Genomic DNA, 480,165 nt, shown 5'->3' with positions numbered 1-480,165 from the left:
AAGAAGAGGAGGAGACAGGTTAAGAAGGATTGTTAAGCTTTGAGACAATTGAGACATGGATTGTCTGTGTGCCATTCAGAAGGTGAATGGGCAAGAGAAAAGATTTAAGTGCCTTTATTTATTTATAGGGGACAAGGCACATCAATATAACAATAATGCAACATCCATGTAAATGTGCCGGGGTTAGCCGAAAGCTAATTTACATTACATCCAATAATATATCATTCTAAACGACAACAACAACACTGTCATCAACTCTCGTCTTACATATGAGGAACCACAGATAACTCATGTGTACAGGTTTGGATAGATTTTAGTCATGTTTTCAATTCAAATTTAAAAGTACAATAATCAGTGCAGCTTCTCAAGTCCATGGGCATTGCATTCCAGTATTTTATAGCTCTAACAGAGAAGACCGATTGGCCGATTTTACTGTGTCGAAAAGGGCCGACGCAATCCCCTCTAGTTACTGCCCTTGTTATCCTGGAGATGCTTTTCTTGAACATGATATGCCGACATAGGGGTGGAGGGGCAAGACCATGCAGGATCTTAAAGACAAGGCTTGCATCTACATTCTCCTTAAAGCTAAATTATGTTTGTAAATGATATGACAATGATGGTAACTGTTTGGTTTGTTATAAAATCTGAAGTGTTTGTTTGTAGAGTGATTTAATTGGTTTCAGAATAGTAGCTCCTGCTTGTGAGCAGCATGTGAGAAAATCATAGCCCTCTGAACGGGGTATGGTAGTGGGTGCCAAGCGCACCGGTTTGTTTCAAGAACTGCACACTGCTGGGTTTATCACGCTCAACAGTTTCCCGTGTGTATCAAGAATGGTCCATCAGCCAACTTGACACAACTGTGGGAAGCATTGGAGTCAGCATGGGCCAGCATCCCTGTGGAACGCTTTTAACACCTTGTAGAGTCCATGCCAAGACAAATTGAGGCTGTTCTGAGGGCAAAAAGGGGGTGTAACTTCATATTAGGAAGGTGTTCATTAGGAAGATGTGCCATTTAGCTGATGCTTTAATCCAAAGCGACTTCGAGTCATACGTGCAGTGACCCCAGCGGGAATTGAACCCACACTCTTGGCATTGCAACATGTCATCAGAGGGATTAAAGCAAACACACTGAATGATTATACAACTGTCAGAGCACTTGTCAGAATGTTAACCACTGTGTTAGGCAACTTTGATTTTTTTGTAATTAGTTTCTTGCAACTCGGAAGGATACAGCGAATGTGGAATTGCAACTGATATTATAGAAGAGACATGGCAAAGGTGGCATGAAGGTAGTTGACAAACCTCTGTCCATGATGACAAGTCAAGGTTGGAGCATTCAACCCAGCATTTCTCATTGGGGACTACTTTGTCTTACTATGGCCTTGATATTGACACAGGGAAACATCCCACTGGGCACAAACTTGTTGAATCAACGTTGTCAACGAATGGTTGAATCAATTTGTCAACATTTTGTGACATGGAAAATACATTGGATTTGAAATAATGTCATCAACCAGTAGTGTTTTCATCTCATTTCAACCAGCGTTGTAAACATTATAATGAGGGTAAAATTCTAATGTAAATACATTGACTTAACCTGACTAACAGTTACATCAGTCTAATTTCAACATAATCATCAGAACTATGTATATATTGGAATTGAAAATTATACGTAGAAATGTAAAAAATATTTATCATCCTATATTCAATATATACACTGAGTATACCAAACATTATGAACACCTTCCTAATATTGAGTTGCGACCCCCCCCCAGAACAGCCTCAATTCGCTGGGATATGGACTCTACAAGGTGTGGAAAGCATTCAACAGGGATGCCCATGTTCACTCCAATGCCTCCCACAGTTGTGTCCAGTTGGCTGGATGTTGTTTGGGTTGTGGACCATTCTTGATATACATGGGAAACTGTTGAGTGTGAAAAACCCAGCAGCGTTGCAGTTCTTGACACTAACCGATGCACCTGGCACCTACTACCATACCCCATTCCAAGGCACTCTTTTCTCTTGCCCATTCACCTTGTCAGTCTATGGCATGTAAAGAGCAGGTGTTCTTAATGTTTTGTATACTCAGGGGTTGAAATTATGTTGAATTTCATGTATGATTAGACATACGGTATGATATTTTAACTTGTTTCAATGTTGACAGTAAAATGGTATGTTTTAAATCAACGTAATTTTTTCAACGTCATGCCATCAACCTAAATAAAGCAGAATATTGAAATAAAATGTCAAAACCACAGTCCCACGTTTCCTTCCTGAACAGGCATTACTAATCAAATAACAATTTCAACCACCCAATATACTGTATATTGAATAAAAAATATTTTACATTTGTGGAATTTTCAACACAGTTCCAACACATACAATGCATTTGGAAAGTATTCAGACCTCTTGACTTTTTCCACATTTTGTTACGTTACAGCCTTAGTATAAAATGTATTAAATGAACTGTTTTCCTCAGCAATCTACACACAATACCGCATAATGACAAATCAAAAACAGGTTTAGACATTTTTGCACATTTATTAAAAATAAACTGAAATACCTTATTTACATAAGTATTCATACCCTGTACTGTAAGACTCTAAACTGAGCTCAGTTGCATCCTTTTTCCATTGATCGTCCTTGAGATGTTTCTACAACTTGATTAAATTGATTGGGACATGATTTGGAAAGCCACACACCTGTCTATATAAGGTCCCACAGTTGACAGTGCATGTCAGAGCAAAAAACAAGCCATGAGGTTGAAGGAATTGTCTAACATTTCCACAGCATTGAAGGTCCCCAAGAACACAGTGGCCACCATCATTCTTAAATTGAATACGTTTTGAACCAGCAAGACTCTTCCTAGAGCTGGCCGCCCGGAGTTTGAGCAGCCGCATGGAGTTTGCCAAAAGGCACCTAAAGGACTCTCAGACCATGACAAACAAGATTCTTGAACTCCTTGGCCTGAATGCCAAGCGTCACGTCTGGAGGAAACCTTGCACCATCCCTACAGTGAAACACGGGGGTGGCAGAATCATGCTGTGTGGATGTTTTTCAGCAGCAGGTACTGGGAGACTAGTCAGGATCAAGGGAAAGATGAATGGAGCAAAGTACAGAGAGATCATTGATGAAACCCTGCTCCAGGGTGCTCAGGACCTCAGACTGGGGTGAATGTTTACCTTCCAACAGGACAACGACTCCAAGCACACAGCCAAGACAACGGAGGACAAGTCTCTGAATGTCCTTGAGTGGCCCAGCCAGAGTCCAGACTTGGACCTGATCGAACATCTCTGTAGAGACCTGAAAATAACTGTGCAGTGATGCTCCCCATCCAACCTAACAAAGCTTGAGAGGATCTGCAGAGAAGAATGGGAGAAACTCCCCAAATACAGGTGTGCCAAGCTTGTAGCGTCATACCCAAAATGACTCAAGGCTGAAATCGCTGCCAAAGGTGTTTCATCAAATCAAATTTTATTGGTCACATACACATGGTTAGCAAATGTTAATGCAAGTGTAGCGAAATGCTTGTGCTTCTAGTTCCGACCACGCAGTAATATCCAACAAGTAATCTAACAATTTCACAACAACTATCTTTTACACACAAGTGTAAAGAAATGAATAAGAATATGTACAAAGTACTGAGTAAAGTGTCTGAATACTTATGTAAATGTGATATCAGATTTTTATTAAATTAGCTAAGATGACTAAAAACCTGTTTTTGCTTTGTCATTATGGGGTTATTGTGTGTAGATCGATGAGGGGGGGGAAACAATTTAATCAATTGTAGAATAAGGCTTTAACATAACAATATTTTGAAAAAGTCAAGGGGTCTGAATACTTTCCGAATGCACAAGTTGATCATTGTTGATTAGTCAGGTTAAGTCAATGTATTTAAGTTTGTTTTACCCTATTTTAAATGTTTACAATGCTGGTTGAAATTAGATGAAAAAATAAACGTTTTCAGATCTAATGTATTTTCCACGTTGATTACACATAACAATAAATTGACAAATTACTTTGAAACGTTGATTGAACCAGTTTGTGCCCAGTGGGATAGCCCCTAGCACAAAGCACCCCAGGAGGGCTTGGGAAGGTTCCTGTCAAACTCTGACTATATACCGTCCTGGATGCTGTAATGGTTCATAGGCCACATACTACAGAGAGTCACCAGAGACAATGATTAGAAAAGGGTAGGAGAGAGCATACTCCAAGGCCATATCGTATTTCATTGATTTACTATAAACTACGGTTCTTCACATGCCTGGCACTGGGAATCGATGTTTCAATTACTGTTTTTTGTCCCAGTTGTCTCAGATAAAACGTGATGCAACACTTTAATAGAGTTAATAAGTGTATGCTAAATACACTTGGTGCTTGTGGAGATATCTCAGTCAATAAAAAGATCAACCACCAATCACTTGAGTTGATTAAAGTAGCATACCGTTATTCAAAGTGTCATCTAAAAGATACAAACTTGGGGTTACCCCAGACCATACCTTTTGACCATTATATATCAGTATCGCCTTTCTCTGGGGATCACCTTTCAAAAATAGAGGCACTTTTAGGCTCCTAAACCCATATTAATGATATATGCTACTGTGATACCGTCAGCCATACCTCTGCTCCAGATGGATTTTTAACAGACAACACTTACTATGTCTCTGAGATTTATCTCAGCTAGCATACTTCCCGTTCCTGTGAAATGAATACTCAGGTTATTAGGTGCAGTAATAAATTGCTTAGGCTGAGAGATCCTCTGTAATGGAAGGCATGGTCCAATATACTTAATGGTTTACAGATGTAAAATGTTGGTCTTTAAAGCCCTAAGATGGACTTGGAGGCAAACAAAAAGAGTTGAGTGCACTTTTGGAGCCAACGTTGTGAAGTTTCACAGCTTGGATTAATGAATCGCTCTCTCCCTCATCAACTTCTCATTCAGTCCCTCTCCAACTTCCAACACTAAAATGGCTGGCTGTCAACTATACATTTCTTGTTAGGTCTTAACCCCCGTAACATAATTAAAATTAACATTTTTACAGCACAAAGTCATGAAATTAATACATTTAATAACACTTTTCAATTTCAACATAAGCTCCATCGCTCCCTCACTTTAATTATTTAAAAAAGTAATATCAAACAAACAATGAGCCACATGCTATTACTTCAATCAGCACATTCTGTAGCTTAATTTCCATGAACTGTGAGTTCAGTTCATATGTAATTTCCAAAGTGAATAAAGACTTTTATAATGTGACTTCAGAATTACTGATACGGAAAGTCAGGAAGTAAAAAATATAAAATAATGGTTCCACTTATCCAGGGGAAAGAAGGAATTTCTACTCCTGAGCCCACTGTGGTGTCTATATATCAGTTCCAATATTCAGCAGTCAATGCTGGAGAAGAAGGAAACAGCATCCACTCAATGGAACGAGACACTAGATCATGGAGAATAACATATCCCCCCCAAAAAATCTCAAAAGCCATATCTGCATTGAGAACAGATTGGATTTGGATGCCCACTTATGTTGAATCCCCAAAGAGAGCCACAGACAGTGAATGGTAACGGATTTCATTCAGAATGTCTAACTTGGGAACATTTATGGGAAATTACAGCAGCTCTATTCAGCCTGCCAGCCATATTCAACGAAACTAACTGCAGGTGGAGCGGATTATAAGACCCCAAGTCATTTAGCAATGCGACAACGTCAACAACAATGGACCCAAACAGAATAAATCTCACTTTTCTCCCAGTTCGCAAATATTGTCAAATTACTGGTTGATCACTAAAGTGTGGTGCAATAATTCACAATTCGCTTAATGTACCAGGGTGCTCTGAGAGGTCGCACTGATTGTCATTCCAGTGCGCCGCACACATTGCTTTCAGTCCAGCATCTGGCCATTGATTTTGAGGAACCTGTATTTGACCTTTTCCCTGGATGCAAACTTGCCCGACTGTTTCCAAGCTCTATAAGTGACAGGCGGAAGGCGAGAGTTGCTGACACAATGAGCCTCTTCAGGATATCAATGGACCTGGCTTACCTCAGATTGACAGAGTACCTGTCTCTTCCTCTCTCTCTCCTGCTTTATTTCCCCTCCTCCCCCTCTCTGTCTCTGTCTCTGTCTCCTGATTTTTTTCTCTCATCCTCCTCCTTGTCTTTTTTTGGCTAAGGCCCCTCTGTGTAATGGAGTGAGCTGCGGCTGCACTCCAATCACCTCCCCTTAATCCCAACTTCACACCACAATCCAGGGGCTCACTGTCACAGCCAACCCTCTCTACAAGCAATGACTCCCTCCCAACCCCCATCCTCCTCTCGCTTCTGACTCCTGCACAGCCTGCTTGCACCTGGTTTATTCCATGTCACCCTTATGATTTGTCACATACTGTATACTGCGACATACTCTTCTGTCTGTATACCCTGCTGTATCTCTCACACCTACTGTAACAACATCACACTAACAGACAACACACATGTGCGCGCACACACACACACACACACACACACACACCATACTGCTATACAATTTCTGACACACTTCTCCTCAGCCTCACACACTATTCCCTATCACACCAGTCACATGATGACACACACTTACACACTTCCCAACCTTCAGCTCTGTGTGTTTCATCACCCCTCCCTCCCGCCGTCCCTCCCTGCCTCACAGAGCTCCAGCGAGTGAGCAGGTTGTTTACTGCGGCTTGCCGAACTTTCACCGGCTGAGTCTGCAGGGACTGTGCAGTAAATATGGTGACAGACAGAATACAGGCCTCATGTCTCATCACATCCCCGGACAGCTCGGAGCTAGGAAGAGGAGAATAGTAGGAAGGGGGCAGGAGTACAAGGCAGAGAGTGAACTAACTGGATGTGAAGCCATTCCCCTCAGGAGGGGTTGTGTGCTGAGCCCGTGGTGCTCTCCTACAGCCGGCACAGCATGTACCGCCACTGATAGTTTTTAAATTGATATGATATCTAATGCATTATGAAAACGCTCAGCAGAACTGCTTGCTTTTCTCGCTGGGACACCACAGTAATATGAATTATGGTAAACACATTAGCCTTGATTGGTGGAACAAAAAAGATGTAAAATCTTTTGGATTTGTGCTGACGTGCTCTGACAGAGAGGACGGGAGAAAAAAGAGAACTCTGTATAAGGAGCTGCCCACTCTCTCCTTAAACTCTGATTGTAAACAAAGGGAGCGTGATGGACTATAAAGTATGTCCATGCAGAGCCCGTTTGTCTAATTTTGTAATGGTATTTTGGCAGTGACCCCAGTGGATAGGCTATATTTGTGATGTTGTTTCCCATAACAGAAAGTAGGTAGTCACATAGTTAACATGATTGATAATGGTGCAGGAACAGCAACAACAAAAAATTCTGTCAACATACTTAGCCAGGGTTAGAATGGAAAAATACTCCTTCAAATTGGTAGCCTGAGAAGGGAGACACACCAGACTATCTGTGGCCGATTCACTGTACAATCAACCAAAATACCACGAGACTGGAAGGCCAAAACCTAGGACATGAGTGTACTTACGTGGCCCTAACTGTAATTATATCGTTAAACCATTGACCATGAAATATGAGTTTTCACTTTAAGTCGTCTCATTGGGGGAAAATGCTCAGAGTGGAATGTCAGTAGGAAACGGCAGTAAATAAACACGTTGTCAACAAAAACATAAACAAGTGCTGGAGGGAAACTAGACTGAAGGCAGGGTCAATGGTCAAAAAGGGAAATCGAAGGGTCAGTGCAGTACAGTTGATAGTGTATATTACAGAAAGCATGGTATAGTCTCTAGTATCCTGCCAAATGTTCTTCTTCAAGTTATAGGTGAAATAACTCAAAATTGGCTTTTGAATTCTCAGACTGCAGCGCATACTCAGAGCACCAAATAAGAAGAGTTTAGCTCCAGACTTGGCTTAACTTAATATGCTCAATTATTCTTCAGCAGCCCAGGCCTAAATATGATGTACAGCAGCATCTCTCTGTATGATGAGGCAAAGAGTATGAGAGGGCTGAGCATTTGGATCTGTCAGTGTTATTTCCATGCCCCTGGGCACTGTGCATATGGCAGGCAGCATTCAGAGCTTTCCGGTAAACCGAATCCTATGTTTGATATGCCAGGCTTACTGCAACTCATCTCCGCAATATCCTCCAAAGCTGAGATCAGTACAGCATAGCCCCCATCTGCTCCACACGCTCCCAGCCTCCCAGCTAGAGTAGGGTACAAGTCCAGTTCAACTTTGTTGCATTGCATTATTTGGGAAGCGTTCCTTCTAAAGTAAAGGGAAAGAAAGCATTGGGTGGGTTAGCGCTAGTGTTTAGTGTTTTAATGCATATTCATAGTGATAGCCTTGCTTATTTTTCGCTTCTTTAGCTCGGAACTTTAAATATGCACATCAGCCAACTCTCATCGACTAGGCCCCTGCCATGCATACCAGAGACTTGGATGTGATCCAAGCCACTCTGTGCCAACAACGTACAAAAGTTATTGTTGTGAATTTCCTCCCTCTCAGACTGAAATAGGTTTGTTTTGATTCGCTTTTCATCATATTTATTGTATTTTTATTTACAAGCACCCTATAAAACTGCGTATGCATATACACAAAAAACACTGTTGGTTTGACAAGTGGCAATGAATCACTCATATTGATTAGGACACAACTAAGAAACCACACATAAACTGGAAATATTGTTTACATCACTGGTTAAAGGACAATCTGCTTCGGGGGGGGGGTCGCCAAAGAGAAACGCAACACTTATTTGTCAATCACTCATATCGATATCACGTTGAAATAAATAGAACAAGAGGGTCAGGTTACACATCCTGTTCAAACAAACTCTACTGAAAAAACACAGAATCGGGGAATAATATGTATATCATTGGTAAGACGATAACTTTTAGAAGAGAGCCAGCTGAATTTTGGATTCTTGCATTTTGTTTCAACTAGGTCACCAACGCACAAAAGTAAATGCAACACAATTTTGATAATCACTCATATCATTGTCACATTGAAATCAATAGAACGGGGGCAAACGTTTGGGTTGTTTAAACTAACAGTATTCAAAGGCCACACTGAATCTGATAAAATGTTTTATATCACTGGCTAGAAGAGACTTTGCTTAAGACAGTAGTCTACATTTTGTCGGATGGAGATTCTGGGAAGAAACAAATCAGTTTCTTTGTTATTTAACTTAAACTAATCACGACCAGACATAGGATATCAACACTGACATGGGTTAGATGTTATTGGAGTAATAGTTTGACTCTCAAATCAATATATTGGTGTGAGGCCAGTGACTTTGATAGAGAGAACGCCCAAAATTCTCTGTACCATTTGTTAGAAAATGATTGCAGAGTTCTGCGACCCCAGTGCATATGATAAAATCAACAGTACAAAACCAAATATATTGATATTTTTTAAGCAATTGATATGGTGTCATCGTGCTGACAAACTTTTATATAAAAATCACCAATCTGATGTGTAATTGCCCCCAATTCGATGTGGTCAAAATGTCAGCTTGTGAAATGCAGTTACACATACTGTCCACAGCAAGGAAAGTAGCGTAATATACATTAAATATAGCAAAATAATTATTGATTTTAATTTAGGATGATAGTAAATGAGGCAAACTCACAGATCTTTACAATAATCACATTTATTTCTCACTAGTTTAACCATTTAGAAAGTAAAAAAATACTCAAGCAGAATTTAACCAGAGATTCTAGGAACAGTGCCCATAGTAGTCCACCCTATCACCAGGTTGCGACGATAATACATTTGGTAAACATCCCGAAACGTTATTCCAATGCAATACACATTTAAGAGAAGGCATTGAATGACCACTGTGGCGCTACCTGGAGAGAACATGCCTCATGAGGATATGATGATGAAATAGCAAAACAAACCCACACATCTCTCTCTTGGCCCCCAGGATTACCTACCTTGTGTGTGTGGAGAAAGTGTTCGTGCACCTCTAAACGAAGCAATAAGGCAGTTTTTCTCAGTATCAGGATGAAATGCAATTCATGCTAGCCTGATCCATCATAACGCTAGTAGTAGAAGTCAGGAAGTTTACTTGATTTGTGTCAGAGAAAACTAAAGTACGAAGCGCCTAATTCAGATTGTGCTACAATACCACCCACACATAGTTAGGAATTTCATCAAGTCCAGTGTTACACATTTCCAATTTCCACACAGATACATACATGTGTTTGTTTAACAGAGGATCTCCAGAGTCACCCTGTTTTGGGGCTACATGAACAAGAATGTAATAACACTTTCATTGACACTATAAGCATTCATGAATGCTGTCTGAACCCTTAAGAAGCTTTATAAAGGATTGAGCACTTAAACGTTAATGTTACACTTGAGAATGTATTCTATAGCTATCACATATGAATGTGTTTCATTGTTCTTCTGTGGGCTCTGAGGCATCACCTGACTCAAAAAGTGAACATTTTGGACTGGACTGGCCTTGTGCCAACGGTGAAAAACTACATGGCAGGAACAAAAGCCATTGGTAGAGAGTGAAACGAAATTCTAGGCTTTGGAGTCATTTTGAAAGCATGGGGGCAGGGGAGGGAATGGCAGGAAGTAAGAGGAGCTAGCCCTAGTGCACAATCAAATCAAAGTGATATTGAATTTGTTCGTGAATAAGTCCATTATCTCTCCCTTTTCAAACCCCTTTTCTCAGTCAGTCCCGCTCTCATATGTCTTTCTTGAGTTGAAAGGCTCCTAAAGAGTATAATTTTCCACTCAGCGGTAGAGTCTTCCATCCTCTACCTGCCTTCCGCTTTGGTTGAAAAGAACCCAGGAGGTGATGCCTGCGGTGTGTGCCAAAACCCTGACACCACTTATACTTGTTTCACACTACTGAGCTTAACTGAGCTTTACTGGTTAAGTTATCCACCCTCAATATGGTATCTTTAGAATATGTCAAAAATAGTGACATAACCATTGTAGTTATACACTCCCCTACATCTTTATTTGGACAGTGAAGCTAACATGTTTAATTTGGCTCTATACTCCAGCATTTTGGATTTGAGATAAAATGTTTTATATGAGGGCACAGTGCAGAATGTCACCTTTTATTTGAGGGTATTTTGATACATATATATTTCACCATTTAGAAATGAAATCCCTTTATGTATCTAGTCCACCCATTTTAAGGTCTTATAAGTATTCACTTATAGTATTGTAGCAGGTTCAAGGGGTGGGGTTTCCATGTCACCAAGTTCAATAACCAAACACGCACGCGAACCACAACTAGAATACAAATAGGTTATTTATTAGGGAGATTTGCAAACTGTGGGAAAGGGAGGAATTCAGCAATCAGTTTACAGTCTACAATCCGTTGTGGTTGTTGTTGTCCATTCCGTAGGGGTAATCCTAAAACTCAGGTCCTCAGACAAACCGGTTTGGGACACAGTAGGGGTAATCAGACAGTCTAGGTCACAACAGGTAATCACACAGCTAATTCTCTCTCTTCTCACACTCTACATAACACACATTTCCCTCTGTCTTCTTCCTGTTTCTGCAGCCCGCTTCCTCTTTTATCCCCAAGCACTCCATGGCTTAATGAACAACAGGCTTGCCTTGTTGGGGCAGGAAGTTCATATAAGGCTCTGGGGTGGAGCCAGCGGGCTGCAAGATATCTCCCTTCAATCACCACTCCCCTTACCTCTCCCTGCCATGTGCCACAGTATATTCAATTTAGTCAAAAGTGTAATATTTTGTCCCATATTCCAAGCTCTTGTTAGATGCATTTGCAGTTTGTTTTGGTTGTGTTTCAGAAAAATGTTGTGTCCAATTGAAATGAATGGTAAATAATGTATTGTGTCATGTTGGAGTCAATTTAATTGTAAATAAGAAAATAATATGAATGTGAAAGTTAGAGGCATAAATATCATACCCCCCCCAAAAATGATAACCTCCCCTGTTATTGGTAATTATGAGGTTAGCATGTTTTGGAGGCATGATCTTTCTGCATCTGTAACATTCTCACTCATCATTATCCACAATTCATTCATGATTATCCAATCATTGTAGCATTCACATTAATGTAGAAATGTTCAAAATCATATGATTTGTTTATTGACAATAAAAGTGACTCCAAAATGACACAATACATGATTTACCAAATCAAATCAAATTTTATTGGTCACATACACATGATTAGCAGATGTTAATGCGAGTGTAGCGAAATGCTTGTGCTTCTAGTTCCGACCATGCAGTAATATCTAACAAGTAATCTAACAATTTCACAACAACTACCTTATAAACACAAGTGAAAAGGAATGAATAAGAATATGTAAATATAAATATATGGATGAGCGGCATAGGCAAGATGCAGTAGATGGTATAGAGTACAGTATATACATATGAGATGAGTAATGTAGCGTAGGTTCCAGAACTCCAATTTGAGCAGCAGCAGCTGAAAAATGAGCTCCTACAAATATTGAAATTTACATGGTTTTTAGAGTGAAGTACATCGGAAAAAAGCAAAAGAAAACTGCAAGACTGAATAGGAGAAAAAACAAGCAACAAACAAAGATAGGCTTTTGAAAAATAACATTTTTCATAAAATTGTAGTAATCTTAGCTAGCTGAATTGTTTACCAGTTGCTAAGCAGTTGCTAGGGACTCTTTTGGAAGAAGCTAGCTAGCTAACGAAGAACAACAAAGAATATCTAGTTAACAGAAGAAAAGAAAGAGAAAATCAGGACATCAAAGTGAAACAGTTCTCTAAAGACACAAGAGACAATAATACAAGAAACAACACTTCTGTAGCTTGTCAACTATGTGTCTGTCTATCCCTGTTCTCTCCCCTCTGCACAGGCCATACAAACGCTTCACACCGCGTGGCCGCTGCCACTCTAACCTGGTGGTCCCAGCGCGCACGACCCACGTGGAGTTCCAGGTCTCCGGCAGCCTCTGGAACTGCCGGTCTGCAGCCAACAAGGCTGAGTTCATCTCAGCCTATGCTACCCTCCAGTCCCTAGACTTCCTGGCGCTGACGGAAACATGGATTACCACAGATAACACTGCTACTCCTACTGCTCTCTCTTCGTCTGCCCACGTGTTCTCGCATACCCCTAGAGCATCGAGCAAGCGGGGTGGTGGCACTGGAATCCTCATCTCTCCCAAGTGGACATTCTCTCTTTCTCCCTGACCCATCTGTCTATCTCCTCATTTGAATTCCATGCTGTCACAGTTACCAGCCCTTTCAAGCTTAACATCCTTATCATTTATCGCCCTCCAGGTTCCCTTGGAGAGTTCATCAATGAGCTTGACGCCTTGATAAGTTCCTTTCCTGAGGATGGCTCACCTCTCACAGTTCTGGGTGACTTTAACCTGTTAGGGCTAGGGGGCAGTATTGACACGGCTGGATAAAAAACATACCCGATTTAATCTGGTTACCACTCCTACCCAGTAACTAGAATATGCATATACTTATTACATATGGATAGAAAACACCCTAAATTTTCTAAAACTGTTTGAATGGTGTCTGTGAGTATAACAGAACTCAAATGGCAGGTCAAAACCTGAGAGATTCCTTTACAGGAAGTGGCCTGTCTGACCATTTCTTGAACTTCTTTTCCATCTCTATCATTTACTAAGGATCTCTGCTCTAACGTGACACTTCCCACGTCGTCCATAGGCGCTCAGAGCCCGGGAAAAAACAGAATGTCGTCATTCCAGCCCCAGGCTGAAACACATTATCGCCTTTCTCAAGTGGCCGATCAAGGGACACTGGGCTTAGGCGCGTGACCCCGACCGCACCCGCCTTTGGGATTCCCTGTCGGAATATTATCGCTTTTCTACGAGAAAAATGTCGTAAAAATTGATTTTAAACAGCGGTTGACATGCTTCGAAGTACGGTAATGGAATATTTAGAATTTTATTGTCACGAATTGCGCCATGCGCGCGACACTTCTTTACTATTTCGGATAGTGTCTGGAACGCACAAACAAAACGCCGCTATTCGGATATAACGATGGATTATTTTGGACCAAACCAACATTTGTTATTGAAGTAGCAGTCCTGGGTGTGCATTCTGACGAAGACAACAAAAGGTAATCAAACTTTTATAATAGTAAATATGATTATCGTGAGTGCTAAACTTGCCGGGTGTCTAAATAGCGAGCCCGTGATGCCTGGGCTATGTACTTAGAATATTGCAAAATGTGCTTTCACCAAAAAGCTATTTTAAAATCGGACATATCGAGTGCATAGAGGAGGTCTGTATCTATAATTCTTAAAATAATTGTTATGCTTTTTGTGAACGTTTATCGTGAGTAATTTAGTAAAATGTTAGCGAATTCCCCGGAAGTTTGCGGGGGGTATGCTAGTTCTGAACGTCACATGCTAATGTAAAAAGCTGGTTTTTGATATAAATATGAACTTGATTGAACAAAACATGCATGTATTGTATAACATAATGTCCTAGGGTTGTCATCTGATGAAGATCATCAAAGGTGAGTGCTGCATTTAGCTGTCTTCTGGGTTTTGGTGACATTATATGCTGGCTTGAAAAATGGGTGTCTGATTATTTCTGGCTTGGTACTCTGCTGACATAATCTAATGTTTTGCTTTCGTTGTAAAGCCTTTTTGAAATCGGACAGTGTGGTTAGATTAACGAGAGTCTTGTCTTTAAATAGCTGTAAAATAGTCATATGTTTGAGAAATTGAAGTAATAGGATTTTTAACGTTTTGAAAATCGCGCCACAGGCTGCCAGTGGCTGTTACGTAGTGGGACGCAGTCCCACCTAGCCCATAGAGGTTAACCTCCCCACGTCTACCTTTGACTCATTCCTCTCTGCCTCCTTCTTTCCACTCCTCTCCTCTTTTGACCTCACCCTCTCACCTTCCCCCCCCTACTCACAAGGCAGGCAATACGCTTGACCTCATCTTTACTAGATGCTGTTCTTCCACTAATCTCATTGCAACTCCCCTCCAAATCTCCGACCACTACCTTGTATCCTTTTCCCTCTTGCTCTCATCCAACACTTCTCACTCTGCCCCTACTCGGATGGTATTGCGCCGTCCCAACCTTCGCTCTCTCTCCCGCTACTCTCTCCTCTTCCATCCTATCATCTCTTCCCTCTGCTCAAACCTTCTCCAACCTATCTCCTGATTCTGCCTCCTCAACCCTCCTCTCCTCCCTTTCTGCATCCTTTGATTTTCTCTGTCCCCTATCCTCCAGGCCGGCTCGGTCCTCCCCTCCTGCTCCGTGGCTCGACGACTCACTGCGAGCTCACAGAACAGGGCTCCGGGCAGCCGAGCGGAAATGGAGGAAAACTCGCCTCCCTGCGGACCTGGCATCCTTTCACTCCCTCCTCTCTACATTCTCCTCTTCTGTCTCTGCTGCTAAAGCCACTTTCTACCACTCTAAATTCCAAGCATCTGCCTCTAACCCTAGGAAGCTCTTTGCTACCTTCTCCTCCCTCCTGAATCCTCCTCCCCCTCCCCCCTCCCTCTCTGCGGATGACTTCGTCAACCATTTTGAAAAGAAGGTTGACGATATCCGATCCTCGTTTGCTAAGTCAAACGACACCGCTGGTCCTGCTCACACTGCCCTACCCTGTGCTTTGACCTCTGTCTCCCCTCTCTCTCCGGATTAAATCTCGCGTCTTGTGACAGCCGGCCGCCCAACAACCTGCCCCCTTGACCTTATCCCCTCCTCTCTTCTCCAGACCATTTCCGGAGACCTTCTCCCCTTCCTCACCTCGCTCATCAACTCATCCTTGACCGCTGGCTACGTCCCTTCCGTCTTCAAGAGAGCGGGAGTTGCACCCCTTCTGAAAAAACCTACACTCGATCCCTCCGATGTCAACAACTACAGACCAGTATCCCTTCTTTCTTTTCTCTCCAAAACTCTTGAACGTGCCGTCCTTGGCCAGCTCTCCTGCTATCTCTCTCAGAATGACCTTCTTGATCCTAATCAGTCAGGTTTCAAGACTGGGCATTCAACTGAGACTGCTCTTCTCTGTGTCACGGAGGCTCTCCGCACTGCTAAAGCTAACTCTCTCTCCTCTGCTCTCATCCTTCTAGACCTATCTGCTGCCTTTGATACTGTGAACCATCAGATCCTCCTCTCCACCCTCTCCGAGTTGGGCATCTACGGCGCGGCCCACGCTTGGATTGCGTCCTACCTGACAGGTCGCTCCTACCAGGTGGCGTGGCGAGAATCTGTCTCCGCACCATGCGCTCTCACCACTGGTGTCCCCCAGGGCTCTGTTCTAGGCCCTCTCCTATTCTCGCTATACACCAAGTCACTTGGCTCTGTCATATCCTCACATGGTCTCTCCTATCATTGCTATGCAGACGACACACAATTAATCTTCTCCTTTCCCCCTTCTGATAACCAGGCGGCGAATCGCATCTCTGCATGTCTGTCAGACATATCAGTGTGGATGACGGATCACCACCTCAAGCTGAACCTCGGCAAGACGGAGCTGCTCTTCCTCCCGGGGAAGGACTGCCCGTTCCATGATCTCGCCATCACGGTTGACAACTCCCTTGTGTCCTCCTCCCAGAGTGCTAAGAACCTTGGCGTGATCCTGGACAACACCCTGTCGTTCTCCACTAACATCAAGGCGGTGACCCGATCCTGTAGGTTCATGCTCTACAACATTCGCAGAGTACGACCCTGCCTCACACAGGAAGCGGCGCAGGTCCTAATCCAGGCACTTGTCATCTCCCGTCTGGATTACTGCAACTCGCTGTTGGCTGGGCTCCCTGCCTGTGCCATTAAACCCCTACAACTCATCCAGAACGCCGCAGCCCGTCTGGTGTTCAACCTTCCCAAATTCTCTCACGTCACCCCGCTCCTCCGCTCTCTCCACTGGCTTCCAGTTGAAGCTCGCATCCGCTACAAGACCATGTTGATTGCCTACAGAGCTGTGAAGGGAACGGCACCTCCATACCTTCAGGCTCTGATCAGGCCCTACACCCAAACAAGGGCACTGCGTTCATCCACCTCTGGACTGCTGGCCCCCCTACATCTGACGAAGCACAGTTCCCGCTCAGCCCAGTCAAAACTGTTCGCTGCTCTGGCACCCCAATGGTGGAACAAGCTCCCTCACGACGCCAGGACAGCGGAGTCAATCACCACCTTCCGGAGACACCTGAAACCCCACCTCTTTAAGGAATACCTAGGATAGGATAAAGTAATCCTTCTAACCCCCCCCCTTAAAAGATTTAGATGCACTATTGTAAAGTGGTTGTTCCACTGGATATCATAAGGTGAATGCACCAATTTGTAAGTCGCTCTGGATAAGAGCGTCTGCTAAATGACTTAAATGTAAATGTAATGTAAATGTATGTAAACATTATATAAAGTGGCATTGTTTAAAGTGACTAGTGATACATTTATTACATCCAATTTTTAATTATGAAAGTGGCTAGAGATTTGAGTCAATATGTTGGCAGCAGCCACTCAATGTTAGTGATGGCTGTTTAACAGTCTGATGGCCTTGAGATAGAAGCTGTTTTTCAGTCTCTCGGTCCCAGCTTTGATGCACCTGTACTGACCTCGCCTTCTGGATGATAGCGGGGTGAACAGGCAGTGGCTCGGGTGGTTGTTGTCCTTGATGATCTTTTTGGCCTTCCTGTGACATCGGGTGCTGTAGATGTCCTGGAGGGCAGGTAGTTTGTCCCCAGTGATGCGTTATGCAGACCTCACTACCCTCTGGAGAGCCTTGCGGTTGTGGGCGGAGCAGTTGCCTTACCAGGCGGGGATACAGGATGCTCTCGATTGTGCATCTGTAAAAGTTTGTGTGTGTTTTTGGTGACAAGCCAAATTTCTTCAGCCTCCTGAGGTTGAAGAGGCGCTGCTGTGCCTTCTTCACCATGCTGTCTGTGTGGGTAGACCATTTCAGTTTGTCCGTGATGTGTACGCCGAGGAACTTAAAACTTTCCACCTTCTCCACTACTGTCCTGTCGATGTGGATAGGTGGGGTGCTCCCTCTGCTGTTTCCTGAAGTCCACGATCATCTCCTTTGTTTTGTTGACGTTGAGTGAGAGGTAGTTTCTGACACCACACTCCGAGGGCCCTCACCTCCTCCCTGTAGGCCGTCTCGTCGTTGTTGGTAATCAAGCCTACCACTGTTGTGTCGTCTGCAAACTTGATGATTGAGTTGGAGGCGTGCATGGCCACGTAGTCATGGGTGAACAGGGAGTACAGGAGAGGGCTGAGAACGCACCCTTGTGGGGCCCCAGTGTTGAGGATCAGCAGGGGGGAGATGTTGTTTCCTACCCTCACTACCTGGGGGGTGGCCCGTCAGAAAGTCCAGGACCCCATGCACATGGCGGGATTGAGACCCAGGGTCTCAAGCTCTATGACAAGTTTGGAGGGTACTATGGTGTTAAATGCTGAGTAATCGATGAACAGCATTCTTACATAGGTATTCCTCTTGTCCAGATGGGTTAGGGCAGTGTGCAGTGTGATTGCGATTGCGTCTGTGGACCTATTGGGCGGTAAGCAAATTGGAGTGGGTCTAGGGTATCAGGTAGGGTGGAGGTGAAATGATCCTTGACTAGTCTCTCAAAGCACTTCATGATGACAGAAGTGAGTGCTACAGGGCGATAGTCGTTTAGCTCAGTTACCTTAACTTTCTTGGGAACAGGAACAATGGTGGCCCTCTTGAAGCATGTGGGAACAGCAGACTGGGATAGGGATTGATTGAATATGTCCGTAAACAGACCAGCCAGCTGGTCTGCGCATGCTCTGAGGACACGGCTAGGGTTGGCGCCTGGGCTGGCAGCCTTGCGAGGGTTAACACGTTTAAATGTTTTACTCACGTTGGCTGTGGTGAAGGAGAGTCCGCAGGTTTTGGTAGCGGGCCGTGTCGGTGGCACTGTATTGTCCTCAAAGTGAGCAAAGAAGTTGTTTAGTTGGTCTGGGAGCAAGATATCGGGGTCTGCGACGGGTCTTGGTTTTCTTTTTGTAGTCCGTGATTGACTGTAGACCCTGCCACATACCTCTCGTGTCTGAGCCGTTGAATTGCGACTCTACTTTGTACACTGTTTGTATTCGGTCATGTTTCCGGTCGCCTAGCCCTGATTAAAAGCAGTGGTTCGCGCGAATGCTGCCATCAATCCACGGTTTCTGGTTGGGGAAGGTTTTAATTGTCACCAATCACCGATGCATTTGCTAATAAACTCGCTCACCGAATCAGAGTATACATCAATGTTGTTGTTCGATGCTATCCGGAACATATCCCAGTCCACGTGATCGAAGCAATCTTGAAGCGCGGAATCAGATTCGTCGGACCAGCATTGAACAGACCTGAGCGCCTGTACATGACTGATTATAATCGAAGAGAATTCTCTAGGTAGATAATGCGGTCGGCATTTGATTGTAAGGAATTCTAGGTCAGGTGAACAAAAGGACTTGAGTTCCTGTATGTTGTTATGATCACACCACGACTCGTTAATCATAAGGCATACATACACCCCCGCCCTTCTTACCAGAGAGATGTTTGTTTCTGTCGGCGCAATGCGTGAAGAAACCAGGTGGCTGTACCGACTCTGATAACGTATCCCGAGTGAGCCATGTTTCCGTGAAACAGAGAATGTTACAAACTCTGATGTTTCTCTGGAAGGCAACCCTTGTTCGGATTTTGTCTACCTTGTTGTCAAGAGACTGGAGATTGACTAGTAGTATACTCGGGAGCGGTGTGCCCGTCTACGGAGCCCGTCTGCCCCTTCTGTGACGCCATTGTTTTGGGTCGCATGCTGGGATCCGATCCATTGTCCTGGGTGGTGGACCAAACAGAGGATCCGCTTCAGGAAAGTTGTATTCCTGGTCGTAATGTTGGTAAGTTGACGTTGCTCTTATATCCAATAGTTCCTCCCGGCTGTATGTTATAAGACTTCCTGGGGTAACAGGTAGAGCAACTAGTGTTGAGCTGCCTTTTAGTAACCCATGGTTCAGTGTTTGGGCTCGTCTCAGTCATTTACTTTGGTAAATAAATACCAGGGCTGAGATGTGTTAGCCAGAAGGGCTGGTGTCAGTTAGCTTTATCGATAGCGATAAGCGGCATGTCATACATTACGCCCCATTCAAACATTGTATGTCCTTAATTAGATCTATGCCCCATTCCAACAACTTCTTGTCAGTAGGAGTGAGTCATGTAGATCACACACACCCTCACTACTCACATAAAACTCACAACTATGTACAAGTAAATATACTTTTGTCATTGCTGTGCAGTTTTTAAGGGGTGGTTGAGTTTGAGATGGACAGGGCTCAAATCAAAGGTGGTTTGTGGATTGCATAACTGTCAAGATTGCTTTGTGATAACTCACTGAGTGTATAAGGATTTGTATGTGCTCATTTCTAAAACCACTCGTTTTGGACTGCACATAAACTGGTTAGAATGTGTTCTTCATAAGGAGAGTGTCTTCTTCCCACAAAAACAGACTTCCTAAAGGAGGTTTGGACATTTTGGCATCAACGATGACTGCCGAGACCACATTTTGGAGCTGTCTGTTTTAAAAGCAAATGCAGTTCGCTGTTTTAGTGCTAATGATAGTCTTTGCCTTGTGTGCAAACTGCCATTACACTCCAAACAGTGCTGTTTGTCCTTGGTTGAGCGTAATTTATTGTGAAATGAGAGACAGATTGTGTTCTCCCCTCATCAACGATGGTCATTCAGAGTTTATCATAATTTGAGTTAATAGTGACAATTTGGCACACAAAAACAAACCCACACACTCTCTGGTGCTGGCCAAAAACAGAACTGTGTTCAAATCCCTTTGCCTTTCCATTCCACTATAGATACACATATTTTATAGCGAGAAATGCCAGGAAATTCTACATTATTTATGTTGCCTTTACCTTATCAGATCATAGCCTTTTATAATTTACATTTCATTTAATATGACAGGAAGAAAGTTGTAGGTCCATTCTTGAGTATTCCAAGGATTAGAAGGCCAAAAACTTACAGAAAGCTCTGTCATTCATATCTGCATAATCAGAGGTTTAGAATGTCTAATTGAATGAGATATATTATTTGTTGCTGATAGTGACTCATGCTTGACCTATGAGTGTTTGCTGAGGGGAAATGTTTTATGAATCAGCCCCCACTGCACTTTAAATCGTCAGTCTGGATAGCTCTAGCAGATTAATGGGACTATGATGGCGTTAGACCAGGTCCATGTGCAGGGAAGAAGAATTTTCCCCAAGTCGTTTCCAGCTCCGCTGTTACGGCACAGTGATCACACCTGGCAAATATTTACTGTGATTGAGGAGTTTTTCCCGCCTTGGATGAGTGAGAAAATCACACCTACAGTCCTAGAAAAAATTGTTTCAAATGGGTTCTTCGGTTGCCCCCATAGAATAACTATTTTTGGTTCCAGGTCGAACCCTTTTGGGTTCCATGTAGAACCCTTTCTAAAGAGGGTTCTACATTGAACCCAAAAGGGTTCTTCAAAGGGTTATCCTATGGGGACAGCAGAAGAACCCTTTAAGATTCTAGATAGCACATTATTTTCTAAGAGTGTAGTAGTGGAAAGTTAAAAACTTCTTTCAGGTGTCTGAAAGTCACACACAATGGATTCCTGAATGTTTGCTCAGGCCCATTAAGTGTAAAACTTCAACTGACCACAGTGTCAACATTCTTAACTTTCTTAGATAAATAGCCCCCAATGGAAATAGTTGGTTCTGGAGCAAAAATATATTCCACTCTCTGGTCTCAAGGTATTATTCAATTTCATAAAGGATATAGCTACATTTATGTCTAAGAGCTTACGTAAGTTGCAGTAAGAACCTAAGTAGTCACCAAGTTATGGGGATAACACTAGAATATGGTCATTACTGCACTATGAGATAGCATGTTTGAATTTCAGGGGTAGTTGTCTAAAAATGCATAATTTCTTAATCTCTTACTAGTCTGCTTTTGATTGAGTGTGGTCCATTGGTCCTCCCGATAACGGCATAGCACAGGGACCTAGTCCCGTATGACGGTGGAAAAGGTTTTTTTGCCCCACAAGAAACAAATCAATAACCAAATTGATGTGCCTCGTGCACTTATTCGAACAAATCTGCCGATGCCATATTAATTGGGACCACATCCAAGCCCCTATAGTTCCCCTCAAGGCTACCTTTCACCACCAATTAGACATAATGACTTAGAGTGCATTAATGAAAATCAAAAGAACAAAGACAGATGGAATACGTCAGAACTGTCATTAAGTTGGGAAGGAACTCCAGAGACTTAAGTCTTTGCTGTCTTTTTCCTTTGTTATAAATGCCTATTGAAATGCTGGCTATGGTGAATGTGTTCATTATTAGCTGTTAAGACAATGCACCGAAATCAGTCAATTTTAATACTCTTACATGGTTATCAGTTTCAGTTATCAAAACCTTTGAGTGGATTTATGAAATCACTTTGAACAGTCAACAAGGCTTTCACTCTTCGATACTCCACAATAATACGCCTGTGGGTGTATGTGGAGTATGCTCAATACATTTCACTACACTTCACTACTGTCTTCAAGACATTATACAAACAAATCATACACTGGGCAGCTTGCTTCACCAACAGAGAGAAAATAGCTTTTCTGATTTCCTATACCCCCCAGTATAACAGTCTCCAGAATTGTACATTGTGAATAAATAGTCATCCATTCTCAAAAATGAAATTCATGACACCTTGGTGGCCGCAACAGACGTGATGTGCACACTGCAATCATTCACAGACAAATGTTCAGTGGCATTCACTTCAAATCTAATGAAGCTACAAATCAGAAATCATGCTTTAGTTCATCACTAATAACAGCTGTTGCCATTCTAACCGAATTGTATCACAGGGGATTAAGGATAATGTTTTTGACTCATCGAATCAGCAGCAAACACGAAAATCACTACCATTACACAAACCAAGGTTAATTTTAAGAAGGGGCATATTATCTATCTTTCTGTTGGTTGTAGGCCATAATTCCTCTCGTTACAGAAATGGACATATATATATTTCTGCAGCCAGATAAACGTATTTAGGGAGCTGTTTCAGACTGTTGCCTCTGATATTTCCATACATCAGATAAAAATGTCCCCTGAAGGATAAGGAGCCTGATGCTATGATATGAAATGCCTGTAAGCCCACTGCATGCTTGGGGATAGCGTCCAACTTATACATATTTCAAATACTGAACATGCCATGCTATACAGGCTTCTGTAAAAATAATATGCTAATGCATGCCACTGCTTGGCTTTGATTTATGGTACGGGGAAAATTGTACCACCACACATTATCATTCAGACGTTACAGTCAACAACTTAATATTCTCTCAACAGTAACCCCTCCATCAGCCAACCTGGCTATACTATTAACAGTGTGCAATACCTTGTGCTTGCTAATGTTCAATGAATAGGGAAAGGCTATGAGTTTGACAGGTCTTTGCCGGGTGTTTCTCCCATTGACAATCAACCAATGGCTAGCTGAATGCAAGGGGGAGATGGAGATACTAACTTGAAGCAGTGCTTTAGAAGTGTTGAAGTGTGCTGCTTCTACTTGCTAGATATAGACGTCAATGTTCCTAATTTGTAGGTTGTTACTACAGTATATGTCTCTTGGACCTTCACAACCCTTAAATATTTCCCAACACTTGTTTGACCTCACCCAATCCCTTGCTTGAACTCACCTTAGTCCTTGTTTAAAACCTCACCCCAGTCCTTGTTTAAAACCTCACCCAATCCCTTGTTTGACCTCACCCCAGTCCTTGTTTAAAACCTCACCCAATCCCTTGTTTGACCCTACCCCAGTTCTTGTTTAAAACCTTACCCCAGTCCTTGTTTAAGACCTCACCCAATCCCTTGTTTAAGACCTCACCCCAGTCCTTGTTTAAAACCTCACCCAATCCCTTGTTTAAGACCTCACCCAATCCCTTGTTTGACCTCACCTTAGTCCTTGTTTAAGACCTCACCCCAGTCCTTGTTTAAGACCTCACCCAATCCCTTGTTTAAGACCTCACCCAATCCCTTGTTTAAGACCTCACCCTTGCCCTCGTTTAAGACCTCACCCTTGCCCTCGTTTAAGACCTCACCCTTGCCCTCGTTTAAGACCTCACCCTTGCCCTCGTTTAAGACCTCACCTTTGCCCTCGTTTAAGACCTCACCCTAGTCCTTGTTTAAGACCTCACCCTTGCCCTTGTTTAAGACCTCACCCTAGTCCTTGTTTAAGACCCCACCCTAGTCCTTGTTTAAGACCTCACCCTAGTCCTTGTTTAAGAGCTTGCCCTTGTTTAAGACCTCACCCTAGCACTTGTTTAAGACCTTGCCCTTGTTTAAGACCTCACCCTAGTCCTTGTTTAAGACCCCACCCTAGTCCTTGTTTAAGACCTCACCCTAGTCCTTGTTTAAGAGCTTGCCCTTGTTTAAGACCTCACCCTAGCACTTGTTTAAGACCTTGCCCTTGTTTAAGACCTCACCCTAGCACTTGTTTTCCAGGAAAAGCAGAGATTCAGATTCAGCCCCCTTTGCTATCCGACACCATAATGAACCTACCGATGATATTAAGAGGTGAAGGAAGGGGATTAATCATTCATGAATTACTCCCCAATGATAATGGCTTCCTGAAGACTGTCATTAAATACTTTAATGGTGACTTTGGCCATTGACGTCCTCGAGATACTGCAGCATGGCAAGTTTTAGCATAGCTTCATTTAAAAGCGATGCCCTTTGCTCCACTAAGAGCAAAAATGAATAGTTCCAGTTGTCAAATTAAAAGCGTTGGTTGAAATTTGAACGTCATATCTTGTGTAGGGTCTGTGATAGTCATTGTACACATTTTGCAACTGAATTAGCTTATTCTTGATTTGATCAAATTAGCTCTTCTACGTTACAATTAATGTATTGGTACAGTTTTATAACACTTATTTATTGCTACTAAATATCTGGTGGCCATCTGATCGTGGACTGAATTTATGTAATGCATTTTTTGGGGGTTCTTTCTTACTGCATAAGCACATCCGTGATCTATCCATTTTAGCGTTATTAGTTGACAATCCTAATTGTATTCATTTGAAATTAGTCATTTCTTTTCAAGGTCATCAATCTGTCTGGTAACCAAATTTAAATTAGAATATTCAAATCTGGCTAAAATGAGAATTAGATTATGAAAGCAGGAAAGGCATACAATCTAGCATTTAAATAAATAATTATCGCTCTCTGTCACTCTTAACTTTGCAATCTGGAAAAACAAAGTTAACAGAAGGGAAAAATCTATAAGTATCCCACGGAGAGACACAAGGAAACCCAATAGTAATTTACTTTGACCCAGCCTCCCCTCACTAACTTTGCCCTAATCAGAGTATTGCGGGGCCTCTCCTGGCGTGTGTCCATTTCGGCCCCACACCAGCACTGATGGAGGGGACCCCAGAGGGACTCGCAACCTGAGACATCTGGAAGGGGAGGAGGAGGATGGTGTTTCGGAAGAGGGGGTAACAGACTCCCACTCGGCCTCCCTGACAGCCCATTGACAAGATGCAGCTGCTGGGTAGACTCTCCTGCTGCTCTGCTGCTCTGGGGGCTACTGTTGCGCACGTGCCTGAAGTCAAGAGTCCTCTGTTCCATACTTCCTGGCCCGCTAAGATTCCCTGCATTCCACTTTGTCTTTCTCTCCATTCATGAAATCAAAATAACATAATAAAAAAATAAAACTCTCACTAACACCATTTTGCTCTAGCCTCACAAGACTCCTCTGAAGGTCCCCGGTGTAGTATCGGTGATCTATAGCTTTCTATATTAGTGACTATGCTGTTACTAAGTAGTAATGTATTACGGCAGTGTTCTGTTACGACACCTAATAAGATGTGCACATGCGCACTATTGGGCCAGGGGCTGTACTAAACAACATTAAACTGTACTCCGTCTCTTGCCTGTTGATATTCTCCACAACACAAATATTACACCCGGTACCAGTTTTAAAAAAAATGAATGGAAGTATATATGGAGATATTTTAGGTACTAAACTATGGGAATAAATACATGTACATTTAAATAAAAAAAATCCCTCAGATATAGGACAGACACTTCAGAACAAACTTCCTTTAGATTTTTTGGGGGACTATCTATTGGCTAACAGCAGTAACGCCAAATTCAATATTTCATCCAATAATTTTTAAAGTATTTTTTTTTATACCGTAAGGCAGAGATCATCAACTAGGTTCAGCCACGGTCCAATTTTTTCTTGACCAAATGGTCTGGGGGCCGAAACATAATTACAAATCATTTGTAAACTACAATTTGACAGCAAGAATCCCAAACAGATCATTTAAAACCTTGCTAACATTTTCATACGATCACGTTTCTCTCTATTATGGATGTGAATACTTGGGAACATATTTCCAAAATTAAAACCACTTAGAGCTGATTTCCTGGTGTTTTTACAGTCTTTTTTGCTCAGAAAAGATGGGGGGCCAAATAAAACCACTCGCGGACCGCCAGTTGGGGAACCCTGCCTTAAGAGGTCTTAAAATTCTAAATCAAATAGCTAAACTATCCTTGGTATGACCATATTAAAACATTTCCAGATGTTGTCTTAGAACCCCGGCTAAGACAGAGCTTAGAATCTAGACGGTTAAACATATTGAAGAGTAATAATAGGGGTTAAACTTTGTGCGTCCCCTCTCTGACCCACACAGCTCAAAAGAACACACAAGAAGTGGTACCTCCACAGTACAGAACTCCAATTTCACTTTATGGAACTTGAAATGAGATCCCACTCAGTGCTATTTTTTCTCCTTAGTTCAAGTAGTCAAGTCATCTGTCAGATGCCTCTCACTTTAATTTCCTGCTTAGTAAGAGCAGTCCACTGGAGAGTTGCTCGAACCAGCAGCCCAGAGTTAATTTATGTATTATGTAAAATGGTCCTTTTCCCTCTCTGTGCCACAGTTCCTGCATGTCACATTTGAGTCTTTGATTCATTCTTTGTCTCCGTCCGAGGCCTGTGCAGTGCCATTCCTCCTGTGTGCTTGGCAGCCTTCGACATCCATCTTATTTGTACATGCATTAATCACCTTGCAGTAAAGTGGGCACCTTTTCAATGGAAGAGGGCCACAGCCACTCACCTCCATGGTAGTTAGTTTATTTTCTGTTTGTTCATTCTGAGTTTCTTTTGGAATGCGTAACAACCTAATGTGTCTATAGTTGCACCATAATATGTTTTTCTCAAGGGTTAAAGGCATTCAAGAGGTTATGGATATACCCCATTGAAGTCTCCAATATTACATTTTAATTTTTCTACTAGTGTTCAATGATATTCTCCTGCTGTATTACTCTGTAAATGCCTGGGTGAAAGTTAGCCGGAATAGTCTGGTACAGAGCGCAACATGCAACAATTTCAAAATACTGAGTTATAGTTCATAAGGAAATCAGTCAATTGAAATAAATTAATTCGGCCCTAATCTATGGATTTCAAATGACTGGGAATACAGATATGCATCTGTTGGTCACAGATATCTTTTTTAAAAAAGGTAGAGGGCCTCCCGAGTGGCACAGCGGTCTAAGGCACTGCATCGCAGACACGAGTTTGTTCCCAGGCTGTGTCACAACCGGCCGTGACCGGGAGTCCCATAGGGCGGCGCACAATTGGCCCAGCATCGTCCGGGTTAGCGGAGGGTTTGGTAAGGGGGTGCTTTACTTGGCTCACCGCGCTCTAGCGACTCCTTGTGGCGGGCCGGGCACCTGCAGGTTGACTTCGGTCGTCAGATGGACATTGTTTCCTCCGACACATTGGTGCGGCTGGCTTCCGGGTTAAGCAGGCGGGTGTTAAGAAGAGCGGTTTGGCGGGTCATGTTTCGGAGGACGCATGACTAAACCTTTGCCTCTCCTGAACCTGTTGGGGAGTTGCAGCGATGAGACAAGATCGCAATTGGATATCATGAAATTGGGGAGATCAAGGGGGGTAAAATACACACACAAAAAAATGGGGGCTCGTGCAGCATCTCCTTTGCATACAGTTGATCAGGTTGTTGATTGTGGCCTGTGGAATGTTGTCCCACTACTCTTCAATGGCTGTGCTAAGTTGCTGGATATTGACAGGAACTGGAACACGCTGTCATACACGTCGACCCAGAGCATCCCAAACATGCTCAGTGGGTGACAGTTCTGGTGAGTATGCAGGCCATGTAATAACTGAGACATGTTCAGCTTCCAGGAATTGTGTACAGAGCCTTGCGACATGGGGCCGTGCATTTTCATGCTGAAACATGAGGCGGCATGACAATTGGCCTCATCACGGTATCTCTGTGCATTCAAATTGCTATCGATAAAATGCAATTGTTTTCTTTGTCCGTTGCTTATGCCTGCCCATACCATAACCCCACTCTGTTTGCAACGTTGACATCAGCAAAACGCTCGCCCACATGACACCAGCGTTTGTGAGGCCGGTTGGACAACGTTGGAGGGGCAGTTTATAGTAGAGAAATGAACAATGAATTATCTGGCAACAGCTCTGGTGGACATTCCTGCAGTCAGCATGTCAATTGCACACTCCCTCAAAACTTGAGAAATCTGTGGCATTGTGTCGTGTGACAAAACCGCACATTTTAGAGTGGCCTTTTATTGTCCCCAGCACAAGCTGCACCTGTGTAATGATCATGCTGTTTAATCAGCTGCTTGATATGCCACAGCTGTCAGGTGTATGGATTATCTTGGCAAAGGAAAAACATTCACTCACAGGGATGTAAACAAATTGGTGCACAAAATTAGATAAATAAGCTTTCTGTGAGTATGAAACATTTATGGGATCTTTTATTTCAGTTTATGAAACATGGGACCAACACTTTACATGTTGAGTTTATATATATTTTTTCAGTGTAGTATTCTAGACAAGCATTAAGTAATAACAGAAGAGAAGCTGCATGAAGAAGCTGCATTTTTTTCCCACACACCCTGTCATTCAACTGTCCCTGAGTAACGTGCTGTAGGTAGCCTACATGAGCCTTTGAAGTAATTGTTTGACAAATCAGATAAAAACATCATGACTCGTTGGTGTTCATGCCACATTAGAAGTTAGACTAATACATTTTAAAAGTTAAACAACAAATCTTTACTATTAGGCCCACAGAGATCCTATTCAATTAATAGGGATTCTAAAGTGCCTTCAGAAAGTATTCACCCCCTTGACTTTTTCCACATTTTGTTGTGTTACAGCCTGAATTTAAAGGGGATTACATTTTGTTTTTTTTGTCACTGGCATACACACAATACCCCATAATGTTTACAAACTAATAACAAATGAAAAGATGAAATGTCTTGAGTAAATAAGTATTCAACCCCTTTGTTATAGCAAGCCTAAACATTTGCTTAACAAGTCACAAGTTGCATGGATCTTTCCTCATCTCTGTACCCCACACATACAAGTATCTGTAAGGTCCCTCAGTCGCGCAATAAATGACAGATTCAACCACAAAGACCAGGGAGGTTTTAAATGCCTCGCACAAAAGGCCACCTATTGGTATAGAGGTTAAAAAAAAGCAGACATTTAATATCCCTTTGAGCATGGTGAAGTTATTAATTACTCATTGGATGGTGTATTAATACACCCAATCACGACAAAGATACAGGCATCCTTCCTAACTCAGTTGCCGGAGAGGAAGGAAACCACTCAGGGTATTCACCATGAGGCCAATGGTGACTTTAAAACTGAATTTTACTCCACAATACTAACCTCATTGACAGTGAAAATAAGGAAACTTGTACAGAACAAAAATATTCCAAAACATGCATCCTAAGGCACTAAAGTAATACTCTAAAAAATGTGACAAAGCAGTTGTACTTTTTTTCCTGAATACAAAATGTTACGTTTGGGGCAAATCCAATACAACACATTACTGAGTACAACTCTCCATATTTTCAAGTATAGTTGTGGCTGAATCATGTTATGGGTATGCTGGTAATCGTTAAGGACTGGGTAGGTTTTCAGGATAAAAAAAATACAGAATGGAGCTAAGCACAGGCAAAATCCTAGAGGAAAACCTGGTTCAGTCTGCTTTCCAACAGACATTGGGAAATGAATTCACCTTTCATCAGGACAATAACCTAAAAATCAAGGCCAAATCTACAGTTGCTTACCAAGACTGTGAAAGTTCCTGAGTGGCCGAGTTACAGTTTTGAGTTAAATCTACTTGAAAATCTATGGCAAGACCTGAAAATGATTGTCTAGCAATGATCAACAACCAATATGACATCGCTTGAAGAATTTTGAAAAGAATAATGGAAAAATGTCTTAGAGACTTACCCAGAAAGACTCAGATCTGTAATCGCTGCCTAAGGTGCTTCTACAAAGTATTGACGTTGGGTGGGGTGTGAATACTTATGTAAATTCAACATTTCTGTATATAATTTTCAATAAATTTGCAAAAAAAAATCTAAAAACATGTTTTTGCTTTGTCATTATGGGGTATTGTGTGCAGATGAGTGAGAAACTATCAATTTAATAAATGTATTATTCTGACTAACACAAGAAAATGTGGGATAATTCAAGGGGTATGAATACTTTCTGAATGCACTGTATATGTAATTCTATGATTAAGCCCATAAAAAAAATATTTATAAAAGCTCATGCACACATAGGAGGTCCCCGTACCTTGAAGAAATTAAATCTACTTTCACCCCTGTGTAAATGTGAAGATCACTTTTACTCAATGCTCATACAAAAGTTATTTACAGTACTGCAATGTTGTCGTCAGAGAGCCAGCAATGCAAACATTACTACCACCATTGACAAATGCAATTTCACAACTACAATCACAGCACTGTAAGGGACAGTAGGCCACAGAAGTGCTTTCATTCATTGTTTCCCTTTCATGGGCAGAGTAGCATTCCTATTAATTCACTGTTTGTCTGACAGAAAGAGTCCTCTGCCTGGAACTTTTTGAAGTCTGTGTATGACCTCACATAATATGGAGAGCATCGTTGAAGAGAGACGGGCCTTAACATTCCAGAAATTACCCCCTTGACAAACTGCACAATTAAATACAGGTTTCAAGCAACATTAAATCCACTCACCACAACTCCTGCTTGGGTTGAGCTCTAGTTTTCCTTATGCTGAAGGTGTATTTTTTATTAATTCACCATGACACCCCATTTTATTTTAACATACGAATGATAGAGACTTTACCAAATTGACTTTCGGGGATGGAACAACAACTAAAATGTAAATGTGTCCCAAACTTAAACTGTTGTAAAACATGGGTTAGGATAGTTCTTGTGCATGTTGGGTTTGTAATAGCTTTAGGGCCTAAACTGTTGCACTGTACATTTTTGGGGGGAGCTCAAGAACATTTCCGATAAGCAATACTATCTACAGTATACAAAGTTTTCATTTAGAAAAAGTCCGGAAAAGGTTTCAAGCAAAATACCAATGGTTTTGTTTAAATGTTATTCTTCAACCTTGTGGGGTTGTCCCTCACAAACAAACAAAAATGCAGATTCCTGAACTATAGAATAGGGTGTACCTATTAGGAAAGCCTCAGAGTTCCTGGAGATAAGTTTAGATCTCACATACTGTCTTGAATAATTTTGTGGATATTACACAGTTGTAGGCCTATGCACTAAAGTAGTGACTGACAACTGTTGCTTTGCCAGAACTTTAACAGGCACACAGAAGCAGTACACTGGTTCGCTAACTCCTGGGAGATCTACATGATCCAACCTACTGTAGCGACCCATCTGGAAGCACTTCCCCATTTCCCCTGCTGGAGTTTCAGATCCCAGTCACGGTGGGTCATCGGAGTATGATTTATGTTCGCACATGTGAACGCTTTCCAGCTTCAGCTGCGGCCATCAGACTTTCAAATCTGACAGCCAGCTCTTTTGGTCCTGAAATGTGGTAAAAACAGATCTAGAAAGATAAGAGAGAGACAAAGAATGAGGGAGGGAGGGAAAAAGAGTGAAGGGGGGCAGTAGTTTGTCATGGGGGGGCACATGTGACAGGATAGACAAGATGTATTGGATGGGAAGGGGAAGGAGGGAGGGAATGCTGTCAGATGGTTCTGATTTCACAGCTCAGTGAGCAGTCTCTCTGCAAACACACAGAGCCAGATCTGTTGTGAGGCAAGGCGGAGAGAAATAACAGTCCCTCCATAATTCATTCTAATTACCTCCGCTGTCAGACCTGGTTACTTATCAGTACAGTGAAAGCTTATTATTCCCCCCCTTTTACTTTTATCCCTAGTTCCCAGCAGTGTGTTGATAGTCACTTTTAACACTCCTTATATCTCTTTTCAAAAGTGCCTTGCTCATTCCCCCTCATTCCTCATGCTGAACACTAGTTCAGTTTGACAGGTAATTAGAATGGTTCATTTGAGCAATGTGTTGTTACATTCCCCCTAAAATGTGTTTTAAATGGAAATGTCGTCAATTTAGCATTGTGGGAAAGGTAATTACTGATTTAAAAGATGTTATGGAACTTAACACAGAGCTTGCAGGTGGATCAAGGATCATTGTTTGACTGAATGATATGCATGATTTACTGTTCGAAATCTGACGTTAATTTAGAGAAATTGTAATGGGGTCTAGGATTAGCCTACAGTGTTTAAATTCAACAAACAATGTTTGACCACATTACCTTACTGCTCGATTTAGTCATTAGCACAGCCAGGAGACCTGCTCCACGGACCCTAAAAAACACAGCTAAGCACACTCAATAGCTTACATTTTACATGTTTATATTTTAGTCATTCAGCAGACACTCTTATCCAAAGCGACTTACAGGAGCAATTAGGGTTAAGTGCCTCGTTCAAGGGAACATCGACTGATTTTTCACCTAGTTGGCTCGGGGATTCTAACCAACGACCTTTCGGATTCCAGCCCAATGGCCTTAACCTCTAGGTTACCAACCTGTTGCCATATACTGCAGCATAAATGAGAGCATAAATTGTAAACTGCAGATAAATACTGAATGAAAATCAATACCTTACATTGAGGACCGTTGAATGTGGATAGCCTTCAATTACAGTAGCTAACTGGACCAGTTTCAAGATGCTGACAAGACCATTATATTTTGAAAAGCAAAAACAATTTCAAGTGTTTTAATGCAATATGAACAAGGGGCATCTGATGGAGTAAGATAAAAGACACTTATGCCATGCACCTGTACTCCCACGGCAGAAACTATTTCATCTGGGTCTGTTTATGAAGGAGCACTTTAAAAGAGAGCGCAGGTGTTGCACAGTCAGTGACGCCAACTCTATCTGAGAGGGCAAACTGCGAAGATACACAATTCTGAGCTGCGTTTCAAACTCATAAAAGAAACACTCTCGTCCACTTACCCTCACCTTCTGCCCTTGGGGGAATCCCCATCACCATCTAGGATGTTGGTCCAAACGATTAGCCAAACAAGTGAAGTTCACAACGTAAGCCCTTCAGCCCTCGTTTTTGATTGAGTTTGCGAGTGTACAATTATGTTCACTTCGGGGCCTGAAACGCCCCATAATTCAATTTGCAATGATTGTACATCTGCAAAGAAAAGTAAGCCGAAACTTAAAATCTTATGTCAATATGGATAAGTCAACATATAAGTATAAGTAAAAACTAATGTGAAAAGGTTCAAAATTGTGCTACTAATGCACATGACGGCACAAGCACGTCTCGTAAAAGTAATGATCTTTTTGTTTGGTTAGCTTTTGGAAATTGTAGAAATAAAACATTTTCCTTCTTCAGAAGTTCCAGCTAGGCAGGCTAATGTTAGTGACCTAATTAATTAGCTAGCTATCATACAGTAGGCGTATATTAATAATGATATAGTTAATATAAGTACACATGCAATCATAGTTGACTGTAGCGCATATAAAGCACCCACAAACTACCGGTGGCTGAAAACGCACTCATCACTGAATGAACGAGTGACGAATTTCCAGGCAAGGGCGGTCCATTTAAAAATCATTCCTTCCTTCTTAGGCCCTTGCCCTGCAAGGGTATACTCTTCAGAGGTCATGATATCAATCAAATCAATCAAATTTATTTTTATATAGCCCTTCGTACATCAGCTGATATTCTCAAAGTGCTGTACAGAAACCCAGCCTAAAACCCCAAACAGCAAGCAAAGCATGTGAAAGAAGCACGGTGGCTAGGAAAAACTCCCTAGGAAAAACTCCCTAGAAAGGCCAAAAACCTAGGAAGAAACCTAGAGAGGAACCAGGCTATGAGGGGTGGCCAGTCCTCTTCTGGCTGTGCAGGGTGGATATTATAACAGAATATGGTCAAGATGTTAAAATGTTAAAATGTTCATAAATGACCAGCATGGTCAAATAATAATAATCATAGTAGTTGTCGAGGGTGCAACAAGCACGTCCGGTGAACAGGTCAGGGTTCCATAGCCGCAGGCAGAACAGTTGAAACTGGAGCAGCAGCACGGCCAGGTGGACTGGGGACAGCAAGGAGTCATCATACCAGGTAGTCCTGAGGCATGGTCCTAGGGCTCAGGTCCTCCGAGAGAAAGACAGAAAGAGAGAAAGAGAGAATTAGAGAGAGCATATTTAAATACACACAGGACACCGGATAAGACAAGAGAAATACTCCAGATGTAACAGACTGACCCTAGCCCCCCGACACATAAACTACTGCAGCATAAATACTGGAGGCTGAGACAGGAGGGATCAGAAGACACTGTGGCCCCATCCGATGATACCCCCGGACAGGGCCAAACAGGCAGGATATAACCCCACCCACTTTGCCAAAGCACAGCCCCCACACCACTAGAGGGATGTCTCCAACCACCAACTTACCGTCCTAAGACAAGGCCGAGTATAGCCCACAACGATCTCCGCCATGGCACAACCCAAAGGGGGGGCGCCAACCCAGACAGGAAGACCACGTCAGTGACTCAACCCACTCAAGTGACGCACCCCTCCCATGGACGGCATGGAGGAACACCAGTAGGCCAGTGACTCAGCCCCTGTAAAAGGGTTAGAGGCAGAGAATCCCAGTGGAAAGAGGGGAACCGGCAAGGCAGAGACAGCAAGGGCGGTTCGTTGCTCCAGCCTTTCCGTTCACCTTCACACTCCTGGGCCAGACTATACTTAATCATAGGACCTACTGAAGAGATAAGTCTTCAGTAAAGACTTAAAGGTTGAGACTGAGTCTGCGTCTCTCACATTGGTAGGCAGACCATTCCATAAAAATGGAGCTCTATAGGAGAAAGCCCTACCTCCAGCCGTTTGCTTAGAAATTCTAGGGACAATTAGGAGGCCTGCGTCTTGTGACCGTAGCGTACGTGTAGGTATGTACGGCAGGACCAAATCGGAAAGATAGGTAGGAGCAAGCCCATGTAATGCTTTGTAGGTTAGCAGTAAAACCTTGAAATCAGCCCTTGCCTTAACAGGAAGCCAGTGTAGGGAGGCTAGCACTGGAGTAATATGATCACATTTTTTGGTTCTAGTCAGGATTCTAGCAGCCGTATTTAGCACTAACTGAAGTTTATTTAGTGCTTTATCCGGGTAGCCGGAAAGTAGAGCATTGCAGTAGTCCAGCCTAGAAGTAACAAAAGCATGGATTAATTTTTCTGCGTCATTTTTGGACAGAAAATTTCTGATTTTTGCAATGTTACGTAGATGGAAAAAATCTGTCCTTGAAACAGTCTTGATATGTTCTTCAAAAGAGAGATCAGGGTCCAGAGTAACGCCGAGGTCCTTCACAGTTTTATTTGAGACGACTGTACAACCATCCAGATTAATTGTCAGATTCAACAGAAGATCTCTTTGTTTCTTGGGACCTAGAACAAGCATCTCTGTTTTGTCCGAGTTTAAAAGTAGAAAGTTTGCAGCCATCCACTTCTTTATGTCTGAAACACAGGCTTCTAGCGAGGGCAATTTTGGGGCTTCACCATGTTTCATTGAAATGTACAGCTGTGTGTCGTCCGCATAGCAGTGAAATTTAACATTATGTTTTCGAATGACATCCCCAAGAGGTAAAATATATAGTGAAAACAATAGTGGTCCTAAAACGGAACCTTGAGGAACACCGAAATTTACAATTGATTTGTCAGAGGACAAACCATTCACAGAGACAAACTGATATCTTTCCGACAGATAAGGTCTAAACCAGGCCAGAACTTGTCCATGTAGACCAATTTGGGTTTCCAATCTCTCCAAAAGAATGTGGTGATCGATGGTATCAAAAGCGGCACTAAGATCTAGGAGCACGAGGACAGATGCAGAGCCTCGGTCTGACGTCATTAAAAGGTCATTTACCACCTTCACAAGTGCAGTCTCAGTGCTATGATGGGGTCTAAAACCAGACTGAAGCGTTTCGTATACATTGTTTGTCTTCAGGAAGGCAGTGAGTTGCTGTGCAACAGCTTTTTCTAAAATTTTTGAGAGGAATGGAAGATTCGATATAGGCCGATAGTTTTTTATAATTTCTGGATCAAGTTTCGGCTTTTTCAAGAGAGGCTTTATTAATGCCACTTTTAGTGAGCTTGGTACACATCCGGTGGATAGAGAGCCGTTTATTATGTTCAACATAGGAGGGCCAAGCACAGGAAGCAGCTCTTTCAGTAGTTTACTTGGAATAGGGTCCAGTATGCAGCTTGAGGGTTTGGAGGCCATGATTATTTTCATCATTGCGTCAAGAGATATAGTACTAAAACACTTTAGTATCTCCCTTGATCCTAGGTCCTGGCAGAGTTGTGTAGACTCAGGACAATGGAGCTTTGGAGGAATACCCAGATTTAAAGAGGAGTCTGTAATTTGCTTTCTAATGATCATGATCTTTTCCTCAAAGAAGTTCATAAATGTATTACTGCTGAAGTGAAAGCCATCCTCCATTTGCGAAGGCTGCTTTTTAGTTAGCTTTGCGACAGTATCAAAAAGAAATTTCGGATTGTTCTTATTTTCCTCAATTAAGTTGGAAAAATAGGATGATCGAGCAGCAGTAAGGGCTCTTCGATACTGCACGGTAGTGTCTTTCCAAGCTAGTCGGAAGACTTCCAGTTTGGTGTGGCGCCATTTCCGTTCCAATTTTCTGGAAGCTTTCTTCAGAGCTCGTGTATTTTCTGTATACCAGGGAGCTAGTTTCTTATGACAGATGTTTTTAGTTTTTAGGGGTGCAACTGCATCTAGGGTATTGCGCAAGGTTAAATTGAGTTTCTCGGTTAGGTGGTTAACTGATTTTTGTCCTCTGACGTCCTTGGGTAGGCAGAGGCAGTCTGGAAGGGCATCAAGGAATCTTTGGGTTGTCTGAGAATTTATAGCACGACTTTTAATGCTCCTTGGTTGGGGTCTGAGCAGATTATTTGTTGCAATTGCAAACGTAATAAAATGGTGGTCCGATAGTCCAGGATTATGAGGAAAAACATTTAGATCCACAACATTTATTCCATGGGACAAAACTAGGTCCAGAGTATGACTGTGGCAGTGAGTAGGTCCAGAGACATGTTGGACAAAACCCACTGAGTCGATAATGGCTCCGAAAGCCTTTTGGAGTGGGTCTGTGGACTTTTCCATGTGAATGTTAAAGTCACCAAAAATTAGAATATTATCTGCTATGACTACAAGATCCGATGGGAACTCAGTGAGGAACACTGCATATGGCCCAGGAGGCCTGTAAACAGTAGCTATAAAAAGTGATTGAGTAGGCTGCATAGATTTCATGACTAGAAGCTCAAAAGACGAAAACGTCATTTTTTTTTTTGTAAATTGAAATTTGCTATCGTAAATGTTAGCAACACCTCCGCCTTTGCCTAACCAGGGGGTGAGGCCTCATTTAACACAGTAAATTCATCAGGCTTAAGCCATGTTTCAGTCAGGCCAATCACATCAAGATTATTATCAGTGATTAGTTCATTGACTATAACTGCCTTGGAAGTGAGGGATCTAACATTAAGTAACCCAATTTTGAGATGTGAGGTATCACAATCTCTTTCAATAATGGCAGGAATGGAGGAGGTCTTTATACTAGTGAGATTGCTAAAGCGAACACCGCCATTTTTAATTTTGCCCAACCTAGATCGAGGCACAGACACGGTCTCAATGGGGAAAGCTGAGCTGACTACGCTGACTGTGCTAGTGGCAGACTCCACTAAGCTGGCAGGCTGGCTAACAGCCTGCTGCCTGGCCTGCACCCTATTTCATTGTGGAGCTAGAGGAGTTAGAGCCCTGTCTATGTTCGTAGATAAGATGAGAGCACCCCTCCAGCTAGGATGGAGTCCGTCACTCCTCAACAGGCCAGGCTTGGTCCTGTTTGTGGGTGAGTCCCAGAAAGAGGGCCAATTATCTACAAATTCTATCTTTTGGGAGGGGCAGAAAACAGTTTTCAACCAGCGATTGAGTTGTGAGACTCTGCTGTAGAGCTCATCACTCCCCCTAACTGGGAGGGGGCCAGAGACAATTAATCGATGCCGACACATCTTTCTAGCTGATTTACACGCTGAAGCTATGTTGCGCTTGGTGACCTCTGACTGTTTCATCCTAACATCGTTGGTGGCGACGTGGATAACAATATCTCTATACTCTCTACACTCGCCAGTTTTAGCTTTAGCCAGCACCGTCTTTAGATTAGCCTTAACGTCGGTAGCCCTGCCCCCTGGTAAACAGTGTATGATCGCTGGATGATTAGTTTTAAGTCTAATACTGCGGGTAATGGAGTCGCCAATGACTAGGGTTTTCAATTTGTCAGAGCTAATGGTGGGAGCCGTCGGCGTCTCAGACCCCACAACGGGAGGAGTAGAGACCAGAGAAGTCTCGGCCTCCGACTCCGACTCGCTTAATGGGGAGAACCGGTTGAAAGTTTCTGTCGGCTGAATAAGCGACACCGGTTGAGCATTCCTACAGCGTTTCTCTCCAGAAGCCATGAGAAAGATGTCCGGCTGCGGGGACCGTGCGAGGGGGTTTATACTAACGTTACTATCTGTACTTACTGGTGGCACAGACGCTGTTTCATCCTTTCCTACACTGAAATTACCCTTGCCTAACGATCGCGTCTGAAGCTGGGCTTGCAGCACAGCTATCCTTGCCGTAAGGCGATCGTTCTCCTGTATATTATAAGTACAACGACTGCAATTAGAAGGCATCATGTTAATGTTACTTAGCTTCGGCTGTTTGAAGTCCTGACGAACCATGTCCAGATAAAACCTCCGGGGTGAAAAAGTTGAATGAAAAAAGTTGAGTGAGGGAAAAAGTAAAAATATACGGTAATGAAAAAGTAAAAAACCGTCAGGTAGCAAAGTAAGATCGTCTACAAAACGCACAGCAGCGTAAACAAGTCTGCAAGTTGTGACCGGAAACAGGAATGGCCGACACTGACACTGAACACAAGGGGTGCTGGACCATGCTGGATATGTCACCAGAAGTGTCCACTTAAGTAGAGGGCTGAGGGGATAGGGTGTCTTATAAGTGTTTGGAATTCAACTGGAGTCTCATGAAGTATTATTACCCACAGCACTCTGGGGGATGGAGTGTACATAGAAATAGAATGAATAGAACGGACTTGGAACATTTAACCCTGGCAATTGGACTGGTAAACTCATAATGGCTGCCTGTTATTATGATGCAATAATTTCCATGGTAATGTAGAATGTTCATCCAAAAGATGTTAACCGTTGTGACTCATGCAATAGACCCAGTCGGTATTAGATAGGACGTCGCGACCCTGCCAGCCTGTGGGGAAAACAACCCGTGGTTACATAGGTTACCCCATTGGCTCACAGCAAAAACTATTTTTGTTGTTTGCTTGTTTTAGTCAATTACAAAACCACATTTATGAAAAGTACAACCTGTCTAAAGATTACTTTTCAACATTGCCGGCTCCCTAGCATTCTCACTACTTAGAAAAAAGGCATTTTCATCACGATGCTAGCAGCCACTTGAGTGAGGAAGTGCTAGCTAGCTATCGACCGGAACATTAAGCTAGCCAAGACTGACAACACAAACAAATGGACTATACATCTACAAGAAGTGAGTGGAATTACAAAGAGACTGTACTAAACAAGTTAATAGTCTTACCTGTTATTAAATGTTTTCCACACACATAGCTACCTGTAGCCTACTTGGACACCACGTCCCCACATGTCCCACTGCCACACTGAATAGCCTGAAGCCACAGGGCTCTTCTCTCACACTCTATTTCCCTACATGGGAGTGTTGCGAACCGTAAATGTGGATGTTTTACCTGGCTACATTTACATTGAACAACACAACATCTTTTTGGCGTTTTGTTATTTCTGTATAACAAAAAATCAACGACATAGTTGCCTCTTTTACAATGGGGGTCAATAGGAAATAATGTTGGTTTTCCCCAATTTGTGGGCGTGGTCTAGGGGAATTATTTATTATTAAATGTATACCGACTGGGACTATAGAATGTATTTTTTTGTAATGTCAGTCGAGTTGAATCAACAAATCACAGCACATATTGAAGAGTATATGTCCTGCCCTGATCCTACGGGTACGCTCGCAATGGCCACCAGTCCACCCATTATCATTGACTTGAATGGGGAATCCCATTCTATATCTATGGGAGGGTATCCATAAAGCTGTAGCTGCAACTGCCTCCTAGGGTCTACCACACACATCTTAACTAGGCTACTGTCAATGAATCTCGATTAGCAGCTTTGGAATGTGTGGGGAGGCTGGAATCAGTTGGGTTTGAAAAATCATTGGAGATTCAAAAAACAATATTTCTCACTGAATGAGAGGAGACTATTCTGTGCAAAATACCTCTGTCGTATGGGCCATATACTTTGAGTTGAGTCCATGTCTGATGAACGTGTGAAGCTGTATGACAGGCCTGCTTCAATCCAAATTAAGGCCCTCATTGTGGGATAACCACTAGGGCCATTTCCAAAGCAGTGCACCAGAATCATTGAGTGTTTAAGACAATTTGTTACATGCAAGCCCCCAACTGTACGCTGAAACATGCAAGTGTGCCAATTCTACTTAAACTCATTGGGTCTGCCAATTCAATTAAGGTATTCACAGTTTAAGAATTTGAAGAATGCCTTGGAATGTTTCAAATATGAGGTCTTCAACATGTTTTAAAATCTCATATTTGTTTTGATGTAGTATCCATAGATGCAGCAGGGGAATTTGTGAAAAGGATGGGCAGGTGCAGACCCTGGACCTTTAACCTCAAGCCAAGCTGGAGCGTAAATAAATTATTCTCATCTCTCTCTTGGAGACTGGACCCCATACCACTTGAGCGAAATGAGTGCCAGATCAAAAATAAGGCTTATGGTTATAGTAAAATACAACAATACAGAATAACTTTGGTTGCAGAAAGATGATGTACTTTCTAGTGTGCCAGGAGACAAGTTTGCCCTGTCTGATGTATCAATGTAAAAAGCCTATTTCACAAAGATTTATTGGTTTTAGAAAATGCATCTCTCCAAGTCTCCACTGAGCATTACTAGGCTTCTGTCCTTCATGATTTTACAAGATAGAGTCGATATAATTTTTTGAAGTTTGAAGACTTCCTTTGTTCTTTGATAAAGGAAGAGAAAATCTGAAAATAATGTAATGATAATGTTCCAGGCTATGCAAAGGTTCAAAGTCCTGCGCCTCAAAGTAAAAAACACTGTGATGTCTTTTTATCTAACATAAGGCTCTTGAAACCCTTTTATGTGGCGACTCCAGAAGCAAGGCCCTTTTCCAGTAATCTATTCCATGTCCTCTAGGTGTGCACTGATTGCAGAATATCTTCTTATCAGACGTGGCATGTAACAGACAATGTTTTCAGCTCCTGGATACTGCTGGATCAGGCCAATTCCAAAAATTGGAGGCAAAATTGTTTGAGCTCGTGTTTTGTATCAAAGGATACACATCTTTTGGACAAAGCCATGCTTACAGACATCCCACTGGTCACACCACATAATTTCAACATGGATAATTGGGTAATATTTGGTTGAGACGTTGATCAATGAGATTAAAACCCACTCAAAAATATATTTACCCACTCAACCAAATTCTAATGGAAAAACTAAATCTGATTTCTGGTTTAGTTCTCACCCAAATGTCTATCACTGCGCTTTCAACCATTTAAAAGCACAGTAAAGTTCCAATGGGAATACAATGTCAGATATTTTGTTTATTTATACAACAGATTGTGTTATCACTGTGCCTCATCTAAAAGGCTTTTAGATTTGGATTTTAAAGAACAGATTTTAGCATTAAAAGACAAAAAAAAACAGCCAATCATGTCAGGTCCAGTAACATCGTTGGGCCGCGGGTGTGAAAGAGTCAGCAGAATGCTGGCATTACAGATCTGGCTAAAAGACTACTATAGCTCTGCTGGCGTCACTTTTATAGACAACTTTGCACCTTCTGGAAACAGAAGATACTATACAGCAGTGGTTCCCAAACTTTTTATAGTCCCGTACCCCTTCAAACATTCAACCTCCCACTGTGTTCCCCCTCTAGCATCAGGGTCAGCGCACTCTCAAATGTTGGTTTTAGCGATCATTGTAAGCCTGCCATCATTGTAAGCCTGCCACGCACACATATGATACATAAGAATGAGTGTTAGTTATTGTCACAACCCGGCTCGTGGGAAGTGATAAAGAGCTCTTATAGGACCAGGGCACAAATAATAATATAATAATAATCAATCATTTTTTCTCTTTGTTTAACCATCTTACATATAAAACCTTATTTGTTCATTGAAAATTGTGAATAACTTACCACATGCTAATGAGAAGGGTGTGCTTGAAAGGATGCACATAACTCTGCAATGTTGGGTTGTATTGGAGAGTCTCAATCTTAAATAATTTTCCATACACAGTCTGAGAATCCACTCTCACATAGGTACGTGGTTGCAAAGGACATCAGTGTCTTAACAGCACGATTTGCCAAGGCAGGATACTCTAAGCGCAGCCCAAACCATAAATCTGGCAGTGGCATCTGATTAAATAGAGGCAAGGCATGAAAGGGATAACGAATCCAGTTGTTAGTCATCCGTTTCGGGAAAGTACCTGCGTAATTGCGCACCCAGCTTCACTATATCACATTTGACATTGTCCGTAAGCTTGAGTTCATTAGCACACAAAAAACCATACAATGATAGAAAGACCTGTGTGTTGTCCTTGCTAATGCAGACAGAGAAGAGCTCCAACTTCTTAATCATAGCCTCAATTTCATCCCGCACATTGAATATACACTGCTCCAAAAAATAAAGGGAACACTAAAATAACACATCCTAGATCTGAATGAATGAAATAATCTTATTAAATACTTTTTTCTTTACATAGTTGAATGTGCTGACAACAAAATCACACAAAAATAATCAATGGAAATCCAATTTATCAACCCATGGAGGTCTGGATTTGGAGTCACACTCAAAATTAAAGTGGAAAACCACACTACAGGCTGATCCAACTTTGATGTAATGTCCTTAAAACAAGTCAAGATGAGGCTCAGTAGTGTGTGTGGCCTCCACGTGCCTGTATGACCTCCCTACAACGCCTGGGCATGCTCCAGATGAGGTGGCGGATGGTCTCCTGAGGGATCTCCTCCCAGACCTGGACTAAAGCATCCGCCAACTCCTGGACAGTCTGTGGTGCAACGTGGCGTTGGTGGATGGAGCGAGACATGATGTCCCAGATGTGCTCAATTGGATTCAGGTCTGGGGAACGGGCGGGCCAGTCCATAGCATCAATGCCTTCCTCTTGCAGGAACTGCTGACACAGTCCAGCCACATGAGGTCTAGCATTGTCTTGCATTAGGAGGAACCCAGGGCCAGCATATGGTCTCACAAGGGGTCTGAGGATCTCATCTCGGTACCTAATGGCAGTCAGGCTACCTCTGGCGAGCACATGGAGGGCTGTGCGGCCCCCCAAAGAAATGCCACCCCACACCATGACTGACCCACCGTCAAACCGGTCATGCTGGAGGATGTTGCAGGCAGCAGAACGTTCTCCACGGTGTCTCCAGACTCTGTCACGTCTGTCACATGTGCGCAGTGTGAACCTGCTTTCATCTGTGAAGAGCACAGGGCGCCAGTGGCGAATTTGCCAATCTTGGTGTTCTCTGGCAAATGCCAAACGTCCTGCACGGTGTTGGGCTGTAAGCACAACCCCAACCTGTGAACGTCGGGCGCTCATACCACTCTCAGGGAGTCTGTTTCTGACCGTTTGAGCAGACACATGCACATTTGTGGCCTGCTGGAGGTCATTTTGCAGGGCTCTGGCAGTGCTCCTCCTGCTCCTCCTTGCACAAAGGCGGAGGTAGCGGTCCTGCTGCTGGGTTGTTGCCCTCCTACGGCCTCCTCCATGTCTCCTGATGTACTGGCCTGTCTCCTGGTAGCGCCTCCATGCTCTGGACACTACGCTGACAGACACAGCGAACCTTCTTGCCACAGCTCACATTGATGTGCCATCCTGGATGAGCTGCACTACCTGAGCCACTTGTGTGGGTTGTAGACACCGTCTCATGCTACCACTAGAGTGAAAGCACCGCCAGCATTCAAAAGTGACCAAAACATCAGCCAGGAAGCATAGGAACTGAGAAGTGGTCTGTGGTCACCACCTGCAGAACCACTCCTTTATTGGCGGTGTCTTGCTAATTGCCTATAATTTCCACCTGTTGTCTATTCCATTTGCACAACAGCATGTGAAATGTATTGTCAATCAGTGTTGCTTCCTAAGTGGACAGTTTGATTTCACAGAAGTGTGATTGACTTGGAGTTACATTGTGTTGTTTAAGTGTTCCCTTTATTTTTTTGAGCAGTGTATATAGGCGAAATTGCATCATTGATAATATATGAATGATAGAGTATGGTCACATTTCATTTGCTCTGTTAAACCTACCCTTTGGAATGACTTCAATAGCAACAGTGAATCGATCGAAACAGTGGCGATCTCTCAACTTTCATTCTCACGATAGCACATAAGCACAATGCTAATAGTCAGTGAGAAATAGCATTGCTAAACAGGGCTGGGCTTGGTATAAACCTTGGAGTGGAGACCAGGAGGCACTGCCCAGCAAATTTGTATTTATTAATTGATACTAGATACAACCTTGAAGATCTGATGTTGTTTTAAAGGTACAAATTCAACATATTTTATACAAGGGTTGTCTATGTTGAAATTTGGGTACCATGATGACATATTCCTGTGGTTGAAATTTCACCCTCAAACAATAGTTTACGTTGTTGACTTTTGTTAAAATCCAGTGTATTTTCCTCGTAGATTCCACATCACCATACGTTGACGAATTACATTTAAACAATGTTGATTCAATCAGTTTGTGCCCAGTGGGATTGTTCTGTGAAATAAAACAATTTTGAGTGACATCAATAATACAAAGAAGAAGATAAAGCGCCGTAACATGACAATTTTTATTCAGTGTGATGTAGAAGTGTTTAAGAACAGAGCCTTTTTTAATAAATTTTTTATTTCACCTTTATTTAATTAACCAGGTAAGCTAGTTGAGAACAAGTTCTCATTTACAACTGTGACCTGGCCAAGATAAAGCAAAGCAGTGCGACACAAACAACAACACAGAGTTGCATACAGTAATAACACAATAGAAAAAAGTTTATATACAGTGTGTGCAAATTGCGTGAGGAGGTAAGGCAATAAATAGGCCATAGTAGCGAAGTAATTACAATTTAGCAAATTAACACTGGAGTGATAGATGAGCAGATGATGATGTGCAAGTAGAAATACTGGTGTGCAAAAGAGCAGAAAAGTAAATAAAAACAATATGGGGATGCGGTAGGTAGATTGGGTGGGCTATTTACTGATGGACTACGTACATCTGCAGCGATCGGTAAGCTGCTCAGATAGCTCATGTTTAAAGATAGTGAGGGAAATATAAGTCTCCAGCTTCAGCGATTTTTGCTATTCGTTCCAGTCACTGGTGGCAGAGAACTAGAAGGAAAGGCGGCCAAAGTAGGTGTTGGCTTTGGGGATGACTAGTGAGATATACCTGCTGGAGTGCGTGCTACGGGTGGGTGTTGTTATCGTGACCAGTGAGCTGAGATAAGGCGGAGCTTTACCTAGTATAGACTTATAGATGACCTGGAGCCAGTGGGTCTGGCGACGAATATGTAGCGAGGGCCAGTCGACTAGAGCATAAAAGTTGCAGTGGTGGGTGGTACAGTGGGGGGGAAAAGTATTTGATCCCCTGCTGATTTTGTACATTTGCCCACTGACAAAGAAAGGATCAGTCTATAATTTTAATGGTAGGTTTATTTGAACAGTGAGAGACAGAATAACAACAAAAATATCCAGAAAAACGCATGTTATAAATTGATTTGCATTTTAATGAGGGAAATAAGTATTTGACCCCCTCTCAATCAAAAAGATTTCTGGCTCCCAGGTGTCTTTTATACAGGTAATGAGCTGAGATTAGGAGCACACTCTTAAAGGGAGTGCTCCTAACCGCAGCTTGTTACCTGTAAAAAAGACACCTGTCCACAGGAGCAATCAATCAATCAGATTCCAAACTCTCCACCATGGCCAAGACCAAAGAGCTCTCCAAGGATGTCAGGGACAAGATTGTAGACCTACACAAGGCTGGAATGGTCTACAAGACCATCGCCAAGCAGCTTGGTGAGAAGGTGACAACATTTGGTGCGATTATTCACAAATGGAAGAAACACAAAAGAACTGTCAATCTCCCTCGGCCTGGGGCTCCATGCAAGATCTCACCTCGTGGAGTTGCAATGATCATGAGAACGGTGAGGAATCAGGCCAGAACTACACGGGAGGATCTTGTCAATTATCTCAAGGCAGCTGGGACCATAGTCACCAAGAAAACAATTGGTAACACACTACGCCGTGAAGAACTGAAATCCTGCAGCGCCGGCAAGGTCCCCCTGCTCAAGAATACATATACATGCCCGTCTGAAGTTTGCCAATGAACATCTGAATGACTCAGAGGACAACTGGTGAAAGTGTTGTGGTCAGATGAGACCAAAATGGAGCTCTTTGACATCAACTCAACTCGCCGTGTTTGGAGGAGGAGGAATACTGCCTATGACCCCAAGAACACCATCTCCACCGTCAAACATGGAGGTGGAAACATTATGCTTTGGGGGTGTTTTTCTGCTAAGGGGACAGGACAACTTCACCACATCAAAGGGACGATGGACGTGTTCATGTACCGTCAAATCTTGGGTGAGAACCTCCTTCCCTCAGCCAGGGCATTGAAAATGGGTCGTGGATGGGTATTCCAGCATGACAATAACCCAAAACACACGGCCAAGGCAACAAAGGAGTGGCTCAAGAAGAAGCACATTAAGGTCCTGGAGTGGCCTAGCCAGTCGCCAGACCTTAATTCCATAGAAAATCTGTGGAGGGAGCTGAAGGTTCGAGTTGCCAAACGTCAGCCTCAAAACCTTAATGACTTGGAGAAGATCTGCAAAGAGGAGTGGGACAAAATCCCTCCTGAGATGTGTGCAAACCTGGTGGCCAACTACAAGAAACGTCTGACCTCTGATTGCCAACAAGGGTTTTGCCACCAAGTACTAAGTCATGTTTTGCAGAGGGGTCAAATACTTATTTCCCTCATTAAAATCATTTTATAGAATTTTTTACATGTGTTTTTTTGGATTTTTTTGGTTGTTATTCTGTCTGTCACTGTTCAAATAAACCTACAATTAAAATTATAGACTGATCATTGCTTTGTAAGTGGGCAAACGTACAAAATCAGCAGGGGATCAAATACTATTTCCCCCCACTGTATAAGGGGCTTTGGTGACAAAACGGATGGCACTGGGATAGACTGCATCCAGTTTGCTGAGTAGAGTATTGGAAGCTATTTTGTAAATGACATCGGCGAAGTCGAGGATCAGTAGGATAGTCAGTTTTACGAGGGTATGTTTGGCGGCGTGAGTGAAGGAGGCTTTGTTGCGAAAATAGGAAGGCCGATTCTAGATTTAATTTTGGATTGGAGATGTTTAATATGAGTCTGGAAGGAGAGATTACAGTCTAGCCAGACACCTAGGTATTTGTAGTTGTCCACATATTCTAAGTCAGAACCATCCAGAGTAGTGACGCAAGTAGGGCGGGCGGCGAACGATTGAAAAGCATGCATTTGGTTTTACTAGCGTTTAAGAGCAGTTGAATGCCACGGAAGGAGTGTTATATGGCATTGAATCTCGTTTGGAGGTTGGTTAACACAGTGTCCAAAGAAGGGCCAGATGTATACAGAATGGTGTCGTCTGCGTAGAGGTGGATCAGGGAATCACCCGCAGCAAGAGCGACATCGTTGATATATACAGAGAAAAGAGTCGGCCCGAGAATTGAACCCTGTGGTACCACCATAGAGACTGCCAGAGGTCCAGACAACAGACCCTCCGATTTGACACACTGAACTCTGTCTGAGAAGTAGTTGGTAAACCAGGCGAGACAGGCACTCAACTGATTATCCCTTAATGTCATGCCCTGGCCATAGAGAGGGTTTTATTCTCTATTTTGGTTAGGCCAGGGTGTGACTAGGTTGGGCATTCTATGTCCTTCTTTCTATGTTTTGTGTATTTCTTTGTTTTGGCCGGGTATGGTTCTCAATCAGGGACAGCTGTATATCGTTGTCTCTGATTGGGAGCCATACTTAGGCAGCCTGTTTTCCTTTGGGTTTTGTGGGTGGTTACTTTCTGTTTAGTTCATGTTCCTGACAGAACTGTTAAGCTGTCGTTCGTTTTCTTGTTTTGTTGAAAGTGTTCTATTAAAAGTTAATGATGAGCACTCACCACGCTGCGCCTTGGTCTACTCCTTTCGACAGCCGTTACAGAACCACCCACCAAAAGAAGACCAAGCAGCGTGGATTGGAGCACCGGGGAGAAGGATGGACATGGAAGTCGGAACGTCGATTCTGGGAGGACAAGTTAAGGGAGCTACAGGAGCCTGAGAGGCAGCCCCCCCAATAATTGGGGGGGCACACGGGGAGTTGGGGTAAGTCAGGTTGGAGACCTGAGCCAACTCCCCGTGCTTATTATGGGAAGCGATAGATCAAGCAGGCACCCTGGTATGCAGAGTTACGCACTGTGTCACCAGTGCGCAGCTATAGCCCGGTGCGGTCGATACGGGCTCCTCGGCATTGCCGTGCTAGAGTTGGCACTCAGCCAGGGAGAAGTGCGCCGGTGCAGCCCATCTGGCCACCAGTGCATCTCCTAGGTCCAGCCTACCCTGCGCCTGCTCTACGCACGGCAGCCATCATTCCCCAGCACAGCCCAGTTCGCCCTGTGCCAGCGCTCCGCCCGTGCCGGGCTATAGTGACCATCCAGCCAGGATGGTGTGTGCCAGCCCTGAGCTCCAGATCTCCGGTACGCCTCCATAGCCCAGTACGTTCTGTTACTGCTCCTCGCACTAGCCCTGAGGTGCGTGTTACTAGTCTTGCGCCTCCAAAGCCAGTACCACGCATCAGGCCTCCAGTGCGCCTGTCCAGCCCAGTACGTCCTGTTCCTGCGTGTTACTAGTCTGGCGCCTCCAAAGCCAGTCCCACACATCAGGCCTCCAGTGCGCCTGCCCAGTCCAGTACGTCCTGTTCCTGCTCCTCGCACTAGCCCTGAGGTGCGTGTTACCAGTCTGGCACCTCCAAAGCCAGTCCCACGCATCAGGCCTCCAGTGCGCATTGCCTGTCCGGCGCTGCCAGAGTCGCCCGCCTGTCCGGAGCTGCCCGCCTGTCCGGAGCTGCCCGCCTGTCCGGAGCTGCCCGCCTGTCCGGAGCTGCCCGCCAGTCTGGAGCTGCCAGAGTCGCCCGCCTGTCCGGAGCTGCCAGAGTCGCCCGCCTGTCCGGAGCTGCCAGAGTCGCCCGCCTGTCCGGAGCTGCCAGAGTCGCCCGCCTGTCCGGAGCTGCCAGAGTCGCCCGCCTGTCCGGAGCTGCCAGAGTCGCCCGCCTGTCCGGAGCTGCCAGAGTCGCCCGCCTGTCCGGAGGTGCCAGAGTCGCCCGCCTGTCCGGAGTCGCCCGCCTGTCCGGAGCTGCCCGCCTGTCCGGAGCTGCCAGAGCTGCCCGCCAGTCCGGAGCTGCCAGAGTCGCCCGCCAGTCCGGAGCTGCCAGAGTCGCCCGCCAGTCCGGAGCTGCCAGAGTCGCCCGCCAGTCCGGAGCTGCCAGAGTCGCCCGCCAGTCCGGAGCTGCCAGAGTCGCCCGCCAGTCCTGAGCTGACAGAGTTGCCCACCTGTCCAGGGCCCGCTGCAATGGTCCCCAGTCCAGGGTCAGCGGCGAGGGTCCCACTCCAGAGGGGCCACCTAAGTGGGCCAAGCCGAAGGTGGAGCGGGGTCCACGTCCCGCACCAGACCCGCCGCCGTAAGGAAAGCCCACCCGGACCCTCCCCTTTAGAGTCAGGTTTTGCGGCCGGAGTCCGTACCTTTGGAGGGGGGGGTACTGTCATGCCCTGTCCATAGAGAGGGTTTTATTCTCTATTTTGGTTAGGCTAGGGTGTGACTAGGGTGGGCATTCTATGTCCTTTTTTCTATGTTTTGTGTATTTCTTTGTTTTGGCCGGGTATGGTTCTCAATCAGGGACAGCTGTATATCGTTGTCTCTGATTGGGAGCCATACTTAGGCAGCCTGTTTTCCTTTGGGTTTTGTGGGTGGTTGCTTTCTGTTTAGTTCATGTTCCTGACAGAACTGTTTAGTTGTCGTTCGTTTTCTTGCTTTGTTGAAAGTGTTCTATTAAAAGTTAATGATGAGCACTCACCACGCTGCGCCTTGTTCTACTCCTTTCGACGGCCGTTACACTTAACTAATTAAAACCTCCAAGATGGGATGTCTGAGACTGCACCTAAATAAAGAGAGAGAACTTCTCGGAGACTGGATATAACACAAATGATGGAGGGAGGAAGAGAGAACTTTGTAAGGATATCCGTCCCTGTCACAGATACACAGCTCTTTTAGGGATTCACAATGCACCGCACCAATGTGTCTGAATGTCAACTAGCCAGATGTCCTGCCTCAGCCCAGATGCCACAACAGACAGATACCCTTGTATCTTTCAAAGTGTCTGATGAGGAGACATTGGGTACAATGTTTATGTGCTTCAAGATGGCAGCTGAAATATTGGGACTTTTTATTGTATTCTTTTGTCATTCTTTTGAGCAGTCCAGTTTATGTGTGGGAATATAGTCCTCAGAACCAGACAGTCACCTTCCATCCCAAAGGCTCAGAACGTCCCCTGGTAATACTTAACAATTGCAGATGACATGCCAGTTGTAGTTTAAAATCAAACATAAGGCCTAGAAGTCTAAAACATTTTCAGTCTTACTATACTAAAACATTTTCAGTCTTACTATACCACAAAAAATGCAGAGGGGCGATTTCAAAAGTAGGGTGTGTTGTGGGGGGATTTGACAAGGAAATCAAATAAAATCACTCAAGCTCTCAAAAAGAGTCTCCCCCCATTTTACATCAGTGCTGTATACATCATGCCCTGTTCTCCCCTCGTATTAAGTGTGCCTAACTTACTGCTCTGCTGATTGTCAGGATGCTCTATTTAAAGAGCTGAGAGTTAGTGTGTGCGACAAAATCAAAGATGTTTTTCTCCAACTGTAATCCAGTTTTTGGAGCTAGCAGTTTATATGATGACTGACCCAGCTGCTTCATCATGTTATTGTCATCATAAAAGATCTGTACCCTGCTGAATAACAGTAAAACACCTCCTCCTCATTCCCAAACCTTTTATCGGGCTCTATGTGTGGCAAAATACTTTAAAATGAGAACCACTCGTGTTTTTTTAATGCAAAATATCCCTGTCCTTTTGTGAAAACCATAACCATGTTTGGAGCCATGCTCAATGAAATATCTGGGGACAGCACATAGAGCCACACTTGAAATCTCTCAATTCTAATTTTGTGTTTGTTTAATTCAACTGTAAAAGTGAATAACTATGCTAGGTACAGTACAAAAGCTCTGTGAGCTTCAGGCGAGTTCAAGCAGGCAGAGAAGGGAGTGAAAATAACCTCTTCAAAGCAAACAGCCTTATTTAGACAATAACTTAACAAGGTCCAGATTGGCCAAAGGTTGTCAATTTGAAGTGTTAAGGCAAATTCATCAATCTCTCTCTGTCTCTCGGTTGCCAGGTCTATAGGTGTCACATTATCAGCACGGTGTTGACAAGCAATGCATTAACATAGTTTTCCTAGCAAAGTAATTGGCTTGACCTGTACCTTGCTGCTCGTTGGCCATGTTTGTTTTTACGGAACATGTCAATTTTGGGGGGGAAGGTCGGGTCATGTCGTTCGCCTTGTACCAGGAAGAAGAAGGGCAAGGGTCGATGTGGGGGAGTTGCCCAAACCTAAAAAGACTTTCATTTAAATGTGTCTATTCTTCTTTTGAACATTCCCTAAGGGGGGGATTGAACAGTGCACTTTATTATTTGTGTTGATCCTCTGGGAATGCTGACAATATTGTGGCCAAGCTAACTCCACATACAGATTATGACAGTAAGGTCTATGGATTGAATAAACCAGTGCCTCTGTATACAAGCATAATGCAGTTCTCAGGATTATTGGTGTTGTATGATTCTATTCTATTCATTCTATCAAAAAGGAAATCATTATTATCTGTCAGGGACCAGATCCCTCATTCAGCTTGGTTTGATTTATATGGCCATGAAGCAGGAGTGTTATGTAAGATGATCACTGGTAAATTGTCACTTCCATTTATCTCATCTTCTGTAAAGGAAAGTTACATTCTCTTGAATTGAACTGATAATTGTGGTTGTGTTATATCTCAACGTTTATTGTGTTGTTTCATTACAGTATGACATCACCAGATGTTGTCAACCAAATACACCATTCCTTAGAATCAGTGGTGTAAAGTACTACTAAAGTTGTTATTTTGGGGTATTTGTACTTTACTATTTATATTTTTGACACTTTTACTTTACTACATTCCTAAAGAAAATATTGTACTTTTTACTCCATACATTTTCTATCACGACTCAGGATATCAAATCAAAGTGTATTTGTCACGTGCGGCGAATACAGCAGGTATTTACAGTGAAATGCTTACTTACAAGCCTTAACCAACAATGCAATTTTTAAGTAAAAAAATAAGTATTGGGTAAACAATAGATAAATAAAGATAATTGTTTTTTTTTAAGTAAAATGACAGTGAAAATAACAGTAGTGGGGCTATATACAGGTTGTACAGGTACAGAGTCACCGGTTAGTCAGGCACCCCCCCTTGTGTCCTCTATACCTACGTCTCTTTCTCTTGCCAATGACAGGGATTTCGGCCTTGTCGGGTTTCTGAAGTATATCCTGTGCATCTTGCTTGTTGAAGAAAAAAATATTTGTCTAATCCGAGGTGATTGATCGCTGTCCTGATATACAGAAGCTCTTTTTTGCTGTAAGATACGGTGGCAGAAACATTATGTACAAAATAAGTTGCAAAAAAACACACATAATAGCACCTTTGGTTAGGCGCCCGTAAAATGGCTGACAATTCTTCAGGCGCCATCTTGTCATATGACCGAGATGCAGACACAGGACGCGGATAGTACAGTTCTCAGATGATGTATTGTAAACACGGGGCAGGCAAAGGGCAGGTCGAGGACAGGCACGGGTTCGTGATCAGGTCAGAGTCAGGCAGGTACAGGACGGCAGGCAGGCTTGGGGTCAGGGCAGGCAGAGGTTCATAATTAGGTCAGAATCAGGCAGGTACAGGACGGCAGGCAGGCTCAGGGTCAGGGCAGGCAGAATAGTCAGAACTGGGAAAACAGAACTTGAGAAAAAGGAAGACGGGAAAGCACGCTGGTAAGACCTGACAAGACCTGGAGGGGGGTGGAGACGAGTACAAAGACAGGTGAAACAGATCATGGTGTGACATTTTCACTGACAACCCAAACCCAAAGTACTCGTTACATTTTGAATGCTTAGTAGAACAGGAACATTTTGAAATGTATGCCCTTATCAAGAGAATACATGGTCATCCCTACTGCCTATGGTCTGGCGGACTCACTCAACACAAATGCATCTTTTGTAAATAATGTCTGAGTGTTGGTGTGCCTGTGGCTATCAGTACATTTTAAAAACAAGAAAATGGTGCTGTTGCTTTGATTAATATAAGGAATTAAGTATATTTTAGCATTTACATTTACTCTTGATACTTATTTAAAACCAAATATTTTTAGACTTTTACTCAAGCAGTATTTTACTGGGTGACTTTCACTTTTACTTGATTAACTTTCTATTATGGTATCTATACTTTTACTCAAGTATGACAATCGGGTCCTTTTCCCAAAGTTCCAGAGATATTCTCTGTAACTTTGGTGACTACTAAGTATCCAAGATGGCGTAGCAGTGCAGACGTGGTTTGTCGTCCTCCCGTTTAGTTTTTGTATTTGTCGTCTTTTTTGTATATTTATTTTCAATCTCTTTTCTATTTTTAAATTAAATATACCTTCTGGTAAACCGCCTCACTCAATGTGACACAGATCCGCAATATTATTTTTTAGACCTTATAGCCAGAACCTCCATCAGCAGCTAGCCATCAGAAGCTAACCAGCTAATTAGCTACTAGCTATTTAGTCATTGTTAGCCACTGCTAGCAGCCTTAACCTTCTGCACAGGCACAAACCGCTTTTTTTAGCCTAGATAAAACCTACCAGCCTCGGAATGTTTTTTTCCACTACAACGCCGGATTCCTGCCGTAAACCCTGGACCATTACCCCTGATCATCACAGCTAGCTAGCTGCCACCGAGTGACCCAGCCCCGAAGCTAGCCCTGAGCCAGGCCCACCTCCCGGACTACTCTGATCACCCGGCTACCCAGCCGATGCCTCCCAGACACGGCTAGAATCCACTACTCCACCGGATACTTTCCGTAAGCTCTGGACCTTTGAAGCGGATCATCGCTGCTAGCTAGCTGCTACCGAGTGGCTAATTCCCCTGCCCCGAAGCTAGCACCAGTTAGCCGCGAGTCAGACGCATCTCCCGGCTAGCAAATTAAATTAATACCTCTCTTGCCATCTGGCCCGGACCCTTTGTCAACACTGCACCCCGCCGTACCACCACGACTGGTCCGCAGACGTAATTCCATCCGCTGTGCCCTCAACCGGCCGATGCCGGACGTCGGAGCAGACGCTTCTACTTACCCCGGCCTGCTAACTTTAAACGCCGCGGCTTCCCTGCTCCATCTATTGCTGTTCACTGGACAATATGATCACTTGGCTACATAGCTGATGCCTGCTGGACTGCTCATTTATCACGGTACTCCATTTTGTTTATTTTTTATTGTTTGTTTATCTGTCGGCCCTAGCCCCAAACTCAGGCCCTGTGTGTAGTTAACCGACCCTCTCTGCCAATTCATTGCCATTTGAGCTGTTATTGTTGTCTTAGCTGATTAGCTGTTGTTGTCTTACCTGTTGTCTTAGCTAGCTCTCCCAATCAACACCTGTGATTGCTTTATGCCTCGCTTTATGTCTCTCTCAAATGTCAATATGCCTTTTCCTCCTTTGTCCCACCCCCCACACATGCGGTGACCTCACCCAGTATAACCAGCACGTCCAGAGATGCAACCTCTCTTATCATCACTCAGTACCTGGGCTTACGTCCACTGTACCCACACCCCACCATACCCCTGTCTGCACATTGTGCCCTGAATCTATTCTACCATGCCCAGAATCTGCTCCTTTTATTCTCTGTCCCCAACACACTACACGGCCAGTTTTGATAGCCTTTAGCCGTACTCTCATCCTACTCCTCTGTTCCTCGGGTGATGTAGAGGTTAACCCAGGCCCTGCATGTCCCCAGGCACTCTCATTTGTTGACTTCTGTTATCGAAAAAGCCTTGGTTTCATGCATGTTAACATCAGAAGCCTCCTCTCTAAGTTTGTTTTAATCACTGCTTTAGCACACTCCGCCAACCCTGATCTCCTTGCCGTGTCTGAATCCTGGATTAGGAAGGCCACCAAAAATTCTGAGATTCCCATACCAACTACAACATTTTCCGTCAAGATAGAACTGCCAAAGGGGGAGGAGTTGCAAAGTTCTGTCATACTTTCCAGGTCTATGCTTCAATTTTTTTAAATGAATCTCTCCAGAAATAAGTCTCTCACTGTTGCCGCCTGTTATAGACCCCCCTCAGCTCCCAGCTGTGCCCTGGACACCATATGTGAATTGATTGCCTCTCATCTATCTTCAGAGTTTGTTCTGTTAGGTGACCTAAACTGGGATATGCTTAACACCCCAGCAGTCCTACAATCTAAGCTAGATGCCCTCAATCTCATACAAATCATCAAGGAACCCACCAGGTACAACCCTAAATCTGTAAATATGGGCACCCTCATAGATATTATCCTGAACAACTTGCCCTCCAGCGATCACTGCCTCATTGCCTGCATGCATAATGGTCATCCCCCTCTTCAAAGGGGGAGATACTGTAGACCCAAACTGTTATAGACCTATATCCTGCCTCTCTAAAGTCTTCGAAAGCCAAGTTAATAAACAGATCACTGACCATTTCGAATCCCACCATACCTTCTCCGCTGTACAATCCAAGCTGGTCACGGGTGCACCTCGTGACGGGTTTCCGGCTGGTCACGGGTTTCCGAGCTGGTCACGGGTGCACCTCAGCCACGCTCAAGGTACTAAACGATATCATAACCGCCATCGATAAAAGACAGTACTGTGCAGCCGTCTTCATCAACCTGGCCAAGGCTTTCGACTCTGTCAATCACCGTATTCTTATCGGCAGACTCAATAGCCTTGGTTTCTCAAATGACTGCCTCGCCTGGTTCACCAACTACGTCGCAGACAGAGTCCAGTGTGTCAAATCGGAGGGCCTGTTGTCCGGACCTCTGGCAGTCTCTATGGGGGTGCCACAGGGTTCAATTCTCGGGCCGACTCTTTTCTCTGTATATATTAATGATGTCGCTCTTGCTGTGGGTGATTCCCTGATCCACCTCTACGCAGACGACACCATTCTGTATACATCTGGCCCTTCTTTGGACACTGTGTTAACTAACCTCCAAATGAGCTTCGATGCCATACAACACTCCTTCCGTGGCCTTCAACTGCTCTTAAACGCTAGTAAAACCAAATGCAGGCTTTTCAACCGTTCACTGCACACACCCGCCCGCCCGACTAGCATCACTACCCTGGATGGTTCTGACTTAGAATATTTGGACAACTACAAATACCTAGGTGTCTGGCTAGACTGTAAACTTTCCTTCTAGACTCACATTAAACATCTCCAATCCAAAATGAAATCTAGAATCGGCTTTCTATTTCGCAGCAAAGCCTCCTTCACTCACGCCGCCAAACTTACCCTAGTTAAACTGACTATCCTACCGATCCTCGACTTCGGCGATGTCATCTTCAAAATTGCTTCCAATACTCTACTCAGCAAACTGGATGCAGTCCATCACAGTGCCATCCGTTTTGTTACGAAAGCCCCTTATACCACCCACCACTGCGACCTGTGTGCTCTAGTCGGCTGGCCCTCGCTACATTTTCGTTGCCAGACCCACTGGCTTCAGGTCATCTATAAGTCTATGCTAGGTAAAGCTCCGCCTTATCTCAGCTCACTGGTCACGATAACAACACCCACCCGTAGCACGCACTCCAGCAGGTATATCTCACTGGTCATCCCCAAAGCCAACACCTCCTTTGGCCGCATTTCCTTCCAGTTCTCTGCTACCTGTGACTGGAACGAATTGCAAAAATCGCTGAAGCAGGAGACATATTTCCCTCACTAACTTTAAACATCAGCTATCTGAGCAGCTAACCGATCGCTGCAGCTGTACGTAGTCCATCTAAATAGCCCACACAATCTACTTACCTCATCCCCATATTGTTTTTATTTACCTTTCTGCTCTTTTGCACACCAGTATCTCTACTTGCACATCATCATCTGCTCATTTATCACTCCAGTGTTAATCTGCTAAATTGTAATGACTTCGCTGCTATGGCCTATTTATTGCCTACCTCCTCACGCCGTTTGCACACACTGTATATAGACTTTCTTTTTTCTATTGTGTTATTGACTGTACGCTTGTTTATTCCTTGTGTAACTCTGTGTTGTTGTTTGTGTCGCACTGCTTTGCTTTATCTTGGCCAGGTCAGAGTTGTAAATGAGAACTTGTTCTCAATTAGCTTACCAGGTTAAATAAAGGTGAAATAAAAAATACAACTTTTTTTTTCAGCCTCCCGCTTTTGGCTGGATGTGTCAATTTGTAGTTCATACTTGCATAATCTATCTACTTTCAGAACTACTGGTTAAAAAGTATACAAAAGGTACCTGAGATTCTCTTTATGTTTAGTGGCTGTATTCCTGCATTCTTGAACAGATTAAGAGGCATTAAATGCCGTTATGAATTATGCCTCCATACTGTAACAGCCTAAAAGGAAGTTTGAGCAGCTGGCTAATGGGCGTCATCATGAGTTACATATTTTCACACATCTCCTTTGACCTGTTGTTGCACTACTCCTTACCTCCATCTGCCCACGAATGAAGGCCCTTGACCCCTCCATCATTAGTAATATTGCACAACCGACAAAGGCCCATTTGTTTTGTGCCGAGCAACACTCGGGACAATTTCACTCTTCGCACAAATGGTATGAAAACACCAGCTACAATTATGTGTGACGGAGTGCACAAGCAATTTATCACTAAGTCCAAAACTAGAGCCAGTCTCTTTTGTATTTTACTAGAGGCTTGTTGCTAATCATGTGTTTTTCAAAGGAATACCACAATATGCATTCCATGCATTTCTCACCTTTACAATATCTGGCATAAACAAATTGGAAAAGCATAAACATGAAAGTGAGAAGGCGAATGGAGTATGTTCAAAGCGAATTTCCATGTACATGCTTGGATGAAAGTGGTGAAGGGGATGGAAATATTCCTATCTATCGACATAGACTGACTCCAGTGTGTAGCAGAAGAAGAGGAAGATTCAGGTACATGTTAACAAAGGGTGCTCTTCAGCTTCAGTATAGAACGTATGATGCTACTGTAGATTATCGCCTTTGGTTTCCGTTCTCCGAGGCCTTGGCTCGGTCAAATGGAGAAGAAGAGCTAGGTAACTAGTGCCTAGTTACGAGGCGGCACAGAGATATGGAAGAAGGCTATCGTTCATTAACAGCTCCTCACCAGTTCACCCCGGCTGGCTTCGGGCCACCAAATTTCCCCTTGCTGAGAAACTGAATCAGGCATATGCAAAACCATTGTTTTCCTGTTGGGATTGAGGGGGGGGGGTTAGGGTTCCTTGAAAGTTTTCCTGGAAGGTTTTATTAACTTTCTGAGAATGGAAATTATAAGTGTGTTTTGTTCATTTTTGAATAACTTATTTCAAACTTTCACTGAATGTTTCAATAAGACTTTATAATAACATCATGAGGAAGCCTGCAGAAAACGTAATGCTGAAGTACTGAAATTCCCATGAATTCCCATTTTAGCCACACCCGTTGCTGACAGGTGTATAAAATCGAGCACAGAGACATGCAATCTCCATAGGATTTACAATGTCAGTAGAATGGCCTTACTGAAGAGCTCAGTGACTTTCAATGTTGCACAGTCATAGGATTCCACCTTTCCAACAAGTCAGTTCGTCAAATTTCTGCCCTGCTAAAGCTACCCCAGTCAACCCGAAGTGCTGTTATTGTGAAGTAGAAACTGGTAGGGCACACAAGCAAACAGAACGGGACCGCCAAGTACTGAAACGCGTAGTGCGTAAAGATTGTCTGTCCTCGGTTGTAACGCTCACTACCAAGTTCCAAACTTCCTCTGGAAGCAACGTCAGCACAATAACTGTTCGTCGGGAGCTTCATTAAATGGGTTTCCATGGCCGAGCAGCCGCACACAAGCCTAAGATCACCAGCGTAATGCCAAGCGTCGCTGGAGTGGTGGATTCTGCAGCAGCGGAAACGTGTTCTGTGGGGAGTGATGAATAACGGTTCACAATCTGGCAGTCGGCTGGATGAATCTGGGTTTGGCGGATGCCAGGAGAACGCAACCTGCCCGAATGCATAGTGCCAACTGTAAAGTTTGGTGCAGGAGGAATAATGTTCTGGGGCTGTTTTTCATGGTTCGGCCTAGGCCCCTTCATTCCAATGAAGGGAAATGTTAATGCTACACCACACAAGTATGTTCTAGACGATTTTGTGCTTTCAACTTTGTTGCAACAGTTTGGGAATGCCCTTTCCCTGTTTCAGCATGACAATGCCCCCTGCACAAAGAGAGGTCCATACAGAAATGGTTTGTAGAGATTGGTGTGTAAGAACTTGACTGGCCTGCAAGAGGAGCCCTGACCTCAACCCCATCGAAAAACATCTGGGATAAATTGGAACGCTGAATGCGAGCCAGGTCTAATCGCTCAACATCAGTGCCCAACCTCACAAATGCTCTTGTGGCTGAATGGAAGCAAGTCCATGCAGCAATGTTCCAACATCTAGTGGAAAGCCTACCCAGAAGAGTGGAGGTTGTCTTCCCTGTGGCTCAGTTGGTAGAGCATGGTGTTTGCAACGCCAGCGTGGTGTGTGCAATGCCAGGGTTTTGGGTTCGATTCCCACGGGGGGCCAGTACAAAAAAATGCATTAAATTAAATGTATGAAATGTATGCATTCACTACTGTAAGTCACTCTGGATAAGAGCGTCTGCTAAATGACTAAAATGTAAATGTATAGAAGAAAGGGGGGACCAACTCCATATTAATGCCCATGATTTTGGAATGAGATGTTCGACAAGCAGGTGTTCACATACTTTGGTCATGCAGTGTATACTGGTGTGTATAGACAGTATGGAGAGCAGGAACATGCCCCCCCACAGCATTCTGCAGTGCTGCGCCATCCCATCTGGTTTGCACTTAGTGGGACTATAATTTGTTTTTCAACAGGACAATGACCAGAAATACACCTCCAGGCTGTGTAAGGGCTATTTGACCAAGAAGGAGAGTGATGTAGTGCTGCATCAGATGACCTGGCCTCCACAATCACCCGACCTCAACCCAATTGAGATGGTTTGGGATGAGTTGGACTGCAGAGTGAAGTAAAAGCAGCCAACAAGTGCTCAGTATATGTGGAAACTCCTTCAAGACTGTTGGAAAAGCATTCCAGGTGACTACGTTATGAAGCTGGTTGAGAGAATGCCAAGAGTGTGCAAAGCTGTCATCAAGGCAAAGGGTGGCTACCTTGAAGAATCTTAAATATATGTGTCCATATGTGTTATTTAATCGTTTTGATGCCTTCACTATTATTCCACAATTTAGAAAATATAAAAAACATTGAAAAACCTTTGAATGAGTAGGTGTCCAAACTTTTGACTGGTACTGTATATGTCCCCCCCCCCACTTCTAAAACCAAAGTTGTGCCCCTTGATGGACAGTATATGAATAGAAAAGGTGTGTACAGCAGTAGTCATATTGGATGAGCTATGACTTGAATACAGTATATACATATAAAGTAGGTAAAAAAGTATGCAAACATTATTAAAGTGGAGGCCGTCTAGGCCGTCGAGTAATGACTGTTTAACTGTCTGATGGCCCCGGAGATACAAGCTGTTTTTCAGTCTCTTGGTCACAGCTTTGATGCACCTGTACTGTCTCAGCCTTCTAGATGGTAGTGGCATGAACAGGCCATGGCTTGGGTGGCTGGGGTCCTTGATGATCTTCTTTGCCTTCCTGTGACACAGGGTGCTGTAGATGTCCATGAGGGCAGGCAGTGTGCCCCCAGTGAGGCGTTGAGTTTGACCGCACAACCCTCTGGAGAACCCTGCGGTTGCGGGCGTTGCAGTTGTCATACCAGGCGGTGATACAGCCCGACAGAATGCTCTCGATGGTGCATCTGTAGAAGTTTGTGAGGGTCTTACTTGCTGACTACACCGGGCACGCATGTTGATTTTGTCCATCCACACGGGACTCGCAGGTTGAAATATCAAAACGAACTCTGAACCAACTATATTATTTTGGGGACAGGTCGAAGCACATGAAACATTCATGGACATTTACTAGCTAGCTTGCTGTTGCAAGCTAATTTGTCCTGCGATATAAACATGGGGTTGTTATTTTACCTGAAATGCACAAGGTAATTTTTTTCATGGATCTTTGTAGAATTTTGACCCATTCTTAGTCACACAAAATCCTGTGTTCTTTACTCCAATAATTAATCCACAGATAAAAGCGGAAACGTAGTTAGTTTCTAGTAATCTCTCCTCCTTCAGACTTCTTCTTCTGTGGACTTTATATGGCGGTTGGCAACCAACTTTAAGGTGCATTACCACCACCAACTGGACTGGAGTGTGGACCTCAGTTCAGTTTTCAATCACCCACCTGAGTATATGCTGCTAAAAATCAATGAGGAGATGGGAGAGGCAGTTTGTATGAAATTATTGAACAACATGTGCGTGTTCATTTATTTTGCACCACTCGTGCACACAACAGGGGCGGGGTGGTCAGCATGTTAGGGCCAAGCCAAATGTCTTCAACCTCCTTAGGTTGGAGAGGCGCTGTTGCGTCTTCTTCACCACGCTGTCGGTGTGGAGGAACCATTTCAGGTCCTCAGTGATGTGCAAGCCGAGGAACTTGAAGCTTTTCACCCTCTCCACTGCGGTCCCGTCAATGTGGATGTGGGCCGGCTATCTCCTGTAGTCCGCGATCAGCTCCTTTGTTTGTTTTTCTTACGTTGAAGGAAAGGTTATTTTGTTGGCACCACTCCCCCAGGGCTCTCACCTCTTCCCTGTAGGCTGTCTCGTCATTGTTGTGTCGTCAGCAAACTTGGTGATTAAGTTGGAGACATGCGTAGCCACGCAGTCATGGGTGATCATAGGAGGGGGCAAGGTGGTGGTGATATGATCCTTAACTAGCCTCTCAAACCCCTTCATGATGACAGAAGTGAGTGCTACGGGGCGATAGTCATTTAGTTCAGTTACCTTCGCTTTCTTGGGTACAGGAACAATGGTGGACATCTTGAAGCAAGTGGGGACAACAGACAGGAATAGGGAGAGATTGAATATGTTCGTAAACACTCCAGCCAGCTGGTCTGCACATACTCTGAGGACACGCTTGGGATGTAATCTGGGCCGGCAGCCTTGCGAGAGGTAACATGATTGAATGTCTTACTCACGAGATCAGGAGCACACAGTCCTTGTGAGCGGCAGGGGCCCAGGTCGGCGGCTCTATTTTGTTTTCCTCGAATGGGGCAAAGAACGTGTTTAGCTGTCCGGAAGTGAGGTGTCAGTGAATGCGATGTAGCGATAATCCGTGATTGTCTGGAGTTCCTGCCACATTTGTCTCGTGTCTGAGCCATTGAATTGCGACTCCACTTTGTCCCTGTACTGTCATTTTGACCTGACACTGGCACTGAGTGAAGCCTGTGTGTCTATGTATGCTGAAGTCTCAACATAATACACATCAGCTACCACAGCAATTGAAATCACTGCAATAATTAAAGAGCTGCAGACAGTTTTAGAATGGGTGGCAAGTAATAAGCTATTTCTAAATATTTCAAACTAAAAGCATTGTATTTGGGACAAATCATTTACTAAACCCTAAACCTGAACTAAATATTGTAATGAATAATGTGGAAATTTAGCAAGTTGAGGAGACTAAACTGCTTGGTGTAACCCTGGATTATAAACTGTCAAGGTCGAAACATATTGATGCAACGGTAGCGAAGATGGGGAGTGGTCTGTCCATAATAAAGCACTGCTCTGCTTTCTTGACATTGCTATCAACAAAACAAGTCCTACATGCCCTAGTTTTGTCACACCTGGACTACTTCGCAGTCAAATTACAGAACAGAGCAGCACAGCTGGCCCTTAAATGTACACAGACAGTTAACATCAATGACATGCATGTCAATCTCTTCTGGATCAAAGTAGAGGACAGATTGACTGCATCACTACTGGTCTTTGTGAGAGGTATTGACATGTTGAAAGCACCAAGCTGTCTGTTCAAACGACTAGCACACAGCTCAGACACCCATGCATACCCCACAAGACATGCCACCAGGGGTTTCTTTACAGTCCCCAAGTCCAGAACAGACTCTGGAAAACGCACAGTACTAGACAGAGCCATAACTACATGGAACTTTTCTACATCAATGTAATGGCGGTTGTCAGGAATGGACCAAGGCACAGCGGGTTGAGTGCTCATAATTAACTTTAATGAAAACACTTACACAAACAAAACAAAACGATGGACGACGAATACAGACTTGACGGCAAAAGACAGCAATTCAAGAGACATCCTCCCACAAATTACAAACACACCCTAATATATAGGACTCTCAATCAAAGGCATCTAGACAACACCTGCCTTCAATTGAGAGTCCACACCCCAATTAACTAAACATAGAAACAGACTAACTAGAAAGAACATAGACTAACAGAGCAGTGACCAAAAAACCCCGGAATACATAAATCAACTACACTCTACATAATACACACACCCCGAACCACATAAAGCAAATACCCTCTGCCACGTCCTGACCAGCCTACACTAACAAAATAACCCTCATACTGGTCAGAACGTGACATTACCCCCCCAAAAGGTGCAGACCCTGGATGCACCTCACACACAAAAAAATAAAATAACCCCCAAAACACTAATAAATCCCCAAAAGTACATGGGAGGGAAGGGAGGGTGGCCACCGTCACCAACGGTGCTCCTGCAACACACCACCCCCTAACCCCAATACTCCCCCCTCAGGAGGTGGCTCAGGAGCCGGACGCAGACCCCACTCCACCACTGGCTCACTCCCCTCATAAACTGTCTCTACAGTGATGTCCCTCTCTGTCGACCCCGGACTGTAGGACGACTCTAGGAGCTCTGGACTGTAGGACGACTCTAGGAGCTCTGGACTGTAGGACGACTCTAGGAGCTCTGGACTGTAGGACGACTCACTTGGTTCTGAACAGTGGGCCGTCTCACTTGGTTCCGAACAGTGGGCCGTCTCTCTCCGGGGCACTGTCGCCGGAAGTTCTGGATGAGGCACTGTCGCCGGAAGTTCTGGACGAGGCACTGTTGCTGGAAGTTCTGGACGAGGCACTGTTGCCGGAAGGCCTGGTGCGTGGGGCTGGCTTAGGACGTGCCAGACTAAGGACACGCACCACATGGCTAGTACGAGGAACATGGACAGGACGTGCTGGACTGGGCTGACGCACTGAAGCCTGGTGCGTGGTGCTGGTAATGGAGGTACCATACTGGAGACACGCACCCTAGGGCTAGTGCGAGGAGCGGGAACAGGACGTAGTGGACTGGGCTGACGCACTGAAAGCCTAGTGCGTGGTGCTGGTACTGGATATGCCAGACTGGAAACACACACCTTAGGGCTAGTGCGTGGAGCGGGAACAGGACGTACTGGACTGGGCTGACGCACTGGAAGCCTGATGCGTGGTGCTGGTACCGGATATGCCAGACTGGAAACACACACCTTAGGGCTAGTGCGTGGAGCGGGAACAGGACGGGTTGGACTGGGCTGACGCACTGGAAGCCTGGTGCGTGGTGCTGGTACTGGATATGCCAGACTGGAAACACACACCTTAGGGCTAGTGCGTGGAGCGGGAACAGGACGGGTTGGACTGGGCTGACGCACTGGAAGCCTGGTGCGTGGTGCTGGTACTGGATATGCCAGCCTGGAAACACACACCTCACGGTTAGTGCGAGGAGCGGGAACAGGATATATTGGACTGTGAAGGCGCACTGGCGGTCTCGAGCGCAGTACTGGCTCCACCCTTCCTGGCTGGATGCCCCCTTTCCCCTGACAAATGCGGGGCGCAGGTACTGCGCACACCGGCCTGTGAATACTAGGCCTCGACGCCGTGCACCTCACTCCAACGCACGGGACCTGACTAATAATAGTCTGCCCCCAATAAGCACGGGGATTTCGCTTGCGGCTCAATCCTGGCCCTGCCAAACTACCCGTGTGCCCCCAAAAAATGTTTTTATTGGGGCTGCCTCTCCGGCTTAAACGCCAGTCGTGTTCCCCTGTAGCGTTCCCGGTCTTCGCTCCATTTTCTCCATGGGCCCTCTCCGGCCATAATCTGTTCCCATGTCCATTTCTCCCGTTGGTCCAACTCAAATTCCCTTTGCTCCTCAAAGTCCACCTGTTGCTCCTTCCTCCGCTGCTTGGTCCGGATTTGGTGGGAGGTTCTGTAACGGCGGTCGTCAGGAATGGACCAAGGCGCAGCGGGTTGAGTGCTCATAATTAACTTTAATGAAACCACTTACACAAACAAATCAAAACGATGGACGATGAATACAGACTTGATGGCAAAAGACAGCAATTCAATAGACATCCTCCCACAAATTACAATCACACCCGAATATATAGGACTCTCAATCAAAGGCAACTAGACAACACCTGCCTTCAATTGAGAGTCCACACCCCAATTAACTAAACATAGAAACAGACTAACTAGAAAGAACATAGACTAACAGAGCAGTGACCAAAAAACCCCGGAATACATAAATCAACTACCCTCTACACAATACACACACCCCGAACCACATAAAGCAAATACCCTCTGCCACGTCCTGACCAGCCTACACTAACAAAATAACCCTCATACTGGTCAGAACGTGACAATCAAGTAACTCTTGCAAGCAGTAAAATCAGATTTTTAAAAATCAATAAACCTACAACCTTAAGTAATAACTCAGACTGTGAAGAGACACACACACACACACACACACACACACACACACATGCTAGCACACCTATGTATGGTGGAATTATAAATGTTGTTTTGTAGATATGTAGTGGTGTAATAATGTTATATGCACTGTTTTATTTTTGTTTTTTCCTTCATTGGAGTGGACCCCTGGAAGAGTAGGCAGCAGCTAATGGTGATCCTTGATAAATAAAAAAACCAAAAACAATGTTATAAGTCAGAAGTAGGTATTGGTCTGAAGTTCACATGAGCACCACAATGCTTAGTCCACCCATGCTCTACCAAGTTTTTCCAGCACACAGCTTTGACCTACTACAGTAGCTATGTTGGTCTATTGTACTTCAAACAATGTGTATGCAGGTTGCTTAGTATTAAAATATTTTCAAACAGCCTAATTCATAAATATTTGCTTGTTTTATAGACTTTAAAAAGCCTTTGGTTCCATATGGCATGAAGGTATGTTCTTAAAACTTCTTCAAAATGGTGTAGGAGGCAAGGTCTATGGTATTATTATTGTGATCTACACTGAGTGTACAAAATATTATGAACCTGCTTTTTCCATGACATAGACTGACTAGGTGAATCCAGGTGAAAGCTATGATCCTTTTTTTGATTTCACCTGTTAAATCCACTTCAATCAGTTTAGATGAAAAGGAGGAGACAGGTTACATACAGATGTTTAAGCCTAGAGACAATTGAAACATGGATTGTGTATGTGTGCCATTCAGAGCATGAATGGGCAAGATCAAATATTTAAGTGCCTTTTGAACGGGGTATGGTAGTAGGTGCCAGGTGCACCTACTACCATGTGTGTATCAAGAATGTGTGTATCAAGAATGGTCCACCACCCAAAGGACATCCAACCAACTTGACACAACTGTGGGAAGCAATGGAGTCAACATGGGCCAGCATTCCTGTGGAACGCTTTTGACACCTTGTAGTCCATGCCCCGGCGAATTAAGGCTTTTCTGAGGGCAAAATGGGATGCAACTCAATATTATGAAGGTCTTGCTAATGTTTTGTACACTCAGTGTATACGGAAAACAAATGTGTAAAAGTTGACAACAAAAGAACACAATTCTTAAGTCAGGACAGAAGAGTAAGACAAGGTTACAATATTAGTCCAACCTTATTCCATATTTATATAAATGGATTGGCTAACATATTAGAAAAATCTACATCTCTGGGACTAACCCTAAATAAAGTTTATTTTATATGCCGATGACTTATTAATGTTGTCACCAACAGTACAGGGGCTACAACAAAGCCTGTCCTTGCTATAACAGTATTGTAAGGACTGGGCACTATCCATTAACATAGAAAAAACTATGTAATCGTCTTTCAGAAAAAGTCCAGATCTCAGGATAGTAGATACCATTTCACCATAGGAGAAACAACTCTGAAACACAATATACTTACCTTGGTCTGACTACAAGTTAATCTGGGCAGTTTGACATGGCCATAAAGTCTCTAAAAGATAAAGCACGCACAGGATATTTTGCAATTGGAAAGAACCTGTATAAATTTAATGTGGCAGTAAAATGTGGGGGCCCTTTACAATTTAAAATATACATCATGGGATAAAAGCCCCACCAAAATTGTAGACCTGGATGTTTTGTTAAATGTTCTAGGTGTGCACAGAAATGCCCCAAACCTACCCTGTAGAGCAGAACTTGGGAGATTCCCCCTCCCACTCCAAATTGAAAAAAGATCCACCAACTTCTGGACTCACCTTACACACTGTGATCCAGAATATTATCATCACAAGGCTTTCTTATGCAAACACCACAACCCAGAGAATGACCCATTACAGCAACTGGCCCAAAAGCACCAGCTAAATTCAAACCTTCAACCACAAATAAGAAAATTCAAACAAATAGAAATCACCAAAATACATACGTTAATTATCAGCCAAACAAAATGTAATTTAATCAATGTTAAATGTTACAAAACTCTAAAGATATATCAAAATGCAACAAAATACAACACATTGTCAAACTCAAATAATTCAGACAAAGGAAGACTTTAGCAAAGTACAGACTCAGAGACCATAGCCTGGCAACAGAGATAGGACGCCATAGAAAAACATGGAAGGTCGGAAAATAAAGACTATGTAAGCTCTGTGGGTCGGGTGAAGTAGAGAATGAGCAGCACATCCTACTGCACTGCCCAAAATACACTGCTCAAAAAAATACAGGGAACACTTAAACAACACATCCTAGATCTGAATGAAAGAAATAATCTTATTAAATACTTTTTTCTTTACATAGTTGAATGTGCTGACAACAAAATCACACAAAAATAATCAATGGAAATCCAATTTATCAACCCATGGAGGTCTGGATTTAGAGTCACGCTCAAAATTAAAGTGGAAAACCACATTACAGGCTGATCCAACATTGATGTAATGTCCTTAAAACAAGTCAAAATGAGGCTCAAGAGTGTGTGTGGCCTCCACGTGCCTGTATGACCTCCCTACAACGCATGGGCATGCTCCTGATGAGGTGGCGGATGGTCTCCTGAGGGATCTCCTCCCAGACCTGGACTAAAGCATCCGCCAACTCCTGGACAGTCTGTGGTGCAACGTGGCGTTGGTGGATGGAGCGAGACATGATGTCCCAGATGTGCTCAATTGGATTCAGGTCTGGGGAACGGGCAGGCCAGTCCATAGCATCAATGCCTTCCTCTTGTAGGAACTGCTGACACACTCCAGCCACATGAGGTCTAGCATTGTCTTGCATTAGGAGGAAGCCAGGGCCAACCGCACCAGCATATGGTCTCACAAGGGGTCTGAGGATCTCATCTCGGTACCTAATGGCAGTCAGGCTACCTTTGGCGAGCACATGGAGGGCTGTGCGGCCCCCCAAAGAAATGCCACCCCACACCATGACTGACCCACCACCAAACCGGTCATGCTGGAGGATGTTGCAGGCAGCAGAACGTTCTCCACGGCGTCTCCAGACTCTGTCACGTCTGTCACATGCTCAGTGTGAACCTGCTTTCATCTGTGAAGAGCACAGGGCGCCAGTGGCGAATTTGCCAATCTTGGTGTTCTCTGGCAAATGCCAAACGTCCTGCACGGTGTTGGGCTGTAAGCACAACCCCCACCTGTGGACGTTGGGCCCTCATGGAGTCTGTTTCTAACCGTTTGAGCAGACACATGCACATTTGTGGCCTGCTGGAGGTCATTTTGAAGGGCTCTGGCAGTGCTTCTCCTGCTCCTCCTTGCACAAAGGCGGAGGTAGCGGTCCTGCTGCTGGGTTGTTGCCCTCCTACGGCCTCCTCCACGTCTCCTGATGTACTGGCCTGTCTCCTGGTAGCGCCTCCATGCTCTGGATTCTAACCTGACAGACACAGCAAACCTATCTTGCCACAGCTCGCATTGATGTGCCATCCTGGATGAGCTGCACTACCTGAGCCACTTGTGTGGGTTGTAGACACCGTCTCATGCTACCACTAGAGTGAAAGCACCGCCAGCCTTCAAAAGTGACCAAAACATCAGCCAGGAAGCATAGGAACTGAGAAGTGGTCTGTGCTCCCCACCTGCAGAACCACTCCTTTATTGGGGGTGTCTTGTTAATTGCCTATAATTTCCACCTGTTGTCTATTCCATTTGCACAACAGCATGTGAAATGTATTGTCAATCAGTGTTGCTTCCTAAGTGGACAGTTTGATTTCACAGAAGTGTGATTGACTTGGAGTTACATTGTGTTGTTTAAGTGTTCCCTTTATTTTTTTGAGCAGTGTATGACTTAATAAGAGGTATTTATCTCCTGAAATTTAAAGAAAGAATTTCAGGATTTCTTATACTGCTGTCACAGTATCCACAGAAAATGGTGCCCCTCCTTGGCCGAGCGGCGCTCGCCGGTCTACTAGCTGACGCCGATCTGTGTTTCTGTGTTCATTGTGTTTTGTCTGTCTAGGTCCGCACCCGTTGTCATTTCTGTCATTAGTGGGGGGGTATTTAGTTTGTTCCTTTGGGGTTGTGTGTTGTGCGGGATTGTTTGTTTGTCACGGGTTTACGCTGTGGCCGTTTCTTCTCTATCGTTTTTATATTGGAGGATTTATTTTCTCGCCGGGCTGTGCCCCGTGCGTGATTTTCCCTTGGTGGATTACCTGTTTCCCTTTTGGGTATTGTGCACTCCCAGTGCCTTTTGATCACCTAGTGTTTGGTTGTTAATAAACTTCGAGCTACTGGATGATATCTCCTGCATTTGACTCTACTCCTTCCTCCTGCCCTAAGTACCCGTGACAGAATCCCGCACCACCAATTATTATGGAGTCAGCAGGACCCGAAGCAACTTCAGTAGCTGAGCAGGTGTCGCAGCACGCCAGCCTCCTCCACCGCCTAGGCTCGGCGATGGACCAAGTACTGACCCGACTGGAGAGCTGGGAGAGAGGTACCTCCTCCACCAGACCAGCTCCAGTGGCTCAGCTGGCGCCCCTACCGACACCCCCTGAAGTGGGCTCGAGTGGGATTCGGAATACGCCACCGAGGGAATTTGATGGGACGGCCGCTGGGTGTAAGGGGTTCTTACTCCAAATCGAACTGTACCTGGCGACCGTCCGCCCCTCTCCCTCCGACGAGGAGAAAGTGAGCGTCCTCGTCTCCTGTCTTACGGGTAGAGCCCCGGAATGGGCCAACGCGGTTTGGGAGGGCCCAGACTCGGCTCGGGACGAATACCCGGAGTTCACCCGTCGCTTCCGGGCGGTATTCGATCATCCCCCGGAGGGCAAGGCGGCGGGTGAGAGACTGTTTCATTTGAGACAGGGGACGAGGAGCGCTCAGGGCTTCGCCTTGGAGTTCCGGACTCTCGCCGCGGGATCGGGGTGGAATGAGCGGGCCCTGATGGATCACTATCGCTGCAGTCTAAATGAGGATGTCCGTCGGGAGCTGGCTTGTAGGGACCACGGCATCACCCTCGACCAGCTGGTGGATTTATCCATCAGGCTGGACCACCTACTGGCTACCCGGGGACGTTCTAGTCGGGGTCTGTTCATTCCACCTCCCAGCCCTCCTGCTCCACTGCCCATGGAGATAGGAGGAGCTGCTCCGAGGAAGACCGGAGGGGGGGGCCTCTCCTGCACCCACTGTGGATGCAGAGGACACACTGCGGACCGGTGCTGGAGGGGTCCCCCCAGGAGTCCAGAGGGCAGGCAGAGCACTACATCAACCCCCCAGGTGAGTCAGCACCAGACACACCCAGAGCCTCCTGTCGACCACATGTACACTTCTGTTTGTTTTCCCGATTTTTTTTCCCCTCACTCCCAGTATAAGGCACTAGTCGATTCAGGTGCAGCTGGGAGTTTTATGGACCGTGGGGTCGCTAATAGGTTAGGGATTCCCCTGGTTCAGCTGGACCACCCCTTCCCTGTGCACGCCCTAGATAGTCGACCGCTAGGGTCCGGCCAAGTGGGGGAGGTTACTGTGCCACTGGTTATGACGATGTGGGGGGGTCATGTGGAACGTATCAGCCTATACCTCATCGACTCCCCGGCGTTTCCGGTGGTACTGGGACTCCCCTGGCTAGCCACTCACAACCCTCAGATTTCGTGGAGACAGAGGGCTCTTAAAGGGTGGTCAAGGGAGTGCTCAGGTAGGTATGTAGGAGTTTCCATCGGTGCAACCACGGTGGAGAGTCCAGACCAAGTCTCTACCGTGCACATTCCTTCTGAATATGCCGATTTGGCTATCGCCTTCAGTAAAACGAAGGCGACTCAATTACCACCCCATCGACAGGGGGATTGTGCGATAAATCTCCAAGCTGACGCGGTCCTTCCTAGGAGTCATGTGTATCCTCTGTCTCAGGAGGAGACGGTGGCTATGGAGACATACGTCACGGAGTCCTTGAGACAGGGATACATACGGCCATCTAAATCACCCATCTCCTCGAGTTTCTTTTTTTGTGAAGAAGAAGGGGGGAGGCCTGCGCCCGTGCATTGACTATAGAGGTCTAAATTCCATCACAGTGGGGTTCAGTTACCCACTACTTCTCATTGCTACGGCAGTGGAGTCATTCCACGGGGCACGCTTCTTCACCAAACTAGATCTCAGGAGTGCGTATAATCTGGTGCGTATACGAGGGGGAGACGAGTGGAAAACCGCATTTAGTACCACATCTGGCCATTATGAGTACCTCGTCATGCCGTATGGGTTAAAAAATGCTCCCGCTGTCTTCCAATCCTTTGTGGACGAGGTTCTCCCGAGACATGCTCGGACAGGGGGTGGTGGTGTACATCGATGACATCTTGATCTACTCCGCCACCCGTGCCGAGCATGTGGCTTTGGTGCGCAGAGTGCTTGGGCGGCTGCTGGAGCATAACCTATACGTCAAGGCTGAGAAATGTGAGTTCTCCAAACGAGCCGTCTCTTTCCTAGGATATCGCATTTCCACCACAGGGGTGGTGATGGAATGTGACCGCGTTACGGCTGTGCATAATTGGCCTACCCCTACCATGGTGAAGGAGGTGCAACGGTTTTTGGGGTTCGCCAATTATTACCGGAGGTTTATCCGGGGTTTTGGTCAGGTGGCAGCTCCCATTACCTCACTGCTGAAGGGGGGTCCGGTGCGGCTGCGGTGGTCGGCGGAGGCGGACAGGGCCTTCCGTCATCTGAAGGTTCTGTTTACTGACGCTCCGGTGCTGGCAGATCCGGATCCCTCTTTGCCATTCGTGGTGGAGGTGGACGCGTCCGAAGCTGGGGTAGGAGCAGTTCTGTCACAGCGTTCGGGCGCTCCTCTGAAGCTCCGCCCCTGCGCTTTCTTTTCTAGGAAGCTAAGCCCGGCGGAGCGCAACTACGATGTGGGGGACAGGGAGTTGTTAGCTGTGGTCAAGGCTTTGACAGTGTGGAGACATTGGCTTGAGGGGGCACGTCACCCTTTTCTCATCTGGACCGACCACCGTAACCTGGAGTACATCCGGGCAGCGAGGAGACTGAATCCTCGTCAAGCCAGGTGGGCTATGTTCGTTACTAGGTTTCAGTTCACCCTTTCATACATTCCGGGTTCTCGGAACCGGAAGGCCGACGCACTGTCGCGTCTCTATGACACCGAGGAGAGGACCATCGATCCCGCTCCCATACTCCCTGCGTCCTGTCTAGTGGCGCCGGTAGTATGGGAGGTGGATGCGGACATCGAGCGGGCGGTTCAGTCAGAACCCATTCCGCCTCAATGTCCCGCGGGTCTGAGGTTCGTTCCGCTTGGTGTTCGCGATCGCCTGATCCGATGGGCCCACACTTTACCCTCCTCGGGTCATCCTGGGGTGGAACGGACAGTGCGAGGCCTGAAAGGGAAGTACTGGTGGCCCACCTTGGCTGAGGATGTAAGACACTGTCTCTTCCTGTTCGGTGTGCGCCCAGTGCAAGGCTCCTAGGTACCTGCCTCGAGGGAAACTACAGCCCCTCCCCGTTCCACAGCGACCTTGGTCTCACCTCTCGGTGGATCTCCCGCCATCTCAGGGGAACACAACGATCCTGGTTGTTGTGGATCGGTTCTTGAAGTCCTGCCGTCTGCTCCCGTTGCCCGGTCTTCCTACGGCCCTACAGACCGCGGAGGCCCTATTCACCCATGTCTTCCGGCACTACGGGGTGCCCGAGGACATCGTATCTGATCTGGGTCCCCAGTTCACCTCCAGAGTGTGGAGGTCGTTTATGGAGAGGCTGGGGTTCTCGGTCAGCCTGACCTCGGGTTTCCACCCCGAGAGTAATGGGCAGGTAGAACGCATCAACCAGGATGTGGGCAGGTTTCTGCGGTCATATTGCCAGGACCGGCCAGGGGAGTGGTCGAGGTTCGTGCCATGGGCCGAGATGGCCCAGAACTCTCAACGCCACTCCTCCACTAACTTGTCACCTTTTCAAGTTGTATTAGGTTATCAGCCGGTCCTGGTGCCTTGGCAGCAGAGCCAGACGGAGGCCCCTGCGGTGGAGGAATGGGTACAGCGCTCTCAGGAGACCTGGAGGGCTGTCCAGGAGTGCCTGAAGCGGGCTATCGGGCGACAGAAGGAGAGCGCTGACCGCCGCCGCAGTGAGGCTCCCGTATACAATCCAGGGGATAGAGTCTGGCTCTCGACCCTCCGCCTGCCCCTCCGCCTGCCCTGCCGGAAGCTGGGTCCGCTATTTGTGGGGCTGTTCAAAGTCCTAAGGAGAATAAACGAGGTGTGTTATAGGTTACAACTCCCTTCATATTACCGCATTAACCCCTCGTTTCATGTGTCTCTCCTCAGGCCGGTGGTAGCTGGTCCACTGCAGGACGCTGAGGTGCGGGAGGTCCCTCCGCCCCCCCTGGACATCGGGCCATCCTGGACTCCCGACGTCGGGTAAGGGGGCCTGCAGTACCTCGTGGACTGGGAGGGGTACGGCCCGGAGGAGAGGTGCGGGGTTCCGGTGGAGGACATTTTGGATCCCACTATGCTCCAGGAGTTCCATCGTCTCCGTCCGGACCGGCCGGCGCCTCAGCCTCCGGGTCGTCCCCGAGGCTGGCGTCGGCGCGCTGCGGGAGCCGCGCGTCAGGGGAGGGGTACTGTCACAGTATCCACAGAAAATGGTGCCCCTCCTCGGCCGGGCGGCGCTCGCCGGTCGTCGTCGCCAGTCTACTAGCTGCCGCCGATCTGTGTTCATTGTGTTTTTTCTGTCTTGGTCCGCACCTGTTGTCATTTCTGTCATTAGTGGGGGGGTATTTAGTTTGTTCCTTTGGGGTTGTGTGTTGTGCGGGATTGTTTGTTTGTCAGCGGGTTTACGCTGTGGCCGTTTCTTCTCTATCGTTTTTATATTGGAGGATTTATTTTCTCACCGGGCTGCGCCCCATGCGTGATTTTCCCTTGGTGGATTACCTGTTTCCCTTTTGGGTATTGTGCACTCCCAGTGCCTTTTGATCACCTAGTGTTTGGGTGTGAATAAACTTCGAGCTACTGGACGATATCTCCTGCATTTGATTCTACTCCTTCCTCCTGCCCTAAGTACCCGTGACAACTGCATGTTGAGGAGAATGTCTGCATTTTGTTAGGAGAAAATGTAGAGACAGTAGATCTTTCTGCAGATTATGTCCTGGCCTGTCATAATATACGTAATAGAGAAAATATCTCCCGACATGTCATACACATGAGCCTTTGTAGATTTAATTCCTCATTTGTTGCTGTTTGTTTACTTTCGTGTATTATTTTTCATGTATATATAAATCATTGTTTTTGTTAATTAATATATATTATTATTGTTGCTCAAACATATTGTTAATTTATGTAACACTTCATATACATTGCTTTGGCAACAGTGGCAACCACCCATTTATGCCAATAAAGCATTTATTGAATAGCCGCAACATTAAGCCATTGATCTATTATTGATCAATATCAACAACAAAAAATCCTGTTGAATCAGCATCAAGGGCAATTGTTTTCTTAGTGATCAAACCTTTCAGCTTTTCCCACTGCAAATCTCTATAATGCAGTAGTGCACTTTCACATCAAATCAAAAGGTGCTTGATGTTTGGGAATTCATATTTTTAATAGAGCTGTGCTAAGCTCAACTCAATGGCTTTCATCGAGGTGTTTGGTTCTGCCGCTGCAGAGCGTCAATGTACTGTAACAACCGAACACATAGGTACACGCACGCAGGTATAGTCGTGGCCAAAGGTTTTGAGAATGACACAAATATTAATTTCCACAAAGTTTGCTGCTTCAGTGTCTTTAATATTTTTATCAGATGTTACTATGGAATACTGAAGTATAATTACAAGCATTTCATAAGTGTCAAAGGCTTTTATTGACAATTACATGCAGTTGATGCAAAGAGTCAATATTTGCAGTGTTGACCCTTCTTTTTCAAGACCTCTGCAATCCCCCCTGGCATGCTGTCAATTAACTTCTGGGCCACATCCTGACTGATGGCAGCCCATTCTTGCATAATCAATGCTTGGAGTTTGTCAGAATTTGTGGGGTTTTGTTTGTCCACCCGCCTCTGGAGGATTGACCACAAGTTCTCAATGGGATTAAGGTCTGGGGAGTTTCCTGGCCATGGACCCAAAATATTGATGTTTTGTTCCCCGAGCCACTTAGTTATCACTTTTGCCTTATGGCAAGGTGCTCCATCATGCTGTAAAAGGCATTGTTCATCACCAAACTGTTCCTGGATGGTTGGGAGAAGTTGCTCTCGGAGGATGTGTTGGTACCATTCTTTATTCATGGCTGTGTTCTTAGGCAAAATTGTGAGTGAGCCCACTCCCTTGGCTGAGAAGCAACCCCACACATGAATGGTCTCAGGATGCTTTACTGTTGGTTGCGCTGACTGATGGTAGCGCTCACCTTGTCTTCTCCAGACAAGATTTTTTCCGGATGCCCCAAACAATTGGAAAGGGGATTCATCAGAGAAAATTACTTTACCCCAGTCCTCAGCAGTCCAATCCCTGTACCTTTTGCAGAAAATCAGTCTGTCCCTGATGTTTTTCCTGGAGAAAAGCGGCTTCTTTGCCGCCCTTCTTGACACCAGGCCATCCTCAAAGTCTTTGCCTCACTGTATGTGCAGATGCACTCACACCTGCCTGCTGCCATTCCTGAGTAAGCTCTGTACTGGTGGTGCCCTGATCCCGCATTTCAATCAACTTTAGAAGACGGTCCTGGCGCTTGCTGGACTTTCTTAGGCGTCCTGAAGCCTTCTTCACAACAATTGAACCGCTCTCCTTGAAGTTCTTGACGATCCAATAAATGGTTGATTTAGGTGCAATCTTACTGGCAGCAATATCCTTGCCTGTGAAGTCCTTTTTGTGCAAAGCAATGATGACGGCACATGTTTCTTTGCAGGTAACCATGGTTGACAGAGGAAGAACAATGATTCCAAGCACCACCCTCCTTTTGAATCTTCCAGTCTGTTATAACTCAATCAGCATGACAGAGTGATCTCCAGCCTTGTCCTCGTCAACACTCACACACGTGTTAACGAGAGAATCACTGACATGATGTCAGCTGGTCCTTTTGTGGCAGGGCTGAAATGCAGTGGAAATGTTTTTGGGGGATTCAGTTCATTTGCATGGCAAAGAGGGACTTCGCAATTGATTGCAATTCCTCTGATTAATATTCTGGGGTGTATGCAAATTGCCATCATACAAACTGAGGCAGCAGACTTTGTGAAAATTAATATTTGTGTCATTCTCAAAACTTTTGGCCACAACTGTACACCCCAAAAAATTTGTATTCCATAAAAAGACCCACACTTTTAGAAAACAAAGGGTTATTTGGGGTTCTATATAGAAGCTTTTGGTTCTTTGGACGAGATTAAAGAACTCTTTACTAAAAAAGGTTCTATATACACTGAGTGTACAAAACATTTTATACTAATATTGAGTTGAACCCCCCCCCTTGCCCTCAGAACAGCCTCAATTCATTGGGGCATGGACTCTACAAGGTGTCGAAAGCGTTCCACAGGGATGCTGGCCCATGTTGACTCCAATGCTTCACACAGATGTGTTAATTTGGCTGGATGTCCTTTGGGTGGTGGACCATTCTTGATGCACACGGAAACTGTTGAGTGTGAAAAACCCAGCAGCGTTGCAGTTCATGACACAAACCGGTGCACCTGGCACATACAACCATAACCCGTTCAAGGCTCTTAAATCTTTTGTCTTGCCAATTCAATCTCTGTATGGCACACATACACAATCCATGTCTCAAGGCTTAAAATCCTTCTTTAACCTGTCTCCTCCCGTACAATGATTAAAGTGGATTAAAGTGACATCAATAAGGAATCATAGCTTTCGTCTGGACTCACCTGGCAAGCCTATGTCATGGAAAGAGTTCATAATGTTTTGTATACTCAGTATATACACTGAACAAAAATATAAACGCAACATGCAACAATTTCAAAAAGGAAATCAGTCAATTGAGATAAATTCCTTAGGCCCTAATCTATGGATTTCACATGACTGGGAATACAGATATGCATCTGTTGGTCACAGATACCTTAAAAAAATAGGTAGGGGCATGGACCAGAAAACCAGGCAGTATCTGGTGTGACCACCATTTGCCTCATGCATCTCCTTCGCATAGAGTTTATCAGGCTGTTGATTGTGGCCTGTGGAATGTTGTCCAACTCCTCTTCAATGACAATACAAAGTTGCTGGATATTGGCGGGAACTGGAACACACTGTTGATCCAGAGTGTCCCAAATAAGTTCAATGGGTGACATGTCTGGTGAGTATGCAGGCCATGGAAAAACTGGGACATTTCCAGCTTCCAGGAATTGTGAACAGATCCTTGCTGTCACCTGATAATGGCGCCGGGGGAGATGACTACCGTTTTACGATCCCCTAACCAATTGTGCTATTGTGTGTGTTTTTCACGTTATTTGCAACTTATTTTGTACATAATGTTTCTGCCACCGTGTCTTATGACTGAAAAGAGCTTCTAGATATCAGGACAGCAATTACTCACTCCGTACTGGAGCAATGCTTTTTCCTTAACGAGTCGGACGGGAAGGATTTACTTCAGATGCCCGACAAGGCCCTCATCCCCGTCATTCGCAGGAGAAAGACACAGAGATATCGGGGACGAAGGTCTGGGTACCTTGTAAGGATCCGACGGCGAGTGTGTAATCTCCCTTTATTATCGGTCCTATTAGTCAACGTACAATCAATGGAAAAAAATAGACAAACTACGATCATGTATATCCTACCAAGGGACATTTAAAAACTGTAATATCTTATGTTTCACCGAGTCGTGGCTGAATGATGACATGATTAAACAGCTGGCGGGTTTTACACGTTTTCTTCCGTATAGAACAGCGGCCTCTGGTAAGACAAGGGGTGGCGGTCTATGTATATTTGTAAACAAGAGCTGGTGCATGAAATCAAAAGAAGTCTTGAGGTTTTGCTCGCCTGAGGTAGAGTATTTCATGATAAGCTGTAGACAACACTATTTACCTAGAGAGTTTATCTATATTCTTCGTAGCTGTCTATTTACCACCACAAACCGATGCTGCAAACAGGAAAATGCTCATCCAAAGGCGGAAAACGCTCATCCAAAGGCGGCGCTCCTAGTAGCTGGGGACTTTAACGCAGGGAAACTTAAATCCGTTTTGGCTAGTATCTACCAGCATGTTAAATGTGCAACCAGAGGGGGAAAAAAACTCTAGACCACCTTTACTCTACAAAAAGAGACGCGTACAAAGCTCTCCCTCGCCCTCCACTTGGCAAATCTGACCATAATTCTATCCTCTTAATTCCTGCTTACAAGCAAAAACTAAAGCGGGAAGCACCAGTGACTCGGTCAATAAAAAGTGGTCAGATGAAGCAGATGCTAAGCTAGAGGACTGTTCTGGGATTCTTCCAGTCACTGGCTTCAGCAATAAATGAAGTCGTGCCCACAGTGACCGTACGTACATACCCCAACCAGAAGCCATGGATTACAGGCAACATCCTCACTGAGATAAAGGGAAGAGCTGCCACTTTCAAGGAGCAGGACTCTAATCCGGACGCTTATAAGAAATCCCACTATGCCCTCCGGCGAACCATCAAACAGGCAAAGCACCAATACAGGACTAAGACTGAATCATACTACACCGGCTCCGACACTCGTCGGATGTGGCAGGGCTTGCAAATTATTACAGACTACAAAGCGAAGCACAGCCGCGAGCTGCCCAGTGACACGAGCCTACCAGACAAGCTAAATGACTTCTATGCTCGCTTCGAGGCAAGTAACACTGAAACCTGCATTAGGCCATCAGCTGTTCCGAACGACTGTGATCACACTCTCTGTAGCCGATGTGAGTAAGACCTTTAAACAGGTCACCATTCACAAGGCCGCAGGGCCAGACGGATTACCAAGACGTGTACTCCGAGCATGCGCTGACCAACTGGCAAGTGTCTTCACTGACATTTTCAACCTGTCCGTGACTGAGTCTGTAATACCAACATGTTTAAAGCAGACCACCATAGTCCCTGTGCCTAAGATCACTAAGGTAACCTGCCTAAATGACTACCGACCCGTAGCACTCATGTCTGTAGTCATGAATCGCTTTGAAAGGCTGGTCATGGCTCACATCAACACCATTATCCCAGAAACCCTAGATCCACTCCAATTTGTATACCACCCAAATAGATCCACAGATGATCCACTCTCTATTACACTCAACACTGCCCTTTCCCAGCTGGACAAAAGGAACACCTATGTGAGAATGCTATTCATTGACTACAGCTTAGCGTTCAACACCATAGTGCCCTCGAAGCTCATCACTAAGCTAAGGACCCTAGGCCTAAACACCTCCCTCTGCACCTGGATCCTGGACTTCCTGACGGGCCGCCCCCAGGTGGTAAGGGTAGGTAACAACACATCCGCCACACTGATCCTCAACACGGTGGCCCCTCAGGGGTGCGATCTCAGTCCCCTTCTGTACTCCTCGTTCACTCATGACTGCATGGCCAGGCACGACTCCAACACCATCATCAAGTTTGCCGATGACACAACAGTGGTAGGCCTGATCACCGACAACGATGAGACAGCCTATAGGGAGGAGGTCGGAGACCTGGCCGTGTGGTGCCAGGACAACAACCTCTCCCTCAACATGATCAAGATAAAGATGATTGAGGACTGAGCACGTCCCCATTCGCATCAATGGGGCTGCAGTGGAGCAGGTTGAGAGCTTCAACTTCCTTGGTGTCCACATCACCAACAAACTATCATGGTCCAAACACACTAAGACAGTAGTGAAGAGGGCATGAAAAAGCCTATTCCCCCTCAGGAGACTGAAAAGACTTGGCATGGGTCCTCAGATCCTCAAAAGGTTCTACAGCTGCACCATCGAGAGCATCCTGACTGGTTGCATCACTGCCTTGCATGGCAACTGCTCGGCCTCCGACCGCAAGGCACTACAGAGGGTCTAGGTCTAAAAGGCTTTTTAACAGCTTCTACCCCTAAGCCGTAAGACTCCTGAACAGCTAATCAAAGGGCTTTCCAGACCCGTCTTTTATGCTGCTGCTGCTCTCTGTTTATTATCTATGCATAGTCACTTTCATTCTACCTACATTTTACCTCAATTACCTCGACTAACCGGTGCCCTAACACATTGACTCTGTAACGGTACCCCCATATATAGCCTCGCTATTGTTATTTTGCTGCGACTGCTTAATTATTTGTAACTTTTTATTTTTATTGTCATCTATTTTTTTACTGAACACGTAACACAAACTGCATTGTTAGTTTTGGGCTTGTAAGTAAGCATTTCACTGTAAGGTCTACACCTGTTGTATTCGGCGCATCTGACAAATACAATTTGATATGGACGGCAGCGGATGAAAGGCACACCAATGAGCCTCAGGATCTCGTCACGGTATCTCTGTGCATTCAAATTGCCATTGATTAAATGCAATTGTGTTCATTGTCCGTAGCTTATGCCTGCCCATACCATAACCTCAGTCACCATAGGGCACTCAGTTCACAACGTTGAGATCAGCAAACCCGCCTGCCCACACTCCGCCATCCACGTTGTCTGCCATTTGCCTGGTACAGTTGAAACCGGGATTTCGTCCATGAAGAGCACATTTCTCCAGCGTGTCAGTGGCCATCAACCATGAGCATTTGCCCACTGAAGTCGGTTACAACGCCGAACTGCATTAAGGTCAAGACCCTGGTGAGGACAACGAGCAAGCAGATTAGCTTCCCTGAGATGGTTTCTGAGAGTTTGTGCAGAAATTCTTTGGTTGTGCAAGCACACAGTTTCATCAGCTGTCTGGGTGGGTGGTTTCAGATGATCCCTCAGGTGAAGAAGCCGGATGTGGAGATCCTGGGCTGGCGTGGTTACACGTGGTCTGCGTTTGTGAGGCCAGTATAGTCAAATTTCTGGGATCTTTTATTTCAGCTCATGAAACATGGGAACAACACTTTACATTTTGTGTTTATATTTTTGTTCATTATAAGTAAAAAAAAATGATGTTCTTTGGCTCACATAATGTATTATTCGGTTTCCCAAAAGGATCTTAAGGCTAAGTTTTGTAGGTGCATCGTTAAATCTCAGAGCTGTTTCCCAAAACCAGTTACTAAAGTTTCACTTGAAAACACTTGTTATTTACCGACTGCCTCACACCACTCGTAAAACAGATAACTGTCTCTTTAGATGCATTTTTGCCCTTCCACTTCACTTTATAAAAATAATAAAATCAAGATGTTTCTTTGTCTGTCGATAATTTCCGAACTAAGTTGACTACAATAAAAAAGTTTCCAATGACTTTCCAAGACCCCTTACCTTTTTCCACATTTTGTTACGTTACAGCCCTATTCTACAATGTATTCATATTTTTTTTTCTCAACAATCTACACCGCATAATGACAAAGTGAAAACAGGTTTTTAAAAATTGTTGCAAATGTATTGAAAATAAAAACAGATACCTTATTTACATAAGTATTCAGACACTTTGCTATGAGACTCAAAATTGAGCTCAGGTGCATCCTGTTTCCATTGATCCTCATTGAGATGTTTCTACAACTTGATTAGAGTCCACCTGTGGTAAATTCAATTGATTGGACATGATTGGAAAGGCAAACCTGTAGAGCTCTGAGACAGGATTGTGTCTAGGCACAGATCTGGGGAAGGGTACCAAAAAATGTCTGCCGCTTTGAAGGTCCCCAAGAACACAGTGGCCTCCATTATTCTTTAATGGAAGAAGTTTGGAACCACCAAGACTCCTCCGAGAGCTGGCCACCCGGACAAACTGCTCAATCGGGGGAGAAGGGCCTTGATCAGGGAGGTGACCAAGAACCCGATGGTCACTCTGACAGAGCTCCAGAGTTCCTCTGTAGAGATGGGAGAACCTTCCAGAAGGGCAACCATCTCTGCCGCACTCCACCAATCAGGCCTTTATGGTAGAGGGGCCAGACTGAAACCACTCCTCAGTAAAAAGGCACAGGACAGCCTGCTTAGAGTTTGCCAAAAGGTACCTAAAGGACTCAGACCATGAGAAAAAAGATTCTCTGGTCTGATGAAACCAAGATTGAACTCTTTGGCCTGAATACCAAGTGTCACGTCTGGTGGAAACCTGGGACCATCCCTACAGTGAAGCATGGTGGTGGCAGCATCATGCTGTGGGGATGTTTTTCAGCAGCAGGGACTGGGAGACTAGTCAGGATTGAGGGAAAGATGAACAGTGATATCCTTGATGACAACGTGCTCCAGAGTGCTCAGGACCTCAATATTAGGAAGGTGTTCTTATATTTTGTACACTCAGTGTATTTAAATCATATTGAAATACATTTCATGTTAAATCAATTGAGTTCTATTTTGCTATTTGTAGGCTACTGTAATTTTTGCCAAAATGTCATGATGTTTAGGCCTAACAACATGTGTGCAGTGATCAGTGGCATGTATTCATGGATGCCAAGGGAAGCCAGGGTTCCCCAAATATTTGATCAATAAAAAAAATATTTATCTTACATCACTCTGAAAACACTCTGTGTTTTCATAATTTTCGGTCAATTTGCAAGTGGCTGAATCACACCGGAGACATCATCTGAGCCCCCCTCTGTCTGGAACAAAAGAATTTGACATGTTGCCGCCGTAGCATTTGATTGATTGATGCCAGCAAGCATTTGGCCTACCTTGATAAAAAAATTATAATAATCAGCTCAACTATGGGTTGTCCTGGGGGCCAGTTTGGATTTGGCTTCACACCAATCAGATCATATCCTGAGCAAAATGTCATCACTGTCAGAAAAACGTGTCTCTTTCTGGTTTGCTTGTGTTGATGTCCTGCAGTAGCTAGCTTGCTAAATCGGCACTTTCTTGAGCCATGGATGGAAATGGTGATTTGGACTTGTGGTTTTGACTTATCTGTACAGGCCAATGATTATGACGGTTATTCTGATCTAACCAGAAATTCATACCGTATATTGTGCCACAGGCCTGAGAAGATTGAAGTTCAATATGTACCCTAGATGTAGCCTAGTAGGCTCACATTAACTAGCTAGCTAACTTAGTTGGTTCATTGTTGCCTGTCAAATAGAGTTGGCCAGAAGGCTAAACTGATAAACCTAATCTCTATCAAATAAAAAGATGGTAGAGCTGCAAAAGTACTTCTGTGCAAGGGTGTTTATTTACATAGTGAATCCAGAAGAAAAACAACAGTACTGCCACCAAAAGTATACATACATTATGGGACTGCTAAAAACAATGCTGCCCCATCAACAGCTCAATCCAAAATGGTCCCTCCTTTGAACTGAAAGAGAGGCTCCTTTTGTAGGTGAGAACATACCAAACACTAATTAATTAAGCAATTACCATCATCAAAGGCTACATTTTCCACTCAGATAAACATAATTAATTATATATATTGCACCTTTGCAATCCGTTTCTCATGATACAATATAACACATTTACAAAATCCCATCCCTACTGACATGGTGTCTTCCAATATGCCCAGTCACATGAATGAGCCATTCGGGACAGGCACTACAAAGCCAGCCCAATTGCTGTAGCTCAGGTCCTTATCCCAGCATACCCGGAAGCTACAGAGACGGAGAGAGAGGAACAAAACATTTTCTTTTCATGCCTTGTGATGGACACAGAACCTGAAGGCCTGGAGCTCCAGATACCACCTGGTCACGCGAGAATTCCGGTCCTTCATGATCCAGGTCAGGGCTCTGTGGTCCGTGTGCAGGTCAAATTCTTGGCCAAGAAGGTAGTACCGGAGGCTATCTAGTGCCCACTTTATAGCCAGGCACTCCTTCTCAATTGTCGAATACCTGGTTTCCGTGGGCAACAGCTTTCGACTCAGGTACAGCACGGGGAGCTCTTCTCCTGGCTCCCCTTTGGCCAGTACAGCTCCAATTCCCACAGCCGAAGCGTCCAGCTGTACACGAAACCTTTTCTGAAAATCAGGGCTCTGGAGAACGGGATGAGCACAGGTGTTTTCAGCATCATGAAAGCTTCCTCACACTCCTCAGTCCACTTCACAGGGTTTCTGGCCACATTTGAAGTGAGGTTGGTCAGAGGGACAGCGATGGTCGAGAACTGCGGTACCACCCTGCCAGACCTAGGAAGGACTTCACCTGTGTTTTGGTTCTAGGTTGAGGGTTGTTCCTGATGGACTCCACTTTGTCCACCTGAGGCCGAACTTCACCCTTCACCAGCTAGTAACCCAGGTACTTTGTCTCCTGTTTCGCCCACTCACACTTCAGGAGGTTGGGCGTGAGGCCCGCATCGTAGATCTTCCCCAGGACTCTGCTAATATGCTGTATGTGCTCCTCCCAGGAGTGGCTGTAGATCACCACGTTGTCCAAGTAGGCAGCAAAGCAATCGTTACAGTCCTGGAAGACCTTGTCCATCAGCCTCTGGAAAGTCGCAGGGGCCCCATGAAGGTTAAACAACATAACCTTGAACTGGAACAGGCCCATCGGCGTCATGCAAGGAAATTAGGCTAGCAAACTAGGTAGTCTATTAAAACTGAAAGTGTACAGAGCCATAGACCACTTTGCCAACATGATAGAGATGAGAACGGCATTCAACTAGTCTATAAGTAGAGTGTGTCCCTAAAAGTTGTTTTACTTGCGCGAGCATGCAAGCACACACACGCACATACAGATAGAAATCAGTACCATAGACAGCCACATAATATTTAGCAACATTGATTGGACTAAATTGTTTTTGGTATCTTTAAGTTTGTTATCATTGTGTTCAACTAAGCATATATAGCTTTGTTGATTTGATGATGTTAAAATGTTTAAGTTGAAAAGGTGCTGGAATAGCAGAGGTAGTGCTCCTGTTGTCTTTGTGTTGACTTGCCTTAACTCTGTGGTTCTAAATCAGTAGTTTAGTAAACTGTTGAAAACATTAACTTGCTAGACCATGCTGCAGGTCATAGAACTGTTTGTTACATGCAATATCTGCTTTGTGGACTTCACTGGACAGATGTTGCTCTCCGGTTTTGTGATGAAACAAACATATGTGTAGTTTATGTTATTCTGCCATTGTGTGACTTGTCTTTTTGTTGTCACGGCCTTATTGTATATATATATATATATATATATCTCCTTGGCGTATGAACGAATGGGTTATAGAGCAAACAACGCAAATATCACAGCATAGGTTGTAATATGGATCTTCTTACTGGCTTTGCTTGGCTTCCCGAATATTACATTTAGTGCATAGCCTAAGCATTAGTATACGCCACCTCAATATTTGCAGCCACAGGTGATAATGCTTTCAAGAAGTTGATCCATCTTCAGTATCTAATGTTAAGGTACAATTTGAATGGAGAATGCTGATCTGAGAGCCACGCTACCTTTCTTTCGATCCTATCAGTATCGACACGTGCTCTAACGGTGCACTTATTAAAGGTTCTCCCTACATGGTATTTTGGGAAACGCATGTGAGTTCTTCGCCCGTTATAGAAACGATGCTTCGTTAAAACAATCGTAAGGTTAAGTTCCATCGCTATCGGGAAACCGGACCCTGGCTATTACTTCATAGACATGGCTATTTGCATTTATGCAAAGCATATGGATTCTCCCTTTAAAGAGGGGAAGAGGACGAATATCAAAGGCTACTTTACATTGAGCTCATACCAGTTCCTGTAAGTGACTCTCAAAGTACTGAATAAGTTGGCTGAGTGAATATTTGGAAAGAAATCGCCCCAAAATCCTGGGTAGTCCCCCCAGACCCCCACCAGTTTTTTTTCTAAATGATGGCTACTTCATACTAAGTGGACCTACGCTGACATCTTTTGGACGTCTGTTTTTTTATCACGCCACTTCAATACAAGTGACTTTTCGTAGCAGGTTAGAAGAGCATTTTGAAAACATAGACGTCTATGTTTGGTTCAGATTTGGTCCAATCCAGACTGGCCTAGATTTTGCCCAAACATAGACATCTATAATTGGTTTAGATTTGGTCCAGACTACAACAAATCTGAACCAATCATAGACATCTGTATTTCACCAGTTTGGACAGCACAGTACAGTATTGTAATGGTTCTCAAACATCTCCGTGGGACCCCAGACCATTCCATGTACAGTAATTGATCTATGCCAGAGCTAGCACACCTGATTTACCTCTTCAACTAATCCTCAAGTTCTTGAATAGCTAGTTCAGAGCTACTGCAAAACTGTGAGATGTCTGAGGGGTTCCCGAGGAAAGGTTTGAGAATCACTGCAGTTGAGCAGTAAAAGAAAGTTGAGAAAGTATTTAACATTTATTCAGAACCGAAAATGAATCTGATTTCAACGTCAGACAAATACGTATTTTCAGTGTTGTAAAGTACAGTACTTAAGTAGTACTTTAAAGTATTTTTATGTAAGTCGTTTTTTGGGGTATCTGTACTTCACTGTACTCTCCTCCACCCGTTACGGGGTCTGAGACGCCAACGCCTCTCACCATTAGCTCTGACAAATTGAACACCCTAGTCATTGGCGACTCAATTACCCGTAGTATTAGACTTGAAAAGAATCATCCAGTGATCATACACTGTTTACCAGGGGGCAGGGCTACCGACGTTAAGGCTAATTTGAAGATGGTGCCGGATAAGGCTAAAACTGGCAATTGTAGAGTATAGGAATATTGTTATCCACGTCGGCACCAACAATGTTAGGATGAAACAGTCAGAGGTCACCAAGTGCAACATAGCTTCAGCGTGTAAATAAGCTAGAAAGATGTTGGCATCGAGTAATTGTCTCGGGCCCGCTCCCAGTTAGGGGGAGTGATGAGCTCTACAGCAGAGTTTCACAACTCAATCACTGGTTGAAAACGGTTTTCTGCCCCTCCCAAAAGATAGAATTTGTAGATAATTGGCCCTCTTTCTGGAACTCACCCACAAACAGGACCAAGCCTGGCCTGCTGAGGAGTGACGGCCTCCATCCTAGCTGGAGGGGGTGCTCTCATCTTATCTATGAACATAGACAGGGCTTTAACTCCTCTAGCTCCACAATGCGATAGGGTGCAGGCCAGGCAGCAGGCTGTTAGCCAACCTGCCAGCTCAGTGGAGTCTGCCACTAGCATAGTCAGTGTAGTCAGCTCAGCTATCCCCATTGAGACCATGTCTGTGCCTCGATCTAGGTTAGGCAAAACTTAACATGGCAGTATTCGCCTTAGCAATCTCACTGGAATAAAGACCTCCTCCATTCCTGTCATTATTGCAAGAGATTGTGATATCTCACATCTCAAAATAGGGCTACTTAATGTCAGATCCCTCACTTCCAAGGCAGTTACAGTCAATGAACTAATCACTGATCATAATCTTGATATGATTGGCCTGACTGAAACAAGGCTGAAGCCTAATGAATTTACTGTGTTAAATGAGGCCTCTCCTCCTGGTTATACTAGCGACCATATCCCCCGCGCATCCCGCAAAGGCGGAGGTGTTGCTAACATTTACGACAGCAAATTTCAATTCACAAAAACAAAATGACTGCATTTTTGTCTTTTGAGCTTCTAGTCATGAAATCTATGCAGCCTACCCAATCACTTTTTATAGCTACTGTTTATAGGCCTCCTGGGCCGTATACAGCGTTCCTCACCGAGTTCCCTGAATTCCTATTGGATCTTGTAGTCATGGCAGATAATATTCAAATTTTTGGTGACTTTAATATTCACATGAAAAAGTCCACAGACCCACTCCAAAAAGCTTTCAGAGCTATCATCGACTCAGTGGGTTTTGTCAAACATGTCTCCGGACCTACTCACTGCCACAGTCATACTCTGGACCTAGTTTTGTCTCGTGGAATAAATATTGTGGATCTTAAAGTTTTTCAGAATAATCCTGGACTATCGGACCACCGTTATATTACGTTTGCAATCACAACAAAAAAACAGCTCAGACCCAAACCAAGGATCATCAAAAGCCGTGCTAAAAACTCTCAGACAACACAAAGATTCCTAGATGCCCTTCCAGACTCCCTCCACCTATCCAAGGATGTCAGAGTACAAAAATTGGTTAACCACCTAACTGGAATTAAATTTAACCTTGCACAATACCCTAGATGCAGTCGCACCCTAAAAACAAAAAACATTTGTCAAAAGAAACTAGCTTCTTGGTATACAGAAAATATCCGAGTCGTGAAGCAAGTTTCCAGAAAATTGGAACAGAAATGGCACTCCACCAAACTGGAAGTCTTCCGACTAGCTTGGAAAGACAGTACCGTGCAGTATCTAAAAGCCCTCACTGCTGTTAGATCATCCTATTTTTCCAACTTAATTGAGGAGAATAAGAACAATCCAAATGTATTTTTGATACTGTCTCAAAGCTAACTAAAAAGCAGCATTCCCCAAGAGAGGATGGCTCTCACTTTAGCAGTGATAAATTCATTAACTTCTTTGACGAAAATATCATGATCATTAGAAAGCAAATTACAGACTCCTCTTTAAATCTGCGTATTTCTCCAAAGTTCAGTTGTCCTGAGTCTGCACAACACTGCCAGAACCTAGGATCAAGGGAGACACTCAAGTTAACATAAATCTCTTGACACATTGACAAAAATAGTATTGGCCTCTACACCTTCAAGCTGTATACGGGACCCTATTCCAACTAAACTACTGAAAGAGCTGCTTCCTGTGCTTGGCCCTCCTGTGTTGAATATAATAAACGGTTCCCTATCCACTGGAAGTGTACCAAACTCACTAAAAGTGGCAGTAATAAAGCCTCTCGAAAAAGCCAAACCTTGACCCAGAAATCATAAAAAACTATCTGCCTATATCGAATCTCCCATTCCTCTCAAACATTTTTGAAAAAGCTGTTGCGCAGCAACTCACTATCTTCCTGAAGACAAACAATGTATACGAAACGCTTCGTCTGGTTTTAGACCCAATCACAGCACTGAGACTGCACTCATGAAGGTGGCAAATTACCTTAATGGCGTCAGACCAAGGCTCTGCATCTGTCCTCGTGCTCCTAGACCTTAGTGCTGCTTTTGATACCATCGATCACCACATTATTTTGGAGAGATTGGAAACCCAAATTGGTCTACACTGACAAGTTCTGGCCTGGTTTAGATCTTATCTGTAGGAAAGATATCAGTTTGTCTCTGTGGATGGTTTGTCTTCTGACAAATCAACTGTACATTTCGGTGTTCCTCAAAGTTCAGTTTTAGGACCACTAGTGTTTTCAACATATATTTTACCTCTTGGTGATGTCATTCGGAAACATGTTAACTTTCACTGCTATGCGGACAATACACAGCTGTACATTTCCATGAAACATGGTGAAGACCCAAAATTTCCCTCCCTGGAAGCCTGTGTTTCAGACATAAGGAAGTGGATAGCGCCCCCCCCCCTCCCCCCGGGTTGTGCCGTGGGGGAGATCTTCGTGGGCTATACTCAGCCTTGTCTCAGGATGGTAAGTTGGTGGTTGAAGATATCCCTCTAGTGGTGTGGGGGCTGTGCTTTGGAAAAGTGGGTGGGGTTATATCCTGCCCGTTTGGCCCTGTCTGGGGGTATCGTCGGATGGGGCCACAGTGTCTCCCGACCCCTCCTGTCTCAGCCTCCAGTATTTATGCTGCAATAGTTTGTGTCGGGGGGCTTTGGTCAGTCTGTTATATCTGGAGTATTTCTCATGTCTTATCCGGTGTCCTGTGTGAATTTAATATGCTCCCTCCAATTCTCTTTTTCTCTCCTTCTTTTTCTCTCTCTCTTCTCTCAGAGGTCCTGAGCCCTAGGACCGTGCCTCAGGACTACCTGGCCTGATGACTCATTGCTGTCCCCAGTCCACCTGGTCATGCTGCTGCTCCAGTTTCAACTGTTCTGCCTGCGGCTATGGAACCTTGACCTGTTCACTGGACGTGCTACCTTGTCCCGGACCTGCTGTTTTGGACTCTCTCTATCGCACCTGCTCTCTCTAACTCTGAATGATCGGCTATGAAAAGACAACTGACAATTACTCATGAGGTTCCGACCTGTTGCACCCTCTTCGACCACTGTGATTATTATTATCTGACCTTGCTGGTCATCAATGAAGATTTGAACATCTTGGCCATGTTCTGTTATAATCTCCACCCGGCACAGCCAGAAGAGGACTGGCCACCCCTCATAGCCTGGTTCCTCTCTAGGTTTATTCCGAAGGTTGTGGCCTTTCTAGGGAGTTATTCAGAGCCACCGTGCTTCTACATCTGCATTGCTTGCTGTTTGGGGGTTAAGGCTGGATTTCTGTTCAGCACTGTGACATCGGCTATTGAAAAAAGGGCTTTATAAATACATTTGACTGATTGTAGCCTGTCATGCCGGTGGAAAATGCAGTATACAGTGCTCTCAATCAAATGAAGGAAAATCTGCTTTCAATGCAGCGCGAGTCTAACAATCTCATTTTGGGGGTTGTCATCTGATTACCTTGACAACTTATTGAGGGCCGCAGACATAAACAGGATAATTTCAACTGCGGACGTGAGCTATCTGTAAAGGGGAGGACGCAATATGATTGTAGAGCATCCAATACACAATATTGCCATGGCAACAACTGGATCCTCCTTCAATAGTTAATATGAATTCCTTTGTGTAGCTCATGCTCTCGTCAAAGGTGGGGTTAAATGCCCACAATGAAATGGGCTCTTTATCTGCTGAAATGGAAGGAGACAATGTCTGGATGAGCTGTATGGGAAATTTCATTCATTCAGATTCTAAGGTCAATGAAGAAACCAAAATGTTCTCTTTTTTTAGGCCCTGGGTGTAACAACACACTCACCCTCACAGATAAAAACAAAAGTTGACAGTTGGAAAATCACATGATTTCCCATGAAATATGAAAACTTGTTTTTGGGATACTTCACGTGATCACATTTTCACATGTGTAGTTTCATGTTATCACATGTTGCCTGCTTAATGCAGGGGCTCACTGGGCCCAGGCCCGTATAGGCCCCAAGAGGCACTTCTGTGAAATCAAACTGTCCACTTAGGAAGCAATACTGATTGACAATAAATTTCACATGCTGTTGTGCAAATGGAATAGACAACAGGTGGAAATTATAGGCAATAAGCAAGACACCCCCAAGTAAGGAGTGGTTCTGCAGGTGGTGACCACAGACCACTTCTCAGTTCCTATGCTTCCTGGCTGATGTTTTGGTCACTTTTGAATGCTGGCGGTGCTTTCACTCTAGTGGTAGCATGAGATGGAGTCTACAACCCACACATGTGGCTCAGGTAATGCAGCTCATCCAGGATGGCACATCAATGCGAGCTGTGGCAAGAAGGTTTGCTGTGTCTGTCAGCGTAGTGTCCAGAGTATGGAGGCGCTACCAGGAGACAGGCCAGTACATCAGGAGACGTGGAGGAGGCCGTAGGAGGGCAACAACCCAGCAGCAGGACCGCTACCTCCGCCTTTGTGCAAGGAGGATCAGGATGAGCACTGCCAGAGCCCTGCAAAATGACCTCCAGCAGGCCACAAATGTGCATGTGTCTGCTCAAACGGTCAGAAACAGACTCCATGAGGGTGGTATGAGGGCCCAACGTCCACAGGTGGGGTTGTGCTTACAGCTCAACACCGTGCAGGACGTTTGGCATTTGCCAGAGAACACCAAGATTGGCAAATTCGCCACTGGCGCCCTGTGCTCTTCACAGATGAAAGCAGGTTCACACTGAGCACATGTGACAGACGTGACAGAGTCTGGAGACGCCGTGGAGAACGTTCTGCTGCCTGCAACATGACCGGTTTGGCGGTGGGTCAGTCATGGTGTGGGGTGGCATTTCTTTGGGGGGCCGCACAGCCCTCCATGTGCTCGCCAGAGGTAGCCTGACTGCCATTAGGTACCGAGATGAGATCCTCAGACCCTTGTGAGACCATATGCTGGTGTGGTTGGCCCTGGGTTCCTCCTAATGCAAGACAATGCTAGACCTCATGTGGCTGGAGTGTGTCAGCAGTTCCTGCAAGAGGAAGGCATTGATGCTATGGACTGGCCCGCCCGTTCCCCAGACCTGAATCCAATTGAGCACATCTGGGACATCATGTCTCGCTCCATCCACCAACGCCACGTTGCACCACAGACTGTCCAGGAGTTGGCGGATGCTTTAGTCCAGGTCTGGGAGGAGATCCCTCAGGAGACCATCCGCCACCTCATCAAGAGCATGCCCAGGCGTTGTAGGGAGGTCATACAGGCACGTGGAGGCCACACACACTACTGAGCCTCATTTTGACTTGTTTTAAGGACATTACATCTAAGTTGGATCAGCCTGTAGTGTAGTTTTCCACTTTCATTTTGAGTGTGACTCCAAATCCAGACCTCCATGGGTTGATAAATTGGATTTCCATTGATTATTTTTGTGTGATTTTGTTGTCAGCACATTCAACTATGTAAAGAAAAAAGTATTTAATAAGATTATTTCATTCATTCAGATCTAGGATGTGTTATTTTAGTGTTCCCTTTATTTTTTTGAGCAGTATATATATATATATATATATGTATATATATATTCACTGTATATTTATCTTTTTTTTTACTGCAACCGCCAACCACAGGAGGATTTAGGAGCCCGCTGTCAATGAGTGTAGACAACCTGCATAATAAATAAATGTTACTGGCCAATTGTGTGTCAGGGGCTGGGCCCAAGCCCATACATGGCCCAAGAGGCAAAGTAATTCATATAAAAAGTAGTCTTTTATCCAAACTCAGGAGACCGCTCTCAATGTTAAAAAAAATCAACAGAGCATAATTTGGTCACAAAGAATCAACAGTTTCTAAAAAAAGAACTGGACTACATTTTATCACAAGCACATACAGGTATCTGCCAAAATAAAGGAAAACCAACATAGTGTCTTAAAAGGGTGTTTGGCTATCAGGAGCTGCCAGAACAGCTTCAATGCGTCTTGGCATAGACTCTACTAGTGGACCTAAATGCACCCCACACCATAACATATTATTTGTATCCCTCATTTACTCAAGTGTTTCCTTTATTTTGGCTGTTACCCACAGTCGGGAAGGCCTCAATTTGGCCAGCATGAGTGCCAAATATACAGCTTGTCGCATCTTGGCCATAGACATAATTCATTGAAGGATTTTGGAGCCTCTTACCCTGTCAATTTGAGTATTCAACTCATCAGTGCTCTAGTAATGGCTGCCAGTCCTGATTTGAATTGGAACTGCCATTTTGCCTTTTTGCAAATGTCAAAATACAACTGTGAGAAAAACGTAGAGTTTAGAAAGAAAATTCCTACTGCTGAAAATAGAAGAGTAATATGTCAATAGAATTAGTAGAAAAAAATTAATCTCAAAAACTCCCAATTTTTTGCGAACGGTAACACTGTTTTTCAAAGTAGCTCACCTTGAGATATACTATTGTCAAGACGAACGCATCGCCCATCACCGTGTGTAGTAGCCTATATATGGCTTCATCTTCATCATTAGGTGAGTCGGTGTGACACTGGAAATTGTATTTAGTAGCCTACTGTAGCATACTTTATATATATATATATATATATATATTGCTCAAAAAAATAAAGGGAACACTTAAACAACACATCCTAGATCTGAATAAAAGAAATAATCTTATTAAGTACTTTTTTCTTTACATAGTTGAATGTGCTGACAACAAAATCACACAAAAATAATCAATGGAAATCCAATTTATCAACCTGGATTTGGAGTCACACTCAAAATTAAAGTGGAAAGCCACACTACAGGCTGATCCAACTTTGATGTAATGTCCTTAAAACAAGTCAAAATTAGGCTCAGTAGTGTGTGTGGCCTTCACGTGCCTGTATGACCTCCCTACAATGCCTGGGCATACTCCTGATGAGGTGGCGGATGGTCTCCTGAGGGATCTCCTCCCAGACCTGGACTAAAGCATCCGCCAACTCCTGGACAGTCTGTGGTGCAACGTGGCGTTGGTGGATGGAGCGAGACATGATGTCCCAGATGTGCTCAATTGGATTCAGGTCTGGGGAACGGTCCATAGCATCAATGCCTTCCTCTTGCAGGAACTGCTGACACACTCCAGCCACATGAGGTCTAGCATTGTCTTGCATTAGGAGGAACCCAGGGCCAACCGCACCAGCATATGGTCTCACAAGGGGTCTGAGGATCTCATCTCGGTACCTAATGGCAGTCAGGCTACCTCTGGCGCGCACATGGAAGGCTGTGCGGCCCCCCAAAGAAATGCCACCCCACACCATGACTGACCCAGTGCCAAACCGGTCATGCTGGAGGATGTTGCAGGCAGCAGAACGTTCTCCACGGCGTCTCCAGACTCTGTCACGTCTGTCACATGCTCAGTGTGAACCTGCTTTCATCTGTGAAGAGCACAGGGCGCCAGTGGCGAATTTGCCAATCTTGGTGTTCTCTAGCAAATGCCAAACGTCCTGCACGGTGTTGGGCTGTAAGCACAACCCCCACCTGTGGATGTCGGGCCCTCATACCACCCTCATGGAGTCTGTTTCTGACCGTTTGAGCAGACACATGCACATTTGTGGCCTGCTGGAAGTCATTTTGCAGGGCTCTGGCAGTGCTTCTCCTGCTCCTCCTTGCACAAAGGCGGAGGTAGCGGTCCTGCTGCTGGTTTGTTGCCCTCCTACGGCCCGCTCCACGTCTCCTGATGTACTGGCCTGTCTCCTGGTAGCGCCTCCATGCTCTGGACACTACGCTGACAGACACAGCAAACCTTCTTGCCACAGCTCGCATTGATGTGCCATCCTGGATGAGCTGCATTACCTGAGCCCCTTGTGTGGGTTGTAGACTCCGTCTCATGCTACCACTAGAGTGAAAGCACCGCCAGCATTCAAAAGTGACCAAAACATCAGCCAGGAAGCATAGGAACTGAGAAGTGGTCTGTGGTCCCCACCTGCAGAACCACTCCTTTATTGGAGGTGTCTTGCTAATTGCCTATAATTTCCACCTGTTGTCTATTCCATTTGCACAACAGCATGTGAAATGTATTGTCAATCAGTGTTGCTTCCTAAGTGGACAGTTTGATTTCACAGAAGTGTGATTGACTTGGAGTTACATAGTGTTGTTTAAGTGTTTCCTTTATTTTTTTGAGCAGTGTATATATATATATATATATATATATATATACACACACACACACACACACACACACACACTGTATATACAGTTGAAGTCAGAAGTTTACATACACCTTAGCTAAATACATTTAAACTCAGTTTCACAATTCCTGACAGTTAATCCTAGTAAAAAATTCCCTGTCTTAGGTTAGTTAGGATCACCACTTTATTTTAAGAATGTGAAATTTCAGAATAATAGTAGAGAGAATGATTTATTTCAGCTTTTATTTCTTTCATCACATTCCCAGTGGGGCAGAAGTTTACATATACTAATTGAGTGTTTGGTAGCATTGCCTTTAAATTGTTTAACTTGGGTCAAACGTTTTGGGTAGCCTTGCACATGCATCCCACAATAAATTGGGTGAATTTTGGCCCATTCCTCCTGACAGAGCTGGTGTTACTGAGTCAGGTTTGTAGGCCTCCCTGCTCGCACACGCCTTTTCAGTTCTGCCCACACATTTTCTATAGGATTGAGGTCAGGGCTTTGTGATGGCCGCTCCAATACCTTGACTTTGTTGTCCTTAAGCCATTTTGCCACAACTTTGGAAGTATGCTTGGGGTCATTGTCCATTTGGAAGACCCATTTGCGACCAAGCTTTAACTTCCTGACTGATGTCTTGAGATGTTGCTTCAATATATCCACATAATTTTGCCTCCTCATGATGCCATCTATTTTGTGAAGTGCACCAGTCCCTCCTGCAACAAAGCACCCCCACAACATTATGCTACACCCCCGTGCTTCACGGTTGGGATGGTGTTCTCGGCTTGCACTTTTTCCTCCTAACATAACTATGGTGATTATGGCCAAACAGTTCTATTTTTGTTTCATCAGACCAGAGGACATTTCTCCAAAAAGTACAATCTTTGTCCCAATGTGCAGTTGCAAACCGTAGTCTGGCTTTTTTTAATAGTGGTTTTTGAGCAGTGGCTTCTTCCTTGCTGAGCGGCCTTTCAGCTTATGTCAATATAGGACTCGTTTTACTGTGGATATAGATACTTTTGTACCTATTTCCTCCAGCATCTTCACAAGGTCCTTTGCTGTTGTTCTAGGATTGATTTGCACTTTCGCACCAAAGTACGTTCATCTCTAGGAGACAGAACGCGTCTCCTTCATGAGCGATATGACGGCTGCGTGGTCCCATGGTGTTAAACTTCTCTGGGATATGTGGGACGCTAGTGTCCCACCTCGACAACAGCCAGTGAAATTGCAGGGCGCCAAATTCAAAACAACATAAATCTCATAATTAAAATTCCTCAAACAAACAAGTATTATACACCATTTTAAAGATAAACGTCTTGTTAATCCAGTCACAGTGTCTGATTTCAAAAAGGCTTTACGGCAAAAGCATACCATACGATTATGTTAGGTCAGCGCCTAGTCACAATAAAACATACAGCCATTTTCCAGCCAAAGAGAGTTGTCACAAAAAGCAGAAATGGAGATAAATTTAATCACTAACCTTTGATGATCTTCAGATGGCACTCATAGCACTTCATGTTACACAATATATGTATGTTTTGTTCGATAAAGTTCATATTTATATACAAAAATCTCCGTTTTCATTGGCGCGTTATGTTCAGTAATGTTTTGCCTCTAAAAAAAACATCCAGTGAGAGAGCCACATATACAGTATCTCATAAAAGTGAGTACACCCCTCACATTTTTGTAAATATTTGAGTATATCTTTTCATGTGACAACACTGAAGAAATGACACTTTGCTACAATAAAGTAGTGAGTGTACAGCTTGTATAACAGTGTAAATTTGCTGTCCCCTCAATAACAACACACAGCCATTAATCTCTAAACCGCTGGCAACAAAAGTGAGTACACACCTAAGTGAAAATATACAAATTGGGACCAAAGTGTCAATATTTTGTGTGGCCACCATCGTTTTCCAGCACTGCCTTAACCCTCTTGGGCATGGAGTTCACCAGAGCTTCACAGGTTGCCACTGGAGTCCTCTTCCACTCCTCCATGACGACATCATGGTGCTGGTGGATGTTAGAGACCTTGCACTCCTCCACCTTCCATTTGAGGATGCCCCACAGATGTTCAGTAGGGTTTAGGTCTGGAGACATGCTTGGCCAGTCCATCACCTTTACCCTCAGCTTCTTTAGCAAGGCAGTGGTTGTCTTGGAGGTGTGTTTGGGGTCGTTATCATGTTGGAATACTGCCCTGCGGCCCAGTCTCCGAAGGGAGGGGTCATGCTCTGCTTCAGTATGTCACAGTACATGTTGGCATTCATGGTTCCCTCAATGAACTGTAGCTCCCCAGTGCTGGCAGCACTCATGCAGCCCCAGACCATGACACTCCCACCACCATGCTTGACTGTAGGCAAGACACACTTGTCTTTGTACTCCTCACCTGGTTGCCGCCACACACGCTTGACACCATCTGAACCAAATAAGTTTCTTGGTCTCATCAGACCACAGGACATGGTTCCAGTAATCCATGTCCTTAGTCTGCTTGTCTTCAGCAAACTGTTTGCGGGCTTTCTTGTGCATCATCTTTAGAAGAGGCTTCCTTCTGGGACGACAGCTATGCAGACCAATTTGATGCAGTGTGCGGTGTATGGTCTGAGCACTGATAGGCTGACCCCCCACCCCTTCAACCTCTCCAGCAATGCTGGCAGCACTCATACGTCTATTTCCCAAAGACAGCCTGTGGATATGACGCTGAGCACATGCACTCAACTTCCTTGGTCGACTATGGCGAGGCCTGTTCTGAGTGGAACCTGTCCTGTTAAACCGCTGTATGGTCTTGGCCACTGTGCTGCAGCTCAGTTTCAGGGTCTTGGCAATCTTCTTATAGCCCAGGCCATCTTTATGTAGAGCAACAAATCTTTTTTTTCAGATCCTCAGAGTTCTTTTCCATGAGGTGCCATGTTGAACGTCCAATGACCAGTCAGTATGAGGGAGTGTGAGATCGATGACACCAAATTTAACACACCTGCTCTCCATTCACACCTGAGACCTTGTAACACTAACGAGTCACATGACACCGGGGAGGGAAAATGGCTAATTGGGCCCAATTTGGACATTTTCACTTAGGGGTGTACTCACTTCTGTTGCCAGCGGTGTAGACATTAATGGCTGTGTGTTGTGTTATTTTGAGGGGACAGCTATTTTACACTGTTATACAAGCTGTACACTCACTACTTTACATTGTAGCAAAGTGTCATTTCTTCAGTGTTGTCACATGAAAAGATATACTCAAATATTTACAAAAATGTGAGGGGTGTACTCACTTTTGTGAGATACTGTATATATACATACACAGTATATATATACTGCTCAAAAAAATAAAGGGAACACTTAAATAACACATCCTAGATCTGAATGAAAGAAATAATCTTATTAAATACTTTTTTCTTTACATAGTTGAATGTGCTGACAACAAAATCACACAAAAATAATCAATGGAAATCCAATTTATCAACCCATGGAGGTCTGGATTTGGAGTCACACTCAAAATTAAAGTGGAAAACCACACTACAGGCTGATCCAACTTTGATGTAATGTCCTTAAAACAAGTCAAAATGAGGCTCAGTAGTGTGTGTGGCCTCCACGTGCCTGTATGACCTCCCTACAACGCCTGGGCATGCTCCTGATGAGGTGGCGGATCGTTTCCTGAGGGATCTCCTCCCAGACCTGGACTAAAGCATCCGCCAACTCCTGGACAGTCTGTGGTGCAACGTGGCGTTGGTGGATGGAGCGAGACATGATGTCCCAGATGTGCTCAATTGGATTCAGGTCTGGGGAACGGGCGGGCCAGTCCATAGCATCAATGCCTTCCTCTTGCAGGAACTGCTGACACACTCCAGCCACATGAGGTCTAGCATTGTCTTGCGTTAGGAGGAACCCAGGGCCAACCGCACCAGCATATGGTCTCACAAGGGGTCTGAGGATCTCATCTCGGTACCTAATGGCAGTCAGGCTACCTCTGGTGAGCACATGGAGGGCTGTGCGGCCCCCCAAAGAAATGCCACCCCACACCATGACTGACCCACCGCCAAACCGGTCATGCTGGAGGATGTTGCAGGCAGCAGAACGTTCTCCATGGCTTCTCCAGACTCTGTCACGTCTGTCACGTGCTCAGTGTGAACCTGCTTTCATCTGTGAAGAGCACAGGGCGCCAGTGGCGAATTTGCCAATCTTGGTGTTCTCTGGCAAATGCCAAAAGTCCTACACGGTGTTGGGCTGTAAGCACAACCCCCACCTGTGGACGTCGGGCCCTCATACCACCCCCATGGAGTCTGTTTCTGACCATTTGAGCAGACACATGCACATTTGTGGCCTGCTGGAGGTCATTTTGCAGGGCTCTGGCAGTGCTTCTCCTGCTCCTCCTTGCACAAAGGCGGAGGTAGCGGCCCTGCTGCTGGATTGGTGTCCTCCTACGGCCTCCTCCACGTCTCCTGATGTACTGGCCTGTCTCTTGGTAGCGCCTCCATGCTCTGGACACTACGCTGACAGACACAGCAAACCTTCTTGCCACAGCTCGCATTGATGTGCCATCCTGGATGAGCTGCACTACCTGAGCCACTTGTGTGGGTTGTAGACTTTGTCTCATGCTACCACTAGAGTGAAAGCACCGCCAGCATTCAAAAGTGACCAAAACATCAGCCAGGAAGCATAGGAACTGAGAAGTGGCCTGTGGTCACCACCTGCAGAACCACTCCTTTATTGGGGGTGTCTTGCTAATTGCCTATAATTTCCACCTGTTGTCTATTCCATTTGCACAACAGCATGTGAAATGTATTGTCAATCAGTGTTGCTTCCTAAGTGGACAGTTTGATTTCACAGAAGTGTGATTGACTTGGAGTTACATTGTGTTGTTTAAGTGTTCCCTTTATTTTTTTGAGCAGTGTATATATACACACACACACACACACACACACACACCTTAAAACAATGAGAATAAGAAACAAAAGTTAAAGAGCAGCAGTAAAATAACAATAGCGAGGCTTGGCGCTCCGGTACCACTTGCCATGCGGTAGCAGAGAGAACAGTCTATGACTAGGGTGGCTGGAGTGTCTGACCATTTTTAGGGCCTTCCTCTAACACCGCCTGGTGTAGAGGTCCTGGATGGCAGGAAGCTTGGCCCCAGTGATGTACTGGGCCATATACGCATAACCATCTGTAGTGCCTTGCGGTCAGAGGCCGAGCAGTTGCCATGCCAGGCAGTGACACAACCGGTCAGGATGCTCTCGATGGTGCAGCTGTAGAACCTTTTGAGGATCTGAGGACCCATGCCAAGTCTTTTCAGTTTCCTGAGGAGGAATAGGTTTTGTCGTGCCCTCTTCACGAATGTCTTGGTGTGCTTGAACCATGTTAGTTTGTTGGTGATATGGACACCAAGGAAGTTGAAGCTCTCAACCTGCTCCACTACAGCCCCGTCGATGAGAATGGGGGTGTGCTCGGTCCTCCTTTTCCTGTAATCCATAATCAACTCCTTTGTCTTGATCACGTTGAGGGAAAAGTTGTCCTGGCACCACACGGCCCGGTCTCTGGTTTCCTCCATATAGGCTGTCTCATTGTTGTCGGTGATCAGGCCTACCACTGTTGTGTCATCGGCAAATTTAATGATGGTGTTGGAGTCGTGCCTGGCCGTGCAGTAATGAGTGAACAGGGAGAACAGGAGGGGACTGAGTACGCACCCCTGAGGGGCCACCGTGTTGAGAATCAGTGTGGCGGATGTGTTGCTACCTACCCTTACCACCTGGGGGCGGCCCGTCAGGAAGTCCAGGATCCAGTTGCAGAGGGAGGTGTTTAGTCCCAGTGTCCTACGCTTAGTGATGAGCTTCGAGGGAACTATGGTGTTGAATGCTGAGCTGTAGTCAATGGATAGCATTCTGACATAGGTGTTCCTTTTGTCCAGGTGGGAAAGGGCAGTGTGGAGTGCAATTGAGATTGCATCATCTGTGGATCTGTTAGGGCGGTATGCAAATTGGGGTGGGTCTAGGGGTTCTGGGATAATGGTGTTGATGTGAGCCATGACCAGCCTTTCAAAGCACTTCATGGCTTCAGACGTGAGTGTTTCGGGTCAGTAGTCATTTAGGCAGGTTACCTTAGTGTTCTTGGGCACAGGGACTATGGTGGTCTGCTTGAAACATATTGACATTACAGACTCAGAAAGGGAGAGGTTGAAAATGTCAGTGAAGACACTTGCCAGTTGGTCAGTGCATGCTCGGAGTACACGTCTTGGTAATCCGTCTGGCTCATCGGCCTTGTGAATGTTGACCTGTTTAAAGGTCTTACTCACATCGGCTGCAGAGAGCGTGATCACACAGTTGTCCGGAACAGCTAACGCTCTCATGCACATTTCAGTGTTACTTGCCTCGAAGTGAGCATTGAAGTAATTTAGCTCGTCTGGTAGGCTCGTGACACTGAGCAGCTCTCAGCTGTGCTTCCCTTTGTTGTCTGTAAAAGTTTTCAAGCCCTGCCACATCCGACAAGCGTCGGAGCCGGTGTAGTACAATTTGATCTTAGTCCTGTATTGATGCTTTGCCTGTTTGATGGTTCTTCGGAGCACAGCGCGATTTCTTATAAGCTTCCGGGTTAGACTTCCGCGCCTTGAAAGTGGCAGCTCTACCCTTTATCTCAGTGCGGATGTTGCCTGTAATCCATGGCTTCTGGTTGGGGTATGTACGTTCGGTCACTGTGGGGACGACGTCATCGATGCATTTATTGATGAAGCCAGTGATTGATGTGGTGTACTCCTCAATGCCATCGGAAAGATCCTGGAACATAGTCCAGTCTATGCTAGCAAAACAGTCCTGTAGCTTTGCATCTGCTTCATCTGACCACTTCTTTATTGACCGAGTCACTGGTGCCTCCTGCTTTAATTTTTGCTTGTAAGCAGGAATCAAGAGGATAGAATTATGGTCAGATTTGCCAAATGGAGGGCAAGGGAGAGCTTTGTACGTGTCTCTGGGTGGAGTGTAAGGGTGGACTAGAGTTGTTTTCCCTCTGGTTGCACATGTGACATGCTGGTGGAAATTTGGTAAAACAGTTTCCCTGCATTAAAGTCTGTATTGCAGTATGTCATTTTGTGTCTACCTGTCCCTTCAAGAGACCTAGCTCATTCGTTGGAGTGAGTACTCTGGTGGGTCTTAAAGATAATTTTTCTTCTCCCCTTACTCGCCCCCCTCTCCATGCCATCCTGCTGTGGTGCAATGAGTCTAGGTCTCTCCAGGTACTCATCGACTCGGGGGCCGATGTGAGTCTTATGGACGTTCCCCTGGCTTCTGAGCTGGGCATCCCCACTCAACCCTTCTCCATTCCCATGGATGTTAGAGCACTGGATGGGTGCTCTATAAGCCAGGTCACCCACCATACCAACCCCCTCAACCTACGAGTGTCAGGGAACCACAGCTAGACAATCCAATTCCTGCTAGTTGAGTCTCTGCAGGTTCCTGTGTTATTGGGATTCTCTTGCCTCCAGCGACACAATCCCTCTATTGACTGGGCTACTGGTGCCATCGTGGGCTGGAACCCATCCTGTCATTGCCTGAAGTCAGCTCTGCCTGCCCCGGGACATCTTCCTGGGGGCTTGGAAATTGCCCCAGACCTCTCCACCAGCCCCGCAGAGTACCAGGACCTCTGGGAGGGGTTCAGCAAGGTCCGGGCCACTTCGCTTCTGCAGAACCGAATGGTATCCAAGAATGTCAAGCCAGATGCGCTGGCACGCCCGCAGCTACACCCCCGGAAGCCAAGGCGTTTTCCCCCGCTCCAAGATCATTAACCCCTCTGCTGTTCGTCCTCTTTTGCTCTGTACCTTCCGTATTCTTCCTACCTTTCCTGTGTCTAGAATTAAAGCTATGTCTTACAGCCCTTTGTCTCCAGTTTCCTGACCCTGAACCTGCCTGCCGTCCTGTAACTTTGCCCCACTACTCTGGATTATCAACCCCTGGCTGCCTTGACCTGTCGTTTGCCTGCCCCGTTGCTGTAATAAACATTGTTACAGTCTGCATTTGGGTCTTACCTGAAACGTGATAGTCAGACTCGTTACAGGAAAAAGCTTCTACCAGTTCGTGGTGAGTAATCGCTGTTCTGATGTCCAGAAGTTATTTTCGGTCATAAGAGATGTAGCAGCAACATTATGTACAAAATAAGTTTTAAAAAAAAGTTACAAACAATGCAAAAAAACGAACTAATAACACAGTTGGTTAGGAGCACGTAAAACGTCAGCCATCCTCTCCGGTGCAATTCTATGTGTGTTGCTTCATTGGCCTGGGCTATTGTTTGTTTGAATTCAAGACCAAATTGATCTCAGTTTGTCAGTTTCAGAGTAGCCGTTCATTTTGGTAATTTGTATGGTATTAAAAAACATTAAGCTAATGTCTTTTGTCATGTAAATGACGTAGAATTGCATGAAATGCATTTTTAAAAGGCAAATAAAAAATCTGACCCTGCTCACAGATTTTCCTCAACTGTAGTCTATGCCACATTTACATTTACGTCATTTAGCAGACGGTCTTATCCAGAGCAACTTACAAATTGGTGCATTCACCTTATGATATTGTCACGTCCTGACCAGCAGAGGGTGTTGTTGTGTAGTTTTTGGTCAGGACGTGGCAGAGTATGTCTGTGTATGTGTGTTCTGGGTGTTGTGTTTCTGTGTGGCTCCCGATCAGGGACAGCTGGTTATCGTTGTTCCTGATTGGGAGTCATATAATTAGGAGTATGTTTGTCACTTGGGTTTGTGGGTGGTTGAGTTAACACTGCTATTCGTTTGTTCGTAAGTAGCCTGTTAGCATGTCGTGAGTGCTTATTGTTTTTCTGTGTATACTTTACTTATATATATTAAAAAGATGAGTATCCACATTCCGCATGCAGTTTGGTCTCTTCAACACGGCTTCAACATTTGTTACAGAACCACCCACCAAAACAAGACCAAGCAGCGGAAGAAGGAGAAGAGGAACGCTGAGTATATGGACTATGCTGAGAGAATGGACTTTGACATGGACAATCGCGAGCAGTGGAGTTGGGAACAGATTCTGGCCGGAGAGGGCCCGTGGAAGAAGGCTGGTGTGGACCAGGAACGCTACCGGGGGACACGTCTGGCGAGGAAGCCGGAGAGGCACCCCCAAGAGAATTTTTTGGGGGGGGCATACGGGTAGTTTGGCTAGGCCTAAGAAGAGCCATAAGCCAGCTACCCGTGAGTATATGGAGGAGCGTATGAGGTGGAGGGCGCCGTGTTTCGCTGAAGTGCGCACTCTCGCCCATACGCACGCATAGTCCAGTGCGCGCCATTCCAGCCCGTCGCAGATGCCGTGCTAGAGTGGGCATCCAGCCTGGTAGGAGGATGCCTGCGCAGCTCGTCTGGTCGCCGGTACGCCTCCTAGGACCAGGCTACCCTACTCCCGCTCTACGCACGGCAACCATCAGGCCCCTCACAGCCCAATTCGCCCTGTACCAGCACCCCGCTCGTACAGGGCTGCTAGATCCATCCAGCCAGGATGGGTTGTGCAGGCGGTGCGGTCAAGGCCACCTGTGCACCTCCATGGCCCAGTCTTTCCGGTTCCCGCCTCTCGTGCTAACCCGGAAGTGAGTTCCTCCAGTCTGGCACGACCAGTACCAGCAACCCGGACCAAGCTTCCCATGAGTCGGCCTAGTCCTATTCAGCCTGTTCCCGCTCCTCGCACTAGCCCTAGGGTGCGTGTCTTCAGCCTGGTACCACCTCTACCAGCCCCACGCACCAGGCTTCCAGTGCGTCGGCCCAGCCTCAAGAGCCCGGCACCAGTGTGCAGTCCAGAGTATCCGGCACCGGTGTGCAGTCCAGAGTATCCGGCACCAGTGTGCAGTCCAGAGTATCCGGCACCAGTGTGCAGTCCAGAGTATCCGGCACCAGTGTGCAGTCCAGAGTATCCGGCACCAGTGTGCAGTCCAGAGTATCCGGCACCAGTGTGCAGTCTGCATGCGACTCGGAACCGAGGGAGTCTGCCTGTGACCCGGAACCGAAGGGGTCTGCCTACGATGCGGAAATAAATATAATTAACTGTGAACTAAAAGAATCTGCCTATGACCCAGAACCCAATGAGTCTGCCTACAGCGTTAACCGGAGGGAGTATGCCTACGACCTGGAATGGAAAGAGTCTGCCCATGAGCCACAACGGAGTGAGTCTATCTACGACCCGGACCCCAATGAGTCTGCTTACAACCTGGAGGGCAGGAGGCCGGAACCAGAGCCACCTCCAGGATAGGTGGGTTGGGGAGGGGGGGTGTTGACAGCAGCCACCCTCCCTTCCCTCCCTTATTGTTTAGGGGGGTATTTGTATTTTGTTTTTGTTGTGGTTTTGGGGGATTTTGTGGTTTCTTTTTTAGGTGCATTCGGGGTATGCACCTTTGGGGGGGGTACTGTCACGTCCTGACCAGCAGAGGGTGTTGTTGTGTAGTTTTTGGTCAGGACGTGGCAGAGTATGTGTGTGTTCTGGGTGTTGTGTTTCTATGCGGGTATGTGTGGCTCCCGATCGGGGACAGCTGGTTATCGTTGTTCCTGATTGGGAGTCGTATAATTAGGAGTATGTTTGTCACTTGGGTTTGTGGGTGGTTGAGTTAACACTGCTATTCGTTTTTTCGTAAGTAGCCTGTTAGCCTGTCGTGAGTGTTTATTGTTTCTGTGTATACTTTACTTATATATATTAAAAAGATGAGTATCCACATTCCGCATGCAGTTTGGTCTCTTCAACACGGCTTCAACATTTGTGACAGATATCCAGTGGAACAACCACTTTACAATAGTACATCTATAACATCTCTAATGTTATTATGGTTTTATTATAATGGGGGGCTATTAAAAAAACAAAGCCCCAGGGCCTTTGATTTCTGAATCCGTCCCTAGCTTTACATGTCACATATCTCTTTAACTTCACATAAAATCACCTGATCACGTGTTTTTTCTAAAAGGGCAGACCAAGCCTAGTTGAACTCCTTTCCCCTCCCTTTGTGAGATTGTGACCACTGGAACTTTTTGAAATTATACTTCTATCAACATTCCTTCTCTTCAAATGGTATAACTTCAAAAACGTAATTTGTTCCATTTTGGTGTGTAAATGCCCTTCAGGAGCAAAGTTCCCTGGGGTGTCGATTGAGTAACTATTGCCTTAATCCTTCACACCCTCATTGAACAACCAATCTTTATCAAAGACAATGTGGAGGGGAGGACGTGGAAAGGCTGAAAGAGGAGTGCTCAGGAAACCCATTTGTGTGACGGTATCTAAACAAAATTATGCATACCTTCAGACAAATGGATTTCCTGATCACTCCTCTTTCAGCCTCTCCAAGTCCTCCACGTCACATTGTCTTTGATAACGAATGGTTGTTTGAGGGTGTGAAGGAGTAGAGCAAGAGGTACTCAATTGACACCCCAGATAACTTTGCTTCTGAATGGCACTAACTGACTGCACGGCCAGGCACGAATCCAACACCATCATTAAATTTGCCAATGACACAACAGTGGTAGGCCTGATCACTGACAACAGTGAGACAGCCTACAGGGAGGAGGTCAGAGACCTGGCCGTGTGGCGCCAGGACAACAACCTCTCCCTCAACGTGATCAAGACAAAAAAATGTAAAATATAGTGAAGAGGGCATGAAAAAGCCTATTCACCCTCAGGAGACTGAAAAGACTTGGCATGGGTACTCAGATCCTCAAAAAGTTCTACAGCTGCACCGTTGAGAGCATCCTGACTGGTTGCATCACCGTCTGGTATGGCAACTGCTTGGCCTCCGACCGCAAGGAACTACAAAGGGTCCAGTACATCACTGGGGCCAAGCGAACTCCTGCCATCCAGGACCTCTATACCAGGCGGTGTGAGAGGAAGGCCCTAAAATTTGTCAATGACTCCAGCCACCCTAGTCCATAGACTGTTCTCTCTGTATTTGGTGCATGTGACAAATACAATTTGATTTGTTTTTGAAACTATACCACATGAAGAAAAAGAATGCTGATAGAAGTACAATTTCAAAAAGTTCCAGTGTTCTAAAAACACATGTTTACATGTGATCACATGTGATGTTAATGTGATATGTAAAACAACATGCGCTAACATAAAACTACACGTGAATATATGTGACCACATGAAGTGTTCCAAAAACAAATTTTCACATGATTTCACATGTGACTTTTCTGTAAGGGTGAGTATGTTACACCCAGGGCCTAAAAAACTTCAAATGTTGATTCTTCATTGTTCTTAGAATGTGAACCAGGAAATTCCCACATACAGCTCATCCAGACACATTGTCTCCTTCCATTTCAGCAGATAAAGCAATGACCTCAGTGCTTACTCTGCTTGATTACATAAGTGCCCATTTCACTGTGGGCATTTAATATCACCTTTGACGAGGGCATGGGCTACCCAAATAAATCTACCCTGAGTATACCAAACATTAGGAACACCTCCCTAATATTGAGTTGCACCCTCCCTTTTGCCCTCAGAACAGCCTCAATTCGTCGGGACATGGACTCTACAAGATGCCAAGAGCATTCAACAGGGATGCTGGCCCATGTTGACTCTAATGCTTCCCACAGTTGTGTCAAGTTGGCTGGATGTCCTATGGGTGGTGGACCATACTTGATACAAACAGAAAACTGTTGAATGTGAAAAACCCAGCAGTGTTGCTGTTCTTGACACAAACCGGTGCGCCTGGCACCTACTACCATACCCCGTTCAAAGGCAGTTAAATCTTTTGTCTTACCCATTCACCCTCTGAATGGCACATATACACAATCCATGTCTTAATTGTCTCAAGGCTACAAAATACTTCTTTAACCCGTCTCCTCTCTTTCATCTACACAGATTGAAATGGATTTAACAAGTGACATCAATAAGGGATCATAGTTTACGTCTGGATTCACTTGGTCAGTCTGTCATGGAAAGAGCAGGTGTTCTCAATGTTTTGTATATTCAATGTATAACTACTGCTGTACACAGATATTTTTTCTTCCACTTTGACTTCAGAGAATATTGTGTAAATCGTTGACAAAAACATCACGTAAATCCATTTTAATCCCACTTTGTAACAACATGTTTAAAAAATCAAGGGGTGTGAATATTTTCTGAAGGAACTGATTATATACCCACTCCGGACTCTGACATTGCTCGTTCTGATTTTTTTTTTTAACTTTTTGATATTTGTTATGTTCCCCAGTAAGAAAAACAAAAATTGTTGCTTAAACTGAAGGGGGAACTAACAGACACACTAACCACAACCAAAATAGGTGGGGTTTTAGGAGGGGTTCTGAACGACACTCATGGGGGTGTCCACTGAATGTTGACTAGTAACAACAACTGGAACCTAAAAGACACCCACCATGAGCGCCCACAAAAGAAAAACCCACACCAAATTTAAAGAAATTTAAAGCAAACCAAAAAGTGGAGCAAAACGAAACAGGGAAAATCAGATAAAGGATAGTTTTTCTAGAAATCAAATAGGGAGTGCCAACTAAACGTGCTAACCCTCCATATTACTCAAGCCCTGGGCCAGCCACTCTTAAATATCACCTGGGCCAGCACAGGTGAAACGCCTTCTTACTAACGAGATGGACAAGCCAGCATAGGTGGAACACATACTGACTAACGAGATGACACCAATCGGTGAGCCCCATGTGCTAACATGCTAACGTCCGACCTCAAAATATACATTGAAAAACCAAAGCCTGTAACAGATTATTATGTGTGTATTGTTATTGTATTGCTAGCTAGATATTACTTCACTGTTGGAACTAGAAACTTAAGCATTTCGCTGCACCTGTGAAAGCATCTGCAAAAATGTTTATAATATTTGTTACATTTTGTCGCTGTTTAACATATTCAAATAAACTGATCAAGAACTTAACGCATCTCTTCTTGCAGAACTTTGTGTTGTTCTGACATTTCGTCTTGTCATTTAAGTCTTCACAACTGAAGAATGTCGTATTTGAAGAGACACATTGGTATTTCGTTACCAGCCATACAAACCTCCCTCAAACATTTGCAAAAACAATTTTTAGCTTCCCAGAATTTTGAGTTACGTGCAACAGAGCATTTCCAGAGGTATCTAGCATGGTAGACACCTCTGGAAATGCTCCGTTGCCTGTCATTCAGAATTCTGCTCAAATATTCTGGGAAGTAAGAAACTGTTATTGCAAATGGTTGAGGGAGGCTGGTATGGCTGGTAACGAAATACCAATTTGTCTCCAACTAGTACATGCTTCACTTGTGTAAGATGAAGTGTGAGAACAACACAAAGTTTATATTCCAGTAAACTGCGGGACCGTGGATGCATCTCTATATAAAACTTCAGGATATTGAATGTAGCCTACAGTAGGCCTAAATGGATATTAAAAGACACATTGCATGTTCTAGATCAGTTTATTTGAATACATTATACAGTGACTAAATTTAACAAATATTATCAACAGAAAATATAAAATTAATCAAACATTTTGATTTGGTAGGACTTGGCTCTCAGAAGGTATTTTTGTTCTTAATGCAGAATGATTAAGAGCTGGTGTGGTCCAGAAATACCCACCTCTCACAGACATATAGCTAGACAAGTCAGCTAAGATTTCTCTTTAAGATTTGCACCCCCCAATTAACAGAGGGTCCCACTTTAAAATAAGTGTCATGAAAATCTGCAAAGAATAACAATGTTTATATGTAACAATGTTTACCGACATTGTAATTACATTGTACAAGATGGCGCTGAAAAACATGGCTGACGTTTTACATTCTCCCAACCAATTGCTCAATTTTTTTAGTTTTTTTTGCGTTTTGTGTAACATAATTTTTAACTTCTTGTGTACATAATGTTGCTGCTACCGTTTCTTATGACTGAAAATAACTTCTGCACATTAGAAAAGCGATTACTCACCGCGGACTGGAAGAAACTTTTTCCTTTAACGAGTCCGACGAGAAGGATATTCTACTTTCACTGGAACAGGCCCAGATCCACGCCTTTTGCGTGAAGAAAAGAAGCTGGAAAAGGGGACGCAGATCGGGGATCCTTCTGAGAAGCCAGAGGCAAGCGAATAAACTCCCAATGCCTTACATTCTCCTTGCTAACGTGCAATCATTAGAAAATAAAATTGATGACCAACTATTAAGATTATCCTAGCAACGGGACATTAAAAACTGTAACATCTTATGTTTCACCGAGACGTGGCTGAATGAAGAAACGGACAATATAGAGCAGGCGGGATCTTCCATGCACTGGCAGAACAGAGACGCTACCTCTGGTAAGACAAGGGGTGGAGGTGTGTGTATTTTTGTCAATAACAGCTGAGGCACGATGTCTAATATTAAAGAAGTCTTGAGGTATTGCTTGCCTGAGGTAGAGTACCTTATGATAAGCTGTCGGCTCACCCAGAAGCGTCCCTCCTAGAGGCCGGGGACTTTAATGCAGGCAAACTTAAATCAGTTTTACAACATTTTTACCAGCATGTCACATGTGCAACCAGGGGGGAATAAATCCTAGACCACCTTTACTCCACATACAGAGATACATACAAAGCTCACCCCACCCTCCATTTGGTAAATCGGACCACAATTCTATCCTCCTGATCCCTGCATACAAGCAAAAACTAAAGCAGGAAGCACCAGTGACTCGCTCAATACGGAAGTGGTCGGATGACGGGGATGCTACACTACAGGACTGTTTTGCTAGCACAGACTGGAATATGTTCCGGGATTCATCCAATGGCATTGAGAAATACACCACCTCAGTCATCGGCTTCATCAATAAGTGCATCAATGATGTCGTCCCCACAGTGACTGTACGTACATATCCCAACCAGAAGCCATGGATTACAGGCAACATCCGCATCGAGCTAAAGGGTAGAGCTGCCGCTTTCAAGGAGCGGGAGACTAATCCGGACGCTTATAAGAAATCCCGCTATGCCCTCAGACGAACCATCAAACAAGCAAAGTGTCAAGACAGGATTAAGATTGAATCCTACAACACCGGCTCTGACGCTCGTCGGATATGGCAGGGCTTGAAAACTATTATGGACTACAAAGGGAAATCCAGACGCGAGCTGCCCAGTGACGCGAGCCTACCAGATGAGCTAAATGCCTTTTATGCTCGCTTCGAGGCAAGCAACACTGAAGCATGCACGAGAGCACCAGCTGTTCTGGATGACTGTGTGATAACATCTCTCGGTAGCCGATGTGAACAAAACCTTTAGAGGTCAACATCCACAAAGCCGCTGGGCCAGACGGATTACCAGGACATGTACTCAGAGCATTCGCGGACCAACTGTCAAGTGTCTTCACTGACATTTTCAACCTCTCCCTGACTGAGTCTGTAATACCTACATGTTTCAAGCAGACCACCATAGTCCCTGTGCCCAAGGAAGCGAAGGTAACCTGCCTAAATGATTACCGCCCCGTGCCACTCACGTCGGTAGCCATGAAGTGCTTTGAAAAGCTGGTCATGGCTCACATCAACAGCATCCTCCCGGACACCCTAGACCCGCCCCAACAGATCCACAGATGACGTAATCTCAATCGCACTCCACACCGCCCTTTCTCACCTGGACAAAAGGAACACCTATGTGAATGCTGTTCATCGACTACAGCTCAGCGTTCAACACCATATTGCCCACGACTCTCTGGAACTAAACACCTTCCTCCGCAACTGGATCCTGGACTTCCTGACGGGCCGCCCCCAGGTGGTAAGAGTAGGCAACAACACGTCTGCCACGCTGATCCTTAACACTGGGGCCCCTCAGGGGTGAAACTTAGTCCCCTCCTGTATTCCCTGTTCACCCACAACTGCGTGGCCAAACATGACTCCAACACCATCATTAAGTTTGCTGACGACACAACAGTGGTTGGTCTGATCACCGACAACGATGAGATGGCCTATAGGGAGGAGGACAGAGAACTAGAAGTGTGGTGCTAGGACAACAACCTCTCCCTCAATGTGAGCAAGACAAAGGAGCTGATCGTGGAATACAAGAAAAGGTGGGCCGAACAGGCCCCCATTAATATCGACGGGACTGTAGTGGAGCGGGTCGAGAGTTTCAAGTTCCTTGGTGTCCACATCACCAACAAAATATCATGGTCCAAACATACTAAGACAGTCGTGAAGAGAGCACGACAAAACCTTTTCCCCATCAGGAGAGATTTGGCATGGGCCCCCAGATCCTCAAAAGGTTCTACAGCTGCACCATTGAGAGCATCCTGACTGGTTGCATCACCGCCTGGTATGGCAACTGCTCGGCATCTGACCGTAAGGCGCTACAGAGGGTAGTGCGAACGGCCCAGTACATCACTGGGGCCAAGCTTCCTGCCATCCAGGACCTATATAATAAGCGGTGTCAGAGGAAAGCCCATAAAATTGTCAGAGACTCCAGTCACCCAAGTTATAGACTGTTTTCTCTGCTACCGCACGGCAAGCGGTACCGGAGCGCCATGTCGAGGACCAAAAGGCTCCTCAACAGCTTCTACCCCCAAGCCATTAGACTGCTGAACAATTCATAAAAATCACCACTGGACAATTTACATTGACTCCCTGTTACTCGCTGTTTGTTTGTTACCTATGCATAGTCACTTCGTCCCCACCTACATATACAGATTACTTCAACTAGCCTGTACCCTTGCACACTGACTCGGTACCGATGCCCCCTGTATAAAGCCTTGTTATTGTTATTCTTATTGTGTTACTTTTTATTATTACTTTTTATTTTAGCCTACTTGGTAAATATTTTCTTCTCCTTGAACTGCACTGTTGGTTAAGGGCTTGTAAGTAAGCATTTCACGGTAAAGTCTACACTTATTGTATTCGGCGCATGTGGCAAATAAAGTTAGATTTGATTAGATTTGAACGACGATATTAATACATTGGTATTATGGACACATTGTAAAGTTGGACCAATTTTGATGCACTTCCACAAGGCGACCAGTGGGGGCATCAGTTCCTATCTTTTTGGGCAACACCCGCAAGAAAAGTTCTGATGCATCAGCCACAGCATGAAGCCACCTGGCCTTCGAACCCACATAGAAATATGAGTATTGTCTAACAGTTCCCAATTTCTTCATACACACCACCTTAGTCTAGTTAAGTTGCGTCACAACAGACGCTGGTTCGATTCCAGGCTGTATCACAACTGGCCGTGATTGGGAGTCCCATAGGGCGGCGCACAATTGGCCCAGCGTCGCCCGGGTTAGGGTTTGGCCGGGTAGGCCGTCATTGTAACTGTAACTGACTTGCCTAGTTAAATAAAGGTTAAATAAATAAAAAAATTAAGTTGATAATCTTTCAATGATTATAAAGCTTAGCTTAGTATGGACCTGGTAATATGGCAGGAGTTTAGCATCAGTTAATGCAGGTTTTTAATCAGCTTTGCTCTTCCCATTTGGGATTTACTTAATAAAGTACTACAAATGTGTGACAGATCTGCATTAACTGGAAAGGTGTTGGGCTCCATGAATAAGCATTTAAGGTCAGCTATTTCAGTATTGTCTCTTGCAAATGGGAATTTAATTACAGCTGATAGATCTTACAGTAAGACAAACTGAGATTCTTTATGATTGTGGATTTTATATGTTTTGGACCATGTACTGTGGTCTACATGTTCATGCATAAGTAGGCCTTTTCACCTTTTTCAATCAGATATTAACCATAGGAGCAAGTTCCATTGATCAAATGGATATCACTTGTGTGAATATGGAATATGAGAATGTCTGCTCATGACAGATAGCTGTTGAAGGCATGAAATGGTGTTAAATATATATGGTGTAAAATGCTAAGTAGCCTATTAATCAAATGGCCATAGAAATGCAACTCTCGGTTTTCTATGGACAACGGTTTTCTATGGACAACCTCATGTTGCACCTGCTAATGAATTGTCTGCTCTAGTCGTCCTGAAACATAACATTAAATGTGGTTTGCACTTGGCATAAAGGGAGGCGTGCAACTTGTGTGATTTTTGTGTAGTCCGTTACTGCTAAAAGGAATTGGAAACTATAAAAATATGCAGTTTAGTTAGAGGGGACTTGACGCAGTGCAGAGGATGCCCTATTTTCCCGGGAAGCATTTTAGGCTATTAATTAGGTCGCCGAGTGTCGTCGTGACCAGATGGTGACTGAGCGTCCTAAATAAAATACGGACTTGTTTAAGATTCATGCATTTATGGACTGAGCAGGTACCACAGTGTGGTTAAATTAGGTGCTAAATACAAAACGTGTGAACCAATAAGGAAAGCTGCACAAGGAATACATCCATGAATTTTCATCATGAGAAAGGTGAACTGGTAATTTGGCGAGTCACATGGTGATAAACAGTAGGTGGAGACAATGCACAATTGCGCAAAACTGCACATCTCAGCAGGTGCGGATGTAGACTTACATTTTTTTCATGGTTGAAAATAACCAGGCAAAATATTTTTGGTTAAAGATCTTCTCAAAATGCACTTCTGTTTTGTAAGGCTCAATACAGTTTTCGTGAGATTCCTAATCCGAATTATTCACAAACTCCATGACAAGATTTTCCTAACACACCATCTGCAGTCTCTGTGCAGCCGCAGTGGAGAACGACTAACTGAGCGCACTAGTTTGTGCCTGCATCCCATTGCCCCCATCGAGCGTGTGAGCGCAAACGCTTTGCCCTGGCGGATTAATTCGTGTTGTGTGTGCTACGGCTGCTGCTTGTCACTCATTCTTCGAGCTACTCGCGTGCGTTCCAGGGTAGCTGCAAGGACCAATTATAATATTGCTATCACAATACAATAGTTGGAAAACAAATATTTATTCAGAACACAGAAATCGTCCAGCCAAGTCTGTCTATCTATTCTTCAAGGAGAATAATTTTGTGATATTGCAATGCTTCAAACAATGGATCAGATCTGGGCATTACTCTTCTTTGGCTATGCAGGTAAGATTATGTTTTTATAAAAAAAATCAAATGTTTTATTGGAGATGGCCACCTTTATTCATTGAAAAATGAAAGTTTTCTATTAATTCTGAAAGTTCTGTGTTTTGTTCACTTTATAGTAGCATCCGTATCTCATCCGTGCTAACCGCGTCTCATATGTGTTTCAATGGACAGTTAGTTATATCATATTGGAGCTGTTGCCTTGGATATAGGAAGGACACAGAGGCAATGGAAACATGATTTTCCCATATATGAGAGAAACGGGATAGTAGGGTATGTTCTCTCAATAATGGCTGTGGTAACATGAAGGGAAATTAACTATATTCTTTGGCTTATTTCATCGCGTTATAGACTAAATCCCGAAAGGCTACTGTCCGTAGGCTACTGTAAACTATCAGCGTAATAAGAGAATATCACTTGTCCTTTAATTGAGCTGTATTCCTCGTGATTTGGGCTCTCTAGACTAGACATGGTTTGTTAGGAGCAGTTTGACAACCTGTTTTTCCTAACCCTGAGCTTTGTTGTTGCTGAGGAGTGGGTTAAGCTCCAAGGGGAAGATGGGTGCATTTGGTCTTGGGGAAGCAAGCATTTCATTGGTGCACCTTTGTGTCAGCAAAATCCCCCAAGAGTTTAATTTTGAATGTGTTAGATTTGATGCCTGTCACATTGAATTTATGAGAAACATATAACCATTTACAGTAGTCTAATAAAATGAGTTGGGTAGCTTTTTAGGCATTAAATATAGATGTTGAGGTCTCGCATATATTGTGCTCAAACGTTGGTTGCTAATGGGGATGCTTTGTTTCGGTCCTCAAACGTATGCACATGCAAAACATTTTTTAGAACGCGCTAGCTACGACATTTCTTAGTGGATTATAGTATTCTAGGTTAAACGTGAAAGCCTAATGTCTTATTTTGTTTTCAATGACAAGTGTTTAAGGGAGTTTTTGTTTTTATAAATTCATACGTACATGTACAAAGCGTACAAAACAAGACAGTGAGGTGATTGAAAATATCCCGAGGCTGATTGTCAGTTGCAGCTTTCAATATGATAGGCTACATTGTATTTGATCAATAGAGCTCCGTGCTGACAGACCGTGCATGCTTGTAACGTGAGCCACATAGTAGCATAGTTAGCTACATCAATACATTTTACATTATACATGCATTTGATGGACCTAGCAAGCCCTTCCAGTCAGGGTTATATGACACTTCTGTATTTGCGTCTGAGAATTTTTGTCTCCCCCGAATTGGCCTATTGATTTTTGGAGAGAAAACAGAAACCCATGGCTTGTACAGTGTTTTTCTTTCTGTCTATGGAGAATATATGCTACTATTATCAGTAGCCGGGTGTGGGTAAAATCACTGGGGAAGGCCCCCCCCCCCCCAAAAAAAGAAATGTACCTATGTGTTGTGATAATTGCGTTGTTTGCTCAATAACCTGTTAAATTCCTATGCTTTGCGACAGTGATATATAGGCCTAAAGTCTGAGACAATAAGAATACAGTGTCAGAATAAATTCAACCACACCTTTGTTTTGTCACAAAACCGGATAGCAACCTCTGTATGGTGAAGTCTACAAAGCATACTGCATGTACAGTAACATGCTGACCAAACCACAAGCGTGCGTGCATCTGCGTGCCCAAGTTGATTTTGTTCACCCACATCAGAAGCGATCAGGACACACAGGTTGAAATGTCAAAACAAACTGTGAACCAATTATATTAATTTGGGGACAGGTCAAAAAGCAATTAAACATTTATGGCAATTTAACTAGCTAGCTTGCTGTTGCTAGATAATTTGTCCTGGTATATATTTGGGTTGTTATTTTACCTGAAATGCACAAGGTCCTCTACTTGGACAACTAATCCACAGATAAACCGAATTTGTTTCTCCTCATCTCTCCTCCTTCCTTCAGGCTTCTTTTTCCTCTTTGGCCTTTATATGGCAGTCGGCAACCAACTTTACAGCATTACTACAACCGACCGGAGTGTGGACCTAAGTTCTTTCAGTCACTCATGTGGGTATATGCTCCTAAAAACCAATGAGGAGATGGGAGAGGCTGGACTTGCAGCACGTTGAGAGTCACAAATAGAACCAATTTCTATTTTAGCGCCTGGCCACGCAGACGCTCGCGAGCAGTGTGGGTGCAATGATTGAATAGCATGTATGTGTACATTTATTTTGCAATGCTTGCGCATGTGACGCGAGCGGTGTGGTCAGCTTTAGAGGTCGACCGATTATGATTTTTCAACGCCGATACCGATTATTGGAGGACCAAAAAAAGCAGACGATTTTTATATATATATTTGTAATAATGACAATTACAACAATACTGAATGAGCACTTTTATTTTAACTTAATATAATAGATAAATACAAATCTATTTAGTCTCAAATAAATAATGAAACATGTTCAATTTGGTTTAAATAATGCAAAAACACAGTGTTGGAGAAGAAAGTAAAAGTGCAATATGTGCCATGTAAAAAAGCTAACGTTTATGATCCTTGCTCAGAACATGAGAACATATGAAAGCTGGTGGTTCACCGTTACCACCGCTCAGTCAGACTGCTCTATCAAATATCAAATCATATACTTTATTAAAATATAATAAACACACAGATATAAATATTGCTGTTACATTGCACAACCTTTAATGTTATGTCATAATTATGTAAAATTCTGGCAAATTAATTATGGTCTTTATTAGGAAGAAATGGTCTTCACACAGTTCGCAACGAGCCTGGCGGCCCAAACTGCTGCATATACCCTGACTCTGCTTGCACAGAACGCAAGAGAAGTGACAATTTCCCTAGTTAATATTGCCTGCTAACATGAATTTATTTCAACTAAATATGAAGGTTTAATAAAATATACTTGTGTATTGATTTTAAGAAAGGCATTGATGTTTATGGTTAGGCACATTGGTGTAACGACAGTGCTTTTTTCGTGAATGTGCTTGTTAAGTCATCACCTCTTTGGCGAAGTAGGCTGTGATTCGATGATAAATGAACAGTTTCTCTGTCAATGACGTTTGGTCTGAGGGTTTTGATTGGAGTGACGCCAAATCCAAGCTGGTTTCCCTTGACAATTTTTTTGGTGCTCCAGGACCGTTCACAGTTGAGCTTGCTCAGTTTAGCTCGACGCTGATTGGCAAATGTTTTATATTGTTTTTGTCAAGGGAGGCCAGATGCTCGCTGGCTTCCTCTGCATTCAATACTACGGGTGGCAGCAATGTCATACTCGTTTGGACCAGACAGTATCAAGAGAGACAGAGGGGCGCTGTTGCGCTCACTCGGGTGCTTTCACCGGTGAGATACATTCAGCCTCTTCAGAATTGAAGGAAAATTATGAAACAGAGAGACGAAAGTTAAAGATGTTTTTACATTTTTTGGGGGTTGGGAAGCCTGGCTTGCTTTGGCAGCCATGAATAAACGCCACTGACTATTTATGTAAAGATCTAAAGAAATGTCTCAGTGGTCATTGTGAATTCCATGGTAAACAATTATATCCAATCAGAGAGTGCTGTCCTCAGGCAGGAGGACACCCCTCCTCGCTCTCTCTGAAAAACATGCACATGCAGATACACATTCCATAAAACTAATTGTTAAGAATAGGCCTACATGTGTGTTTTTGCATAAAGATGAGAATGAGTATGTTTTTTTTATTGACAAACAAAAAACTATTTTGTCTTTGGTTGAGCTAGGGAGGTGACATTGATGTCAGGGAGGTTTAGGAGAAGGGTAGCTCCAGTGAAAATGTGAGGAAGAAAATGGTCATGAGGACTAAGCAACAGTAGGGGGAATATTAAGAGCTCCTCAAAATCAGTAGCCTACTCCAGTGTTCACGAGAAATACCCAGATTCAGTTCATTTTGAGGAGGGAAAGTGCAATGGACTAGAGAGAGAGAATTTAACAATTGTGAATAACTAAGTCCTACTCCATTGAAAGGGAGTTGCGTGGCGCAGCGGTCTAAAGCACTGCATCTCATTGCAAGAGGCTTCACTACAGTCCCTGGTTCAAATCCAGGCTGTATCACATCTGGCTGTGATTGGGAGTCCCATAGGGCGGTGCACAATTGGCCCAGCGTCATCCGGTTTTGGCCGGGGTAGGCCGTCGTTGTAAATAAGGATTTGTTCTTAACTGACTTGCCTGGTTAAATACATTTTTAAAAAGGATCACATTATTTGATTGGCCTGTGAGGTGTTAGTCCTAAGCAAGTAACGACAGTAATATGCTGTTAGAAAGCAGATTTGAAAAATTGTACATGAACAATGTAATTAAAAATATTCAGTTCCAGTTCGCTGATAATTACATTCCGATGCCAGTGACTAACAAGGAACCATGGCCAACATCCAAGAAAATGCCCAAATCACCGCTAGATTCTTTGCTGGATGAAATGATATATATTGTTTGAGAAAGAAACTAATTGAATATGAAAAGTGGCTTATATTTTACGACTGGCTTGACTAAAAGGCAGCAAGACAAAGGCTTTGGCTGGTTGGGGGAGTATTAACAGTAACTAGTTCTGTGGAATGGAGGTGCATCATCACATCTGTTGCCATCAGTCTGAAGCCAGAGAGCACATAGGAGATCCAACTAGACAGACAGGGAGCTGTTGCTGGTTACATTTCATTCTCTGACTCAGTCAAGTGACAAGCACATTTGAGAATCACTGCCATTCTTCCCTCTTTTTCTTACATCACATTTGTCTCTCGGAAGCTGTTTTAAGGAGGTTTTGTAGTTGGCTCCTGTCACGGTTGGAATATTGCATTGGGGCTGTGTGATTTGTGACAGACGGTAGTGGTGCAAAAACTGTGCCTGTGCTGTTGTCTGGTGTTGTTGTCTGGTGTTGACATGTTATGACCCTTACCATTAAGTGCACATGTGACTGCCAGCCAAACGATGGCTCCCGCCACACATTCCCATCACATTGGTGGCATTCTCTCGGAAGCCCCTGGCTCTGGTGCTTTTTGGCAGGTTCAGGTCCCCATCAATGTCAAAAAAGTAAATCCAGGAGAGAACAAACTTCAGGGAGTTCTTTAAAATTAAGCAAATAAAAAATGGGGAGTGCAAAGACTTTGCAAAAAGCATGTTGTTTTTGTGTTCGGAGTAGAGTTTACCTCAAGAAGAGGGTGAAGTTTAAGATTAGTCAACAGTTGGACAGAAAATAAACAATTCCAAGATGGTTAACATCTGGGATTTCAACTTCTGTGGCAAGTTCAAAGCCACTATGGAAATATGATTCCCTTTTTTGAGGGGGAAACTGTAAAAAGCAGCTTAACAAGGGAAAATTATAAGGCTTTTGGTCTGTTGCTTGGAATGAGATATGAATAAAACATCAAGCTTCAAACCCTGCCCCGTTCCTGTTGGATGAGAGGCATAGCGTTTAAAGGGATATACACACAAGGTTTTAGACTAATCTGTAATGTACATAATAATAATAATATACAGCATTGTGTGTACCAAAGTGGAGGTAAATTGTACTTTAAATTTGGCATAACATTGATAGTCTTCAACGTAGCTCTACTCTTGTTTGTAATGATTGGCTAGGTCTGTGTGTATGAAGTACAGGTCATTCATCCTGTATGTAATACAAATCTGCTCTTTTTTGTGGGCCCAATAAGGGGTTAACCACTCACTACCTCTTTTAAAGTTTATCATTCCTTCTGGCAGCTCACCTGCAGTCCTCCTGACTTCAATTGGAAAGGCTATTCGTATTTTGTCTGCATGATACGTTGATAATGAAGGGGATGTGCTTTTTTACTGATTGGTTCTCCTCTGTCTTTCTCACTTCAACACCCACATGGAAAACCACACACAGTCCCTGAGCGCCGCCTCCTTCCAAACAATGTGAGGTCTCAACACCCCAGGATAGATTATTTTTTTAAGATAACCAATCAAAGCTCAGCACATTTCTGCACGATTCTGCATTTACAATGGCCTCCTGTCCAGACCAGTGTGTCACAGCTCTCCCTCGCTGTAAGTCGAGTCAGATTCTCGCAGCAGATTCTGTGGTCAATGCTGATTTTGTTCACCAAGACGTTGGAGAACCCCTGTGTGTCTAGGATTGTTCAAAAGACTGTGTGAATGTGGAGATGGGCGGCAATTCAATTTAGTGAGCCAAAATGTGATTTTCTGTGGTTCATTGATAAGCCTCATTTGGAAGAATTGATTTCATCCCAAGGATGACTGTTCTTCATGGAACATAAACTTAAGAGAGCCCCTTTGAACCAATCCAGTCAAAAGTATATTTAATTCTTGAGTAAGACCTTAGCAAGTGCAATAATAGACTGAAAGTGGAAAGGCTTAAATTATTTGCTCAATGGGCAGGCTTAAAGGTGATATGATTTAACTACAAAACAGAAATCTCATGGGTGAGTCATTTGTTGCTGCGCCACTTCCATTTGCTGAAGCCTGATGAAGACATTGTAGATTTTATCCTGAAGACTCTTCACTATGTGTTCAAGTCTATAGTATTTATGTGGCTGTAGTGCAGTTGTAGGTCTGCATGTTGCATTGGAATAGTGGGATAGATTTTGGGGGCTGAATAACCTGTATTATGTGCCAAAGATTCTCAATGCTGTTGTGACGTGACTTAACATTAATCTTAGGGCTGTTATTTATCTAACCAACTAACTATGTTTAATTGTTACCCGATTTAAATTAAATTGTAACAATTAACTCATTAGGATCTGGGGCACCACAAGAGTGTTTCTTTAAAGAGTTACCATCTCCCGATATTAAACTCTAAAAGGTCTTTACCTATCACATCTATAAACAGTCAATTTATGCCTCCCGAGTGGTGCAGTGGTCTAAGGCACTGCAGTGCTAGCTGTGCCACTAGAGATTCTGGGTTTGAGTCCAGGCTCTGTCGCAGCCGGCCACGACCGGGAGACCCATGGGGTGGCGCACAATTGTCCCAGCGTCGTCCGGGTTAGGGGAGGGTTTGGCCGGCAGGGATGTCCTTGTCCCATTGCGCACTAGTGACTCCTGTGGCGGGCCGGGCGCAGTGCATGCAGACACGGTCGCCAGGTGCATGGTGTTTCCTCTGGCACATTGGTGTGGTTGACTTCCGGGTTAAGTGGGCATTGTGTCAAGAAGCAGTGCGGCTTGGTTGTGTTTGAGGACACATGACTCTCGACCTTCGCCTCTCCCGAGTCCGTACAGGAGTTGCAGCAATGAGACAAGACTGGAACTACCAATTGGATACCATGAAAAAGGGGTAAAAACAACAACAAAAACTGTCAATTTATTAAATCAGAACCTCGTATCATATCATCCTTCTGAACAGTCTTAACCTCCTTACATCTGCAAAAGCCTTACTTATGATTCAGTACTACACAAATTGGTTTAATGATTTATTTACTAGCTAATTAAATGGTAATACAGGATAAATATACACATTTAATACGTTAAAAACAGGTCCCTAGTAGAATGACACAACATGGCTGCTTGTTACAAAAGAGATGGAGAGGGGGGCAGAGAGGGACAGAGACATAATACTTTGGTACATTTAGAAACTTCTCTCACTTACAGTAATCATATACTTTGCACACGAACCGCCGCCCTGTTTGAGTAAGAAATCATAAATGTATTTACGTGACATGTCTTGGTTCACCGGATCTCTCTCGGTGGACTGGGCCACCTTATAATGGGATTCGGGCCTTTTTGCGGCACGCCTGTAAGGCTCTGATTGTCAAAAATGGTTTCGACAAGTTTCATACCGTTTTCCTTTGTAGTTGTCCGGTGACTTGTCGTGTAGTCCTGAGCAGAACTACAGAGTTTATTTTCCATCCATTCGCTCCTGAAGATGTTTCTTTGAAGATAGGCCAGCCAGCCGGGTCGATGGTTCCCAGTGGGATGATGAGAGTAACGTAATGCGATGGTTTGAGCAGAGTAGTAAGAGGGTCCTACTTAAATTATCTTTCGAAGATACTAAACTTAGGACTGCTAATCAGCCTTACCAGTGATTGTCCAGGAGGTGAGTTTATTGTCTCTACCTCGTGTTGAGATTCAGAGTTCAAACCACTTTTTTAGCGTGCAGCTGAAGCATTACGCTTTTCTGGTCTGATATGTTAATTCTTAACCCATAATTTGATACAGTTTGTTTGAAAGGGTGGTTCCGTCATGCTGACATGCTCTCTGACCTCACTCAGGGGCGTGACTTGTCACTGTGCAAAGTGTATGTAAAACAATGATCTCTTATTGCTCCTAAAATCATATCCCTCTCTTAACAAAAACACTTTCATAATTTTTCATATTACATGCATAATGCATCTGATGGAAACTTCATACATGTAGTGGGTATACTTTCCAAGTTACAGTATTTCCTTTAAAAAATGTTTAATGACATCACAAAATAACAAGTTTACATTTACATTTAAGTCATTTAGCAGACGCTCTTATCCAGAGCGACTTACAAATTGGTGCATTCACCTTATGATATCCAGTGGAACAACCACTTTACAATAGTGCATCTAAATCTTTTAAGAGGGGGGGGTTAGAAGGATTACTTTATCCTATCCCAGGTATTCCTTAAAGAGGTGGGGTTTCAGGTGTCTCCGGAAGGTGGTGATTGACTCCGTTGTCCTGGCGTCGTGAGGGAGCTTGTTCCACCATTGGGGTGCCAGAGCAGCGAACAGTTTTGACTGGGCTGAGCGGGAACTGTGCTTCCTCAGAGGTAGGGAGGCGAGCAGGCCAGAGGTGGATGAACGCAGTGCCCTTGTTTGGGTGTAGGGCCTGATCAGAGCCTGAAGGTACGGAGGTGCCGTTCCCCTCACAGCTCCGTAGGCAAGCACCATGGTCTTGTAGCGGATGCGAGCTTCGACTGGAAGCGAGTGGAGAGAGCGGAGGAGCGGGGTGACGTTTTCCCTAACCACAAATAAAATGACATTAGTGTTCTATAGATTGCCTCTGACCATTCCCCACGATCTGTGTTAGAATTATTGTTCCAGGATTCACTTTTGAACGTGTTAGTGTTTCAGCATGAAAAGTCTCTTGAAACAAAGCCACATTAGAGACCTGAATCGTCTCTCCTTGATTTACAACAGGGGGTGAGTTGAGAGGGGGTCTGGTTGAAGTTATTCTTTGCAAACCTGATCTGACCTATTTGGATCCTCACAGGACAGTCATGACAATGCCATGGTTTTACTGTCTCATATTAAGATCAGTGAGTTAACGTGGAATAATTGTCAAAACCAAATGGTTTCATATTTCACTTATTGAATTAACCCATTGCAGTTGAAAGACCAAAGGGATGAAAAATCCAAAATGACTCCACTGGCAGCTTGCACTGTATTTTTTTTATTGCTGACTGTTTGATAAGGATGGGCCGTCTTTGCATATTAATCAATCCATGAATAGGGACCCAGACTGATTTCCATTGTGTAAGCTCTGAAGACATTTTATAGAGTATTGGAGGGAGAAGAGAAAGGGGTTTTGGTTTGCTGAAAAGCAACCTCCCTCTCCCCTCGCCCACCCTGGTCTCTGAATGGATTTTTTTCCTCATTGTAGTGGAAAGGCCTTCGAAAGTCGAGAGGCGACCCTGTATGGCACCCCCTCACGCACGCACGCACGCACACACACACACACACACGCCTACTAAAACCTGCTAACCACATCCCCAAGACATATACACACACACCCATACACACACATGGTCTTGTTTTACTAACCTTGTGAGGACACAATTGATTCCCATTCAAAATCTTATTTTCCCTAACCACTAAACTTAACCCTAACCTTAACCCCTAACCCCAAAATCTAACCCTAACCTTTACACCACAATTCTTATCTTAACACAAATTCTTACCATAAACCTCAACCCCCTAGAAATAGCATTTTTCCTTGTTGGGACCGGCAAAATATCCCCAGTTGGTCTAATTTTTGTTTGTTTACTATTTTTGTGGGGACTTCTGGTCTCCACAAATATAGTTAAACATGTCCACACAGATAGACACACAACACACACATTCATTCTTGGTATGGCTGTTGGAAGGGACAGATATAAAGGACTGGGGCATGTGTTGTATTGTCCCCCAAGCCCAGGGAGTGACTCATCACTCTGTTGTAATGCCTAGCAATTGTTCTTAGCTCATCCTGTGGGTTAGATGCACGCCTGCTGATTGGCTAGGTTGGTTTTGCAGGTGCTATAGATGTTGCTGCAGCATCTTTTGTGTGAAGCAAAGAAAACATGGCCTCCTGTGGGAGAGAAGAATATGGCAAGATATGTGCTAGTCTGAAATTTTTACCTTAGTAAATTGGTGCTGCTGTCTCCACACCCTAGGCACAGGCAATGTAGGTGTCTCAATGTTGATGCAAGACTATTCTTAGGTCAGAAATAACTGTTTGCTATGTGATCCATGATAGACAGGGTTGGGTAGGTTACTTCGCTGTAGCTCAGTTGGTAGAGCATGGTGTTTGCAACACCAGGGTTGTGGGTTCGATTCCCACGGGGGGCCAGCACAGAAAAAAAATGTATGAAATGTATGCATTCACTACTGTAAGTCGCTCTGGATAAGAGCATCTGCTAAATGACTAAAATGTAAATGTAATTCGTTAGTTATTAGTTAACCTGTCCAAAATTGTAATCAGTAACATAACTTTTGGATTACCCAAACTCATTAACATAATCTGATTACTTACTTTTAGATTACTTTCCTCTTCATTAGAAGAAGACAAAAATGAATATTACCAATTAAATGACATCTATTGCAGGATAAATCAATGTTTTAGTTTACATAAGTGGCCATAAATTGATGTTCTTCACATAAAGATATAGCATAATTGTATTCAGATTTCCAGTCATTCCAATTAATTTAATTAATTCTCTGTGATCTTCAAGAATATAAACATGACTTGGAAATATAGAAATATATAGATAGCCAAATAGTTTCTGGTTTATGGTCTGGTAAAAAAAAGGAATTATTAGCCTACTGTTTTTTATGATTTTGTTGTCATGGAGGACTGATTAGGCTCATTACTTTTGAGTTGAAAAATAAATGCTGCTTTAATGGAATGGTAGGCTTTGAGCACTACTGAAAAGTGCTAGTCGCATGTGTAAAATGAATGCCATATGCTGCATTTGCTATAGGTCTATTGTTTTTGTTGGTGACATGTTGATGTCTCGTTAATTTGCAGCTGTTTAAGTCTATCAAAAGTGTGCGGGTTTCAGCATATATAATTTTTTGTTGTTGTTAATCAGCACGAATTAGATTGAGCATGAAAATCCCTACTCATGGTCTTCCTAAATTAAACTTGTTTTTGACACTATGGAGCACAATACCACTGAGAAGTTTGGAAGGGAGGAAGTCCCTCAAGCTTTTATTCCATAGGCTGGGATCTGCACTATCCAGCTGTTGCAAGAGCATATTTTACACTGGCTGTCCACTGGTTGCAATACACATATACACTGAATATACAAAACATTAGAAACACCTACTCTTTCCATGACAGACTGACCAGGTGAATCCAGGTGAAAGCTATGATCCCTTATTGATGTCACTTGTTAAATCCACTTCAATCAATGTAGATGAAGGGAAGGAGACAGGTTAAAGAAGAATTTTTAAGCCTTGAGACAGTTGAGACATGGATTGTGTATGTGTGCCATTCAAAGGGTGAATGGGCAAGACAAAATAAGTGCCTTTGAACAGGGTATGGTAGTAGGTGCACCGGTTTGTGTCAAGAACAACAATACATCCGCCACGCTGTCCCTCAACACTGGGGCACCTCAGGGGTGCGTGCTTAGTCCCCTCCTGTACTCCATGTTCACCCATGACTGCGTGGCTGCGCACGACTCCAACACCATCATTAAGTTTGCTGACTTCACAGCGGTAGTAGGCCTGATCACTGACGACAATGAGACGGCCTATAGCAGCGGATCCCTAACTGGAGATAGCAACTCCACGTGGCCTGATATGAAAATGAGGTCACGGGAGTTTCCAAAATCCTGAAGAAAAATAAAATATATAGATTATTATATCGTCTTTGTATCTCAATCATAGTAATTTGGTTAACCTTAAAAATCTAAATGAAAATGATAAAAATCTAAAAGATAAAATTCAACCAAAGAGCGCTCTTAGATCATGGGAAAAGGCCACACTTGACCGTTGCACTTGAATTATTCCTACGGTGAATGGCTAGGCCAGCTACGCTATGAAACCACTATTGCAGAGACTTTTATATTACCGGCTGCAATTGATATGGTGAAATAATGTTTGGGGAGGAAGAGGCACAAAAACTCACATCAATACCTTTGTCACATAACACTGTTAAACAGATAATTTATGCTATTGCTAGCAATCAAGAGGAAACTGACTGAATGACTCAAACTCCCCTGCAGATGCTCTCCAAATGGACGTTAGCTGTGAGGGCCGAGTTGCCCATGCATTGACTTTTGTTTGCTATACATGTCATGAGGACATATTGTTCTGTCTCACAATTCCCAAGTATGAAACGGCACAGGGGATGTTTAGTATGCTGCGTGACTATATTGACGAAAAACAGATTCCATGGGATAGAATTATGGGCTTTTGCACAGATGGGGCTCCATCTATGGCGGGACAGTGGGCACTCTAGTTATGAATGTGTCTCCCTCTGCCATATGGACACATTGTATGATACACTGAGATCAACTGGCAGCAAAAGAGCTGAGCACAGAACTCGGCGATATACTGCAGCAGGTAACTTCGATTGTAAACTACATCAAACCATATCCACACGCCTGTTTGTAAAACTATGTGGAGATATGGGATCAGAGCATGAAAATGTTCTATTTCATACCGAGGCTTGGTGGTTATCAAGGGGTAGTGTTGGAAAGATTTGTCGCATTGAGAAAGAAGCTGTTGTCATTCACAATGGATGTTAAAAAAAAGAGAGAAAAAAGAAACTGCCTTGGTTGACTTTCTGTGTAACATAAAGAAAATGTGTCCTAGCCTACGTAGCAGACATATTTGGGAAACTGAACAAACTGAATGCAAGCATGCAGGGGAAAAACAAAAACATTCTACAAATGAATGAGTGACCAAATCAGTGGATTCAGAGGAAACAATTCTTATTAGAGAGAGTCTTTCGAAAGTGAACCATGCCTCCTTCCCTCGGCTGTGCATGTTTCTAACAGAAAACAACATCAGTAAGTGTCCCACATGAGTGACGACTGCTCACCTCCATCGCTTGGAAGAGCACTTTGGGACCTACTTCCCAATCCGTTTGACTGTGATCCTGGCTCAGATGACATGCCGGTAAGTGAAATCAAACAGCTGATCGAGCTGTCATGTGACTGATTGCTTTCACGGGTCACTATGGAGGAGTTTTGGTTCCTGACTCAAAGGGAATACCCTGCCGTCTCCCTCTAAGCATTAATGCCATGTTCAAAACACAAAACAACTGGGAACTCGGAAATCTTTGATTTCTGACTAGTGAGTTCAAGACAACTTGGAATAAAAAATAATAATAAAAACAAGCTCAGACTGGGAAAAATAAGGTCATATCTGTGTGAAGCTGGATTCAGTGCTCTCATCTCCATTAAACCAAATGTCGATCCAGGTTGGATGTGACAGCAGAGATGAGGTGTGCACTGTCAACCACGCCCCATGACTTTGAGAAGCTCTGACGCTACATGCATCATGCACACCCATCTCATTAGTGGTGGTGACTCACAACTGCAAGTTGTCTGACATAATGTATGTGATGGTGAGTTAAGAAGAGAATCAGTGGTTTTCAATTGACTGCCATAGCCTCCAATAAAAAAAGTTAACTCTGGCTGTTAATTACATACTTTTGTTCACATGGTTGGGGTTGTGAGAATTTTCAAATATCTAAATGGCGTCATGGGCCCAGAAAGTTTGGGAACCCCTGGCTCATCACATACACTGCTGCTACTGTTTATTATCTATCCTGTTGTCTAGTCACTTTATCCCTACCTATATGTATAAATATACCTCAATTATCTTGTATCCCAGCACATCGACTACGTACTGGTACCCCGTGTAAATATAGCCAAGTTATCGTTACTCATTGTGTATTTATTCCTTGTGTTATTATTTTATATTTTTCTCTGCATGGGAAAGGCCTTTATTCGTCGCATGCTTCGTAAACAACAGGTGAAGACTAGCAATGAAATGCTTATTTACGGCCCCTTTCCAACAATGCAGAGAGAAAATAAAGGAATAATAGAAAAGTAATAACATGTATTAATAACACAGGGTTCTAATACTGAGTCAATGTGCAGGGGTGCGAGGTAATTGAGGGAGATACAGTACCTTCAGAAAGTATTCACACCCGTTGAATTTTTCCACATTTTGTTATGTTACATCCTGAATTTAAAATGGATTGAGATTGTGTGCCACTGATCTACACACAATACCCCACAACGTCAAAGTGTAATTTTGTTTTTAGATATTACAAATGAATACAGAATGTAAAGCTGAAATGGCTTGAGTCAATAAATATTCAACCTCTTTGTTATGGCAAGCCTAAATAAGTTCAGGAGTAAATAATTTCTTAACAAGTCACATATTATTAAGTTGCATGGACTCACTCTGTGTGCAATAATAGTGGTTAACATGTTTTATGATTACCCCATCAATGTACCCTACACATACAAGTATCTCTAATATCCCTCAGTCGGGTAGTGAATTTCAAGCACAGATTCAACCACAAAGACCATGGAGTTTTCCCAATGCCTTGCAAAGAAGGGCACCTATTGGTGGATGGGTAAAATTAAAAAAGGAGACACTGAATATCCCTTTGAGCATGGTGAAATTAATTATGTTTTGGATGGTGTATCAATACACCCAGTCACAACAAAGATACAGGCGTCCTAGTTACAGAGTTTCATGGCAGTGATAGGAAAGCATTGAGGATGGATCAATAACATTGTAGTTGCTCCACAATACTAACCTAAAAGACAGAATACAAATATTCCAAAACATGATCCTGTTTGCAATAATGCACTAAAGTAATACTGCAAAAAAATTTGGCAATGCATCTCAGTGCTAGAGGTGTCACTACAGACCCTGGTTCAATTCCAGGCTGTATCACAACCGGATGTGATTGGGAGTCCCGTAGGGCGGTGCACAATTGGCCCAGCGTCGTCCGGGTTAGGGTTTGGCCGGGGTAGGCCGTCATTCTAAATAAGAATTTGTTCTTAACTGACTTGCCTTGTTAAAAAAAAAAAAAAATAAAAAAATATGGTAGGCTACATTAAACGTCACCCAAGGCTCCTCTGTTTTCAACTGGCATGTTTTTTGGGGAGTCTTGCTAGGTTCTCTTTCAGAGCACAAGATGAGCAGAGGAGTTGAAAAACAGACAAACAGCGAACCCAAAAGTAATCACTGAGGCAACTAGAACAGAGAAATAATAATGGGGTCTTCCATTTTATGACAGAAATATGGTTTGTTAAAGCATAATGAAATGAATATTGAGTTTGTGTCTGCAGGCAACAATTTGGATCGCCTGGATATATCCAAGCCAAAATGTGAAAGCAGCTAAATTAATTTAAGATGGAAGAGATAATGCTTCCAGAGCCACCCTTTTACTTATTTTGCCGTCACGTGGAACATTATCGGAAGGCTTGGCAAGGATACTGAATTTATTCCTAGTCGTCCCCATACTGTTTATGCCCCTTAAATTCAAAAGCATCATCTAAATCAAACCAAATGTATTTATAAAGCCCTTCGTACATCAGCTGATATCTCAAAGTGCTGTACAGAAACCCAGCTTAAAACCCCAAACAGCATGCAATGCAGGTGTAGAAGCACGGTGGCTAGGAAAAACTCCCTAGAAAGGCCAGAACCTAGGAAGAAACCTAGAGAGGAACCAGGCTATGAGTGGTGGCCAGTCCTCTTCTGGCTGTGCCGGGTGGAGATTATAACAGACAATTAGACATTTGCTGTCAGTGTGGCATTGCTGTGATGTTCAATCTATGCATCGCTGTGTCAATGTCCTATGTTTTTTAAGGTAAACATTTTTTGCAGCAAAGAAAAGAGGTGAAAGACAAAACAGCACAGATAAAAAATAAACTGTGCAAGCCAAGATCATGTTAGCCGAGGCCAAACATTAGATTTACAGTGGTGGGGGTGGTATTGGGTGGCAGAGGCGCTCCTGCTGTCCATACGTAAATCCAATTTGGACGCCTTAATCATCTCTGTTTGGCTGAGATGAATGGTGGTGTTGTGTTCGGGGGTAGTAGGTGGTTAGTAGATTGATGTTAGATTTCCTGAGAGAGATTTGTAATGTGCCTCCAGTCCCAAAGAATTGTTCCGGAGCCACACTACATTTCAACCAAAGTCTGGGAGGAGTCATTTTTTATTTCTAAGATCTTGTGACCAATTTCTTTTACAAGGTGTGTCTTTGCAGCCAACTTGCAGAAAAAAATTACAAATTTGGAAAGATAAAAAAACTGTGTTGCTACTCCACCAATTATATTCAATCATATAATATGAGGATTACTTTGAAACAGCGTGAGACATTCCCCCATTTGACCCCAATCTAAAGACCCTGAAGTAGGGCTTCTCATTATGTTGTTCATGGTCAAGCCACTCGGCTTCACAATAATCGGGAAGCCCGTGATTTATTAGGGTTATGCACTAAAAACAATAAAGAAAATCACTTAAAGAAAAACCCTGCTGGGGGAAGAGAGAGACAAACAAAGGTAAAGGGGTGAGGTGGGGGGAAGGGGTGGAGAAAGAGAGAGTGAGGGCACAATGGAGAGTGTCATCAGGGAGGGGCTGCTGGGTCGTTGAGCGAGCGCGCGGCTGAATTGATTGTTGTCAATTGCTGTGTTTGCGCATATCATATGTAATATGCCTCACTCAATGGGTTGTTAAGGCTTTTTTTCTCAGCATAACCACAAATCCATTTATATAATCCTGGACCATGACCAATCTCAGGCCTATTAAGATGCCTACTCTTTCATGTTCCCTATATTAACTTGACCACATTTATGCATTTGAATAAAGTAAATGGTATAATGAACAAAGCTGGTAATTAAAGACAAACATAGGGACTGTAGTGTGGTGTGTGTGTGTGTGTGTGTGTGTGTGTGTGTATATATATATATATATTTTGGGGAAAAAATGTATGTATATATATATATATATATATATATATATATTTGGGGGAAAATATATATATATACATATACACACACACACACATTTCTTTTCCAAATGAAGAAACGAGATCTCACAGCCCTTACTTCAATTATGATTACAGAGGTGTCAAGTAAATGAATAGCAAAAAATTGTTCAGACGGGACGCTCAGGCATCGAATCTAAACCACCAAACTCACTTGGCTGGAATTTAATGATTCATTATCCTCGGATTACACCACAGTAGAGCTGCTCAGATGACTGACAGCTGTCTCGTTTCATCTACAGTGGCTGCTGTGTAAGTGGTGCTTTGCTGTTCAGTTAGCCATTGCAGCAAGGTTCTGCATCTGCACACAGAATAAGTCCACTAAGTGGACTGACAATGTTGTATTTTATGAAATAGTATGTTTAGCTCCAGGAAAACTACACTATTTTCCCCCAATATATTAATGTTCCGAAACATGTACTGTAAGAGAGATATTATGTAGCAACAGTATGTGCATCATATATCTAGGTGCCGGAATAATGAAGGTTGTCACGTTCGTCGTATGAAGGATACCAAGTTGCAGCGTGATGCAGCGTGCAGGCTCCGGACTGGAGACCGTCGCTGCAGGCTCCGTGCCATGGACCATCACTGGAGGCTTCGTGCCATGGATCATCACTACAGGCTCCGGGCCATGGATCATCACTGGAGGCTTCGTGCCATGGATCATCACTGGAGGCTTCGTGCCATGGATCATCACTGGAGGCTTCGTGCCATGGATCATCACTGGAGGCTTCGGACCATGGATCATCACTGGAGGCTTCGTATGTGGAGCCGGAACAGGTCTCACCGGACTGGGGAGACGCACTGGAGGCCGGGTGCGTGGAGCTGGCGCAGGATATCCTGAAACGAGGACGCGTACTGGAGACCAGGAGCGCTGAGCCGGCACAATCCGTCCTGGCTGAATGCTCACTTTAGCACGGCAAATGCGGGGCGCAGGCAACGAGCTCACCGGGCTGTGAATGTGTACTGGAGACACAGTGTGCATCACCGCATAACACGGTGCCTGACTGGTCACATGCTCCCCACGGTATGCACGGGGATTTGGCTCAGGTCTCAAGCCTGACTCCGCCAATCTCCCCGTGTGCCCCCCCCAAAAAAATGTTTTTGGAGCTGCCTCTTGGGCTTCCGTCGTTGCCGTGACTCCCGATCTCAACGCCATTCATCTCTCGCTGCCTCCATCTGCTCCCTTGACCGGCAATATTCCCCAATACGCGTCCAGGGTCCTTTGCCTTCCAGGATCTCCTCCCATGTCCAACTATCCTGGCCACGCTGCTTGGTCTGTTTTTGGTGGGATGTTCTGTCACGTTCGTCTAATGAAGGAGACCAAGGTGCAGTGTGATTGGCGATTTTTTTTCTCCCTTTTATTAAAATGAACACCGTCAAAATAACAACATACAAAAACACGAACGTAAAGTCTTGCAGGCTTCTAAGCAGCTATACAAAAACAACATCCCACAATCACAGGTGGGAAAAGGGCTGCCTAAGTATGATCCCCAATCAGAGACAACGGTAGACAGCTGCCTCTGATTGGGAATCATACCCGGCCAACAAAGAAATACAAAATCTAGAATGTTCCCACCCGAGTCACACCCTGACCTAACCAAACATTGAGAATAATAAGGATCTCTACGGTCAGGGCGTGACAAAGGTATCGTATTGACACCATGCGCTTATATCTTGCGGAGTTTAATCATCTTTCTACACTCAGTCGCACTAGATATTACACCGAACTTGGTTAATATGCTTATGGCACTTTCCCCACTGCACTAAAAACTGCTATGGTGAAACCCCTTCGGAAGAAAAGTAATCTAGAGTCTTCAGCTCTTATACATTTTTGGCCAATCTCCAACCTTCCATTTCTATTTGTATTTATTATGGATCCCCATTAGCTGCTGCCAAAGCAGTGTGTTGCTTCACAGTCCCCGCTGTTCCATAAGGTTTTTTTTTTAATCTGTTTTTTAAAATCTAATTTTACTACTTGCGTCAGTTACTTGATGTGGAATAGAGTTCCATGTAGTCATGGCTCTATGTAGTACTGTGTGCCTCCCATATTCTGTTCTGGACTTAGGGACTGTGAAGAGACCTCTGGTGGCATGTCTTGTGGGGTATGCATGGGTGTCCGAGCTGTGTGCCAGTAGTTTAGACAGACCTCTTGGTGCATTCAACATGTCAATACCTCTCATAAATACAAGTAGTGATGAAGTCAATCTCTCCTCCACTTTCAGCCAGAAGAGATTGACATGCATATTATTAATATTAGCTCTCTGTGTACATGCAAGGGCCACTTAAAAAATAAAGGAGAGCCACACACTCTAGGAGCTCAGAGGCAAAGATTGTTATGTCCAAAGTTTCGACAGACAAGCTGTCTCCATCAGGGTATAATGACAAACACTGTGGGGTGACTCATTTATATAGTGTCAAAAGACACACACAGGTGTCTGTAACCATGGCCGGGTGTGGCCTGATATCATTGGTTAATTCTCATATATTAAAATACCATACAAAATACATAAATGGATAGCGTACGATCATAGATACAATTTGGCTACATAAGCCTACAAACATTTACAATAGCAAAATCACAATAATCACAAGAATGGCTTCAGATCAAAGTCTAAATCGGTGTACGTTTCTTTCACCTCTAGATTACATCCATGGGCCAGCCATGCTACCCTGTTCTGAGCCAATTACAAATTTCGTAGATCCTTTTTTGTGGTACCTGACCACACGACTGAACAGTAGTCAAGGTGTGACAAAACTAGGGCCTGTAGGACCTGCCTTGTTGATAGTGTTGTTAAGAAGGCAGAGCATCGCTTTATTATAGACAGACTTCTCCCCATCTTAGCTACTACTGTATCAATATATTTTGACCATGACCGTTTACAATCTAGTGTTACTCCAAGCAGTTTAGTCATCTCAACTTGCTCAATTTCCACATTATTTATTACAAGATTTAGTTGAGGTTTAGGGTTTAGTGAATATTTTGTATGAAATACAATGCTTTTAGTTTTAGAAATATTTAGGGCCACCCACTCTGAAACTAACTGCAGCTCTTTGTTGAGTGTTGCAGTCATTTCAGTCGCTGTAGTAGCTGACATGTATAGTGTTGAGTCATGCGCATACATAGAAACTCTGGCTTTACTCAAAGTCAGCGGCATTATTTAAAAAAATTAAAAGCAAGGGGCTACCGTGGGGAATTCCTGACTCTAACTGGATTATATTTGATAGGCTTCCATTAAAGAACACCCTCTGTGTTCTGTTAGACAATTAAGTCTTTATCCACATTATAGCAGGGGGTGTAAAGCAATAACACATACGTTTTTCCAGCACCAGACTATGATCAATAATGTCAAAAGCTGCACTGAAGTCTAACAAGACAGCCCCCACAATCCTTTTATCATCAATTTCTCTCATCCAATCATCAGTCATTTGTGTAAGTGCTGTGCTTGCTGAGTGTCCTTCCCTATAAGCATGCTCAAATTCTGTTGTCAATTTGTTTACTGTAAAATAGCATTGTATCTGGTCAAACACCATTTTTTCCAGAAGTTTACTAAGGGTTGGTAACAGGCTGATTGGTCGGCTATTTGAGCCAGTAAAGGGGCTTTACTATTCTTAGGTAGCGGAATGACTTCAGCTTCCCTCCAGGCCTGAGGGCACACACTCTATAGTAGACTTAAATTCAAGATGTGGCAAATATGAGTGTCAATATCGTCTGCTATTTTCCTCAGTAATTTTACATCCAGATTGTCAGACCCTGGTGGCTTGTCATTGTTGATAGACAACAATAATGTTTTTACCTCTTCCACACTGACTTTACGGAATTCAAAAGTACAGTTCTTGTCTTTCATAAGTTCGGTTCGATATACTTGGATGTGTAGTGTCAGCATTTGTTGCTGGCATGTCATCCCTAAGTTTGCTAATCTTGCCAATGAAAAAGTCATTAAAGTAGTTTGCGATATCAGTGGGCTTTGTGATGAATGAGCCATCTGATTCAATAAATGAAGAAGGGTTGGTTTTTTTCCACAAAATTTCAGTTAAGGAAACTGTGGACATATTTAAAAGAGATCTTAAAAACATATTTTTAGCTTTGCTTTTCCTTAGGATGCTTTTTAGTTGTTCAGTTTGTCATTGTTTGTTGTGTTGTAAATATTTCAGCTTTTATTTTCATAGTTTTTTATTCGTTTTTTTCCTGTAAAGCACATTCCCTGGCATTCCATGTCTGAAACGTGCAGTGTAAATAAAGCGTGATTAATGTTATAAATATGCTGTTGAGTAGTGGTAAGAAACATGGGAAACACCAGTGATCTTCCCTTCAGGACATCATAGCATAATAGTCCATAATTTACTGTTGAACACAAGTATCAATATGCACCAAGCATTATTCTTAAGTGACAAATGCACTCCCTAAATTCCTCCCCTTCTCTTAGCCCCTTTAATATCACTTCACTATCAATTTACTCTAACCCGAGTTGTCTGAAGGCCCTCCAAGAACCTGTTTAGCTTTTAATTGAATTTCAGTATCAATTTCTTCCATGCCAAGGAGCCTCACCGGCAGAGAGGCAGACCTGACATTTGCCACTTGCTTGAAATGGGAATAAAGGACTGAGCAGTACAGAGAACAATGTTATTCTTGCTCTTCATAATTCCCCACTACAGGGAATTAGCAACTGGCCCAGTTATCCTTTATCGACACAATCAATCCACCTCTTCAGCAGACCTGCAGAGGCACACCTCTGATTGTACCTGCCACTCTGATTGTTTCCGGTGCCTATACATGTCCAAACCCTTCTTTATCAGAAAGCACTTCACTCTACCTATTCTACATTACATTTGTGTTTGCCCAAAAAACTTTGAATCATTGTGGCCAACCATGTTTTTCAATAGGGTGCTTCGAGCTCTCAGTTCTGGTTGCAAAGTTAGAGTCTCGTAAGCTGCTGCCTACGAACATAGAGCTTGCCAAAATCTGGGCAGATTAAAAGGTGATGACCTCGATGTGCGTTGCCAAATTGTCGTAATATTTGGGGTCATTAATCTAGCCGCTAGCTGCAAACAAGTCGGCCATTTTATCTCCCACCACCTCTTCATCGCTCACCCAATTCTCTTGGCTGGGAAGGCGATAAGATGAGCAGGGAGGCAGGTGCAGATGTGCTGCACCTTCAGAGAGTGGAGGATACCTCCAAGAGCTACCGGCTCCCAAGGAGTTTAACGGATTACAGTGATTAGCAGAAAAAATTGTCAGCACCACCTTGTCTGTGAAAAAGGATGCAGTGCTTTGACAAAATGTAGCTGAGAAATAGGCCTACTTTGGATAATCATTTGGCCAAAATAACCCTTTAAAGGTTCGATGTCACTTGGCACCTACGCACAAGAATAGAGTAGTGGACTTCTTCGGGTTGCTTTTTTTTACTCAAGCAAAGCCCTCATTCCTCTACATAACTTGCGACAGACTGGTTATAGAGAGAATATCAATGGAGATCGTTGCTGGGCCGGAGCCTCTGAGGAAAGACATCTGTTTACATTGGAGGAACAAAGGGGATGTCAGGCAAAATATGATTGATAGTGCCCCGCAATATGGACAGCCAGTTGGCCTGCACTCTGAAGTCAATGGTTGGTGTTAAGGGGTCACCCTTTTACCAAAGCCAAGAAGGCCTCCTTCAGTTTCTCAGTTTATGGGCCCAGGCCCAAAGATTTCAGATGTTCTTGGCATGGCTCATTTGCTTTCTTGCGTCATTGACGTTGTAGTGAATCTGCACATTAACGAGATTGGCTCAATAACATGATCCATATGGATATATTATAGTCCTCGCCCGGCAGTGTGGCTTTCAAATTATTTGTTAGATACTTTATATTCATAATTCTTCTTATTGACATCTTCATGGTGTCAAGGGTTTTCAATCCATGCATACATACCCTCATCTACCCTAAAAATGGCCAACTGGGGCCAGTGACGCACAGTGGATCTCCCATGAAGATAAGTGTTTGTTGAATGATACAGCAGTTGAACATTAATTAGACACCGTTGAACATCATATCCAGTATATCTCTCCTGAGGTAGTGTAAACAGTGGAGAGGGGGTGGGAAGCAACAGAGCAATACTTTGTGAAAGGTACCGTGGTAAGTGTTTCTGTTACGGGACTTGAAACGGTAGCAATTAGCATAAATCGTGTCTCAATTGTTTAGCCCTAATATATTTAAACCCCGTCTGCAATAGCTTCTGTTTGAAAGTCAATAAAATAATTGTAGTTCACACTTCTAAACATACTGTATATCACCTCGGCGGAAATGGTTATCTGGAGTCTGGTATCGCTTTTTAACAGTGGTATGAAGTACTGAAGTAAAAATACTTTAAAGTACTACTTATGTAGTTTTTGGGAGTATCTGTACTTAGTATTCATATTTTTGACAACTTTTACTTTCACTTCACTACATTCCGAAAGAAAATATTGTACTTTTTACAAACATTTTCCCTGAAAAACCGAAGTGCTCATTACATTTTCAATGCTTAGCAGAAAAGGACAATTTTCAAATGTGCGCACTTATCAAGAGAATACATGGTCATCCCTACTGCCTATGGTCTGGCGGACTCACTAAACACAAATGCATATTTTGTAAATAATGTTGGAGTGTGCCCCTGGCTATCCGTACATTTTAAAAACAAGAAAATGGTGCCTTTTGCTTTGCTTAATATATGGAATTTGGAATTATTTATACTTTTACTTTTGATACTTAAGTATATTTTAGCAATTAAATTTACTCTTGATACTTAAGTATATTTAAAACCAAATACTTTTAGACTTTTACTCAAGTAGTATTTTACTGGGTGACTTTCACTTTTACTTGATTCACTTTCTATTAAGGTATCAATACTTTTACTCAAGTATCACAATTGGGTCATTTTTCAACCACTGCCTTTTAATGGGGTTGCAGTGTGTCAGGCTTGGTCCAGTTGGAGAAAATCAATCACGATTGACAGCTGTTTAAAGCTAAACCATTTAATCTGGATTCAGGAAGCCCCTAAAACGGCTGCAGGACACATTGTTTCTCTTTATGGTGCTGGAGGCTCCTCATTTGTCAACCTACAGCAAGGATCAACTAGATTCAGCAGCTGGGTCAATTTTTTTCTTGAGCGGATGGTCGGTGGACTGGAACATAATTACAAATCATTTGTAGACTGCAATTTGACTGCAAGAATCCCAAACAAATATAATATTTTACTAAAATGTAATAATTTCAAACCTCTATTGGAGTTGATTTTCCTGGTGTTTTTAGTCTTATGTGCAACTATGACATTTGTTTTAAAAATTATATTTCTTATTTATATATATATATATTTTTTTTTAAATATTTTTTTTTCTTTTTTCTCCCCAATTGGTAGTTAGTGCCCCTGTCTCATCGCTGCAACTCCCATACGGACTTGGGAGAGGCGAAGGTCGAGAGCCATGCGTCCCCTGAACCACATCCCAACCCAAACCATTCTGCTTCTTGACACAATGCCCACTTAACCTGGAAGCCAGCCGCACCAATGCGTCGGAGGAAACACAGTGCACTTGGCGACCGTGTCAGCGTGCACTGTGCCTCGCCCGCCACAGGAGTCGCTAGAGCGCGATGGGACAAGGACATCCCTGCCGGCCAAACCCTCCCCTAACCCGGACGACGCTGGGCCAATTGTGCACCGTCCCATGGGTCTCCCGGTCACGGCCGGCTGCGACAGCCTGGAGTCAAACCCAGAATCTGTAGTGGCACAACTAGCACTGCGATGCAGTGTCTTAGACCACTGCGCCACTCAAGAGGCCCAACATTGATATTTTTTTAACCTGTTAGGGCTAGGGGGCAGTATTGACACGGCTGGATAAAAAACGTACCCGATTTAATCTGGTTACTACTCCTGCCCAGTAACTAGAATATGCATATAATTATTGGCTTTGGATAGAAAACACCGTAAAGTTTCTAAAACTGTTTGAATGGTGTCTGTGAGTATAACAGAACTCATATGGCAGGCCAAAACCTGAGAAGATTCCATGCAGGAAGTGGCCTGTCTGACAAGTTGTGTTTCATCTGGGCTCTTTTTATTGAAGATTTAGGATCTTTGCAATAACGTGACACTTCCTACGGCTCCCATAGGCTCTCAGAGCCCGGGAAAAAGCTGAAGGATATCGAGGCAGGCTCTGGCTGAAACACATTATCGCGTTTGGCAAGATGCCGCTCAGAGTACTGTGGGCTTAGGCGCGTGCCCGAGTCGACCGAATGCTTTATTTTCTTTCCTCTGTTTACCTAAATGCAGATTCCCGGTCGAAATATTATCGCTTTTTTACGAGAAAAATTGCATAAAAATGGATTTTAAACAGCGGTTGACATGCTTCGAAGTACGGTAATGGAATATTTAGAATTCTTTTGTCACGAATTGCGCCATGCTCGTCACCCTTATTTACCCTTTCGGATAGTGTCTTGAACGCATGAACAAAACGCCGCTGTTTGGATATAACTATGGATTATTTTGAACCAAACCAACATTTGTTATTGAAGTAGAAGTCCTGGGAGTGCATTCTGACGAAGACTGCAAAGGTAATAACATTTTTCTTATAGTAAATGTGACTTTTCTGAGTGCTACATTTGCTGGGTGTCTAAATAGCTAGCCCTGTGATGCCGGGCTATCTACTGAGAATATTGCAAAATGTGCTTTCACCGAAAAGCTATTTTAAAATCGGGCATAGAGGAGTTCTGTATCTATAATTCTTAAAATAATTGTTATCCTTTTTGTGAACGTTTATCGTGAGTAATTTAGTAAATTCACCGGCAGTGTTCGGTGGGAATGCTAGTCACATGCTAGTCACATGCTAATGTAAAAAGCTGGTTTTTGATATAAATATGAACTTGATTGAACAAAACATGCATGTATTGTATAACATAATGTCCTAGGGTTGTCATCTGATGAAGATCATCAAAGGTTAGTGCTGCATTTAGCTGTGGTTTGGGTTTATGTGACATTATATGCTAGCTTGAAAAATGGGTGTCTGATTATTTCTGGCTGGGTACTCTGCTGACATAATCTAATGTTTTGCTTTCGTTGTAAAGCCTTTTTGAAATCGGACAGTGTGGTTAGATTAACGAGAGTCTTGTCTTTAAAATGGTGTAAAATAGTCATGTTTGAAAAATTGAAGTTTTTGCATTTCTAAGGTTTTTGAATAACGCGCCACGGGATTACACTGGCTGTTACGTAGGTGGGACGATTTGGTGCCACCTATCCTAGAGAGGTTAAAATAAAACAGATATTTATTTTTGCTCAGAAAACTTGGGTGGCAAATAAAACAACCCGCGGGCCAAACTCTGTCCCCTCGCAAGATATTCTACAGTATCTTGTGAGAGGACAGATGGTGGGTTGTGGGCAATATGTGGGCAGTGTCATCATAGACAAACCACTGGGATTGTTTTGTGTTAGTCACCCTCCCTTTGGACCAGAATGTCAAACTTTGAGTCCTCTGTCAAACGATCTCATATCTTTTCACCTGGCTTCCAAGTGACAGCATTATCGCATCATGCATCTTCCTAACATTTTCAGACACATTACCGGTTGTATTGCAGAAACGCATGATCTTACACTCTTATCGTCACATTATCACTGCTAATTGATAGGGCTGTCAATAGGCATTGATATCTCACTTATCTTCTGACCCATTGTCAATTTAAAGACCAACTTGAAATGCCACGTCAGGGGAATTTTCCACCATTTAATTCACAGAAACTATTTTCTCCCTTTTATACGACAGCTTTATGAAGCATACCATCTTCCATGAAGGCCAAGCAACACTCTTAAAGCCTAGTATTGAGTCATACTCCACTGTGTCATCAGGTCCAATGCATTTTAATGGCATAGTGCATCAATTGGATACCATACCAGACACTGTGTTCCATAGAAACATCTGGGACTGTTGACCCCCAGGTTCTGGGCAATTCTTAGAAATGGGTACCAGAAAAGGCATTCCTCATTAATCACTGTGTCAGATTTACCCTGGGCAAATTATAACCAGAAATATCCCCAAAGTGTCATGAGGTAAAAAGGATGGTGTACATGAGAAATAGACTACCAGTAAATGAGAGATGAAGAAAGAAAGAAAGAAAGAAAGAAAGAAAGAAAGAAAGAAAGAAAGAAAGAAAGAAAGAAAGAAAGAAAGAAAGAAAGAAAGAAAGAAAGAAAGAAAGAAAGAAAGAAGGAGGGAGGGAGGGAGGGAGGGAGGGAGGGAGGGAGGGAGGGAGGGAGGGAGGGAGGGAGGGAGGGAGGGAGAAAGAGAGAGTTGCTGGGGCTGAAAATGAGGCCGGATTTCTCGCTGGTGAGAATGAACTGGTTGTTAGCTATGCAGGATGCAGGAGACTGGGGCAGATGCAGTAGGCAGACATGGCCAGGTTCCCAAGGACATGGCCTTTTTGGAGGCTCTTCTCATTAGAGGAACAGCGCCTATTGTTTATGGACCTTAATGAGGTTTGCCGCGACCAGGGAGAAAAACAAAGACGTCGCCATCGTTCAGAATATAACATGTCTACTCTTCCAGAGAGGAGAGAGCTCCAAATCTCACCCCTTCCCCCCTCCTTTTGTGTTGACGCAGACAGGCACCTCATGGGTCTGAAGACTGCTCTTTTTCTCTCTATTTCATTCTTTCTCATTACCGTTATTGGGGAAGACAGTCTCAGGGTACCATTTTTCCTAGGACATTGAAGAGCCTTAATTAGTTCATTCCCCAAAATGGTAGTTCTTGCTAGTTCAATGGTTTTTAATGCCTCTGGAGAGCCAATCATTTCAAATTCCCTCCTACAGACAGAACCGTTAACACAAACAATATAATATACATCTCAAGTTAATACGGAGGCACCGTCTCAAGTGGTCACGTTCAGTCTGTGCAATGCATTTATTTATATAATCTGTGCCCTTTTCTTAGACAGATTCAGTTCAATGCACGGTGCACACAGACTTCTGTCTCTTAACACTAGTAGGGACACAGAGAAATAAAAATACAGCAGTTAGCGTGGCAATACATATGGAAGGGAAGTAGGGGAGCCTGCGGTGGGATCTGCATGAATGCCCCAGGGGCTCTTCCTTTGCACAACATTTATCGCTGTCATCTTCATTCTTGATTTGCAGTATTCAAAACTGGTTAAACTAAATGAGGGATTCTTGTGGGAGGGGCAGTCGGATGTAGAGAATGGGGTATACAGAGAGCAAGGTTAAAAGCTAATTAAATAAATTCCTAGATGAAACTACTGTTTATATTCCTTTTTTGTAACTGCAGACAAACTTTGCACACAGGACTATTAGCATGGGTTGTTGTAACTTTAATTTTCATGGGTTAATGCAACTTTCTGGGGTGTAGCTACAATTCAAGGGACACTCAAGTCTCTGCTATCAGTTGGATTTCCTTTGAAAATTAAATCATGTGAAGCATAGAATTATGTTAGTCTAATTGAATGGGAAATCTAGTTTGTAGGCTGGCCGTTGGTGGTGCTTCCTGTAACCCTGCCCTGCTTGTGGATGGGAGGTATTTCTGTAATCATATTCAGTTTCTGGGCAATGCTGTGAATGGCTTTGTAAGGGGGGGGTGAAAGCCCTGTGTCCATGGGAGCCTGGGCCAGGCCTATCGATGCAGCTGTGTTTGAACAGCCAGATTACACTTCGATCACAGGCCCCAGGGACCCTGTGTGTGATACAGGCTGAAGTAAAGAAATAACTTTATACATTTCCCTTCTTGAATATTTCAACAGTGAGGGAGTTGGCATAGCCCCAATTATCTTCAGAGAGTCAGGGGCAACAGGGTAGTCTGAATGAATGATAATTACACCAGTAAACCTTGTCTCTGAGAGATGAGGAAAGTCTGCAGTAAAGAATGCACATTGCAATGACTTTAAGATGTAAGGGCCAACTGAGCAAGGACCCAATCTAGGAAATGCCCGCTAGCTTTTTGTTTATTGATATCTCTCACCACCCTTACTTTGGATGCTCCAGGAGGGATTTTAAACTAACAGCAGCTCACTGCACCATAACATCATTAAATGCTGACCTTTATTTCATTCATGGTTGGGGATGGCTGTGGTGGTGTGAGGGGATGGGGGTGGTGGGACAGGTTTTGGGGAAGGGGTGGTCGTCTGTACCGGCGTGTGTGGGTCATAGAGAGTTTGTGGCCCAGGCTCTAATGCCTGCTCTATATTTGACATGCTATTAGGCACATTTACGCTGTGCCTCCTCATCAGTGTCAAAACGAGGGGCCCATTATCTGCATGGCACTTACGCCACATCAGCTGCCAGTTTGCCTGTGGGCAAAAGGGTGTGCAAAGCAGGGGTCTGTTACTTCTGAGTGACTCGCTATTCTTGTAGCCTAGTAGCTGCTATCCCAGTGCATCATACAGTAAGCAACATACTGTATCTACTGCCTCTATTCACCTTTCGCTGCACCAAGCTATTAGGTATGGTCAGCACGGTAACAGTTTTCTGTCAAACCTTAGACAGCTGTCAAGTCACTTGTCAAGAAAACCAGTTGTCACTGTGTAAATATGTTTTATAATGGCACAGATTATAGGTCAACCACTGTATTTTCCCTCCAACAAAATCCTTGAAGTCTCTACTGTGATAATTCCTTGAGTGTGTTACAGTATTCACATTCAGAGACAAGTCTGTAGAAAAGGTGCTGTGCTTATGTGATTATGATTATTGGAAGGTATGAATGGGTACCACAGCATGGAATGGATCTTGTGATTTTGTTCAAATAAGCGATGGGTAAACAGATGAGTCACACATCCAAATAATCTGTTGTGAATTATCAGAGAAGCCGGTAAACAAAACCCAATTAGATATAAAAAAAACATCACCTGAGGGGACACCCCCAGTTCCCTGTGGGCTGTAGAACGGTGGCACCAGCTATCCCGCTGAGATACCAGGCGGTGGCGACAATGGTGTGCCCATGTCTGGCGAACACTGCGATCCACTTGTATGATGATTAATGAAGAAAACATGAATAATAAATACAGAACCCGGTATCCCCTGTGCTGATTGTGGCATTTAGTCTGGCTGGGGCTATGGATGCCCCCATCAGCCCATTCAGCAGGGACTGCCAGTGCCAGACTGGCGTCATGCTGGGAGGCAGGGTGTGACCACCATGGGGGTGGCTGGTTCCCTCTAGTCAGGTGAGGGTGGCAGATGGCGAGGCACGCTGTAGCCCCCCTGTGGTTAGCAGAGTGGGAGAGACAGCCTGAGCCAAGCTGATGGCCGCCCCTGGGAGCCCATCTTCTGCTTGGCCTCACCCGAGACACTGAGCCAGCCTGGCAGATTCGTGCCGAAAGGGGGCTGGAGGTGACACTAAGCCAAGAGACAAAAACAGTGCGAACAAAGGACCATACACTTAAGCACACACACTCTTGAGCCAGCACTTGTTGACATCTCAGTCGACCAGACAGGTCCTACAGGTCCTAGTTTTGTCGCACCTTGACTACTGCCCAGCTGTGTGGTTATGTGCGGCAAAGAGGGACATAGGTAAATTGAAGTTGGTCCAGAACAAAGCAGCACATATTGCACTTGATGTACACGGAGGCCAAGTGTCAGTAACATGCATGTCAGTCTCTCCTGGCTCAAAGTTAAGGAGAGATTGACTGCATCTCTATTGGTCTTTGTGCGAGGTGTTGATGTGTTGAAGGTACTGAACTGTTCAAGCATTTGGCACACAGTTCAGACACTCATTGGTACAACACAAGACATGCAACATGCAGAGGTCTCTTCACAGTCCCCAGGTCCAGAACAGAGGCTGGGAAACACACAGTATTAAATAGAGCCATGACTACATGGAACTCTCTGCCACCATCTAGCAATAAAACCAGATTCAAAAACCAGATGAAAGAACACCTTACTGCATGCACAAAGGGGACTGTGAGGAGACACAGCCATTTTATATACACTATATATATACAACTATGTCGACACCACTTCAAATTAGTGGATTTGGTTATTTCAGCCACACTCGTTGTTGACAGGTGTATACAATCGAGCACACGGCCGTGCAATCTCCATTGACCAACATTGGCAGTAGAATGGCCTTACTGGAGAGCTCAGTTACTTTCAACGTGGCACCGTCATAGGATGCCACCTTTCCAACAAGTCAGTTCGACAAATATCTGCCCTGCTAGAGCTGTCCTGGTCAACTGTAGGTGCTGTTATTGTGAAGTGGAAATCTCTAGGAGAAACAACGGCTCAGCCACAAAGGGGTATACCACACCAGCTCACAGAACGGGACCGCTGATTGCTGAAGCGCAGGTAAAAATCGTCTATCCTCTGTGACCGTGATTGCTGAAGCACGGAGCAGGTAAAAATTGTATCCTCGGTTGCAACACTCACTACCGAGTTCCAAACTGCGTCTGGGAGTAACGTCAGCACAAGAACTGTTCGTCGAGAGGTTAATGAAATGGGTTTCCATGGCCGAGCAGCTGCACACAAGCCTAAGATCACCATGCGCTATGCCAAGCATCGGCTGGAATGGTATATAGCTTGAAGACATTGGACTCTGGAGCAGTGGAAACTTTTCTGGAGTGATGAATCACACTTCACCATCTGGCATCCGATGGAGAAATCTGGGTTTGGCGGATGCCAGGAGAACGCTACCTGGCAAAATGCATAGTGCCAACTGTAAAGTTTGGTGGAGGAGGAGTAATTGTTTGGGGCTGTTTTTCATGGTTTGGGCTACACCCCTTAGTGCCAGTGAAGGGATATTTTAACGCTGCAGCATATAATGACGTTCTAGACGGTTCTGTGCTTCCAACTTTGTAGCAACATCATTTCCTGTTTCAGCATGACAATGCCCCCTGTGCACAAAGCGAAGTCCGTACAGAAATGGTTTGTCGAGATCAGTGTGGAAGACTTTGACTGGCCTGCACAGAGCCCTGATCTCAACCCCATCGACCATCTTTGGGATGAATTGGAACGCCGACTGCGAGCCAGGCCTAATCACCCAACTTCAATTATGCTCTTGTGGCTGAAAGGAAGCAAGTTCCTGCAGCAATGTTCCAAAATCTAGTGGAAACCTTTCCAAAAGAGTGAATGCTGTGATAGCAGCAAAGGGGGGACCAACTCTACAGTGGAGGAAAAAAGTATTTGATCCCCTGCTGATTTTGTATGTTTGCCCACAGCAGTGGTAGATCTGATCACCGACAACGACAAGACAGCCTATAGGGAGGAGGTCAGAGACCTGGCCATGTGGTGCCAGGACAACAACCTCTCCCTCAACGTGATCAAGACAAAGGAGATGATTGCGGACTTCAGGAAAAGGAGGACCAAGCACATCCCATTCTCATCGATGGGGCTGTAGTGGAGCAGGTTGAGAGCTTCAAGTTCCTTGTTGTCCACATCACCAACAAACTAACATGGTCCAAGCACACCAAGACAGTCGTGAAGAGAGCACGACAATTCCCCCTCAGGAAAATGAAAATATTTGTCATGGGTCCTCAGATCCTCAAAAAGGTTCTACAGCTGGTATGGCAACTGCTCGGCCTCCGACCGCAAGGCACTACAGAGGGGAGTGCGTACGGCCCAGTCCATCACCGGGGCCAAGCTTCCTGCCATCCAGGACCTCTATACCAGGTGGTGTCAGAGGAAGGCCATAAAATTGTAAAAGACTCCAGCCACCCTAGTCATACATAGACTGTTCTCTCTGGTACAGCAAGCGGTACCAGAGCGCCAAGTCTAGGACCATGAGGCTTTTAAACAGCTTCTACCCCCAAGCCATAAGACTCTTGAACATCTAATCAAATGGCTACCCAGACTATATACATTGCCCCCTTCTTTTACACTGCTGCTACTCTCTGTTATTATCTATGCACAGTCACTTTAATAACTCTACCTACATGTACAGTGAGGGAAAAAAGTGTTTGATCCCCTGCTGATTTTGTATGTTTGCCCACTGACAAAGAAATGATCAGTCTATTATTTTAATTGTAGGTTTATTTGAACAGTGAGAGACAGAATAACAACCAAAAAATCCAGAAAAACGCATGTCAAAAATGTTATAAAATGATTTGCATTTTAATGAGGGAAATAAGTATTTGACCCCTCTGCAAAACATGACTTAGTACTTGGTGGCAAAACCCCTGTTGGCAATCACAGAGGTCAGACGTTTCTTGTAGTTGGCCACCAGGTTTGCACACATCTCAGGAGGGATTTTGTCCCACTCATCTTTGCAGATCTTCTCCAAGTCATTAAGGTTTCGAGGCTGACGTTTGGCAACTCGAACCTTCAGCTCCCTCCACAGATTTTCTATGGGATTAAGGTCTGGAGACTGGCTAGGCCACTCCAGGACCTTAATGTGCTTCTTCTTGAGCCACTCCTTTGTTGCCTTGGCCGTGTGTTTTGGGTTATTGTCATGCTGGAATACCCATCCACGACCCATTTTCAATGCCCTGGCTGAGGGAAGGAGGTTCTCACCCAAGATTTGACGATACATGGCCGCGTCCATCGTCCCTTTGATGCGGTGAAGTTGTCCTGTCCCCTTAGCAGAAAAACACCCCCAAAGCATAATGTTTCCACCTCCATTTTTGACGGTGGAGATGGTGTTCTTGGGGTCATAGGCAGCATTCCTCCTCCTCCAAACACGGCGAGTTGAGTTGATGTCAAAGAGCTCTATTTTGGTCTCATCTGACCACAACACTTTCACAAGTTGTCCTCTGAGTCATTCAGATGTTCATTGGCAAACTTCAGACGGGCATGTATATGTATTCTTGAGAAGGGGGACCTTGCGGGCGCTGCAGGATTTCAGTCCTTCACGGCGTAGTGTGTTACCAATTGTTTTCTTGGTGACTATGGTCCCAGCTGCCTTGAGATCATTGACAAGATCCTCCCGTGTAGTTCTGGGCTGATTCCGCACCGTTCTCATGATCATTGCAACTCCACGAGGTGAGATCTTGCATGGAGCCCCAGGCTGAGGGAGATTGACAGTTCTTTTGTGTTTCTTCCATTTGCGAATAATCACACCAACTGTTGTCACCTTCTCACCAAGCTGCTTGGCGATGGTCTTGTAGCCCATTCCAGCCTTGTGTAGGTCTACAATCTTGTCCCTGACATCCTTGGAGAGCTCTTTGGTCTTGGCCATGGTGGAGAGTTTGGAATCTGATTGATTGATTGCTTCTGTGGACAGGTGTCTTTTTTACAGGTAACAAGCTGCGGTTAGGAGCACTCCCTTTAAGTGTGTGCTCCTATTCTCAGCTCGTTACCTGTATAAAAGACACCTGGGAGCCAGCAATCTTTCTGATTGAGAGGGGGTCAAATACTTATTTCCCTCATTAAAATGCAAATCAATTTATAACATTTCAAACATGCGTTTTTCTGGATATTTTTGTTGTTATTCTGTCTCTCACTGTTCAAATAAACCTACCATTAAAATTATAGACTGATCCTTTCTTTTTTTTCTTCATCAATATACACCATACCCCATAATGACAAAGCAAAAACTGGGTTTTAGAAATGTTCGCAAATGTATTACAAATAACAAGACAAAATTCCTTATCTACATAAATATTCAGACACTTTGCTATGAGACTTGAAATTGAGCTCAGGTGCATCCTGTTTCCATTGATCATCCTTAGAATGTTTCTACAACTTGATTGGAGTCCACCTGTGAAAAACTCAATTGATTGAACATGGTTTGGAAAGGCACACACCTGTCTATATAAGGTCCCAGAGTTGACAGTGCATGTCAGAGCAAAAACCAAGCCATGAGGTCAAAGGAATTGTCTGTAGAGCTTCGAGACAGGATTGTGTCGAGGCACAGATCTGGGGAAGGGTACCAAAACATTTCTGCAGCATTGAAGGTCCCCAAGAATGCAGTGGCCTCCGTCATTCTTAAATTGAAACATTTTGTAACCACCAAGACTCTTCCTAGAGCTGGCCGCCCGGACAAACTGATCAATCGGGGGAGAAGGGCTTTGGTCAGGGAGGTGACCAAGAACCCAATGGTCACTTTAACAGAGCTCCAGAGTTTCTCTGTGGAGATGGGAGAACCTTCCAGAAGGACAACCATCTATGCAGCTCTCTGCCATTCAGGCCTTTATGGTAGGGTGGCCAGACAGAAGCCACTCCTCAGTAAAAGTGACACGACAATCCCGCTTGGCGTTTGCCAAAAGGCACATAAAGGACTCTCAGGCCATGAGAAGCAATATTCTCTGGTCTGATAAAACTAAGATTCAACACTTTGGCCTGAATGCCAAGTGTCACTTCTGGAGGACCATCCCTACATTGAAGCATGGTGGAGGCAGCATCATGCCGTGCAGATGTTTTTCAGTGGCAGGGACTGGGAGACTAGTCAGGATCAAGGGGAAAGATGAACAGAGCAAGGTGCAGAGAGATCCTTGATGGAAATCTGCTCCAGAGCGCTCAGGACCTCAGACTGGGGTAATGGTTCAACTTCCAACAGGACAACGACCCTAAGCACACAGCCAAGAGAATGCATGAGTGGCTTTGGGACAAGTCTCAATGTCCTTGAGTGGCCCAGCCAGAGCCCGGACTTGATCCCGATCGAACATCTCTGGAGAGACCTGAAAATAGCTGTGCAGCGACACTCCCCATCCAACCTGACATACCTTGAGAGGATCTACAGAGAAGAATGGGAGAAACTCCCCAAATACAAGTGTGCCAAGCTTGTAGCATCATACTAAAGGCTGTAATCGCTGCCAAAGGTGCTTCAACAAAGTACTGAGTAAAGGGTCTGAATACTTAGGTTAATGTGATATTTTTTATTTTTTTTAATTACTATTAGCAAAAATGTCAAAACCTGCTTTTGCTTTGTCATTTTAGAATAAGGCTGTAACGTAACACCGTGGAAAAAGTCAAGGGGTCTGAATACTTTCCAAAGGCACTGTATCTACCAGCTAAGCCTCCGTACCCCTTGCTGTAGTACTGAGTCAGAGTAAAAATACTTTCCTGTCATCAGTCTAAAGTGGAAGCTTGCTGCTAAGAATCACTAATGCAGGGGTGAGTCTTGAATCAGCCTTGCTGACTGAACTAAGAGGTGTTTCACTGGGACCGTCTGTCTTCGAGGCTGTGCACATTGTGCTTGTTAGCCCTGTCTGCACACACTAACCTGTTAATAATGTGCTGATGTCATGGGCCTCTAGCCCTCTCCGCCCTTCCTCTCTGTCAGATTCTGTCTTCTCTAGTCGACCATTCCTAGTGAGTCGACAATTCCTTGTGAGGGACTATGATCACAAAGGGATGTGATACTAGCCAAAAGCTTCCATTGGGGGAACCTGACCCATACTTCTAGCACCATTGGTGATGACTTTTGCTGAATGTTTCTATTCTGTAAGTTTAAAGTCAGTCAGGGGTAGACCAGTGATCGTGTCTTTAACCCTTGGCTATTATGAAGGTGTGATATCCCAAGCTTACAATCAATACATTGTAGTCCCATTTTATCACCCATCTCTCTAAAGGCAGACAATAAGCTTGATAAGATTAGGCGTGGCTCGCAGTCCACTAGAGGCCTCCATGCATCAGCTCCCCCTCCTCCGGAAGATCCCAAAATAGCCCCAAGGAGAGAACCCAGAAATGTGTCAAGGTTTGCTAGTGGAAACGGCTGATCTTACTGAGATTAATCTACGTGACTACTCTTTGTTCGGGGGAGATGTGATAAATCATGAGAGAGTGAAATATGGCACTCTGGGTATTTGTGTGGGCTTCAGTGCAGTTTGTCTCCCCTTTCCTCTAAATGAAAGTGTGAGTCATCACAGTTTATTCTGTTGGGAAGAGGGCATTTTGACAATTGCAATAGTGCTTATTTATAGTCATATTAATCTTCATGCATGATAGGCTGTGACATTTCTCTATTTTCCCAATGTAGGCCCTTGCCTTCAGTAAGCCAGAATGATAATATGAATAATGATATTAGTAGTAGTAGTAGTAGTACTAATCATATCATTTTAAGATACTTATATCCACTGATCTGACTAAGATATGACTCAAATGCACATGGTAATGATCATTATCTAAGTCCCTAGATGCCTGGCTGCCTTCAACCGTGTGTGTGTGTGTGTGTGTGTGTGGTCTTGTTATCCTATCCTCGTGTGAACCTGAAATCCCCAAAGTCCCGACAAGGATAGTAAAACAAGAAATTGTCCCTCCTGGGGACATTTCCCACGTCCCCACAAGGACAAAAGCAATTTTAAGCTTAAGGGTTAGACGTTTGGGTTAAGGTGAAGGGTTAGGGAAAAATTGGATTTTGAATGGAAATAAATTGTGGGTCCCAACGAGGATAGAAAAACGTGTGTGTGAAAGTGTGCGCAAGTGTGTTCAAGTGTGTGCGTACATGAGATGACTGATTCCCGGACAGCTCACACAATTGTTTTTACTGTTTACTCTCCTGGCTCCAGGGGAACATGTGTCATTTTGGCTGAGATGCTGGACAATGTGTTAAAGTAGCAGCTGTATAGTGGATTTATTTTCACTCCAGTCCCAGATTGGATTTCAGTAAGAGGCTAGTAAGGGAGGCTATGACTGAGATACTTCAGTAGTATGTTCTATCAAGGGACAATTATACTGTAGAGTGAGAAACAGTAATTGGATCTGTTTTTTTACATTTATCTTTTATCTTTTGCTCTTATCTTTTTATGAAACACTTTTGGAACACATTAAATCCAGTTATGGATTGCTTATCCGTAATCAAATGGCATGTTATGACAATAGACCAAAACATTTGATTCTCACTGAACTTGGGTAGCATGCAGAGATTTAAGAGTTGTCCTTTCAAACCCCTTTTGCTCCAAACCTTTGAATACCAGACCAGAGAGTGAGAGAACCCTCTCATCTGGTATTCCCCGTACTAATAGTCTTTTTTACAGCCCTCGTGCTACTTTGCACTTCGGACACTGATCTGTCACTCCAAATTGCTACTGACATTACAGCGAAGCCCTACTGGGTTACCTCTCCCCGGTATACCCCTAATGATATTTTCATGCCTGTTATTCTCTTTATGGCCAGATGTATTTAGAGTTTCCAGTGCATTGGGATTTGGAGTCTTCCAGCAGATGAAGAGAGTACAGTAGACCCCATTATACTCAGCTAAAAGGAATGCTATTATTTAACTTTTCGCGCTCAGCAAGCAGAAATAATGCAGAACATTATTTATTTACTTTTTGGTGGGTGGAATAAACCCATCCCAGCCCTCCATCCCGTCCACCCCAAACAGTTTTAACCATTTAGGATGCCCAGACAGTGGCACTGTGTGTTGCTGTCACACCGGCTTACAGTAATTGCTTTTTCTCCAGCATCACCCTGTACTGCGTAGAGCTGATCCCTGAGTATAAATCGCCTGAACTGGTGACACAGTCACTCTAGTTGGGAAGGATAACAGCTAGTCCTATTCCATTAAACATGCATCGGGAAAAGCCCTCGTCCCTTCAAAGAGAAGATCAAAAGCAACATTTATGCTGCACCTGTCTGCAATAGTTATACATATATTTTTATATTCCAATATCTTCCCTCTACTGTTTTTTTTTCTCCATAAAAATATAGTGAATAGCCAATGATGGCCTAATGGGTGGACTGGCGGCCAATGCGAGTGTAGATGCAAAGCAGGAAATATAAGCTAGGTTCAAAATATACAGGTTAAGACAAGAGGAGTCTAATATCCAGTTAATCTTTGTGCCACTATTCAATAAAGGACCAGCTTCCACATTCGTAATGACTGGGAGTGAATGGTAGCAGCACAGACAGTTCGCCATCAAAGTGAAAAATAAACACAATCGTAGTGAATTTCAGCTAACTACTAATTGAACACATAGCCTAACTGCTTTACTGTCATTTTATTCATTGAGACGTTTTTAAAATAATGTAGACACTTTATTACTGGATACCCTGACTGCTGGTCACGTTTTCAATGCTAATCCTGTAGAATCCAGCAAGGGAGCTGGTCCCATGAATTTGTTTATTTACGAAAGGTTCCTTATGGAATTATTACATTGTTGACTAGTGGCCTCATGGGTGGAATGTTATAAATACTTTTCATAATTAATAAACATCATGTTTTTTTTTTTTTACAAATTCCGGTCTTTCTATGTCAAACAGTTGTTATATTTCAGTCATCTGTGATGTGTATATAAAGTGTACTATTAGGATGCAAACAAAAAATGTAATACATTTCAACTCTATATCTGACATGATACAGGTGTCTTCTTTTTTTAAGCACAGCTATGTGTGTGAGGTGTATAGTTTTGTTTCAAAGTAGATTTAAGACCAAGAAACACTCTATTTGACCCTGATTTAGCCCACTACAGTAAAAGGTTAACCTTCTCATCTTCAACCTAGAATAAAAGCAATAAGTAAAAACAGGAAGTGTACCCATCAATATGTGTTGTGATTTGTTGAATCAACTCAACTGACATTACAAAAAAATATATTCCATTGCATGAGCCATCGGTTAAAGATGCAATATGCAGTAATCACTCTCCATTTCCTAGTTTAATTTTTTTTTGAATAGTTTGCCTAATTTCTGTTTGTGACAAAACAAGCAACGAAAGTGTAGAGAATCATTTTACAATCTAAGACGCTGTGAAATATATTTTCAACAACTACAAATATTATATTTTTAGCTGTTTGAAGCTGGTGTACAAAAGCAAAACTAAAATACGCAAAAACTAAACCAATGAACGGAAGTATAGAAATAGCGAGCAGATCCTCTGCTTATTAGACTTGAGTTCAATGAGTGACAGATCTATAACTCACAATTCTATGTGAATTTGGTCAAGTTGCCCAAAAAGTTACGTATTGTAGTTTTAACATTGTTCATTCAAATTTTCTTCCTGGAAATTATTGCATGAGTGTACCCATGAGTTTACTTACCAGTCAAATTGCCATGGTTAGAAGTTCCAAGCCCGTTCTATTCATTCTATTTCTATGTTTTTACTCCCCTCATCTCGGACTAACTGATTTGAAACAGCCTAGTTTGCTAATCACAATTGTAATGAAGAAATCTAATTTACAGAAATGTAATCTACGTACCTGCCAATTCTTGCTTTAGCATTTAGATGTATTGATTATGATTTATTTCATTCTAATCAATTTGGCTAATGCCATTCTAACACTACATGTGACTTTACTGAGTGAAACATTGTGATGTGGTGAGAAAGGTTGAATTTGCCCATAAGGGGGTGGGGTGGTGGGAGGGTAGATTACATTTCTGTGAATTAGATTTCTTCATTACAATTGTGAATAGCAAACTAGACTGTTTCAAATCAGTAAGTCCGAGATGAGGGGAGTAAAAACACAGAAATAGAATGAATAGAACGGGCTTGGAACCTCTAACCATGGCAATTTGACTGTTGGTGGTCAGAACCATAGAAGTCCCTGAATGAGGGGCATGCGTTAAGATCTAAGAGTGTTAATGTTGAGGAAGGGGGTTTACTCCTACTCCTTCCCATGTGAATTGTCGTTGCAGGAGTTACATTTATCAGTGGAATGCCCCATTGGTATATTTATACTGTACTTCTGGCTAGAAAATGCAGCAAGTCTTCTGTTTCTTTTGTTAAGTGTCTTTCAATGCTTATAGCCTAGACTTTTTGTTGTGTCAGGGCTTTTTAGCATGCAGTGTTTATATAGTAGAATACAGTGTTGAAATCGGTCTACCCATTATCGCCCTTGATATCTCTGTGTGTGTCTTTTAAGAGTTTCTGGCAAAAGGCAGCGCTATGAGATTTCACAAAAACATATAAATGGTCTCATCTTAGATAGTTTTTTGGGTAGAGTCCCAAAACAATTCACAGTGGGCTGCCTGAAATGCCCCATAGCCCCACACTTTGAGCTAGTGATGGTGAAGATCTTGACGACTCGCAAAGAATGCTAATGGAAAAGCAATTACCGCTAAAGGGCAGATTGAACATGATACCTGTCAATATACTGTAGCTGGTCTCATGCTGCTTGTCAAAGCAGACCGGTCTTTGCTCATGTTATTTGCAGTAACTCATAGATGGGTAATAGGCCTCCCTTATCTGTGTTTTTCAGCATTTACAGTAGTGTTGTGGACAAATGGCATAAGGATGCCTTTGAGATGCAGGACAACAAAGGCACTATTGAGAAGTCGTCGTAAGCCCTAGCAAGCCAGAGAAATGGACAGGGTCTGTGTAGCTGTTGTGGAGACCACTGATGGTTGCCAGTTGGACTCTGGACCATCTTGGACATGTTTCTTTCAATGTTCACATTTTTGTTTGTCAACAGCTGTTCATGTCTGGTTTGTGAACGTGGTTGGCTCAACACTGTTAGACACCACCACTGGCAGACAAAGAGAGCACCTATGGTCTCCAAAGAATAGTCGAGCAGACACTGAATGCTAGTTCTTGTTCCTTGTTTATTACTGCGAATTGGAGCAGAGCTAGTTCAAATTTGGATTGATTCCCTAAATTTAGGCCATGCCAACTATAATCATTCATGCATAAAGTGAAATGTCTCCAATTTGACAACCAGGGAAATTGTGTGTTCCATTGACTGGTCTTTCCGGCTACATTCATGAATATTCCCATTTGTAGACTTCAATGTTCCCTGTTCTGATTTCTGTATCTGCTGAATGCTCAGAATAGAAGAAACTTGACTATCACCATAGCTCTACTACGACAGCTGTACTATGATTGAAATTCAAGAGGTGAAATCTGGTTTAGACTAGTTTTGAGGGGTTCTCAAGGCCATAAAATATATCTTGGAGCCTAATGCCTGCTGCCGCTTGCTTCATTCTCACTTCAGCCCACTAAGTGTGATTGAGTGTGTCTTCATGCCTGACCTGTGTGCTGTTGACTCTGCAGCAGGGAAAGGACTGTGGGGAGAAGGGAAGCCGGGGCGAAAAGAAGAAACAGCCCACCGGAACTTTCTTAGTCACTGCAAATCATGTGTTTGCTCCCCAGAAAGCATTCAGAGGGAACTGCTCATCCCTTGGCTTGGTGCCCACGGGGGCTCTGAGAGCCTGCGGGGGGTCTGGGACAGTCTGCGGTCTCCGCTCTCCACAGGAAGTCAAAGAGCCAGAGAAGCACTAGGTAAAGGAGGGAGCATTCTTTGTGTGACATTTTTGGCCCAGAGTGCAAGCCCATACACCCACCAACATTCAGACTCGCCTCCTATGGGCTGGACTCATCTCTGGGGCAGGATAGTCATTGAGAGCCTCAGCGATTATAATAGGCAGTTATAAGTTCAGAGGTCAATCTTACAGATCCACCTGTACCCGAGACCCGATCCAGGACCGAAGTGGGTCCGGATCCAGAATTTGAATTAATGTCACGAGCCTGATATGATTGTCCTGGGTCTCGGGTACAGTACCAGTCAAAAGTTTGGACACCTACTCATTCAAGGGTTTTTCTTCGTTTTTACTATTTTTTTACATTGTAGAATAATAGTGAAGACATCAAGAGTGTGCAAAGCTGTCATCAAGGCAAAGGGTGGCTACTTTTAAGAATGTTTTTGGTTACTTCATGATTCCATATGTGTTATTTCATAGTTTTGATGTTTTAACTATTATTCTACAATGTAGAAAATAGTAAAAACAAAGAAAATCCCTGGAATGAGTATGTGTGTGCAAACTTTTGACTGGTACTGTATGTGTAATGTTAACTGACTTGTACAGAAGGACCCGTACAGATCCGACCTCGACTGCTGCAGTAAAGAGAGATTGTATAATTTGTGCTGCTGCTCTTTGATTTTCATGAGAGTGGCACGTGGAGCTTGTTGTTGTTGTTGACCAACCATAAGTCAGCAAAGTGGCAATAGGCTACAGTCATAGAGCCTCCATGTGGGGAAAGTGTTAGGAGATATCAAATCAATGAATGATGGAATTAGAAGTTAAAGGAGAAGGATAGGCTACAATGACCAAGAGCCAACAGGTAGGCTGCTAAATTATATTCTGAATGGAGTTGTTGTTTCTAACTGTGTAGGACGGGAAAGCGCATACAGCCTCAATAAGCCTTGCTAGCTAGGTAGCTTAACTAGCTTCTGCCGGTTTGATGCAGTCAGGTACTACGTAATCATATTGGATGATAAATAACCAAGTTATGGCAGCTATTATTCTACTATACTGTGAGTCGCCTTGGTTGGTTGCTATCTCTCGTCTCTCCTTCCTGTTGTCCTTGCCCTGCTGCAGGGCCGTGTCACTCGCTCACACTCACAGTAGCCTACACACACAGCATGGCCCCTGCTAGAGCATCACCTCTAACTCCTCTCCCTTATGCTTAATCAGCTTTGGTTAATAACGTAGCTTAAAAATATACTTTTCTGCTACTTCGCTCACTTGGTCTGGATCCGATAAGGTCTATACGGAACTGGTCTATTTGTCTTCGGGTCCATTCAGAACCTCTATGTCAGACCCATCGTAATTACACAGAAACCCTGCCCAACTTCGCTCCAGGAGGCAATCTAAGCTGAGTGACCTCTCAGAGCCGCCCTCCTTTCTGTAAACACTGCGGGAATTTGGGGAAACAATCCTTATCTGACCCCCCTCTGTAAGGGACCAGAGGGACACCTTCATAGCATATCAGCGCTTCCACAAAATTCATTAACTTTACCATGGTATCAAAGGCTGACTTCATGACATTTGATATTGAACTATGCATCTGGACGTATTTCAAGCCTGCACCCCCATATATCCTGGTAGTGAGTGTAATTTGTTCCCAGTCGTTGTTTACATGCATCACGGAGAGGCCCAGTACTAAAGTTTGACAGTCAGGCCAGGTTGTTGGCCTTGTTGTTGGCCAACTTCAGTACTCTCAGCACAAGTAGTTCACTCTTAACGGCAAGTAATAGCAAGCACTTTTCAAGGTCGTGATCTGTACTGAGGAGTAATTCTAGTCTGTATGGATGACAGGAGTCAGCGAGTGTTATTGGACTGCAGCCTTTTGGGGAGTTAATTTCTGACTATTGGAATGCAGTCAGTCTAATCACTAAGGCTGCAATCGTGAACTGTCACAATGATTACTGAACATGTGGAGATTGAGAACACATACATACACTGAGCGATCTTGTTTGTTTGATCTAAAGTAACAACACGTTATATGACGTGAGTTTCCCAGAAATATTGTACGTCAGAGCTGATCCCATTCACTTTACAATGTCCTGTGTAGCTCCCAAGCTTGGTGTACTGCAGATCTCCAATCCTGATTTGTTCGACGTCATGTTAACCAAGTCATCATCAATTTTGCTTGGTCAAGCTCTGATCACATGATCTTTTGCTGGGGGATTATAGGGGAGCTAAACTCTAGATTTTCCATCTTCTGTGGCTCAAATGAATCAGGGTAAAACTCTAGCGTGGAGCTTAACTTTTCCCTTGCTCTCGCCCTGCGTACCCAATGTGCTTTGCCTAATTTAGTCCTAGTTATCATCACACTATGGACACTATCAGATCCCATATGAGACATATGTTGATCAATCAATCAATCAATCAATCAATCAATCAATCAAGGTGTCCAAATACTGTCTTCGATGCAATTAAATGCTATATTTATTAGGTTAACGAAAGAAAACACACAGACACACACACACACACACACACACACACACACACACACACACACACAGGATCATAGCTTGATCACCTTGTTGCATGAGAATTTAAAACTTGTAGTGTATTTGAGGTATAAAAAGGGTTCTGAAGTTTGTAAGTACCACTTTGAAATTTCAGGCTAGATTTTCCACTACGAAAAATATATCAACCCCTACAAAATGTTCCATTATTAATTATAATCCACATAATTAGCATTTCCTGTTGCTGCAGGATTATTTTCCTGCTGTAGCAAACTGGCTTAAATTAAGATCCTACACCTGTACACACACACAGCAAATTCCCTCCCTCCCACACAGACAGACACACCCACACAAACACAAATTGAATAAATACCTAGTGCCTTGTATCTCACGGACCCAGTCCCTTTTCATGTGAGGGAGCTCCCAAAGAACATATAAAAATGTAAGCTCACTTATCTCTTGCATATCCTAATGAGGGAATGCGTTAACTCATGTCAGGTTCATCAGACTCATTTAATAGCCTTGTTTTCAGGAGGGCTTGAAGCTAGTGCTAATGGACTGACAGCTATGTCCCACTTCCTTTATCTTTTAATGAACCACACTGTCACGGTCAGCTCGGGTTAATAATGGAGGCCAGTTGTTGTTATTGGTCAACTGCTAGTCATAGCGGTGCCACCGACTACATGCCTGAAGCAGTGCAGTGTTTATTTGTGAGCGGCTATTGTGAGACCTTATCTTCAGCTTTCCCCCATGACACTACTGTACGCACACACACACACACACACACACACACACACACACACACACACACACACACACACACACACACACAATTTCTGCCTTAACACGTCACGGCTCACTGTGAAGGTTAACGTCTTTAGCCTTGCATTGGGACTCGGTTTATTAGAGTCTTGGTGGCTCTGAATCGATACATTAGTACCCTTTTAAGAGAGCAGTGGGAGGCAAACTCAGGCCAGGGCCAAATCCAGGGGGACACCACGAGACCAACCACCTTATCAGCTTTTTCTCTTCTCTGATTGATCATCCCCTCATCTCATTAGTCCGTACGAGAGACACTGACATGAAAGGTACCAGAGAAGACAACAAAGTATCACTCGTTTATATTGAAATATTTATTTGCGGCCTGAAGTTTAACACCCCTCTGTACTCCTCCTAGTCCAAAACGCAACATCTGAAAGCATTTATATTTATTTTCTTCTAATATTATTATATAATACATAACAATGCGAGTGTGGATGCCGTTGAATGGTACAGTTGATTGCATTCTTGTGCCGTAAGGAGCAAAAGCTCATTGCATGTGTTGAATCTAACGGTATTTTCTTTGGCATCTGTTGACTGCAAAGCTGTAGGGCTATCGCCGAATCAGTAGTATGTTTCAGTTTTACTGGCTCATGTTCAGCAGGGCCGTTTATTTACAATATCCTGAGAGGGGGATCTGAGAAGAGGAACATCTGTGAGTGATTGAGATGAAAAAATGTAAAAAAGATGACAGGAGCCTCTAAAGTGCTGCATGCACAGACATTACGCATCATAGACCCTTCGCGGTGTGAGGAGCATCCGTATAAATAAACTACCGTTCAGCCTGACAGTAATGAGCCTTAAGTAATCGCAATAGGCTACTGTGACGAAGGTTGAAAGTAGAAGCAAAAAAACAAGTTACAGCTAACGTCTCTTAAGGTTAATTTAAACAAGTTTTAAATCCCTGCTCTATCCACCCATACATAACCTCACCTCAGGCAGACAGATTGTTGGATTCAGAAGTCAGCCACACTGCTATCTTTGGCAATATAAATCAGCTCAGAGTTCTGGACCACTTTCAGAGGGCTTTGATTGGCTGCTGGACTTTGTAAACTCGCAGGGCCGTTCACCTTTGGGAGAAAGTTGGACAGGCGGCAGCCAACATTGAAATGATGATAATAGAAGAGAAGAGGGCGAGAGGGATGATTTAGCTAGCCTAACCAAGGTGGAAGGCACAAGATGGTTTAGAAGTGATAAGCCCAGGGAGATAGCACTCTTGTTTACCAGAGGGATAGAGATATGGTGAGAGGCTTAAGGAAGGGTAGGAAGATGAAGGGATTGAGTGGCAATCTTCAGATCAACAAGGTTGTGGAGACTATGAGAATTAACCCACAATGGGTTTGGAGAGAAATAAAGGGTAGTGTGCAGAGGCTTATTATTTGAGCCGACGGCCCCCTCATCCGCCACTTGTTTCAAATTTTCGCCTAAAATTACATACCCAAATCTAACTGCCTGTAGCTCAGGCCATGAAGCAAGGATATGAAAATTATTGGTACCATTTGAAAGGAAACACTATGAGGTTTGAGGAAATGTGAAAGGAATGTAGGAGAATATTACACAATAGATCTGGTAAAACATAATACAAAGAAAAAAACAACCGTTCTTTAAACATTTTTTGTACCATCATCTTTGAAATGCAAGAGAAAGGCCATAATGTATTATTCCAGCCCAAGTGCAATTTAGATTTTGGCCACTATATGACAGCAGTGTATGTGCAAAGTTTTAGATTTAATCCAATGAACCGTTGTATTTCTGTTCAAAATGTTGTATCAAGACTGCCCAAATGTGCCTAATTTGTTTATTAATAACTTTTGATGTTCAAAATGGTGCACTCTTCAAACAATAGCATGGTATTCTTTCACTGTAATAGCTACTGTAAATTGCACAGTGCAGTTAGATTAACAAGAATTTAAGTTTTCTGCCAATATCAGATATGTCTATGTCCTGGGAAATGTTCTTGTTACTTACAACCTCATGCTAATCGCATTAACTTACATTAGCTCAACCGTCCCGTGGATGGGACACCGATCCGAAATAAGTTTTAGTGTCCTACCAGAAGAAGCCTGACTTTGTTTGATAATTTCTTGTTGTCCTCTGCTGATTGTTCTGTTTTCATTTCCAAAGTGGAGAATGTATCGCAGGTGATGAGCTTGATTCAATCTAATTCACTGTTTCCCTACACATGAGCCACACCTCTCCTGGATAGAGAACTGTTGGGGTCGTTAAAGACTTCCTCAATAAAAAGTTGTGGCTCTCAGTACCATCATACAAAAAAATTGCCTCGCCTAATAACAGTAGGTCGGAAATGGGACCTTTAAATCTGAGTTCTCCATCTTGCCGTAGCAGATATTGCTTGTCTGCCTCCACCAGCTACTTTTGTGACAACAGGGCATTTGTCACCGCACAAACCTGTTAAAACAGGGTGCACCAAGCGTGCACTTTTAGAATGACACAGCATTAAATGTGTGACAGGTGTATTGAAGAGGCAATGTTATCGCGACAGGGTTCAGAACCGTATTCTTTGTTACATGACAGGTGACTGATGGGAATCACAACTATCTCTCGTCTGTCTTGGGGGAAATGTATTTTTATTCTGAATACAGCCCACGTCTAGTATTTCTGTCCACGGCAATTGAGATATGAGGGGTTTTTCATTTTGAGTATTGACAAAGCCCATGTGTTCCCTGCCGTAGCCCAGCAGTGGGGTAACATGCATGGGCACCCCTTCGCTTTGTAATTTGGTATTTGGCCGGTGTTGACATTAGCTCTATCACTGTAAGCCAAGCTCCTCACCCAAACAAACTATAAAAGAGCTGAGTAAATGGTCGCTTTCATTTGCCAGAGAAGCAAAGGTGTCGTTTTGCCTTCTAAAGTTTTCGCAAATTTGAAACTGCTGCTGTTTGTTTTCTCAAGTCATTCAATTCCTGCATGTTACAGAGTCCCGAATAAAAGCTCATCAATTATGTGAACAAGTACAATAGGAGGGCAATAGTACAGCAGGCGGGATAGCAGCAGCAATGCTGTCCTCCATAAAGCACATTGGAAAACCAAGTACATTGGAAAGATGCATGTCTGCTGGCTGAATAGATGCTGAACCCAGTCTATCATAATAAAACTGGACTCCATAGAATGGAGTTCGATGAGGAAATAGACTGGCCTCTTAAAGAGCGGCGTGTGTATAGGGCCTGCAGATCAGTGGCCTGGGAGTCAAGAGTACCAGGGCCTGGATGAACCACAGATAAGGAGTTAATGATGATGGTTACAATTAAATTCAGCAGCGAGCGAAACAAAAGATAGCAGGGGTGATAGTGTTTCCCATTAGGGGTCTGACAGGCTGTCAGCAATGATTGTCTGTGCACAGGTTGAAGGGCAAAATGCACTGTCATATTGATAAAAGTAATTGCGTTTTCTGTAATCTCTGAAACGCTCGAGGTTCGGATTAGCATATTTTTCTAAATGGCCTGATACTTCAGACACACATTAATTGGTGTAGGCTTGATAGCTCTCTTTCTCTCTCTCTCTACAAGATGCAGGATCTCAGGTGTGCCAGCTTGCGAGGTAACAAAAATAACCCCAAAAACAAACCTTGTCAATTTGAATAAGAGGACATAAGTCATTTTGAGGGAAGTTGTTAAATCTCGGGAAAAGTTGATTTGTTCCCAGCGGAACGCAAGAGAAGATTGGCACATGCGAAACATTGAAAAAAATCTAGGACTCAGCACAAGGATTAGCATGCCAATTAGATTTTGCAAACATATAAACCACATCTGTCATTACCAGCCAGTGTTTTCCAGGCAAAAACACTCAATTCTGGTACATTTCTTTCTCCACTAACCAGTTTGTTTAAAAAAGTTTTTAAAGTCTTTATATTTCATTGGCCGCCTTACTTTCCCTGGCAGTCTAGAACTTCTTTGTTACCCAGAGCTCATACATTATGGATGTTGTAGGGCGCTCCACTCACTTTGTAGCAGGAGGATTCTGTGTTGTAAAGGGTTATTAAATAAAAATGTCACTGAAGGAAACATGAGATCCCAATGGAATATGCCGAAAATGCCTCACCAGATATAGGCTTAGGCCTACTACCAGGTTTTTGTTAATTTATGGTCAGAACTATTATCAATATTTCACAATTGTCAATGGCAATAATGTCACATTATGGCACTCATGCAGGAAAATCATTGCTTTTTTATGCTATGTTGTTTACTAAGGTTCTGTGAGCTGTTAGCCAGTGTGCTTTTGGCTTGGCTTGAAGCGTTTTAGCTTACCTTACCTCAACCTGTCAGGGGGAGTGCTAGTAATGATGAAGAGGGGCCTCAGTGGGCCAGTGGTGTCTGTCTGATTTTAAGTGTGGGTTAGTCGAAGCAGGGCTCTTATCTGTTTGTAACTGCTTCTTTGGAATGACTATCTCACCTGTCTAGCCCCTTTGAACAGTTCTTTTGGCACAACCACAATTTTGCAGGAACATATTAAGCAGTCAAAGACAGGTTCATCGAGAGGCTGCAGATTGCCATTGTTGACACAAAAAATAGTTAACTCCAGATGCTGAGATTGTCCAGAAATAGAACTCTCTGAAGAACACTGTTTACATTTTTATTCCCTTTAATACAATATCATGATTCCATTCAAGGTTTGTTGTTTCCTCAGCTGTTGTGTTTTTGTTGTGGGTAAATCTGTCTCAGTATTGTTATTATTCCCGTATTCCTACAAAAACTCTACTCTAAATGGTTTAGCTGGGTCTTTAATGTTATTTCTCCACAATAAAATGTCCGCTTACTTGCAGAGTCTGTTAATATTTTTGAGTGCAGTGCTGTAGAGAGACATATTAATGTTGAGCTTTTTTATCCAATTATTAGGAATAGCACTTTTCTTCAAATCAAAAACATTTTGGCTTCTTTCTCAGTGGACAAATATCTCAGATGTAAGAGTGGCTCTTATAGAGATGTCCCGCCTCTGAACAACACCACCACTACCACCAACCTGCCTGGTCAAGCCTTTCCTCTGTTCAGCCTATTCTTACACAGCCTCACACCCACTGGATTCCCCTGAGATATTTTATTGATATGTAAGCCTCCAGCTGAATCGTGATGATTGTTTTCATCCCATCCCCTCTGCCCCCTCTACCCTACTTCATTCTTAGCCCCAACTTGTATTACTGTGTGGTAAACAAAGACCACATGGATCCCCTATCTCCTCCTCCAACCTCCACTACCCACACATCTTGTAGAATAACTGGTACCAGCTGCCAAGTAACATTGGCCCAGGTTTCTGTTGTGGAAGTGCATCCCGAGACGGTACAAAGTTTATGCGTCCTCACTGCTAATCAACCCCAGCCAGACAGTGTGTGTATGTACCTGTTGCAGTCTCCAAGGCCAGTCCTGTCGGGGTTCAGTGGATGGCATAAGCTATTTCGAGGAGTGAGGCAGCTCTTGCGGGCGACACCGAAACAAATCCCTGCTCTTTGGCACTCCACTGCGCCTGCTGCAATATGAGATTGCATTAAGTGAGCAGTATCCCAGAGCATACAGCGCTCTCCATGAATCTAGGTTGATGGGTAGAGAGCGAACCACTGTAAGAGACTGAGACCTGCTACAACCCACCAGGAGGTCAGAAGGATGTACATGAAACATCGATTACATCAGCTTAGCTGAAACAAACTGCTGAATGAGGACAACACAAGTGGGAGAAAGAGAGAGAGGATCAAGTGTCTGCATAGCTGCTGTAAGTAGGGTGGGGGTGGAGGTGCTGCGATAGGGGGATGCAGAAGAAATAAATGCTCCCGTTGAAGACGTCTATATCAGTCCGCTAATACAGCCTAGTAAAGGCCCAGTGCACTACTTTAGTCAATTGTTTTTAACTAAATGTATTTGAGTGTTTATCAGCATTTGTAACTTGAGTCTGATATTATCTGTACAAAACAGTTCATCTGACAATACTTGTGGAATATAAAAATACTTGCTTGATATACAGTTTCTTGAAATACAACTTATTTCTATGTGAAAACTGAAATCGTCTATTCATTCCTTTTCCATTTTAGTAGACACTCTTATACAGAGCAACTTACAGTTGTGAGTGCATACATTTTCACACTGGTCCCCTGTAGAAATGGAACCCACAACCCTGGCATTGCAAGCACCAAGCTCTACCAACTGAGCCACATCATCACATTACATCACCACATTACATCATCACATCATCACATTACATCATCACAAACCACTTGATGTCTCAATGTACTCAGTTGCTGTATTGGTCATTGATTTCCTTCATACTGATGGAAAGTCTACAGGTACAAACCTAGATGACCAGCCTATGTACAACACAGTAATGTGTAAGGATAGTAAATGACTAGTGCACAAACATGTTTTTTTCCCCCATGTTATTTGTTCAAGAAAAATATTAAATTTGATGTGGATGTTTTGTGTCTTTGCCCATAACTTTGCACTTTTTGATGTAAATGTTTGAGGACAGGGTTTTGTTCTATCTGGATTCCATTAGAAAGGGGCAGGGCAACAACTCTTACAATTCCAAAAATTTAATCCTACAAGACACTGTTCTTAATTACACTACCTTTTTTGCCAAAGCATAGATGCTGCAAAAAAAAAGAAGTTGCCCCTGCTACAGATGTCCATATAGGTCCGCTAATACTGGTAAAGGCCCAGTGCACTACTTTTGTGGAAAAATAATATTTCACCCCTAAAAAATGTGATGTAATAAAAAAAAAATATTCCGATTTTTTTAGGGGGTGCTACAGCTAAAATGTCAATAGCCCCCCGCATTGTGAGTGGGAAATATGCTGAGTGTTGTCGGCCGACACTGAGAAGAGCCCCTTAGATTTTACAGTGTTCATTATCATTAGTCAGAGATATGGAGAAGTGCACAGCTGCCTCTTGCCATGGTTTTGAATCTCAATGGCAGTCCCCTTTTTGCCAAAATATTCCAAATGCATTCCCTGGCTAAAAGGGAGTACAAGATCAAAATGTTGCTAAATTTGAGCTTTAAATGCTACGGTCCCAGTGCTGGCAGCATTGGGCTGGCAATGTGCAATCAAGACAGCGGGCGGTCTTTTAAAAGCACTTTACAGTGAATACCAATGAACTGCATGTGTCAGTTTATGCGTCCATCGTTAAATAACTGTTTTTGCTTGGCCCTTTGTACCTCTATATCCCGGCAAGCACTTGAATAAGATGTACTACCTGCCACTTATAACCTTGAACTGAAAATATGTTTTTGCAGAGATACAGTCAACCCTGGCATTTGCCACAGGCCTTCACGTGTGCAAATTCCTATGTGTCCGATTGGCTCGTCAGCTGAATATTCACTGTGAATCTGAAGTTTATTAGAGGATGAATGAGCGAGTGTTCTATGGTGTTGCTGGAATTTAGGAAGTGGTCTGGAATGGTCCAGACTATTGGCTAAGGGGCCTAAATTCATGCCTTTTCCTGCCTTTAATAAAGATCTCCAGTGCTCTTCTGCAGAGCCTATTTGGAGCTTTGGGTTTTTGGAATAATTTTAAAGAATTTATCAATTAACAATAAACTAAACCAGACAGTAGAATTCCAATCTGAGGAAAAATCTACAGCTGTGTTTCTCACTCCTTTTTGTGTAATAAAGTGACCATTGCACAAAAGATAATGAGAGCTATTTTCGAATGACGTTCACAGTGAAATTTTGCGAATGCTGACCCAAAGTCTGTTGTAGAGCAGGATATTGAAATCTCTCGCTTATTGCTGTGTGGGGATCCCTGATTATAGTGTGACCTCGCCGCTGAAAGGATGCCATGTAACCTGAGATAGCGTTAATCTCTTAAACCAACACAAATTAAATTACCGACAAGCAAACACAATGATGCTTTAGCTGCAGTGATTTTACCAATTGTAGATGGTATATCCATGACAATACCCTTAAAAGACACACCGTTGTAATTCAGATACGGTTCGCCATGTCTTTCTCCACTGCGTCGCAACAAATGTGAGAGTATGATTAACCTTGGGCACGTAGTCTCGATTCACCTCTGTTATTTCTCACATGATGATGAACAATCACAAGATATGAGGACAGTCACATGAAGGTGAAAACAAAGTTCTGAAGAACTTCAGCTTATTGGCTGATGTCTCAATTAGCCATTAGTCTCAGGTACAGAAGCCTTTTCAAAAGCTTCTTAGGAAGTTTTCTCATGAAGATGACAGGTGAACTTTGTTGTTAATGGTACTGTAGACTTTCTGACCATGACTATCTTTTAGAAACTTTTCCATTACTGCACACCCAAAATCAATGTATGTTTTACAACCAGTATGTTACCATGAAAATCATAAACCGATGACTAATTCAGTTTTTGGTCTTCTCTCTCTTTTCTCCTCTCCTCCACATCCTCTGGTGTATTAATGGTGTTTTCTTGGTATTCTGTCTCCTTCTTAAGGTAAGCCATTTTATTATTTACTAGTAACTTTTAAACTTTTCATCTAGGCTATTGCTTAGGTTGATCATACTATTTCTACTTCTTTCACATTACTCCTACTTTTAAAATCAATTATGCAGAAAACTCCTTGAAACATACTATTAAGTAATGCAAATGACCCAGCCACACCCAAGCGAAATGGCACCCAGAAATAACCCAGACATACTGACAAATGGTTCAAATCACAAGATATACACCAATGTCATTGGTAACACTTCTCTTCCTCTATCTTCTTTTCCACAAAACATAGAAACGCTCCATTTTCACATATGCTGATGTTGGGTTGGTGCTGGAAATGATGAATATGAAGTTCACGATGAAATTCCCCTTTAACACCCATGAACCTTGCAAGCTTTTTGAGTTTTTTTTTCATCTTAATGCTCCAAATCTGGTTGCTATTAATTAGCTCAGCAAGACCCTCTGGACGTCGTCCATGCGCTGCCTTTCCTTTCTGCTCACTCCACTCCACCATTCACCATTGCACATTTCTCGAGAGGGGCCTCTGGCCTACTCCAATGTTCATTTTGGCACTCTTTTTTTAGATTTAGTCTAGTCTTAGTAATTTTGTCTTACTCACATTTTGTCATTTGAATAATGATTTAGTCTAGTTATTGTCAAAATGACAAAAACATTGGGCTATTTTAGTAAATAAATCCTCTTTTTAGTCACATTTTAGTCACATCACGTTTGTATTGCCTCGAGTCCTGGTCCAAGTGCTGAAGTCTGAGTCACTGGGTCCACATTAGCTTAAAGTTTTACACAGTCAGATATAGTGTAGTGGCAAGAGGAATTTAGCCTTTCCCTTTTCTTTTCCTTCTATGCCACCAAATGTTTGCATATAGGCTACTACCAATGTCACCAGGGCCACATTCCGTTGCAAAACATTCTTGGAACGTTGCAGATTCAACATGTCAAAGAGGCATGTTTGTTCTACATAGCATATTTCTATCTGAACGTTCCAAAACGTTGCGTCCTGCTGAACGCGCCCCAGGTAGTTAACTATAGCTAGCTAATGAGGTAAAATGACCGAACAAGGTGTAGCCTAAACAAACGCTTAACTGTCCGGTCCGCAAGTAGCCTAGTTTTAGAACAGCATGCGATATGCTTTATGAATGTAAAATGCGGCACGATAGAAAGAAAAAAAACGTAGGGTCATTATGGGTCATATCTTTTGAATGGTAATCTTTCAAGCCGTTTTCTATGAGGAAAAGAGGGAGATTTGACTACGTAGGCTACAGAACCTGGCTATGAAATGCAGTGGGGAATGTGGGAGGGTTGAGCGAGACTACAAATTCAAAGATACCATACTTTTTTATTCTCAAGAGAGAGAAACTTAGCTAGACTGTTGTTTTACGATTGAACTCGATGCTACACTGAAAAAAAATATATAACACAACATGTAAAGTGTTGGTCCCATGTTTCATGAGATGAAATAAAAGATCCCAGAAATGTTCCATATGCACAAAAAGCATGCAACTGGAATGTCCACCAGAGCTGTTTCCAGATAATTGAATGTTCATTTCTCTACCCTAATGGTGTTTTAGAGAATTTGGCAATACGTCCAATCGGCCTCACAACCGCAGACCACCTGTAAACACGCCAGCCCAGGACTTCCACATCCAGCTTCTTCCCCTGCGGGATCGTCTTAGACCAGCCACCTGGACAGCTGATAAAACTGGTTTGCACAACCAAAGAATTTCTGCACAAACTGTCAGAAACTGTCTCAGGGAAGCTCATTCGTCCTTACCAGGGTCTTGACCTGACTGCAGCTTGGCGTTGTAACTGACTTCAGTGGACAAATGTTCACCTTTGATGGCCACTGGCACGCTGGAGAAGTGTGCTCTTCACTGATGAATCCCGGTTTCAACTGTACCAGGCAGATGGCAGGCAGCGTGTATGGTGTCGTGTGGGTGAGCTTTTTGCTTATGTCAACGTTGTGAATGGTATAGGCAGGCATAAGCTACGGACAATGAACACAATTGCATTTTATCAATGACAATTTGAATGCACAGTGATACCATGGCGAGATCCCGAGGCACATTGTTGTGCCATTTAATCCGCTGCCACCACCTCATGTTTCAGCATGATAATGCACAGCCCCATGATCTGTACAGAATTCCTGGAAGCTGAAAATATCCCAGTTCTTCGATGCCTGCATACTCACCAGACATGTCACCCATTGAGCATGTTTGGGATGCTCTGGATTGACATGTACGACAGCGTGTTCCAGTTCCCGCCAGTATCTAGCAACTTCATACAGCCATTGAAGAGGAGTGGGACAACATTTCACGGGCCACAATTAACAGCCTGTTCAACTCTATGTGAAGGAGATGTGTCACGCTTCATGAGGCAAATGGTGGTCACACACACTGGTTTTCTGATCCACTCCCCTACCATTTTTAAAGGTATCTGTGACTAAAATATCCATATCTGTATTCCCAGTCATGTGAAATTCATAGATTAGTGCCTACCGTAAATTCCGGACTATAAGCCGCAACTTTTTTCCCAGGCTTTTAACCTCACGGCTTAAACAATGACACGGCTAATATATGGATTTTTCCCACTTTCAAAAAAAAAAAAAAAAAAACACATTCTGTGACGTGCTCAGTTTTTTGACGGCATGAAGCTTTCATTAGACCAATGAAATTACCGAACGGGTTAAGGTCAAACAACTTTTTTGTTTACTGTTTAGATTAAATCGAGCACTCTTAAACTTCCCATCATTCTGATTACGGTAGTCATTTTGTCACCCTCATCATGGCAAAGACACGGAGAAATGCATATGATGCAGCTTTCAAGTTGAAGGCGATTGATCTGGCTGTTGGAAAAGGAAATAGAGCTGCTGCACGGGAGCTTGGTCTTAATGACGTTGAAACAGCAGCGTGAGGAATTGACTCAGTGCAAAAAGACAACTAAAGCTTACTGCTAATTTTTTATTTTTTGTTACAAGCCGTGTTTCGTTAAAGCCTATTTATTTTTGTTACAAGCCGTGTTTCGTTAAAGCCTGTGTAAAGTTTATTTGTTTCAATGTACCGGTAGGCACCTGCGGCTTATAGACATGTGCGGCTTATTTATGTTCAAAATAATATATTTTTTTTAATTCAGTGGGTGCGGCTTATATTCAGGTGTGCTTAATAGTCCGGAAATTACGGTAATTAATTTATTTCAGTTGATACATTTCCTGTAACTCAGTAAAATCGTTTTTCAATTTCGTAAAGCAGCTTGTGTTTCTTAACCAGGCAAAGGGTAGCAAACTGCTGCTAATATTTATTGTGCTTATCACTGAAAAGCTCTCAATTTCTCCGAAACGTATTGTCCAGTCCCCTTAGTAGTCAGATTGTAGTCACAGAGGTAATTTTGTCTCGTTTCAGTCAACTGAAAAATCCTTTTATTTTAGTTTTCATTTTTTCTGGGTCTATTTAGGCAGTTATAGTTTCGTCAATTGCCACAGAAAAATGTGTGTTTGACGAATATTTGAGTCCCTATTGTTGTTGACGAAAGGAACACTGGCCTACACACTGTCTGTGTGGTATGGGGCCTTGTTCTGGGCCATAGGCGGTGGCCACTGTATTCTTCCCTATCAGCAAGGTTATGCACTGTCTAGCTCTGTCCATAACGATCAAGTTTCACCCCCAGAATGTATCATGTCTTCTTCGCTCGTGCAGGGCAGCTTTTTTTTTCTCCCCATTTTCAGCTCTCATTCTGGGGACTTCCAACAGCTATAAATATGGGTAACATAAAATCAGCCTTGCGTGTTTTTAATTGCTTCATAATGAAATGTTTTAACAAACGTGCCTTAATGCTCAAATCCACTAGTTACTCCTAATTTCACCTTGCGTATATACATAGCAAGTGATTTGTAGCTTTGATGATTTTCAAGTGCAGTGGTAACGGAATACTTACTTCCCCACATAAAGTTAGTGTAGGTTAAAAACCTGTTACTGTTGTTGAGTGGACATTGTATTGGATGGTGGCGAGACCAGACTGAGTTAATAAACAGGAGCAGAGGGGAGTGGCGACCCGGGGATAGCATTTCTGTCTGATGTCGCTAGCTGGACTTGGCTAAGTGTCTCTGGGACCGCAGAGATCCAAAGATCCCTCTAGCCTGGGTGGTGTTGTGTTGATACCAGGCCCAAGGAGAGAGAATCCACACGATGGGTGGGTTCTCCATAGACACCCAGTGCTCAAACGATATCCGGCCCCCTGGTAGTCTTCTTAATGTGGGTAATAATCCTAGATCCTATAATAACCCAGCTCAGGGTGTGAGGAAGTTGGCCTCGATCTGTAATTGGCTCACAGCCAACATGTTTGTTTGTGTTGGGACACACACACACAATAAAGCTGATTGGAACACAGATGGTAACCTTGGTTACAAAACATAGGGCAAGCGTTGTATAAATCCAATACATTAATATTATTGGATTTATTGTACACATTCATGAGTATGACAGTCGCTCAGTTAACTGAAAATGTCTGGTTTCATAAGAAAAGTATTGGAAGACACTTTTGAGAAAAACAATCATGGTATCAGTAACTGAGGCCTAGGTGAGCTGGCAGGTATGTTTATTGTTTTTCTTAGTGTGGGATCTCTTTAATTAGGCTAGCGCCAGGATGGGAGGCTCCTGGTACATTTTTACATTTTAGTCATTTAGCAGACACTCTTATCCAGAGCGACTTACAGTAGTGAATGCATATATTTCATACATTTTTTTCTCCATACTGGTCCCCCGTGGGAATCGAACCCACAACCCTGGCGTTGCAAACACCATGCTCTACCAACTGAGCCACACGGGACTGGTACAGCAGGAGGTATCATCACAGAGATGTCTGTTTGCCTTGTCAGCTTCCTGCTGGGACACTACTTTAGACATGTAAAATGCACTGTTACAGGATTGGAGGATATTCTGGACATGATAAAATTGCTAAGAGAGCATCCGAGGCGCCGAGAGCTAACCTAAAAATATGGAGAAAAATGCTCTAAAATGTTTTTAACAGCATGGCACTTTTCCCTTTTATTTTGACTCCAGTAAAAAATGCATTATTTAACAGCTTTGACAGCTGATTTATCTTTAGGAAAGGAATATAGTCATGGTCTGAAGTGGGGTAAAATGTATTTAAAAAAACACTGACTTCCTAGTAAAATATGGATTGTCTGTTCATGGCCAGTGTCTCCCCTCAGTTGTTAATTTATTTAATCCGTGCTTCTCTGCCTCCACAACACCACCGGAAATGAGAAACATACCCCTGGCTGTTCACCTCTCTCTCCCTCCCTATCTCTCTCTTTTAAAAAAAATTATACTTTTGGACTCGATTGTCCCTTAAGTGTGAACTTGAAGTGCTCAGAACTGCCAAATCAAGGTGAGGTTGAAGGTCTCGGAGAACCACGAGACAATTCACCCCCTCCGCCGGTGTGTCAGAGCTGCGAGCTAAGCCTCGTCTGTGTCAGAAGGTATGGAAGAGCTGCGAGCTAAGCCTCGTCTGTGTCAGAAGGTATGGAAGAGCTGCGAGCTAAGCCTCATCTGTGTCAGAAGGTATGGGAGAGCTGCGAGCTAAGTCTCGTCTGTGTCAGAAGGTATGGGAGAGCTGCGAGCTAAGTCTCGTCTGTGTCAGAAGGTATGGGAGAGCTGCGAGCTAAGTCTCGTCGGTGTCAGAAGGTATGGGAGAGCTGCGAGCTAAGTCTCGTCGGTGTCAGAAGGTATGGGAGAGCTGGCGTAGGATGCCAGAGAGTAAGCGCTGAGGATGTTTTCCCTGCTCCACATTCCCAGCGAAAACGCTCCGCTCTACTTACGGCCCGCCCCGTCTATTTCTGTAAGCCCTCTCCTGATTGGCCACTTGGGAGGGATCGGTGTCGGTAAACAGGTTGTAGCACATGGAATTCCCTGCCATCTGTCGTCCATTTGAGACGGCTGCAAAGCAGGTCGACCCCCTTTGCAGCTCTGTTTGGTAATGACTCCCCGCCCCTAAAGACATCCCGACAATTTCCAAGATACTCCCTCAGGGTTGGCACACCCTGGCAGCCAGTGAAGGCCCCAAAATGGAGGTCAAACATGCAAAGACCTTGTGGTAAGGCCTGGGGGTTTTGGTGACATGAGGAACAGGACGGTTTCAAAGCCAACCACACTACTCGCACTCCAAAAAAAGGCAACACAGGGATGCTGCCTTCAAAATTATCCTGGAGCAGCCACAATTACAACCTTTAGAGTGAGAGGGGAGGAGAGCAGAGAGGGGAAGAGAATTTAAAAAAAAAAGAGGTCATATGAATGTGGGTGAGTCAGGGATTTGACTGGTGTTGTGCAGGCTTTCATCTTCGGGGCTATTTTGAGAGCATGTCATTACACACTGAGGGCAGAGTATGCCGTTTGAAAAAATATAAAATATATAATAATTGTTGCAATCAAGTTGTGAACACATTGTCTTCCCATATACATAAAACAATGTTTCATAACAGTCTATCCCATTCATTAATTGTGAGTTAATTGTTTTACAGATGATGCATTAATATCTCTTGAGCTTGAGCTGACGTTGGCATTTTTTATCTCCTGGAACTTGTAATGTACTTATGTACTGTTAACTTAATATAAGCCAATATCTTCCCTGCAACGCTGTATATCATAACAACCATAATCACTGAGGCTCAGCCCTTTTCTCTTTCTGGCTACAAAGGGAATCGTCTTGAACCGGTTCTAATCGGGGCTGACAGTACAGGATACGGAGCTGTTAATGTTCCGAAAAACCAAATGTAATTGTGTCCGTCTCTCTAAATAGATTACAGCTTTGGTGAACCCTACATGTCTGGGTTGTCAAACTGAAAAAGAAAACACGTTCAAAGGGCGATTGAAAAGCAAGCTTACTCGTTAAAAATGAGGTCTAATCACCTCTAATGAAATGTCCTCCATTGTAAACATGGATGGTGTAAATTGTAGTAGAGCACAGGTCAGGATGACTATCTATTCCAATGTCTGTTGACCGAGTGATACAGAGAGAGAGGGAGTGGGATGAGAGAGAGGGAGTGGGATGAGAGAAAGAGGGAGAGCGAGACAGAGCTTCTTTAGCTGTCAAGACATTGCAGATCCAACTACTTGGAGGTTGCTCTGAGTGTGTTGCAGCCAGGCAGGTTTAATTGCATTGAGGCTAATATCAGCTTAATGGAAAGCATCTGCAGAGAGGGCTGACAGACACAGAGCTGATTGACATGAACTATTTGGTCACAGGAACGCCTGCTAACAATAACATGCACGTCTTCATCTCGGACTGCCAAGGGTGAGCAGCTCAGTCAATATACCCAGGCTCTACATCACATAGAGAGTGAACACTTTCTTGGAAAGAGAAGGACTGGAAGCCAAGGAAAGCTTCCATCTCCAGCTGCTTTCCAGTGCCCCCCCCCCCTCACACTTAACTTGACTGTTTATGAGATTCTCAATAAGCATTTACTCTCCGTTGCTTTCTTGTTCTCTCTCTCATTCTCTTACTGACTTATTTCATGATTCCTCTGAGCCATTTGGTGTTGTGTACACTGAAGTGATAGAACTAGGGTTGCGAAATACTGGTAACTTACCCAAAATTCCCAGGTTTCCAGAAATCATGGTTGGAAGATTCCCAGAGTCAGGAAAGAAATATGCAGGAAATCCGGAATCCTCAAACCAGGATTTCTGGAAAACCAGGGAATTTTGGGAATGTTCCCGAAATTGTGCAAACCTTGTTCCACCACTTCAGTGTACACAACACCAAATGGCTCAGAGGAATCATACATTAAGAGAGTTAGTGAGAGAACAAGAAAGCAATGGAGATCAAATGCATATTGAGAATCTGATAAACAGTCAAGTTATTTTGCAACCTTATGTAGAACATTTGAGCTCATCAAAGATATGGGCTGTTGTGGAATAAACCAAGTCTGTTGATCCACAAGCACAGTATGGGATTGAAAGCCCACCCACCCTTGAACAGCCTGGTAACAGCCTGAAGTTCTTACGTCGACACTTTCTACACATTTGTTGCTTGGGTTCCCGTGAAAACAAAAGACAGCGTAGAAACAAAAACAGAACAGACCTACAGCACTGGGGTAAGCAAGCCAATCTGCCTCTTGAAGAAGTTTCAGTATAGCAGAGGCTGGCAGGGGCTGAGGTGATCACTGAAGCCATATGCCTCAGCCAGGCAGGACAGGTGGAGATCATTGCGTTCAGGGAGCCTCTCGGCTGTCATTTTATGTCTGTGCTTCAGAGAGAGAGTAGTGGGAGTAGATGGGCCCCATCCATCCCATTCAACACTCCCACCCTGCATCTAATCAGATCCCTGCCTGAGCGTCACCGAAACTCGATTAAAGGTTTGGCTCTGGCTTTTTAATGGCTTTTCTGTCACTTACCGAGTCGTCCCTGTAAAACTATCACCCACCGTAATGTTTATTTATATGTTTATTGCTACTGCTTTGATCCATTAAGGCACCCCTCTCTCATTCTCCTTCCACCCCCCCACTCTCTTAACAATTTCTGCCCATAAACCGGCACACCATGACTGGGCAGTGGACTATGGGAGAGCTGTGTAATCGTAAGAGGGAGCCAGGATTCTTTTAAGAAGATTCTTAGGTGCCTGAGTGTCATTGTTGTGGAATTACCCGTACAATTGTTCTTTTGAAAATGGGGGTGAGCCCATGCCTGCTTCCACTGCAGGCAGTTATCAGGCAGCTATGATGTGCATCCCTAGTTTTACCCTCTCCTGGGTTTGTTCTTCCTGTCTAGACATTGTTGTGTGCCAGACAATGACCATTGAGTATTACAGCACATTTTATGAGGACCATTTATTGAATTGCATCAGCTATTCATCTGTCCAACAAATAAATGCACATGTTCTTGGCTCTATTGAATCGAGACCCAGATTTTTGGAGGGTTATTTTGTGAAGAGGATATGTTTTCAATCCCACCACTGTAATAAACATATCAAAGATGTTTCAGACTGCCTTTGGTGTTAGACAATAAAGTACAGCAAATGAAAACAACACTTGTGTTATATTTCAGTTGTATTTTCAGGGTTAACCCCTCCCTTGACATGTACCAACACACGGGTGTGAACATTCTACAGTGGTCCCTGCAGCGTACGCTCAAACTGCTGTGATTAGAACACTTATTTAGAACATCCAGTTTCGATTGACGCAACAGTCAGTGTTTGAGCTGGCCACACTGTTTTGTCACAGAAACATTTTGCACAAACGCAGTCCTTACAACGTTATGTCCTGAATGTGACCAGTTTATTTTTGGTTGCAATGTTCAGGCATTCACAGAAGTATCAACAGCATAACCCAATCATCCAAACTGTAAAATGTAGGCTACATTAGTCCTAACGCTGACTGAGGAAAGATAGAGGTAACATATTTATCTAACTCTCGGCTGACATAAACCATAATATGAATTAGCTAAAAGCAATTACTATTTTCAATTCATCACATCACGGGTGAGCTCACCATTGATTGAAATAATTAAGTAAAACACTTTAAAAAATCTAAAGTAATCCGACAATGGGTAGTTTGCACGCCGCTATGTTAGTTTTTTTCCTGTCAACCAAAGATAAGAAAAGGAGAAGATGAATTTATTGTGTTTGCAGTATGCATGTTGATGGGGGTGTGTCGTCAACCATCATTCACTTCTGGAAGTTTACTCTAAAGATGGGAAACAACCCTTCACCTAATTTTGTTATAACATTTTTGGTCTGACAGACATTTTCGTGATACCCAAAATGCATTGTATAATGTCAACAAACATGGCGCCACACATAGCTGGCAAATATCTTAGCATTAGCTCATCATAATCAGTTCAACCTTTGAAAAAGTATTTTACACACATCATACGTGTCCATTACAATCTATGCAAGAATCAGAATGCATGATTTGTCACCAGTACTTGAAAACGTGAAAAGCTGTAAATATATTATGCTCCATACGTACATACGGTATGCTACAGTAGAAATGACAACAAGATATAGAAAATAAGGCACTTACTTTGATAGGAACACACATTTGTAAGGAAAACAACAACAAAGGCAATGCGAGTGCCAGCCAGAAAATGTGCCAGAAAATGTGCCAGAAGAAGTTTGTGCATTACTGCGTAAATGTCTGTGTAATTGATCCACGGAAACACTGGGGAAGTGCTTTGGCTGTCGTGGAGAGAGAAGTTTGTCCGGCTCAGTAAAGCATCAAACATAAATTCTGGCATCTGCGCATAAAGAAATTCACACTGGGGCGACCGTTAGATATATTTGGAACTCACACGTGAAAAGTTGAAATTATTTAATCTGTTTCCGTATTAAGTTGATTGACAGGCACTGTGGCTTTAACTGTTTTAATGCTGATGAGCTCGACAATTGGGACATTACGCCAAGAAATGCAATACCCATAAAAAAAGTAGCCTCACTAGATGTTTTTATTTCAGGGGAGTACATGCAATGATTTGCTGTCATAACTAGGCCTACAGTAAGACATTTCAGCCCATTACACATAATGGCTCAAAGATTAAGTTAATAAAATGTATTGTAATGACATCACCACACAGGATTTGGAGCAGCTATGAGACCAGGTGGCATAACGATGGAAATCGCTGTGCAGACGTCTAGTTTGTCTGCTACTGTATTCCCAAAAGCTTGAACTGTCGGTGAAGTGCTCTATTCCAGATTTGTTTTGGAACTGCTTCATCTTTCAGCTGTCAATAAATGACTGCTATGTAAATAGAATAATCTCTTGCCAATTTTCACTTCTGCTCCTGTTAGCTAAGTGTTTCCAGTTGAGGTTTGAAGGGACAGTCAACTGTCCACTTGTGATTGTGCTCAGACAATGTGCACTGCAGGCAGATTATATTTAAACCAGTGGTGTAATTAAGTAAAAATCATTTAAAGTACTACGTAAATTGTTTTTGGGGGTATCTGTACAGTACTTTACTTTACTATTTATATTTTTGATTACTTTTACTTTTACTTCAGTACATTCCTAAATAAAATAATGTACTCATCTTCCTTACATTTTCCCTGACACACAAAAGTACTGAAAATGGTCCAATTCACGCAAAATGGTTTCATCCCTTCGTCCTCTGATTTGGCAGACTCACTAAAAACAAATGCTTAATTCGTAAATTATGTCAGTGTTGGAGTGTGCCCCTGACTATTCGTAAATAAAAAAAAAAGAAAATTGTGCCATCTGGTTTGCCTAATATAACGATTTTGAAATTATTTAGACTTCACCTTTTGACACTTCAGTATATTTTTGAAATTACATTTACTTTTGATACTTAAGTATATTAAAAAGCAAATACTTTAAAAATACTTTTACTCATGTAGTATTTTACTGGGGGACTTTAACTTTTACTTGAGTCATTTTCTGTTAATGTATCTTTACTTTTACTCAAGTATGACAAATTGGTACTTTTTCCACCACTGATTTAAACCCTGTGGTACTGTAGATGTTGAGACTTATGATTTCAGTGACTGTATTACTGGCAGTTGTGGTCCGCTAATTTTCAAGGTAATCTGAGCAACCAACATATTGCCTGGAATTGAGGCTTCTGGGATGTGGGGAGAGGTCATTAGCGTTTATCCGTTGTTTCAGGCTTCTTACGTCAAGATGTTGTAGGATATTGGATGTAACCTTGTTTCTTTACTAGAACACTTACATGATAGATGGAATAAATCAGAGAAGAGGGAAGAGCATGTTGAATGCATGCCAAGAAAGAAGAGCAAATACTGTATCTACTCTTGGTGGGTGTTGGTTGTCATGGCTAAAACACACAACAGTTAATGAGGAGGGAAGGAATGGTCAGCTTATCGGCTCTAGTGTGTGTGCTGTGTGTTTGAACAGCTTTATAGACTCAGCTCTCATCGGAGGACCTTGCCAGTGAACGACTGTCTGGCCAGAGTGAAAATAGTGTCACATACTGTAGTCTTAACCTCCCTGGGCACCTAGTAAACAGCCAGTGGAATTGCGTGGCGCGAAATACAAATACCTCATAAATGCTATAACTTCAATTTCTCAAACATATGACTATTTTACACCATTTTAAAGACAAGACTCTCGTTAATCTAACCACACTGTCCGATTTCAAAAAGGCTTTACAGCGAAAGCAAAACATTAGATTATGTCAGGAGAGTACCCTGCCAAAAATAATCACACAGCCATTTTCAAAGCATGCATATATGTCACAAAAACCAAAACCACAGCTAAATGCAGCACTAACCTTATGTTATACAATACATGCATGTTTTGTTCAATCAAGTTCATATTTATATCAAAAACCAGCTTTTTACATTAGCATGTGATGTTCAGAACTAGCATACCCACCGCAAACTTCCGGTGAATTTACTTAATTACTCACGATTAACGTTCACCAAATACATAACAATTATTTTAAGAATTATAGATACAGAACTCCTTTATGCAATCGCGGTGTCAGATTTTAAAATAGCTTATCGGCGAAAGCACATTTTGCAATATTCTGAGTAGATAGCCCGGCCATCACGGCTAGCTAATTTGACACCCACCAAGTTTGGCCCTCACCAAACTCAGATTTACTATAAGAAAAATTTGATTACCTTTGCTGTTCTTCGTCAGAATGCACTCCCAGGACTTCAACAACAAATGTTGTTTTGGTTCGAAATAATCCATAGTTATATTGAAATAGCTCCGTTTTGTTTGTGCGTTGAGGTCCCTATCCGAAGGGTGACGCGCGGGCGCATTTCGTGACAAAAAATTTCAAAATATTCCATTACCGTACTTTGAAGCATGTCAAACGCTGTTTAAAATCTATTTTTATGCGATTTTTCTCGTAAAATAGCGATAATATTCCAACCGGGCGACGTTATATTAATTCATAGACTGAAAGAAAAACATGGAGTCCTCTCGTGGACGCGCACTGCAGTGTCAGTGTTCTCAGCCTGACCACTCACAAAATGCCTGCTTTTTTTCGCCCAGAGACTGCAGAGACGTCATTCCACTTTCTGGCGCCTTCTGAGAGCCAATGGAAGCCTTAGAAAATGTCACATTACAGCAGAGATGCTGTATTTTTGATAGAGATGCCCTAGAAGTAGAACAAATTGTCAGACAGGGCACTTCCTGTATGGAATCTTCTCAGGTTTTGGCCTGCCATATGAGTTCTGTTATACTCACAGACACCATTCAAACAGTTTTAGAAACTGTAGAGTGCTTTCTATCCAAATCTACTAATTATATGCATATTCTCGTTTCTGGGCAAGAGTAGTAACCAGATTAAATCGGTACGTTTTTTATCCGGCCGTGCAAATACTGCCCCCTAGCCCCAACAGGTTTTAAGTCAACTGACTCGTTTCCTATTACCAAGGCTGGGTATGGCGGTCTTCACATACTGAGGAATGAAGCATGTACTCTGTACTTGAGATTCATGGTCTGTTGCTGAAACATCTCTAGGTCAAACATCCAACTAGGCTTTGAAGTGTATCAGTTAATAATTAGTTCACAATCCTTAAGTAAGAAGATTGCGAAATCCCATGTATTCCATGTTGGGGCACATTTACACAATTTTGTTCATTGAGCCCATCTAATGAATGATCATAAAACCATATTTGCGATCGTGGCACTGTTATTTGTGCGAAAGGTGAGGAGCCATTCACAGCACTGTAAAAAAAAAGATGTTGATTCAACTTACAGTTGAACCAGCTGCAATAAGACTGAGTTTGCTCAACAAAATAGCATTGAATAGGATTGTGAGTTTGCTCAACATTTGGGCATATACTGTAGCTGAACCAACGTAAATTCAGAAATGTAATTTTATGTTCACTCAACTTGAATTCTAGGTTCAACTTGAGAATTTACTCTACCTTATTTGCATATTGCCCAGTGTCCTTTGCCTTTCGAGTTAATTGTAGTTACCACCCATTACTATTTGTAGCGTTTACCAAGTGAGTGTCTAAGGCTGCATTTACACATGCAGCCCAATTCTAATATTTTGTTCACCAATCAGATCACCTCTGAAAAAGATCTGATTTGAAAAGATTTCATTTGATTGGTCAAAAGACCAAATAGTGGAAAACAGATTTGAATTGGGCTGCCTGAAACAGCCATCTCAGTAATGGGTGCAATAAGTCCAACTACTAACAGGTTGGATTGGTTTAGAAAAATGTATGTTATTTATGTTTGTGTTTGTGTAGCATAATATTAATCAAACAATCAATGTACATGCAAAAACACAGGTATTGAAACAAACAATTCTGAAAATCAACCTGCTACAGAGCATGCTGTGAAATATGATAATGATGAGCGTGGTTTTGAGCAAACATGAATTTGTCATTTTATTCAACAAGATGGTTCGAATGCAGCTCACTTCGAGCTGAGTTTGTTGAGTAAACTAACACATTATCTAAAATTCTTCTCCTTTTGAAGTCCACTCAACTCACAGAATAACGCTAAGTAAGTTGGCTTTTTTACAGTGTGAGAGGGTTCTGACTTTTTTGCAGCAGGTTAGGAGAATTTACACAGCAGGTTAGGAGAATTCATGTGGCAGGTTAGAAGACTTAGGTTAAGGTTAGAGATAGGGTTAGCAAAATGCTCTCCTAACCTGCTATGAAAAGTCACGTCCGGTCATAGCTGTACTTCCTCTAGTCACAACTGTGTGAGACGCCTCCTCAGAATGCAACAAATAAGTATTCCCTTAATTTATGTTTCTACGCCATGCTGTCCTATTCTAATAGGACCATTTAATCGCTTTGATCCTCGAAAGGCAATCTACAAAGACCTGTCAGCACCCCTAAACCTGCTTATTCAAGGGGAACATCCTCACACGCAGAAAGGCCCTTTTGACTGTTCTAAAGTACCATTAATTTGTGAAAGCAGTGTTTTCTTTCTTTTTCCCCGCTGTCAATATATTTATTTATATTCCCAGCGGCAGTTGACATATGAGTCTGTCTAATAGGCAGGGGGACGGGGGGAAGAGGTTAAAACACCTCAGACAGTGAGATTGGGTTAAGCCGAAATAATTGTATGCATAAACATTAGGCCAAAAGCTGCTCATTGACTGCTGAATGTGCTTTCATTAGCATGAGTCATGCGTTGCCTTGAACACATTCGGGTAACAGAACTCAGTTTGCTGAGCTAGGGATTAAAAAGAGAGAACTAACAGGTTGGTAAAGCCAAAAAAAGACACCTAATTAGACTTCTGGATCTCAATCAGAGTGTATTAAATGAGCTGGCTATGTGGTTTACCTTAACTAACTCTAAACAGAGACCCAGAGGCTTAGAGAGGTGAAGGTCACAGCCTTTTAGCTCCTCATCACTTCTCTATTGCTCGGGCTGGGTCGAACCAGAGGATTTAACAACCAACTCGGAGACCATACTGTGAAGAACTTTGTTAGAACTCAACAGGTAGGATCAGGTCCTTGTTGACAGTATTATTAGTGCTCCCTGCACACTCGCAAGCTTTAGAAGATAACTACCTTCTTAAGCAAATGTAATTTGTCAAATTATCCGATAACATTAACCCACATTTTCAGAGTTGAAGGCACTCCAAAGAACAATAGCAAATTCCTTTAGTCATGAATCAGCTATTGCTACTGAGGACAGATGGATAATTTTCCTGGATTGTTTTCCACAAATACACATTTTTTAAGTCTCAGCACAGTTCGACTCCAGTGGTCATCTGCGTCGTGTTTTTTTTCCTGCTGTGGTCTCAGACTTGGCAGTGAATAGATTTCCCTCATGTGCTCTATTAAAAAGACATTCAAATGCCTTTTCCCCCCTTCTTGGCTCGGTGAACAAAGCAAAATAAACCTTAGCTTCACCAAACTTGAAGTTTCCCAGGAGTTCAGGCTTGATAGTGTATCTGATAAACATTTAAAAAGTTGAACCGAGCTCCCGCACAGACACTCTTTTTTTCCTGAGGAGAGAAGAAAACAAAATGAAATGACAATACTTTGCTACAGGCCCTAATTGATGTCTTTATCTCTTTCCTTCAGCTCGTTAGTAATTATAAAACCAGTCAGAAATAAAGTGAAAACTGTGGAGAAGTTAGCTTTTTCTGGTATTGTTATTGAAATGTGCATCTTTTCAAATGCTTGTGTATATATCCATCCCTTAAGCACTTCTCAGTAATGAAAGAAATTGGTTTGACACTAGTAGACATGCTTCCTCTTCACTAAGTGACAGACTGCATATTGATTGATGAAGGGAAATGGTCAATCCAATTAGAGTTGGATTGGTTTAACATCAGCGTGATTGAATCAAAAGTATTTCAGCTTTCTCATCGATCCTGCCAGAACTTAGGCCTCGTAGCTGTACATATCTAGAATGCCACGCCCTCTTTACAGAATATATGTAGTGCACTCCAAGGCCCTCATTAATGTGATCAGTGGTGCACAGCAGACTTCCGGAGGTACAATACATGTGGATAAGAGCCCGGGGTAAATTGCATTTGGCCTGCCTGTACTGTTTAAAGTAACTGTCCACTGAAAATCTCAATTTTAAATCCATATTCTGTTCATTTATACCCATATAATGTTTTTGACTCGTCCTATACTCATATTTGTGGCTAAAGTATAAATTGGAGAAAAACACTTCAAACACTTTTTGTATTTCAAACAAAAATTGTATTTCCTCAGAGGAGGATATGTTGGCCAATCAGCGGTCTAGAGGAGGATGAGTTGGCCAATCATTGGTCTACTCGCATTAATAATTTGAATGACCGGGATACTCCCACACAATTCCAGCACAGAAAAGCTGCTTTTTAACATACTTAATTACCATTTTTGAAAGGAAAACTATTTCACTCATATTGTAAGTAATTATAGGTCATATTTCATAGAAATCTGGAAACACTGGACAGTTACTGTAGATCAGAATGCACCCTGACAGAGGATTATGTCACCCAGTTTTTTCGATACGGTTGCTGTGACCACTTACAAGAAAAAGAAGAGTAATCGCCAATGTGTTTGGAATTTTTTTGTGAGAATGATCAGGTGATGTTATTGCTCTGTTCTCAAGTTAATTCATAAAAATAGTTCCTTGGCTGCACCCGCCATTTGTGTTGCAGTTGTTCGCTCACAAAGAACATATTGTTCTGAGGTTCCACTCGCCGCTGAGTTTTTGTTATTGTGTTACATAAGTGGCATAGCCAAGTCAAGGCTATTCTGTTCTCTTTCATGTCCACATTTGAGCTGGCTGGACTTCTGTGTTCACACTGGCCAGTTGCCTCCTACAAACACCCTTACCCCCCACATACAAGCACCTCCTCGAAACATGTGTTGGAGAACAAGGTTACATTATCGAGCTGTACACCTTTGGAGAGCCAGAAACTCGAAAGAAACCTGCCTCGGGTGCATAATTAATTTTGAACTTTAGTTGGGGACAGCTTATAGCTCTGTAGCATATTGCTTAGCTCAACAAAGTGGCTCTAAGTTTGTCCTTCATTCTCTCCCTCCTGTCAATTTTAATACGGCCTGTCTTTTTGCGTCGGAAGCCTTGTGTCCAGTTCTACTTCATTGGCTTTTCCCTCCGTTTTGGTAAAAATAACCTTTATTTCGGTAATGATAATAAGCTAATTCTAATGTATAGTCAATGAGTGTGCTGTGCTGGTAACTTTAATTATTTACTAGGAGCACTGCTTATACCTATTGTGTAGATTTTTTGTAAATCTTTGTTTTAAGTTATTTGATTAAGTATATGTTGTCAAGAAATATGGGTGTATAAACCCCATTTAATTTACTTAAAGCCACAATCTTGAGTTTGTGTTTCAGCAAAGAGCTACTCCTCCATGTTTACTTGTTTTAGCACTTACCTATACTGTTGTTTTGATATCCCAATACAGTTTTTGGTCCACATCCCAAATACATAGATACTTTAAGGGCATATCATGTTATGACATTTGCCCATAGGATTCCATTCAATTTAGAAATGCATCTAAAATACCTTACACATATCCATGTCCCACCAAAAACGTTGGAGAAATAACGTTTTCAAAATAAAAGTCCACTTTTTAATTACAGTACTTATACTTTTGCTAAAATAAGGAGTATTTTAGTAAATTTCATTAGGATCAGTGATTTTAGTTTTATGCAAGTCATTTGGGATTAACACACGACACAGTTTGATGATGTATTGGGTTAGTGCATCTCTAATAGAGGTCAGTACAATTTTTCAATTGGAAAGTATGCAACACTCATTACCGAAACATGCGTTCACATCTCAGAAACCTGCTTATTACGTAATGCACCAATATTTAGGAAATATACAACTTAATCTGATAGTGTGCCTCTTGTTTAACCAAATATGTGTACATAAAAATAGCATGTATATCCAAGTAATTATGACAAAAAACGAGATTCAGAAAAAGGTTGTGTAATGAGAGAAATTACAAAATACATTGAAATAATTACATTTTGATGATATTTGTTTTCAGTGTTACATATAACTCCGGCCTTTTCATTAGGTGAGCAACGTAAAAAATATAAAAAATCGATTTGTTTACTTTTTGGACTTATAAACTGTTTGCGGTAATGAGAATTTTTGCAGTGGAAATTGTGGTAAATGCATAATATCTGATCAATAAACATTAACAATAATTATGAAATAAATTCAGATCCTAATCATAGTGATCCAAGAGGAATTATGGTGGAAAGTTTTATTTAAACATGTTTTTTTTTTGTCAAGTTCCAGTTTCGTGAGAATCGCCCGGGTGGGTTTTGCACCCATTATATATGGCCTCTCATATATAGTCGTATTCTAACCCTGTTTGTTACAGGGTAATAGTCGCAGAGACCAGCTGCATCTGCTACACACTCCCCCTTTTTAAGAGTGTCCTTTATGGTAGAAGACTTCTCTTCATTTATGGCTCTTGGCTGGCCTCTTAAGTAGCATATGAACCTGAGAAGAGTAGACACAGAGACGTGGGGAGTTTGTGTCATCTCACGCCCCCTGTGGATTTAAAAGCCTTCCTTAGCTCTCTGGTGCAGACGGACACATAAGTGGTCAGTTCCACCAGCCTAGTATGGCTCGGTCACCCAGCTCTATATTAGCATCTGATTCACGCTGCTCCTCGCCACCCATTTACACCCGCAACAGATGTTTTATTAGGCCTTTACATATTTTATGGCCTCATTTGGGTCATTTTGGTACTATTTGCCAGTCCAGAGTCCAAGGGGGCTTTATTTGGCCTCCTTTGTGCCTGAGTTAAAAAACAAAAAGAAGACCTTAAACAAACCCCATTTGGAAGGCTTTAACTCACAGCCTGCATGCTGATAAAAAATAATAATTTCAATTTTTTTTAAAGCCATGACCCTGACCATCAGAACCGTTTATTGGAATGATTTCAAGCCATCCCTGAAGTGTTTGTTTCCATGCAAATTCACATTTCTGCGTGTGGAGAGAAAATATGCTCACCTCGGTTCATTTGTTTTTAATATCACAGGTTATGGTCTGCTAAGCTAGGCTAATGCTGGTGAGCTATAGATTTTTGTCAGTATGCAGATGAAGTGAGTATTTGCACTCCACATGAGCTCATAACAGAGCCATATCTCCTTGATATCGATTAACCATTTTTAGAGAGCCATTCTTTTTCCCTCAACTTTCAGAAGTAGAATTTTGGTAGTATGATATTTAGTAGTATGCTATTTCCATCCCCAACCACATCTAGCTGGGATACCAAAGTGGAAAATTACATTGCGGGCCTGTTCTGTCACCATCAAATTGGACATCACTGACGAATGACATCATTCCAAAGCAGCGTTGGTTTGCGTATCCTTGGGCCATTGTACATAGTGCACGGTTTGTTATAACACTCAATGCTTGTACAAATGCCTTTCAAACTAGCATGTCATTCCCCACAGACAGAATGAATGGGGATCTGTTTAGGAGTCAATCTTTGTTTGCATAGCTAGATTGCAACTGTAATGCTGGTCATTTTGCAAATTTGTTTGAAGAATAACATAAATTATACTCAAGGGTATTTCACAATGATGATATGGAATGCAATATTCAGCAGCAATAGTGCAGAGATGTTTTCTACTGCTTCTGTGACCTGACTCAGTTAATGGTTTCATATGTTAAGTTGAGATTTTTTTTTTTTTTTTACCTTGTGCCCCCGCCAGGCTTTGACATACAGAATTCTGACTGCAGTCAACGTCTGCTCGAATGGAGGCCACCAGCAGCAGACTACAGAAATGCAAGAAGCCCCCATTTGATCTTTAACTATGGGGGATATTGCTTGCTAAGCTTTTTTACATCTCCTTCAGTCTCCTCGACTTTACAGCTGTGCACACTTAACCGGATCTTGACGTCATCTTCCAGACCGCACAGAAGTGGTTTTACATCACTGAGAAGAATCGTACTGGAATAAACGCATCAGACCCTGTGATAGTGTGAAGACTTTAACAGACAACACTGTGGAAATGAAATATGTGCCTGCTCCATTGTGCTTGGGGGGACTTCAAACGACAGACCTATAATCATTTCTCCAGTGCTTTACAGCGCAATGGGTTGACTGTCCCAGGTTCTGCCATGCTGCCCACACTCTAGTCCTAGCCTGCCAGCCAGGCAGCCCTCGGTCCTCCTCTCCCACATATAGGCCAGAGCCAGAGACCTCATGGAGTTTGTAGAGTTTAGTGGAGCGAGGGGTCAGGCAGGGAAAGGGTGGAGGAGGTGGGGAAGGAAGGGGGGTCCCTCCAGTCCCCTTGAAAACAAGTGCTTCCTCCTAACATCTGTCTAGACAGAATTAACATTCCGGGGAGTCGGGCCCTGATATGAAGGAGTGTCATCTGGAATATATGTGCACGTCTCACATGATCTAATTCGGATTTGAGGCTCCATTTCTGCCCCGTTGGATAGCTATAGGCCGTGGCTATTTCAAAGGTGTATATTCGCTTGATTGATAAAAAAATGCTCTGACTAGGGCGCCTTGCATTCTTGCAGAGCTGTTTGTCAGTTTAAATCTGCCGATCTCCCCCTCCTGTAGTTTTTATTCCTCCCACCACCTCATATGATATAGTCAGTCTACAAGGATCAATAACTTTGAATCATTAAAATCTCCCCTTAAAAAGTATTTACAGAATAGAATGCTTAAGAAAACAGATTATTTTAAAGATTAGATTAAGTGGCTGTAAAGCAAATGTTACTATAATCTCCCGATATAGACTTCCAAGGAGAGTTGGTTGTGTTGAGACTTCCAGGGGCACAATTTCACGCTGCCCTTCCTTATGAGACATTTTAAAACAATAACAAATAAAGACACAGGAGAAGCAGTTATCGTGAAGTGGAAATGTCTAGGAGCAACAACGGCTCAGCCTCAAAGTGGCCGAAGATCACCATGCGCAATGCCAAGCGTCGGCTGGAGTGGTGTAAAGCTCGCCGCCATTGGACTCTGGAGCAGTGGAAACGCATTCTCTGGAGTGATGAAATCACGCTTCACCATCTGGCAGTCCGACGGACGAATCTGGGTTTGGCGGATGCCAGGAGAATGCTACCTGGAGGAATAATGGTCTGGGTCTGTTTTTCATGGTTCGGGCTAGGCCCCTTAGTTCCAGTAAAGGGAAATCTCAACGCTACAGCATACAATGGCATTCTAGACGATTCTGTGCTTCCAACTTTGTGGCAACAGTTTGGGTAAGGCCCTTTCCTGTTTCAGCATGACAATGCCCCGGTGCACAAAGTGAGGTCCATACAGAAATGGTTTGTCGAGATCGGTGTGGGAGCACTTGACTGGTCTGCACAGTGCCCTGACCTCAACCCCATCAAACACCTTTGAGATGAATTGGAACGCCAACTGCAAGCCTGGCCTAATCGCTTAACATCAGTGCCCCACCTCACTAATGCTCTTGTGGCTGAATAGAAGCAAGTTCCCGTAGCAATGTTTCAACATCTAGTGGAAAGCCTTCCCAGAAGGGTAGAGGCTGTTATAGCAGCAAAGGGGGGACCAACTTCATATTAATGCGCGTTATCTTGGAATGAGATGTTCGACGAGCAGGTATCCATATACTTTTGGTCATGTAGTGTATAATGTCACCTCAGAGGAGAGAGGGAGGGGGGTGCCACTGTTCTACCATGGTGGAATTTGTCATTTCAGAATTGTCAAGAGAACAAAATGGTGGGCCTACATACACAGTGAAGGCAACAGAATTTAAATCCTTGTTCCACATTTTCATGAATAGCCAGTCAATATTACAGTATTGTGTAGGATTGCAATTGCCGGTCCCCACACAGATCACAATTGCGTCGGGCAGACCGTGTCAATGGACGGTGGACCTTTGAAGCATGGCATGCGTGAATGTGGGCCGCAACCCCACAATACCGAATGTAATGATATGTTAGTGGAATCGGCTAGAAAGCTTTGCAGCACCTCAGTGAGCACATACAGTGAACACACTGGGGTTCACTATAACTCTCATACCGTTGTTGGGCCAGCAATTTTTTTACATGCAAAGCCTGACAGTTGGAGGGAGAGAAGGTGTATTTTACAGTGGCAATTGGCTGAATGGCTGGCTGAACATGTTAACAATGAATTCCATCATGGCTTCTCATTCCACCGTCATCTACAGGACTCAAGATAAGGTACAGTTACTGTTCCCTGGGGCTGCTGAATCCTCTGACTCATTGTGATTGGCTGTGTTTGGACCCTGAGCTACGTGCAAATGCAGATTTTATGTAGCATGTAATTAAGGGACTGCTTAAGCATGGACATTCGAGCATTCAGCATTCAAGGCCGGGAGCGGTCAGTGAATCGCAATAGTTCCGCGAGGACAGCCTTACCTCTCTCCCAAAACACAATCCGCTGTGAAAAAGCCTGTCGGGGAACTGGCTGCCATTATCATAGTCGTCTCAGCTAAACGGAATGCGATTTATGTCTGTCAGCTTCTTTCTCTTCTCCATACAGGACTCTTCAGAAGACAGCCCCTAACATGGCTGAGGATGTGCACAGTCTGGCAATGGAAAGGTGCCTAAGCTGTGTGAATGGTCTTTTGGTCTAAATACATAGTCATCTATTGCGCTTCTTGATGTGGTGCGCATTGAAAGTGCTGTGATATGGAAGAAGGAAGACAGATCCAGAATGTGAAAGGACATCAATGCAAATCAGTGGAGTCTCTTCAGAGGATACATAGGGTAGCACCATGGTGTAGCCGGAGGACGGCTAGCTTCCATCCTCCTCTGGGTACATTGACTTCAATACAAAACCGAGGAGGCTCATGGTTCTCACCCCCTTCCATAGACTCACACAGTAATTATGACAACTTCCGGAAGGTGTCCTCCAACCAACATGAACTGACATGATGTCCACCCAATCAAAGGATCAGAGAATGAATATAGTACTGAAAGCATAAGCTACAGCTAGCTAGCACTGCAGTGCATAAAATGTGGTGCGTAGTTGACTCGGAGAGAAAGACAATACTTGAACATTTTTTAAGAAATAGAGAGAGATTTTGCTATAAATCGAAAATATGAGCTATGCCATGACCTTTCTATCAAGAAAGGCATGTTTGAGATTAACCCTTGATGCTGTAGTTGCATGTCACAAAACGAGGGTTTCCCTAAGCCCCCTCATAACAGTGAAGAACCGGATGTAGAAGTAAAAAAACGAACAAATCAGAATTTGACCTTTTGCTGTCGATAAGCTACAGTATCTGTCACGCCACGAGAGTCCACGAGACTAGCATCAGTGCACACGACTGGCCGCAGCAGTGCCGCCAACAGATTAACAGGCTCGCCCGGGGAATTGATGCAATTTCCCTACAAGTCTAACCCTGGTTAATAGGTGCTTATGAAGGCTCTGAAGGGTGATGATACTGACAAATAATCTAGACTTACTGATGACAAGGAGGCTATTTTGAGAGTTTGAAAACAATCAGTTTGACATTTTCCAGATTGTTTTCCCATTGGTCTATCCTGTTAGCATTTGCTACTTATGGTAAACATACAAAGAACATGATACAGTTGGTTCAAAGAGTTTCAGTAACTCCTGAGTTATGAGCTAATCCTTTACACAGTGTTCTCTTACTCTCCCTGTCTACATAGCTGCTTCATATTCTGCTCATTTATTCTGGGGATAGATCTCAAGTATCTGAGTCATGACACCAGGGGTAACTTGCACAATAAAGGCAGCAATTGAACCTGTGAACTCTGCTACCACACACCGCATTCCTAACCTAAATCCACAGGGGAGAAATTTCTCAGAAGAGCCCTCTACACAATGAGCCATGGCAGCAGAACAATATTTATGTGTGTCTAACCCCATACTGAATACTTGATACATACAGCCATACTCTGACCCCTTGACATTTATCTGGGGTATTAGGTAAAATCAATATTTGGCTTTCAAATAACAATTTTTAACATCCACAGAGAATGTTCCCTATTGCTTTATTTTCGTAAGATAATATATATTTCTGGTGGGCGCATTCCACGGAGTAAAAACAGCAGAGCTTTAGGAAATTCTGATTTTAATCAAGGCTAAGAAACCCTTGGATAACTTTAAATCCAACCTGACTCAATGCAAGCTTTGACCAGACAGCTTTGTTTAGTATGAAAGTATTTTTACTGAAGGAATGCACTATAACATTTCTCTGACTTCGGCTCGCAGTGAAGTCTCCATTGAGGCGAGATTTCTAATTGCCTTAAACTCAAAGACCTCTTTTACTAAAGATGTGTTCAACCAATCAACTTTGTGGGTTGTTTCCAAGCGTATGTAAGCATTGTATTGCTTTGTAACTTTCTGTTTAGAGTTAACAGTTTACTGAATGCCTCTGGTATTGGAAGCCAAATATATGTGGTAGAATGTTGTCTTCTCTCCCAAATGGAAATTGATCATCATTACATTGTGGTTGGTCTCTGCTGTTGTTGTTTTTTGAAACTGTTCCATTGGATCTCCACTCTGCTACAACCTTCATCTATTTTTGTCCTGTGTATTGGGCAATATCTCACTGTTCACTCCTTAATTAAAGTCACACAAACCAAATGCCAATGCTCTTACCAGCATAGGTGTTATTGACCAGAAAACATGGTTTTCATTTTGGCGGGAAAATGCCTTCCATAAATTGTACTCTTGTCAGATGTCTTTGCCTTCTAATCATAGCTGATTTTAAGCTCGTCCATAATATTTTAGGATTCTGCCTCATCACATTGCCAGAGGATGGCTAAGTAGACCAGTTAAGCCAGTATTTGCCACCTCAGTGCTTGGCTTTTGATCAGTCAGTCCTCGTGCCCTCCTGCAACATGGTTTGTATTATTACTGCAGTGTTTAGGGAGACCAGAGATAAACGCACTACTGTTAGCATTCAAAATAGCGCACACATGCCAGTATTCATAAAACTTGGCTATGAAGAAACGTTGAATAAACATGGCTGTCTTTTGTTAGCCTCTAAACCCCTTCAGTAGAAGGATCAGAGATGGTGTACATATAAATCCAGACACAATGTGGATTATTGCTTTCAGGAGGGTTGTAAGAAAGAGACTGACTCAAAATACGTACTGAAGCTTTAAATCTACTCGTTAATGAGATGGAAGAGTGTGAGGAGAAATTAAAGAAAAATATACTATCTTTTAGAGAAAGTCAACCTTTGTTAGTGCTATGTTTTTGTTTAGCATGTCTCCCTTATGGCCCCCGTATTGAAATCATTCATTTTCACACATTGTATATCCCCCTTTAAATATCCACTGCATGCTTTTGACAATTTAGACTCGGTGCCATTGTGTGTGCTCTTGTGAGTGCTAATAATCAGCCATTAATGGTGCTCTGAGGCCAGTAGCCATGCAAATTTATATGTATTAAATATACGCCTTTTCGTCTTGGTGTGCGCTAATGGGCTTGTGAGGCAGTGACTTTTTCCCCCTCTTTTTTTCCCTCCTCTTTCTTTGACCTTTCACATGGAGTTTTCTAGAAGAGCCCTATAAGAACTAATTTGCATAAAATCTCCCACTTGTTCAATAGCCAGGCCTCCCTGATTTATGGTGGCCATTTAGAAAGGTGTCATATTAAATATACCCCATAAAGTTCCCATGCTATGTCATAGGGCAAGGGGGCAACGCTGAGAGAAATAAACTGATTTGTGTAGATAAAGATTACTCAGAGGAGTCATTTGAAGGTTAAAGACTACGTCATAATTATATATCATTTGATAGAGATGGAAACTCGAGTCTGAGACTCGGACTCGAGTCGCACTTAAGTGGCAAAGAAAATGACTTGCAACTTGACTTAGACTCGTGATCAGTAGACTTGACTTGGGCTAGACGAGAGACTTGTGAACAAGTCAGTACTGGGATAAGTTTTAGTTGTGCATTCTACAGCGAATCTGCAGTATAATGCCAGTGGCAAAAAACTAAATGCTGTTTGCAAAACTTGTGGAATTAACATTAAAGATGCTGGCGAAACTACATCTAACCTCATCCGACATTTGAAAATTCACCGCGAAAGGTCAGTTAGGCTAGCTAGCTAATCACGTTACAATGTGATTAGACTAATAACAGCTTGCTTAGCAGATGCCAGCTTGATATAGCTAGCTTGTGTGTCATCTTTTAGTTAACTGGAAATGTATTACTGTCGAATATTTCTTGAAAGGTTAAGAGGTGGGTTGTCAGATAGCTAGGCCTACTTGTTAGCAGAGATTATTAAGGTGCATCTCGGCAATATGCATATCACTCTGAGATATAATATACCGTAAATTCCGGACTATAAGCCGCAACTTTTTTCCCAGGCTTTGAACCTCGCAGCTTAAACAATGACGCGGCTAATATATGGATTTTTCCCGCTTTACATTTTTTTTTTCTCCCAAAAAACACATTCTGTGACGTGCTCAGTTTTTTGGCGGCATGAAGCTTTCATTAGACCAATGAAATTGCCGAACGGGTTACGGTCAAACAACTTTTTTGTTTACTGTTTAGATTAAATCGAGCGCTCTCAAACTTCACATCATTCTGATTACGGTAGTCATTTTGTCACCCTCATCATGGCAAAGACACGGAGAAATGCATATGATGCAGCTTTCAAGTTGAAGGCGATTGATCTGGCTGTTGGAAAAGGAAATAGAGCTGCTGCACGGGAGCTTGGTCTTAATGAGTCGATGATAAGACGTTGGAAACAGCAGCGTGAGGAATTGACTCAGTGCAAAAAGACAACTAAAGCTTACTGCTAATTTTTTATTTTTTGTTACAAGCCATGTTTCGTTAAAGCCTATTTATTTTTGTTACAAGCCGTGTTTCGTTAAAGCCTATTTATTTTTGTTACAAGCCGTGTTTCGTTAAAGCCTGTGTAAAGTTCATTTGTTTCAATGTACCGATAGGCACCTGCAGCTTATAGACATGTGCGGCTTATTTATGTTCAAAATAATGTTTTTTTTATTTTTTATTCAGTGGGTGCGGCTTATATTCAGGTGCGCGTAATAGTCCGGAAATTACGGTACTTTCTGTTGTAGCCTGGTCCTAGGAAGTAACTTAGTATAAAATGAGAGTTCAAAGCATGCAACTTCTTGGACATTTCTGCAGAAAAATCCCATAGACCATATATATTTGTTTGTGTCCTTGTAATTCCATCTCCAGTCAGCAACAACTATCCATCATGTTGTTCATCTGCAGGTTCACTGAATTCTGCAAAGCAAAGGTGGCCAGCGCAGGGACAGAAGGACAGGGCAGCATCGACTCATTCTTGACCACCACAGGTGTCCATGTGTACAGACAGTGCCACCCCAGGTAGAAGACCATAACATAGGCTATACTGCAAGACCTGATCATTTCCTAGAAAACCCTCACTTTAGGTATTTCATGTTAGTGGTAGATGACAAATATAGACCAGTAAGTAGGCCCACGTTGACCAGGTGCCTGCATGACTTAACACTGAACAAAGAGGCTACAATCAAAAGTGCCCTAGAGAAGACAGAATCAGTGTCTGTCACTGTAGATATATGGACTGACAAGACCATGAGAGGCTTTATGGGAGTAACGGCCCATTATATGGTCCACAGAAGAGAAAAAAACTCCCAGACGAGTCAGTTATGTTGAGCTGTGTTAGATTCACAGGGTCACACACTGGGGGAAAGGAGTCAGTTCTGTTGAGCTGTGATAGATTCACAGGGTCACACACTGGGGGAAAGTAGTCAGTTATGTTGAGCTGTGATAGATTCACAGGGTCACACACTGGGGGAAAGGAGTCAGTTATGTTGAGCTGTGATAGATTCACAGGGTCACACACTGGGGGAAAGGAGTCAGTTATGTTGAGCTGTGATAGATTCACAGGGTCACACACTGGGGGAAAGGAGTCAGTTCTGTTGAGCTGTGATAGATTCACAGGGTCACACACTGGGGGAAAGGAGTCAGTTATGTTGAGCTGTGATAGATTCACAGGGTCACACACTGGGGGAAAGGAGTCAGTTCTGTTGAGCTGTGATAGATTCACAGGGTCACACACTGGGGAAATAATCAGTAATACATTTGAAGTAATATGTGATAATTTTGGCATAAAACAAATTAGATTGTATCATATGTGATAATGCTGCAAATATGAAAAAGGCCTTCACAGTTTGTTTCCCCAAAGCAAGCAATGATAATGATGATGATGATGTGGATAACCCCAGCCTATGGGAAGTATTTGGTGAAGAGTACATTGCTGATGTAGAAGTATCTAAACCAACTGCAGGCAACAGCGCTTGCAGTGCTTTGTCCCGTTCATTACAACTGGTGATTAGAGATGGACTAAAGGAAACAAAAGTCATAAACAGTGTGATGGCTAAGGTAATTAAACAGCTTACTACATACTACCTGTGCTCTGAAAGAAGCATTTGAAGATGAGTTCGGAGCCAATCGTAGTATCCTTGCTGCTTTAACATCCTCCGGCTTGTTAAAGCAGTCACCAATCTGAATCAACAAGGACACAAGGAGCTCTGCTTATCACCAAGGGAATGGAGCCAGCTATTGGAGCTAGTGTTCATTTTGGACCCTTTTGTCCAGGCCTCCGACCTTACTCAGGGGGAGAAAGTGGTGACTCTCAGTGCTGCCCTTCCTTGTGTACTGTCACTAAACTATTATCTGCAAAGTATACTGAGCACAAGTCGTCACCTAGTCAGTCTAGTAAAAGCACTGCAGCAGTCACTCAAACGCCAATTCCAGGGGTTGTTTGTGAATGTCAGAATGGAGCACTCGGATGAACAGGCAACAAAACGTTCATTTGGTGACAAAGTATACATAATGGCTGCACTGCACTCTTTCTGCCTGTTCTGGCTTGATCATGATGTCCTCATACCACATGAAGATAAAGCTGAATTGAAGGAGAGTCTGGTAGGTACAATGCATTGCAACATGCAACATTTTCTATGTCACTTGCATTCAAATAATGTTATTTTTTTTCATGTACTGTTATATTCTTGAATATTACCCTTCACTTCATTCTGTCACACAAACAAACTATCATATACATCATTTTCACAAAAAAAAATTCAGACCAAGTTTTGGCTGATGCACGGAAAGTCACCGTTACGGAGAGCAGTAGTGGAGAAGAAGAACCACCACCTGCCAAAACCTCAAGACTGTTCTCTGACTACCGCAACAAGATCAGCAAGAAGAAAGGAGACAAAGTCATGTCAGAGCAGAGATTATTTGCTACATTGAAGTATCTTCTGATGAAAATTAAGTTAATTGCCTGGATTTTTGGAGAATCCATGCAAAAGACTTTCCAAGGCTCAAGCAGGTAGCAATGACAGTGTTGGCTGTACCTGCCACCAGTGCCTCAGTGTTTGGCGTGTTTAGTCATGGAGGCCTCATCATGCGCCCTCATCGTGCCAGGCTCAGTGCAAGAACGCTGACAAACTTGATCTTTCTGAAATGTAACCTGTCTGCAACATAAATGTTCTCTGTCTTAGAGCACAAGACGTAATTTGCTACTTGTTACAGGAAATTGTATTTCTGTTAAGTGTCCAGGTCAGTAAGTATATTTTAGGGATAAAGGTCATTACATTTGATATATAGGACACTTTAGTAGTGCAGTTATTGAACAGTTTGTTGTCATTAATCTTCCCTCACCAAAGATTTTCTGTTTGTGTGACAGAATGAAGTGAAGGGTAATATTTTGTGTCTGCCACAAAATACCATGCGCTTTAAAAGGTTATGTTAGCTTTTTTTCATATCCGGTACAATGACTTTTATTAATGTAAACTGTCTACATTTTAAAAGGAAATGTATTTTGATGTAAATAGTTCCTGATGCGTTTTCTTTCATTCAAGTATGGACGAATGAACAAGGGAGTCTTTTCAAATAACTTACAATGTTAATAGACCTAACCCACAGCAGGCAGAAAGCCATTGCCAAAAGGGACTTGAGACTTGACTTAGACTTGGCCCTAAAAGACTTGAGACTTGACTTGGACTCTACCTCAAAGACTTGTGAACATCTGTCATTTGAATCCATTGAGTGGATAGGCCTACCCATGTCAATTTATTTGAAGCATTATCTTCCATTTACTCTATAAGGAATACCCTATGTGTGTATGTTGTCTTAATATAGCCACCATACTGTATGACCATGTTGGTCACATTGACTTTGTTCATAATTCCCAGTCTTTAGTCACAAAGTTGGTTGTTTATCAGCTGGAGGGATCAAATAACCCCACAATTCCAACAAATGTCATGGGAATACTCAGACATTTTGTGTCTTGTCCTGGACTTGTAGACATGTATGTGGTGTGAGTTGAGGTAATGTTGGCTGGTTTCGGAGCTAATGCTGAGCGGGGCCAGTGTGTGGCACGTGCTCCCAAAGACAAAAGGAAATCAGTGAAACTCCTGTGGCAGATCTGTAGAAAGAAATGTAATACAACTCCACTCTCCCCTCTGGCCCTATTCATTTCACACTTGATAGCCTGCCGCCGTAACATGTGACCTAATCCTCCCCAACCTTCAACTTCAGGTATCAATGGCTTATAAGTTTTGTCAGGGCTCCAAACTCCGTTCCGCCTTCGCCGAAGGTCTTTCACATCAAATGCTGTCATTTGTGGGGAGGTGTCGACCGGGACGCTTCAGTGAGCTCAATAACACCTAATGACTTAATTACCCTACACTCTGTCATGTTATTTACTGTCCAAATGTGTGAAGAGGCAGAACAACTCTTCACTCAGTAAGGATACTGCAATCTTGCCTCACTGGTGGCTCTTTAGCTAATGCTAATGCATGGTGTATAGGTTAAAGATGTTTTTTGGCACTTATCTACTTTTTATCTCTTCTCTTTCTCCCATGATGCTGTGCTGAATTTGGCTGTACTTTTCTTCGCCATGTTAAGGCAAGAGACCTATTCTCTTAAAGATAATTAAATAAACATGCAAGGTGTTCCTTGCAGTCAAACACAACAGTTAATGAGATCCAGTGCCACAACTCTGCATGGATGCATTATAGCCTATTGATTAGCAACTCATCTTAAGATCATAATTTGATCATGAGTTATACACATCCTATTGTGAAGACCATCCTTGATAATGTCAACATAACATACCCCAGCTTATCATTCATCATATGAAGATCGCTATGACATTCAAGACATAGAAGGTATGTCAGATAAGACGGAGGAAATAGCCTTCTGCCTTTGCCCTCATCACAGGTTCAGTAGCAATGTCAACTCTGAGTTCAGTTCTGGGGTTAGCTTTACAAGGCTCCTTGAACGTCCTCCTGTAGGCTCCAGGGAAGGTTTGATGTTCAAAGGATCCCCCTGAAGCCAACTTCTATACTTCCACAGAAATAAGGATAACATTTCCTCTTTTATTTTGTTTTTCTACCAATCACACTTGCCTCGTATTCTCCCGGGGCACTAATAGAAAGTGTTAAGTGGACACTGGGTTTTTAATTTATCTGGATACTGCTTTATGTACTTGCAAATCTCCTGGGAAAGTGGAAATCTCCACTGTTGAAAAACAGGCATGTGTGTCTGTGACAGCCAGTGTGTTTGTGTGTCCATCCATTCAATCCCGATAAGTGGAAGTGAGAACTTCAACAGAGGTTTTTGCTCAGGGCTATATCCATTGTCATCAGAGAGAAGCCACACATGGTGTCGGAGCGAAGGCCATTTTTCCAACATTGTTTCAGCTCCGGCAATGCAGCCAGATAGAAGCGCCTTTTACCAGAGCTATGTCCGTAGACTTGTTCACTGCATCACAGATGCATTTTTTCTAATGCTCCTTTATGTCTCCACAATCACTGAATACAAAGACATTTGTGCTACCAATGTCCAAAATGAAAGGAAACACTGACATAGGGTCTTAATAGGGCGTTGGGCTGCCAGAACAGCTTCAATGCTCCTTGGCATAGATTCTACATGTTCTAAGTGTCTGGAAGTCTATTGGAAGGAGGTGACACCATTCTTCCACAAGAAATTCAGTAGTTATTGATGGAAAACATTGTCTCAGGCACTCCAGAATATTGCAGAAGTGTTTAGTGGGGTTGAGATCTGGTGACTAAGACATACACACACCCTTTACACCCCCTATGCTCCTTTGACACCTCTTTCAAAGTCACTGACTTCTCTTCTTCTAGCCATGGTAGCCAAAATAATGGGCAATCAGGCATTTTTATACATGACCCTAAGAATGATGGGATGTTAATTAGTTTAATTAACTGAAGAATAGAGGTCGACCGACTAATTAGGGCCGATTTTCAAGTTTTCATAATTATCGGTAATCGGCATTTTTGGACACTGATTGTGGCCGATTTTTATTTTATTTTATTATTATTATTTTACTTTATTTAACTAGGCAAGCCAGTTAAGAACAAATTCTTATTTTCAATGATGGCCTAGGAACGGTGGGATAACTGACTTGATCAAGGGCAGAAAGACAGATTTTTACCTTGTCAGCTCAGGGATTCGATCTTGCAACCTTTCGGTTACTAGTCCAACGCTCTAACCACCTGCCTTACATTGCACTCCACGTGGAGCCTGCGTGGCAGGCTGACTACCTGTTACGCGAGTGCAGCAAGAAGCCAAGGTAAGTTGCTAGCTAGCATTAAACTTAACTTGTAAAAAACAATCAATCTTAACATAATCACTAGTTAACTACACATGGTTGATGATATTACTAGTTTATCTAGCGTGTCCTGCGTTGCATATAATCGATGCGGTGTCTGTTAATTTATCATTGAATCACAGCCTACTTCACCAAACGGGTGATGATTTAACAAGCGCAATCGTGAAAAAAAGCACGGTCGTTGCACCAATGTGTACCTAACCATAAACATCAATGCCTTTCTTTAAAATCAATACACAAGTATATATTTTTAAACCTGCATATTTAGTTAATATTGCCTGCTAACATGAATTTCTTTTAACTAGGGAAATTGTGTCACTTCTCTTGCGTTCCGTGCAAGCAGTCAGGGTATATGCAGCAGTTTGGGCCGCCTGGCTCGTTGCAAACTGTGTGAAGACCATTTATTTCTAACAAAGACCGTAATTAATTTGCCAGAATTGTACATAATTATGACATAACATTGAAGGTTGTGCAATGTAACAGCAATATTTAGACTTAGGGATGTTGTTTCTGAAATGATAGTTTCCGGATTTGACCATATTAATGACCTAAGGCTCGTATTTCTGTGTGTTATTATGTTATAATTAAGTCTATGATTTGATATAGCAGTCTGACTGTGTGATGGTAGGCAGCAGCAGGCGCATAAGCATTCATTCAAACAGCACTTTTGTGCGTTTGCCAGCAGCTCTTCGCTGTGCTTCAAGCATTGAGCTGTTTATGACTTTAAGCCTATCAACTCCCGAGATTAGGCTGGTGTAACCAATGTGAAATGGCTAGCTAGTTAGCGGTGTGCGTGCTAATAGCGTTTCAATCGGTGACGTCACTCGCTCTGAGACCTTGGAGTAGTTGTTCCCCGGCTGTTGTCAATGTGTTCTTGGTTCGAACCCAGGTAGGGGCGAGGAGAGGGACGGAAGCTATACTGTTACACTGGCAATACTAAAGTGCCTATAAGAACATCCAATAGTCAAAGGTATAGGAAATACAAATGGTATAGAGAGAAATAGTCCTATAATTCCTATAATAACTACAACCTAAAACTTCTTACCTGGGAATATTGAAGACTCATGTTAAAAGGAACCACCAGCTTTCATATGTTCTCATGTTCTGAGCAAGGAACTTAAACGTTTGCTTTTTTACATGGCACATATAGCAGTTTTACTTTCTTATTCAACACTGTGTTTTTGCATTATTTAAACCAAATTGAACATGTTTCATTATTTATTTGAGGCTAAATTGATTTTATTTATGTATTATATTAAGTTCAAATAAAAGTGTTCATTCAGTATTGTTGTAATTGTCATTGTTACAATTTTATTTATTTATTTTTTAAAAAAATTTAATCGGACGATTAATCGGTATCGGCTTTTTTTTTGGTCCTCCAATAATCGGAAATGGTATCGGCGTTGAAAAATCATAATCAGTCGACCTCTACTCAGGAACCACACCTGTGTGGAAGCACCTGCTTTCAATATACTGTACTTCGTATCCGTCATTTACTCAACTGTTTCCTTTAGTCAGTTACCTGTATTTCCCTGTCTTTCCCTGTTGCTCACTGTTCTCTCCAGTTTTTCTCCTCTATGGGATGGTACTGTGAATAGGCTTAGGCCTAGTCTTGTGTGGATTGACAGTAGTGTACAGAAATAAAGATGTGAACATAATGAATTGAACAAAAGCAAACAGACAGTTGGTTAATTGGTACTCTCAGTCATGTGATAGGTGGGAGCTTATGGCTCACTAGTCTAAAGTGGCTTCCTCTCCTTGTCTCCCCTTACTTTCATCCCTTTTTTCGCATCAGCTCAGACTAAGGTGACTAAGGAGACTATTGACTTCTTTCCTTTCACTTTCAGGGTTCTCTGCCTTGCCACCCTTAGCCATGCTAGTCACGTTTCCAAGGAGCTGATAGGACAGGAATTTGAAATGTTGAAACGGCACTGATATATTTATTTATTACTGTCACTTTTTTAGTCGTGAAGATTTGTGACAGGGCATTTGCAACATTATTGAGGGTGTTTGCCCAGGCAGGCTAGGGGCCTCGGCAGAGGATGTCGCCAGTGAAAAGGCTCCAGGTTCTCTCATTACTCCTGAATGGTTAAAATTGCAGGGGAGTGGGAAGTTTGACGAGACAAGATTGCTACTGCTACTACCAAGGAAAGATTCCTCAGAAGAGGAGGTGATGGGAGGGGGTACACACATTGCCTCTAGTAATGTTTTGTGGCTAATCATAGTGTAGGAAGGTGAGAGAGCAACACTGCAAGTGTCAGGGACATCTCTTGTCATCAAGGGCCTGTTATATCTCACTGAGCCACCATTTTGGATGATGAAGAGGAGCAGGCTTGTGTCCTAGTGACAAAATAACAAATCTGGGCTGGCTCAACTGTACTACAGTACAAAAGCACAGCTCTCTGTACTGTAGCATTTGTCACTTCATGTAAGCTATCAAGTACCTTATCCCTGACCTTGTGGAAGCATTCACCATCTTTCTGAGGTACTGTGGAACAGAGGCACGGGCCAGAGGACATGTGGAATGCAAATGTCTGCAGCGCCGGAACCTCCAGTCTCCTCTGGTCTCTGAAAAACAATAGGCCAATTCTTTGTTAGACATATTGAGCATTGTCCCTCTCTATCTCTCATCTCCACCCCTCCCCTCATAAAAGATCTCCACTTACCCGCTGTTGTAGTGGATGATGGGACCTCATTGCGGATGTTAATAGTCTATTGTTGAGCGTGATGTAGTGTCTGCTCAAGAGGGGGAGAGTGGTGGGGAAATGAGCCAGTCAGACATAGACAGTGGTGGACAATGAATGGTGAGGGAAGGGGCAATGTGGACTCAGAGCATTTTGTATTATTCGGTATGTAAATCTGAGATACTCCATTTACTTTACAGTGTATTCTGAAAGTATTCAGACCTGTTCCCTTTTTCCAAATGTGGTACGTTACAGCCTCATTTTAAAATGTATTAAATAAATCATTTTCCTCAACACAATACCTACCCATAATGACAAAGCAAAAACTGGATTTTAGAAATACTTTCAAATGTGTTAAAACTAATAAACAGAGATACCTTATTTACATATGTATTCAGACCCTTTGCTATGAGAATCGAAATTCAGCTCAGGTGCATCCTGTTTCCATTGATCATCATTGAAATGTTTCTACAACTTGATTGAAGTCCAACTGTGTTGAATTCAATTGACTGGACATGATTTGGAAAGGCACACACCTGTCCATATAAGGTCCCAGAGTTGACAGTGCGTGTCAGAGCAAAAACCAAGCCATGGGTCAAAGGAATTGTCTGTAGAGCGCCGAGACAGGATTGTGTCGAGGCACAGATCTGGGGAAGGGTACCAAAATATTTCTCCAGCATTGAAGGTCCGTAAGAACACAGTGGTGTCAGGAGTGTGCGTACTTCTGGTGAAGTCAGGTGCAGGAGAGCAGAGAATTGTGAACAGGCACACACTTTATTTTGGCAGGAGAAAGATTACAGACGGACGCAGCTGTGTCAAAAACCTCCAGCCAACAAGGCAAAGTGTAAAGCGCGCAAAAACAGTCACAAAACATCAATGTTTAACAATTCAAACAAGCTTTGTGAAAATAACACGGAAATAACGACCGCCAGCCTGGCGCGTTACAGAACACATAACACACAAACAATATCACACAAAGACATGAGGAGGAACAGGGGAATAAATACATGCAGTGTGATTGGGAAATGTAAACCAGGTGTGTAAAACAAGACAATACAAATGGATAAATGAAAAATGGAGCGGCGATGGCTAGAAAGCCGGTGACGTCGACCGCCGAATGCCGCCCGAACAAGGAGAGGAGCCGACTTCGGCGGAAGTTGTGACAAGTGGCCTCCATCATTCTTAAATGGAAGAAGTTTGGAACCACCAAGACTCTTCCTAGAGCTGGCCACCTGGCCAAACTGAGCAATCAGAGGAGAAGGGTCTTGGTCAGGGAGGTGACCAAGAACCCAATTGTCACTCTGACAGAGCTCCAGGGGTTCCTCTGTGGAGATGGGAGAACCTTCCAGAAGGACAACCATCTCAGCACTCCACCAATCAGGCCTTTATGGTACAATGGCCAGACGGAAGCCACTCCTCAGTAAAAGGCACATGACAGCCTTCTTGTAGTTTGCCAAAAGGCACCTAAAGAACTCACCTGCTCCAGAGCACTCAGGACCTCAGACTGGGGTGAAGGTTCACCTTCCAACAGGACAACGTCCCTAAGCACACAGCCAAGACAAGACAGGAATGGCTTCGGGACAAGCTCTGAATGTCCTTGAGTGGCCCAGCCAGAGCCCGGACTTGAACCCAATCGAACATCACTGGAAAGACCTGAAAAAAGCTGTGCAGCGACATTCCCCATCCAACCTGAAGAATGGGAGAAACTCCCCAAGCTTGTAGCGTCATACCCAAGAAGACTCGGCGCTAATCGCTGCCAAGGGTGCTTCAACAAAGTACTGAGTAAAGGGTCTGAATACTTACAGTTGAAGTCGGAAGTTTACATAAACCTTAGCCAAATACATTTAAACTCAGTTTTATACAATTCCTGACATTTAATCCTAGTAAAGATTCCCTGTCTTAGGTCAGTTACGATCACCACTTTATTTTAAGAATGTGAAATGTCAGAATAATAGTAGAGAGAATGATTTATTTCAGCTTTTATTTCTTTCATCACATTCCCAGTGGGTCAGAAGTTTACATACACTCAATATAGTAATAGTATTTGGTAGCATTGCCTTTAAATAGTTTAATTTTGGTCAAACGTTTCGGTTAGCCTTGCACAAGCTTCCCACAATAAGTTGGGTGAATTTTGGCCCATTCTTACTGACAGAGCTGGTGTAACTGAGTCAGGTTGTAGGCCTCCTTGCTCGCACACGCTTTTTCAGTTCTGCCCACACATTTTCTATAGGATTGAGGTCAGGGCTTTGTGATGGCCACTCCAATACCTTGACTTTGTTGTCCTTGAGCCATTTTGACACAACTTTGGATGTATGCTTGGGGTCATTGTCCAGTTGGAAGACCCATTTGCGACCAAGCTTTAACTTCCTGACTGATGTCTTCAGATGTTGCTTCAATATATTCACATAATTTAGCCTCCTCATGATGCCATCTATTTTGTGAAGTGCACCAGTCCCTCCTGCAGAAAAGCACTCCCACAACATGATGCTGCCACCCCCGTGCTTCACGGTTGGGATGGTGTTCTTCGGCTTGCAAGCTTCCCACTTTTTCCTCCTAACATAACGATGGTCATTATGGCCAAACAGTTATATTTCTGTTTCATCAGACCAGAGGACATTTCTCCAAAAAGTACGATCTTTGTCCCCATGTGCAGTTGCAAACCGTAGTCTGGCATTTTTATGGCGGTTTAGGAGCAGTGGCCTTTTACTTGCTGAGCGGCCTTTCAAGTTATGTCGATATAGGACTCGTTTTACTGTGGATATAGATACTTTTGTACCTGTTTCCTCCAACATCTTCACAAGGTCCTTTGCTATTGTTCTGGAATTGATTTTCACTTTTCGCACCAAAGTACGTTCATCTCTAGGAGACAGAAAACGTCTCCTTCCTGAGCGGTATGATGGCTGCATGGTCCCATAGTGTTTATACTTGCATACTATTGTTTGTACAGCTGAACGTGGTACCTTCAGGCGTTTGGAAATTGCTCCCAAGGATGAACCAGACTTGTGGAGGTCTACAATTTTTTCTGAGGTCTTGGCTGATTTCTTTTGATTTTCCCATGATGTCAAGCAAAGAGGCACTAAGTTTGAAGGTAGGCCTTGAAATACATCCACAGGTACACCTCCAATTGACTCAAATGATGTCAATTAGCCTATCAGAAGCTTCTAAAGCCATGACATCATTTTCTGGAATTTTAAGGCACTGTTTAAAGGCACAGTCAACTTAGTGTATGTAAACCTCTGACCCACTGGAATTGTGATACATAAGTGAAATCATCTGTCTGTAAACAATTGTTGGAAAAATGACTTGTGTCATCCACAAAGTAGATGTCCTAACTGACTTGCCAAAACTATAGTTTGTTAACAAAAATGTGTGGAGTGGTTGAAAAAAATGTAAACTTCCGACTTCAACTGTATGTACATATGCTCATTCACCCCTATATGACTAATAAGGAGAGTGATAGAGTGCTGCATCAGATGACTTGGCCTCCACAATCACCCGACTTCAGCCCAATTGAGATGGTCTTGGATGAGTTAGACCGTAGAGTGAAGGAAAAGCAGCCAACAAGTGCTCAGCATATGTGGGAACTCCTTCAAGGCTGTAGAAAAGCATTCCTGGTGACTACCTCATGAAGCTGGTTGAGAGAATGCTAAATGTGTGCAAAGCTGTCATCAAGGAAAAGGGTGGCTATTTTGAAGAATTTTAAATCTAAAATATATTTGATTTGCTTAACGCTTTTTGGGTTACTACATGATTCCATGTGTTATTTCATAGTTTTTATGTCTTCATTGTTCTTCTACACTGTAGAAAATAGTAAAAACAAAGAAAAACCCTTGAATGAGTAGGTGTGTCCAAACTTTTGACTGGTACTGATCATCCCCACACCATCCTCCCCTGTATCTGGGCATCCAGACTGTCTTACGATGCATATGTGCTTCCCCCCTCCTCTCCCCTACTCCCCTTCTCCATATAACAATCACTCGCTTCCACCATTACAGTTACCATCAAGAACTATCCTGGGCGTCTGAGAAGAGGATAATCCATTAGACAATAGAGTGGAAGGAGAGAGCGGGACAAAGAAGTCTGTTATGCAATAATAATGAATTAAGCACTTTGTAAGGGGGGCTTTCCGCCCTCGCCCCCCTGTCAAACTCCTATGGAGCCAATTCAATTGTTTCATTGTCTAGACTGGCAGTGGTAGTGGGGAGAGCGGGACAGCTTTGGCTTCCTGAATGGAACATACTATACAGTAGTGTAGCGCACAATGTGACAACAGTCCAAAAGTCTAACTTGACAGGGATCTGGAAAATCACCTTGATGGCTCTACTAATGATGATGCTGAACTCCTCAGCGCAGGAGCTTATATTGCGGCTGCTTGTCAACCAGATTAGTGCTCCCAGCCCTCCTGGGATGTGATTTTAGAAGTATATAGGACACCTCTCTGTTCCTCCCAGTAGGGAAATATACAGTACATGTCGAGAAATGACATGTAGGCCGATATTGGTTATCATCCTTTGTGGATTTCCATCTCAGACAACTGCCACAGGGCCACCTGATGCTACAGTGATGCCACTGTGGTACAGCATGGATTCATTTGGAGTTATGAGTTGGAGTTATTCCAGAGAAAAGGCTTGCTGAATGATGACTCAAAGTTTTCTGTTGTTTGCACATCTCTTCCCAGTACTATCCCGATAAAAACCACAATAACATTAAATATTACATTTACTACAGTAGATAATCAAGTAAAATGTACTATCTACAGAATACTGAACAAAAATATAAATGCAACATGCAACAACTTAAAAGATTTTACTGAGTTACAGTTCATATGAGGAAATCAGTCAATTGAAATAAATTTCATTAGGCCCTAATCTATAGATTTCACAACTGGGAAAACAGATATGCATCAGTTGGTTACAGATACCTTAAAGAAATGGGCCTCACAATGAGCCTCAGGATCTCGTTGCGGTATTTTTGTGCATTCTAATTGCCAATCGTTAAAATGCATTTGTGTTTGTTATCCGTAGCTTATGCCTGCCCATACCGTAACCCCACCGCCACCATGAGTCACTCTGTTCACAACGTTTACATCAGAAAACCACTCACCAACACAACGCGATTGTGAGGCCGGTTGGACGTCCTGCTAAGTTCTCTGAAACGACGTTGGAGGCGGCTCATGGTAGAGAAATTAACCTTAAATTCTCTGCAACAGCTCTGGTGAACATTGCTGCAGTCAGCATGCCGATTGCACACTCCCTCTAAGCTTGAGACATCTGTGGCATTGTGTTGTGTGACAAAACTGCACATTTTAGAGTGGCCTTTTCTTGTCCCCAGCACAAGGTGCACCTGTGTAATGATCATGCCGTTTAATCAGCTTCTTGATATGCCACACATGTCATGTGGATGGATTATCTTGGCAAAGAAGAAATGCTCACTAACAAGAATGTAAACAAATGTGTGCATAACATTTTAGAGAAATAAGCTTTTGGTGCATATGGAACATTTCTGGGATCTTTTATTTCAGATCATGAAACATGGACCAATTACATGTTGTGTTTATATTTTTGTTCTGTGTATTTACTTTGAGTGGAATTTAATGCCATTGCGGTAAGAGATTTTTTTGGACTGCAGCCAGAATAAATGTTCCAGTGGAAATGGAATATAGTATCAGATTTATCCAACCAGATAAACAATAACTCAGTTCATCATTGCACTCCCATTTAAAGCTTTGCAGGCCATGCATTCCACCGGTTTGTGTGTCTTTCTAAACACAGAATAAACAGAGTAATTTAATGAGAATTACAAGTTTTTATGACCTAGTAAGAGATGCTCCATTTATGTATTGCAAATTTTCCCATATAGCCTCAAACAATACACTTAGAATGTTAATTTCCTATTAAAAATGTTCCCAATAAATAAATACAAATAATTATAACTTAAAACCTTTTGAGCTGACAAAACTCCTTGTCCCTGAAATCGCGTACTAGGCAGTTTAAATAACCTCCCCAAAATCTAGTCTGACATTGTGTTTCCGCTTGCTGCTGTGCGTCCAGTGGTGTGTATTATCTAGTGGATGTAAGCGGTACTACACAACCTAGTTTTCCTAAGAGTCCCTGCTAAATTTTCATTGGCTAAGAGAGGCTCGTGATGTCAACAGCTATTGACTGAGTTCCATGTGAGGTAGATTGAATGAACTGCAAGATACTGTTTTACTTGTCTGATCATGGAGAATCCAAAAACATGTATAGACTCTGTAGGACTTGACATCAGCCCCCCAGACCTCTTAAAAGGTAAAATACAAGAACATTTTCAATAAATATGTGTTTGTTTGTCTAATATGGACACAAATTGTACCAAACGAAGCGCTTGGGCCTTGTGAGTTGTATGTTGTATAATTAGTCCGTGTCCGACAGAGGGGGCCAATGCTACAGTGAAATTAATGGATCTAGTACCCCCCCAACAACAAAAAAGTATATATATATTTACAATAAAAAAAGATTTTTAGGATATATTTGAGCCTGTGCTGTACCAATTCTGTAAGACACACACAAATATGGACAAGTCCATTGTTTTTACATCTCCCAAGCTTTCTGTGGATATAATGGTTTACTTGTCTATTCTTCATGGCCCTCTCTATACTTTCTTTTATACGGGCATAGCAAATATAAGAGAAAATCACTCGAAGGCATTAAATCTCAAAGGTCAGTCAGTGTGTTTTTGATGCCGTTTGACAACAGTGTCTAGAAATTCGCTACCTGCAGCCGACATTAGGACTCGGACTAAACAAGCTGGCTTGACATTTTCATCAGCCAGCCGTGATGGATGGCTTTGAAAGGCCATGCCCTCCAACATATGTGGGCTAGAGTAATATGTGGGCTAGAGTAATATGTGGGCTAGAGTAATATGTGGGCTAGAGTCATTGGAGAAGCTGCTACACCTTTGAAACTCATAGCCTACAATGAGGAATGTGTTCATTTTATTTAGACCTACAATTTGGCAACCCCATGCTATCTTGATTTTTAAAAGCATGGTGTTGAAATTAAAGCTAAGGAAAATCTTACATCACTCATGTCACTGCAACAGCTTTTTGAAACCAGGACCATCCAGATTCTTTCTTTGTTTTGCCACAGCTGTCTTGGTAGGCGATTCAGTTTGCCAGGTCATAAATTAACGCCTGTGTGCAATGAATCCATTTCAGCCAGGCAGACCCAGCATCCCCCTGCTGCCGTGACTGTCCAAAAGAAAGAGTGTATTTGTAAACTCTCAAATCCCCTTTGATGGGATGCAGAAGTGCGAGCACAACTGAGAGGTTTGAGCCTGCTTGCTCTGTCTTTCTCTCTCTGTCCCTTTTTCTCTCTCTGTCCCCCCTCTCTCTCAGCTGGTGTTTGGGATCAGCAAGGCATTTTGGCAACCCGACCATGACTATACTTCACGTTAATAAAAGGATCAGTTGAAAGTATAGTGGGAGCCATGCAGGATAAGATTTGTCCAACTACCCTGTCACCTTGTCCTTTCCCTGCTGCCTTGCCTTCCTCGCCCTGCTTCAGAGAGTATATACCAGGCTCCCGGAGAGGACCATTTATAATGATTAAGCTCTCTTATATTCAAAGTTCACTGGAAAGATTCTTACTTTGTGTATGTCTAGCTTCTTGGAATTAATACATAAATGATACTAGTCTTATCTCCTGATCGAACTGACCTCCAAGCAGCAAGTTTCTACTGTACACTATTCCGCTCCACCCAACTGTGTATCCGGCATGATATGTTTCAGTTGGCAATATGATTTTGAACTAGTTATGTTGTCATTGCACAAGGGCTCTGTAAACCTACTCAGTCCTTCCTTTGTAAAACACATGGTAACATGACTGATTCATGTTCAGATAAAGTCATCCGAGTCAGACACTGTGTAACCTTAGAGGTGGAGTCATCACTACTGTATATCCCACAGGTATCCTCTTACTCTCGAAGCCTATTGCGGAACAGAGAGCGTCTCGACCCAATTAGTCTTCCTCCATCACATAGGCCCCACATTGTTTTTTGTTAAACAGGTCCTGTAAAACTATCCACACACTTTTCATCGCAGCTTAATTGTGGTAAAAAGAGCTCGCCTTAGTTTCCCCCCTATGTGCCAAGGGAGGTGTTGAGTGCTGGAAGTGAACGTATACAAACCCATCCATTAGATGGGCGGGCAAGGGATGAGGGTGGGGGCTGGGGCCTGCTTTCCTCCTCTTCTCCTTCTCTTATTGTTCTCTTCTACTCCCTTCGATCTGAGCATGGCACGATTTACTTCTGCCTGGCCATCACAGTAGTCACCACACTGGTCTCACCGTCTGTATGTGTAGGGAAATGATCTTAATGAAAGGCACTCGCCTTCCCATGACGAGTTCATGTTATTAGAAGTGTACTGTACTTAAAGGGAGCGAGAATATTCCATTTCCGACCCTAACTCCAGAAATCCATCAGCATGAAACGGGAAACTCTGTGTTATTGCTGATGTTAAATTAGTAGGTGTTCCTGAATTTTGTAACATTGCGAGTTACATTACGTTGATGAACAGTTTGGCATGACCAAAATTAGAAAGGAAATATATTGCCTAGGCAAGTCTGAAACAGCCGTTATTTTGGGGGGCTGTGCAAAATCACAGCTAATATCTTCCTTGTTCAAACAAGATGTAAGGACATGTACCGGTAATTTATCAGACCGGTAAATCAGTCAGTGTTTCAACCTTGTGAGAAATCTTATTAACCTAGATGCTACCTGACACCATCCTTGTCACCATGCCCGCCCGGGTGCTTCGGCAAGTTAAGAACCCCTCACTCTTGTCGAGCCCTACCTTTCCTTCGCACCCAGCGGCTCTCCAAATCCGTAGCCTTTGAAATGTTTCATTACAATATCACTCTCATTTATACACTCCACTTAGTCTGGTAGCGTTCAGCAAAATACTGTTTCGTCGCTCTCCCCACCTCACACGGCCTCTATTGAAAACCAATTCCGTTGACACACACACTAAAGTCACTGTTGTTGAAAAAGCAGAATAAGGCTCAACAATAGAGAACGATCATCTTTGTTTATGTCTGCTGAGTGTAAGATGAGCAAGGGTGTAGGATGATACTGTAGCACAAAGGCTGGTTGGCAAAAGGTAGGATTAGTGACAGTAGTAATAATTCCTAGGTACTTTCAGTGCCTATTTCGGGCTCTATAATGTCACTGTTCCAATCTTTGACCTTTTGACTGTTACCTTGGTACATTGACAAAAGCACAAGTTAAAAGGTCTTTCTCTAGTACTTTGGAAAAAGTGCCCTTTGAAAAATAAATAACATTGGACATGTTTTAACCTCTGATAATACAATATGTACTGTATATCCTAATTATGCCAAAACTGACAAATGATCACCCAGAACACAAGAAGTGCGGCCAGAGTTGGATGCTTGGTGTGTGAATGATATGTCACCAAATAATAAGTCTGGTGAAAAACGGCCTACCATTCTCTGAAGTCAGCACTGCCCCCGTTGTTATTCAGCTAGTGTGTTTCCGACTCTCTTAGTTGCAAAATATGTTGCCATGGCAACCAGCGCAGACTCCTGTTGCTGATGTTGATCAAAACTGTTGATGGAAATCTGTGTGTACGAGAGGTGAGCGATTCTGTTCTTTTATGGTCTAGGTCAAGCCTGTAGGAGGCCCATCGAAACCACTTTGCTTGCCAATGATCCAAGACGATTGATGTCCCCAATAATCTCGAATTAGAGTTCCATAACAAAAACGTCTGTGCAAAAATTATCAGATCATTAGCACTTGAAAAGAAGACAACTCTTGAAAAAAAGTATTTTCTTTCCAGGAAGCCTGTTCTTTCCAGGACAAAAAAGCTTCTGATGCAACAGCAACAACGCTAAAAAAGAGAGCCTACACCTGGAAGTATTTGAAGTCTCGAATACAGTATACATTTGCATGTGTGAGATGTTTTCGAGATGGTCTCTTGTAGAGTGCCCTAGTTATGTTCCCTAACCTGTCTGCAGCTAATTCAGAGTCTCTCGTAAACGGAGTGTAATTTTTTACGAGCTTTAATTTGTTGTGTCTGCACCTATTAGCTGGTGACAAATCGGAATGCGTTTTGTCCAATGAGACTGGATTGGTCTAATTTATGCCATTAGAGGCCAATGAAACCTGAGAGCTGACACCGGGTCAGTGGAATTCAAACCAGACCTCTGGGCTGCTTCAGGTTCTAGCTGTGGCTCTCTGTCTCTCGTACCGTCGAGTGGAGAGGTTTCTATTAATTCAGCCCATTTACCTCTAATGCCAGCTTGGTATGTTTTATCAGTCACCAGGACAGCTTCATGTCGAGAGCCATGTGAGTTTTTAATACAGGCATTCGGAGCATCAGCTTTCCAACAAAGCCGTAGCCATGGCCCTATAACCATTGGCAGATGGTTTATTTTTAAAGTGACAGACGGGGGAAGATTGACACGAATATGGTGAACCACAGTCTATTCTGTTACTCATTTAGTTTAGACATCCTGTCTGGAGCATTTGATTGTGTATTTCTAAGGGGTGGTCGTATTCGCTATGTGCTATTTTGGAATCACTTCCTCCATTGAAATACTTTTTTCTACGTAAAGTAATTTGCTTATTAAATTATAGCTACAAACTACTGTCCGTAGGTACACTGTCTAAATGTAATACTATAATTACTAGGTAGGATGTCTACCTAGTGTGTATCGATTTGGCCTAGAGGTAAAAAGTAATGCTAAAAACGGAACCGACTGAACTCAAATCAAATCAAAGTTTATTGGTCTCATACACAGTTCAGCAGATGTTATAGGAGGTAAAATGTCAAAACAAGAACACAAATTATCAAAAACAAGAAATCAAGAATGAATCCAATTAACAACCCAAATAACTCAATCAGTAATCTAAATGCCATCTATGCGTATATACACCAAAAATATATACGAAGAATGATACTGTATGTACAGCAGTAGATATATTACAGTGACGCATGTCAAGAATCCAGTATAGAAGTATGCGGTACTCTGAAAGTTTCTGGGTAGATTCAGTAATTGAGCTCGACCCATCAGGGTGTTTTGGAGGCCTCTGTAGGGTTTCATGGGGGGACTATAAATGGTGGTGTCTGTGTTGGGAGGGCAAGCCAGCAGCTCAGCTAGTCCTCTCCTGCCTGGATCAATGGGAACAGGGCAGCATAAGCTCATTAATGGATCACCGCTAGCTACCTCACTCTGCCTCACATCACCCCATTATCTGCTCTGTCAGATCAGTCAATAGCTACTGATTCCCCGGCAGAGGCACACTGATTCCCCCCCCTCCCCTCCCCTCCCCCTCCCTCCCCACACACACACACGTTTATGAACAAGCCACTTGAAAAACATTGAAATTACTTTTGGACTAAATTAGCAGAATTTGCAGCACTGTACTGACTAGCTGCAGTTGACTTTGTCTTTTAGTTAGGGAACAATGCATTACCTATAAAGGTGCTATGAAGTACGTATGAAGTGACTGGTTTGTCAACTGCCATTTCTCTCTGAGGTTGCATGAACTTCATAACCTTGGTTATGCCATTTGAAGTTGCTTGAGGTTGCTTGAACCGCTCTTCAGTTTCTCCTACACCTGCATGGAAGAAGAAGAAGAGGGAGAGTTAAGAGTGACAATATCCAAGATGGTAGCAGTATCAGAATGTTAACCTTTCTGGCGCAGGCGTTCCGCTAGTGACCCACCTCGACAACATCCGGTGAAATTGCAGAGCGCCAAATTCAAAATACAGAAATAGTCATAATAAACATTCATATAAAATACAAAGTGTTATACACCGGCTTAAAGATTAACTTCTTGTTAATCCAGCCGCTTTGTCAGGTTTCAAAAAGGCTTTACGGCGAAAGCATACCATGCGATTTATCTGTGGACAGCGCCCTGCTTTCAAAAGCATACAAACATTTTACAACCAAGTAAAGGAATTACAAAAGTCAGAAATAGCGATCAAATGAATCACTTACCTTTGAAGATATTAATATGGTTGCAGTCACAAGAGTCCCAGCTACACAATAAATGTTTGTTTTGTTCGATAAAGTTCCTCTTTATATCTCAAAAACTCTTTTGTTGGCGCGTTTTGTTCAGTAATCCGCTGGCTCAAAGGCGGTCAACACATGCAGACGAATACATCCTAATAGTACCAGTAAAGTTCGTCAAAACATGTCAAACAATGTTTATAATTAATCCTCAGGTTGTCAATTGTCTAAATAATCAATAATATTTCAACCGGACAATAGCATCTTCAATAGAAAGGAAAAACAACGAAGGGTGCGCACTGGGTCATGCGCCAAACGAGCTCTGCATTCTTCCTCAGTCCACACACAGAAAGGTCTCATTCTTCTTCATTTTTCAGAAAACAAGCCTGAAACAATGTCTAAAGACTGTTGACATCTAGTGGAAGCCATAGGAACTGCAATCCGGGTCCTAACCCATTAGAAACTCTATAGGCATTCAATTGAAAATACCCACTTCCTGGATGGATTTTCCTCTGGTTTTTGTCTGCCATATCAGTTCTGTTATAAACACAGTCATTATTTTAACAATTTTGTAAACTTTAGAGTGTTTTCTATCCAAATCTACCAATTATATGCATATCCTAGCTTCTGGGCCTGAGTAACAGGCAGTTTACTTTGGGCAAGCTTCTCATCCAGATGTCGAAATACTGCCCCCAAACCATAAGAAGTTTTAATGAAGTCGTTATTCCCCTTTACCCCCTTTACCCTCTGTATAATGTCCCCCACTTAGCATCCTTCCATACAGCGGTGGGACACCCCAGTGTGGTGGGGTCAGTCCAGAGAGTAGGCACCTAACAAAACAGGCAAAAACCCCACCACCAACAACACAGCCATGACAGAGACTATACCAGGCAGTTTGAAACCAACGCTGAATAAGGTTTCTGCTTGCTTGCTTCATCTTCATCTCAGCTCAGTCTAGCAGAAACCCTTCTGCTGATTCATGGCCGTGGATAAGCCAAGACAGCATTGTTCTACTCCCATTTGCATTGATAAAATTTATAGAGGTATGGAAATTGAACAATTCTTTGCATGGAGAGGGTGGGAAATAAGTACAGTTGAAGTCGGTAGTTTACAAACACCTTAGCCAAATACATTTAAACTCAGTTTTTCACAATTCCTGACATTTAATCATAGTAAAAATTCCCTGTCTAATGTCAGTTAGGATCACCACTTTATTTTAAGAATGTGAAATGTCAGAATAATAGTAGAGAAAATGCTTTATTTCAGCTTTTATTTCTTTCATCATAATCTCAGTGGGTCAGAAGTTTACATACACTCAATTAGTATTTGGTAGCATTGCCTTTAAATTGTTTAACCTCTCTGGGGTATGTGGGATGCTAGCAAATACTAATTTGCCGCCCTGCTATTTCACTGGCTGTTGAATAGTGTGTCCCACCCGCGGGACACACTATTCAACAGCCAGTGAAATAGCAGGGCGGCAAATTCAAAACAACAAAAATCTCATAATTCAAATTTCTCAAACATACAACAATTATACCCCATTTTAAAGGCTTTACGGTGAAAGCATAACATTAGATTATGTTAGGACAGCGCTGAGACAAGAAAAACCACACAGCCATTTTCCAAGCAAGGAGAGGCGTCACAAAAACCAGAAATACAGCTAAAATGAATTACTAACCTTTGACGATCTTCATCAGATGACACTCCCAGGACTCAATGTTACACAATACATGTATGTTTTGTTCGATAAAGTTCATATTTATATCCAAAAACCATTTTACATTGGCGCGTGATGTTCAGAAAATGTTTTGCCTCCCAAAACCTCCGGTGAATGAGCACATCAATTTACAAAAATACTCATCATAAACGTTGCTAAAATTTACAACAGTTATTGAAAGAATTATAGATACACTTCTCCTTAATGCAACCGCTGTGTCAGATTTCAAAATAGCTTTACGGCGAAAGCACATTGTTCCATATTCTGAGTACAGCGCTCAGCCATCAAAGCAAGCTATACAGTTACCCGCCAAGTTCTGGAGTCAACAAAACTCAGAAATAGTATTATAAATCTTCACTTACCTTTGCTGATCTTTGTCGGAATGCACTCCCAGGACTCCCACTTCCACAAGAAATTTTCGTTTTGTTCGATAAACTCCATATTTATGTCCAAATACCTCCAATTTTGTTCGCGCGTTCAGATCACTATTCCAAAGGCATAATGCGCAAGAGCAAAACCAGAGACGAAAAGTCAAAAAGTTCCATTACCGTTCGTAGAAACATGTCAAACGATGTTTACAATCAATCCTTAGGGTCTTTTTATCATAAATATTCAATAATATTCCAACCGGACAATAGCGTATTCATTACAGAAGAAAAAGAAGGAACGGCGCGCCTGTGTGACTGCGCAGTAAACAACTCATTGGTCTCAGGCAGTAATCTTGTTGAGTCAGCTCTTATTCTCTCCCCAGTAACAGTAGAAGCATGAAACAAGGTTCTAAAGACTTGACATCTATTGGAAGCCTTAGGAAGTGCAAAATGAACCCTAAGTCACTGTATACTGTATAGGCAATCACTTGAAAAACTACAAACCTCAGATTTCCACACTTCCTGGTTGGGTTTTTCTCAGGTTTTTGCCTGCCATATGAGTTCTGTTATACTCACAGACATCATTCAAACAGTTTTAGAAACGTCAGCGTGTTGTCTATCCAAATCTACTAATGATATACATATCCTACCTTCTGAGCCTGAGTAGCAGGCAGTTTACTACGGGTACGCCTTTCATCCGGACGTCAAAATACTGCCCCCTACCCTAGAGAAGTTAACTTGGGTCAACCGTTTCAGGTAGCCTTCCACAAGCTTCCCACAATAAGTTGGGTGAATTGTGGCCCATTCCTCCTGACAGAACTGGTGTAACTCAGTCAGGTTTGTAGGCCTCCTTTCTCGCACACGCTTTTCAGTTCTGCCCACACATTTTCTATAGGGTTGAGGTCAGGGCTTTGTGATGGTGTCACGCCTGTTCGAATGATCGGACCAAAATGCAGCGTCGGTTTCGTCCCACATATTTATTGGACAGTGAAACTTAATGCAATACAAATTAAACTGAAGGAACAAAACAACAAACCGTGACACAGGAGGAACAAACACACTCACAAAATATAATCACCCACAAAACACAAGTGGGACAAACATCAACTTAAATATGGCTTCCAATTAGAGACAACGACAACCGGGTGCCTCTAATTGGAGGTCGTGCCAAACAAAACCCAACCTAGAAATGCAAAACTAGAAACTAAACATAGAAATACAAAAACAGACAAACACCCCCCCGTCACGCCCTGACCTACTCTACCATAGAAAATAACAACTTACTATGGTCAGGACGTGACAGATGGCCACTCCAATACCTTGACTTGTTGTCCTTAACCTCTTACATCTAGACGTTCCGCTAGCGGAACACCTGCTCCAATATCCAATGATGGGCGTGGCGCGAAATACAAATTCCTCTAAAATCCGAAAACTTCAATTTTTCAAACATATGACTATTTTACAGCATTTTAAAGACAAGACTCTCGTTAATCTAACCACACTGTCCAATTTCAAAAAGGCTTTACAACGAAAGCAAAACATTAGATTATGTCAGCAGAGTACCCAGCCAGAAATAATCAGACACCCATTTTTCAAGCTAGCATATAATGTCACAAAAAACAAAACCACAGATAAATGCAGCACTAACCTTTGATGATCTTCATCATATGACAACCCTAGGACATTATGTTATACAATGCATGCATGTTTTGTTCAATCAAGTTCATATTTATATCAAAAACCAGCTTTTTTACATTAGCATGTGACGTTCAGAACTAGCATACCCCCCGCAAACATCCGGTGAATTTACTAAATTACTCACGATAAACATTCACAAAAAGCATAACAATTATTTTAAGAATTATAGATACAGAACTCCTCTATGCACTCGATATGTCCGATTTTAAAATAGCTTTTCGGTGAAAGCACATTTTGCAATATTCTCAGTAGATAGCCCAGCCATCACGGCTAGCCATTTAGACACCGACCAAGTTTAGCCCTGATCAAACTCCGATTTACTATTACAAAAGTTTCATTACCTTTGTTGTCTTCGTCAGAATGCACTCCCAGGACTGCTACTTCAATAACAAATGTTGGTTTGGTCCAAAATAATCCATCGTTATATCCAAATTGCAGCGTTTTGCTCGTGCGTTCCAAGACACTATCCGAAATGGTAAATCAGGGTCGCGAGCATGGCGCAATTCGTGACAAAAGATTTCTAAATATTCCATTACCGTACTTCGAAGCATGTCAACCGCTGTTTAAAATCCATTTTTATGCCATTTTTCTTGTAAAAAAGCGATAATATTCCGACCGGGAATCTCCGTTTAGCTAAACAGAGGAAAGAAAACAAAGCTTTCGGTCGACGCGGGCACGAGCCTGAGTCTCACAGTACTGTAACCAGCCACTACCCAAACGCGCTACTTTGTTTCAGCCAGAGCCTGCAAAGCCACGATTCAGCATTTTGCCACCTTCTGAGAGTCCATGTGAGCCGTAGAAAGTGTCACGTAAGAGCAGAGATCCCCTGTAATAGATGGAGATAATCAACAAGGCCAAGAAATGGTCAGACAGGGTACTTCCTGTACAGAATCTTCTCAGGTTTTGGCCTGCCAAATGATTTCTGTTATACTCACAGACACCATTCAAACAGTTTTAGAAACTTTGGAGTGTTTTCTATCCAAAGCTAATAATTATATGCATATTCTAGTTTCTGGGCAGGAGTACAAATCAGATTAAATCGGGTACGTTTTTTTATCCGTCCGTGAAAATACTGCCCCCTAGCCATAACAGGTTAAGCCATTTTGCCACAACTTTGGAAGTATGCTTGGGGTCATTGTCCAGTTGGAAGACCCATTTGCGACCAAGCTTTAACTTCCTGACTGATGTCTTGAGAGGTTGCTTTAATATATCCACATAATTTAGCCTCCTCATGATGCCATCTATTTCTAGTGCACCAGTCCCTCCTGCAGCAAAGCACCCCCTCAACATGATGCTACCAACCCCGTGCTTCACGGTTGTGATGGTGTTTTTCGGCTCTCAAGCCTCCCCCTTTTTCCTCCAAACATAACGATGGTCATTATGGCCAAACAGTTCTATTTTTGTTTCGTCAGAGACAGAGGACATTTCTCCAAAAAGTACAATATTTGTCCCTATGTGGTGTTGTAAACTGTAGTCTGGCTTTTTTATGGCGTTTTGGAACATTGGCTTCTTCCTTGCTGAGCGGCCTTTCAGGTTATGTCGATTTAGGACTCGTTTTACTGTGGATATAGATACTGGAGGAAACAGGTACAAAAGTATCTTCACAAGGTCCTTTGCTGTTGTTCTGGGATTGATTTGCACTTTTCACACCAAAGTACGTTCATCTCTCAGGAAGGAGATGCGTCCTGTCTGCTAGAGGTATGACGGCTGTGCAGTCCCATGGTGTTTATACTTGCGTACTATTGTTTGTACAGATGAACGTGGTACCTTCAGCCGTTTGGAAATTGCTCCCAAGGATGAACCGGACTTGTGGAGGTCTTGGCTGATTTATTTTGATTTTTCCATGATGTCAAGCAAAGAGTCACTGAGTTTAAAGGTAGGCCTTGAAATACATCCACAGGTACACCTCCAATTGACTCAAATGATGTCAATTAGCCTATCAGAAACTTCTAAAGCCATGACATCATTTTCTGGAATTTTCCGAGCTGTTTAAATGCACAGTCAACTTAGTGTATGTAAACCTCTGACCCACTGGAATTGTGAATTGAATTAATGAATTAGTGAATTAATTATAAGTGAAATAATCTGTTTGTAAACAATTGTTGTAAAGATGACTTGTCATGCACAAAGTAGATGTCCTAACCGACTTGCCAAACTATAGTTTGTTAACAAAAATGTGTGGAGTTGTTGAAAAATGAGTTTTAATGGTGTTACTTAAGTGTATGTAAACTTCCGACTTCAACTGTATATAGATTTGTAGAGATATGGGAACGGAAATACTCTTGTCAGGGCGATGATGAAAATATAATGATCTGATACGACAAAGTTGAAATTAAATGCTTTCACGTATTTTTTGTCCAAAGTCGTGCAGGTCAAGCTTCTGTGGCAAGTTAATAATGCTTTGATTTTGCTCCTGACCGAAAACACCCTTTATCAATCAGGCCCCTGTTTGATTTGCTTTTAGCACTCTTTGAAAACATTACCATCCTATGACAAACCGCCCCAAAACAGGGATCTCAAGTCGAGCAGAAAATGTGGAGTTGCGAAACAATGGCGCCTGTGTGGGGAGATTTTAACAGTGGGCTGATTGGCGCCCTCAAGGTTTAAATCCACTGACCACTAATGAAAACAGCCAAACAGTATGTTTATTTCCCAGCTCACATATAGTAGTTGTCTACTGAGCTGTGTGTGTGTGTGGGAGACAAACTCTTCTACCCGGCCCAAGCCACATCGGTATGAAGGTCAAATAGTCCTTCTGAAAAAAGCACTCAGTTTTTTGAAAGACTGTTTAATTTAATTTTTTTTATCTCCCTGATTCAAACATAAATGGAGATCAGAGTCACTACTGTGGCCCAACTAGAACCCAATTTATTCCTCCCATTTAATGCATAGGAGATTAGGATTAGGAGTCAGGACACCTTAAACAGCATGGAGGGTACTAACAGGGACAGTTAATGATGTTTGTGAACTTCTATTGCACTCACATCTGGCCCAGAAATGAACGTGTGTATGGTGTGTGTAGAACCATGTTTTAGGGGGCTTTGTGGGGTGAGACTTCAGAAGGGGGCTGCTCTAGCTTTTGAAGTTATGCCAGAAGAAATGTGAAAGCACAGGTAAAGTAGCCATGCAAAAGGAAGGATTCATCCCATACAATGCATCAGTGTTAATGTAGGAAGAAGACATAGCAAACATAAAGGAACACTGGCATGCTAACACAAGCTGACTATTGTGGTATGTCAACCATGACTGGTTCATGTATGTAGTGTTTATTAATTGAAGTGTATGAGCGAAGAAGACAGGGCTCAAGCTATTTGCTGCAAATCATTACTGTATAAGGAGAACATCTCTTTCTCTCTTGCTATCTATATCTCTTTCTCTTCCTGTCTCCCTTCTCTGTCCCTCCAAAAATATTTCTACAGAGGCCCTGAAGCTCCCAAATGTAGTGCTCCAGATCTGATGCAATCTGTCTAAATCATCCCTCTATTAATTCAGCGATGCAATATTTTATTTATAGGCCACGTAGCTCTCAATATATGTTGGTAAATTGTGGCACTTTTCAAATAGAAGCCATGTCGCTTTTATGGAAAACTATTTTCAAGAACAGGACATTTCAAGCCTTGAGGTGTTACACTCAGAGCACAGAGAAAAATGTGGCATTTTCCATTTGAGTTGTATTAAAAGGTATTCTGCTATTGTGCCAAACAGAGGCACACACCATTGACCATCCCAGTCTACCACCACATGTACTTTGAATATGTACAGTTTGAATATGGAGCAATCCAGATCAATATTTTTCATTAGCAGCTGCGCTGAGATTGGATTGCTGTGTATGGGTCACAGATGGGCTGTGGCACACAATAACTTAGTTAATGATTATACTACACACTCTGGCTGTTCTGTTCTCACACAGCAGAGAGCCTGAGCACTGAGAGGTGCTGCTTAGCTTGTTAGCTCCAGTTTCCTCTTCTTTGCCCATGTTATCCTTCCAGGAAAAGGAAGCAATAAGCACGCTCTTTCTGTTGTATACTGTACATAACAGCCTTTTACTATTACAGGAAATCAGAGAATGTTCCCATGTGCTGGTGCTGGAACAGAGTGGTCAATTAACTGCCATGAGCTAAAGTGGACAGTGTGCTCGCTACGCACTGTAACCAGGAGGGGTTCCAGGGAATGAGAGCAGCTGCCCCGCTGCTGGCACAGAATATACTATTTTAATGTGATCACACAGCCCCATGCCGATTTACCTTGTACTAATCCAAACATATATGGGAGTAACCCCCTCCCCCCACACACCAACTCTGCAAAGTTTATAATACTCTAATTAAACAACATTCGCCCAAGGTTATACATTTACGGAGTAGCATATTAACAGGCAGGTGGAAAAGCGGGACGATCTGCTAATCCTCTCCTCTAATATGCGATCACAATGAATTAACCGCATACTGGAAGAGTTGCATTAGTCTTAAAAGCAACTTTGTGCACTTTAAAAGCAGTAAATCAACTTTTAACTTGTATATATTTTTGCCACGTCTATGAATTAACGGGGCAGGATGTTGCTTGCACGGCTCTTTCCTAGGGCGGAGGATAAGTTAGAGACGCTGTCTGAAGTCCGTATAAGGCTGCAGGAGAAGAAAACAGTCTTATTGAACAACTTTTATATATTTCCAGGACTGCCCTGCAGCCAGAGGAAAGCCAATGAGACGATGACGAACCTCTAATCCGGCCCAATGGGCATTAATAAAATGTAGTGGAAGTCAACAAACTTTTCTGGCCAGAAATCTTCACAGAGGATGTTATCATCTCCCTGCAGAGGTTAAGACAGAGATTATCCAGTATTTATTTAACCTTTATTTAACTAGGCAAGTCAGTTAAGAACAAATTCTTATTTTACAATGACAGCCTACCCCTTCCAAACCCTCCCCTAACCCGGATGACGCTGGGTCAATTGTGCGCCGCCCCTATGGGACTCCTGATCACAGCCGGTTGTGATACAGAGCCAGGGTCTGTAGTGACGTCTCTGGCACTGAGACAGTGCATTAGAACGCTCCGCCACTCGGGAGCCCTCTAAGGAGAGGAGAAACCCATACTTCAGAATTGATTTGTTTTGTTTTGATATTTCACAGAGAAAATAGATGAGCAATTACAATGTAAAGATGTGTTGGTGTCCCTAGGTCTACCTACAGTCTTAGTTACGGCAGATGATTGACAGTAGTATCAATTTCCTGTTTGTCATGTTTTCTACAGCCTGCTGTGTGAACATGTTGGAGATATAATGCTATCAACATGTTATGTTTGTGATTGTATTGTCTATCTGCATTGAGGGAACTATCCTCTGTCATCACCATTTCCACTACAGTGATTGTGTAGGTCAGTAGTGCTTTGCTTGAGACTGGGGACTGTTTTGCCACGCTTGCTATCAAAGCTCTATATATTGTATTGGATACACTACGGGACACTACATGGATAAGCCATCATATCTGCAGTTGGGTGATTGAAGCTGACTTAGATGTCAAGTGAATTCTAATGCCGTCTTATTCCAAACAGGTGTATCTGGCACCTCTGGGGGACACATTCAATTGCATAAAACACATAATGATAAAAGTTAGTGTGAAAGTTGAGATGTCGAAGAGAATAATGTAACTCAACGCCAGACCATTCTAATTTGTTATGGGAATATATGCTTACATTTCAACCCCTGAAAGATCTACTTTAATGTAAAGTATAGCCTATTACATGTATTGTGATCGTAGGCCTATATTCAAATCTCTCACTTACAAACAGCGAGAGACAATCCAATTAAATGTGTTTATTCTGGAGCATTGACAGTGGAATTTATTGTATTAATGTGGCTAATCTGAAATATGCTGTCAAGAAGGAAAGACTTGGGTGTATGTAATCGGGTGTAAGTAATGTGATGAATAGTTAAATCTGAGTATGGAGGTGCCACTGGGTACGTCCATCCATAAACTCCAGAGAAGAGGAAGAATGACAGGGGGACGGGATCATTAAAATATCTCTAGAGTGTGAACCGCCTCGGCGAATGAACCGCAAGACTCTTTTCAGAAGCAGTGTGCTGGTGTAAATGAATGTTGGCATTTGCTGACAATGGAAAAATCACCTAACGTCGGATACATGGGGCTGTCCTGAGAAAAGAGGTTTGCAATTGGGATTCAGCAGTGCCAGCAGCAGTGACAACACACAGTGCTCATCGCCAAATAACGCATCATTGTCTCCCTCTCTCTCCTCCATTCTCACCAGTTGTCAATTACATTTTCCAAAGTTTGTCGCTGAAACATGCACTTCCTTCCAACATCTCTTTTTGAAATATAATGTCTACCCCCTCCAATCCACCTTTTATTTCAGGAGAGATGTGCTTTGGGTTGAGACGCCACATAGCTAATACCTCCATCTGTTAAAATAAAGTTCCTGGAGTTTTTTTATTTTCTCCCTCCAGACTTCTGTTGCTCAAATACCCGTATATAGAAAAAGCAGCTGCGCCTAATTAGAAAAAAACGTGTGAAATTTAGGAAAGTATAGGCTGAGAGAACAAGAGACAAACAATGCCTTTTATCAGCCGGGCATAAGTACGGGGAGGATAATGTATTCTGTTTGCAATCCCGCTTGTCTGTCGAGAATGAAGTGAATGCCCCTGTTCTGTTGTGGGCTCCCCCATTTTATTTTTCAAACCTCGAGCAGGATGGTCTTTGTTTCCTGCTGCAAGATCCACATGGAGCCCATGTGAGGTATGCTGTTTATTCACCACATCTGGAGGGCCCCCCCCCCACAAAAAAAAACTCTTAACTCTTAACCTGACGCTGGCAAACAAGTCTTGGAGTGTGAAGTCTGTTAGCGATCCAATAATTTTTGTGCTTAAGAATATTTGACAAACCTAGGTGATAATGTATCTTGAGCTTCCCAGCATTATTCGGCTGTTAATGTTTTTCAAGATCCAAGTAATTAGCGTCAAGTTATTTTGCTTGGCATGGGTCATTTTAGATCATACCTCATAATAAATAATTAACTGATGTGTGGTCTTTGATCTCTTCTCTCACTTTCTCCAGTGTGGCGTCAATGCACATTCTCATTTTACGCCAACAGAGAGCAAGGAACGCCATAGGCTTCAAATAACTCAAGGCCTTTAGGTCCTAGTCATAACACTGTCAGAATCATTACATGTCTGGACCAAAGGAAATTAGTTTTGACCAGTGCAGGGCTCTACGCTGATCTTTTTTACAAGAAGCACGTTTGCACCTACAGTAAGTTGAAAAATGTAGGCGCAGATAAAAATGTAGGAGTACAATGAAAAATATTTCAGGTAATAAAGTTACAGTGCCTTCAAAAAGTATTCACACCCCTTGACTTTTTCCACATTTTGTGGTACACCTTGAATTTAAAATGGATTAAACTGAGATTATGTGTCACTGGCCTATACACAATACCCCATAATGTGGAATTAAGTAGACATTTTTACAAATTAAAAAAAGCTGAAATGTTGTGAGTCAATAAGTATTCAACCCCTTTGTAATGGCAAGCCTAAATACGTTCAGGAGTAACAATGTGCTTAACAAGTCACATTTATAAGTTGCATGGACTCACTCTGTGTGCAGTAATAGGGTTCAACATGATTTTTGAATGACTACCTCCTCTCTGTTTCCCACAGAGATAATTACACTTTGGATGGTGTATGAATACACCCAGTCACTACAAAAATACAGCTGTCCTTCCTAACTCAGTTGCCATAGATGAAGGAAACTTCTCAAGGATTTCACCATAAGGCCAATGGTGACATTAAAACCGTTAGTTTAATGGCTGTGATAGGAGAAAACTGAGGATGGATCAACAACATTGTAGTTACTCCACAATACTAACCTACATGACAGTGTAAAAGAAGAAAGCCTGTACAGAATAAAAATAATCCAAAACATGCATCTTGTTTGCAATAAATCACTAAAGTAAAATGCAAAAAAAGTGGCAAAGAAATTAACTTTATGTCCTGAATACAAAACATTATGTTTGGGGCAAATCCAACACAACACATCACTGAGTACTATTCTTCATTTTCAAGCATGGTCGTGGTTGCATCATGTTATGGGTATGCCTGTCATCGGCAAGGACTAGGGTTTTTTTTTTGGATAAAAAGAAACGGAATAGAGCACAGGCAAAGTACTAGAGGAAAACCTGGTTTAGTCTTCTTTCCAACAGACACTGGGAGACAAATTCACCTTTCAACAGGACAATAACCTACAGCATAAGGCCAGATATACAGTGGAGTTGCTTACTAAGACAACACTGAATGTTTGAGTGGCCTAGTAACAGTTTTGACTTACATCAGCTTGAAAATCTATGGCAAGACTTAAATGGCTGTCTAGCTTTTATCAACAACCAACCTGACATAACTTGAAGAATTTTTGTAATATTTTTGCAAATATTGTACAATCCAGATGTGCAAAGCGCTTAGAGATTTACCCAGAAAGACTCACAGCTGTAATCGCTGCCAAAGGTGATTCTAACATGCATTGAGTCATTGGGGTTGAATACTTATGTAATCAAGATATATTAGTGTTTTATTTTTCATAATTTCTTTACAAATGTTAGTATTTTTTTCACACTTTGACATTGCAGAGTATTTTGTGTAGATCGTTGACGAAAAATTACAATTAAATCCATTTTAATCCCACCAAACACAACAAAATTTGAAAAATGTTAAGGGGTGTAAATACTTTCTGAAGGCATGTACTGTAGAGTGCTTAATTTCCAGGTCGCACAGCTAAGTATTTAGGCACATATGCGAGTAAAATGGTTGCACTGTAGAGCCCTGCTGTTGAGTGCTTATGTTTAATTTTTCTGCCACTGGCAAAGGCATTGTGAAGATGCAGGAAGCCCTTTAAAGCCTGAAACATAGCACCCGTGACAGTACGTTGGACCACAAAAATTCCATAACTGTATTCAAGATGAAATAATTACGCATATATTACTAAAAACACCTAATGCAATCAGGATTCCCCCATACTCAGTTTTGCTGTGTGGGCTTTTCCACTCAGAGAGCGCAAGCAAGCGCTTTTGGGAAATATGAGCAGGCCAAGTGGTGACCAAAGCTGCGAGATCTCTGAGTCAAAGGCAGTGCCCTCATCCTTCAGCAATGTGAAACTGCATGAGCCAAAGCTGTCAGGGCCTTGCTCTATAAAGAGCCATTAGAATCAGCAAGTCTAACATTTTGGGCGCTACTGCTTACGAGAGTTGAATGGGAGTGCAGCTCTTATAGGAAATGGTCTCATCACAGAAATGGTTGCCTCAGTTCAGCTATAAATTGGAAGCAGATTCAGACCACTTGAGCTAGTTGTCAACATCAGACATCAAGCCTTGTCATTTGGAGAAGGCTACACACAGCCTTTGCCGATGGAGACTTTTGGCTGACATATCACCCTGCCCATCCTATATAGTTGGCAGTGCATTTGGAAGAAAAAAGATCATAGTCATTTTACCAGCCAACCTTTGGCGGTTTAGAATCGGAGTCAACTCATTTGTCTCCCCTGACTTATGTAATCGATATGCAACGACTTGTGTCATGGGCTTGTTGAAGCCGGCGGTAAAGATAAAGTATCGTTGCTCCTGTTCCCCATCACTATTGGGCTTTAAAATCTGATATGCCGATGTCAGAGGATGTTTACTGTACTCTGACAAGACTTCGGGGCTGTCAAAGTGTGCATTGCGAGTTGTTTTCCAATTAGTTTTCATATTCATTTATTTATAAACCTCATTTGAAATTCAAATGAGGCCTGGTGCACAATCAAGCTATAATCAGAGCCAGCAGACTGACTTTGAAAACTCCTCTGCTTTATTGTGAAATATGTCCCATTCCCCCAACTCGTCCCACAATTGACGAGGCAGTGTTTGAATCCAGACATATTGCCTAGTCAACAGAGGGCTCAAGATGTATTATCTGGTCCTTGAATGAGCATGTTCTCCCAGTCACACTTTGTCTTGATGGCAGTACACTGCATTTAAACTGTAATGGTTTCCACCTTCATTCGTCAAAATTACACTCTCTCTCCATCACCCCTAATATTAGCCTCTGCATCAGCTTGAAGCTAACGGCTAACTTGTTCAATTAACGGTGATGAGTTAAGAGAGAGAGAAAAGATGTCAGTGAATGAATATTCGTCTTGGGGATACAGTTGTGGAGGGAGGTGATATTCTAGAGGGAAACCAATAAACTGAAATGTCTGTATTACTGAAGCTATTGGTTTATTGGTGCAAGTTTTTTCTCAAGGTTCTTCAAGTATTGTTAATCTTTAACTGTTCCTCTCGTGGCTGGAAAATCCTTGTATGACATGTTTACATCCTCCTACGCTGGCTTGATGTGACTACACTTTCCATGTTTACTGGAAAACCCTCATTAATGAGACGCTAGTATGAAGGAGGTTCTTAGCATAATGCATATTCAAGGATTTCCATTTCTAGGTGACTTGCAGTGGACGTGTTGTCGTCAGAGAACAAGCATGTTATCGTTGAGGGGGGAGTTACAGCCATGGGCAATTGCACTGCAGTCAGACAAATGTATATTTTGAAAAAGGGCTTGTCTTCCTCCGTTTGGCACAAGCATCAGTCTGTGTTCTAGGACCATCCTCCTAGTTTCTTGATCTATCGGGGGAATCTTAGGACAGTTTGCTGTTCTTTGTCCAGGCCCCAACAAAAGGCAGTGAGTGAGATGGTCCAAGAGGACCCAGAGGAAGTGATGACCATGGAAGTGTTTGGCAGTGGTCTGTGGTGAATAAAAGGCCCCCGCTGACTCTGTCCCATCTCAGGCAGAAGTGAAGGGCACTATATCTTTTTCATGGCGGACAGGCTTGGCAGGGGTGTGGTGGAAAGGGGGAGAGAGGGAGGGAGAGGGCGATAACATGTTTTCATCTATTGATTTCTCTGATTTGAACATATTGTCTCTTTGGACTTTCTGTGACATGCATGGTTGAGGGGGTATAAGTGTACACATAAAACAATGTAGGTGTGATCCCTCCAAGTCATGACACTCCACACTTTGACTCAATAAGGAAGGCAACGTGATGATAGGATACTCATTGATTCGTTCAAGCACCTTCCCCTAATTTTCACCAGGAATAATTAGCTCTGTTGCCATGGTCGTGTCACGAGGCCTTACCGGTTTGTGACTGAAGTAGCACAATGACATCAGCTCCGGTGTCACTGGGGGCTCCAGGGTCCAATGAAGGCCTTTGTTTTTCCAGCGTTCATTAGTGCCGTGGGTGGCACTCTATGTCCCTGAAGGACTCGCACGGTTGCTTTTGTGTCTCTGGGTGATTATGGAGAAAGTGCATGTTTTCTTCCAGGGGATTTGAGACTACCTGATGCCATACTTCAGTAAGAATCGGAGCTCCAATGACAAGGGGACTGGGGAAGCAAGGCTGTTCCTTGGTTGTCAGTCAAAAGACGTGTTACGATGTGAGAAACATATGTTTGCTCGGTTGCATTCATGCTGTATCTGTAGAGAGGGTCTATCGCCGGCGCAGTGCACCGTGTTACATAAATATTCCCCGGTGGCGCCAACATGATTTATTGCTCAATGTGTATGCCACACCTTCCACAGCTCATGAATCTCTCCGCCAAATATCTGCCAGAGTATTTAAAGACAAACCCTCTCCCTCTCTTCCTCCAATAGAGTCAGTGCATTGGCCCCATATGTCATCTGTTACAGAAATTAAACTTGTTGCACCACTGGTTCTGTCCATTTAACCAAAACAATGTTATTGTCCTTGGTACATGGCACTTTATTTTTGAAAAATGACAACAGATAGCATGGCACTCAATTCCAAATATTCTCCACCAGTCCTGTGTGTGTGTTGTCAGAGGGGGACCAACCCCCTCCCCGTGCTCCACCCCCCTCTCTTCCCTAAGAGACAATTGGGAGCAGGAGTGTGGAGAGACAAAGGGAAGTAAATCACAGGAGGGGGCTGGCTGTCTCGGGGGCTCCTGGGGGGATGACAGACACTACACAGTACCACAGAGCCATGTAATGGAGTCCACTGGACGCCAGATGTGAGAGCTGGAGAGAGGATGTGACCTCTGCGCATGTTAAACAAGTCTGCGTGTGTCTCGTGTGTGAGTGAGGCAGTGTGTGTGAGAGTGAGGGAGTGTGTGTGCGTGTGTTTATCTGTTTGTAAGCACTTCTGCTTAATTGTGCATTGTATATGTGGGCAGGGTTTTAGCTGGTGTCTGAGTGAGTGGGTCAAGTGTCTATGTGTGGCTGTCCATGTGGCTGTCCATGTGGCTATGTTTGCCAGGCTGTGTGTGTGAGAATGAGTGTGTATGTCCTGGGACTGGACCCTGACCATAAAATACAATCTGTATCCTATTGACACATGAATGAATGGAAAATAATCCTATAGAATATGGAAATCATCATCCTGCAAAATAGTGTCCCAAGCACAATGAGTTGAATTAAAGACACATGCGGTTGGCTGGGAGCTCAGTGCTAGTGTGGTAATACGCTAAGGTTAGCCTAGCGCTATAGCTTACTACAAGATCTACGCTAATGCAAGCTTCAGAGTGTTGCAATGTCGTTTTTCTTCACAATACGCTCCGGCATTCAACATACTTTTTTACTACCTGAAAATTGAGACGCCGTATCATTCCTTCCGCAGCTGTTGGGGCAGTGTTGTCGCAATAGCTACAGTACCTTCAGAAAGTATTCACACCCCTTGACTTTTCCAACATTGTGTTGTGTTACAGCCTGAATTTAAAATGGATTCAATTGAGATTTTTTTGTCACTGGCCTACACACAGTACCCCATAATGTCCTAGCGGAATTATTAAAAATGGAACGCTGAAATGTCTTGAGTCAATAAGTATTCAACCCCTTTGTAATGGCAAGCCTAAGTTCAGGAGTAAAAATGTGCTTAACAAATAACATAATAAGTTGCATGGAATAATAGTGTTCAACATGATTTTTGAATGACTACCTCATCTCTCTACCCCAGACATACAATTATCTGTAAGGACCCACAGTCGAGCAGTGAATTTCAAACACAGATTCAACCACAGAGACCAGGGAGGTTTTCCAATGCCTTGCAAAGAAGGGCACCTATTGGTAGATGGGTACAAATGTAAAAAGCAGACATTGAATATCCATTTCAGCCTGGTGATGTTATTAATTAAACTTTGGATGGTGTATCAATACACCCAGTCACTACAAAGATGGTCACTACAAGAAAACTACCTCAGACACTGGGAGCTGAATTCACCCTTCAGCTGGACAATAACCTAAAACACAAGGTCAAATCTGCACTGGAGTTGCTTACCAAGAAGATGGTGAATGTTCCTGAGTGTCAGCGTTACAGTTTTTACTTAAATCTACTTGGAATATATGGAATATATTGTCTAGCAATGATGAACAACCAATTTGACAAGGCTTGAAGAATTTTGAAAATAAGGTGCTTCTACAAAGTATTAACTTAGGGGTGTAGATACTTATGTAAATGATATGTTTCGGTATTTAATTTTCAATAAATATAAAAAAAGAAGAAATATTTGACTTTGTCATTATGGAGTAGTGTGTGTAGAAGGGTGAGAAATTGTATTCATTTAATCGATTTTCAATCTAGGCTGTAACACAATAAAATGTGGAATACATCAAGGGGTATGAATACTTTCTGAAGGCTATTTATCAAAGTAGCCTATTTTGCAATGATAACCAAATATAATCTCATCGACTGTTCAAACAGTAAACCAAACAGCAAGAATCCACCCAATAAGGTATTTTGTTAAATAACTAATAACTAGTGATTACAGGTTATTGTGAAATGGTAGAACCTGCTGTAGCCAACTAGCTTTCTCAATGACCAAAACATGATGACGTTCTATTTTAGCTGATATGGGAATGAATACACAAGCAGCATATCAAACTGGGATCATGTTTTAGGTTACACCAGCAAGTAGAAGAATATTTGGCAGGGCTTCTTTTAAAAATATATACATCTGATTATTTCACATGAGATGTGGGAAGCTAAAAAGGCTAACTAGTTTACTATGTTTTTAGCCAGACTAAATCCAGTTAGCCAGGCTGCCAGGTAGCTGCTACTAGCAAGGGAAGGAGGCTGTTCCTATCGCCCTCTTGTGGATGGGAGTGGGACCGACGAGGATGTCATGTTACCAAACGGTGTCCACTACTCCACCCACATGCACACACACACACACACACACACGTAGATCAACGGAGTGAAGCTTGTAGTAACCTTATGCTAACAGAGGGAAACAACACCGGGAGCAGTTGGCTCTGGGGCTCGACCAGTCCTGATTGAGTAATAAAGTGACTTTAAGGCTCAGTCCTCCCCTCACATTTCACACCCAGAGAAATATCCACTTTATCGGAATGTCAATACACCCCTCTTTATTAAGGCATTCTGCACCAAAATGAAATACGGGGTCTTAGTTTCTCTGTCCAGATAATGTATATGCCACTATTATTGTTGTGCACATGCCTGTCCAGGATTGTAGAACCGATTCAGTCTACCAAATACGTTTACCAAATACGTTTAAGGACTTATTTGGCCTATAGACCTACAACATTTCTATTTCTTCTGCAGCTTTGTAGGACAAGTGGGGTATATATTTTTTCAGAGTATTCATCAAACAGAACCTATTATTTTCTACCATTTAAGGGGCTGGACTACATTAGACACAATACACTTCTTATATCAGGGAGTGCAGTTTATAATACCAAAGGTTGTCGTTATAAAGAATTGTAATGCTAGCTAGGATGATGCTCAGTTTTTGTTTATGACAGGGTGGTAGTTAGGGGTTGCTGTGTGTGAGAGACACATGGGGGTTGTTATACGGTGTGCGCATGGGTGAGCGTGTTTGGCTATCAAGGTGCCTAAAGGCGTCCGCATGCTTCCCAGCTGAAACAGTTCGGAAGAGTTTGTGCATATACAGTATTATGATCGCATTATATAATGCATTTTGGACTTCGGGCACACAACCCTTATGAAAAAAGATTGCGGTCAGAGTGCAGTACACTGCAGTTATTCTGCAATCACTACGTCCAAAATACCACAGTCGACTGCAGTTACTGCACTTTTACTGCCGTTTCAAAACTGCAATATTTTTTTGTAAGGGCATTTTTTCTCGAGGCCAGCCGAAGTTCAAGAGCCGAAGTCTACGCCCCTTCGTCCGTGATTGGTGTACTGTAGGGATTCTTTAATAAAGTCTTTGTTGTCATTCAACGAGAGACAAGTCATTTTCATGTACATTTTTTCATTGAGAAATACTGCACCAAACAGCTTATTATTTTTAGCTGCTAGCATTAGTGGAGGGAAAAATCTATCCTGAGACCTACCGTGCTGTGGAGGAGTCATCCATTACTCAGGGCCATTCTGACATGGTATCAATGATTTAAGATAATAATGAGAGCATATGTAGCCTACGACATGTGCATTATGTATGACCGGTATGAATTGCAAGGTCTTTCAATTTATTGTAAATGTGGATCCATTGAAATTATATGATGCTTAGATGCATGCTTTCTGTCCTTATTTGATTTTCCATCATTGTATAATCTTGCACAGTATCTTGCAATGACATGCAAATGAACTGCATTGAAAAAAAAGAGAAACGTACCATGTATCTGTAACTTAGTATTTGGCCCACTAACCCAGTAGCGGAGTAAGTGTGCCCCCCCCCCCACACAACGTTGAGAAATTGTCTCGCTCTCTGTCAATGAAAGGAATGCTGTGGGCTTTGCTTTAACTTTCTGAAATGGAAGAGCGATGCTGCTACTCCATACCCCATTAGGACTAGTCAACCAGGGCACTGCTCCTCCGTCTCTCTCTCTTTCTCTCTCTGGCTGGGAAGCATCTGTCTCTCCGGATTGAAATTATTCCCTCCTCCCTCCTTTTCTCTCTCCCATTGATCCCCTTCCTTGTCAAGTCTCCAGCATCTCTTATCCCCCACCAGCACATCATCACCATCCTCCCTTCAATGTCTCCCTTCCCTGCCGCCCCCCCATCCCTCAGCAGATTCCCACAGCTTGTTGCCTATCGAGAGAGACATGATCCTCAGACTTCCTGCCAACGTGGAGGGGAAAAAAGGGGCCTGGATTTTGGGCAGAACATCTTGTGCCAGAGTGAGCAATCTGTGGGCATTGTGCTCTAGCTTTGTTTCCTCCCTCCCTCTCTCCCCGTTTGTCACAGTGGGTCTGCCGAGGGTTGCGGCGAGTTCCCAGAATCTAACACTCTAGAGGGAACACAACACGGCCTCGGAGAGGAGGACTTGGAGGGGATAGTGGTAATCTCCTTCATAACTTTGTTGTTGTAAACAGTATGTTGGGACCAGGGAAAGAGTGGGTTGGAAGAGAGGACAGGGCAGAAGTTGACAGCTCTACTCCCTATTCCACTAGTCAAATGAAAATTTGAGATTCATGACTCGCTATTGTCATTTATTCCTAAAAATGCAAAGATTTCCTGGACAACAAGAGCTGCCCAAAATGCTTAATATGACAAATGACTTCAATGTATGCAGATTATTATATTTGGAGGATTTGAAAGAATTGAATTTGATGCTGAATCCTAAATTAATATATAAATGATATATTCAGAATAATACAATTTATTCACTAAAGTCCTTGAATGTCCCTCGTGTGTGTGTGCACCACCTGCACCTGTGTAGTTATCGATAATCAGTAGTGCTTGTTCAGTGTTTTTCTTTTAAGGATATCTCTGCCTAAAGACATTCTGCCCAACGGGAGTGTTAACATTCTAAGATCCCAAAATACTTTTACAAACTCGTGTAGATGCCAGATTTAATCTCTCTTTCAGTATGAATTGAGACTACGTGACTATCCCTATGGATCAAACCTGCAAAAAATAGCACCGGCCTCATTCAGTTGCAGGAGATGTAGATGAAGATGAGATGAAAAATCCTAGAATATGAAACCATACTCTATATTTACTGAGAATATATTGAAGTCTGAAAAGCCCAATAATGAAACCAGCCCGGGTAATGATAATGAACAGCTAAAATGTAAAACAAAGTCCGCCGACAGACTCCCAGGCACCATGGAGAGAGGCCTCTCCGGGTCCTCGTGGTAGTCAGACAGGCCTCCTCCTCATCAAGGATCTGTCGGGTCATACTGCCGACGTGGCTTTTATGTCTGACGTGGCAGGTATCTCCCAGCGGGAGAGAACGCTCTCGATCCATAGTTATGAGAAGATTCACACACACAAATGTTTAACATCTGTGTGTAGACCACTGACACTGATAACTCACCACAATCGTTGCTTAGAAATGCAATAGTACTTTTTTAATGTGACCAAGATGGAGTTATGTAGCCTGTGTCGATGCATACCAATATATTATATACTACATGACCAAAAGTATGTGGACACCTACTCGTTGAACATCTCATTCCAAAATCATGGGCTTAAAAAATAGAGTTGGTCCCCCTTTGCAGCTATAACAGCCGCCACTCTTCTGGGAAGGCTTTACACTAGATGTTGGAACATTGCTGCGGGGACTTTCTGCTATTCAGCCATGAGCATTAGTGAGGTCGGGCACTGATGTTGGGCGATTAGGCCTGGTTCGCAGTCGACATTCCAATTCATCCCAAAGGTGTTCGATGGAGTTGAGGTCAGGGCTCTGCGCAGGCCAGTCAAGTTCTTTCACACCGATCTCAACAAAACATTTCTCTATGGACCTCGCTTTGTACATGGGAAATTGTCATGCTGAAACAGGCAACTGTTGCCACAAAGTTGGAAGCACAGAATCGTCTAGAATGTCATTGTATGTTGTAGCGTTAAGGATTCCCTTCACTGGAACTAAGGAGCCTAGCCCGAACCATGAACCATTTATACACCTTTCAGCAATGGGTGTGGCTGAAATAGCCGAATCCACTAATTTGAAGAGGTGTCCACATACTTTTGTGTATATATAGTGTAAGTCTCTTGATTTGAATTATAAACTCATCAGCAAGCTACAGAAGCCAAAATACGGCTAATGTGAGTGAACAAGGCCCTTCCTTGTTAAATTATTAAATTTAAATTAATATTAAATTAATCACAATTGTCAGCAAGCTGGAGAGGTCACAGTCAAACAGAGTTGAAGTCGGAAGTTTACATACACTTAGGTTGGAGTCATTAAAACTCGTTCAGATATGCTACAGTAAATGTCACTCCAAAAGAAAACATTCTGCCAACACCTCCAAAGACATTTGATCAAGTTCGCCATTGCTATTTCCTTTTGAACTGTCTTTGCCTAATTTCAACTTCCAAAGTATAGAGCAAATGAGGGTGTTATTGTCACCATAAAAGGTGAATGATGGACATTTTTCAGGTAGAGATAAAATGCCAATGCGCGCGTGTACAGATTCATGATAGGTCTGATTTATAACGGGAAACCTGCGTATGTATGGCCTGCACCAAGTTTTAGAAATCTCAATATTTTTTGGCGTGCGCAGTCTTTCCAGAAATGTCGCATGCAGATATTTTGTGAAAAATGTATGCAACGGTTATAAATGAATCCCCTGTTGCTGGGGAGAAGTGTGTGAAGAGCTAGTGCTTTGAGAGAGGGAAAATGTATTGGCGGTATGGGAGAGAGGAGCCTTCTGTCTCTTATTGGCCTGATTAATTAAGCAGTGCCCCAATTGTAAGGTGTACTTAGGTGGAGTGGACCACTTTACTGCAGGGGGAGAAGAAGTTCTGCTTAGCACATGAAGCCTGATTTACTAGCAAAGCAGTTGAACTAATGCAAAGTTCTCACCTGGGTCATATTTGTTTACAAAACACTTTTGCAATGGGAAAAGAAAACAGCGTTTCCTATTGGACAAGTTCAGAAAGCCCCACCCCGTTGTGGCCAGTTTGCTTCTGTTCGGTTCCCAGTAAATATGACCTTGTTGATTAATACCTGACATTTTAGGCTATTGTTTTCATCTTTATTTTTGTGTCGTCTTTTACTCCCTCCTGAAAATAAAACCACATTTTCCACAGGTACGAACGCTTTGTAAATCTTCTTCATACGGTGGAGTAAATATTCTAGAGAAGAAATACCCACCTGTAATTCCATAGACATTAAAACCAGTACGTAGTGATAGCGCTGATGTTATCCACGTATTCCTATATAAAACTCCCGATGGCGCATGAAGCCGGAACTATTTGAATTTGAAGCGCTCTATATTGCTGAATGGGGCTGAATAGCACCAAAAAAATCACTAAGGATCATGGTGAAAGTCACCGTAACTAGCAAAGGATCATGGTTGATGTAGTCGTTTTCATCGTGTCTGAGAGAGTCAATCTGGTTTTAATGTCTATGAACCTGATGTTAGGCTATTGTTAAACCTTTTCAGCAGAAGGTTAATTTGAAAGCTCAGCGTTACCTAGAACCTATCCAGGTCAACATTGGAAAACAAAACTGACAGCAAATATTAACTATGATAATCAGAATTACGACTGACTTAGCAAAAAAAAAAAAGAAGATTAGACTCTTTCGAGTAACGATTAGTACAGTTAAATACAGAACATGCCTGCATGGTGACTCCCTTTGTAAAATCTAACTGAAATTGGTGCAAAATTAAGTGTGCGCGAGTACCCTATCCAGTCTAGATATGAGCATGATCCTTTCACCTGAAATGTTTTAAAGTTTATGGCTACCATCACAACAACCGATCACTACACAGGCTAGATTGGATTACACCACTATATATAAATTATTAAATCATTTTATCCCGATTTTGTATTTTTATATGATTGAAGACAATCATTATCATTTGTGCAACTGCATCATTTTGTCATCATAAAAAACAACCTTAGACATATGATGTAGTTTGGAAAAAAACATTTATTAAATTATAATTGCATACTAAATTGATATTTCAAACATAGTGTGAGTGCAATCCTCCTTCTCCATGGCCATCCTCTGTTCTCATAGACATTGGTTAGCCCCTCCATCTCCACTTGACAGGCTAGTTGAATCCGCGGTCTCATCTGGATAGTACACCACACCCACTTAGGTGCACGTGCAAAGAGCGAGCATGAGGGCGCGAGCCTCCTCGTAGCCTGCCGGCCCGGGATTGGTCTGTCAGCACAAGTAGTCAGAATGTATCACTATTTAATTAAATATCTCAATTTGTGGCGAACTTTAAAAGAATTCACTGTGGGGATCGAACTTGATCATAATAATCACATTTTAGAACCCAAAAACAAAAATGTTTGTTTTACCGTTCTGGCAATGGTAATTCATAGTGAGGCGCCGATACCGATATCCAATATTTTCCTTGCCAAAAAAAAATGATACCGATAACCGATATTTAAAATGACATATGTTTCTGTAGCTATAGTTAGCTAGCTAACTATATAGCTAGGTGTCATCATCTAAAATAACCATCATTTATAAGACAGTTCTTATTTGATTAATGGTGGTCATCCAAGATGGCGTAGCAGGCAGACGTCTTTGTCCTTCGTCTTGTTGAGTCCCATATATATATCTTTTTATATATTTTTCTAAACCTCAACTTCAAAATACTCTCCTGCAACCCGCCTCACCCAATGTGGTGTGGATCTGTTTTTTCTAAAGTATTTTTATTTACCTCGGAACCGGAATCCCACAACAGGAGCTAGCTAGCTCACTAGCTACTAGCTAGTAGTCAGCTAACCACTGCTAGCGGTCATCAGCTAACCTTTAGCTCGGAAAGCTCTCACCAGTTTGTACAACGTGATTCAAACCAGAGCATACCGGACCTATTTTCTCTCCATATCTCCGGATTCCTATCGCAAGCTCTGAACCTTTTCACCTGGATCATTGGATCATCGCAGCTAGCTAGCTGCAATCCGAGTGACTACTTTAGGCTAATGTCTGTCCCGAAGCAAGCACCAATTAGCCTGGAGCTAGCCCATGCTAGGCCCATCTCCGGGCTAGCTGAAGAGGCCCATCAGCCACTCCTGGGCTACAATACCCGAACCCCTTCTACTGCTGGTATGGACCACGGACCACTGGACTACCGACGTAATCTGCTCGAGGGGGTACTCAACTGGCCCCTACATCGTGACGTCCAGAAATGCCCATCTGTTAGCCGTGGCCCGCTAGCTGTCTAGAGCATATTGGACTGTTAGCTGAATAGATCCATTGGCCAATTTCTTGGGCCACTATACCTATTTTGCCAATTGGACTTGGACCCCTCTGCTACCCGGATGTCCTAGCCGTGTCTGAACCCTGGCTTAGGAAGACCACCGAAACCCCTGAAATTTCCATCCCTAACTATAACATTTCCCAACAAGATAGAACTGCCGAAGGGGGCGGTGTTGCAATGTACTGCAGAGATAGCCTGCAGAGTTCTGTCTTTAATATCCAGTTCTGTACCCAAACAATTCGAGCTTCTACTTTTAAAAATCCACCTTTCCAGAAACAAGTCCCTCACCGTTGCTGCTTGCTATAGACCACCCTCTGCCCCCAGCTGTGCCTTGGATACCATATGTGAATTGATTGCCCCCCATCTATCTTCAGAGCTCATGCTGCTAGGTGACCTAAACTGGGACATGCTTAACACCCCGGCCATCCTATAATCTAAGCTTGATGCTCTCAATCTGACACAAATGATCAATGAACCCACCAGGTACAACCCCAAATCCGTAAACACAGGCACCCTCATAGATATGATCCTAACCAACTTGCCCTCCAAATACACCTCTGCTGTTTTAAACCAAGATCTCAGCGATCACTGCCTCATTGCTTGCATCTGTAATGGGTCTGCGGTCAAATGACAACCCCTCATCACTGTCAAACGCTCCCTAAAACACTTCAGCGAACAGGGCTTTATAATCGCCCTGGCCCGGGTATCCTGGAAAGATATTGACCTCATCCCGTCAGTAGAGGATGCCTGGTTATTCTTTAAAAGTGCCTTCCTCACCATCTTAAATAAGCATGCCCCATTCAATTTTTTTTTAACCAGGAACAGATATAGCCCTTGGTTCTCTCCAGACCTGACTGCCCTTGACCACCACAAAAACATCCTGTGGCGTACTGCATTAGCATCGAATTAGCCCCAGTGATATGGAACTTTTCAGGGAAGTTAGGAACCAATATATACAGGCAGTTAGGAAAGCTACGGTAAGCTTTTTCAAGCAGAAATTTGCATCCTGTAGCACAAACTCAAATATGTTCTGGAACACTGTAAAGTCCATGGAGAATAAGAGCACCTCCTCCCAGCTGCCCACTGCACTGAGGCTAGAAAACACTGTCACCACCGATAAATCCACTTTAATTGAGAATTTCAATAAGCATTTTTCTACCGATGGCCATGCTTTCCACCTGGTTACCCCTACCCGGTTAACAGCCCTACACCCCCCACATCAACTCGCCCAAGCCTCCCCCATTTCTCATTCACCCAAATCAAGATAGCTGATGTTATGAAAGAGCTGCATAGTCTGGACCCCTAAAAATCAGCCGGGCTAGACAATCTGGACCCTCTCTTTCTAAAATTATCTGCCGAAATTGTTGCAACCCCTATTATTAGCCTGTTCAACCTCTCTTTCGTATCGTCTGAGAATCCCAAAGATTGGAAAGCTGCCGCGGTCATCCCCCTCTTCAAAGGGGGAGACACTCCAGACCCAAACTGCTACAGACCTATATCTACCCTACCCTGCCTTTCTAAGGTCTTCAAAAGCCAAGTTAACCTCTTACATCTAGACGTTCCGCTAGCGGAACACCTGCTCCAATATCCAATGATGGGCGTGGCGCGAATTACAAATTCCTCAAAAATACAAAAACTTCAATTTTTCAAACATATGACTATTTCACAGCATTTTAAAGACAAGACTCTCCTTTATCTAACCACACTGTCCGATTTCAAAAAGGCTTTACAGTACATAGCCCAGCCATCATGGGCTAGCTATTTAGACACCCGGCAACTTTAGCCTTCACCAAAATCAGATTTACTATTATAAAAGTTTGATTACCTTTTGTTGTCTTCGTCAGAATGCACTCCCAGGACTGCTACTTCAATAACAAATGTTGGTTTGGTCCAAAATAATCCATCGTTATATCCGAATAGCGGCGTTTTGTTTGTGCGTCCCAGACACTATCCGAAATGGTAAATCAGGGTCGTGCGCATGGCGCAATTCGTGACAAAAAAATTATAAATATTCCATTACCGTACTTCGAAGCATGTCAACCGCTGTTTAAAATCAATTTTTATGCAATTTATCTCGTAAAAAAGCGATAATATTCCGACCAGGAATCTCCTTTTCGGCAAACAGAGGAAAAATCACAAAGACGGGGCGGCCAGGGCACGCGCCTAAGCCCACAGTCCCTTGATCGGCCACTTGAGAAAGGCGATAATGTGTTTCAGCCTGGGGCTGGGATGACGACATTCAGGTTTTTCCCGGGCTCTGAGCGCCCATGGAAGACGTAGGAAGTGTCACGTTAGAGCAGAGATCCTTTGTAAAAGATAGAGATGGCAAAGAAGTTCAAGAAATGGTCAGACAGGCCACTTCCTGTAAAGGAATCTCTCAGGTTTTGACCTGCCATTTGAGTTCTGTTATACTCACAGACACCATTCAAACAGTTTTAGAAACTTTGGAGTGTTTTCTATCCAAAGCCAATAATTATATGCATATTCTAGTTACTGGGCAGGAGTAGTAACCAGATTAAATCGGGTACGTTTTTTTATCCAGCCGTGAAAATACTGCCCCCTAGCCATAACAGGTTAACAAACAGATTACCGACCATTTCGAATCCCACTGTACCTTCTCCGCTATGCAATCTGGTTTCAGAGCTGGTCATGGGTACACCTCAGCCACGCTCATGGTCCTAAACAAAATCATAACCGCCAATGATAAGAGACATTACTGTGCAGCCGTATTCATCGACCTGAATGTGGCTTTTGACTCACCACATTCTTATCGGCAGACTCAACAGTACAAAAAAATAAAAATGCATGAAATGAGATGTGTGAAATGTAAGCATTCACTACTGTAAGTCTACTAAATGACTAAAATGTAAATGTAACAGCCTTGGTTTCTCAAATGACTACTTTCTTGATAGAGTTCAGTGTGTCAAATCGGAGGGCCTGTTGTCCGGACCTCTGGCAGTCTCTATGGGGATGCCACAGGGTTCAATTCTCGGGCCGACTCCATTCTCTGTATACATCAGTGATGTCGCTCTTACTGCTGGTGATTCTCTGATCCACCTCTACGCATATGACACCATTCTGGATACCTCTGGCCCTTTGGACACTGTGTTAACTAACCTCCAGACGAGCTTTAATGCCATTCAACTCTCCTTCCGTGGCCTCCAACTGCTCTTGAATGCAAGTGAAACTAAATACATGCTCTTCAACCGATCGCTGCCTGCACCTGCCCGCCCCTCCAGCATCACTACTCTGGACGGTTCTGACTTAGAATATGTGGACAACTAAAAATACCTAGGTGTCTGGTTAGACTGTTAACTCTCCTTCCAGACTCACATTAAGCATCTCCAATCCAAAATTAAATCTAGAATCGCCTTCCTATTTCACAACAAAGCATCCTTCACTCATGCTACCAAACATACCCTCGTAAAACTGGCCATCCTACCTATCCTCGACTTCGGCGATGTCATTTACAAAATAGCCTCCAACACTCTACTCAACAAACTGGATGCAGTCTATCACAGTGCCATCCATTTTGTCACCAAAGCCCCATATACTACCCACCACTGCGACCTGTACGCTCTCGTTGGCTAGCCCTCGCTTCATACTCGTCGCCAAACCCACTAGCTCCACGTCATCTACAAGTCTCTGCTAGGTAAAGCCCCGCCTTATCTCAGCTCACTGGTCACCACAGCAGCACCCACCCGTAGCACGCGCTCCAGCAGATATCTCACTGGTCACCCCCAAAGCCAATTCTTACTTTGGCTGCCTTTCCTTCCAGTTCTCTGCTGCCAATGACTGGAACGAACTGCAAAAATCACTGAAGCTGGAGACTCATATCTCCCTCACTAGCTTTAAGCACCAGCTGTCAGAGCAACTCACAGATCACTGCACCTGTACATAGCCCATCTGTAAATAGCCCATCCAACTACCTCATCCCCATACTGTATTTATTAATCTTGCTCCTTTGCACCCCAGTATCTCTAATTGCACATTCATCTCTTGTACATCTACCATTCCAATGTATAATTGCTATATTGTAATTACTTTGCCACCATGGCCTATTTATTGCATTACCTCCCTTATCCTACCTCATTTGCACACACTGTATATAGACTTTTTCTACTGTATTATTGACTATATGTTTGTTTATTCCATGTGTAACTGTGTTGTTGTATTTGTCGAACTGCTTTGCTTTATCTTGGCCAGGTCACAGTTGTAAATGAGAACTTGTTCTCAACTAGCCTACCTGGTTAAATAAAGGTGAAATACATTTTTTTTTTAATCTATGTGAAGACCAATCTATGTGAAGCTAGCCACAATAAGGATTAGCTACAATAGTGGACTTTGCCATAATTCTACTATTTGTATTCATTTGCATCACTGTCAATGACATACTTTTATTTTGAAGGCTAACCACAAATTCCACTATTGTGCCTAATCCTTATTGTGGCTAGCTTCACAACACATGATCCGATCGAGCCTCACTAGCCAGATGAAGCTAGCTGGCTGCTTATAACGTTAGCTTTGGGCAACATGGTTAAGTAGCTGGCTAGCTATTTATTGTCATGAACTGAAGTTCAATTTCAATAGGCGAACAACAAGTGGCAACCTAGCTAATACTTACTCACAAGGATTCCTAAATCATTGCTTAGAATAATGAAAATGACCGCAGTTTTTACTGGTCATTGTTTTCAGGCTGGTTGTATTGGTGCTAGCTAGGTTCCAAGCTAATGCTAGCTACCCCAGAAGTTGCGGTCGAACAAATTATGCTTTATTACAAACGCGGTATTGTAAACACATCGTTTGTGGCCGGTGTTTGCTTGTTTGCTGACTTTTTTGAACAGCTTTAGCAGTGCTACTGTATATTTTTTGACACACAAAGACCCAAACGGCGTTCCATAGTATGTATGTCGTGAAGCTAATAGCAGTGACGCTATTACTGTGTAACTCCGGTGGGGCAACATCAGAAAAATAGCGCACTTGGTAGTGTTAACTGGTGCTCGACCAGTCGGCGAAAGCCAACATCACCCACGACAGAGAACGGTTGATTGTCAAGGGCAATGAATTACATTATCTTGGCTTTAATGGATTTTGCCTTTGAGTTGTCTCGTTGAAATGTTGTTACTCTTTCAAATGACTGCTTGACTTGTTGTCTGCTTGATCCACACAGCAGACATTGTGGGCTAATTTAGGAATGCTGTTTTGCACAATAACGCAACATTTTACGTTGCGTTATTACTTCATGTACCTTCGTTATATTGCGTTGACATCAGTTTTGCTAATATCGGACGATTCCGATATGTTCACCGATATATCGTGCGTAACAACCTAGTAATTTACATAGGCTTTCTAGGTCAGACCAGGGCTTTTGGCACAGCTAGGTTGTTACGCAGTGGCCAATCAGCAGGTCTCTTGACTTCATGCTTTAAATCAAATCAAATGTTATTTGTCACATACACATGGTTAGCAGATGTTAATGCGAGTGTAGCAAAATGCTTGTGCTTCTAGTTCCGATCATGCAGTAATATCTAACAAGTAATCTAACCTAACAATTTCACAACAACTACCTTATACACACAAGTGTAAAGGAATGAATAAGAATATGTACATAACAATATATGAATGAGTGATGGCCGAACGGCATAGGCAAGATGCAGTAGTTGGTATAGAGTACAGTATATACATATGAGATGAGTAATGTAGGGTATGTAAACATTATATAACGTGGCATTGTTTAAGGTGGCTAGCGATTCCATTTATTACATCAATTTTTCATTATTAAAGTGGCTAGAGATGAGTCAGTATGTTGGCAGCAGCCACTCAATGTTAAGTGATGGCTGTTTAACAGTCTGATGGCTTTGTGGTAGAAGCTGTTTTTCAGTCTCTCGGTCCCCGCTTTGATGCACCTGTCCTGACCTCGCCTTCTGGATGATAGCGGGGTGAACAGGCAGTGGCTCGGGTGGTTGTTGTCCTTGATGATCTTTTTGGCCTTCCTGTGACATCGGGTGCTGTAGATGTCCTGGAGGGCAGGTAGTTTGTTCCCAGTGATGCGTTATGCAGACCTCACTACCCTCTGGAGAGCCTTGCGGTTGTGGGCGGAGCAGTTGCCGTACCAGGCGGTGATACAGCCCGACAGGATGCTCTCGATTGTGCATCTGTAAAAGTTTATGAGTGTTTTTGGTGACAAGCCGAATTTCCTCAGCTTCCTGAGGTTGAAGAGGCGCTGCTGCACCTTCTTCACCACGCTGTCTGTGTGGGTGGACCATTTCAGTTTGTCCGTGATGTTTACGCCAAGGAACTTAAAACTTTCCACCTTCTCCACTACTGTCCTGTCGATGTGGACAGGGGCCTGCTCCCTCTGCGGTTTTCTGAAGTCCACGATCATCTCCTTTGTTTTGTTGATATTGAGTGTGAGGTTATTTTCCTGACACCACACTCCGAGGGCCCTCACCTCCTCCCTATAAGCCGTCTCGTCGTTGTTGGTAATAAAGCCTACCACTGTAGTGTTGTCTGCAAACTTGATGATTGAGTTGGAGGCGTGCATGGCCACGCAGTCATGGGTGAACAGGGAGTACAGGAGAGAACACACCCTTGTGGGGCCCCAGTGTTGAGGATCAGCAGGCGGGAGATGTTGTTACCTACCCTCACCACCTAGGGGCGGCCCGTCAGGAAGTCCAGGACCCAGTTGCACAGCTTAGTGACGAGTTTGGAGGGTACTATGGTGTTAAGTGCTGAGCTGTAGGCGATGAACAGCATTCTTACAGACTGGACACTAGGGACCTGGTTAACCTCTATGGGCTAGGTGGGACGCTAGCGTCCCCCCCGTGGTGCACTCCATCAACAGCAGGTGCATTTCAAGAGCGGCAAATTTGAATCCAAATAAATGTCAAAATTCAAATTTTTCAAACATACAACTATTTTACACCCTTTGAAAGATAAACATCTCCTTAATCTAACCACGTTTTACGATTTCAAAAAGGTTTTACGGCGAAAGCATAAATTTAGAGTATGTTAGGACAGTACATTTACAAGAGTTGTGTGTAATGTTTTGTCAATTCAAAGACAGGGTCACCAAAACCATAAAATCAGCTAAAATGATGCACTAACCTTTTACAATCTCCATCAGATGACACTCCTAGGACATTATGTTAGACAATGCATGCATTTTTAGTTCTATCAAGTTCATATTTATATCCAAAAACAGCGTTTTACTATGGCATTGATGTTGAGGAAATCGTTTCCCTCCAATAACCGGCAGTCAAGTCAGCATCACAAATTAAATAATTAAAATTAGAAAACATTGGTAAAATATTATATTGTCATTTAAAGAATTATAGATTTACATCTCTTGAACGCAATCAACTTGCCAGATTTAAAAATAACCTTACTGGGAAATCACACTTTGCAATAATCTGAGCACTGCGCCCAGAAAAATACGCGTTGCGATACAGACTAGTCGTCATGTTGGGGAGATCTAAAATCGAAAATACTATGTAAATAATCCATTACCTTTGATTCTCTTCATCAGATGTCACTTCCAGGTATCACAGGTCCATAACGAATGTAGTTTTGTTCAAAAAAGCTCATCATTTATGTCCAAAAATCTCCGTCTTGTTAGCACATGATCTAAGCCCGCCGGACTTCACTTCATGAACGAGGGGAAAAAAATATTTACGTTCGTTCAAACATGTCAAACGTTGTATAGCATAAATCATTAGGGCCTTTTTTAACCAGAACATGAATAATATTCAAGGTGGACGAATGCATACTCTTTTATAACGTATTGGAACGAGGGTACCCAACATGAACTCGCGCGCCAGGTGTCTAATGGGCCATCATCGTTCCATGGCTCTTGTTCGGTCAGATCTCCCTCCAGAAGACTCAAAACACTTTGTAAAGGCTGGTGACATCTAGTGGAAGCAATAGGAAGTGCCAAAATATTCCTCAGCCCCTGTGTTTTTCAATGGCATAGGTTTAAAGGTAATACAACACATCAGGTATCCACTTCCTGTCAGAAAATGTCTCAGGGTTTTGCCTGCCAAATGAGTTCTGTTATACTCACAGACACCATTCAAACAGTTTTAGAAACTTTAGGGTGTTTTCTATCCATATATAATAAGTATATGCATATTCTAGTTACTGGGTAGGATTAGTAACCAGATTAAATCGGGTACATTTTTTTTATCCAGCCGTGCAAATACTGCCCCCTAGCCCTAACAGGTTAAATTCAGTGGTGTTTACACATTTTACTCAGTGAAGTTTGAGATAGACATACATGTATGTCTATCTGAAGTCTCAATTTGAGGGGTAAGAATAACTTTTCTCTTTGTCTTTGGTCTGCCAGTGTCATGTCTGTTAAGTTGGTTTCCTTGCGTGGTTAAGCGCAGAGGCCAGCGGGCACTTGATGAGCAAATTTACTGAATATGGTCAAGACTCGTTGGCTCCAGGCTGGTATTAGAGCTGTATAGGCGGTGTTTGGGTTTTGAGGAATGGGGGGGTAGATTAGCTCAGGAAATCATTTTACGCTTTGATTCTGTGGTATGAGGATTTCCCAGTAACGGACAAGGCTGCTTTCCCAAAGTTGGGCTGGTCGGTGAAATGAATATTAGTCTCTTTGAGGCCATTCGAAGGCTCCGTTGAGGGTTTCTGAGTTAGCTCATTGACAACAACCTCACATCTCTCTCCTTATGTCATCACACAGTCTGGTGCAAACCAACCACATATCAGCCAGTCGGTCCCTTTCCCTTAGGAGGAATACTGCTCAAAAACTAAACTATCCAAATAATTCATAAATGCCAAACAAAAGTGTTAATATAACCATCTCATATTTAATTTATGAGACTCTTGTCTATCTCTATTATTGCAGCATTGTTTACAGAAATCAGACACACACTGGCAAATTGTAAGCAGCAGCCTAATCAGTTTTTACATGGCATCCTAGTAACCCTGCAGGTCTTCTTCTTCCCTGTAAAATAACAAGTTACAAATCATCCTTTATGGGACAGCGTTTCACTAAGAGGCGTTTAGATGGCCGACGAGGAGGCAACACAATTTAATCCTGTGGGCAAAGGGAGATATCTATGGCAACGACAGTACCTAGACTCCTCTATTAGGGACGAAGCATGTGAGTAATGAGGTATTAATATTTCCAACAGGACTTGGTAAACAGATTAACAGGACACTGTGTTAATTAATCAAGGTTAGTTGATACACCGCCTTCCCAAGGAGAACATTTGTCAGAATCTGGCACTCGACAATGTGCAATATTTATCGGAATTCCAACTTTATCCCTGAACCTGCCGAGCTGAGTTTTCGATGACTCATGCTTTCTTTTGAAAATGGCTGTCGATTTTCTCAAGGGGACTCAAAAGCAATCGCAGAAAAAAGAGGTGGGAATCTTTTTTTTTTAAAGGATGGTCCTCATGTTAAAAGGCAAATCAGGCACTGTATCCCTAGAATGGCAGAATTCAATAATTCAGAGGGAAATCACTCCTGCGAAGATGATGTGAATAATTCAGAGTATTATGACTTAAAAGATCTACCATCTGCATTCAGAATGGAGAGGACAATGATTAATTCAACAACTGGACTAATAGAGTTTCTGTCAGAAACCTTGATTTACATTGGCGGGCTCCTTCTCTCACTGTCTACCTACTTTGAGGAGAAAAGAAAGGGCTCATTTGCCTGAGTCTATATTTCGACTGTGCGGCGGGCACAGTGCCCGTTCATTCATTCCAGCAGCACTGTTCGGTCTTGAAAGAAAACACAAAAATTGGGTGAGCTTAAAGTCTGCGTCTCTCATCGCTTTTTGTGAGTGGCGCATTAGAAGAGAATCTGTCTGTCACTGAAGACAGATATGAGTTTGAGATTATTGGAGGACACATATCTGCATCCCAAATTGCACCCTATACATAGGGAATAGGGTACCATTTGGGATGGACCCTCTACACAGTACAGTATTGGCCTGTGGTTTGTTATTATTTTTGTATTTTTCTCTCTGCATTGTTGGGAAGGGCCCGTATGTAAGCATTTCACTGTTAGTCTACACCTGTTGTTTACGAAGCATGTGAAAAATACATTTTTTTTTTATTTGTGGGCGAATGTTAAAGAAAGTGGTGCAAACATATCTTACAGTTAAAACGCTGTGGTGCAGTATGATGTGACTACAACAAATGGAAAATAAAAATAAACACTTCTGTCATCTCTCTGATCATGAAAAGAGGCATGGAGTACGGTGTCCTTATTAGGAGAGCATCTCAAATAACACTCCCTCTGATACGTTTCCTTTTTGTCCTGAGTCATTGGTTTCGTGTAAAGTCATTGGTTTACAGATGTTGGTTAACCTACTAATACATTGGAGTGGGTTCAATAATCCAGATGTTTCTGTGTGGAGCATTTGAGGTTGGAAGTGAAAGTTGAAAATATGTCTTTCTCAGGTCATTAAAAATGCATATTTTTTATGTCGTTGAAACAACTGGATTTCAATGTACTTGCAGCCTATACACATGGACTCAGTATTAAAAAAAATGGTCAATGAACAATTTGATTTACAATCATACGTCACTCCAGTATTCACACACAGTATTTCTTTACAACATTCAATTATTAATAATTTTTATTCCACTACTGAAGAAGCATGACTCGAATTATCATACCTACTCATATTTCAAACATCTAGCGTGACAAAGGATACATTTTTTTTATTATTCCATGCCTCAACATGAAGTTAATTATTGCCAATACATATTAACAAAGGGGTTCCATTGGGTTTTGAAATGTCATATATATATTTCATGTAACTTTTAGCAGTCATCATTACTTATTCAACCGAGAATTCTTTTGTACAATTATATTGTTTACAAACAATGGAGTAAAACAAACGTATATTTTGGGTTGGACATTGCATCCTATTCTTATAATCAATGGCAACAACATTTTGCTAATTTATTGAAAATTAAATACAGAAGTCTCATTTACATAAGTATATACACCCCTGAGTCAATGCTTTGTAGAATAACCTTTGGTGGCGATTGCAGCTTTGAGCCGATTTTGGTATGTCTGTATCAGCTTTGCACATCTGGATTTTTCCTTTCAGATTTTGTTAAACTCTGTTAAATTACGTGGGGAGCGGCGGTGAACAGCAATCAAGTCTTTCCACTGATTTTCAATGGGATTCAAGTCTGGGCTTTGGCTGGGCCACTCAAGGACTTTCACATTATTGTTCTGAAGCCATTCCAGCATTGCTTTGGCTGTATGCTTGGAGTCACTGTCTTGTTGGAACGTATCTTCGCCCCCAGTCTAAGGTCGTTTGCAATCTGAAGCAGGTTCTCATCAAGGATTTGCCTGTATTTTGCTCCATTCATTGTTCTCTCTATCCTTACCAGTCACCCAGTCCCTGCCGCTGAAAAGCATCCGCATAGCAAGATGCTGCCACCACCATGCTTCACGGTAGGGATGGTGTTAGACAAGTGATGAGCTGTGCCTGGTTTTCTCCAGACATAGCTCTTTGCATTCAGGCCAAATAGTAACATTTTTGTCTGTCTTTCATGTGCCTTTTTCTCGTTGATGCAAGAGCGGAGACACTCCCCCAGCACCATGCCCGTGCGCCTCACACGCACTACGCTGCTGTCCAGATGGCTCTGCATCCCTCCCAAGATGGACACACACACGTACTGCTCTGTTATGGACATGTTCGTTCTTGAGATACCTCTTAGCATCCACACTCCTGCTGAATAGTCCAGAACAGTAACACACACACAAGCATGTCTGATACAGTTTGGAATACATGGCATAACCAATATCTTTGAGTGTTTTGTTTTTCCTATAACTCACCGAAGAGCTCTACTTGCTGAGTCGGCCAGGGCAGATGTGCCGTATAGAAAGATCATATATTAATAAAAAGAAGGACCCAGATATTTATAATTGCTAGAAAACTCAAAAATGTCTTCATCAAAACAAAACTGAAAACCACTTCTCTTAGTACCTGGTTTTCTAAAATGCATTCTCTGTTTTTTTCTGGTTATGGACACCCCTTCAAATGAGTGGATTCAGGTATTTCAGCCACACCAGTTGCAGACAGTTGTATAAAATTGAGCACACAGCCATACAATCTTCATAGACAAACATTGGCAGCAGAATGGCCTTACTGAAGAGCTCTGTGACTTTCAACGTGGCATCGTCATTTACATTTTACATTTAAGTCATTTAGCAGACGCTCTTATCCAGAGCGACTTACATAGGATGCCACCTTTCCAACAAGTACGTTTGTCAAATTTCTGCCCTGCTAGAGCTGCCCTGGTCAACTGTAAGTGTTGTTATTGTGAAGTAGAAATGTCTAGGATCAACAACGGCTCTGCCGCGAAGTGGTAGGTCACACAAGCTCACAGAATGGGACCGCCGAATTGTCTGACCTTGGTTGCAACACTCACTACCGAGTTCCAAACTGCCTCTGGAAGCAATGTTAGCACAAGAACTGATCGTCGGGAGCTTTATGAAAGGGGTTTCCATGGCCAAGCAGCCGCACACAGGCCTAAGATCAGCATGCGCAATGCCAAGCGGCATAGGATGCACAGCTCTCTCATCTTCAATTGCTCATCCCCCCTTCTTAATGCCCCTCTTTCACGAACTTTGATAGAAAAATGGCTAGTTAACCCATACCTCAAGCTATTCAGTTTGCAAATCAGTTAGCTGTGCTTTCCCTTTTGTATCATTAGCTAGCTATAATTCGATGTCAGTGGACATCATGTGCTGAGTGGGCTTAGTTTGGAGACCTTTTCGTGACCCTGGTACCTACTGTGCCTTCAAAAAGTATTCACACCCCTTGACTTTTCCACATTTTGTTGTGTTACAGACTGAAATTAAATAGATTAATTTGAGATTTTGTGACACTGGCTTGCACACAATACCCCATAAGGTCAAAGTGGAATTATGTTTTTATAAATGTTTACTAATGACTCAAAAATGAAAATCTGAAATGTCTGGGGAATAAGTATTTAACCCCTTTGTTATTTCGAATAAAAATGTGCTTAACAAGTCACATAATAAGTTGCATGAACTCACTCTGTGTGCAATAATAGTGTTAAGAATTAATTTTTTAATGACTACTTCATCTCAGTACCCCACATATACAATTATCTGTAAGGTCCCTAATTCGAGCAGAGAATTTCAAACACAGATTCAACCACAAAGACCAGGGAGGTTTTCTAATGCCTCGCAAAGTAGGGCACCTTTTGGTAGATGGGTAACAAATGACAGTGAATATCCCTTTGAGCATGGTGAAGTTATTACACTTTGGATGGTGTATCAATACACCCATTCACCACAAATATACAAGTGTCCTTCCAAACTCAGTTGCCGGAGAGGAAGGAAACCACTCAGGGATTTCACCATGAGGCCAATGGTGACATTAAATCAGTTAGAGTTTAATGGCTGATAGGAGAAAACTGTGGATATATCAACAACATTGTCACATCCTGACCAGTAAAGGGGTTATTTGTTATTGTAGTTTGGTCAGGACGTGGCAGGGGGTGTTTGTTTTATGTGGTTCGGGGTTTGTTGGGATATGTAATTATGTAAGAGGGGTGTTTGTTTTATGTGTTCCGGGGTTTTTGGGTATTGTTCTATGTTTTGTATTTTTATGGTTTTTCTATGTTGTATATTTATTTGTTGGCCTGGTATGGCTCTCAATCAGGAACAGCTGTACATCGTTGTTCCTGATTGGGAGTCATACTTAGGTAGCCCTTTTTTCACCTGTCTTTTGTGGGAAGTTGTTTTTGCCCTGCTATGTTTATCCTGCAAGACTGGTTGTCGTTCGTTTGTTTTCTTGTTTTGTTATTAAGTGTCTCAATAAAAGTAAATATGAGCACTCAACCCACTGCGCCTTGGTCTACTCCATACGACGACCGTTACAAACATTGTAATTACTCCCAAAATATTAACCTACATGACAGTGAAAAGAAGGCAGCCTGTTTTCAATAAGGCACTAAAGTAAATCTGCCAAAAATATACTTTATGCCCAGAATACAAAGTGCTGTGTTTGGGGTAAATCCAACATAACATATCACTGAGTACCATTCTACATATTTTCAAGCATGGTAGTGGCTGCATCATGTTATGGGTATGCTTGTCATCGGCAAGGACTAAAGAGTTTTTTGGGGGATAAAAAGAAACGGAGTAGAGCTAAGCACAGGCAAAATCCTATAGGAAAACCTGGTTCAGTCTGCTTTCCAACAGACACTGGTAGACAAATCCACCTTTCAGCAGGACAATAACCTAAAACACAAGGCCAAATATACACTGAAGGTGCTTACTAAGACAACATTGAATGTAAGTTTTGACTTAAATCTGCTTGAAAATATATGGCAAGACTCAAATGTCTGTCTAGCAATGATCAACAACCAACTTGACAGAGCTTGAAGAATTTTTTTATATAATAATGTGCAAATATTGTACAATCCAGGTGTGCCTAAAGCTCTTAGACTTACCCAGAAAGACTCACAGCTGTAATCGCTGCCAAAGATGGTGTATTGACTGTAAATAATACTTATGTAAATTATATACATTATTTTTGATCCAATGTATTGATGTCAGTGAGGAAGTGTGTGAGTGTTAGGGTTGCATTTGAGTAAACATGTAAATTGACAGATTTAGTTCATTACCCCCAAAATCAATGGCACACACACACACCCTCTGAATCCATGATGTGTCACGTCCTGAGTGCAGCCAATGATGAAGTTCTTTCCCACGATCCGCATAGATCGCCTGTCTCTTCTCAAGGTCACCATGCCACAGGCTCATTTAGAGTGTGTGTGTGTGTGTGTGTGTGTGTGTGTGTGTGTGTGTGTGTGTGTGTGTGTGTGTGTGTGTGTGTGTGTGTGTGTGTGTGTGTGTGTGTGTGTGTGTGCGCGCATTTCTTATCAGGGCAAGTCAGGTCTTTAAATGGTCATTAAGATCAGTATAGCCTCCATATATGTGGGTGGACTCATTCTCTCACATATACCTTAGCACAGTCTTCAAAAACAATTCCACTCTCTCCTAGTGGTAGTTTAGTAAAGTTGCATTTCATATTCCACACTGCCAACTTTATCAAACTGACTCCTAAAGTATTTGGACTGCCCTGATTCTGCTTCTCTCCGTGCAGTTCATTGTTTGTTGAAAGCTGACAAAACTGCTGTGACATTTTGAGACCCAAAACAGCCTTGAAAGTAGATGACTGGCAGAGGAGGTTTTGATCTTGTGCTGCTGTTGAACACACCCAGCTGGCTGTTTGTGTGCAGAGAGGACGGGACTCTCCACACAGTGTAATGTGTTAGCTATACTGTATACTTGGGTGGAGCAGGGAGACAAGAGGAGAGGAGTGGATGGGAGGCCCAGTGTCAGAGCCAGCCCTAATTTGATGAAACGAGTGCAGTCATGCATAAGTAAATAAGGATGGGGGGCTGTTCACAAGGCAACCCACGTCTCCATCCCTCCCTCCCTCAAGTCTCTCTCCCCGACCGTTCCTGTAGCCAAGTGCAAACAGATTGGAGAGATACAGGAGGGGAAATGAATGGGATTTTCAGTTCTCCTCTTTTCTCATTTAATCTTTTTGTTATTTTTTGTCATCGGAGATCACTCGTTTTGCGCTATCGCTCTTCTCTGGGCAGACCGGGGCCTTTTGCGCTAGTGTCTTGGACCCCGTCGGTACAACTCTCACCTTTATAATGAGTGCACTTTCTTTTTTAAAGGGGGAGCGTGTTGCTGTGAAATGGTCAGTTCTCCAGGTCCTCCAGAGCTCAGGCCAAGATTATAGAACCATAAATTGGATTTCTTATGGATTACAAGTATTGCTTTGCTGTGTCGTTTTTTTTCTCTGAATAAATAGAGTGGGAGAGAAAGACAGGGAGGGCGAGAGAACACAGTTTGGAGCAGGTATTCAACATTTTTCTAGACTCTTAGAAATAAAGGTGCTATCTAGAACCTAAAAGGTTTCTTCGGCTCTCCCCATAGGAGAACCCTTTGAAAAACCCTTTTCGGGTTCAGGTAGAGCTCTTTACGCTGTGGAAAGGGTTCTACATGTAACCCAAAAGGATCGTCCTTTTTGTAAATAGCCATTTCAGACAGAAGATGTGGTATATTACCTGAAAAAATATAAGGCAATGTTTAAATGGCCCCCTTTCAAACAGCCCCTTTTTTTAAAACCACTTTCTTGTAGGTATACCGCTTTTATACATATAATTTGGTAACTGGCAATTTGGGAGGGGTGGGGAGTGTTGTTAAACTTTTAATTTGCCATGTTTTTTACACCCACACCCTTTACAGACAGACTTTACTGTATGTTGCCTGTAAAAACAATTCTGGCAATGTTTTTTAGAACCCAAGTCATACAGTCCAATTTTTTTTACCTCATTCTTGCCGGGATAAGCCTTTTATATTGTATCTCCCTTGCACAGGAATGGGAGTAAACATGGGCCATTGTGAGTGGTCTATTTTTATTAATCCATTGAATATACACCATCACAAAGAAATCCATCATTAATATGATTTAGGCAGGTCCTAAGAAACATTATATGACTAATAAAGTGTAATTTCAAAAGAATAGAATGTCAGATTTTGACTATGTTATTGGTCTGTGCAGCCTATAGGCTACATGGCTGTGCCATGCACATTAAATCAATAGTTATTTTGTTCACTAAACATTTAGTCAACTGGCCGATTGTTTGGTCAAATAGTCAGTCGCAAATGTTTATTTTTTATTGTGCACAAGACACCGGTCTGATTCGCGCCTGTCTGAGTGGACTAATCTGTTGCGGAGGCCATGGGGATGGCAGAATCCATCACTGATATTGTATATGGTTAGATTATGTGAGAACAATGGTGCAACACTAATAAAAATAATAATATTTAAAACAAATGCGCTTTCTCCCGCGTTGGATAGCGGTTGCTGTCCGCTGCAGTTTGTTATAAACAATTTATTGATGCAATTATGATAGGCTATCATTTAGAATTCAAGGCACACTTAACCAGCATGGCTACCACAGCATTCTGCAGTGATACGCCATCCCATCTGGTTTGCGCTTAGTGGGACTATCATTTGTTTTTCAACAGGACAATGACCCAACACACCTCCAGGCTGTGTAATGGCTATTTGACCAAGAAGGAGAGTGATGGAGTGCTGCATCAGATGACCTGGCCTCCACAATCACAGGACCTCAACCCAATTGAGATGGTTTGGGATGAGTTGGACCGCAGAGTGAAGGAAAAGCAGCCAACAAGTGCTCAGCATATGTGGGAACACTTTTTTGCTTACTAAATGATTCCATGTGTTATGTCATAGTTTTGATGTCCTCAAAATTATTCTACAATGTAGAAAATAGTAAAATAAAGATAAACCCTTGAATGAGTAGGTGTGTCCAAACTTTTGACTGGTACTACATGGAAAAATACAAAATTTTTAAATGTCAACCAATCGATTGGTCAAAAGAACAGACTACTCTCGGTCGACCAATTTGACATTGATTGAGTTATCAAGAGTCCCCACGCTTGTCTCAATGCAGCGCAAAACATGCTGAAATAGTTGACCACACGTGGGTAGGCTAATGCTTGAAATGTATTATAGCCTAACAATTGGATGACTTTGGCAGTTTCAGTAAGCAACAATTTGATGCCTTCAATTGCATTAGCCTTTTTTATTCCAATATTTTAATCCTTCAGTGATATTTATAATGTAATTCTTTATGGATCCATCCAATTGTGGTTAAGAAAGCAGTGCATGTGGTGGGCTATGTGAAGAGATGGGTGAAGTGTCATGCCTCGTAAAGTTTAGAACTGTCAGGAGTATAGTAGTAATGGGCGCTGCCTAGCAACCATCAAATGCTTGTGAACGTAGTGCGTGCCAATGCAGCCTCAGCATTACAGCTACATTTCATCCTAAGCCATAGGCAATCACCCTGGTGGATAAGGCTTGTCAAACATGGGGGCAGGCAGTACAAGCATTACACGTCTATTCCTTACCCGCTCTTCATCGGCCTACGTTCTTGATGTTATTTAGCACTCCATCTATTACACACAAAAGGTTATTTTACATACAGATGAGCCCACTGTCAATATCCACTATGGATGTGGATGGGGGAAATCTGTTGAACATCTGAGACTTCTGTATTTGCTTAAAACTGTGTTTACGCAGCTAACAAATCGCTGTGTTCCCAGAGCAACAAATATGGCTGCCCCAGGGTTCAGAACATACTCTGATGCAAGGGGTGAATTTAAAGGCAAGCGCTCCTTAGAGAGTAGAATATTTATTTGAGAAAGCCTGTCAAGTGTCAGTGTGTAGCGGGTCGGACGAAGTCAGGCACAGGACACGGAACTGAGTAAAAACGTAACTTTACTCGAAAATGAACCAAACATATATTCCACACTGGGAAACACACCAGCTTACAGAAATACTGACCACTTCACAATGAACAAACATGCACAAAACCATGTGGGAACCAGAGAATTAAATAGGGAGTAAATTATAACGTAATGGAAACCAGGTGTGTACAATCAAGACAAAACAACATAGAAAAAGAAATGTAGATCGGTGGCGGCTAGAAAGCCGGTGACGTCGACCGCCGAACGTCGCCCGAACAAGGAGAAGCACCAACTTCGGCGGAAGTCGTGACAAAGCCTTTCCCCCCTTCATGCCCTACATCCAATAAACTTTAGTAAGGATGTTTACAAATGAGGTCTATCTTGGGGAATCCTTTTTAGTTTTTGCTGTTGACTTGTTTATTTTGTCTGGATGTGTTAAATGCTGCTTATTCAGATACTATGGTGACTTTAGCATCTGTGAAACAGTAGTTGCTTCCATCTGAATGATAAAGGCACAGCGACCACCCACTGGGAATAGTTACACTGATACTACACAGTAAAGCCTCAGCCTCGTAAAACATGTCTACCCTCACCATATACTGCCATGGAAACTGTTTATATGTGGGCAGTGGGCTTGATAACAAGCTACACATTTTTATAGATTTTTCCAACAGTGTCTTCTACCTCATCTCTATAGTAACCTTAAACTCTGTTGCTCCAATGGTGCATGGTAGCAAGCCAGTAGGGTACTTTTAATTTAGCCCTGAAAAACACAGAACTCTGTCAGTCTTTCAGACCCTTTGTATCTATCTAGTAGTTTTATAACATCACATAAGTGCTCATCAAGGAAAAAACATAAGATCATTTATCTAGATGGAGGAAAGCGTTACATAACAGGGAGCACTAAGTTGTTATGAGGGCGGTGACCTTAACACACCGTGTCTCTCTCAGCTCTTTGACATGGTCTGCCCTCTGTGATGACATCATGCTCTGTCACCATGTCATTGGCTGCGTGTAACAGTAATACCGCCTGGCATTTAGCACGGCTCCATCCTCCCACAATTGATTTCTGAGCTAGCCCTGATTTGTTTCTCACAGTGAGATGTTTGATTCTCTTTGCTTCCATCAAGAGGACATTTCCTATGTTGTATTAATGATTCTCTTCCCCTCCCTCCCTCCCTCCCTCCCTCCCTCCCTCCCTCCCTCCCTCCCTCCCTCCCTCCCTCCCTCCCTCCCTCCCTCCCTCCCTCTGCGTACTGGTGATTGGTGCCTTCCCTTTGTCTGCCATGACGCCTCGCCACGTCTGGATGAAGGTAAGAGTTGTGTGCTTTTAATCAACTACATATACAATAGCATCCCCGCCGTAAATCGACTGCCCTGATCACAAGGAGACATATAACAAAATGGTTACCCTTGTGCTCGTGATGTATGGACGAGCTCCAGTGAATTGGAGCGGGATCTTAATTCCTCCTACCTCTCTATTGTCTTCTTGCATCGCTAGGAGGGGATAAAAAAAGTAGATTTGATTAATGGAGTCCGTTTGTTTGGACGGAATTACTACATAAGTAAATAACGTACCTTTACAGAGGCATTCGATTTTCTCCCACTTTCCTTTTCTTAAAAAGGAACTGATTTCTTAATATAATGAAATACTCTTGTCCAGTCCCTTGTGACTGTGTTACTACTATGTATCCGGCCTATTTCATTAGTTTAGCTATACAGAATGACAGCAATTCATAAACAAGACGGAGCGCTCCACTGACTTTGCCAAGTTCTGTTAGGCCCCCATTGACGGCAATCAGATGAAATACACACACCTCAAAATATCCCACAACCACTTCCTTCCTCTTGGCAATGCCCCTGACTTTTGTTACTGTATTTGCTTTCCTCGCTCTCTCTTTCTTGTTAGAATACACATTATGTCAGAAAAACAAAGCGCAGACTCAATTAGCCCGGTGCAAGAGGAGCGAGAGAATATGAGAGGAAGAATACGGTAAAAAGGAATATGCCTTCCCTTTGTAACTTATCTCCTCAGAGCCCGCTGTAGCAATCCTCACTCTAATCTCCTCTTTGTTTTGATGCCTTTTTATTCTGCAGTCTTTTGTACTCCACAGCTTTATCTAAGATTTAGTGAGATGCACACAAAAACACCTTACAGGAAGAGTGCGGATTGCAAACAATAGATGCGAAATGCGTTTAGCCATCGGGTATAATCAAGACCCTTTCACTCGCTCACTTGTTCACTCTCAGACTGCCTGCGGTGGCTAAGGTGTTTGTTTTGAAGACGAACAAAATGGCTAATCAGTGTACTATTCCCTCAACCCACACCTCTCTCCATTTCCTCAACCTCCCGCCCCCTTGCCCTTTACTTGAACACGGCTGACTTGAAGATGCGAGGTACAACTATGGGTCACCTGACCCTGACAGTCTCCTCCCATTCGCGGGGGTTGATTGGTGTCATGGTAATGGGGGTGAACACAGGGCTGTAATGACAGAGAGAGAACTCCTATTGACAGCACTCTTTCTAGGCACTGACACCTGTGTGACAAGTCTCTCATAGCAACCCAGCCAACAGCTACAGCACAATACAGGAAATAGATAGAGTGCAGCTGGGGTTGCATTGAAAACAGCCCCCCTTCATTTCCATACTGTCCCCCATTGATAAGCACTGTTGACAAAATGAGGAGATTCTGTAATTTGTCATTTGTAAACAGTGCCCATTCAATGCTGCTCTGAATTAGTCCTGTAAATGTAGTTTTTTTCAAAAATAAGCACCCCATGTTTGTGTACTTTGTCCTGTTTTCTGAGCACTTTTCCCCTGATTGTTCTAGTGAATGAATGCTGGTTCACTGAGAGCTGAATCCATCTTGAACTGCAGTAAGTGAGCGGTGGAGGCGAAGTTAGATCGAACCTGAATGGAGCAACATTTGTGGATTGTGTATCTCAACTGTTAGTGGAGGGAATGGATTGCAAAAGTAAAAAATTATTTACTCGAAATGTAACTAGGCCATACAAATTGCAGGAAGTGATGACACCAACGCAACCTCTGTGGGCGAATGCTCAGCCATTTTTACGGGGGGTTGAGCAGATTGAGTTATAAAGCAACGTGAACCCCCAGGCAGCAAAGCTTGAGCTCTTTTTTTCCCATTTAAACCACTGCTTCCAATTACCAAGACCTCAACATAACCCAACACAGTGACAAAAATCCACTAGGATATTGTGTGGAGAGGAGACGGGGGTGAAAAAAAATAAGATCTACGAACACAAAAGAAGTTAGTATAAACACACCCTTAAAACCATGACTCTCCACCTCTCCTCGCCCCTGTTATTTGTGTTTTAATGGGATCCTGAATATTTAAAACATTCTTGGAATGAAAAAAATTGTGGCGCACCAGTGTGTTTGTTTGTAACGGGGCCTCCTGAGCGTATGACACGCTTCAGTTCGCTGCCTCCGCCTTCCGTCATGTTAATCTTTTTCCCCCCAAAGCTGTGCTCTCGCATCCTATTCATAGTAGGATTACCAGCAAGGGGGGGTGGGGGGGGGGTGGAGGAGAGAGGGAGGCAGGTGTTTCCATAGCAACCAGAGCAGGAACTAGGACTGCGCTTTCTGTGGCAGTATCATCAGCAGCAGGAGTGTGCAAGAAACACAGGGCCTTGTTTTAGCAACTAACCTCTGTTCCAGTGTTGCTGCTTAGCTCTACAGCTGGAGCCTTGCCTTGGTCTCGCCACTCTCCATCTATCTCTTTCTCCCTCCCTCTTTGTCTCCCTTTCCCTCCCTCATACACCATTTCTCTTTTTCTCGTTCCCTTTCTTTTTTGATAATTTTCTCTTTATTCTCTGTCTGCTTTTATCCGCTTCAGTGGAAAAGCAAGAGCTCCTCTGACTCCAGTATGTTTATTTGTATCCCGTCGGCGCCTACGAATTTTTCATACAGCCGATTGATTTCTTTGTCACAACCATTAAGATGTTTAGAATGGCAGTTAGAGAAGCTCTGACAAATCCAGAAAACGATAAGCCACCTCCGGGCCCCATGCTGTGAATGCTGCTCCTTCCCAGGCGTAATGCTTCCTCTCTCATGTCATGTGACTGCTGATATCACTGCTCAGCAAGGCTCAGTGAAAGCATGCCAGGTGCTAATCACCTTAGCCCTCCAAATGTTGTGTGTGCCTGCAGAGGTGTATCTACTCATTGGAGTAGATAGTAGGGCTGTTGCGGTGACCATATTACCGCCACACCGGCAGTCATGATTCATGACTGCAGTAAAATTCCACTTGACCGTTGCATCACGGTAATTTCATTTTATTCCCTCTGGACATGCGTTGGTAGTACTCAACTCGCTAACTACCATCAGGTCCTAATGGCCTGGTACTCAGTGCTCTATTGTCCCTGTAAGCAATGGAAATGCTATTGAAATCACATCAAACACTTATCATCAAAACAGTATTGTTCTGTGAGTGATCAATTTGAAGACAGAAATTCAACAACAGGTTGAAACTAAGTGGAAAACATGGTCATTGTGGATGTTGTTTCAAAGCCTAACAACGAACTGGACAGCGCTTTCTAAGGCGATGATTGATTAATTCAAAACACCCATATGCATATTAGAGCTTATGCATATGCATAGGCCTATGAGCCTAAGCCTCCCCCCCAAAAAACGGAATTAAAATAATGATTGTGGCGTTATAAAATACATAGCCTGATGCATATTACGCACGGCAGAGAGACGTAAATAAAACTGATTTTAAGATGTTTGGTACATACTTCAAAATTAAACAAATTCTAGTAATTGCCTTTGGTATTTGTGGTATTTTATTAGGACCCCATTAGATGTTACAAAGCAGCAGCTATTCTTCCTGGGATCCACACAAAACATGAAACATGACATAAGAACATTAATAGACAGGAACAGCTCAAGGACAGAACTAAAAATGTAAAAAAATGGCACACAGCCTACATATCAATACATACACACACACACACACAATATCTATATAAAATACGGGAGAGGCGTTGTGAGGTGGTGCATTATGTTTTTTTAAACCAGGTTTGCTGTTCATTTGAGCAATATGAGATGGAAGGGAGTTCCATGCAATAATGGCTCTATATAATACTGTACGCTTTCTTGAATTTGTTCTGGATTTGGGGACTGTGAAAAGACCCCTGGTGGCATGTCTGGTGGGGTAAGTGTGTGTGTCAGAGCTGTGAGTAAGTTGATTATGCAAACGATTTGGAATTTAACACAATGTTTCTTAAAAAAAGAAGTGATGCAGTCAGTCTGTCTTCAACTCTTAGCCAAGAGAGACTGGCATGCATAGTATTTATATTAGCCCTCTAATTACAATGAAGAGCAAGATGTGCTGCTCTGTTCTGGGCCAGCTGCATCATAACTAGGTCTTTCTTTGCAGCACTTGACCACATGACTGGACAATAATCAAGATAAAACAAAACTAGAGCTTGCAAGACTTTCTTTTTGGAGTGGGGTGTTAAAAAAGCAGAGCATCTCTTTATAATGGACAGACCTCTCCCCATCTTTACAACCATTGAATCTATATGTTTTGACCATGACAGTTTACAATCTAAGGTAACACCAAGTAATTTAGTCTCCTCAACTTGTTCAACAGTCACACCATTCATTACCAGATTCAGCTAAGGTCTAGAGCTTAGGGAATGATTTGTACCAAATGCAATGCTCTTAGTTTTAGAGATGTTCAGGATCAGTTTATTACTGGCCACCCATTCCAAAACTGACTGCAACTCCTTCTTATGGGTTAAAATGACTTCATTAGCTTTGGTTGCTGACCCGAATATGGTTGAATGATCAGCATACATGGACACACAGGCTTTGTTTAATGCAAGTGGCAGGTCATTGGTAAAAATAGAAAAGAGTAGAGGGCCAAGAGAGCTGCCTTGTGGTACACCACACTTGACATGTTTGACATTAGAGAGGCTTCCATTAAAGAAAACCCTCTGAGTTCTATTAGATAGGTACAGTAGCTCTGAAACCATAATATGGCAGGTTGAAAATCCATAAAACATACAGTACCGTTCAAAAGTTTGGGGTCACTTAGAAATGTCCTTGTTTTTGAAAGAAAGGCATATTTTTGGTCCATTAAAATAACATCAAATTGATCAGAAGTACAGTGTGGACATTGGTAATGTTGTAAATTACTATTGTAGATGGAAATGGCTGATTTGTAATGGAATATCTACATAGGCGTACAGAGGCCCATTATCAGCAACCATCACTCCTGTGTTCCAATGGCACGTTGTGTTAGCTAATCCAAGTTTATCATTTTCAAAGGCTAATTGATCATTAGAAAACCTTTTTGCAATTATGTTAGCACAGCTGAAAACTGTTGTTCTGATTAAAGAAGCAATAAAGCTGGCCTTCTTTAGACTAGTTGAGTATCTGGAGCATCAGCATTTGTGGGTTCGATTACAGGCTCAAAATGGCCACAAAAATACCTTATATCTGAAACTCATCAGTCTATTCTTGTTCTGAGAAATGAAGGCTATTCCATGTGAGAAATTGCCAAGAAACTGAAGATCTCGTACAATGCTGTGTACTACTCCCTTCACAGAACAGCGCAAACTGTCTCTAACCAGAATAGAAAGAGGAGTGGGAGGACCCGGTGCACAATTGAGCAAGAGGACGAGTATATTAGAGTGTCTAGTTTGAGAAACAGATGCCTCACAAGTCCTCAACTGGCACTTTAATTAAATAGTACCCGCAAAACACCAGTTTCAAGAGTGAAGAGGCGACTCCAGGATATATATATTTTATTTACCCCTATTTTCTCCCCAATTTTTGATCTTGTCTCATCACTGCAACTCCCCAACGGCCTCGGAAGAGGCGAAGGTGGAGTCATGCGTCCTTCGAAACATGACCCGCCTCACCGCGCTCCTTAACACCCTCTAGCTTAACCCAAACGCCAGCCCCACCAATGTGTCAGAGGAAACGCTGTTCAACTGGCGACCTGGGTTAGCCTGCAGACACCGGCATGCCACAAGGAGTTGCTAGAGCGTGATGAGCCAAGTAAACCCCCCCGGCCAAACCCTCCCCTAACTTGGGCCAATCGTGTGCCGTCTAATGGACTCCCGTTCATGGCCGGTTGTGGCACTGCCCAGGTCTGTAGTAACACCTCTAGCATTGCGATGCTGCGCCACTTGGAAGGCCCTTAACCTCAGAATCTTTACCACTATTGGCCTGGGCCGGTCACCTGGGCCGGTGTTGGGTTTTCCAATCCTGTGGGCGTGCTCCACCTCAATCTTCCTGTGGTCCATCTTCAGTTTCTCCGAGATCATTTCCCTCACTTTGTCCTCAGACGTCCAGGTCTCATGTGGAGATTCTGCAATTCCGTCCACAGCAATGTTTTTCCGCCTTGATCGTCCCTGTAGATAATCTGATTTATCCTTCATTGTTATCATGGATTCACATACAGAACTGATGTCCTCTCTCAATGACTTACAGATTGCTGTCATTTGCAGGTTTTCCTGTTTAACCTCTCTGGGCTAGGCGGGACGAATTCGTCCCACCTACGCAACAGCCAGTTGAATCCCGTGGCGCGATTTTCAAATACCTTAGAAATGCTATTACTTCAATTTCTCAAACATATGACTATTTTACAGCATTTTAAAGACAAGACTCTCGTTAATCTAACCACACTGTCCGATTTCAAAAAGGCTTTACAATGAAAGCAAAACATTAGATTATGTCAGCAGAGTACCCAGCCAGAAATAATCAGACACCCATTTTTCAAGCTAGCATATAATGTCACATAAACCCAGAAGACAGCTAAATGCAGCACTAACCTTTGATGATCTTCATCAGATGACACACCTAGGACATTATGTTATACAATACATGCATGTTTTGTTCAATCAAGTTCATATTTATATCAAAAACCAGCTTTTTACATTAGCATGTGACGTTCAGAACTAGCATACCCCCGCAAACATCCGGGGTACAATTTACTAAATTACTCACGATAAACGTTCACAAAAAAAGCATAACAATTATTTTAAGAATTATAGATACAGAACTCCTTTGTGCAATCGAGGTGTCCGATTTTAAAATAGCTTTTCGGTGAAAGCACATTTTGCAAAATTCTCAGTAGATAGCCCAGCCATCACGGCTAGCCATTTAGACACCGACCAAGTTTAGCCCTGACCAAAGTCAGATTTACTATTACAAAAGTTTCATTACCTTTGTTGTCTTCGTCAGAATGCACTCCCAGGACTGCTACTTCAATAACAAATGTTGGTTTGGTCCAAATAGCGGCGTTTTGCTCGTGCGTTCCAGACACTATCCAAAATGGTAAATCAGGGTTACGAGCATGGCGCAATTCGTGGAACAAAAAAATTCTAAATATTCCATTACCGTACTTCGAAGCATGTCAACCGCTGTTTAAAATCCATTTTTATGCCATTTTTCTCGTAAAAAAGCGATAATGTTCCGACCGGGAATCTCCGTTTAGGTAAACAGAGGAAAGAAAACAAAGCTTTCGGTCGACGCGGGCACGAGCCTGAGTCTCACAGTACTGTAACCAGCCACTACCCAAACGCGCTACTTTGTTTCAGCCAGAGCCTGCAAAGCCACGATTCAGCTTTTTGCCGCCTTCTGAGAGCCTATGGCAGCCGTAGGAAGTGTCACGTAACAGCAGAGATCCTTTGTAATGGATAGAGATGGCAAAGAAGGCCAAGAAATGATCAGATAGGGTACTTCCTGTACAGAATCTTCTCAGGTTTTGACCTGCCATTTGAGTTCTGTTATACTCACAGACACCATTCAAACAGTTTTAGAAACTTTGGAGTGTTTTCTATCCAAAGCCAATAATTATATGCATATTCTAGTTACTGGGCAGGAGTAGTAACCAGATTAAATCGGGTACGTTTTTTATCCAGCCGTGTCAATACTGCCCCCTAGCCCTAACAGGTTAAACTCATCAACTGGGAAAACTCCAAACTGTTCTTCATGTCCTGGACCTCTCTGGTCAGGTCGTTCATTCTTTTATTAGTTAACTTCTTTGAGATAGGGGGCAGTATTTTCACGGCCGGATAAAAAAACATACCCGATTTTATCTGGTTACTACTCCTGCCCAGAAACTAGAATATGCATATAATTAGTAGATTTGGATAGAAAACACTCTAAAGTTTCTAAAACTGTTTGAATGGTGTCTGTGAGTATAACAGAACTCATATGGCAGGCCAAAACCTGAGAAGATTCCATACAGGAAGTGCCCTGTCTGACAATTTGTTGTCCTTCTGTTGCATCTCTATCGAAAATACAGCATCTGTGCTGTAACGTGACATTTTCTAAGGCTTCCATTGGCTCTCTAAAGCCGCCAGAAAGTGGAATGGGGTGTCTGCTGTCACTGGGCAAAGAACAGCAGCAGAATTTGTAAGTGGTCAGCCTGGGGACAGTGACACTGGAGATGCGCGTCCACGAGACTACTCCATTTTTTTCTTTCAGCCTTTGAATGAATACAACGTTGCCCGGTTGGAATATTATTACTATTTTACGAGAAAAATAGCATAAAAATTGATTTTAAACAGCGTTTGACATGCTTCTAAGTACGGTAATGGAATATTTGGGGGTTTTTTGCCACGAAATGCGCTCGCGCGTCACCCTTCGGATAGTGACCTGAACGCACGAACAAAACGGAGCTATTTGAATATAACTATGGATTATTTGGAACCAAAACAACATTTGTTGTTGAAGTAGAAGTCCTGGGAGTGCATTCTGACGAAGAACAGCAAAGGTAATCCAATTTTTCTAATAGTAATTCTGAGTTTAGGTTGTCCCAAACTTGGTGGGTGTCAATAGCTAGCCGTGATGGCCGAGCTATGTACTCAGAATATTGCAAAATGTGCTTTCGCCGAAAAGCTATTTTAAAATCTGACACCGCGATTGCATAAAGGAGTTCTGTATCTCTAATTCTTAAAATAATTGTTATGTATTTAGTCAACGTTTATCATGAGTAATTTAGTAAATTCACCGGAAGTTTTCGGTGGGTATGCTAATGTAAAAAGCTGGTTTTTGATATAAATATGAACTTGATTGAACAAAACATGCATGTATTGTATAACATAATGTCCTAGGAGTGTCATCTGATGAAGATCATCAAAGATTAGTGCTGCATTTAGCTGTGGTTTGGGTTTATGTGACATATAAGCTTGCTTGGAAAATGGCTGTGTGATTATTTGTGTCTATGTGCTCTCCTAACATAATCTAATGTTTTGCTTTCGCTGTAAAGCCTTCTTGAAATCAGACAATGTGGTTAGATTAACGAGAGTCTTATCTTTAAAATTGTGTAAAATAGTGATTGTTTGAGAAAATTGAATTCTGGTATTTTAGTTGGTTTTGTATTTTGCGCCGTGCGATGCCATTGGATGTTGGCTAGGGGTTCCGCAGGCGGAACGGGGTTCCGCTAGCGGAACGTCTGTCCTCAACAGGTTAACTCCACCAGTATTTGGAAACAACACTTGAAGCTATTTTCTTGTTGTTGTAACAACTGCTTGTTGAAATGTTTTTGTTCTTTTAAAAGATCCTTCACCTGTGATAGAGAGATACAATTGTCCTCATCGGTACCAACGGCTTTGGTCTTTGTCATGGTAGCAACGTAGGCTATGCTTTTACTCCTCGTAGTTCCAGACATTGCAGGTCGCAGGGAAGATGGGAACAGCAACACACAGCAGGGATCTAGACAGTCGCAAGCCTGGGACAATCCTTGGTCCCAGCCACAAGGTCTAAACGCATCACGGGCTGCATTCAAGCCCTCAAGGAAATCCCGCTAGCTTGATAGGCAGCTAACAGTGGCAGCTAGGCTTGCTGCTATGCCAGGTAGCTCATCAGACTCTTGGTCGGCAGGATCCCTGGACAGATAGCAGCTGTCCTAACAAAAGATACCAACCGTGTTGTGGGATCCAAACTCAAAAAGGTAGCTAGCTAGTAACCAAACTTTTTCAATAGAATTTTTTTTCTGAGACTTTCAAAACTTTCCAAAACAGCAAACTGAGCTCTCCCTCGTTCTGCGTTCAACAGGAAGTAATGAAGACGCGCATGAACTGGAATGCCTTTGAGTGTGGACTGTATTATTATGCATACTGGGTGGACTGGTTACTTTATGCTGCGCTCCAAACTTTCTATCCATGAGTCTGGGAGAGAACGTATAGGTCTTGGCGATGCTGTTGGTTCATTGATTGTGCAAGGCGGCTAAGCCTACAATTATAGTGAATAGCCTAGTAATAGGGAATTTTATATACTTTCATAATTAATAGGCTGACACATTACCTTTAACTACAGAATATCTCACCACTGTGCGTTTCTATCTTCTCCTCTCTCCTTTATTCCTTTCTCGAGTGCGCAGAGAGTGTGGTTGTCAACAGTTTAATGTGTTTCACTGTAAAAACATGTTACTATCAATGTTCCCTAACAGATTTCACTGGGTAGCTGCAGGAACAGGGTTGGAGAGCCCATGGCATACAGAGTTTCGGCGGAATATAACATGTCACGCAATGAGAGGCTGCATGCTCTTCAAACAGTGGTTGATCCATAGAGTGAAATAACCGGAGTAGCCTACATGGCATGATTGAAAAGAAAAACAGCGGGAAAGCAGCCTCCATTCACTATTCGAATGCGTATGGTTGACGTGTATTTTATCCTCTGACCATGTTCCTGCCCATTTGATAATAGGCCATTGTAAATCAAAAGACAAGATTAAATTGAGAAATAGTGAAAGTATGATCACTTGATGAGAGAATAGCTGTGCAGCCTGAGGGATGGAACAGAGGGCAAGTGTTTAGTTTTTTTTACAACTTTCGCAAATAATCAATAGCCTATAGTCGCATCATGCAGCCTATGTTTGATTTCTAAAACATTCTAAGGTTTGCTTCATTCACAACTAAAGTTGCCAAATAACTCTAAATCTAGTGTATAGAACCTGTTTCAAATGATCACTTTTACACTCAACATAGCCACTTCATATGCACACTCACTCCCGAATGGGAAAAATAGCAGAATAAAAAAAAAGATAAGTTAAATTATATTCTTATTATAAAATCATATTATTTAAAATAATGGCACGGGACTTCTTGTCTGCTAAATGAATAAGCCTACAGCCTATGACATGGTACATAGCCAAACTCATATTCGGTTCTTCTGAACTAAAAACAAATCATAGCCTAATCTTTAGACCAGCCTAATATAAATAATGGATTTATTGTGATGGTGTATATTGCATTCATTTATTAGACTTTTTAAATGTGGTGTTCCAAAGGCACGCATCAGTGGCTTGTATGCGTGGAGGCCTGGAGATGCTAAACATGTTTTTATGTTAATTAACGATCAATTACTGTGAGACAGGCAGTGTTTTGCATGACAATAACCGGCTGAAATAATTTCATGACCGCCACAGCCCTAGTAGATTCACTAAGGCAATCCCCTCCCCTGAAACTGAAACTGTCTAGGCAATCCCCTGAAACTGTCTAGGCAGCAGCCAGAGAATTAGTGAACCGATGACATCATTGTGTATGATTTTGAAGTTTATATTGACACACTTATTTTAAATTGGGATGGAAGCTAAATGATATTTATACCCTCTGTGTTCTTTCTTTAGAATTTGTATCTTTGTGTAACACGTTTCCAAGGAGGTCAGGTTAACACTAAGCAGATAGCAGATTGTTGCTATCAAGAGGATGTGAAAGTAATGGAGATTGGGATAATGAGCGAGAAACGAGCTGGATGTATCACCAAGTCGTTTGGTGTTGAAGCCGGTGTTGGTGTTGGAGAGTTCAGTTGAAGGTCTTTAAAGGAAGGAAATGAGTTTGGTTGTTTTCTAAAATAGTCTTTGTTATTAGATGAGTATAACCCTTCTATTTGAAACTAGTGTGGTAAACCGTAGGGTGTTGGGTTGAGATGAACACAGAGACGGGGAGGTTTTAGTCCGCAAACACAACTTTACTAGGACATAAAATAAACATAACAAAGAAAATCACGTATGTTTGGCTCGGTCCTTCTTCTCAGCTTTTGCTCTGTGTCGGTCTTTCCCCGTCCTTCCTAACGGTGTGCCACAGTGCTCCTTTTATTTGGCCTCCACGGCTGGTTGGCACTGTCCCCTAATTACCTTCACTTGGAGCTATCCGTGTCGGGGTGCCCAGCTCATGTACTCCCAGCAGAGGGAGCCAATGTCGCATCACGTACCTCCCCTCTATTACCATCCTCCGGGGTAGACCTCCTGGGATACCCCCCCCCCAGCCCTGACTGGGAGGGAGGGAGGCATGCTCAGGGCTAGGTTTGCATCCCTCCTGGAGAGGGTGTCCGCTTTGCCGTGTTGGGCCCCCGACCTGTGGATGACAAAGAAAGAGAATCGTTGTAAGGACAGGAACCAGGGGGTGACATGGTCATTAATGTCCTTACCTCTTGCCATCCACACAAGGGGGGCATGGTCAGTGATCAGGGTGAACTTCCTCCCGAGGAGGTAATACTTGAGGGTGTCCAGTGCCCACTTCACGGCGAGGCACTCCTTCTCGACAATCAAGTACTTCTTCTCCCTCGGGAGGAGCTTCCTGCTGACATACATGATTTGGTGCTCCTCGCCTTCCTGCTCTTGGGACAAAACGGCCCCTACCCCTGTGTCAGACGTGTCTGTCTGGACCAGGAGGTTTTTTGAGAAGTCCGGGGTGATGAGTACCGGGTGCGAACATAGCGCATCCTTCAGGGCCTGGAATGCCGCCTCTGTGTCATCCGTCCATCGCACCGTCTGGGGTAGTCGTGCCTTCATTAAGTCTGTGAAGTGAGAAGCTATTGCGGAAAAGTTAGGTACAAATCGACTGCAGCAGCCTGCTAACCCCAGGAATGACTTCACCTGCCTCTTGGTTCGGGGGACAGGCCATCCCCTAATGGCAGTGATTATTTTTCTTCTTGGGTTTCCCCTCCCGATCTGATAGCCCAGGTACTCCACCTCGGCGTAGCCCAGTTTGCACTTGTGGGGGTTCGCGGTCAGACCTGCATCCCTTAGCGCATCCACCATTGCCTGTAACCTACAAAGATGTGACTCCCAACTGTCACTGTGCACAATTATGTCATCCAAATAAGCAGCCGTGTACTCACTGTGCGGCCGCAAGACTCGGTCCATGAGTAGCTGAAAGGTCGCTGGTGCCACGTGGAGGCCGAAAGGAAGAACCCGGTAGTGGTATAGCCACCCGCTCGGGATGGAAAGGGCAGTCTTCTCCCGGGAGGTCGCTGCCAGCGGTACCTGCCAGTACCCCTTTGTCAGCTCCAAGGTGCTGACGTAGCTCGCCATCCCCAAGTGGCCAATCAGTTCGTCCACCCTAGGCATGGGGTAGGCATCGAACTTACTGACCTCGTTCAGGCCCCGGAAGTCATTGCCGAAGAGGACAGTTCCGTCAGGTTTCGGAACCAGCACTATAGGGCTAGACCACTCACTGTGGGACTCCTCCAGAACCCCCATCTCTAGCATTGTCATCACTTCCCACTGGACTGCCACCCTCCGGGCTTCTGGTATCCGGTATGGCCGTTTACGCACTTTTTCTCCTGGACGTGTGTGGATATGATGTTCCACGAGATCCGTGCGCCCCGGCACCTCGGAGAACACGGCCGTATTCTGCTGGACCAACTCTCTGAGCTCTTGTCGTTGGGTCAGGCTGAGGTCTTCCCCCATTGCAACTTCGACAGAGGGCGGGCTCTACCCGGCTAAATAAATGGAAGAGCTCCCATGCGATACGTTTTGCTGCCGCCGTGCGTAGCGGGATTGCCTCAGGATACCGGGTGGCGTAATCCACGATTACCAGGATGCATTGGTGTCCCCTCGCGGTCTTCACCAATGGACCCACCAGATCCATGGCCACCCGCTCAAATGGCACTCCTATAATGGGCAAGGGAACCCAAGGGTTTCTATAATGTACCCTCGGAGCTGTGATCTGGCACTCCACGGCGCGCTTGACTCCGGGCCAGTGGAACCAGTTCTGCACCCTGGTTTTCTCCATCCCCAGGTGTGCCCCAAGCAGGTGGGTGTGGGCAAGCTGCAACACAGTCCTAACATACTGGCTGGGTATGAGTAACAAGTCTTTTGTCTCCCCATTGTGCATTACTACCTGATACAATAAGTTACAGTTGAAGTCGGAAGTTTACATACACCGTGGCCAAATACATTTAAACTCCCTGACATTTAATCAGAGTAAAAAGTCCCTGTTTTAGGTCAGTTAGGATCACCACTTTATTTTAAGAATGTGAAATGTCAGAATAATAGTAGAGAGAATTATTTATTTCAGCTTTTATTTCTTTCATCACATTCCCAGTGGGGCAGAAGTTTACATACACTCAATTAGTATTTGGTAGCATTGCCTTTAAATTGTTTAACTTCGGTCAAACGTTTTGGGTAGCCTTCCACAAGCTTCCCACAATAAGTTGGGTGAATTTTTGCCCATTCCTCCTGACAGAGCTGGTGTAACTGAGTCAGGTTTGTAGGCCTCCTTGCCCGCACACGTTTTTCCGTTCTGCCCACACATTTTCTATAGGATTGACGCCAGGGCTTTGGGATGGCCACTCCAATATCTTGACTTTGTTGTCCTTAAGCCATTTTGTCACAACTTTGGAAGTATGCTTGGGGTCATTGTCCATTTGGAAGGCCCATTTGCGACCAAGCTTTAACTTCCTGACTGATGTCTTGAGATGTTGCTTCAATATATCCACATAATTTTCCCTCCTCATGAAGCCATCTATTTTGTGAAGTGCACCAGTCCCTCCTGCAGCAAAGCACCCCCACAACATGATGCTGCCACCCCCATGCATCACGGTTGGGATGGTGTTCTTCGGCTTGCAAGCGTCCCCCTTTTTCCCCCAAACATAATGATGGTCATTATGGCCAAACAGTTCTATTTTTGTTTCATCAGACCAGAGGACATTTCTCCAAAAAGTATGATCTTTGTCCCCATGTGCAGTTGCAAACTGTAGTCTGGCTTTTTTTATGGTGGTTTTGGAGCGGTGACTTCTTCCTTCCTGAGCGGCCTTTCAGGTTATGTCGATATAGGACTCGTTTTACTGTGGATATAGATACTTTTGTACCTGTTTCCTCCAGCATCTTCACAAAGTCCTTTGCTGTTGTTCTTGGACTTTTCGCACCAAAGTACGTTCATCTCTAGGAGACAGAATGCGTCTCCTTCCTGAGCGGTATGACGTGGTCCCATGGTGTTTATACTCGCATACTCTTGTTTGTACAGATGAACGTGGTACCCTCAGTTGTTTGGAAATTGCTCCCAAGGATGAACCAGACTTGTGGAGGTCTACAGTTCTTTTTCTGAGGTCTTGGCTGATTTCTTTTGATTTTTTTTCCATGATGTCAAGCAAAGAGGCACTGAGTTTGAAGGTAGGCCTTGAAATACATCCACAGGTACACCTCCAATTGACTCAAATGATGTCAATTAGCCTATCAGAAGCTTCTAAAGCCATGACATCATTTTCTGACATTTTCCAAGCTGTTTAAAGGCACAGTAAACTTAGTGATTGTCAACTTCTGACCCACTGGAATTGTGATACAGTGAATTATAAGTGAAATAATCTGTCAGTTAACAATTGTTGGAAAAATTACTTGTGTCATCCACAAAGTAGATGTCCTAACCGACTTTCCAAAACTATAGTTCTTAACAAGAAATTTGTGGAGTGGTTGAAAAACGAGTTTTAATGACTCCAACCTAAGTGTATGTAAACTTCCGACTTCAACAGTATATTTTCGGACTTGATATACAGCCATTGATTCTTGAATAATATAACTTTTTGGGGCCTAACTATATCTTTACAATAGCTACCATCAAACACTTCTGTTGGTGTTTTACTTCCTTTTGGCCCTGACAGTCGCTCTAAAGAGGCTCATAGAAATGCATGAGATGTCTCCGGTCTTATTTGCACTCCGTCCACATCAGCATGAAAGCCTCTTTCTGAGCGCCTACAAATGTATGACCTTCTAAATGGATTGTGTTTATTATCAGAGGGCCCACAACTCAAAAAGGAAGTTCTTTATGTATTCTTTATCCATTCCCTGAATGTAGTTTATTTTTTCTTTCTTAATACATATGGCTTTTATTTTATCCAAAATGATTTAACTGAATAAACAGCCTCACACTTTTGTTGTGGATCAGAGAGAAACTTGGCCAGGACGTGAAGGGTTTGGAACAAGATGAAAGCAAAACAAACAGCTAACAATGAAACACAAAACATAGTCCATAGGAGTGTTCTTTCTAGTAGTATTGTTGTTTTTTAATGGCAGTCTATTTGAAATTTACACATTGTCAAGAGAGTAGTGGTGCACGCTCTCGTGTCTGGGGGAGCACATGGGATTGAACAGCGAAAATATATATTATATGCATACATATATATGACCCGGAGTAATTCCTGACAGCTGCCGAGTTGAATAAATGGCTCTGGGAATTGGGGAACACTCCACATAGCCATTGAAAGGGGTAAATTTAGCTGGTCGGAAAAGAGGGAGCAGCGAAGGGATGACTGAAGGGAAATAGTACTGCACAGAGAACTCTCTTTCTCTCATTCTCTTCTATAGGCTCTCTGTTCAGAGAAAAAACTCCAATGTTGAGTGCCTTGTACAGTACCAGTCAAAAGTTTGGACACACCTACTTCCAGGGCTTTTCTTTTTTACTATTTTCTACATTGTAGAATACTAGTGAAGACATCAACACATATGGAATTATGTAGTAACCAAAAAAGTGTTAAACAAATCAAAATATATTTTATATTTGAGATTATTTGAAAGTACAGTGGTTCCTCCTTTAAAAGTTGTGTCATACTGCGACACATCTTGCGTGCTGCATTTTGTGGCACGTAAATTAATTGTCAGCCATTTTTTCCGTTACTGCAAGTTATTGCTAGTTTGACAACCAGAGGGCATCTTTGAGAAGCATTTGATAGTATTCCGTATTGGCATTACCAGAGAATTTAAAACCTTTTTTGTAATAACATAGTATATGGGATTGATTTTAAGAAATTTGGGTGAATTAATATTATGGTGTTTCTATTCAGAGAAAAACGAAACCCTCAGGGTTTCCGTTAGGATGGAATGGAAAATATGGCGCTGTACAAGTGACGGTTGGGAGTAGGCTACAGGATTGGAGGATTCTAAATTGTTTGCCTTTATTAGACAACTTTGTTCCTATATTTCTGTAAATCAGGGATATTTATTCCCATAGTAATTCGTTATGGATCATAACTAAATCAACATCTACATTTGAAAGAGTTTATTGTTATCATTATTAAATGTGTTTATTTGTTTATTAGGCTACTGTGCAGTCTACAATACATACTGTAGTAAACATAGGAGGGTGCCTAATTCCTTACATAAGAGAGAGCAGGACACCGGTGTTATTTCATAGTTGTGATGTCTTCACTATTATTCTACAATGTAGAAACTAGAAGGTGTGTCCACTTTTGACTGGTACTTGCTTAATTAATCATATTAATATTCTGTTTTTTCTATTACAAGAAAATGAAAAACCATCTGGGTTTCCATTAGGAGCTGTACAACGTGATGGTCGGCAGTACAGTACTGGGCTATATTTTTGAGATTTAGTTTTCATTTAACCTAGAGTGAGCGAGAAAAAGGCAATTCTGGAACATGGGGTGAGACATTCTCACCAATTTGTAAGTAAAGCCAGTTTGTTATTTAGAATTATTTATTTCTAGAGAAACCTAACTTGATTATTTAGCAGACACACATCTTAAGAATATCATGGAATATTTGAACATTTTCATTTCTCCATGCTTGTCTCAGAGCAGCGCGAAACGGTGCTAAAATAGACGCCCACACGTGGTATCTTGCTTCGGTTACACATCCATGGAATAGCAGAACAGCATAACGGTCCGGGCTGCCCTTGCTGTGCTTGGTGAGCAGTTGGTCAAGTTCTGTTGTCAGAAGAGGAATGGAAATGTCAGGGTGAACCAAAGACCTGATGAACCTGATGTGGAGTTCCAGAGCTCACAGGTGTGCCTGGCATGGATTGTGACTCCATCTCGTTGCTCGCCCTTTTCAACGCGTGAGTGAGTCAATGATTCCAATGATTCGTCTGACAAACAAAGAACTTTGCGTTCTGCAGGCCCAGGCATGGATCAAAGCTGGCGAAACATTCAATAATGTCATCTTCACATACGAATCAACCATGGCCCTTGAGCAATTTGCTCAAAATTGCTACAGAAAAAAGGAAGAAGATCAAGAAGATTAACGAAAGCATAAAGATGTTGATGAGGAAATGCTGTGTTGCTGTTTTGAGTCAGAAAGTACTTAAGTACTTAAGCATCAAATACATTGCAAGTTGAGGGATTTTCACAACAGTAGCCAGGCTATAAAAAGTCTATTGTCCTGCAAATAGGAAACATTTGCATGATGGGCTACATCCTTTATTGTAACCAGAATGTCACACATATTTGTATCTACCTTTCCAATTACTTTCAGAGTTTGGGATTTACAAATGTGCGCTTTTAATTATTAGTTACATTGTTTTAGTTCGAACGTGCAGACTTTTTTTTTCTTTAAAATATTTAAACAATTAAGCCCTCTTGTTGTTTGTAAAGTCAAATTAAAATGAAGAATATTGTTGAAATGAATTGCTCGACTGGTGTAGGTTTTCTCCATCTGTTGGTGTGCAACACTTGCATAACAAGTTAGCTGTATTTTCAGCACCAGCCACTGTTCACCTCCATCTGATTGTGCTGCGGTTGCCGCCAGTTGTTTTTAAACTGAACCTTTATTTAACTAGGCAAGTCAGGTAAGAACAAATTCTTATTTACAATGAAGGCCTACCCCAGCCAAACCTGGATGACGCTGGGCCAATTGTGCGCCGCCCTATGGCACTCCCAATCACGGTCAGATGTGATACAGCCTGAATTCGAACCAGGGACTGTAGTAAAAGCCTCTTGCACCAAGATGCAGTGCCTTAGACCGCTGTGCCACTCGGGAACCATGACATATATATATATATATATATTTATTATTATTATTATATATATTTTTTTCCCCAGAACATTAACCATGTGTAGGTAGATGTGGAAAGATCGATACAAATTATTTGTCGGGGGGGTTCAGGGGTTCACACCTAGTTCGAGGGGGGAGGGTGTTACACCGAGCTCGGCTATTAGACAAGTCTTTAGTAAAGGTTAGAGGTCGACTGATTATGATTTTTGAACGCCGATACTGATTATTGGAGGACCAATAAAAGCCGATGCCGATTAATCGGACGTTTTTATTTATTTATTTATTTATTTATTTATTTGTAATAATGACAATTACAACAATACTGAATGAACACTTATTTTAACTTAATATAATACATCAATAAAATCAATTTACCCTCAAATAAATAATGAAACATGTTTAAATAATGCAAAAACAAAGTGTTGGAGAAGAAAGTAAAAGTGCAATATGTGCCATGTAAAAAAAGCTAACGTTTAAGTTCCTTGCTCAGAACATGAGAACATATGAAAGCTGGTGGTTCCTTTCAACAAGTTTTAGGTTGTAGTTATTATAGGAATTATAGGACTATTTCTCTCTATACGATTTGTATTTCATATACCTTTGACTATTGGATGTTCTTATAGGCACTTTAGTATTGCCAGTGTAACAGAATAGCTTCCGTCCCTCTCCTCACTCCTACCTGGGCTCGAACCAGGAACACATCGACAACAGCCACCCTCGAAGCAGCATTACCCATGTAGAGCAAGGGGAAAAACTACTCCAAGTCTCAGAGTGAGTGACGTTTGAAACGCTATTAGCGCGCACCCGGCTAACTAGCTAGCCATTTCACATCGGTTACACCAGCCTAATCTTGGGAGTTGGCAGGCTTGAAGTCATAAACAGCGCAATGCATTGCGAAGGGCTGCTGGCAAACGCACGAAAGTGCTGTTTGAATGAATGCTTACGAGCCTGCTCTTTTGTTAAATCATCCCCCGTTTGGCAAAGTTGGCTGTCTTTGTTAGGAAGAAATAGTCTTACCAGTTCGCAACGAGCCAGGGGGCCCAAACTGCTGCATATACCCTGACTCTGTTTGCAAGAGAAGTGACACATTTTCCCTAGTTAAAAGAAATTAATCTTGGCAGGCAATATTAACTAAATATGTAGGTTTAAAAATATATACTTGTGTATTGATTTTAAGAAAGGCATTGATGTTTATGGTTGGAGCAACGTGTACCTAAGCGATTATATGCAACACAGGACAGGCTAGATAAACTAGTAATATCATCAACCATGTGTAGTTAACTAGTGATTATGATTGATTGATTGTTTTTTATAAGATAAGTTTAATGCTAGCTATCAACTTACCTTGGCTTCTTACTGCATTCGCGTAACAGGCAGGCTCCTCGTGGAGTGCAATGTAAAGCAGGTGGTTAGAGCGTTGGACTAGTTAACCGTAAGGTTGCAAGATTGAATCCCCCTGAACAAGGCAGTTAACCCACCGTTCCTAGGCCGTCATTGAAAATAAGAACGTGTTCTTAACTGACTTGCCTAGTTAAATAAAGGTCTAAAAATACCGATTTCCGATTGTTATGAAAACTTGAAATCGGCCCTAATTAATCGGCCATTCCGATTAATCGGTCGACCTCTAGTAAAGGTTGAATAGTCTATTGTTCAGCTAATAGCCCGTCCTGCTATGCTTGTGAGAAACGAATAATAATACTTTTTCCCCTTTCCACATGTTAAAGATTCCAATTGATAAAGTGTTTTTGCCACAATCGGCCCCAACCACAATTAATACATTTGGGCACAGTCGATAGCGTGCTGGACTTCGGGCTAGAATGTTGAGGGTTCAAAACCTGCTCCCTGCTTGTTTCATTACATTATTATGCCGGTCTCAGAGCAAATAGCCTGGATTGTTACTCCCATCTGGTTCCCCGCTCTCTTCCACGCGTCATTCAGCACGCTTCTGAGCGTGTTGGCAGGATGTACTGTTTTTTTATTCTGTATATATAAATTACAAATCAGCCTTCACTTAAATCATGTTTCTAGTCTCTTGCATAGTAACAATGTGTAATCATTGATGTCCCAGGAGCAGGAGTGGTAAACACTGTTGAAGTGTATAATTGTAATACATACACGCAGACACAGCATCATTCAAATAATGGAGTTTGATACACCTGCTATTGGATATGACGGGAAAAAAACTTGCTAAATAGCGATTTTTGTAAATTAACTTCATGACAAAAAAAATGCACAATCGTTTGTCTCTACATTAACTAACATATTCCTCTCAATTGTACATTTTTTGCTTGACTCGTTATGACTTTATAACTACTTATATTTGCTTCCCCCGTAATGTTTTGTCAGCCATCTTTGCTGAAGAAAGTCACCAGGGATGGGTGGCTCGCGTCAAATTCGTCATTGGAACCACTCGATATGATTGGTCATATAAAAACCTTGGGACCCAAATGCATAATGAGTGCTCTAACTCCCCCTTGCGGTGGTCTGCAGCAATGAGGCCGTGATGCTGGGTACCTCTAAGTCCTGCGATGTAAGCTCGCAACTTTTAACGGAGGAACCACTGTAGCCACCCTTTGCCTTGATGACAGCTTTGCACACTCTTGGCATTCTCTCAACCAGCTTCATGAAGTAGTCACATGGAATGCATTTCAATTAACAGGTATGCCTTGTTAAAAGTTCATTTGTGGAATGTCTTTCCTTCTTAACCTCTCTAGGGTAGGTGGTACCAAATCGTCCCACCTACGTAACAGCCAGTGTAATCCCGTGGCGCGTTATTCAAAAACCTCAAAAACTTCAATTTTTCAAACATATGACTATTTTACACCATTTTAAAGACAAGACTCTCGTTAATCTAACCACACTGTCCGATTTCAAAAAGGCTTTACAACGAAAGCAAAACATTAGATTATGTCAGCAGAGTACCCAGCCAGAAATAATCAGACACCCATTTTTCAAGCTAGCATATAATGTCACATAAACCCAAACCACAGCTAAATGCAGCACTAACCTTTGATGATCTTCATCAGATGACAACCCTAGGACATTATGTTATACAATACATGCATGTTTTGTTCAATCAAGTTCATATTTATATCAAAAACCAGCTTTTTACATTAGCATGTGACTAGCATGTGACTAGCATTCCCACCGAACACTGCCGGTGAATTTACTAAATTACTCACGATAAACGTTCACAAAAAGCATAACAATTATTTTAAGAATTATAGATACAGAACTCCTCTATGCACTCGATATGTCCGATTTTAAAATAGCTTTTCGGTGAAAGCACATTTTGCAATATTCTCAGTAGATAGCCCGGCATCACAGGGCTAGCTATTTAGACACCCAGCAAATGTAGCACTCACCAAAGTCAGATTTACTATAAGAAAAATGTTATTACCTTTGCTGTCTTCGTCAGAATGCACTTCCAGGACTTCTACTTCAATAACAAATGTTGGTTTGGTTCAAAATAATCCATAGTTATATCCAAACAGCGGCGTTTTGTTTGTGCGTTCAAGACACTATCCGAAAGGGTAAATAAGGGTGACGAGCATGGCGCAATTCGTGACAAAAAATGTCTAAATATTCCATTACCGTACTTCGAAGCATGTCAACCGCTGTTTAAAATAAATGTTTATGCCATTTTTCTCATAAAAAAGCGATAATATTCAGACCGGGAATCTGCGTTTAGGTAAACAGACGAAAGAAAATAAAGCATTCGGTCGACTCGGGCACGCGCCTAAGCCCATAGTACTCTGATCGGCCACTTGCCAAAAGCGATAATGTGTTTCAGCCAGAGGCTGCCTCGATATCGTTCAGCTTTTTCCCGGGCTCTGAGAGCCTATGGGAGCCGTAGGAAGTGTCACGTTAGAGCAAAGATCCTCAGTCTTCAATAAAAAGAGCCAAGATGAAACACAACTTCTCAGACAGGCCACTTCCTGCATGGAATCTTCTCAGGTTTTGGCCTGCCATTTGAGTTCTGTTATACTCACAGACACCATTCAAACAGTTTTAGAAACTTTAGGGTGTTTTCTATCCAAAGCCAATAATTATATGCATATTCTAGTTACTGGGCAGGAGTAGTAACCAGATTAAATCGGGTACGTTTTTTATCCGGCCGTGTCAATACTGCCCCCTAGCCCTAACAGGTTAATGCGTTTGAGCCAATCAGTTGTGTTGCGACAAGGTAGGGGTGGTATACAGAAGATGGCCCTGTTTGGTAAAAGATGAAGTCCATGTTATGACAAGAACAGCTCAAATAAGCAAAGAGAAATGACAGTCCATCATTACTTTAAAACATGAAGGTCAGTCAATGCGTAAAATTTCAAGAACTTTGAAAGTTTCTTCAAGTGCAGTTGCAAAAACCATCAAGCGCTAGGATGAAATTGGCTCTCATGAGGACCACCACTGGAAAGGAAGACCCAGAGTTACCTCTGCTGCAGAGGATAAGTTCATTAGAGTTACCAGCCTCAGAAATTGCAGCCCAAATAAATGCTTCACAGAACTCAAGTAACAGACACATCTCAACATCAACTGTTCAGAGGAGACTGCGTGAATCAGGCCTTCATGGTCGAATTGCTGCAAAGAAACCACTACTAAAGGACACATGATTCCGTATGTGTTATTTCATAGTTTTGATGTCTTCACTATTATTCTAAAATGTAGAAAATAGTAAAAATAAAGAAAAACCCTAGAGGGCAAAGCAGAGATGAGGGCAAGGCATTCTCCATGAAAAATGACCTCTCTCACACGCAGCCACTCCACTCTTCCATGTGCTATATGCGTGTTATCGCTGAACATAGCAGGTAAAAAAAACAAACAGGCCGGAAAATTGTTTGTAGTGCTTGGGCGTAAATGGCCCTCCAACTAGGCAGTCACACACACACACACACACACACACACAGTGGTTGTTGGTGTTTTTGTAAGCTATTGTCCAAGCGTAATTTAAGTTTACCAGATCAGTAGTGGTTTATCTACTTGTTGCCTTTTTCACCCGAGGTTGATTTCTACTGGATGCCACTCTTTGTTGATAGATTTCAGATAAGGAGAGCGTCTCCTGCCCATAGCGTTGCTGCTGTCATCAGAATTCTAAATGAGAAACATGGTCAGAGTTCCCAGCTGTCGTAGATGGAAGCAGTGGGATGTTTTTGATCTAGCTATATCTGGTTACCTACCCCCTCAGAGGGAGGGAAAACGGCCAGGGGTGGGGAGTGTGTGTATGTGTAGGGGGTGTTACTTGACAGACAAGCAGCATTTGATTACATTTTCTCCTTGCTAAATGGGACTTCAGGTCTGTTTTTATAGTCCTGGGCCTTTCGTATGTACATCTGGACTGCCCAGTCCCCTTTGTCTCAGCCCATTGGAAGACAATGGCCACAGGATAGAGGCTGCACCACAGGTCTCTATTTACCATGGTAAAGCTGGGGGCAGCAGAGGGTCACGGCCGAGGCCACCACTTCATCCCGCCAGCGAGTTTAAACCTCTCCACACACAATACTCCAAAGCAACACATTCAGCAAACCACAGATATGTTGTTGCGCGCACACACACACACACACACACACACACACACACACACACACACACACACACACACACACACACACACACACACAGAGAGAGAGCTCCAAAATTTGAAGCACTCGAAGCCAAAAGCTTTTTTCCCTCAGACTTTGTAGATTAGCAACAGAGGTCTGAGAAGCAATTTAGCATGACATTCGTAAACATTTTAAAAAGGTAAAGTTATTGCGCTAACGTTCGCACAACTCTCGCTGATGGAGGTCTTCCAACCCAGAAGTGCTGTTTTCCCCTTAGTCAGACATATTGCTACTATCTGTCTCCTCTCTCTGATTCACAGTTTCCCATCGTTCCACCGACATGCCTCGTTTGATAAGGGCGGCATCGTATTGGTGATCTTCGCCGCCTCATGCATTCAGTTTGGAAAATAAATGGCAAAAATGTATTTATGCCACTGGGTGAACCGGGGCTGCCATTTTTTCTCTTTTTCTCTGTTTTATCATACGCTCTGTGAATGTTAAATCCTCCACGACTGTGTGAAGACTAACTGGCCTCATTTTTCTCCCTCAGCCGGGCTCTCTCTCCTCAAAAAGCAGCCATTGTACACACTTTTCAAAGCCCCAAAGTCTGAGGCGCAATGAGAGAAGAAACCACAATCTCCTCCTCCCAGCAACCCCACAGTAAAGATTCACCTTGAAAGGAGATGGAAATGAAGGGGGAGAGAGGCGCCAGATAGAGATTGGAGAGAGAGAGAGAGAGAGAGGGGGGTGGGATAGGGGAAGAAGAGGGGGGAAAACACTAACACAGATATCAGAACCTTTACTTTTAAATGGTTTACTGAATCTGGAGGCAATTATAGGTGGCGGGCCTCCTAATCTGGAGCTGTCTCTCTCTAAGTGTCAGCAACTTGACAGACAGGGTTAATCTGGACCAGGGCTATAGTTCACCTCTGCTCTCCAGTAGCACAGCACAGCATGGTAAACAGTCCAACCGTTTCCACTCCCACTCTATACAAATCAAATCAAATGTTATTGGACACATACACATGGTTATCAGATGTTAATGCGAGTGTAGCGATATGCTTGTGCTTCTAGTTCCGACAGTGCAGTAATATCTAACAAGTAATCTAACAATTCCCAACAACTACCTTATACACACAAATCTAAAGGGGTGAATGAGAATATGTACATATAAATATATGGATGAGCGATGGCCGAGCGGCATAGGCAAGGTGCAATAGCATATACATATGATATGAGTAATGCAAGATATGTAAACATTATTAAAGTGGCATTATTTAAAGTGGCATTGTTTAAATTGACTAGTGATCCATTTATTAGTGTTCAGTGGTTGGGTCTCAATGTTGGCAGCAGCCTCTCTGAGTTAGTGATTGTTGTTTAGCAGTCTGATGGCCTTGAGATAGAAGCTGTTTTTCAGTCTCTCGATCCCAGCTTTGATGCACCTGTACTGACCTCGCCTTCTGGATGGTAGTGATGTGAACAGGCAGTGGCTTGGGTGGTTTTTGGCCTTCCTGTGACATTGGGTGCTGTAGGTGTCATGGAGGGCAGGTAGTTTTCCCCCGGTGATGCGTTGTGCAGACCACACCACCCTCTGGAGAGCCTTGCGGTTGAGGGTGGTGCAGTTCCCATACCAGGCTGTGATACAGCCCGACAGGATGCTCTCGATTGTGCATCTGTAAAAGTTTGTCAGAGTTTTGGGTGACAAGACCAATTTCCTCAGCCTTCTGATGTTGAAGAAGCACTGTTGCGCCGCCTTCACCACACTGTCTGTGTGGGTGGACCATTTCAGTTTGTCTGTGATGTGTACGCCCAGGAACATAAAACTTTCCACCTTCTCCACTGCTGTCCCTTCGATGTGGATAGGGGGGTGCTCCCTCTACTGTTTTCTGAAGTCCATGATCATCTCTTTTGTTTTGTTGACGTTGAGTGAGAGGTAGTTTTCCTGACACCACACGCCGAGTGCCCTCACCTCCTCCCTGTAGGCTGTCTCGTTGTTGTTGGTAATCAAGCCCACTACTGTTGTCGTCTGCTAGCTTGATGATTGAGTTGGAGGCGTACATGGCCACGCAGTCGTGGGTGAACAGGGAGTACAGGAGGGGGCTGAGAACTCACCCTTGTGGGGCCCCAGTGTTGAGGGTCAGCGAAGTGGAGATGTTGTTTCCTACCTTCACCACCTAGGGGTGGCCCCTCAGAAAGCCCAGGACCCAATTGCACAGGGCAGGATTGAGACTCAGGGCCTCCAGCGTGATCAAATCAAAATAAATAAAAGTTTATTTGTCACGTGCGCCGAATACAACCAGTGAAATGCTTACTTACAGGCGCTAACCAATAGTGCAAAAAAGGTATTAGGTGAACAATAGGTAAGTAAAGAAATAAAAACAACAGTAAAAAGATAGTGAAAAATAACAGTAGCGAGGCTATATACAGAAGCGAGGCTATAAAAGTAGCGAGGCTACATACAGACACCGGTTAGTCGGGCTGATTGAGGTAGTATGTACATGTAGATATGATTAAAGTGACAATGCATATATGATGAACAGAGAGTAGCAGTAGCGTAAAAGAGGGGTTGGCGGGTGATGGGACACAATTCAGATTGCCCGGTTAGCCAATGTGCGGGAGCACTGGTTGGTCGGGCCAATTGAGGTAGTATGTACATGAATGTATAGTTAAAGTGACTATGCATATATGATAAACAGAGAGTAGCAGCAGCGTAAAAGAGGGGTGATGAGCTTGGAGGGTACTATGGTGTTGAATGCTGAGCTGTAGTCAATGAACAGCATTCTTACATAGGTATTGTCCAAATGGGATAGGGCAGTGTGCAGTGTTATGGCGATTGCATCATCTGTGTACCTGTTGGGGCGGTATGCAAACTGAAGTGGGACTAGGGTGGCCGGTAAGGTGGAGGTGAAATGATCCTTCACTCGTCTCTCAAAGCACTTCATGATGACAGAAGTGAGTCCTACGGGGCGATAGTCATTTAGTTCAGTTATCTTTGCCTTCTTGGGTACAGGAACAATGGTTCCCATCTTGAAGCATGTGGGGACAGCAGACTGGGATAGGGAGCGATTTAATATTTCCGTAACCACACCAGCCAGCTGGTCTGCGCATGCTCTGAGGATGCGGCTAGGGATGCCGTCTGGGCCAGCAGCCTTGCGAGGGTTAACACGTTTAAATGTTTTACTCACATCGGCCACAGAGGAGAGGGGGAAGCGCAGTCCTTGTTAGCGGGCCGCGATGGTGGCACTGTATTATCCTCAAAGCGAGCAAAGAAGGTGTTTAGTTTGTCTGGAAGTGTGACGTCGGTGTCCGTGACGTGGCTGGTTTTCTTTTTGTAGTCCGTGATTTCCTGTAGACTAGGCAACAGGATATAAGATAAACAGAGTATTAGCAGCTTGTATGTGAGTGTGTGTCTTGGTTTGTAGAGTCAGTATAAATGTATGTGCATATTATGTGTGAGTGAGAAAATGATGGAGTGAGTGTTTGTGTGTGTTGGAGTGACTGTGTGTGAGTGTGTAGGACCCTGTGAGTGTGCATAGAGACAGTGCAAAGATTGAAATAAGAGGTTAATTAAGATACAAGGTAAACTCATATAGTCTGTATAGCTATTTTGTTAGCTATTATCAGTTGTATTGCTTGAGGATAGAAGCTGTTCAGGAGCCTGTTGGTGTCAGACTTGATGCACTGGTACCTCTTGCCGTGCGGAAGCAGAGAAAAATTGTCTATGGCTTTGATGGTTTGAGTCTTTGACGATTTTCCTGGTCTTCTTTTCACACCGCCTGATATAGATGCCCTGGATGGCAGGGAGCTCAGCCCATCCCTCTGTATTGGTTATTGGTTTTTAGGCATCACCCCTGGAAGCATCTCACATGCATTTCCCACCTCTGTGTTGAGAAATGGAGGGGTTGAAAGTCCTTCAGAAAATAAAAAATGGATTAGCTCATTTTAGCTGTTCTCCTGCCTTCATTCCCTGGTTACACTGAGCCATCTGTTCGCTTATCTTTTGATGTAGCATTGTGTGATTAATAGTTCTTCCCTTTGGGCCTTTTTCCCTCGTAATGAAGCACTCACGCTTCTGTTGCTGCCAGCCAAGGCACGCTGCATGCTAACTGGTTAATTTATCCCCACAACCCATTGGGGATGAGGCAATGAGCAATAGATAGCTTTGTACTTCGATAGCTTGGCGGCTTTGCTGATAGCACTTGCTGAGAGGGTTAGTGTTAGGGGCTAGTTGTGTATTAACGCACTAGGTCACAACATCAGATGGAGGAGATGCAGGGGAACCAATCCTGGGTCATCCTGTTGTGAGGTCACAGGGGGGCCCTTTTTTCTGACAGAATTCTAGGATTGGACAAATGAAATGCCTTTTCAGGTTCTCACATACAGTACATGCTTGTTTCTTCAGGGTCAATCATAGAGCCTCCGATTTAAAGCTATTTTATGTGGTTAAAGCCGGCATAAAAAGTTAAATTACAGCCATATCTAATTTTTTTAAACTTTTTACCCTTTTTTCTCCCCAATTTCGTGATATCCAATTGGTAGTTACAGTCTTGTCCCATCGCTGCAACTCCCCTACAAACTCTGGAGAGGCGAAAGTCAAGAGCCATGCGTCCTCTGAAACACAGCCCTGTCAAGTCGCACTGCTTCTTGACACACTGCTCGCTTAACCCAGAAGCCAGCCGCACCAATGTGTCAGAGGAAACACTGTCCAACTGGCGACCGTGTCAGTGTGCATGCCCCTGGCCCGCCACAGGAGTCACTAGTGGGCGATGGGACAAGGATGCCCAGGCCGGCCAAACCCTCCCCTAACCCGGATGACGCTGGGCCAATTGGGTCTCCCGGTCGCCGCCAGCTGCGACACAGCCCAGCTGCGACACAGCCCAGCTGCGACCCAGCCCAGCTGCGACACAGCCCAGCTGCGACACAGCCCAGCTGCGACACAGCCCAGGATCAAATCTGGATCTGTAGTGATGGCTCTAGCACTACGATGCAGTTCCTTAGACCGCTGCGCCACTCGGGAGGTGCAGTAACTTTTTATTTAACTTTTATTTAACCCAGAAATCTCATTGAGGTCAGAATACCTCTTTCTCAAGGGTGACCTGGTGCTCAACTGAAGATGGTCTACTTGAGTCATGTGTAGAACATTGAGTGGCAGCAAGCAGCTTTGTGTGCAAGTGCGTCCCCTGCAGAGGTCAACAGTCCATGACAGGTGTCCTTACCACTAAAGCCATGTATTGTCAATGGGTTGTGAAAAAAGGCCCAACTTCCTTTTGCAGCCAAACATTCTAAACCCTAATCACTTTTCCATTTCCAAACCGAGTACACAGACCGCTGTCTCCACATTTGAGAGAAAAACTACTTGTCATTACAGGAGACAATGGTGTAATGAATGATAGTCATTCTCCTCCAAAAACACAGCCCCTAATAAAACTCTCCACACAGTCTCTGTAGCACAGGCTCTCTGAAATCAATGTGACATACTAGCCTCCTAGTCATTGCTATATATACTGTATCTGGATGGGGAGTGAGTGAGTGAGCGAGCCAGCAAGGCGATGATTGGGCGAGCAGGCACGCTGCACTCGTTCACATCGCCGACCAGAGCCGTCAGCCTAGTTCTGGGCTCCCGTCCTCCTTTTTCAAAGGCAAAGCGCCCGGTAAACAGCTTGTTACACCGCTGCCAGTGGAGCCGACAGGAGTGGCTGCCGCTGCCCTCCTCACTTCCTTCCTCCCTCTCTCCTCTGACGTGGTGTGTTGTCTGCCCTCCTCACTTCCTCCCTCTCTCCTCTGACGTGGTGTGTTGTCTGCCCTCCTCACTTCCTCCCTCCCTCCCTCTCTCCTCTGACGTGGTGTGTTGTCTGCCCTCCTCACTTCCTCCCTCCCTCCCTCTCTCCTCTGACGTGGTGTGTTGTCTGCCCTCCTCACTTCCTCCCTCCCTCCCTCTCTCCTCTGACGTGGTGTGTTGTCTGCCCTCCTCACTTCCTCCCTCCCTCCCTCTCTCCTCTGACGTGGTGTGTTGTCTGCCCTCCTCACTTCCTCCCTCCCTCCCTCTCTCCTCTGACGTGGTGTGTTGTCTGCCCTCCTCACTTCCTCCCTCCCTCCCTCTCTCCTCTGACATGGTGTGTTGTCTGCCCTCCTCACTTCCTCCCTCACTCTCTCCTCTGACGTGGTGTGTTGTCTGCCCTCCTCACTTCCTCCCTCCCTCTCTCCTCTGACGTGGTGTGTTGTCTGCCCTCCCCACTTCCTCCCTCCCTCTCTCCTCTGACGTGGTGTGTTGTCTGCCCTCCTCACTTCCTCCCTCCCTCTCTCCTCTAACGTGGTGTGTTGTCTTCCCTACCCACTGCCAGGAGGCTGTCTTATGTCATACATTATTTAACAAGAAATGGAAAGGAAAAATAACTGAGGCCGTCAGTCTACAGCTCAGCTAGCAAGCACATCTCCTTCTACAGTACACAGAGAATATGGATGTTAATGGTGATGGTGGGATCTGTGTTCAGTGGTTGAGTGTCAGTACGTGGTCATTAGGACAGATACTAATGGCATCCACGCGTCACCTCAGTTGTGGATGCAGCACAGTGGGAAAATGAGAGGTGTCCTTATTGTTTGTTTACTGACACTGCTACATTATTCAAGTGGGAGGGGCTAGCTAGAATGTATTGCGTTTTTAGTCCATATACAGTAGCTACCGTTCTCAAGTTTGTTTTCATTCAAAGCGTATTGACTGGCACTTTCTAGATGTTACTACTCTGTCTCCCTTTAGTTTGACACAGGAAATATGGTAGAGTGGATATCACAGTCATAACTATGCACTGTGTCCCCAAAAGTATGTCACTTTGAAATAATCCTACTTTCATTTGAACATGCAGTCAGAACACTAAAGAAAGTGAGTGTTAGAATGTGCCTCACGCTTGTTACACTTATCGTTGATATTCATATCAACCACCTGCCGTAGCTCTACCAGAATGATACATTTGTTTCTCTCTTCTACCTACGGCAACCATGTGCCTCTTGTTCCTTGCCTATTGTACGCTTAAAATAAAAGTTATCCTAGTGTAGTAGCCATAAAGGCCACTAAATCATGACATCTCACATGACCTTGTGTCCTGGAAGCCTGCTCGGAAGTGAGTTAATACATGCACACAGATGAATCAGCACAAATGCCCCATGATACTCGGCAACAGAACAGGTACCGTGCGCTGCGTTCATATGGAGATGACGCTCACAAACATGTGAACAAAATAGAACCTCTCACAGGTTTTAAATGAGCCCAGAGCAGAGACTCAAAATAATAAGGCTCTTCTATCGTTCCTAATGTTTCCATGCATTGCCTCCTACTGGCTTTTGTGATGCACGTTAACAAGCAGAATAAAGAAGTTAGTGTAGTTGCCTGTTGTTATTCATGAACATAAGTGGTATTCAAAATGCGCTCAGTTTAAAGAGCTTTCAGATGCTGTTGTAGCCCTTCTGTAATGACAACGGAGCGTGTCAAAGTACGGAGCTGTGTGAGGTACCCTGCCGACTCGGGTGATGACACACCATTGACTCCTAGGTGAACAGGTCATGATAAGTGACAGGGAGCCTTTGTCAATATATTCCCAGTGACAAGGACACCATTTTCCCCTTCCAAGAGTTACTGTCATCTGTCATGATGCTGTCTATGGGGGAATTCAATGGCACACAGTGGTGCTATCAAAATACTGAAGATCCTTCCATTTTTAACACATATTGGGAGAATATACATTTGTGTTTGTAGCATGATGTAGAATATGCTATCAGCGATATGCTAATAGAATACTGTATGTTTCTAAAGAAAATATAATGCTAGCAACCACAATTCCATTGTTTCAAACTGAAATGAACTCTATCAGGAAGTGCAACGTCTGTGCGTATTGCACTTTTGACATCCTACATCTGTAATAGACTGAAACATTAAGTTCATGATGTTGTACATTATGCCTCTCAGGATATGAAACATGAATGTTTTCTGAATTACAGTTATTACTTTTCCATTAGCCGCAATTAGTTACTGACGGCACAACTAGTAATGTATTCGCTTCATTGTTTTTATGCCTTTTGATATCTGTATTTGAACTTGGGGAATGAAGCTAGATTAGAGTAATTGCCCCAGGTGAGAGGTGATTATTATATTCTATCAATGTCATCAGACTCTGGCCAAAGTATTGAACAGGCAGATTTTACTACTATCAGGACTACGTTCTGCAGTGATCTCTTTGCATTGAGTAATTTGGGCTTCTCATGTTCTATGGAGGGTGTGTTAGATCTTGTGGAGTAGAAAATTGTTGTCAGTCACGGCACATTAAAATCCCCTTGCACATGGTGGAAATCAGATTGAACATGAAAATAAACAAGCTTGTGTCATGAAAAATTCATTCAAATGAGTTTCATAGCTTTACAATTTATAGAACGTATCAGCATTTCTCTCTGATAGCAAGAATATTTGTCGAGTTGGAGATAATGAAAAAATTCTCCAATCACAAAAAGCAATCAAAATGCTGCTATGTTGGCTTGATATATATATATTCATATTCAGTGATTATTCTTGAAATAGCATTCATGCACTACACAGCCAGTGCCATCAGCTTATTATTGGTCTTAACAGGCCCCCCAAACAGTCTTGAGTCTGATCCAGCGATGGATGCTGTCACACAGTGTGAATAGCAAAGAGAAATCCAATTGGAATCAAATGTCTCTCAGTGACAAAAGCCTGTTGATTTGAATACAGCGGGGCAGACAGGCTCTCTCCAAATCACCAGGTGACTTGCAGATGGGCGTGTGCCACCATTTTAACGCATGACCAGACAAACCTATCCCCTGTCTGTCCTCACTTTTACCCGCCGTGTCATCGAGCTGCACATCCTGTCCCCAAGCTCAGGAGGGCGCCCTGCCGTCTCAGACAAAGATGGATGACTCAGTGAGGAGGATAATGTTATCCTGTATGTTTAATCTGGACTTCCAATCTCACCTTTGTTTTTAGATTACCGTACCCCAAATATTAAGGAAAGATTATAACTGGGGATGATATATAAAAAGAGTTTGACGATGAGCAATCTCTTTGTTACTTTTATCAAATACTGAAATAACTTTATAGTTGAAAATACGCTGTTTTAGCCATCCAATGTTTCCTCTGAAATGTTTTACACACCCTAAGAATATCTATAGTACAGTATACTCATCATAGCCTCAAGGTCGGAAGTACTGGTCTGTTCTTTTCTAAATGGTAGTTATTTAATGGATTCATGCGATTAGCCGGAGGTTCCACTCACCTGGTGTTCCAGGTCTGAATCAGTCCCTGATTAGAGGAAAGACTGCAAACCAGCAGTGCTGTAGACCTCGAGGCCCAGATTTGCGAGGGGATCTATACATGATACAAGAAACTTGGCAGCCCACAACTGACCTCATTAAATCCGAAAGTTGTTGCGTGGCTGTCACACAAATCTAGTAAGACTTTTTCTACTCCCACTCCAGTCCCAATGTACAATGTAGATTATATCTGCAAAAGAGGATTGTACAGGTGGGGAGTTAGCCTATTCAACATCTGTGCACTTTCTTATTTAGATGTATTCATTTGAAGAAATAGGGGGGGAGCCCAAGCACTTTGATAAATCTAGGAATTATGTGCATAATGTGATTTTAGCATAGCAATGAATTACTGATAAATCCATAGAGAGAGCTTACTCATCTCTGTAGACTAGTGTGTTAGCAAGTTCACTTAAAGACAGGGGGTAAGGGAGGAAGCATTTATAGCAATAGAAATGCCAGTAAAACTAAAAATGCAAAAGATTCCTTCTATATGGTTGGTCTTACAAAGAATTTTAAAACTCCCACAGCCGTTCTGAAATACGCAAATTGCCACTTAGATTGGTCAAATAATCAACCTATTCAGCAAATAATCCTAAGTGACCATGTCATTCAAGAGCCAGCAGATATAGCTGATGTTTTTTAAATCAGCATTTCTCATCTGTTACCTCAAATAATAATTTCATCCACAATTCTATCAATGCTAGGTATGCATGGAACCAGGAGATCAACACCCCAAATCAGACAATTAACTTCAGAAGGATCAAACCAACTGATATACAGTCTGTCCTCAATGAAATAAATATCAGCAAAGAAGCTGGCCTAGATGGACTGGAACCCAAATGTATAAGGTGGTCCGCTAATCTTATGTATCCTCTAGCAGATCTATTCAACAACCTTTTGTATGGAAATGTACCCGAGTGATCCCTCTTCATGAAGGTGGAAACTCCTTAGACCTAAATAACTATAGACCTATATCTATAATCTGTTCTATAGCAAAAATCCTTGAGAATTTAATATATTCACAAATGTATCAGTACCTAGATTAATTTAATTTCATCCTTTCAATCTGGTTTTAGACCCAACCATTCTACCACTATAGCATTAGTGAAACTTAACAAGGATATAAATTGTTCATCTGACCAAGGAAAACTAACTGGTGCCAGCTACATTTGATGATCAGCTACATTTGATGTAGTTGATCATTCTATCTTACTAGGAAAACTTCACTAACGGATCACTAAAATGGTTCCATGCATATCTTAGCAATAGAAAACAATGTGTTTTCATAGAAGGACACAAATCACAACTTCTTCGACTCAGTAGAGGAGAACCTCAAGGCTCGGCATTGGATCCCTTCTTTTCTGTATATTCATAAATGAATTGCCTATAATTTATCATAATACTTATGTTTACTTATACGCTGATGATACAGCGCTCTATACATCAGGTTTTGCACAAACAAGCAACTCTCCAAGATGATTTTAACACTTAAAAAAAATGGTTTTATAGCAAAAAAAGTGTGGTTTTAAGGAAAACAAAGTTCTATATCATTACTATTTTGTAAACGGCAAAGAATAAGCTCCACAGCTGACAAATTCCAAATTCATGCAAGTGATGGGACAAAGCTTGAAAGTGTTGATTGTTTGAAATATCTGAGTTTGAGGATGGATGTTGAATGATCTTTTGGAAAGCATATTGATTATATTAGAAAAACAATTAAGTATACAACTTGGATACTATACAGATCTAATATTTTTTTTAACTTTATCCATTAAAAAGACCTTAGTAACTCAACTGCAGCTTCCTAGACTATGGCGACATCATTTATCAAAACACAACCAAGACCTTACTTTGCGAATTAGATATTTATAACTATCTTTGCATATTCATTATTAGATGCCATTATAAGACACATCATTGCACAATGTATGAATCACTAAATTGGCTTTCACTTTCAAACAGATGTCAACTGCATTAGTACCTATTGATTTTTAAATGTATCAACTTAAATGTCCCTGTATATATTAAGGATCACCTAACTTTACAATACTCACACTACTCCTTTCAACAACAGCAGCAATTACAAACTCCAAGGGTACATCATGAGGTTGGAGTAAGATCTTTCAGATACAAAGGCCCAACTGACTGGAATCATTTACCTATAGAAATCAGGGCAATGAAATCACACAGTGAATTTAAGAAAGCACTTTTTCAAATGTTAAGATCAAACTGTTTGTGTTTTTAACTAATATAAATATCACCATGTGAAGATCTTTGGAAATATATATGTATATATTGTTGGAGCCAAAGCACAGAGAGAGAATCTGGCCGCACATTTTAATTCACAGGCAATAAAGATAAAACAACAGGTAAAAAACCGAGGTGTTATTTTAGATTCTGAACAAAATTTGAATCACACATTAGGAATGTGACCAAAACAGATTTTTACCACCTGATGAACATTGCCAAACTGTGGCCATTTCTCTCTGAGGCTGATACAGAGAGGCTCATCCATGCTTTTATTACAAGCAGGCTTGACTACTGTAATGCTCTCCTGTCTGGTCTACCCAAGAAAGCCATTGGTCAACTGCAAAACATACAGAATGCTGCAGCACGGGTGCTGACCAAGACCAGACAGAGAAAACACAGTAATTACACCGGTTTTAAGGTATCTGCACTGGCTGCCTGTGAGTTTTAGAATTCATTTTAAGATTATGCTATTGGTTTTTAAACCAATACATGATTGTGCTCCCTAAAACATGTCAGACATGCTTTTAAGTTATGTACCCAGTAGGTTCCTCAGGTCCTCTGGCACTGGCCTTTTAACTATCCCAAAGCTTAGGACTAAGAGGCATGGAGATGCAGCCTTTAGTTATTATGCCCCCAGCCGCTGGAATAGCCTGCCAGAGAACCTGAAGGGCCGAAACTTTGGACATATTTAAAAGAGATCTTAAAACGCATCTTTTTAGCTTTGCTTTTCCTTAGGATGCAATTTAGTTGTTCAGTTTTTGTCATTCTTTTTTGTTTTTAGTAGTTGTAGCAGTAGTTTTTATTAGTTGTAGGCTTATTAGTTGTTGCTCATTAAAAAACTTTAATGAGCAAGCCTTCCTTCTTGAACTGGCCTCTGTTAAATGGTATCGAATCAGCTTGAGCCCCTGTCGAAGTCGCTTGGACCTTCTTTTTTATATTTTCAGTGGTATTGTTAACAAACCCGCCCCCATAAAGAAAATGAGAATTAGAAACAGGTTCAGCCCCTGGTTCGACTGTGATCTTGCAGAGTTACTCCACCTCAAGAATTACATTTGGCGAAAGGCTCGTCACACGCATACTCAGGCTGACTGGCTCTCGTTCAGGCAAATGAGAAATAAGTGCACTCAGGCTATCCAGAAGGTCAAAGTTAGTTACTTTAAGGCGCAGTTCTCGCTCTGTGGGTCTAACCCCAAGAAGTTCTGGAAAATGGTTAAAGACCTGGAGAATAAACCCTCCTCCTCACAGCTGCCCATGTCACTTAATGTTGATGATGTGGTTGTTGCTGACAAGAAGCATATGGCTGAGCTCTTTAATCACCACTTCATTAAGTCAGGATTCCTATTTGACTCAGCCATGCCTCCTTGCCCGTCCAACATTTCCTTATCTCCCACCCCTTCTAACGCAACTATCTCCCTCTTTATCACCTGCCCCGCAACAAAATTTCTCCCTGCAGCCAGTCACTGAGTCCGAGGTGCTAAAGGAGCTCCTGAAACTTGACCCCAAAAAAACAATCTGGGTCAGATGGTTTAGACCCTTTCTTCTTTAAGGTTGCTGCCCCTATCATCGCCAAGCCTATCTCCGACCTTTTTAACCCGTCTCTCCTTTCTGGGTAGGTTCCCCATTGCTTGGAAGGCAGCCACGGTTCGTCCTTTATTTAAAGAGGGAGATCAAGCTGATCCTAACTGTTATAGGCCTATTTCTATTTTGCCCTGTTTATCAAAAGTGTTTGAAAAACTTGTCAATAATCAACTGACTGGCTTTCTTGATGTCTATAGTATTCTCTCTGGTATACAATTTGGTTTCCGCTCAGGCTATGGATGTGTCAACCTTAAAGGTCCTCAACGATGTCACCATTGCCCTTGATTCTAAGCAATGTTGTGCTGCTATTTTTATCGACTTGGCCAAAGCTTTTGATACGGTAGACCATTCCATTCATGTGGGCCGGCTAAGGAGTTTTGGTGTCTCTGAGGGGTCTTTGGCATGGTTTGCTAACTACCTCTCTCAAAGAGTGAAGTGTATAAAGTCAGAAACTCTGCTGTCTCAGCCACTGCCTGTCACCAAGGGAGTACCCCAAGGCTCAATCCTAGGCCCCACGCTCTTCTCAATTTACATCAGCAACATAGCTCAGGCAGTAGGAAGCTCTCATCCATTTATACGCAGATGATACAGTCTTATACTCAGCTGGCCCCTCCCCGGATTTTGTGTCAAATTCTCTACAACAAAGCTTTCTTAGTGTCCAACAAACTTTCTCTAACCCTTAACCTTGTTCTGAATACCTCCAAAGCAAAGGTCATGGGGTTTGGTAAGAAGAATACCCCTCTCCCCACAGGTGTGATTACTACCTCTGAGGGTTTAGAGCTTGAGGTAGTCACCTCATACAAGTACTTGGGAGTATGGCTAGACGGTTCACTGTCCTTCTCTCAGCACATATCAAAGCTGCAGGCTAAAGTTAAATCTAGACTTGGTTTCCTCAATCGTCATCGCTCCTCTTTCACCCCAGCTGCCAAACTGACCCTGATTCAGATGACCATCCTACCCATGCTAGATTACGGAGACATAATTTATAGATCAGCAGGTAAGGGTGCTCTCGAGAGTCTCTAGATGTTCTTTACCATTCAGCCATCAGATTTGCCACCAATGCTCCTTATAGGACACATCACTGCACTCTATACACCTCTGTAAACTGGTCATCTATGTATACCCGTCGCAAGACACACTGGTTGATGCTTATTTATAAAACCCTCTTAGGCCTCATTCCCCCCTATCTGAGATATCTACTGCAGCCCTCATCCTCCACATACAACACCCGTTCTGCCAGTCACATTCTGTTAAAGGTCCCCAAAGCACACACATCCCTGGGTCGCTCCTCTTTTCAGTTTGCTGCAGCTAGCGACTGGAACGAGCTGCAACAAACACTCAAACTGGACAGTTTTATGTCAATCTCTTCATTCAAAATCATGGACACTCTTACTGACAGTTGTGGCTGCTTTGAATGATGTATTGTTGTCTCTACCTTCTTGCCCTTTGTGCTGTTGTCTGTGCCCAATAATGTTTGTACCATGTTTTTTTTCTACCATGTCATTGTCGTCATGTTGTGTTCCTACCATGCTGTGTAGTTATGTGTTGCTGCCTTGCTATGTTGTTGTCTTAGGTCTCTCTTTATGTAGTGTTGTGTTGTGTCTCTTGTTGTGATGTGTGTTTTGTCCTATATTTATATGTTATATATATTTATATGTTTTATATATATATACACTGCTCAAAAAAACAAAGGGAACACTTAAACAACACAATGTAACTCCAAGTCAATCACACTTCTGTGAAATCAAACTGTCCACTTAGGAAGCAACACTGATTGACAATAAATTTCACTCGCTGTTGTGCAAATGGAATAGACAACAGGTGGAAATTATAGGCAATTAGCAAGACACCCCCAATAAAGGAGTGGTTCTGTAGGTGGGGACCACAGACCACTTCTCAGTTCCTATGCTTCCTGGCTGATGTTTTGGTTACTTTTGAATGCTGGCAGTGCTTTCACTCTTGTGGTAGCATGAGACGGAGTCTACAACCCACACAAGTGGCTCAGGTAGTGCAGCTCATCCAGGATGGCACATCAATGTTAGCTGTGGCAAGAAGGTTTGCTGTGTCTGTCAGCGTAGTGTCTAGAGCATGGAGGCGCTACCAGGAGACAGGCCAGTACATCAGGAGACGTGGAGGAGGTCGTAGGAGGGCAACAACCCAGCAGCAGGACCGCTACTTCCGCCTTTGTGCAAGGAGGAGCACTGCCAGAGCCCTGCAAAATGACCTCCAGCAGGCCACAAATGTGCATGTGTCTGCTCAAACGGTCAGAAACAGACTCCATGAGGGTGGTATGAGGGCCCGACGTTCACAGGTGGGGGTTGTGCTTACAGCCCAACACCGTGCAGGACGTTTGGCATTTGCCAGAGAACACCAAGATTGGCAAATTCGCCACTGGCGCCCCGTGCTCTTCACAGATGAAAGCAGGTTCACACTGAGCACGTGACAGACATGACAGAGTCTGGAGACGCCGTGGAGAACGTTCTGCTGCCTGCAACATCCTTCAGCATGACCGGTTTGGCAGTGGGTCAGTCATGGTGTGGGGTGGCATTTCATTGGGGGGCCGCACAGCCCTCCATGTGCTCGCCAGAGGTAGCCTGACTGCCATTAGGTACTGGGATGAGATCCTCAGACCCCTTGTGAGACGATATGCTGGAGCAGTTGGCCCTGGGTTCCTCCTAATGCAAGACAATGCTAGACCTCATGTGGCTGGAGTGTGTCAGCAGTTCCTGCAAGAGGAAGGCATTGATGCTATGGACTGGCCCGCCCATTCCCCAGACCTGAATCCAATTGAGCACATCTGGGACATCATGTCTCGCTCCATCCACCAACGCCACGTTGCACCACAGACTGTCCAGGAGTTGGCGGATGCTTTAGTCCAGGTCGGTGAGGAGATCCCTCAGGAGACCATCTGCCACCTCATCAGGAACATGCCCAGGCATTGTAGGGAGGTCGTGGAGGCCATACACACTACTGAGCCTCATTTTGACTTGTTTTAAGGACATTACATCAAAGTTGGATCAGCCTGTAGTGTGGTTTTCCACTTTAATTTTGAGTGTGACTCCAAATACAGACCTCCATGGGTTGATAAATTGGATTTCCATTGATTATTTTTGTGTGATTTTGTTGTCAGCACATTCAACTATGTAAAGGAAAAAGTATTTAATAAGATAATTTCTTTCATTCAGGTCTAGGATGTGTTGTTTAAGTGTTCCCTTTATTTTTTTGAGCAGTATATATATATATATATATATATACTGTAACGGCTGTCTGGAAGAGGGAACCAAGGTGCAGCAGAGGATGTGTTCATCATTAGAATTTTAATTAAAAAAAACAAGAGAACACTACAAAATGAACAAAAACGACAGCAAACAGTCCTGTTAGGAAAATACTCAAAACAGAAACAATTACCCACAAAACCCAAAGGAAAAACATGCTCCTTATGTGTGACTCCCAATCAGCAGCAACGAGCTTCAGCTGTGCCTGATTGGGAGCCACACACACATGGCCCAAAACAAAGAAATACCAAAACATAGAAAAAGGAACATAGAACGCCCACCCAATGTAACACCCTGGCCTAACCAAAATAAAGAACAAAAAACCCCTCTCTATGGCCAGGGCGTTACAGTACCCCCCCCAAAGGTGCGGACTCCGGCCGCAAAACCTGACTCTGAAGGGGAGGGTCCGGGTGGGCCTTCTTACGGCGGCGGCTCAGGTGCGGGACGTGGCCTCTGCTCCACCCTTGACGTCGCCCTCTTAGGTGGCGCACCTGGCCGCGCCGAAGGTCTGGTGGGCGACGCTGACTGCGCCCGGCTGGCGGGCGGCGATGGTTGCGCCCGGCTGGCGGGCAACCCTTGTTGCGCCCGGCTGGCGGCCGGCGATGGTTGCGCCCGGCTGGCGGGCGACCCTGGCTGCGCCCGGCTGGCGGGCGGCGATGGTTGCGCCCGGCTGGCGGGCAACCTCTGGCTGCGCCCGGCTGGCGGGTGTCCCTGGCGGCGCACGGCTGGCGGGCGTCCCTGGCGGCTCCGACGGCACAGACCCAGGATTCACCAGGCTGGGGAGACATGATGGATGCCTGGCCCTGGGCACAGGACTCACCAGGCTGGGGAGACATGACAGAGGCCTGGCCCTAGGCGTAGGCACAGGACTCACCGGGCTGGCGGGCGTCCCTGGCCACTCTGGCAGTTCAGGGCAGTCTGGCCACTCTGGCAGTTCAGGGCAGTCTGGCCACTCTGGCAGTTCAGGGCAGTCTGGCCACTCTGGCAGTTCAGGGCAGTCTGGCCACTCTGGCAGTTCAGGGCAGTCTGGCCACTCTGGCAGTTCAGGGCAGTCTGGCCACTCTGGCAGTTCAGGGCAGTCTGGCCACTCTGGCAGTTCAGGGCAGTCTGGCCACTCTGGCAGTTCAGGGCAGTCTGGCCACTCTGGCAGTTCAGGGCAGTCTGGCCACTCCGGCAGTTCAGGGCAGTCTGGCCACTCCGGCAGTTCAGGGCAGTCTGGCCACTCCGGCAGTTCAGGGCAGTCTGGCCACTCCGGCAGTTCAGGGCAGTCTGGCCACTCCGGCAGTTCAGGGCAGTCTGGCCACTCCGGCAGTTCAGCGCAGTCTGACCTCTCTGGCGACTGTTGACTGGCGGGCAGCTCTGACGACTGTTGACTGGCGGGCAGCTCTGACGACTGTTGACTGGCGGGCAGCTCTGGCGACTGTTGACTGGCGGGCGGCTCTGACTGCTCTGGACAGGTGAGACCCACTGGAGGCCTAGTCCTGGGAGGTGGCACAGGACAGACCAGGATGGGGAGACCCACTGAAGGCCTGGTCCTGGGAGGTGGCACAGGATGGACCAGGATGGGGAGACCTACTGGAGGCCTGGTCCGAGGAGGAGGCACAGGATAAACCGGGCTGTGGGGGAGCACTGGAGTTCTGGTACGGACACTCTTTACCCACACTCCAGGCTGAATTCCCACTTTGGCACGGCACCGGCGGAGAGCAGGCATTGGGCGAACTGGACCCTCCCAGCGCTCTGGAGACACAGTGCGCAACGCCGGCGCAGGATAACCTGGACCGAGGAGGCGCACTGGAGACCAGACGCGCTGAGCTGGCACCATCCGCCCTGGCTCGATGCCTGCACTCGCATGGCACTTGCGGGGGGCTGGTATGTAGCGCACCGGGCTTTGAACGCGCACTGGGGACACCGTGCGCTCCACAGCATAACACGGTGTCTTACCAGTACCACGCTGCTTCCGGTAAGCACGGGGAGTTGGCTTAGGTCTACCACCTGACTCCGCCAATCTCCCCGTGTGCCCCCCCCCAAAAAAAATTGTGGGGCTGCCTCCCGTGTCCGTTGCGCTCCTTTTCCTCATACCAGCGCCTCTCAGCTCTCGCCGCCTCGATCTCCCACTGCGGGCGGCGATAATCCCCAGCTTGAGCCCATGGTCTTTTCCCATCCAGGATTTCCTCCCAAGTCCATGACTCCAGATAGCTTCTCTCCTGGTGCCTCTCCTTGTGCTGCTCCTTCCTCTGCTGCTTGGTCCGTTGTTGGTGGGTAATTCTGTAATGGCTGTCTGGAAGAGGGAACCAAGGTGCAGCAGAGGACGTGTTCATCATTAGAATTTTAATTAAAAAAAACAAGAGAACACTACAAAATGAACAAAAACGACAGCAAACAGTCCTGTTAGGAAAATACTCAAAACAGAAACAATTACCCACAAAACCCAAAGGAAAAACATGCTCCTTATGTGTGACTCCCAATCAGCAGCAACGAGCTTCAGCTGTGCCTGATTGGGAGCCACACACATGGCCCAAAACAAAGAAATACCAAAACATAGAAAAAGGAACATAGAACGCCCACCCAATGTAACACCCTGGCCTAACCAAAATAAAGAACAAAAAACCCCTCTCTATGGCCAGGGCGTTACATATACATACACATACATACACACACTACCGGTTATTCAAGGGTTTTTCTTTATTTGTACTATTTTCTACATTGTAGAATAATAGAGAAGACTTCAAAACTATGAAATAACACATATGGAATCATGTAGTAACCAAAAAAGTGTTAAACAAATCAAAATATATTTTATATTTCAGATTCTTCAAATTGCCACCCTTTGCCTGATGACAGTTTTGCACACTCTTGGCATTCTCTCAACCAGCTTCATGAAGTAGTCACCTGGAATGCATTTCAATTAACAGGTGTGCCTTCTTAAAAGTTAATTTATGGAAATTCTTTCCTTCTTAATGAATTTGAGCCAATCAGTTGTGTTGTGACAAGGTGAGGGGTGGTATACAGAAGATAGCCCTATTTGGTAAAAGACCAAATAGACCAAGAACAGCTCAAATATCAAAGAGAAACGACAGTCCATCATTACTTTAAGACATGAAGGTCAGTCAATACGGAACATTTCAAGAACTTTGAAAGTTTCTTCAACTGCAGTCGCAGAAACCATCAAGCGCTATGATGAAACTGTCTCTCATGAGGACCACCACTGGAAAGGAAGACCCAGAGTTACCTCTGCTGTAGAGGATACGTTCATTAGAGTTACCAGCCTCAGAAATTGCAGCCCAAATAAATGCTTTACAGAGTTCAAGTAACAGACACATCTCAACATCAACTGTTCAGAGGAGACTGTGTGAATCAGGCCTTCATGGTTGAATTGCTGCAAGGAAACCACTACTAAAGGACACCAATAATAAGAGACTTGCTTGGGCCAAGAAACACGAGAAATGGACATTAGACCGATTAGAAATTTCTCCTTTGGTCTGGAGTCCAAATTGGAGATTTTTGGTTCTAACCGCCATGTCTTTGTGAGACGCTGTGTGGGTGAACGGGTGATCTCCGCATGTGTATTGTCCGACGTAAAGCATGGAGGAGGTGGTGTGGGGGTGCTTTGCTAGTGACACTGTCAGTGATTTATTTCGAATTCAAGGCACACTTAACCAGCATGTCTACCACAGCATTCTGCAGTGATACGTCATCCCATCTGGTTTGCGTTTAGTGGGACTTTCATTTGTTTTTCAACAGGACAATGACCCAACACACCTCCAGGCTGTGTAAGGGCTATTTTACCAAGAAGGAGAGTGATGGAGTGCTGCATCAGATGACCTGGCCTCCACATCACCCAACCTCAACCAAATTGAGATGGTTTGGGATGAGTCGGACCGCAGAGTGAAGGAAAAGCAGCCAACAAGTGCTCAGCATGCGTTGGAACTACTTTAAGACTGTTGGAAAAGCATTCCAGGTGAAGCTGGTTGAGAGAATGCCAAAAGTGTGCAAAGCTGTCATCAAGGCCAAGGGTGGCTACTTTGAAGAATCGCAAATATAAAATATATTTTGATTTGTTTAACACTTTTTTGGTTACTACATGATTCCATATGTGCTATTTCATAGTTTTGATGTCTAGAAAATAGTCAAAATAAATAGAAACCCTTGAATGAGTAGGTGTTCTAAAACTTTTGACCGGTAGTGTATATTGTTTAATTGTTATCATTATTGGACAGTAGTTGCCATATTATTGTTCATAAGTATTGTTTGTTTTAGATTTTTTCATTTGGACAAGTGTATGTTTATCCTCATTGGGAAAGCAAAATAATCTTGGAAGGTCTCATTTATAAATCAGTTTGAGGAGGTGTAACACAAATCGCTGTTCATAATGTTATTTGTATTGGGTCTCCTAAATGCAAGCTGGCACAATCTGCCTCAGGACCCCCCTTGATGAAAGTCATGCAGTCAACTGTTGAAGCCTGCGGTTTTTCAACTTCTCAAAATAGCTACCATTGGCAACTTGTCATTTGGTTCTAGTGTAACAAGAAAAAATGTGGTTATTCCCAAACACTTTAATGTTAATGTATTTTTTTCTAATTTGCCATTCCTTCTCAGGGATCATGGTCTGGACAAAGCCCCCTTTCTCCTCTTGATTTTTTTTCTTCTTAACCAGTTCCAGGACGTCTGCGGGGGGTACTTCAGTTCCGAATAGCTGGAATGTGCTTCTCTGGACAGCAGTAGTGGTTTTGTTGTCAGCCTTAGTGGGCCCCTTCAGAAAACATGGCACACTCCTAGCACCGTCTCTCTCAGCGCACCATTATGCCATTACACCATCACACCGGGCTCTGGGTCGATTTAATGACATGGACAGCTGCCAAAAACACCGGCTCCACACATCCACGGGCGCTGATTGATGACATGGGGGCCTGGCCGGCGGAAGCAATAATTTTTAGGAACGCTCCTACAAATCACAGTGGGGAGAATAGTGGAGGAGGTGCGATTCACTAGGAGACTGGCCAATCGAGAAGCACAGCCACAAATCTTTCACCAAAAAGAAAATAATAAGTCTAGATAGTCGTTTTTTTGGCATCTCTTAATTTATCCTTGCCCTTCCCCTCAGAATACCGCAGAGCTCCCTAGGTACTGAAAGTCTAGGAAACCCCATGAATTACCCTGGCATGAATTCATTTGGGTTGTAAATGTGACTCTTTAAGACTGGTTTGTCTTGATTTTTGTTGTATTTGTGTTCCAGATTTCTTTATTTCCAGCTTGTTACTGACTGAATGCATATCAAAGCATTGGCATTTGTACAGCTGCTGTCTTACAGTAGTTAGCTTAATTTTACTGCCTTTCTATGGGTATTCAAAGTTTATTTTTGCATCTAGGCGCGACGGAGAGGGACATAGATGTAAGGATTAAGATGGTCTCTCACAGCTGAGGGATAACCAAGTTGCTGCAGTTTGTGAGTGATATCAACAGTGTCTCTGCAGCTGAAGAACATTTCTTCTCTAAGGGGATTGGTATCATAGACCAGCACAGAAATAGGCCTCCAGTATGACTCAATAAGTTCCTATTTTCACACACTTCTTGACCAGCCCTCTGAAAGTTACATTGGCTGTGTAAGAAATGCTAACTCATCAACAGCCAAGTGTTCCTTGGGACTATAGCATCTCTGTTTGCTACTAACATACAGAGACCTCATGCTTTAAATTCATGGTCAGAGTGTGAGGATTGAGAGTGGGGAATTTGTATCCCATTCTTGATGAGCCAAAAAGTTTTCTGCCATTTCAATCAACCAGGATGGATTCCCATCAGTTTTGCTATGGGCCATTCCACACACGGTGGTTATGGTGTCTCCATAACATTCTTCACCTTCATTATTCTCCCAGTGCTATATCCATGGAGAGATTCATAGGAACAGTGGTGATGCATCATTCAGGGCAGGTGGGGCAGAGCCTGTTTTGAGCCCTGCCTGTTGCCGGTTTTGTATGTTATTTTGGCATTAATACATGTCACGTATCAGTTTGCAAACAATGTAAAAAAAGATTTAATTGAGTTAATAAAGCCACATACAAACATGGTCTCTTTTTTTGCTTTCTTGAGGAAGGCAGCTCCAAAATGCAGGTGTTGCAGGTGCTTTCTTTGGTGGTGGGGCAGCCAGTGGAAATTACGGAGCGTTGGGGTTGGTAATGTTCTCTAGTTGCGCCATGATTTGCTGTGTTCTCTCACTCATGTGGACACTACGTCACCTCAAAATCTACAGGCACAGCTCGAAAAGTCAAGCTCCTTGGGTGCTGCCATAGACTAACATTACAAGTGCCCATCCAAGAAGCTCAAGGTCATTGGCCACAAATAAAATTAAGTCAAATCACGTTATATCTACCGTAGCTTTGATTGGACCGATCATGTCAACGTCATACTTTCAAAATCTTAGCTAGCAAGCTAGACAAGCAGTCATCATCATGCATCAAGTTGGCAATCTACTGGCAAATACTTTTCAATACTTGTCATATGAAGAGAAATTATAAATGAAACGTATCGGTGCTCATCAGCCATTGGACATAAACATTACACAACAAGTTGAAACTCGCAAATTCAACAATGAGTGCTAAGACACCACTGCAGCCCCGGATTTGATCCCATGAGACGGCGCACAATTGGCCCATCATCGTCCAGTTTAGGGGAGGGTTTTGCCAGCCGGGATGTCCTTGTCTCATCGTGCTCTCGCCACCTTCCTGTTCAAGTGAGCACAGCATAACACGATGATTCCAAAAATGTCTTGTATGCTGCTGCATAAATGATGTAATATGCCAGGGAGATATATATATACTGTAGCCAAGAAAGTAATACTAAGTGTATGTTGTTTAGTAAGCTGTTAGTAGCCCATGTGCCTCATCCTAATAATTTGGTATATTTACCCCTACTGTTCTGACTAGATGGTGCACATGTAGCCTAAAGCCTGTTTTAGAGAAATGTAATCATTGAATATTGTAAGAGCTTTCATTAGAGGTCGACCGATTATGCTTTTTCAACGCCGATACCGATTATTGGAGGACCCAAAAAAATCGGTACCGATTAATCGCCCGTTTTTTCTCCATTATTATTATTATTTATTTTTTTAAGTAATTTTTTTGTTATAATGACAATTACAACAATACTGAATAAACACTTATTTTAACTTAATATAATACATCAATTAAATCAATTTTGCATTAAATAAATAATGAAATATGTTCAATTTGGTTTAAATAATGCAAAAACAAAGTGTTGGAGAAGAAAGTAAAAGTGCAATATGTGCCATGTAAGAAAGCTAACGTTTAAGTTCCTTGCTCAGAACATGAGAACATATGAAAGCTGGTGGTTCCTTTTAACATGAGACTTCAATATTCCCAGGTAAGAAGTTTTAGGTTGTAATTATTATAGGAATTATAGGACTATTTCTCTCTATACGATTTGTATTTCATATACCTTTGACTATTGGATGTTCTTATAGGCACTTTAGTATTGCCAGTGTAACAGTATAGCTTCCGTCCCTCTCCTCGCTCCTACCTGGGCTCGAACAAGGAACACATCGACAACAGCCACCCTCGAAGCAGCGTTACCCATGCAGAGCAAGGGGAACAACTACTCCAAGTCTCAGAGCGAGTGACATTTAAAACGCTATTAGCGCACACCCCGCTAACTAGCTAGCCATTTCACATCGGTTACACCAGCCTAATCTCGGGAGTTGATAGGCTTGAAGTCATAAACAGCGCAATGCTTGAAGCATTGCGAGGAGCTGCTGGCAAACGCACGAAAGTGCTGTTTGAATGAATGCTTATGAGCCTGCTGGTGCTTACCATCGCTCAGTCAGACTGCTCTATCAAATCGTAGACTTAATTATAACATAATAACACACAGAAATACGAGCCTTAGGTCATTAATACGGTCGAATTCGGAAACTATCATCTCGAAAACAAAACCTTTATTCTTTCAGTGAAATATGGAACCGTTCCGTATTTTATCTAACGGGTGGCATTCATAAGTCTAAATATTCATGTTACATTGCACAACCTTCAATGTTATGTCATAATTATGTAAAATTCTGGCAAATTAGTTCGCAACGAGCCAGGCGGCCCAAACTGTTGCATATACCCTGACTCTGCGTGCAATGAACGCAAGAGAAGTGACACAATTTCACCTGGTTAATATTGCCTGTTAACCTGGATTTCTTTTAGCTAAATATGCAGGTTTAAAAATATATACTTCTGTGTATTGATTTTAAGAAAGGCATTGATGTTTATGGTTAGGTACAGTCGTGCAACGATTGTGCTTTTTTCGCAGATGCGCTTTTGTTAAATCATCCCCCGTTTGGCGAAGTTGGCTGTCTTTGTTAGGAAGAAATAGTCTTCACACAGTTCACAACGAGCCAGGCGGCCCAAACTGCTGCATATACCCTGACTCTGTTGCAAGAGAAGTGACACAATTTTCCTAGTTAAAAGAAATTCATGTTAGCAGGCAATATTAACTAAATTTGCAGGTTTAAAAATATATACTTGTGTATTGATTTTAAGAAAGGCATTGATGTTTATGGTTAGGTACACGTTGGAGCAACGACAGTCCTTTTTTGCGAATGCGCACCGCATCCATTATATGCAACGCAGGACACACTAGATAAACTAGTAATATCATCAACCATGATCAACTAGTGATTATGATTGATTGATTGATTGTTTTTTATAAGATAAGTTTAATGCTAGCTAGCAACTTACCTTGGATTCTTACTGCATTCGCGTAACAGGCAGGCTCCTCGTGGAGTGCAATGTAAGGCAGGTGGTTGGAGCGTTGGACTAGTTAACCGTAAGGTTGCAAGATTGAATCCCCGAGCTGACAAGGTAAAAATCTGTCATTCTGCCCCTGAACAAGGCAGTTAACCCACCGTTCCTAGGCTGTCATTGAAAATAAGAATGTGTTCTCAACTGACTTGCCTAGTTAAATAAAGGTGTAAAAAAAATGTATAATAATCGGCCAAATCGGTGTCCAAAAATACCGATGTCCGATTGTTATGAAAACTTGAAATCGGCCCTAATTAATCGGCCATTCCGATTAATCGGTCAACCTCTAGCTTTCATTGTCTGCTTAAATGCCTCCTTTATTTATCCTACGGTTCTGACTTGGTGTACAGGGAGAATACTTTAAGAATGGCACATGTTCTGAATTCTGTCGCTGTTCATTTCAAAAGTCATTGTACAATTAATTATATTGACTACATCCGTCCTAGCTCACTCATTAATGTCTTAATCGAAATTACGGATTGCCTCTTATTCACTCGTTGTTCCCTTATGCCATAGTTTGTACATCTCAATTGTCAGTAGAAACCACATTTGTTTAACCTCTATGGGACCCCTTCCCGTTCTCATCCCGTTAACGGGATTGATTTTGACAACAGCCAGTGGAAAATCAGAGCGCCAAATTTAAAACAGCTAAAATCTCATAATTCCATTTTCTCAAACAATCAACTATTTTACACCATTTTAAAGATAAACTGATCATTAATCTAACCACATTGTTCAAAAAGGCTTTACGGCGAAAGCATAAAATTAGATTATGTTAGGACATAAACTTCACAAGAAACACCACACAGCCATTTTCCAAGCAACTAGATGCATCACAAAAACCCAAAACACAGCTAAATGAAGCACTAACCTTTGACAATCTTCATCAGATGACACTCCTAGGACATTATGTTACACAATACATGTATGTTTTGCTCGATAAAGTTCATATTTATATCCAAAAACAGCATTTTACATTGGCGCATAATGTTGAGAAATGTTTTCCCTCCAAACCTGCCGGTAAATGAGCACAATGAGCACACATAGTACGTAAATTCTCATCGTAAACATTGATCAATATAGAAGTGTTATGCACAGAATTATAGATACACTTCTCCTAAATGTAATTGCTTTGTCAGATTTCAAAAAAGGTTCACGGCGAAAGCACAATTTGCAATAATCTGAGTACAGCCCAGATGACACTAATAACTAGCAAACAGAAACCCGCCATCTTGGAGTCAATAAAACTAAGAAATTACATTATAAATATTCACTTACCTTTGATTATCTTCATCAGAAGGCACTCCCAGGAACCCCAGCTCCACAATAAATGTTCGATAAAGTTCATATTTATTTCCAAATACTCAATTTTGTTCGCACGTTAGGTTCACTATCCAAATCCACTACGTGCGTGCTTACTTAGTCCAGACGAAAAGTCAAAAAAGTTATACTACAGTTTGTAGAAACATGTCAAACGATGTATAGAATCAATCTTTAGGTTGTTTTTATCATATACCTTGAATAAAATTCCAACCGGACCTATCTGTTCTCTTTAGGAGTGAATATGAACTCAGCTCGCTCCCAAGTCCTTGCGCGTGACTTGAGCCCATGCCTTATAATGGGACACCAGTTTACCATAGCTGGTATTCCCTTCAAATTCACCATAGAATCTTCAAACACCGTTCTAAAGACTGCTGACATCTAGTGGAAGCTTTAGGAAGTGCAAAATGAACCCTAAGTCACTGTATACAGTCAAGGCAATCACTTGAAAAGACTACAAGCACCAGACTTCCCACTTCCTGCTTGACTTTTTCTCAGGTTTTTGACTGCCATATGAGTTCTGTTATACTCACAGACACCATTCAAACAGTTTTAGAAACGTCAGAGTGTTTTCTATCCAAATCTACTAATAATATGCATATTCTAGTTTCTGGGACAGAGTAGTAACCTGTTTAAATTGGGTACGTTTTTCATCCGGCCGTGAAAATACTGCCCCCTAGCCCTAAGAGGTTTTTAAGCAAGTCAGCCATATCAGCTATGTTTTTTTTAATACAGTAAATGAGGCCGAATTAACTGTTTCGCTGCATTATAAGGCCCCGCTGATAGCCAGGTGTAGTGGGATAAGGATTCACTCCATGGTGCTGAAAGTATAGCGCTGCTGTTGGGACAGCTTTATGTAGGCCCAAACCGTTTGTGGGCACCATTTGTCACCGTTATAGTGCAATTAATGTATTTTTTTGTGTTGTGTTGTGTAGTGGTTTTGCTGGCATGCATAAAAAAAATTGAATAATTGTTTACCCCACCAAGATTTACATGCTAAAATCGCCACTGCATAGGAATTCACTCAAACTCTTAACTCAAATCTGTGTGTAAGTGACATTAAAACCTCTTGACAAGATTTCTTTGGTATTTTTTGAGGAATGAAGTATGGAATAGCTTCAATAGTGCCCGCAGGATGAAGACAGTGTTGAAGAGATTTAGTTAGATTTAGAGTTACCTCAGACAGTGTATGCTACATATCCTCACTGAAGGATCTGTTTGATTCTGTGCAGTGAGCATAGATATTATTGCAGACCTGCATACTATTGCAGACCCGTATCCTGGACATTCCTCTGCCAAGCAGAACAGGTAGCTAGTGCTAATAGGGAATCAAAGTGTGGGCATCCTCCAGGGACAGCAGTACACATTTGGCACCATCTACAGTATAAGAGCTCGCTAGAGCAGCTCCTCCCATTTTTCAAATGTCAAACATGCAAAACCAAAGCTGTTTTCTCTGGCTAATTAACACATCAGAGACTTGAGGAGATGAGGCCTGGAACTGGTTTCATACTTCTCGTTGGAGAGTATATAGGCGCTATACTCTATCTTTGAGAGACCTCCATCAATACTCACTTTGACATACCCCTCAAGCACGGTGCCTGCTGCACTGTATGGCCCGTTGCTAGGTAACAAAGAAAAGATAAAGCGCTCCTCGACCTTACATTTCAACCTTAAAGAGGAGGCCATCCGGCACATGGATCTATCGGGCTGATAATGGAGAGATATTCTCCTGAGGAGGGCTTTTCTGCCTGGGAGAGAGAAGATGGATAGATATAGACACTTCTTAAGGTTTTTTCCCCCCCTCCCCTCCATGAACTGTGTGATTATGCCCCCATTGATAGAATGCTCAGACGGAAGAGTCAATTCACTGCACCGCCCAGGTTTTGTATTGGAATTACAGGCTACCACATTGGTATTAATGGTTTGGATAGAATCGACTTTCCCTTTGGACTTTACAGAAAGACATTATCCCTTGGCACCCAGAGTGTCAGCAGAACTGTGCACAAGGTTGCCTGCAGACCTCCTCCAGATCGATCACGTACTGTTGTCACGCACGGTGATTATCTGTGGTCGCTACTTTTGCCCTGACCTTTCAAAAGCCTCCACTCGAAAACAATTATTCGAAAGTAAAGTATTTGTGTTTTCAAAGTTTCTAACAGAAGAGTTGCCCCTGTATCTAGGGATGCTTTGGTTCATTTGTGAAGGTAAGATGTTTTCTTCAAAGAACTAGCCGTGCTTTGGTGCTACTTCCAGGTTCAAGCTGTGCTGGGCTGCAAAAGATACCCTCTTGAAGGGCTTGTGATGACAAATTGTCAATTGGGCTTCTTTAATACAGGCCCTGGGCTCGCAGCATAACTTCCTCAATTGCAGCGAGTTTACCTAAGCTACTCGCTGCCTAGACAGCCGCTCAGGTCATTTAACCACTGTCAACATTCGGATGAGATTGCTGGCCCATGAAGGATAACACAACCCCGTCTCCCCCAGCCTCGTATCATGCTTGGAAACATTTTAACCGAGAGGTACAGTACCCTTGCATACGAATCGGTAAACATACAGGTCAAAGTGGTGCTACCGGATCACACTTTTGTATTAGCTTAATTTGTCTCACTCATGTTCTATTCCCACGGAAACACAAAGGTTACGGCACAAAGGTTTGGAGGATACTTAATGGGTTATCACTGCTCCCCTGAAACACACAGAGAGCCAACTCAAGTTAGCTAGATGCACTTAGATTCAGTTGATTCTCATAACATACCTTTTTTTATCAAATCAAATCAGATTGTATTTGTCACATGCTTACTTACAAGCCCTTAACCAACAATGCAGTTTTAAGAAAAATACTTTAAAAAATAAGAAATAAAAGTAACAAATAATTAAAGAGCAGCAATAAAATAACAATAACGAGGCTATATACAGGGGGTACCAGTACAGAGTCAATGTGCGGGGGCACCGGTTAATCGAGGTAATTGAGGTAATATGTACATGTAGGTGGAGTTATTAAAGTGACTATGCATAGATAATAAAGAAAGTAGCAGCAGCGTAAAGGGGGGGGGGGGGGGCAATGCAAATAGTCTGGGTAGCCATTTGATTAGATGTTTAGGAGTATTATGGCTAGGAGGTAGAAGCTGTTTAGAAGCCTCTTGGACCTAGACTTGTTGCTCCGGTACGGCTTGCCGTGCGGTAGCAGAGAGAACAGTCTATGACTAGGGTGGCTGGAGTTGTTGACAATTTTTAGGGCCTTCCTCTGACACTGCCTGGTATAGAGGTCCTGGATGGTGGGAAGCTTGGCCCCAGTGATGTACTGGGCCGTACGCACTATCCTTTGTAGTGCCTTGCGGTCGGAGGTCGGGCAGTTGCCATACCAGGCAGTGATGCAACCAGTCAGGATGCTCTCGATGGTGCAGCTGGAGAACCTTTTGAGGATCTGAGGACCCATGTTGGTGATGTGGACACCAAGGAACTTGAAACTCTCGACCTGCTCCACTACAGCTCCGACGATGAGAATGGGGGCGTGCTCGGTCCTCTTTTTCCTGTAGTCCACAAGCATCTCCTTCCTGTAGTGCACTTTCAAGCGTTTGAAGTGGCTGCAAAGGGGAGAAATTAAAGTTTCTTCTTGGTCAAATAGAGAAATGGAGGGTTTAACTACAAACGGGATTAGGGGACTATTCTTGGTCCTTAGTGATATTTGCATAACATCTCAACAACATATTAAATTATGCATATATAATGTGCTCTCTTGGAGGAAAATACATCTCTGCAGAACAGTTACAGAGATGAAAGGCTGTGGCTGAGGGAACTATGTGTCCCTGGTTTGAACATGACATTCTAATAAGGGCACAGGGCATGTCCAGCCAACTGGGGAGGGGGGGTTGGGAGTCCATTTCTTCGTTACTTAATTAGAGTACAGGCCTGAGACTTCGCTCACTCACACAGACACTTCTGTACCAGCATACCCCGTTCCAGAAATAGAATGAGAATTATTGAGAGAGAAAAAGTGAAAAAGAGAGTGAAGGGAAAAAGGCAGAGGGGACATTCACACACTGGTCAGTATCACTGATTAGTTGACATTCTGAATGCTGACACCATTGAACTCCAGGACCCCAGAACCTCAGTTAGGGTCATACGGATGGCCTGCAGATGTTACATTAGCAATTCAATGTACCATCTCTAGTTAACTATGTAGACTATTTCTAGTTGTCTCTCCGGAAATGTTTGGTAAGGCAAGTTGGGGCACGTAGTGAGCCACAGTGGCATCGGAAGCATTAATATGCTTTGATATGTAGCCATTTATGAATCTCTCTTGGAAGTCATACAACAAAAGAGGTCACTGAAAAACAAGTTTCAACAAGAGGCATAATTTACTTTCACATGCCAGGTTTCTTGTTGACTTTACCCTGGCAGCATATTCAGAGAATCTTTTTAAAGTTAACAGTCACTTTGTAGTTTCTGGCATCAGCAGACTCCCCCCTCCACTGTTCCTCAGCATGTCCGTGTCCTCAAGAGCCTCAGACTGTCAGATCGCCTTTTGTCCTGCAGTTTGTTCCACCGAGGCCATTGTTAAAATGCTTAGACCCCACAGCCTGTTCTAGTGCACAGTGCCTCTGTTAAGTGTCCCCTTGTAGTCAATGAGGCTTTGACATGAGTCTCAGTTTAAAGTCACGGTGCCTTCAAGTCAAACCAGATGAGTGCCAGATTTTCCCTTCAGGCAACTCTTAATGCAGAAACAGTTGAAGAATGGAAGCTTCACTACTTGCAATGAATGTTTCAAGAATCACTGGAAGAGTTAGCTGATGCTTTTCCTTTACATTTCATTAACTGTCTTGAATACATTAAAATACAGTTCCAGGTCTGGTTAAGTGGCAGATACTGTACCTACAGTCCATTTCATGTCTTCAGACCTAGGCAAAAAGCAGGTGAAATGGAGATTGATAAGGCTATATCAGACTTTGGGTCGAAGTTCCATTGGGCTCTATGAGTTCGACCTGCAAAGCCCAACGGAGTAGAGAAGCATCAGTATTCAATGAGCTGGTCCACATCAAAAAAGAGTGCACTGGTGCAGGAGTCTTTGATTAGTTGGGCATCGATAAGGCAATGGATTCTGTGCAGCTTAAGGAGACTGTCTCTGGAGGACAGTTTTTGTTTTTAGAGGGGATTAGAAATTATAATTTTTAAAGGTGGGTCTTTTACTTTTTTCCCAGTAGATTTTGGAATAGATTTGTATTTTGTGGTCCTAAAACTTCTAGAATACAAGTCATTCAACATGATACAAAGGAAGAAGCCTAATTGCCAAGTTAACAGCCTTCCTGGCTTACATTAATTTTTGACATTCATGATATTACTTTTAATGTCAGACAAAACAAATTAAGCTCATTTCAGTCGTTGGTATTCCGTTAGAAAGGCTGTAAAGAGGAAACTTGCACAGTACTTCTACCATGTGCGTACATTTATTTAGAAAGACACACAAAATTGCTTTACAGTAAAAAAAAAAGAAATGTCAAAACATCAGATTAAACAAAAACATTAACAAAGAGAGGGGTGGCTCAAGGAAGGATGTATAATCTATAGTCTGTTGGTCCCTCGAGTATACAGCATATTTCACTTTCACTTTAAATGTGTAGCTATAGAACTTTGAATGAATTCTATTGTGTAGTTTCTGTGTTTTCATGTTTTATGTACCGTCTTTTTAAGCACATGACCAAATGAATTTCCCCCTGGTGGGATTATAAAGTTGATCTAAGTCTCTCTGGAAGGGAAAGAGTGTGATGTATCAGTGTACGGGGAGGGTAGAGTTGGGGTTTGGATACAAACCCCGGTTTAGGGTTTGGGGAGGATAGGGTTGGGGTTATGATACGAACCTGGCAAGATACGAACCCGGCAAGAGCTTTGTAATGTTGGTCAGAAGGAAGTAATGAATGCGTTGGGAGACGGGGAGCCAGTGGTGTTCACAGAGGACAGGGGTGATGTGCTGCCAGGACTTAGTCTGAGTGAGGATTTGGGCTGCAGAGTTTTGAACCATTTGGAGCTTATGGAGGGAGTTTGAGTTGATGCCGGAGAGTGGTGAGTTGCAGTATTCAAGACGGGAGAAGATGAATGCATGTATGAGGGTTTCAGCGGCAGGATTGGAGAGGGAGGACCTGACATTGGCAATGTTGTGGAAGAATGAGGATTTGACAGTCTGTCTTATGTGATGGTCAAAGGAGAGGGTGGAGTCCAGGATGATGCCAAGGTTATGTGTGTGGTGGGAGGGAGGGACAGTGGTGTCGTCAGTGGTGAGGGTGAGGTTGCCAGCTTTGGTGAGGGCGGATTTGGTGCCTATGAGGAGGAGTTTCGTTTTACCACTGTTGAGGTTGAGGAAGTTATGTTGCATCCATGTTTTTATTGCAGAGAGCCAGGATTCAGTGTGGGTTGAGGAGGGATTTGGTGCTGAGGTTGATCTGGGTGCCATCGGCATAGCAGTGGAAGTCAAGGTTGAAGTGACAGAGGATCTGACCAAGGGGGAGGATATAGATGATGAAGGGCAAGGGACCCAACACAGAGCCCTGGGGGACACCATGTGTAACTGCAACTGAGTCTGAGGTGTGGCTGTTAACTTACATCTAGACGTTCCGCTAGCGGAACACCTGCTCCAATATCCAATGATAGGCGTGGCGCGAATTACAAATTTCTCAAAAATACAAAAACTTCAATTTTTCAAACATATGACTATTTCACAGCATTTTAAAGACAAGACTCTCCTTTATCTAACCACACTGTCCGATTTCAAAAAGGCTTTACAGCGAAAGCAAAACATTAGATTATGTCAGCAGAGTACCAAGCCAGAAATAATCAGACACCCATTTTTCAAGCTAGCATATAATGTCACATAAACCCAAACCACAGCTAAATGCCGCACTAACCTTGGATGATCTTCATCAGATGACAACCCTAGGACATTATGTTATACAATGCATGCATGTTTTGTTCAATCAAGTTCATATTTATATCAAAAACCAGCTTTTTACATTAGCATGTGACGTTCAGAACTAGCATGCGGGGGGCAAACATCCGGTGAATTTACTAAATTACTCACGATAAACGTTCACAAAAAACATAACAATTATTTTAAGAATTATAGATACAGAACTCCTCTATGCACTCGATATGTCCGATTTTAAAATAGCTTTTCGGTGAAAGCACATTTTGCAATATTCTCAGTAGATAGCCCAGCCATCACGGCTAGCCATTTAGACACCGACCAAGTTTAGCCCTGATCAAACTCCGATTTACTATTACAAAAGTTTCATTACCTTTGTTGTCTTCGTCAGAATGCACTCCCAGGACTGCTACTTCAATAACAAATGTTGGTTTGGTCCAAAATAATCCATCGTTATATCCGAATAGCGGCGTTTTGTTCGTGCGTTCCAGACACTATCCGAAATGGTAAAGAAGGGTCGTGCGCATGGCGCAATTCGTGACAAAAAAATTCTAAATATTCCATTACCGTACTTCGAAGCATGTCAACCGCTGTTTAAAATCATTTTTTATGCCATTTTTCTCGTAGAAAAGCGATAATATTCCGACCGGGAATCTCCTTTTCGGCAAACAGAGGAAAAAAATCACAAAGACGGGGGCGGTCAGGTCACGCGCCTAAGCCCAGAGTACCTTGATCGGCCACTTGAGAAAGGCGATAATGTGTTTCAGCCTGGGGCTGGGATGACGACATTCAGGTTTTTCCCGGGCTCTGAGCGCCTATGGACGACGTAGGAAGTGTCACGTTAGAGCAGAGATCCTTAGTAAAAGATAGAGATGGCAAAGAAGTTCCAGAAATGGTCAGACAGGCCACTTCCTGTAAAGGAATCTCTCAGGTTTTGACCTGCCATTTGAGTTCTGTTATACTCACAGACACCATTCAAACAGTTTTAGAAACTTTAGGGTGTTTTCTATCCATATATAATAAGTATATGCATATTCTAGTTACTGGGTAGGATTAGTAACCAGATTAAATCGGGTACGTTTTTTATCCAGCCGTGAAAATACTGCCCCCTAGCCCCAACAGGTTAAAATCAATTTTTATGCAATTTTTCTCGTAAAAAAGCGATAATATTCCGACCGGGAAAGCCTGTATACGTACAAAGAGAGAGAAAATAAATACATCTCGTGCCCTCGTGCACGAGCGTGAGTCTCAGAGTACTCTGACCAGCCACAGGAAGTGTCACGTTACGGCAAAGATCCGCAGTCTTCAATAAAAAGAGCCAAGATGAAGGTTTTTGCCTGCCATATGAGTTCTGTTATACTCACAGACACCATTCAAACAGTTTTAGAAACTTTAGGGTGTTTTCTATCAAAAGCCAATAATTATATGCATATTCTAGTTACTGGGCAGGAGTAGTAACCAGATTAAATCGGGTATGTTTTTTATCCGGCCGTGTCAATACTGCCCCCTAGCCCTAACAGGTTAAGGGAAATCGGAATGTTGAGGGCTCCAGCATCAGCAGAGGTGAGGATGTAATTGACAACTTTGAGGAGTGCAGTTTCACTACTGTGGAAGGGGTGGAAATCAGACTTTAGGGGCTCGAATAGGTTGTCCATTAGCGGGTGGGTTTGTAATTGGGAGGCAACAGTCTGTTCCAGAGTCTTGGCAAGGAAGGAGAGGTTGGAAATGGGGTGGAAGTTATTGAGGATGGTGGTGTCCAATCCTTGATTTTTTAAAGATGGGGTGACTGCAGCTGTTTTGTAGTTGGAGGGGACAGTTCCGAGGGAGAGGTTGAAGATGGACAGAGATCAGGCTTGCAGGCTTTGATGAGAACAGTGGGGAGAAGATCCAGGGAGCAAGTTGTAGTCTTGGATGACATGATGAGTTTTGAGATATAGGGAAAGTCAATTGGGGGCGAATTCAGAGAGCCGGGTTACAGGGGTGACGGTTTGGAGGTTGACAGGGGGAGGGGCGTCTGAGGGAGGTTGATCAGTCAGTGATGAATTTATTTTGGTGATCTTTTCCTTGAAAAACTGAAGGAAGTTGTTGCAGAGATCAGTGGAGGGAGTAGAGAAGGTGTCTTCACGGGGCCTTCAAGTAGTTTGCTGCCAGTGGAGAACAGTCTGGGAGTACTACTTGGAGCTGCGGATGATGTTGGAGAAGTAGGCCAACCTGGCACCACTGAAGGCATCTCTGTAGGTGGAGAGGTAGAGTTTGTAGGCCTAAGTGTGGACAGTTAGCCCAGACTTCCTGCTCAGGCTCTCCAGGCAGCTACAAGCTTGCTTGTACGGAGCTCAGGGGTAAACAAGGAGAAGGAGAAGGAGACCAGCTTTAGTTTGGAGGGGTCCAGAGAGTTGAGGGAGACAGATAGAGCAGTGTTAATTGGGCAGCTAATTCATCAGGTGAGTTGGGGGCGTGGTCAAGGAGCAGGGCAGAGCAGATGGCATCAGAGACATTGAGGGGGTCGACAGCTTTGATGTTGCGGAAGGAGAGTGTGGAGTGAGTATGAGGGAAGAGAGAAGCTAAGGATCTTGTGGTCAGACAGACGGAACAGGGAGGGGGAAATGTGAGTTAAGTTTAAGCCAACCGAGAAGACGTGATCAACTATGTGTCCCTTACAGAGAGTGGGAAAATGTACATGTTGGGTAATATTGAAACAGTCCAGAACAGCAATAGAATTAGAGGCAAGTTGGCCTCCTGAGTGCCGCAGCGGTCTAAGGCACTGCATCACAGAGTTGCGGCGTAACTACAGCTTGGAGTTCAATCCCGGGAGTCCCATAGGATGGCTCACAATTGGCCCAGTGTCGACCTGGTTAGCGGAGGGTTTGGCCAGGGGGGCTTTACTTGGCTCATCGCGCTCTAGCGACTCCTTGTGGCGGGCCGCGCGCCTGCAGGCTGACTTCGGTTGTCAGTTGAACGGTGTTTTCTCTGACGCATTGGTGCGTCTGGCTTCCGGGTAAAGCGAGCGGGTGTTAAGAAGCGCGGTGGGCGGGTCATGTTTCAGAGGACGCATGATTCAACCTTTGCCTCTCCTGAGCCCATTGGGGATTTGCAGCGACGAGACAAAATCGTAATATCATGACATTTCGGAGAAAAAGGGGGTAATTTTTGTAATAAATCATTGTAGATATTCATATTGCCAAGCAACTGTAAGCAGGGCGAGAGTGGGACAGCAATGTTGAGTAGTTCAGACAGGAATTATTAATTTCCTTTTGGAGGACGGTACACAAGCAATGTATTCAAATAAGACAGTAGGGAGAGAGTTCAGTTATTTTGATTTTGAAGTTGACATGCCAACTCTCCCCTGTGCGGATTGTAGAGTCGAGGCTACTTCAGGAGTCTCACGCCTCATCACACGAGGAGAAAGGATAAACTGATGGCTTTGCCAGTCGCCTCGTCCTCAGCCAACCCCCAGAGTCCCACAGCGCTTATGATCCAGGCTCCTTCGCCATTTTCCCCTGTTCTTACCACCCATCATAATTAATGTCCCCAAATGTGATTTTCCTTGTCTCCTTGGAAGTTTCCTCCAAGGATATGGGCACTTGACAAACACGTACCAGCTCCTCATGGCTTTTTCCTGAGTGCAGTTTTGTATTTTTTCTCTCAGCTGACCAGACACATGGTATTCCCCTCACATGCTTTCCACACACTGCAAGGTCAGAGACCCCTGACCAGAGGCCCACGGGTCAATGATTTTTGTTTCAGGTATAGCTATTTCCATGGCATCCTTGAGCCGGCTTCCTAGCTTGCACCGTTGCACAGCGAATGAAATCGAAATCCTCCACGGCCATGAAATTGGATCCAGTCTGTGTTGACTCTGTAATATATAACTTTTCCATTGGTTTTTATATATTGTTATGGAACGTACAGACAATGTTTGTTTGTGTGAGAGACAAAGACAGAGTATATATATGACCTTCTCAAATACTTGTCTTGTATAGACAATTCCCCTAACCCAGCATACTTATAGTTTGATTGATTATTATATATCTCTTAAGGAAAATGCATACTGTGTATTGTGTAATACAAGTATGCAATTAAAGGTTTCAAACATAACTCAAAGTAGGCCTCCAACTTGTCAGAGGGGTTGAGCTAGCAACATACTGCAGATAATGCTTGGCATACTCCCTGTGTAACAGTGTTGCTTCTGTCCCTTTTCTTGCCCCAACCTGGGCTTGAACCAGGGATCATCTGACCACATCAACAACTGCCTCCCACAAGCATCTATCTATCGCTCCACAAAAGCAACTGCCCTTGTAGACCAAATGAAACAACTACTTCAAGGTCACTGAGTGAGTGATGTCACCGATTGAGACAGCACTAGCATGCACCGCTAACTAGCTAGCCATTTCACAGAAGTTACACCTGCCGGCATCCGGACGGTCCCTGGGCGTCAGATCTTAATCAAGCTGAAGGCCGTGTCAGCCCTAAGCCAATGTAACACCAGCGTCCTTCATTTGTTCACTGCCAGGCTTTGCCTGGATTACGTCCTGTACCATCACTCCCCCCGGCACCTCTCTAACTTGTCATCTGAGCCCAGTGCTGAGGGACACCGAAGGGGGTTGGGGGATGACTAGGCTGTAGCAATTACAAATTTGAGCCTTCCTGAACTTAAATGCCGATTTATAGTCCTCTCAACAAAAGGATAAATCAGCTTTAGTCCAAGGGCTTCTAGGAAGTCAAATGTACCTCTGTCGATTGAGCCAATTGCAAGAATATTTTTTTAGGGGGTAGATCAGCTTTAATATTGCAGATAGATTGTGGCTTCTATCAATGTAATTATCTGCATCATTTCCAATCCCCTATATATTTTTGGGGTAATATGTATATTTTATTATAGATTTTCCTTTATTATTTTCCCCTAGCCCTACCATCTCTTCCCTAATTGGAGTAAACTCATGGACAACTTTTACTTCCAGTTTAAACATACTATATACATTTTATGGACACAGTATATTTTATATTAGTTATCTTGTTTTTTGTTACTTTTAGTCCCACCCTTCAGCTCCCCTCAACCCCTCTTAACAGCATCCAGTTTTGATTTCTATTTGCCATATATTTTTCAACTGTGCTGTGATGTTTTACAAAAGTTCTGAACATTTCTATTCTCATAGTTTCTACAGATTGTAAATATTTATTTTGGGGGGCCTAAAAGTATTATTATATTTTTTATCGATTGACTATGACATTTCAAATCACCCAGGAGTGCTATTTGGAGAGTTAGCTCCAGGTAGATGTTGCAATTCTTCACTAGGCTACCTGGGGCTTCAGGTATCCTGGTGGTTAGAGTGTTGGACTAATAACCGGAAGGTTGCAAGATTGAATCCCCAAGGTACAAATCTGTCGTTCTGCCCCTGAGCAAGGCAGTTAACCCAGTGTTCCTAGGCCGTCATTGAAAATAAGAATTTGTTCTTAACTGACTTGCCTAGTTAAGTAAAGGTAAAATACATAAAAAAATCCTGAACCTGTGACCAAAAACTGTGACCAAAACAAGCTACATATGATTGTGTGACAAAACTGCATATTTTAGAGGCTTTTTATTGTTCCCAGCACAAGGTGCACCTTTGTAATGATCATGCTGTTTAATCAACTTGATGATATGCCACACCTGTCAGGTCGATGGATTATTTTGGCAAACTAGAAATGCTCACTAACAGGGATGTAAACCATTTTTTAGCTTTTTGTGCGTATGAAACATTTCTGGGATATTTTAGCTCATGAAACATGGGACCATCACTTTACATGTTGCATTTATATTTTTGTTCAGTGTAATACACTTATCATAATTCGGTTGTAATCCAGAGGTTAGAAAAATTATCTTGATCCTCGATGAGGCTGAATGTAGGGATCCAAATTGTGGATTTAAAAGAATATGAATCATCAGCGTACAATGACTCCTTTGTTTTTAAGCCCTGGATTTCTAGCCCCTTGATATTATTGTTGGATCTGATTTTAATAGCAAAAATGTTGATGGCCATAATAAATAGAATTGCAGATAGTGGACAACCTTGTTTTACAGTTCTATTGTTTCCAGTACTTGTCTTATAATTATTGTCTCCAACTTATCGTCCATGTAAAAAACTGTTCTGATTAGGATGAATAACATCCGACAATACCTTTTTTAAATTCTATGCACTATGCATTCACAACACTGAAGTGTAAGGGGCCTCCAATTTTTTAAATGGACTGGATCTTTAATATTTAGCACCTGGGTCCTGTTTCAGTAATAGTGAAATCAGACGTTGTTGACTATCGGATAGTCTACCATTTTTATAGGAGTGGTTAAAACATGCTAATAACGGTCCTCTGAGTACATAAAAAAACATTTGATATACCTCAACTGGTATGCCATCAAGCCCTGGAGTTTTCCCAGACTTAACCCTCGTGTGGTGTTTGTTATTCACCCAATGTTTGTGGGTCTGATGGACCCACAATGTTATTTGGTTTTTAAAACAATACAGCCATAACAATTTACGTAAAAACATTTAGTCCTTAGATGCTGACTTATATCAATTAGAAGCAATATAGACAGCATACATGGCTAATATTTGCCATTTACCTCTGCTAGATCACATTTATCAATAAAAGCACCATTTTTGGAGGGGGTGAAATGCAATTTTTGTAAACAAAAAAAATCTATTATAATCAAGACATGGGTAGAATAAATCATGTTTATCTTGAGCAAATATAAATGAAACAATGTTTTCATCACTATTGATGTTTAACTGAACAAATTTGGAAGGACAAATTTTACATACAGTATTTTATGGAAATGATAAATGAGCCCCATTGAACACAAATTAAGGTCGGTCTACACACAACGTGAGGGACAGAGTTTTACTGTGTGTGTGTGTTGCAAATGTATTTATTGCACTTGATTCATGTGTACTGTGTCTTCCTGTCCTTTTTGGTTCCACACTCATTGCAGCGCTTCTTCTTGTTGCTACCGGCTGCAATCTAGAATGATGAAAACTTAGAGACCCCTTCACGCTCTAATCCCGTTAACGGGATTGATTTTGACAACAGCCAGTGGAAAATCAGAGCGCCAAATTCAAAACAGCTAAAATCTTATAATTCCATTTTCTCAAACAATCAACTATTTTGACACCATTTTAAAGATAAGACTCTCATTAATCCAACCACATTGTCCGATTTCAAAAAGGCTTTACGGTGGAAGCATAAAATTAGATTATGTTAGGACATAAACTTCACAAGAAAAACCACACAGCCATTTTCCAAGCAACTAGATGCATCACAAAAACCAAAAGTACAGCTAAAATATTCACTAAACTTTGATGATCTTCATCAGATGGCACTCATAGGACTTCATGTTACACAATACATGCATGTTTTGCTCAATAAAGTTCATATTTATATCCAAAAACCCCATTTTACATTGGCGCATAATGTTCAGAACTGTTTGGCTCCAAACCATCCAGTGAATGAGCACAATGAGCACACATATTACAGAAATACTCATCATAAACTTTGTGTTATACACAGAATTATAGATACACTTCTCCTAAATGTAACCCTTTGTCAGATTTCAAAAAAGGTTCACGGCGAAAGCACAATTTGCAATAATCTGAGTACAGCCCAGAAGACACCAACAACTAGCAAACAGAAACCTGCCATCTTGGAGTCAATAACAAATTACATTATAAATATTCACTTACCTTTGATTATCTTCATCAGAAGGCACTCCCAGGAACCCCAGCTCCACAATAAATGTTCGATAAAGTTCATATTTATGCGCAAATACATCCAGTTTGTTTGCGCGTTAGGTTTACTATCCAAATCCACAACGCGCATGCTTACTTATTCCAGATGAAAAGTCAAAAAAGTTATACTACAGTTTGTAGAAACATGTCAAACGATGTATAGAATCAAACTTTTGGTTGTTTTTAACATATATCTTCAAGAAAATTCCAACCGGACCTATCCGTTCTCTTTAGGAGTGAATATGAACTCAGCTCGCTCCCAAGTCCTTGCGCGTGACTGAGCCCATGCCTTATAATGGGACACCTACTTCCTTGGGCTGTTATTCCCTTCAAATTCACCATATAATCTTCAAACACCGTTCTAAAGACTGTTGACATCTAGTGGAAGCTTTAGGAAGTGCAAAATGAATCCATAGTCACTGTATACAGTCAAGGCAATCACTTGAAAAAACTACAACCTCAGATTTTCCACTTCCTGGTTGGATTTTTATCAGGTTTTTGCCTGCCATATGAGTTCTGTTATACTCACAGACATCATTCAAAGATTTTTAGAAACTTCAGAGTGTTTTCTATCCTAATCTACTAATAATATGCATATCCTACCTCATGGGCCCGAGTAGGAGGCAGTTTAATTTGGGTACGTTTTCCATCCGGCCGTGAAAATACTGCCCCCTATCATCTCACTCACTCACATATATAGTTACAGCAGACCAAGGTCGGAGAGTCAGACGCACACACATGCAACAACATCACTCACACTTACTTCTGATATCCTCCTCACGGTGGCTGCAGAAGCTGGGGTCTTTGGGACATGTTACATCCTCTGGATTTTAGGTCTTACCAATGTCTTGCCCAGCTCCTTGAGAAAGAGCTGTCTCCTCTGGAGCTTCCCTCTGTTCCAATCTGGGTTCAACGCCATCCAGATGACAAACACATTGTTTGCCGAGATGTTGAAGAATATCACTAGTGGCAAGCGTAGGGTTCTTCTTTTGCAGCTGTAGCCAGCCACCATGATGATGATTTCTGGTTTTTGATGTTCCTGGCCACAGATTCTCCCATCCCTATGCAGCATACACGTTTTTGATTTTCCTTCGCACGTAGGACACTAGGGATGTGTTTGGCCGTGAACACAGGCTTAGAGGAATCGATAGGCCTGTTCCGTTTATTCAACAGCTGAGTTGGGAGCACTAGTGTGTTTTTTACATTTACATTTTAGTCATTTAGCAGACGCTCTTATCCAGAGCGACTTACAGTAGCGAATGCATACATTTCATACATTTTTTCTCCGTACTGGTCCCCCGTGGGAATCGAACCCACAACCCTGGCGTTGCAAACACCATGCTCTACCAACTGAGCCATACTGTTCTTACCATTGTCAGCTTCCTCTTGAGGTGCTCCTGTCCCAGCTTGTGTGAAGTAAAAAAGTCCCTGTGTCACGTCCAGGACAACCCGCGTCCCTTGGTTCTTCTTAGGGGCTCCTCCCTCTGGTTTCCCTGTATACACTTGCAAGTTCCACGCATATGTGACTCACCACCTGGATTCGGTCTTAAGTAGCAACATTTGATATTGTGTTTTTTTGCATCATATAAAAGTAGAGACTCAGAGCTACAAAATGGTATATCATTTGAGGAACAATGGGAAAGTAATTCTGCTTTGAAAGTTGATGAACTTGTAAAATCACTTTTGAGAAAATCGCCATTGAATGTTTTGCTGTCTAGTGAAGGGCTCTTCTTTGTCTACACCCATTCACCATCGTTCACACCCTCACCCTAAGCTTTAGGCCCACCCATCTCCTTTCGCTCTCGAAGCGCACACTTGACGCTCTGGACGATGATTTGTTTACCTCTGGATAACATGTAAACAGCCTAACCAGCCCTGCTGGCAACAATTTCATTACCCTTTTTTGGGTTTACTGACACCGGCAACATTCAACGGGTGTTGTACACACATCACGTAACGTTAGCTACCGAGCCAGCCAGCCAACATTCTCTAGTACAGCCACTATTGAAGGCTATCAAATGCTTCTCAAAGATGCCCTCTGGTGGTCAAACTAGCACTAGCAAGCATTAATGAATGGTACCAGTGGTTCACACTTAAATAACGTGCCATAGAATTCTGCGGTACCATGCAAGCTGCGCCGCAGTACGCTGCAACTTTTAAAGTAGGAACCACTGTAGGTAAACAAAGTAAGTTCACACACATCACATAACGTTAGCTAACGAGCCAGCCAGCTAATGTTAGCTAGTTAAACAACAATGAACAGTGCCAACAATGCCATAGTTCTGGGAGCTAACCAACCATGTTCAATATTAGCTAGCTAACATGAGGCTCTAACTAGAACAGCAAACGGTTCTGGGAAACAAATAATAACATCAGCTAGGGAGCCAGCCAGCTAACGTTAGATAGCTAGCTAACAGTACACTTTAGCTTGAAATGAAACCACTTTCTGTCAAAATTAGAAAATGTGTATTATCTGAAAATGTAACGCTAGCTAGCTAACGGTAGACTATCTTACCTGTATACATCCTCGTGCACAGATGTGTCTCCCTGTTAGGAATGCCATGCCACGGTTGCCCTTAGTTTGAAGATGTAATCCGGAGACAGGTGTTTCCTCCATCTCTTTAGCTAGCAAACTCTAATTCCACTGATTTCAAAACTTGATCCTCCAGAAAGAGGAGAGTCACAATGCAGCTCCACTACACAATACATTTTTAAAAAATCAGCGTTCGACAGGATTACCTACACAGTCTGACGAGATTCTATGGCAAACCAATCCGAACTCCTCTCTCTGCATGTCCAGCCCACTCATTATCTCAGCCAATCATGACTAGTGGGAAGGTTGCTATGGCTTAACCAAAAAGGCTCATAATTTAACAATTTTATTTATATTTACAGATGGCATACGGGTTTGTTATTAAGGCACATGAAAGTTCACATTTTCTAGAAGGCATTTCTGCTCAAAAATGCATTTTGAGAAGAAAAAAAAAAGTTTTACGTTCAGATGGTTCTCCTGTGAAGTCGTGACTTGCGACATACGCCTAGTTTCCTGAATCAGGTCACATATGATGAAGCAGCATCACAGGCAGCCCAGATCTTGATTCCGTATTTGCGGGTTTAGACGGTATGTACTGCTTGAAGTGGCAGCGGCCCCTAAATGGTATAAGCTGCTCATCAACAGTAACGTTGGGCACAGCGTTGTAAAACAGGGGAAGGTGGTCCACCCACTTGTCCCACACTGACCTGATTGCAGCTACCTTGTCTCTCTGCCGCCTTGCTGGTCTGGTGTCTCGGTTATCAAAACAGATAATCCTCGAAATAATGTGGAAGTTTTCCAGAGTGATTGGAAAACTTCTGCCAGTTTCTGCATACCACAGGGATTATGTGGATTCCCCATTGGATCTAAAAACACCAGCAAGGATAAGAAACCCAAAATATGCATGCAAATGAGTTTGGTCCATCTCCTTCCATCTCTCTCCAAAAACATGCCTTCCCTCCCAAATTAGTGCAGTCCAGAATTACTTTCTGGATGGTGTCTGGAATGAACAGTTCAAAATAAGACTTTATGTCCTGCACATAAGTAACCGCCATCTGTGTCGGCCCTGGTTGCATCCTTATCCTCATTGGCAGCCATGCGGGATGGCTCATTCCTTGGGCAAGAAGAACATTCAATTATTTCTCCTCCTGCAGGCTGCTGATGAGCTGGTTGCTGATGAGCTGGTTGCTGATGGGCTGGTTGCTGATGGGCTGGTCCTGGGGCTGGCTGCTGACGGGCTGGTCCTGGGGCTGGCTGAGGGTCAATCTCATCCTATTCTTCCAACCTCATATTCTGAAAATTCTTCATCTTCCATAGTGGAAGACGTTCCTTCCACACTAGCTTCTCACTCTGCAAAATGTTTTCTAAAGCCCTCTGAACAGAGATTATTTTTGCCATACTGATTGATTGTGGTAAGGAGCCTCACATGCAAAGCTATTTATTTATTGTGCCCCTCCCCCAATTTGCCCCTGGCTGGGGTAGAGTGTGGGGAAATACTGCATTTTTTCAGTGTATCGAAATAATCTATTGTAATAACATTGTGCAGGTTCCTGCAAGACATTGTGTAGTTTCACACTACAAAGGGTAAAGAGTGCGAGAAAGGCGGGAGACTGGCAGACAGGCAGGGAGATAATACCAAGAACCTGTCTATGTTGAAACCGCAGGCCCAGGGAGGAGGAAGACAGAGTGAAGTCACACAGCAAACCTTTTTGTTTCATTTTTACTTGTTTTCACCTACACCCTTTCCCACACTTTTATCCAGTGGACCCGAACACCACATAATATAAATGTGTAGGGGGTTGCAGTGGACCCGAACACCACATAATATAAATGTGTAGGGGGTTGCAGTGGACCTGAACACCACATAATATAAATGTGTAGGGGGGGGTGCAGTGGACCCGAACACTACATAATATAAATGTGTAGGGGTTGCAGTGGACCCGAACACCACATAATATAAATGTGTAGGGGGGTGCAGTGGACCCGAACACCACATAATGTAAATGTGTAGGGGGGTGCAGTGGACCCGAACACCACATAATATAAATGTGCAGGGGGTTGCAGTGGACCCGAACACCACATAATATAAATGTGTAGGGGGGTGCAGTGGACCCGAACACCACATAATATAAATGTGTAGGGGTTGCAGTGGACCCGAACACCACATAATATAAATGTGTAGGGGGGTGCAGTGGACCCGAACACCACATAATATAAATGTGTAGGGGGTTGCAGTGGACCCGAACACCACATAATATAAATGTGTAGGGGGGTGCAGTGTACCCGAACACCACATAATATAAATGTGTAGGGGTTGCAGTGGACCCGAACACCACATAATATAAATGTGTAGGGGGTTGCAGTGGACCCGAACACCACATAATATAAATGTGTAGGGGGGTGCAGTGGACCCGAACACCACATAATATAAATGTGTAGGGGGTTGCAGTGGACCCGAACACCACATAATATAAATGTGTAGGGGGGTGCAGTGGACCCGAACACCACATAATATAAATGTGTAGGGGGGTGCAGTGGACCCGAACACTACATAATATAAATGTGTAGGGGGGTGCAGTGGACCCGAACACCACATAATATAAATGTGTAGGGGGTTGCAGTGGACCCGAACACCACATAATATAAATGTGTAGGGGGGGTGCAGTGGACCCGAACACCACATAATATAAATGTGTAGGGGGGTGCAGTGGACCCGAACACCACATAATATAAATGTGTAGGGGGGTGCAGTGGACCCGAACACCACATAATATAAATGTGTAGGGGGTTGCAGTGGACCCGAACACCACATAATATAAATGTGTAGGGGGGGTGCAGTGGACCCGAACACCACATAATATAAATGTGTAGGGGGTTGCAGTGGACCCGAACACCACATAATATAAATGTGTAGGGGGTTGCAGTGGACCCGAACACTACATAATATAAATGTGTAGGGGGTTGCAGTGGACCCGAACACTACATAATATAAATGTGTAGGGGGTTGCAGTGGACCCGAACACCACATAATATAAATGTGCAGGGGGTTGCAGTGGACCCGAACACCACATAATATAAATGTGTAGGGGGGTGCAGTGGACCCGAACACCACATAATATAAATGTGTAGGGGGGTTGCAGTGGACCCGAACACCACATAATATAAATGTGTAGGGGGGTGCAGTGGACCCGAACACCACATAATATAAATGTGTAGGGGGTTGCAGTGGACCCGAACACCACATAATATAAATGTGTAGGGGGGTACACAGTGTGCACTCAATGAAAATGTGTTATTTTACATGTTCTTCACAGAAAATGAGCCAAGGCCAATGAGTCTCAGGTTAAAGGCTTTAATTGCATCAAGAAGTTCCTCCTCTGTAATTTCACCTTCACATGAGTTTTTCTGTACAGCTGTTCATTTTACATTATTAATAGAAAAACAATCCTTACAATTAACTTTGTTTAGTGGAGATGGAGGAGACTGAAACGAAAACCTTCAGATCTTTAGTTGATACCACTAGGCCTTTCGCAGCTCTCTAACCCAAGTCGTTCTGCCCCATGTTGTTTTATTGAATGACGCAGAGAAGAAAAGACCGTCCCACGGGGGGCCAGTACAAAAAGAAATGCATGAAATGTATGCATTCACTACTGTAAATCGCTCTGGATAAGAGCGTCTGCTAAATGACTAAAATGTAAATGTAAATGTCTCTATCTTCTATTTATTGTTTACCGATTTGGGATTAACACTTCAATGAGCAAATGTATGATTTTGAAGAGGGGGATGAGGAGAGCTGTCTGTGTGCGGCAGAAAAACAATAAACAAATTTGTTTCCAATCCGGTGCTACTCCGTTGTCTTGTGAAGATTTCCCTCTCTGGCCTTCAAATAAAATGTCAGACTAATTATCAAATCGCTTCATATGGAGAACGCCAAGTATAGCACAGGTTTCAAAATGGCTGAGGGGGCCCGAGTAGAAGAAAGGGAAAAGCATGTTATTTTAAGCCACCCCCAAGGGAAACCTGCATTGGTTTAACCTTTTCCTGCTCTTTCGCTGACACCGCACTCAAGCCACCAGTCTCGATGACTTTCAATAGTGAGTCAATTAAGCCTAATTATGGCTCAGTGGAGGCCCCCGCTGTGGGAAACCTGACTTCAGGGCCCGTTCCTGGGGGCCCCATACCAAGACCTATTAATCTGCTTCCACAGCTACTCCCCCTTTTCATCGTTATCCACACAAACAAGCTCCCTGCTACTGTTTAATAAGCTATTCTCACACTGTCATGATCTATATCTCCAGTTATCAGGAAGGAGGAAAAGCTCCCCTTGCCTCGGCTACATTACACTAGCAGGCTAGCAGGAACTTCTAAGAGCTAGCCTGAACCCTGGGTTTGTAGCCATGGCCGTTGTGCTATTAGAAAAGAAAACAGTTCATTTGTTTAGGTTGTTAATTATTTAAACTGCTGTTGGAAAAAATTGGCGGTGCTGTGTTATTGATAGAACTATTACTCACAGAGACAGAGCTTGACATTGCTAAGTAGCGGCAGTGTCAGAGTTCTGTCACCTAAATCTCCCCAACTCTGTGCAATTAGAGTCCTGCAGGATCCCTAGCCTTGTGTCAGTGAAAGGAAGCCATGGTTCTTCCATTGAACTGAGAGGGCAAACTGCAGACATCGTTATCATTAATGCTAGGATTACTGAGCCGAGCAGTAATTTGGGAAGAAAGGACTTATTTAAAAAAAAATGTGTGTGAGAGAGAAAATAACAGAGCCTTAAAAGAGCCAATGGTGTGTCTCAATTAGGACGAGAGGAAGCGTATGTTTGGGATCCCTGTAGCTTTGATCACCTAGAATGTTTTCTGATGCTTTGAAGGACAATATTGGCATCACACGAGTGGTAATGATGCATGACAATGCTGTGCACTAGAAAGAAGGGGAGAGGGGGGAAGAACAATAGCAGTTTAAAATTGCTGTTACCCAAATCCGGCGTAATGACTATTACGGATGTTAATGAAACAAGGACATTGACCCTGGACATGGCGTGCTGCGTGGTTCAATGACTGGAGTGGACGCAATTGTTGGCTCCAATAGCTTTTGCAATATTCATTTGCAAACCATTTTATTGTTGTTGTGCCACCCAATAGCTTTAAGTGCATTCACTATAGATTAGTAATTTAGTGCTGCACAATTTTAGCTCTCCTTTCCTTTCACCTGTAGACTTGGATTCCCTTTTTACCTATGATTGTTTGTTTTTTGGTCAACGCTGGGCCCCTCAACTCATCCGAAATGGCGTCAAAGCCTGATGTTGAGTCAACTTGACTGAAATGTCACCATGAATCAGTCTCCTGTCTCTTTCTTTCTCTCTCTCACTTTCTCTTTTTCTCTCTCGCTTTTTCTCTCTCTCTCTCTCTCTCTCTCTCACGCTCTCTTCCCGTGGCCCCCCCCCATCTCTCTCTTAACAGCCCAGATCAGAATGCGGTGCCTCTGGCCACTCCCACCACACCCCGTTGCCATCCCCTTTATCTCCGTGCTCCTCCAATGTGGGGGAAAGCCTAGCTCCATGGAATGCGAAGAGCTTTTGGCTCTCTGGGGTGCTGATGTGTCCACAGTGACTTGTCAGTGTTGGGGAACCCCATGGGTCCCTGGCTCTCTGCTCCCTCTCCATTAGCCATCCTCTCCTCTCTGCCCCAGTGGCTGGCTGACACATGTATGACATCCACACATAGAGCACTAATGCTGGGATTAGGTCAGAAACAATCCCTCGGATCAGTCTCTGATTTATGCTCCACTTGGGTGTATCTGGCCTCTGATCACGTAGATATATAAGCCTCAAAGGCATTGGTGGGAATGTTAAGGAGGCTCTATATTCAAGCATTGTTGTTTTTAGGAAATTATGTTCCAGTGACATTGATTATATTGTATTCTACAGTAAAGTGTTATCTATTTAGACTCTACAGATTCATTAAATCATCTCCTCAATTTATTCATGGCCGTTGTTTACGTGTGCGGGTTTGTGCAACGCAAAGTTTTGATATTACCTTTTGAAAATATGATTTTCATTGACCTTTCATTTGAAAAACATTGCAGAGAAAACCAACTAACATCCATAACAATTAGTTTAGTTTGAAAAGGCACATTTTTCCACTTTTCTTTATTGGCATATTCATTAAGGTGCATTAATGCGTGATGGCCATCGCTCCACCTCATCTGCATTGATCCCCCTCCATTTCTTACGCTGTAATTGTGCAAACCTCGTTGACAGGGGAAAACGATTGCCATTGGTGTGCTTTCTCCCTCCACCAGCTCTTGCCCTTGATGCAATTAGTCAGGCCTGACGGGCGCTGAAAGTAGTCTGGATGGGCCGTGTATAACACTCACAAAGTTATGAGCGCACTAATAATTGCACTGAAGACAGAGCATTGTGGCAGTCCCTCCATTGTGACGACTTCTTCCTGTAAAATAGAAAGAGGGAAACCCTAAAATGCCAGACAGTAGTGCATTGTGGGAGCTCGCAGGATGATAATAGGAGGGCCCTAGAATGTAATTGTCATCAAGAGAGGTGTAAGTGCAGGGTTGGTTAGGTTACGTTCTTAGTGCAGTCCGATACAGTTACTAGTTACCTGTGCAAAATTTTAATCGGTAACATACCTTTTGGATTACCCAAACTCAGTAACGTAATTTGATTACTTTCAGTTACTTTTGGATGACTTTCCCCTTAAGAGGCATTAGAAGAAGACAAAAAAGGATCCATCAAATGCATTTGGTGTGTCATCATAGTGGTCTCTGACTTGTGATCAGACTCGCTCAGGAGGAACAAAGTTAAACTAGCGCCTTTTTTCTATGCTGAATTGAATGTCATTGAGAAAACATAAAGGTGTCATAATGTTTTTTTTCTCTCGCAAATGTCATTTCTAAATTAAACAGTAATCAAACGTCATTTCTAAATTCAACAGTAATCAAACGTCATTTCTAAATTCAACAGTAATCAAACGTCATTTCTAAATTGAACAGTAATCAAATGTCATTTCTAAATTCAACAGTAATCAAATGTCATTTCTAAATTCAACAGTAATCAAACGTCATTTCTAAATTCAACAGTAATTAAATGTCATTTCTAAATTCAACAGTAATCAAACGTCATTGAGAAAACAGAAAGGTGTTATAATGTATTTTTTTTTGCAAACATCATTTCTAAATTCAACAGTAATCAAACGTCATTTCTAAATTGAACAGTAATCCAAAAAGTGATAATCTTGTTTTTCAACAGTATCTATAATCTGATTACAATATCTTTGCTGGCAACGTAACTGATTACAGAGTGGATGGATGGAAGGGGAATCGCTAGCTGTATCTGTGGCTATAGTGCCTCTCCTCATCATTGTCATGTTTATAATGGAATAGTGCAGCTATAGTGCCAGCAGCACTGACACAGTGTACAAGTGGAGAAATGTATTGCTGCCTTATGAGCGTGACAGTTTATATCGTGGTAGACTATTGATCGGTCAGCATTCTTTCCAATGCTCTAGTCTACCATTATTACTTTTTACAGCCTGTTCTTTTGTGGGGTGCCCAGTTGGACCCGGTAATAGAGAAGCATGACTAGGCAAGCGAACAAAAATAAACTGGAGGGAAAGGAATTTCCAATGATGCGGCATCGTTTTATGCCAGTTTGAAGCTGTGTGAGACAATGTCAACGGGGTAAGACCATTACCAGCCCCATTATCAATGCTGGCTCTTTTTTCTCCCTTCCATGTCTTGCCCAAGGACACTGCATGTTGCTGCTGCATGGTTGGCGCATCCCACACACCTGGTTGGAGAGGAACAGTGGAAGTGGAACAGTCGGACAATTATGTGATTGGGTTGAGCCCTGCCAGGGAGGCCCCTTAATGAGGGCCACTCTTTCCCCCCTTCACCCCACGCGGCCCTCACCCCTGGCACTTGACACCCATTTTTTTATAAAGGAAAAAAGATTGCCCATTCTCAATGTTCTCTCCCCCACCACTTTGTTTCTTCTAAGCAAATAGGATTATAAGTAATTGAAAACGTGTATCACTAATATCACTTAAGAACATGCTTTTTTAATGAGTTGAATTTGAAGGGGGAGTGCTATTCTCTGCTGAAGGTCTTTTTCATTACTTCCAGCCAAATAAATGACTGAGGAAAATGTGTGCGTTAATGAAATGTTGCAAGGCAGGGGCACTTGAACAAGAAGAAATATTGTGTACAAAGTAGACAAACTTGGCAGTGGTCGCTTGGCAGCAGGTGTTGGATCTGCTATTTGCTGTATAAAGGCATACTGAGGAACTAATATGGACAGTGAGTAGAGTTTACCTATAATTAATGGAGATTACCAATTCAGATAAGTAGATATGCTGTCAATTTAGCAGTCTATTTAGCATCCAGGTGGAGAACCTAAATGTACAATTTGGAAGTGCATGAGGTTTAGCATACATTAGAATCTCTCCCTGAGCACCTGAAAACCGAGGGAGTGACATAAAGAGGCATGCTCCCAGGCTTAGAGCCTATCCTCTGCCTCTCCTTACTTTGTCTAGGAGTGTGTGTGTGTGCATGCGTATGTGCGGCAGTGTGTGTTTGTCTGTGGGGCCTTCATCTTGTGATTGGAAATGACTGCGTCTTCGTAGGATATTGTCCATGCTCTTTGATAAGTGCATTGTGGCCTGATTGGCATGGCATTCTAAAGCACCACGTTCCCGCCTGAAAGCAGTGCAAAAGTACATTCTCTGTCAGAAAAGTTTGTTTCTGGTGGAATATTTTTTATCTTGGGCCTTCAAAGTTCTTACAAGAACTTACCTGACACGGGGCGGCTTAAATCACATAGAACCCTAAATAAGAGCATAGATATTGAAGTAATAAGGGTAGATTTGCAGTCTCTGGTTTGTACGTTTCTGGCTTACACACCAGTGCCACCTGTCTTGCAGAGGTTAATAGGTCATATATGTATATATTTTTGTATCTTTATTTAACTAGGCAAGACAGTTTAGAACAAATTCTTATTTTCAATGACAGCCTAGGAACAGTGGGTTAACTGCCTTGTTCAGGAGCAGAATTTTTACATTGTCAGCTCAGGGATTCAATCTGGCAACCTTTCAGTTACAAGGCCAACGCTCTAACCACTAGGCTACCTGCTGCCCCAGGAAGATTTGAAACCTTGAGGCCAAATTGCATCATACATCATGAACCAAATCCACCCCTCCCCCATTCATTAACAGTAATTCAATGTCAGTTTCAACCATGTGTTCCAACCGTGAGGATTGTTGTTAATCCCTTGCTCTCATGCTCATTTTCTGTGCTGACTTGATTATTTTGGCTTGCATCAAATGTTCCATAAGTGAATGACAGGTAGAAATAATGGTGAAGTTCAATTGAATAGTGATGTGTGAAAATCTTGAGTTTGTTTTACGTCAGAGTTGATTCACATGAAAACCTTGATGATCTTTTATTTTCATGATGAATCGATATGGCTGTCTCCAGTGAAAATATACTAAGTGATTTATGAGCAAAAGCACACTTGGGCTCATGTGAATTTACAGGTTCAATGTATGGCCTGTGTTCGTTTGCTACCCAAGATTAATGTTCTCATTCAGCTAGGTAGAAAGGTTGTTATCCAATGTATATGGAATGAAAAAATTAAATATATATCTCCAGGAATGGCTAGTGTGCAAATGCTTTATGCTTGTAACATTCTCTAGTGTAACATGCGGAGTGCCATAGAGAAGTTGCATCTTTATACCGAGTAGCGCAGCAGTCTAAGGCACTGCATCGCAGTGCTAGAGGCGTCACTACAGACCCGGGTACAATCCCGGGCTGTATCACAACCGGCCATGAACGGGAGTCCCATAGGGCGGCACACAATTGGCCCAGCGTCGTCTGGGTTAGGGGAGGGTTTGGCCAGGGTAGGCCGTCATTGTAAATAAGAATTTGTTCTTAACTGACTTGCTTAGTTAAATAAAGGTTAAATTAAATAAATAAATTAGACTTTAAATGGAACATAGCCTATGGTCTAGTTTCTATACTGACTACATTTCTAACAATGGAGACACAGCCCTGTTTGATTATAAGCTATTAGCAGTTGAACATTTCTCTGATTGAAGTTGAATCATTTCAAATTGACATTTGAGTTATCCACTCTTGTTTAATGTGTGACATGAAAATGTGGAGGGCAGATATAGATTTGTGTGTATTGTTGTGAATTGTTAGATATCACTGTTGGAGCTAGGAACACAAGCATTTCGCTACACCCATGATAACGTCTGCTAAATATGTGTATGCAACCAATAAAATGTCATTTGATTTGATGTTATGTTTGTTCTATTAGGTTATGGCTTTTACATAAATTGGTCAGGAAAACTTTTATGGGCAGTCTCAGGTCTGCTCTTTGCCCCAATAGAGATACCCTATATATACAAGGGTATGTGGACACCCCTTCAAATTAGGGATTCAGCTATTTCAGCCACACTCGTTGCTGACAAGTGTATAAAATCGAGCACACAGCCATGCAATCTCCATAGACAAACATTGGCAATAGAATGGCTTTACTGCAGAGCTCAGTGACTGTCAACGTGGCACCGTCATAGGATGCCACCTTTTGAACAATTCAGGTCAACTGTAAGTGCTGTTATTGTGAAGTGGAAATATCTAGGAGCAACAACGACTCAGCCTCAAAGTGGTAGGCCACACAAGCTCACAGAACTGGGCCGCCGAGTGCTGAAACGCATAGAAATCGTCTGTCCTCGGTTGCAACACTCACTACCGAGTTCCAAACTGCCTCTGGAAGAAAAATCAGCACAAGAACTGTTCGTCAGGAGCTTCATGAAATGGGTTTCCATGGCCCGAGCAGCCACAGACAAGCCTAAGATCACCATGCGCAATGCCAAGCGTCGGCTGGAGTGGTGTAAAGCTCGCCGCCATTGGGCTGTGGAGCAGTGGAAACACGTTCTCTGTAGTGATGAATCACACTTCACCATCTGGCAGTCCGACGGCGAATATTTGTTTGGCGGATGCCAGTAGAACGTTACCTGCTCCAATGCGTAATGCCAACTGTAAAGTTTGGTGGAGGAGGAATAATGGTCTGGGGCTCTTTTTCATGGTTCGGGCTAGGCCTGTTAGTTCCAGTGAAGGGGTATCTTAACAGTACAGCATACAATGACATTCTAGACGATTCTGTGCTTTCAACTTTGTGGCAACAGTTTGGGGAAGGCCCTTTCTTGTTTCAGGATGACAGTGCCTCCATGCACTAATCAAGGTCCATACAGAAATGGTTCATTGAGATCAGTGTGAAAGAAATTGACTGGCCTGCAAAGAGCCCTGACCTCAACCTCATAGAACACCTTTGGGATGAATTGGAACGCCGACTGCGAGCAAGGCCTAGTCTCCCAACATCAGTGCCCGACCTCACTTATGCTCTTGTGGCTCATTGGAAGAAAGTCCACGCAGCAATGTTCCAACATATAGTCGAAAGCCTTCCCAGAAGAGTGGAGGCTTTTATAGCAGCAAAGGGGGGGATCGACTCCATATTAATGCCCATGATTTTGGAATGAGATGCTCGACGAGCAGGTGTCCACATACTTTTGGTAAATGTAGTGTATGTTCAGTTGGCTTCCTCGACATTTAAAACTGTCCAATAAACTACCTTATCGTATCTGCTTGCTGCTCCAAACAATGAGCTGTTTCCAACTTGCACAGCACATGCCTGTGTGCATGTTCTATTAGGAGTTTTTTCTAGGCCGTCATCGTTCAGAAATGCATACCCAGAATAAAGCGCTAGAGTTATCTCTCCATTAAATTACGGGCAGAATTGCTTGGTGTGCAGGGACTTTGCTCTGGGCCCTATGTGCTGGAACATTCGAGCAGGAGCAGAAGCAGGCAGCAGCAGTAAGGGCTGAAGTGTTTGGGATTTGTGTTGTAATTAAGGTTATCGATCTCCTGCCCCAGTATGTTTCGTGTGCTTATTTGTTTCCTATATGCTCTCAGCAAAGGACACATCATCTCACTTTTTGCTGTGTCGACAGTTGGAAGTGTACGAGGTTAAAACACTACCCTGTTGTTGTATTCACTCTGCTGTATTCACTCTGGAGTTTCAGCCTCCTTTTAAACAGTTTGGAACACCGATAAAAATATCATTTTTACCCTATTAGCCTGAAATACATTTGGTTTGTTTTTCACCGGTTGTCTTTGTCCTCAGAGTTCGTGTTTGTGGTGAGGTTTTGCCAATGCCCAACTTGGTGAGAGCCGGAATAAGAGCTGTTATTGTTGTCCCTGTACGATACCTCATAGAAAGCAGTGCGAACATGCTTTAGACAGCTCTGTTTTCACTGCCTCTGAGGATGTGTTTCCATCTAACAAAGCACAGATAATGTTTATGGAAAATATCGATTTTATGACTTCTGCAGGGGGATATAGTTTGGATTTCAGTAAGTCTTTCGAAGCAATATTCTTTTCTTTTTGTCAGCATCATCATCTAGATGTCTGGAACTGAAATCGAAGCCAAAAACCGTATGAAACCTATGAATGCTTATATAAATATCTGAGAGGGTCGTTCCACCCCAAAAACACAAGAAAGAGGATTTCGACATCCACCATCTCAGATTGTTCTGAAATCGTTTCTGTTGTTAGAAACAGATAAGATTAGCATTCCTGCAACATTATATCTCCCTCACTAACATTAAGCATCAGCTGTCAGAGCAGCTTACAGATCATTGCACCTGTACATAGTCCACCTGTAAATAGCCCATCTTACTACCTCATCCCCGTATTGTTATTTAAAATGTTTTTGCTCCTTTGCACCCCAGTATCTCTACTTGCACAATCATCTTCTGCACATCTATCACTCCAGTGTTAATGCTAAATTGTAATTACTCCGCCACTACGGCCTATTTATTGCCTTACCTCCCTAATCTTACCTCATTTGCACACACTGTATATAGACTTTTCTATTGTGTTATTGACTGTACGTTTGTTAATTCCATGTGTAACTCTTTGTTGTTGTTTCACACTGCTTTGCTTTATCTTGGTCAGGTCGCAGTTGTAAATGAGAACTTATTTTGTTGAAATATAATTTGATCTCTTGAGAAATTATTACATTTATAAGATTCATATAATTGTCAATAAATATAGTACCAAACATTCAATTTGGACCAAACTTTTTTCTAACAATAAATTACACACGAGGGATCGAAAGAAATTGTAAAAAGCCACCCATGTATCCCCCAACACCAACCCCACCCCAACAACGAGTATATAGTATCAGTTCTCTGTTTGACCACTAGTATGGAGTTGCGGCTATGAGTATTTTTTCTTCATCCTATGTAATGTATTCTCAGTGAATTTGGTGATGTTTTTTCCCTCTTTTTAGAGAAATTTGCTATTGACGTTGTTGGGTTTATGTCCCATCCCATCCAAATGTGCTGGTTGATAAAATACCTGTATTTATGGGAAAGATGTTTGAAAAGGGTATTTTGTTTTTAAATGATATTGGAAATTGGAATGGTAGAGTTATGTCCTTCATGGAGTTATCACAATTGTACGGGAAGGTCTGCTCAATCCAAGAGTACAACCAATTGATTACAGCAATACCCCAAAAATGGAGGAGGCAGGTGGCAGCGGGAGGAGGTAGGGAACTGGTCTGTCTGCCCAATATAAAGGATCAAAACTGGCAGGGGAATAAATAGGAAAGTATACCAGTTTCATTTGAGGACCAGTATGTTGATAACTGTGCCATACGTATTGCAAAATACTTGGGAAGAGATTTTTGATGCACCGATTCCATGGTACAGGGTGTATGAGTTGATATATAAAGCAATGCAAGATTCAAGACTTCGTGCTTTTCAGCTAAAATTATTATATAGAATTCTTGCCACCAACAAAATGTTGAATATTTGGCGGCATAAAATCATCGAAGCTCTGCAGATTTTGTTGTGAGGATACAGAATCAATAGAACATTTATTTTGGTATTGCCCTCAGGTAGCCTGTTTCTGGTCTCAGGTTCAGGAATGGCTGAAAATGCAAAGCATTGATCTAAAATGGACCCTAGAAATAGTACTGTTAGGAGATCTGGAGAGACCGGGTCAGTCAATTACTAATACTCTTAGTAAAAGTATTTATCTTCAACTCGCTTTCTGTGGATTCTATTCGATTAGATAGATTGAAATTGTACGTTAAACATCACAGCATACTTGAAAGATATCTGTTGCGTAGAAACCTGAAGTGAGTGGCCAGCAGAGATAGATGGGATGGGATGAGGGAAGCTGAGGGTTGCGATGTGGAATTGCAGACAAGTGGGAGTGGAGTTGCTGTGCGAGAGATAGAATGATGGTCAAAGATAAAAGTAAAATAAAACATAATAAAAAGTAGGTTTGAATGACACTGAGGGGCAGTGTTTTTACAACCAATGCCGGTTTGCCTAAGGCTGATGCCGTGCAGGTGTTTGTACACATGCATATACACACACACTCTCATTCAAATAAACACATACAATAACACACACATACATGTAATAGTGGCAGACATGCACACAAACATATACATTTGGCATTGCTGTTATGATTTTAGTTGTCCTTGATGTCCTTTGTTTTAAATGTATTATTATTTGTAATTTTTTTGGCATTGTTTGCTGTTTTCTGTCTTTCTCTTTTTTCTCTTTAGTTAATTCTCTTGTTTGTTGGTGCATTGGGGGGTTCTTGGGGGTGGGGAATAGAATTAATTGTAATTTTTCTTCTTGGGGGGGACTGTGGTAGGGGTCTCAAATGGTTGAGGGACAGCTATTGGGGGGGGATCTTGGAGGTTTCGGGTTCACGTTTTTTGGCCTGGTGGAGATCTGTCAACGTGCCCTTGAGCAGGACATTGACCCTGGATGTTTCTGTGTGTCGCTCTGAGTCTGTTGGATGACTGGTATGATGTAGTTGTTGAGCGGCTTCACTGCAAGTATATTGTATGTTTCGGATATTCAATCAAATAAAAATAATAAAAAACTCTTTAGTCATATCCCAGTTTACCTATTTGCTAATGGTCTTGCCTACACCTAGCAACCAGTTTCTTTAATTATATGAGCAAAAAATATTCAATTTTATTTGGAACGGCAAGACAGACAAAATTAAACGGGCCTATTTATATAATAAATGTGAATTCAGAGGGCAGAAATTATTAAATATTAAAGCATTAGACCTCTATCTAAAGGCATCAGTTATATAAAAGTTATATTTAAATCCGAACTGGTTCTCTAACAGATTAGTAAGAATGTCCCACCCCCTGTTCAAGAATGGCCTTTTTCCATTTAAAACCTCTAACTTTTGGTTATTTGAAAATGAAATAATCTCCAATATATCGCTAATTTTAAAACAAGCCATAGAAAGTTGGTTGCAATTTCAATTTAATCCACCAGAAAAGACAGAACTAATAATACAAACAATATTGTGGTTAAACTCAAATATACTAATTGATACTAAAAAATATTTAAAAAATATATGGAAATGTCAGCTCTACCCAAAATTACAACCAACTAATTGAAGCATTAGCACAAAAATGGAAGAGGCAAGTGGAAGGGAGGAAAAGTAAGGAACTTGTCTGTTGACCCTGCATTAAAGACCAAAATGTATTAAATAATATTGTGATTAATAAAAAGTATATGGGAGGGGTTGAGTGGAGCTGAAGGGTGGGATTAAAAACAACAAGATAAATGTAAAATATACTGTGTCCGTAAAATGTATGTAGATTGAGAACTTTTGTGAAACAGCACAGTTATTAAAAATATTTAACAAAATAGAAATCAAACTGGATGGACTTCAGAGAGATAGGAGGCGTTGACAGTAGCTGAAGGATTCAATTATAAACAAACAAAAGATACCTATTGTAAAATACATTGTGTCCATAAAATTGATATAGTATGTATGAGCTGGTAGTAGAAGCCTAAGTGTTGTTGTCTATTAGTTTACTCCAATTAGGGGAGGGGTGGTAGGGTTAGGGGAAAATAATAAAGGGAAATATATTTAAAAGAGACATGTATGTGTATGTATACATACAGTACCAGTCAAAAGTTTGAACACACCTACTCATTCAAGGTTTTTTTTTGCTATTTTCTACATTATAGAATAATAGTGAAGACATCAAAACTATATAAAAACACATATGGAATCATGTAGTAAACAAAAAAAGTGTTAAACATATATATTTATATTTTAGGTTCTTCAAAGTAGCCACCCTTTGCCTTGATGACAGCTTTGCACACTCTTGGCATTCTCTCAACCAGCTTCACCTGGAATGTTTTTCCAACAGTCTTGAAGGAGTTCCCACATATGCTGAGCACTTGCTGGCTGCTTTTCCTTCACTCTGCGGTCCAACTCATCCCAAACCATCTCATTTGGGTTGAGGTTGGGTGATGAGGAGGCCAGGTCATCTGATGCAGCGCGCCATCATTCTCCTTCTTGGTCAAATAGCCCGTACACAGCCTGGAGGTGTGTTGTGTCATGGTCCTGTTGAGAAACAAATGATAGTCCCACTAATGGTGGGTATGGTGTGTCCACGGTATGGTGTGCTACCACTATTTATTTTGCCAGGATGCCGTACCGGACCAGACATGCCTACTTTCACCCCTGCTCTTGAGGCACAGATCATGGCAGAGAGAGTACCAGACCTGATTTGGTAAGAGAAACGTTTATCGGAGAATTTTTAAGAAAGATTCTTCTGCCGTTGTCCAGGCACACCTTGGGTTAAGAAGATGTATATCTTTAAGTTATGCTGTCCTGAACTTTGGAGTATGTCTCTCCTGTCTCTCACCAAGTTGGAAGTTGATTCCTCTTTAATTTATCCAGCAGAGCTGAAGAGAACAAACACCAGCTGCTTCTCTCCGGTACATTCTAAATCTCATCTCTGTCACCCGCTTTAGTTGATGCAGAAATATTAAATGTATTCGGCAGCATTTTAGGAAGCTAATATGCTTTGATTTATGGCATTACACTTCCTGAGCGGACACTGTGTCAGACGAAAAAATTGTGAGAACACAGGGATAGCTCGGTCAGGTGCGATTATAAAATCTTATCGACTCGCCGGACGCCTGGGTAATTTCAAAACTAAAATACGTTTGAGAGGCATATAATTAATGGTCCTTTAAGATAGTGCCAGGGCCTAATTGTCATATTTTGTCAGAGAATCTGCCTATCCAACACAGAGGTTTTTCAATAAGTGGATTTGACAGGACTTGTGGTTGCCATGGCTACGTGTTGTTCCACCACATTTCATTATGTTACCCGCACACCCCTACCATCATCCCAACCTCACTAACAATCCCACTAAAGCCGATGGGAGCTGCCTAATGCATTAGCAATGCTGGGACCTTGCCAGAGCGCCAACAATTAACACATTGTTATCTAAATACATGCTACTGTGGCCTATACGGCTACAATGTGGGAATGTTGGGTGTGGAGTGTTTTCATTTGTTGACTTAGCATACCAACTCTACGACTATGTCTGCCCCGGGTTTTTTTGTGTGACTGCTTTTACTAAAATGAGGCTGCAAATAATAAAATACTTCTTTGTTAACTGAATCCAATTAACGGCATAGATGCAGCATCATATTGAAAAGTGAAGGGTGGGAAACGGCTCATCTTAGGTTGATCAGCAGCAGATGTTCAGTCAAGCTGTTGATGCATTAAAGTGTGCCATGCCTTGTCTCACTGTGCTTTGCCGCTGTGTCATCCTGTCCCTCTCCCCTTGGTCACGCCTGTTATAGGACCTGCTGTGTGTAAAGTGTATTGGGACGATGTAAAAATGCAGAGTTTGACTTGAACTGTTCTGAGACCTGCTCTGTCTGTGTTTTTCTCTTCTAGCCTCCCTGCAGGTGGAGATCACACCGATGCAAGGAGAGATCAGCGTGGGGGAGTCCAAATTCTTCCTCTGCGAAGGTAGGTGTGGTACAGATACCATCCCCTCCATAACTGCAAACTCCCAAATAGCTACAGTATTTTAACAGCTTGATATAGAAAATAACTCTAAAGAAAGTGAAGGTGCTACAGCAGTTCTCATGGCTGCAATAGCATGGGTTTCCCGGGATGCTGACCTGCAACTGTGGTCAGTTACCCCCCACTACTGACAGACTTCTGCAGGCCAGCATCATGTTGTTGAATAGCAAAGAGAAAATAGAGGCTCAATATGTCATGGAACAAAGATGAGAACATTTCACTTTAACAATGTTTCCTTTAGATGAAAAGAACTGTAGATAGCTGTGTACTTTTTTTGCAGTAAGATGTCAGCAAAATACTGTTTGCTTCAACACTTCTTTATTCCATTATGAATGAGGGAGTGAAAGATTTCAGAAAATGTGACTTGGCTTTGCCCTTCTTTCAAAATATCAATGGCAGAGTTTTTATTTCAGTCTTTTTTCAGGTAGTACATCATCTGAGCAAATATGTAAAATAGTTATCCTTTTGTGCATATTGGTATGAAGATGGACTTCATACAGCAGAGAAACCCGTTAACCTAGGCCAAAAAAGCTATAATGCATACCTCAGATGCAGCATCACCTCGCAAGGCAGCACATACTTATCTGTTTGGTTATCATTCATACTAACTGCTGAAGACACATAAACAGTGCATTCGCACTCTGCTCACACATCCACTCTGCCTCCTCAGTTGTTGGAGACGCAAAGGACATTGATTGGTTTGCCCCGAACGGCGAGAAGCTCTTACCGAACAGACAGGACATCATCGTGAACCGCAACGACGAGTCCTCGTCCACCCTCACTATCTACAATGCTGATGTGGACAATGCCGGTGTCTACAAGTGTGTGGCCAAAAATGCAGACAAGGAGTCTGAGGGCACTGTCAACGTGAAAATCTTCCGTAAGTTCCCTCTCAAACTCAGTCCTTGAAAAGTGTTGATATTATTAATTGTAATTTAGTGGATTACCACCAAATGAAATCCCCTTACTGTATTATCTGTACATATGTGGCGTGCACAATGTAATTTTGAAGAATGTAATTTAAGTGTCTGTGCATATTTTATGCATATTTGGTTTCTTCAATTGTCCTCCTTCATACAGTATTGTTGATTGTATCTTCGCCCTAGTATCATTGTAATGGTATCCAACTATTTCTCTCCATTTTAGAGAACCGCGTATACAGAATATACAACTACACTAACTGTATAGTATGTTCCATCATGGACAGGTGGAATGCCATGACAAATGCATAGACTGGGTAACAAAGGGAGCACTCACCATAGAACATGTTGGTCTATTAAGTTTGTTGACTGGTTCGGGAAATGCAGTTGACAGTGGACTTCTATTCTTCTCCCCTACAGAAAAGATAACCTTCAAGAACGCCCCTTCCCCACAGGAGTTTAATGAAGGGGATGACGCTGACATCATCTGTGACGTCGTCAGCTCGCCTCCCGCCAGCATCATCTGGAAGCACAAAGGCTCAAAGATCCAGGTTACAAAAGACGGTAAGGCTTGTTCACAATGGATGTGCCAATGTGTGGGTTGCCTACTATCCAGAGTCGTGGAGACCCCCACTTCCCCTGTTTTTTTGTTTGCTTTCATTATATCTGCCAGCTCTTTTTTTATTCTCCCCCCATTCATTCGCTCTCTCCTTAAGAGCACAGCCCTCCCTGCCTTTTGGTAATTTGAGTGTTTCGACATAATAGATGAAGTGAGGACAGGAAACAGGATATTTCTAGATCAAGAAAAATGGTGGTAGTCAGTTGTGAAAGGATATTTGAAGGCTTCATATTTAGATGATTTAGTCAAGTCGAGTGGGATGCTGTCAGAGAGGCATTCTGAAGGATTTAGTTTTTCTCCGGACTGCACTATTCTAACCTTAGAGGACCCCTCCCTCTGGCAACCACTGGGAGGCTCAGGGTGACCACAGCGCTCTGGTGTGTGGCGTTTTCTTGGACCCTGGACAGGGATGTGTTTTTCACTAGAAAACCACTAATTGTAGCCCAGACTGAAACCCATACTGCTTATGTAAATACAATTTTCCACATTGCTCCAGTTAACTTTTTCAATATCAAAGCTGCATGTGCTTATAGCTCAAAGTACATGTCTTTTTCATGGTAATATGTGTTTCACAGCTCAGAGAGAGCTATTTAAAAAGTCTGGTTAATGAATTCAAAGCTTTTGCCCAAATACAGATTCACTAAACCAGATCTACATCTGGCACCACTTCAGAAGAGGGTTGACTTAACACAGTTGCGATACAATATTTCTACGCTGGCTGCCAGATGTTTGAACTTACAGAGTAAAGCGAATTCATAGAATATTTACATAGTAGAGCTTTGACAATGCAATTCAAGTAGTAGTAGTAGTTGCTTTCAGCGTCTGTATGTTTACATGGTCCATGTTTCACCACATTTACTGCAGTATGGATATAAAGGATATAGAATAAGAGGCACAATGCTATGGCAATGCTCTGTTGAGCAATGTAACGAAATCTCACGGTGAATAGTACAGCACTTAATTATCTAAGTAAACATTGAAACAATGAACATACTGTATGTAAATTAACATTTTTCCAGTGGAGGGATGGTAAAGCTTTCTTTTGATGAGTCTATATGTCACTAGTTTTTCTGGTGGCGAGTTATTGACTGTATCATGTGGTTCTAAAGATCATCTTCCCTCCACACCTATGTATAACTCATGACTATTATTATTTACATTGTAATATTGCTGCTGGGAGGGGGCAAATGCAGCATTCCTCTGTAACTCAGACCACGCCTCCTGAAGTCTCATTGTATGTATGTCTTCCCATGTTGCCTAGTGTTAAACCTGCATCACCCGTTATTAATGATGATTGAGCCTTCTCTCTTTCCTTTTCTTGCGATTGTTCACAGTTCGATTTAAGATCATGGGCAACAACCACCTCCAGATTCGAGGCATCAAGAAAACGGATGAAGGGGCGTACACCTGTGAGGCTCGTGTTATGGCCAGGGGAGAGATTGACCTGAAGATCATCAAGGTCATCGTCAACGGTGAGTACCACATCCTCCCTCTCAACCTACCCCCTCTTTCTCAGCCTATGCTCTCACCCTGGGATTTGGATCTGAGCACACTTAGAATATAGTGTAGTTATAGATCCAATACTGTGCTATTATGAACACCATTACAGAATTTAAAAAAATAACAATCCTGTAACAAGCTTACAGTAACATTTATTTTCTCCTATCATACTTAAAGCCAACCAGTATAGGGCATCATGATCTGATTATAAAGCATTTTAAGACTTGTTTGAAGCATTTAACACCCTTACAATGTCTTATCTTAGTATCATATTAGTATAATTAATTTCCTACTCACGTATGACCTCTGTATCTTTGAATAATGCTTATATCTACTGTATGTCTGTGTTTCAGTGCTACCTAGCATCCGCACCAGGCAGTCGGAGGTGAATGCCACGGCTGACATCAACCAGTCTGTGATGCTGGCCTGTGACGCTGACGGCTTCCCTGAACCCACAGTCACCTGGGCCCGGTAAGTCACACCGACTCTCTTGTCTTTCAAATCAAATGTTATCTGTCACATGCGCCGAATACAACAGGTGTAGTAAACCTTACAGTGCAATGCTTTCTTACAAGCCCTTAACCAACAGTGCGGTTTCAAGAAAAATAAGTGTTAAGTGAAAAATAGATAAGTAACAAATAATTAAAGAGCAGCAGTAAAATAACAGTAGTGAGGCTATATCAAATCAAATACATTTTTATTGGTCACACACACATGGTTAGCAAATGTTATTGCAAGTGTAGAGAAATGCTTATGCTTCTAGTTCCGACAGTGCAGAAATATATAACATGTAATCTAACAATTCCACAAGAACTACCTAATACACACAAATCTAAGTAAAGGAATGGAATAAGAATATATGCATATAAATATATGGATGGGCAATGACAGAGTGGCATAGGCAAGATGCAATAGATGGTATAAAGTAGAGGTCGACCGATTTATGATTTTTCAACATCGATACCGAGGACCAAAAAAGCCGATACCGATTAATCGGCCGAATTATTATTGTTATTATTATTTTTATTTCTATTGGGGGGGGGGTAATAATGACAATTACAACAATACTGAATCAACACTTATTTTAACTTAATATAATACATAAATACTATCAATTTAGCCTCAAATAAATAATGAAACATGTTCAATTTGGTTTAAATAATGCAACAACAAAGTGTTGGAGAAGAAAGTAAAAATGCAATATGTGCCATGTAAAAAAGCTAACGTTTAAGTTCCTTGCTCAGAACATGAGAACATATGAAAGCTGGTGGTTCCTTTTAACATGAGTCTTCAATATTCCCAGGTAAGAAGTTTTAGGTTGTAGTTATTATAGGACTATTTCTCTCTATACGATTTGTATTTCATATACCTTTGACTATTGGATGTTCTTATAGGCACTTTAGTATTGCCAGTGTAACAGTATAGCTTCCGTCCCTCTCCTCGCTCCTACCTGGGCTCGAACAAGGAACACATCGACAACAGCCACCCTCGAAGCAGCGTTACCCATGTAGAGCAAGGGGAACAACCACTCCCAAGTCTCAGAGCGAGTGACGTTTGAAACGCTATTAGCGCGCACCCGGCCAACTAGCTAGGCATTTCACATCGGTTACACCAGCCTAATCTCTGGGGTTGATAGGCTTGAAGTCATAAACAGCGCAATGCTTGAAGAATTGCTAAGAGCTGCTGGCAAACGCACGAAGGTGCTGTTTGAATGAATGCTTACGAGCCTGCTGCTGCCTACCATCGCTCAGTCAGACTGCTCTATCAAATCATAGACTTAATTATAACATAATAACACACAGAAATACGAGCCTTTGGTCATTAACATGGTCGAATCCGGAAACTATCATTTCGAAAATGAAACGTTTATTATTTCAGTGAAATACGGAACCGTTCCGTATTTTATCTAACGGGTGGCATCCCTAAGTCTAAATATTCCTATTACATTGCACAACCTTCAATGTTATGTCATAATTATGTACAATTCTGGCAAATTAGTTACGGCCTTTGTTAGGAATAAATGGACTTCACAGTTCGCAATGAGCCAGGCGGCCCAAACTGCTGTATATACCCTGACTGCTTGCACGGAACGCAAGGGAAGTGACACAACTCCCCTAGTTAAAAGAAATTAATGTTAGCAGGCAATATTAACTAAATATGCAGGTTTAAAAATATATACTTGTGTATTGATTTTAAAGAAAGGCATTGATGTTTATGGTTAGGTACATTGGTGCAACGACAGTGCTTTTTTCGCAAATGCGCTTGTTAAATCATCACCCGTTTGTCAAAGTAGGCTGTGATTCGATGAGAAATTAACAGGCACTGCATCAATTATATGCAACGCAGGACACGTTAGATAAATTAGTAATATCATCAACCATGTGTAGTTAACTAGTGATTATGTTAAGATTGCTAGTTTTTTATAAGATAAGTTTAATGCTAGCTAGCAACTTACCTTGGCTTCTTGCTGCCCTCGCGTAACAGGTAGTCAGCCTGCCACGCAGGCTCCTCGTGGAGTGCAATGTAAGGCAGGTGGTTAGAGCGTTGGCGGAAGGTTGCAAAAACGAATCTCCGAGGTGACAAGGTAAAAATCTGTTGTTCTGCCCCTGAACATAGCAGTTAACCCCCGTTCCTAGGCCGTCATTGATTAATCGGTCGACCTCTAGTATAAAATACAGTATATACATATGGGATGAGTAATGCAAGATAGCTAAACATTATTAAAATGGCATTATTAAAGTGACTAGTGATCCATGTATTAAAGTGGCAAATGATTTCAAGTCTGTATGTAGGCAGTAGCCTCTCTGTGTTAGTGATAGCTGTTTAACAGTCTGATGGCCTTGGGATATAAGCTGTTTTTCAGTCTCTCGGTCCCAGCTTTGATGCACCTGTACTGACCTCGCCTTCTGGATGGTAACGGGGTGAACATGCAGTGGCTCGGGTGGTTGTTATCCTTAATGATCTTTTTAGCCTTCATGTGACATCGGGTGCTGTAGGTGTCCTGGAGGGCAGGTAGTTTGCCCCCGGTGATGCGTTGGCGGTGCAGTTGCCGTACCAGGCAGTGATACAGCCCGACAGGATGCTCTCAATTGTACATCTGTAAAAGTTTGTGAGGGTTTTAGGTGACAAGCCAAATGTCTCCAGCCTCCTGAGGTTGAAGAGGCGCTGTTCCGCCTTCTTCACCACACTGTCTGTGTGGGTGGACCATTTCAGTTTGTCCACTGCTGTTCCATCGATGTGGATAGGGGGTGCTCCCTCTGCTGTTTCCTGAAGTCCACGATCATCTCCTTTGTTTTGTTGACATTGAGTGAGAGGTTGTTTTTCTGACACCACTCTCCGAGTGCCCTCACCTCCCTGTAGGCTGTCTGATTGTTTGTAATCAAGCCCACTACTGTTGTGTCATCTGCATGGCCACAGTCATAGGTGAACAATGAGTTCAGGAGGGGGCTGAGCACGCACCCTTGTGGGGCCCCAGTGTTGAGGATCAGCGAAGTGGAGGTGTTGTTTGCTACCTTCACCACCTTGGGGCGGCCCGTCAGGAGGTCCAGGATCCAATTGCACAGGGCGTGGTTGAGACGCAGAGCCTCAACGGGGGTGTACAGGGGGTACCGGTACAGAGTCAATGTGCGGGGGCACAGGTTAGTCAATGTATTTGAGGTAATATTTACATGTAGGTAGAGTTAAAGTGACTAGATAATTAACAGAGAGTATGCCTAGATAATAAACAGAGAGTAGCAGCAGCGTAAAAGAGGGGGGGACAATGAAAATAGTCTGAGTAGCCATTTGATTAGCTGTTCAAGAGTCTTATGGCTTGGGGGTAGAAGCTGTTAAGAAGCCTTTGAGACCTAGACTTGGCGCTCCGATACCACTTGCCATGCGGTAGCAGAGAGAACAGTCTATGACTAGGATGGCTGGAGTCTTTGACAATTTTTAGGGCCTTCCTCTGACACCTCCTGATATAGAGGTCCTGGATGGTAGGATGTACTGGGCCGTACGCACGACCATCTGTACTGCCTTGCGGTCGGAGGTCGAGCAGTTGCCGTACCAGGCAGTGATGCAGCGCTTTATAAGCTGGTTGGGGAGATCGAAGTTAATGTTTTTTTTTTTTTGTAAACAACAGGTAAGCATTCTCATAATAAAAGAAGAAATGGGTCAACGGTATGAATTCCATTTATCTAATTCCTTGAAGATGGCCAAAGCTCTCTTGTTTGATCTATACTTAGCATAGCTGTTGTTGACACAACTAGTATAGCGGGGGAAGAATTCCAACACTACAGAGTTACTGTAGTGTTTCTCTAGTTTTTCTTGGAGTTTAAATGAGTGAGAAGGATAGGAGGATGAGGAGACACATCCGATCAGGGCTTGGCCTCGCCGGAGGAGGAAGGAGAAAAGTGGGGTCGGGTGTCTGGAGGGGGGCCAGCAGCTCCCACCATTTGTCATCTATTTCATGGGCCGCTGATAGGCCTGTCATTTGGTATCCCTTGGAGAACGCTTCAGGATTGAAGCTCCTACAAGCATACAGATGAAGGACTGCAGTCCAAACCCAGTGAATGCACGTCTGATTTCGAGTTCAAGGAAAGCTCAGGCATGTCGTGGTTCAAAGAGTGCTCATTCAAGGGTGCCGAAAAATTCCTTAACTTGACATCATACAGTCTATCACCATCTTATGGATGTAGTCCCTTTGTAAAACAGCCATGATATAGTTACGGTGCAGAGCCAGAGAAAGAAGTAAAAAAAGCTTTGTGTACGATTTCTGACGTGGAGATCTGGTCCGACACTTCAAAGACTTACGGTTCTGAGCCAAGGTTTTTGTTTACCCACTGCTCAACTTTTTGATAAAGCCCCCAAACCGATCTTAGTCACAGACTGAAGAGGACTATTTTTAGCTTCATGTTGTGGAGACAAAAGTCTGTGATGTGAACTGTGTTTCTGCCTCTCCCCCCTCAGTAACAACATTGTCCTTGAATCGGACGATAAATACAGCTTGAATGACGACGGCTCGGAGCTGATAATAAAAGATGTCAAGAAAGTGGATGAAGGAGATTACACATGCATCGCCCGGAACAAGGCTGGGGAGAAGGAGGAGGAAGTCAGCTTGAATGTGTTCGGTAAGAGTAAAATGATTCCCATTAACTGCAGTAAAAGAACGTTGCGTTTTTGTGCTTTTGAAATGTTTTTCTTGGTTTTACTATAGCGATGTGCATACAAGCAATACACATAACATTAGGAACACCTTCCTAATATTGAGTTGCACCCCCTTTTGCCCTCAGAACAGCCTCAATTCGCCGTGGCATGGACTCTGTATGGTGTCAAAGGCGTTCCACAGGGATGCTGGCCCATGTTGACTCCAATGCTTCTCACAGTTGTCAAGTTGGCTGGATGTCCTTTGAGTGGTGGACAATTCTTGATACACATGGGAAACTGTTGAGCGGGAAAAACACAGCAGCGTTATTGTTCTTGACACACTCAAATCGGTGCACCTGGCACCTACTACCATTCCCCGTTCAAATTTACTTAAATCTTTTGTATTGCCCAAAAATCATTATTTAACCTATCTCCTCCCCTTCAGCTACACTGATTTGAAGTGGATTTAACCAGTGACATCAATAAGAGCTCATAGCTTTCACCTGGATTCACCTGGTCTGTCTGTCATGAAAAGAGCAGGTGTTCCTAATGTTTTCTACACTCAGTGTATATTCCATTGGCATCCATCAATTTATTGTATTTTTTTTTATTTTTCTCTAGTGCAACCCAAGATCACCTACCTGGACAATCAGACTGCATCAGAGCTGGAGGAGCAGATCACCCTGACCTGTGAGGCCTCTGGAGACCCCACCCCCACCATCACCTGGAGCTTTGGCCGGAGGTTCTTCACAGAGGGAGAGCAGGTACTGGTGTCTGGGGACCAGGGACGGGCATGGAACCAGGGGCCCGAGCTGTGGTGGACAGGATGTGTCAATCAGAGTGCCAACTACTGCCAACTGAATATTGATATAAAAACTTAAAAGCAAGCACAGCTCCATTTCATCCATGGTATTATACCAAACGCCTTTCAAAAGTCCCATTGAGCAAGTCCAACAGTAATAGCCAGTGGACATGTACTAGTCTGTCCTGGTGGTTTCATGCATGGTTTCTTCCTCTAAAGGAGCCTCTAAACAGAATTTACCAGGTATGATATTCAGATGGTCAGGTAATGCAACTCCATATACATGAAAAATAAAAAAAATAAAACCCTGATAGATTCGAGCTGATGCAAGTCCTGTCATCCGCTAAAAAAATCCCTGTCACTTTTTGACCCCTGACACAAGGGTCGTCGAAAGGGGACCAAGGCACAGCGTGTAAAGTGCTCATATTTCCTTTATTAATGAAAACACAAACCAAAATAACAAAAACGACAGCCAACAGTTCCGTGAGGTAACCTGACAAAACGGAAAACAACTACCCACAAAACCCAAAAGAAAAACAGGCTGCCTAAGTATGGCTTCCAATCAGAGACAACGATAGACACCTGCCTCTGATTGGAAACCATACCCGGCCAAAACATAGAAAACAAAACATAGAAATAGAAATCTAGAAAAAGCCCACATATAAACAGAAAACCCAAAACCACCCAAAACAACCACCTGTCACGCCCTGACCACTCTGGTATGGAAAATGACCTCTTCCAAGGGTCAGGACGTGACAACCCCATAACTTCTGATCTCATTAGGGTTCGACACTTTGATGCAAACATGGTCACTGTGAATCATAGATTACACTCAATTCCCCCCACCTCTTTCATCCTCTACCCAGTGTTCATTTGGAGGCATGTGTTTCAGGGCTGGTTCTATCTGACGCTCCACTAGAACACTTTCATATCCCTTTACAACCAGCCATTCCAAGTTATACTGTAGCTTTACTCAAACAATGAAAGAAATGCAGCAACATCAGCGATCGCTGAACCCCAGGTGCAGCTGCATCTCTCAGCATATTTCACCCAGACAAATGTAATTAGAAATTCCACATCAGTTGTTAAGCATCATTTAATGTTTTCTCATCCAAACGCAATCAAACAATATCTATCGACAACTGCTAACAGCTCTTATCAATATTCAGCCAAGGGCAGAAACTCTTTTCCCACTTTACACTTTCACTTTTACTCTCACTTTCACACTCTTCCTCTGCTTTGCTCTTTTTCTCTCTCTATCTCTCTTACTAGGATAGAGGCTTATCAAATTCCCCTGCAATTACTTTAGTCTCTTTGCACCTCTGCAGTTCCACTCTGTGTTGCTAACAGCACACTTACTAATTATTAGCACTTCGGAAGGGGCATGTGTGTGCATTGGATTGATTGGAGCAGAAAGCATTTTATAAAAGAAAGAAATAGGATTTATATGTGGACTCAGAGTAAAGTTGTATTTTTTTATATATATTTTTTTATCCACTCACTCAATCCCTAGGTCAGTGTATCCCGTTCAGTATAGTTTGTACCTTGTTTCTTTACTTTAAAAAATGTGGATGTTTACATAGGCACCCGATGCATTTGACAAGTCAAGGTATTTCTAAAACTATTTGTGACTAAGACTATGCTTTATCTTAAGGACACTGAGCAGCATTAGCATTTTCTTCAAAGGGCAGATTTGATTCCAGATTGTGCGTGTGTATCTACATGCGGTTATGCATCTCTGTCACCACCAGCATTATGCTCCTGTCCTCCTAAAAGGAGAACAGGAGCTCTCAGCAGAATGATATGATATATTACACACCATCTACTGTATATATGAATAGCCCACCTCTGTGTATATTCCTATCGTGCAAGGATGTCAGATTCAAAGGCATTATCGCTGTTCTGCATTTAGAGTAAAGGCAAAGAACCTAATTTCAAGCCTATTTTAGTGTTCGATTCTGATTGTGAGTTGTGTAAGAAAAGTGTGCTGGATTAGTCAGTTGAGAGAGATAATGTTTCCTTCTAGTTCAAGTGGTGTTTAGATATTATAAGCACTTTATAATTACCTTTTCATTTATAAGCGACCTGGTTTATTCACTACACCGTATGTCAGTAATTATCCCTGGAATAAAACTTTGAAAACTAGCTCTCTGCTTCTTGTACAGCATCTCAAAGCATGTTTCTCCACAGAGAATCTTACTATTTATGGTGTTTTTACACCGTAAGATATGAGTCTGAGGGGGAAAGTTTCCAAAGTACTTCAAAAGTACATGAATAATTCTCTGTGAGACAACAATGTGGTGCGTTGCTTTACATCAGAAAGTGCAAAGAGAATATTTGATTCATATTTGCTATTGGAATAAACAAGATCTTTGGTGATGTATATAGTCATATATACAGAGCCTTCGGAAAGTATTCAGACCCCTTGACTTTTTCCACTTTGTTACATTACAGCCTTATTCTAAAATGTATTCAATTCAACAAAAACCTTATTTAGATACACTACCGTTAAAAAGTTTGGGGTCACTTAGAAATGTCCTTGATTTTGAAAGAAAAGCACATTTTTGTACATTAAAATAACATCAAATTGTAAATGACTATTGTAGCTGGAAATGGCAGATTTTTTATGGAATATCTACATAGGCGTACCGAGGCCCATTATCAGCAACCATCACTCCTGTGTTCCAATGGCAGGTTGTGTTAGCTAATCCAAGTTTATCATTTTAAAAGGTTAATTGATCATTAGAAAACCCTTTTGCAATTATGTTAGCACAGCTGAAAACTGTTGTTCTGATTAAAGAAGCAATAAAACTGGCCTTCTTTAGACTAGTTGAGTATCTGGAGCATCAGCATTTGTGGGTTCGATTACAGGCTCAAAATGTTCAGAAACAAAGAGCTTTCTTCTGAAACTCGTCAGTCTATTCTTGTTCTGAGAAATGAAGGCTATTCCATGCAAGAAATTGCCAAGAAACTGAAGATCTCGTACAACACTGTGTACTGCTCCCTTCACAGAACAGCGCAAACTGGCTCTAACCAGAATAGAAAGAGGAGTGGGAGGCCCGGGTGCACAACTGAGCAAGAGGACAAGTACATTAGAGTGTCTAGTTTGAGAAACAAACTCCTCACAAGTCCTCAACTGGTAGCTTCATTAAATAGTACCCACAAAACACCAGTCTCAACATCGACTTTGAAGAGGCGACTCCGGGATGCTGGCCTTCTGCAGCAGAGGTAACTCTGGGTCTTCCTTTCCAGTGGCGGTCCTCATGAGAGCCAGTTTCATCATAGCGCTTGATGGTTTTTTCACTGCACTTGAAGAAAATGTAAAAGTTCTTGAAATTTTCCCCATTGACTGACCTTCATGTCTTAAAGTAATGATGGACTGTCGTTTCTCTTTACTTATTTGAGCTGGTCTTGCCATAATATGGACATAGGGCTATCTTCTCTATACCACCCCTACCTTGTCACAATACAACTGATTGGCTCAAATGCATTAAGAAGGAAAGAAATTCCACAAATTAACTTTTAACAAGGCACACCTGTTAATTGAAATGCATTCCAGGTGACTACCTCATGAAGCTGGTTGATAGATTGCCAAGAGTATGCAAAACTATCATCAAGGCAAAGGGTGGCTACTTTAAAGATTCTCAAATCTAAAATATATTTTGATTTGTTTAACATTTTTTTGGTTACCACATGATTCCATATGTGTTATTTCATAGTGTTGATGTCTTCACTGTTATTCTACAATGTAGACAATAGTAAAAATAACAAAAATCCCTGGAATGAGTAGGTGTGTCCAAACTTTTGACTGGGACTGTATATACACACAGTATATTCACAATACCTAGTATAATGTGGCATCAACTACTAATATTTTAAGTGGCCAGGCCCTGAATATACAGTACCTTAACACACTTAGTCGCCTCTCTTGTGTGTAGTCTCAGGGAGACGCAGTTATCTCAGCATTCTACATCTGGGTCACGCTGCCCTACTTTGGTTTAGATGGACAATCCAACCATTTTAAAGTAGATGACAAGAGAGTGTGCTGAAAGAGGCCCTGTGAACAACAAGAATAAAAGTTGAAACCAAAAGCGATTAGAGGAGAAAGGAAGAGAGTGTTACATTTAAAATAAAACATTATCAGGGAGACAGTTATTTTATTGGTGGTGGTAGGGTGAGAAGTGGCTTGAACAGAGATGGTTTTGAGATTTTGGCCTGTCATGAAAGACGCCCTGCATCCTGTTCAGTGGGATGGACTGTCTGCAGGAAACGTACATTAGATGCTAAATTTCAAATAGACCCCTAGCCCTATAGCCCCTGCAGACACTCACTTTCTCCCTTCCACTTTTATAGCTCTGTTGTGGTTTTGTGTTGTTTCCACACCTCTCTTATCACCGGTATATGCTCCATGTTTTAAGAAGTGTTTTCACAACTGGACACCTATTAAAACATGGTTCCCAAACCACTATGAAAGAAGCTTAGAATTGTAGAGGAAATTAACAAGCGTCACTCAAACACCAACCACTGCTGTTAATCTTCAATGACCTTTATGGTGGCTCGCTACCTGAGATGTTGCTTTAAACACACGACTGATACCCTATTCAATTCACAGGACCATAGGTTAATGCATATGCATGCAGTATGACAGTCACAAGCCCATAGAGATCATCAAGCCATTGCTATTCCAACAAACACAGAATAGATAGCAAATTTCCAACGTAGCATTTATCATCAGTTGACCTGGGACTAGTGGTTGCCAGGCTCAAATAACATTATTGAAGCTTTCTTATGCTGATGGGTCTCTTGGCTTCTTTGACAGCGCCGGTAGCTGGAAGCTTAGACGTTTAAAGAGGATGTGTGAATGTCTTGCAGCATTTCCTTCACTAAAAAGTCATGCTTGACTCCATAATAATTAGCCGGGTAATGCTTTATAACAGGCTGGCTGGGCAGGAGGCACATCATGATGAAGTTTACTCTAGACTCTGATCTTTGGTCAGTTTTGTATTTTCCCCATGAATGTTTAGGTTTAGTGTTAGGGGAGGGGAATCTGATCCTAGGTCTGTATCTAGGGGAAACTTCACCCCAGAGCCATCAAGATGATGTGGATGTCAAAACACCTCCCAGTTCACACTCCCCTCAATGACCATGCAGGAGGAAATTGATAACTGGAAGTCAGTAGGCAACACAACCATCTCTTGCTTGAGATCACGGGAGATGCTATATTTATCACATATGACTTGAGCAGATTTTGAATACATTTTGTAATAATAATAGAACTAACTATTAACGCTTTATTTTCACTTGATTGATATTTTAGATTGTATTGTCGTATCTGGACCATCTTCCCTTCTGGTTAGTTGTATTACTCTAGATTAAAGGAAGTCACTTTAATTAAGAATCCCAAGCCACTTACAATTCCCAATGTCATATATCAGTGGCAATCAATGGAACCAGTCCAAGTCAACAGTGCATACATGACAGTCTTGTCTAAAACTTATAACACCGTCCTCCACTAACACGAATGATCCACCTGGATAACATTGCTTCGTCACTGCTCACTAACCCCAGTGTCTATCTCCTCCCTTTCACTCCGTATCTGTCTGCCTCTTTTTTTTCTGGGTGTCACCGAGGATTTTATTTACCGCCCTCTGTAATGGGAAAAACCTGCTGTTCCTGTGATAAAAGCTGTCAAAGATTGCATTGGTTCTTTGTCATTCCGTCATCTATCATTGAACCAGTTCCTTCCTACCTCTCTCCATCTTCCATTCATGTCCCTTTTGATTTATCAGAGTTGTGGATCAAATCTATGAGATTCCGCATGCATATTCATCATGACACGTTCCACAAAAGAATTCATCTATTGATTTCTAATGTGTCTCAAACTAAAACGGACTGCATGAAAACCACCTGGCAAGAAATAATGTTTTTGTACAATCTTTCAATACAGCAAACATCAGGGGTTGTATAACAAATTATTTTAGGAAGAAAAGTTAACATAAGGGGTTCTTTAAATATGTGGCGTTAATTAGTATTAATGTTAAAACCTAAAGGTAATAATCAAGGTGTAGAATATCCTAACAACAATATTGGCTAGGGATTAGGCAAACAATGTCTTGCTCAAAATTAGTGCCAATGCCCTCATATTTCATTAATTAGCATTTAGCATCTTAATAAGAGAGCCTCCCATCATGCATTGCAGAGCTTCCTTTCATGGTTTGGCATTTTGATCACTTGTCAGCGTACATGTCGCGTGGTGCAGGTGGCCTTTGGGATGGGGTGAAAGAACAGCCTTGTCAGAATGCTGTTGGTTTGACACCTTTCGTCACGGAATATCACAAATTCCCCCTTCAAAAAATGTTTTCATCCTATTCCAGCCTTGAAACTGCGCATCCAGTGTGTGTCCTTTGGTTGTTGATGATGATGCTGTTGTTTTTGTTATTGCTTGTGATGAGATGATAACTTGGAAAACTAAAAATGACTTAAAGCTGAAGCTGTTAAAGTAATAAAAGTAAAATGTTTGAGGGCAATTTTAAAACAAAATCTAGATAAGTCATCATTGGAAGTGAGGGCTTATTCACCTAAAATAAATGTTTAAATGTCCATGTCCGATTACCCAGACTTGCATTCAAAATTTAAGGCATTTTGAGTGTGAAAAAATATATTGTTTTATAGAATGTGAAATTTTGAACTGTAGTATGCTTTAAACGGCTGGATGCTATACTCTTTTCAGCTTTCATTTAGTATTAATTCGATGCATGCTTTTGAGGTAGAGAGTAATCTTTTCATACCCACGACTGTACCAGACACGCAGTACCAAAATGAATGAATGGCGGGAAAACAACACAGTTGTGCATTAGATGGCACCACCTCAGTTTGGGTGTCTAGTATGTTGATATTTGTTGCTTACTGCATACAATTTTACTAAACAGTACATTCTAAATAGCATGTAAAATAATTAGTACAGAGTGTGTAGTTTTAGTAAGTCATAGGCAAGACAGATTTCGGACACGGCCATGTTTGAGTAACGGTTCTTTAACATGTATTTTCTCATTAAACCCCATGCATCTTTGTTTTGAACATGAGCTAATTTCACTGGACTACTACAGGTAAAATACAGCCTGTATCAGCAGCAACTAACATGTGCATTTCAATGCAATGCATGTCTTGAGCTTTGTGTTTGAGGGTTAATTTTTAAAGGCTTTTTTCCCCGCTGTTTTGTGTGTTGTTCCCTGTGTGTTTGTCCTCTCCAGGCTTCTTGGACTCGGCCCGAGACGTTCGAGGTATGGCTACTGAACACGTAGCCAGATCCAGTGCTTCACACGGGATCTAGACAAACCCTGTTCACTGCAGAGCATCAGTGTTGGCTTTTTTCCCCACAAAGTATTTTCTCAAACTCTCCAAAATCTACCACAAATACGATTCCAGACTAATGAAGTCAAATTCGGGAGTATGAAATGAGACGCTTCCTTTTGAACATCCATTTTTCATTAGATGTTCTGATTGCTAATTTGCAACTTGCCCTCAAGTTCAGTCCCTCCTCATTTTGCATTCATTCCTCTCATATGGTTGGTTTCATAACCACTTATTAGGAAGGTGTCGACAGTTCCCCCAAAGCTGCAGACGCTCCAGGTCTACTTCCTTGTAGCTGTTTTCATTCCCATTCATGGTGTGGTAACTGCCAGGCTCGTCCCAATGACTGCGAGTCCTGTTTAGGGACTGGGGCTAGCCAGGCAACATTGAAAAACCTCAATTAGCCAACACTCTGTGCTCTGCTGTGGATCAAGCCAAACCAATCTAGCTGAGCCTTTTGAAAACACTAACCAGCCAAGCTGTAGACTGCACAAGAAAACCCTAAAATAGAGATGCACCTTAATATTGTCAACTTCACTGCTTGTTAGAAAGAAAGAAAGAAAAATAAATAATATAAGAAGAATTCAAGAAATGCTTATGCCTTTGTGGTAAATATCCGAGGCATTTACTCAACAATCTCAATGTCTCTGTCACGTTAGGCATAACTGTTGATTTTGTTTGGTTCAGTGTATGAATATTCATCAACATGTGTGCTGTGTTTATAATGAATGATTCAGTGACATATGGATGGTGTGGCTTGGGGAAAATAAGTTTCCCAGAGTTTTAACTACAGATGAAAACTCACAGTTATCATCTTGCAAGCCGTTATTAATGAATCCCGCTGCATGTACCAAAAAAAAAAAAAACTCTGAAGTTCCATTCATTGGAAAACATAGCTTCTTGTATCTATAACATTTTCATTATTAATTCAGGTCTCAGTTGATCTTTACTCTGGCATCCAACCATGAATTCACATCAGAAAACCCAAACGTCAGTTTTTAGGTTTTGAGTATCAGTTCAGGAAGATGGACTCGTGCCATGTAGCCTAGATAATCGCCCCACAGCCAACATACTGTATCTTCATAACTGAAATGTTGATAATTCAGAATTCAAATAATTTGATACACTATATATACATAAATATGTGGACACCCCTTCAAATGTGTGGATTCGGCTATTTCAGCTGCACCCGTTGCTGACAGATGTATAAAATCAAGCACACAACCATGCAATCTCCATAGACAAACATTGGCAGTAGAATGGCCCGTACTGAAGAACTCAGTGAATTTCAACGTGGAACCATCATAGGATGCCACCTTTCCAACAAGTGAGTTCGTCAAATGTCTGCCCTGCTAGAGCTGCCCCGATCAACTGTAAGTACTATTATTGTGAAGTGGAAATGTCTACGTGTAAAAATCATCTGTCCTCAGTTGCAACACTCACTACCGAGTTCCAAACTCCCTCTGGCAGTAATGTCAACACAAGACCTGTTTGTCAGGAGCTTCATGAAATGGGGTTCCATGGCCGAGCAGCCTAAGATCACCTTGCGGAATGCCAAGCGTCGGCTGGAGTGGAGTAAAGCTCGCCGCCATTGGACTCTGGAGCAGTGGAAACGCATTCGCTGGAGTGATGAATCACACTTCACCATCTGACAGTCCGACGGACGAATCTGGGTTTGGCGTATGCCAGGAGAACGCTACCTGCTACAATGCATAGTGCCAACTGTAAAGTTTGGTGGAGGAGGAATAATGGTCTGGGGCTGTTTTTGATGGTTCGGTCTAGGTCCCTAAGTTCCAGTGAAGGGAAATCTTAACGCTCCAGCATACAATGACATTCTAGACGATTATGTGCTTCCAACTTTGTGGCAACAGTTTGGGGTAGGGTCCTTTCCTGTTTCAGCATGACAATGCCCCCGTGCACAAAGCGAAGTCCATACAGAAATGGTTTGTCGAAGATTTTGACTCGCCTGCACAGAGCCCTGAACTCAACCCCCTCGAACACCTTTGAGATGATTTGGAACGCCGACTGCGAGCCAGGCCTAATCGCCCAACATCAGTGCCGAACCTCACTAATGCTGAATGGAAGCAAGTCCCCGCAGAAATGTTAGTGGAAAGCCTTCCCAGAAGAGTGGAGGCTGTTATAGCTGCAAAAGGGGGACCAACTCCATATTAATGCCCATGATTTTGGAATGAGATTTTAGACGAGCAGGTGTCCACATACTTTTGGTTATGTAGTGTATTTTGGCCCTCCCAGCTTAGCTAATTTTAGCGTAGCTTCAGTAGATAACTAGTGTTGCTAAATCCTTCTTTTCAGATGCCCAGCAGTGTTCCACCTGTCTTAGTCCCTGGTATTACAGACACATAGTTTGTAGGAAAAGCAGTTTGCATTCCACATAATGTCATACCATATCTTTGCTTTTGATATTTCGAATAAACTGCTCTGATCTTTTAACCATTGTTTGAGTCAACATTTGCCTCGTGTACGATTGTAGTGTCAATTACTGACATGGGCACCATGGGTAGAGGATTTATCCATGCTTTCCTGGGTTCACCCTCAATACGACGGGTCAGTTGGTCAGTTTAGCAAAACCCCACTGTAAGTGTGTCACGGCGTCCATAGCACACTCTAGTCTGGCCTCATTCAGACATGACACCTTTTGAGAGAGAAACGAGACACCTGTCCCCAGCGGGCACGACCATTTCTGACGGCTCGGAGAGACATCCAGCTGGGTTTTTCACTCTTGTTCCTGGGCTCAGCCAGCCATCCTATTTTCCTTTAACTTTTATTAGAATGAGAAAAGGGGTTGGCAGAAGGATGCTTCTGCGCTTTTTATTAGAGGAGATAAGAGCCACAGACACAGAATTGTATTATGGGACCACGCTGCAAAGCCTCCCTTTTGCAAAGCTCCCTCACTCTCTCTCTCCTGTTTCTCTTGATATGTGACAACACAAGAAGATCTGCACGAGGGGAAGGTGTGACATGAATCGTGCCTCAGCTTTGCTAGCGTGCGACCGACCCTCAATGTAAAGCAATGTGCACACTGCATATATATTACATTTTCCCCCCGCCTCGGAACACATGTAATGAGAAAGGCCCTGCATGTGTAGCTTACCGCCAATTACTTGGCGAGGAAGCTGCTATGTAGACAGCCCTGCATACTAACAGGTTATGGAGCGTGAGGCATAAACGGGATGGGATCCATGCTCCAAAAAGCCTGTCTATAATTTAAAGCACTCAATGTCTTTGGATCATGACTAAGCCATCCCACCTTAAATCGACTTACCGAATAGATTGAATTGCAAAGCCCCAAATGTGCGACACAGACCAAATCCCCTCTGGCCATTGAACAAGTCATTTGTGGACTTAAGAAGACCTCCCAAAGGGTGTTACATGATATCATTCATACAGTAATAAACAGGTTCTGTCTCAGAAACATTGACCTGAAGATCATTTGCTGACTATTCCCCACAACTGATCCAATAATTATATTGATATAGATTGATGATGTACATGTCAGTGCTATTGATTTAGTGATACTGTGAGGTGCATAGACTTTCCAGATAAGTTATGATGCACCCTTTACTCATTTGTTAGGGTCACCACACCTATTTTGATACTGGCGTCCTGCTTGCCATAAAACATTTGCAAGATGGCGTGACTTAGTTTAATGCGTTTAAGTCTACTACTGACAGTACGAGCATGATGAACATCTTACATCTTTTGACAGCTTATCTAATAGGGTTTCAGCTGGCATGACTAATACATCTATTAAAATGTGTCATGGAAGAGACTTCTTGGCGGTTAAAACGGGTCAATTAACTTTCATGTTTTCCATGATATCAGTGTGTGCCATTCATTAGCCAAACTTCCCATTAAATGCCATATTGAGTTTCAGTACCATTTTGATTTTGTCAATGAAATTAGCTCTTTATCATAGAATAAATGAAAACAGTCTTTGCACTTAGATGTGTTGCATTATTTATATTCAGGCTCATAAGACACAGGAGCAGATGCTTGCTCTAAAATTCCCTTAACACAAGATTAATGCTGCCCTTTGAAAAGGTTGTAGGGCACTCTTTAGATCCTCAGCCAGCTGTTTTTACAGTGCTGCACAGCCATTCTCACTACACAGAGAAGATAACACAATACGGATGGCATCACGTATCAATTCTGAATCTATTATGCAAATAAAGCAAAAGCTGAAGTGTGTGGAATGCTGTTTAGAAAATAGTCAGAGAGTGTTAGTAGCTTAACAAGTAGATGTATTTCTGCTCATTGGTGTGAAGCTGTGTGTAGCCCAAAGCAAGCTGGAAGTATAGCTGTTGGAATTTCTTTCAGCCATGCTTTTAGAAAACCTGCTGCATTGATTTGCTCCATTATTGATGTGTTTGGTTTTCCCGCCACCTCCTGCAAAGCAGCCCAGATAATATCTAAAAACATCCGCTGGATGATTGCCATCTTTATTTGGCAGTATTTTGTTAAGGAATTGTGTAGAAAAAGACAAATCTAGGAAAATGAAATTCTGTCCAAGTTCTGACAGGTGCACAGAAAAAAATACATTTTAAAACCGAAGAAATAAGGTTGCACCTTGAGTGGTCAAGTAATCCAAAAACATGAAATGGTCAAAGTGTTCATTGTTCTTCTCTTTTCTTCCTCGTAGAGTCTTGATGGGAACGTAATGGTGCGTAGTCACGCACGGGTGTCCTCTCTAACCCTGAAGTACGTCCAGTTCACCGATGCTGGCCAGTACCTCTGCACTGCCCGCAACTCCATTGGTCAGGACCAGCAGACCATGTACCTGGAAGTGCGCTGTAAGACACCTATCTTATCTATCGATGAGATTGTCATGGAGAGTGATAGTCCAATAAATTCTAGCTAGATCAGAAGTTACCAAAAGACACCTACTCTTGAATTTGACACACTTTACACCAGAAGCCATGGACCCATGACCTTTGACCCGTTGATTTTTCCTTTCTGCTGTGTCAGTAGATTTTAATGGATTGTTCACAGTATCTACAACTTTGTAAGGACAGCTTTGTAGGCTTGCCAAAGATTGAATAGAATTTTCTGGCTTACAAACGGAATATTAGCTAGTAAATTTCAATGTTAATGAGTTCCAGACGCATCAGATTACAGTCACAGCCTGCTAACGGTACATAACACAGAGCTGTGCACAGGCAAGTGAGAGCCAAATCATGCTTAATCTCATTTTTGCACATTCAAACGCACCATGAATATGGAGAAGGAAGAGAGAGGAAAAAAATACAGTATGTACCCAATAATGAACGTCTAATTGGATTAAATTCCCTTTCCCCCAAACACAGGCAATCTGCTCCGAAAACCAGATAGCATCACAATAAACAATTGATATGATTGTGAGGACTAGCGTTTAGCCGGAGTCTGGCTAGTGGGTAATCAGGTTGTTAGTTCAGTGTTGCACAGTAATTAGTGAAAAGAAAAGGTGCTTTGTCTTGAGCAGAGCTCTCTCCCTCCAAGATTAAACTCAACCAGATTGTACAATCAGGACAGTATCTACACATAGGAGGAATGAGACAATTGAGACACTCAATTCCCATTATCTGGGGTGTGCGATCTTTGTTTGTGCTACCCATGTGCTGATAGGAAAGTGTTCACGTATTTTCTGTTTGGCCTTGGCTCTTTTGGTGCACGTCAGTCTGTTTGGCATGAATATCTTATTAAAACAATGATTGTTTTAGCTCTCCTCTCGATAAGCAGGGTTTATTTTGAGAAATCCATTTAGCTGGGCCAGTCTAGAGTAATTGAATGGCAGGGTCGTGGGCACAGGCTTGTCACAGACTCAGAGAGTGGGATGAGATTGCGGAAAGGGAGCAAGGCCTTATAGGGGGAGCGGGATGGAGAATCTGCCGATTTAGCGATGTCCATCAATCCCAACAGCTGGGGACAGCAATGGCATAAAGTACCCAGGGTTGGAACTTGAACCAAGGCCTAGCAGTGTCATGGGAGACCTTAGTGTCAGGGACATATTAGAGAGAAGTACAATATTTTACACAGTTTATGTGGGGCCAGTGAATCCCAGGGTTACTTTCTTACAATATAAAACATGCTTGACTAAAACACTTGAGGGGTGTGTGGTAGATCAATAAATTGTGATAGCTCTATAGCAATTGTAGTGAATCGGTTGAATAGAGTGCATAGAGTGGCAATAAGTGAAAGTGTTTTACCACTGGTTGATCTATGCTTGCCATGTGACATTAAAGGCAAAGCAAAGAAACATATACACCAACAAATAAAAAGTATTTCTTACACGGTAGCTTTACTATTCACCTTGGCGCACAAATTGCATAATAAAACAAATGTATGTATCATGTAGAGGTGACGAATGAAGATTCAGCCTCTGTCTTATCTAGCATTATTTTTACACTGAGTTGCTGGCTCAACACTTCTTCCTTGAATGCAACTAACCACAGCAGCTTCTGTGATTGTATTTCATGGTGTAGCACAAAGTTATTATGCTCACAATATGATGTATACAGCCTTATGTCCTCATAGAAAAAAACAAAAACAGAATGGGGCAACTTTTTGAATGTAAAATGTATTTATTATAGTGCTTAAACCCAGGTACTGTGGGAGACGTATCCAGATATAAACAATAAAAAAACACCCTGAGTACTAGTAATATAGTATTCTAGTATTTATTCAGTATAGTGTTTCAGCTATTTATAGACTTTATGTCTGTGGTGGACGGGTTGCTATGTCTGGTGCAGTATGTTTATAAACAGAAGTCTGTGTGTCGACCTTCTGGTGACCCCCCCCCCCCGTGCCCGCTGCAGATGCTCCTAAGATCCAGGGCTCAGTGACGGTCTACACCTGGGAAAGGAACGCAGCCAACATCAGCTGTGAGGTTCTGGCCCATCCGGGGGCCTCGGTGGTGTGGTTCAGAGATGGCCAGCAGCTGCCTAGCACGAACACCACCAACGTCAAGATCTACAACACACCAGCCGTTAGCCACCTCGAGGTATGGTACAATAGTGCTACGATGGTTTAAGTGCCTTTCTAAAGGACGTAACCTCAGTAGTTACGTTCCTCCTGGGATTGACAACTATTTTTTGGGGTTATACAACTTCCAGATGTTAAAACGCAAGCTCACTCAAACTGGGTAACTCAAGCAGAACATAGAACATATTGTCTGCATCCCAAATGGCGCCCTATTCCCTATAGTGCACTACTTTTGACCCTATGGGCCCTGGTCTAAGTAGTGCACTATAATGGGATTAGGGTGCCATATGGGACACAACCCTTGAGTCTGTTCCCAGGACCTGGGTAGACACAGTCAGCATGCATGACCTGCTGTGCTGAATCTCGGGCTGTGAGACTTCCCATTCAAAAGTGAGTTTCATGCCCCGAGTCCCCTGAACCCAGAACACTCTCTGTGGCACAAAGAGGCCTGTATGAGCCGCTGGCACATTTACACTAAGATGCCTGGTTAATGGTGCCACTGGAGGGTCCAACCGCCCCCACCACTTGATAATTATTGAGCAAGACGTGTGCCAGTGGTGAGGAACAAAAGGCACTGCTATCGTCTGGGGTACGTCAGATCACTGAAGGAAGAAGATGTTGTTGATGCAGATGTCTTATTTCTTCTTCTAGGTCACCCCAGATTCCCAGAATGACTTTGGAAGCTACAACTGCACAGCCACCAACTTAATCGGAACAGAGTCCAAGGAGTTCCTCCTCATCCAAGCAGGTCAGTAAACAGGGCTTACTCTGTAATATACTGTACACAATGATTTCACCAAGATATATTCAGATTCATATGTATTTGTTATTGTTTAATTGATTGTGAATTCATAATGAAACTGTATGGCTGAACCAAGATAGCAATAGAAGTTTGTATTTTCATTTAAATGGAAGGAAAATCCAATGCGTATAGTACAGCTGCCCAGTGTCGTTACCACACCTCAAGCAGTCTCAACCATTTCTGGAACAGTTCAGCGGAGGCCCACCGTGAAGTTTGGTCTTGATTTTACTTTAGAAACCTCAAGTATTTTTCTCTGTTAGTTTCATACATCACATCTGGAGGTTGACTTACTGTTTTTAGCTTCAAGATTAGTTACTTTTCAGTTGTTAAGGTGAAGTGCCATTGTGATAAAAACATAATGGGTATAATTTCCAGGGCGTTTTCAGACATATTGGCGTTAAGTGCAAATTGAGGGCTGCTATTTTGGCGGACTATAAAGCAGTGCAGATGTCATGGGTAGTTGGCCAAGTGGTTTTTTTGTCATCTGCAGCACAGTGGTGACATGCACTTTAACACCTTTTTTAGTAGAGTGGGAATGTGTGCTTGTGAGTGCACCAGTGGGAGAATCATGCTTACATTTTTTAAGCTCGTTTTTTAAGCTCACTTTTTAAGCACCCTGTGTCAGTAAACCATGTGCTTCTCAGAATATTATCCCAACATGTTCTTGAGTGCCTGAGACTTGCCAGAAGGATTTGGAAGATATCGTTTGCATTATTACATTGCAGTTGGGACAGCATGTACTGTAGCTCCCATCACCTGTAGTAACATGGGACTGCCAGCACCTTGAAACCGTTATTGACTGATCTCTTCACAAGTGACCCTATGATTGGATGAATCTGGCACATTTCTCTTTATGATTGGTTGAATCTTTGAAATCCTTGATCCTGATTGGCTACACATTCTGTGGGTCTCCAGGGACAGGATTAAACCTGTATGTTTCCGTGGTGTTGTGTAGATGTGCCGTCGGCGCCCGCCATCGAGCGCGTGGAGCCTTTCTCCAGCACAGCCGTTGTAGAGTTTGAGGAGCCCGATGCCAGCGGCGGAGTTGCCATCCTCAAGTATCGGGCCGAGTGGCGCATGAAGGGCCAAGACTGGACCGGCAGGGAGTACGACGCAGAGGATGGTGAGTCTCACAGACAGACAGACAGACAGACAGACAGACAGACAGACAGACAGACAGACAGACAGACAGACAGACAGACAGACAGACAGAACAGAACAGAACAGACAGAACAGAACAGAACAGAACAGAACAGAACAGAACAGAACAGAACAGAACAGAACAAGATGATATTGCCAGTAGACCAGAGCCATATACATACAGAAATGTTTCTGGAGTAGACTAGTTTATCAAAGCAAGCCAGAAATGTGAATGTCAGCATTCAGTTTGAATAAGTATTGTTTGTAGAAACAAGCCTAGTGTCAGAGCGTTATTAATAACTGTCATATTGAGTCTTGGCCGGTGTTCTCTTGGAAGAGACAAATCCACCTCAATGGGTCCTGGATAAATAACGTGTAAATAAAATATAAAGGGAAAGGGGGATACCTATTCAGTTGCACAACTGAATGCATTCAACTGAAATGTGTCTTCCGCATTTAACCCAACCCCTCTGAATCAGAGAGGTGCGGGGGGCTGCCTTAATCAACATCCACTGCACCCAGGGAGCAGTTGTTGTTGGGGGTTAACTGCTTTTCTCAAGGGTAGAATAGCAGATCTTTCCACCTTGCCGGCTCGGGGATTCAAACCAGGGACCTTTCGTTTACTGGCCCAACACTCTTAACCGCTAGGCTATATGCCGCCCATCAAAACCTATGTAGGATATTGGGGTAGATATTAGAATTTGATTATCAGTGCGGTCAGCCCAACACACCAAATCTGTCAGGGGCTAGAAGTCTATGTGGGCTAGAATCCTGCGCATGTCTATTTTTTTGAGCCACACTCACCACACACCGGCCACAGCAATTCCGAGCCCCACCTGATCCGACATATTTTTCTCCGCAACCTGACCTACCAGCATAGATTTGTTCCGAGAGCCAATCTGTGACCTGCCAAATAGCACCAATTTTATAGTTTTTCTGACTCCAGAGTAGGAGTAGTAGCTATTATTCCCCTCCCTGCATGAATTGATTTTTCTGCATGACTATTCAACATTTGGTTAAAAGGAAACCATGCCATGAATTAACGATATCTTTTTAGTTTTACAGTGAGATGCGGCTCATTGACATCTTAAATCACTCTGTTAAAATGGGCCTTCTAGTTACCTTTATTACCTAATGAAAGGTAATGAATATAAGCTTCAAGATCGAGAGGGCAATTCACCTATTCCAAACAGCCTATGTGAATGCAGTGTACACACAGCTGTCTTACCAAAATAATGCAAACGCAATGTTGAAAGTAGTGGCCTAGTTATTCATGCATGCAAACAAAAACACTGAATAGCATCAGTTATCAGTTATCTTGGCCCATTGATCATCAGTAATCTTGGCCCATTGATCATCAGTAATCTTGGCCCATTGATCATCAGATATATAATAAAAAAATCTTCTCTCCGCCCAATGGCAAAAAATGCAAAATTGCAGGAAATGAACATTAAAGCTAAAAAAAAATGTATATTTGCTGGCACAAAGAGGGCCGCTAAAATGTTTTTCTCGCAAGGTGGGGGGGTGAAGGATGTGGGCCACTGAGGACCCATGAGCCACTGCGGCCCCTTATGATGAGTTCTGTTTTTTGGCCCCCACCCCTATCAAAGTTGCCCATCCATGATTTACAGCAACTAAAACCAGTAGGCTACGTAGAAAAACGGGGTGGCAGGTAGCCTAGTGGTTAGAGCGTTGGACTAGTAACTGAAAGGTTTCAAGATCGAATCCCTCAGCTGACAAGGTAACAATCTGTCGTTTTGCCCCTGAACAAGGCAGTTAACCCAGTGTTCCTAGGCCGTCATTGAAAATAAGGATTTGTTCTTAACTGACTTGCCTAGTTAAGTAAAGGTAAAAAAAAAAAAAAACTGTAATAGCATCTGCAGTAGTCCAACCACTCTCTTCCTATGAACCAATTGCTATTAAATGAATGTTTTTGGACGTAAAACCTGCAGCTAGGGTAGGATTCTAGACTAACCTGGGCCGGCTCCTCTGTTCCAAGATCAGCAGGAACAGTCGGAGGTGGCTGTGGAGCCATTATCCTGGTGGTGCTTGTGGAAGGGTGGGTAGGCTCTGCACACGGAGCTAGCTGGAGCTCGGCAGCATCATCACTGCTGGGCTTGGCGGTGGCCTTTGTGGTTTGATGCTGCTGCTGCTACTCATCGCTCTCCTTGGGTACTTTGGTGAAGCTACTTTCTGATATCCATCGTGGCAAATTTGACCCCACTACCGGTCAAAAGTTTTAGAACACCTAAACATTCAATGGTTTTTCTTTTTTCTTACTATTTTCTACATTGTAGAATAATAGTGAAGACATCAAAACTATGAAATAACACATATGGAATCATGTAGTAAGGAAAAAAGTGTTAAACAAATCAAAATAGATTCTTCAAATAGTCACCTTGATGACAGCTTTGCACACTTAAAAGCATTTTTTCCACGCTTTTAATGGAAACAAGAGGAGTCATACCTAACTGCCCAGTGGCTTTCCATAGCCCCCCAACACACATCGCGGTGCGTGCTGTCCATTATACTGACAAAGCGCAGCGGAGAAACCGCCAACCTGGCACTCAATCATTTTTACTTTTTTGATATTTTTATATAGGGACATAAAACTACAACTGAGGGGGTTAAAGTTTGAACTGAGGGGGCTAAGCCACTTTAGCCCCCTTGTGGAACCGGGCCCGCGACATAACAAAACAATACTTTTACGTTCTATATTGTTTAGATAATCAAATAGTTTAATTGAAGCTGAAATAAACAATTCCCAGAATCGAATATTGTCTGCAAAAATACATTTATTTACCCACTCAAACTTTTACCAGCACACTGGTTTAAACTTGATATGACTGTGTATGGTCTGAATGAATGAAAGCCTGAATGAAAGTAATAATTAACTGATAAAAAACTGAATTAGCCTATCGTCAACAAATACCTGCTTGCACTTTTTGCTGGCTGTGTATCCAGCTACCGGGTTGTTGTCCTTGTCCACAATGAGTCCCAAATCCTTCCAAACCAAACTGGGGATTTTACTTGTGCAGCACCTGTTTCCACGATGGTGTAGGTCTATTTCATAACCTTTTTATTTATCCTACGTTAGACATTTGGAAGCATTACCTTTAAATTGTTTAACTTTGGCCAAACGTTATGGGTAGCCTTCCACAAGCTTCCCACAATAAGTTGGGTGAATTTTGGCCCATTCCTCCTGACAGAGCTGGTGTAGCTGAGTCAGGTTTGTAGGCCTCCTTGCTCACACATGCTTTTCAGTTCTGCCCATAAATGTTCTATGGGATTGAGGTCAGGGCTTTGTGATGGCCCCTCCAATAACTTGACTTTGTTGTCCTTAAGCCATTTTGCCATAACTTCGGAAGTATGCTTGGGGTCATTGTCCATTTGGAAGACCTATTTGCGACCAAGCTTTAACTTCCTGACTGATGTCTCGAGATGTTGCTTCAATATATCCACAGAATTTTCCTTCTCATGATGCCATCTATTTTGTGAAGTGCACCAGTCCCTCCTGCAGCAAAGCACCCCCACAACATGATGCTGCCACCCCCGTGCTTCACGTTTGGGATGGTGTTCTTTGGCTTGCAAGCCTCCCCCTTTTTCCTCCAAACATAACGATGGTAATTATGGCCAAACAGTTCTATTTTTGTTTCGTCAGACCAGAGGACATTTCTCCAAAAAGTACGATCTTTGTCCCCATGTGCAGTTGCAAACCGTAGTCTGGCTTTTTTATGGCGGTTTTGGAGCAGTGGCTTCTTCCTTGCTGACCGGCCTTTCAGGTTATGTCGATATAGGACTCGTTTTACTGTGGATATAGATACTTTTGTACCTGTTTTCTCCAGCATCTTCACAAGGTCCTTTGCTGTTGTTCTGGGATTGATTTGCACTTTTCGCACCAAAGTACGTTCATCTCTAGGAGACAGAATGCATCTCCTTCCTGAGCGGTATGACGGCTGCGAGGTCCCATGTTCCCATGGTGCGCACCCACTGGAATTGTGATTCAGTGAATTCATTATAAGTGAAATAATCTGTCTGTAAACAATTGTTGGAAAAATTACTTGTGTCATGCACAAAGTAGATGTCCTAACAGACTTACCAAAACTATAGTTCGTTAACAAGAAATTTGTGGAGTGGTGGAAAAATAAGTTTTAATGACTCCAACCTAAGTGTATGTAAACTCACCGAATGTGATTCGCAACACAACACAACAAGCTCCTGGGTTTGTAAAACATTTTTTTATTTTGTTTAACGTTTCCGACCTGCAATATAATTGTTCTGAACCGCGAGCTGACCTGCAGGTTGAAATCATTTTTTCCTTCCACCGTGGGTATCCAACCTGATGCAGGACTCTAATGTGGGCACATCTGTCTGTCATCTTGTTCTGCAATATCATCTTGTTCTGGTCTGTCTGTCTGTCTGTCTGTCTGTCTGTCTGTCTGTCTGTCTGTCTGTCTGTCTGTCTGTCTGTCTGTCTGTCTGTCTGTCTGTCTGTCTGTCTGTCTGTCTGTCTGTCTGTCTGTCTGTCTGTCTTACTCTCACATGGGATATATCAGCAGATTGTTGACAGAACCAAGGGGCCACTTGTCACAGGCCAGCCTGATGCACACTCACACACACACACACGCACACACACACACACACACAGAAGCACCCAAACTAAAAACAACTTGGTTCACACACCAGTGACTGCAATTCTGCACACAGACACACACATAACGGCCAGCCAATAGACATTTGCACTGTGAAAGGCCTGCCAACTAACACACGCAGATACCTACTTATGGACTAGAAAATCACACACACACACACACACACACACAGAAACAAAACACAGACAACCTGAACATATGGCATCCTCACACACACTCCCCACGCACACACAGCATCAAGCAATAAACCTCCCCACTCACTCACTCAAACAGACAAGGGCCAGCCTCTACGCTCGCTCATACACAAAAAACAGTGCCAACATACCCCCTCTCAGATCACTCTCTTCTCCACCACACTGTCTTGCTCCTCGACAGAGAGGAGATCACAATAACAGCCAGCACTCTGTCCTGCCCTCTGCTTCTCTTAGCAGAGGCCTCCCATTGCATCACTCATCCTAGAGCAAGGTTCCCCAACTGGAGGCCCCTGGGTAATTTTATTTGGCCCTTAAAGTTTTCTGAGCAATTTTGGGACATAAGACTGTAAAAACACCAGCAAATCAGCTCCAAGTAATTTTAATTTAGGAAATCTATTCCAAAGTATTCCTATGCATAGTAGAGAGATATATGTGATCGTATACAAATGTAAGCAAGGTTTGAAATTATTATGTTGCGGTCAATTTGTAGTCTACAAATGATTTGTAATTATGTCTGGCCTGCTGACCATCCACTCAACAACAAAAAAATCGTCCCAGGGCTGAATCTAGTTGATGATCCTTGTCCTTGAGCCATCCAAGACATTACAAGTGGTCTTCATCAGCCAGCCGGGTGACTAGGTCTGTGTCAATATCTTTAATGGCGCTTTGTAAAATCCCCCTTTTCTCCGACAGGCCTCAGCATGATCACCATCGTGGGCCTGAAGCCCGAGACCTTCTATGAGGTCAAGATGTCTGCCATCAACGGCAAGGGTGAGGGCGAGAGCAGCACTCCCCTGAACTTCAAGACAGAGCCAGTCCGTAAGTGCTTCCCTCCTTCCCTGTTCCCTCCTGCAGAGAGATAGCACTCACCTGACCCGAATGCTTTTCCTCCCTATCACCACCTCGTGCAGTCTAGCCATCCAGCCGCAACCACCTATCCCCCCCAAGCCCCCAGCGCCACATGCATAATGCATCTTCCTTCTGATCTCCTTGAAGGACCAGCCACTGTGCTCCAGGGATGCATTGCCAACTGTACCCAGCCTGTGTGTCTGTTTGCATTAGCCTTAGCATTAGCCTTAGCGGAGTTACCAACAACGGGATGTTCTGGTTTTCAGGGATACATCTATTTTCAACCTAGCTTCCTTTTCCTCTGAAAACTGGATGTGGGAATTCCACTGAGGTGTTTCTCTTATGCCTGTTACGTTAGGTTAGTTTGCATAGAAAGGTTGGGGAAGGAGGGGTGGGGGCCTATGTTTTTCAGCTAATGGGTTGTGGAAGGGGGGTGCCATCCAGGTTTCCGTCCTCCCCCTCCCTTTCGTTGGTCCTGGTGACCGTAGTGTCTGTGTGTGTTTGTCACACACACACATCACACACATAGGCCTACAGTGTTTTACCCAGTTCTGGTGTATTTTGTGCTTCTCTCCCCATGGGATGTTGTTGTTTCTAGAGGGCTAGACAGCCCCCTTCCCTACCCCACATACCACCCCTACCAACCTTCAGAGCATAATTTGCTAGGTGCAGAAAACATATTGTCTCGTCTCTATCTCTGTGTGTCGGCATTCTCAGTCTACACAACTCAAACTTTTTCCATTTATTGTGAAGCTAACTTCAGTCTGTGCATTTCTGCAAGCTATTTTGGTTCTTCATGAGGACAAAGAAAAACAATATCTACGATGACAACTGTAAATGTTATCAGAGCACAATTCTTTGTCGTTTTGAGATTTTCTCTTGACAGGTAGCTGATAGATCAATTCATGCTAATGCCTAATCATTAAATGAAAGGAACAATGCTCGCATCACTCACACTACACAACACAACATCAACAACAATTATGACAAATGTAATTTAAGGCTGCTATTTTGGTGGACTAAAAATCAGTGTAGATGACAAGGTAAATTGGCATCATCAATTTATTTTGATCATCTGCAACACAGTGGTGACTAGCACTTTAACACATTTGTTAGTAAAGAGGCGCTGTGTGCTTGTGAGTGCACCAGTCGGAAAGCCATGCTTACATCTTTCAAGCAAGTGTTTTACCCTGTTCTGGTAAAACACACATTTACAATTAGTCTGGACACTGAAGAGTCAATTATTAAGCAATTACTAACTTCAAGATTGGCAAAAATTTGCCCGGATCTTCAAAACGTATAAAACATAGTGAATTTGGAGTTAAACAATACATTGTGCCTATGCCAGTATAATGGAAGATTTTATTTTTATTTATTTTAATTTTACCTTTATTTAACTAGGCAAGTCAGTTAAAATAAAATCTGTGGTGTATGACTTAAAGATTGCTGTGCACCAGCAGAACCCATCCAACTTGAAGGAGCTGGAGCAGTTTTGCCTTGAAGAACGGGCAAAAATCTCAGTGGCTACAGTAGATGTGCCAAGCTTATAGAGACATACCCAAAGAGACTTGCAGCTGTAATTGCTGCAAAATGTAGCTCTACAAAGTATTTACTTTGAGGGGGTGAATAGTTATGCACGCTTAAGTTTTCCGGGGTTTTTTTCTTATTATTTCTTCTTTCTTTCACAATAAACCCCCTCAAAATCCATTTTAATTCCAGATTGTAAGGCAACAAAATAGGAAAAATGCCAAGGGAGGTGAATACTTTCGTAAACCACTGTATGCGTAGAGTAGTGTATAGGGGGAACATTCAATCTGAAAATCTAGACATTAATTTACTCCCAGAACAGTTTATGATTGCACCTATTTTTGGATGTTTTATTAAGGCCGATTTACACATTTAAGTCACTGGATCTAATTTGTAAGAGCTGCGTAATAAAATAGCATAATATGAATCTGCCTAGATTCACACTCTGTGGTAGCCATCTCAAAACACTGAAGGAATTAGAGAGTTGGAATGGAAAAGCGACCACATCTTTTATTTTCTCCCTCCTAGTTTGTCAGTCAGTCTGAGCGGTGTTGCTGTACGTGGTAGTTAAGGTTATTTTGTCTAGGTTTATTCACTTCTGATTCAACACATTTAAGGCATGAATCAGTCTGATTCTGTTTTGCTTCTGCCACGCTTCCATCTGTGCTTTTCACCCTCTGTGCTTCTGTAGCAACCACCCTTAGTTCCCACTTAGATTGACCCTTTTTTCAGTCTATAGTCTAGAGGGATGCCTTGTCCTGTTACTTCATCGTCATTTGGAGCATTGAGTACCTTAATCAGATAAACAGCGACCTAAAGTCATAATTCACTATTACTCTATTTCACAATGTTCTGAATGTTTTCTCACCTTGAAAGTACTGTGACATTATTTGAAGTCTGTCCAGAATGCTAAACATGCCTAATTTACAAGGTACATTGATTAGGTATGTTTATTTTACGGCTCATGAGCTCTATAAATCTATTAAATATGTTTTACTGATAATAGTTACAGAAATTGTTAATACCCCTTCTCCTTTTACCCATTTTGTTGTATTGCAGCCTGAATTTAAAATGTATACAATTTTGACTTTTTGTCACTGGCCTAAACACAATACCCCATAATATCAAAGTGGAATTTAAACAAAGTAATTCAAAATGAAAAACTGAAGTGTCTTGAGTTAATAAGTATTAAACCCCTTTTTATTGCACGCCTAAATAAGTTCTGGAGTAAAAAAGTCACATAATGAGCTGCATGGATAGTGTTTCACATGATTTTTTAATGACTACCTCATCTCTGTACTCCACACATACTGTACAAGTCTCTGTCCCTCAGTGTCCTCCAGTGAATTTCAAACCCAGATTCAACCATAAAGACCAGGGAGGTTTTCCAATGCCTCGCAAAGAAGGGCACCTATTGGTAGATGGGTTAAAAAAAAGCAGACATTGAATATCCCTTTGAGCATAGTGAAGTTATTAATTACACTTTGGATGGTGTATCAATATACCCAGTCATTACAAAGACAGCAGCATAGCACCCTGCATCCCTCTGCTGGTTTTTCTCTGAAACGAAGCAGGGTTGATTCTGGTTGGTCCCTGGATGGGACACCAGATGCTGGGCCAGTAGGAGGCACTCTTTCCTCTGGTCTGAAAATAAAAAATATCCCAATGCCCCAGGGCAGTGATTGGCCTGTGTAAGGTGGTGTCTTTTGTCCTGACTCTCTGTGGTCATTAAAGATACCATGGCACTTATTGGGCTTAATTCCCAATCTTGCCCTCATACCATCATGACCACCTAACCATCCCCAGCTTTCAATTGGCTCATTCATCCCCCTCCTCTCCCCTGTAACTATTCCCCAGGTTGTTGCTGTAGATGAGAATGTGTTCTCAGTTAACTTAGCTGGTAAAATAAGGGTTAAATATACTGAACAAAAATATAAATGCAACAATTTCAAAGATTTTACTGAGATGAAGTTCATATAACGAAATCAGTCATTTGAAATCAATTAATTAGGCCCTAATCTATGGATTTCACATGACTGGGCAGGAGTGTAGCCGTGGGTGGGCCTTGGAGGGCCTTGGTGGTGGCTGCATCATCTTATGGGTGTTCTGGTAATTGTTAAGAACTGGGAAGTTTTTCAGGATAAAAATAAACAGAATGGAGCTAAGCACAGGAAAAATCCTAGAGGAAAACCTGGTTCAGTCTGCTTTCCACTAGACACTGGGAGATGAATTCACCTTTCAGCAGGACAATAACCTAAAACACAAGGCCAACTAGAGTTGCCAACCAAAAAGACAGTGAATGTTCCTGAGTGACCAGGTTACAGTTTTGACTTAAATCGTCTTGAAAATCTATGGCAAGACCTGAAAATGGTTGTCTAGCAACGATCAACAACCAATTTGACAGTACTTGAAGAATTTTTAAAAGAATAATGGGCAAATGTTGCACAGTCCAAGTGTGGAAAGCTCTTAGAGACTTATCCAGAAAGACTGTAATTGCTGCCAAAAGGTGCTTCTACTACAAAGTACTGACTCGGGGGTGTGAATACTTATGTAAATTTGATATTTCTGTATTTAATATTCAATATATTTGCAAAACTTTCTAAAAACTTGTTTTCAATTTGTCATTATAGGGTATTGTGTGTAGATGTTTTTAATCCATTTTGAATTCAGGCTGTAACACAACATAATGTGGAATAGGTCAAGGTGCATGAATACTTTCTGAAGGCACTGTATACTTTACCAAAGTGAACTATCCCATTATCACTGTTTGTCATGGTTCATATTTAGTTGTGAAGTGACAGGACCTTCTACCATTCTGTACATTTCTGTTTGAATTGTTTCTGTTTCTTCTGATTTTGTTCATGTTTACCCATCTATTTTTGTTCAATTGGACTTCTCAGGCTATACTTTCACAAGTAAGTTTCTCATCTCCCTGTCTTTGCTTCCTTTTCTTTGACTTTTGTTTTCATTTCATCCATTTATTTTAAATATTTATTATGTAAAAAACGGAATTAACAATTGCTAGTTGTATAGATGAAAAAACGTATTTTCAATGGACAATTGAATTTGCTTTGTTTCGTTATCTCATTGAATTAAGAATTCTACTTGGCCAATTCCTCAAAGCTTTGATTGGGGCATTTTGGTATTTGTTTTCAATAAATTAAAACGCTCACGCAATAACTCTTGTCTCAAACATTTCCAGACGGCATACCATTTCATTACTCTAACGTGGACTCAGGTTTGTTTTAGTCATATTGTAGTTTCTAAGCAGACTTTGAGCGTGTAATACATAAGTGACCATGTACCGTGCAATCCCATAGTTCCATAGCTCATTTTTAGCCACTTGCTTCTCCCGTGTGCATCTTGTCCCCTCTCCCTTTGTACAGTGAACTGATTGACCCCTGATTGACTTCAAATAGTCACTCAAACCTTAGCCAATTGTACAGATACTCAGTAATTCGTATGAACATAATGAGCAATAACAACATGTTGGACAGTGTTATTGCCCGTACAGCAGCGTATACAACCAAAGACATAGAACTGAGCCGCATTATCAGCCAAAGGGAAATCTAAATATTCAGTGCCATTAGCTTTCTCAATGATGACTCATTGTTTATGTGGCACAATTGAAATGTAGCCTGAGATATCGGCAACAGACTGGATCCAGCCGTGGTTGGGTTTGATGGTTTGTTGCCATTCTTAAAGGGATACTTTGGGATTTTGGCAATCTGCATCCGGTATGAAGGAAGTTAAATGGTAGTTTCGTGAGCCAATGCTAACTAGCATTAGCACAATGACTGGAAGTCTATTGTATCTACTAGTATGCTAGCAGTTACCATAGACTTCCAGTCATTGCACTAATGCTAGTTAGCAATAGCACTAACACTATTCAGCAACTTCCTTCAAACTGCACGCGAGACATAAAAATGGTATCCACAAGCTCTGCCAAAAATTGGCAAAATTCTGAAGTATCCCTTTAAGACATCCCTAATTCACCAGGCATCAGCTTTTCCACCGGGTTTATTGCATCTCTGTTCAGCCATGACAGTGTGAGGCACCATTACAGAGAAGCCTATTTTTCCCCCTCATAAGACCCTGGTACAAAAGGCAGAGAAGCGCAACAAAGACTATCTCATAATTATGCTGATTCTCTTATGTGGTTATGTTTGGAGGAGATGGATACCATCATCTGTTTTTATTGTGGAGGTTAACCTACCTGGATGGGAGAGGTGATTGGTGGGATAATGGTTCGAACACTCCAAACACCCACTTAACATTCATCAGGGCCTGCATGACTAGCCAGGAGCACAGGGATGGCATAGACTTTAGTCTTCTCCGTTGCTGTATGCAGTTACGGTACTACTGTATTTCCAGGGTGTAAGGGACAACTTGTAAATCTAGACAAAAGCTGTTGATATTAAATGGCATATAATTAAATAATTACTTTAAAAACATACAGATCAGATATATTTCATATATATAATTATGTTATACAAGTTTTAAACTAATCTCCTTTAGTTAGTTTGTGTGTGCAGGCGTGTGTGTCATAGTACTAGTTTAGGAGGACTCAGGGTTTACAAGATGGGCCATAGTGAATGCTCTCTTGTACATTTCTGTGCCATGACATTGTTCTACACAGTGTCTCCATCAATTGGGAACAGAAGACATGTCTTAGTTTTTGAAATACAGTGACCCAAGTTAAAACAATTAGAAGTCCATAGTGTCCACAACCACCCTTATAGAAGTCCTACTAGAATAAGAGGTAAGCCAGGTGTCCACAGAACCTGCAAAGGGATATGACGATTCTCTAAGGGCTAACCCGATGCTCAAGGTTCCTAACCAGATCCCCAGGACATTTCAACCAAAGCTGAGGACCAGGGAGGTGTAGTCATGGGCACCATGTCAGAGACAGAGCCCCCTGTGTTGAGGTTCCCCGTTCCCTCTGGGGACTCCACCCGATGACCCACAGAGGGCAGCGGGTAACACAGCTGTTCCTGTAGCAGTGCCCCTCCTTGTTGCCATGACAACACAGAGCCTCCCTCCAGTCAAGGCAACAGAGACCCAGTGACCCATGGTAGTAGCCTTGAGGACAACTCTGTAGATTGCATGTATAAGGGGGTCTTACCTCTGTAGGTAGAGGAAGTCACCATTGAGCCGGCCATGGTGGTCGAGGCTGAGGTGGTGGAAGGAACTATGGAGACTGTTCTAACGTCAGCAACCACACCTCAAATTACATATACAACAGCAGCTACCTCACAAAATGCTCCCTACACACTCACGCAGCATTCCAGCTGGTGATCTGACGTAATTGGAGGGTGAGTATGCCTTTCTAAGGGATGGCTCAGCCTCTTTCTCCCTGTCTCTTGGCATTTTTCAACTAATTGGTTTTTCAGAAACCCTTCTAACATGATGTGCCTTGGCTATGGCACCATGGAAACCTGGCTATAAATACCTCGGCTTCCTCTCAGCTTTTATGCAATTGCAGTGAAAAAATATATAATGTTCATTGGTTATTATGTAGCTATCCAAAATGTGATTTCCAGTCTGCTCTAAGCGTCCGTCTCTCCCCAGCATGCTTGTGCGGACCGAATCCCTATTAATAATTAAAATGTTGAGAAGATTTTTCTTTAGGTCATTTTTGCACTCAAAATATATTATCTGCCATGGACCTTACCACAAATATGTGGATTGCAATATCTGCGGTTTGCCAGACATAGTTGCTGGCCTGCTCATGCAAGACGGATTATCACTCAAATTCTAAGCGGTGAAACAACTCTATTATGAATTTCTGATTGTACTTCTGTTTCTTAACTGATGACAACTTAAAGGCAGTCAAGCAGTGTGAAGCTTCTTTGCGAAGTCGATGGCTTATGAGCGTTTCTTGCAAATATGTCAAAAGCAGGCATGCTTTTTTCAAAGATTTGTGGAATGGATTATTGCTTTCTGCAATGCTGCTCTACTTTCAAATTTTAAAAAATTCTCCTTTTTAAATTGACAGTGTTCTACAAAGTCTTTTTCACTCTGGGTGGAGTTGTTCTGTCAATGGCCGCAGTGTTGCTTTTATCACTTGGTGTCTTTGTCTGCCATACCATTCCTCACCACATTTACAGTATATCTAAGGAAAGCCTGACCAACTTGAAGCAACAACTTAGGTTCCCTTAGACAGTTCTACCCTCACTTGTGTACAAATAGAGCCTGGTAAATTAGGCGTATTGTACATTGATAGTCCATTTTATGGTTCACTTACACAATATGCTTTTGTCACTAATAACAAGATTTTAGATGTTCACAGTTAATTGAGTCATACAAGAGAATAGTTTCTCATATAACTATTTTCAGCTGACTACCAATGATACATTTTCATTGTCATGAGTCTGCACAAATCTGTGGTTCTTACAACAACACCTACCCTGTGGGTAATGGCTCATGATTATCTTGAGAAAGCAGCTTGGTTGGAATGAGTTGTGTTTGTGTTGATAAAGTGGGTTCAATTCTAATGATAATTGTCGAACATAGACCAACAGCTATACTACCTGCTTCAAACGAGGCTTATGGAAACTCATCTCCTGCTCTTAGGAATTTTAATGTGGGGAGGTCAATATATATTTAGAAGTTAGAGGGCTACCTGCTGGTGTTCCTAATGAAGATAAGAATATGATAATCTAGGTTAAATGAGTGTGAAACTTTAGTTTATTACAGTACAATGTAGATTCCAGCTGATTTTAATGATAAAACACAGTTAAATACTTTCCATAATAGAAGCATCTCAGGTAATGGTATGAGCAGACCTATGGTATGACACATTCTTATGATGAATGTGATGTTGTACTGTACATCATGATTTTAAAGTGCTCTTGTTCATGAGGTGTTTCATGCTGCTCAGCATAAGCCTTATGTGAAAGTCGATATGACGCTCTATGGTGTGTTGGTGCCAGTGGATGACTGATGTGTACCGGGGGGGGTGCTCTGTCATCAGGACGTTCAGTCGTCTGTAACACTAACGACTTGCACTGTCCTCTCTGGGCAATCACGGGCACCTCTCACCATGTTTTCACCATCTTGCAGTTTCGTCAGTGACACCAACCTTCATTCCTTCAACCAGTGCAGCCCTTAGTGAGTATGCCGGTGTGTCTCCTCTACCCCCCAATCTCCCTCTCTATGCCTGCTTGGTCTCACCACTGCTTAGTGCTACTCGCTCCGCTTTAGAGACGAGGAGCTACTGGTGTACTGTCATTAGTTATAGGGTTGGTCAGTGATACAGAGAGACAGTCAGGCAGTCACTGACTCTGCTCACTGCCTCAATCCTTAGTACAGTTCCACTGACTAACCTCAGCCAGCAAGAAACAGGTTGCCCTCTACTTAAAACAGGTTGCCCTCTACTTGATATGAATTCAGTTAACCCCAAACGCATGTATTACAAAACACTGTGCTTTTGGTATCGTCCCCCAGGGAATTTAGAGTGGGTTTTACAGACATTCTTCTTTAATGTCGAAGCAGTGCAGTGCAGCATGCACCACACATCTGATTACAGGATTGATCACTGTAACATTAGCTAACACTGCTGCATGTTGTCTGATTAGTCTAAAGAAGGAAGCTACCGTCCTGCCATTAACTAACATCACCACCATTATTAGCTTTAGCACACCTAGAGCTTCTCTGCCCTTTAGATATATAGCTAGTCTCCTTATTTTGTACATTCCTTTCTGTGCGTCTGTGGCTCCTCGGCTATGCCAGGTGTTATGTCTGAACACTCTTCTAAGATGTAGGCAGCTCCCTCCCTTGACCCCTTCTGTCTTTCCCCTGGCGGCTATGGTATTGACAGTGACGTCAGGTAATATTTGGGGTTTTCCATGGCTAGCTTTTGTGGCGCGATGGGTAACGATGCTTCGTGGGGTGTCAGTTGTTGATGTGTGCAAGGGTCCCTGGTTCGAGCCCAGGTTGGGGCGAAGAGAGGGACGGAACCTACACTGTTACATTGATGCTGTTGACCCGGATCGTTGGTTGCTGCGGAAAAGGAGGAGGTCAAAAGGGGGGGTGAGTGTAACCGATGTGAAATGGCTAGTTAGTTAGCGGTGGTGCGCGCTAATAGCGTTTCGATCAGTGACGTCACCCGCTCTGAGACTTGAAGTAGGGTTGCCCCTTGCGTTGCAAGAGCCGCGGCTTTTGTGGCGCCATGGGTAACGATGCTTCGTGGGGTGTCAGTTGTTGATGCGTGCAAGGGTCCCTGGTTCGAGCCCAGGTTGGGACGAAGAGAGGGACGGAACCTACACTGTTACATTGATGCTGTTGACCCGGATCGTTGGTTGCTGCGGAAAAGGAGGAGGTCAAAGGGGGGGTGAGTGTAACCGATGTGAAATGGCTAGTTAGTTAGCGGTGGTGCGCGCTAATAGCGTTTCAATCGGAGACGTCACTCGCTCTGAGACTTGAAGTAGGGTTGCCCCTTGCGTTGCAAGGGCCGCGGCTTTTGTGGCGCGATGGGTAACGATGCTTCGTGGGGTGTCAGTTGTTGATGTGTGCAAGGGTCCCTGGTTCGAGCCCAGGTTGGGGCGAAGAGAGGGACGGAACCTACACTGTTACACATAGATGTTTGGGAAAGGTAAAGGCTATATAGATGTTTGGGAAAGGTAAAGGCTACATAGATGTTTGGGAAAGGTAAAGGCTACATAGATGTTTGGGAAAGGTAAAGGCTACATAGATGTTTGGGAAAGGTAAAGGCTACATAGATGTTTGGGAAAGGTAAAGGCTACATACATGTTTGGGAAAGGTAAAGGCTACATACATGTTTGGGAAAGGTAAAGGCTACATAGATGTTTGGGAAAGGTAAAGGCTACATACATGTTTGGGAAAGGTAAAGGCTACATACATGTTTGGGAAAGGTAAAGGCTACATCCATGTTTGGGAAAGGTAAATCAGGTTTCCCTAAGGTATTGTTAGGATAAACATAGCTGATTTGATTGGCTGTAAATTAGGAAGCTGCTATGGGTCAACATTGGGTCCTCGTGTGTGTGTGTGTGTGTGTGTGTGTGTGTGTGTGTGTGTGTGTGTGTGTGTGCGTGCGCGTGCGTGCGTGCGTGCGCGTGCTATGTATTTGTTGAATTGCTGGTATCTATCTACTGTGAAAAATATAAGGAAGCCTGAGTAACTATTTTGTAGGTCATGTACCAGGCTAACCAATATACATCATATAACAGCTGTAATATAACACTGCTCTATTAGTTACTAATTAGATTTTGACTTACCTGTAGAATGATAAGTTGTAGAGCTTATGTAACTAATATTAACAAATCAGTCATTATTCAATACTGATTGCCTTCACGTGTGATTAGTATTCTAGTTAGCTAAATGTGAATAATGGCATGAGGGATTTTTCCTCAAGGCTTCAGGTGTGTTAACAAGTGTGCGTTCTTTATATGCATTTGATACCAGGTAATTGGAGTAAGTATGTTGCATGTCTAATGATGTTTATAATTCATAAAACGAGGTTCAGAGTCCACTCAGTGTTTATTTCCGCTATGAACATATTGAACATTATTTCTTAAAGTATGGGACTTTATACTATGGTATGGGTTTATTCTGCATTCTCATACATCGAGGCCATATCTTTTGACAATATGCCCTCAGAGATACAGTATGTATCCTAAAGTCCTACAATGTGTGAGGACTTCAGCTATCTCATTTAGCTATCTCATCTATTGCTGATCACCCCCCCCCCCCAACTGTCTATCTCATCTGTTGTTGATCACCCCCCCAACTGTCTATCTCATCTGTTGCTGATCACCCCCCCCCCAAACTGTCTATCTGTTGCTGATCACCCCCCCCCCAACTGTCTATCTCATCTGTTGCTGATCACCCCCCCAACTGTCTATCTCATCTGTTGCTGATCACCCCCCCAAACTGTCTATCTGTTGCTGATCACCCCCCCAAACTGTCTATCTGTTACTGATCACCCCCCCCCAAACTGTCTATCTCATCTGTTGCTGATCACCCCCCCCATTTAGCTATCTCCTCTGTTGCTGATCAACCCCCCCCACCCGCAAATGTGGTCATATTGTTGTTGTCATATACCATATTTAGTTGCACATATGACATTTGACAATGTGCTTTGTCAATCAGTATTGTCAATACTGCAGAGTTTCCTCTGGTTTTCTTTTCTTTTACACAACTTGGTTGGAGCCAAAATGTACAATGTTCACAGAAAACAAGGTTCTATGAAGACCCTTTAAGGTCAAGAGTTTTCCTAAATATATGCTACAGTCTTATACAAAGCCATTATTTAGTTTGTGTAGAAATAGAGTATGAAACATTTATATTCGCATGAATTCCAGTCCAGAGGAAATACTGTTTCAAGGAAAGATGCATGAGGCAATTTTGGACAGACAGCATTTCATGGAATTGGCATCTAGTTCACACAAAAACATTACAGTGACATATCTTAGCCTGCATATATGAGCCTGCTTATTCCTGGTCATGACATATCTATTCAATACACTGAAAACCCGAAACTGGATGTCTTAAAATGCTTCATGTATCTAGTTGCTGTACATGTTTTCTATGTCTATTTGATGTGTAAAGAAGTTCTGTTGTGAACTTATGTATTTCTTTTTGTCGTTTGTGTTTCTGTTTTGTATCATTTTGTCTTTAACTTTCTTATTGTTTTGTACCTTACCCATGTTTACATCATTTAAAAAATGTTTTGTATTTTCCATGTGACCCCCCCCCTCCACTTTCCTTTCAACCAATCATGTGCCTGCGTATGATATGACTTTGTCATGTGGCTCTTGCATGGTGCTGATGATGTCGTCTTCGTTGGTGAACAGAAGGTAATTTTTTTGGTTCTGTTTGGTCAATTCGTATTATATCAATAAGCAGCAGTGGGAAACTAGATTTGATTTTAAGCTAAAATAATCTACTTTGGTAGAACAATAGAGAGCAACCATTGAATAGATTTTGACCTTAGGTCAACCTGCATTCTATCCAATCATATTGCTACAATTGTATGTAGATTTGTGTATGCTTACTTGGTATCCCACTAAGAGAGAGGGTATAATTCACGTTTTTTCTGAGAGATGTATATTTCCCTCATTGCCTTCTTAAAAGCTATACATCACATAATATATTAAATATGCTGCTATATAGCTATCAGTGAGCATTACATAATGAAGTTGGAGATAAGCAAACGGTTGACCTCTAACCCTGATGTATTTTCTAGAGTTTTCTTTTTTGGTGGCTATCATATGCAAACAGAACATATTTTTAAAGCACTTTTTTGAAACCATCACTTATAGCAACTGCATCGCACTCTCATTGAATTTTATTTATCTGGATTGACCTACTCAGCGATGGAGTTAATTCCTTTTCAAACTCTGTCTCCCAGAATGCTTTTCTGGACAGACTAACAGTGGTATTCACCCCACATTACTGCATGCATGCAAGTTCACTCCTCTTTCCTCCAACTCCCTTGTTTCTTTTCTACTGTCTCACCAGACAGAAAGTTCTGGCCTGTCTGCATGTATGTCCTGTCTGTCTGTGTTTGTCTTCCAGAGTGCCTCTGTGTTATTCACATGTATTGATACAGACTGAAAACTTACAGTCCCATTTACAATTCATGACTTCTTTAACCCATCTGGTGTGACAATAATCTTTCCATTGCATTTGGGCACAATAAACCTAGCAATAAGCTAATTTGTTCACACATGCGGGGATGCCTTTAAAAGAGCTGAAAAAGTGAATAAGAATTTAGGTGATTCAGTGAAGGTAGCTCAAGTTTTATTTACTCCAGAGCATAATTGCATTTAACCATGTCAGTTCATGTCAGTTAGAGTAAAGAATCTGACACATAAAGCCTTTTTGTCTAATGTAACGTTCAGAAATTGATATGACGTATGTATGCACTACTGTGCAGACACACTTAAAGTAATGCTATCTGTACAGTATTTATTTAGGGAGACCAATAAAAAGATTGAGTTATTGTTGCATCAGATGAAAATGGGGATGATCATGCGACTATCACAAATTGATACTTCAAATATACCCGAATCACTACATATTGAATAAAAGCGGTGTTTGCATGATAGAGCATGTTTTTGTTAATATCTCTAATTCATGTATAACCTTAATGACTATTCTTTCTTCTTAGCATTTGGAAAAACCTCACCTAACTGGGAATGATGCTCATGACTGGATAAACTATGAATATAACTCTCTGTATATGCCACCATTTTGACTGCTTTTTCTTATCACTAACCCTGTTTATTTCAATTCCGGCATCAAATCATGCTTACTCCAAGACTATTTATTCGAATGCATTTTCAAGAGAATGTAATCAGATAATCTGAGTTCAAGAACAAGTGCCTTCACGCATGCCTAATTGACTAATTGTGTAATCCCTGCAATTAATGTTTGAAGTGTCATTAATTAAGATACAACTCAATTTAAATAAAAATGAAAGTACTCAGCTTTTCAGGGCCAAGGTAGAGGATAAAAATGAAAAATACAATCCAATCATCATAGGATTCAGTCAGGTTGAAGTCAGGGAGCTTTAGGCCAAGATCCACTTGATCGGGGGGGCAAAAGTGGAGCAGGTTTCATCTGTCTGTCTTTAACCCTATGATTTCTTATTTTTCTTACCTTATTTTGGCTGAAGTCAAAGGAGGTGGTCCAAACAGACTTCCATGCTGAAGTATAATTGAAAGTCCAACATTAATATTCCCTCCTGCACTTCCATAGGTTTCTTTCAGAATGCCTGGAACCATTGCTGTTGTCTACTGCTCTTTCACTGCCCTCTGTGGGAATGATCCGCTCTCAGAGTTCATTGGTGGATAAATATCATCAGGGTGATCATGGGCAATAATGCTCCCTCAAGCATGGCACTGAGCTTCAAAACTTGTACCAGTTGTGACCTAAGGTCAGGGTGTCTGACTGCAAAATTTCAGAAAAAAATACATACAAATGGGACAGTAAATAATCTCCTTTGATCTCAGCGAAAAACAAACAATTCGGTGTACATTGCAGATGTGCTGCAGCAGCCAATTGAAACCTGGTACCACCTTTTGGGCGGTTAGTGATAGTGGGGAGTAGAATACTGGAGCTGTATGTAACATTCTGTGTTCTGCATGAGTTATTTTAATAGCATATTCACACCACTAAATGTGTGTAACCAATGTGCCCATGTTGAATGAGTTATGGTGATTGATGTCTCCTCCCTACACTCTCTGTGACTGAGGTGACATGGCTGTAAATTTGAACGCTAACATCATTAGACACGAACACAGGCACTCTCAAAAGGTGCACACACACACACACACACACACACACACACATACCGTACACATGCTGGAACACACCAACCCTCACTTCCCAGCAGATCATGATTATGTTATTAAATGTAATAGAGTAACATGTCTAATCAAGACGAGGAGGCTAATTAGTATGTGTCCCTGTCATTAGTCTGGAGGAGAGGCCAGATAACGAGCTGCTCCTGAAGGAGAATTACATCTCCTCATCGGCTCACCCCACTACCCACGGCCCTCACCCCACTACCCACTGCCCTCACTGTCCCTTTGTCATAATACCGCCCTTGAGTCTGAGGGACAAAACTTAATTGTATCGTCTTGTAACATCCTCTGCCACTGCCACTGTAAAGACAATCCATTTGTCCTCTAGATGTATGACATTTAAAGCAGTAAATACACAAAAACCAGAGACAAGGGATTGACATTAAGTGCGTATCCCACAGTGGTTTGAGCTCCTGAAGCGATGGGGCAGATTTGAGGACGTGTGTTGGTTCTCCGACAATGGGCTTTAATGAGGGACAGATGCATTCAGCCATGCCACCTGCATTAAGGGCCAAGGGCAGGAGACTGAGCTGAGCATGTAGGTCGTTGCCATGGTAACTGACTGACCGCTGTGTCCCGCTATGTCCCGTTTAGGGGAGCCCAGTCCCCCTAAGCTGGAGGGCAAGCTGCAGACCATGGGCAACGCCCTCAAGGTCAACTGGATCAAGCAGGACGATGGGGGCTCGCCCATCAAACATTACCTGATCAGATACAGGGCTGTGAGTATGACAGGACAAGGAGGTAACGCTGTGTATACCGCTTTGCTTCCTGGTTTTCCCCAAAAATATGATTTTCAGCGTATTTATTACGTATCTCCCCTGTTTGATTGTACTGTGATGATTTCAGTTCAGCAAAATGCACATAGACTTATGGATATACATATGAAAAACTGAGGAATGGATCAGATGATTTGAATAGATTGACAACAGATCACTATTGTGTTTATGCCTAGATTGATAAATGGTTAGGGATTCATGTAGGAAGATTCATGGATGGCCAAATAAGTGTGAATGCATAGAAACATTTTACAGTGATATAAAGTGATGGGCAGTTTGCTTGAGTGTCATAGCCACGGATGTCTGAGTCCTGTCTGAGTGTTTCACCCTCCCCCCCTTTTCTGCGACCTTCCCTAGAAGCACGTTTCGGACTGGAAGCCGGAGATCCGCCTGCCCCATGGCAGTGAGTACGTGGTGCTGAGCAGCCTGGACTGGAACACGGAGTATGAAGTCTACGTGGTGGCCGAGAACCAGCAGGGCAAGTCCCAGCCCGGCACCATCTCCTTTAGGACTGCAGCAGAGCCTACCGCCATCCCAGGTACTGCCCCCCCACCCTGCACCTCAATGACACACACACTGCCAACAGAAACACTGCCACCGTGACCAGATGTATCTATGTTTATTCCTCCAATCCTTCACCCAAATGGACTTCTAGTTAGGTCTTGAGACAACCGTAGCGCTGACACAGATGTAGACGTCATTCCTCTGTCCTGACATGTTGGGTTAACCTGTTGGGGTAATTGATTGGTTTGAACCTTTGTGCTGGATGATATTTTCATTCGTTCTTGATTTGAAGGTGGAGTTGTAATCGGCACACCCTCATCAAGTTGTTCATCCCAAAAGAAGGTGGGAAAAAGACAAAAGTTAGACAGATAAAGAACAGAGTAGCAAAGTTCTCTTCTGACTTCTGTCAGGGCTACCTCAGGGATCATATTTATTAATCTGGAAACATTTTTCCCACCATTGCACAAAGCTTTGGGGTGATACGATAGACAGAATTGAAAAAGGACTGTGGCAGTTACATGCTGAATACACCGGGCTGAATACACCGCGCGACTGCATCTGCGCGCATGTTGATTTTGTCCATCCACACCAAATGCGATCAGGTTGATATATCAAAACAAATTCTGAACCAACTATATTAATTTGGGGACAGGTCGAAACACATTCATGGACATTTAGCTAGCTAGCTAGCTTGGTATTGCTAGCTAATTTGTCCTGGGATATAATTAAACATTGGGTTATTTTACCTGAAATGCACAAGGTCCTTTTTTTCCTGGATCTCAATTTTGAGTCACACAAAATCATGTGTTCTCTACTCTGACAATTAATCCACAGATAAAAGGGGAAACCTAGTTAGTTTCTAGTAATCTCTCCTCCTTCAGTCTTAGTCTTCTTCTTCTTCTGTGGACTTTATATGGCGGTTGGCAATCAACTTTAAGGTGCATTACCACCACCAACTGGACTGGAGTGTGGACCTCAGCTTAGCTTTCAATCACCCACCTGGGTATATGCTCCTAAAAACCAATGAGGAGATGGGAGAGGCGGGACTTGCAGCGCGTCAAGAATAGGACCAAGATATATTTTAGCACCTGGCTACGCAGATGCTCGTTGACGCACGCGAGCAGTTTGGATGAAATGGTTTAATAACATGTATGTGTAACATTATTTTTGTAACTCTTGCGTGCGCAACACGAACGGTCTGGTCAGCATTTTAGTCTCACTGTTTTAGGCAGAATATTTTTGCCCACTGTGAGTCTTTGTTGCCGTAGGGCAGGGCTGTTCAATGTGGGTCCTGGAGGGCCAAAACACTTCTGGTTTTCATCCTCTCCATCTAATAAGGGACTGTTTTAGACCTAGGAGCACCAGAGTGGAATTAAGTACCAAGTAGAAACAAAAAATGGTGTTTCGGCCTCCAAGACCGGAAATTGAACAGCCCTGCTGTAGAATGAGATTAGTCCTTTGGTCTCTGCGGGCCTATAACGTCTTGGCTGACACTGCTGCACAGGTTCAGTGAGCAATAATGTCAGGACAAATTGTATCTGTCAGGCCTAGAACATTCTCTTCAAGTCCATAGCGATGCCCCTGCCTCAGTGGTCATGGTCAGCTGATGTTCTGTTGACAGTGTTGTGGTCTGAGAGGTTTGCATTTTAACTTGGGCTGCCTCCCCACTGACCAAACCTGAGCTTGGAACCCGTCTCTTTCTATTTATCTCTTTCTCTATATCTCTATATGTTTTTGTCTCTTACTTTTCCACCCTCCCTTCTGTCTTTTTCTCTTTCTTATGCCTCTATTGGTAGCTCCCTCTATCTCTTTTGAGCTCTCTTTTTCCCCATCTTCCATGCTTCCTCTCTCTTCAATTTATCTCATGCACATTCTCTCTCTCTGGCTTTTTTGATGTTTCAATGAAAGAGGATCAAAAGTCAGTGTCTCTCCATCTTGCTCTCCTCTGTCTCTCTTTCTTTTTCTCCCATCTTTCTATTTCAAAGCCAGGTTTAATGGGTCTCAGTTCAGGCTCACTGCTGTATTTACTGACCTGAATATGTGCCTTGGCTCGATGGGGATGCAGCCTCCGTGGGGATGCAGCCTCCAGTCTTGCATGGTGACGCTTCAATAGGATTAATGTGTTAATGCTTTACTTGAGACCTAACAGGCATCTGCCAGTGCATGGCACAAGGACTGGCTTTTTCACGCACTTTGTGGGAACCATCCATATACTGTAGCAGTGGGAGGTTTGGATCACTCGTTATTCTGCCAGAGCAGGTTCACGGACACTGTCCAAGTTCCCTTTTTATCTACTGCTTTATTACATTTTTTCATTTGAGTTATTTTGCCACTACATGTGTCGCAGTGCTAATGCCAGTGCCAGTTGTTTTTATGCGAAGCGTGTGGGGGTTTGAGGAAAAAAGAAGGGGTATATTTTTAAGCTAAACATCTGCACCGACTAAGGTCCACAGCTGTTCTTGGTAAATGTGGCCGAAAACAGCTGCTGCGTCATAAATCCTCGTTCTGTGTTATATATTGGCTATGCAACTTATTAGCTAAATAAATATAGGTGAGTGCATATGATATGAAGTTTACTTTAAATGTTTTGTTTACTTTATTCTCTTCATACAGTTCCTGTCAAAAGTTTGAACACACCTACTCATTCCAGGGTTTTTCTTTATTTTTAGTCTTTTCTACATTGTAGAATAATAGTGAAGACATCAAAACTATGAAATAACACATATGGAATCATGTAGTAACCAAAAAAATGTTAAGCAAATCAGAATATATTTTATATTTGAGATTTTTCAAAGTAGTCACGCTTTGCCATGATGACAGCTTTGCACACTCTCTAGAAAATAGTAAAAATAAAGAAAAACCCTTGAATGAGTAGGTGTATCCAAACTTTTGACTGGTACTGTATATAATATATATATATATATATATATATATATATATATATATATAAAGTAAACTTCAATCGATGTTCCTCAGTGCAGGTCAAGTTAAAAACAAGGTAAGGTTGAATAAAGAAAATACTGACCCACTTGATTTCACGTCTCCTCGAGGGGTTGATATTTTGAGCGTGCTCAATACTGAGCGTGCAAGGGTCACTGGAGTTCTAAATTGACCAATCCAAATCTCCCTGGCTAAGGTTGACATGGAGTAAAGCTATTAAAAAGCAATTCACTTTTGCAGTTTTAGTAACATGAGATCACCCATTAATCCATTTCACCTGCCATTTGATATCGCCTTGACATTATAACCAGTTTTTATTTTTGAATGTGTGTTTTGCTTGGGCAACTCTCCCGCATGGAGAATTCGATTTAATTACTCTCTCCTTGATGTGCTCTCACATCCAGGGGATTGCCCATTATTTAAATTATACAAACAGTATGATCTGTACTGTAATTTTTGTGAGAACACACCTGTTGTTAATTAACCAGGGAGAATGTCCTATATGTGTTATTATAAACTGGGTAATTTGGGTCTTGGATGCTGATTGGCTGAAAGCAGTGGTATATCCGACAATCTACCACAGGTATGACACAAAATTACTTGTTGACTGTTCTAATTATCTTGGTAACGAGTTTATAATAGCAATAAGGCACTTTGTGAGTGTGTAGTATAAGCAATAAGGCCAGAAGAGGTCAGGTATATGGCCAATATTATACCACGGCTAAGTGCTGTATCCAGGCAATCCTCGTTGCGTCGTGCTTCAGAACAGCCCTTTGCCATGGTATATTGGCCATATACCCGACCTCCTCGGGCCATATTGCTGAAATATATGTCTCTGTCGATATTTCCCGTCACGCAGCACCTTTAACTATTCTCTGACCTTTCACCTTTGCTTGCTGTGATACATGTCATTTGTTGTGCTACTAACATGCTATTGATTTTTTTTTTTTTTTGATCCTCTAACTTGCTTGGATTTCCTTTTTTATTCCCTTGTTTAGTCTCAATGAACCTTTCGAACTTGCGTTTCTGTATTTCTGACCTATTTTCTATCTCTCTTTTTTCTCTCTCCCTTTTCCTATTTCTCTCCCACCTCCCCTTCTCTCCTTGTCCTGTCTTCATGTGTGATCTTGGGCACCTCTGGACCTTTACATTTGTCATATACTAAATTGTATTTTTTTGTTGTTGGTGTAAACTTTTATTTTTCACTTTTTTACTGTGAATATCTGTGAACAATCTTTGTGTTTTGTGTGGTTTTGTCTGTGTTTTTTGGTCTCAGCTACCCTTGGTTGCTTGTGTGTGAAATACACTCTGGCATCTCTCATCCTCTCCATGCTGACAGTGTTCTTGCTCTCATAAACTGGGTTTTGCTTAAGGAGAGAAGATAGCTTGGCCTTCAAATCTTGGCCAGACCCCTTTGTTTTTTATGCCTTTTGACCCTTGTGCAGACATACACACACACAAAAGACGAAGAATCAAGATATCAGTTTTATGTTAAAGGGTTAAAATGGGGTGCTTGGTACTTATATCATTCTGAATGTTTTAGATTTTTTTGTCATACATTTTTATTTTACATAAAGTAAAAATTATGGATTTGAATAAGGCAGCATTGAAAAAGTTTTGTTATACCACACAATGGACATGAGTCATATTGGGACATTGTAGGAAAAAAACAGTGCTTACCTTGTGTTTTTGGATAAAAGCTTCAATTGTCATTGTTCCTACTTTACATAACAGAGAAGGCACATTTTTCAGAAGATTTTTGCATTGGTTAAGATTAGTCATGAAGATTTCATGACATCTCAAGTTTCTTACGTCTTCTAATTTCTTTTCATAGTCAAGGCTTGTTTTGAACGGGATGATTATATGACGAACAAGCTACTGCCTTGTCCGTTTGAAGGTCATTCAAATGATGTTTTGTGACAAAGTGTACATAATATTTTCAAAAGATCTTCAGAACAAAATATAGGCTGTTCTTTTTGTTGTTTATTTTGTTCTCTTTTTACCTGAAAACAGAAAATGCTCAAAATTAACGCTACAGCTGTTTACAACTAAAATCTGTCAGTCATTTTCAATAATGTGAAATGATTATATTCTATGACACATTTTTGTAGGTACTTACCAGTGTGTTTCCATGCTGTAATCGTTGTAGGTTTTAAGAAGAAATTATAAAATAATGTGTTATGACTTTTTTGAAAAAATAACAGCTAGAGCTGGAGACTTGCATACTGAAATGCAAGCATGTGCCACAGTGCTGACTTCTGTTGACTGTTCATCCTCAGAAATGCTAAGTTTGTTTTAGCCCATATCTTGTGCTCGTCTGATACTTGAACAAAGTGTCATATATCATGGGGTTGTAAACCAAGGTTAGGACTATCCCTAAAGCCTGACTGCACTGAAAACACTCTGCCATGGGAAAGAGAGATCGATGTCCTTTGTTCAAAACTCAGATGAGCATTTTGTGATGAGTCTTCTCGCAGTTTTACACCCCCACCCCCTTCCCACATTTTTAAATTGACTCTGAAGGTAATAAAGTGATGCGCCGGGAGTTTGGCTCCTGGGTTCGCATGTGCCAATCTCATTGTTTGGTTCTTCTTTCATACAAGCAAGTGCTACTCCTTAAAGACGTCCGCCAAGTTTTCATAGGTGACAGCAGATTGAGTTGAAACTTGTCGCTTTTATGATATCAAGTAGGGAGAGTAATCTGTCTAGAGATAAAAAGCACACTATGTGGATCGTTTTGAACCTCTGTGGGTACCCATATGTTCACTTTTTGAATCCATGCAGTACCTTAACCGTACTATACTACTATGCTTCCTATCTTCAAAGTCATACCCAGAGGGCAAAACAGGTTGCAATGATGTCAGGCCGTCGTCTTTAGTGCCCTACATAGTCAGGTTAAATAATGATTGTAAAATGACAAATGACCAGAAAAAATAACATGTTAATCTTGTTGTAATCTGACCAGATAACAAATTATTATGTATTTCCCAGGCATATTGATGCCATGAAAAAGACAGCAAAACCTGGTTCTATTTGACCAGATAACCAGTTTACAACCAGAGAACGACAACATTATGACATCTCATGCCAAATGTTGCCCGCTGGTAATGTTGCCCGCTGGTAATGTTGCCCGCTGGTGTTATTGACTGTGTTTCTATCCTACTTCCTGTATTCTGTTTGTTTGAGTTGTTCCCCAGCACTGCAGCAGTCGCTGAAAAGTATGTTCCTATCAGCTCCCTGGTGCATGGTATTAATAAATGAGCTGCCCTCCAATACATTAGCTGTAGCCATATGAGGGGTATATTGAGGTTTATATCAACAACGCCATCATTAAAGCCATTCCAGCAGAGGCAGAAAGCACACATCTCAACTCTCAGTTGCAATATACTATGTGCTAGACTTATAGAAATGTATGCCATGGGTATCCATTTTGAGTCAAATCTGGTGACTCACTCAGGTAATGACATTTACGATCATTTCCCTGATGAGATTTTTACATTATTTGAACATACCATTTGCAAGGTATTGGAATATACAATACAGTTCTGCACTGCATGGTGCTAAATCTTTGTCAACTATTGCCAGTATTACTTTTTACTACTGTCATATCATCCCTCTTTATGCGTAATGTAGACTGGTGGAATTACAGTATGCAGTCACCAACATGATTTCAAAGAAGAGCAATCAGTGACAGTGACAGATATTGTAAACTCTGGTCTGACAAGACGCTACAAATCTACAAATACATAAATCAAGTGTGTGTCTGAATTTGTGTTTCTGCCACACAAAGTATCCTCCTTTTCAAGGTACCAGTGTTGAGCGGATTTGCATAAATGATCACAAATCAAATCATCAAATGTTATTTGTCACATGCGCCGAATACAAGTACTGTTAAATGCTTACTTACAAGCCCTTTACCAACAATGTATTTTTAAGAAAAATAAGGTTTAAGAAAATACTGACTAAATAAATAAAAAAAGTAACACAATAACGAGGCTATATACTTGGGGTACCGGACCGATTAAATGTTCGGGGGTACAGGTTAGTTGAGGTAATTGAGGTAATATGTACATGTGGGTAGGGGTAAAGTGACTGCATAGATAATAAAGAGTGAGTAGTAGCAGCGTAAAAATAAATTCTAATAAAAAAAGGAGGGGTCAATGCAAATAGTCCGGGTAGCTATTTGATTAACTGTCCAGCAGTCTTCTGGCTTGGGGGTAGAATCTGTTAACGAGCCTTTTGGACCTAGACCCTCCGGTACCACTTGCCGTGTGGTAGCAGAGATAACAGTCTATGACTAGGATGGCTGGTGTCTTTGACAATTTTTAGGGCCTTCCTCTGACACCGCCTGGTATAGAGGAAGCTTGGCCCAGTGACGTACTGGGCAGTACGCACTACCCTCTGTAGCGCCTTGCGGTCCTTTCTATGCAGCCAAGTCTCAATCAGTCTCCTTAAACATATTTTATTGATCCTGGAGTACAAACATTGCCTACTGTTTGCCAAAATCACTTTGTGTATTACAGTAAGATAAGACCCAGGCATCCTGGTAATTTGGAGGGAATGCTCTCAATACATTTCAATGGGAATGAGCACTTTGATTGAATTTTTTAATAAAGGGTGCAATATGAAGAAATCGCTCCGTGATTTCCTGGTTGCTAAAGTTCGAATAGTTTGCCAAAAATGTTTTTTGTCAAAGTAAGCAATATATAGCGTCCCATCTAAATCGCTGTGAAATATATTTTCAATAACCAACAATTTAGCATTTTCAGGTGTTTTAAGCTTGTGTACAAAACCAAAAGTAAAAGAAGCGAAAACCAAACTTAAGAAGGGGAAGCATAGAAATAGCCCACATAGAACACATCTACCGCTTCTTAGTCTTGCTTTCAATGAGAATGACATATCTATAACTCACATTTCTATGTGAATTTGGTCGGGTCGCCCAAAAAGTAACAAATTGCTCCCTTAAAGTCTCTTCCTGTGCATTTCATTGAACTCAGAAAGGGAACAATGTTGATGAAATTGCATGACAGGTTCATATGACCCAACTATATTGGACCAGATCTCTTATTGGACCAGGCATCTCTTGGAAAAGAGATGTTATCTCAATGAGAAAAACCTGTAGAAATAAAGGTTTAAAAAAATGCCTACCCTGGAGCCTTCCCTGTTTTGATGATGGTTTTCCAGTAATCATAGAATTATTCAAGTACCGGTTCATTTTATTGCATTGATTCTACTGTGAATACTGTGTGGTGTATGAGTCTGACATTTGGACAACCTGACATTCTCAATATGACAAGAGCAAAGAGTAAGTCCAAATCGAGGATTGCCTGTGTTTTGCTTTATTTCAGAATACAAATTGTCTCATATTTGACCCCTAACAAAGCTAACAAAGATTGGAATTGAACTTTGATCCGTCATCATAATTCTAGCTAACATGTTTGTCATATGTAGAGCATTATGTGTCAAATCAACCATAATCCAAATGCTCTTGATTGTATTGAACTAACAGGAGTTTTAGATTATTCTGTCAGAGCAAATCTCTGATCTCTTTGTGTGTCGGTTTACTAAATGCAAATTAGGTGCAAATGATTTCAACATTTGATTGTGTGAGATTGATTTGACACAAAGCATAGCAATACATTTTGTGTGAAACATTCATCTGTTTAACAGTTTCGTGGTTGGGTTACTAGCTCGCATTAACTCATGTTCATGATAATGTATGGTGTGTGTGTTCATGTAGAACGAAGTGTGTGGAAGGCAGAGTATAAACAGTGTGGATGCATGCTCATCCATTGTAGTGGAGCAATGCATATTATAGATTCTTATTCATATTAATATTGTAGTATTTTTCATAGTCCTGAATATAACCTTGTTCATTTTCTGGTAAGTACTGTAGCTCGTGTATGTTTACTTTATGAAAACGCAATGCATTGCCCTAATGATTGGCTTTATTTCCGCATTGTTTGTTTCTGTGTGCATTTGTTTGTGTGCAGTATTCATCTGTGTAAAAGAGATTGAAACGTATTTGCACAATGTTTGATTTGACTGTCTTTCCACTGCTTTTTGCTGTCAACAATAGTGAGAGTGGGTAAGCGAAATACACATATGGGGTCATATAGGCATATAGACCCTTACAGGCAGTAATGATATGAAAACAAGCATATTTATCTAATGTTGCTGTATCTTATTTTGGGAAAGGTTGGTAACATGAACCAGGTTTTCCAATGGTTGACCTGTTTATGAACTCAACTTTATGATTTTTGATTGACGCACCATTAGATTGCTTCATGTTCTAATGATTAGATTAGTATAGCATGTCGTGATTGGCATGTCTGGTGTGTTGTCTTAATATGGGTAATATATGTATCAGCTCACCTCTAATATAGTATCGTACATGGCTGATACATGCAATGGTGTGTCTAACATATTAACTTAGATAGTAACTGACAGTTGTTTATTGGTTGAATGCAACTAATGAAATGCTGTGTGATTTCCCTAGGCCCAAGATTGTGGTGTTTGATAATCAGACCATCAACCTATTTTTAATCATAACAGATTAAATCAAGTGCAGAAATTAGTTGTGTCACTCTGATGTATTTGGAGTAGAATATGTAATGATTTGGCCCAGAGCCTACTAAAAGAACAACAACACACTTGAGGCCTGGAGGGAAGCAGTCTGACATTCTGAAGTTATGGATGAAAGGTTTGAGATAAAGGCTGACTCCGCATTTCTGTCTCTATCTTTTCCTCGCTCTCTGTAACTTTCTCTTTAACTCCCTCTCTTCCCATTTTTTCTCCCTCCCTCTAACTTTCTCTCTACTCTCTCTGTCTTCCTTATTCTCTCGCTCTTCTCTCTCTTCCTTCTCTTTCCTTCGTTCCAGACACCATGACTAGTGGCTCAGGCCTGGGCACGGGGGCCATCGTGGGGATCCTCATCGTGGTCTTTGTGCTGCTGCTGGTGGGCGTCGATGTGACCTGCTACTTCCTCAACAAGTGTGGCTTCCTCATGTGCATTGCCGTTAATTTTTGCGGCAAGTCTGGACCTGGAGCAAAGAACAAGGACATCGAGGAGGGCAAAGCGGCATTCATGTGAGTCTCTCTTCTTCTCTGCTCCCTGGCTCCCTTGCTTTTCTCTCTGAAATGCTGTATGCACTTTGAGCAGTAGCTACTCCCAGACACTAGACCACAGTTTGGCAGTGCAGAATTGCAGTGTTTTTAACCAAAACGACTCACTGCAGTATACTTGCACTGCACCAGCATTTATTCAAAACTCTTTTTCCCCTTACAGGAAGGACGAGTCAAAGGAGCCCATCGTGGAGGTGAGGACAGAGGACCGCACCCCTAACCATGAAGGGGGGGGACCCACAGAGCCCAATGAGACCACCCCTCTTACCGAGCCCGAGTGAGTACTCCAGTACTGGCTGTAGGTAGACCCCCTGCACTAGGGTTGCCTTACACTGGAAAACCCATACTAATCGTGTGATATGTCTATGTATAAGATATACTTCTTATTCCATGACAGCAGTTGAGCGTTTTGATCATGTGTTTGCTGACATATTGGCTAAACTAATTGATGAAAGAATGTGAGAATGGAATATGAACACCAAATACTGAAGATGTGCTCTGATGTTTGTTGTTTACGCTAATGGTAACAAACATAGCTAGTTGTTGTGTGTACCAGCCTTAAACACTTAATAACCTAGACCCTAAACTGATTTTGGTTTAATTTGCTTTAGTTTGCTGAAGATAGTGTTTGTGTCTATCCCTCACTGCACTTTAACGTTTTGAATCTCTAGTTCTTTGCTTTATCACTGCATGTAGCACTCACTTTGGATGTGTGTTTGTGCCTTGGTCTCCCCTCCCTACCCGTCCCTGCTCTCTCTCTCCTCTCTCACCCTCTCGCTGCTCGATGGCTCGTCTCTTTCCTGCTCTCCTCCTCTACTCACAGGCCCACTGCTGACACTACTGCCACGGTGGTGGACTTGCTCCCCTCTATCGCCACTAACTCTGACCCCGTCACTGAGAGCTTTAGCACAGCCCAGAACAGCCCAGCTAGCGAGACTACCACCCTCACTTCCAGCACAGCTGCTCCAACTCTTGCCCCAACCGAGGCCAAAACTGCCCCTAATAGCACCCCTGCCCCCATCATCCAGTCCAGCACGCCCAAAGCTAGCACTCCCGCCGCTCAGCCTGCCGCACAATCTGACGTGGCTCCCCTCGTCGACCTAAGCGAGACTCCAAAAGCCATGCCCTTGTCCGACTCCAAGCCCGCCACCCCCGCAACCGCTTCCTTAGAGCCAGCCAAGGCCACCTCCAACCTCCCCTCTGCCAAAGCCAATGCCGTTTCACAGAGCCAGCCCGAACCCGTCCAAAGCACCCCTGCCAGCGACAGTCAGAATAAGGACTTACAGATAGACTGCCTGGCCAAGGATGTGTTTGATACACTGGGCAAAAGCTCAGAGGCCCCAGCAGACTCCACTGCTGCTCCCGCACCGGCCAAGGACGAGTATGACCTCCTCCCTTCCTCAGAGTCTGTTTTACTGTGTGTATGTTTTCGCTCACCCACCTCCACCACCACCAGCTACTGTATCCTCTGTCTGTTCTCATGGTTTTGGGCAACCTCCCTTTCTGTTACACTCTTTCTCTCAATCACTATGTTACTACTGCAGCCATTCAATGAGCTACATCGCCACGGATGACACCTAAAGCTTTAAATAGAAACAAAATACCTTTTTTTCTCAATCATTTTGTGTTGTTTTGTATCTTTTGTTTTTTTATTTTACATATCATGTCATGATAAATGCCATATCAGACGTTTTACCAAATCTGATAGATACGACAGAATTATGGCCTGAATGTTACTGCCACAATCATCTTCTGTGGTTGTTATCTCCTGAAAACAATCCTTCTTCGTAACAACAGTAAAAAGCCATTATGATCATCGGCAGTATGAAAGGGCTTTGTTCTACGTTTCAGTCTTATCTCAGACAAACCCTTAGGATGATGAGGCGAACTCTGGGGAGAGATATTCCAGGAGCTTGCTCTAGTCCCACGCTTTTCACCCAGAACACCCCAAACAAAAAATGAAACATCAGTGATGGATTATCAGGACTTAATGTATACGTTCATTACAATGAGGCTGTCATCAACGGAGCATCAGCATGATGAAGCAGGACTCATCAACGAATAGATTTGTCTTCATAAGTCTAGTGGATCTGAGGCACCTCCTCCCCCGTCTCCACGGTGATTTGTCTTCCACACAACAACCAACCAGTCTTGTCAGGCGTCTTGAAAGCTCACTACATTCCTGGACTTGTCCACTGAGGACCCCTTCTTCCTCTTCCCGGGGTAGAATAGTCTCCTCCCCAGGCTGTGCTATATCCGGTGTATGTGACAATAAATAAAATTAAAATAAATAAACAATTAATTATACTGATCCCTCTGTACATTCAAAGGACTAGTGTTAACAAGGCTGGCATGGTGTCCGTGGACAGTTGTTAGATGGTACTTTGATTTGACTGAGACTTGTTTGAAAGAAAGCCTTGATGGCTGGGTTTGAAGGCCATCCCTTAGAGGTTGTACTTTGAGATCCTAGGATCATCAATGTGTGAAAGCCCATTGGGCTCTTGTGGGTAAATTATTTCCCCATTTGGTTCCTCTCAGCCAAGGCAGTAAGTTCATCTGCATTCTGTCCGTGGTGGTCATGTGTTGGGAAGTAGTGAACTACAGGTAGTTCAACTAGTAATTTAACTACATTTTGCAGTAGCTTGATGGTACAATAGTTGAACTCAATTCAAATCTAGGTAGTGTTGTGCAAATTTGGACAGTAGTTAATAACTTTTTTGCCATGTAGCGGTGTAGCTAACTCCTGGAACTACACAATACTTTTAATAAAAAAAGTAATAAATATGGTTGAAGTAGGCAATCATTTCCTTTCTTTTTCGGCATCAGACCTGCTTAATTCTCACTTGAAACATTGTTTTTAAGTTTAATAGGCTAAATTACACATTCTGTTCACATGACCCCAAAGTGATTTGTTGTTGCAATTTGTAGTCTGACATTTCAGATGTACACTGCATTCGGAAAGTATTCACACCCAGTTGACACATTTTGTTACGTTACAGCCTTATTCTAAAATGTATTAAATTCATGTGTTTCCTCATCAATACCCCATAATGACAAAGCGAAAAACTGTTTTTTAGAAATGTTTAAAAAAACATTTTTAAATGGAAGAAGTTTGGAACCACCAAGACTCCCTAGAGCTGGCCGCCTGGCCAAACTGAGCAATCGGGGGAGAAGGGCCTTGGTCAGGGAGGTGACCAAGAACCTGATGGTCACTCTGATAGAGCTCCAGAGTTCCTCTGTGGAGATGGGAGAACCTTCCAGAAGGACAACCATCTCTGCAGCACTCCACCAATCAGGCCTTTATGGTAGAGTGGCCAGACGGAAGCCACATGACAGCCTTCTTGGAGTTTGCCAAAAGGCACCTAAAGAACTCTCAGACCATGAGAAACAAGATTCCCTGGTCTGATGAAACCAAGATTGAACTCTTTGGCCTCAATGCCAAGCGTCACCTCTGGAGGAAACTTGGCACCATCCCTATGGTGAAGCATGGTGGTGGCAGCATCATGCTGTGGAGATGTTTTTCAGCGGCAGGGACTGGGAGACTAGTCAGGATCGAGGGAAAGATGAACGGAGCAAAGTACAGAGAGATCCTTGATGAAAACCTGCTCCAGAGCGCTCAGGACCTCAGACTGGGGTGAAGGTTCACCTTCCAACAGGACAACGACCTAAGCACACAGCCAAGATAATGCAGTGGCTTCGGGACAAGTCTTTGAATGTCCTTGAGTGGCCCAGCCAGAGCACGGACCTAAACCCGATCGAATATCTCTGGAGAGACCTAAAAATAGCTGTGCAGCGACATTCCCCATCCAACCTGACAGATCTTGAGAGGATCTGCAGAGAAGAATGGAAGAAACTCTCCAAATACAGGTGTGCCAAGCTTGTAGCGTCATACCCAAGAAGACTTAAGACTGTAATCGCTGCCAAAATGTACTTCAACAAAGTATTGAGTAAAGGGTCTGAATACTTAGGTAAATGTATTATCAAATTTTTTATTTTTAGTACATTTGCTGACATTTTTAAAAACCTGTTTTTGCTTTGTCATTATCGGGTATTGTGTGTAGACTGATTTTAGAGTAAGGCTGTAACGTAACAAAATTTGGAAAAAGTCAAGGGGTCTGAATACTTTCCGAATGCACTGTACAGGGACAGGAAGAAACAAAAGATTGTTGTAAATATTTTAAGAGTGCCCATCCCCATTTATGTCCCACGGACATCTCTATTTGCAGCCAAGTTCGGTGGGGTACAAGCCCTGGGTACTAAAGAGGCCGACATCAGTGTTGGGGAATTTACTCTGAAAATATAGTTTGCAAAGCTACCAATTACTTCACACTGGAATATGTTAAGCAACACTAAAGCTACCCTTAAGAAAAATGTTGTTTATGTAACTTTTTATTTTATTTTACCTTTATTTAACTAGGCAAGTCAGTTAAGAACAAATTCTTATTTACAATGACAGCCTAGGAACAGTGGGTTAACTGCCTTGTTCAGGGGCAGAACAGCAGATTTTTACCTGGTCAGCTCAGGGATTCAATCTTGCAACCTTTTGGTTACTAGTCCAACGCTCTAACCACTAGGCTACCTGTCGCCCCAAGTTACTTTTTGAAAAAGTCGTTCACTAAATCAAAACTACTTTGTGAAAAATTATCATACAGTGCCTTAAGAAAGTATTCACACCGCTTGACTATTTCCACATTTTGTTGTGTTACAGCCTGAATTTACAATGATTTTTTTGTCACTGGCCAACACGCAATACCCTATAATGTCAAAGTGGAATTTTGTTTTTCAAATTACAAATTACAAATTAATAAAAAATGAAAAGCTAAAATGTCTTGAGTTAATAAGTATTCAACCCCTTTGTTATGGCAAGCCTAAATAAGTTCAGGAGTAAACATTTTGCTTAACAATTCACATAATAAGTTTCATGGACTCTGTGTGTAATAGTCTTTAACATGATTTTTGAAAGACTGCCTCACCGCTGTACCCCACACTTACAATGATCTGTAATTATCAGTTGAGCAGTGAATGTCAAACAGATTCAACCACAAATATCAGGGAGGTTTTCCAATGCCTCGCAAAGAAGGGCAACTATTCGTAGATGGGTACATTTTTAAAAAGCAGACTTTGAATATCCCTTTGAGCATGGTGAATTCATTAATTTAACTTTGGATGGTGTATCAATACACCCAGTTACTACAAAGGTACAGGCGTCCTTCCTAGCTCAGTTAACGGAGAGGAAGGAAACCACTCAGGGATTTCACCATGAGGCCAATGGTGAATTAAAACAGTTAAGAGTTTAATGGCTGTGATAAGAGAAAACAACTCAGGATGGATCAACAACATTGTGTTACTCCACAATACTAACCTAATTGGCAGATTGAACAGAAGGAAGCCTGTAAAATGTCAAAAAAAATATTCCAAAACATGCATACTGTTTGCAACAAGGCACTAAAGTAATAGTGAAAAAAATGTGGCAAAGCAATTCACTTTTTTGACCTGAATACGAAGTGTTATGTTTGGGGCAAATCCAATACAACACATTAATGAGTACCACTCTCCATATTTTTAAGCATAGCGGTGGCTGCATCATCTTATGGGTGTTGTTGTAATTGCTAAGGACAAAAAATAAACGATATGGAGCTAAGCACAGGCAAAATCCTAGAGGAAAACCTGGTTCCCTCTGCTTTCCTCCGGACACTGGGAGATTAATTCAAATCTACACTGTAGTTGCTTACCAAGAAGTAAATGTTCCTGAGTGGCCGAGTAACGGTTTTGAGTTAAATCTACTACACCTGAAAATGGTTGTCCAGCAATGATCAACAACCAACTTGACAGAGCTTGAAGAATTTTGAATAATGGAAAATGTACCAAAATCCAATTGTGGAAAGCTCTTAGAGACTTACCCAGAAAGACTCACAGCTGTAATCACTGCAAAAGTTGCTTTTACAAAGTATTGACTCAACGGTGTGAATACTTATGTAAATTAGATTATTTTGTGTTTCAGTTTCAATAAATTTGCTAACATTTCTAAAGACATGTTTTCACTTTGTCATTATGGGGTATTGTGTGTAGATGGGTGAGAAACAAAATAAATGTAATTGATTTTGTTAATCAGGCTTTAACTCAACAAAATGTGGAATAGGTCAAGGGGTATGAATACTTTCTGAAGGCACTGTGTGATAATTTTTCACGATAGGCACTCTTAAAATATTTACAACAATCTTTTGTTTCTTCTTGCCCCTTCTCTTTTTGTTGCTCAGGGGTTTGTTCGTCCCCCTTCCTCACTTCGCTGCCTTTGAGTATTGGGGCTCCCTCTTCGTTGACTGCCGCTGTCAGCTCTGAGCACCGGGCACCATGGGAAGGATCCCTTTGCAATCTGGTTTAACCAGTACAGAAAGCAAACAGTCTCTCCACCCTCCCATCTCAGAATGGAGGACAGTTTTTATTTTACCTAGGCGGAAGGAAACTGTAGGACTTTCGGATGGCTTGGCCCCCCACTGCATGCGCGCACACACACATACACAAACACACACACACACACACACAAACACACACACAGCTCTCCCCTCCAGCTGACATGTAGCTACACTGCAGCTGGCAGGTGTAACTGCACCTCTGCATCTGGGTGCTAAAACAAACCAGCAACTACTCTGTTTTCATCCATTATATCATCATATTGGACAGATAGGATCTATCTTCCCTGGCTCCCAGTATTACCCAAACCAGGGTTCCCATAGCAACAGGGGCAGAGTTCAAATAAAAATCGAATGAAATGTTGTTTGTCACATGCGCCAAATACAACAGGTGTAGACCTTACTGTGAAATGCTTACTTGCAAGCCATTAACCAACAATGCAGTTCAAGAAATAGAGTTAATAAAATATTTACAAAATAAACTAACGTAACACAATAAATGTACATAACAATAACAAGGCTATATACAGGGGGTACCGGTACCGATTCAATGTGCGGGGGTACAAGTTAGTCGAGGTAATTTGTAAAGTGCCTATGCATAGATAATAAACAGCAAGTAGCAACAGTGTAAAAACAAGGGGGGGGGGGGGGGGGGGTCAATGTAAATAGTCCGGGTGGTCATTTGATTAGTTGTTCAGCAGTCTTATGGCTTGGGGGTAGAAGCTGTTAAGGAGCCTTTGGGTCCTAGACTTGGCACCCTGATACAGCTTGCAGTGCGGTAGCAGAGAGAACAGTCTATGTCTTGGGTGACTGGAGTCTTTGACAATTTTTTGGGCCTTCCTCTGATATCGCCTAGTATATGGGTCCTGGATGTCAGAAAGCTTGGCCCCAGTGATGTACTGGGCCGTATACACTACCCTCTGTAGCGCCTTACGCTCAGATGCCGAGTAGTTGCCATACAAGGCGGTGATGCAACCGGTCAGGATGCTCTCGATGGTGCAGCTGTAGAACTTTTTGAGGATCTGGGGACCCATGCCAAATCTTTTCAGTCTCCTCAGGGGAAAAGGTGTTGTCGTGCCCTCTTCACAACTGTCTTGGTGTGTTTGGACCATGATAGTTTGTTGGTGATGTGGACACCAAGGAACTTGAAACTCTCGTCCCGCTCCACTTCAGTCCCGTCGATGTTGATGGGGGCCTGTCGGCGCTCCTTTTCCTGTAGTCCACGATCAGCTCCTTTGTCTTGCTCACATTGAGAGAGAGATTGTTGTCCTGGCACCACACTGCCAGGTCTCTGACCTCCTCCCTATAGGCCGTCTCATCGTTGTCGGGGATCAGGCCTGCCACTGTTGTGTTGTCAGCAAACATAATGATGGTGTTGGAGTAGTGCTTGGCCACGCAGTCGTGGGTGAACAGGGAGTACAGGAGGGGACTAAGCACACACCCCTGAGGGACCCCCGTGTTAACAATCAGCGTGGCAGATGTGTTGTAGCCTACCCTTACCACTTGGGGGCGGCCCTTCAGGAAGTCCAGGATCCAGTTGCAGAGGGAGGTGTTTAGTCCCAGGGTCCTTAGCTAAGTGATGAGCTTTATGGACACTATGGTGTTGAACGCTAAGCTGTAGTCAATGAACAGCATTCTCACGTAGGTGTTCCTTTTGTCCAGGTGGGAAACGGCAGTGTGGAGTGTGATTGAGATTGCGTTTGTTTGGGCAGTGTGCGAATTGGTGGGGGGGTCTAGGGTTTCTGGCATGATGGTGTTGATGTGAGCCATGACCAGCCTTTCAAAGCACTTCATGGCTACCGACGTGAGTGCTACGGAGCGGTAATCATTTAGGCAGGTTACCTTCGCTTTCATTGGCACAGGGACTATGGTGGTCTGCTTAAAACATGTAGGTCTTACAGACTTGGCCAGGGAGAGGTTGAAAATGTCAGTGAAGACACTTGCCAGTTGGTTCACCATTATTAGTGAGACTTATGGTGTTGCATGTGGAATAAGGTGCCTCATTTTTCCCTCCCACTCTCCTGCTAGTCCAGACCAGCCTAGCCTACTTTCCCCTGCCCTGGCCAAGCACAGGCTGGTCAGTTTGTCGTCCAGGCAATAACAACGCCACACTTTAATAGCCATCCAAGGTTGTTACCCTAATTAGCTACATTTACAGTATGCCACCATAGCAGGATTCATGGAGAAAAGACTTTTAGGCTCCCAGTTTATCTGCATTGTTAGGCAGTTTATTAGGCCAACTTACCAATTGCTTAGGTGGTCCTGTCATGGCGCTACGCTGAGCTGTTTTTGTTTTCCTACGGCAACTTTAGTTGTGTCCCTATTTATACCATTCCTGTTCTACTCTCTACTGCCAAAGTCAGCCAGTGCTGAGATAAATGACCCTGTGACTTTTTCCCCCGTCAGCCAACCTGGTAATTTTATCGCTACTCTAACAAATTCAACCGCAAGGCGATACAGCACCAGACCTCTGACAGAGAACACCACCCCTGAGGTCACAAAATGTCCACCGCAATAGTCCTGTCCTTGTCAGGTTGAAGGTAGCCGGCGGGTTTTCCTCTCTTTAACTGCAGCCGGCAGAGTGCTTTGTCCCTGACACCGCCAAAGAGGAAAGTGCCTTTTCACGGATGCAACTGATGCCCGCTGAGCCACAAGGTGTTGGGTGGTGTTGTTGAATACACCCCCTGCATGGGCGGCCGGGCGGTCACCCACTGTGCCCAGCAGCAGCAGTCCTCCCAGAGAGGGTTATTGTGGACAAGGTAATGGAAGTCCTGATGCTGTCATAATCAAACCCAAATCTCTGGGATCAGATACCTGTTGTGGAGTCTAGCTAACAGTAGGAGCCAGATCCCAGTGGACTCCAACAAAGCCCAGTCCACCAGGCGGATTGTGTCGATATTGTAGATAGTAACGTAATACCTTTTCCGCTTTGAGGCCGCCACAATGACCCACAATGCCTCTCTGTCGCTAACAGAGGAGACCGGAGAGACTCAGGTCTTGATCAGCAATCAGTCATCCCACTTCCTTGTTTTCTCTGTCACTGTGCCCCTATATACAGGGGCTTTTCATTAAGGGGGTTTCCTGGCAGTAGAATACATGGTTTCCCAGGTATGATACAATGCCATGGTAGGTGAAATTCTCCAACATGGTTCTTTGCCATACAGAAGATCAGTACCATACTACTCAGATAGCCTGGGAGTCCTCAGGCTTAGTTACTACCAGAGAGAGACCCAGGTGACAAGTCCATCCTTACTATCTAGCCCATAGCCGTTATTCGTCACCTGAAGTGTTTGAAGAATATCATTGAACATAAAAGAGACAGTGGAGGAGGTTTGTGAAAAGCATAGGTAAACTGAGGCACACCGCACCAATTAAGACTCACTCCAAGTCACTTCAGGATTCTCAGCTCTACGGCTTGACCCATTTTGATCATTCATTAGCCGTTATGATTGGACTCACAGATACAGGATCGGAAGAGTCTTTTCCCTTGACAGTCAATCAATACAAACTAACCCCTGACTAATCACAGGGTGAAAGCAATTTGATGAGAAGTGCACTACCCTGCTCTGTCACATCTGATGAGATACAAGTTTGACTCCATTTCATTGAATTATCAAAGTGCGATCTAAAGCCATTTGTGAAGTTGCATGACTAGGCAAAAATGTCTGACCCTGTCACAAAGCTATTGTACTTTACTGCACTTTTGGAGAGAATGAACTATAGTAATCAGTGCCATCATTTTGTTGCAGTCTTGAAGTGGATGTTTTGTAGTACAGTCAGTAACTTCATGTGGGAAGATTCCTCTCCATTCTCTGTTCTACTCATCATTTGCTCCTCCTTCAATTCAGACCAACTGTATCTCCTCGCACAATTGTATTGATGTTCTGTTTGTGTGCCATTCCCTCATGTACTGTATCTCTGCTCTGTCATTTCCCAAATCACCATGCATTCTCCCATGAAATGTCTGTGACATCCGTATGGCTGTCTTTGATGTCAGGATAGGATAGCAGAGCATATCCTGTTATGTGTGAAACAAGTTTGGTTCCAGGGGAAACAAATTCCCAGAAAAACCTCAAGCAATTATTTTACCTATTTTCTGAAGACAAAAGGCAGCTTAGAACAGACAGTTGTGTACTACAAGAGATTGTATATTCATCCCTTAAAGAATCTCTCTCTCCTCTGTGTGGTTCTCTCCAGTGGGAAAATCATGACAGAAGATAAAAGTAAAGCGCCAGAGATGGAGACAGAGGTGAAGAAAGCCCAGACCGAGGTGAAGACCATCCCCAATGAAGCTGCTCAGACAAACGGCAACGAGAGCAAAGCATGATCCCGACCGCGAGAAGGGAGGAGGGATCAGGGGAGGGTTCACGACAGTCCAGAGGAAACCGTCAAACACCACTCCATCAAATGACAAAAAGCAACAAAAAAAAGGGTCTCTTTCTTCAGTGTCTTCTATTAGTTTTCCAAACAAAAGATGAGTTTGTTAGACATGTAGATTGGGAATAAGACCTCATGCACATGCCTTAGTGTTTCTTTCTTTCCTTCTTTATCTCTTATTCCTTTTGTAGTTTTCTCTCTTTGTTCACGGGAAGAAGGAAAATCCTTACCTCTAGTTCACTCTCCTTGTCCTCCTTTTGTATATAACATCAAAGTTACCAGTCTTTTAAATAGGACAGAAGCTAAATATCAGTTGGCATAGATAACCATGGGGGATTGTAGCTTTATTTCAGAACCATGCCTTTACGATGTGCACACATATAAATCCAACACCTTATCCACACACTATTCTCCAGTTATGTTTTCACTTTGTTATGCAGTATTGCCATCAATATTTCCACTGCTAATGGATTATGAGTAGGTTTTTAATGTTTGTCATGTTTAAATCATGTGCAAAAGTAACTGCCTTTTATTGTATCTTTATTTTTCATGTATAATTTTCGAGAGCTAGAGATTAGCATTAGCATGTCTACTTTGCGGAAAAATATTTTTCCATATGTTCTTGTCTTTTTTCTTTTCTTTTCGTTCTTGAATGTTTACACTGTGTTAACTCTATCCTAAGATTGTGTAGACACAACAAAACAAAAGAAGACACCGCAGAAAGACAATGTTTCATTCCACAGAAATTACGCAATTTATTCACTCTAAGATTCCATTTTTTGGTTAATTTGCTTTGGTTTTAATTTGGCAAGAACACACATTTTCTCTCTTTCACACACATACCTCTATATCTTTGTCATTAAGTCTTCTATTAGAAGCGCTTTGGACCTGTTCCACACTCTAAGGGTTTCAGGGATCACCTTTAATCCCGAAAATGTTGCAGGTCCCAAGGGCTCACAGGGAGTGACGGGTATACAGAGTAGCACGGCCCACCATCTTGGCTTACGGGAGAATGATGTAATCAAAGGCCAGATATGAGTGGTAGCAGTTGAATGTATGAACAGAAGCCCTTAAAATAGCCTAGAAACATTCCTGTTTATTCCCCTGTTTGATGGCTTTGTCCCATAAATTCAGATTACTGTGCCTGTTGCAAACAGCACTTCCGAATTAGTGATTGGGCCTCATCTCAAAATGTAAGGGAAGAAAAAAAGTTGGTGTTGTGTTTTTAAGCATATTTTTAAGCATATAAACAAATTTAGTGGACAGATTTATTCATTTCTTATTTAAGCCATAGTACTCCAGTGTAGATTTGGGAAAATCAAAACAAATATTCAATCTGAACTTTTTGTACAGTGTTTCTCTTACTTTAGACTGCAAGCTTGTGCACTGTGAATGCGTGAATATCCTAGTGTGAATACAATGTGTTCTTTGTCATAGAATAAAAAAATATGCATAGTTTGGTTATGAAAGGTATAGCTAATAGTACAGACGACAAAAAAGTTGGCAGCAACGAGCAAATAGACAATGACAACATCAAAAAGACAATAAGGAGATGGTGCCTTCTGAAACATGTCAAAATGGCGGCATGCATTCCATCCTGCTCAGTGTCTGCCTGTTCCACCTCTAGGAGGCGACGGCGTAAGGTTTCACATCCTAACAGTTCTGTCCATCGCCATGCCTTTTCTGAACGGTCCAAGGAAAACACAGGAAGAGTATTGACAATGTAACTGATTTGTAAAGTGTGAAAACAACTCTAAACAGCTATGTCATTGTGTTATTGAATATGGAGGTGGTTGGTTGTGTCCACATTGTTTTCTCATGGCTCCTCATTCACTATTTCTCCATGTGACTAATGCAAAACACAATTTCATCCCCAAGAAAACACCATTCATTCCAAAAACACCATTCATTCCAATGATTAACTCATGATAACTACACCAAGAGTTACGTTTCAAACAAACACATAACCTTGGACATTATTAAATACTTCCGATCTCAATTGGATCAAATTACTTGTAGTGCTCACGGTTTGTCCTCAAAACCGAGCATCCAGCAATGAAGGTAAAATGTGTTTTTTCTTGACCTAAAAACAAGCATGCAATGTACTTTTATCTTGGATTTAGATGGATTTCATTGGTGTGGCAGCACTGAAAAGTTCCTGAAATAGGAACTGACCAAGGCTTTATCTGTTGTACATTGATCTTTTGAAGTGTTCTATAAACTGTTGTCTGTTCCAAACTTTTAGTTTTCTTCAAAATAGACATCAAGTGCTTTTACTCCACAAGGTTATGTAACTAAAGGGGTAGGTGTGTCAAAATGACACTGTTTCTGATTAAATGTGTATAAACCATACCTAACGATTATGTAATTTAAAAAAACAATATGGGTTTCTCTTGTCCCCAAAAAAGCTGGAGACTGCTGTGGCTTTTGACCTGTATTTTCAAATGCAATTATGATGTGGGACCAATTTCTATATACGTTTACATGAAAATGTTCACCAGTGCACCGTGCCATGGAACTTATTTCAGGAAAGAAGTCAGGGAACAAAAAATGCTATACATTTATTTTGTTGAAAATTCAGTAAGAAGGGAAAACACTCTTTCTCTGACTTCCTCACTTCCTGAAAGTGACCACTTACCTGACACAGTTGGCTTGGTGAAAGTGAGGTGTCATCATATTGCTTTCACCTCACCAATCATGCCAGACTATTTCAAGGAATAGAGGAAGTATTAAAGTGTTTTTCAAGTGTTTGAATGGAGACTAGGGCCATATTCAGTAAGAAAACACTGTGGAACATTGCAGATAGAAATGCCATTGCTTGAGCTGATGTGATTTCTTATTATGTGTAGGCCCTACGAGATAGAAATGTATGATGTAGAACAAAAATACCTATCTAAACGCTGGTGGGTGTTGTGTCCTGCTGAACGCTGCCCAGCTATTTCAACAAGCTTTGAAGTCTCTTACTCCGATAGCCAAACAAAAGTCTGTAATGTTTCATTTTCAGTCAGATAGGGGCCTTGTCCCTCCATACCAAGACCTTTCCCAGTAACTTCCATTTTCATTCCTACCCACCATTCCTTGCTTTTGGGGGCCTTCTCTCTTGTATACAGATTTTTACTAAGTGAAACATTGGTACCACCTCTCTTTCCACTGACACTGGTGTAAATACTGAGTACTAACCGAAAAAACATTTTGACTTTGCATTCTGTCAGAAATTGTGTTCAATAAAGTTAAAGAAAAAAATAATTGCGTGATTGACGTTTCCTTAGCCACAACAATGGCAAGAAGAAGCCCCTCGAAGAAAGTATTCTGAAGATGTTTTGTTGGAATTTGTGTTGCTCATGACTTCAGTAATAGTGTCAATAAATAAAAAAATATTTAATGGTAGTTTGTAGTGTACCGCTTGTTTGAAATTTGGATACGATGAATGAAGACACTTTGTTTACCAAAAAAGTGTCATTTAATGTTCAGTGACTGCTCAAATTTGCTGGAATCCGTTGTTGTTCACAGGGTTTACTCAGTCACTTTGTAGCTCAGACTGTAAGTAAACAACAATGGGCTTTAAGTACACTGCTACGCTCAAACCTGAGTAAATGATTGTCATTCATGACTAATTGTTAGAATATGCTCTAACCAATGACTGTATGGCTGTAGCACAGACAACCATATATTGCCCATACAATACAACCACAGAGGCCTTTAGCTTCTGAGGATTACAACTCTAGATGGTGGTATAGTTACACTATGTTTAATGAAGACCAACTGAATGAAGACCAAAGACAGGTTGGTGTGTAATTGTTTATATATCCATTTACAGTGGTGTCATTAGTCCTGGTCTTCTTGGGCTTCAGCCACAGATGTTTTTGGTCCAGCCCCAAACCTTTTGATGGTACCAACAAACAAAAAAACATTTCAGTCTGATATGAGTTTTCATAACCACACATCATTTGTGCTATGCAGTATAAAAATGTTTAAAAAAATGTTTCACTGACAAAAATAAACTGCCCTAGCAGGCCAGGCACTGCAAGAAGCCCCTGAAGGGAAGTGGTGCCTGCTGTGGTTGGTTGAGATTTCACAACACAGTGGACCACTCCTGTCTCTTGACCCCTCCCCCAGCACCTCTACAATGTCAATGTCATCACTCAGAAGTGGGATGTATTCATTAGATTTTTGTCATTTAGCAGACACTCTTATCCAGAACGACTTAAAGTAGTGAGCACATACGTTTTCATACTGGTTCTCAGTGGGAATTGAACCCCCAACCATGGTGTTGCAAGCGCCATGGTCTACCAACTGAGCAACATGGGACCCTGCCAAACAATAGACAAAGAAAAAAACATCTAAACTCATTTATCTTTAGTCTCTGTGTTTCATAATTTTCCTTCAATTCACAAGAGGCTGAACGTATGTCCCCGGAGAAAGCATCTGAGTGAGCGAAACAGCGCCCCTCTGTCTCTGAGTAGCCCATCTATCTGATGCTGTCTGGTCAAAAAGAGTATGACATTGTTGCTGCCCATAGCATTGAATGCAAGGGAAGCTAGCGAGCATTTGGCCTCCCTTGATAACAAAAGTATTAAGAAAATAGCCAATCAGTGTTGAGCTAAACTGAGTGAGCTTAACTGTGAATGGTCCTGGCGCACCAAAAAATGGTGTCAAGGGAAGCCAATTTGGATTTGGCTTCACACCAATCACAGCAAAAGCAAAACGTCATTGACAGAAAAAGCTTGAATTGTTGCATCTCGTTGTGTTGTTGTCCTCTGGTGGCTAGCTAGCTAAAATGGGACCTTTCCTAAATGGCCCTGGATGGAGATAGGGATTGGGACCGGTGGCTTTACTTAATTCTCCGTTCTGGCTAATGATTATAGCGGCGATTCTGATCCAACCATAAATTCATACATTGCCCTGAGAGGATGGAAGTACAACATGTAGCTAGATGTTTTTTTATTTTTATTATTGAACCTTTATTTAACTAGGCAAGTCAGTTAAGAACAAATTCTTATTTACCAGCATAGCCTACCAAAAGGAAAAAGACCTCCTGCGGGGAATGGGGGCTGGGATTAAAAATACAAATAAATTAAATAAAAATATAGGACAAAACACACATCACAGACAACACAACACTACATAAAGAGAGACCTAAGATGACAACATAGCATGGCAGCAACACATGACAACACAGTATGGTAGCAACATACGACAACAACATGGTCGCAACACAACATGGCAACAGCACAACACGGTAGCAACAAGATAGATAATTAACAGTCACAGCAGCGTATGTGATGAGTCAAAAGCGATTAGTGCAAAAAGGGTCAATATAGATATTCCAGGTAGCTATTGGTTAACTATTTAAAGATGCATTTTGCAGAAATCACTCCGCCATTTCCTGGTTGCTAAAATTCTAATAATTTGCCTAATTTCAGTTTATGTGACAAAACAACCAGTCATTGTGAAGAGAATCATTGTATAATTTAAACCGCTGTGAAATATATTTTCCATAACCAAAAATATTGTATTTTCAGCTGTTTGAAGCTGCTGTACAAAACCGAAATTAAAAGATGCAAAAAACTAAACTTAAGAGGTCTACCACTAAACTTAAAAGGTCTACCACTTCTTAGACATGCTTTGACTGAGAATGTCAGATCTATAACAAACATTTCTATGTGAATTTGGTCAGGTTGCCCCAAAAAGTTAGATATTGTAGCTTTAATTAACTATTTAGCAGTCTTATAGCTTGGGGGTAGAATCTGCTCAGGATCCTGTTGGTTCCAAACTTGGTGCCTCCTCCCGAATGCCTTCCCATTTTGAAGACATTTATTTTCATTGTTAGAGCAGGCAATTGAGTGTCTGGTCAATATAATGGATAATCTGTGCTGAAGCACATATTATCTTCTGACAGTGACACAGTGCCCCCCTGTGGATGGAAGCTGAACTTTACAACAAATTGATATTTAACCCTGTTTAAAGTGGGCAATTTTGAGGTGGTAGAACTGACAAAATGAAATGAATCACTAGCACCATTTATACCTGGTTCTAACATGCGTATGTTGTCCTGATCTTGTCCACATTCTGATTGTGCCCACATTTGTTGTCAAGTGTAGACAATCAAAAGACTCATTGCTATCCGATTGTGATTAGATCTTCCTGACCACCTCTGGAGGTAGTCGAAGACGCATCTTGTACGGATATCCTTGAAGTGTAAACCAATCATGACAACGAAAGTGTATATTATTTTGCCAACGTCACAGTTGTCACGCCCTCTCAAAAAAATCACCGGCCAGTTGAGGTAGTAATTATGCACAAGTTCAACGATACCGCTACAATTCCTCCAGAATTAAGATCATGGTCTTCATTAGAAACCAAGTTCTTACTGGCACTGTGGTCGGATGCCACAGACCAATCTAAATTTGATCACGCATATAGAAATAAAGATATTTATGAATGAGAAAAAGGGTTCCACCTGTTCCCACGTCCAATGCTAGCACAAAATCAAATATTTAAAAACATTGTACAGAAAGGCCAATGCCCATTTTCAAATTAAATACAATTTGATTTCTCACATGCCTCATAAACATCAGGTGACTAGCAGTGAAATGCTTACTTATGGGCCCTTCCCAAAATGCAGAGAGAAAAATTATAGAAAAAAGAATAAAAGGAATAAATACACAATGAGTTCCATCTGTTATTGGTTCAGGGACACCATCCCTCCAATCAACGGCAATTACATTAGTGTGTTTGGACTTTGGCAATTTTTATGCATTTTTATTGACTTTACAGGAAAAATACTTCCTGAAAACTTCAATAGCTTCCGTCCCATAAGACTTTTATGAATACCAGCAAATGTTATTGTTCATCCCTCCAATCAACGGCAATTACTTTCATTTTTTTTTTTACTTTGGCCATTGTTTATGGATTTTTATTGACTTTACATGATAAATACTTCCTGAAAACTTCAAAAGCTTCCGACCCATAAGACTTTCATGAATACAATGAACTGTTATCGGTTCAGGGACCTCATCCCTTCAATCAACAGCAATCACTTTTGTATTTTTGGAGTTTGGCTATTTTCTATCAATTTAAATTTACTTTACATTAAACTTTTTAACTTCAATAATTTCCACCTCATAAGTCGTTCATGAATACAACCAAATGTTATTGGTTCAGGGATCTCAGCCCTCCAATCAATCGTAATTATTAGAGTTATTTTTTATTTATTTTTTTGTACTTTTACCCCGTTTTTCTCCCCAATTGGTAGTTACAGTCTTCCCTCATCGCTGCAACTCCCGTACGGACTCAGGAGACGCGAAGGTCGAGAGCCGTGCGTCCTCCGAAACACAACCCAACCAAACCACACTGCTTCTTGACACAATGCATACTTAACCCGGAAACCACCCGCAACAATGTGTGTCAGATGAAGCACCGTGCACCTGGCAACCGTGTCAGCGTGCACTGCGCCCGGCCCACCACAGGAGTTGCTAGTGTGCGATTAGACAGGGACATCCCTGACGGCCAAACCCTCCTCTAACATGGATGGCGCTAGGCCAATTGTGCGCAACCCCATGGGTCTCCCAGTCGTGGTCAGCTGCGACAGAGCCTGGACTCAAACCCAGGATCTCTAGTGCCTTAAACCACTGCGCCACTTGGGAAGCCCTGAGTATTATTTTTACTTTGGTGATTTTTTATGAATTTTTATTGACTTTACATGAAAAATACTTCCTTAAAACGTCAATAGCTTCCACCCCGTAATACTTAAATGAATACAACCAACGAAAATTTGTTCAGGGACCTCATCCTTCCAATCCAAGGCATTTCCTTTTGCGATTTTTTACTTTTTCTATTTTCTATTCATTTCATCAAATTTTAAGTCAAGAATACTTTCTTAAAACTTCAATAGCTTCAATCCAATATGACTTGCATGAATACAACCAATTGTTGTATTCATCCCTTCAATCAACGGCAATTACCTTTGTATTGTTGGAGTTTGGCTATTTTCTATAAATTTAAATTTACTTTACATTAAAACCTTTAAACTTAAATAGTTTCCACCTCATAAGACTTTCATGAATACAACCAACTGTTATTGGTTCAGGAACCTCAGCCCTCCAATCAACGGTAATTACTTTAGTATTATTTTACTTTGGTGAATTTTTATGAATTTGATTGACTTACACAAAAAATACTTCCTTAAAACATCAATAGCTTCTATCCCGTAGTACTTAAATTAATAGAAACCAACTGGTATTGGTTCAGGGACCTCTTCGCTCCAATCCATGGCAATTCCTTTTGCGATTTTTACATTGTATTTTTTTTAAATCAATGTTATTTGTATTTACATGACCAATACTTTCTTAAACTTCAATTACTTCCATCCCATATGACCTGAATGAATAAAAAAATTACAGAGACCAGCTTTCGCTCCACTGGCTGTTTTAGAGCAGTGTGAAACCATTTGGCTACATTAAAGGGATAATCCACCCCAGAAATAAAAATCATGGAACTCCTGTCAATTTGGTGAAAACCTATGCTCTATCAATGAGTAAAATAAATGTTTTCCCATGATTTAACTTCTAAGTGGTTTGTCTGTGAAATCAGGAAATCGTGAAGGAACGCATCGTAGCTACATGGTCTCGTCACTGGCAATATGGCATAACACACTATCACATTTCTTAATGCTTTTAAAACAATTACCTGATCGCCAAATCAGCCAATGATTTTATGGGCGTACTTGTCTAAAAAACATTCATCTGTTCATATTGTCATGATAACAAAGTATATATTTTGCTTAGATGTGCTCAATCTAAACAGTGTAGCAAATAATTAAACTGTTTCGCCTACAAGTACCATCTTGCAATGCGCCCTGCTTGTCTGTGGGAACTGTGGGAAAGAGTCGTTGTTGCCATAGCAACATACTCTGCACTCGCTATGGGCAGAGATGAACCGCAATTTGAGCTTTGTGAGATTGATAGTGCAGGTTGATTAAGCGATTTTACAGCTAGCTAGCTACTTCACATGTTAATATTGAGCCCAGAGCGAAAGCATTACGTTGTGGGTTTTGTAATCGACTTGAAATCCAAAACAATTTTCACATGTTGCTACAAACCTTGTTATAAAGGCAAATTAAAACATTTGTTCACAAAAAATATTGTTTTCGCATATTAGTGTTGTTTAACTTCGTTTAACACTGTTAATCATAGGAATTAGTGATTTGGGGTGGATTATGCCTTTAAGTAGGTACTCATAGTTACTCCCGCCCTTCATCCGCACTTGACTGCATTGAATGAGAGAGCTCCAGAGGGCCAGGAAGGTCTGGGCCGACCCCCCTCCCCGCCCACGGTGAAGGCAGTCAGGGGGCTCCACTCCATACAGCCAGCTTCCTGCCCCAGGGAAAGGGCCAGGGACCCTGCTCTGCACCCCAGAAGGACAGTGTCACTCACCAAGTAACCCAGCCCCAGCTTTAGGCCTCCACCCAGACTCCTTGCTCCGGCCAAACGCTATGGCACACCCACGGATGTTAGTTTCTTGAAAAACGCACAAGTAGTTGTAGTTATTCCAAGGTGTTCTCATCAGCACAGGTAAACTTTTGGCACGTGTGAACGAGGGCGCGCTCTTCGTTATTTTCCTTTTCTATTGAACACCGTTCTTTCCGTCTGAAATATTATCAGTTATCTACATATTAGGGTACCTACCTGAGCATTGATTAGAAACATTGTTTGACTTGTTTGGCCGAAGTTTACCGGTAGCTTTTTGGATCCCTTTGTATGCACGTTGAAGGAGTGGATTACTGAAATCAATGGCTCCAACTAAACTGACTTTTTGGATATAAAGAAGGACTTTATCGAACAAAACAAACATTCATTGTGTAGCTGGGACCCTTGGGATTGCAAACAGAGGAAGATCTTCAAAGGTAAGTGATTTATTTTATCGCTATTTGTAATTTTTGTGAAGCCGGTGTTGGTCGAAAAAATATTTTGATGTGGGGCGCTGTCCTCAGATAATCACATGGTACGCTTTCGCCGTAAAACCTTTTTGAAATCTAACAACGCGGTTGGGTTAACAAGAAGTTAAGCTTTTAAATGATGTAAGACACTTGTATGTTTATGAATGTTTAACTTCCCTGGGCTAGGTGGGACGCATGCATTTCGTGACAAAAAAAAATCAAAATATTCCATTACCGTACTTCGAAGCATGTCAAACGCTGTTTAAAATCGATTTTTAATATTCCAACCGGGCGACGCTGTATTCATTCAAAGGCTGAAAGAAAAAAATGGAGAATTCTCATGAACGCGCATCTCCAGTGTCACTATTCCCAGCCTGACCACTCACAAAATCTCCTGCTGTTCTTTGCCCAGAGACAGGAGACACGTCATTCCACTTTCTGGCGCCTTCTGAGAGCCAATGGAAGCCTTAGAAAATGTCACGTTACAGCAGAGATGCTGTATTTTCGATAGAGATGCAACAGAAGGATAACAAATTGTCAGACAGGGCACTTCCTGTATGGAATCTTCTCAGGTTTTGGCCTGCCATATGAGTTCTGTTATACTCACAGACACCATTCAAACAGTTTTAGAAACTTTAGAGTGTTTTCTATCCAAATCTACTAATTATATGCATATTCTCGTTTCTGGGCAAGAGTAGAAACCAGTTTAAATCGGGTACGTTTTTTATCCGGCCGTGCAAATACTGCCCCCTAGCCCCAACAGGTTAATATTACAATTTTGTCATTTGAATTTGGCGCGCTCCAGCTTCACCGGATGTTGTTGATTTTGATGCCGCTAGCGGAGTGTTAAGATTAATTCGTTGAGGTGGATTTCGGAGCCCTACGTGCCCTACGCGATTTCTGGGATTTTCTGTACTCACTCACACAGTCAATGGGGAGTGACACAGAGTGAGTAAGCCTGCAATAGTTACCTGCGTTCGAACCATCAAAGAACCGTTAGACCTAGAGCTCTGAAACATTATAAACCTGTTCTAGAGTTTAAGTCGGTAGTGCGCGGTGAGTTATGTGGCTTTAGAAGGTTCTCAGGCCGAGAAACAGCCTCGTCCATTTGCAATAACTTCAATTAATTTAGAACGTTGCGAAAATTACGACATTTAGAAAAGTCACAGAATAAAAAGACTAGGTGCATTGAAACCACCTCGGCCCATAGAGACAGACCCTAAAGTTTCTATCCGATAGCTCTTTCAGGGAACCCGTAGCAATGCCCAGAAACATTTTCAGCACTAATTAAGTTCGCTGCACCAGCAGGCTCGTAAGCAGTCGCACCACGCTTCGCTCCACAGGTAATATTCCACTTCGCTACATTACAACGGCTTGATTTGTTTGATCTGAGCAATTCTTCTTAGCTAGCTACATAGCCGTCTTTGTATCAAAGATAATTGTGTAGTTTAGAGTAACTGAGTAATTATCGAGGCTAGCTATCTTCGTCCTCCTAACGTAGTCAACACTGCTAGCTGCTAGCTAGCTAGTCATCACTGTTAGCTAGCCAACTTCTACCGACTAACAGTACCGCAGAAACTATTACATTACAACGCAACGACTTGATTAGTGTGGTGTTAGTGTTAGTTAGCCAGCTACATAGTTGTCTGTGCTGTCTCTATCTAAGATAATTGTGTAGCTTGAGTTTGAGTATTATCGAGGTGTGCTAGCCAGCCGCGACGCGGCGCCAGACTTACTCAACACACCTAGTCATCATTAACCCACTGCCAGATAGCCATCCGTTACCGACTAGCAGCGCTGTAGTTACTAATACTTCACAACGGAACGATTTGACTAGTGCAGTGTTACCTAGCGAGCTACCTAGTTGTCTTTGTCATAGCTTGATAATTGTTAATTGATAATTGTTAGCTAGCCAGCCATCGAGGTTAGCTAGCCAGCTATTTCCGTCCCCCGCGACGCCATTTTTCCTAACCTAGCCAACTATTACCGACGAGCAGCATTGTTGAAACTAAATACACTACAAGGAACGTCTTGATTAGTGTTATGTTAGCTAGCTAGCTACAAAGTTGCTTTGTATCATGACAAGGTGTAGTACTGAAACTACCGAGGTTACCTAGCCAGCTACACGTTCAAAGTCAACAACGCAGCCACTGCTAGCTAGCCTACTCCACCAGCCAGCAGTACTGTATCATTTTAGTCAATAACATTTTTGCAACGTAAGCTTAACTTCCTGAACATTCGAGACGTGTAGTCCACTTGTCACTCCAATCTCATTTGCATTAGCGTAGCCTCTTCTGTAGCTTGTCTACTATGTGTCCGCCTATCCCTGTTCTCTCTCCTCTGCACAGGCCATACAAACGCTCCACACCGCGTGGCCGCTGCCGCTCTAACCTGGTGGTCCCAGCGCGCACGACCCACGTGGAGTTCCAGGTCTCCGGCAGCCTCTGGAACTGCCGGTCTGCGGCCAACAAGGCTGAGTTCATCTCAGCCTATGCTACCCTCCAGTCCCTAGACTTCCTGGCGCTGACGGAAACATGGATCACCACAGATAACACTGCTACTCCTACTGCTCTCTCCTCGTCTGACTACGTGTTCTCGCATACCCCTAGATCATCGAGCCAGCGGGGTGGTGGCACTGGAATCCTCATCTCTCCCAAGTGGACATTCTCTCTTTCTCCCCTGACCCATCTGTCTATCTCCTCATTTGAATTCCATGCTGTCACAGTTACCAGCCCTTTCAAGCTTAACATCCTTATCATTTATCGCCCTCCAGGTTCCCTTGGAGAGTTCATCAATGAGCTTGACGCCTTGATAAGTTCCTTTCCTGAGGATGGCTCACCTCTCACAGTTCTGGGTGACTTTAACCTCCCCACGTCTACCTTCGACTCATTCCTCTCTGCCTCCTTCTTTCCACTCCTCTCCTCTTTCGACCTCACCCTCTCACCTTCCCCCCCTACTCACAAGGCAGGCAATACGCTTGACCTCATCTTTACTAGATGCTGTTCTTCCACTAATCTCATTGCAACTCCCCTCCAAGTCTCCGACCACTACCTTGTATCCTTTTCCCTCTCGCTCTCATCCAACACTTCTCACTCTCCCCCTACTCGGATGGTATTGCGCCGTCCCAACCTTCGCTCTCTCTCTCCCGCTACTCTCTCCTCTTCCATCCTATCATCTCTTCCCTCTGCTCAAACCTTCTCCAACCTATCTCCCGATTCTGCCTCCTCAAGCCTCCTCTCCTCCCTCTCTGCATCCTTTGATTTCCTCTGTCCCCTATCCTCCAGGCCGGCTCGGTCCTCCCCTCCTGCTCCGTGGCTCGACGACTCACTGCGAGCTCACAGAACAGGGCTCCGGGCAGCCGAGCGGAAATGGAGGAAAACTCGCCTCCCCTGCGGACCTGGCATCCTTTCACTCCCTCCTCTCTACATTTTCCTCTTCTGTCTCTGCTGCTAAAGCCACCTTCTACCACTCTAAACTCCAAGCATCTGCCTCTAACCCTAGGAAGCTCTTTGCTACCTTCTCCTCCCTCCTTAATCCTCCTCCCCCTCCCCCCCCTCCTCCCTCTCTGCGGATGACTTCGTCAACCATTTTGAAAAGAAGGTTGACGACATCCGATCCTCGTTTGCTAAGTCAAACGACACTGCTGGTCCTGCTCACACTGCCCTACCCTGTGCTTTGACCTCTTTCTCCCCTCTCTCTCCAGATGAACTCTCGCGTCTTGTGACGGCCGGCCGCCCAACAACCTGCCCACTTGACCCTATCCCCTCCTCTCTTCTCCAGACCATTTCCGGAGACCTTCTCCCCTACCTCACCTCGCTCATCAACGCATCCTTGACCGCTGGCTACGTCCCTTCCGTCTTCAAGAGAGCGAGAGTTGCACCCCTTCTGAAAAAAACCTACACTCGATCCCTCCGATGTCAACAACTACAGGCCAGTATCCCTTCTTTCCTTTCTCTCCAAAACTCTTGAACGCGCCGTGCTTGGCCAGCTCTCTTGCTATCTCTCTCAGAATGACCTTCTTGATCCTAATCAGTCAGGTTTCAAGACTGGGCATTCAACTGAGACTGCTCTTCTCTGTGTCACGGAGGCTCTCCGCACTGCTAAAGCTAACTCTCTCTCCTCTGCTCTCATCCTTCTAGACCTATCTGCTGCCTTTGATACCGTGAACCATCAGATCCTCCTCTCCACCCTCTCCGAGCTGGGCATCTCCGGCACCGCGCACGCTTGGATTGCGTCCTACCTGACAGGTCGCTCCTACCAGGTGGCGTGGCGAGAATCTGTCTCCGCACCACGTGCTCTCACCACTGGTGTCCCCCAGGGCTCTGTTCTTGGCCCACTCCTATTCTCGCTATACACCAAGTCACTTGGCTCTGTCATATCCTCACATGGTCTCTCATATCATTGCTATGCAGACGACACACAATTAATCTTCTCCTTTCCCCCTTCTGACAACCAGGTGGCGAATCGCATCTCTGCATGTCTGGCAGACATATCAGTGTGGATGACGGATCACCACCTCAAGCTGAACCTCGGCAAGACGGAGCTGCTCTTCCTCCCGGGGAAGGACTGCCCGTTCCATGATCTCGCCATCACGGTTGACAACTCCCTTGTGTCCTCCTCCCAGAGTGCTAAGAGCCTTGGCGTGACCCTGGACAACACCCTGTCGTTCTCCACCAACATCAAGGCGGTGACCCGATCCTGTAGGTTCATGCTCTACAACATTCGCAGAGTACGACCCTGCCTCACACAGGAAGCGGCGCAGGTCCTAATCCAGGCACTTGTCATCTCCCGTCTGGATTACTGCAACTCGCTGTTGGCTGGGCTCCCTGCCTGTGCCATTAAACCCCTACAACTCATCCAGAACGCCGCAGCCCGTCTGGTGTTCAACCTTCCCAAGTTCTCTCACGTCACCCCGCTCCTCCGCTCTCTCCACTGGCTTCCAGTCGAAGCTCGCATCCGCTACAAGACCATGGTGCTTGCCTACGGAGCTGTGAGGGGAACGGCACCTCCGTACCTTCAGGCTCTGATCAGGCCCTACACCCAAACAAGGGCACTCCGTTCATCCACCTCTGGCCTGCTCGCCTCCCTACCTCTGAGGAAGCACAGTTCCCGCTCAGCCCAGTCAAAACTGTTCGCTGCTCTGGCACCCCAATGGTGGAACAAGCTCCCTCACGACGCCAGGACAGCGGAGTCAATCACCACCTTCCGGAGACACCTGAAACCCCACCTCTTCAAGGAATACCTGGGATAGGATAAAGTAATCCTTCTAACCCCCCCCTTAAAAGATTTAGATGCACTATTGTAAAGTGGTTGTTCCACTGGATATTATAGGTGAATGCACCAATTTGTAAGTCGCTCTGGATAAGAGCGTCTGCTAAATGACTAAAATGTAAAATGTAAAAAATGCTGCTCAGTCCGAATGACCTATCGAGCCGAAACTCGGGATTCGGGGTCGCCTCAGCTAGGCCTATACTGTCAGAACTGGACACGCAGCTTGAAAGTAACTATGTTTTTGAAGTTCTTTTTTATGGTTTTAACAGAAGGCGCTATGAATTGTGGGCCGGCTCTGAAATATGTGATAGTTGGCTTCTAAAAGAGTTGGACAGAGTGAGTTTGGTGTCAGAATGATATCTTATTGACTGATGGCTGACTTGATGGCAGTATAATATATTGGCATTGTACATTTTATATTGCAAATGGACAGTGTACATTTCCAATGTATTTAATGAGGGATTTACCATCACCAAATGGACAGGCAGAAATCAACACCAACGAGTGACGGAGAGGAACCACTATCACTGCTCAGCCATGCCGAGTTCAAAAAGCCAGTAAATTGGCCATTTCATCAGTATATTAGAGCATGTCCAATTCGTGTTGGTAAATGCCCATTGTACAACATTGTAAATGGACAGTGTGTATTTACAATGGATTTAATAATGGATTTACCATCACAGAATGGACAGGCTGAAATCAACACCAATGAGCGATGGAGAGGAACCACTATCACTGCTCGGCCATCGCGAGTTCAACGAGCCAGTCAATTGGGCATTTCTGCAGTATATTAGAGCATGTCCAATTCGTGATGGTAAATGCCCATTGTAAGATATTGCAAATGAGTGATTTAACATCACCAAATGGACAGGCTGAAATCAACACCAACGAGCGATTGGACAGTGTCCATTACACATATGCTATATTGTCAGTGTGAACAATGCTCTTCTGTAAGTTGACTATGTCCATTGCCAATGTATATCCATAAGGACTTCCCATTACGAAATGGACATGCTGAATCAACATCAACAAGACATTCTTACTTTCTATGACTTCCTATGATCAAACATGACAAATAGACCTTCTAGGTTGATTCAGAGCTTAACATAGTGATATACACTGCTCAAAAAATAAAGGGAACACTAAAATAACACATCCTAGATCTGAATGAATTAAATAATCTTATTAAATACTTTTTTTTACATAGTTTAATGTGCTGACAACAAAATCACACAAAAATAATCAATGGAAATCCAATTTATCAACCCATGGAGGTCTGGATTTGGAGTCACACTCAAAATTAAAGTGGAAAACCACACTACAGGCTGATCCAACTTTGATGTAATGTCCTTAAAACAAGTCAAAATGAGGCTCAGTAGTGTGTGTGGCCTCCACGTGCCTGTATGACCTCCCTACAATGCCTAGGTATGCTCCTGATGAGGTGGCGGATGGTCTCCTGAGGGATCTCCTCCCAGACCTGGACTAAAGCATCCTGGACAGTCTGTGGTGCAACGTGGCGTTGGTGGATGGAGCGAGACATGATGTCCCAGATGTGCTCTATTGGATTCAGGTCTGGGGAACGGGCGGGCCAGTCCATAGCATCAATGCCTTCCTCTTGCAGGAACTGCTGACACACTCCAGCCACATGAGGTCTAGCATTGTCTTGCATTAGGAGGAACCCAGGGCCAACCGCACCAGCATATGGTTTCACAAGGGGTCTGAGGATCTCATCTCGGTACCTAATGGCAATCAGGCTACCTCTGGCGAGCACATGCAGGGCTGTGCGGCCCCCCCAAAGAAATGCCACCCCACACCATGACTGACCCACCGCCAAACCGGTCATGCTGGAGGATGTTGCAGGCAGCAGAACGTTCCACAGCGTCTCCAGACTCTGTCACGTCTGTCACATGTGCTCAGTGTGAACCTGCTTTAATCTGTGAAGAGCATAGGGCGCCAGTGGCGAATTTGCCAATCTTGGTGTTCTCTGGCAAATGCCAAACGTCCTGCACGGTGTTGGGCTATAAGCACAACCCCCACCTGTGGACGTCGGGCCCTCATACCACCCTCATGGAGTCTGTTTCTGACCGTTTGAGCAGACACATGCACATTTGTGGCCTGCTGGAGGTCATTTTGCAGGGCTCTGGCAGTGCTCCTCCTGCTCCTCCTTGCACAAAGGCGGAGGTAGCGGTCCTGCTGCTGGGTTGTTGCCCTCCTACGGCCTCCTCCACGTCTCCTGACGTACTGGCCTATCTCCTGGTAGCGCCTCCATGCTCTGGACACTACGCTGACAGACACAGTAAACCTTCTTGCCACAGCTCGCATTGATGTGCCATCCTGGATGAGCTGCACTACCTGAGCCACTTGTGTGGGTTGTAGACTCCGTCTCATGCTACCACTAGAGTGAAAGCACCGCCAGCATTCAAAAGTGACCAAAACATCAGCCAGGAAGCATAGGAACTGAGAAGTGGTCTGTGGTCACCACCTGCAGAACCACTCCTTTATTGGGGGTGTCTTGCAAATTGCCTATAATTTCCACCTGTTGTCTATTCCATTTGCACAACAGCATGTGAAATGTATTGTCAATCAGTGTTGCTTCCTAAGTGGACAGTTTGATTTCACAGAAGTGTGATTGACTTGGAGTTACAATGTGTTGTTTAAGTGTTCCCTTTATTTTTTGAGCAGTGTATATATCATTTGGTCAGTATATATGCCATTTGGACATTTCTCATGCCATTTGGACATAGTTCACTGACTTATGGGTTCGGAAGCCAACTACCTATGATCATGTATTGCAAATGGACATAACATCCTGATTTGGTAACTTTCAATTTTCTCTCCACAGTCAGACCTCTAGGCCTTCCCTCCCTCCCTCCCTCCCTCCCTCCCTCCCTCCCTCCCTCCCTCCCTCCCTCCCTCCCTCCCTCCCTCCCTCCCTCCCTCCCTCCCTCCCTCCCTCCCTCCCTCCCTCCCTCCCTCCCTCCCTCCCTGCCTGCCTGCCTGCCTGCCTGCCTGCCTGCCTGCCTGCCTGCCTGCCTGCCTGCCTGCCTGCCTGCCTGCCTGCCTGCCTGCCTGCCTGCCTGCCTGCCTGCCTGCCTGCCTGCCTGCCTGCCTGCCTGCCTGCCTGCCTGCCCTCTCCTTGAGAGTCCATCTTAATTTCTGGACCTGCAGGTGCCCACCCAGGAAACACCCCTCTCCCTGGGCATCAACCATCACTACGTCCTGGCCGGGGAACATCTACCTCCATTGACGTTTTTGGAAGCATTTTTATGTGAAGTGAATACAAAAATTATTTTAAAAATGATAAAAAGTTTTTAAAAAGTTGTCAAGAGTTCTCTTTACAATGTCAAATTGGTTTGAGATCTCTATACCATGTGGTTGGGAAGATAGTGACTTTTTTCTTTGACATGCAATAGTAGGCATTGCAGTTTTAAGTCGGTCCCTTTAACCCTCTGAGCGAGGATAGCAACTGTTTAACTACATTTCGCCTCAAAAGTAAATATGACACGGAATTGGAAAAACAAGGGGAGTAACTTGTTTTCTATTGTCGGCTGATTTAGAATTTTACATTTCTATCATCCTGGCATGTTCCGTTGAAGAGTCTGCTGCGACTCCATCATAGTCCATCCCCAATACATTTGTAGGTCAGTTTAAATTAAGTAATGCTAGTATACAGTCTATCAACCCTCGATGAGGGAAAGAGACTCCAGTGCTGAATTACCACTAATCAATGATTAGATGGAAACCAGACCACAGTCATTCTCCCAGCATGTCACATTTATTTTCCCTTTGGTGCTGTTTATACTAAATACATTTTAGTCATTTAGCAGACGCTCTTATCCAGAGCAACTTACAGTAGTGAATGCATACATTTCATAAATTTTTTCCCATACTGATCCCCCGTGGGAAATGAACCCACAACCCTGGCGTTGCAAACACCATGCTCTACCAACTGAGCCACACAGGACCACACAGGACCAAATCGGAGTACTCCTGCAATATAACGGAATCTTTTTAGACTATTACATTCTATTATATTCTATATTATATTATTTTTGTATTTTCCAGACAAATTGCTAGCAATACAGTGCAGAATATGTCCAAACTGATGCGTAAAGACGCATAGCTTTCTATTACCTTAAGCGCGTCCAGTGTCCAATATGATGTAGAATATGAAGGACTCTTTAGGATACTTTAAGATTTACTCTTTATTTTAAAAAGCAATAGTATTTGCTTTCATAGATGCTCATTTGCACTTTCGATCAATTGCCACTTTTATACATTTTCATAATTTGACCACACATCTTGCGAGACGCTGTCTTGCTAGACACATTTTTGATACACAGGAAACTTTTAAGCATGAAAAACTCAGCAGTGTTGCAGTTCTTGACACAAACCAGTGCACGTGGCAACTACTACCAGACCCTGTTCAAAGGCACTTATCTTTTGTCTTGCCCATTTACCCTCTGCAGTGGCGAACCATCATTCAGGGCAGGCTTGCCTGTTTTGCATGTTATTTTGGCATTAATACATGTCACATATCAGTTTGCAAAGAATGTAAAAAATATATATATATCATTCAGTTAATGAAGCCACATACAAACATGGTCTCTTTTTTATTTTCTTGAGTAAGGCAGCTCTAAAAAACAGGTGTTTCAGCATAGCTCAGTGCCTTCTGTGGTAGTGGTCCAAGCAAGAAGAAAATACGGAGCTTTGCGCTGTGATTGACTCAGTGCTCTGTCACTCATGGGGACACCACATCACTGCCAAGTCTAAGGGTAGAGCTAGAACATTATAGCCCCGTGGGTGCTGCCATAGAGTTACATTAGAAGTGCCCATCCAAGAAGGCTCAAGGTCAATGGCCACAGATAAAATGATGTCAAATAATTTTACATGTACAGTAGCTTTGATTGGACTGATCATGTCATACTTTCAAAATCTTAGCTAGCAGTCATCATCATGAATCAAGTCGACAATGTACTGGCAAATCCTTTTTAATCCTTGTCATATGAAGAGAAATAATGAAGAGAAATTATAGATAAAACGTATTGGTGCTCATCGGCCATTGGACATAAATAGTACACAACAAGTTGGAAATTGCAAATTCAACAATGAGTGGTTTGGAAGGAGTCAGTGACAGTGGCTAACTGCAAGCATTGCAAAGCAATGACTAGCCTGCTATTCAGTGGAGTGGCTGTGTGGTCCCAAATCTGGGATTAAGGAGCTCTTTTCCAAGTTTAAAATGATAAACATTCAACATTGGCAATGCTGTCAATGAAGCAAGATTTGTGCCTTGCTCAAAACAACTTTTAACTCGGAACTGCGAAAACTTGACTTCAGTGAGTTCAAGACAAATGAGAAGTCGGGAATAAACGAGCTCCGACTGGGAAAATACATTTTGAACGGTCATTCAACTTGGAATTGTAAATCCGGCATCGACCTGAAGATCAATGACATCATCATGATTCAACCTTGTTTTTTCAGAGTTCCCATTTGTTTTGAATGCATCATATATCCAGAGAATGCCAGACTTTGATGACAGAATTTGCCCACGAAGGACTGTCGCGCCACCTTCCTATTCAAATGAGCAAAAATCTATTGTATGCTGCTGCATAAATGATGTAATATACCAGGGAGATATGTATACTGTAGCTAAGAAAGTAATACTAAGTGTATGTTGTGTAGTAAGATGTTAGTAGCCCATGTGCCTCCCCTAATAATTAGTTCTATTTACCCCTCTTAATTTTGCCTAATGTTCTGACTTGTTGGTGCACATGTAGCCTATAACCTGTTTAAGAGAAATGTAATCATCAAATATTGTAAGAGCTTTCATTGTCTGCTTAAATGCCCCCTTTATTTATCACTACCTTTAAGCATCAGCTGTCAGAGCAGCTTACCGATCGCTGCAGCTGTACACAGCCCATCTGTAAATAGCCCATCCAACCAACTACCTACCTCATCCCCATATTTGTTTTTGTTTTTCTGCTCTTTTGCACACCAGTATTTCTACTTGCACATCCTGATCTGCACATATATCACTCCAGTGTAAATTGCTAAATTGTAATTACTTTGACACTATTGGCCTATTTATTGCCTTACCTCCTTACTTCATTTTGCACACACTGTATACAGATTTTTGTATTGTGTTACTGACTGTACGTTTGTTTATCCCATGTGTAACTCTGTGTTGTTGTTTTTGTCGCACTGCTTTGCTTTATCTTGGCATGGTCGCAGTTGTAAATGAGAACTTGTTCTCAACTGGCCACCTGGTTAAATAAAGGTGAAATTAAAATAAATACAATTTAGTTTTGAAAGATAGATGTTCCAAAGGCAGCGGTTTGTATGCGTGGAGGCCTGGCGATGCTAAAAGTGGATATGTTCATTAACGCTCAGTTAACTTGAGACCGGCAGGCTTTACATGACAATAACCGGCTGACAAAATGTAATGACAGCCATAGCCCTAGTCATGACTGCATCACAATGTAAATGAAGGGTGGATTTGTTTCAATCCTGCGAACACACATGAGACACCCACATCAAACTATACCCGAAACCAATTCACGTTTGAATTCAGTCATGGCCGCTAGCAACAGAATAATAGGTGTACAGAGTGGTGATGGAGAGCGACACATCAGACAAGACACAGAGACCGCAACAGAAGATTAGGTGATGGAGAGCGACACACCAGACAAGACACAGAGACAGCAACAGAAGAATATGATATGATGAAGAGAGACACCAGAAGAACAGAACAGGCCATAAGAGGATAGACAAATGATACAATAACAAACAAGACACAGACAGCAACAGACAAGACACAGAGGGGGCAGATGGAGAGAGAACAGAGGTAGGTTGCGCACACAGTAGACTGTATTGCTTCAAGCTGCTCTATATATTCTAATTTGTTTTGTTTATTTGCACAACTTATAACAGGTGAAATACAGACAGTGAAATGTAAAACATGGTTTACAAAAAATATGCAGGTGAGGTGAAAAAGTATGTGAAATTACTACAGTATTAAAACAGTTGTTTACTTTTACACTTTTTCTAACCAGGACAGGAAGAGAGAGGAGGGTAGACAAGAGACAGGAACAGAAGAGAGCAGACAAGAGCAACAGCAACAGACGACACAGAGAAAGAAAGCTATGGAGAGAGACAGAGGAAGGAGTGAGCACGCAGTAGACTGTATCAATTAAAGCTGCTCTATTAATTCCAATTACTGCACAGTTTGTGTGTGTGTGTGTGTGTGTGTGTGTGTGTGTGTGTGTGTGTGTGTGTGTGTGTGTGTGTGTGAACGTGCGTTCTTTAAAACCTCTACAGGATCGTTGGGTCCCCCGCGGGATGGTTGAGCTACTGTAGGCTAATGCGATTAGCATGAGGTTGTAAGTAACCAAAAAAATTCCCAGGACATAGACATATCTGATATTGGCAGAAAGCTTAAATTCTTGTTAATCTAACTGCACTGTCCAATTTACAGTAGCTATTACAGTGAAAGAATACCATTCTATTGTTTGAGGAGAGTGCACAGTTATGAACTTGAAAATGTATTAATTAGGCACATTTGGGCAGTCTTGATACAACATTTTGAACAGAAATGCAATGGTTCATTGGATTAGTCTAAAACTTGCACATTCACTGCTGCCATCTAGTGGCCTAAATCTAAATTGTGCCTTGGCTGGAATAATAGATTATGGCCTTTCTCTTGCATTTCAAAGATGATGGTACAAATAAATACAAAAGAATGCATGTTCTTTTCTTTTGTATTATCTTTTACCAGATCTTATGTGTTATATTCTCCTACATTCATTTCACATTTCCAGAAACTTCAAACTGTTTCCTTTCAAATGGTATCAAGAATATGCATATCCTTGCTTCAGGTCCTGAGCTACAGGCAGTTAGATTTGGGTGTCATTTTAGGCGAAAATTGAAAAAAAATGGCGGATCCTTGGCTCATTGGACAGGTCAGAGTTATTAAGTGGTATGGAGGTTTTTGGCAATACACTGTAGATATATGCGTTCCAGAATAGAGAGTAGAGAGTGTTTAAGAGTAGAGAGACCCACAGTAGCTACTGTAATTGAATACTGGCAGTGTCTGCTGTGGCATGTGGGAAGGTGCAAGTTACCTGAAAAATATTAAATCTCTCAATGTACAGGCTCTACCCTCAAGCCATAAGACTGCTGAACAATTAATCAAATGGCCACCTGGACTAATCACTTTATCCCTACAGTACCTACATGTACAAATTACCTTGACTTACCTGTACCCCCGCACATTGACTCAGTACCGGTACCCCCTGTATATAGCCTCATTATTGTTATTTTATTGTGTAACTTTTTATTTGTATAACTTTTTTTACTTTAGTTAATTTAGTAAATATTTTCTTAACTCTATTTTTTTTTAACTGGATTGTTGGTTCAGGGCTTGTATGTAAGCATTTCACGGTAAGGGCCACACTTGTTCTATTCGGCGCATCTGACAAATACAATTTGATTTGATTTGATCTCTCAATGTTAATCTCAAAGTGATCCAAATTAATGCATTTAGCTGTTGAAATTCCTAACCTTGTCTATAGATGCTTTCATTTTACAAGTCAACAGAAATACAGCTGACGTGTTTGAGAGACTGTGCTGTAAAGAGAAACCATGATCGATGAATTGGAATCTCTGACCGTATGGATGCATTTCTAACTCTTGTCCACTAGATGGCAGAGTGGGCCTCTTTATTAGCAGTGCTGGATCCACAGGCTGAATTGACCCTAACTGGCTTGTCTCAGATGCATACTGCCATGTAGTAGCAATTCTATTTTATATATGTACCAGCTCAAAATCTATTGATTTCATAGTTTGGACCAGTATTTGTCAGTGCACTGGCCCTTGAAGGGTTAAACAATGACTAGTCCACCTCCAGCCTCAGCAATTGAGAATCACTGTCACATTTCACCAGACAGTACCAAGTGTTGGAAAAACTTGTCAATAATCAACTGACTGGCTTTCTTGATGTATATACTATAGTATGAAATCTGTTTTCCGCTCAGGTTATGGATGTGTCACTGCAACCTTAAAGGTCCTCAATGATGTCACCATTGCCCTTGATTCTAAGCAATATTGTGCTTCAATTTTTATTGACTTGGCCAAAGCTTTTGATAGAGTAGACCATTCCATTCTTGTGGGCCGGCTAAGGAGTATTGGTGTCTCTGAGGGGTCTTTGGCCTGGTTTGCTAACTACCTCTCTCAAAGAGTGCAGTGATTAATGTCAGAAAATCTGCTGTCTCAGCCACTGCCTGTCACCAAGGGAGTACCCCAAGGCTCAATCCTAGGCCCCACACTCTTCGCAATTTACATCAACAACATAGCTCAGGCAGTAGGAAGCTCCCTCATCCATTTATATGCAGATGATGCAGTCTTATACTTAGTTGGCCCCTCCCCGGATTTTGTGTTAAATTCTCTACAACAAAGCTTTCTTAGTGTCCAACAAGCTTTCTACATCCTTAACCTTGTTCTGAACACCTCCAAAACAAAGGTCATGTGGTTTGGTAAGAAGAATGCCCCTCTTCCCACAGGTGTGATTACTACCTCTGAGGGTTTAGAGCTTGAGGTAGTCACCTCATACAAGTACTTGGGAGTATGGCTAGATGGTGCACTGTCCTTCTCTCAGCACATATCAAAGCTGCAGGCTAAAGTTAAATCTAGACTTGGTTTCCTCTATCGTCATCGCTCCTCTTTCCCCCCAGCTGCCAAACTAACCCTGATTCAGATGATCATCCTACCCATGCTAGATTATGGAGACATAATTTATAGATCAGCAGGTAAGGGTGCTCTCGAGAGGCTAGATGTTCTTTACCATTCGGCCATCAGATTTGCCACCAATGCTCCTTATAGGACACATCACTGCACTCTATACTCCTCTGTAAACTGGTCATCTATGTATACCCGTCGCAAGACACACTGGTTGATGCTTATTTATAAAACCTTCTCAGGCCTCACTCTCCACTATCTGAGATTTCTACTGCAGCCCTCATTCTCCACATACAACACCCGTTCTGCCAGTCACATTCTGTTAAAGGTCCCCAAAGCACACACATCGCTGGGTCGCTCCTCTTTTCAGTTTGCTGCAGCTAGCGACTGGAACGAGCTGCAACAAACACTCAAACTGGACAGTTTTATCTGAATAACTTCATTCAAAGACTCAATCATGGACACTCTTACTGACAGTTGTGGCTGCTTTGTGTGATGTATTGTTATCTCTACCTTCTTGACCTTTGTGCTGTTGACTGTGCCCAATAACGTTTGTACCATGTTGTGTTGCTACCATGTTGTTGTTATGTTGTGTTGCTACCATGCTGTGTTGTCATGTGTTGCTGCCTTGCTATGTTGTTGTCTTAGGTCTCTCTTTATGTAGTGTTGTGTTGTCTCTCTTGTTGTGATGTGTGTTTTGTCCTATATTTATATTGTATTTAAGAAATTAAATAATCCCAGGCCCCTGTCCCCGCAGGAGGCCTTTTGCCTTTTGGTAGGCCGCCATTGTAAGTAAGAATTTGTTCTTAACTGACTTGCCTAGTTAAATAAATAAAAAAAGTACCAGACCAGGTCTGTATCAACACCAACCGACTCTGATCTTTCAACAACAAGACATTTTAGGAAACACTTGAACGTCAATTGGCCATTTCTGCCTGACTGACTGTCTGACTGAATGAGAGAGTGAAATGAAGAGCAAAAGTCTGATGATGACAGTGGATGAGATTGTGAGATGTTTGTCTGTAGCTCGTATGGCTGTCTAAAGGCCAAATTTGGAGTTCAATAGAAGCGTCTGGTCTGGTGCCCTGTTATGAAACAATCTGGCAGATACTGGAGAGACAGAGAGACAGAGAGACAGAGAGAGAGAGAGAGAAGTCCCACAGGCTGTTCCACAAATCTGTCTGGCTAGTTCAAAATGTTCCCTCGGAGGAATGCCACTGGCCCATCTCTGCTGTTCCCTTCCATTGCAGTGAGGAGAGAGAGAGTAAACACCCACTGCTTGTCTCTCTCTCTCTCCTCAGTGTTAAGTGGCAGTAAATAGGTTACATAAACTTGGACCTATCAAATTATCCCTGTTTATTATTTTGGGTAAACCATTTACGCAATTATAAGTCTGTGGGAGAAATATTGTATGTTCTTATTACTGTATGTTCTCCTGGAAATGTTTTGGAGTCAACTCTGTTATTAAAATGTTAAAACTATTTAGCCCTTGTGTGGTGTTCGGGTCTGTGAGACCCGTTTTCAATGTTTACTGAAAGAAAAATGATACAATTAATAATTCTTTCAACCTGAGACTCATTGGCCTCATTTTCTGGACCAGAGGGTAATAAAAGTGTGGACAAATGTGTGTGTGTAGGTGAAAACAAGTCAAAATGAAACAAAGGTTTGCTATGTGCCTTCACTCTGTCTTCCTCTTCCCTTGGCCTGCTGTTTCAACTGGGCCTGCTGTTTCAACATAGCACCAAGAACCTGTCTGTCTCCCTGCCTGTCTGGCTGTCTACTTCTTTTCTCCCAATCTTTACCATTTGTATTGTGTGAAAGTACACAATATCTTGCTGGAACCTGCACAATGTTATTACAATACATTATTCAATACATTATTTCGATACATTGTAAAAAAAAAAAAACTGTATTTTCCCACACTCTACCCCAGCCAGGTGCAAATTCGGGGAGGGACACAACAAATAAATAGCTTTTCATGTGTGGCTCCTTACCTCAATCAATCAGTATGGCAAAAATAGTCTCTGTTCAGAGAGACTTAGAAATAATTTTTGCAGAGAGAGAAGCTAGTATGGAAGGAGCGTCTTTGGAAGCTGAAGAATTTTCAGAGTATGAGGATCATGTTTCTGTCAATTTGGAGTCTGACAGTGAGTTGGAAGAAGAGGATGAGATTGACCGCCAGCCCCAGGACCAGCCCATCAGCAACCAGTTCATCAGCAGCCTGCAGGAGGAAAAATATGGATGTCAAAAAATTGAATTGCCCAAGGAATGAGCCACCCCGCATGGCTGCCAATGTGATAAGGATGCAACCAGGGCCGATGCAGATGGCAGCTACTTATGTGTAGGGCATAAATTCTTCTTTTGAACTGTTCATCCCAGACACCATCCAGAAAATCATTCTGGACTGCACTAATTTGGAGGGAAATTGTGTTTTTGGAGAGAGATGGAAGGAGATGGACCAAACTCATTTACATGCATACTTTGAGATTCTTATCCTTGCTGGTGTTTTCAGATCCAATGGGGAATCCACAGAATCCCTGTGGGATGCAGAAACTGGCAGAGAATATTTTCAGTGCAACAATGTCTCTGGAAAACTTCCACATTATTTCCAGGATTATCTGCTTCGATAACCGAGACACCAGACCAGCTCGGCGGCAGAGAGACAAGCTAGCTGCAATCAGGTCAGTGTGGGACAAGTGGGTAGACCGCTTTCCCCTGTTTTACAACCCTAGGCCCAACGTTACTGTTGATGAGCAGCTTATGCCATTTAGGGGCCGCTTCCCCTTCAGGCAGTAGATACCTTCTAAACCCGCAAAATATGGAATCAAGATCTAGGCTTCATCATATGCGTGGAACTTGCACGTGTATACGGGGAAGCTAGATGGAGAAGGCCCTGAGAAGAACCAAGGAATGCGGGTTGTCCTGGATGTGACACTGGGACTCCGTGGCCACAACATCACATGCAGTAACTTTTTTACTCCACACAAGCTGGGACAGGAGCTCCTCAAGAGGAAGCTGACGATGGTAGGAATAGTGCGAAAAAACAAGCCAGTGCTCCCAACTCAGCTTTTGAATACACGGAACAGGCCTATCAATTCCTCTAAGTTTGTGTTCATGGCCGACACGTCCCAAGCATCCTACATACCAAAAAAAGGCAAAAATGTGGTACTCATGAGTACGCTGCATAGGGATGGGAGAATCTGTGGCCAGGAACATTAAAAAACAGAAATCAGAATGGATTACAATGCCACAAAGGGAGGGGTGGACAATTTACAAGCTGTTGACTGGCTACAGCTGCAAAAGAAGAACCCTGCGCTGGCCACTTGTGATATTCTTCAACATCTTGGACATCTCAGTGTACAACACGTTTGTCACCTGGATGGCATGGAACCCAGATTGGAACAGAGGGACGCTCCAGAGAAGACTACTCTTTCTCGAGGAGCTGGGCAAGGCATTGGTAAGACCTAAAATCCAGAGGAGGCAACATTTCCCAAGGACCCCAGCTTCTGCAGCCACCATGAGGAGGATTCAGGAGGAGGATGCTGGTGCACCATCTGCCCGACCCACAGAACCAACAACTCCAATACCAGAGGTAAGTGTGAGTGATGTTGTTGCATATGTGTATGTCTGACTCTGCTAACTTGGGCTGCTGTAACTATATACAGTTGGTCGGAAGTTTACATACACTTAGGTTGGAGTCATTAAAACTCGTTTTTCAACCACTCCACAAATCTTTGTTAACAAACTATATTTTTGGCAAGTCGGTTAGGACATCTACTTTGTACATGACACAAGTCATTTTTCCAACAATTGTTTACAGACAGATTATTTCACTTATAATTCACTGTATCACAATTCCAGTGGGTCAGAAGTTTACATACACTAAGTTGACTGTGCCTTTAAACAGCTTGTAAAATTCCAGAATATGATGTCATGGCTTTAGAGTTTTGAGTCAATTGGAGGTGGACCTGTGGATGTATTTCAAGGCCTACCTTCAAACTCAGTGCCTCTTTGCTTGGCATCATGGGAAAATCAAAAGAAATCAGCCAAGACCTCAGAAAGAAAATTGTAGACCTCCTCAAGTCTGGTTCATCCTTGGGAGCAATGTCCAAACGCCTGAAGGTACCACGTTCACCTGTACAAACAATAGTACGCAAGTATTAACACCATGGGACCACGCAGCCGTCATACTGCTCAGGAAGTAGACGCTTTCTGTCTCCTAGAGATGAACGTACTTTTGTGCGAAAAGTGCAGATCAATAACAGAACAACAGCAAAGGACCTTGTGAAGATGCTGGAGGAAACAGGTTAAAATGTATCTATATCCACAGTCAAACGAGTCCTATATCAACATAACCTGAAAGGCCGCTTAGCAAGGAAGAAGCCACTGCTCCAAAACCGCCTGTAACGCTCCTCTTCGTCTGAAGATATAGAGAAATCGCTGTCGGAAAAGGTGGACCAATACGCAGCGGGTTGAGTGCTCATCATTAATTTATTAAACAACGTGAACACGAAAAAACAAGAAAATCAGAAACACGACAGGAACAGTTTAGCAGGCTAACATAAAGCAGCAGTGCTAAAGACAACAACCCACAACCCCCAGGTGAAAAACACACTCCTAATATATGACTCCCAATCAGGAACAACGATAATCAGCTGTTCCTGATCGGGAGCCACACAGTCCAACAAAGAAACAGACATACTAGAAAAACCATACAACACAACACTACTGCCACGTCCTGACCAAAATCTAAAACAATACTCCCTCTGCTGGTCAGGACGTGACACCGCCATAAAAAAGCCAGACTACGGTTTACAACTGCACATGGGGACAAAGATTGTACTTTTTGGAGAAATGTCCTCTGGTCTGTTGAAACTAAAATAGAACTGTTTGGCCATAATGACCATTGTTATGTTTGGGGGGAAAAGGGGGATGCTTGCAAGCCGAAGAACACCATCCCAACCGGGAAGCACGGGGGTGGCAGCATCATGTTGTGGGGGTGCTTTGCTGCAGGAGGGACTGGTGCACTTCACAAAATAGATTGCATTATGAGGAAGGAAAATGATGTGGATATATTGAAGCAACATCTCAAGACATCAGTCAGGAAGTTAAAGCTTGGTCACAAATGGGTCTTCCAAAAGGACAATGACCCCAAGCATACTTCCAAAGTTGTGTCAAAATTGCTTAAGGACAACAAAGTCAAGGTATTGGAGTGGCCATCACAAAGCCATTATCTCAATCCTGTCAAATGTGTGGGCAGAACTGAAAAAGAGGGTGCGAGCAGGGAGGCCTACAAACTTGACTCAGTTACACCAGCTCTGTCAGGAGGAATGGGCCAAAAATCACCCAACTTATTGTGGGAAGCTTGTGGAAGGCTACCCGAAACATTTGACCCAAGTTAAACAATTTAAAGGCAATGCTACCAAATACTAATTGAGTGTATGTAAACTTCTGACCCACTAGGAATGTGATGAAAGAAAGAAATGCTGAAATAAATCATTCTCGCTACTATTATTCTGACATTTCACATTCTTAAAATAAAGTGGTGATTCTAACTGACCTAAGACAGGGAATTTTTTCAAGGATTAAATGTCAGGAATTGTGAAAAACTGAGTTTAAATGTATTTGGCTAAGGTGTATGTGTCACATCCTGACCAGTGAAGGGGTTATTTGTTATTATAGTTTGGTCAGGATGTGGCAGGGGGCGTTTGTTTATAGTGTTTCTGGGTTTATTGGGTATGTTATTATGTAAGAGGGGTGTGTTTGTTTTGTGTTGTAGGGGTTTTGGGGTATTGTTCTGGTTTTGTACTCGAGACCGCCAGTGCACCTCTACGGCCCAGTGTATCCTGTTCCCGCTCCCCGCACTAGCCCTGAGGTGCGTCAGCCCAGTGCGTCAGCCCAGTCCAGTACGTCCTGTTCCCGCTCCTCGCACTAGCCTTGGGGTGCGTGTCTCCAGTCTGGTACCTCCAGTACCAGCCCCACCCACCAGGCCTCCAGTGTGTCAGCCCAGTCCAGCTTGTCCTGCTCCTGCTCCTCGCACTAGCCCTGTGGTGCGTGTCCCTAGTCTGGCGCTTCCTAAGCCAGCCCCACGCATCAGGCCTTCAGTGCGCAGTCCCCGTTCAGAGCTTCCAGCGACAGTGCCTCGTCCAGAGCTTCCGGCGACAGTGCCTCGTCCAGAGCTTCCGGCGACAGTGCCTCGTCCAGAGCTTCCGGTGACAGTGCCTCGTCCAGAGCGTCCGGCGACAGTGCCTCGTCCAGAGCGTCCGGCGACAGTGCCTCGTCCAGAGCGTCCGGCGACAGTGCCTCGTCCAGAGCGTCCGGTGACAGTGCCTCGTCCAGAGCGTCCGGCGACAGTAGAGAGACGGCCCACAGTCCGGAACCGAGAGAGACGGCCCACAGTCCGGAACCGAGAGAGACGGCCCACAGTCTGGAACCGAGAGAGACGGCCCACAGTCCGGAACCGAGAGAGACGTCCCACAGTCCGGAGCTCCCAGAGACGCCCTACAGTCCGGAGCTCCCAGAGTCGCCCTACAGTCCGGAGCTCCCAGAGTCGCCCTACAGTCCGGAGCTCCTAGAGTCGCCCTACAGTCCGGAGCTCCCAGAGTCGCCCTACAGTCCGAGGTCTACAGCGACGCACTTTAGCCCGAGGTCTACAGCGACATGCTTCAGCCCGAGGTATTCAGCGGGGGTGGACAGGTTAGGTGGGGGACTAAGGCCAGAGCCTGAGCCACCTCCACAGTAGGAGGATTGGGGAGGAGGGGTGTAGCACGGGAGCCGTCGGTGACGGTAGCCACCCTCACTTCCCTCCCTTTAGTTTGGGGGGTTAATTTTTGTGTTTTTTTTGTGCGAGGTGCATCCGGGGGCTGCACCTTTGGGGGGGGGGTACTGTCACGTCCTGACCAGTACCAGTTCCGAGTCGATGTGCAGGGGTACGAGGTAATTGAGGTAGATATGTACATATAACTAGGAATAAAGTGACTAGGCTAAAAAAAAGGTCGGGTCAATGCAGATAGACATGGTAGCTATTTGGTTAACTACAGTGCATTCGGAAAGTATTCAGACCCCTTAACTTTTTCCAAGTTTTGTTACGTTACAGCCTCATTCTAAAATGGATTCAATTGTTTTCTCCCCTCATCAATCTACACACAATACCCATGATGTCAAAACAAAAAGACGTTTTGAGAAATGTTGGCAAATATATTAAATATAAAAAACTGAAATGTAACATTTACATAAGTATTCAGACCCTTTACTCAGTGCTTTGTTGAAGTAACTTTGGCAGCGATTACAGCCTCGAGTCTTATTGGGTATGACGCTACAAGCTTGGCACACCTGTATTTAGGGAGTTTCTCACATTCTTCTCCGCAGATCCTCTCAAGCGCTGTCAGATTGGATGGGGAGTGTCGCTGCACAGCTATTTTCAGGTCTCTCCAGAGATGTTCGATCAGGTTCAGGTCCGTGCTATGGCTGGGCCAATTAAGGACATTCAGAGACTTGTCCTGAAGCCACTCCTGCGTTTTCTTGGCTGTGTGCTTAGTGTCGTTGTCCTGTTGGAAGGTGAACCTTCACCCCAGTCTGAGGTCCTGAGCGCTCTGGAGCAGGTTTTCATCAAGGATCTCTCTGTGCTTTGGTCCGTTCATCTTTCCCTCGATCCTGACTAGTCTCCCAGTTCCTGCTGCTGAAAAACATCTGCCACCACCATGCTTCACCGTAGGGATGGTGCCAGCTTTCTACCAGAGGTGACTCTTGGCATTTAGGCCAAAGTGTTCAATCTTGGTTTCATCCGACCAGAGAATCTTGTTTTACTTTACCATAACGGCCTGATTAGTCGAGTGCTGCAGAGATGGTTGTCCTTCTGGAAGTTTCTCCCATCTCCACAGAGGAACTCTGGAGCTCTGTCAGAGTGACCGTCAGGTTCTTGGTCACCTCCCTGACCAAGGCCCTTCTCCCCTGATTGCTTAGTTCGGCCGGGCGGCCAGCTCTAGGAAGTGTCTTGGTGGTTCCAAACTTATTCCATTTAAGAATGATGGCGGCCACTGTGTTCTTCTCAATTTTGAGTCTCAACAAACGGTCTGAAAACTTGCGTAAATAAGGTATTTATGTTTTTTATTTTGAATGCATTTGCAAAAATGTCTAAAAACCTGTTTTCGCATTGTCATTGTGGGGCATTGTGTGTAGATTGATTTTTATTTATTTATTTATTTCACCTTTATTTAACCAGGTAGGCAAGTTGAGAACAAGTTCTCATTTACAATTGCGACCTGGCCAAGATAAAGCAAAGCAGTTCGACAACATACAACAACACAGAGTTACACATGGAGTAAAACAAATATACAGTGAATAATACAGTAGAAAAATAAGTCTATGTACAATGTGAGCAAATGAGGTGAGATAAGGGAGGTAAAGGCAAAAAAAAAGTCCATGGTGGCAAAGTAAATACAATATAGCAAGTAAAACACTGGAATGGTAGATTTGTAGTAGAAGAAAGTGCAAAGTAGAAAAAGAGTTAATGGGGTGCAAGGGAGCAAAATAAAATAATGAGGAAAATAATAATTGATGAGGAATTGTTTTTATTTAATCAGTTTTAGAATAAGGCTTTAACGTAACAAAATGTAGAAAAAGGGAAGGGGTCTGATTACTTTCCAAATGCACTGTATTTAGCAGTCTTATTGCTTGGGAGTAGAAGCTGTTCAAGACTTGGTGCTTCGGCACTGCTTGCAGTGCGGTAGCAGAGAGAACAGGAGTAAAGGTTATCTAGAGTTTTTTTTGCCTCTAGTTGCACAGGGGACATGCTGGTAGTACTAAGGTAAGACAGATTTCAGTTTCCCTGCATTAAAACCACCGGCCACTAGCAGTGCCGCCTCTGGATGAACATTTTATTGTTTGCTTATTGCCCTATACAGCTCATTGAGTGTGGTCTTATTGCCAGCATTGGTTTGTGGTAGAATACAGAAAGCTACAAAAAATATAGATCAAAACTTTCTTGGTAAATAGTATGATCGACAGCTTCATCATGAGGTATTTTAACACAGGCATGTAGAACCTTGAGACTTCCTTCATGTTCCAGCTATTGTTAACAAAGAGAGACACACCTCCCCCCTTGAGCTTACCAGAAGCTGCCATTCTGTCCTGCCGATGCATAGAAAAAAAACTGTGGACACCTACTCGTTGAACATCTCATTCCAAAACCATGGGCATTAATATGGAGTTGGTCCCCCCTTTGCTGCTATAGTCTTCTGCAAAGGCTTTTCACTAGATTTTGGAACATTGCTTCGGGGACTTGCTTCCATTCAGTCACAAGAGCATTAGTGAGGTCGTGCACTGATGTTGGGTGATTAGGCCTGGCTCGCAGTCAGCGTTCCAACTCATCCCAAAGGTGTTCGATGGGGTTAAGGTCAGGGCTCTGTGCAGGCCAGTGAAGTTCTTCCACACCGATCTTGACAAACCATTTATGTATGGACCTTGCTTTGTGCATGGGGGCATTGTCATGCTGAAACAGGAAAGGGCCTTTCACAAGCTGTTGCCACAAAGTTGGAAGCACAGAATCGTCTAGAATGTCATTGTATGCTGTAGCGTTAAGATTTCCCTTCACTGGAACTAAGGGGCTTAGCCCAAACCATGAAAAACAACCCCAGACCATTATTCCTCCTCCACCAAACTTTACAGTTTGCACTATGCATTTGGCCAGGTAGCATTCTCCTGGCATCTGCCAAACCCAGATTTGTCCTGTCGGACTGCCAGATGGTGAAACGTGAGTCTAATGGCGTAGAGCTTTATTCCACTCCAGCCAATGTTTGTCATTGTGCATGGTGATCTTAGGCTTGTGTGTGGCTGCTCTGCCATGGAAACCCATTTAATTAAGCTCCCGACTAACAGTTATTGTGCTGACCTTGCTTACAGAGGCAGTTTGGAACTCGGTACTAAGTGTTGAAACTGGGTACAGACGATTTTTACGCGCTATGCGCTTCAGCTCCCATTCTGTGAGCTTGTGTGGCCTACCACTTTGCGGCTGAGCCATTGTTCCTCATAGACGTTTCCACTTCACAATAACAGCACTTACAGTTGACCAGGGCAGCTCTTGCAAGGCAGAAATTTGAACTGACTTGTTGGAAAGGTGGCATCCTATGACGGTGTCACGTTAAAAGTCACTGAGGTCTTCAGTACGGGCCATTCTACTGCCAATGTTTGGCTATGGAGATTGCATGGCTGTGTACTTGATTTTATACACCTGTCAGCAACGGGTGATGCTGAAATAACCGAATCTACTCATTTGAAGGGGTGTCCACATACTTTTGAATATATAGTGTACTTGTGTCAAGAATAAGGGAGCCTGGTTTGACAGACAGCGATGAGAAACAGAGATTCTTCTGACAGACTGGAGATTTCTGAAAGATAACTTGAAAGAAGTTGAACTTGTTCAGCCACGACTCCGAGAAACATAGGATACTACAGTTCTTCAGGTCCAGTTGATAGGATAGTCTAGAACGGAGATCGTCGAGTTCCTTCTCCAGTGACTGTACGTTCCACAATAGAACGCAGGGTAGAGGTGGTTTATCTACTTGCCAACGTAGTTACGTCAAGGTGCCCGCACGTCGGCCTCTCTTGCACCATCTCTTTCTCTTCCTAGTCTTGGGGATTAGGGCCTGGTCCATGGTGAGCAGTGTGTCCTGCGCTGCCGACTCGTTGTAGTAGAAATCTTCATCCAAATCGAGGTTAGTGATCGCTGTTCTGATGTTCAGAAGCTCTTTTCAGTTAGACGAAACGATGGTGGAAATATTATGTACAAAAAAAGTTCAGATCAGTGAGAAAAAAAACGAACACACAAAATAGTAGAATTGGTCAGGAGCCCATAAAACGGCAGCTATCCATTCCAGATCCATTCTCCACAAAATAGCTGTTTGTGTGTGTCTGTGTCACACTGTCACATAAGCAGTCCTGTTACTTCCTCCATAAACCATATTATTGCTAGTCTCCAAACTATCCCACTAACCCCTAACCTCACACAGGCCATAAGATTAGGGCCCTTTCAATGAGGTCACCCCTCCCCCGAGGTACAACAATGGTCCAGTGTAGGCCCAACCCAGAGTAGATCTCATACACAGATAGTAGGGACAGCCTTGGCGTCAAGAGCGTAGGTTTGCGTTAGATATTGTGGGGGGGTCAGGGGGTTCCGGTGCACCCTCCAGAGATTTTTTGTTTTAAATAGCTGTGAAATGGTTGTTTCTAGTGATTTCTGAAGGGAAAATACATCCCAAAATGTCCTGATATACCCCAATCACAACTGAAACACCAATATTTTTCTATATGACTTAAACTGTGTTCTAACTATTAACAGTTCAGAAAGGCACCACCACACTCCTTCTTTAACTACAGATGGCAACATGGTTCAATCTGCTTTGTGTCATTGTTGAGCAATAGTTCCAATCTGTCTGTGATGTAAAATGCTGCTCGGCCTCCCGAGTGGCGCAGTGGTCTAAGGCACTGCATCGCAGTTGCTAGCTGTGCCACTAGAGATCCTGGTTCGATCCAGGCTCTGTCGCAGCCGGCTGCGACCAGGAGACCCATAGGGCGGCGCACAATTGGCCCAGCATCGTTCGGGTTAGGGGAGGGTTTGGCCGGCAGGGATGTCCTTGTCCCATCGCACGCTCTAGCAACTCCTGTGGCGGGCCGGGCGCAGTGCACACTGACACAATCGCCAGGTGTACGGTGTTTCTCCGACACATTGGTGTAGCTGACTTTTGGGTTAAGCAGGCGCTCTCCCGAGTCTGTATGGGAGTTTCAGCGATGAGACAAGACCGTAACTACCAATTGGATACCACGAAATTGGGGAGAAAAAGGGGTAAAAGTAAAGAAATAATAATAATGGCTGTTCAACTTGCTTTACCAGACTGCCTTAGAACTCAAATTCCAGGGGTTCCCATCCCCATTTTGATATCTGAAAATTCTCACAAACCCAACTGTGAAAAAAAATGATGGGGCTTTCGAGACAACTGGGAACTTGGAAAAATATGAGGTCAAATAATGACGTCAGTGATCTTCAGGTTGGAAAGTCAGAGCTCTAGAAAAAGGCCTGAGTTCCCGATTTGTAATTCCGAGTTGGATGACCGTTCAAAACAATTTTTCCCAGTTGGAGCTAGTTTTTTTCCCCAGTTGTCTTGAGCGCACTGAAGTCGGATATTTCTGAGTTCCCAGTTGTTTTGAACGCGGCATTAATGCTCAGAGGCAGACGGCAGGGTATTACCTTTGAGTCCGGAACCAAAACTCCTCCGTAGTGTCCCGTGAATGCATTCGGTCACATGACAACTCAATCAACTGTTCAAATTCATTTACCGCCATGTCACAGTCAAACAGATTGGGAAGTAAGTTCCAAAGTGCTCTTCCATTGTGAATGACAACAGTTCCTCTCTCAATGCGAAAAATATTTCCAACACTCCCCCTCGATAACCACCAAGCCTCAGTATGAAATAGAACATTGTCATGCTCTGATCCCATATTTCCACATAGTTTTGCGAACAGGCGTGTGTGCTGTGGATGTGGTTTGATGTAGTTTACAATCCAAGTTAGCTGCTACAGTACATCTCAGAGTTCTGTGCTCTGCTCTTTTCCCGCCAGTGCCTTCGGTGTATCATACAACGCATCCATATGGCAGAGGGAGACACATTCATAACTAGAGTGCAGAGGCTGGCCTGCTGTCCCACCATAGATGGAGCCCCATCTGTGTAAAATCCTGCCATTCAATCCCATGGAATTGGTTTTTCATCAAAATATAGCCACACTCACACTGAGCATCCCCTGTGATTGTGATGTGTTGTTGTCTCAGCTAGCTATCTTAAGATTAATGCACTAATTGTAAGTCGCTTTTGTCTGCTAAATGACAAAAATGTAAATGTATGCACAGTATGCAAGGCAAATAGCTTTTCAGGACCATATTAAAGCTTAGGCCAGGGATGGGCAACTGGCGGGCCACAGGCCTCACCAATTTGACAGCTTCTCAATTTACTTTTGAGAGTTAAAATAATAGCATACAGAAGGTGCAATTTTGAAAATGCGATTGGGCATCAGCAGTCATTCAATTAGCCCATGTCAGCGATTTTTTTTTTGACTGGTAAGTTAGTCTAGCGGCAAGCTATCTAAACTTGTAGCATGGTCGAATTACTGACTGGGGTATGGCCCACTGATCATCAGTTATCATTATAAAAAACTGCAGACATTTGCCACCACCGAATGGTAAAATATGTAGAATTGCAGGAAATTAGCTATAAACCTACTAACGTTCCTCTCAGCCCGATTGCAAAAATAGTAGGGGGGTGATAAGTACTAAATGAAGACAGTAGTTGTGATTAATACAACCATAGCAAGTTTCCTGTGCAAACATAATCAATTTTAACCGATTTTAGGTGAATTGATTGAGGATACTCTTGGGTTAACTTATTCCACTCCTTTAGGGGAAAGAAACATTATTTGGCCCCCTGATGGGAAACGTCAATGAAAGCTTTGAACTGGAACATGAACACAGCTCATCTTTGGGACACAAGGTATGAAAAGAGCAGACAATATTGATTTGATTGATTGAATTCATATCTCTCATTGCAAAGACCTGATTTTGGGACATAAATTACTGTAACACACTGTCTTGTGCGTATAGGCTATATGCTATGCAAACAGTTTTTCTAATGTGAGCCGTTTTCTGAAAACCCCAGGTGTGTTCAGACAGATTCTGAGGTTCCAGTTTTTGATCATAACCACTTTGCTTCCTAGTCTGAACAAAAAGTCCTCTTGAAATGAATGGCTTTTTCTCACAGCGTGTGGCCGCAGCTGGCAGTATTGTTGCCCACTCTCGTCCTCCGACCAGACAGACAGGGAGAGAAGGCCACGCTACAGGTACACACATGAAAGGAGTGCAATTATACCCACGTTTCCTTAAAACATTGTGTTCACTGCTCTGCTTTGTAAGGCGCTGTTTGGCTGTTTGAACGTTGTTGTTTATAGGTGTGATATTCAATTGCAATTTGTATAATTGAGCAGAAACAACTGATGATTACTAATTTTCAAGGTCTTGAGATGTGGCAACATTTTCAGTGACAACTTATTAACCAAAAATCAGACATTGTTTTTCTATTGGAACTTGTTTGTGCTTTTAGATGGTTGAAAGAAATCTGATGACACATTGGAAATTCAACTTAACTTTTGGCAGTCTTTTTGAGTGGGTATAGGTTGTATAGTTGTATAGGTTGTATACTCAATAGGTTGTAATCTCATTGATCAACTTCTTAACCAAATATGACCCAATTATCCACAATGAAATGGTGTAGTATGCCCAGTGGGTTGGATTCCAAGCTGCTGCTGATGCTGATGAAGATGGTGATGGTGATGATAACGATGATGGCAATGGTGATAATGATGATGACGATGGTGATGACGATGATGATGTCATTGATGATGACGCTATGATAGCAACCACAACAGAGAACTGCATATTCAGCCAACAGAAACTCTCCCAGCAGGCATGAGATCTTCCATCAACAGAAGTAAAATGTAAAGATCACCAATGTATCCATAAGATATCATTATAAGCTGTTGTTGTACGTAAAACAGATACTCTTATCACTAATATAATTTTCCAAACATGAGTGGTCTGTGTGCAATCCCACTACATTAAACACTGTACACTGCAGCCTCAGTCAAGCATACCATCCCTACACTGACTTGTTGGAAAGGTGGCATCCTATGACGGTGTCACGTTAAAAGTCACTGAGGTCTTCAGTACGGGCCATTCTACTGCCAATGTTTGTCTATGGAGATTGCATGGCTGTGTACTTGATTTTACTGTCACAAAGGGTTTTACTGTCACAAAGGGTTTATGAATCACTACTAAACAGCATATGTCTCAGGAGGACAGTGGACATATGACATGACATACTATGATCAATGACATGACATCAGCTCCTGGGTAGTGGATGGGACATCACGTCATCTCACATTTTATATGCAACCAACTGACAGAAAGCAGTACTTTGTGAATGCAAATCATTCATATATGACTCCTGTTGAGTGACTGTGACACCACGTGGCTATAACAGATAAAGTGAGAGTTATGTCTGGTGATTTTACATTTAAATGTAAGTCCTTTAGCAGACGCTCGTATACATTTTTGTACTGTTTTTTTCATACTGGTGATGTTGACATACTTCAAAGACCGTAAATACTGTAAATTCTACATCAAATGGCATTTGGCTGTTTTGAATATGGAATGTAGTGGAGAAGTTTTGTCCTCATCAGGGTAGATTTTGCACATATCATAACGGTTAAGAATGATAATGGTTACGAATGAGAAAACTGTTTGTCTCACAGTAAAGTATGTATCTAGGTGCTTTTGTGGTACAGGTGGGTAAATTATGCAGGAAGCATTCATTCTATGAAGGCACTCTGTTCTATGAGAGAAAGGTAATCATCTCACTACTTGCTGATTGCCTCTTTTTTGTATTTACTCATCTCACATTTACTAAAGAGATCAATATCCTCCCCAAACCCGGTCTCTGAGTCTCTGATGTACTGTACATGATTGATAGTCATCCTCCTATCCCAGAAGGTAAATCGCTCCAGGGGTGCAGCCTGACCCTATATTCCTCCTAAGGGTGGTCTACATTTGAATGTTGAGAGCCAAGCAAGTTGACACGTTTGCATTGTAACATATTGTAGGGAATTCCCCACACTATCCTTGACTGACCTTCCCATTACCCAATCCCCATCCAACATTACCCAGTCCCTGTGTAACATATGGATGATTGCATACCACTAAGTGCTTATCTACACTGAGTGTATAATACATTAGGAACGCCTTCCTAATATTGAGTTGTACTCACGTTTGCCCTCAGAACAGCCTCAATCTGTCGGAGTATGGACTCTACAAGGTGTTGAAAGCATTCCACAGGGATGCTGGCCAATGTTGACTCCAATGCTTACCACAGTTGTGTCAAGTTGGTTGGATGTCCATTGGGTGGTGGACCATTCTTGATATACATGGGAAACTGTTGAGCGGGAAAAAGCATTGCAGTTCTTGAAACACTCAAACCGGTATGCCTGGCACCTTCTACCATACCCCGTTGAAAGGCACTTACATATTTTGTCTTGCCAAATCACCCTCTGAATGGCATACAATCATTGTCTCAATTGTTTCAAGGCTTAAAAATCCTTCTTTAACCCATCTCCTCCCCTTCATCTACACTGATTGAAGTGGATTTAACAAGTGACATCAATAAGTGATCACAGCTTTCACCTGGATTCACCTGATCAGTCTATGTCATGGAAAGAGCTGGTGTTCTTAATGTTTGTACTCTCAGAGTATATTCTACTATTCACATTTTTTATTCAGACATCTCGATTCTAATGTCACCTGGTTACAGTCTAATTACATCAGCGTGGTGGTGAAGTTCTTGGCTGTGTTCCAAATCGCACCCTATTCCCTATATAGTGCAGTACATAAGGAATAGGGTGCCATTTGGGATGCATGTTCTGAGTGTCACCCCCCTACTCCAGCTCCCCTTTGTTACAGTAGTTACAGTCTTTATAATGGCTATTGTTTATTATTCAGTCAGTGCCTTCCTCATGTATATTTAATGAGCATCAGACTCATTTTATTATCACTGGAAATGGTTCAGGGGTGGTAAATCCACACCCGCGTTCTCCTAATGTATTTAATTATGGGTGATTTATCATGGCATATTAATTATTGATAAAAAGGCGATGTGGTGTGCAGTCAATGAGGTGCAGAGAAATGGAGCCCAGGTGATGAAAGGACCCAAATATACTGCTCAAAAAAATTAAGGGAACACTTCAACAACACATCCTAGATCTGAATGAAAGAAATAATCTTATTAAATACTTTTTTCTTTACATAGTTGAATGTGCTGACAACAAAATCACACAAAAATAATCAATGGAAATCCAATTTATCAACCCATGGAGGTCTGGATTTGGAGTCACACTCAAAATTAAAGTGGAAAACCACACTACAGGCTGATCCAACTTTGATGTAATGTCCTTAAAACAAGTCAAAATGAGGCTCAGTAGTGTGTGTGGCCTCCACGTGCCTGTATGACCTCCCTACAACGCCTGGGCATGCTCCTGATGAGGTGGCGGATGGTCTCCTGAGGGATCTCCTCCCAGACCTGGACTAAAGCATCCGCCAACTCCTGAACAGTCTGTGGTGCAACGTGGTGTTGGTGGATGGAGCGAGACATGATGTCCCAGATGTGCTCAATTGGATTCAGGTCTGGCATCAATGCCTTCCTCTTGCAGGAACTGCTGACACACTCCAGCCACATGAGGTCTAGCATTGTCTTGCATTAGGAGGAACCCAGGGCTAACCACACCAGCATATGGTCTCACAAGGGGCCTGAGGATCTCATCTCGGTACCCAATGGCAGTCAGGCTACCTCTGGCGAGCACATGGAGGGCTGTGCGGCCCCCCAAAGAAATGCCACCCTACACCATGACTGACCCACCGCCAAACCGGTCATGCTGGAGGATGTTGCAGGCAGCAGAACGTTCTCCACGGCGTCTCCAGACTCTGTCACGTCTGTCACGTGCTCAGTGTGAACCTGCTTCATCTGTGAAGAGCACAGGGCACCAGTGGTGAATTTGCCAATCTTGGTGTTTTCTGGCAAATGCCAAACGTCCTGCACGGTGTTGGGCAGTAAGCACAACCCCCACCTGTGGACGTCGGGCCCTCATACCACCCTCATGGAGTCTGTTTCTGACCGTTTGAGCAGACACATGCACATTTGTGGCCTGCTGGAGGTCATTTTGCAGGGCTCTGGCAGTGCTCCTCCTTGCACAAAGGCGGAGGTAGCGGTCCTGCTGCTGGGTTGTTGCCCTCCTACGGCCTCCTCCACGTCTCCTGATGTACTGGCCTGTCTCCTGGTAGCGCCTCCATGCTCTGGACACTACGCTGACAGACACAGCAAACCTTCTTGCCACAGCTCGCATTGATGTGCCATCCTGGATGAGCTGCACTACCTGAGCCACTTGTGTGGGTTGTAGACTCCGTCTCATGCTACCACTAGAGTGAAAGCACCGACAGTATTCAAAAGTGACCAAAACATCAGCCAGGAAGCATAGGAACTGAGAAGTGGTCTGTGGTTACCACCTGCAGAACCACTCCTTAATTGGGGGTGTCTTGCAAATTGCCTATAATTTCCACCTGTTGTCTATTCCATTTGCACAACAGCATGTGAAATTTATTGTCAATCAGTGTGGCTTCCTAAGTGGACAGTTTGATTTCACAGAAGTGTGATTGACTTGGAGTTACATTGTGTTGTTTAAGTGTTCCCTTTATTTTTTTGAGCAGTGTATAATGGCAAATGAGACATAGAGGGCACCGTCTCGCAGGAAATACATCCTTACCTGTCAGCACGCTCTGTGTGTGCGTGCACGTGTTTGTGGGTGTGTGTGCGCATGGGTGTGGGTGTGTGTGTTTGTGTGTGCTCAGTCCTACAATGTATTTACAGTACAGTGTATTTGTGTACAGAAGTGTTTATGCAAATGTTTGGTGTATTTAGTCCAGCAGAGTGGCCACTACAAACATTACATCTTTGTTTTCACAGCGTTAAGTGAACATCAACCACCGCTATAGGTGCCGCTGGACAGACAGTGTTTATGTAGACTCTTACTGTATATTCCAGGGGGAATGCTTATGGAGGGGAGGGATCCGGGGGATCCGGGATCCGGGATAGCGGAGCTGACATCCTTGAGCAGTTAAAGGATCCTCCACCTCCAGAGCTGCTCTGAAAGGTGGACTGGAATGAAAAAGGGAGAGAGAGAAAATCCAGGGATTAGCCGAAGGAGCTTCCCTGTGGCTAGCTGTCCCTCTTTCCCAGGAACACTGTAATATAATTACTCTGTTGTTTGCCATCGGTCCAGTGGCTAAGCACTATGGAGAAGAAGGATTGAGTACCTCCACTAATGGACAATGGGTCCAGAGAGAGAGAGATTTTTGAAGGTAATTTTTGGAATTCTGCTCCACTGGGAACAGCTCGGTTCTTACACTGGGAGAGAGAGAGAGACAGAGCTATAGGGGTAAGAGAGAGAGAGAGAGAGACAGAGAGACAGAGAGCGATATAGAGAGAGAGACAGAGAGTGGCTCGAGGGAAAGGAAAGGTTATTTTCTTTTGGCTGAATAAAAGGCAGCTGTGCCCTTGGTCAGCAGAGGTGGATCAAACAGAGTGGAAGGGGTGGATAGTGGCCCTCCACACACACTCAAGGATGTGTGTGAGTGCGCACACACACACACACACATACGTACACGTACACCTACTGCTTTCACACCACCAATGAATACACAATACACAACCAACCACTCATTGGCTAATAGTCATTCTTAGTTTGGCCCTGGCCCCTCTCTCTTGGTCAGCCCAGCTGAAAGATTGGATGCACTCCTAGTGAATGGAGCTATGCAAGACATCCCACAGAAAAGCTTTATCTCAAGTGGTCCAAGGGGGGAAAAAACACATGGATGGACCCTGCAGGCCTCCATAGTTCTAACTCTCCACATTGACTTCACTCAGGGACACTTGAGGCTAAGGTGGTGAAATGGAATCCCGGCCTTTGAAAGATGCACAGCCAGCACAGGATTAGATTTTGATCAGGGACAGCTCAGGGCAGTGTGTTAGATGTGATTGTGCGTGTGGGTGTGTTATATGTAGGTACAAAACAAGAGTATGTACACGACCATGTCAGTGATTTATGTCTGTGTGCGTTCGGTGGTTCCTGTCATGCAATGACATATTGACATGGCACATAATTTACAAACTCAAACACAAACTGCAGCATATTTAACCTGTCCCTATTGGATCCCTATTGTGTGAGGGGGGATACATTTTAGTTTTAGGGGACAGGAACACTGGTGGAGGAAAAAAGCCACACTCAGCAGTGTTTGTTTGGCGACGCCATCGTTGATCATCATTGCCTTTCTCTTAACTGTATTGACTGGTCCAGGACCTGTTCAGAGAGAAGACAATGGCCACTCAGAGCAGGGGAGACACGTGAAAGAAAGTTTATACATTTTTGTCTGAAAGGGAACTGCAGGGAGCCTCCTTTTAAGGAGCTTGGTATTCATTGGTCCCCTGACCAGGCAGGGGACCCAGGGTTCCTTCTTTGAAAGGCTGCCCAACTCCTAAAAGGACCTCTAAACCTCATTAGCCAACAGAGGAGCATCTATGAGATACGAGAGGTTGGTTGGCCATGTGGAAAGGGATAGGAGAGGTAAAGGAGAGAGAGAGAGAGATGTTTACAGTTCATTTTTATTGTTTATTTCACTTTTGTTTACTATCTATGGGAATGTTAACATATGTTTCCCATGCCTGGTGTCAGGAAAACAACCTCTCACTCAAAGTCAACAAAACAAAGGAGATGATCGTGGACTTCAGGAAACAGCAGAGGGAGCACCCCGCTACCCACATCGACGGGACAGCAGTGGAGAAGGTGGAAAGTTTTAAGTTCCTGGGCGTACACATCAGAGACAAACTGAAATGGTCCACCCACACAGACAGTGTGGTGAAGAAGGTGCAACAGCGTCTCTTCGACCTCAGGAGGCTGAAGAAATGTGGCTTGTCACTCAAAACCCTGACAAACTTTTACAGATGCACAATCAAGAGCATCCTGTCGGGCTGTATCACACTGGTACGGCTACTGCACCGCCCTCAACCGCAAGACTCTCCAGAGGGTGGTGTGGTCTGCACAACGCATCACCGGGGGAAAACTACCTGCCCTCCATGACACCTACAGCACCCAATGTCACAGGAAGGCCAAAAACCACCCAAGCCACTGCCTGTTGACATCACTACCATCCAGAAGGCGAGGTCAGTTCAGGTGCATCAAAGCTGGGACTGAGAGATTGAAAAACAGCTTCTATCTCAAGGCCATCAGACTGCTAAACAGCAATCACTAACTCAGAGAGGCTGCTGCCTACACTGAGACCCAATCACTGGCCACTTTAATAAATGGATCACTAGTCACTTTAAACAATGCCACTTTAAATAACGCCACTTTAATAGTTTTTACATATCTTACATTACTCATATCACATGTATATACTGTATTTTATACCATCTATTGCACCTTGCCTATGCCGCTCTGCCATCGCTCATCCATATACTTATATGTACATATTCTCATTCACCCCTTTAGATTTGTGTGTATTAGGTAGTTGTTGGGGAATTGTTAGATTACTTGTTAGATATTACTGCACTGTCGGAACTAGAAGCACAAGCATTTCGCTACACTCGCATTAACATCTGCTAACAATGTGTATGTGACCAATAAAATTTGATTTGATATGATGTACTGTTAATGTCTCTCTTATGACTACCTGACAGAAATAACTGGCCTTGAGGACAATGGATATTTTTGTGTATGTAAGAAAGAAAGAGTTTCGCATTATAGTGGTAGAAATTAAATTGTGAGATAATTACAAGATAATTACATAATGATTACTATTTGGTGTCTTTGTAAATCAGTGAATCACGCATAATTACTATACCATCTGAAATAGGATTGTAAAGAAAGTGCCCCCGAGATTGTCTTCATTTCTAAATGCATATTCTTTTTCACAAGCAGATCTGATGAATTTTTACGCACTTGTCAATTTAACACTGAACCCCATTACTGTGATGTTTTGCATGTAGATGATCATCCACGCAACAGAGGCAACAAGGGGCTGATTTTCAGGTAGATCATAACAAATAATCAAATGACTGCCCCCTCTCTCTCTCTCTCTCTCTCTCTCTCTCTCTCCCCTTCTCTCTCCCCTTCTCTCTCTCTCTCTCTCTCTCTCTCTCTCTCTCTCTCTCTCTCTCTCTATAACTTGAATATGGGCATTACTCTAGTGTGGAGCTCTCACTAAAACAGTAATTAGTATATTGCAACACTAGTGGGCACTTACAAGGCCCATGCCATCACTGAAATAGAATAACTATTATGAGAAACCATTGGTCCATTGACTGTCATATTTGGTCATAAAAATGCAACTGTAGTTATAGATCTGTAGTTATAATGCAATGCTTCAAGAGAAATTCATTGTCCTTACAGATTTTGAGTTAGTGTACCTGGTCATCACAATCATATACAGATGAGAATTATCTGGAACACAAACACACGAACAGCTTAGAGTTGGGAAGACATGAGTCCTTTCATATGATTTGTATTGAATTAGGGTCGGCTCCAGTGCTGACTAATTAGTCATATGGTTAATCAGTCTCCCTGTAAACTCCCCATTTATTGGATAGGCCACATTCCAAACCATCGCCTTGGTGAGGTGCTCCGTTTGGGCCATTGCTGTCATAGTACAGTAACAGCATAGATACCAGCGTACAGTCAAAAATGTCCAGAATGGCACCGGAGCCGTTTTACGGGCTCCTAACCAACTGTGCTATTTTGTTATTTTTTTCGCGTTGTTTGTAACTTTTTTTTTTAAACTTAGTTTGTTCATAATGTTGTTGCTACCGTCTTTTATGACAGAAAATAACTTCTGGACATCAGAACGATTACTCACCTCGAACTGGACAAAGATTTTTTCTTTAACGAGTCCGAAGCAAAGGATGTACTGCTTTCTCTGGAACGGGCCAAAACACCCGTCATTTGCGTGAAGAAAAGATGGAGAAAAGGGGGTGGAGGTCGGGCTGCCTTCTGAGAATTTGTAGGCGAGTGTGTAAACATAAAGTACCTTGAGACAGGTAAGGATATACTGTACCCAAGAAGACGACAGTGTGAATGTATTAGAGAACTTTATCTCTCTGTCCTTTTTGTCTTTTATGATATTTTCATTATTAGCATTCCTCTTTTCTCCACTTGGGAACTTGTGTTCAAAGCTGTCGTGAGTCATCATGTAGTGTTGATATAACTAGAGAAATACAATACTCATACTGCTATGCTGAAAATACCCAACTTTGTTTGTCGCAGTCAGAAAGACAAACTGATCTACTGATCTATAGACTAACTGGACATTCATGTAGCCATGCACAAACAGACAAGATCACAGACACACACAACCTCTCTCACCCCAACAAAGTGACTTGAACTGAACTGGCCTTTCATTGACATCGCCCACATGTCCAAGTGGATTGAGCAACTGTCCAATTATGTCCAGGGTTTAACTTTCATAATGCCACTATGAGTAATATAGTCAATAAATGCTCTGATCTTTTTCTTTTTCCATTTTTATTACAAACTATCTATTCGTGGTCATTTTCAGACTTTATTTTTTTTTTTTAAGCTAATGCTGATTGGTTCTTTGCCCACGCCTCAGCCCAGACGTTTGCACATCCAGACAATATTATTCAGACAGATGATGTGTCACGTCCTGACCAGTAAAAGGGGTTGTTTGTTATTGTAGTTTGGTCAGGGCGTGGCAGGGGGTGTTTGTTTTATGTGTTTCGGGGTTTTTGGTTAATGTTCTATGTTAGTATATTTCTATGTTCGTTCTATTTTTTCTATTTCTATGTTTAGTTTATTGGGTTGACCTTCAATTGGAGGCAGCTGTTCCTCGTTGCCTCTAATTGAAGGTCCTATTTAGTAGGGGTGTTTTTTTATGGGTTTTGGTGGGTAGTTGTTCCAAGTGTAGTTGTTTGTCTCACAGGACTGTTTTCTCGTCGTTGTTTTTTATTAAGTGTTTGTTTGGTTTTCTTTGTAAATAAAGAAGATGAGTATTCACATTCCCGCTGCGCCTTGGTCCCAACTTCACGACGAACGTGACATGATGACAGAAGATACTGTCACAGTCGTCGTATGAATTGGACCAAAATGCAGCGGGTTCGTGAATGCTCATTATCTTCTTTATTAAACAAAAATGAACACTGAACAAAAAGAACGACGAAAACAGTCTTGTCAGGTGCAACAAACACTAAACAGAAAACAACTACCCACAAATCCCATAGAAAAAACACCCCTACTAAATAGGACCTTCAATTAGAGGCAACGAGGAACAGCTGCCTTCAATTGAAGGTCAAAACAATAAACTAGACATAGAAATAGAAAAAAATAGAAAATAGAACATAGAAATACAAAACATAGAACACAACCCAAAAACCCCGACAACACAAAACAAACACACCCCTGCCACGTCCTGACCAAACTACAATAACAAATAACCTCTTTTACTGGTCAGGACGTGACAGATACAGTATATATTCACTAAAACCTGCATCACTTCATTTATTACTTATTGAGCTATTTCTATTTTCACAAAATATGACATGCCAATGTTCCAGCTTATCTAATGGTCAGAGTGAGATTGGGACAATCTAGTTGAGTGGTAGTTGTATTTATTAAGAATCCCCATTAGCTGCTTCCAAGGCAGAAGCTATTCTTCCTGGGGTCCAAACAAGATGAATGCAATTACATGACAAAATCATCTAAATAAAACAGTACCACATACAACATTTACATTTACATTTACATTTTAGTCATTTAGCTGACGCTCTTATCCAGAGCGACTTACAGTAGTACACATTGTTACATCACTACTCTACCACTACAATACAAAACGTGCCTGTGTGTGTGTCTCTTCACAATACGCGTTGTTCCATATACAATGCTTTTAGTTTTTGAAATATTTAGGACTAGCTTATTACTTGCCACCATTCTAAAACTGACTGCAGCTATTTGTTGCAAGGATTTCACTTGCTTTGGTAGCTGATGTGTATAATGTTGCGTAATTGGCATACATAGACACAGATGCTTTACTCAGTGCCAGTGGCAGGTTATTAGTTAAAAAGTTGCCCTGGAGTATGCCCGACTCTACCTGGATTATGTTGGAGAGGCTTCCATTAAAAAACACCCTCTGTGTTCTGTTAGACAGGTGACTCTCAAATCCATGATATACTGTAGCAGAGGATGTAAAGCCATAACACAAGTTTTTTCAGCAGTAGATTATGATCGATAATATCAAACGCTGCACTGATGTCTAACAAAACAGCTCCCATAATCTTCTTATTATCAATTTCTTTCAGTCAATCATCAGTCATTTGTTTAAGTGTCGTACATGTTGATTGACCTTCCTTATAAGTGTGCTAAAAATCTTTTGTTTGTTATTGTGAAATAGCATGGTATCTGGTCAAACCCAATTTTTTCCAAAAGTTTATGAAGGGTTGGTAGCAGGCTGATTGATCAACTGTTTGAATGGAGAGTGGGGACAATATACTTTTTTATTTCTTTACCTACTGCTTTTATTTCTTTTACCTACTGTGTTTTGACCATGTGCCCAACATGGTCAAAACACACACTAATCATGTTTTAGCAAAATTATTATCGCTCTTAAGAATACTTCCTCAACCACTGGAGGGGCCCTTTAAGGTAATGATACTTGTCACCCTAACTGACCAAGCAGCCATGTTGGTCCAACTGCCATTCTTCTGGTTAGACAAAACAAGTGCAGTATTGACTTGGAATCCTCTTAACTGGGACACTTTGTTTACTGACCAGCCAGGTGAAGGCTTGGCTGAAGCCTTGGAATGGTGGGGTAAATATACACTTGGTAAATAAAACACCTAGGTCAACATGACTATTTCACCCATTAACCTAGGCCACTCTTATAGGAAGGACAGTGAATAGCCTACATGGAATGGGGAAACTGCACCCAACTTGACAAACAATTATCAGTTTTGAGTGTTCGTTGTTTTATATAGTGCAACATAAGACAAAATTCATTGTTTAGTAATATCCCAGTTTACCTATTTACTTATACTTACTACATCGAATGATTTGTCTTTTAAGTTATTTGAGCAAAAAATATTTCCCTTTATTTGTAACAGCAAGCCAGACAAAATTAAATGTGCTTATTCATATAATTAATATGAGATCGGAGGCTAAAATTATTAAATATTAAAGCTTTAAACCTCTCACTAAAAGCATCAGTCATATAAAAACTTGAACTGGTTCTCCAGTAGATTAGTAAGAATGGCACACCCCTTCTTCAAAAATTGCCTTTTTTCCTTTTATCCAGATTACAACCTCTCACTTTCAGTTAATTGAAAATGCAACTTTTCTTCAAAATATTGCCCTTTCTAAAACAAGCCATACAAAGTCAATACCAGTTTAATCCTCCAGAAAAGACAAAATAAATATTACAACAAATATTATGTTGTAATATGCTAATTGACTAAAACACTTTTTTTATGGAATTAAAAAAAGGAATTATCTTTGTTAATGATATTATGAATAGAAAAGGTGGACTTATGTCACATTTGCAGTTAAAAATATATGGAAAGTCTTGCTCAATCCAAAATTACAACCAACTGATTGCAGCATTACCGCAAAAATGTAGGAGGCAAGTGGAAGAGGAAGAAGGTAGGGAACTTGTCTGCCCTTTATTAAAGACCAAAATTGGCAAAATTTTTTAGTTCTTGTCATAAAGAAGAAAATATGCCAGTTTTACTTGAGGACCAAAATGTTGACAGCAGTGCAATACAGGTTGCAACATGGTTGGGAAGAGATTTTCGATGTGCCGATTCCATGGCACATGGTATATGAACTGATCAACAAAAGAATGCTTGATTCAAAACAGAGAGTTTTCCCATTTAAATCATCATACTAAATTATTGCCACAAACAGAATGTTATGTACAGCGTATTCTGAAAGTATTCAGACCCCTTGACTTTCCCCACATTTTGTTACGTTACAGCCTTATTCTAAAATTGATTAAATATTTTTGTCTCATCCATCTACACACAATACCCCATATTGACAAAGCAAACAGTTGTTAATTTTTTTTTCGCACATTTATTTAAAATAAAAACAGAAATACCATATTTACATAAGTATTCAGACCCTATGAGACATAAAATTTAGTTCAAGTACATCCTGTTTCCATTGATCATCCTTGAGATGTAAATCCAATTGATTGGACATGATTTGTTAAGGCACACACCTGTCTATATAAGGTCCCACAGTTGACAGTGCATGTCAGAGCAAAACACTGTCATGTTCGTCATATGAAGGAGACCAATGCGCAGCGTGGGTATTGTTCCACATCTTTATTTATATGTGAAACTATGCAAGACATACAATAAACTATAAACAAAACAACAAACCGTGACGAAGAGGTGCAGCATGCGCTAACTCAAAATAATCTCCCACAAACACAGGTGGGAAAAACAACTACTTAAATATGATCCCCAATTAGAGACAACGATGACCAGCTGCCTCTAATTGGGGATCAACTAGATAACCCCCCCCAGTCACGCCCTGACCTACTCTACCATAGAAAATAAGAGCTCTCTATGGTCAGAACGTGACAAAAACAAGCCATGAGGTCGAAGAAATTGTCCGTGAAGCTCCAAGACAGGATTGTGTCGAGGCACACATCTGGGGAAGGGTACCAAAACATTTCTGCACCATTGAAGGTCCCCAAGAACACAGTGGCCTCCATTCTTCCATGGAAGAAATCTGGATCCACCAAGACTCTTCATAGAGCTGGACGCCCGGCCCATCTGAGCAATCGGGGGAGAAGGGCCTTGGTCAGGGAGGTGACAAAGAACCTAACGGTCACTCTGACAGAACTCCAGAGCTCCTCTGTGGATATGGGAGAACCTTCCAAAAGGACAACAATCTCTGCCACACTACACCAATCAGGCCTTTATGGTAGAGTGGCCAGACGGAAGCCACTCCTCAGTAAAAGGCACATGACAGCCCGCTTGGAGCCCGCCAATGGTGAAGCATGATGGTGGTAGCATTGTGCTTTTAGGGTGTTTTTCAGCTGTAGGGACTGGGAGACTAGCCAGGATCGAAGGAAAGATGAACGGAACAAAGTACAGAGAGATCCTTGATGAAAACCTGCCCCAGAGCGCTCAGGACCTCAGACTGGGGTGAAGGTTCACCTTCCAACAGGACAACGACCCTAAGCACACAGCCAGGACAACGCAGGAGTTGTTTTGGGACAAGTCTCTGAATGTTCTTGAGTGGCCCAGCCAGAGCCTAGACTTGAACCTGATCGAACATCTCTGGAGAGACCTGAAAATAGCTGTGCATTGGCTCTCCCCATCCAACCTGACAGAGCTTGAGAGGATCTGCAGAGAAGAATGGGAGAAACCCCCAAATACAGGTGTGCCACGCTTGTAGCGTCATACCAAAGAAGACTCGAGGCTGTAATTGCTGCCAAACAGTGCTTCAACAAAGTACTGAGTAAAGGGTCTGAATACTTATGTAAATGTATTATTTCCGATTTTTGTAAATACATTTGCAAACTTTTTGAGGTCTGTCACACATTCAGCTAACAAAAACATATGGAAATGTCTGCTCTACCCAAAATTGGAACTCGGGTCGTCATGATTCAACCTTGTTTTTTCCGAGTTCCCAGTTGTCTTGAAATCACCACAAATCCAGAGAATGTCAGACTTTGATGACATAGTTTGATGACAAAATTTTCCCATGATGGACTGTCGCGCCACCTTCCTGTTCAAGTGAGCACAGCACAACAAGGTGAGTCCAAAAATGTATTGTATGCTGCTGCATAAATGATGTGGTATGCCAGGGAGTAACTTAACTTAGCCTACTGTTCTGACTTGGTGGTGCACATGTGGCCTATAGCATGTTTAAGAGAGATGTCATCACTGAATTCAGTCGCTGTACATTTCAAAAGTGTTGAACAAATAATAAGAGTGACTACATCCATCCTAACTCGCTCATTAATGTCTTAATAAAAATGACTAATTGCCTCTTATCTGCTCGTTGTCCCCACATTCCAAAAGTGCTGAACAAATAATGATATTGACTACGTCTGTCCTTGCTCGCTCATTATTGTCTTAATCGAAATTAAGAATTGCCACTCGAATGCCATAGTTTGTACATCTCAAATGTCAGTTGAAACCACATTTGTTTAAGCAAGTCTGCCATTTCAGCTATGTTTTTTTTAAAGGCAGTGAATGAGGCTGAATTAATTGTTTCACTGCCAGACAAGGCTCCGCTGATAGCCAGGTGTAGCAGTGGTAAGGTGTTGGGACTGCTGTTGGGACTCTGCTGTTGGGACAGCTTTATGTAGGTCCTAACAGTTTGTGGGCACCATTTGTCACCATTATAGTGCAATGAATGTATTGTTTAGTGTTGTGTTGTGTAGTGGCTTTGCTGGCATGCATCTAAAAAAAATTAGGGGAGTTTGCCCCACCAAGATTTATATGCTAAAATCGCCACTGCATCTATCTAAAATCATCTCTTCAAATAGCAGTGTTGGGAGATATGGAAAGCATAGTCAATCAATCAACAATATAATAATACTTTTAGTAAAAATATTTGTCTTTAACTTACAATCTGTAGATACTATGTGAGGAGAAAGGTTCCGAATTTATGTGAAATATCACAGCACTATTTAAATATATATGTTACATGAAAATCATGGGGGTTTTTTCAATAAAAAAAACATACAACATTGTGAGTTTCATGCAAATTGCAGAAATGCTAAGACAATGTTATGTTATGTAATCAAAACTTGGTCAATCAACACAGTCTAGCGGCTGTTCCTGTGGATAGACCAGGAAAAAGGCTTTTCATAAAGTAAGTTCTACATTAAAGTATAGTGTAGCATGATAGAGCTTGGTAAATAGAGGAAACATTTATTTCAGTTTACCAAAATTTTTATTGATTTGAAAAGTAAATCAATGAATGTAGATCTGTTGCACATAACTTTTTTATATCATACTGCCATTGGTTTTAGAGAAGAGTCACTGACAAACAGTAGTTGGCTTGAGCACATGGGGACGATAATGTGTTCAGGACTAAATCCACTAGAGGTCAGAGGTTAGGGTCAGAGGTCAGAGAGGCGGGCTCCTGTCCCGGAGACGCCCCCAGATTTACACAAGTGGAAAAAGAGTCTATTCAGACCCAGTGTATGGACATAGTTTTACAAAGATCTACTGTGGGCCCCATACATACCTCTCTTCCCCCCTGTACAGCAAGCCAGTAGAGGACACAGACAATGCCTGTGATTCTGGTGATTATGGCCGTGTGTGTGTGTGTGTGTGTGTGTGTGTGTGTGTGTGTGTGTGTGTGTGTGTGTGTGTGTGTGTGTGTGTGTGTGTGTGTGTGTGTGTGTGTGTGTGTGTGTGTGTGTGTGTGTGTGTGTGTGTGTGTGTGTGTGTGTGTGTGTGTGTGTGTGTGTGTGTGTGTGTGTGTGTGTGTTCACCTCAAATACTTGCTGATGTTGAAACAATGATGGTCGTCAGTCATATTGATCCTGACTCAACAAATAAATGCAAGAGAGAATTGAAAGGAGGGAAATTAATGAAGACCATCATTCTAGTGATCTCTTCAGGGCAAATCTGATATTTATTCTGTGTTCAATGGTTCTGATGGCTCTGATTATCTCTGTATATTAACTGGGATTTGGGTTTATCACCTGTAATAAACCCGATACTTTGAATAAAAAAACGAGTAAATACTTGGTAAATCCGACCACAATTCTATCCTCCCGATTCCTGCTTACAAGCAAAAGTTAAAGCAGGAAGCACCAGTGACTTGGTCTATAAAAAGTGGTCAGATTAAGCAGATGCTAAACTATAGGACTGTTTTGCTATCACAGACTGGAACATGTTCCAGGATTCTTCCGATGGCATTGAGGAGTACACCACATCTGGCTTTATCAATAAGTGCATCAAGGACGTCGTCCCCACAGTGACTGTACATACATACCCCAACCAGAAGCCATGGATTACAGGCAACATTCGCACTGAGCTAAGGGGTAGAGCTGCCGCTTTCAAGGTGCGGGACTCTAACCCGGAAGCTTACAAGAAATCCTGCAATGCCCTGCGACGAACCATCAAACAGGCAAAGCGTCAATACAGAGCTAAGATTGAATCATACTACACCGGCTCCAATGCTCGTCTCATGTGGCAGGGCTTGCAAACTATTACAGACTACAAAGGGAAGCACAGCCGCGAGCTGCCCAGTGACACAAGCTTACCAGACGAGCTAAATCACTTCTATGCTCGTTTCGAGGCAAGCAACACTGAGGCATGCATGAGAGGATCAGCTGTTCCGGACGACTGTGTGATCTGTGCTCTCTGTAGCCGACATGAGTAAGACCTTCAAACAGGTCAACATACACAATCCTGTGGGGCCAGACGGATTACCAGGATGTGTGCTCCGGGCATGTGCTGACCAACTGGCAGGTGTCTTCACTGACATTTTCAACATGTCCCTGATTGAGTCTGTAATACCAACATGTTTCAAGCAGACCACCATAGTCCCTGTGCCCGAGAACACAAAGGCAACCTGCCTAAATGACTACAGACCCGTAGCACTCACGTCCATAGCCATGAAGTGCTTTGATAGGCTGGTAATGGCTCACATCAACACCATTATCCCAGAAACTCTAGACCCACTCCAATTTGCAAACCGCCCCAACAGATCCACAGATGATGCAATCTCTATTGCACTCCATACTGCCCTTTCCCACCTGGACAAAAGGAACACTTATGTGAGAATGCTATTCATTGACTACAGCTCAGCGTTCAACATCATAGTACCCTCAAAGCTCATCACTAAACTAAGGATCCTGGGACTAAACACTTCCTGACGGACCGCCCCCAGGTGGTGAGGGTAGGTAGCAACCCATCTGACACGCTGATCCTCAACACTGGAGCCCCCCAGGGGTGCGTGCTCAGTCCCCTCCTGTACTTCCTGGTACGGCAAACGCAAGGCACTACAGAGGGTAGTGCGTATGGCCCAGTACATCACTGGGGCTAAGCTGCCTGCCATCCAGGACCTCTACACCAGGCAGTGTCAAAGGAAGGCCCTAAATATTGTCAAAGACCCCAGCCACCCCAGTCATAGACTGTTCTCTCTACTACCGCATGGCAAGCGGTACCGGAGTGCCAAGTCTAGGACAAAAAGGCTTCTCAACAGTTTTCACCCCCAAGCCATAAGACTCCTGAACAGGTAATGAAATGGTTATCCGGACTATTTGCATTGTGTGCCCCCCCCCCAACCCCTCTTTTACGCTGCTGCTACTCTCTGTTTATCATATATGTATAGTCACTTTAACTATACAGTCATGTACATACTACCTCAATTGGGCCGACCAACCAGTGCTCCCGCACATTGGCTAACATTGGCTAACCGGGCTATCTGCATTGTGTCCCGCCACCCACCACCCGCCAACCCCTCTTTACGCTACTGCTACTCTCTGTTCATCATATATGCATAGTCACTTTAACCATATCTACATGTACATACTACTTCAATCAGCCTGACTAACCAGTGTCTGTATGTAGCCTCGCTACTTTTATAGCCTTGCTACTGTATATAGCCTCGCTACTGTTTCTCACTGTCTTTCTAGTGTTGTTTTTATTTCTTTACTTACCTATTGTTCACCTAATACCTTTTTTGCACTATTGGTTAGAGCCTGATAGTAAGCTTTTCACTGGTTGTATTCGGCGCACATGACAAATAAACTGTGATTTGATTTGAAAGTCACTATTGCTCACCAATCTTGCAGTAACCCCGTTCTGCTAGTGAAATGAAAACAAATTAATTTATCAATGCAGAATTGGGTTAAAGAGCAGGTTGCAAGATTCTTTGATATTTTTTTCTTTCAGCTTTTTCCCTCCATAAATATTCACACTCTATCCCATGTTCTTAAAGAACAAGTCCAAAAATGCTAATATAGGTACAGTGTCTTGCCAAAGTATTCATCCCCCTTGGGGTTTTTACTATTTTGTTGCATTACAACCTGTAATTTAAATGGATTTTTATTTGGATTTCATGTAATGGACATACACAAAATAGTCCAAATTGGTGAAGTGAAAAAAAAACGAACAACTTGTTTCATAAAATTCTAAAAAATATATATGGAAAAGTGGTGTGTGCATATGTATTCACGCCCTTTACTATGAAGCCCCTAAATAAGATCTGGTGCAGCCAATTACCTTCAGAAGTCACATAATTAGTTAAATAAAGTCCACCTGTGTGCAATCTAAGTGTCACATGATCTGTTACATGATGTCAGTATATATACACCTGTTCCCAAAGGCCCCAGAGTCTGCAACACCACTAAGCAAGGGGCACCACCAAGCAAGCGGCACCATGAAGACCAAGGAGCTCTTCAAACAGGTCAGGGACAAAGTTGTGGAGAAGTACAGATCAGGGTTGGGTTATAAAAAAATATCTGAAACTTTGAACATCCCACGGAGCTCCATTAAATCCATTAAAAAAATGGAAAGAATATGGCACCACAACAAACCTCCCAGAGAGGGCCCCCCACTAAAACTCATGGACCAGGCAAGGAGGGCGTTAATCAGAGAGACAACAAAGTGACCAAAGATAACCCTGAAGGAGCTGTAAGGCTCCACAGCGGAGATTGGAGTATCTGTCGATAGGACCACTTTAAGCCGTACACTCCACAGAGCTGGGCTTTACGGAAGAGTGGCCAGAAAAAAGTAATTGCTTCAAGAAAAAAATAAGCAAACACGTTTGGTGTTCGCAAAAAGGCATGTGGGAGACTCCCCAAACATATGGAAGAAGGTATTCTGGTCAGATGAGACTAAAATTGAGCTTTTTGACCATCAAGAAAAACGCAATGTGTGGCGCAAACCCAACACCTCTCATCACCCCGAGAACTTCGTCCCCACAGAGAAGCATGGTAGTGGCAGCATCATGCTGTGGGGATGTTTTTCATCGGCAGGGACTGGGAAACTGGTCAGAATTGAAGGAATGATGGATGGCGCTAAATACAGGGAAATTCTTGAGGGAAACCTGTTTCAGTCTTCAAGAGATTTGAGACTGGGACAGAGGTTCACCTTCCAGCAGGACAATGATACTAAGCATACTGCTAAAGCAACACTCAAGTGGTTTAAGAGGAAATATTTAAATGTCTTGGAATGGCCTAGTCAAAGCCCAGACCTCAATCCAATTGAGAATCTGTGGTATGGCTTAAAGATTGCTGTACACCAGCGGGACCCATCCAACTTGAAGGAGCTGGAGCAATTTTGCCTTGAAGAATGGGCAAAAATCCCATTGGCTAGATGTGCCAAGCTTATAGAGACATACCCCAAGAGACTTGAAGCTGTAATTGCTGCAAAAGGTGGCTCTACAAAGTATTGACTTTGGGGGGGTGAATTGTTATGCAAGCTCAAGATTTCTGTTTTTTTGTCTTATTTCTTGTTTGTTTCACAATAAAACATATTTTGCATCTACAAAGTGGGAGGCGTGTTGTGTAAATCAAATGATACAAACCCCCAAAAATCTATTTTAATTCCAGGTTGTAAGGCAACAAAATAGGAAAAATGCCAATGGGGTGAATACTTTCGCAAGCCACTGTACCATTGATTTGCATTGGATTTGTGCCACAAATGCTAAAAGGTTAGCATTTGAAAAGTGGCTAGGTCAACATGGATTGATGTCATACCTCGTCCATAGACTGCTTACAGGGTAAGGAAATCAATATGTCATTTTGTACTTTGGGGGAACTATTCCTTTAAGTTACCACAAGACAATTTGCTCTGGACAGCTGCACAGTCATACCAGAGTTACAAAGGCAGCATTCAACAGCAACCTCTGTATTGTTTTAGTGGAGTGATAATAATAAAGTGTTGTAATTTACCACTGGTCTTTCTTTCCCTTGGTGAAATGGGGATTAAATTGAGATTGAGGCAATGCCTTTTTTCTTTATCCCTGGGTAAGCCAGCACAGCATGCAGCTCAAAGGTAATAAAGCACTCTGTGATCCTCACTCCATTGGAGCTAAAAACTCGCCATGCACCGCTGCATATTAAGACTCCACATCTATCTCATGTTTTCCATCTTAATTTATGTTTCAAATGTAACCATTGGTCAGTATGAAATGACAGACTTGTTGCTTATGAATTTTGTGTGAGGGGGATTCAACATGCCAGCTCGATGTTAAATGGGGAAACTATACTGAACAAAAATATAAATGCAACATGAAATAAGTAGGTTTTGTCGAGCCCTCTTCACGAATGTCTTGGTGTGCTTGGACCATGTTAGTTTGTTGTTGATGTGGACACCAAGGAACTTGAAGCTCTCAACCTGCTCCACTGCAGCCCCGTCAATGAGAATGGGGGTGTGCTCGGTCCTCTTTTTCCTGTAGGCCACAATCTCCTTTGTCTTGATCACGTTGAGGGGAGGTTGTTGTCCTGGCACCACACGGCCAGGGCTCTGACCTCCTCCCTATAGACTGTCTCATCGTTGTTGGTGATCAGGCCAACCACTGCTGTGTCATCGGCAAACTTAATGATGGTGTTGGAGTCGTGCCTGGCCGTGCAGTCATGAGTGAACAGGGAGTACAGGAGGGGACTGAGCACGCACCCCTGAGGGGCCCCTGTGTTGAGGATCAGCGTGGCGGATGTGTTGTTACCTACCCTCACCACCTGGGGCGGACCATCAGGAAGTCCAGGATCCAGTCCTAGGGTCCTTAGCTTAGTGACGAGCTTTGAGGGCACTGTGGTGTTGAAAGCTCAGCTGTAGTCAATGAATAGCATTCTCACATAGGTGTTCCTTTTGTCCAGGTCATCATCTGCATCATCTGTGGATCTGTTGGGGCGGTATGCAAATTGGAGTGGGTGTTGATGTGAGCATTTACCAACCTTTCAAAGCACTTCATGGCTCCAGACGTGAGTGCTACGGGTCGGTAGAAATTTAGGCAGGTTACCTTAGTGTTCTTGGGCACAGGCACTATGGTGGTCTGCTTGAAACATGTTGGTATTACAAACTCGGACAGGGAGAGGTTGAAAATGTCAGTGAAGACACTTGCCAGTTGGTCAGCGCATGCTCGCAGTACACGTCCTGGTAATCCATCTGGCCCTGCAGCCTTGTGAATGTTGACCTGTTTAAAGCTCTTACTCACATCGCCTGCGGAGAGCGTGATCACACTGTCTTCCGGAACAGCTGGTGCTCTCATGCATGTTTCAGTGTTATTTGCCTTGAAGAAAGCATGGAAGTAGTTTAGTTCGTCTGGTAGCCTCGTGTCACTGGGCAGCTCTCGGCTGTGCTTCCCTTTGTAGTCTGTAATAGTTTGCAAGCCCTGCCACCCCCAACGAGTGTCAGAGCCGGTGTATTACGATTCGATCTTCGTTTTGTATTGACGCTTTGCCTGTTTGATGGTTCGCCGGAGGGATAGCGGGATTTCTTGTAAGCTTCCGGGTTAGAGTCCCGCTCCTTGAAAGCGGCAGCGCTAGCGTTTACTCAGTGCGGATGTTGCCTGTAATCCATGGCTTCTGGTTGGGGTATGTGGTTGGGGGTAACATGCAACAATTTCAAAGATTTTACTGAGTTACAGTTCAAAGGGAAATCAGTCAATCGAAATAAATCCATTAGGCCCTAATCAATGGATTTCACATGACTGGGAATACAGATATGCATCTGTTGGATACCTTAAAAAAGGTAGGGGTGTGGATTATAAAACCAGTCAGTAGCTGGTGTGACCACCATTTGCCTCATGCAGTGCGACACATCTCCTTTGTATAGAGTTGATCAAGCTGTTGATTGTGGCCTGTGGAATGATGTCCCACTCCTCTTCAATGGCTGTGCAAAGTTGAAGGACATTGACGGGAACTGGAGCACACCGTTGTACACATCAGTAGAGGCTGCTGATGGGAGGACGGCTCATAATAATAGCTGTAACGGAGCAAATGGAATGGCATCAAACCATGTGTTTGATGTATTTGATACCATTCCACCAATTCCGCTCCAGCCATTACCACGAGTCCGTCCTCCACAATTTAGGTGCCACCAACCTCCTGGTACACGTTGATCCAGAGCTCAATGGGTGACATGTCTGGTGAGTATGCAGGCCATGGAAAAATGTTGACATTTTCAACTTCCAGGAATTGTACAGATCCTTGCGATATGGAGCTGTGAATTATCATTCTGAAACATTAGGTGATGGCGGCGGATGAATGGCACGACAATGGTCCTCAGGATCTCGTCACAATGAATACAATTGTGTTCGTTGTCCATAGCTTATGCCTGCCCATACCATAACCCCACCGCCACCATGGGGCACTCTGTTCACAATGTTGACATCAGCAAACCGCTCGCCCACACGACACCATACACGTGGTCTGCATTTGTGAGGCCAGGTTGGACGTACTGCAAAATTATCTACAATTATGTTGGAGGCGGCTTATGGTAGAGAAATTAACATTCAATTCTCCGGCAATAGCTCTGGTGGACATTCCTGCAGTCAGCATGCCAATTGCATGCTCCCTCAAAACTTCAGACATCTGTGATGTTGTGTGACAAAACTGCACATTTTAGAGTGGCCTTTTATTCTCCCCAGCACAAGGTGCACCTGTGTAATGATTGTGCTGTTTAAATCAGCTTCTTGATATGCCACACTTATCAGGTGTTTGGAACAATATACTCTACAAGTACATCAAATTTCCAGAGTGGGCTCTGCTAATTCTGAATTCCCTCTGCTGCTGACTATTTGAATGTGCAATCCTAAAGGAGGACTGTGATTGGTTAATTACCTATATTGTCCATCTCTATCTATAAAATGGGTCATAATTAAAGGTGCCAGAGAGCCCACTCTGGAAATGTGACCTGTTTAAAGAGTAAATTGTTACAAACAATATGTCTAAAAGTAAGCTACATTTAAAAAGGGTCGTTTTGAGATATTAATATGAATATTTGTAATGTTGAATAAATGAATGTGAAAATGTGTATTTCAGAATATAAACATACCCCATATTTGAGAGAACACTATAAGGAGTATAATGACACCAAGATGTTGTCTGTATCATGTACGGTTCACAGATCATACGGTCTAAAAAATAACCTAAAATGGTCAATTTCATCATGATTTTAAGGAAATTGGTTGTGATACAAATGTAAAAAGCATGTTAAACATCCTTCTTCCCAATTAAATTCCTATGTGAGAATTGCTGGAACAATCTGCGATAGCAAAAATATTTTTCTTCTCCCGCTGGCATGGAATTATAGCCTAGGGGCTATTATAAAACAAGTTTTTAAACACAACTAGCCAGTTATCATTATTGTACTGATACAGTAGCTGTGAGTGTGGCTTAGGACATACAGTATCCCAAGGGTAGAAAACCCTGTTCCTGGAGTGCCTAGCTGGAACAACTAGGCACCACACCTGCCCAACTGAGCTAAATGATCAGTTCAGTGATTGCCTAAATTCAACATACCTGGTCTTCCAGGTTGGTTAAATTTAAAAACATGAAGTGCCTGCGGAACTCCAGGACCAGAGTTGCCTACCCCTGCAGTAGCATATACCTCCTACCTCCCAATAGGCCTACTGTACACAGCTCAACGCCTGTTGGCTACAAGCAAATAAGTTGGAAAAAAACAACATGAAGCCAAGTGACACTGGTGGGGCAAAATAAAAGCCCTATAAATGTTAGGCTATATTTTGATAAGTGATAGAGTAGGCCTAAATATGGGGATTTGTTTTATTATCTATTTTATAGTAGCATATTAATCTGTTATCTTTTTTTTTCAAAAACTTTCTTGGACAATTATCTTCAATATTAGGCATCTTTCTTGTTAGTTTTTCTTACTATGTGGGATAAGAAAACAACTACAAGAAGAAAGTATTTTTAAAACCTCCCACTTTGGGCTGGAGTGTCAATGTGTAGTTCGTACATGCAGAATTGTTTTCTTGACGCTGTACCACACCATTTTTCCTACATTTCCCCCCACATGGGCCAACTCCTTAGCGATTTGAGTTTGAGCCAATGAGCTTCAGCCCCTGGTATTTGAGTGACAGCCAGCAAAAGGCCTGCCCAGCATTAACCAATGAGGTTGCAGGGCAGGCCCAATGGCTCAGTGGACACAGCAAAGAGAGCGTGTCTTTGTATCCCAAACCACACCCTCTACCCTACCAACCTCACTCGTCACATGTTGCTGATGAAACTCTGGGTGACTTCAAGAGAGTGGCAATGGGATCAATAAACCCGCAAACTGCACGACACACTCCTGTCTTGAATTATGCAATTCATG

The 480,165-nt window shown here is 42.9% G+C and overlaps 1 protein-coding gene and 1 long non-coding RNA gene across 22 annotated transcripts; one reads left to right on the top strand and one right to left on the bottom strand.

Moving 5' to 3' along the window:
- The first annotated feature begins 115,977 nt into the window (after window positions 1-115,977).
- LOC106603640 (neural cell adhesion molecule 1) lies at window positions 115,978-419,505 on the top strand. 21 transcript variants are annotated; one of them, XM_045717224.1, is made up of 23 exons: window positions 115,978-116,302; window positions 348,205-348,279; window positions 349,007-349,216; window positions 349,677-349,820; window positions 351,210-351,347; window positions 351,729-351,846; window positions 356,323-356,483; window positions 357,121-357,263; window positions 364,552-364,581; window positions 369,312-369,462; window positions 371,464-371,648; window positions 372,281-372,377; window positions 373,387-373,554; window positions 379,111-379,236; window positions 383,694-383,708; window positions 387,859-387,906; window positions 391,611-391,613; window positions 394,722-394,846; window positions 395,261-395,441; window positions 405,229-405,436; window positions 405,636-405,749; window positions 406,296-406,853; window positions 416,080-419,505. In XM_045717224.1, exons 1-23 carry the CDS (start codon window positions 116,251-116,253, stop codon window positions 416,207-416,209), a joined length of 3,180 nt encoding a protein of 1,059 aa, XP_045573180.1. In that variant the 5' UTR covers window positions 115,978-116,250; the 3' UTR covers window positions 416,210-419,505. The 21 variants fall into 21 exon arrangements, with proteins under 21 accessions (XP_045573180.1, XP_014053018.1, XP_045573181.1 ...); XM_014197543.2 differs by having other exon boundaries at window positions 387,859-387,918; XM_045717225.1 differs by lacking the exon at window positions 383,694-383,708 and having other exon boundaries at window positions 387,859-387,918.
- Window positions 216,612-217,560, bottom strand: LOC123742493 (uncharacterized). The gene is made up of 2 exons (XR_006769661.1): window positions 217,324-217,560; window positions 216,612-217,018 (listed from the first exon to the last, which is right to left on the bottom strand). It is a non-coding gene; the product is annotated as an uncharacterized lncRNA (long non-coding RNA).
- Window positions 419,506-480,165: the final 60,660 nt, after the last annotated feature.

This window comes from Salmo salar, chromosome ssa04 (genome assembly GCF_905237065.1).
Source record: "Salmo salar chromosome ssa04, Ssal_v3.1, whole genome shotgun sequence".
In the NCBI taxonomy this organism is placed as follows: Eukaryota; Metazoa; Chordata; class Actinopteri; order Salmoniformes; family Salmonidae; genus Salmo; species Salmo salar.
Note: the sequence above shows the minus strand (reverse complement) of the source record. Positions and strands in the feature narration are given on the sequence as shown.

Bases quoted from the DNA above. Each gene is read 5' to 3' on its own strand.
- LOC106603640 (XM_014197543.2), top strand. From the start codon at position 116,251: ATGCTTCAAACAATGGATCAGATCTGGGCATTACTCTTCTTTGGCTAT. The intron at 357,264-364,551 runs GTACTGGTGTCT...TGTCCTCTCCAG, and splicing joins TCTTCACAGAGGGAGAGCAG to GCTTCTTGGACTCGGCCCGA. The intron at 394,847-395,260 runs GTGAGTATGACA...GACCTTCCCTAG, and splicing joins ACCTGATCAGATACAGGGCT to AAGCACGTTTCGGACTGGAA.